This window comes from Diplotaxodon limnothrissa, linkage group LG14 (assembly GCF_057381915.1).
Source record: "Diplotaxodon limnothrissa isolate DT_005_m linkage group LG14, D_limnothrissa_male_GT1.1, whole genome shotgun sequence".
In the NCBI taxonomy this organism is placed as follows: domain Eukaryota; kingdom Metazoa; phylum Chordata; class Actinopteri; order Cichliformes; family Cichlidae; genus Diplotaxodon; species Diplotaxodon limnothrissa.
Genome location: NC_140609.1, coordinates 11,718,637 through 12,201,373, shown reverse-complemented (window position 1 = coordinate 12,201,373; position 482,737 = coordinate 11,718,637). Strand labels below are relative to the sequence as shown.

At 41.1% G+C, this 482,737-nt stretch overlaps 8 protein-coding genes across 10 annotated transcripts; 6 read left to right on the top strand and 2 right to left on the bottom strand.

The window, feature by feature from the left end:
- Window positions 1-10,601: 10,601 nt before the first annotated feature.
- Window positions 10,602-24,913, top strand: slc6a4a (solute carrier family 6 member 4a). Its single transcript, XM_085371599.1, has 14 exons — window positions 10,602-10,752; window positions 12,613-13,528; window positions 14,691-14,825; window positions 15,283-15,505; window positions 16,630-16,768; window positions 19,967-20,101; window positions 20,256-20,359; window positions 20,598-20,725; window positions 20,875-20,987; window positions 22,059-22,190; window positions 22,601-22,700; window positions 22,911-23,011; window positions 23,214-23,381; window positions 24,324-24,913. Exons 2-14 carry the CDS (start codon window positions 13,057-13,059, stop codon window positions 24,396-24,398), a joined length of 2,025 nt encoding a protein of 674 aa, XP_085227725.1. The 5' UTR covers window positions 10,602-10,752; window positions 12,613-13,056; the 3' UTR covers window positions 24,399-24,913.
- An 11,589-nt stretch (window positions 24,914-36,502) lies between these two features.
- Window positions 36,503-69,294, top strand: ssh2a (slingshot protein phosphatase 2a). 2 transcript variants are annotated; one of them, XM_085369992.1, is made up of 15 exons: window positions 36,503-36,659; window positions 39,182-39,225; window positions 59,473-59,585; window positions 59,948-60,012; window positions 60,509-60,630; window positions 60,864-60,929; window positions 61,059-61,124; window positions 61,575-61,769; window positions 63,664-63,757; window positions 64,751-64,879; window positions 65,036-65,082; window positions 65,227-65,373; window positions 65,512-65,712; window positions 65,795-66,671; window positions 67,136-69,294. In XM_085369992.1, exons 1-15 carry the CDS (start codon window positions 36,597-36,599, stop codon window positions 68,765-68,767), a joined length of 3,861 nt encoding a protein of 1,286 aa, XP_085226118.1. In that variant the 5' UTR covers window positions 36,503-36,596; the 3' UTR covers window positions 68,768-69,294. The 2 variants fall into 2 exon arrangements, with proteins under 2 accessions (XP_085226118.1, XP_085226117.1); XM_085369991.1 differs by lacking the exons at window positions 36,503-36,659; window positions 39,182-39,225 and adding an exon at window positions 52,530-53,032.
- Window positions 69,295-72,189: 2,895 nt separating this feature from the next.
- ankrd13b (ankyrin repeat domain 13B) lies at window positions 72,190-117,064 on the bottom strand. The gene is made up of 15 exons (XM_085370610.1): window positions 116,957-117,064; window positions 90,986-91,121; window positions 89,911-90,035; window positions 88,971-89,016; window positions 88,590-88,733; window positions 87,561-87,801; window positions 84,941-85,007; window positions 84,115-84,196; window positions 81,306-81,370; window positions 80,245-80,381; window positions 79,203-79,360; window positions 78,756-78,944; window positions 76,647-76,810; window positions 74,384-74,460; window positions 72,190-72,391 (listed from the first exon to the last, which is right to left on the bottom strand). The coding sequence occupies exons 1-15, from the start codon at window positions 117,062-117,064 to the stop codon at window positions 72,190-72,192; spliced, it is 1,941 nt and encodes a 646-aa protein (XP_085226736.1).
- A 1,285-nt stretch (window positions 117,065-118,349) lies between these two features.
- git1 (G protein-coupled receptor kinase interacting ArfGAP 1) lies at window positions 118,350-138,280 on the top strand. Its single transcript, XM_085371698.1, has 21 exons — window positions 118,350-118,540; window positions 123,907-124,040; window positions 126,232-126,344; window positions 127,039-127,144; window positions 127,732-127,818; window positions 127,931-128,061; window positions 128,194-128,288; window positions 128,421-128,463; window positions 129,114-129,140; window positions 129,757-129,805; window positions 130,162-130,234; window positions 130,831-130,928; window positions 131,706-131,814; window positions 132,169-132,293; window positions 133,259-133,411; window positions 134,216-134,551; window positions 135,776-135,838; window positions 136,181-136,257; window positions 136,533-136,703; window positions 137,887-137,950; window positions 138,049-138,280. Exons 1-21 carry the CDS (start codon window positions 118,489-118,491, stop codon window positions 138,262-138,264), a joined length of 2,322 nt encoding a protein of 773 aa, XP_085227824.1. The 5' UTR covers window positions 118,350-118,488; the 3' UTR covers window positions 138,265-138,280.
- Window positions 138,281-142,200: 3,920 nt separating this feature from the next.
- On the bottom strand, window positions 142,201-150,024 carry tp53i13 (tumor protein p53 inducible protein 13). The gene is made up of 9 exons (XM_085370927.1): window positions 149,573-150,024; window positions 149,370-149,447; window positions 149,033-149,068; window positions 147,181-147,239; window positions 146,399-146,477; window positions 144,448-144,576; window positions 143,918-144,118; window positions 142,811-143,801; window positions 142,201-142,680 (listed from the first exon to the last, which is right to left on the bottom strand). The coding sequence occupies exons 1-9, from the start codon at window positions 149,687-149,689 to the stop codon at window positions 142,574-142,576; spliced, it is 1,797 nt and encodes a 598-aa protein (XP_085227053.1). The 5' UTR covers window positions 149,690-150,024; the 3' UTR covers window positions 142,201-142,573.
- A 1,750-nt stretch (window positions 150,025-151,774) lies between these two features.
- LOC146618492 (uncharacterized) lies at window positions 151,775-167,799 on the top strand. Its single transcript, XM_085370032.1, has 25 exons — window positions 151,775-151,838; window positions 159,783-159,928; window positions 160,070-160,165; window positions 160,676-160,747; window positions 162,573-162,675; window positions 163,028-163,068; window positions 163,393-163,464; window positions 163,634-163,714; window positions 163,809-163,880; window positions 163,982-164,068; window positions 164,179-164,292; window positions 164,399-164,500; window positions 164,602-164,718; window positions 164,881-164,964; window positions 165,170-165,206; window positions 165,310-165,350; window positions 165,970-166,012; window positions 166,101-166,198; window positions 166,309-166,413; window positions 166,492-166,548; window positions 166,668-166,724; window positions 166,823-166,930; window positions 167,038-167,130; window positions 167,230-167,313; window positions 167,497-167,799. Exons 1-25 carry the CDS (start codon window positions 151,775-151,777, stop codon window positions 167,797-167,799), a joined length of 2,277 nt encoding a protein of 758 aa, XP_085226158.1.
- A 17,411-nt stretch (window positions 167,800-185,210) lies between these two features.
- On the top strand, window positions 185,211-306,902 carry igsf11 (immunoglobulin superfamily member 11). Of its 2 annotated transcripts, XM_085371291.1 has the most exons (8): window positions 185,211-185,740; window positions 224,241-224,270; window positions 285,448-285,611; window positions 295,769-295,976; window positions 296,401-296,556; window positions 299,173-299,295; window positions 303,113-303,260; window positions 305,286-306,902. In XM_085371291.1, exons 1-8 carry the CDS (start codon window positions 185,680-185,682, stop codon window positions 305,836-305,838), a joined length of 1,443 nt encoding a protein of 480 aa, XP_085227417.1. In that variant the 5' UTR covers window positions 185,211-185,679; the 3' UTR covers window positions 305,839-306,902. The 2 variants fall into 2 exon arrangements, with proteins under 2 accessions (XP_085227417.1, XP_085227418.1); XM_085371292.1 differs by lacking the exons at window positions 185,211-185,740; window positions 224,241-224,270 and adding an exon at window positions 252,080-252,241.
- A 149,262-nt stretch (window positions 306,903-456,164) lies between these two features.
- Window positions 456,165-458,700, top strand: LOC146618490 (uncharacterized). The gene is made up of 4 exons (XM_085371648.1): window positions 456,165-456,281; window positions 456,846-457,001; window positions 457,795-457,887; window positions 458,374-458,700. Exons 1-4 carry the CDS (start codon window positions 456,180-456,182, stop codon window positions 458,698-458,700), a joined length of 678 nt encoding a protein of 225 aa, XP_085227774.1. The 5' UTR covers window positions 456,165-456,179.
- Window positions 458,701-482,737: the final 24,037 nt, after the last annotated feature.

Below are 482,737 nucleotides of genomic sequence, written 5' to 3'. Positions count from 1 at the left end.
CTGCAGCCATCTGTAGAGGTGGGTAGATCAACGTCAACACCAGTATTGGTATTGACGACAATACAAGCAGGACAGACAATAGGAACCATGCTTTGTTTCTAAGTTCAAGATGTAGCCCACTGATTTGTGTTAAATAAATTAATTGTAGGAATGAAGAAACGTACCTCCAAACATGCACTGTGAAAAATGTCTGAAATGTTTTGTATTGACTGTCACGTCTATTTTATTTATAGCCTACAGCACATTTAAACAAAGTCAACACAAAGTGCTTTAGAGGTGCATTTACGTTCCAGGTCTCCAAAAAACCCAGTTCAAAAATGCAATTAAATTTGAAAGCTGCACTTTGTTGTGTTAACTAATTATAGTGGAAAATAAAAATCCCAGTTATCCAGGAGTCATTAAAAGGTGCACAATAGCTACATTGATGATTAGTCATCTCATAAATCATGAAACGCCGTCCTCTCCCAAATAACCTGCTTTTATAAGTTAATAGCGTCTGTGTCTGGTCCTGTGTTTACTTGCCAGCTGAATGATAGGAAGATTTGCAGTATCGCACATCACTAGCTGTCTGCAGTTTGGGGTTTGTTTGTTTTTTTTGTTGGGGATTTTCTCCTTTTTTTGTTTTGCACAAAAAGCACTTTTGCTGATCTTTAGCCGCCTCCTTTCTTTTCCTTTTTTTTTTTTTTTTTTTTCCTCTCCGCCAAGCTGGTGCTGGTTGAGCTTAGTTCCATGTGTCAAAACAGTGCTGTTCCACAGCTTTTCTGCAGGTTTGTTTCCTTTTGTTGCAATGCCTGTTGTGCCCTTTTTCTTCTTGAGGCTGATAGTTGATTTGCACTTTGTGCTGAACCATCTGTACCTGCTCTCATAAAATCTACCCTTTATGGCCAAACCTCCTTATTTGTTTATACATATATATCCAATTCACCAGTGTAGTTTAGCCTTTAAAAAATGGTGGATTTGTTCCTGCTATCTTGTTTTGCTTTTTGCAGCCTTTATACACTTTGTGAGGAGAAGGGAAGATCTATAGCAATCCAAACCTTACTGAATATCGGGCTCCTAAAATCAGAGCTTCAAAATAACATTTAACATGTTTTTCTTGTTTTTTATAAGATACCAAACACTTTCTATGATCCAGAATGTATATTTACTTGTATTTAGTTCTTGAAGTTCCAATGCAGAGGCATGCTGGATATTACTCTATATCTGCAGTTCTCAGACACTGGGCGATAATGTCTTATTTAGAAAACTGGTAATTGGGATGTGGTAATTGTGAAAAGTTTGCATCTGGATCAGGGTGATTTCATCCAGGATGAAAAAAAACCCCAAACTGCAGATAAGTAAGACGCATTAGCTAGTCTTAGATTGCACAATGTAGGATTTCCTAATCTAGATCACTGATAAACCAAACTGTTTGAACAACGGGTCCAAGGAAAAACTGCTGGGATGGAGAACACAGACTGACTGAAGGTGCGTAACTGGTACATGAGTGTATTTACTGTGATGCATGTCTGGTTCGGATGAAGCCTTTTATTTTTGCTGCAGGGTCAATAACTCTAGCTGTTGCCACTTCTGCATTTTTCCCTGTCACACTGCACTGCTCACTGGAGACAAATGAGCAGAAGAATAACAATCCTTGAAATATTCACACAAAGGTTAAGCGTGAACTGTTACTCCTACATCCTCCCACCGATCAGTTTACATTTCTTTAATTTATTTTCACTTCTAATAGTTTTATTCCACCCACCCCTTGCCCCCCGCCCTGTCCTGTGTCTGGCACTCCATTTTTCTGGCCTTCACCTGCAGATTATATTTCTTTATAACTATTTCACTTCTACTTACCCCCCTCAGTTTTCTTCCATCTGTCTCAGTCATTTCTGCCAGATGCCTGCAGGTTGACTTGACCCCCACCCAACACACACACACACACACACCACCATTAAGTCAGATGTGAATTATGGCAACATCTGAGTAGTTTTTGAAATCTGTACACTACAGGAGCTAGATATATCATGTAGGATTTAACCGCTGCCTGTTTATAACAGTCAGCGAATGGCCCAGCACATTTTTCCCTAGAAATCACCCCTCAGAGGAATGGCATTTTATCTGGGTTTAATTTAGAGAGGTGTGTAAATCTTAGCTGGTAAATCTCCTGGTTTCAAAATATGTTCACGAGGGGAGGGCAGAGTAATTATTATTATAGCGATTCGTCTCTGTGTTTCACAGAACTGAAGCTGGGAAGACAGAACTGGCATTAGAAATCATTATTTTCTATCAGTCAGTGTCTGGATTACATTTCCAATGACATTTTCTGGCCTACGACACATTTATACATGCAGCGGGCCTACATTACATTATTGCAGTACCCTATGCAGAGGTATTTGAATGCAGAACTGATTTTTCGTGAGAAAGAAGAAGTGGTTAAGTGTGACAGTAAATAGACCCCCTTGTATCAAAGTGTTTTGTTTTTTTTTATTTTGTTTTAAAGTGAAGCATTTTTCATTGGTTAATCTGGGCGTCGGGACATCAAACAGCCTATCACGAATCAGCAGGCTTCAAGGTTCAACAGGTAACTTGTTTTATCTCCTGGAGAAGAGTACTGTAGCTTTTGATGGGAGATAGTGATAGTAAAAGATTTCAACACTCAGCACAACAGTTTTATGAAGACAAATTAAGGTTTGTGTAATTTTCAATGTAGACTTTGCGTTTATAATAGTGGGTTATCATCCAAAGGCGGATTTTTTTTTAATTATCTTATAGCTTATATTGTCACACCTATGCTAACGAGCTAGCTGTTATTGTTCTTGTGTGAACTAGTCAAATGACCGCAGTAAATTAAGCGCTAAAACTGTTGTTTATTGTTGCGACACATAAACCAGCTGAGTATTTCAGAGGGGTCACAAGAGGGTTCGTTTGCAAACTTGGCCATTGCTTTCAACTTTTGAACTCAGTGTTAGTTATTTCCTCCTTTCATGTATTACAGCGAAAGTGTTACTGTTGTCGAGTTGGGTGGATTTTATTAGCAGGAAACGCACTGTAGATATCTCTGACGTCATAGCTTGTTGATAAGTAACACACCTGTGTGTCTCAGTGGTGGATCTATTCCCTACTCCAGCGTGTTGAAGTATCCTTGGGCAAAATAGTGAAGCCCAGAAGCAGCATCGGATATGTTTGCTCAAGCGCTTAGATATAGAGAAAAAATGCTGGTATGAGAGTGCGTGATAGGCTACAACATCCTTTGAATGCTCAGAGAAGAAACGCTCCAACTCTAAGTACCAGTCCATTTACCTTTAACAGTAAATGCACGATTACTTAGACACACTGCTCAAAAAAGTGAAAGGAACACATAGAGTCTGAATGTGGGAAAGAAATCATGCTGGTTATCTATACTGATATCAACTGGTTAATGTTTTAGGCATCAGAGCATGTCTCATCATTTATTGGAAATGAAAATTATCGCCCTACAGAGAGCTGAATTCAAAGACACCCTGAAAATCAAAGTGAAAAAATGGCAGGCTAGTCCTTTGCACCAGTGTAGGGTCTGACAATGACTCCAGGAAAAACACCCCAGTGTGTAATGGCAGTCAGAGTGCATACAAGTACTATAAGACTGGTATTTGTATAGTTTTTGTAGAAAAACTCTTTTTATATAAGCATCAGAATATTTACTATTAATGGTAAATGGACCTGCCCGAGTACTTTCAATACAGAGTGGTGTATTCCACTTACTATTAGTGTTAAATGGACTGGTATGTACATAAAACCAGTCCTTCAGACGTACCAGTAAGTACTATAAGACATGTACTTAAATGGTTAAGCAGAAAAGCTTTAACTATATTAGTACCAGTCAATTTACCATAAACAGTATATGATAAATGGAATGAATTAAATAAACCAGCGAGTTTGTGTGAAGTGAAGTGAGGAGCTGCTTTTATCCTAAAAGCTGTAGTTCATGTCAGGACATTTCTCTTTTTGTTTGCTCTACATTTTCTACAGTGTCTTCTAGGTTTCTTTGTAAAGACATGAGCTAAGAGCCTACCTCTAAACAAGTAATCTAAGGATTTTTTTTTAACTTTCTGTTTTTGCGCTGTTGAGGTTAATGGCCATTTGATGTCAGTGCTTTCCTCTTTTGCAACCTTTTGCCTCTCTCGAAAGTTTTCTTCTCGTACGGTGTGTTACAAAGCAAGCCTGTGAACTTATGAACCTGTGCAGCCAGGCTTAAAAGTCCTGACATCAAAATTTGTCTTATGATAGTTTCCACATACAGCCGTTTGTGTCTGACAGGAAGAATTAGCCCATCGCTGAACCATACAGGAATGGTCATCGCACAACCGGTCTCATTACTGCCTCGCATTTCTTCAACAGTGTGTGTGTTTGCACGCCTGTGTGTGGTTTGCATGCCGTGAGGATTAACCTAGAACTTCAGCTGATGCTGATTGGAATGACGTTCAACACCGGCCTTTAACAAGAAGGAGAGTTTGTGTGTGTGAGAGTTGGTGAGGCAGAAGGAACGAGGACACAGTGATTATAATTTAATATCAACATGTCTGTGACTGTTTTCCCTCTCTGCTCAGGATGCCTCCTTTTATCTCTTTCATTTCATGTCTGTCACACACAATAAAGGCCATGTAGACTGACTGTACTACTGTACCTGGCACTGGTCCATTTGGCAGGATAGGTTGCAGGTGGCCATAAATGGGTTAGTTAGACCAGGGCACAGACATCCTGGGACATTAAAAAAATCTCTCTCTCACACTCACTTCATAATGTTGGTGTTTCATCATGTTGCTTTTTTTTTCTTTTTACATATGCAGCATAATTAATGTACACGTGCTCCTCTCTCATTCCTCTTTGACCCTTATAAATATGCACCAAGGAGTGCTGGATTAGGGTCAAGTATCCTTTTCTAAATCTCAGCGTGTGTGTTTGGGTGTGAGCGGACATTTGCATGCTCGAGTGTTTGTGTCTTAAAGCCCAGGCATGTGTGATTTGTGTGATTGGGTTTAGACGGCGTTGGTCGGCGGCGACGTCTTGGGGGTCCAGATGACCGGATGCTCCACGGGCAACGCGCGCTGTCCTGCTAACAATATCAAGGTAAGACTACTCTGCCTGGACTCCTCACCAGCAGGTTCATCATATGCGATTTACTGTAATCAGTCCTCAGCTGTAAATTCATATCCAGCGAGTGTGTGAGATCTTTACATAGGCCTGGTGCATGTGTGTAACTGTTCAGCAACACCAGGAGGGATGTAAGCGTTGGATGGGAGTAGTTTAATTTCCTTTTGGGGCCTCTGATATCAAGGGTTCATCCTCATCTCTGTTATTAATCTCTTTTATGTGGATTTGTACTTTTCGAAGCTGCCAGATTTGTGACAAACTTTCAGTTTTTGGAGTAATGAATATGGAAGTAATTATCAGTAATGGGTTCATATTTCAACGAAAAGTGCGATGCACGCCAAATCAAAGCTTCTCGATGATTTTTAGCACCTCTTGCATTCTTCTCTATTTTATGCTCTCAATCTTCGTGACAGGTGTTTTGTAATACAGAATAAAGAATGATGTGGCTGTAACCTCTCCGATGGTAATGTGTGGCGTTGTTCAACAGGTCAGCTCTCGCTGCTCCCTCGAGGACATTAAGCTGCTCAGTTTTGAGAAAATCCCCAAATAATTAACACAAACATCAACTGCCCACAGATTATAACTCTGCCAAGTTTTAGTTGAATCTCACTGTTGTGGTTTCAAGGGAAATAGGAATAAGTGCTGCTTGCAGATTGCTGGGTTTCAACATCCTTTCATAGCAGTAAAGAATATCTAGGGTGGATAGCCTTTAGCCTAATAATCGCTAATCAAATAAATAATGAGGCGGTCGTTTTTTTTCAGCCTTCCTGGAAAATATCTGCAACATCTCAAAGATGCTGTGTTCAATGTCACCAGGACATTTCTAAGGAGAGTCTTATTATGAACTGAACTTCATTTATTTAACCCATTGTACAAATATATATATTTCACCATCATAAACCAGAAAATAATGAGAATATATTTTTTGTCTCTTTTAGTTCCATTGCTAGCATTTATGCCCCAGACTGTTTCAGACTGTATTTTCGTGTTTATTTTAATAGTATAACTTCATAATGCTTGTAGCAGAATTTGCTGTTATTACCTAGCTGGTAATCTGTCCTTGGACACCTGTAGGACTGCCTTTTGTTTTAATGGCTGTGCCGCTTAACCAAGGGGAGCTTATGTCACCACTTGAGGTCGAAGTAAGAGGTCAAGCTCCTAAGCTGTGCTGGCAAAGTGTTTATTTGGCAGGAAGTGTTGGTCGTCTAGTAGTCAATAGAGCCTTTGTTTCCTAGTGGCAACATTTATCTTTGTCTTATAAACATGATATTATTATTTATTATCTTCATTTGTGAAACTAAATCACACTGAAGACTCAGTTAGGAAAGTGTGAGGAAGTGACAGAGTTTGTAACCTGTGTCCCAGCTGGAATTTAACCTGTGGCATTGTGACTACAGGCTGTGATGCACCATTCCAAGGGCCGCTTTTGTACTTTTCACCTTTATATTATTTTCTTTAAACACAGTTCTTTAAAACACACAAAAAACCCTTACACATTTAAAGTTTAGACATGGGTCATAGCATTTGAAAGCCTCTGTGTGTCACTGTAAGACATTGTTTCCACTGACGTATCAATGTCATTAAATTGCTGTATTAATTGATGCTTTTGGCACAGCTGACTAAAAGTATAGTTGATGTCTTGACCTGATCGTATTGTCAGCAAGCACTTCGTTTTCATCGTAGCACAGCAACAAGTATGTAGATGGACTGTTATTGGCCAAAATTTAGGTTGAGCAGTCCGACTACATTTCTGTGTTTTGAAACTTGTATTAGAGCTTATGAGGAGGGTTAGGAGTATTAAGTTAAAAGCACATATATGTATAATCACTCTGTGATTTCAAGAGAGAGCACAATAATAAGGTTATGATTTTCTTATGAAAATGTGTCTGCTGTTGAAAAAGCTGCAGTTCTGTCCGTTTTTATATTTGAAGAGGTGTCACTGAAGGGCTAAATCCAAATTTCTCACTCGCTGTACCAGTGTTCTTTGTGCTTGTGTCTGACGTATTCTGCTTAACGCGTAATCTCTCGGCTCCTAGATTACCACTTGTTACTTTATTGGATGACTTGGATTGCGATTTCCAAATTAAACTCAAACACAGAGGAGGTCAGAGGTTCAGACCAGGATAGAAAATGTGTTGATGCAGCCAAAAAGCAGACAAATCAAGCCAGAGGGTTGTGAATTAAACTGGTTTCTTTGTTTTGTAATAAGAAGAAGAAGTACAACAAAAATGAAAGCAAAGCCCAGTCACCCCTATAAACACTGAAACCTTAAAGGAAGGAAAGCCACTTAATTTGTGTTTGCACATCTGCTTATCAGGTCGCACATCAATCTGGAAAATAAAAAACCAGTTTTTCTCCTGGGAGTATGATTACAAAAGGTCCCACATTCTAGTTAAATTGTTTGTGCAGCACTGAAGGTTTTTGCCTCCCATTCCTGCCTGCACTGTTTATTTTTCAGTTAGCCAGGACTGAAGTTGATGTGATGTCAGGAACCTATGAGAAACTATGGCTACTCTCACAGAGCTTAAAAAAAACATAAAACGGTACAAACAAAAGGACTTCATTAAGATTCATGAATTATTTTTTAGTGTTTTTGTCTCTTATTCAATGGAAAAATAATGTTGAAAAAGCAAATTTCTTCAAAGCCCAAATAATAAGTTTCTCTGACATTTTCTTTCTCATCTTTTTGTCTTATCTTTTTTATTTTTACAAACTTAAACTATTCTTTTTGGTTAAGTAAACACCAAATCGAAAGTATAATTTCCCCCCTTTCTTTCTGTGCTATCGTCTACTTTTACCCTTTATTACTGCAACATCTTCTGTCAGGAAGTAACAGGCTTTGTTATGCATATTAATACTGAGCTGTGCTATGTTATTTTCATTATGTACAGCTATCAGATTGTGTTTTATTTGCCTTCATGTCAAATCTGCAAAACTGTGACACCACGTGTTCAGTGGGTTTCTGGGTTGATGCAAGACAAATGTTACGAATAACTGTCCTAAATATAATATTTATTTTAACCCGTGTCTCTCAACTTAGATTATTTTGGAAGATCTTTTATTGTGCCAAATATACTACGAAGAGATAATGCTTAAAATATGCACTATAACTGACAGATGGATAATATACATCAATATTTAAGCTAGGTTGATATACAGCAGGGTATTGGCTTCTCACAAATCAGTGAGTAGCACATTGGTCCTAAGTTCAAATCTCCTGCCTGCTTTATCTGCCTGTTGCTGTGTGGGTTCTCTTCACAGTCCAAAGACATGCACATTAGGTTGATTGGTGACTCTGAATTGGCCATATGTGGATGGTTGTCTGTCTGTGATAGACTGGTGACCTGTCCGGGCTGCTTTCTGCCTTTTGTCCTATGATAGCTGGGATGGGCTCCAGCCCAACCTGATGTGAGCCAGATAGTGGCACTAGTCCACAGTGCAAAAATATAGTCAAAGGTAATTTTGTCTTTACCTAGCTATTCATTTCTAATAAATTAAGTTAGTCAGAAAAACTGGCTGTTGGGTCCAATCTGATTGTTCATTTCTGTCAGGTATGTTCCGTTCAGATTAAAAGCTGGAAGGTTGGCTAATAGTGTTGACTGTGTTCTACAGTCTAGAGTCCAAAATTATTCAGGAAACCCCCTGAGAGTTGCCAAAGCATACTGCACATTATTTTTACTCAAACATTCCTGTCGTCTAAGGTCCGGACTATAGGCTGTTAGAAGCTGGCACAGAGCCCAAAAGCTTTGAGTTGTTTTAGAGTAAGAGATACTCTGAGACCCTCTTTGGGATTCTTGGGGAAAAAAATCAAAAAACAAAACCTACTTATTAACTTACATATGGTTCACCAGGAGTGGAGACTTTGCTTTATCATATAATTATTTATTTAACACTTAAATAACACATATTGCTCAACCTCAGCTGTGTGAGTGCAGATATGGTTTATACAGCATGGGTGTGCGTGAGAAAGTGTTTGTGCATGCTTGTGCTTGTGTCTGTCTGCACTGCGTGTGAACATGACAGTGGTGGTAATGTTTAACCAAGATGGGACTTTTAATGCATTTCTTACAATCCCGACTTTTATTTTATTTAATATCAAAAATAAAAGCATATTTAAAAATTTGTTAAAGATAAATAAGTTCTCAGATGGTTTCATTCAAATAACAGAGAAACAACAAACTAAAATATTCATTATTTCTGACGATAACATAACTTTGTTTTTTTTATTCTTTACTTAATCATCTTATAAGCCCTCAGATTTATGTGCCCCCGTCCACCCACACACCACCCAGGCAGGCTGGAAATGCACTTACATGTTGACATAACAGTATTGCAGAGCCAATATTTTTTTATTTTATATATAAGATGTGTTACTGAACACCGGTTGTTATGGGGTCTGCTAGTTTCTGTTTCTCACAACCTAACTTGATATGTAAAGCAGCTTTAATGAGAGTATTTAATACTTTTGAACTGTTGCTCAAGTAAACAAAAATGCTTAAGTTGCAGCAACAACCTGGGGGAGTATAGGTACAGAGAACACAGTTGGACTACCACAGCCTTGCACCAAGTACAGTAAGCAAGATGATTCAGCTGCTCAGAGACTCGGAGCAGCAAGCAGTGTTTAAGTGAAGCTTTTAATTCCAAAGATTGCTAATGCACTTTAAACACACAGAAGTCAGCTTGTGAATGAATCAAATATAGCATTCGACGGAAAGACAGTATCTTGTAAAATGTATATGAGATCAACTGTGCAGTCAAATTGGTTGGAAAACCTGTATGTATGCAACCGGGGTCAGAGCAGCAAAGACTGCATTTCTGCAGAGCAGGTGCACATTAGAAACTTTAGTAAAAAACTAGAAGACATTTTAGATTGACAAAATCTAAAAGTAAAAGTGGAAAGAGGGGGAGTAAAAGCACTGCAGCACAGCAGTGCTTTACCAGTGTAGTATGTTGGTGGTGGTGGTGGTGGTGGTGGTGTGTGTGTGTGTGTGTGTGTGTGTGTGTGTGTGTGTGTGTGTGTGTGTTTGCAAGTAAGACGTACCCTGACACAGAGCCCCACAATGCCAGAAGAACTACTCGAGGGTAGGACTTCCCCTGTCTGCACAGTGTGGCTGTGTTTGTGCTTTAATGACAGTTCTGCCATGACCATACCATGTTGGATCTGTGCTCCAGTTCATCATTTCTGTTTGTACTATCGGTGTATCAAAGCAAAAACTTGATACTGTGATGTGCAGGTCTGTGCTCGCCTAATGATTCTTTATTATCTTCTGTCTGATTGCATGCATCCATGTATCCATCTGTGCATACATCTGCACGGCTGTGCTTCTCTGAACCAGGCATGTGTGGAAGTGTGTGTGTGTGTGTGTGTGTGTGTGTGGAAGTGTGGTTGGTTGTGGAGTGAGTGAGAGAGAGGGACAACAAGGGAGGGAGAGAGAAAGAGAGAGAGAAAAATGAGAGAGGTTTGAGAGCTCAATGGGCAAACGCGGTGTCCTGATGTGCTAGGGCACGCTGTTTCTCTAGCAAGTTTTTGCCATTCCACGGGATTCTTTAAGTTTTGGGTAGAGGTTCTTGCTGCCGCTCTTCACATACGATTCAAGCGCCACATGTTCTTCTTGACCTCTTCTGTTGTCTCTAAAGGTAACGTATGCATGCGGGTTGAGTACAACCTACAACTTTAGATTTTTGGTTTGATTTGTAGTGCTTTTACTTCAAAAGTTAGTAAGATTGCTGCAGAGAGTGTTTTTGGTTTTAATTTGGGTTGTTTTATAATGTCTCATTAGTATTTTTCTCACATCTCGTATTCTTTCAGTCTATCGTTGCTGAAATCTTGATGTTGTCATCTTACCGTCTCTTTCTTTATTAAAAATGACGGCAAGAGATTAAATAATTTCCTGTTGAGATCAGTGAATTTAAAGTTTGCACCACTGTATCAGTCTGTAGTGTTGATTTGTCTTTAACAATGGGTCTTCATGTATTTTTCATTATTATTTGTTTTTTTTGGGGGGGGGATTCCCTGGTGATGAAGTTTGTCTGCACATAGAGTCCAGACAATAGCATTATATTGAGACCTTTCCCATTGTTTTCCTTCACTTATTGTGAGATTGTGTGACAGCTGATACATTTTGTTGTCTTTATGAGGTAAGTGTAGCTGAGGAGAATTTTTTATTTTTTTTGTCTCATTTTATTCTCACGTCTTTGATGTCATGGTAGGTCAAAAACAGATTTTCCATCACGTTTTTTTAAATCGAGCAACACGCACTACTTCTTTAACACTGGTGAGGATTCACATGGAAGTTATTGTGATGAAAAAATTTGGGGCTTTTTCGCTAGAAATTAAAAGTGTGGTTTGCAAGAGGAGAAGAAAAAAGTTTGAGTGGAGAGGAAGCGATCCATTGTTTCTTTTTGTGCTCGAGTCCATGTAGTTGACGGCGTCCTTTGTTGTGTGGTAGTCAGATGTCGGTGAGGAATGAATGTCGTGCCGTGTACAACTGCTGGACACTCGTTGTTCATTAAGGTAATGGCATTCCATGTAAATTGTGTCTTCCCACATTTTACAGTTCATTACTAATTGGGCTAACACTATAAACAAACGAATCCACTTTTGAACAGATGTCATAGTTTGACCCATCGCTCATGTGAAAGCATCTTGGATTATTCGAATCGGAATTTAATTTCTATTGCAAAACAAAAAAAAGAACAAAAAAAACAGCTTTAGGAAATGTGAGCTTTATGATGTGGTTTATGATGAATTCATAGAACTGTTTGCGCCTTGAGATTGAATTACATGTTTAGTTTTATTTGCCCGAGTTCTGTTTTTCATGAGTAAATTAAAAAAAATAGAATTTGCATTCGAAAAAAGATAAAAAGTTGGTTCTCATGCTGCGCAAGTCTTGTTTTTCAGCTTAACCTTTATTTTCTTGTAAAACTGCTAAACATATTTCAGCGCCACAGCAACCAAAGAACAACCTGTTGAGCTTTGCCCAGTGTTTGTTGTTGCTATGAAAATTAGAGAGCATCTTTTCTAGCGCATGTCCACAGATGCTCTTTTGTTTTTCTTTTTTTTCTTCCCCCTTTTTTTGTGTGCATTTTCTGCCTTCAAATGTGCTGCTGGCGCTGGTATTTAGATTCTCTAATTTCTTCCCAGTTTACTTTGGTCAGATAAGCATCAAAACACGTTATGCAACTGATAGCGTAAAATGAGAAACAGAAGTAGAAGGCTCCGGTAAGTGAATCGACATGTCGCAGCAGAAACCCCTCAGTTTCCTCTGTTCCTAGGATTTATCCTCTTATTCATTATCATGTAAAACAAGACTCTGTCCTGTTTTGTTTTGGGGTTTTTTTTTTTTACAGCCATTTTCATTTTTATTGTCTCATCCAGAAAAAGCAAACTGCCCTGAGGACTGCTCTGTTTTTATTTAGGTTTACTGCAAAGTAATTAAAAAAAGATCAGCTCTTATCCTGTGATTTACCCGTGTGTTTCCCCTCTGTGTGTTGCAGTTTGCACCATCACTGTGGGCCTCAGAGGACGAGCTGTTTGTGGAATAGATCCAAGATTCTTGTAACTTTTCTGCTAGCCACATCCTGTTCAAACACATCTCTCTCCTCTCGTATACCCTCCTCTCTCTGTCCTGCAGCCCGCTCTTATTCCCTCTTGCTCAACAGACCCTTACACATTTCAGTCCTCTCCCCACATACACACCCCCTCAATCTGGCCCCTTTCTCTTCTTTTAGCTTTCATTTCCCGTTCCTTATCTCCTTTACCTGCATGAGAAGGACAGTCTTCCCCAGTCTTGTCCCAAACTCTCACTACACCCCTCTCCTAATGCTTCTTTTCCACTAATGGGCACCATATCAGAGAGCAGCACCACATTCCCTTCATTGTCACTGAGAACCTCTCTCCACCCCTAACTACCTTGCCAACACGAATATCAACACAATCCAATGGAGACAAAAGATATGATGATGACGAGCATGCTGACAATGGACAAAGGGGAGAATGAGGGAGAGAGGGACAAGGAGAGAGAGGACATGGGGGGAGAAGATGATGGGACACAGCGTGAAAATGGCAGACTTATGCTTGCTGATGGGCTTGCAGACAGAGGTCCCAAGAGCATGACATCTGGCTCTGGCCAGCAGGTGTCCAATGGCTTCACAACATCCACCCCTCAGAGCCCCAGGGAGAGCCCAGGAACTGCAGCTTGCGCTGCGGGTACAGCCTCAGGACCCGGAGGCGGTACTGGATCCTCAGCACCTCTGGGAGGCCTAAGGACTCTGATGGTCCAGCAAACAAGCTTGGACAGGCCCAGAGAAACCTGGAGCAAGAAGATGGACTTCCTTCTGTCTGTGATTGGCTACGCCGTGGACCTGGGAAATGTCTGGCGCTTCCCATACATCTGCTACCAAAACGGAGGAGGTGAGGAAGCAAAACATGTTTGGAGGGGAGAAACGTGTCGAAGGGGGAAGAATGAGACATAAAGTGTGGTGGAATGGAGAGAGAGATGACACGTCAGATCCCAAGCTAAAGCAAACAGGATTTGAAGGATTAGACAGAAGAAAAGGCTCTTTCATACTCACTGCTGTGTATTCTGTAATTCACATTATGTGTTTTATATGTGACAGCTGAAGTCGGTCGACTGCTCTCGAGCTTTGCCGTTATTAAAGACTGAGTTAGATTAGGATGATTTGTGGTACTTCCCAATAAATGCTTTAATAGCTTACAAGGAGTGCCCCAATTAACAAAGTTGTGTATGGATAAATGCTTTGATGTAGCTTATTTCTTGCGCAATCGGAGGTACAAAAAGGTATGTCTTCACAAAGTCCACGCTTGTGTCTGCCCTGCTCTTTCTCTAGCCGATCCTGGCGGCAAACACAACCTCTTTTTATTGAATTTGCAATAATAAAGCCTTTGCAATTTCCTGTGTTCTGTGTGTGAGTGTGTGTGCCTCACAGAGCGAGGCAGAGATGAAGACTCGGGACACACTTGATAGAGGCAACAGTATTAATTGTGTTTTTTTTCAGTGTCTTTCTCCTTGCTTAATAACCTGTCTCGCAGGCAGCTGCTCAATCAGCCCTTATCTTTGCTTTCATCTCACAAAGAGGCACAAGCACCGTCCCGTCCACACACACAAATGCAACACGTGCACATGGAAATAAGTTTACAATCAGATAGCAAGAAGGAAAGAGCGATGTGTTATCAAACACCCCGCAAAAGCCGAAGAGTCGGAGATCTGGCTGCCGTCCTGATGTTCTTCTGCTCATCTGTGTTAGGCCTTTAATTTTATTACTTTCATATTTTAGAACAAAGCCAACATCAACGTCGAGATCCTTTATGATAGGATTTTAGCAAAAATAACTCCAGAAAGCATAATAAATACAGCAGTGTTGTTTTTGAATAGATTGAGCTATATAAATAATAAGCTTTGGCACCTGTTAGGATTTTTACAGTGTTCTTAAATGGTGTGTGAAAGAGCTCAGTTTCTCTTGAGTGTAGTTGGCTTCTTACTGTTTTCCCACAACATGTGTTCATTGTCACGCATTTATTCTCCCTCCCAAATTTCTCCAACGTCTCTGTCCAGGTGCCTTTTTGCTGCCCTACCTGTTGATGGCAGTGTTCGGAGGGGTGCCTCTGTTTTACATGGAGCTAGCGCTCGGTCAGTTTCATCGCAGTGGCTGCATCTCCATCTGGAAACACATCTGTCCCATCTTCAAAGGTAACAGCGAGGGGTGTACAGAGAGAGAACCGATTATAGGGAGAAAGTCAAAAGCAACAGCTTGGACGAAACGTGGAAGAAGATAACTTTAGAGGGACAGAAAAGTTAGAGGTAGGAAAACAAAAAAAAAGACGAAGAAGGAGTTTCAAATCATCCAAGTCCAAGAGACAGCTCATTTAACCTCCCTGCCCCCCCACCCTTGAAGAGCATCCCTAGTTTCCTGTACCTCTAGTGAGATGTTCTGACTCTCTGTTATGGAAATTGTCACATTTTAATGCCAAATGCCAGATGCTCAGAAATTTGATAGTATGTAAACTGTCGTTGTTTGGAAATGTCACACACTCACCCAAAGGGAACCTGAATTAGCTTGAAAAAATAACCCACTGATGTCTGTGAGTGATGTAAGCAGTGAGTGATCTGGTGTTACTTATGTATTTATTTGCTTCAACTCACCCAGGGATAGGCTTTGCCATCTGTATCATAGCCCTCTACGTAGCCTTCTACTACAACACCATCATGGCCTGGGCCTTGTACTACCTACTGTCATCTTTCCGGCCCACTTTGCCTTGGTCCACCTGCACCAACCCCTGGAATACAGCCAACTGTAACCGCTACATGTCCTCAGACCACAACGTGTCCTGGTCCAACACCTCTACGTCCCCTGCCGAGGAGTTCTATACGTAAGTGCATGTAAGTCAGATGTAGTGGCATAGGGGGAGCTCTACGCAGGAGGGAGACGTCAGGTGAAGAAAGGGAGGATGACTTCAATTCCAGGGTTGGTTCTGGTGTGTGGGACAGATTCCCCACCATCATCCCCTAAAAACCCACTTCCCTTACTGGTGGTGAAAACAGTGCAGGGAGACTTCATTAGTATTTCGGAGTACGAATGACTGATTGGAGATTCTTTATGAGTGCATAAGTAATACAGAAGTATGAACCGCTCCTTTAGGAGCAGGTGAGAGAGTTTTTTAAGTACTGGATTATGGGAAAATATAAAGTATCAGAGAAAAGTAATGCTTGGTATTAGCCAGTAATAAAATATAAGTCCTCCAAGAGTTAACCAGGTTTTAATGTGCTGTTTTTGCAGCGATTAAGTCAGGGTCTTTTGAAAAACAATGTCCCTGTTATTCTTGACTGTTCTGGGTCTGTGCAGTCAACGGGCTCAGTCTTATCAGCACAGCGTCCGACTGCTGAGACAGATTCAGGGTTGACGCAGAGTTGACTTTTCCTAACGCAGGTTTAAAAGTAACAGATTCCACAACTCAGTCTGGCGCCAGAATTTCCTGTTTTTTAGCACAATTCATGTCTCAGTTTTTTCATTTGAGCTCCTGGTGCTTAACCTGTGCCCACACACTGACCTTACAGTTTGTTTCTGACTTCTTCTTTTTTTAGCTTTTAAGAAAGTTGCGATAAAGTTTGTCTAAACCCTTTTGAATAGTAATAGTCTTGTCTTACGTACTGATGGTTTTCTTTCTTTTCTCGCTGGTCCGCTCATATCACATTTCCTTCTTTCCGTGCTCTTTCCTTTTCCTCTGCTTTCCTTAATGTTCCAACATTCCCTTGTCTCCAATCCCATATTGTTTTTGTCTTTTATCCATTACTTCTGCATAATATGCCCTTCCCTTCCTGCTTGCTCTCCTCCTCTTCCACTTCCTACACTTCTTCACCTCTACTCAGTTACTTTTTAGCTCCTGTCCTCTCGTGTCGATTCATCTGCATAAAATGTCTTCCTTGTCTCTCCTCTTTGCATTTCATTCAACCTCAACTTTCAACACAAACGCCCTTTCTTGTTTTCTCCTTCCAGCCGGCAGGTGTTGCAGGTCCATCTCTCCCCAGGTCTGCACGAGTTGGGCTCTATCAGCTGGCAACTGGCTTTATGTCTGCTCTTCATCTTCACCATTGTTTACTTCAGCATCTGGAAAGGAGTCAAGACGTCTGGAAAGGTAGCTGAAGGGGTGCCTGCATGGCTGATGGGGGGTGTCAGTTAGAGCAGATGGATGGATTGATAGATGGAGACATATGGACAGAGGAAAAAAAACAGCAGTTATCCTGTCCTCTCTTTACCCTCATTATATTCATCATCGAGTGTGGAAAAGTTGATTAGAAAGGAATGAATATCAGAACCTAGCTAAGGCAATATAAGACCATTTTTAGACATAAAGTTCGTGCCCTTATGTTCAGATAAAGGAGTAAAACAGACTGGTAGAAATAGATTTATACTGTAAATCCTACATTTTTATTTTTTATTTAACCTTTACTTATACAGGTAGTCCCATTAAGACCCAGTGTCTCATTTACAAGAGAGACCTGCTCCAGACAAACATGTTAAAATTGCAACAATAATATTTTAAAAAAGAAGCTAAATATGTCTAATGTGCACAGTCATATTAAAAACAAGTTTGAAATCTGAAAGTGAAATCAATTGAGAGAACTTCAAATCCTTCTGCAATGTATTGCATGAAGACGGGACAGAAAAGGAGAATGCCTTCTTCGCAAGCTCTGTACGAACTGATGGAACGGTGAATGTGATGTCCGGAGACCCCAGTCTAAACTGTTTACGTAACATGTACTCTGATAGGGCAGTAAACTAGAAATAGATTCATAGATAAAATGATACCAATGAACATCCTTGCGTAAGACCAATGAGGACCAGTACAGTGGTGTTTTAAAGGTTTACAATCAGTCATAAATCTTAGTGCTCCATGATAGACAGAATCCAAAAGATGAAGAGTGAGCAGAGGCATTCATATAAATTATGCCACCATAATCCAGGAAGGGTAAAAAAGTGGCAGCAACAAGCCTTTTCCTTGCCATGAAAGAGAAACATGATCTGTTTCTGAAAAAGAACCTCAGTTTCTTTAATAGATGGTCAATGTGTGGCTTGAAGAAAAGATTTTCATCAATCACACTAGCTAGGTATTTGTATGAGGCCACAGTTTCAATAGAAATGGCTTGAGCAGATAGAGAATGAAGTACTGCCGGCACCCTCTTTCTGTTTGAGAACAACATGACTAAGTCTGAGCTGACCCAGCTGAGACTGAATACTATCAAAAGCTAGATGTAATTGTTTGAAAACCATGTCAATGGTACGAGCACAGCAATAAATAATTGTATCATCTGCATAAAAACGAACAGATGCATCTAGATTCTGTGCAACACGGTTGACATAAATAGTAAATAATATAGGCCCCCGGACAGAACCCTGCGGCACTCCATTAGTGACATTTAAAAAAACTGGAAGATTGAGCTGCACACACTGCTTACGGTCCAAAAGATAATTGGAGAACCAGTCAAATGCTTGGACTGAAAGGCTTATTTCCAGTAATCTCTGACCTAAAATACCATGGTCATCAGTGTCGAAAGCCTTTGATAGATCAATAAAAAGAGCTGCACAGTAGTTCTTGGCTCAGCTATGATATTTGCTGCCACGCACAAGAAGAAGGGACAAAGACTGTCAGGACCGGCCAATTTTTTGTGCCGCGGCTCTTCAAAGCCTTACATACCTTTTCTACCATGAAAGGTGTAAAGAAAAGAGTGTTAGTAACCGATCTGCTAGCAAAGTTGTATGCAGGAGGTTTACCATCAGATACTGTGCTAAACAAAGAACAAGAAGCAACAAAGTGTTTGTTTAAAAAATTGAGCATTTCAGTTTTGTCTGACACAGGAATGAAGTCAATAATTAAGTGAAGAGGTAGCTCTGAGGAATGAGAGCTGGCAGGGAGAGACTTTATAGTTTGCCAAAACCTCCTAGGGTCGTTTATACTGTCAGTGGTTAAAGTCAGAAAGTACGCTTCCTGATGGAGGCAGTAAACTGATTACGCAGCTGACAAAAACATAGCCAATCATCATCGGATCCGGATTTTCTCGCAGCTGCCCAGGCCTGCTTTCTCTCATGTAGGAGGCCAGCCAGTTCCGAATTGAACCAGGGCCTGACCTGGCAAAAGGGGCATGTTTGTCCACAAAATAGATAAAACTCTCTTGGAAATATTTCCAAGCTAAATTTCCAATGTCAGTCATTGTAATACGACCCCAGTTAAAACTGAATAAATCGTGAAGAAACGCTTGCTTTTGGTGTTTCTCCCAGCACCAGCTATGCAGTGATCACTCAGGTCCTTGGCAAAAACTGCCAATGTGGAAAACTTCTGTGGCACATTGTATAAATAAAGGGTCTATAAGAGAAGATTTATCTGGGGATTTGGAATTAAGGTGCATGGGGCTTTGAATAAATGGAATTAGACTTAAAAACAAGCAGTGTGCCTTAAAATAAACAGAAACAGAAGAAAGCCAGCCCCAATTAAAATCACCTACCAGAATGATTTCATTTAAATTCAATTCAGATAAAAGTTGAACCAGAGAAGGTTACGTGCTGGGGTAAGCAGATGGAAGCCGATAGCAGCCAACAACTATCATGGAGTGATAGAACAGATTAATAGTTAAGGTCAAGATTTTAATTGCTTAGGTGCCTTTTCTGGAACGGTCAACTGCTACGTCTTTATCCAGTATAGCTTTGGATAGCCAAGTCACAGAAACAACATTATATCAGCACCAGTTGAAGGGGCCCAGATTCTGAACATATCCATCTTAGGAAGCACTCTATGCTGGTGTCTAATCTGCTGGTGTTTCACATACAGCCAGAAGCCCAGGGTTAGGTTGAAAACCAGATAATAATCATCTCCAGTGCAGATGTCACACAGCCTATAACCACTAGTCATGAGTCTAAGCGGTTTAGTTTGCTGCTAGCATGTCCTCCAGGACTTCATTCTAGGGCAAAACAGGGCCAGGTGCAAAGCCCCTGCAATGGCCAGGAAGGGTGACAGCTGCCCAAAGAGCATAGCATCAGATCCGATCGACAGGACACTGAATATTGCCTGAAGGTGCAGGCCCTAGCGGCAACCAGCGGTCACTAGCGATCTAGCGAGTCAAACCCCGGGGATCCTGGTCAGCAGCAGCTGGCCCGCTAGCTGCTGTCAGCTGTAGCTCACTCGTCCGCTGCTGTCAGCAGTGTGTCTAATGCTGTCTAATGCTATCTATTGTACAGTAACATAGTCAGTGAACGCAGAGTGGACCACAGAAACACTTTTTTAAGCATATAAAGGTTTATTAAAATTAGAGTAAAAAAGGTTCTTTGCTTTCTGTATTAGGTAGTTTGGGTGACTGCTACCTTTCCCTATTTGGTCCTCCTGATCTTGCTCATCCGTGGGGCCACCCTGCCCGGGGCCTGGAGGGGTGTCGTCTTCTATCTCAAACCTGACTGGGAGAAGCTGCTTTCCACTACTGTGAGTCTGTTGGTTCAGTGTGACAAGGTCCATCATCAACATATGTAGCGAGCTCAGATCCTGCCCTCTTTCTCTTATTCCTCAATCATTTCTAAACGCGTGTCCTTCACTCCCATCATTATTTGTCATCACTTTACCTCTCACTCTCTCAAAGGTCTGGATTGATGCAGCAGCTCAGATCTTCTTCTCTCTGGGTCCAGGATTTGGCGTGCTCCTTGCCTTTGCCAGCTACAACCCGTTTCACAACAACTGCTACAAGTAAAAACTTTTGTTAATGAGTTCATAAATCAGTGACGTCTGTTTGCTTAATGTCAAAATGCTACTCTGTGTTTACTGAAGTTCAGCAGAAATGTTTCATCTCTCAAATCCTTTATTTAACATATGTCACCATGAATATTGACATATCTTTATTGATGAAATTACCAGAAGGTTAAATCCTTTGCGTAGGCGCTTTAACTTTGTCATCTTTCTGCTAAACACTTGTTTCCTCTATCAGAGATGCGTTGGTCACCAGCTCGGTTAACTGTCTGACGAGCTTTCTGTCTGGCTTTGTCATCTTTACTGTGCTGGGCTACATGGCTGAGATGAGGCAACAGAATGTGGACGCTGTGGCAAAGGATGCAGGTCGGGCCCCGCACCAACACACTGCAAGAAGTTCTTTCTCCAAACTGAAGTTGTTGGAAATTTATTCAGAATAAACGACTGAATCTCCGATGTTTGTTGGTGGAAGTTTGGATGGCATATAAATACCAGGTCTCACTTTTTTTCTCTAGGTCCCAGTCTGTTGTTCATCATTTATGCAGAAGCCATAGCAAACATGCCTGCTGCCACCTTCTTTGCCATCATCTTCTTCCTCATGATCATCATGTTGGGTCTGGATAGCACGGTTAGTTTTCCGATGACTCATTTTAGTATTAAAGTCAGTCAACATTCTTTAAGGTTTGCTCCTCGCATTTAGGGGCGATCGTGGCTCAAGAGTTGGGAGGTCACCTTATAATCGGAAAGTTGCCGGTTCGAGCCCCGGCTTGGACAGTCTCGGTCATTGTGTTCTTGGGCAAGACACTTCACCCGTTTGCTTACTCATGGTGGTCAGAGGGCCCGGTGGCGCCAGTGTCCGGCAGCTCTGCCTCTGTCAGTGCGCCCCAGGGTGGCTGTGGCTACAATGTAGCTTACCATCACCAGTGTGTGATTGGATGGGTGGATGACTGGTTGTGTAAAGCGCTTTGAGGTCTTTAGGGACTATTAAAGCGCTATACAAATACAGGCCATTTACTATTTAATCTAAAATATTCACTTGTTGCCTAACTCCCAGTTCTTGGGGATGTTTCATATTTGTCTTCTTATAAAAGGGAATGCCTCTTTTTCTTTGACTGTGATTTCACAGTTGTGCTCATTTCTCCTTCAACGCACTGGGCATTATTTGTCCTCTGTGTTCAATTTTGAATAACATTCAGTGAAAACAAAGTGATAGGAGTTTCATATCACTATTGTGTGATGGTCTCGTCTCCATAAACCTTTGTTTATCTGCTCGGAGGCAGCCAGGTGGAGAGATCCGTAAGCTCTTATCACGAGCTGATAATCACTGTAGAACCTTCAACGGGGATGCTATGCTGTTTGATTTTATGACTGAGGATATTACTGCAAAATATGTCGGTGTACATGACCTCGAGTTGGAGCAGTTCAACACCAAGTCCAGAAGCAAAGCTGTGTATCTTTGCAGCATTTGCAAGATGAGACAAACAGCACATAACACAGATGTGAAATTTTCACATACATGACATATAGCTGCCCTAACTTTCTTTTCCTTCTGCCCCATCTTAGTAAGTAAGTTTATTTATATAGTGCTTTTTAAGATAAAACCCGTCAGAATGTGCTTTACAAAGGTATTGAAAACATGGTCAAATAAACACACCTGACCTTATTTTCCTCATCTTGATGTTTTTCTTTTTGACCCCAGTTTGCAGGCTTGGAAGGAGTAATCACAGCTATGCTAGATGAGTTCCCTCATTTGCTGGTTAAGAGACGAGAGTGGTTCGTCTTTGGCCTCGTGTGTGTGTGTTACCTTGGAGCTCTCTCTACACTTACATATGTAAGTATATTTGGGAATAATCACATTACTGTCAAAAGAGAATGCAAGTTACCAACAAAAGATGTCATTATTCAGTCTCCATAATTTCCCAAATTCACTCAGTATATATCATAAGATTATAAAAACTTGCTCACACTGGTAAAATAAGCTTGAATTTTGCTGCTCTGTTTTTATGCAGCGTATTGTGTCGCAGTTACCAATCTGCTGAAAATCAGATTAGAGCAGCCTCAGTAATCCATGTATCTCCAGCCCTCATTAAAGTAAGACAGTGACCACCACAGATTTCTGCTCAATTAAACACTCATTGTCTTAGGCTTGGCAGACGAACACTGTTTCACAAGTTGCATAAGTCATTCATAGAAAATGTTTCCGAAATAACTCTCCTCCTGTTCGTCCGTGCCGTGTCTCAGGGAGGAGCGTACGTAGTGAAGCTGTTTGAGGAGTACGCTACGGGCCCTGCAGTCATCACTGTGGTGCTGCTGGAAGTCATTGCGGTGTCCTGGTTCTACGGTGAGTGGTGATTTTTGTGGCGATGGTGGAAATTTGTGACTTTAATGAGAATCGCAGTGTGAATAAGTGATAAAAATACAGTGTAAAGTATAGTTCTGAGCGTCATTTGTGGCACAGCTGCCTTGTCAGTTCACATAGAAGAAATGAGACAAATGTTCGCTGTTGATATTTGGCTCTGAGGTGTTTCGTGTGTCTGTGTGCGTTCTGCAGGCACCAACCGTTTCTGTAATGACGTGCAGGTCATGCTTGGTTTTTACCCGGGTTGTTTCTGGAGGGTCTGCTGGGTGGCCATCTGCCCCTGCTTTCTGCTGGTCAGTGTCATGCACAGCATTTGCACACTTACACTAAGTTGTATTAGTTGCTGGAATTAGCAGTTTGAAGAGTAAGCCCTTGCAGGTAAAATAGTTTTAGCAGCTGTCATTTGCTTTTTAGCTGACATGCCCGGTGGTCAGATTTACCTTTTATATTTCATTCTTTTATTATGTCTGATCTCTGATTTGTTCCCTTTCTCAGTTCATCATCATCAGCTTCTTGGCCTTCCCTCCAGAGGTCAGGTTGTTTGAGTACCAATACCCACCATGGACCACTGTCCTGGGCTACTGCATCGGGGTGTCGTCATTCATCTGTGTGCCCGCCTACATGGTCTACTACCTGCTCAATGCTAAGGGCACATTCAAACAGGTGCAGAATTTCTGAATTCTCTCCTAACTCTGTTTTTCTCCATCTATCCCATCTCCTCTCCTGACCAACTGATATTTCTGGAACAACAAAGGATTGCTTCTGGCCCTTTTCTTTTCCATGCGCTGCCAGGTTTTACTCTCTCCTGTGAACACATGACTGGAGATCAAAGGAACAAGGTGGAGGCCCGGGCCAGAGATTAGCAAGAAAAAAAGCAAATAGAATAGGCGACCAAACACGCGCGCACACACACACCCTGCAGCGGATGTGTAGCCTGTCACGTTGCTGTAACTGAAAGGTGACCGGACGCCGTCCGTCAGCAGCGCTGCAGCATCAAAAAACAAATCAGTCATCAAATTGTGTTCACCAGACACATACCAGGTGTTTTGCATAACACCTTGTAATGCACATTATGCATTGTGAATGCAGAGCGAATGCAAAAGTCTGCATCGTTATCGTCATCACTGATATTAAAATCTTGTTAAACCCTGTGTGAGGGGTTGACAGAAGGGAGGAGGACATCAAAGAGGCCGCTAGACAGACCTTCTGTGCCTGTCGCCCTGTATTGACTCTGCTGCCAGAGCGCACAATGACACCGACACAGATCGACAATCACAAGTCATGTTTTTGTGTACATGTGAACGGAGATGGCGAGCGTGTAAGTGAAACGTGACAAAACAGGTGGCTGTGTTTTATCAGTAATCGAAGGTGTTTTGTGTTCTTCTACATTGTTTCAGAACAAAACAATATGACAAATATGCTCTTTTTAAGATCTTAATTCAAGCAGTGTATATTTTACCAATAGATACTTCTTGATGTTTTTTTTGGCAGGGTAACTAATAATGATACCATTGTCACTACTAAAACTGCTCTGTTTACTCTATATGTCACTATGTCATATATGTCTTTTTTCTTCTCTGTCTCTTTTTTACTCTTTATCCACAGCGTCTGTTAAAAAGCATCACTCCAGTGCCCAGTGGGGACAGCCACAGAGATTTTATTGTCACAAATGCAGTCTGACCAAACCCTGACCAAAAGAAAGGTGCAACTCTACCTACCTGGAGTGCCCTCTTCTGGACATACTGCAAAACTACAGGACAAGGGGGCTACCTTTCACCGTCTTTGCCTCTTTTCGTGCATCTCCTACACTCGTTCCAACCAAGATGTAGAAATTTGAACGGAGTTAGATGAAGCCAGGCGTTAGTTGATATGTCTAGCTTGGTTCAGATCGGATCCTTGTGCGGTTTTTTGTTTTTTCTTCTCAGTTTTGCAGAATCTCTGTGGTCACCTTCTCATTTCTGTCCCACCTAAAAGGGGTCACCAGAGTCACTCAGTGACCAGGTTTTTCTTCAGGTCACCCAGCTCTAACAGTAATTTTATATAATAAGTGATAAGTATGACACAATTTCTTTGATGTAGACAGTAAAACATGAACCCAAACAGGAGATACTGTACAATGAACTCAGTCAGCGAAGGCCAGATAAATACATTACAGTCCACTCTGCTCTGACTGTTAATGGTTTTATTTTTATTTAATGCTGTTAAGTTATGCATTCTAATATGTAGCAAAATTCAGGTATCTTTTACATCTGTTACTGAAGCCAAATATATGATATCTGTTCTGTTCTTGTTTCTAAAGCCGTTTCAATATTGTCGTGGTTTTGTTGTGTTAACTGTCAGCCTGTGTTTATTTGGTGGCATCTTGGCGGAAGGACAGATCTGCAATGAGGTTCCTACACTGTGAAACACTGTCTGGTAGTGGTATGGATGTGTACATTTGTGACTGTGTGTGGTCATGTAAAAGAGAGACTGTTATAATAACCAGTGGAAAGTAACCACTTGTATTCATTCTTGTAACTGCAATATAACACAAGTTTATTTTACAATGTAGCAGTACTGTCGTTGCATCTTTCACCACACATTACCAGACTCAGTGCCGATGGTCTTTGTTTAATTACACTCACGCTCTGCGCTCTGCCGTCATACTGCGCAACTGTCAGTAAGAGAAGCCAAATATGAATCAGAGCTAATACCATCACCAGTATCACAGTCTGAAAGTCAGCGTTACTGCCATTTACTTTCTACCAAAAAATCTGTGTGCCTGTGTGTGTGTGCGTGCATGCATGCTCCAGAGAGTATCTGTGTGTATGTAGGAGCAGGAGTTAAAAATATGGCGAGTACTGTACATGTACATGTGTATTTACTAGTCAGTCTGGTATTAATGTAATCCTGTGAATGCCTGTCTCCTCCTCATTCTCCCGTTGACGTGCGAATGTGTGCGCGTGTGTATGTGTGTGCGCACGTGTGTGTGTACACCTCAGGTAGTATGTTGTACGGGTTAGAGGTGTTCAGCCCCTTTATGTGTGCATGCAGTGGTGTGTATGTGTCCTGTGCTACAAATGTGTGTGTGCGTGTGGGTGGGTGTCTGTGACGTGCTCCTGTTGTCTTGTTAAATGCCAAAACATCTTATGAAGAAATTAAACTCCCTCTTGCCTCGCTCTCTCGTACCTCTCAAGCTTATCTGCGATCCTTGTATGTCAATAAAAGACTATTGAGACTACAACTGTATAGAATAAAGATATATATATATATATAAATATATATATACAAATAAATATATGGGAAATAACAGATAATAAAGATATATGGAATTAAACAATGAACTCTGTCATCTTGTTATCTGTAAGTTTTTGTGTTTGTCCATTCTTGTTCACAATTTGATGGATTCAAGCAATCAGGAAGTGCAGAGTGTGTAATGATCTTTCGTCCCAATAACTTAAATTTTTATCTGTATAACTTCATCTCTGCGGAGGAAATTTGGTCCGGTCTTCTTCATAGTGTTTCGTCGGCTGATTGAGGTTTGCAGGCATTTGTTTGTACCCAGTTCTCTTTAGATCCTGCCACACCATTTCAATAAGGTTCATGTCTGGACTTTGTGCCTTTGCAACACCTTGATAGTTTGGGATCAGATGGTTTCACATTTGTCTCTAAAATTTTTGTATACAGTACCCAGCATAAATGAGTACACCCCCTTCAAAAAGTATGAATTTAATCAGTAGCTCAATAAACAAACAAACAATTTCCAAAAATTTCACAAGGCTGAGTTTTATTGAACACTTGTTTAACTCCATAACATGAAATTAAGGTTAATAATATAACTTAGATCACAAAATCTTCAGTTTTACTACATCTAGTATTTTGTATGACCACCGTTTTGTTTTTTTAAGGACAGCACCAAATCTTCTAGGCATGGAATGAACAAGTTGTGACATATTGCAACATCTATCTTTTTCCATTCTTCCAGAATAACCTCTTTTAGAGCCTGGATGCTGGATGGCGAGTGATGCTCAATTTTTCGCTTCAGAATTCTCCACAGGTCAGATCAGGAGACATACTTGGCCATTCAATCACCTTCACCCTGTTCTTCCTCAGAAATGCAACAGTAGCTTTAGATGTGTGTTTTGGATCATTGTCGTGTTGGAAAAGTGCACAATGACCAAGTGCACAGAGTGATGGCAGCATCTTCTTCTGCAGAATAGAGCAGCACATTGTTGAGTTCATGATACCATCGATGAAATGCAGCTTCCCAATGCCAGCAGCACTCATGCAACCCCACATAAGGACACTGCCACCACCATGTTTCACTGTAGGCACCATGCTTTAAAATACCCTTTAAAATCCTCACCTTTATGATGCCATACAGTTTTAAAACCATTAGTTCCAAAAACAGTGATCTTTGTCTCATCACTTCAGTCACATCAATGAATCATGAGACTCACCTGTGGTTAAATGCCTGTTAATTCGAATTTTGTAGTTTTAGGTGTGGCTTTTCTCCTAAGACTATAACTGGGGTGTACTCATTTATGCTGAGCACTGTATGTGCCAGATACCACCACCACTTTTGTCCTGTCACCCAGGGGACAGTCAAGGGCGAACAGATAAGGTTAAGAACTCATGCTCAAAAAAACAATTCAAACTCCAGAACATAAATCAAACTAAAGAAATCAGACTTATCGGCAGAAGCATAACACAACAGAAGAAGATATTAACAGACACTCTGACAAAGACTGAAGGAAGACTAAGGCTGTAGATATACCACACGAGGCAATCTGAGAAACTGGAAACACCAGGACCACAAAACACATCTGAACTTAATCAAGGTAAGGAGACGGGGAACAAAATGATAGACAAAGCACAAGCGGCACATGCTCATCTAAGTATAACAGAGGCAACTAAAATAGAAATATCTAACATAAAAATAGCAACTTGACACAGGAGGGAGAGCAAAGGGAGTAACTTCACAAAGAAATTGTGTCCAAGGCTGGAAATCTCACAGGAACTAAAGGAAACACTTGGACCAATTAACATTAAACCAAATAACAACCACAAATTTAAAAATAAGCCCAGAGAACCCACAGAGGAGGACATTGTTCCAGAAATCTTGTGGTTTGTTCAAAACCTAGGCCATGCTGCCACTTTCTTTTTAGAGACAAAAGCCTTTCTCCTGATATCCCTGTGTTGGTGTTGTTTCTATATCATTATAACAATGTTGATATAGAAACAACACCAACACAAGATCAGCTTTGCAACTGACCAATGATGTTGTCTGAGCATTCAGTTAGCACTAGCCTAGAAGCCAGCTAATGCTATTAACGATCATGAGTAAATTAAATTGGGTTAACAGCAAACCCAACTTGATAATATATTTATTATATTGTATAACTTAATAAAGAAAACAGATGAACTTCTGACCATTTGTACTACAAGAGAGTTTTGTGTTTTAAGATGATGCAGGAACCACACCAAGACGGGAATATCAGATATATCTTCTCCTGGTAAGCCTTCCAAGAAAGTCATACTTTTCAGTCTTTGTTGGTGTATAATTGGGGTGACTTTGCAGGGGGCTCCACTCCTTGGAAGAGTTTGGGTATCTGTGCTAAAATACATGTAAGTGCTCTAGGCTGAGAAAAATAAAAGATTTGATTATCTTATGAGATTCCTCTGTGTGTCGCTCTCTGATGACAGTCTGTTCGGGTAACAGCTCAGATACAGTGTAGTAATATTTTGTGAAAAATGATATGTAGTCTTAAAGGTATAAGCATCAAAGCCCTCTGCAAGTCATCTGTTGCCGTGGGCTGTCCCAACCTGTCAGGATATTCCGAGTTTGTCTATCAAACTGTGTGCATCTGTGTGTACAATTACACAGAAGGTAATAGTTTCTTGTCATCACTGATTAATCCTGTAACTGAAATCTGCTATCAGCAGCATTAGCTAACAGTCTTGTGTTCACAGAGAGACACACACTGACATGAACAATAGAATATGAGGAGACACGCGTGCGTATGATTCCTGCAATGCTGAGATGTTGATCTGAAGCTCACCCATCTGAGCTGTGAATATGCATCAGATGAGCAGTTCTATAAATGTATAATAGTTGTTTGATTCTGAAAATTTTGGTAAACTTCAAGTAAAATACAAGGCCAATACCAATGCTTTTAAAGTATAAATGCAGCTTGTATAGGAGGGAGCGGAGTCTCCTGATTTATCAGATGAATGATCATTAATTTGTAAACTGAACGGATATGGACTGATAAGAATTTAGTGATTCTGATTCTCACTTCCAATTATCAATTATCAGTTTTCATTGGGTCCTCATTGGCCACCACAGCAGCATATCAAAGACATTTTTGCATATTAATGTGCGGTCAAATGTTTGTGGAGGTATTTCCCCTCTTTGTTGTGATCAGTGCCGGGGTGGTTATTACACAGAACACTTTTCTTAAAGGTAATGCACTAAATTACTGAATTACTCCCAGAAAAAAGTAATTCATGACGCTGCTCTTTCCATTAATTTTGCATTTCTCCATAAAATGACTTGGAACACATTGTCTCAAAATTACTGTTTAACAACATGAACCGGAGGTTACAGTTCCTACCTTAGAAACATGAACAAGTAGAAATGGAGGCTGCAGCCTGACTCCATTTGTTACATGTTGAAGTTCACGGTCTGGCTGTCGGGCTGGGGTCGGCATTCACTCTGGGCGCTTGTTAGCTTAGCATTAGCATCCTGTCTGCCCAGGTGCTTGCAAAGAGCCAAAGTTGTGTTCGCAACAAATGTGTTTTTTTCTGCCCTGGTCAAGTTTGCACTTTACCATTATTCTTTTGTTCTTTTGGCGAATACAAATTAAAGCTAATGTGCATATGTGCTCTACAAGAACTTCAATTCCTGTTGCTAAATGTAACAAAACACCATTTCATGTATTTTGAAAGTGTTATTTTTCAGAGCTGGGATGTAAATGTTCGTGTTTGATGTTGTTTTTTCCTTCCTAAAGAATAATTTCTTCAACACAGTTCAGTGGACTTCATACTGAACTTAGAGGATGGAAACAATCGATCGATCCTATGAAGCTAGTATTGATCCGATACCAGCATCAGCGTTGGTATTGATACTATGGAAAATAAATTTTTTTAAATTATTTTGGTAAGCAGTTTTTCTCATTTTCCATACATCAGCTGCTCCATCTGACAAGCTTGAAATGAACTTTAAAATTGACTTAAAAAGAAAATAAAAAAAATTGCACCTCCCTGGTAGTGGGTCCACATGCTAAAAGCTGCGCGCCAGGCTTTCCTCCTGTATGTGCGATGGTGTGCACTTTATTGTGGCAATTTCCTCTGAGCTCCCTCCGCCCCGGCTGATGGACACATCCTGTGTTCTTTGTCTCACCTTATCGCTGCAGATCTATATTAAACAGCGCAGCACAGCCAGCATACCCCGCTGTACCTGTCATCTCAGCATCTGCTGAGCTGCCTGTCTGCCAGCCTCCCTCACTATCAGGTGTCTATCAAGACCTCCAGCTCATTTCATCTCTTTCCCAGCACTCGTATCTTCCTGTTTTTCTCTTTCTTATATGAATTTGGGCCGAGCGAGCCTGGGCCAGTGCTCTGTGTCTGGGCTGCTGTCACTTTGAGAACTCCCTCACAGGATTTGATTTGCAACCTAACGCTTAGTCGCAGTGGCTTTCCACTTCTTACAGAGTAGCTGAATTTGACATATCTTTCAACTCTCCCCTCAGTCATCTTTTTTTCAGAGGGTGACTCTTCTTTTCCCTGACAAATAATCCTGGCATTTACCTCTCTAACACACTCGGTCGGTCCTCTCCCTGTCTCTCCGGTTTTTTCTTCTTTTACGCAGCCTCTCCGCTGATTCTCCGATACCGTCGGTGTCTCTGAAGAACAGGAAATGAAACTCTTTTTTTCCCTCCAATCTGTCGCTCCCACCCTTTATCACACAGACACCTTGATTCCCTGCAATGACCGTCTCTCCCTCCTCTAATGAACTCATTTTGCACGAATGGAGAATACCATCTTATCTCCACACAGTGGGCCCTCTTTCACTTTCTCTCTCTCTCTCTCTCTCTGACACACTTTCTCTATCTGTCTCTCTTTTCTCCATTTCTCACTTTTCCTGTGTGCTTAGTTCATATAATTGTTGCCAAGATACACCGAGAGGTCCTTGATCTGTCTTCTCATTATAGATTAGGAGATGAGGGAGACAGAGACCGAGCAGGGGAAGCGATGCTTAATAGACTCTCTGAAATGCATCCATTATGCAAAATAGCCTTAAACAGAATGGGAAAACATTTTACCTAATGTTGAGTGCCTCTGAGGTGGCTGCAGCAGGGAATTGACTCTATATAAATAAAAGTTGTCCAGCTTATACAAGAAAACTCAAATTTTTAGCATGCATTACATGTATTACAACGGACATCAGGTGTTCCTCCTGCACTGCTATTCTGCATGGAGAAGTATATGGAAGAAATCCATAGGATCAGAGTCCAAAGAACTTGAAACTGTCCTATCATACACAAGGAAATCAACACATGAGGACTGCAACAAACACTAGGAAATCACTGGAAGGTTGGTAAGGGATTGCAGGCTTGATACTGACGCTTTGAGCTTACAAAATGCAGATGTTCCAGAGCACTGCTCAGAAGTGTGGTTCAAAACACCCACTTCATGCGACCATGGCTAATTGAGGTCTTGGTGAGTTTCACCCCAGAAGGCTTACCTGCTGCTTCAAGGTTTGACTGACAGAGAGTGTAGAAAAAAAAACTAATGACACTGCAGACTCACAGGAAGCTTTAGAGTCATGAGCAGCAGCATAAGCAGGAGAGTTAACAATCACTAAAGTTTGTGTGAACTTTTTGACAGGCAAGTTGGTGTAAGCCATCATACCCACGGTGCAATTGCTGATGGCACAGAAGAGGTCAGAACATACCCGAATGATGCATTTGTTTTAAAGACACATGATCCACTTGTTTCTTGGCATGAACGATGGGTTGTATATCCACATTATTATATCTTGGCAATAAATAAATAAATATTGCCAAAGGTATTTGCTTGTCTGGCTTTACACAGATATAAACTTAAGAGACATTCTTAACATAGGGAATGTGTTTATGGGATTTTTTCCATTCTTCCAGAAGCATATTTGTGAGGTCAGACACCAATGATGAACAAGAAGGCTAACATGCGCCTCAGCATCTGCTGATCTCGCTCTGTGATTTTCCGTGGACTCCCACTTTGTGGATGAGTTGCTGTTGATCCCAATCACTTCCTCTCACAACTGACTGTGGAATATTTAGTAGTTAGGATTTTTTATAACTGGACTTGTTGCACAGGTAGCTCCTATCACAGTACCATGCTGGACCCGTGACCATGGAAGAGACTGGAACACCTAAATTCAGTGATTTGGAACGGTGAATGAATACTTGTCAGTATGTGACTGGGGTAAGAGCAGCTATTGTTTGGCACTGGTTTCCTACGTACCAGTGTGGGAGGGGAGTCAGAGAGATGTTTGTCATTGTGTCAGGATAATTGCACAAAAATAACCAAGATGCATTTCTTGGGAATGAGTGGTAGTAACATGTTTTCTCTCACAAAAGAACGTTTCCTAAAGAGAGCCCCATCAAAAAGTTTAGACTCTCAAAATTATTATCCACTGTTATATGTGCTGAAGAAATAATATTTATTTATATATCCAACAAAGGGACCATGTTTGTCACAAAAATCCACAGCAGAGAAAAGTGGAAATAAAGGAACACTGGAATTAAAAGTAATTTAAAAAAAGTTAAGAAGAAAAAAACATACAAATTTGACAAATTACCAAAAAGAGGAGGGGAAATTCATGAAAGTGCATTGAATAAAAGCAGACCTGGTGCTAACTAAACACCTGTGTAAGTAGGTATGTCTATAGGTGGCTTTAAAAGGCAGAAAAAACAAAACAAAACTGGAGAGATGTATAATGTAAATAAATGTTTCATTTATATGGCACCTTTCAAGACAAAGATAGCAACGTGCTTTGCAACAAAAATACATTGTGGCTGAAAGAGAGAGGCACTAATTTATTTGTCATCATCTGAGGTAATGATCAGTCCTTGATAAATTAAATCACATTATTTGAAAGAACAATGTCATATAAGTTGGATATCCTCCAGAGAACCGAGGAAAAAGAATCTTGCCATTGAACCTTTTTTGTGATTTTCTTCTTCTCTGGAGCTAAAACACTTGAGATATCAATGGAAAGCCTAGGATGTCCCCTATCTAATACATCAGATAGAGGTGTAAGTATACATTAGAAAGCAACAAAAGGGGCCTCAAAACAGAGTCTTGTGGAACACCACCCAGTAGGGCCAGCTAGGTTTCAGTACAGGCTATCAGAAAGATCCCCCATAAGAAACCATCATAAGAGCAGTTTCTGTGGATTGTCTTTTTCAAAACACAGACTGAGTTTTAAAGTATTTATATATATTTAAATGCAGCAGCAAGTTCTAAGCACACAACTCTATCCAGATGTGTCGAAAAAAAGCAACTTTGATATATGGACATGTCCGTAGACAGTGAAGAATTAACAGTGCAGGGCTAATAGCTGGCAAGAACTGTAGTAATAAAGACTGGTATTACATCCAGATGGCTGAAGGATTGCTTTGTTCTAGTGATCATCACTCTCAAATCTTGAAAGCTGATCAGTTGAAAGTAATCCAGAACAATAAGAGATGGAGGTGAGATGGAGGTCTACTGGAATGTCACATGCGCCAAGTCATTATCTTATCAAAAAAAACAAAAACAAAAAAACCCAAAAAACAACTTATTAGACATGGCAGAGAGAAAGGGCGAGTTGTTTTATTATTATTAATACCATCACATAAAATCTTTGGATTTCTTTCTGAAAAGGAGCTTATGTTTGCAAAGTGAGCAGTCTGGGCCTCCTTTAATGACGCATTGGCAGACTCTAAAAGATCTCTAAGCTCCATCAAAATGTCAAAAGCCCAAAGACCAGGTTCATTAAATGTTTTTAATAAAATGCTGTTGCTTATGATTAAAGATTTTTTTCATCTGACTTTTAAGAATGCATTATGACTCCTGCTCTTGCTAATAGGTCTTGCATATACATGTATGTATATATGTATATATATATATACACACTCTAATTTAATTCTAATTTAAAAATTGTCATTGTAATAAATTAATACATAAATAATAAATTAAAAAGGTTTTAATTTTATTTTATAAGAGCAATTCTTGATCAACTATGTATGTCCGCTGTTTTTAATAGGGTCATATCCCCCCCTGTTGGTTTAAAAGTATCATGACATTAGTTGTTTGTTTTTTTAAAGGAACTGGGATTAGGGATGGAGGTGCGATAGATGGGCTCTCTTGCACTAGAGGAGGGTGTGGGGCTTTATGGTGGAAGAAAATGTGTAGCTATACAATGCACACTCAAAAAAGAAGAAACAAAAGATTGAAAGAAAAAAGATTCTTGGGGGTCTTAGATACTTAGATACTTGGTTAAAACTGAATGTACACTAATCAAGTAAGTTTCATTTGACTAGATTCCAATAAATGTAACATTTAACATTGTAATTGTGTAACAAAATGACATGGAAACGTACATGTAATCAACTCAACTTAAAAACGTGTTTTTAAATCTAAATGAATGAGACAGAACATAAACTTGTAATAACGTAAAAATTCACATTGAACGCAGAAATCATCTATATTGTGTCATCATTTTGTCCCTTTAGTATCCATACAATCTACCACACACACATAACCTATTGTGCACAAACACACACACACACACACACACACACACACACACACACACACACACACACACACACACACACACTGATCTGTCATCCAATCTCTCTTGGAGATCAGCACCCTAATTACAAGGAGGAGTGTCTTCAGTCCCATTGTCTTTATCTTTACACTAAGTCCCTGAAGTAGAATCATCCTCTCCTCTAATCCTAATCTTGTTTGCTGCTGCACACTCACTTTCTCAACACCTTTGCCTGTTGTGTAACCTGTCTCTGAAGGGTCTGTTTTAAGGGTTTTTTCCCCCGTGTTTCCTCATCTTTTGCCTTCTGTGATTCTGTCTTCAGCTTTCTCAGTTACCTTGCTGTCATAATTGTGGTTGCAGGGAATTTGTTCTCAGGGCAAATGACACATGTGCACACAAACAAATACACTGAACTAGGATATTGCCATAAAACTGAAAACAAATAGAGGTAGATTTATATGCACAGCTGCTCTCTCTGTCTCTCTCTCTCACACACACACACACACACACACACACACACACACACACACACACACACACACACACACACACACACACACACAATATGTGTAAAGCCTAATGGGCTACACCCAACACTGCAGGGCTGACTATGAAGATGGGGGGATGTGAGAAGCAGAAGTCATCAGTCACTTTGTCACTTCTTTATTTGCAATCATTTCAATTATGTTTTCTCTGCTTTTTATATCCACTTTCCATTTTCTTTCATCCTCTTAGCATTTTAACTAATTTCCTTTTCTGCTCATCAACCACATTTCCCCCCAAGCTTCTTGGTTATTTTAAGGCCTTTTTTGTCTCTTTCTCCTGTGCTTCTGAAGTCAATATAATTGGATGATTGGGGAAAAGAAAGGAGGAGAAAGGACAGAGGAGGGGAGTATGAGACGAGGGTGAAGTAGAGGAAGCGATGACCCAAATAATGCAATGAAGTGAATCCGAATGAGCCTCCTGTCCTCACAGAGACCTCAGCTGCACACCCACACAGCTACCCATCCACCCAGGCCTCCCCCTGTCTAATACCAACACCTGCTCCACGCCTGCACATCCACTGCTAGTGAGTAAAATCCGAATGGGTTGTCTAAATTTGTGTTCCCAGGTATCCTTCTGCTGAAATTCAGAAATGTGTAACAACAATTCCAAGAAGCACTGAAGCTGTTATTTTCTGACACTTTATGTTAGTTTTAATTTCTCACACATCTGTGCTCCTTCTGTAACCTGTCTTTCTGAGCTCACCCTCCTTTCACCATCATCCTTCATAAATGTGCCTCCCTCGGTTTTGCACTCTCTCTCGCAGGAGGTATGTAGTATGACAGGAGAAAAATTGTGTAAGCACGGAGAGTAAGGTCAGGTCCTCTGGAGCAGAACCCATAGGAGCAGATGAGCACAGACGATTAAATATGTGACAATACAATGCCTTACTAGATACTAAACTCTACTGATTAGGTAAGAGTATTTGTATTTTAGGTGAATATATTAAACTTGACCATATTTATACTTTTTTTTTTTTAAATTCAGTGTAAATTATCGTTTTTTAGTGACCTTAGGATAAATTGAAGTGTATTTATCAACCAGCCAGTAGCCCGTTTGACAGCTGTTTAACAGGACGCATGCGCATAGCACCGGCGAGGGATGCTGACGTGTAAAGTGCACAGATGTTGGGCATGCCTCTGTAGGAAATTTAGAAATCTCCTGTCAAAATAAAAGTAGACAAAATTAGACTCTTTGAAGAGGGGCGAATTAATTGGTATCTAAAAATACTCTTATCAAAAAAATATCACATTAGTAATTCGACGTCTTAGGAGTGCACCCTCAGCTGTCGGCTCTCCAGTAAATAGCCAAATGCTGTGTTTGTTTTTCCTCAGTTGCTATAAGTTTCTGGATACAACTTTTCGTTTGAAAAACTAAATGTTACAAAACTTTCATTATTGTTTGCGACTTGACACAAGCGGTGCAACTAAGCAACCTCCGTTGAAATAACCTCGGGAGCACGGTGCACTGTAGTGTCTGCCCAAAATAATGTCCGGTATCCCGTCGTTTCACTCTCCGAGGTGACCGAGGTCTGAGCAGCTGCAGTCGGGATGGCACTGGTTACTGTCCAGCGGTCTCCGACACCGAGCACTACCTCCAGCCCCTGCGTGTCTGTGAGTATCTGTAAACTGGTTTGACGTTTTGCCTCACTTTCGGCTGGTGTGACACGGTGAGCCTACCGTTAGCCCAGTTTGTACTCAACCTACATGGGTGGCTAACTTTACTAGCCGCTAGCCCCATACTGTAAGCCTAAAGGAAGCTCTTACTTTGAGATGAAGAGATGGAGGTTTGAGTTTTAAGCTATTTAGCCAAACACAGGCCACTATCCCAGCTTCATATTAAATGTGAAAAGTTGTTTTTTTTTTCTTTCTTTGAAACTAGCAGGAACAAAGCTAGCAGGTAGAGCTTATGTTTGCTAACTCACTTCCTCCCGGAGAACCCAAAGTCGTCTCAGATCAACTGAACTACAAAAACACAACATACATACATAGATAGACAGACAAACAGACAGATGTTTTTTTTAATCAGTTTGAAGTGTTTGTAAAAGTCATCATTATGTTTGTGTATTCTGTGGTGTAAAACGTAGGATAGGATTGCAGTCCGGAGAACAAGACAGCTTCAACGGATCACTGGTTAGTAGAGTGACAGACAGTAAGGGGCCGGGAAGCGGGTTAGTGTGGCAGGCATGTCAGAGCCGGCAGGAAGGCAGTCCTCTTATCCCCTCTGACAAGCCTGAGGTTTCCAGCGTCTGGCTTCAAGCGCTTGAGTGCAGGGTGACGGCGTGGCTGCAGTAGATAAGACCTATGCCTTGTGCAAAGTACTGTTTGTGAGGACAGATGTTGACTGCTCTGGTAGGCTGTTTTCTGAGAAAGAAAAGAAGACAAATACCGACAAGGACTTCTGATTATCACAATGCGTTGCAGAGTTTACATGCGATTGAAGAAAATGTGCAGCCTGGTGGAGAATCACATGGACAGCTGTGCAAATTCTTTTGAATAGATCAGGAGTAAATATATGGTCAGTAAACATCCCGGTGCTGATGCTGGTGGGGAAATTTGTCATCAAGACAAAATGATTTAAAAGCATCTTTAGGCTTATTATTAATGGTTACTAACATTTGCATGGGATGCTGCTTGGCAGAGTTTGGACGCCTTAATAAAGTCCAGCCTTTGCTGAACCAAACAGATGGTTCACACGACTTATTGCTGTTAGTGAATTTATGACCAGGCAGCAAAAGAGTCGCAGGCTGAGGCTACCAGCTGCTTGTCATGAGACCTGCTTCTGATGGGAAGTAGCCTTGTGAGGACTCTTGTGAGATGTGTGCTGCTGAGAGGGCAGAAACCTGAGAAAAGGGGCAGCATTGTATGGGGAGAGAACTGGCAATAAAACTCCTATGAAGGAACTCAGCAGCCATGAGGCTTGCAGCTTGGATGCCACCGCACCATAATAGTTAGAATATTTCCCTGTATGCTTGCCCTCTAAACGTCTGATCCACACAGGATCAAATAAAGGTTTAAGATTGACCCTGTGGTAATACAGAAAGCATTACTTCCACACATCCCAGCAGGGAATAGCCTCCCCACTGTGGCAGTACACAGTAATCTGCCTAGCAGCACTATGAATTCCCAATTCTCATTGGCTATGCAACCACTCCCTACACATCCATGCAAAGGAACGATAACCACAGAGATCCGCACGTAGCCTCCTTCTTACCTTATGTTGTTTTAAACACAAATACGCAGCGTCTACACTAATCAGGAATATGTGGGCTTGCTTTGCGGTGGGAGCCCTGGTTTCACATTTGCCTTTGAAATCTGCTGAGCAAGCCATTGTGTCAGAGGTGTGTGTGTGTACGTGCAGTATGCATCTGCGCACTCCTTTTTCACCCAAGAAACAATATTTTTGCCTTGGAGGCAGGCCGATAAGCTGTTGATGTAGAGAGCACCATTCAGCCAGATGCTTCTTTAGGCTTAATCGCATCTGTGGTTGTGGACACCAAGAAGAAAATGACAATGCTCTGGCCTGCAGCCGCCTGCTCTTCCTTCTCTTACCCGCCTGTCACCATCTTCCATTATCAATTTTGAAGTAACATCTTATTATCGTTCGGTCTGGGCGTGTCTGTGCACACTGCATGTCTGTATTGGCCTGGGTAGTGGCCCAGGATTGACAGATTGATGCCAAAGAGAAAGTTCCCTCAGTTTGTGAGGGATTACTGAAAAAAGGCTGGGATTAAAAACACGTGCATGTGCGTGCGGCAAACTGTGCTGGTTCCAGTGGTGGGGGAGGATGACTGCATGCGTTTTGGGAAGAGAGCACCCGAGGGTGTGGGGAGTATCGGGGGCATGGTCACTCAGTGTGTTTCGGCCTTTATCCCTGGTCTCTGCTCTGAGCCTCACTTGAAGTAGTGGCCCTGTCTTGTGAGTGAAGTCATAGATGAAGAGCTTTACATGGAAGCCCTCACTGCCACCCACTGTAGTGCTCCTATAATGTACAGTTAATAAAATGTGACGCACTCCCATTGGTTGTGAAATAATCTTTGTTCTTCCTGAAATACAAGCATCTCTTGTCAGAAAAAGGTGATGAAAGAGTTAAATAAATATTCTGCTTTCTTTAACAATATTGTTTGCCTCTGCAGGAGTCGGGCAGTGGCGAGGATGACCGTCGCTTCCATCTCAGGAGGTGAGACCACCCCTCTGTCTTATGTTTCTTGTTTCCTTAAACAACCCTTTACTTTCAAATGCTGCCATTAGCAGGATCCACGCAAACTGCATCTCAGACCACTAGGGGGAGACTGTACATCAGTATTATTCAATTTTACCTCTAAGTGCTTAAGCACATTTTATGTTGTCAGTTTATAAGACATTAATATAGCTGTCACATTATTATTATTATTGTTTTTGTTGTTGTTGTCATTATTTTAAGGCAACACTATTCAAAGACCAGAATTCCCATGTGTAAGAGCATTAGAAAAAGTTGCTGTATCTTTCTAGTCACAGCATAATCAAAGGAAATGTATCAATTGGAATCGGATGAAAATGTGTTCCTGTTTATTCCTAAATGTTCCTCGCACACGGTCCCTGCATTGTAGTGCCAAATTTCCTCTGCTTTAAACAGCGAACAGTAAGCTGCTAAGACAACAAGTCGTTCATTCTAAATTTGGAAGTTACTTATATATTTACATTGTGTAACACAGAGCGTTTTGATATGGCAAAAATAGTTCCTTTCTGTTTGGCGTAAACAAATGGCGGCTTTGTGAGAACTTTATATCAATATTTGGCCGTCCCTGTCATATTGCAGGCTGCGGTTAATTTGAGGCTTTCTGCCCGAGGGTTGTGGTCTAGCTGATTTGCTTTTGACGTGTGCATCTGTGTCTTCATAAAAGACGAGGACGTCACAGCTGTTATTGTTTTTTTGTTTCCATGACTCGGGTGGCTCTGTCATTATCCTGCAACCTGGGCCAAGGCCCTGTTCACAATTGAAATGAAATTCTCTTTAGCGAGGAGAGCCTGAAAGCTTGCACTTTGTTATGTTTGTGTCTGGCTTGCTACTAGCTGCCATTCAACACAGACATTTTCTCTCCATTGTGGGGAAGGCTACGCAAAGATACCGCACTCACTTCAAATGTTCTCCCTGCGTTACATTCTGAGACACTAGTGCACAGTCATTAAAGAGGAAGTGGAACATCAAAGCATGTGCAGCCTTTCCGTCTTTAATGGACTTTGTAAAGGGCTTTTGTAGACTAATCTAAACTTTGAAGTGCAATCTAAGTAGCATGTCTTTGTCGTTTAACTTTCTGTGTCAAGCTTTTATCAGGTGTAACTCATATTTTTACGTTGCCTCTTGTCACTGCTGTAGTTACTGTGTAATTCAGCAGGTAAAGATGCAGTGCAGCTAAACTCCACATATATATAGTCCAGCTGTGTTGAGCTCAGCCTGAGACAGACAGTTCAGTCAGTGCAGATTAAAGGGCTGGTCTGATTGTCCTGTTTGGAGGCATGACAGAAATGCCAGATAATGCCAGATTTCTGCAGGAGTCGTGTCACAGGAGGAAAAAAGAAAACAACAAAACACTGCCTGCCTGCCAGTCCGTGTTAGTGTTTCCTCATCTTTGAATAGCAGTGCTAAGAAGCAGTCCAGTGAGCCTGAGCTTCTCCACTTCTCTATTTTCTCTTTCTTTATTTTTGCACTTTGACCATGGCCCAGAATCACTATGATTTCATTCAAGTTAATCTAAGGATGCTAAGCACAGTCGGGCCTATTTATTACTAGGACGGGAGACTGAGCTCAGTTGGTAGAGCTCAGGTGGTCTGCCAGTCGGAGCGTTGGTGGAACGATCCCTGGCTCCTACAGTCCATGTGTCCAAGTGTCCTTGGGCATACTGAACCCCAAACTGCATCCATCATTTACCATCTTGGTTCATTCTGGTGGAGTGACATTTATTCAGATGCTAACTCTGACTAGATGAATGTTTATTTAAAACCCTTTGAACATAGTTGTGTACGTGCCGCACTACATCTGGATTGCACCGCAACTTGCTCATAGACAAACACTTTGTCAGGCCCAATATAAAAAAATATAAAAAAAAATTAAAAAATATTTGGCGTTGGGCATGTATAATGCGAACTTGGAACAGAGTGGAATTCATCCAAATGTGGAACATGCAAAAAAAGGGGGTGGGGGGGTTGTCAGATATATTTGAAAGCTGAAAAACGGTGACATCATTCCTACAGTAAACACACCCCAATAGTGACTGCGAGGACATGTGGTCCCGATTATTTGTTAGGTAATACCTCAAAGCAGAGGTGAAGTCATAGGCATTGATGAGCGTGCACACACACATTTATGCGGGTGCAGCCAAGGACCTTGCTAAGGGACGCCCAATGTGTATTAACCAAGAGCAGAGGTCCAATTAACTGTGCACTCCCCAACCTACGTATGCCTTCACACAGCCGCATGGGCCAGTAACATTGCACTGGAGCCGTTCAAACTGAGGAAGGCTTTGGCCTTTTGTACTGCAGTAATATTTTTCTCTCCATCATCGTTTTCTTGTGCTTCTCCAGAGTTTTTGTCTTCTCCTTTTCGCTGTATACCGACTCCCACACTGTATCTCTCACTCTCATATTCTCTTTCTCTCTCAGTCAACATCTTTTTCACACAGACAGATGCAAACAGCTATCTCTGCCCATTGCACCACACCAATGAAGGATAACTGCTGCAGTGCAATAATGAATCTCTGCCACACACTGTTGCCTCAGGACTGACACTGACTGTCAAGGACAGTGTTAGAAAAACTGTCTTTATTTTCCTACCCAAAGCCATCATTTGGCTTTTTTTCCTCTTTTTTTTTTCTTTCCTCTAAGTAAATCTGTTAGTGCTCGAATAAATGTTGGTAAATGTGTTTTACTGTGGCTGCTGCACAAAAGAGATCATTTGCAGGGATATGTGAGTAACTCAGTGTTTGGTCAAATTAGTTTTTAAAGATCCCTGCATTTAATGGTTTAATATTTGTTCACTTTAACCCTGTTCTACAACATTATCCATTACAGTGTTGTGTACTGTTCAGCACAGAGATTGATATGGGATAGGGATATTAACTTGGATGTTTCCTGCTTCATTAATCTTGTCTAATCTTGTAGCTGTCCCACAAAATGCTAAGGTGCACAAGCTGGATTCGTTCCTTTAAACCACAAAGGCATACCCGCAATCACTTCTCCTTCTCCTGCCTATTTGGTTTGCTGTTCACAAAGTGCCACAATGTATCAGCAAAAATGCCACCTTAGTTAGCTCTGTGTCAATGTATTGTATCTACTGTAGTGAGAAAGCAGGCCGAGGATGAGAAAAGCTTGTGTGAAGAAAGGACCTGTTGTTTAGCAGCCCTCCTCCTGACCTTGTCTGTCTATTGTGTCCATGCTGTACAACATTTCCTTTTTACTGAGTGCAAAACGGGTCATTGTATTGCCGTGTTGGCTGTTTGTTTGCAGTACAGCTCCAAAAAGAAAAAAGGGTAGACTGCTTCATCAAATGTAAATAAAAGTACAATAGAGTGATTTGGAAATGATTTACATGTAATTGAAAATATTATCTATTATATTACTGGGCAACAGGCCGGGAGCGCAGAAAGGCCAGTTTAGCACACAGGCATAAGTACTACAGAGCCTTGCTGTGGTAATGCATGTTAAAATAATCACGGCCTTTAATGGAGGAGGAGTGGCACAATAGGTTTCTCCAAAATTGTATTGTTTATAATTAATGCTGCCTTGACCATTGAAATCCCTTGCGTTGTATAACTCTTTTGTTGCCTGTTCATGTTGTAGATTTATAGAGAACTCTGAAACAGGTGCACACAAGCAGAGCAGGTTCATCAGGCCTGCTCTTAGAATGAGAAGGGCGAGGTGCAGTAATCAACACCAAGCCAACGGCATGCTCTTTAAACACCAACTTCTCATGTGGAAACAAGTTTACAAGCTGTTATATGTCATTTATACCCTGCACCTGCCTTCTGTCTTTCTACAGCACACCTGCTGTTTAAACATTGAGTGCTTGATTAGTGACTACATGGGCGTATGTGTTCCCACCGCCACTAAGAAACTGCAGTGCACAGTTTGTACTTCCAGTATTTCGCCCATGGAAGTTCTGCCTTGTGGGACAATAAGCATTTCATGCACAATATCTGACAATTTTATAATGCAGAAAATGGAAATCATGGTTCATCAATGCAAGTTTTGTAATTTAGCTGAATTATGCAATTGCAAATTGGAAATATTAGAGTCACTGGAACAACAGGAAAACTATTCGGGTCCTGGTAAGTTTTCTTTTTGAAAACTATATTTTGTGACTTATTCATTAAGAGAAACTAATTCTCGGGAAAGAAATTCATACTGGATTAGCCATAACCTCAGTGGAAAAAAATCTGTGATGTAACAGTTGGAAACTGTGGAAATCCACAAACAGCATGCAGTTAATTCCACAGAAGAGCCAAGGGTTACAGTCATTGTGTGCAACATATTTAATTTGATTTTAATTTCAATTCAGTTTTATTTATATAGTGTCAAATCACAACAGTCTTCTCAAGGCAGTCTATATTGTCTGGTAAAGACCAAACAATAATAGAGCGAGAACACCAACAATCAAACCACCCACTATGAGCAAGCACTAAGCAACAGTGAGAAGGAAAAGCTCCCTTTTAACTAGAGATGGACCGATCCGATATTACGTATCGGTATCGGTCCGATACTGACCTAAATGACTGGATCGGATATCGGAGAAAAATAAAAAATGTAATCCGATCCATTAAATATCACGAAAGCACCTCACAAAACTTGCAACACGCCGTAACTCACCTCAGAACGTTAGCATGTCGGAGCAGTATGCATCACGTGATAGAGCGGCTGTGGCATGCGGGACCTGTGGTCTGGATAGCATTTGGAGCTTCGCTAGCAACCTGGCATTTCATCTCCGACAAAGTTATCCCCGAGAGAAGTAAAGCAAGTGTGTAAGTCCATCTCTGAATGTTTGTAAAGCATTCCTGCGTTAAGCTTAACGAGCGACTGCCTCTCGCTCTCCGGCTGCTACTTCAATCGTGAAACTGCTTAAATGATCAGCTGATCGGCTTTTCTGTCGCGAGTCCGTCTTTGTTTTTGGCCCACTTTGCACCAGAAAGAGGAAACCAGCGGCTGAACAACAGCAGCACGTTTAAGCTTGATAAGCTGTTGTTAGAATTTATTTAATATTACTTTCTACACCAGGATCTTTTTCTATGTAGCTGACGCTGGTAACTGTGCAGGGGCGGATCTAGCAAAGTTTAGCCAGGGGGGCCGATAGGGCATTAACTGGGAAAAGGGGGCACAAAGACATACTTTTCTTTCTTATTCTCATTTAAAATGTCTAGCTTTTAATAAATAATTATCTGACACACAAAGTTTTAATTTGATGTAAAATGAATAGAAGTCAATTACTGTATATAGTGACTATTAAGTCTAATATATATACCCTAGTAAGCTATACTACTTTTTCCTTTGGGAAGGTACCATCTGTGCAGTCTGCAATTTTGTTGAAGAAAGATGTTGAATCTATTTAATATTTCTTGAAAAATAATTGATTTCTGTGCATTTTTTTTTCACACTTCATCAAATTAAGGTTGATTACGTCGATTAAGCATCATGAGGTGGCGCGTGAGGGGTGGTTCCCTATTTTTTATTTATTTATTTTTGTTGTTGCTGGGAGTTGGAACCCTATTAGTTAGGTTGCTTAATATTTACGCTAAGTACTCTTTAAAATACCAGAATAGGGAGGATGGTGTAGGTCTAAGTTTATTAGATTGATCAGTATTGCTGAACTATGAAATATTTTTTTTGTATACAGGTATAACAGAATAGCTTTAGTGTAGTTGTTGTTTTAAACTTGAGTATGAACTTGCAGACTTGCAAAATGCAGCAAGATATTTAAAAAACAGTTTTGTTGATTAAAAAACACTATATCGGATTCATATCGGTATCGGCAGATATCCAAATTTATGATATCGGTATCGGTATCGGACATAAAAAAGTGGTATCGTGCCATCTCTACTTTTAACAAGAAGAAACATCGGGCAAAATCAGGCTCATTTATACTGTTGGAAAGTCTGCTTCTTTTCCCTTAATCGGTGCCCTATTTGTAAAGAAAATGCATTTGTAGGTTGAGCAGCAGAGTTGAGTATGTGAGTTGTGCCCATGAAAAACTTGATCTGGTCTCGGACTGAACTCTATTATCCAAGATGACAACAATTGCCAATTGGGTGTACTGTTCGTGCCAGAGTGACCAACACAACCACACTGTCTGACTTGCGACAAATACTGGTTGACAAATGTTATAACATCCCACAGCAGTGACCCAAGTTGGTAACCAACATGAGATGAGGAACCAGGTTGTTGTGGATCTGTATGGCTCTTCCACATGTTATTGAGGCCCCTGTTTGATAATTGAATAAATTGTTAAATTGGCAATATGTCTTGTTTATTCAGACTTCATCCAATTCAATAAATGACACCACACAAGAGTCTATGGCAGAGTAAGCTGTTTAGCATTGGCTGAGAAGATTTGGCAAGTTTTTCATCAACTTAACCCACACACTGAACTCTGCTCCTCAACCCACAAATGCATTTTCTTACAAATGTGGCATTATTTAAAGGAAATAACAAGCTTTCCACTGGTATAAAATTTATTGCCAAGACGCATTGTTACAACTAAGAAACAATCAACCAAACACACATTCCCTTACTTTTTCTGACAAGTTTAAATATATAACATACATAACATATGTCACTGAGTAATGCAAGATATAACAATACAGATATAACAGTTTTGCAGTTATATTTGCAGAAATACGTTCTGGGCTAACTTCACTTACACACCTATTTTCAGCTTGTCCTTATCTAAAGTATACTTTTGGTTTACTGTTCAATATCTTTTGCTAATAGAGCCTTATTTGTCTTTCTTATATGACTGTTCAGAGCTTTAGAGCCATTTCTCCAAAGCTAAGCGCTTGTACAGCTGACTGGGCTAAGTCTTCAGCAAACATTTGAACTTTAGGCATTGTAGGTCATGATGTTCTTCAGTTTGTTTTCAACTTGAAATTCCCTTTTAAGTGATAAAGGAAGACGTAGCTGGGAAACAGTTGTGCAACTTGTTCACATCTCAACTAAACACCACAGCATGGTCTCAGGTTACCATCCCAGAGACAAATAGGTTTCCACTGGGTGCTGGTAAATTTGATGACACTAAACAGAACCACATGACAAGAGCACTTGAGCACACAACCTGCCCTGTGATGCAAGAGCAGTCAGTGGGACACGTAGGTGAAGCAAAGTATAGTTTGAGGACTGGAGTGCTGGTGTGTTTGTTTCATATGTGATTTAATCAGAGTTATCGGCACGTACACACTCTGGCAACTGGTTTGTTGTCTGTTTCCCTGCGTTGTAGCATTGCCGTTGGATCTATGCAAATTAGGGTTGTAGTTTTATTTTAGCTCACTTATTATGACATAAGTTTACATTCACTGTCATGAGTTCAGCTTTATTAACAGTCATTCACTACTTGCAAAAGTACGATTATACGTTTGTTTTTGGAGATTTTTTATAAGATAAGTAAGAGTACTTCATAAAACAATGACAATAACATGTCATAATCATTTCAGAGAAGGGGATAATAAAATGGCACACAGTTTAAGGAGAGCAACTCTAGCTCATTAAATTGTTCGCGGACCTAGAACATACACCAATCAGCCACAACATCCCAGCTCCCGATGCTGTAGCAGGAAAGCTAAGGCTGCCTATAGGAGGAGGATTGAAGATCACTTTGCTGACAACGACCCCAGAAAAATGTGGCAGGGGATCAATCACATTACCAACTACAGAAGCAATAACCAGGCAACATCTAGGACTGATGCCTCACTGGCTGAGGATCTAAACCGTTTCTTCGCCCGCTTTGAGACGACCAAGCCCTCAGCTGCCACACCACTTCCACCCGCCCCCAGCACTGGCACACTAACACTTAGGGAGCACCAAGTGAGGTGTGTTCTAAGGTCAGTGAATCCCAGGAAGGCGGCAGGTCCTGATGGAATACATGGAAAGGTTCTCAGAGCATGTGCTGACGAACTGACCGGAGTCTTCACTAAAATCTTCAACCTTTCCTTGTCATCAAACACTGTCCCGCCCTGCCTCAAAACTTCCACCATCATCCCCATCGCCAAGAAGACAGCTGTGGCCAGCCCAAATGACTACAGGCCTGTTGCACTTACGCCTGTAGTGATGAAGTGCTTTGAGAGACTGGTCTGTCAGCACATCAGGGCCGGTCTGCCTCCCACTCTGGACCCCCACCAATTTGCCTACAGGACAAATCGTTCCACCGAGGACGCTATCACCATAGCGCTCCACACTGCGCTGAGTCACCTGGAGCACCGAGGAAGCTATGTGAGAATGCTCTTTCTGGACTTCAGCTCAGTATTCAATCATATCATCCCGGAGATCCTGGTCCAGAAACTGTCTCACCTGGGACTCTCCACCCCCATCTGCCTCTGGATCAAGGACTTCCTGACAAATAGACCACAGTCTGTCAGACTCGGCCCCCACCGGTCCAGCACCATCACACTCAGCACCGGGTCTCCACAAGGATGTGTTTTGAGTCCCCTCCTGTTTACGCTCTACACATCCGACTGCTCCCCTACCCATCTCTCAAACACCATCATAAAGTTCGCGGATGACACCACAGTGGTTGGACTCATCTCAAGGGGGGATGAGTCGGACTACAGAGATGAGGTCAACAGACTGACTGAGTGGTGTTCAGTTAACAACCTCCAACTGAACACCACAAAAACTAAAGAACTTATCTTGGACTTCAGGAAGGGCAGAGCAGACCCGGCCCCACTTTACATTCACGGGAGCTGTGTGGAGAGGGTACACTCCATGAGGTTTCTGGGCGTGCAGATATCTGATGACCTCTCCTGGACTGCAAATACTACAGCGGTGGTTAAAAAGGCCCAGCAGCATCTCCACTTTCTGAGAGTGCTCAGGAGGAACAACCTGGAGGAGAGGCTGCTGGTGACATTTTACAGAGCCACCATAGAGAGCATCCTAACGTACGGCATAACAACATGGTATGCAGGGTGCTCAGCTGCAGACAGGAAAGTACTGCAGAGGGTCATCAACACAGCCCAGAAGATCACTGGCTGCTCTCTGCCCAGCCTGGAGGTCACTGCAAACTCTCGGTACCTCAGCAGAGCTGGCAATATCATCAAGGACCACTCTCACCCCAGCAACCAACTGTTTGAACTATTACCGTCAGGCCGACGGTACAGGTCACATAAAACCAGGACAAACAGATTCAGGGATAGCTTCTTTCCCAGAGCTATCACCGTAGTAAATAAGCACAAAAACAATTGAACCTATTCCATACCGTCACTGTCATTATATTATGCTGCTATTCATACTGTCATTATATTAATGCTGCTATCCTGTATATATTGTACATACTATTGTTTGAGTACTTACGATTGTTTTTTTTGTACTTTTTATATTTTACATTTATATTTATTATTGAAACTTGCACCAAGGGAGTGGCACTCCAATTTCGTTGTACTCTGTACAATGACAATAAAGGCTATTCTATTCTATTCTATTCTATTCTATTCCCAATCTTGCCACTGAAGGTGTCATTTCATAGCATAGCATCAGAACATTTAAATAAGTTGTGAGGTTGGACATCTGTGGGTCAGACCTATTTTTCCAGCCCTTCCTAGAAAAATCTGGGACATTTTGGAAACCAAGTCAACAACTTGGACTGGATTTAAGAAATTACGAGAGCGTCACAAGGAGTGGACTGAGGCTGGTATTAGTATTGCATCAAGAGCTTCTAGGCACAGGCGTAGTCAGGAAACGGGCTACAATTGTCACATTCTTAATATCAAGTTACTCCTAAACTAGAGACAACAGCAGAATCATCTTACTTGGGCTAAGGAGAAAAATAACTGAAGTGTTGGTCCTCTTTGAGATAAATTTTGAATTACATTTGGAAATCAAGGTTTTACGCTTTGGAAGAAGACTGGAGAAGCACACAATTCAAAATGTGTCAAGTCAAACCTGCAGTCTGTGATGATTTGGGGTCGTCATGGTTGTTTCATAGCCCATATAGGTGTCTACCAGGGGATTTTAGAGCACTTTGTACTCCCATCTGATAGAGAATTGCCATTTTCCTTTTTGAAGAGGACTTAGCACCTGCCCACAGTGCCAAAAATAGCCATGTTATTACTGTGGTTGATTAACCAGCTAACTCACCTGACCTGAACCCCAGAGTATCTATAAGTTAAGATGCCAAAAGGAAGATGACAACTACCTTACCCCAAAATATAGATGATCTGAAGGCTGCTGTCAAGCCAACCTTGGTCTCAGTAATGCCTCAGCAGTGTAATAAGCTTATCACCTCCATGCCACAGCGCATTGCTGAAGCAATTCTTGGTAAAGGGCACCCAAATAAATACTGAGTATATAAATAAATATATATATCGAAGTTATAAACACTTTTGAATTGAGCTTTGAAAATATTCTAATAGTTTGTGAACGGATGTGCCAGTCCGATAGCTGGATCAGACATTGGTCTGATAGGCCCAGAAAGTAGGGCTGCTCGATTATGGCAAAAATGATAATCACGATTATTTTCACTGAAATTGAGATCACGATTATTTGACGATATTTATTTAACCCTTTAAGACCTACTATAGAACCAAGTCCGCCAGAGCTTATATTATTTTTTTTACATGTTGTAGTGCCATTTGTGGGAGCATTTCAAGTTGCTAAATAACTGTTATAGCCCATATTTTAATAATATGTATGCATTAAGTCCATAGTAACTACATTAATTGCAAAAAAGTGCAATAAACTACAAAAAAATTTATATCGTTTTTGTTTTGTTTTTTTACATATATTTCTACTTGGAGAAATTTAAGAGGTTTATCCCTCAAAACTTTAAATACAAAAAAGTTGCAAAAAATAGTTTACAACAACAGGAAATTTATTTTGAGTGTCTTCATAGTTTTATTTTGGAGATACACCAATTTTTATATACTGCAGGAAAAACAAAAAAAACAATCCTATGATGCAAATTTGCAAAGAAAACAGCAGGTGCATCAAAATAAACTATTTCCAGCAGTGCAATTTGAGTTCTAAGCATCCCAGAAACTATTCAGAAAAGTCAAACATGACCAGTATAGGCTTTTAAGGCCTACAAGTAAAAAACTACATTTCCGCGAAAATGACGTCACTTCCAGTTTCGGCCAGGAAATGGCGGACATGCGACAGTTCGCGCTGACGTCTGTTTCACTGTGGGAAGTGTTACGAACAGCTGATCGGATCGGCAAAGCGTGTTTCTGGAATATTATGTTTTTGTTCCTGCAAGCGCTTTTTATGCAATTTTTGCAAAGCTTTATGTGGAACGAAACCGTGACCGAGGACAAGCTGATGGCATAAGATGTAAGTACAACTCCTCCGGTTTCATATGCAAAACAAATTATTGCGCTAGCTTACGCGGTTCGGGTTCTACAGGGATTTAAAAATAGTTACACAAAACGGAGCGTGCTGCTCTGACCGGCTTTAAAGGGTTAACAATGACTTTAGAAAATAATATAAAATAGTGTGCAACACCACTGAAGTTTTTTTTTTTTTTTTTTTTTTTTTTTTTTTTACCTCTCTTTTCAACCAACAGCAGTCACTCTCCTCTCCAAATAACTTCTGCTTAGCTTTCCGAGCTTCCCTCGGGTCCTCTTAATCAGCGGTCTCCAACCTTTTTTGCGCCACGGACCGGTTTATGCCCGACAATATTTTCACTGACCGGCCTTTAAGGTGTCGCGGATAAATGAGGGAGGGGCTAATAATCGGCTCTGTCATTTTTAATGATCGTTGAAAGCCCAGATCGTAATCGTGATTAAAATTCGATTAATTGAGCAGCCCTACCAGAAAGTCTTCTCAACTCAGTGATAATGTGCCGCACTATGGTACAGTCAATGCAGTTCAGCAGTGTGAATCTAACAACAGTGGCACAACAGTTTTGTACCTGACACTGGTACACCAACAGCTTCTATTTTTATGTTTACACAAGTTTTGTACTTAACTGCAAAATCTGAAATGAACTGGATTAGGCTAATTTCAGATACTGGATTTCAGATTTTCATGATCTATAAGCCATAATCATAAAATTTAAAACAAAGATTTCACTTAATGTTCAGTGAATATAGAATATATGAACTTTTACCTTTTTGAATTAAATCCCCCCCCCCTTTTCCCAAATATTCTCATTTTTTAAAGATTCACTAGTACATCCAACAAAGTTTCCAGGTGCTACTGTTACAGGTTAGTCAGTGTTTTCTGCTTTAACAGGATGTAAGAACTACAGGCTGGAAAGTTTGTGATTGCTTAGCCAAAGGTGTATTGTGTAACAGTATTCTTAATAGTGCCCTATTTTCAGACTTCCTACCGATAACTGCACTACTTTGGAAACACTCAAAACAAAAATCCAGCCCTCTGTAAACACAGTATGACTCTTCTCCATTGTGTAGAGGTAGAGGTCATTTACTACAGATGTTTTAGTTTAGAATTTAAGGCACTTGGCACACGTTGGTGTGACTGCAGCAGCAGGGGGGTGCGCTGTGGTTTTACCTTGTTTTTCAGATTGTTTGCAGCTTACATAGGACCCAGCATGCTGGCGCGTCAACTGAACATAAAACTTTAAAAGGCTATAAAATAAACCTTAAGCATGTGCCCACCTCACAGCATGGAGTACCTCAGCTGATACTTGATACCCTCAGACCAGCTTCATGGGAACAGTCACTGCTCACCCAGACTTTCTTGACAAGGCAGGCTCCACTTTACCTAGATACTACAGGCTCACTGCTACAGCAGCTCAGCCCAGATAACTTCAGCCTGTTTCTCATTTATCTGCTCCTTATGTAACCCAGCCACATGGTTTGTGTGTTGGGAGGGAAGTTTGGAGAGGAGACAAGTCTTCACAGTGAGCTGACTGCAGAACCAAAAGCCCATGCGAGTTTTATTCCCTCTATTACATTAGCTTGTTAATGAATAGATCCTCTATTGACCCTGTTGTGCCGGGACAACTAATCAGCTGCTGGGCCTCACTTGACTCTGGCAACTTTAACATACTAGGCTTATTAAATGCACCACTCCGTGTTTAATCTATTATGGATGCGGCATTAAGTAATTCCCAACTTCTAACCAAACACTGAAGCAGTATCTTCAGCCAGTCAAAGCAGCCAAAAACCTGCGGAGTAGAGAACTGGTTTACTTTCAAAAGCGTCGATGCAGAGGTGCTGCTAGTGCCGTCAGTCCCACTTCCCTCTTGCCCTCATTGGCTTCCCCATATTTCCCAAAAACACGTGGCTCCAGCTCCTCCCTGCTATGACTTCTCCAGCAAGAGTTTGACCCAAGTCATACGCCTCAGTACTGTACATGGTAAAGGATATTACCTCTTGTGGCAGGGATGAATATGTTTTTAGAAAACGCTGCGGTGATCCTCTTTTAAAATGGCTTTTGCTTTCTTGGGGAAATACTGGACAGTGATACGCTGCTGACGGGGGCAGGAACACGGCGTGCTAGCTTCAATCTTCCTGCCTTATTTATTGTAACAGAACTACGATTTGGAAACGTCTTATTTTTGTGTGAAATATTTAGAGGAATATTTCCTCACTTTTTGTCGAATCGCGCCGTAAAATCCTCCCACGGAAGACTGTTTGCGATGACTGTGGGAGAGGAGTAAAAGTTCTCCATCGGACTTTAAAAACACCTGCCGCTCTCTGCTCCCTCCGCGCTGCCCTCGACGGCATGACCCTCGGCACGGTGGCCGGTTCCGACTGCTCGTCGCCGGTCAGCTTCTGCTCCTGCTGCGGGGCAAAGATGGTACCCTACTTCAGCGACGACGCGGTGGTGTCAAAAAATGAGATCAACCAGCTGTAAGTTGCACAAGAGTGGCATGCTGTGAACAGTAGTGACAGTGGGCTGTTTCGTATTGAATAAACAATTAGACGACATAGTGTGTGTGTGTGTGTGTGTGTGTGTGTGAGTGAGACTAAAAACAATAAGTAGGTGGGACTGCGACACAGAGTGAAGCTGCCGTTAAGTAACAGGGTCTCCATTCAAATTTCTCCAGCACAACTTCAACTCCAACGTGGAAGTAGACTGTGGGCGTACTGTCTGAAACTCGAGTGTGCTAATAAAGATTTAAAATACACACCAGATTGTCACCATTATTTCATCTTGTAGCAATTTTATCATTTACCACAATACTCGGTGTTCTAGTGAATTGATGCAATATGTGGGTTTTGTAATATCAGGGTTGATGAATGTATTTCCTGGTGACGTATCAGGGTCTTACTCATCACAGTACTCCCTTTTTGACCTTACTAAGACATAAGTGCTCTTCAGCCTGTGTGAATCATCCAACCTGTTTCCAGGTGTGGACATGGAATTAAGCAAGGGATTCCTCTTTAGGTATACTTAGTGGAGAGAAATGGGGGGAAGGAAGGGGTCACCCGATTGCCATAATAAGAGATTTATGTGGCAGGGGGCATGTTGGTATTTAGTATCATGACTGAAATAGAAATAAGAGCTTTTGAGGAAGATGAGTTAAATAAAGTGGAGAAAGAAGAAACTGTAAATAATTTTTTTGTTTTCTTTACTTTTGGCTATAATATGTGACAAGTTAAACTTTTATGTTTGAGGTCAGTGGCTTAATGTGTCTTAATATTATTAAGGAAAAGACTCAAACTGACCCGTATCCACCTGGATCCTGACAGTTAATTTAAGCAATAAGCATCTGAATGTGACTTTTAAAATAATCCCAAACAGTTAGGACTGTTGTGTGTCTGGTAAACCAATAATAGTACTGCACAACTGGCTGCTCATCAGAATTTTTTATAAGCTGTCCATATATCCTGTTCTGTATTAGAAGTTCTAATACAGAACTGTTGGTGAAAATTATTCTTGGAGCTAAGTTTAATTGAGCTGCATTTTAAAGAGGTGCAATTTCACAATTTGTGTATATTTTCTAAGTTCACTATTTTGTATGTGTTGAGAAAAACACAGATTTTAAAATTACATGGTCTAATATTTACATTTAGCATATAACTGCAACATTATTTTTTCGTTTGTTTTTTTTAAAGACTCGAAAGGACTTGAAATTCAAAGTTTCAGACTTGTGACTTGACTCGGACTTTTACACCAGTGACTTGAGACTCGACTCTGACTTGCCTGACATTACTTGAGACTTGACTTGAGACTTGAGGATAAAGACTTGAGACTTGCAAAACAATGACTTGGTCCCACCTCTGATTAGAACTAATGCCCTTTGTTGAGATGTCAGTGATGGATGATTACTTTATCATCCAGTGGTCTTATCTGTTATCTCTCTGTGCCTGCAGACATCAAGGCAAAGTTGGGTGAAGGCTTGGTTTTGCCTGAGAGATGTAAAAGGATTTAGCTGACTTGTACATGTGGTGAAGACGAGTCTGCTCTTCAGGACAGATCAAAGGCCTACTGTGTTCCAGTATTTCTAAACTCATGTGGTGCTGTCTCAGATAATCTCAACAAATTTGGGGAAGAGGGGGAAAAAGAAAATCAATGCAAAACTTCTTCAAAACTACTTAAACTAGATTAAAAGCTTATGTAATCAGTGTGTGTCTTGATTGCATTGTTTTTTAGTTGGTTTACACGTGACAGTGTAGCAAAGTTATTGAGTAAACTGAACGTTTAGCTTTTATTAGAGCTGCACCCACTCGTTAAGGAAATAGTTTTTCTTTCTTTCTTTTTTTTCTGTGAGTTTGCACAAGGTTGGTTTATGGGAAGAAGTTACTCTGAGACAGGCACACAGTGCTTACTGGCAGTCGCGTGTCTGGTAAACAGCAGCAGATGTGGGAATCTTTCTGACTTCCTGGCTTTGTTTGAAATACAGCATGATGCTAGTGGCTTGTTGTGATCAGCAGTTTTTTGTAGTGCCCAAAGATGGTTTCGAGCCCTTATCACGACACAGGGGACGTGCTTTCATTTTTTTCTGTTTGTGTGCACACATACATGTCTGTTTATGTCAGACAAATGCTGATTTTTAACCAGGTTTCTGCACGTAATTACAGGCTTTGAGGCTGTCACTGGACTTTAAGTGTTGCCTGAGGATAAACGACACCTGGAACACTGTTGTTGTGCCATCAGTTTTTAAAAGATACTGGTAAACCCTCTCCTCCACTTTTATCCGTGTTTGTGTTTTGTACACATTGTCCAAAGCAAACGGATGGGACTGAAACGTGACAAAGATGTTTTGTTTGAGCGTTTGCGGAAAAGACTATCAGCTGAACAGTGATACAGGCACCTGGTTATAGGTCCTTACCTGGGCTGTGTGTGGGCGATTTGTCTTTAACGTTAAGTAGGTTTCTCGAAGTTTGTATAATTAGCTTAAGTAAATCGCCTGATATCAGACAAAACAGATGATCCTGTTTGTTGCCAAGTTTCTATTAGTGCTTAATTGTGTCCAGGTACAACCACTGCTCATCTATATTTTGCCTCGGCCACATTAAAAAAAGATTTCTTTCTGTAACTGTAAGTGTAAAATGTAGTCCGGATCCTTCTGAGAATAGCCTCGAGTGCCTGACTCAGGTATGTTCATTTCCAGCACTCATACCTTTTGTCTATCAGATTACCAAAGAAACAGTAGTGAAACTTGTGGTACTTAATTGCACGCTTGCAGAAGCCAGGGGAAAAGGGCAGCAAGCCGACTGTACTAGCAAAACAAAAGTCTATGTTTAGTTTGACCCGAATTTTGTCTCTTCATCGGTCCTGACCTCTTCTGCTCCAGAGGCCCTCATCTGCTATTTGAGTTTCCATGTTTGTCCAACAGTCTGTTTAGCATCGAGCAGACTTTGTGGAAATGCACTTTGATTAAAATTACAATCAAAAACATGTAACCTCTTGAGATTTCGTGTGACACGGGCCTTCAGCCAGACTTGAATGAGGACATTGAGGTTTGTGGGTCTGCTAGCTCACCGTGACACTACACGAACATAACTTCTCCCTTTGGTCTTCTGTCTGTCATTTTTTTTCTGCATGTTCATGGCTTATGCTTCCAGGCATCAGGGCCCACGTGCACCTGCAGACATGTGGACACACATAAACATACACAGCAGCTAATTCCCTGCCTTTCTCATGGGCTGTATCCGTCTCTGTTGTAAACTCCTAAAGCCTTAGGAGGACCTGCCCTCCACAGAGCAGACCCTATATTTATCCCACTCTCCTCCTGAGAGTGACTAATATGGGCACAGGCTGGAGGAGGGGGTCAGTCAGCTATCTGCCCACTATGTGGAGTGGTCCTTACATAGTGATGATTGTGTCTGTGGCTGTTGCCCTAACATGTACCTACAGCTTTGCTTTAGCCCAAAAGCCTGGGATGGCTTAATGCCAAAAGATGACCCACCCTGCTCTCAGCTACACGCTCTGACCGGGTCTTCTTTCTTTACCTCCCATCTTTCACAGTCCACTTGGCTCTGTGGAGCCCAATTTAACTGAACTCGTTGCCCTCTTTCCATTTCCCCCTTTGCTGTGTCCTCATGTTTGTAGAGCGCTGGCCTTTAAATCAGCCTGAAAGTGCATATTTTCAACTGTCTTGGCAATTTCTTATCTTTCTCTCATACACTCCTACAGACTGCAGTGTTATCGGTCTGACGGTGCCATATCACATTACTAATTTATCATTTAAAATGAGTTCGGCTTAAAGGCAGCTGCATAACATGAGTTGACCATTCTAATTTAATGAGAGGCTTGAAGTGATTCAAAGATTTACCCATTAGATTCAAAGCAGATGTGTGTGATGGTGCAGAAATTAAGAATTATGTCCCTAATGACTCTATAGTGTGCCCTATTAATTAATGAATTGAAAATTTTGTCTATAAAATATCAGAAATCAAGAAAAATGTCCAGATAAAACTGTTCACAGCTCAAGGACATTAATCTTGTTTAGTAAAATGTCAAGTTAGAGAAGCTTGAACTGGTGAATGCTCATTATTTATTTATTTGTTTATTTCCAAAAACTCTTCTTTTTAAACAAAATAATCAATCTCTTGATCATTCGATGCAACCCTGGTGAGATTCCTCTGGGTGATGATATTCTGTGCTTCTAACTGGCTTTACTCGTTTGTATTCATCCAGCACTAGCCTGAGTACAGTATTACAGCAGCACACGCAAGCTTCAGTGTGAACCCTCTGCAGCGTCAAAGAGAAGCTTCTATGTACAGTTCATCGACTGCTGAGACTTTTAAAGGACTACTGTATTTTTAGAAGCTGTATATGAGAGTCATTCACAGCCCCCCACCTTTCAAAGCATGGGGCTTACATTACTCTCTCTGTGTGTCTGTGCGCAGGAATACAAGTGCGCGTTTGCTCGCACGCGCGTGACCCTCCACACCAGGTTCTCGGGAAGAGTAGCAGTGTTGCATTACATGACATTGTACAGTAGCGCTGCTGTACACAGTCATTTCCAAGTACAGCACATAGGAAACTCACAAGTGTAAGTGGGGCATGATGCAGCAGGAACTGAGGAGAATGACAGAAACTTAAAAGTAGGACAAAGTTGTGTGAAATGCAGAAAACAGAAAAAAAGAGGGGGGGGGGGAGTAAGAGGAAACAGCTGGTTCAAGGGTGGGTGGGTTATGGGAAATGAGCCCAGCACAAGTCAGTCTTTTTTTTGTTTTTTTCCTCTGCGTTGTCTCCTGATTCTCCATATCTATGGTCTCAGCAAAACTCAGGAAGGGCAGTTGGATGGCGGGGAGGATAGAGAGATGAAGTTACAGACAAGAGGGGGGATGACAGGAAGACTAAATGACAGACAGCACTGGACTTTTTTTGCTGTTTTGAGTGTGAAACTGTAGAACTTGATGAACTCCAAGTTGGGTTCATTGAGTGTAAGCCTGCTGCTAAAGCTAAAATATGCTCGCGGCACACTAGGGTAGCATCAAAATAAACATATCAGTCAAATACCTGATTGTTTGACCTCAGAGATTTGATGTCATCACCTCACATTCATTAATCCCAGTGATCTTTATCGCGTCAGTTCCTTGTTTTAGCTGCCAGCTAAAAGCCGCCCTTGTTTTGAGCAGAACAGGTTGGACGACTGCTTGGAAGAGTGTTTCCTCTACTAACTATTTGTATCTGCAGTGGTTTTGTTTTTGTTTTTTTTCTATTTCTTTTTTGAACTGATGTTTATTTACTGCATCTTTTAAAAAAAGTCAGAAAAGGATCTTCCTTAAGAATGTGTTTAACTTTTAAGACTCACGTTTTGCTGATTAGGATCATTGTGGCTGCACGCACATCTGTTTCTACACCGGCTGCATTCTTGCCAGCTTGACTTGTGGTGTCATTTTTGGCAAAACCTGCAAAGTGAATACAGCCAATGTGTTTTTGTTATAATGATGCATTTCTCCTTGGGCTGGAAGAGTTACTTAATTATATATTAATTATATTTGTTAAGAGCATAATTTTCATAGCAGCAGTACTTTTCTTTTTTCTTTTCTTTCTCTCTGTATCCACTCATGAAACACTAGCAGCCGAGCGCCCGGCTGGCCAAGTGGTAGACTTCTCGCTTAGCATCATTAAAGTTATGCTTTAATGATCGCATGGTTATCATTAGCTGCTGCAGGAGTAGATGTTTTAACTTGTTTTCTAGCTATCTTGTGAGGTTGGTGTACCTCCGTACACTAAACATACACCTGGTCAATCATACATGCAAGCACGACACTTTAACTGGTATCCAGTTAAAACATTGGCCTCAGTTTATAATGCATCTTCCTCCTCAATGCAGTGACCTCAGTCACAGTTAATAAGATTAAGTGTCTCAAAGGGAGCAAAAAGCCCGTTTAACTAGGCCTGCTTTGGATTGAAGTATTGTGCGCTGGCCAACTCTTATCGCAGCTAAAACATTGTGTAGGAGGGGGACTCGTTCCATCTTCCCTCTCGGACCCCCGGTCCCCCTCAGTTCCCCCTATCCCTCCCTCCTGGCAGCTGTTAGTGTGAGTAAGTCTTGTGTGTGTAATCCAGCTGTGTGGAGGACCAGAGAACATTGTGTTCTGAGTTCACATCGGGGCTTGGATGTTGTTTTGTTCGCATCGGTCTGTGAGCTCTGATCTGGGGAGCCTGCAGACCAGAGGCGAGCTGAATGGGGCATTGTGACGGCGACACAAGGGCACGACAACGCTCTACTAGTCCGTGTCCCCGTCTTGTGCCTGTTATGGGCATCCGGGGTCGGCATGTGGAAGGAAGCGATTTCAAATTAAGTTACGCAAAAAAATACCAGTTATGATTAGATAAGTTTGCTTTTTAGGCTTCTATTCATGCTTCATTTTCTCTTCTCTTCCAGTATCAGTGAGAGCTTCCTCACAGTTAAAGGTGCAGCCCTCTTCCTTCCCAGGGGTAACAGTCCCACGCAGAACTCCGCACCTCGAATCAGCCAGCGCAGGAACAAACACACAGGTAAACCCTCATACTTACAGCGCCCACACAAACAGCAGCTGCACCATCTCCCAAAACTTCCTCTTACTCCCTTTTTCACCCCAAACCTCACAAATGAACTCTGTGGAAAAACTTGAGATTAAAGAGCACAGTATGTCTTCAAATGGACATTCCTCTACAGCATCATGGGTCACGGCTGGCGTTAATTTCTGTCAAGCTGTTTCACAACAGAGCAGATAAGCTCAGCAGTGGTGAGCTTGTTTGCTGGATAGGAAAAAAAACCCCCAAAAACATCTTAATAAGTCACAGACAAAACGGATCCACACGGGAAATGACACTTTCTATCTGATGTCGTCTCATACTTTGAAAATGTTTTTGTCCAGGTGACCTCCAGAAGCATCTTCAGACCATGTTCACTGTGCTGCGCCCAGAAGACACAATCAGACTGGTTAGTAACAAGCACACATAAATAAATATAATTACAAAGGTCAGTTGTGTGTGGTCCTGTGATCAGAGAGCATATTCCAGAGCATCTGATTAAGGTCTTAAGAACTGAAACATGGATTGACTTTTGAAAACATAAACAGTTATGAGGCAAAGGAAGTCTCAGCTCTTCCAGCTGTGCCAACAACAACACCCTCACATGAACCTTGCAGAACTCTAAGTGTACTATAAGTGTGCTCGCCTTTCCCCTGATGTCCCTGCTGCATGTTTAATGAAAAGGGCTTATGAGAGAGGGATTTTTAAAAAAAGGACTGGTTAAAACCACCTTAGGTTGTCCCTGCATATCTCATATTCACTATCCAGAGTTTTAAATGCCAGTCTTGTGGTATAAAGTATCTATAGGCCCTTGAATGATAAAGGGTTGATTTCCAGGGCTGTAAAGAGTCAAAGACATTACACAGGTGATTCTACAGTTTGCCCCTGTCCTTCTTTTCTTGCAGGCTGTGCGTCTGGAGAGCGCCTGCCCTCAGGTAACCCGCTACATGGTGGTGGTTTCCACCAATGGTAGACAGGACACAGAGGAGAGCATCGTGCTCGGCATGGACTTTGTCTCCTCTGATAGGTACACCTTCTCCGTCTTATTGTAGTTTTATAATAACTCAAGAATTTATGTTTTTGCTATGCAGATTTCTTTTTTCTTCTTGAATTGGATCGTCCTCATACTGTAACTGTGGTGTAGTTGACACAGTCAGAGAAATTCAATAAATCAGTGAAAGTTTTTTCAGCTAAAGGATAAAGTAAGCAAACCAGTGCATCTTGTTTCACTGTCTTTACCTTGTCGATCTTCTCTGGCAGCTGCTGCACGGTGGGTCTGGTTCTCCCTCTCTGGAGCGACACTATGATCCACTTGGATGGAGATGGGTAAGACGCCACACCTACTCCCTGCTTCCTCTTACTGCTCCCTGGGGCAGCTGCCCGACTGCTCTGATGACTTTGTTTACTTGTTTGTGAGCTTTGTGTTTTCTAACCTGTCTCTTTGCATCTCCACAGTGGCTTTAGTGTGTCGACAGTCAACAGGGTTCACGTCTTCAAACCAGTGTCTGTCCAGGCCATGTGGTGAGCAACCTTTATTTATTCCACCAGAATGACAGCCGTGTGAAGCTGTTGGCCTGCAAACAATGTGTCCATTGTGCTCCACCCTTAACTTTGACCTCCAGACTGTTTTTTCCTCACTTTTTCTTATCTTTTCATTTGTTGTCTTATCATGTTTTTGCTTTCAATCCCTCTCACGTGTCAGAACCGCCTCTTCATATCTTTATTTTGTTGTCCCCGACTGACTTCCTCCTTTGAGTATGATCGTGTTATGCCTCTTTATAGCTTCAACCTATGCCCTGTTGTTTAGTTCTCACATGTTTTTATTCATTCTTCACACATCCATCCTTTTTATTTTCACTCTCACATAATTTTTACTCTTTATAAGTCCAAATTCCTTTCTGCACTTTTCATTCCTCCCAGTGACATTTGCTCATGTGAAAAATCTCCTTGCTTTCAACTGTCTGCCCTCAGGTCAGCCCTCCAGTCGCTCCACAAAGCTTGCGAGGTGGCTCGCTGCCACAACTACTACCCAGGCAGCCTGTTCCTGACCTGGGTCAGCTACTACCAGAGCAGTGTCTCATCCAGCCAGTTGTGTATCAACGAATGGAACGCCATGCAGGATGTCGAATCGCACCGTGCCAATTCACCCGTCCTCTTCACAGACCTGTGAGTAGATTAGGATGGCCACATTAAGGAAAGGGTTTTTCAGAGAAGCACTGCAAACCACTTTGAGAATTGTGTGGCATAAACCCTGCGCCTGATGTGCACACATGCACATGACATAGACTAGAGGGTAAACACGCTGCTCCCCAGAAATTCACAGCAGTAACTGCTCACACAGTCGTACACAGTTTCATCACAAATTCACCTTCACCGTGGCTGTTTCTGTGAAAAGTTAAAAATATGTTGCAGTCGCATCTTCCTAACAGCATTGCCTAACAAGCATAACAAGTGTTGCTACATCCCCAAACTAAAATATTGCAGTCTGCAGATCCATGGACTCTGGAATGAGGCCACGTGCCCTCTCTAACCTTCCAGGAGAGGCAAAAACAACAGACCAAAACAAAAGCCTGAAGCGCTGATGTTTACAAAGGTGCCTAATCATTAACGTGTTCACAACATGATGAATAACGCTGCCTTATCAACATATTTACATGGAAACATAATAAAATACAAGCAGTGACTTCAATAGATTTGTCTCCACTGATACCAGGGAAATTCCCCTCCCTGCTCCTTCGTCACATGCTCTGCTACCTATTTAGACTGTCTGCCTCTCTCCCCTCACGCACACACACACACACACACACTCTCTCTTTGGGGGTCTTCTGGAGTCTAAAATAGCCAAGGCTTTAGCTGTCTTGATTTACTTATGGAAAAGTAGAGTCCAGATAAACTCATAGGTAAGTAGAGTCGCAGAAAAACAGACAGGAGCAGGTGGTGAGCACAAAGACGGGGGCTACTTGAGGAAATAATGAGGAACAGTTCGGGCAGAAAAAAAGCCACTTCAAACCATACGTTTAAACACTTCGCACACACAGACACGCACAGTCTCTCTCGGAATGATTTGGCTCTGCCCCTTACAGCCAAACACAGAAAGTTCCTGTTGGTTTTCCCGGACAGGGAGGCTGCTAAAGCCTCGTGACATGTCAGTGTTTGTTGACATGGCTTTCCCCCACCCCAACACTAAAAATAATCTTATCTACCTGCAAGCAATTCAGGGAAGCTGCGTAAAATTTCCATTATTCATTTACTCATTAGCTCCGGTCCTTATGTCGTCATTTGCCCTCGTGTAGTCTGTGTTTTTGCCTGACTAGGCTTCCCTCCCTCAGGCCGTCTGCAGACAAGTGGAGGCTTGTTGTGAGGTAAAAGTGTTACTGCATGTCAGTAAATAACCCGTGTCAGTTTTTGTTGTTGTTGTTTTCTCACTCAACCCTCGTTCCACTCAACTCGTTCTCATGAGGTCAGGGAAATGTTCAGGGTTGAGCTAAACAAGCCCCCCTCCTACCTCATTTCCAACACAGATGATGCTTTCATCTGTGCAGTGTCACACACCTGTGGTCACTGTACTTCCCCTTTTTGTAGCTGCTGACCCACACTGCTGTGTGCTGATGTCCGGAATCAGTTTGAAGCAAAAAACAAAAGAAAAAATGTTAGAAGAAGTCGTTCACAGACAAACTGAGCTCTTCTCTCCAGAGAGGCAATTAGGCCACTTGTTGGTATCGTCGGTGTGACGTCGGAAAGGCCCCCAGCCAGAACACTTAGGAACACAGCGCGGCACAACAAGAAGCAGATCCTACAAGGGGACTTTGTCTAATTCTGAGAAACTGGAGAGGGGAACAGAAAATCTGAGAGCACAAACTCAAACGGGAGCACAAAACAAAGCCGTAGTTCTCTGGTGGAAGTAATGTCATTGAGACTTGCGTAAAAGTGAACATGAATGTAATGCAGCTGTGAAGGTGGCTCTCTTCAAAGTGAATTTTTTTATTTATTTATTTATTTTTACTTTGGCCAAGTGTTAAAGTTGTTTTTAAATGGAGGTCTTTGTGTGTTTTATGTGCAGGCCCACAGAAAGGGAGCGCACAGAACGGCTGATCAAGACGCGCCTCAGAGAGATAATGATGCAGAAGGACCTGGAGAACGTCACCTCAAAGGAGGTGAGGGGACAGTGAAATTTACATTTGGTGCTTAGATGTAGGTGTTAACTATAGACTGCACATTAAAGGTGGATATAGTCACCATGACATCTCTCATGGCTTGTGAAGTGAACAGATGGCCTTGTGTAGATGGCCTCCTTCTCTCCTCTTTCAAACCAGCTGTCTACACAACGTAAACATTGGCGTCCTCAGTCATGTGTCATTTGTCCGTTTTCAATTTAATTAAGTTTTATTTATATAGCAACCAATCACAACAACAGTCGCCTCAAGGCTCTTTATATTTTAAGGTGGACCCTACAGTAATACATACAGAGAAAAACTAACAATCATATGACCCCCAATGAGCAAGCACTTTGGCAACAGTGGGAAGAAAAAACTCCCTTTTAACAGGAAGAAACTTCCGGCAGAACCAGGCTCGGGGAGGGGCGGGGCCATCTGCTGCGACCGGATGGCGAGTGAGGGGAGAAAGACAGGATAAAAGGACATACTGTAGAAGAGAGAGGATTCAGGGTCACCTGAATCCTAACCACCTAACCAATTGCTTTAGCAAAAAGGAACGTTTTAAGCCTAATCTTAAAAGTAGAGATGGTGTCTGTCTCCCAAATCCAAACTGGAAACTGGTTTCAGGAGAGGGGCCTTTCTGTGCAAAGTAACTTAAATTTAAATTAGAATTGAAACTAGACACTGGGGCTATACACTCATCACTAAAGTGTTTACAGAGGTCATAAATCAAGAGCGACAGGGTCATTTTCTGAAAAGCTTGATTCAGACTTCCTTTTGCAGCCCAGATGTCTCCTCACGATGGTCGTGAGAAAGAATGCATGTTTACGCCACTGGCTTCACTTTTCAGACGCAGAGGCTGCAGTCATCTTTTATGTACAGTCTGTGGTTTTATTACTTGTAAAGATGTACTTATGCCCTGATTTTCTGCGTTTCCCTGCTGCTGTTATCAGCTGTCATCAGACCATTTATTGTTTGCCTGAACTTTCACAGATCCGAACAGAGCTGGAGATCCAGATGGTGTGCAACCTGAGGGAGTTTAAAGAGTTCATAGACAATGAGATGATTGTGATCCTGGGACAGATGGACAGCCCCACGGAAATATTTGATCACGTCTTCCTGGTGAGACAATTGGGCTTTGATTCCATTAGCCTGTGAAGGTTTGTCATGTCAGACTTGAGGTTCAGTAAAAAGCTGCATCTAACCTTGTTTTGTCTTTCTAATTGTAAATAAAAACTTAGCGCGTGCTGTTAATGACTGGACCTGTGTTGTTTATAGGGTTCAGAGTGGAACGCTTCTAACCTGGAGGAGCTGCAGAACAGTGGGTAAGAGATCAGTCACTTAAGCTAAGATTAAAATTGATGTATTAAATAAATTTTCTCGTTAAAGTCGATTGAAACGAGTAGCTCGTTTATCATCGTCACATCCATGAGATCACACTGACACGCCTCCTCCCGTCTCTCCTCCAGAGTGCGCTACATCCTGAATGTGACCCGGGAAATCGACAACTTTTTTCCAGGAATGTTTGAATACCACAACATCAGAGTGTACGACGAGGAGGCCACCAACCTGTTGGAGTACTGGAACGACACGTACAAGTTCATCACCAAAGCCAAGTAGGCTTCCACACACACACACACACACACACACACACACACACACACACACACACACACACACACACACACAGTTTAAGCTCCTCTTTCTCACTAGTTCATGTGCTTCAACCCTGCCTCTTTCCCTTCCCACTTTAGGAAAGCCGGTGCCAAGTGTCTGGTTCACTGTAAGATGGGCGTGAGCCGCTCTGCTTCCACAGTGATAGCCTACGCTATGAAGGAGTATGGCTGGAACCTGGACACCGCCTTTGACTATGTGAAGGAAAGACGGGCCGTCACCAAGCCGAACCCTTCCTTCATGAAGCAGCTGGAGGAGTATCAGGGAATTCTGCTGGCAAGGTGTGCTCTCATGCAGAAACATGTACAGTTCCTTAGAAGGAATTTGGAGCTAACGAACTCTTCTCTCCCTCTTGTTCTTCAGCAAACAGAGGCATAATAAGCTATGGCGTTCCCACAGTGACAGCGACCTATCAGATCGCCTGGACTCGAAGCCTTCATCTCCCTCCTTGAACCGCGCTGACTCTCACAATAACAACACCTCCTCCCCGTCTGTGCATCACTTCCTGGGTGTGGCCGTGCTGCAGGCGCTCTACCCCGAGCCCGAAGACTCGCACGCGCTCTCCAACGGAGTGTGTGACTCGCTGGTTCAGGAGGTCAGATCAGATTGCGCAGACCCCCGCCTGCTTCCCCTCCCCAGACCCCGAGCAGCCACCGTGGTCCCAGAGGAAAAGCAGGGCAGCTCGGCGAGCGTGGCCATCACTGTGCCCGTCGCTCTTCCACTTCCACCACCATCGCTCCACATCCTACCTCCCACCCCTGAACTGCAGCGCGCTCACAGGGACACTCCCACACATCTGTCCTGCTCAGTGGGCAAACCAGAGGAGCTGTTCCTCATCTTACCCGACAGAAGCAGTTCAGAGGAAGTCTCTCCTCTCACTCTGGGATCCACTGACTCGGACATGATCAACCAATCATTGTCTGATTTAACGAACAACAGCCACACTCCGCTCAGCCCTGCGACTCCCACTTCCTCGCCTCCGATCTCGGCTTTCGCTCCCAGCGACGACAACAACAACAACCCGAGCGAGTTGGATACCCGCGGTGAGGCAGATGGGTCATCGACCCACAGCACGGACAGCATCGACTTCTTCAGCGCCCGGGAGAAGTTTCTGGGGCTGGCCAAAGATGGCCGACATCGGACGCTTTCAGAGCAGGCACAGCAAAGGACGTCTCTGTCAACTGACAGAGAAACAGAGGTCAGCGAAGACGAGGAGGAGCAGAGGAATGAGATGAGTCAGGTAAGGTTTCATTCAGCTGCTTCTTTCTGTTCATTTTTATTTATTTATTTTTTTTAATAGCATCTCAGTTGTACGACCACTTTTCAGAGTGACCTTTGTCATCATCATCAGCTGTAAAGAGAAAAATTTAAAAATTTCGGTCAAATCCTTTGATTTAGGAGATTTAAATGAACTTTGAATAGTATCCACGGTTTTATTTTAAAGTTTTAATCAGAGGGAAGTAAACTGGAATCTGAGTGAATGTGAGGACTGTGTGGTAGCAGATAGATTGAGCTGATCACAGTGACACCTGCTGGACAATGAGAGAATAATCAAGACCAAACCTCCTCCTATAACGAGTTGTCAGTAGTATTATGTGGATTATAAAAGAGTGTAAACAGGACTGAGCTAATAAGTCATTGCTTGGAATAAAAGCCTCACAATGGCTGTGCTAATAAAGTCTGTATCCTCTCTTTGTCTCTCAGGAGTCTGATGACAGCTCTGACAAAACCAGTCCTGACCGGATTCATCACACTCACCACGACAACGGAATATCAGTCCGCCATATTGTCACTGAGATCGAAGCCATATCACACCCCGCCGCATCTCTTCCTCCTCCTTCCTCCTCCTCATCTTCTCCACTCCCTCCATCCTCTCACAGTCCTCAGGTCATCCGACCGGAACATCAGGAAGAGGGGGAGTCTTCTGAAGTCACGCACACCTCTTCGACTCCACCTTCACACCCCCAGCCTCCCACCACACTGTTGTGCGACTGGCCGGCGGGCTCCGTGCGGCGGGCCACCAAGCAGCTGGAGCAGAAGCTGAAGCAGGAACTGGAGATGGTGGCATGTCAGCGGTCTCCGCTGCATTCGCCCAGCAGCGAACAACCTCCTGTCATACTGTCCGTATCCTCCGAACATGTGCTGCTCCACTCCCCCATGCATGCTGCAGAACAAAGGATCACTCAGGGAGAGAACATGGCTGTTTCTGCTAATGCTACGTCCAAAGATGAAGAGAAGCACACGGGGTCACACAAAAGACCCGATTTCTCAGGCACAAGCGACCTCCAAGACGTTTCATGTTCCCCAAAGTCAGATATCAGCCACGTCTCTGGTGCTATACCTGTCAGTGTGCACACATCCACAGATAGCCACACAGTGACATCATCACTGGCCTCTGCTGAGCAGTTATCAGCATCATCTCAAGATACCTCAGCCCAGTCTCTCAGACGGGGCCAGCTCCATAGTCAAAACCTGCAGGACTGTTCGAACCTAATGACTCTGGATGGCGTGACGCTGCAGGAGTCGGACACGGATGAAAGCTCTCGGGTCAGGCAAGAGGGCTGCGGCCCCGTCTGCGCTGCCCAGAAGAGGCTGGCCCGAGGCAGCCAGGAGCTGGAGAAGATTCAGCAGACGCTGAGAGAGCTGCAGGCTTTTCTTCACGAGGGCATCACCCTCGAGACGGCAGACAGTCGAGGACAAGAACTGGGGCAGCCTCAGGGGCCAAGAGACGCCATGGACACAGACCCAGAAAGTTATAAAGGGGTGAGTTTTGAAGAGAGCCCTCCAGCTCTGAAAGTGGGGCAGCAGCTCCTAGAGAAGCAGGAGCAGAGGAGTTTGTTGGAGCCAACAGAGTGGCACAGAGCCACAGAGCTAGAGGCGCGCATCCGCCAGGCGGGGCTCACCCCCCCGTCTCTCATGAAGAGATCGGCCTCCTTGGCTAAACTGGACTGTCTGGAGCTGTCGGCTCATGACCTCAGCAGCTTGGACCTGAGGACGCACAACAGAGCAACACTGTCGCACTCGCCTGACTCGCCCTCGTCGCCCCAGTCTCACCCGGACGACACATGGAAGAAGCAGAAAGTGCTGGCTCAGAGGCCGTGCTCTGAAAGAACAGGTTCGTGCAGTGATGACACATCCCCTCCACCCCTCGGCCTCTCCCCCTCCACCAGAGGGGAAAGAGGAGAACGGGAGGAGTCAGAGAACAGCAGCAGTAGCAACAGCACGGTCCCTGCATCCCGTCAGCCGGGGAGAGGACACTCGTCAAGACGTTCTCGCAAAGCTTCCGCTGAGAAGAAGCAGCAGCGAGCCGTCACTCTGCTATACAACACCATGTAACCTCAGATCAGCAAGACTGGAACACATGCGACTGAAGCTGCGCTTATGTGTGTGAAAGAGACCGCATGATGTGTATGAATGTCAGCTGTAACCCCCTGTGTGTGTTCTCCGGTGTTATGTGTATAGTATGCAAGACATGAATGATGAGCATATATTTGCATGGAAACCACTGGATGTTTGTATGAACTGGAGTTCAGGTTCGTCTGTACAGTGTCATGAATGTCCAAACTAAGACTGAACGGTGCTCATGCACTCATTTATATCAGTGTCCCCTTTTTTTTTTTTTAAGTGTGACCCTCGCTGCCTGTTCGGAGTTTCTAAAACTCCAACCAGAGGGGCTTTTGTTTCTCAAACCATGCACTTTACTGTTTAGATGACTCTTTTTCTTTTTAAAAAAAATTTGAGACGTGTTTCTTACCCCGGGGAGGATTGTTGTTTTGCACTGTTCTCAGTAGACTTGTCTCTGTGGTTTTGTTTTCAAAGCTGGCAGACATGTCTTTATTCAGATTTTTAATTAAACCAGGACAAAGCTGATATGTTGTTTTTGTTTTTTATTATTATTATTATTATTACTTAATTGCTTTAGCAGTAAATAAAGGTGGTGAGTTTGTTTTAACGGTAGTGACTCCTTAGTTTTTCTGTTTTTAGCCACTCCCATGTAAGGCAAAGAAATGAGGCCAGCTTTTAAATATACCGCCACCTGCTGGACAGGCTGATCCACACACTAAAACTGGATTTCATGACATCGGGTATTGCCACTACCAAGCTTCTCTTTTCGAATGACTGAAAAGCACATCCTTAATAGAAATACATTTTACCTCTCGTTTTTAACTACAACTAACCGATCTTTTAAGCACGTCGGTGCCAACTCCAGTGGGAAATGATCTCCATCAGTGTTCAGCGCAGCTTATTTCAGGCTGACATTTTACCTACTGTTTCATGTGGGTAATTAAATACTGAGATGTAGGCCACCGGAGCCCCTGCTGAGAGACCCACACACAGACACGAGGCACAGACTGACATTAAAGGACTGAATCTGCTTTTAAAAAAAGAGAGGCTGGAGATAACTAAGACATCAAAACTCACAGGCTCCATATATGAAGACCAAAAGACTCTTTGGTGGTTTAAGTGAATCAAGAGGAAAAGCTGAGATCCCCTGACGTTTTCACCAATTAAATCCACCTCAGCAGACACAGCAGAAGGATTTTCAAATAAAATGTGTGTGTGTGTGTGTGTGTGTTTATCATGAGGAGAGGGAATAAAAATCAGTGGAGCAGAAGAGGAGAAAGGCTGAGATTGGCATCCTTCCTCTTTGCATACTGATGCTCTGAACGCGACTTATATCAGCAGCTCTTTGCAAATTCGTTTCACACAGGCTTGCAGCTCGGTACCTTCCACAGTCCTGGTATTTTTCATAATGCGCACTGCTGGTTCGTCCTTTTTTTCTCTGTCCTGAGTGCTGTTTCTTGGAGGTTTTACAGCCTCTAATCTGCTCCCCTTTTTTTCTCCCTTGTAAGCCTAAAATAACTTCAGCCAAACAAAAAAAAAAAAAAAACAACCCAGTTGGATCAGACTTCTTCAGCTCTGGGAATCCATGTCACAGGGACGATGATGAAGGTGGCAGCTGCTAAAAACGGATGAGCTCTCTCTGGTGCTGACAGACACCGCAGCATTCCCCAATCTCGTGTGAAATAAATTGCTTTTGTCACTGTCCTCCACTGGAGAGGACCACGGAAACGAACTTAACAGTGGAAGAACTGTAGCGCGCGTGTGTGTGGTTTGGGGGGTGGTGAAGGGATTTACAGAGCATTTGAAAGGCTTAAGGAAAAAAAAAATCAAATAACACATTTCTACATTGCTCTCCAAAAAAAAAAGATTTTCCTTTATTTAAATCATGTCAATTCACTTCCCAGCATACGTCATGAAAACACTGTGCTTTTTTTAACGTTTTGCAACATTTTTTCAAAAAGTAAAAAACAAAAGGAGCATTTTTTTAACTTCTTAACCCAACCGGGAAAGCTTAGAACCATGAATTACAGAAGGAAAAGAGAAGGTGGTATCCTCAGTTTGTGCTGATGCTGAAAGTTTTACATTTCTCACTTAATTAAAAAAAAAAAACAGAGCATAAGGTGTCCCTGCTCTCGTCATCCTCCACACAAAAACAAAACAAGTCCCTCAGAGCTCATCTACATTTGCACCCTGCCAATTTCTAAGAAAAAATTTGAGGGGTGATTTTACACTGGATTTTAGTTTTCAGCTTTTAAAAAAACTTTTGCTCAGTGAAACTTGCCGTAGGTCACAAAAGACCCCCACCCCTTTCATTGGGTGCAGACCATGCTGAAATATTATAATGCACAGAAACACACTCACAAAAAAACAAAAACAAACAACCATCAGCTCATGTAAGGTGAGAAAAAGCAAATTTACAGAGAAAACTCTTCTCTAACCCACGATCCACATACAAACCTTTATTCCTGTTACTGTTTTTATTAATAAATGCTCTACTTCACATACAGTATAGTTAGTACACACCTAGTGTTCATCTGGGAGTCTCATCATTACTGTGCTCCTTGCAAAGCCCGGCGTCAGGGTTTAAAACTAGACCCCGGCCTGGGTTTCTTTTTTTGTTTTAAACTTTGTGCTCAAACTCAAACATCCATTAACAGTCATATATGTGCTTCACCCACAAGTACAGTACATCTGGATTTTGTGCAAATCAAAAAAAAAAAAAAAAGAGAAGAAGAAGAAACACATTAGTCCATCATTTTAAAAATTTTCATTAAAAACTGAGGAAGTCTGATTATTTATCGGCCTTCAAATGAGGAAGGCGTTCTCCACGCCGCTGCGCTCTTCGATGCAGTCAGAACTGAAAACCACACGCGCTCAGTGGTGACGGGAGCGTGGGGTGAGTGTGCATTAGGTGCTGGAGCAGTGAGTTGGCCTGACACACTACATTTAGGGGAACTGTTTAGTTGACCTTATTGACCTTCTGTGCGTTGAGCTGGTTTGTTTTAAACGCACACACACACACGCACAGACAAACACGCACCCTTGCAAAACACCCCCCAAGAAATCATTAATTCGAGACGGAGTTCCTGTTAAACTGTACCGGATGTGTCGTTGGTTGTAAACTGGCACTTGTTGAGAAAGTGCCAATGTGGCAGAAGAGAGACCAGGCGTGCGTCCGTCTCTGGCTTTGTGAAGCCGGGCAGACGCAACCACCTCATGGCTTCATGGGAAAAGGGTCTGGCTGAGGCGAGGGGAGGGACGGCCAGGTCAGATGTTACCTCTAAGATGGTTTTCTTTTTAAATTTCCAAGATTTTAAGCGGACACCTGCCCTTTTCCACCCACCTCCCCTCAGTCCAAACCCCCCACCCTGGCAGGACCGCCTGGTTCAGAGGGAGGGTGTGGGGTGAGGGGCTCATTTCTCCATGAGTGACAGCTGGATGATGCGCTGCAGCTCCTCCTCCTCCTGCTGCTGCCGAAGCTCTGCCTCCTGCTGCTCCCGGGCTGAGATCTCCATGGCGATACGCAGCTGCTCGTCATAGCTGCAGGTGGTCGGCTTCTTCTTGGAGGGGGTGGAGCAAAGGCTGGTGGGGGGGCGGGGCTTGTGCTGGGGGGTGCTGCGTACAGGGGCGAGGAAACACGGGTTTAAAAACCTCCTCAGTGGGCACACAGTAGGCATCATTCATAATAAGGATAAGTCAGTAATGGTTTCACTGTGAGTCAATGCATGAATAATGAATGAGGTCTGGGTTGCCAGGTTATGAGAATCTCCTCTGATTGCTGTTTATCTTTCCATCGTGACACTTTGCTTTGTCTTTTAATCTAACGCTTCACCGGACCTTAAACCTGGATCTGTCTCGTCCTGATTCCATTTATTACCGTCTGTCATTCTGCAGATTTGATGAACGGTGGGAGAAAGCTATTATCGACTCAAATTAGCTGCAGACTACATTGTGGAGTCTTAGTAAACGCTTTATTTAAAAACAAGGTGCGACAAAGGCTTCAGAAGAGACACAGCGAGACATGCGTTCCCATAACTGTGCTCGGTTCTATCACGAAATACTAAAAAAAACCAAAACTGTTTTTACCACAGACTGTATATAAAAGATGGACACAGAAACCCTGGAGTCAAGCATTTAAGCTGTCACTGTCTTTTTTTTCCCAGCTAAGTCATTCTGAGGACACTACACACAATAGCCAAGCATTTCTCTCTGCAACCCCAATGCCAAAAAAATGCATCAAATAAAATACAATTTGGGACTCTGACGTGAAAATCTCATAGACACTAACTTTATTTATAGTGGAACACAGAAAAGATGCCAAACGGTTAAACATTTTACTGCTTTAGAAAAGTATTAGCTCATGTGGGACTTGATGCCCCACAGCAACACATCTCAAAAACGTTAAGTGATGCTAAAAAGAAATAGCTGGAGGGACATTTTGCAACTGATTAGTTTAACTGGGTAGAAAAAGACAGGCAGCGTTTCTCATGAGTAAAGACGTTCACCAATTTGCCAAAATTCTGGATAAGGCAGAAAAGCAGTACTGGCCCATGATTTTGGGCCCTCGGGCAGCACTGCATTTAGAAATCAAACTTATGCTTAAGTTCATCAAGGACGATCCGCCTGCTTTCCTGGGTGTCTGACTGCTGGTCTGTTATTTACATCACTTCCTCTTTCCCATGCTGTCAAACTCGATGCCGACAGCACTGCTCTAGTGATCAGTCCTGCTTCCACTGAGCCAATCTGCCTCCACTCTGCTGAGATGTTAGCTTATTTTTCCATATCTGACATATTTTCTGTGTTCTACAGTAATATTTGGGTTTATGAGATTGCATTCTGTTCTTATTTTTACAGCTTTGCAACTTTCTCTTGGTGTCGGTCTATAGGTCCAACACTTTCCCCTCAGGTTAGAACTTTGGCTCGAGTAAACACTGCTATGGCAAGACTTGGGGAGGAGGCAGTGACGAAGAGGATAGGACAGTCTGTGAATCCAACCAGCCATCTGCAAACAGGGAATGCACCCAGAGAGAAACACTGTCTAAAGATAACAGAGGCTAAAGTCAACTACAGCACTGTCAACTGAGAAAGCAGGAAACTCTCTCAACTCTCTCATCCTCCCACCAACACCCCCTCTCTGCAAACACACACACACACACACACACACACACACACACACACACACACACTGGAGCTCAGATAGCAGATAGGAGAGGGGGAGAATAGCAGGATGGATAAGAGAATAGAGCAAGGAATGGGACAGGAATACAGGATGTGAGTCAAGTATGGGAGGAAAGAACCACAGGGAAAAAAAATTCACAGAGGAGTGCGAGACACTGAAGATTAACAACACATAAGAGAGCTGAGAGGAAGTCAGAGACAATGCGGTGGAGGGATGGCAGGATATAATCGCCTTCATCCTGGCACTCAAGGAGATTTATGCGGGGGCTTTTTTCCCCTCGCTGCTGACAACGAAAGTCCCGCTCTCTTTCATTCACTGACGCTTTTATCAGACTTTCTAACAAAGTCCCCAATAACAAAGAGCTTTAACTCAAACACGTGGGAGTCATTAAAAATCCCCCAAAATAAAACAAAGGCTTTCATTCTGACCTCTCGACACGACTCGGGTCGCAGGACAGAGGGTGAGTCCCCGGCTTGCTGTTGGTCAGCGCCTCCCAGATGGTCACCTGGGCACACAAAAGAGAAGGCGGCACAGGAAGTCAGTGAAGGAGCGCTGCAGGAAGCGGTGCATGCAAAACAAACGCATCCTCGTTCCCTGTAGGCAGCTTCCTGTTAACGTATGGTAGAGACAGAGCCAGCGGCCTTGGTCGTAAACTAAATGATCGATCCTGGCTGCGGTCCTACTCAAGTCCACGTACAGTTTTAATGCTACCAGTGATTAATAAAGATGAGAAGCACTTGTTAAATATAGACGTTCAAGTTTCAAATTCAGCTTCACACTGTCACAGAAATATATGGAAGCTGTGAACAAAAGCTGTTTTTTAGAAGATGACAGGATACAGTGTAAGCTAGATTTGTACAGCAGTTAAATCTGTAAAACACAGCGTGTCGGCGGGACGATCCTTTAACACCTGTCCTGCTTTGGTATTAGAGCAGTAATTAAAAGTGTCACCTTTCTCGGCGGCGCAGCGGTGGAAGCGCTCGGTACGGCTGCTGGAGACGAGAGCACAAACTGCAGCACAAAGCCTAAGCTGCAACCGTGCCCTTGCCTCCTCTGCTCCTTCCCCTTGTGTATTTCAGCTAAGAAAACTCAGAGGATGTTCTCTGACCTGTCTCACAGAGCCTATTTATACCTCACTTTCTGTAACGTCTGGAAGAAGGCCAAGGGCTATCAGGACCGAGGATCTCTGGGATTTTAAACAGCGCCGATCCTCAGGCAGCGTGCGCCACACATCAGAGCCAATTTATTCTACTTACTGATTTTACTTCAGCACTGATTGTTTTTTTATTTTCAAAACAGCTCACTTTTTCCCTCCTTCACTGCGTATATTTGTCTGGTCTTGCTTGACTTATGGTTAAATTTATTGCTGCCATTTGCGCCGTATAATTTAAAAGCAGGGAGAATACTTTCCACATTTGCTCCCTGTGCCTGCTCATAGAAATATACACACAGATATGTCATACTCCGCTGCCATTAATTACAGTAACGCGTCAGCACCATATTAGTATGGGAAAGCCGCATCTCCACTGTCTACTGTTTAAACAGACACAGAATTTGTGTGTGACATATCAGATTTAACATGTTTGGAACACATAACGAGACACATTGCAAAACATCAGTTTGGCGAGGTGTATCTCTGCAGCAGAGATGCACCTCAGAGGCTGCTAAAGATATACATGCACACAAGTGCTTCTTAATGCAAATGTCTCATCAGCCGATTACATGGCCGCGACTGAATTTGGGCAGACCCGGCCGAGATGATCCTCTGAAGTTTAAATTGAGCATTAGAATGAGGAAGAACGATGATTTAAGGAACTTTAAATGTGTCATTGTTGATGGTGCGAGACATGCTGGTCTGAGCGTGTCAGAAACTGCTCATCTGCTGGGATTTTCCCACAAAAACATCTCTGCTGTTTAAAGAGAATGGTCTGAGATTTGGGTAAAAATGCCTCGTTTATGGCCTGACTGCTTTGAGCTAGCTGATTGAACGGCACCAAAGGCCACAGAAGAGCATCTCTGAACACACAGTACTGGACAACAATGGTTCCAGCTACTCCTGGTGCAAAGGTGTAGGGTACACTTTTTGAGCCTTTAGTACAATTTGGGCAACCCAATGACAGAAAAGAATAAGAATTTATGGTACATGAATTTGAGCGTCCCATATGAATCAAAAATTGAACTGTTTTGTATAAATTAATAAATTATGAACTTCATAACGTGCAACTGCACTGCCTAAACATCATCCAAGTCATCCATTAGCTAGTCTGTGGGCTTGATTAAAACAGAACTACGTTCAGCTCATCCACAGTGTAGCATTCCCAGTATGCTGACACAGGTTCATTCACTATGTGTAGGCTACAATCAGCTGCTCTTTATAGGATGCGGGGAATACACCCAACCTTTACAGCACCATCAAAAATGATGAAGTGTAACATTAACCTTAGCTTCCAACCTGATGATGACCGCCAACTGTCATAAAAGCCAGCTAGACTGAGAGTCTTCAGTAGAAATAGGAACCCTGCTGTAGTCTTTTTAAACGACTATGCTATCTGGATCATTGCTAACTGTGCATGTGTAGCCTGAGCAAAACATATGAAGCAGTTTGATTTAGCTAATAGCCAGTTAAGCACTGATTTAAGCTCCCCGCAGAAGAGAAAAGATGATCTCGCAGGAGTTTCACATTGAAGCCACCTGATCGTATTCGGAGCCAGCCTCCAGAAGGCTCTGCTGTATGGCAAACTGCAGCAGATCCTCCTCCTCCTCCCTCATGCTGTCTCTCTGTTTGCCTCCTAGCATGGTGTATCCAGGTGGGGCCTCAAACACACACGGGGGAATCTCGCTGGCTCGACAGGACACTGCAGCACACGGGGGGGAAGGCAAAGGGCAAGAGATGGGAAGGAGTGTTATCTGGCAGTAAAGGAGGCTAAAGGAGAGGAGCGGAAAAATACAAGAGTTTTTTTTTCTGAGTAAAAGAAAGCACGAGGAGACTTAAACCCTTGAATTAACAGATATTGCACAAATTTACAAGTGTCAGCCTGTCACTCAGCAGAAGTTTGGGAGAAAGCAGACAAATCTGGCAGGAAACACTTCATATTTGCAGATTTACATGTGTCACCTATTGAGGCAAAACCTCAGTCTATTGACCCAAAGCCTGTAATAAAGTGTACTTTTGCACCTGACTATTTTCAGAGACATTAGCCACTAAATACTCACCAATGAATCATTCAAACTCAAAAACTCAAAGTATGAATCCGTGTTGTGTCTCACATAACAGTCAATAAGAACTAATTTTATATTGTAACATTAGACACTTTGTTACTAGGAGACTGGTCTCAGTGGTCGTAAGTGGGAAGAAAAGGCTGAGGTAAATTACACTTAGCATCAGTGGCAACGGGTCTTATGGAGTGATGAACCCAGATTTGAAATGTTTGCTTCAAATCATCATCAGTATGTCTGAAGAAGATCGAGAAAGAGGTACAGCCATCTGTAAAACATGATGTCATCATCTGGAGATTCATTTAAGTGGTGTTGGGATTCTTTCAAAAAGCATTTGATTGGCATAGCTTCATTTTTTTCAGCATGAAGGTCCCAAACACATTTCCAATGCAGTAAATACCTGGATAGAAAAACACACAATGTTGATCGTGCACTGGCGTCCCAAAGCCCAGACCTCAACATTACTGAGAGAGTGTGGGATCATCTTCACAGAAAAGAGCTTTAAATGTCCGACAAGAAGCCTGGAGAAGTATTCCTGAAGACTATGTGAAGAAACCTTCCTAAGAGAGTTCAGGCTGTGTTGAAGAATAAAGGTGATCACAGCAAATATTGACTTTGAAGCTCGTTGGAATTGTAAAAACTCTGTTATTTTTGTGCCCGTGTCCATGCAAATCGCTGCACCTACTTCCCATTTTCCTAGAAACATATCAAGACATGAGGATTGCCTCAAGACATTTGCACAGTAATGTGTATTAGCTGAAATTTCCAAAGTGTATAATTAGAGTATTTGTAATTAACACCCAGCAAACACTGGTTAGTCAAAGGTGTTGTATCCCATTGCCAGAAATAGCAAAGTAAAGGCAGGCGGTTTCTATGTCAGATGCATTGGACTGGATGTTTTTTTAGGTTCAAAGTCAGGAGTGTGGCTGTATTAGTCACCACTGCTGTTTGCCTTACGCAGCAGCAGTATAACTGATAGATGCAGCTTCTGGGTTGGAACAATGAAGCCAATGCATACACGCCTGAAAACCTGCACTCTATCTAAAGGCCACCAGATGGCAACAGCTGTGGTTGCAAAAAAACCCAAAAACGTCCACTACTATAGAAGTCTGGGCGAAAACAGCTTCGTGCCCTGACCACTGCAAACACTTTCCTGATGAGTTTATGGGCTCAGTCACTAACTAAAAACTAAACGCTCATCTGGAAGACATCTAAAGGAGACTCCAGAGAATTACGTCATGGTAGTTACATCCAGTTTATATGCTGTCCAATAAAGCTACAGACATTAACGTAAAATATGTCTCTATGCAGATAAACCAATGACTACAGTTTGTTATGATCTTCAAATCTGATAACTTGCTGCAGGATTACATGTCCCACGCAGGGGTGTGTCTAAAAGGGGGCATGTGGTGTACTCGGCTCAATTTAGTTCAACGATTTGGTGACAATATTTTGCAGACTTACATTATTAACACAAAATATACATATAATAAATTACACTGATGTTTAAAAAGAATATAACATTTTTTTGTGGAGCGGTAAAAGAAAAAGCTTCTACAGACATTCTACAGCTGAGGCGCTTACTGGTGGAACTAGAGCTGGAGACGCTGGACGAGTCGCTGCCCGGAGAAGGGGTGTCTGTCCTCGGGGTGTCCCTCTGTCTTTCGCCCTCCACCACCACTTCGTTGTCAGCACGGACACCGGCTCCCTCCTCACAGCCATTCAGGTTACTAAAGGTGATCCTGGCATTCAGGATGTGGTAGAGAGGGATCTCTGTAAGGAGAGGAGAGAAATTTCACCCCCATCCTCCAATAACACACATGTCCTTTATATCAGTTATTCTGTTTTTATGATTGATACATCTTATAAGTAATTTGGTCATTTCTTTACACCCTTTCTCTGCATGTCTTAACTTTCCATTAATCTGTGTGTCCATTTTCCAACCTTTCCATAACTGCGCCCTCCCCCTTTATTTAAACAGCACACATCTTAGCCCCCTCCCATCATGCGTCTCAATCTCACAGTGCTCACCAATCTTGACAGGGAAGCCAGGCGGCAAACGCAGAGTGATGAAGTCACGCAGCTTAGCGAACAGGGCGTTCGAGATCGCCATGAGATCGATGATAGGCACCACTTGTTCTGCCAGGGAAAGAGGGTGGGACTCACACAGCCACAACTTAGCTTTAAACCTGGGAACGAGCACACGTATGGGAAAAGAAAGAAGGCAGGAAGAAAGAGTTAATTAATAAATATCAGCAAATACATTTCTGACTAAAGCATAATTGAAGCAATTTATGCTCTTGCTCAGACAGTTAAATGTTTGCCCGGAGGAAGCTGCACAAAGACATTGATCACATCAGCTAACAGTGGCTGTCCACAAGCTGCTGAGTCGTTCTCAAACCGAGGCCGATCGATTCTCATATTCTAATTTGTCCAATGAATGAACACAAGATTGAGAGGCAGCTCTACAACCTCAGACCCGTCGTCCTCCTGATGTCCAGCAACTTTTCATTACCCGCTTGAAGAACGATGGTACTGGAAATGTCCGAAAGACCCAAAACACAGAGCAACAACCCCGATTTATGGGCAGCGGAATAACATCAGCTATGTTACAAAAAACACCTGAACACTCAGATCATTCTTTTATTTGCTTTTACTTTCCTCACTGAGTTCATATTTTCACTTCCTTTGCTTTTTGCTCCCTGAGTGACACAGAAAGCGTTCTTTCATTTCTTTTTTGTTTTGTTCCATTTGTTAATACGCTGGAGCGAAGATGATGTGCCATGAGTCATCGAGCCAGAGCTGAGTGATCGACTGCAGAAACCCACTAATTGCTCGACTCTCCACCAGCTTTGTAAAAACCTGAGTGTTTGTCTGCCGCTGTCATCTGGCTGCCTTTCACCTCAGAAGCTCGGCGGTCAGCTGCTGCGGACGGCCGATTTTCCTCTGGGCTCTTCTCTGTCCATCATTTTGTCAGCTCTGACAACGACTCTGCGACTCAGGTCGACTGTGCTCTACGCATGGCTGAATGTTTGGTTTGTTTTTTGTTTCTTTTTCCGTGGGCACGTGTCACCTCTGCGTCTTGGTTGTGAGCTGGCACGGGTGGCCGATATCCCTCTGAGTGGTCGTCGAGCTGGGGTTGAAGTATTCCTCGGCGGTCAGCGCAGCAGGGTTTGTCACCACGGGGGACGACATCTGGGTCACCAGAGCCTGGGCAAAGTGAGGAGTGAATAACATGAATTTACAAAAAAAAAGATCCAACTATAACATGTCGCCGTATTAAAGATAGTGAAGCTTTTACAGCTGTAGAAAAACGACTCTGTTCACAGGGATGCAAAGGACTATTAATCAATACCAGAGGCTTTTCAGACTCACTTTCTCTGCTATTCTCTACTCTGTAGAGATTTCAAGGCTTTCCTTTTACCTACTGGCATTTTTTATCAACTCTTTGAAGGAGTCGTGCTCAAGCCAGAAGTTGTGAAAAAATTGATAAAGCGGTTTCTTATTTCACTATTCATCATTACAGCGGCTGGCTCGCTGCATTAATAACTATCTCGGTGTGACGCATGACTAAACCTGTCAAAAGTAGGAACAGCCATTCCTGCTACGGGCAAACAAAGAGTTGTGAAACAGAAGAAGTTTACGGTTTGGCAAAATAGCCGATTTTGCTTTGCGGGTCTTTGCAATGCTAAGCTACAAGCTCAGGATACATTCATTGTCTGTGCACCAATTTTATCTGTTGCCCAAAAGAACTTAATGGGAAATTCAATTTTTTTGGTGTGTGTGTGGATGATGATGTGCAGAGGCGACAGGGAGGGGAAGCGAGTGAAGAGCCAGAATACAGAAATAGGAGAAGCAGGGAGGTATGAGTCATTGGTGCTCGGCAGCAGAAACAAATTAAAAAAACATAATCAATATCTGAGAGCGGTTTGGAGCCTCTGCTGTTGACACGGTCGACTCGACAGTCGGGATTCATACACTGCCTGACCATCCAAAGAGGAGGCGATCGAGTTGGGGGCGGGGTAACGCTAACACGAGAAGGTAGGAAATGTCCCTGAAAACAGCGATGACAGTCACAGCGCCGATTGCCGTTCATGTTTCACGTGACGATGTTCAAATCGAGTGTGTGCTCACCCCGTTATTAGGCCCCATGTGCTGTTCTGCAATCCCGAGGAAGTTCTGCAGTGGAGTCTTCCCACCTGCTCAGACACACAGCGGCAGCAACAAGTAAAAAAAGAAATGCACTTATATAATCACAGCACATCCATACAAACTACATGCTGTCCTGTTTGTTTTACACATTTACTTCAGATTACTGCACAGCCCTCTGTGTGGGCTCATTTATCGCCGCTGCAACTGTCCACAGTGTCATTTTGCTCTATAATGCTCTGCTCAGGATGCCTTATTGCATTACATGAAGCTTTTTGTAATGCACTCTTATCTACGAGGAGCCAGCATGAACCAAGGCAAGCCAGCTTAGGTGGTCTAGCCTAAATATCAGCAGATCTCACAGCAGAACCTGATACGTGAGTAATTACGGACTACAGCTGGACAACGAGAAGCCCTCAATCTCAACATTGTTCTTACTTTTCCTACTTCCACCTCTTGACTTGACCTTTTCCTGCTCTGAGGCTCTCTCACCCTGCTTTGCTATAGTTCATTAAATCATAGACATATTTCCCCCCCTCAGAAAAAAGTTCAATTCTTTATCTCATCCATGTAAGATGCCAGTTGAATAGCACTTCTTCAAGACGATGATTTTAGTGCTCCAATAAAAAAGAGAGCGAGGGCATCACTTTTGGAGATATGTCACCGTCATTATTCTGGGAAACAGGCACAGCAGTAATGGGAGAAAAAAAAAAATCACATTTGTCACACAAATCAAAAGATAATACAAGAATCTTGAGAATATTTGAGGTCTTAACGGCCAATTCCTGCTACGGGACCACATGAGGCATTCGCTCATCACCCAAAATCCAGTCTAAGACATTCAACATGCTTGTCAAACTTTAAAGCACATTTATTGTAGATGCCTGTGTTCCCTTTTCCCCACTCTATTGTCATCTCAGACCGGCCCTGTCAGCATGTGGGGTGAAGTGGAATCATCTTTTTTTGGCTTAGGAAGGTTCCTAACTGGGTGAAATGACCTGGTGTCCAAATGACACCCACTTCTATATACTGGCACCTAATTTAGCTGTTTCCTGCAGAGTCTCAACACTGGCATCTTACAATGGATTTAGAAAAGTTGTTGATTATCATCCCAAACCATAGACTGGGTCAAAATAATTTGTTTTCCTCTGAGAGTGTGTTTGCAGCCCACACACTGTCAGTGAGCTTGTTCACGCTGCACTTTGGGTAGGAGTGGCACTTATTTCCACATCACCTGGACTTGCAAATGAGGTCACTTCACTTTCGGTGGTGGTGACTAAGAAAACCCTCCCCTATCTTGAGCTGCATCGTTTCCATGACATCACGATGTGCTCCTAGACATCACACAGGTGGAAACTTGTCCCTCTCCTGACTAACTATTGAGGAAACAGTGCTTCAAAAATGATGAGTGACGCACCAAATAACCTTTTCAGTTATCCATACACAGGCAACTTTTTATGATTACATGGGTTTAAAAAATTGTTCTATTATTTTACATTTGATTTACATAGTACTAAATCACAACATCAGTTACCTCAAGGGGCTTCGTATGTAAGGCAAAGAGCCCAGAATAATACAGAGGAAACCCCAACAATCAGATGACTCCCTATAAGCAAGTGCTTGATGACAGTGAGGAGGAAAAACTCACTTTTAACAGGACAACACCTCTGAGGGCTCTGCTTCCCATTCTACCCCAGAAACAACACAAGCCAGCAGTCTGAGAGTTAAGTGCTCTACTGGGGCGATGTGGTACTTGGAGGCCTTTAAGATATGGTGTGTCCTTGTATGTAAATGGACTTCGCATACAGACAAATGAGGATAAAGATTTGGCTTCACATCAAACTTCTTTCTTAAACAATGAGAATAAACAACTAAATAAGGTGGAAACATCTAAATTAATTCTGATTCTAATGGTTCAAGTCCCATCTACTTTCAAAAGCTGTATATTGCAAAATACCAAAAGTGAAATCTGCAATCATAAACTCCAGGATCATTCCTAAAATTAGACATCGAGGGGTTTAAAAGATCCACAGTGGAGAAACTCAAAAGCTGCTTTTCATTTAGATCTGAGCACCCAAAAAAAAAAAGTGAGCAGCTTGATAGTGTGTGGTTTGGACGTGGTGGTGCGGTTTGTCTTTATCAAACCAGAAACTGAATAAGTACTAAAAGCAGAGCAAAGGTCCATCACTATATTGTGGTTTTTAAAGCACTGATCTACATTTCAGCCTTTGGTCATCTAATCTGTCTACAGCTGCTGATGATACAGTGTGTGCCTCTCCTAGGATATATAGGAGCACTTAAAGGTTTGTTTTTTAAATTCTTAACAGCGTTAACAAAATGATGAAAAGTAGCTCGAGGAAATGGGCAAATGGACCGAGTCACTCATTCAGGAGTCAGTGTAGCGTCTCTGAGAACACTTTCCTCGTGCATATTAGCAGAGCGCAGATGGGGATTGTGACCTGGGAGAGAGGAGCTCTCTCAGAAGAGCGTGTGATGGTTGATCCTGGCTGACAGCGACGGTCCAGGGAGAGAGGGAAACCTGCTAATCCTGTTTGATTTATGATGTGAACCAGAAAATGAGACGGAGCCACCGAGAGAACTTTACGGGCTGTTAGCCGCAGCCTCGGGGTGATCTCATCGAGCTCAGGTGAGAGGGATTAGTCATCGGTGACTCTTCTATCGGACGTGTTTCGGCACTTGGACTGCGGGTTACAACGGCGCGGAGGACGTAATGGAGAGATTCAGCTGTAGGGGAACAAAAAAGGCGTGACGACATCCTGATGAAGTGACTTACCTTTTATCTTGTTCTTGTTCTGGTCTGACAGATGGTCGGTTCTGGTCCTGGTAATCAGCTCAACATTGGATGCTGCATACACCTGAAAGAGGAAGACACATAACTCCTTTTTTCTGTTCACGCACACTTTACCACCTCATAGCTGTAGCAATAATTCCAAAAACAACTTGTCACCATACAAGCTATAAAGCAAAACCAAAACCCTTAAAGCCGCGATTTTTGTGCACCCTAGTTGCTAGTCTGCAGTCCGACTAGTCCACAGCAAAATGCAGGAATTCCTCAACAGTGACCATAAAAATCAGGCGCTGATTAAATATTGAGCAGGCTGCTGATACTGAGTTTACACTGACTACACACGACTGAAATAAAGAACTAAAAGCTTCCAGGGGTAGAGCAGTTCTGTATGCGTTGTCTGTTTATGTTTGCGACTCTAAATCAATGAAGCAGAAAATAGACAGCAGTATTTTACTGTAGAGCCCATCTGAAGGGCTTTTAAACCCACCGGTGACAGATGGCCCGGTAGTCTGACACTTGCCACCCATTGATCCCTCGAGGGGGACAAAGAAAACAAATGGGGTCAAGGTAACATGGTAATGTATTTTTTTTTTTTTTACTTGATTTGAGAGGCCATCTGGTCTTTTAGGTGCTGCTGAATCTTGATCGATGGGGTTTTTTTTAAAGCATGAAACAACTCTGGATTTTATTCATTCAGGAAATGAAATCCTTCAAGTTAAGTGAACTTTCATGGAATATCAAACTGAATATCAAATATCAAACGGTGGCTGGGCTTTCTCTGGACAGTGCGAGAGATAAGCGAGCCGCTTACCTTTGCTTCATATCCATTCACCGTCTCGGTCTTCTCGCTCCTCCATCCCAGGATGCCCGTCTTGTTCCTGCAACACAGTTTCAGCACATCCCAGGTCATCTCTCTCACGTCTCAAAGCCATAATAAAGCAAGTTCGGTTCCATCTAAGCTCAAGGACACAGTACCCAGGAGAGCTTCCTCTCCTGGGTACTGTGAGAGGAGAGGAAGCTCTCCTGGGTACTGTGAGAGGAGAGGAAGCTCAAAAAAACCAAGTTTTCTCACAAGAGGAATCCTGAAGACGCTGGCCTTGTTTGTCACCAGTGAAGACGAGCAGTTCAGTGTGCAATTAGCAAACCTGCCAGAAGTCAGCGAGCAATATTGCATCTTCGTGATTTATTCGTGCCACTGAATTCCTCAAAGCTCAAAAACTCACTTTTCAAGGCTGGTTAATCCAATCATTTCAGCTTTTAAGTTTATTAGTGAAACAATATCAGATTTATTTATTTTTTTATTTTATCAGTGACATTTGGGAGAATTCTCCTAAGGGTTGTTACTCAAAAAGCTGTCACGCCTGTCTCCCATCCTACTTTGTTTAGATTTTCGTCAACAACAACTGTACGGGCTGTTTGGAAATTTGCTCCTCTGTGGATAAGCTGTTATAATTATCAAAAGATTTAGTTTAATGGAAAATACTGGCAATCTCACAAGCCTGAACTGTACTTTGCAAAATGTTAGCATGCTAAATAGTATAAACAAGGCCAGAACTACTAAAAAAACAAACTAGCATTGTTCTGTTTAAGTGATACATCACAGACTAACTTGCAGCCTGTTGCATTTTTGTAAATGATTGTTGGCCAAACAGACCCCAAGAGGACCGGCGCTAAACACGAATGCAAACGACTGCCAAGGCATACGATAATCTTCCATCCACTTCTCAAGGTAGTTTATCTTATATATACACCGAAGTAACGGAAAAATATGTCTTTCAAGCTAATATACACTACAGTCCTTTTATGTCCCTTGGCAAGTGGCACATGAATTTGTCTCAATCAGGGAAAGTCTGTAGCCTAAGCATACCGTTTCCTCTGCTAGCCAGCTGTCAAGGTCCTTGTCATGGGTTCCCAAAACTTTGAATCCAACTTTTAAAACAGTAAAACTGCAGCGCTGTATTTTTTGTGTGCAAAGTTGCGTAGAGACGTAATAACTCCAGAGCTTTGAGGTGTCCCTGTCTAGGATGCTTGACGAAGCGGTTTGCTGTAAAGCATCCCAAATACATTACTGGACAGGAATGCTGACGGAGCAAAATGCACAGAGGTGACACCGAGGTGCAAGTCTGACAGTGAGATAATTACCCCACCCCAACCTCTCCTCGCTCAATTCTTGGAGTCATTCGTCTCTCTGCCTTCTTTCTCACTTTTAATCTGTTAACATTCACTTCCTGCCGCCGCTGCCTTTCCATCACTCGCCTATCTATCACCGTCTTCCTCTTTTTCCCCTCCTGCCACAAAAAAAGATCAAATATCTCTTTCTTCTGGCTTCTGTATTGTGCTTTCCCGCCCACAGCCTTGCTACCCGTTCATCTTTCCCTCCATTTTTCTTATTGTGTGCCTTCCCCTCATACCTCCACGTCCCAGCGTTAGTTCTGTCCCTCGCTCTCATTCCTTTTTTGTTTCATCTCTTTACATTTTCTCTTCTCCATCCCTCTCTGTCCAAACAAAACTCCCTCTTCCGTTACCCCCGTCCTTTCCTCATCAGTCTTATCTCTCCAACCAACCAGAATAGGATGAATTTTGTCCTCCATGACCCCCCCTGCCTCCCGCCTGCTCGGTCCACTCTTCTCTCCACCTTATGTCCGGCCTGTCTCTTGTCCAAGTCTTTTTGTCTTTTCCCACCACTGCATTTTACTTGTTTTACAGGCGCCCCCAGCTCGATTCAGGCAGCCAGAAGCTAATTTGTTCCTTCACATCAAGCGTAGTCCTGCAAATTTATTTGGGCACTTTTTGCCTTTTGAGGTTACACAGAGACAGAAAGGATGAAGAAGCGAGTAGTTAAATTAAAATACAATGATTACTATTGACCCAGTGTGACTGCAACTGGATTACAAGACAGCTGCTGCTATTTGAACATTGTTTTTACTTCTTTCAAAAGCTCTACAGTCTTACTTTAAACTACAGCGGGATTTTAGAATAACTATTTTAATGCACTTTTTTGATAGGAACACATTCCCAGATTTTTGGATACAATATTCCAAAAATATGTGCTCTTCAATGAAATTTAACAGTTTGTTCTATGCGACTTTTTCTTGTGTCCATTTCCTCCCACTGCTGCAGCTTTGGTTTGTATTTTCCTACACTTTGTGAAATGCATTTTGACAGCCACCAGAGAACGTGCCTGAACTCGTTCCACTCAGCTGTGGGTTGCAGTGTAGGAGGCAGCAACAGAGAAACGCTGACAGAAATTCAACTCTAACAACAAAAGAGTGATTTTTCTCCACTGGGGAAAAAACAAAACAAAGCAAAAAAAAAAAAAAGAACAGCAGATTAATGGAGCAAGTCCTGTGGCTGAGCTAAAGCTATTTATTAGCTTTGATTTTTCACATCCTGTATATTTTTGTTCAGTACATAACAGTATTTTTTCTGACCTCTCGAACGCGATGTTGCGGGTGTCCAGCTGCGTGGTCACCACTGGGGCAGACAGCCGGGCCGCTACCTGCTCGTCAGTGGGCTGCATTACTCCCAGAAGGCTCAACCCAGCTGTGGTGCTGCTGCAGGCACCACCCTTCCCCCTGCCCGGCGAGAGCGCTGTGAGGGATGACACGCACAAGGTCTCACGGAACACCAGCTGCCTGTCGTGGTCGACCTCCATCACCTCTGCGCTGGAGTCTGAGAGAAAGACAGGGAGAGAAGGGAAGAGAAAAGTTGAGAGCTTTTCAGTGAGGTGAGAAAGTCCACAAATCTGTGATGCTTAGACAGACAGACAGACAGATACCTGCCTGATACCAAGTCAGTACAGGGCCAGTATTGCTGATACCAATATCAATACTGATACTTATAACTTATAAAGGGAGCTCATGAAGGGGAGACCAGTGTGTCATGATTTATGAGCTAAATCATCATCAACAGTTCAGTGAGCTACGTACTGAACTTGGAGGATAGAAATAAGTATCAATCCTACTGTGCTACATACCATTACCAACGCTGGTAAACACACGATCGATTATTGGATCGATCCCCCATCTCTACTTCCCACTACGGGAGATTTAAAGGATACATATTGGAGATAAATTTAGGAAACACAGTTATCGTCTTGGTTTATGAGAATCATTTGAAATCAATACCAGCTTCATGCCTTTGTGATCAATAAAGCCACAGGAAGCAGCGAGTTGGCTTAGCTTAGCACAAAAACAGGAGGAAACAGCTAGCTTTGCGCTCTACTCATTTTGATATTAAACCGTGTTTGTTTCACTTGTGCAAATAATTCTCAGCAAAAACGCAACGAAAGAAAAATGCTAATTGAATTGTGCTTTTGTTGTTCTCACGTCGCCCAGTTTCATCTGTCTTTCACCTCCATTTTTAAATATCAGCACTAGTCAGTGTGGTTTTCTTTGAATGCATTTTGACACACTGCGTGCACCTCACACAGAGCGAGCCAGTCGAGCTCAAACTCTCACCCTGTCCCTTGAAAATGAAGCTCCGGTTTCCTCTCTGCCAGGTCATCTGTTCAAATCCCATCAGGGTGGTGTCAACACGGAGACACTGACCACTCTTCCAAACTCTGTATGTGTCACTGGGGCAGATGCGAGACACCAGGGGCACTAAGGACGAATACAGACACTCTTTGACTCAAACCATGCTGAGCTAGGTCTCAGTTTTCTTTTTTGCATTTGAATTTTTTAAATTTAAGCCATTCTAACCTACACATACAATACAAATGCTTTTCTGACATGCAACTGAAAACAGGTGTCTTTAGCCTAAGAGGCAGATAAAATTAATAGATCTGACTGGTTGGTACTGGCTTTTACTGGATCACTGGACACAAGGACTGGACTCACCCCAGCTGGTAAACTCCCATTTCATCTCCACATAGAAGTCTTGGGCCTGCTTAGGGTGGAGGAGGAGAGCAGAGACAGACAGAGAAAGGAATAAAAATGAGAAAACACTGAGCATCGATAAAGAGGAAGATACGGAGAGAGAGTGATGAAGTTAAAGATTAACAGACAGAGGGAGGAGAATACCGATGTGCAGGAGGAGAGAAAAAAAGAAGTAAAGCTAATAAATGCAGCAGGGATGTCTGTGCCAAAGATGATGGGACTGGAAACTGGAAATGTCTGCATATGTGTGTGTGTGTGTTAATAATAGAAGTGATGGATGGAGGGATGGAGAGGACAATAATGTGGGTGAGAGCAGCGGCAGATGAAGAAGGATGAGATGTGTGTAACGCTCGCGGGTTCGTGTGCGAGTGCGTTTGAGTGCCAGTGCTCCTTGCTGTTTTCACAGTGTGAGGGTGTTGTGTGTATCAGGGAGCCGGCAGGAGCAGATACACAGGAAGTCAGACAGTTTGGAGGCACATCCCTGCATCGCTGTCACTGTTTTGTGCAACAGCTCCAACACAATCTGCTGCTGCAGGCTTCTAACCATTAACCTCCTGTACGGGCAGCCTCAGCATGTCCATCACTGCTTTTTTGCCTTCAAACAGGGCAATCCTGAGGTCCTTAGGGAACAGCTATGAGTCAGATTAGAGGGAGAGAGCGCTTTGCAACATGGAGACATATCCTTTGAGTGTATCGCCCTTGTTAAAGAAAGCTATTAATACCTTCAGAAAGGATCTCGTGGGAAAAGCAAATTTGCATGTAAATTTGAAAAAGACTTATTTACATTTCAAATGCATTTATAGCTTCCATATTTATCACCCACATGGCTTGCACACTTATTTCATGAACCTGTGCACTACAGCGCGTGTGTGTGCTTATGGGTGCTTGTGTGAAATCGCACTTGGCGCAGTCGCTCCAGCAGGACGGGGATGCCCGCCAGTCTCTTGGCAGTCCTCTGGTAGTCACGGTAACGAAGCACGAGACGCACCAGCTCCGGATCTCTGGTACTCACCGCCTCCTGAAGAACTGAGAGGGAGAGTAAAACAGAACCAGTCACTCAGGCTTCATCTAAAATTTATGTACATGAACAATTTAAAGGGGGCAGCGAGAACTGCCAAAACTGAAGTGGGCCAAAGGAGAAGCTGGAACCACCAATTACTGCGTCTCACCCATCATTGATCAGCTGTCCTTACACTTGAACAGCACACTTTGTGAGTTGAACTATCACACACACGCTATATTATCTGGTGTGTGTATTTGTGTGACATTTTAAAGATGCAACGATCACACAGGCATGATGCTTGTTTGGTTAGCGTGCTGATATAACGTCTTCCTTTGTTTCACACAGCCAGGCAAATAATGCAATGGAGAACTGCTCTTGGTAGCATTAGTTTCACATTTACAACTAGAAGAGCAGCTCTATTTTCTGGCCTAATGTAAAAAAAAAGAAGAAGAAGCAGTTTTACTAGTGTGGTATGCGTGAAACTTACTCTTGACAGGGCTACCACTGTGAGGGTAAGTGAGCAGGTAAAGGTAAACAAAATATATGGACTCAGTATTTTTCAACTATTGATTCATTGAAATAACTTAGATTCAGTGCACTGCACTTAAATCATCAACGTCAGGGGAGAAAAGCCACAAAAAAGAGAGGAGATGACAGCAAAAACAAGAAACTTAAGGTGAGATCATATTTTGGGCACAAATGGAAAAATAAAAGTTACAAAAAAGAACTGATTTCAAACTCCATTATCTTCCCACTGCAAGAGCACAAAACCAAATTTTAAATGTGCCAGCAGAGATGAGATTTTGGTTTTCATTTTCCAAACAAAAAAGGTGTACAAAGATGTACGATAAAATGTATTATAAGGTCACTAAGTTTCCAAAATGTACCACCACCCTCCAGATACAGCTTATGCATGCTGTGCACTGCTCGCATTACCACAAATAAACTCCACACAGCATGTGCACTCACTCACCTGTCCATCCGTTGCGGTTCTCCTTGCTAACGTCAGCGCCGTGCTGCAGCAGGACCCTGGCACAGTCCAGGTGGCCCAGCGTGACAGCGAGGTGAAGAGGAGTACGACCGCGAGGGTCCAGAGACTCTAAATCGGTCTGGATGCAAAAATAGAAGGCGGAGGAAGATGTTAAAATCCTAAATGTATAAATTAAGAAGGATCTATTTGAGTAGGAATTGGGGTTACTTGTGTATCAATGTAATGCTCTTGTGGCTCAGATAGAGGAGTGGCAACAGAAAAACATATAATAGAGACACAACTGTGCCGGTAGCAGCAGAAAGATGCGGGGAGAGACAGGTGCTAATTGATCTGTCACCACTCCTACATGGCTGGGCACTACACTTCTGTACTCCACTTATTTTCTGGGCTGGATGTGTTGGGTTTGGGTAAACATAGAGTGTACTACCTGCTTTGTTAAACAGGCCTCTGGACACACAAACACAGCCACAAACACACGTATCACACAACATTTTATGTGTTATACTGTCTGCTGCTCCTGAACACTTGAAAAATAAAGTTTCAGAGAGTGTTCCAGTATGAGTCTTGGTGAAAAAAAAAACATGTGGGCAGGTAACAGAAATAAGCGTCTCTTTTCAACCTGCTGTGCAATTAAGCAAAAATATATAACCTACAGCCTCTTTGTCACCAAAAATACACTTTTTTTTTCTTAGTAAGCTTTTACAGCTTGAGGCTACACTTCAGCTCTCAGCTCTCCACTCTGAATTTAGAAGCATGTCAACAAGGCCTCATTAGGCAGCCATACTACATTAGTGTTAATCTTTTCACATCAATCATACCAGTGCTTTGATACAGAAAATTAAAAGGCAGGAGGCTTTTAAAGCCCTCAAATGTGAAAAGTGTGGTAGAAAGCAACTGCCAGTTTTAGATGCTTACAAGGCTAGCTCGCTGCAGCCTCTGCTATTTGGTACAGCTTTCAAACAAACAAATAAAGTGTTCCTGGAGTAAGAAGTAGGAAGTGTTACCTGCTTTATCAAGTCCCGAAACAAGCCTTGTGCCTAAATACACCCATCTGTGTTCCGGGTGATAGGTTATTTACATCACTTCTCCTTCCCCTTTGGCTTAATCATTTTTTCCCTGCCTCCTTTGACTCAATCTGCCTCTCTTCTATCATTTTGTCTTTCAGACTGTCATTTGTTCAGCCCACCTCCTCCCCATCTTCTCATGCTGGCCATCCTCGTACAAGTCTTGACCACCAGAATCTAGACTCTATACTTTGATAAATCATGTTCAGTTCTTCCAAATGAGCTCTGCCTTTGAAATAATAATAATAAAAAAATCCCCACACATTTATGGCTTTCTTGACAAGTGTTAGGAGTAGAAAAGGTTACCCCTCAGCCTCCTGGAAGATGGTATCAGTTTAAAAATCCTTCATCGCTTTGTTCTCAAGTTTTAGCATTCACAAGATTTTCAGAATACTCGACCTCTGACCTTGGGGTCAAGGTCAGAGGTCAACTAGATGTGAAAAAACATTTAAATTAACTAAAATAAAATAAAAAACAGAGTTTTGAAACAAAAAAATGAAAAGAGTTTGTGAACTTGAAAAAGTAATATGCTTAGTTTTAATATTTGTTAGTTTGGTAAAAGTAGAATAGAATAGAATTAGAATTCAACTTTATTGTCATTGCACATGCACAGGTACAGGGCAACGAAATGCAGTTTGCATCCATCCAGAAGTGCTTTAGTGATATAGATATATTACAATATATATTAGCAATAATATAGATATGTGAGTATATTACAGAAATGGGTCTATTATGGTATGTTATAATGTACACGGTATGAAGTATGTTGTGAATATTCTATAACTATAAGTATGTACAGGCTGTAGTGAGTACAAGCTATGTACAGGATATGAACAGGATATAAATATGAAAAACTATACAGAATATGAAATGAAATAAATAACTTTACAGAATCTGGGATATACAGCTATACAGAAATGGGAACTATGCAAGTTGTAAACAGTTGTAGGATTAAAGATTATCGAATGTACAGAATGATTATTTACACAGAGCTATACAGTAGTGCAGTTAAGATAAGTGAGGGTGTAGATAGTTTCTACAGAGGCTATATAAAGTGCTAGTGGTTGTGAGTGGTGGTTCAGTCCATGTTATTATTGTGTTTGAGGGTACAGTTGTCCATTGTGGGTGTGTGTATGTTCAGTCCATGAGTTTAACGTGGGTCAGATGTCAGGAGGCAGAGTTCAGGAGTCTGACAGCTGTGGGGAAGAAGCTGTTCCGGTACCTGGTGGTCTTAGTCCGGAGGCTCCTGTGGCGCCTCCCAGAGGGCAGGAGGGTGAAGAGTCCATGTGATGGGTGACTGGGGTCTTTGATGATTTTCCCAGCCCTTTTCAGACACCGCTTCCTGTAGATGTCTTTTATGGCAGGAAGTGGTGCTCCGGCGATGCGCTGGGAAGTTTTCACGACCCTCTGCAACGCCTTCCGGTCCGAGGCAGAGCAGTTCCCGTACCAGACTGTTATACAGTTGGTCAGGATGCTCTCGATGGTGCAGCGATAGAAGTTCACCAGGATGTCTGAGGACAGGTGGTTCTTCCTCAGAGTCCTCAAGAAGAAGAGGCGCTGGTGAGCCTTCTTGACCAGCTTGGAGCAGTTGGTCGTCCAGGTGAGATCCTCGGAGATGTGGACTCCCAGGAACTTGAAGCTGCTCACACGCTCCACAGCCGTCCCCTTAATGTGGATGGGTGGATGTGGGTCAGCATTCCTCCTGTAGTCCACGATGAGCTCCTTGGTCTTCTCGGTGTTAAAAGTAGCTACTACTCTGTGAGTAGATCGGGGTTGCCATTACTTATCTTTTGATAATGTGTGTGTGCTGGAGGTACACTAACAGGCCTGTCTAGGGGTATAAATGACATTAAGTAATAATAATAATAATAATAATACATTTTATTTAAATAGCGCCTTTCAAAGCACCCAAGGACACTGTACAACAGATAAAAACTGGAAATATACACAATGATAAAAATAGAAGATAAAAGTTAAAACATACAGAAATTTAAGAATAGGCAATTTTAAACAGATGAGTTTTGAGGGTGGACTTAAAAAGAGAGAATGAACTAATATTTCTGAGGTCCGGGGGTAGGGAATTCCAAAGTCGAGGGGCAGAGCAGCTAAAGGCCCTCCCTCCCATTGTGATCAGACGAGCAGAGGGAACAGAGAGAGAAAGAGAAGATGAAGATCTGAGGCAGCGGGATGGGAGCTTCATCTGTAATAAGTCAGAGAGGTACGGTGGAGAGAGAGAATGAATAGCCTTGAATGTATACAGAATTATTTTAAAATGGATGCGAAATTTGACCGGGAGCCAGTGAAGTTGCTTCAGGATTGGGGAGATGTGGTGGGTAGAAGAAGTCCTAGTAATAATACGGGCAGCAGAGTTCTGGACACGTTGGAGCTTGTTGATAGATTTTTGTGTAAGGCCAAATAATAATGAGTTGCAGTAGTCAATTCTAGAGATAACAAGATTATGGATGAGAATGGCAGTGGCGTGAGGTGTGAGGAAGGGGCGGAGGCGATTAATGTTACGGAGTTGGAAATATGCTGCACGTGTAATATTGTTGATATGTGAGTTAAAGGATAATGTGCTATCGAGAATGACACCCAAGCTTTTCACAGAGGGAGAGATAGGGACCAGCGAGTTATTGATGGTGAGAGAGAAATTGTTAATTCTGGATAGCAGTCGTTTAGTGCCAACCAGAAGAAGTTCCGATTTATTGCTGTTGAGTTTAAGAAAGTTGGAGGAGAACCAAGAATTAAGTTCAGCTAGACAGAGGATGAGGGAGGGTGGAGGAAGAGTAGAGTCAGGTTTGGTAGAGAGATAGAGCTGGGTGTCATCGGCGTAGCAGTGGAACTGAATATTATATTTACGAAAAATATGTCTGAGTGGAAGAAGGTAGATGATGAAAAGAAGGGGCCCGAGGACAGATCCCTGGGGCACCCCAGTGGATAAAGGAGAAAGCTGAGAGGTGAAGGATTTTAATTGAATGAACTGAGTGCGGTCAGATAGGTATGATTTAAACCAGGCTAGTGGAGTGTGAGAGAGACCAATAGAAGCTAATCTGCTAAGGAGAATGGGATGAGAGATGGTGTCAAAAGCTGCACTCAGATCAAGAAGGATAAGGATGGAGAAGAGACCAGAATCAGCTGCTATAGGAAGGTCGTTTGTTATTTTTATAAGAGCAGTTTCAGTGCTATGTAGAGGACGAAAGCCAGACTGGAACTGTTCGTAAAGGTTATTATCAGTTAGGTGAAGATGGACTTGTGAAGCAACTATTTTTTCAAGGATTTTTGAGAGAAATGGTAGATTGGAGATAGGACGAAAATTATTAAAGTTGTTGGGATCTAGACCAGTTTTTTTCAGAATTGGGGTAATAGCAGCAACTTTGAAGGAAGCAGGAACAGTTCCAGTGGTAAGTGAAGAGTGAATAATAGCAGATATGAGGGGAAGGAGAGGGAGTAAGCAGGCTTTGACGAGGACAGTGGGGATAGGATCGAGCTGGCAGGTAGAAGGCTTTGATTTATGGATGAGATCAGCAATATCAGCTAAGGATGGAAGTTGAAAAACAGAGAGGAAGTGAGAAGGGGGAGAAGTTAGGACAGAGAAGCTACATTGAGCATTAGGGTCCAGGTCTAAGTGTATTTTATGAATTTTATCAATAAAGAATAACATTAGAGCATCACAGAAGTTAGATGAATAGAGATGAGTGTATCATAATCCTGGTTTGTTGCTTGCAGCTGTAAGTAGGAGTCTTTCCTCTGAGTTTACTAAAAGCTGCAGCCTCTCAGTGTTACCTACAGGGTTTAGTATTTCCCACTGTTAAATATTTGCACATAATTTGCAAACGTGGAACATCCCACAGTGGTAAATCCCAAAGTTTTTATTTATCCACTTATTTATTTTTTACACCCAGGAAGGTAAGCTGTCACAAACACAGAGTTTTACATTTATATCTACTGCTCTGGAGGAAACTGTCCGTCCCTCTCATAGAACATCCCCCTTTTTTCTTACAGTGTTACTCCTTCAGCAGTTTTTACCGCACTGATCTTAGATCTGCCACCTAATTAAACAGAGCTGCTGATGCCCCATTTATCCACGGCCTTGGCAGATCCAAGGTCAGTTCAGGCAGTCTGCTGTGAGCTTGAATTTTAATTAAGGATTACTCTTGGACGTAAGAGCAGCATGTCTTGGAATCAGCACTTTCATAAAGACATTAAAGAGGCTATGAAAAAAAATCTTTCCAGGAATAAAAAAAAAAAAATAGTGAGTGTTGTTGTTATGGTGTAATTATATGTAATAGTAATACTGTGACGCTGTGCAGATCAAACCTAGGATAGTTCAAGACACTTACTAATCTAGAGCAGTGGAAAGAGTAAATGTGTTCAAGGAAATTTTTTGAGCAATGAATGAGGAAGCTGCCATTGATACTGCACTTGATGGATGATGTCCGAATAGAATATGACCCAAAGGAAGTCCAACACAGTCTAACTGCAGTTTCTGAGAAACGCACACTGTGAGCTTAGATGGGAAGTCAGTGGTTACATTAGCAATCAGTTACTGCGGCTCTCTGTTTGTCCTATTTGCAAGGGAAATGAAGAAAACCTGCAAACACAAATGTGGAGGGGCGGGGGAGATAGCAAGAGACACAAAGTCGCCAACAAGTAAAAAAAAAAAGACAAGTGTAATTACATGCTTTTAAAATGGTTTTGTTATGTGCTGGATTGAGTTTAGTAAAGCATAACTCAATAATAAGAATATGATACCATGGCTTCAGCCTGTTAATGGGTGGTCTATCTGCGCGATCTCTACATCTTTGCTTAACAGCTCTATGCGCTCTCCACAGCTCTTCCAAAAGCAACTCAGTAGAGAAAGAGTGGGAGATAAAGAGAAGGACACAAATAACGTGGGCAGAGAAATTTCTGTAGCAAGAGAAAGCCTGTCGGCAAAACTTTAACTAAGTCAGGGGAGGACAGGGAGCGAGCTGAAGAGAAAGAAAGAGTAATGACGGCTCTCGCGAGTTACGGTGACACCAAACGAAGACGCGGGAGGAGGTGAGGACTGGAGAACAGGAGGGGAACGAGCGTTAGGAGGGAGACAACAACATGAGGGAGTCCCTCAGGAGCTGTGTAGGCTGGAGAATATAGGAAGCGTGCGAGGGGTGGATTATCACAGAAAAACATGGCGGAAAAAAGAGAGCAGTCAGCTTTGTTTTTGCGTGTGCTGAATAACGAACTGTGCATCATGCAAATGCAGCCATTTTCCATGCCGTGCATCTGTGTGCATGTCGAGCACAAGCACGGTGTTATGGGAAACTGTAGAGAGCTCGTGCAGCATAAACGTGAAGAGCAGTCAAAGTCACAGAACGGTCTGAAGTCAGGCTTCTGTCATGTAAACACAAAGAAGAAAGAGACACAAAATAAAAGATGATTTGTGTGAAAACCAACCTCCTAAAATGGATTTTTTTTTCTTTTTTTGAAAGAAACCACACATATTTTTGTGAGCACATAAAATAGACAAAAAGTCAGAGACAAGAACCAGATGATGTTAGAGAAAATGAGATAAATGAAAGAAGGGAAGGGGGGTGGGGGCTACTAACGTCTTCATTTTGTTTTCATAAGACCCTTTTACTGTCTCACACCTGCTCTCCCTTTAAGTGTCCCTGTGTAATTTTGGTGATTATCAGTTTAAGCTTATTTTATAGCTCTACTTGATTTAATTTACTCTGGATACAACAGCTGAACAACAGCTGAAATGCAGCACAGAGGCAGAAAGAGAGACCAAGGGAGAGACGTGGGGGAGAAAGAAAGGGTGCTAATAAGGGAGAGGATAAACTGAAACATTTGGCAAGGTGGAAGGTGACAGAAACAGTGGTAAATAAAGTCAGGGAAGGATGCCAGTGGGGGTGATTACAGGCGAACAGGGGAATTTAGAAAGAGACAGGTCAGAGAGTGCAGGATGCAGCCAAAAAGCAGTGCACACAATACATAATAGGATTACAGAGAAACAGCAGGACAAAGCGCTGAACTTTCATGTAGATAATTCCTTTCTCCTAAGAGAGAAGAAGAATATATGCCCCTTAAGGCAATTTTGGCAGCCAAAGATAAGTTGGCCAAAGCCTCTGCTTTTGGCTGACACACACAGACGCACATTGGAGTGTCTCTAGCTCCTCCTCCAGGTGGCGGATACACATGAGGGTGGTCTACTCAAGGCTATTTGGGCTGAGCCCTTCCAGGCCCCATGGGTAAAGGCTCAGGCACCAGGCTCACGCTGACCAACCACTCCTCCAAGTGTCTGTGCCATGATGAGGCTCTTATGCTCTGTGCCTCGATTCTTTTCCCCTAATAGAGGCCATCAGAATAGCAACTCACCTAGTTTTTCTTGGAGGTCCTGGGGTAGACCCAGGGCAGGTTAAAGAGATTACACCACTTGGCTGGATTGGATGGATGGATGGGTATATGTCCCCCTGTATATTGTCATTGGTCACCCATGCTGCTAAACTGATTTGTGGGACAAAGAATTGAACTGAATTGAATTGAATTAAATTGAACTGAATTGGATAGATGGATAGGTGGATATGAAACTACACTCGAGCGCCCTCCTTTCCATTTGTTTTCCTATAGCACTTCTCTGTAATGCATTATACTAGGCACACAGTATTATGTGCAAAACCCATTATGTTGGTAATTGGAAGTCAGTCTGAGTGAGCGTGACAAATCCCTGCAATCAGAGCACATCAGCCTGATGTGTTTAATAGTTAGCCTTATTGTTATTTTTGCACCTTATAAGTTAAGACTGAGAGCATAATAAACTTGCTGCCACACACATATTCTCACCAAAGGGTTTCTCTGCATCTTAACTGCTTGTTTTTTATCGACTTTCTAAAAGCCAAACATATATTTAAAAGGGCCATGCTCCCCCCATTACAGATCGACTGAAACAGCTTATCATCAGCTCAGTGGCGTGTCTAGAAAATTTTTGTTGGGGGGGCCAGGTAGGGGCACAGATTTGGAGAAGGGTGGCAGATGTAATTGGCAGATAATGTTTAAAAAAAATTCAACCAACCGTTAACCATAATTCAATAATCCTATAAACCTAATAACCGAATGCGCTTTTAACTCTTATTAGAATGAGATTTTAACCACTACGGTGCAAAGTTTTTAGATACTGCGTTGATAAAGTACAAGAGATACAATCAGTCAGTGTTTATTCAGCAGTCAAGGACAGCAATATTTGCATAGTATTTTTACTGACATATACTGCACATATGTTTTGGGCAAAAACATTTTTGAATATTAAAATACGAACATTTGTAACAAACAATTGACAAATTAGCCATTCCAATGCAAAACTTTATCTGCCTATTAAAAAAAGAAGATAATCTTCTCACAAACTGGTGTTTGATTTTGAAACAGGAAAAAAGTGGGGAAACAAATGAAAAGACTAACATTTGAATAAAACCTGAAAGCAAGTAAATACTTTCTATGCTGCCTTATGGTAAACTTTGGTAATATTGATCAAGAACAACACTGGCTGATGATGAAATACAGTCAGCTGGCATGGTGACACTGCCAGTATTAACCTGCAGGGCTGGACTGGGACAGAAAATCGGGCATTTTGACTACAGACCGGCCCACCAGGTAGTAAAGCCATAAAGACTTTGAATGAAAACAAATGCTGTTGTGACAGTCCCATATGGAAAAGAAATAGTAAAAACTTATATGACTTAACTCATGAAAGTGGCCACTTTCTCATTACTTTCATATATTGTTTTAGTAAGTATCCAAAACATACAAGATTCATTATATAATCTTTCAAGGGATCTTATATCTGTTTTTACTCTTGTATGCTTTTCATACAAGTTTCACACAAGACATTTACAAACTTTATAAAATTTATATATATCTTTTCCATATGTACACCGTCTTGTTGGTATATGTATGATTTCTATACATTTATGTCAGATAAAAACTTTGGTTGTAAGATTTAGATAATTATTTAATAAAAGCTAGATATTTTAAATGAGAATAAGAAAGAAAAGTATTTCTTTGTGCCCCACCTCTCCCTGTTAATGCCCTACCTGCCCCCCTGGCAACACTTTGCTAGACCCGCCCCTGCACAGTTACCAGCTGTCAGCTACTTAGAAAAGGATCCTGGTGTTATTTTTCTCTCAGAAACAGTTCATAACTTCCCTTCAACTCATTCATGTCACCTAAAAGGTAAACCTGTTTCTCCATCACAGCTCTGATGATTCAGTAAGGACATCTCCTGGTTTCATCTTCATGTTTCCCTCTCACCACATATCCAAACTGACATCATGACCAGCAGCTTTACAGCTGTGGCTCCAGCAAACATCAGCTGATATTAAAAATTAATATTAAATAAATTCTAACAACAGCTGATCAAGCTTAAACGTGCTGCTGTTGTTTAGCGCGACATCCGCTGGTTTTCTCTTTCTGGTGCAAAGTGGGCGATAAATAAACAAGAGAGAAAAGCCGATCAGCTGATCATTGATCAGTTTCATGATTGAAGTAGAAACAGGAGAGGGAGGGGAGAGAATGAGAGAAGAAGAGACAGCTGTGCAGCGTAAACACAGAATAACTCCAGCTTTGTGTCTTTTTCCATTCTAGCTGAAGTTCGGGACAAACTGTGTTCCTTCTCGGCTCAATACGAAACGTGTAATATTTTCTCTGATTGAGGGACCATTCCATTTTTTAAGGAGCCGTTGGCAACTCTACTAACTAAACGTATGAATAAAATAAAGTTCACTATCAGTAACATCATAGCACCCACCCAGCTGTATAAAAACTCCGTCAAGCTGGCTAGAACGCAGTATGAGTTATTGCAACTGACGGTAAAAAGTCAGCACAACGAAAATAAACTCCACCTAAACTTGGTTTATATCTGACCCAGATAGACTGCAGGTCATAACTTCTTACCTGAAGTTCAGTTCACCTGACACTAGGACCGGCGGCTGCCTCGGGTCTCTCCTCCTGCCTCCCCTTCCCTCATCCACCTGCTGGCCTCTGTGGAAGCCCCGCCATAGCCACCACCAAACACCTGAGTTATTTTTACACATCGACCTGCATCTGGCCAATCCACCACCTCTCATTGTTCATGCCCTTACAAAAATAAATAAAAAATAAGTCACCGGGCATATGCCCGGTATGCCCGATGGCCAGTCCAGTTATGTTAACCTGCAACTCCATACAGCAATGTTACGACTTAGATTATATCTTATAACTCATAACTCTTATGTTAGCTGCCCTCAGTAGCATACTGTCTGAAATATTCCATGGCTGCAATAATTCTTTAAGTGTTATTTTTTCCTTGGTATTCTAATTTCACCGAAGTTTACTAAACTCAACAAACTTAATATTACTTACCAGGACATTTATTCTGTCCTCATTTTCTTTCACCGAAAAATTGTTTCCTGCAGTGCTGTCTTTCGAGCTTGGCTCTCCTACCTTTGCTAACGTGATGCACATAGCGCAGAAGCCGATGCTGCATTCACTTACACTCGGATATCTGAGCTTCACCGTGAAAACATAATCGGACATTTGATATTTGATTGAATTTTATTGTTTTGCCTTTGGGGTGGCACCTGGGGTGGCCGGTCTGGTTGGGGGGGTGGCCTGTGCCCCCCCAGGCCACCCCGCTGGACACGCCACTGCATCAGCTCTCCTTAATTTCTAACTAACGCGAGCAACGCGACACTTAACCCCTGTCAAATCTTCGACACAACACGACTCAATATGTGAGACATTTGTTGTGATGACACCTTCAAGCAGTACGAGAAAACAGCGTCAGTGTCATACTGTAGCAGCAGAGATTTGCTGCAGCTCATTTGGCCCAATTTGCATCAGAAGTAGCAGAGATAGGAACAAATTGTGACAGACAGTGCTCGGAGTTAGCAGAGCAAACAGAGCTATAATTCAAACTGTGAGTTTAAAGTAATGATCGTGACAGTAGAAAACATCAGTGATAGAAGACAGGAGCCATACGTAGACAAGTAGCAGTGACACAAAGATATCCACTGAGTGAGTCCATACACAGACACAGACACACACACACACACACACACACACACAAAGCTTGGAGCAACACTTAAGTCCACTTAGAGCTAATGTCCTCCCACGACGACATGCTGACCTGCAGACTTACTGACATACTTACTCATTCACATGTGAACAATGTTCAGCTGAAAAACAAAAGACGCACACACACACACACACACACACACACACACACACACACACACACACACACACACACACACACACACACAGTCTGAGCTAAATCATGATGAACAACATTTCCTCTCCCCATTTACAAACTAGGAATTCTCAAGAGAAAATAGTTGTTTACTACTAATGGGCTTTTCTTTCTTGAGTGCAAACACACAGACACACACGCACGCGCGCACACACACACACACACACACACACACACACACACACACACACAGGGCAGTCTAATTGCTCTTGTTTGACTTGTGTGATTCCGTAGTTACAGTAGGGACATTATGTCATCCCTACTAATCTCTGAGCTTCCACTCGTCATAACAGAATCACAATGGATGGTATATCGTGGTCATGTAAAGTTAGCGATGAAGGTGCTTGGCGCAAAAATTTCTCAGTTGACTAAAGGTAAGACTGTACTAAATAAGCTTTTCTAGTCCCTAAGGACCCCAAAGCACTTTACACAACCAGTCATCCACACACAGGTGATGGCAGCTACAGTGTAGCCACAGCCACCCTGGGGCACACTGACAGAGGCGAGGCTGCCGGACACTGGCGCCACCAGGCCCTCTGACCACCACCAGTAGGCAACGGGTGAAGTGTCTTGCCCAAGGACACAACAACCGAGACTATCCAAGCCAGGGCTTGAACCGGCAACCTTCCGATTACAAGGCGAACTCCCAACTCTTGAGCCACGATCGCCCGAGACAGTAAGCTGTCACAGTATGTTGACATGAAACATGAGTAGGAAGCCTTTACAGCGAGACAGCATGCATAATAAAGACACTGGAGCTAACTGACATGAAATGGAAATGCAGCCATATTTAAAGTGATTCGAACAACCTGTGGTTTCCCTGCCAAAAAGCTTTCTGTGAAAAGAGTCAGCAGCAGGACACTAAAGGCCAATCAGCTATCAATAATAAAGGCTTAAATGACTAAAATTAAAATGAAAACGTTTTCTCTTTTGAGGGCTAGCCAAACAAGCAAAGCAAATGTCAGCTTATAGAAATTCATTGAATCTGGAGGACAGAGGGGGTTTGTGAGGGGTGGAGAGTCTATAAATGGTGGAGGTAAGTGAGCAGTCAGCTTTATTTGTGTGTGCTGAAAAGTGAACGACGGAGTGTCCAAATGCAGCCATGTTCTGACGCAACTTTGCTTGGTTCATACGTTCACTGCTTTTCCTCTGTCGTGCTCTTCAAATATATAATTTCTGCACAACCAGGCCATGCTTTCTGTACTGTAGTAACACTAATGATCCTACCATCCCCATCATCCCATCCTTCCTGTCTACTTGCTCCCATTTTCCTTATTAGTTCTCTAGCATATATACCATTTTTACTTTGAGTCTTATTTTTGCTTCAGCTGCTTTTGTAAGCTGTTACAAAAGATCTGGTTTATCTAGCCTAGTCATGGTTTTCTGCCTCTGTCATCATCAGTCGGGAATGTAATGCCAAAATAAATATACGAGACTTCAAGGTAAAGGTAACATCTACTTTCTCAAATACTGAAACTTGACCTTAAACCTAAAACTTCCCCTATGACCTGTGACCTGTCGGTTATTACAAGGTTAAGATAAGTTGTCTACTGCCACATTCATGGTCACTTTTCCAGATACACCTAACCAGCATGGTCGCTGGTGCCAGACAGATGGATCTGAGAAAGTCATTAACTGTTGGTCTTTGGGGATTTTCCCACACAACCATCTCTAGGGTATACAGAGCTTCATGCCTCGTTGATACCAGAGGTCAGAGGTCAATGACCAGACTGGTTTGAACTGATAGGAAGACAACAGTAATTCAAATAACTTGTTATAACCAAAGTATACAGAAGAGCATCTCTACAGCCGCAGAAGACCACACTGTAGTGGATTTTTGTATGACATGTATACCTATATATCTAATGTGGTGGATTTGTACCTATATATCTATCTGAATATATATATACTGTAACTTTCATGTAGAGTTTTAGGCACACGGTGACACACACACACACACGCACACAATAAATGTTACATGGTATCAGAGATACTGAAAACAACATAATGAGATCACTGTCATGTACACACACACACTATAAACCTACACTGGAGTGTTTATTTTTATGTAATGCATTTAACTCATATATTTGATGTAGTTAGGTCAAGTATTATTCACATGAATATCACAAGATTATCACAAAAACTATGCTATTTGCTGTACTAATGTGTGACCTTTGACCATGTTGTGACCTATTGTCAGAAGGCAAAGCAAAGGGTTAACCTAGGGGTGTCACTTTGGGCCGGGCCCTCAGCCAGAGCCCTGCCTGAACTCTGGCCCGTACTTGACCCTGCACCTGCTGTTCCTGGGCTCGTGGGAAAGTTACTCAGCAGCAGGAGGTGGGACTACTGGTACCTTTAAAAGGGGGCCTGGGAAAGCCCTCAGGGCTTTTTTCTGCTGTCTGTCCGTGGGGTTGGTCCCTACCTGCATGCGCTTACGGCGAACACCCTAGGGGAGCTTTGCTTTTCCTTCTGTTTTGCTGAGCTGCACTGTTCAATAAAACAGCTGCCATAGAACTTTGCTCCTCTCCTGTAATTTTTGTGTTTTTGACTTTAATTGAAATTGGAAAGCTGAGATCCACCTATTGCTAATCTGAAGAATTGCTCTCAATTGTGACCACCACAACACCGGGTGCCACTCTGTCAGCTAAAAACAGGAAATTGAGCCTACAGTTTGCACAGACTCACCAAAGTTGAACAAAAATGGGAAACAACTTGCCTGGTTTGATGACTCACGATTTCTGCTGCAACATTCTGATGGTAGGGTCTTAATTTGGTGTAAACATAATGTGGGGGATATTTTCTAATGAACACTTTGGGTCCATTAGTACCAAGTGAACATCATTTAAAAAAGAAACAGCCTACGTGAGGATTGTTGCTGAACATGCCCATCCCTTTATGATGACAGTATGCACCAAGTCACAAAGCTCAAATCATCTCAAACTGGTTTATCGAACATTACACTGAGTTCACTGTACCCAAGTATCACAGTCACCAGATCCCAGTCCAATAAAGCACCATTAGGAGATTCATATCATGGATGTGCTCCTTGCCAATGTGCAGGAACTGTGTCATGCTATCATCATAGTATAGACTATAGTTTCTGAGGAGGATTTCCATCACTTTGTTCAATCTATGTCACAAAGAATTAAGGTAGTTCTGAAGGAAAAAGAGGGCCACACCAGGTTTTTTACCGTACAGATGCGAAAGTTGTATCATAAAATAAAATGCAACCAAATAAAGATTACTGATTAATTGTCCATATCAGGTGTATCTTGAAAAATCTACTACTGCTGCTACCGAAGAAACACGCATGTGGTTATTTGCATAGAGAGATCCAGTCTCACTTCCTCTGGGAACTACCGTGTAACCTGTCACTTTTGCAATATTCCTCATGTGCACTTTCTAAGATCCTGGTCTTTTAGAAAAGAAGGAAGTGTCATCATCAGCGCCATGTCAAACCGTTTGATTTCATTATGAGAAGACAATCATCTCATTACGATGGCACTGTTGACAGATGAAAACTTCATACATTTGTAATGAGATGTAGGGACTCTGGTTTTGGCAGCTCCGCATGTCTTTGCATACAATTTTGAGCCAGTGTAGATTTTTCTTCCATGCCTTTATTTTCTTAACATCTGTGTATGCCTTCTTTTTTTTACTCTTTGTTGCAGATCTGTTTTTCCATTTTTTCTATTTAATCTTTTGCATCATCCACTGATTATTTGCCTGTTTTGATTTTTTCCTTCTCTCTTTCTTTCTCCTTAACCCATATCTGCTCTTTATAACCAAACTATACTCTTTTGTGCTTTCCCCTCTAACCCCTTCTTTTTCATTTGTTCCTGCCCTCCCATCAACAGAGAGCTCAGTGGAAGTTGCATTATTGATAGGCATCTCTGTCTGTGGCATCTGCTCCTTCTCTCACTACTCTCTTTTCTCCCCCTCTCTCCCTCGTTCCATGTGTGCCTGGCCTGACGCAGCTTGGCAGGTACTTAGGCCAACATCAATCTTTCATGCAAACACCACACACACACACACATACAAAGTGTGCATATTCACAAACAGCAGCCCTCTCAAATGTTTGTGCACGGGGCGCATAGGAACAGAGGGTGGGAAAGGGAAAAAGGAGTGTAAAAATAACTTTTCCTCCCCTTGCCCTCTTTCTCGCCTCTGCGATTCTCAATCCAGAGGAGGCTCAGAGAAACGCTACACTCCCACAAAACCCTGATTTAGTCTCATCATAGCAATGCTTCCAAAATAAATAAAAGAGACAGTACAAAACCTGCGTCACAGGTGACACGACGAGTAAAACGACCGGTGAAGAGGGCTCCCCGCAGAACAACAAAACCTCTACAGAAGTCTCACACTCTTCTAAAAAAAACAGTTGCATTTCATTTCTACTTGTGCAGGCGCATGCCGTGAATTCTAACAGTGGAAGTAAGACCAAATCATCAAGTGAAGACGGTGACCTACTTTTCAGCATATCTAATGTTTCTCTGTTTCACTGAGCTTAGCCTGTTCATTGTCAGCTATAATCTCTCAACAGGTTAGATCTGCAGACAGACAGGAAGACATGGGGCAGGAATCAAGACAGCGCGAACAGTGTGGGATGCCAGTGGACCTGCCAGCGTGGCAACAGGAGCAAATACAAAGCCTCTGTGATGGTTATCTAAAGGTGCTGACACCTTTTTGTTTGAGCTAGCACATGTCACCAAAACACCAGGAAGTACACGTGTGTGGAGGGACAGCACTGCGTTTGCATAAGACACAGGCATAATCTTCTGTTTGAATGGCAGCGTCAGTGCATATGCTATAAATGAACATAATCACATAATGTCGCCTACTGGAGTGAAACAGCCACAGCTGTCACTTTCTTTCTTTGGTGAACGTGTGTGTGTGTGTGTGTGTGTGTCAGCTTTTGAATTATGCAGCAATGTCAGGTAAACCTGGTGGCGTGGCAAGAGACGGCTGCACTGAGCTCTTGCTCATGTTGAGAGCAAAGGGCTGTTTTTTTGTCATTGTTGTTTGTGTACATCATTCATTAGCATCTGTCAAATTCAAGTGCCTTGGATTTGCTAAAATGGATGAAAAACAGCATAATTAGCAATGCATCTCGAAACCAAGCTGCAAAGCAGCACAGCAAATCCATATATTTAGATTTGCCACTGTCACGGTTCTGATTTGGTTCAGTATCCTGAATCATATTTGGAAATTACTGAGACGAGTCTGGACGTGTCACATCTGGATGACAACACATCCAGACCTTTGGAATGGAGTCCGAAGGTCTGGATGTGTTGTCATCTATCACTGCATTTATATTCATGGTTGTGCACTGAAATCTGAGACTCCTGTGTTCATGCCGTTCTTGCCGTTCTAACAGCACATTCACACACATTTATCCAAATATGTATCCAAGCAGAGAAGCCCAGACCTCCCTCTCCCCAGCCACCTCCTCCAGCTTATCTGGGGGAACACCAAGGTGTTCCCAGGCCAGCCGAGAGATATAATCTCTCCAGCGTGTCCTGGGTCTGCCCCGGGGCCTCCTCCCGGTGGGACATGCCCGGAAAACCTCACCCAGGAGGCGCCCAGGGGGCATCCTTGTCAGATCCCCAAACCACCTCAACTGTCTCCTTTCGATGTGGAGGAGCAGCGGCTCTACTCTGAGCCCCTCCTCAATGGATGAACTTCTCACCCTATCTCTAAGAGAGAGGCCAGCCACCCTTCAGAGGAAACCCATTTCCGATGCTTGTATTCGTGATCTCGTTCTTTCGGTCACTACCCACAGTTCGTGGCCATAGGTGAGGGTAGGGACGTAGACGTAAATTGAGAGCTTTGCTTTTACACTCAGCTCTCTCTTCAACACAACACACCGGTACAGCATCCGCATCACTGCAGTCGCTGCACCAATCCGTCTGTCGATCTCCCGCTCCCTTCTCCCATCACTCGTGAGCAAGACCCCTAGATACTTAAAGTCCTCCACTTGGGCAGGGTCTCGTCCCTGACCCGGAGTGGGCACTCCACCCTTTTCCGGCTGAGGACAATGGCCTCAGATTTGGAGGTGCTGATTCCCACTGCTTCAAACAAGGCTGCGAACCGTTCCAAGGCGAGCTGGAGGCCATCACCTGATGAAGCCAACAGGACCACATCAGTGTACAAATATGTATGGACACTGTAATTCTTCAAATATGTAATGTGTGCTGTTAGCTTAATTAAGAGCTAATTTCACCATTGCTAACAATATCTTGGAAGCCCAGTTATTTGAGGGACAGCAGCTAAACTTAAAGAAGGGAGTTTAGCCCCAGTTTGTGATACTCTGTAGAAAACACCACATACTAACCATGATTAAACAATCCTTACTATACTATTATGAGAAACAGGTTACCATGGTAACCTCTTCCATAATGAAAACAGCAAATTTAAGGTGGTTGTTTGAAGAATTAAATTCTCGACCTAACCTAAAAATTATAATCAAAGAGTGCAAAACCCTAAATATGTCTAAACTCTAAAAATAAAGTTACATTTTTATCCAGTTTTCCTTTGAAGGTTGTGATTGCATCTTCAGGAATTCTCCTGGGGGCTTTTCTAGTAAGTATAGGTGCAGAGGGGAACATGGATTTGACTGACAAAGCAGCCTTAAGTCTTAATATTCTCTTTCCTACCGTGCTTCACTACACCTTGCTAGTACTGGGCTGGAGCCCCTTTGCCTTATTTTAATGGCATAGATACAACAACGTGCACACAGAGTTGCTGCAGATTTGTTCCACCACATCCTAAAGGTGTTCTATTAGACTGATATCTGGTAACTGTACAATGAACTCGTTGTCATGTTCAAGAAACCAGTTTGAGATGATAAAGTGTGGTCATAAGGGGATGGATATGGTCAGCAACAGTCCTCGGGTAGGCTGTGGTGTTGTGGTGTTGGTGCTCAGTTGGTGCTAACAGGCCCAAATTATGCCAGGAAAATGTCCTCCACACTATTACATCATTTTGGGTTGTTTACGCCAAATACTGACCATCTGAATGTTGCAACAGAAATCGAGAGTCATCAGACCAGGGAAGGCCTGAGGAAACTGTACCCTCAGTTTCCTGTTCTTAGTTGACAGGAGTAGCACCCAGTGTGGCCTTCTGCTGCTGTAGCTCATCTGCTTCAAGGCTCCACATGTGCATTCAGAGATGCTCTTCTGGATATCTTGGATATAACGAGCAGTTATTTAAGTTACTGTTGCCGTCCTATGAGCTCAAAGCACTCTCACCATTCTCCTCTGACATCTGGCAATAATAAAACATTTCCACCCAAAGAACTGACACTCACTGGAGGATTCTCTGTAAACCACAGAGATGGTTGTGTGGGAAAAATCCCAGCAGATCAGCAGTTTCTAAACCACTCAGACCAACCTGTCTGGCATCAACAACCATACAACATTCAAAGTGACTTAAATCACCTTTCTTTTCTGATCCTCCCTTTGAACTTCATCAGGCTGTCTTGACTGTATCTCAATGCTTTGAGTTGTTGCCATGTGATTGGCTGCTACATTTGTCTTAAAGAGCAGCTTAATAGGTGTACTTAAAAAACTGGATGCCACTCAGTTGTAGCTGCTTAGACAGATGGATTACTGAACGGGGGAGGTTGCAGGCTGATGAGGCTCTCCAGCCAGTTTTATTTTCATTAGAAGCTTGGCAGCATAAATTCCTGATAATTCAATTCAAATCACCAATTTTCCAATTTGCTTTTCTTACAAGTCCTCAAATTGTTTTCAGATTTCAGACTGGCCTTGTCAAGAACATAAGTGGAACATAACCGCATAAAAAGTATAGTATTTAAAATAATCTAAAGAAAACTAGCACCTTCCCATGTGGGCTCATGAGCCACCTAAATGTTTTCCTATCGAAAGCCAGAAAATGTCGACACTGAGTGATGATAAAACAAATAATTAAAAAAGCGGTTTAGCTATTCAGAAGAGGGAATGCTTTCCCATTTCTCGAGGTGATTCACAATAGTAATCAAGAGAAGCATCAAAACATCCTCCTGAGGTTCAAGTCTTTTTGAACTGTACTGCATTATTAAGCCCTGCTTTTACATGTCTGCCTAACAAAGACAACTAAAGTTTGTTTTATTGTATTTATTGTCTATCACTAATACACTCTCTTTGCACTCTCTATTTGTTAAAAGCTTTCAGCAGCCTAACCAGCAGACCTGGGTATCAGTTCCCTCATCTGCAAATGGTTACTGGACTTCCTGACCAACCGCCCCCAACATGTCCGGCTGGATAACCGCTGCTCATCTACCATCACAATGAACACCGGTGTACCACAAGGCTGTGTGATGAGCCCTTTCCTCTACTCCCTCTTCACCCACGACTGCAGACCTGCTGATGGTTCCAACACCATCATTAAGTTTGCAGATGACACCACGGTGATTGGCCTCATCAGTGACAACGATGAGGCCGCCTACAGGGAGGAGGTGGATCGTCTGGCTGAGTGGTGCGACAGAAACAACCTGCTGCTTAACACCGAGAAGACCAAGGAGCTCATCGTGGACTACAGGAGGAATGCTGACCCACATCCACCCATCCACATTAAGGGGACGGCTGTGGAGCGTGTGAGCAGCTTCAAGTTCCTGGGAGTCCACATCTCCGAGGATCTTACCTGGACGACCAACTGCTCCAAGCTGGTCAAGAAGGCTCACCAGCGCCTCTTCTTCTTGAGGACTCTGAGGAAGAACCACCTGTCCTCAGACATCCTGGTGAACTTCTATCGCTGCACCATCGAGAGCATCCTGACCAACTGTATAACAGTCTGGTACGGGAACTGCTCTGCCTCGGACCGGAAGGCGTTGCAGAGGGTCGTGAAAACTGCCCAGCGCATCGCCGGAGCACCACTTCCTGCCATAAAAGACATCTACAGGAAGCGGTGTCTGAAAAGGGCTGGGAAAATCATCAAAGACCCCAGTCACCCATCACATGGACTCTTCACCCTCCTGCCCTCTGGGAGGCGCCACAGGAGCCTCCGGACTAAGACCACCAGGTACCGGAACAGCTTCTTCCCCACAGCTGTCAGACTCCTGAACTCTGCCTCCTGACATCTGACCCACGTTAACTCATGGACTGAACATACACACACCCACAATGGACAACTGTACCCTCAAACACAATAATAACATGGACTGAACCACCACTCACAACCACTAGCACTTTATATAGCCTCTGTAGAAACTATCTACACCCTCACTTATCTTAACTGCACTACTGTATAGCTCTGTGTAAATAATCATTCTGTACATTCGATAATCTTTAATCCTACAACTGTTTACAACTTGCATAGTTCCCATTTCTGTATAGCTGTATATCCCAGATTCTGTAAAGTTATTTATTTCATATTCTGTATAGTTTTTCATATTTATATCCTGTTCATATCCTGTACATAGCTTGTACTCACTACAGCCTGTACATACTTATAGTTATAGAATATTCACAACATACTTCATACCGTGTACATTATAACATACCATAATAGACCCATTTCTGTAATATACTCACATATCTATATTATTGCTAATATATATTGTAATATATCTATATCACTAAAGCACTTCTGGATGGATGCAAACTGCATTTCGTTGCCCTGTACCTGTGCATGTGCAATGACAATAAAGTTGAATTCTATTCTATTCTATTCTATTCTAAGTATGACCCAACCCAGCATACGTGGCCCCTGAAATCTGGAATTGGATTTTTATTACACAGAAGAAAAAAGGGTAGGGTGGGTTTGATGGATGGATACTTGGGAGATAACGAGGGGTGGAAAGCACTCGGGAAAGAGGATAAAGACAACTTTAGACATTGAGGGAAATGCGACTTGGGAAGAAGGAAGAGAAGTATGTGCTCGTAGTCAGGTGCGATCAGATAGCAGCTGCTCAGCATAAAGATTCCGGCCTATAGTGAAGCCAATGAACCCGAGAGCCTTAATTTATGGCTCCATTCCCATCAAGCTAGCACTCCGGCATAAGATTTTATAATACTGATGTAACATTAGTACCTCGCCAAGGGCATCATAATCAAACCAGCTCTGATAGGAGGGGGGGGGGGAGCAAAGAGGTGCAGAGAAGACAAGAAACAGCAACAGAGAAATCTTTCTGTCATTTCCTGGCTTTGTCCTAAGATAGACCATCACTCCTTACGTGGCCCTGTTCTTTTTCAATTACGCTGCGCTTCTGCACAACCCAAACAGAGTCTGCTCATGGTCAAAGTCTGTCATTATTTCCTCCCCACCTCCTCTTCACTTCTCTGCTCTCTGTCTTCACTCCTGTCATTACCTTGTTTGTGCCTCCGCTCCTCGGTTCAGACTGTCAGTGTTTGCCTCCTTGATTTCCAATTCCGCCTCTCGTTACCCAGCCGGCTGTTAGTGCACTCCTTAACTCAAAGCTGTGGTAAAAAAGCGGCTAAGAATCTCACCCCAGGATCTCTCATCCTCTCTTTTTTTCTTTTGTAACCCACCGCTGCTTGTTTTTCCTTCTTATTTTCCATCTCCTTCTTTTTATTGGTGGTTTTATCCATGGTCAGCTGGCATTTATTGTACCATTCCCAATCTTACCTAACCTGTTATCTTCTCACAAACGATACCTGTACATGCATGCTACACTCTAATAGTGGAAGTCTTGCAAAAAATCCATTTAAGAAAAAAAAGAAAGAAAAAAAAGACAGCTTGAGTTTCATGTTAAACCATCCAGTCACTGCATTACAGGAAGGAAATAAGACTGTGGACCGAATCAGTGCCGGATATTTGATGTATGCACATGGCGAAATGATAAGTCTGATCATAGATTACTGAGGTGTAACGCAGAGGTCAGTGATATTACACTGTTCTGCAAAATACTGTCTTTGTTATCTGGGCCGTATCATTTTAATTCCTCTCATATGACACTATGAGAACTGGGAATATGCTTATGCCTCTAATATTCTTTAGCACGCCTCTTAAGAATCATTGGGTTTATCATGCATGTTTGACCAAGGTATATTATTTTTTTGTTATCTGTCTGATGTCACACACACAAATCTTGAAATCCGCAATCATTCCGGCAATTTCTGGTGGCTTACTGCAGCTAGAGCCCGCTACTACAGTGTGAGAAAGTTACTGTATAAAATTGGTTTTCAGCAGATCTGCTCTCCAAAGTGCAGTGCATACAAGATTTAACCTACTACCTATATCTTTACATTCACACTTTTTTTTTGTTTTTTTGGTCAAACACTTATGTTTCCTCCTCTGTGTTTCCTCTCATTTGGTTGCCCTAGCTGGAAACTATCACACTAGGCCAGTGAGCAAAAGTAGGTTAGTGGCCTTGATTTTCACTTCAGCAATATTCCATATCTGAGCATGGAAATCAAAGTTCACGCCAATAAATCTCAAACAGTGTCCTGCTTTTGAGCAGCAGGGCAGGCCAAGTAGGTCTCGGACAGACTAGGCAACCTTGGGCTCAAGTTTACTCAGGCAGGGATTTTAGAAGTTTGGGAAAAATGAATATAAAGTTAACTTGAAGTATTCAACCTCCATCGCTGTCTGCAGTTATTACAAAAAAAGACAACATTTTTAAAAGTCCTGTTTTGTCCCCTCCCGTGGAAGTGCCACAGCTATCTAGAATACTTCCCGACACCTGAGATCAACATCACTAATGTGCTCGCTTGAGTGTTTCACAGGTTTGTGACTGCTAGAAGCTGAGAGTCCAAGCTTGCTGCATGCAGGCTGTCCTAGTTTAGGCGGCAACACAAGTACTGCAACTGGGTTCTAGGAGTTGATTGTATAAAGCATACCAAGTAATGCATCACAAATGAGTTCATGGATATAATGCTAATTCTTAAAGCTGACATTGGTTTATAAAACGAGGAAAAGGTTTGCAGGATTGTATAACATAATCCACATGAGCATACAATCACATGAAGAGACATTTTGCTGTAGTTTGCGACCTGTCACCACATACACGTTGAGCTTTAGACTCTGAGAAAACACACCTGGTGCTGGCAGGGAAAATGCAAGGAATATGTGGGAAAAAAATCATTATGTTCTTGGAAATATCTTTAAAGTTATATTCTAATATAAGCAAGGAGAGAAAACAGACTGTAATCTTACCACTGTTTTAAATTTCATATACACCTAGGGTGCATAATGACAGTTGGTAGACATTGCCCAGTGTACTGTAACTGAAATAAAGTGCAATAAAAATAACTTGCAACTGGAAGATGATCAGCTGTGCTTATTTACTAAAGTTCATTTGCACATTTAGCACTTTGTTTGCTCTAATGCAGTAAAAACAAGTAGCAGACGATCTGGTTGGATTAGTTTAAAAAGAAAAAAAGAAAAAAAGTAGGAGGTTCCAATGCACAGCAGAAGAGGAATAAAAATTTGCATTATAAAATATTTATGGATACAAGAGTTCCTGAAAAATGAATTACTATGGAGCTATGAGGGCAAATTTATTGAGCCTGTGTAAACCAAACCTGGCCAGAAGTTTCTGTTTACTGACCGTGATGTGAAATATTAGCTACAGTAAAGTAATGTGTTAATATTTAATACTTCATTAACACACTTAGATGGTGGCAAAATAAATACAATAATAATATATGGTATAAACTATACGAGCTGCCTACTGTTGCCGAATTATAGGCACGAGGGAGGGACGCACAAAGTACAGAAGTAATGCAAAGACAGTTAATAATTACAAGCTAGAGGTATATCATTAGCGAGCTACTTTCATAAAAAGGTGCGAGCAGGTCAGCATCTACCTGTGTTGCTTGACATTGGCCATTAGAAATTCCATTATTATACATTACAACAGTGAGATGCTTGAAAGGCAGATGTGTCTCTTTCAGGAAATGGATAAAATGTTTGTAGTCCTTCCCGCGACTGGGTTGTTGTAATGATTCTCACTGCGTCACCTTAAATTTCCCAGCGTTTCCCAGTTAGCAGGAATACTTAATGCAATGAGATTCATCTTCAGGGGACCATGAACAACTGCTCTGCACTTACGTGTAACGCAGTCTATCCAATACAATCCATCCAATATTTGTTAGGGCATTTCTGAGTGTGAAACCGACCAATCAATGGCCCACTGACACTTTCATTGTTTAAGAGACCCTGCAAGTGTAGCTACTGACTGAAGATGCACACCTTTGCTTTAAATGTATAAATCTTGACATTTGAAAATATGAGACACTCTCCCAGGTTAGCAACTAATCCAGTTTTTGAGTGAACACCTACTCGACTGCACATGTTTGGCTAGGTATGTTTTCTCTGTAGAGTTTGAATAATCGTCATAATAAGAAGTGGAGCATTGACGGCCTGTTACATTTTTGGAGCAGATTCTTTAAAATTGCAAGATAGTGCATTGACTAAGAATGAAGAGCGCTTTCTCAGAGTGAGTGCCCTTCCAGTTTTAATTAAGCCCTCAGCCAGCAGCCAGGGTTTGAAAAGTTTTTGTCTCCTCCGCCTCAAGAGCTCACATGATTCATTTTCATCTCCTCTATGCATGAAACGCAGTGACTATGTCACCTCTAGCCCTGACTTGACTATGAGAGGTCTGTTCTTAGAGCCTCTTAACTGCGAGGTGTGCCATGTGTTTTGCAATAGTTATTATTATGGTGAGGATTTAAATGTAACATGTCATTCCCACAATCTGTTACTGTAAATGCAGGGAACTGTGGTGAACTGACAGCTGACCATTTTTGGTCTAAAGAAATGGCTCCCCAGGTTATGATTTTATAACCACATGAAGGTGAGGGTGTGCATGCGTAGGCAAGTGTGCGTAAATGTGTGCACACACGTGTAGAAATATGATGGCTTGAGCAAGATGCAAGCAGTTCTCCTCTGTATTTGTTTGAATTCACAAGCATCTGTTCACATGACACACCGTGTTATTCTTATCGTGTTATCTGGTCCCTTCCTTTTTACCGCTGTGACAAATATCCATCCATTACTGTATGTCTCATATTTGGAGACCATAGTGTATCTTAATGGTTCTATTACTGTATTTACTGTGGTCGCTGGCAACTGTTCGCCCACATGCTACAGTATCTGCATTGTCTCACCCACTCACAAAGGGTTTAGGTGCTGGTGGGAAGGTGGAGAGCCTACACTTTTGAGTAGATAACAATAAAGCTGCTTAAACACACACACACACACACACACACACACACACACACACACACACACACACACACACATTTCAACCCCATGAGGTTTCACTTTGATTTTCCTTTTTTTCAGGAATAAACTCCTGACACAACTTCCTATACATATTTACATTACAGGGAGGCTGGGTATTTCCGGTACCTATGCGCAGCACAGACCTGACATGTATAGCCTGTTGTGACACACTGTGGTTTACAAAATGAATGGCAATAAGAAAATATCACAGACTCGAGAGCACGATACGGTCCACAAGTGTCACCCTCCACCCTATAGCAATTAACTGCGTTAATACCGGCAAGGTTCTTGAATAAGGTGGTCCGTGGATGGCAGCTTCTCCGCCACTATCTACAGCTATGGATCGACATACCTAATAATCGCCTGTAAAATAGCTCTATATATGGAACGAAAAAAATATGTTTGATCGCCTTTCCACCCCCCTCACCGTCTCACCTGCTCGTTCCTTGCAAGCTCCTTCTCCAGTTGTCGGTGTTTGTTGTGCCACACCAGATAGTGGATAGGATAACGACTCTTCTCCGGAGTTTTCTTAGCAGAAATCATCCTCGGATCATAGTTTGCCTCCTCCTCCTCTTTCTTCACTGTGGATCGCAAGAATACTTTGTCACAGATTTACGCTATACAATTAATCCTATCATCCTGCATCAGCGGTGATGCCCAAAGGCGTGTAGGGGCAACCTTACGCGTCAGAAACAGTGAATGGCTCCCTGCTCGCTCTGCTTAGAATAAACGCCAAAGCCCCATGAAATCATTTAGAAATAAAGATAAGGGGGGAAAAAGCCCTCCCTTGATTGTGTCAGTAGATTGGGTTACACCTTTATTCCTTATCTACCCGTTCCTCCTCCTCTCGCTTTCTCTTCCTCGCTCTCTTTCTCCCCTGCCTACTCTAACGCGTCTATCCTCCTCTCCTCCCATCCGGTGGTGACTGAGAAAGATGCATTGACAAGCTGCAATGAAATGGGCGCATACTCAGCCAATCCGCTGTCAGGGCTCTGATAAAACACATGCCTTGTGAAAAAGAAAAAAGAAATCGAAATGATGCGTTTAAAGTGAACCAGGCCCACATAGCATAGGAGTGTTATAAAGGAGGTGTGGGCGTACTGTGGAGAAGGCTGGGGAGCGCACGACATGACAGCAAAAGACAAAATTCATCAAAGTTGAAATGAAAGCCTACCTTCTTGATTTTTTTCAGTTCCTCTACTCTTATTCTGCATTATTTTCATGTCGACACGACAGAAAAATGAAACAGATAAATCCAATAAATCAATAGCACTTTAATGTTTCATTTGACTGCTAAAGCTGCTCAGCCATTGAAGGTTGGGTGATCGCGATACTTCTGCTTAAATGGAGCAATGTGTTTCTTATATCCAATATCTGATTAACATCTAGTAACTTTTCTGTCAGCATGAATTTTAGATTGTGATTAAGTCCCATTCTACAGAAACCACCTCACTTTTAAGAACATAAGGTTATCATCACGCCCTGTCCCTCCCTGTCCTAAGTTGTCGGGATGGTGTGTGTGTGTGTGTGTGTGTGTGTGTGTGTGAGAGAGAGAGAGAGAGAGAGAGAGAGAGAGAGTGAGCGCGTGTGAGTGAGCGCGAGCGCGGATACTGTCAGGTAAAGAGCTGCCGTCTCTCGGTGAGTTGCAGGCAATGCAAGGAACAGATTTACTGTAGCAATATTCCGAGATGAGATCCTTTATACAAACAGATTAACTATGTTCACATAACTTGGATCCAGCCTCGGAGTTCATCAGCGAACGTGGGCGAACAGACCGCTGGAATTAACGGGAAGCTCAGTCGTCGTCAGCTGGCCGGGGGAAAAGCCGATCATACCACCCGGCTTCCGGGGATTCAGGGGCCGCATCGGTTGACGGCAGACGTCGGTCTGTAGCTCCGGGGGGGGGAAGACGGGCGAATATTCACATCATCGCCGACATCCACCTCTTCGTTTCATCCACTTTCGAGATGTCGAGAAAGCTACAAAGAACAGAAGTCTGCGCTGACTGCAGTGCGCCAGGTAAGGAACAGAAAAAAAGGAAAACAGACCATGGGACTGGAACAATGCGTCGATGGGGGCGACGTGGTGGGAGAACAAGGCCGAAGTTGCTGTCATTGTCAGAGGGTCTGCAGAGCAGGAAAACGGCCAGGGCTGCAAAGCGTCGTTTAGGCCCAAAATAAACACTGGAAAAAATAGGCGTGTTGCCACAACGGGAGAATATCTCTAGCTAACAGCTGCTCAACGTTAATGTAAACCATTGAATAACTTGATAGGTATATTTATTTGACCATGGCCATATGTAAGAACGAGTAGTTTATTTGGGGCAGTTTAAGATCCCATTGTCAGCTTTATGCTGCCTTTCCACTCGAAGAGACGTTTGTTTTGATTTTCGTGACCGGGACAGACTTCCGAACACGTTAGCTTAGCTTGGCTAGCGAGCTGGCGATTTTGAGTCATTATGCAGCTGTGTGATAGAAGAATTTATGGTAGAGTGAATGTCCTAAGATATAATAATACATTTATATCGATGGACAGCTATCATATTGTTAGCACTTGCCCGTGGCTTTTGGAGTTCGTGCTTTTTATACTGCTAGCTTAGCTATGACGTTAGCTACTTTAGCTAACTTTTGCTAAACGCCAAGTTATTGCCAAGCTGATTCAGCTAAAGCGTCAGCGACCAGTCAGTAGCTTTAACAACAATTTGGCTTAAAAAATACAGTAAAGTATCAAAAACTTAATTAGAGTTTCTGTTTGTTTAACTTGATAATTTTAGAATATCTCCAGTAAAGTTAAGAAATAAAATAGTGAATTAATAGGAGTAAATTCAGTTTACAGTCATCCTAAGTTGGAGCACAGTTCAACATAAACCTGAAATGAGCCATACCTGTAGTTGTACCTCAAAATCATTTAAAAGCCACCTCAGTTCCATTAATCTAGTACAACACAAAGTTGTTGTTGTTGTTTTTAAAGGAAAAGGGACATAATTTCTAGCTTCACCTGCCTTAGCTTTCATCCATACTGTTCAGGGCGTAGTGATTTCCACTACAATGGCCATCCATAATTCTAGCTTAGTTTCCAACCCACTTCTCCTTTGGCCCCATCTGTGTTTGTTAAAATCTGAGTTAGAGACAATGTCAATAAGACCCTTCGTATGTAGCCCCAAATGCACGTGCTATTTCAGTTCGATCCCCTTGATCATTGGTGATCTTGTGTGCCTTGCTTGCGTTCATTCATGTATACATGTGCAGCAGCTGCTCTTATGACAGCTGCGACCCCTGATAACTCTTAACTGTCTAATAGGGCTGGGTATCGTCACTGATTTCTAGAATCGATTCAATTCCGATTCACAAGGTCCCAAATCGATTCGATCCACGATTCGATTTAATTTGATTCGATTCGATTTAAATCTGGGAAATTTTGACAGTCAGAAGTATAATTCAGATCAGAACATTTACATATTTTTGTATCTATAAAAAGGAAGCTGACACTCGCAAGACTTTATCCAAGGTGTGAGCATCACAGCAGATGCCTTTGTGTCAAAGTAGCTGAGGATAAAACACAGAAAAACATGAAGGTGATTTTCCTGGCCTGGGATTTTATAAAAATATTCTGCAGTACATCAAAAACGAAAGAAAACCATTAATTAATGAACATTACCTCTGACGTTACAGCGGTTTTATTAGACACACGGCTAAGCATTTTGCATTTTGAATAATATTAAAAAGTTTAAATTTGTTCAGTATTGAACAGCAGAAATGAGGTTTTCTTTTCGGAAGAATGTAAAAGGGAAAAAAACAGCGGCCGACAGCGCTGTAAACAACAGTAGACTTGTGCGTAACAAGCAAGCGAATAATGAAGAAAGCGAAACTGTTCGAGAGAGGTAGAGAGGGGGAGGGAGAGAGAGAGAGCTGCGCATCGCAATGGAAGCAAAACAGTAAAAGAGTGAATTCATGACGATGTTTATGTGAAGCGTTTGGATCTTCTTTTGCTGCTGGTTCGGTCAATATTGTTTGGAGAGAGATCAAACTAACAGCTTTAGAATCAGCGCATAAAGGGCATGAACACAAAGCGCGGACCCGGATCAGCGAGCTGTCGGCTTTCAGCCCCGACTGTGAGAAAGGCGACATCTAACTGATTCTGATCCGCGGGTCGCGCTGTGTGTTTAAGTCTATGTGCAGAATCCCTGTACCTGCTCTCATTTACTGTTTGGTGGTTCTTGAAATTTTGTGAGATGTCACCAGAGATTCTGGCATTTCGGACAAAATAAATTTATATTAAAAAATCGATTCAGGATTTTAATGAATCGATTTTACGTTATCCAAGCCAGAATCGATTTTAATCGATGAATCGATTATAAAAACCCACCCCTATGTCTAAATGCTGCAGTCCAGCCTTGCATTGTACACCTTGCTATTATTACTTACTAACATGCTTCAGCACCTATTTTCCTTTTCTGGTTCCCCTTGAGTTACTTTTTACATACTGATGAAACCCCAGCTGAACTCCTTTCGTTGATACTATATTAACTTGCAGAATAATTAAATGCACATTATCTGTGACATATTAGTTATATTTTAAAGCTTTAGTTTATTTACTAGACAAAATAAGGCATTCACAATGGTAGATGGCTTGTTCGCGTACCTGTTACTAGCCGTGCATTTCTTCTACAACCATCATCTCTCTGCATGCAGCCCCTCCTTGCGACTTACGCACACACGCACGCAGTGCTTTCTGCAAAATGCTGACCTAGCCCCTGGTGACAGGCCACCTCCCTACTACCCAGCTTTGTGTCATACTGGGGGATAACTCAATGGCATGGCTACAAAGGACGACTGATACTCCTTTTCGTAGCCAAGCTTCAGGAGTCTTTAATGTCACACCATGGCAATCTGCACAGTTTACGGGCAACAATGAATCACATCGTCACTATAGTAAACTCTTTATTTCGCACAGATGCATTTGTTTAGGAAACTGAAACTCTTGTGCAACTATTCACAGAAGAGAACAGCGGGGTTGAGTCGATATGTCGTGTTGGTGTCCCTGTCAGGCTTTGCTGTTGTTGCTGTGTTTGGTTAAAATTAGAAGTAAGATGGAGTAAATCCGGCAAGCTGACACTTAGTACAATTAAACACTGTATTAATTGTGTTTATATTGTATATAAACACATATATGTGTATATATTGTGATATACACCAAACAAGCCTGAAGCTAACTCGTTAACGGCCAAAGTATGCAGATGTGTGCAACATGTTATCTCAGTGTTTAAGAGTGGAGTGTAACACAATTTTAAAAACTTGCACTCATTTGTAGCATATGTTTTTGTGCAGGGTTAGCTGACACTTATAAAAACAAATGCTATACTAGATTGATGAATTAGGCCAACTTTAGGCAACATTATGCAGCAACATGCTGCAGATTTCACCAATACAGCACTGTCTATCCACTTCTAATAGCTTAATGGCATAGCCTCATATTGATTTAGCAGACCAGGCAGATAGCCTAGCCTGTGGGAGTTTTTTTTAATATTTATTACACAGATTAAGGAATTAAATTGCTGAGGCCTTTAAAGCCTACGGGGCTGCTGTTCTAAACTGAGCTATTGCTTTTTTCAAAGCCATTTTGCATTTCATATTTCTTTTTTTCCCCTCTTTTTTTCTATGGGCAAAAAGACTTAAAGCACGCCGGTTCATCTGATGATGGACTATTTTAGCTCCATTAATACCCTAAGCCCAGACAGTTTTTATCCCAGGCTGAGTGTGACCAACACACATTGTAGATATGTGTGTGCGTTTGGGCGTGAACAGTGTGCATGTAAGTGTGCAGATGCTTGTTTTGATACTGCAGACTGTGTTAGTTGTGAGGCATTCATCGCGTCAGGGTCCTGAGGGCATAAACATAACCCAGACTCAGTCTTTCAGTGTCATTGGACTGGCACTGGCCTTTGCTGCTGCCCTTCACTTCCTCACCTCATTTGCACCCATTTAGAGATATGTTTCTTCTCTTAGGTATTAAAACAGGTTTCTTTGTCAAGCCATTGTAATAAACTAGTAATATTTAGTGGTGGCAGCAAAGTACAACTTGTCTCATTCCTAGCTGTTTATGACTGTAAGGTGCAAGCTAACGTGTATATTTGTAAAAATGCTATTTATAACTGTTTCTTATCAGACTTGCACAGTTCTTCACAGGAATATCTAAAATTGATTGCAATCAGAGCCTGACCAAGCAAACTGATATTATAAGCCAGTATTAACTATTTGCTCATCGGCTTTAGCGTTTATAACAGATGATAAATGAGAATAAAAAAGTAAAAGATAAAAGGGAGAAACACCCTTCAACTGTGTTTTGAGTGTTGCATAGTTTGTCAACCAGAGGGCAGTCTGCAACACCAGCTGATCTGGGCAAAGTCGGGGAGAGCGTTAATGAGTAAATACATACATGCACATAATGAATGTTAGGGAAATCACTTTAATATGTAATATGCCTAAAAGAAAAAAAAAAGACTATCTGATATATGGAAATGTCGAATCATCTGTCCATCAAATTTAGTATCACGGAGGGGCTGGAGCCTATCCCATGGTCATAGGGAAAAAGGCGAGGTACAGCCAGCTTGGACAGGTCGCCAGCTGGTCGCAGGGCTAACATATAGAGACAGATAACCATTTGCACCTATAGGCAATGGGGAGAACATACAAACTAAACAGAAAGGCTCCGGCCAGATGGGCTAATTTGAGTCTCAGACTTTCTTGCTATGAGGCAACAGTGTTAACCATGTAGCTGTGTCCACATAGTTGTGCTTTCACATGATTCATTTCTGCATTATTTAAGTCAGTTTTCAGAGTTAATATTTAAAAATGTCTAGTTCTTGTCTTTTCAATAACCCAGTTTTTATTCAAAATTCTCTCAGTTATAAAAGCCCTTTGATTTATTACTGACATATACATCCTGCTTTACTCTTAATGTGCATAATACAAACCAGGTGCTCATTCAGCTGAGAAATGTATAAAACTTAGAAACTTAATTGGAATATCTGTGACAGGATCACTGTCTGGTACTCATCTTTATTTTATCCATCATGTGGTTTTGCTCAGAAGCAGATAAAAAGACCTATAAAAAAAGACGCACATATGTTTGACTTGATATTGACTGAAGCCCAAAAGAGTAGCAGTGTAGGTAGACTGCATCTCTTCCTTGGGAAAAATGGCATTATAGTTGTGTAGTAAACTGTAATTTGGACCACCCACGTCATAAATCGTGGATATTTATGAGTATGTTCGTGTGGCCTGGATGGAAAGCACTTAATATTTTTAAAAATCTCCAAAATCTAATTATCAGTCACAGTGTGCTTATGAAAATCCTAATGCTTTCTGTGTATTTCTGTCTGTCAGACCCGGGCTGGACCAGTATCAACCGAGGGGTCCTGATTTGTGATGAATGCTGTTCGGTCCACCGCAGTTTAGGCCGCCATATCTCCATAGTCAAGCACCTGAGGCACAGCGGATGGCCTCCCTCCCTACTGCAGGTAAGTCTGAGAAATGAAGAGCGAAGGAATGAGAAACGGGGAAGGGCTTGTGAGACAAACGCAGTACCCAGAGTAGTGCCACCGAAAGAAGAGCTACTGCAGAAATCTTAGTCAGCTCAGAAGATGCAAATCCACAGTACTGCAGTTTGTGTTTATTTTTTATTTGATCATCTAGTTTAACTTTGATCTGTGAGTCTGTCTGTACTCTTGTTGTATATCTGTGTTCGTCTCAGTATGGCCTTAATGCAGGTTTAGGTGCTTAGTGCTGCTTCAGCTTCATCCTGTAATTAAGGAGGCATGAGGAGTGTGGGAGTTTTTGGCTTTATTGGTTTTATAACCAGTTTTGATTCCAGTGTAGAGCACAAATGTGTATCAGGGTTGTTCTGCAGCTTTACTGAAGATAATTTAGATTTATTTCGTAACACATTATATGTGTTAGATAATAGTTACAGAAATCACTGTGACTGTGAGCTATATGATACTGAATTATGAAAATAAGCTGTTAAACTAATTTCTTCCAATATTTTCTGGCCAGTCCAGAAATTATGTTTCAGTGATGCACTGGAGTCATAACACTGATGTAATTTTAAAACATATAGAACTGCATTAGCATCAGTAGACCCCAGGAAGTCTTCTACTTTCTGAATGTGACTTTTGCATGTTGTAGAAAAGCATCGTTTTCATGAAACATTTGCTAATGTTAGTAAATGTGATGGTCTTGTGACCTAAAGAAATACACACACACACACACACACACACACACACACACACACACAATCAATGTATGGTGGTTCCGGCCCTGTGCACCTCTAAGGGTATTTGCACACGTGCGGTTTTTGATCCGTTTAAGTCAAACTTGGTTCATTTTCCTTTTTGGTGTGGTTCATGTGTGCAGGTGCAAACACTGTAATCACACTCAGGTGCAGACCACAACGACTGCACCGAGAACCTTTGGAGGGGTTTATGGTGTGAATGTGATCCCACCTAGATCCAAACCAATTAGCAAGTTTGAGCTAAAAACATCCAGCAGCCACACAGGGTTAGGGGTTAGAATCTGATAGATCTGCAAATGCTAATGAAAGTAAATTCTGTTATAGTCCAGAACACAGCGCCTTCTTCCAGACACATCTGGCTAGTAAGCAGACTGAACATTGTCACGTGGTTTGTAGTGACACATTCTGGTTCACTTGGAGTTCACTTGGATTTTTCTCTGCGTGAAAACAAACCAAAGCACGGGGGAACGGCTACAAGTTTACCGACTCATTAACTGATTTGAACCAGAGTACGAATCAGATGTGAAAACGCCCTAACAGCAGGTTGTCTGTGGATGAACGGGTGACAGAGTCATGGGCAGCGGAGGCTCACTGGAGAGTGAAGGTTGGACTATGTGGTCTGATTCTACAAACATTCTACTATAGCTCACGTTGCTGAAAAGGTTACTGCTGTCAGAATACACAGAGCATCACAGTAGGGCCTCAGCTGTAGACCAGACAGTGCGCCCATGCTGACCCCAATCAGCTGCTGAAAGCACTAACAGTAGGCACATGAGGATCAGTACTGGACCACAGAGCAATGAAAGAAGGTGGCCTGGTCTGATGTATCATTTCTGCACCGTGCAGCTTGCAGGACTTCAATGTTTAAACTTAAAGGTTTCTTTGCAATCTGTTGCTAACATCTTGGTACCAGATACCACAGCACACAGGGTCCAGTGGAGTCCGTGCCTGGATGGGTCAGGGCTGTTTTGACAGCAAAAGGGGGACCAACACAATATTAGGCAGGTGGTCATAATGAGCTGATCGCCTGGTTGTTGTACAGAAAAAGCTTCTAGATTGATAATCCATTTCTCAAATTGTAGAGGTACTTTATCTTCATAAGAAACTGCCTTCCCATGATTGGGCGCACAGTTGTAGCATCTTCAGTAGACAGCGTCTCCAAGCAGAGAATATTGCTTTTTCTTTTTTTCAGGATATTGAAACCTAATTTTCTGTGATTAACAGTCAGTTTAGCCAGAGGATAACACATTTTTCTTCCGTGTGACAAACTCCAAACACACTGCTTTACACTGACTTTAATAAAACATGCTCATGACAGCAAACCATCACTGAGTCACTTCTGTGTGTGTGTGTGTGTGTGTGTGTGTGTGTGTGTGTGTGTGTGTGTGTGTGTGTGTGTGTACGCGTTTGTGTTTCAGATGGTTCAGACCTTGGCCAGTAACGGGGCCAACTCCATATGGGAGCACAGTCTCCTGGACCCGGCTCAGGTGCAGAGTGGCCGCAGGAAACCGAACCCCCAGGACAAAGTCCAGTAAGTATGCTCTGCACGGGCTCAAAATCCACATTAGGACACAGAGAAATTATTGTCCCTTTGTAAGCATAATTTTTCTCTCTCTCTCTTTTTTTTTGACTGGTGAAGAACAATTGCAACTAGTATTTGTTTCTAAGTACATTAGTGCATTGTGGGCTGAAATATGGCTTTGGGAGAGTCATGAGATCGGGACCCGCAGGAAAAATATTTGCTCATTTCTTTTTCACCGGAAAATGGAGGTTTAGTGTGAACTGCCTCTTAAAAACCTCTGCAGTGTTCATCAGATTTATTTCTTTATCCATTTATGTAAAGCAAACTGGGAAACTAGGCATAACCCATCAGTTCGGTTCACTGTAGAGATTATTTATTACTGCTGGGGGGCTGTTTGTCTATTATTACAGCACTTTCTGTGTCTGTACCTCACAGAGAAAGGCGCCTGATCTTTCTATTTGATGAGAGTGAGGGGGTGAGAGGGAAAAATGAAGTCAAATCAAAATGACCTTACCTCTAGTGGGGCTTCAAATCCCTCGGTGGGGCGCCATATGCACTTGCAGTCATGATGCTAAAACGCATTTTCCTGTATAACAGGGTTTATTGCATGAATTGCAGTTCCACATATTTTGTCCTTGAGTGTTCTTGTTTACCTTTGAGGCCTGGGCTTTTGGTAACCATCTCAACTTCCCCTCCTGTGCAGTCCCACCAAGTCAGAGTTCATCAGAGCCAAATACCAGATGCTCGCATTCGTGCACAAGCTGCCCTGTCGTGATGACGACGGCGTCACCACTAAAGATCTCAGTAAGGTAAGAAAACGTAAACACAGCTGCTGACTTGAATACGTGCGACACTTGTTTTTTCTTGATAAACAATTAGAGAATAATTTAACTCGACTTGTCATCTGTAGACCTATAAGCATGCTTTCTTTTATCCGCTAAGTGAAGGATTCTGCACTTGTTTGGATGATAACAGAAAACCAGTATTGTCTTTAATCTGCGCTCTAATGTTACTCTGTACTGAGCTGATGGGTAGGATGTTATGAGTTCAGGTTAATTAGCCTATACTGACACAGCTATACTGTGGAACAGCAAGTCTAAGCACAAAGGTTGTTTCCTTTATGAATGTCAGTAGCAGACGTTGCACATAAGCATGCACTCAGGCAAACACACACAGATGCTCTTTTACTTATTACCCCCCCCCCCCCCCAACCCAGCAGGGAGTGATCTGAATGACACAGCAGGATGCAACAATCATCTCTAGCGCTGTGCTGCCTCTATGGGCTAATAAGGGAATTCAGTTTGTTTCCTTCTCTCTGTGATGTTTAATCTTTCCGCCCTGACTCCCCCCGTTTCTCTCTCTCCTCTCTACCTGTCTGTTTCTCCCTCTCTATTAGCAACTTCATTCAAGCGTGCGGACGGGGAGTTTAGAGACGTGTCTTCGGCTCCTGTCCCTCGGCGCTCAGGCCAACTTCTTCCACCCGGTCAGGACAAAATAAATCTACCACTGACTCACATTTTGTCTTGTGCTGTTAACTTACTCTCTTTATGCCAGGCGTCTCTGTTTGTGACTGTGTTTCTGTGTGTGTCCCACAGGAGAAAGGCACTACCCCACTTCATGTGGCAGCCAAGGCAGGGCAGATCTTGCAGGCTGAGCTGCTCGTGGTGTATGGTGCAGACCCTGGATCGCCTGACATTAACGGACGCACACCTATGGACTATGCTAGGTACAGGAATTTGAAAGCACAATTCAGTAAATACAAAACCTGCATTTAGACCCTGTTCAGCTCTGGAATTGAGTCATCTAATGGTAAACACAACACAAGTAGAATCATTTCATGTGCGCGTGTGTGTTCCAGGCAGGCGGGCCATATAGAGCTAGCAGAGCGTCTGGTAGAGTGTCAGTATGAGCTGACGGACAGGTTAGCCTTCTACCTGTGCGGTCGGCGTCCAGGTAACCTAATGCACCAGTTTTTCTTGTTTTTGTTCTCCTCTTCACATGCCTTTAAGCACAGCAGTTAACCTCAGTAACGTACTGTGGTAGATTTTTGTTACTTGGTTGTTACATTTTTCTCTTCTCTCCCAGATCACAAGAATGGCCACTATATCATTCCTCAAATGGCAGACAGGTATGGACCAAATGATCATTTTTATTGTCTTAAGTTGATTATGAACAGCTGCAAGTCTGTTGTCGTTTAATTGCCTGAAAACAAATATCTACATGATTAAACTTGCAGCTGCCAAACTTGCCTTACTTCTGTGACTGCTTAATTTCTCTGTCTGACATGTATGTATTGATATAATTTAGTGTTCTGACCACAGGGTGGCACCAAAGCCCCCACAAAGGAGTTAGGTAAAGGAAGTCTTTATTAAGCTGTCTGTTCACTGTGAATTTGGTGAGGTAGATACTTGAAGCGCGCTTGGTTAAGTAATGCTGAACTGCAGCGTGGATTTGAAAGACACACGAGTGCTCAGGCCGTGACACATCGAGTTCAGCATTTCTTAGCACGGCTTCTTTCACTTGTTTGATGGGCGCTGGGTTTTCTCAGCTACAGTTCAGAGATGTGTTGCACCTCCAGATCTGTTCGTTACTGAAATGGGTCTTACTTCTGTGCTGTCATCTTAACTCCACTTGCATCTGTTCTGTTTCTGGTGAATGGTTCCTCTTGTTAACAACAATTAAAGCTGTTTTCATGTGGCTTTTCTTCCCCTTCTTTCTGTCTGTTTCTCTTGTTTTTCTCACTTCTGTTCTCCATTTCGCTGTGCTTGGTGGAGTCAGAGCTCGTCCTAAGTGCCCGACACAGAGGTATCTTTACTTTCCTTGTTCTTTTTTCCCCCAGAATCTCTTTCTCCCCATCGGTCCCCTCTCTGTATACTTCCATCTCTCATGTATCCCACAATGCATCCAGCTTTTCTTGAGTGGCATTGAACAGTTGTTTATAGATTATAAAGCTGTAAAGATTTAAACAGATGTAAACAATCAAGAAGTCTTGTAACTGAAAGACTGTCGAGTGTTTGAATCACACCAGGCTTTTTCGCATATTCAAAGTTTACTTCCGCGTGTATCCTTAGTGACATCTTTGGCCATAGCGAGAGCATATTTAAAGAGTTTCAGATCAGTCTTTAAAGCTTCGAATCTCTGTAATCTCACTGTGTCACAAACTTGACACCCTTACAGCATAATATGTGAAAGCCAACTCACATTTATATTGCTGTTGTTACCTGACCAGCAGTCACCAGTAGAACAAGTTGTCCCGCCTTCCCTCCTCATTCTAGAAAAAACTCCCTTTCCACCTCCACCCCTCTCACTTTTTTTCTTCCATCTCATATCTCCCTCCCCTGTCCCCTTCCTCCCTGCGACTTTATTCCACTGTATATTTACGATGCCTTTTTGATTGTCATCTTCTGTGTTTTTGTTCTAGTCTGGACCTCTCAGAACTGGCCAAGGCTGCCAAGAAGAAGCTCCAAGCGGTGAGTTGAATTTACATAGCTTATGGTTATAATGTCAAAAGCAACAGGCTGTTGTGTTTTGGGGGGATTTGTTTTTTTTTTAAACAGGTTCTTGAAAGTAAAAAAATAAAAAAATAAAAAATACAAGAAAAGAGTTTTTGTTGGGTGAAAAGAAAAGTTGTTGTCACAAACAGATTTTCTGCTCATAGCTGTTTGTTCTCTCCATGTCAATCTGAGAGATTGTTATTAAATTCATTTTATTTCATCTGCTCTCTCTGGTTTGTCACGCTGATGCTTATTGTTCAGCACGTGCTGTATCTATATAGACATGTAGAATAAGACCCGCTAATGTCAATTTGTGTGCGCATGTGTGGCAGCTCAACAATCGGCTGTTTGAGGAGCTAGCAATGGACGTCTATGACGAGGTGGATCGCAGAGAAAATGATGCAGGTGAGCCTTATCGCTTCCTTTATACCCTCTACGACTGTCTGCCTGGGCCTGTGCGTTTGGGCTTTTTCCCCTTTGTGGACCAATTGATGTTGAAACAAACTAGAAAAATGTAAAAACTTTTGAGGAAAAGTTATGGGAGTGAAGCTGATATAAAGATAAGAAGCGCCAAAGAAAGAGGAAGTGAAATGAAGGACAGGGCGACGAGAGAAGGGAAAAACTGCTAAAGAGGAAGGCCAAAATGTTTTGAGTGAAAGAGGGGGAGGAGAATGGAGCGAGGAAGTGCCTCGCAAATTCTTGAGTCTCTCTCCTCCTCTTCGCTCTTTCTCTTTTTTCCTTCTCTTCTCTCCCTTTCCTTCAGTATGGGCAAAAGTCAGAGCGCGCTTTCTGACTGAAGCACACAGGTAAGTAGCAGGGATAGACTTGTAGACACACCACCAACAGCACACACAAAACTGCACTGTAAGAGATTCGCTGTACTTTGTTTATATCTCTGTGGATGTGTGGGTGGATGGGCTGCGTGTGGTTGGATGTGGGCGACCTTGTTGTTTGAACGCGCACTCACAGATTTATTTTCTGCTTTACGTTTTTGTCTCCAGTGTGGCTTACGACCCAGAACCACAGCACTCTGGTAACAGAACGCAGCGCAGTCCCTTTCCTACCAGTCAACCCTGAATACTCTGCAACGCGCAACCAGGTAAACACGCACATACTTGTATACGTTTGTAATGACTGATTTAAAGGAACAGATAGGGGGGGAAGGAAAAAAAGACAAAATGGAGATTTCTTATTTCTTAGATAGGCAGTTTATGTGTTTGTTGGGGGGGGGGGGGACAGAGAAAGGAGTGTGAAATTAGCAGCGGCTGTTCCTCAGATGTGAGAGTGTAATCTTTCTGCACTCTCTCTTTATCTCTCTAGCTCTCCCTGTGAGGTAGAGAGCGAAATCTCAAGTCCACTTACAAAGTTTATAGTCATCTGAATGGCTCATTTTTGGTGTAAACACTCAAACCCAAGTGTACACACACACATACAAACAACTCCCACATGGCCACGTTTGCTTTCACGTGATTGGGCAGTTCACTGTGGTCAGAGGCTCCTATTTATGGTCGAAAACAGAAGAAATCACATCTTTAGAGTCGAACTTCTGTGAATGGTTTTACACTTTGGTAGGAGCTGACCTTCTTGTGCTCTTATGCAGATGCCTGGACGCTAACCTAATTGTAGAGTTTATGTTCCTTTGCACATGTTGTGTTGCTGTGTGTGTTGAGAGTATGACTGTGTTTTTCCACAGCACATGGTAACTGACCACAGCAGTCACACAGGCACTGAACCACTGACTATGGGCCCCATTGTATTTGTCTCATACTCAGCTCATGATTTTAAAAAACAAAAATGCGGAACTGAATTTCAGGCTTTGATGCCAGTGTTTGTGTGCGCATGTGTTTGTGTAACTCCCGGCTTGTTCTTTTCTCAGGGCCGCCAGAAGCTCGCCCGTTTCAACGCCCGGGAGTTTGCTACCCTCATCATCGACATCTTGAGTGACGCCAAAAGGAGACAGCAGGGAAAAGGTCTTAGCCCTACTGGTGAGACTGGGAGGGAGGGCTAGACTTTAAACTTTGAAGGCAGTGCCATCTAACCTGATTAATATGCACGATGCATAGATATCCATTTATTGATTTATACCAGTGTGCAAAAGTCTGCAAAGCATAAAACCTTAAAACTTTTAAAATCACCTGTGTCGCAGCAGCAGCACATTTATAAGAGAATCATTCCTGTGTGACAGTTTATTCTTACATGAAACGGTCAAGTACGACACACAACTGTGTTATTACTTTAAGCACTCCCAGGAGAAAGATCACGTTTGAGAGAAGAGCGAGTGCTAATATTATGTGAAAGAAAACTGTAAATGGGCAGATTTTTCTTCTCCTTGTTATCAGACCCGCTGGACCTGGGCATCGATGATGACCAGCACGACTACGACAGTGTAGCTTCTGACGAGGACACAGACAGCGAGCTCACCACCCAGAACAACAACAACACGCAACGTAGCAACCGTGCAAAGGTATACAGCGTGACACACTTTTTTTTTCTCTAAATAGCTACCCTTTACCGCACATTTCTGTGGCTTTCATACTTGTTAGTCACCATTTTGATGTGTTTCCTTTCCCTCTATCCCTGAATTTCATTCAGTCATATTAGTAAGCAAAGCTTTTCCACAGTTTAGTGGCTTGAATGACTGCTTCTCCCAACATGCTTTGCGGAAAGTGGCCATACTCATGGCTGCCACATAGCTCCTGAGTGACATCATCAGCTATTCTGGGTCCCTGTCAGACAAGGCATTGTTCATGCACAGAGAGAGCGTGTGTAATGGGAGGGAAAAGAGAAGGAGACAGATTTAAGAAACAAAAGGAAGGAAAAATCATGTGGGAGGGGTAGAAGTGAAGCTAAACCAGTAACAAGCTTCTTTTCATGCTCAGGGTAAAACCCCGCCAAGCTGGAGGATCTACTCGCCTTTAAATCCAAGGAAATATATGGATTTGTTGTTTTACGGTGCTCACAGCATCGAAGAATTGTGTGTTCTAGTATGAAGCAGGGGGTAATAGAAGTAGTGGTGAATGAAGCACAAGCAGAAGGCTATAAAGTGTAGTTTATGAAAGGTGTATTTATTGGTTTAATTCCAGGGAGTGGTAGAGGGCTGAATCTGAGCAGGCTGTGGGGTGGCAGGAAGTGAGTGGGAATATTGAGAGCAAGAACTAAAGGTCTAGTGTGTGTGTGTGTGTGTGTGTGTGTGTGTGTGTGTGAGATCCTACCTTCAAGTTAGGCCTCTTCTTGCCTCAAAGCCACGGCTGTTTTTTTTTTTTTTTTTCCACAGCTTAAAAAAAATGTATAAATTACAACCACATTTAGAACCTTGTTAATGCATGAATTTCACTAAATACAGAATGTATTGAAGGAGTTCAGTCACAACCCCTCCCCAAATCTTTCGACCCGTTTGACCTCCTGCCTTATATGTTCCTATCGATCCAGAGTATGGACTCCTCAGACTTGTCAGATGGTCCCATCACCCTGCAGGAGTATCTGGAGGTGAAGAAGGCTTTGGCCTCCTCAGAAGCTAAGGTGCAGCAGCTGATGAAGGTTAACAACAACCTGAGCGAGGAGCTCCGGCGGCTCCAGAAGGAGGTAGGAGGAGTGCAGGTGGAACGAGAGGATTAGCAGTGACCATTCAGACTAATAAAGGGTTTGCTGCGTGGCTTCTTAGAAAGAGAATACAAAATGAATAGAAGTTGGAATAAAAGATGTGCTTGGTAATGATGACTAGAAGACACGAGGCAGATTGGTAAAAGAGATGGGGCAGTTGATTCAGACAGAAAGAGGGTATAATGATGGAGAGACAGTTGAATAAATTAATATCTTTGCAAGATGATTTTTCCCCGTCAGGGTGTTATTTACTTTTGATGGAGCTCATGTGCTGTTCATTGTTGCATCTTTTTTTCCCCCCGTGAGTCATTGTCATTTCCCTAATATGTTCATTAGCGACTGGCTTAAGTGATTCATTTATGTGTTCATCTTCTCATGTCACTGAGGATTTAATGAAGATTTGAAACAAACATAGAAAAAAACACACTGCAAATAACAAATGTGTCAGATTAGGGCGCTAGGCAACAGTACCTCAGGGCAGATGATCCTACAGTTTCCCCTCATTGACCCCTTGAACACAAACACTGTATTTTCAGGTATGTACTGTAGCCCTCCACCCCTTCCCTAAGACCCAGTCCCAGCTTATTGTAGTGTAATACCATGTGTTGCATCCCCCCCCCTCAATACTGACTTAATATGTGAAGCCCAATATGAGCCTGAATATGGATGCTTGTTTTTGACCGTTCAGTTGACCCCCCCCAATTCCCTTCAACCTTCCCATGTTCCTCCCTCCATCCCTCCCTCCATTGTCTCATCCCTCCCTGCTGCCTTCCTCCTCTCCTTTAGATCACCCGGATGCAGACAGAGAACAGTGCGCTACGGAGGGGCCAGCAGGCTGGGGGAGCAGCTGGCCATGGGGTAGGGGGACCTGGTGGAGGTGGGGGAACAGGAGGCCACTGGGCAGTGGGTGGGATGCGAGGTGGAGTGGGTGGATTTGGGCCAGGAGGGGACCCACCGGTGCTTTCGGTGCCCTCCTCGGCCACCCCCCACTCCCACCCTCACCGGAGGGAACGCCAGGCCTTCTCAATGTACGAGCCAGGGGCGGCCCCCGGCCCCACGGCCCACGGTCCCCCAGTCCTGGACTCCCTAGTGCCCCGCCTGCAGCCCCTCAACACAGCCAGCGTAAGTTAGAACGGCCCTGTCCCCTTTCCACTCACCACCTTCGCCTCGGTGGCTCTGATTGCCTGTCTTTGGCCTGATTAAATAGGTGATGGTCTGATCCTGATCTTTACATTTCCCCCCCTCTTCTTTCCCCTTGCATCTCAGTTCTCAGTCCTTCTCTTTCAAAAGATCCAGTTGTGCACGAACCCATTTTTAAGGGAAGTTTTGTAATGGTTCAAAAAGATTTGTTATATTGAGCTTTAAAACTGCATAAATGATGGAGTGCATACGTGTGACCTGAAGGAGAAAGATGGGAAAGAAAAACAACAAAAAAGGACTGTTTCCTCTGTTCTGCTGCCTGGCAAAAGCCTCTGATACACCGCTGCATAGCCTGCTCTGCACACTTTGACCTTTTCAAACCCCTTTGACGTCTTTGCTGCTGGACAGTTGCTTAATCTGGAAATGCTGGGATCACACACACAGATGCACAGAAGTTCATTTTTGTTTCACCGCCACTTTAAAGAAAAGATATAATAAAATTTAAAAAAAAGTTTCTCATATTGCAGACAACCAGGTGAGCAGTTCAGCAGCATTTAGTTTACAGCACGTTAATAGAGCTACAGAATGCAGACACATCTCACCGCCGCACCAAGTTGGTGACTGTTTCTTCACACAGAGATTTACCTGTTTGTCTGTTTTCTGTCTGTCTGTTTCTTCACCTGTCCGTTCTTTGCTCACTGCAGTGCAGCCGTGCATCCTCTGGATGTAAGCATTCTGTCTGTCATTGCATTGTTTGCCATTTCGTCTTTGAGTTTGTAGTATTATCTCACAGTATGTAATTATGCATTTTGTTTTTCAGAGATCAACATTAGTATTGAGTGTGGGTAGTCTCTTTTTAGATGCTGTGTGCCGTGTGTAAGTCAAGCAGAAGAAGCTAGATTAGTTGACAGTATGTTTGCTTCCTGTTAGATAAGCAGCGAGGCATGTAGTGTAGAAAAAGATGATGGGCCGTTGAGTTGTTCAGTGCTGCTCTCACTGACTCGTTTGCCTTGTTTTCCTGCTGTTTATTTAAAAAGAAAACTTCTTCTCTATGTCCCCACGCTTCTTTTCCCCCCTGCTCATTTCATCATCTGTCTCTTTCTGCTAATATTTCAATTTCTTTTTAATCTTCTTTCTGGCCTCACCCATGCTCCTCCATCTCTCTCTCATCCTCTCTCTATCCTTGTGTTCCCTTTGTCTTCCCAGGTAAGGAAGGGCGGCTCAGGGAGTCCATATCTGTCTGGATCTGCAGAGATGGGTAGATACATGGTGAGCTGCTGCTGTTTTGGCTCTTCATTTCTTTTTATGATCCTCCACTTAATGCATTCAGAAAGTTGAGATTATTGGCTTACATTGTTTTATCCAAACCAGCGTCTCATGGGTCTGTTGCTGTTGGCCCTAATCCTGAGATTCAATCACAGAATATCCCTCATCCCATTAGAATTACCCACATACTAAATGTAGTGTAATATCTGTCCCATTTAATGGACATCAGTGGAAACCATCTCAATTACATGGAAACAAATGAAAATTAGAATTTTGATTGAAGAGGTATACTTACAGGACATGATGTGTGGTGATTATTTAGTTCCTGCTGTGTTTTTCTTCCAGGTCCCTAAACCAGAGAAGCACGGCAGTGGCACCGACAGCGACTACGACAACACACAACTGTACGACGCCTCAGTAAGGTCAGTGTTTGAATGTAAATCTGAAAAATTTCCTAGCTTTCTAAAACCAACTTTTCTACTTTTCTAATGATCTTATTTTTTAAATGGATTCACAGAAACTGTTTTCAATTACTTATAACACAAATGTGGAGGTAGCAGTTTTTAGTAAGAAACGAGGGGCACAAGCTGTTGACATAATGCCACATAAGGACTGTAAATGCTCATCCATGACCGTCACCTACTGTCCTCGATCTGAGGTTTTAATTGTTGCGCGGGTAATGCGTTTCCCTATCCAGTATGGGCCGCAGCAGTGAAGAGGAAGGCCGTGGGGAGCCTGAGGAGGGTGGGGAGGGGGGTGAGCCAGACCCCACCTTACCCTGCACAGAGGACGTCATACTGAAGACTGAGCAGGTGACTAAGAACATCCAGGAGCTGCTCAGGGCCGCTCAGGAGTTCAAACACGACAGGTAGGTGAAAAAATGGTGGCACAGTCTTTTCATCTTAAAATAAAATGCATAAAAATTACAAATCTAATCGTGTCTTACAACCAGCCTGTCAGACATTGAGTTAAGCTAATGTTATGCTTATTTTTTTCTTGATTTCAATCAGAAAAAACCCTCAATATCAAATCAGATCATAGCAATTCACAATCAGTTGATGTTGACATTATGAGAGGCCGAATCACAAAGATGTGAAAGAAAGACAGAGGACAGAAACAAGAGTATACTCGGGGTGGAAATATAAGACCATGTATAAAAACTGTAAACGGTTTAAATAAAATCTCCCCCTGGGTCAGAAATGGTGAAAATGCACCAAAACCACCAAAAAGCTACTTTAAGTAGTCTTACTGTAAATTAGAAAAGAGCTGAGCAGCTCATAGACACAGGAGATCATGTGACTGCATGAAGTTTACACTGGTGCTGTGTCCCCTAACCTAAGTTTACCCTTCATGACTTTTCCAGGAGAATGAGCGGGGTGCACTCAAGTGCTCAGCTGCCGTCAGATTAATGCAAAGCAGCACATGTCTGATAGACATAGACAGCACCTTAATCTCCATTTTTAAATGGTAAACTCTGATGTGAATGATAGTCGACAGCTGCACAGTGAGAATGTAGTTGTTAACTCCAGCAGCAGTAGGCTGAACTGTTACGCTAGCAATATTTTCCAGCTTTTACTAGAGGAAGCCACATAAGAAATATAATCTCTTCAGAATGTTGTGGGTGCTTGTATTTGCAGTCTCATACTTACGGTCACCAGGGTTACCAAGGGCCAATGACGATAGGTGTAATAAGGAAAGAATGCAGTTATTGTAGTTTGAGGCTAATGCAGTGTTTCTCCTCAGTTTCAACTCTTTTGTTTTATTTAATTACAGCACACTAAACCTTTCTATTGATAAATATGGCTGGTGTTAAGAAATCGATTTAAATCTCGTTAAAAATTAAAGATTTGCTGTGTGACTTTTTCTTTTTTTACCCACCTTTAACGTGAGTCACTCAAACTCCCAGTTTGATAAACTTTGCTTCCTGGACACCAGCTCCCTCTTTACCACAGGAGTCGTTGCAGGAACCTCGCCTGCTCACCTGCATTAGTGCTGTTGCACAGTTCTTGACTCATTTGACTCTTCAGTTAAAGAATCACTTCTCTTTTCAGTTTTGTGCCGTGTTCTGAGAAGATCCACTCTGCTGTCACAGAGATGGCTTCACTCTTCCCCAAAGTAAGTGCCCCGTCCTTATGTTTTATTTCTCACACTGTGTCTCTCATCTACATCTACATCTTCTTTTTTCTTTTTTGATTGCTTCCATCTGTCTGCAGCGACCAGCACTGGATGCAGTCCACTGTTCTCTCCGCCTGTTGGCTTCCAGTGCCTCACGACTGCAGGTGGAGTGCCGTAAGGCGGCGCCTTCGGAGCCTGGCGCTCCTGCAGTAGACTACCAGCTTCTCACTCAGCAGGTCATCCAGTGCGCCTACGACATCGCCAAGGCTGCCAAGCAACTGGTCACAATCACCACTCGTGAGAAGAAACAGTGACCCGACAAAAGAAAGAGAGAGGATCAGTGCATGTGCGGTTTAAAGTGGGATGGGAGGGGGCTTCCAGGAGAGGGAGAAAGAGGGAGGGGCAGGGGGTGGGAGGGGAGTACGATCACACTACAAGATGAAGGGTAAGGAATTGAAGTGACGGGGGAGCAAGGCTGACATGAGGAAGAGAAAAGAGAAAGGAAGGGATTTGGATGGAAGCAAAGCAGAGGACGTTTGTATGATAGAAACACTACAGTGAATGGAAAAAAATTCCACAGGCGTGGAAGCGAAAGTAGGGAAGGACGAAAGGAAGGAGCCAACACGGGAACCACAGCCCGCAGGGACCTTAGCAGACTGTTGGAATGGGATATGTACCATAAACTGCTCAAACTGTGACGAGCATACGTGTCATAGACTGCTTTATTTATTCTCACTTGTAACTCATCGTCCCTCCTTCTCCCGCTTCGGGAGGGAGGCAGCGTATGCTCCGAGAGAGAAGTAGATAGAACAGCCTCCACACCATCGCCGTCCCTCCGTCCTTACGAGGAATCGGGTTGTCCTTCCTCCTCTTCTTTCCTCTCTCTAAAGAAGAGGGACCCCGCACCCCCACGCTGTCCCAGGCTGGATGAGCGTCCGGTGCAGAGAAGGACCTGCAGCCCACTCAGTCTGATTCCCACACTTCCTTCCACATGGGGGTAAGCATTTACAGGAGGGGCTCCAGCTTTTTTTTTTTTCTTTTTTTCTTTTTATTAAACCCATCACCTTCCCTTTCTTTTGGTGGTACACAGCATGATGTGGCATGTTTTCCTTTCTTTCCTCTCCTTTTTTTGCCTTTTGAATGTGCAGGTCTGTTTGGTCTGACAGAAATACTTTTTTTTTTTTTTTTTTACTGACTTACAGAAACAAAAACCCTTACACTGGAATAATTGTGATTTGTTGTTGTTGTTGTTTTTCTTGCCTATTGTTTTTGCTTTGTATTGATAATTTTACTGACTGTCATTTTTTATTTTATGTATGTTTTTTTTTTCTTGTCTCATTTAGTTGAATATGGAGACAGGTGGGAGTATGTGTTAACCTCTTACTGGGATTTAAGTCTACATGCACACAAACAAACAAACACACGAATCAGCCTGTGAAAAAAAGGTCCTCGACATTTCTCAAGCGCTCCTTTTCAAAGACAGTTGAGTTTTTATTACATTTTCCTTCATGTGATATATACATCTTATGGCTGTGGGGTGTTGAACGGTTGCCAAAGGCATGGTGTATTATGACAGGACCAGGATCTCAACTGCTCCTCCTTCATGTCCTCAGCTGTCTTTTTCCCCCCTCTCTTTCTTTGCGCTTGATTCCTCTTACTGTTCGCCTCATTACCAGAGCCAGTGGAATCATCTCAGAATCACCTTCGTAATCATTTTTTCGCAGTGCCAAGCAGAATAATAAGAACATCTGGTTTCCACATGGAGGATTAAGCCCCAGTCTTCCTCAAAAAGTGCTTATGTGGCACGGGTGCTTTACTTGGTAACTGTTGAGTGTCATTAAGCGGACACACTGGTGTGTTGGGAGTTGAGCTTTAAAAGTAGACCTGTGGAGAAAAAACAAAAGCACCAGATCTGGCAACCAGGATCACAGATATCATTCTGAGGTGCACTTGATTTAGTTTGCCAAGTATTATTATGTTGTTGTTTTTTTTGTTTGTTTGTTTTTACCCTTGAGACTGTTTGACAAGCTTCTGTGGAAGCCTGCGAGCAGTTTTCTGTCACAGCCTGCTGATCTGGGCCACAGAAGTTGTCTCTTTTTAGCCATCTGCCTTTCTGCAGACAGCGTTGGGAACAAAACTCAGTGCAGTTCAACCGACTTATGTCAGTCGCGTACTGTGCCGAACAAAAATGGTCATATCTGTAAACACGTTGGGAACTTCTGGGAGGACTGTCCTCTTTTTTTTTTTCTCTCTCTCTCTCTCTCCCTTTTCCTTTTTTAAAGTTAAGATTCTACTCTAAAACCTTCACCAGTGCTCCCGCAGCTGGTTTCCTCAGTAACAGAGAGATTTCCTCACCTCGCTCTTTTGTGTAATCTCAGCGTTCAGTTACTCACCTGAAACACTGAAGGATCAAACTACAGTCGCATCTCAGTTTGTCTTGTATTGCTGCCTTTTTGTTTTTCCCCACAAGATGACAAATCGGCTCCAAACACCTTGAGGTAATGCCTCATCATTTCTGTCCACTCCCCCCCCCCCCAATATTTTATGGTTTATATATATATTTTTTAAATCTTTTACTCTGATCACTACGTGGGATTTCAGTCCATGTCCCCTCAGTCTTTGACATAGTTGCACACATGTCTCTGCATGGGAGGGAAACTTGGACTGTGCGTTGAAAAACTCTTGAAATGTATCATTGTTTAATATTGAATGCCTTTGCACATCGTCATCATCATCTCTTGTATGACTGGCTGAGTTGCGGTGATCTCGTACTGACTGCTGATACAACAGAAATACTACCACACTTATACACACACACACCAACACACACAGGGGGCCAGCAAGAAAAACGTGTCCCCTTTAATCATGATTGCCCATGTTTTAGTCTAGAGCCATATATATATATATATATATATAAATATATATATGAACGTATATTTTTCATGCTATATTTTATATTAAGCTGTAGTTTTTGTTTGTGAGATATTTATATATTTGTTGGCCTAAATGGGCTTCAGGCCATGACCTCTGTTCACCAAGTCCTTGCTCACCTCTTAAGTCTCGGCACCTGATGTACTTGCAGTTGTTCGAATGTTTTGAGGTTACGGTGTGGTGTTACTATGTAGTCATATTGTACATATTAACGATCCTGCTCGTATCCATGGGAAGATGGGAATGACAACGTGTCTCATTTGATCTTAGTTGCACTATTTTTCAAAACACCTGCTGGATGACGTAGGATCTGCAGTATTTACTGCACTCTCCCAAAGGTCTTAGCTCAAGTACATTGGGTGCAGGATTGGAGTTGGCATATGGAAATATGGGTGGGGGTATGGTCTGAAGCACACTTGGGCTTAACACTACAGTCATCTCAAAAGATCACGAGGAGGGGGGGGGGGGGGGGGGGGTCTTAAAAACGCACATGGCCCAGTCCTCCTCTGAGTTAGTGGACACTACATAGGGTGCCTCTAGTGTGAATGTTTAATGCTTGTGTCAGTTTTGTCACACTTTGCAGACTTTATATGCCTTCATTCTGTTCAGAATTTAGCACATAGACAACATCAGACACTCACCCTTATCGGTTGGACCAAGCCATGCACAGGTACAAACATTGACTCTTCAGCCAGACTTTAACACACACACACACACACACACACACACATGCACACACACATCAGATTCTCAGCCGTGACAGTGCACTGTAGCCTGTGCTGTCGCATTCCTGTGTGTCTTCACAGCTCGACAGTTTGGGAGATGGGAGAGTTATCTTTTAACAGAAGACAATTAAGAACTGTAAAGTAGGGAAAACAACGACTTAAAAAGGTCAATCGTAATGGAAACTCATAAGCTGTACATTTGTAATAAAATAATAAAACAATTTAATTGTCCAGGGTTTGCCTGCATTTCTTTTTCTTACTGCAAAAGTACATTTGAGATCATTCAGCAAAAACTTTTCACTCTGCCTTCCATTGTGCTCTGGATCATCACAGTTCAACTCACGTTCTCTTCTCCTCCTCCTTCAAAAAGACCGGATCATTTTGTTTCCCCCCCCCACACACACATCCATTACTGATCTGGATGTTCTAACTTTACAGTTTTAATTTTAATCAAAGTACCTGTAGACTCACTCTTTACAAATCACACAATCACATCTCCAGAATGCAGCTATTCACATGTTTGTATGACAACACAAACATAGCGTTGCTTACAACAGCAACTTACATTTCGCATATCAAACCTTTACAGTTAAAAAACATTTCTGTAAAACTAATTATGAAAACATTTTTAAAGCTTAAGAGTTTCGGGAACTATTTGGGGAATGGCTGGTTATAAGTTAACCGTTCTTTTGGATAAAACATTTTTGTCCTTTCAATTAAAAAAATATTCACATGTTAAAAATATGACATGGTGGGTCCTCTGTCAAATTCCTATGAGCCTGTTCATTGTGGTTGTAGGGCTGTTATAGTGTGTGTAATTTACAACATTTAGGTTCTCTCAGATAAACTGCACACCGTAGGTGTAAGACAGCTACATGTAAGACGAGTCCAACATACATAACACACCCTTTTTCTTTTCCTTCAGGTCCCCTCTTCCCAAACAGTGTTGGGGGTGTTTCTTTCAGTTCTACGGACATTCATCTGAGCTGGAGGAGCTCGGCAGGAGAACGCATTCTTGCCTTCTGCCCCTTTTCCGCCTTCTCTTTGCAATTCGCAACCTTCTGCGGATCACATCTGGAAGAAAAAACATAACAGGAATAAGCTTGGCTTGTAAGCTCCACCTAAAAGAGAATGTGTATCTTTCAGAAAAATTCTAATTTAATTAGGGCATAACAGCTCTATTCTTCATCCCTGATGACGTTACCTGCAACGCTGTCATAGTCGTCGCTTGGGTTGTGCCAGTAAAGGCTCGGCGTGATCCTCCAGTGGCGGTACAGACGAGTGTGAAGCACTGACAGAGTCAGGAGAACCAGCAGGAAGCCTAGTGCCGCTGCTGCCCACGCCGCTTCGTCCGTCCTCGGGGTCCTTTGCAGCTCTCTATATACAACAGCAGCAGCAGCTTGGGCCTCTGATCCCGAGGCCTTGACACAGTCACAGTGTTCACCTGGTGCGCAGCTGTTGCAGTCACGGCTGATAGGCTGGCTGTGGCTGGCTGTCTGTGGATGCTGTTGTGCCTGAGCCTCTGACTGGGGTTTAGGCACAGAGTCGGAGCCAGTGCTTTCACTTTTTTGGTGAGATCCTGGGGTGCATTGGATCTGCGTATGCTCCAGCTCTCTCTCCTTTACATCTACCACTTCATTATCCTCCATGTTGCCGTCAGATGAGTCGAAGATTTTCTCTTTAGACTTGTCCACTTTGGTATTGTGTTTAATAGAGTCTGTTTCCTTGAGAATCAGGGCTTCAGGCCTGTCGGTAAAGGTGCGTTTACTGCTCACACCATGTGCAGAAACAGGAGAGTGGTTCAGTTTTCTGAGGCCTTTCTGAGCTTCTGTCTCAGAGATATTTAAGGCCAAGGGAGCTGTGAGCCTGGGTTTAGAGGCTTGAGTTGGAACCTGAGGAGCTTCTCTGGAGCTAGAAAGATCAAAGGGTTTCCTCTGATCTGCTGATGATCCAAGCGTGCTGCTGTTATTCTGACCATCTCCTGACCGCTGAGGAACAGTTCTGGAGACATTTGCCATAGTGTTATTGCTCTCATTGCTGTCAACAACTTTCAGGGCAGCTCTCATCTGCCTGGTTTTGCTTCCCACTTTTGTTTGTTTTGAGCGTTCGGTCTTCACGCTGTGCTCTAGTTCAGCCTCTGTAGCTCCGCTTAACAGAGAATAGATGGTCCGCTCACAACACTGCCTCAGGGAATCCTGCAATGTTAGTTATATCAGACAACTGAAATTACTCATTTATTTACTAGTCTGTACGTTAAAAAACATCACACAACTCAACAAAGCTAGCTCAATCCTGAGTCATGTTTCCTAACCTTCATTTTTGTTGTTTGTTCTAGCTGATGCAGCTCTGCTGACCAGGTCAGCAGCAGGGCATACTTCCTCATCTGCGTCACACCATCAGACTCTTTTCTTGAAGTCTGACCTCTGTGATTGACCTCCAGCCAATCACAGAGGTCTAAAGACGCGGCGGTGGACAGCTCCAAGGTGCGACCCCAGGACACAAAAGCTACAGGCTGAGCACAGAGCAGAGAAACACATTCGGTAAATTTCCTTTCTCCCAGAGGCTAAAAACTTATCTTGTACTTCATGATGCCATGAAGTACAAGACCATCTGCCTGAGTGCTCTTAAAAAGGCCCTTTTTAACGAATAACTGACAGTTCAATGACAGGACAACACCCTCAACAGTCTTCTTAAAGCAAACAATGCTTTTGCATCTTGTCTCTCTCCGAGATCCTGAGTTCCAATCTGAAATGGTATTAAATCTAACAAGCATCCGTGTTTAACATCCCAGAAATCCAACAAATTCTGATGAAAACAAAGGTTGATGAAAGTGTTTCTTACCATGTGTTTATTGAGCTGTGGGTGTGGGGTCAAGATGTAGGACTGCAGACAGGAGCGAGCCAAGTCGGACAGGATCTGACGCTCGCGAGGTGGTGCACACGGATGGTAGAGCAAAACCGCCGCTCCACGCTACAAAACACAGAACACCGCACGTGTGACCAGAATCTCCCCATTATCCACCATTACTGCAGCATTCTATGATTAATTAACATCTATGTACTCAAGTGCTTATAACAACATAAACATTGTATCAACATAACATTTTCTGATTAGTCCTTCTAATGTTGCTTTAAAAAAAAAAAAAACTATTCCTATTGGTCGATGTTCTCTCTGTGGAGAACGATAGCTGAGAACTAGCTGTGATCCACATTATATGCTGGCATATTACTGCAGGAGGCCAAATCTGTGACTTTCAAGGAAAATTCATAGTCTGTGTCAACCCTCCTACCAAGGGTCCAAACACATAGAAAATAACTGCTGGTACACTTGCCTGGTTTACTCTTAAGCTGCACTTAAAACTACACACCGTGTCTCGACTGCAGTTTGATATGAACATGAGTTTCAGCTTGGAATCTTATAAAGGCTAATTTGTAACTCAAGAATTAGGTGTGTGTTCTACTGTCAACGCCCGATTCCTCTGTGCTTTTATCTACTGTATTCGGATTTTACAAGCGTTCCTTCCTAAAGCAGAAACCAAAAACAGGTAGGCGACTGACCTTCCCACTACACATTTTTACTTGTCACCATAGAGAAGGCACAGGTGTAATAATGGTGGCTGCCTTCCTTTTAGGAGAGGCCACCTGTTTGGTGCGGGCCGTACAAACTATACACATTTTCCATACTGTTACAATTAAAAATGTTTGCTGTGATTAAAAAAGTTAAATAAGTAAATGCTGAAACGTGCTTGTTTTGTTAATGGGTGATTTTAAATTGGCCATAGTTATGAATGTATAATACCCTAACCTAGATTAAGAAAAGGATGGATCGAGGAACGAAAAACAAAGAAATACTCCAGTCCTGCTATTGTTATTCATGGTATGGCTATAAATGCTTCATGACAAAATGACAGTTTCCCTCTATTAAATGCGAAGAGTTTTGATCCTGAGCCAAAGATCACCATCCCCACAGTCAAGCACAGAGGTGGAAACTTTATGCTTTGGGACTGTTTTTCTGCTAAAGGTACAGGATGCCTTCGCCACATTGACAGGTCAAAACACTTTATCTAAAAACTCTGCATTTTCTCTCATTTTACAGTTAGCTCCTCCCTTGTAGAAAATGCTGTTCTGCTACCAGTATGTGTGTCCAGGTTTTTTTTATTGCTGTCAGCAATCCCCCCTTTTTTAATGTTAATACACACAGGGCTAGAATTAAAAACACAAAAAGAACGCACACTGTATAACACTACGAGTGCACGGTCACGGTGATGATGATTAACCATAGGGAGGTGTGTTTAGGGTGGTTTTTATTTAGCAGTATAAAGTTACTCTGTTAGTTGTTAAACGCTAGTATTTGTATAGCTGTGAGTTATGGAGTACTGTGTGCTTTAATGAACTTTAATGCACAAAACAGTGATACCCATAATTTTGTTGTAGTTCAGTGAGGTGAGAATAAAGGTTTCCTAACTGTTGGTTCTAAGTGATCCGCTGCTTGTTGTTAAAACAGTTTTGCAAACTAACTGAAAATGCGCCCCCCAAATTAACAGGTTGTTACTATAAGCTTAAACGCAATACACTAGCGGAGGGGGAAAAAAAGTAAGTCAATCAATAAAGTATGGCCTCAAGGTGGATGTGACTGAGTGCTGAAAAACACATGTCCTGAAAGTACTGCAAAAAGGCTCAGTTTACACAGAATACACATGATGCACATATCTCTCCGATGAACAGACAAACTGATGTTTCAGAAGATACAAAGGCAGAGGCAGCAGCAAACCATGTGCAATAGTGCAACTAACCTGCAAGTTATTGAGCCACCGCTGAGGAGGACAGTACAAGTACTCTCCGCTCTCTGCTCCTATTGGTCTGTATGCTCCACTGCAACACAAACACCGACACAGAAACACAGGTTAATGTCGTCAAAAGCCTTAACCCTTTCACGCATAGTGGTCACTAGTGGACACCTTTCAAAGGCTGTTTACTTGTATTTGTGTCAGTGTTGATGGTATAATTGCACATAAACCACTACATTGGACACTGATGTGTCACTCCATACCCTGCCACCCACTGGTCGTTTAATGTTACTATATATGTATGACATGTTTCATTGTAATTATTGTTATTTAACCCTGTCATGCATGAATTATGACAACCTCAATCAGGATTTTTTTCTTCAATATTTTTCTTGATCTTTTCATGCCTACAGATGAAAAAATACAGTGTTGGAACAAGAGAGCCAACACACTGATGTTCAGTTGAAAAATCTATAGCAACTGTGTGATGCTATCATGTCTATATGGACCAAATACTGAGGAACGTGTGCAGCACCTTGTTGAATCTACACCATTCTAGAGAATTAAGGTAGTTCTGAAGCCAAAAGAGGTCAAACTCGGTATTACCAATGTGTACCACATAAAGTGACCAGTGTGTTGCTTGCTTTAATGTAGTAAAACAATGCTTTTTGTAACAATACTAAGCTTGTGTATCTGTCAGCTCTTTGTAAAAACAGAAATAATTGTATGGCCATCCAGTAAGGTATTCTGCAGCTCTAGTGAACTTACTCATCAACCTGTACACTCACCTGTTAGGAATGCGGTGATAGTAGGAGATAGATTTATCCATGCATATCTGCCTAGCTGGCTGAAATGAAAACATCAAGCACACAAGACAAACACTTAGTTAGCTTCTAGTAAATTTCACACAAATTACTTTTACTAAGCAAAAAAGCTGGTTTGGTTAACTCAAACTGAATCTTGTTGCAACTAACACACTTGCTTGGTAAAGCTTTTCAAATTCAAATTCAAATTCAAATTTTATTTGTCACGTACACAGTCATACACAGTACGATATGTAGTGAAATGCTTGGACAACTGCTCGTGACCTAAAGAAAACAAAAAAGGAAAAGGCTATGAATAAGATAGGAAATAAATATGAAAAATTAAAAAGGGTAAATTTAACTAGGAAGGAATAGAATATAAATTAAGGTTAAAAATGAAATAACTGTACAACACAAATTAGAATGAAGGGTAAATTTAACTGGGAAGAATAAGATAAAGATAAATATATAAATTAAAGTTGAAAATAAAATAACTGTACAACAAAATACACAATACACAATATAGAACTATATAAGAATGTATGAAGAAATCTAAATATAAATAAATATATACACAATAACAGCAGCTGTACAAGTATTAACCGGAAATGAAGAATATAGTGACCAGTGTTGTGCAAAACCAAAGTCCAGAATGTCCAGTGTGTGTGTAAGAACTATATGTGTGGGTCAGTACTGTGTGGTGGTGTGATTGAGAGACCGTATCGCCTGCGGGAAGAAGCTCCTCCTCAGTCTCTCTGTGTTGGTCTTCAGGGAGCGGAATCGCTTTCCTGACCTCAACAGAGAGAACAGTCTGTTGTTGGGATGGCTGAGGTCCTTCACGATCTTCCTGGCCTTGGTCCGGCACCGCCTGCTGTAGATTGAGTGCAGGTCAGGGAGCTCGGAGCGGATGGTGCGCTCAGCTGACCGCACAACCCTCTGTAGAGCTCGTCTGTCCTGCATGGTGCTGTTCCCGAACCAGGTTAAGATGTTTCCCGCCAGGATGCTCTCTATGGTGCACGAGTAAAAGTTCCTGAGCACCTTGGAGGGCAGTTGGAAGTCTCTCAAGCGTCTGAGGTGGTAGAGACGCTGTCGGGCCTTTTTCACCACGGTGTTGATGTGACAGGACCATGACAGGTCCTGCGTGATGTGAACTCCGAGGTATTTGAAGCTGTCCACTCTCTCCACTGGGCACTCGTTGATGACAGGGGTCTGGTAGTTCCTCTCCTGCTTAGTGCTGAAGTCCACTATCAGCTCCTTTGTCTTACTGACGTTTAGAAGGAGGTTGTTCCTCTGGCACCAGTTCTCCAGATTCCTAATCTCCTTCAGGTAGGCCGTCTCGTTGTTATCAGAGATCAGGCCCACCACGACGGTGTCGTCAGCAAACTTGATGATGGTGGTGGAGCTGGTAGTGGCCACACAGTCATATGTGTACAAAGAGTACAGCAGGGGGCTCAGAACACACCCCTGGGGGGCTCCAGTGCTGAGAGTGGTGGAGGCTGAGACATGTCCGCCCATCCTTACTGCCTGTGGTCTGCCAGTTAGGAAGTTGGAGATCCACTGACACATAGATGAGCTAATACATGTACTGGTTTCAAATGTCAGCTGCGAGAGGCTTCAGCTCCCTCAGGACAGTACATGAGGAAAAAATGGTTAAGAAAATAAAAGAATGAATTGGGTTCAAATTTAGTGAACTGTGAATGGGACTTGTTTGAAGTGTTATCCAGTTGCACTTTGATTTTAGGAGATAACCAAGTCATGCTTTATGTTTAGAGGGCCAAAGGTTGCGTAAAAAGTCCAGATATGAGATTCTTAAGTAAACTGCCTGGTGTTTACTCACCTCAGGATTGTACGCTGTGTCAATACTCGGAAGTCTCTGAAAAGAGGAATTAGAAGGAACACTTGTAATCTGGGAACAAAGCAACCCCAACAACTAACTACACACTGTTACATATGTAACAGTGTGAAGCCGCAAGGTGATTCGAAGTGGGTCGAATTTGCTCATTTGCACACACAGCTCATTTGCTGTGTGTGCAGGGTTTATCACAACAGTCTCATTCATATGATTGTTTGCATTTCCTGGCAACCGGTGTAAGTGCACCACACCCCTCCCATATGAGCCACAGTGATTATGGTGGTAATTTGTTAGACTAAGGTGTATGAATTTCCATGTTTACCTGAGTAAACTCTGGCCATGCAGACGCAGCACAGTCCCAATAAACAGCATCCGCAGGCAGGTCCCTCTCCAAAGAGAGCTATCTCACACACACACACGTAAAATAAGTGCATTTTAATCACCAATACTAGGTTATAAACCATATGACTTAAAACAAGGATTTTATTTACACCAGCAGACACACACAGGTAGTGAGACTGTTACCTTTCCATTATCACATCCTTGCCCCAGAGATCCGAAAACATGGCACCGACCCACACTGACCCACAGCACTGCCAGCACAGTCACCGTCAGCGGAGCGGACGTCGCTTCTCTCGGCATGACGACGACCAGTCAGTCGAGTTTAGCTAGAAGTCATAGCGCACCGTAGGTCCTCCACGTACAGAGTGGCCGAAGAAGTGACCCTTTAAAATGCCCCAAAACAGAAAATGTGTTGGGTACAGAAACATGACCAAAGAGCGGTAAGACGTGCGGATGAGGGTCAACAAAGTAACCGTCCCTCTGTGCCGGCTTTCCGCTAGCAAACGAGCGTTAGCTAGCTCCTCTACATTATGAAGTTAAACTAGACTGACAAACTCGTGATTTAAAACACAAAAAACGTAAATAAAAGAAAGCGTATTTCTATCCTTCGCCAGAGTTTGGTATACAACCTAAGATACAGCTACACGCCGTAACTTCTTCCGGATAAATTTCAAAATAAACCTGCTGTCTTCCGTTGACCGTTGACCTTACCTAAAGTTGCTTCTCTTTCCACATATTAGTTGTATTCAAGAGGAATTAAAAATAAATAAATAAATAAATAAAAAAAAAAAAAAAAATATATATATATATATATATATATATATATATATATTTATTTATTTATTTATTTAAAATGCATTTTGATTATTATTTTTTAATCTTCAAGTGGTATTGTGGGACTTCATTTCGCTCTTATTTAAGCCCCCATTTCCGGATCTCAAGCCTGTAGCCTTTTTAGCTAACTTCACTGACCAGTTGTACTACGGAAGCGACGAAGAAACAGATTCAGAGGTATCAAACACGCGGCTCGGGGACCAGTGAAAGGGCCTGTGTTGTCCCGCTGACTAACTGCAAAGTGTGAAAATTGCAGTAAAGTCCTTACAGTTCTCTGAGCCACGTCTCACTTTATTGGTTTATTGAAGATGTGCAAATATGCATGGAAAAAAGTATATAAGGAAAAAAGACTTTGTATGATAATAACATATATGAAAGTCAATATTTAAGATGAACACTTTTATTCTTTACAACAGCCTGAACTCTCTTAGCCAAGCTTTCTTGTCATTTCTTACATTGCCTATTCTTCTCCGGGCCTCTTGAAGGGCATTAAATGCTCAGGTACATTTTTTATGCTTGAATAATTCACAGCTCAGCGTTAAGTGGGTTTAAAAAGAAACTTCTAAAAAGGGTCTGTACAAGAACTGGACTGAAAATGGGTGGGAAAAAACCTTTGAAAGACTTTCGGAAAGCACTATTGCATTTTACTGCATTCTAGCATTTGGCAAAACTTTGAATGGGGCAAATTGCATTTGGACTCATGGTTTTAGTTTTTCTAAGCATTTAAACATCTTCAGAATGCACTTTGTTGCACTTTAATAAAATTTTAATAACACAAATCCTTCCTTTTTAAATAAAGTTTCTCAGTTTATTTTTATTTTTCTCACTCCAGATCAAAAAGATTGTGTGTGGCCCAGGAACACCCCTGCTTAGCAGAATGTTGTGGTTTTAAGTTAACCATGATCCTCCTCTAGGAGGCGACATAGCAGCAACATGATTAAATCACTTCTCTCTCTCTTTCTATTTTTTCCTTTAATGCTCCACATTAAAGGCAAAGAGCTTTATTCCCCTAAACCTATTCCTACATTTTGGAATCATGGATAGTTACATTTATTTATTTATTTTGATAATTCCCTGCTTTGACCTGCTAGAGCAATGGTAATCCTCCTTCTGCAACACTTTCCAAATGTTTTAATTCATGCAGATAATGCCCACAGGCTACATTCCAGTCATAAAACTAGCACCACCTGTTTGCACAGGTAAACCAGCCTTTCAAGCTAAGTAACTAACACAAACAGATGGTGACAGTCAAATACAATGTATGTAAGCAGCTTTCTGAATAAGACTGAGGCAAATAAATACAATTTAGAGAATTAGATCAGATAATCAGCTATCCTCTTAAAAGACAGCCGTGAACTTTTCGTGGTGAAAAATAAGTAGTGGGTACAAAAAAAAGATAACAGTCAGAACTGATTGGTGACTTTCTTTTATAGTGACCTTTATTTTGAAACTGATGTGGGGAAGTTTCTGCTTTTGGCTCTCCCTGTTTCTCCACCCCAGGGCTCCACACACCCACACCTTGTTATAAATGTGATCAGGTGGCTTTGTCAGATGAGACCTGGACTCCTGGACAGAGGAGAGAACTGGACCGAAATGGAGTCCACCCTCCTCAAAGGTTTGCTATTTGTTAACTGGCTTGTTTCTTTTTTCTTTTACAGTTTGAAAAGTGTGGATTAAATGTATTTATTTTTGGATAATGCCTTTTTAAATGTGCAGAATAACCGCTGCAGGGAGATTGCAGCTGATGCACTCCTACCGCTTCATATTTGTAGACAGCAGGCTCTTTTTAAACCTTTCTCCTGCTGTCAGGGGTGTGGCACTTCCCCAAATTGTTAATTATTAGAGTATTCACTGATTTATAGCCAACTATAAAGTATATGCAGGCACAGTTTTAGTGTTGATGACTGATTTTTAATTTCTTTGTTTTAACCTGGCTGTCCTTTTAAGAAAGTTGGATAACAAGGACGTCCTGGCATATGATGCTGTCATATGTGTTTTTTATTTATTTTAATATTTTATTAAAAGTGCATGTTAAAAATAGGCTGATAAGACAGATGTTTGTATATACAGATTACTCATTAGTTGAGCGTTGTTGAAATCTCCCAATTCTTTGAATCTTTGGGCTGAAGGAAGGACAATACTCGGTGTATAAATGCTCAATCAACAATCATTTATTTCCATACAATTCAACAGTCAGAGCATTACAACGTCCGGACGGGAGAGATGCTACCAGAGGGTCAGGCACATGTCTCAAAATGGTGACGGGTTGCTCAGCTTTTTATAGTCTCTAGTGGCCCCCAGCTAGTCGTAAAAGCCAAAACATCACATTTTTTCTCTGTTACAGCGCCTAAGTTATGACCTCGGCAGTTGTTTCTCTGCTTTCTGTAAGGTGGGGGTGTGGAATGTGGTCTATCTATCTCCCCTGTCTTTAGACACAGAGTCTCCTGCTTACAACCTTCTCTTCATGATTCAACACTTAAGCATGTCAAGAAAACAGTGTAACACATTCCCAGCAGATCAAGGATACAGAGTGATGCACATTTATCTAATGAACTAATATGTGAATATGTTCTGTTAACTCAAAAGTATAATGAGAACTAAACTACATACAGCTCACACACTCTATATTAAAGGGTATAATGTGATCTACAGCAGTATTCTAATTCAACTACTTTGATTACATATATAAGGTAACATATAATAACAGAATAATCTAATAATTCCCCCTTTTGATCTCTGAAAGAGATCACTTACAACATGCACTCCAGGGTCGCAAGGTCCAGGTTTTCTTGATCCTGAGGCCCTCTGTCCCCCTTTAACGGGTGGACCATATGTGGGATGACCTCTGTGTTCACGCAGTTCAGATGCAAGCAAAGTTAGATTTACAACCATAACAGCAGTTACAGATGACTCTCCCATCACTCCCCAATTCTCCCACAGCTTTATTTTGGTGCTCCAGTTTTCCACTCCCATTTTAATGCCCCCTTATACCTTTCAAATGTACTTAGACTAGAACCTCTGTCTAAGGAGCTTTTAACCTTTATTTTTATTGCTGCAGCTACCGGTGTCTTCCAGTTGGGTGATTCTCAGCTTCTTTCTTCGACCTCCGGGGTTAGACCACCCTTTAGTCATTGCACAGTTCTGGGGATTATTCTGCCCCGATTTCAAACAAGGATCTGTGTATTTTGGGTTCACCGGCGTGTCCCCCTTTTTGCCAAGAGCCTCTCGAACCTCGTTGGTCTGGTGTTCCTGGTTTTCGCCAACCCCTTCATGGTTATTGCTGTGTTTGTGGGATCCATCTTCTCCAGGAGCCCAAACGTCATGACACTTGACCCCAGTTGCTGTCTCGGCAGTCCCTACATCTGTCCCTGCTGTGAAGGGTCCTCACATCTCCGGGTCCCCGTCTGGTGTCTGTTCCTTTCTCTGCAAGAGACAGAAAACCAAAACACCTCTCTCCCTAGCCTTGATAATCTAATATTGTTATCCATTGTTCTTCTAATGATTCAAATTTGGTTTAAAATATTATGTTCAGAACTTATTCTAATCATAATCTATGTGTGTGTAAAAGAAATCAAAAATTAATGAACCATTTCTAAGTCTACCACATTATAAGCTTAAGTTTTACCATAGCTAAATTATTAAACACACAAATAAAGTCATAAAATGTTCATAACACCATTGTTTGATGTTCGGACTCAACTCCCCCTTTTTGACACACTCCCATGTGTCAATTCATTGGAGCTAGACACTTAAAAGAGAAGGTTAGTGACATCATATCTGGTAACTGGTCCATCCAGAGCTGTAACATTTTGAAATGTACATACAACAAGCCAAACCACACCTTGGTCACACCAACCCTTTTCTGCCCCGAAGATGTCCAATGCCATCCTAGTATGGACTGTCAAAAGTGGCTTTAACGCTGACTATCCTGACAATCCATTTTATAACGTTTCCTGGTCAGATTTGCCAATCTCTGCACCAGGGTTTTAAACTTTTCGCCATTTCCATTAGTTGTTATTTTTATTTAGTTTCGACTCCAGATTTTCAATTTTTACCAGTTGTAATTAGTTTTTACCAATTCTTTGCTAGTTTAGTGTAGTTTTTATTTTCTGAAAATCCTTAGTTTCAATTTAGTTTTATTTGTGTTTTGCAAAAATTAAGTGTAACAAAATCCCAGTTCCATCATATCAGTCATGCTCTTCTGGTTATCCTTGGGTGTTGAGACTAATAACTATTAACTCTTGCCGCACCGTGTGGTCCTAATTTTGGTTCAAGTGAATTGATAATCTTTTGAAGGCGATTGTTTCACACCTTTATTTAGATGTCCCAGTCCTGTTGTCTCGGGATACATCACGCTGCCTTATCTGGGGTTAGCTGTTTTCTGGGGATGCGGGTTGAGTGGGTGAGCTCTTCAAGGAGGGGGAGTGTGCTCCCCCTGATGAGGTCTTCTAGGTAAGCTAGGTTAACCTTCTTGTGTGGGCTTTTCAAATGCACTTTAAGGTTAGTGGGACTTTTAGTTTTATAAATGTCCCTCATGACCCCCTGATGACCCAGTATTTCATTTTTGCACACTGTAGTACACATTTTAGTTTTTGCTTGTAGCTCGCATACTCTACTTGCCACTCCTCTAATTCCTGATGTTTCTTAGAGAGGGCAACAGTACCTTTAAAATTATATCACATGTGTGGGGGTGTGGCCTTGCCAATTGTTTTGCCCACCTTTTCAAAATGGCTGGCGTGCCCACAAGCACATTTCATGGAAAAAGAAAGGTAAGCTTGATATTTACATTTAAAATGTTTTGTTAAACTCAGATTTTTATTTTATTCTTTTTGCAAGTACCCCTCCTCAGTGGCGAGAAACTGTTGGTGTGGTCAAGTGGGTGCTCTAGAAACAAACGCTCAGGACAGAACAGTTATCAGTCATGTACTTCCTACAAATTTTGCATATGTTTTATTCCATATTGATCCTCTGAGTGTAATGGTACATTTTAATTTGAATTTATCCAAACTAAACACAATATTTTCTTTATTTACTTTGCTCTTGTTCTTTTGCAGTACCACATCCTATCAAATGTCCCTGTCGATTATATTCTACATTTAATAACTTACTATTTCAAGTGAGAACCTAAATCATGTGGACCAATGTTTATTATTGCATATCTCTATTCTGAATGTGGCCAGTCATTCATAGGTATTGTTCAATTTTGGCGATTTTCCTCTATAAAATTTAATTGACTTTTTACAGTGGCCTGCTGTGGTTAATAGTAACATATTCCAGTCATGAGTGGTATCAAAAGTCTTCTCCACTGTAGCATTTGGCATTCCCAATAATATAACATGATACCTTAATCAAAACACAGTTAATATAGCACAGTTTTCTTGATGCAAACATCAGTAACTCAAAATCAGCAACCACAGTGTTAAGTCTGCAGTTCATACTTATGTGAAGCTAGAGTCTCCTCCTCCAGTCTCTCTTATCCTCCTGCTCCTGAAAAAACAAAACAAAACAAAGCGAAGCATCCACCCTTCTCTTGTCGGCTGGGTGAATTGTTTATGAATTGTTTATTGGCATTTACTAATCCTAAAGTGGGTGCAGTCATTGTCTCAGTATCAAGTCAGTCAAAACTTTTAGTCGTCAGTCCATCACAGTCCATTCGCATGCATACCTCCATACACATTCATACCAGATGTTGCTGATAATGGAGTCTCACGCGCAACCTATTCGAGCCTCCATCACCAGCAAGATGACGTCATCATTTTAAAGGAAAACAATTCCTTGTTGTTTTTTGGGCCGGATTGACTCGGTGCAATCCTTTTAGATCAGTGTTCCCTATAAGTGAATTTCTCCCAAGCCAATTACAATCATGGAGAAGCACACTTTGCAACTGTTTACAGTAATAATATTTTATAGCGCTTTAAATTTCAATCTTTCAGGCCTTGTTTAAAGAGCTGATTGTTAAATCATGAACTCACAAAATATCAACATATCACCACCGGTGGATCACACCTCTCAGATGTTTTTTCTCCAGTGCACTGTAACAAAAACGAAAACAGACATAACCAACAAAATACTACTAAAATAACACAAATTAGGGCCCGTTGCAGACATGTCCAGCATAAAACTATCCCTCTCTCGCTTACGAGAAAGAACACAAGCCAAAGCTCACTGATAAAATCTAGCTAGCGCTAAACAAAACCAAACAATCAACCAGAAATTCACAGGAACATTTTGCTTCCTGCCGGGACAATATTGTGTGGGAATGAGAACCTCAGGTGCCGTAACACCTTTTGTTCCTCCTTGAATTAAAACTCAATCACAGAAAATGCCGTACTCCAACCTAAACTTACACTATTAATTCATCATTTTCACTCTGTGCCACTGTTCCTCATCAGGGCTGTGTGAAGCACAGCAAAGAATTCAGTCAAGGCCTTGAGCCATAAACAGACATCACGCACAGACATTGTTTTCATAACCAAACCGTTTTAGAGCTTATTCCTAAAATCTACATAAATGCCTTCTAGGTGACATATAACACATTCTAAGTATTTAATGGTAATCAATGGCTCCTCATAAAAATTATGCATTGGGATGTTTGTGTGCAGCATTTTGCATATCAGCATAAGCAAAGCATTCTTCATTGCATCAGCGTGTGTGTGTGTGTGTGTGTGGATCACTTCTCAGTGAATCAGCATTCCAATGTGTGTGTGTGTGTATGTGTGTGTGTGTGTGTGTGTGTGTGTGTGTGTGTGTGTGTGTGTGTGTGTGTGTGTGTATATGTATAAAAGCAGGTTAATTTTATCTTTTCTCAAACTAGGCGTTACCTTAAAAGGAGCCTTTCTCTCAGATTTCTCTGCTTGTGTGTTTTTGTTTCACCTTTTTGTTGTGATGCTCCGGACGCCTTCCCAACCTCCACAAGTCCGTTGGCCCCAATTTTATGTGTTAAAACTTCTCTTAATTTCTCCTCTAATTCTCTCCTCGCTGCTGTCTTTTTCACAGCTGCTGATTCGTGCTGGGTGTGGTTCCCATTACCTATAATTTTGCTTCGGCCGCTGTGCTTGTGGGGGCAGTTGGTCCAGGTCCGCAGCTTCCTGTATTAACACACTAAGAGATTTATTTTAATTTCATTTTCATCACTTTTAAACCGATAAGCAGGCAACACGCCTACCTCGACAGCGTAAACTGCACGCCAGTCTCCCAACACATTCCTCTCTCTACTCCTCCATAATTCTCCACTGCACACCTCTTACTATCTCTCCTTTTTATTTTTATTACACCACAGAGTAATACACCCAATTATGCCCGTCTATCTCCATGTGGCTCCAAATTCCCTCTTTATTTTAATTTCACACTCGTCAGGGGACAGGCACACAACAATTTCAACCACTGAAACGAGGAATTCAACCTTTTTATATTTCTTTACTAATCTAGACTCAACGTTTGTTCGCAAAATGTGTCTTGTTCTAGTCCGGAAATAAATGTGAACCCGTGATTACACGGCCGTTCCAGTGTTATTTCCGTGGCTATGCGGGGGCCCTCACCTCCCCAAGTCACCACCTCAGCACCCGGACGACGCCGGTCCTGGCCACGCGTCCACGGACAGGAGGGTCGCCACTCCTAGGGCAAAATGTTCCACAGGTACACTAGGCATCAACCTTTGATCCTAAAATGTGTATTTGCTCTAATGTCCTCCTAATCAAACACATCAACCGTCACTGTCACTGTGTTCAGACTTCACACACACAAAAAGCACACTCAGAGCGCGCCTCACCCACGGCCAGAGCGCGCCTTACACACACAGCGCGTTACACCATCAGTGTGACACACAGAGAGCGCCTCTCATCAGCAGAAATTTGCACAGAAACCTCTGAGCTCAACTATTAGATCTTCTTAAAGCACACTGCACCATAGACCAAAATACCCCTTTCTCTGCGCTTATGACCGCCACAACGGGGCAAAGTCGCATCATAAAAGTGATGCTTGCATCCCCGAAGTTATACCTGACATCATAAACCAGGTTTTGCTCTATGTACTTAAAATTTTACTTTGTATTATGACCGCAGCCCTTAAAACTCGACTGACGCCACAAACCACCGTCAAAACCTCTATCCAATGTACTAAAACTAGCACCAACCACTACTGCACTTCACGGCCGCACCACCGGAACACGCCGTATCATAAACCAAACCTACGGACGTGTTTCGCTCTCGCGTTGCCAGCGTTCAACTGCACCGTGAAGCCAGCATCTGCTTTTCCTTAAATCAACTTCTATTTCATAGCCGGCAAAAGCCAGGACGTCACTGACACCATAAACAAAATAAACAAACCTCGACTTCAATGTACTGGACTAATGGCCGCGTCTTCAGAATAAATTCTAATGTATTATTGCTACAGAAGCCAGTATTAGACAAAATTAAATGTGGAAGGTAAAGTGGCTGCAACTAGTCCAACGTAGTATGTTATTAGTATCTCGGTAGAAGCAGTTTACTGCAACTAGTCCAACGTAGTATGTTATTAGTATCTCGGTAGAAGCAGTTTACTGCAACTAGTCCAACGTAGTATGTTATTAGTATCTCGGTAGAAGCAGTTTATTTAACACACTGGAATTCAGCCTCAACTTATGTTGTTAGTATCTTGCGCCAAAAACCAGACACCGACAAATTTACTGTGAAAATACATGTGACTCAGTGAACAGATTAATTTGGAAAGCCCAATATGCACATTTGGTATTTATAATACAACAGGCTGTGCTTACCTTTTTATTTTTGGACCGGTCCTCTGTTCACCTCGCCTCACGATCTCACCAAAGGTCAAATCTGCACCTCCTCAGCACACCAAAGATCCGGGTCACACGGCACCAAGTTGTTGAAATCTCCCAATTCTTTGAATCTTTGGGCTGAAGGAAGGACAATACTCGGTGTATAAATGCTCAATCAACAATCATTTATTTCCATACAATTCAACAGTCAGAGCATTACAACGTCCGGACGGGAGAGATGCTACCAGAGGGTCAGGCACATGTCTCAAAATGGTGACGGGTTGCTCAGCTTTTTATAGTCTCTAGTGGCCCCCAGCTAGTCGTAAAAGCCAAAACATCACATTTTTTCTCTGTTACAGCGCCCAAGTTATGACCTCGGCAGTTGTTTCTCTGCTTTCTGTAAGGTGGGGGTGTGGAATGTGGTCTATCTATCTCCCCTGTCTTTAGACACAGAGTCTCCTGCTTACAACCTTCTCTTCATGATTCAACACTTAAGCATGTCAAGAAAACAGTGTAACACATTCCCAGCAGATCAAGGATACAGAGTGATGCACATTTATCTAATGAACTAATATGTGAATATGTTCTGTTAACTCAAAAGTATAATGAGAACTAAACTACATACAGCTCACACACTCTATATTAAAGGGTATAATGTGATCTACAGCAGTATTCTAATTCAACTACTTTGATTACATATATAAGGTAACATATAATAACAGAATAATCTAATAGCGTTCAGAAAAATTGATGTCTTTCAGGCAGATATTTGTAACACTGCTCACCTGAATTGTTTAACTGCAGGTGGAGGAGACACTGCAGGCGTCGAGCCTGCAGCGGTGCCCTCTGGCGGTTCGCAGCCCCCGGCTGAAGTAGAAGGGCCTGCGGAGCTGGCCAAGACGCAGGGAGACAAGACTCAGATCGGGAAACCTGCAGGAACAGGAGATGAGGTGAGCAGGAGAAACAAAGCACACATGTTGTGACTTCTCCATTATCTAATGACAGTGAAGCAATTAAAGCAGCTCTGTTCACAGGCTCAATATCCCCACTGAAGATAACACATGTACTTTCTCCTCTCTTGTGTTTACCAGGAGATGTATTCACTTGACAGCTCTCCAGACAGCGAAGATGAGGGTATCGGCAAGAAAGAAAAGAAGAAAAAGAAGGTGAAAAAGAAGAAGAAGAAAGTAAGTGTGACAGAGTTCAGTAAAGTGAACTGCCGATGAAAACGGTATTGATTGTATTTGGAATTTTTTGTTTGTAAATATTTTCTGGTATCTGCTAAGTTAACTCAGCAGTTTTCTTAAGGATTTGTCCTGACGGGAGCACATGTGGTGCTGAAATCATGAGTTACAGCTTCTTACAGAGGAGTGGAGTACAGCCAAACAGGAGAGAATCGTTTGTTCCATGTGTGGCTCAACTGTCGCTTTTTGCACAAGTGGTTAACGACATAGCAGGGATAGGTGTGTGCATGTGTGCTTGTTTGTGGAGTTTTCCTTTATGTGTGTTGCCAAGTGCCTGAAGGGCCTCTCCCATATGCAGTCACAGACACAACTTGCCCTCGTATGACAGAAACTCACTGGGGCGTGTTGGCCATGGCTCATTCCTTCTCATGTATCGTTTCATAAACAAAAGATTGTTTACATAAACTTCTGTACGTAAAATTAAGCACTAATATTCTCCTTCTTTCTTAACAGAGCTCCAGCTCCTCCTCCTCCTCTTCTTCATCTTCATCTTCCTCCAGTAGCTCCTCAGACAGTGATAGTGAGGTAAATTGCAGATTGGCATGTGCTGATCAGGGTTTCAAGAGGAAAATTATTTGTTCAACAGAAATCGAAATAAATGCGATCTTCACATGTGGAGCCATGGAAGAAAAACACTTCTCGAACAGCCACTTCAACTTTCAGACCGAATGCCTCGTGTTATTTCCAACCACTATTTGATATGGAGGTCACAGTTTGTCACACACCACTTGTAACACTGGGGCATTTTTAACTAGTCAGTGTGAGCAAAAGTGTGCACCAAAATGTTGCTGATGCATCCGTGCAGAGCACTTTGTGTTTATTGGTAAATTGTAGTTTTGCTGATAAAGTGACAAAGCAGTTTTATCCGCACACCCACATGCATGACACACACATTTACACCTAACCACAGATCCTGTGATGGGTCTTTGAGAGCCTTTTTTAAAAGCTCCTGCTAAGGTCAGGCATCCAAAAGAGTTTTGTGAGGGCTGTCCAGAGCGCTTTTGTTCTCTGTATGTTGACACATGAGACACAAAGTCAAACACAACAGCAGACCCTCGACAGAAGTAAGTTGTAATGATTGATGGCTGATCTAGAGCCTTCAATTCTAATGTAATAAATCTGAATAAGTGTGTAATTTCTGTGATCATGTGACTGGTCTGTTTTCATTAGAATTTTCACCTTTATTAATAGATTCAGGTTTTAGGAGAAGCCAGGGTTTTCTTGCTCACATGTAGCTTCTGTATGTGCTTATTACCAAGTAGAAAAACACGACTCCCTTGCAGCTCCATGCCTGCTCTAACCTGTCATTTACCAGGTGCTGCCATTACATGACTTAGTCATGACAACATTGCTTACAGTCATTAATTGATGTTTGCTTATGTGAATACCCTTCCAAACACTTGGAGAGTTTTGCAGTTTTGTTTATGTAAATCCTTACGAAAAGCAGCTATACAAAGTCCTTGGCTGGAAGCACAATTTCAAATCGGCTCACATGGGATTGATTGTCCCATTTAATTATGTATCTGCCTCCAGTGAGGATACTGTCTAAAGATGTTGTCTGTTCAGTGAATATTTAGGGTGGATTGAATCTAAAAACTGCATTTTTATCCTGTCTCTCAGCAAACTGATAGATAAGCACGCCAGTCTTCTCCCTGCTCTTGTCAATTTCAGCTCTTAAAATAACTCAAGGAGCACACAATGACTCGCAATTCCAGTTTTGTCTAGTTTTCCAATTTTGCAACTTTTAGATGACTGCAGTCATATGATGACATGATGTGGGTGTAAAGACTGGAGACTCAGGAAAAGCCAGTTATTTTGCTATTGCATGATTTTAAGATAAAAAGACAAAGGTCAAAGACACAAAGCAACAACCAGTTAACCACCTAGTGGGTCACCTCGGATAGGACTTAACAACTGATGAGCTTTATTGTGACTTTATTTAACTTACTGAAGTAGAAGGTCTCAAAAATAAGTATACAGAGCAGCAGAAATGATTTCTCAACAGGCGATAGACTTTAATGTCCTGATCTGAAATGACAAACTATGTGAGAGGAACACGCCCATTAACAATGATATCTTTTGGATCTCATCCAGCTACCCATGAGTTGTGTCTGAGAAAGTTATGTGTCTTATCACGAGAATACAGTAACATATCCATTGTGTGCATGCTTCCATGCATCACTGCTCATGCATGGTTATGCGTGGATGTGCATACTGTGAGTTGGTTTTGATGTCTGATTTTGAATCCTTCTCCCGAGTCTTTTTTATTAATACAAATGCAACACTGCATGAATACACGCGAAATAAAAATGCATTTACGAAACAACTGCTGTTCAATGTTTCCTGGCAGGATGAAAAGAAAAAGAAGAAGAAGAAAAAGGAGAAGGAAAAGAAGAAGAAAAAAGACAAGGAGAAAGAGTATATCCACGACAGTGTCGTCATATCTCAGGCTGGTAGGTGATCTACGCTATTTCACGATGACAGTTTGTTCTTGATTTCTGGTTTGCAGCGTTCGCTCGATGAACCTGAAATTTCAATTAAATCAAACGGCTAGTTTGTTTAATTTGCCGTTCACAAACAGATACTGAACATTCATTGGGTTATCGTGGAGTAGTGCTGAGGTCAGCTCACAAAGCCAGAATGGGGGCTGTGTCTAGATCCCCTTTATAACAACATGTCCTAAACCATCCTGCAACCCCACATTCTGTGATCATAGTAGACCAGCTGTTTACATAACAAAATGTCTTTTTGTTTCCAGAATGATTAAACTAATGCATTGCATTTTGTCGCATTCAATCTTACCAGGTTCCAATGGCCAAATAAAACATGCAGACGATCTTGGTCAGGTGAGAAACAACTCAAGTCTGTAATTTTATACATTGCATTGCTAAAGAGGTCGACGCTCCAGTAACACCTGTGGTATAGAGAACAGCTTTATTAATCGACCAACATGTTTTTTCATCAGGATTTCATCAGATTCATGAGAAATGTATTGCAAACCATAATTTACATGCCGTACATGTTTAGCAGAGAAAAAAATTCTTAATTTGAATCAATCATATAGGTCCTGTGTACCGATCCACCAATCCACTCGGTTGTGTGAAAAACAGAGCACAATACATCAAAACATTCCAAACTTATCATTGTAATTTTATTTTTATTTGTCTCAGGATTTTAGCTCATCAGATGATGAGGATGACAAGAAGAAGGAAAAGAAGAAGAAGAAGGAAAAGAAGAAGAAAGTGGGTTTAATTTCCCCTCCAAAACTGGCAAATTTTACGACGACTAATTGTTTAATAAGACTATCAAATTTCAACATACCATAAATGACAAATGACAGAGACAAAGGTAGACTATGGTAGGTATGGTAGACTATGTTAATGAATATGTATTATACGTCCTCTGTCCTAGGAATCTTCTTCCTCATCATCTGATAGTTCATCATCTGACAGTGAGGACGAAAAGAAGAAGAAGAAGAAAAAGAAGAAGAAGGTGTGAAACTCACCATTGTCACCACATGTATGTAACTCTGAGGAAAAAGACAGAGAATGATTTATACTTAATACTTTTTATTCCTTTCTCACAGCAATCCAGCTCTTCTTCATCTTCTGACAGTGAAGATGACAAGAAGAAGAAGAAGAAAAAGAAGAAGAAGAAGGTATGAACATCACTATGATGTGTCTGTCTGCCTGATGTGTCTGTGTTAATGTGCAGACAGAAATAGATTTTATGTGAATACTTTTTATTCCTTTCTCACAGGACTCCAGCTCCTCTTCTTCTGATAGCGAGGATGACAAGAAGAAAAAGAAGAAGAAAAAAGACAAGAAGAAGAAGAAAAAGAAGAAGGTATTCCCCGTGTTTCTTAATTTTCAAGTGAATAATGTATTTTACTTCTGTGTTAAAACTCATTTATTAAAGAGATTTTTGTGTGTTAACTATATTTTTTCCTTTCACAGGACTCCAGCTCCTCGTCTTCTGATAGCTCTTCTTCTTCATCCTCTTCTGACAGTGAGGATGACAAGATGAAAAAAAAGAAGAAGAAAAAGGACAAGAAAAAGAAAAAGAAGAAGGTATTGTCCAAGCGTCTTAATTTTCAAGTGACTAATCTTTCTATTTCACTTGTGTTTAAAAGTTCATTAAGACTTTTTTGTTTTAAATACATTTGTTTTTCCACAGGACTCCAGCTCAGATAGCTCCTCTTCTTCATCTTCTTCTGACAGCGAGGATGACAAGAAGAAAAAGAAGAAGAAAAAGGACAAGAAGAAGAAAAAGAAGAAGGTAATGCCTGAGGTTCTTAATTTTCAACTGACTAATTTCTCTATTTCTGTATCACAGTTCATTGATGATATTTTGTTTTAAATATATTCATTTTTCCACAGGACTGCAGCTCAAATAGCTCCTCCTCTTCTTCTTCTTCTGATAGTGAGGATGAGAAGAAGAAAAAGAAGAAGAAGAAAAAGGACAAGAAGAAGAAGAAAAAGAAGGACAAGAAAAAGGTAAAACAGATGTGGATGTTTGTTGTCCTCTTACATTCATATGACGTTACAAAATATACAGTCAGTATCCAGGCATGAACAATGAAGAAGAAACCTTACCATAGGGGTTTCATTTCTTTATTTAAACAACAAGATGAATGATGTTTCTTTTCCTTAATGCAGGATTCCAGCTCTTCATCCTCATCTTCTGACAGTGACAAGGAGAAAAAGAAAAAGGACAAGAAGAAGGAGGACGATGAGAAAAAAGTAAAGTAACTTGTGTTTGTGTTTAATAAAAGCATCAGTCCTGTTGCTCTGTGATAACCCGCCCACAGTGAACACATTTGCCCTCTCACTGGCTTTTCACTATCAGGAAATGATTCCTAACAACTCAGCTTTTATCATTTTGAAAGTTTGTGAAGTTTATTTTTTCAGCTTAACTGTGTGCGTGTGCTTCTGTGTCTTCTTTCAGGATGAAGAGCAGAGTGATATTGTTCTGTCAGCAGCAGGTGAGTGTTTTCTACTTGCTCTTGTGCACAGTAATATAAATCACAGTAGCCAAACATTTACATTATGTTGATCCTTTTGGTTGCCTTTTCTCCATTTTTGTAGGTGGTGTGATTCCAGGACCAGATGAAAAGGTTCCTGGCAAGGTGAAATATTTGCTCACGCATACTTTTCACACTACACCTGCATGCACAAACTCAATACGTGCAAACAAAAGAGCGACAGCCGATGCAAACTTATTCATGATAATTTTTCTCGGTTGCCAGTTTCAGGTTTAAGTAAGGACTGCATGATGTTCCTTTTATATATTATGATTGCCCTGTTGGACTCAGAAAAGATGATAAAGCTGAGAATGGTTCAGTGCAAATTTATTGTGTGGCTGTCAAGTTGCTAGCCTAGATAAGAAGTACCGGGATAGCTAAAGATGACGGTGCACAAGAGACAAAAGCTTGAGAGAGATTAATGGAGCTGACAGGTTTTTGGGATCAGCCTCAAGTGGCTAACAGAAGACCTACAGTTTTTTTTTTTGTTTAATTTTTCTTGCTCTGGAGTTTGTTGCTTCATTGAAAAGATGATTCCACAGGAGTTTTCAGTGTCCTTGGTTTCTCCCCATGTTGAGAAAAATTAAATGTTTACAGCTGACTCAGTGCTTTAGGGAGCCTACAAACAGGAGTGGTCACATCATGGTGACCACGTCCTGGTTTTATATAGAAAGGCATGACAGAAAGAAAAAGATATAATAGTTACTTTCCTTTCCCATGACAGCTTCAAACTTCAGACGATTGCAAAGTCTCCTCTACATTGGCTGGTATGTATGCTTCTCTAGCTCTTACATAGATCAAATAGCATTGATGGCATTGGCAATGGTATTGATGGCAATGATGTTTCCTGTCTAGCAGGGGGAGTAGAGGCAGTACCTGAGGATGGCAACCTGAGTGATGATGAAGGAGGAGGGGAAGAGAAGGACAAAAAGAAGAAAATGAAAAAGAAAAAGGTAAAAGATTGTCAGCTACCCATACAGAACTCTAATAACAGTACTACTACTAATAATAATATATACTAATAATAATAAATTAAACTTGTAATTGTTCAACTCTTTTACAGGATTCCAGCTCTTCTTCTTCTTCTTCTTCCTCTGATAGTGAAGATGAAAAGAAGAAAAAGAAGAAGAAAAAGAAGAAGAAGCAGACAAAGAAGAAGAAGAAGAAGGTGGCTAGAAAAAGTCTAAATATATATTTTACAGAAAATCGTGTATTTCTGTTACTGACTGACTGATGCACTTTCTAGGATTCTAGCTCTTCTGATGATAGCTCCTCTTCTTCCTCCGATAGTGATGATGACAAGGTGAGAAGAACATCTACAAATATTGCCATTTTCGTCTTTGCAAACACATTTGCCGCACTCAAAATGATGAAAGATAGAAGATTGCACAATTTAAATTGAGTCTTCTTTTTCGTATTTAGAAAAAGAAGAAGAAGAAGAAGAAGAAGGACAAGAAGAAGAAGAAGAAGAAAAAGAAGGTGAGGGGCCATCCACTTTAAGGTTTTAGGTTGACTTTATTTATTTATAAGCTACTGTAATTCCTCTAAATGAAATATGTTCCTTGTTTTTTGTCCAGGATTCTTCTTCTTCATCAAGCTCCTCAAGTGATTCTTCTAGTGATGATGATAAGAAGAAAAAGAAGAAGAAGGATAAGAAGAAAAAGAAGAAGAAAGACAAGAAAAAGGTAAAGAAGAGTGGACTCACTGCCTCCTCCTCCTTTGTATATTTTCAAAACTCTGGTTCCTATCCGTCTTATGATTGTGTGACCTCACTATCATATTTACATCCCAGGATTCCAGTTCCTCTTCAGGTTCTTCTTCCAGCAGTGATGATGACAAGAAGAAGAAAAAGAAGAAAGACAAGAAGAAGAAAGACAAAAAGAAGGTAGTTCTACTCTGTGTGATGGAAAAAAAAAGTGTCTCTGCTCATTTTGGTAATCATATTTGTGAGTTGATGAGTTTCTAATGCTTCCTCTCTGAGCAGGACTCAAGCTCCAGTTCAGGCTCCTCTGGTAGTGACAGCGACAAGGAAAATAAAAAGGAGGAGAGTGAGAAAAGGGAGGAACAGGTAAAATGACCTGTAACATGCTAATATCATCAGATTATATGAAAGAAAAATGACAAATAATAATTTTAGTGTTATTCTTTTTTACCGAAGTTTTGGCTCCTCGGGAAGTGAAATCAATAGAAACAACAAAAAAAGCTTTTAATCTAAAAATGTTCAAAATGGATTGTTAATGTTCATTTCCAGGACCACCTTGATGGTGAGCAAAGCAGCCACTCTAAAACCAGCATTTCAGCCTCAGGTGGTGGTGGACCTTCTGCCAGCTCCAAGCCAAGTGATACTCCCAATGTGTCTCTTACATCTCCCGCCTTGAAGCTGCATCCTGTGAGTTCTTCAGCTGCCACCAAGCCATCCCTTGTAATCAAACGTCCCAGCTACATGGAGAGCCTGATGGGCACCCCGAAGAAGACTGGAGACAGCACGACACACTCCACTAGTCACTTCACCTCAAAGGATCTGCTGTCAGGGCCCAGACCTTACCAATATTAAGATTTCATAGATCTTAGTTATCAGCCAAAATCTGGCCTACATCACAATGGAAGCACTTAAATGTAATCATGAATGCTTTAATGATGTTACCTTGGGTCATGATTTCATTGGAGTAAATTTTACAAAATAAATACACCGCTTGATTAGAGAGAAAAGATTTGTGTTTTTAAAATTGACAAGTTTACAATTGACAGTTGTAAACTTGTCAATTGGTGGAGGAAATGTCAATTTATGATCACAACAGGTTAAAGGTTTGAGAAATAAAAGAGCATGAATTCATGTTTGTGGTTTGTGTTTGCTGTTATTATTACTAGTTGGTGCATCAGCACTTTCTACTAGAGGCTGCTTTCATTATAAGCAGTAAATTCTATATCTACAGTTAATTACAATGTAAATATTTTATACATGTAACTACTCTAAACTACTGTCAGGAAATACAAATTATAAAAGATAAAAGGAGTTGCTTTATTCTTTAGCAACTCCATTCAATTGCTGAACCACAATTGATCACCTCTGTTACCCCTTGACATAGAAAGCGGTATGCACTGCACTGATTACTAGGTTGAGCATATGGTTTTAAATGTGTGTTGTGCTGTGTCATTTTTGGACCCATGTGGACCATGTGCCCCAGTAATTATGGTTGCCCGAATTTATGTTACAGTGGGACACAGTTGTGACACGCGCAGGTGTTCCCCCAGACCCAATGGCTTTTGCTGCTGCATGGAGTTAAGAGCAAGGCAGCACAAGCCATATGTCTTTCAGAAAGCAGCAGTGCCATTGTCACACAGTATTTGAGGTTCCAATATGTATGTGTATCTATACATGGAATTAGCCTCAAATAAATTAAATGAAAGCCTGTATATATTGAATTAAAACTCAAATATAGTGAATGAATAAATCAAATGAATCCTGAATATATAGAAAGAAAGTCTGAATATATTGCATAAAATTTATGTTACAGAAGCTCTGGTGCCATCTTCTGTTTTAGATGTGTAATATTATAGCATGTGACATAACTACAGGTCATGGAAATCACTGCACAGGCTCAGGACCACTTCCAGAAATCATTGTCTGTGAGCACAGTTCACTGTGCCATCCACAATTGCAGGTTAAAGCTCTATCATCCAAAGAAGAAGACATATATGAACATGATCTACCTCTTCTTTAAAAGATCATGGAAGGGTTGAAAACTATTCTGTAGTCAGAATAATCCAAATTTTTAAGTCATTTTGAAAAACATGGACACTGTTGCATCCTTGAAATAAAGAGGAGAGGGACTATCCGGGAGGATGGTAGGAGGGATGGAGCTTATCGCAGCTGATGTGGGGGAAGCAGGTGGACGGTGGACAGGCCAGCGAGCAAGGTTATGTATCAAATACGCACAAATAAGAAATATAACACTACCTCACAACGTCTCCCTCTCACCTCACCGCAAGAACGAACTGCGTTTGCGGGGCGTGGTGCGGTGTTGAACACGTGACTTAGGTGCGGTCGGTCACTCCAGATTTCCTGAAAAGTAGTAGCAGCGAGAGCTCGCTGACAGAGTCTGTTTCGGAATCGGAGAGAAGAGGCGCATAAGTAATAGTCACAATGAGTTTCGATCTGTCAGAAGGTAAAAATATATTGCAGCTTTACGTGTTTTTTTTCTTTAGCTGCACTCTTCTGTTGTTCGAAGATTTTGCGCTTTTGTTCGCGCAAAACCTGCGAACAGGTTTTGCGCTCCATATTGCGATATGTGGACACATGGTCCTTAAAACCCTGTCCCATCTTTGTCTTTGGCAGCTGCGGGTAAGGACGAGGAGATAAAGAAGGAGGAAGCACAGAAAGATGAACTCAATTTGCCCTGGGGCAAGAACAAAGATAAGGACAAGGTAAGACTTTTAATTCGCTTTCCAGAACAAAATGTGCGCTACGGATGGGAGTTGCATAAACACGGTGACGAGAATTGACATCTCCTCTTGTAAACCGGTTTTTCTCGTATTTCCTTACTTTTGATTAACTACAATAATCACGACATAAAAAAAACTATTTATTAATTGTAAACTTTGTATATTTTTAGGAAGGCAGCAAAGACAAGTCTGGAAGTAAGGACAAGGACAAGTCTGGAAGTAAGGACAAGGACAAGCATAAGGACAAGGACAAGCATAAGGACAAGGATAAGGACAAGTCTCACAGCAAGGAACATGGTGAGAAGAAGAAGGAGAAAAAGAAAAAGGAGAAGAAGCATGGAGGCAAATCTTCCAGCAGTGATGAGGTAGGTGTACCTGTACGGTTTAGTTTCAGGGATCACTTCCTCATCTCCTGATCAGGCAAAGTGGTTTTAGTTGATTTTTATTATTATTGTTGTTGTTGTTATTATTATTATTATTTGTATTTATTATTAGTATTTTGTAGCCAAAGTCGTTATAGTTTTCGTATTTTTCTAATTAGTTTTTATTTTGATTTCTTTTTGTATTTAATTCGGTTTAGTTGAAGTTATTTTCCAGGGTGGATTCTCTTGTTTTAGTGTAGTTTGTATTATTATTATTATTATTATTATTATTATTATTATTTTATTGGAAGGAATGTATTTAGGACAGTAGGTAATTTCTTTTTTGTGATTCACCTTTTCCAAGCTCACAAAATATTTTTTTCAAAGGTTTATTTTTAATTTTTATTTTAGTTCATTAAAGTCTTTTCTCCCCATCTAGTTTTTGTTTTTAGTTTTAGGTAACTAAAATGACCGGGGCTGGCACAGTGAACACACACAGGCCACCTCCACATAGCTGTCAGTGCTCAGTGTGTGAACGTGTCTCTGTAGTTATAAACCTGCAGCTAAACTTGTAACAAACCTGTCACACCTCTGCTCTAACCCTAACCCTAACCCTTATCCGCCGAATCTTTGGTTCCTATGGAACAGCCATAACCAGCCTTACCAGTACTTGCAGTTTAACAAGATGAGACACACCCAGCTCTCTTTGTGTGCTAAAGAGCTCAGACTGTGATCAGATCTGACTGACTAACCCGCAGCAGGGGAACACCTACTCTTTCGTCTTTCAGAGGAATTCCTTTTCTCTGACTTGCACTTTTATTTTAAGAATCATGTTGCTCACATTTGTATGAAAAGACTTACACGCATATGAGCCAGTGTGTTACAGAAGAGGAAACTGGTCAGATGATATGAGAGCTGTGCCACACTTGGATCAGTCGTGACCTGATTACATTTCCCAATATTCCTGCCCTCCCCCCGGCTTTTAAAGTGTTCCTTTATAAATCATTGTTTCCTTTCAGCAGTAACGGGATTATTCCCTTTGTCATTTCAGGACTGATGCTTCTTCGGGGACCAAACTGCTATGTTAGTCTTTTTATAATATCATCTGTCGACTAAGTGAGTGTGCCAGTTTTTCTTTTTGTCCTTCTGTTGATGTCTCAAGTACACAAAACCGATGATTCCTGGAAATTAATGTTCTGACAACAAACAGTAGGTCTGCAGGATTTACCCCCATTTTTTTCCACTCCTGGCCTGTATGGTTTTTCACCACAAGATGGCAGTAATGTCCACATAAAGCAAAAAAATGTGAAGATACTTTCTGTTATGAGAACGAATAAAAATACACAGATCGTTGTTGTCTGTCACTGTCATTTATTTTTGTTTTGGTAAAATAAAAAAGAGTTGGACTAAAGTAAATAAACCACTCGAATATTTCTTCTTAAACCGGTGACTTTTATGAATAATAGTTGGGTTTTTATTTTTAAATTTGTTTTTTAAGTAAATGTTTTTTTTTTATTTAGATGCGTGTACGTATACTAAAAGAAGCAGTTTTCCTGTGAAACTGTGAATTAAAGATCATTTGATGTAAAATGTTAAGTGTTTTCTTTCCTCCTGGAAACTGGCCTCTATGTTGATGGATGGATCAGTTGAGGGCAGAGTAGTCGTGCACAAGCAAGAACAAATATTTGCCATCTTAGAAAAAAAAAAAAATCCCAGAAATAAATTGATCACACTTCAAAAACCTAAAAAATATGGAAAGACACTTAACATCAAAGTGAGCTGTGTGTGACCCATGATGTAGAATGAGTTTCACATCCCTGCTCTAAATTATTGATAGAACTACTGACGTGGGAAAGAAAGAGTCATACTCAGCAGGTATGACATTGGACCACCAGCCTAAATTCTGCCTGGCCTGACACTGATCAGATATGTAAGAAACTTCCAGTTTAACACATTGATGTCATTGACAAACCAATTACAGGTCATCAAATACAGCAATTACAACATTCTGTTCAGTGCTATTTATGTAGCATCAAATCACAATAACAGTCACCTCAAGGCACTTTATATAGTAAGGTAAAAACCCTATGATAATGTGGTCATACAAGAAACCCATTAACAAAGAAAAAAATCTACTTTTGTGACTTAACTCATGAAGTTTAAGCAGCCAGTAAAAGTAAGCTGTGTCCCTTTTTTGTGGTTGGAAGATGCGGACAAGCTGTGAAGCACACTTCACGTTGACAAACGATCGGAACCAGACAGGTTCATTTTTAAACTGTGCCCCACTGCTCATTTAATTTTCTTTCCCTTCACCTTATGTTTTATCATTATGACTACTTGTCGACATGCATCTGAAGACTTGACCAAGTTTACATTTAAACGTCTTGTCCGGTGACTTTTCAAAATTTTCCAAAACTGCACTAACACTTTCACTTTTTATAATTTACCAGAGACAAAAAGATCAGAGGTAGAAGTGAATGTTTTTTAAAAGTTAAAAAAATACTCCTCCATTCAGCTTGCAAAAGGACTCTGGGATTCAGTGATTGATGGAGCCAGTGGCTGATTAGAGCTTCTAATTATAAAAGAAGGAGTCCTTTTTCAGCACGATTTTGTAATCACTCACGGCTGTGGATTCAGATTTACAATGGAGAAAGCAGCAGGAGTAGAAGAATAGTCACTGTTGAAAAATGAGAAATTTTCACAGGAAGTCACACACAGATTACTTATTTTAGGCCGGGATTGGACTGAACCCCCTTTTCCTTCAGAATTGCCTAAATTATTTGTTTCACAGATTCAACAAGTTGCTGGAAACGTTTGGCAAGGGTTTTTGGTCCATGTCAGCATAACACAATTTGTCATCTGCACATCAATAATGTGAATTTCCAGTTCCACCACATCCCAAAGCAGCTCTATTAGAGTAAGATCTGGTGACTGTGGAGGCCATTTAAGTACAGGGTGGGCCATTTATATGGATACACCGTAATAAAATGGGAATGGTTGGTGATATTAAAGTCCTGTTTGTGGCACATTAGTATATGTGAGGGGGCAAACTCCTCAAGATGGGTGGTGACCATGGTGGCCATTTAGAAGTCGGCCATCTTGGATACAACTTTTGTTTTTTCAATAGGAAGAGGGCCATGTGACACATCAAACTTATTGGTAATGTCACAAGAAAAACAATGTTGTGCTTGGTTTCAACATAACTTTATTCTTTCATGAGTTATTTACAAGTTTCTGCCCACTTAAAATGTGTTCAATGTGTTGCCCATTGTGTTGGATTGTCAATGCAACACAATAGGCCATTCCCATTTTATTACAGTGTATCCATATAAATGGCCCACCCTGTACAGTGAACTCACTGTCATGTTAAACAAAAAACTGAGATGATCTGAGTTTTGTGAGCAGGTGTGCTACCCTCCTGGAACCAGCCATCAAAATATGGACATGATCAGCAACAACATTCAGGTTGACTGTGGTATTTAATAGGGGTGCAACGATACTCGTATCGATATTGAACCGGTCAATACAGTGCTTTCGGTTCGGTACGCATATGTACATGGCAAATTGAACCTCCCCCACCCTCATGACCCTGAAGGTAAGCGCATCATGGACTAAAGTAAAACAGTATGTTGGATGTGCCAGGCAATGCTCAATTACATGGATGGGAACTAGTGTGTTAGCGCAGTTAGCTCGTTAACGTGTTGGCCGTCTAGCCCCACGCACGGGGCGATCCGCGGTAGCTCGTAAACGGAGATTTGCCGTGTTGTGGCGTTAACGTCATTTCAACGAGATTAACGCTGACAGCACTAGTGGGAACACAACGAATATGACTGCACATTTACACCGACATCATCCTAGTGCAAAGACAAGTGGAAGCAGACAAAAACAACAAGCATGCATGCTTCAAACTTTACCCGAGTCATTTAGACAGCCGTTAGCACATGATTCTCCTTATGGGGACCTGATATGTTTAATATTGTGGCGAGCTCAGACAAGGTGGAGACGGAGGTGTCGTTTGGTCTTGCTTCCCGTGAGCTAGCCAGGGAGCACAGCCGTTTATTGACATCTGCAGAAGAACGCTGCCTCTAGCTAACTGCTCAGCGCGGCAACCGCACAACAACAACAACACAAAGGGCGCCCTCTGCCCCCGGAAGGACACACCGTCGCAGTGAGAGGGCGTCACCCTTCACTATGGCAACATAAACAAAACATAACTGTACAAACAGAACCCCGAACAGTCCTGACCCGCTACATAGCCCCCATCTAAGGAGTCAGTCGTCCCCGACGACCCCATTACCCCACACAAAGTCCTGCAAATGTCCAGGTGCCTTCTTTTGGTGCACCGGCCGGTCACGACCGGCGGGGGAAAAGTCACTTGGGTCAGAACATGGGGTGCCACCATCGTCCCACTTCTGACACCAATGTGGCGAGCTCAGACAAGGAGGAGACGGAGGTGTCGTTTGGTCTTGCTTCCCGTGAGCTAGCCAGGGAGCACAGCCGTTTATTGACATCTGCAGAAGAACACTGCCGCTAGCTAACTGCTCAGCGCGGCAACCGCACAGCAACAACAACAGCAACACACAGGGCGCCCTCTGACCCCGGAAGAACACACCATCGCATCGAGAGGGCGTCACCCGTCACTATGGCAACATAAACAAAACATAACTGTACAAACAGAACCCCGAACAGCCCTGACCCGCTACAATATGCTGCTGAGAATATAGCCCAGAAGAAGTGTATAGTATTGCTTTTATTTTGGAAAGAGCCATTTCTCTGTAATAAACTCTCTTTTCCAAAGATGAGTGATTCCTCAATCAGATACAGGGCTCGCAAAATCGCTAACCCGACGTCCCGGGGCTAGCGATTTTTCCAGTCGGGCTACCAAAATCTATCTCTGCCCTGCCCGTAGGGCTATGGTAGGAAAAATATATGTCAATGTTTTTGCATTCTTTCGGAAATGTAGCTGGGTAATTATGTCATTGGCATCGGTGAGCCACTGTCAATATGTGACATATTGAAATCGCGTTTGAATTTGCGCTTGTTTTTTGCTTTCACTTTGCAATCGGGTGAACTGTGTATAGAGAGCGACAGCACTGATTGGTGAGTGATGATAATTTGCGCACCAATTCCTCTGATATCGTCTTATCAATCGTTAGCTTACTATGCAAACATGACAAGTGAAATCTCCCGCAGCAAGCTTAAACATGTGAGAGGTTGATCGCGCAGAGAATCGCTGACCGTTATGTGTGTGTGTGTAAAAGCAGCAGGATATATATTTTAGTTCTGCTGAGCCAAATAAGACAGGTCAGGGTGAAGAAGTGACAGCCAAAGAAAAGCTTACCACAAAACGGAAAAGTTATGACAAATCAGACTATAAGGCAAAAAGAAAGTGCAGCTTTATGGTTTCATGGACAAAATAATTTCTGTGGCTGCAATATGACGAGCTATATAACCGGGGCTGCACATAAATGGTCCGCAGGTGCGCATTCGCTGTCAAAATAAAATAAAAAAAAAAACGCGCACAAGATATGAAGTTGCAACGCGTGTTTGCATATATAAGATTTTCTGGAGGAGGACAGACATTTGTTTAGAACTCTTAAAGATGTCGAAGAAGCAAGCTCGTTTAAGCAATTACTTTGGTGTTCTTCCACCTCCAAAGAAATGTCAGAAGGAGTCCGAACCACAAAAGAAGCACGTATTCTCGGAAAAGTGGTTGCAGGAGGTGAGCTGGCTTCAAACAAATGATGAACGCACAGAGATGTGGTGCGGAATGTGCCGTGAAAATCCCAATCTAGCGGACAAAAACAGTGCTTTTTATATGGACGCAAACGCGCGTTGCAACTTCTTATCTGGTGCGCGTCTTTTATTTTGACAGCGAATGCGCACATGCAGACCACTTATGTGCACCCGTGTAAATAACATAATGTTCCTCCGGGTGTGTTGTTGGTTTTCTCTCGATTCCTGAGTCGACAAGCGCCTTTGTTACTGGGACCAGTCATTTTAAGAAAGGCCCCCAGTAGAACCCATGAGCAATGCAAGAAATGCATTATTGCTCAGTCTGCAATATCTTTCCCAGAACAAACACCAATTGCAAATAACATACTAAAAATAAACCTGAAAAATCTGTTTAGAACAGCGTACTATGTTGCAAAGAGTGAACTACCACTGGCAAAATTTAGCAGTCTTTGCAAACTTCAAAAAGCAAATGGCCTAGATCTTGGTTCCACTTGTCTCTTACCCGTGACTTCAGTGGAAATTTCAAATTCAGGATATGACACAGACTGATTCATGTTCTACACAGTTCTTACAAGTTCATAGAAATTTCTGTTCAATTAGAACCAAGTATTTGAGTTGATGATTGTAATACAATGTTGTAATTTGTTTTTCAACAATTTTTTGATTAATGTTTTGTTTCCTTTACAATATTATACTTTAATGTATAATATTGTAAAGGAAACAAAACATCAATCAAAAAATTGCTCTCTTTTTTATTCGGGCTACTTACATTTATTTTGGGCTACCAAAAACTGAAGAGTCCCTGCCTGAAGGGCTACCAGGGATTTTGAAATTTTGAGAGCCCTGAGATATATTTATTTTTTTAATTACTTTTGTTTCAGCAACATTCAATTTAAAAACTGTACTTTTGAGTTAAAATATATATTTATAAGTTTAATAAATGACAAATTAAAAAGGCATGAACATTTTTTTTGTATTGAAAAAATATTGAACTGTGACACCAAAGTATCGAACTGAACCGAACCGTGAATTTTGTGTATCGTTGCACCCCTAGTATTTAAATAATACTCAGTTGGTCCTCCACACCATTATACCACCAGCCTGATCCCCACATAGCAAAATTGGTATGGGCCAGATCTGGCCCACACAATGTGCTTACACATGGCCCACATACCGCCAGTGTAGGGACTAACGCGTTAACGCGTTATAATAACTACGTTATTATTGTGGTAACGAGCACGGTAACTAGTTATTATGCCAGAATCAGGAACACGTTAATCGTTACTGGTATTTAGATAGGGTCGTTATCAGTGATGGGAATAACGGCGTTACAAGTAATGGCGTTACTAAAGGCGTTACTTTTTTCAGCAACGAGTAATAAACTAATTACTATTCCTATCGTTACAACGCCGTTACAGTTACTAACAAGAAAATGCGGTCTGTTACTATTTTTCAACAAACAGACGGTTGAAGCTGTGTTCAGCTTACTGCGTCTTCTATCAGTTGCACGGAAGTAGCTGACTACATAAGTAATCTGGACGCTACAACTTTAAGCAGCTGCGCGCTCCCGCTGATGGTAATCACGATCACTGTCTAGCACAGTGGTTCCCAAACTTTTTTTGCTAGGCCCCCCTTTGTTTTACAAGAAAAATGTTCGCCCCCCCCCCCCGCGCGCGTGCACACGCACGCACAAACACATCCTCTAACCAAACACACCCATATTTTGCTCCATTGCGGTTTATTTCATACCTCAAACATTTATTAAACAATTAAGCAAATACAAGTAATCTGCAATAAATTACATTTAGTAAGAAAATAAACTACTAACTCTTTTACGCTACGTGCACACCTACACGGGTATTTTTGAAAACGCAGCTGTTTCTATGCGTTTGGACCTTTCTTCCACATGTAAACGGCGTTTCGAATCACCGAAAACGGAGATTTTTTTAAAACTCCTTTTTTGCGTTTACGTGTGGACGAGGAATACAGAATTCATCATGCAACGTCAAAGGTATGTGCCTTTTTTCACGTCAGGCTGTGCGCCACGTTATCGTTTACATGAGATGAATTGCAGAATAGCAGGTAGAGACAAAATACTGTTAATCTGACTTTCTGCAGGTTTTACACGCTTACATACACACATGCAGCTACTGTTCCTTTATTTACAAAGGCAGAGGCGTCACGGTGTGATTATTTTACGTGTAGTTGTTTTTTTCCGGTGTAATAATATTCAACATTGCTATCAATACATTTTTCAATCCCTCTGCAAAATGGGTTCAAAAACATAAACAACTGTGGGATGCTGTTTGTCCGTGATTTGAACCGGGGGAACAAATCGTGGCAGGATCAGCCTGATGTTATTTGTATCCCGCTGTAACTTTACTGTATAAAGAGCTAACATCTCCAAAATGTCAGGAGTAGTTAGTCATTACAACAAGTGTTTGTGAACTAAAAATCAAGAATGTGTGATACTGTTTGTCCGTGATTTGGAGAGGCCAGCGCTGCTCCCAACGAAGGGAAAACCAATTCTGCCGGGGAGACCTACCTCGGCACTTGTGCAGGTGAAGCCAAAGGGAAGATAAGCTTCACCATATTTTCTAGTCTTTGGCTTAGAATGAAGTTGGTTTAGAAACATATTCAGCGATGCTTCATCTCCTCCTTTGCATTTGTGTGGGAGCCCCGTCAAAAACCTGTCCATTATGCTAGCAGTGTCCAAGCCTTGTTTTTTTGTTTTTTTCCCCTTTACATACCGTGCCCCCCCCCCCCCCCAATGGCTCTGCCCCACACTTTGTGAAGGTCTGGTCTAGCACAACACCTGGAGCTAAGGGGGCAAAACAATCGCACGAGTGCTGCTGTTTGACTGAGGAAGAATAAAGTAGTCGTGGCAAGCCAATCACATGACCACTTCAAGACAATATGGGGCGCCGTTTGTAAAGTGAAACATGCTGAAATTAACGGCAACATTTTTCCACATTTAGCTCAAAACCTTACAAAAACATATTTTTTCGAGTAAATTTTTACAACATTTAGTAAAATATTTGTAATTTTTCATCAAATGTTAAATATTAAATCTAAATGTTAAATATTAAATCTAAATATTATATTTAAATCTAAATGTTAAATGTTAAATCTAAATGTTAAATGTTAAATCTAAATGTTAAATATTAAATCTAAATGTTAAATGTTAAATCTAAATGTTAAATATTAAATCTAAATATTATATTTAAATCTAAATGTTAAATGTTAAATCTAAATGTTAAATGTTAAATCTAAATGCTAAATGTTAAATGTTAAACCTAAATGTTTAGGCTAATATGCAAATTATTGTACGGATCAACGGAAATACCAAAATAAAAGCTACGAAAGATGCAACGAAAGATGCAACGAAAAGATTCATCCAGGGCAAGTCTCTGGAAACAGCTGGAAACTATTTGAAATTCAATAAGAAATGAGACTGTCAAAAAGTTTTCAGTTTTTTATTTGTCTAAAAATAATGGCATAGCACTTTTATTATTTGACTTATTTATTTTTTTTTAGAAATTTCTAAAATATGTGTGCTTTATGACAGGGACTCTATTGCATTTATTAAGCGCTCTATATTTTGATATTAGTGTCTCGTGTAGTATATAATCATGTGCTGTCTAATAACTGAGGCCTTAAACCTTAAACATATAAATAAGAAGTTAGACTTGTAACTCTGATCACGTCTCCTTTTTGATTTTTAGAGGTACTAACCCTTAGGCGACAGTAACAACACTGTTTTTACCTACCAATTCATTTAAAAGGTCTGCCACTGCCACTTTAAAGTCTGTTGACCTCATCAAGGTATGCAATATGATGACTTCATCACGAACTGTTTGTAGTTCAGTAATATTAGTCTTATTTTTACTTTAACACATGCTGTTTTCCACTCTCTTCCTGTGTGTTGGATTTCATTTTGCACCATGTTTGAATAGTTTGTTCTTTAAAAAAAAAGAAGCATAATGTTTGGCAAAAATCTCAGAAAACTGTGTAGAAGCAAAAGTGACAGGAGATAGAAATACTCAGCTGCTCATAAACCAAAACTACTCGGCCATAAAGAGGTCGGAAGAAAAAGGTGAACGCTCGCAGCCAACAAGGGCAAAACAACTCAAAGAAGACATGATGCAGCACTAAAGCAAAGGATCGCTCGTTTACTTGACATCAATATTAAAGTTATGGTGAACTGCAGCCAGGTCTGTCAGAGAGGAGTAGTACAGCGTTTAGCATCGAGGATCTCCTTCAGGTCTTTTGAATCTTTCATGGAGGTGCAGAAAAAAAACAAAATGGAGCAGGTTTCAGAAGGAAATCAATAATACATCAAGCACACATCTGTTTGTGGCTGCTGGAGAAACTCAGTTTTACCCATCCATCATGTTTAAACCTAATTTTAACCTGTAAGAAGAGAATCAGGAGAATTAGAGGAATATTTCTTCTTCGGTCAGAAGAATGTATGAATCATTTGTGCTAAAAATGTCTTTCACTTTAGAAAAAACATGTTATTTCATTGTTTTGCTTTTTTTGTCCCCTTTTCATTTCTGTTGAACTTCTCTTACCTAATTAGCGCATCACTTGCATCATTTGGATTTCTCTTCAGCTTCTGACAAATGACATAGAAATGCAAACTGAAAGTCAGAGGAGAACGAGAGGTCAGAAACCATTAACATGCAGCAGGTCCATAATTTGTTAGACAAAGACACAACTTTAGTTTGCCTCAGTTTGTCTCCTATACATACCACAGCGGATTTAAAGTCAAACAATCAGGATATGCCTTGACTTAAAATAATATGTTCTGGCCTACAGAGGCAAAACTGCTGAACCTCTGTCTTTCTCCAATAAATTGTGGATGTATGAAAAGGTGAAAAACTCAACTACAGCAGAAATGATTGACAGAAAAAACAAGACCATTTAAATATGCAGCATATTGTCTGATCCTAGCTTTGCAAATTTGTCTTTGTCAGTTATGATGGTAAAGAGAAAGAGAGGAGAATGGATGGACGACAGTAAATGAATCAGGACCTGCAGAGGATTAGTAAAGAGGAAGGGAGGGCAGCTATGAAAAGGATGAAGAGTGGAAAGGCAGCAGGTCCAGATGACATACCTGTGGAGGTGTAGACCAGAGGGCATTGGGCTTTTTGATCAGACTGTTCACCATAATCTTGGTGAGTGAGCGCATGCCTGAGGGATGGACAAGAAGTGTGCTGATGTGGAGAGCTATGGGATAAAGAGGGAGGGATGAAGTGGACGAGTCAAACCATGAAGAAACGAGAAAGAAGCCAGTTTAAGGAGACAGGCTTAGCTTCATGCCAAGAAAAAGCACTGCAGGTGTGATGTTTGCTTTTAGAGTGTTGATGGAGAAGTTTGGAGATGGTCAGAAGTAGGGATGGGTATTGATAAGATTTTCACGATTCCGATTCCATTTTTGATTCTGTTTAAAAATTCAATTCTTTATCGATTCTCTTATCGATTCTTTTTAAAAAAGGAGAACACTAAGGTCGATTAGCTTAGAACTGTGTTTTATATCTTCTCTTTGAACAAGATAGAAATTTAGGAGTAACATGGCCTTACAAACCCAACAGTGAGATCTTAAGAGATCCACAGCCTACGGCTCTTCAATGGGGTGTCACAGGGTCCCCGGGAAAAAAAATTGTAAATGTAAAATAATAAAATAAATATTCTTCTGTAGCAATAACAAAGTATAACATAAATTATTCAGTAGCAATTACACAAGAATATCCAGTAATGTCCCTGCCTACAATTAAACACATTCACTTACCGAAAATCGGGGGCATCTGCTGTGGCAAATAGGTTCAAGCCTTTGACCACAAACTTAGTCACTGCTCGGTGACATTCGTCTATCCTGGCCTGAAAGGAGGCGCTACCGGTAGACTGCAGCGAGAACTACCAGCATCTGAGCCAGACTCTGTCTGTCTCTCTCATCATGGTCACCTAAATGGTCACCTAAATGCACAGTAATGGCCGGTTTTGTAATAAGGCAGATTGCGCTAACATAATATGCACTGTTAGTTGATTATTTACCTGCCACATTAACAGGAGAGGACGTGCAAACGTTACCGCTGCTGCTGGGTTGAGATTCACGAGTCTGGAGCGGAATTAAAAACACGACATTCATTTAAGGTTATCACGTGTTTTCCCTTAAATGAAGTATCTACTTTGCAAGTATTGCAAGTTGCCCTGTTGTCATCCGTTCTCGTAAAGTATAACCAAACTTTTGAGCTTTTGAGCCGCCGTGTTTCCTGCCAGGTAAATGACGCTCCGCAACGTGGTGACGTCATTCGGGGCGACTGGAATCGATAAGGGAATCATTTGCAAAAATGGCAAACAATTCCAAGGAATTGAAACAGTGGGAACCGGTTCTCAACAAGAACCGGTTTTCGATACCCATCCCTAGTCAGAAGGAGTTGCACTGTCTAGATCTAGAGAAAGCAGGATGACAGATGAGGTCAGGCGGGAATCTCCGTGGATTATAGCTTTTATAGGGAGCAGGTGGAGGTATGGACAGAATAAGTGTGTGTGAATAAGAGAGAGGCAGGTGTAGCAGTAAAGACACACATAGCAGAGGTAGTGAAGGTGAAGAAGAGAGCGCAGGCACGGTGGAGTGCATGGAGACGAGTATCGATGAATAAACTGTACAAAGATAGTGACCAGGAAGGAGAAAAAGTGGATGACCTCAGAGAAGATTTGTGGATGTAGTGAGGGAGGACATGAGGAGGATTGATGTGAAAGATGAGCAAAGAGTAGGTGGATGATTTACTATGGCGCCCTCTGGGAGCAAGTGAAAGAAGAAGATTCTTTCGATTATATGTAAAAAAAACAACAAAAAAAAAAAAAAACCCTAACCAAAACACAGCAGGCTACTAAGTCAGTGTGTTGTATAATAAGAAACAATAGCAACATAAACTAGATCTGCATCGTTCATATAGCCCTGCAATGATTCATGTCAAATAAGTTTCCCTTTTTAATTTTAAATTTTTCTTTCCAAGAGATCATTTAATTAATTCTGCCTTTGGGTGACACTGAGAGCTCTTTTTTAAGTATGATGCCAAACGCCGTATGTCTCTTCAAACTTTTAAGCCCTGGTCCGTTGCACTGGGTGTAACTTTGCCCCTCAAGCATCTTTCATGAATATCACAAAGGTTGCAAGCCCTTTTCATGGCTTATGCTGCACTTTTTTTAAATTCTGAAAAATCTAATTAGTGAAGAATATCTACAAATGCTTCACTCATAATGTTTCTCATTTGATGTTCTGATGCTCTGAGACTGACAAGACTGAGAATCCTGTGAAGTAGAAAAGATATAAGCAGGCATTTAGTGCAGAGATGAGCTAAGTGAGATCAGTGGATCACAGTAATTAGATGCCGTACGTAGGTTGTTTGATGCAGTGTCCTTGGTAGCTTGTTTAATCGCTGATGAGTTCCTTTAGCCTGTGAGTTCATGCTCATCCCCCTGCTACTCTTTAATGAAAAAGAGATTTCTATTTTATTTCCTTCTTTGCCACAGACACAGTCTAGTCCAAGTTTTTTTTGTTTCTATTTGTTGCTTCTCCTTTTAAAATAAACCAAATGTTTATTTTATTTTATTTTCACTTGCTACACACGGGACAGACATGACTGGGGGAAAGAAAAGGGAGAAAGAAAGAGAGGTAGGGAGAGAAAAACAGCGGGGAAGAGGAACGGTGATAAAGGGCAAAATCCCAAAAACCAACAAAACAAACAGACAAAAAATACATATATCAATCACCTGGATCACCTGTTGAGAAAGAAAAAAGAGAAAACAAGCAAAAAAACAGATCAATATAATAAAAAACATCATTGCGATGATCTATTTGAATATAACAGTAAATACTAAATATTGAATATTATTGTGCAGCACGTAGGATCGACAGTGCTCAGTGTGCTTTGAGGTAGGAGCCAAAAAGGGTGTAGTTTGTGTGTGTGAGCACCCGTGTGTACACCTGTGAGCATGAGCGCGCTTGTATTTAAAAGGTTCCTTCATGCAATGATCTGCTAGAGGGTGTGGGGAGCCACAGCCCCGTCGTCCAGGGTATGGAGGAGATTCAGGCCCCCATCATCCAGAGGCCCCCAGAACACAAGAGACCAAGGAAGACCAACGGAGGGGCAACCGTGCCACTCTCCCGGAAAGAGCTGAGGAGAGCCCCAGATGAGGGGTCACTCAGCAGCTGCGGAGCAGAAGCCAGGGGGAGTTGCAGTGACGCGCCCGTGAGCTCCGCCGACAGCCAGCTGTGCCTGAGTGACCGAGCCCCAGGCCGAGATGCCGAGGGCACCCCACCCAACGAAGTGGCCCGAGTGAGCCCCAGGCTCCAGGCCCCGACAAGCAGCCACTAGGAGTGAGCTGGTGCATACCAGACGCCCATCCCCGGACACCAAGAACCACCAATGCACGAATAGTCCAAGTTTCTATCTTCTTTTGAATGCATGCAGACGGCTTTAAGAGACTTTCAGAGAAGTAACTTTGCTTTCTTGTAAAGAGCTCTGCAGCCATTGTCTCTCAGAGAAGAACTCTCCTGACTGATTGTAATTATAGGCTCCTCTGGTGTGGCAGTGACAACGCTCTCTTGTTAAATTCCAAATTATGAAAATGAACACAGAGCTCAAATATAGCAGCAATATCAAACAAACTGATGAATGCTGTCACCGTGACAGGCAGAGAAAATGATTCACACAGAAGTGTGCAAAGCTTTCTGGTCTGTTCTATTTCATTCTACTGGGCCTTTTGTCGACGCGCCGCAGGAGGGCGCGAACGTCTCTCTTTCGTCTGGCGTCAACGGTCTCCCAGCAACAGCCAGGCTCGAGCTCGTCTCAATCGACCGCCGCTGAGCGCCGTCAAGCCGCACGGACACAGCCAGGCCCTCGCGGACAGAGTGGGGTGTTGCCTACAAAATAAAAGCCAACTGAGGTTAGGCGTGTAGTCGCCCAGCCTGACGGTGCTGGATTCTGCTGTCCCTGTTTGCTAGTTTGGATAAATGGCAATGGAATAAAATGTGAAATTTCAAGTTGGGAGGCTATTTTTAATGCTTAAGTAGCACCTCAAAGCAAAAAGCAAGAAAGATAATTAGAAAAGTAAAAATGAAATGTTAACCCACCAGTATTCATATGTATCGACCTCATGACTGCAGTGAATTGTAAAGATGATCGGTGAGGCAATTCAGGGATGATCGAAGGTACTGACACATCTGACCTTTATCCCCATCTAACAACGATTTGACTTTATAATTTTTTCAGATTTTTTTTCTATCAAATACCTCCCATTTGATTTTTTTCTTTCGTTTGCTTTGAAAAACAGCGACCGGAAGTGGGACATTTCCCCCACACTTTCCGACTTACGCTCGGGTCTGCTCAGCTGCAGCCGAACAGACGAAAAACCATGGAGCGCAACAAGACGCGTTGGAGAGAATCACCGAGCGGGCGCGGAAAGTGTCAGTTTCAGTCGTGTTTGTAAGTTACTTCCAGCGAGAGTGGACAGACTTTTGGAACATCAGCAGGTGGAGAGTGATTCTTCGTTTTCTTTTTTTTCTCCAAGCGTGCGTAAACTGATTGGAGTGGTCGGGGAAAGAAAATAGCCTTGGAGTGTCCAGCGGCTACCAAAGAACGGGAGGGAGGCTAGTTAGTTTTTAAAACAAGCTCTGAAGTGAAGAAGAGTGCCTGCTGGATAGAAAGGTGGATTGGTGGATACCGTTTGGAGAATGCGCGCTGCGTAAAAGCCCCCATATCGCTTACATGTTGTTATAAGGAACAATTACTTCTCTTTGAGGAAACTGTGAGCGGAGACCTCCATAAAGAAAGGAGGCAGTGGTCTTAAATTGAAAGTGAGTTACTACTGAACAGTTACCAGCCATGGTGAAGTTCCATAACTCAGATCTATGGATAGCCTGGATGGTCATTTTCTGCATGGAGGGTAAGTTATATGACACTTGGAAACGTAGTCTGTGCGCCAACTATAAACTGAAAGCGCCTGGTAGGTTAATGATACCACTACTACTATTACTACTAATACTAATACTACTAATAATAATGTGGCTCTTTTGTAACTTGGATAAGTCACCATGACCATATATGTCTATAACTGGTATAAAAACAGACTTGGAACCCTTGGAACCTGGAATTGAATTGTCTCTTGGGCTCTGCCTCTCCAAAAGCCATATGATCCCAGCCCTCCTTAATACTTTGTGTTTGGATCACGCTGACAAATCCCCGGCATTACAAAAAAATAAAAAAATAATAAAAAAAAGACTTTTCCGCCTTTTGCTAGTCGCTATCCCCACCGAGCACTTTTGACCGTGCACGTCTTATCCATATGCGCACTGCTTAGTTTTCCTTGTGGCCACCTTACACAACCCGAGGTCTGATTTTCTTCTCCCCCCCACACCCGCCCCTTCTTTTGACCACTGATACACTTTAAAGCGTGGTACAGTAGTGTCTGTGTTTTAAAATAGAAACGGAGCAGACGGTGGAGGGTTGCGCTGGTAATCCGCCCGATTAACGAGGAGTATGATGATCAGGCTGCACAGGAGAGCGAGCAGCCCCAAAGGAAAATCACTGGATGTTCCTATAGCCCTCCGATGGGAATTTTATTGTGTGCGTGCACAAATAGCAGTTATGTATATGTGTGCGCTTTTGTTTACCTTCCCTTTCTTCTTAGCGCAGCGGTGCTGTTATCCCTGCAGTAATTTAACAGTGTTCTCGCCGAGAGTGCCTGCAAGTTTAGTGAGTTTGTCACACTTGCTGCTATAAAATAAACCAAAGTTTAAAAATTTGAAAACAAGTCCTTGTGCGTCCTATTCAAGCTTTAGGTGAGACGAAGGAATTCATGAAAAACAAGATTAAGTTAACATTAAAGACAATATTAACAGCCTGCCGTTTATAGACTAAATATATTGCTGCAGATATGATGTTTCCCCACTGAATAAGGATGGATATGGTGCTCATATTAAAATTTCCTTTCACCTGAGGTCCACATCTTTATTGAAAAACACGTCAGAGCAGAGCAGAGACATGCTTGAATATTGACTGATTCCTCTCAGAGCTTCATGCAACATTTGCACTGAACCTTGCAACACACACACACACACCAGTCTGACATGTCAATTTGGACCGAAGAGTTGTGCAAGATTCAATTTAGCCCGATTCCCCAGGTGTTTTTACTCCGCTGCTTGCTTATTTGGCTTGTGGGTACCTCTGCGGTGAGTGGATGCGTGGCCTCTCGTCAGCTTCACTCGGGTTACACACATACACGCCCATGATAGTACATCGTGGACTGTGGTCACTCCATGTGTCTGTCCGGCTCAAAAGACCTCAGCTTTGCATTGACTTTAGGTTAAGTAAGACCGATGTGAGTTCAGCATCTCTGTAACAAGACAACTTGCTCAGAGAGAAGCAGGACAGCCTTTCTTCTCTCCTTTTGCTGTCTTGCTGGGGAGCTGCCAGTGTTGCTATAAATAAATTCTGATGCAGCAAAGTCTGTATTGTTCATGGTGGCTTCTGTGTTTGTTGACCTCAACTTTTTCACGCCAAACATAGTCTCTAGGATGATGAGATCAGTCTTAATAGACATCAGATTGTTTTTGAAGATATTACACATGAGACTTTATACATATATATTAGTTTGTTGTAGTTTTGCTTCACACGTGTGGCAAAAAACCCCTACTTTTTGTTCAGAAGTGCCTTAGGATGTCCACAGAAAAGCATGAAAAATGGAAAAGCTTTAAAAAGCAGGAAAAAGCAACAGAAGGAAGTAAAATTCATGAGTTCCTCGGACAGGCATCAATCATGTCCTAGTTCGTGGCAGGGCCCTTCGTATTTCAGCATTAGTTAGAGGACACGTCGTGTCCTCTTCAGCCATCAGCGCTCCCCAGTTACACATAAATATTGTATCCCCTCTTCTCAGTTAGAAATGGATTCATCTCAACAGCAGCCTCGCAAGAAAAGTTGGGTTCGTCTGGATCTGCAGTGCTGGGATCATTTGAAGAAAGTTTCTAAAAGTTAGAAGAATGAACAGTGGAGACTCTATGCTGATAAACAGATTAGTTCAGCTGTTGTCACAATGAACACCCGTGGTGATACCAACACAGGGCCGCTCTGTTACCGTGCCCTGATTTAAAGATACACCCAGAACAGCCCTCAAGGGCGTAGCAGGGACAGATCCCGAGGTTCAGTCAATTCAGCAAATTGAATTCGAGCGGAGCTGGTGGCTCTGAACTTTTCAATTGCTTTTGTTTGGTTTACTCGCCTGCGTAACGCTTCCTATAGAATCCTTCAAGTTTGAATACACAGAAGCGCTCAGATTAGCCCGTTGTCTTCAGGTTTGGACCGAAGAGTTCAGTGAGAATAAGCGTTAAAAAGAGACAACATGGTCTGTTTCTCAGAGCTCATTGGCATTCAGGGCGTTCGTGCCTGCTTCAAAGCAGAACTTAGACCAATTCTCCTTCCTGCTCGCTCTGTGAGCTTGTTAACCTCTTGAGGCTCTGCTGAAAGTGGCGGCATCAAAGTTACACAGTGAGTCTGGTTTATCTGTCGTGTCGGTTGCTGCGTTTTGTCATGTTTGCAAGTCCACTTTCCAACTCAATCCGTCCCAGAAATTAGATTTCATCTACTTCCAGCAGGAGTACTCACCAGATCTGCAGACCATAAGACAACAACCTGTCTGGATGAAGAAAAGTGTGCTAAACAATGATATCTTTTTTGATTTTGGGTTATTGTTATACTTATTGCTCAAGTCATTTCCAGTCTCATCTTGTAGGCCTTGTTCTTTTTCCTGCCAGTCTTCTGTATCACCTGTTTCTGGTCCACTCATTATTCCTCCAAGTATAAAAACCTCCTATGTAGTTCTCCCAAATCGCCAGATTGGAGTGTTGTGTTCCTTAAAAGTGATTTTTGTGTTTTTGGTTTGCCTGCACCCTTGTGTTGTCTTTTCATTGCTGACTGCCATCATGCCCATGCTCTGAAAGCCCAGTAGTAAAGTTTGGCATGTTCTTCCTGGTTCCTTCAGTGCTATATTTGGATCCTTTCCTCTTTTGGACTCAGTCGCAATATTATCATCTTTTATTTTCATCAGTAATTACAGTATATTTCAATGACCATCAGGTCCAGTGAGAAACAACTGCATATTTACCAGAATGCCTTTTTTTTGCCGCTTCAAATTGTCACCGTTTTATTTTGTTAGGCTATTTGTCTGCTAGTTAAAGCCAATGAGAGAGAGGAGAGCGGCAAGTAGTCCCTGAGATGTTATGCCAGTAGCAGAGTAAAGAACATGTAGGGGTGCCGAGAGTTTCCCGCTTAGTTGGTCAGGTACTAACTTAGAGAACACCTCTCTTGCTGCTGATGCAGATTAAAAAAAAAAAAAGCAGTTTGTGTCAGTTTCAGCCGTTAAGTAGAGATTTTTTTTCACCCCCTCTCCTCTTCTGCCTGCTGCTAAAAAGGAGCAGCTGGAACAAGAGTGTTGGACAGATGGAACTTTCCACCTCGATTATTTTTCCCGCTAAAAATAGCCTCTCAAAAAATTAAAAGACCTCCGGGACCGCTCGCAAAGTGCATGTGCGTGCGTGTACGTGGCCGCTTGAGCGACAGAGGCGCAGGGAACTTCAGACGACGTGGTCCTCAGATGATGGCAGCCGCGGCCATCCTGGGAGTGTGAATGAATAAATGATGGGCAGATATTTGGAGGAGAGAGAGAGCAGCATTTGCCCGGTCCCTTGGTCTCTTAAGCACACATTAAACTAGGCCCCCAAAGAATCCACAGGCTGCCTCTTGCTTGCACGGCAGTTGGCCAAGCATCTGGGGCAAACATCTGATGTGGTCACTTCACAGAGATTTGGGGGTTTGGAGCTTTGAGGTTTTGGAGTTGGTTGTACCTCTAATCACAGTGGCAAATGAGGAAATCACGAGGATGTAGTAAAGCAGGGTGATGCTCTTAATGCAGCACTGCGATCAGTGGGGCTTTTTGTTGCATTTGGGTTAGATGGCGAAACGGAGTGTCGGGGAAATTGCGTGTCACTTAATAAACCAGAAGCTCAGCTTGTGGTCAGTGCCGTTGTCAAACTTGCTTTAGATTTGTGTTTGCCATTTATTACATGAAAAAAATAATAGGTTAAGTTCATATGTAAGCAGAGAAAGTGTGTGACTAAAGCTTTTTGACTTTTACTTTATGACACCTTGCAGCACTTGAAACAGTGGCCAGATTCATCTCCAGCCACAAGATCGTTGCTCTGAGCAAAGAGATAATCGTGGATGAAGTGCGACAATCGCGCCATTGTGAGAGCTGATGTTAGTTTATGAGTCTTTGAAAAGGCAAGTCGGCTTCGTGACTCAAAGATGGAAATGAATCACTACAGTCTTGCAATGGGGCTTTTTTTTGTTGGTTTACAGGTGCAGAGGAGGTGATATCATTTGAAAAAGCTGGAAAAAAAAGACACAAAGTAATTCATGACTAAACAGCAGAACAAAATTTAATTTACATGCTCTATGTGTACGGCGCCTTCGTCTGTAACACACTGTGGCAGGTTGAGGCATTGGGATGAGAGCGTCTTTTAGCTTGATTTTCCTTTCGAGTGTGTGGGTGAACCCGAGGCTTATACATATTTAAGGCGGATGTCTTCCTCTTGTCGCGGCACCCTGGCGATCCTCTCCTTCAGGGCGCTACGACACGAGCAGTTTTGCTTTGCTGGCTCTTGAGGTTTTGACAGGGCTCCTGACTCGCTCGTTAAATAAGTTGCTCGGGAGTTGTTTGGAACATGTAGATACTGCGCTGCATGACCACTTTTACAATTTCTTTTTAAAGATATCAAGTAAACTCATGTTTACTCACGAGTCAGAACTGCTGTAAATTTACTTAATTGCTGTTTCAAAAGCTCTGCATGTACAACAAAAGTGGGGGGAAAAATCGGTCTCTTAAATCCAGCAAATGTGAGCAAAGTCATGCATGCCAGTCAGCGAAACTGCAGGCACAAATTGGGGCTTTCCATAGACTTTGATTTAACAGAATAAGTATTGTGTCTTTGCAGGCTCTTGAAAAAACCCCTCCTTGATGCCACATCAGTATCACAAAACCCCCTAAAAAATAAAACGCTTACTCATTCATCCTCTTTTCCATGGTAGGCTCTTTGTACCTCTTAAAAATTGTGCGGTCCAAGTTTTAAACTTTTCATGTTTCTAACAATTCATATTAATTGTCTTATAATTTACACAAGCTCTCCCACACCATTTACTTCCTTTTGTGTGTGTGTGTGTGTGTGTGTGTGTGTGTGTGTGTGTGTGTGTGTGTGTGTGTGTGTGTGTGTGTATGATATATTGCAGCTTTCAGTCAGTGGCTGCCTAATGGTCGTTCAGTTGATCTCTGGTATTACCAAGAATAGCTGCTGTGTTCATCATTGTAAGTCTTTATGAGCTCAGATCAATGGCAAAAGGAAATGCTCCCGTGCACACATTACTCCCACAGGTGTGCACTAACAGGCAGGCTGTTTGTGCTTGGGCCCTCTTATTCCCCTGGCAAATAAATTACAGTTGATCCCAAAGGATCAAGGTTTCCCTTGGACGGTAATGACTCCATCAGTTTGTTCCACCAATCCCAAATCTCCCAGTCGCGGACCATCAGATTGTCTCTTAGATTCATTAGGTAGACTCTCACTCTGCTGTATAGGCTGAATTTGTGAATAGCCTTGTGACTTGCTGAGTTGCACCAACTCAGAAATAAATTAAAAAAAGGTTTGTTAAAACTCTGTTAACCCCCACTTTTTATTGTGTAGAGTTCAATTTTTCAAAACACATAAAAGACCAATAACTAATATGTTTTGCTTTTTTAAACCCACATTACTATCTTTTCTTTTACAGTAAAACAATATAAACGGTGACCTTAGGAAAAAACAAAGAAATTAATAGAGCTGCAACATTATGGCTTATAGACAAATCTGAAGTATGTTACTGTGCAAAGTCTTGAGCCATCTCCAATTTCTTTAGATTTTGCTAAGAAAATAGAACATAGTGCAGCAATACATATAACACATAAATGGAAACACAGTATATAAGGCAAAAACAGAGTTTGTACAGTTCTAACAAGCTTGAAAGTCAATTTGTGTTAGCACCACCTTTATTCTTGAACTCCCTTAGCCAAGCCATCTTGTCAATCCTTTAAGTAGTCTTCAGGAATACTTCTCCAGGATCCTGAAGCACGCTCAAAGCTCCCTTTTGGATGTTGGGTGCCCTTTGTTCTGTTCCACCAAGAAAACCTTACACACTGCTTCAATAATGTTGAGGTGTAGGCTGTGGGGAGACCAATCCATGACTGATAGTTTACCTGAGTGTTGTTTTTATCCAGGTATGCTCCACACAGCTCGTGTGTTTGGGATCATTGTCATGTGGAGAAATTCGAGTGCCGTCAATCACATTCTTTCCAGACAGTATTGCATAGTGGATCAAAATCTGTTGGTACTTTTATGTGTTCATCATTCCCCCAAGCTCCAAACCATGACAGTGCCTCCACCGTGTTTTACAGATGGCTTTAGACACTCATTGTCACACTCCTCTCCTGAGCTCTTCTGCACATGTTGATTTGAACCTAAAATTTCAGATTTGATTCATAAGACCATAAGACCTGTTGCTACCGACTGTCAGTTCCATTTCTACCTGTTTCCCTACTTTAAAAATGGTTCATTTGCAGCCACTCTTACCCTGAGACAGTGCCAAGTTTTTGGCTAATATCTCTTTGAGAATATATTTTTGGTGTAAAAATTCAATTTATGTCTGTGAAACAGTGTTATTGTTAGTTTTTATAGCTTCAAAGAAATGGGAACATAATGTGTTTTTCTGACAGGCTTTCAGTAAGCGCGAAGTTGTCTATAATGTATAGAGACAACACTGGCTCATTCCTCAGTTTTGGTGCTTTTTTAAATTTTAAATGATTCACCTCAGCCTTACGACCACTTTAAAAATGACAAAAAAGTCTCACTCAGAGAAAAGAAAAATCAAAAGAAATTAACGTGGCTAAAGACATTTGTACATCAACATGTTCCAGTCAAACTACAACTGTTTAAAGTGAACTGGAATGATAGCGAGAGGATCCAAATATGAGCATTTCAGGGGAAAAATTGAATTGTTAAAGAATTATAAACATTGCTATTGTGAAGCCCAATAAAATACAGGGTCTGCTTGAGTTTGCAAAGTTGTATCAGCTGTCATATTACGATTGGCTTTTTAATGCATCATCTGTTCAGCTACCAAGTGACCAATAACATCCAATCAATTCCATCCAGATGTTTTAGGTGGTCTTGTATTCTTTCAGTATTGTGGGCCTGTTTCACTCATATTGTATAAGAACAGGACAGTTTTCCATTGCCCACTCAAGACTATGCAGTACAAGAAGGCAGCCATATTTTGGCTTTTGTTTTGTAAGATTGGAGGAAGTGTGGCCTATCGTGTTTCCGCCTATTATATCACAAAATCTTTGGGGACGTTTATGTTCATGTCTTGTATATAGCCATCTTAGCTAAAAATAATTTCCTAAGAGTTTTAAATTCCTTGAAGTGGATTTCTGTCATGATTAAATTGAGGGTTGTGTACTGAAAGGGTATGTTATTATGATAATCAGCTCTCTACATGTATAATGATCATGCAATGAGAGCGTATCTTTCTCACACGGCACAAAACCTGCTTGCTTAAAAGCTGCTAGCAGTGACAAATGAGTAGGACCTGTGAGTGAGTGGGTCCTAGACTTTTTAACAAGAGTGTGTCCTGAAGCAAGGACTGTACATCGGTATTTTCAACTGTACTCCCTGGAGTACAGTGGCCTTGCATCACGAATTTGAAATTGATTCTAAATTGATCTAAACAAAGACTAAATGACCTTTCAGCACTTGAATGAACCCAGAGGCTGAACCAGCTGGTGTCACACTGGGAGTTGATGCCGATCCTGTGACCTGCTTTGAGTGCACGGTGGTCCAGTCAGTTTGTCTACATCAGATAACTGTGCAGTCTCTAAAAATATACTATGCATAATTTCATACACTAGATTATAATTTTCTAAATTGCATAGTGTTGCACTCAGTGGGTTTTCTGCGCTCTGCCGTAATTGCTGCATTGATTGTTGGACACTTGGCTGACTGAACCTGCAGAAACGACTTCTTTCCTTTACGTTTTTAAGGTTCAGAGATCTCAGACATGACGTGGTTTAGAAAAGATGGAAAACTCACCACCATTTGAAAGCTTTTTGCTGCTGTACATGCCACTCTTTCTTTTTGCAAGAATATTTCCTTAATAATGTTTTTATTCTCCTGAAAGCAGTGTGATAGTTGAGTGAAAACCCTTTGATCCCTTATCTTTCACAATGAATTCACATGCTTCTTTTTGGAGGAATGTGGTCAGGGTGAGCTGATAAACTCATCTTGAAACCATGTGCTTGTTGTCCTGATAATCCTGGCTGTTACTCTCATAATGCGGGGAAAAATGCAGATTTCTGGAAAGGGAAAGAAAACAGATTGGGGAAAAAAGTTGTTGGTTTTTTTTTAAAAAGAAAGAAAGATGAAAAAGGGACAGATTCTCCTGCATTAAATATGCCCAGGGCTTTTCACTGCCATAGGTAATTCATAAACTAGCTGTTGGGGTAAAACATTGCTGCAGTATTTCTGCTTTTTCTCCAGTTTAATGTCTGTACTCTCAGAATCATCAAAAAGTACCCTTCAAAAGGCAGCGGGATGGTAAAGACAGGTTTCGATTTAATGCATTCTGGGAATCAATTCTTGGAACATGCTGACATCGCTTGTTGTAGCCAGATCTAAAATATAGCTACATATCTCTGATCTCTGAAAATCTGATTAAAAGTGACCGCATGGACTGTGATTGATTAGGCAAGCTTTCAGTGGGGTGGTCTTACTGAAAAAGTAAAGAAAAAACCCCTCACAAAAACCATGGTGGGTAAAATATAACCATAAGTGAGCAGAAGGACTTAAAATAACAGCAGGTATCAAGTGGTAATAACCTCAACTATTCCTTTGATATTCAAATGTTTTTAGAAGGTGTGCAGAAGAACCATACGCATTATGTCCTCTTATGTCATCAGCATCATGCTTACATGAACCACTGCTTTCATTTAGCTGTTCAGTAAGGACAAAAAAAGAAGGAGACCTGCTGTAGTGCAAGGTTAGATTTAGGTGTGACACACTTTGGCTCTCAGTAAATGTATGTTAACTGGCTGCCTGTTCCCTGCAGGAAAGGCTGTAGGCAGCAGCCCTCTGTAGTTCCATTATTAGTCCCTCTTTTGTACAGTGCCCTTAGAGCCTCATTTTCTCAGCAGTGTTATGCTTCCGCACACTTTCTCTTGCTCATTCATATTGTTCTAAAATGTCCAGCTTCTCTTCCTCTTTGCATCGTGACCTATATCCTCTTTAGGTTTCACTCTGCCCTCGCTGTGCTCACTGCGTTCGCGCCCGCTTTATTGCTCTGCATCACCTTTTCTTCTGCTGTCCCGATTTCTGTGTTTCTTTCCTTTTTTTTACCAACTCTCTATTTCTCTCCGTGACTCTCGCTCACAGTCAAAATTTCTCTCTCCCTGCCTCGATTGCTCTGCCCTCCCACACACTCTGCCGAAACACAAATGACTTTTCAGGGATGAGGATGAGACTGAAAAGTGGTCCCCGGTTGTTCTGTCCTTGCAAACAACGAGTGAGCATGTCAAATCTGATACATGTGAACAGCCAGGAAGAATGGCGCATTAGGCGCACTGTGCGAGAGGAAAAGAGTGGGACAGAGAGAGAGAGAGGGAGGGAGGGAGTGAGAGAGAGAGAGATCCCATCTGTGCATTGTTACAGCAGACTTCACTCTAACATTGTCTCTGTTGCATCCAGTTGAACAGGAGGGGGCACCAGGTGGGACTTTTACTAAGTGAGGGAATACACACTTGCTCACACACACATACACTTTATACTGCACATACACACATTCAGATACACTTGCTCACACAGACATACCTTTGCAGAACACGCACATGCCTACATGAACATAGCGAAAAGCTGTTAGTTGACATGTTCAGGCACACACAGAGCCACCTGAGGCCTGTATATAGAATTAGAGCTACTGAGTGGTTATTTGGTTTGTTTGATCTGGGGATGATGTTTGCATTAATCAGGCTTTTGTAATTTCTGTTCTGTTGCTCTTTCTGTTGGAGATTTTGTGCTCAGCGGGTATTCGGATAGGGACAGAAGGAGATAGGACCTGTAAGCTTTTTTGTCGCGGGACTTGTTCTAACTCTTGATAGAAAAGGCAATGCATCTGTGTTCATTTTGTTGCCCAACAAAGGAAATCAGATTAAAAATATGAGCAGTTCAAAATCTAATCATATTGCTGAAATACAATTTGAAGCATCCCGCTGAAATTAAATAGCGTGTTTTATTGGCAGTGACAGCACACGTATGTACTGTGTTCTTCCTTGAGGAAGAACTCATACCAGTGGAAGAATGTTATACTCTCTGTTTTCATGATAGTAGATTGGTATTAATTCATCTGATTCATCTGATTCCTTATAATTAGATGGGGCGTCTTATGGCACTGTTTGCATAAAGCAATGCAGTCGCTGAGCTGGGTTCTTTTTCAAAAAGAACCCAGATGATTTTTTTTCTTTATCTAATTTAAAACCATGAAGACACATCCTGTCCTGATCCTTAACGTAGTAAACAAGTGACCAAGCTGAGAGTCGCTGGGGAAAAGTGCACAGCAGTTTGCAGGATAGTTAGCTAATTAGCTTTCTAGCTACAGCTCATTAAACAGCACATTTTATTCTTGCAGCAACAACAATTAGCAAAACATATTAACATATTTTGACTAGAAAAGATGATTTATATTGGTTTGAGAGACCCAGAGAATACCAAAGCTTTGACTGCACGTTACTTTGCACGATCTGACAGCGATTTATTCATTTTTAGAAATGTATTTCTGCTGAGGTTGTTAGTAGGAATTTTGGACAAATTAATAAATCGATGGAATATTTTTTATCCAAAAAGATGGCAAGTACCAATAAATAGACATAAGACTAAAGTTATAAAAACTGCCTCAAAATAATGGAAAATGAAATGATGGGATTATTATTTATTTTTTAAATGTTAAAATTGAAAGCAATGACTAAACTAAAACAAGGCTAAATTTAAACTTTACATTTTGATCTGGTAAAATTAGGCTAGCTATGAATTGTTGTGCATGTGCATGAAAATCACTATTGGAGCTGAGTGAAAGTGGATTTTCAAACTTAATAAAAACAGGCAGCATGATCCTTTTGATCATTTTTAAATGGCACCCATCCAAAGACAGGAACACATCTATGGAAGAGTTAAAAAGACCATTAAGGGTCTTTATAAAAAAAGAAAAAAAAAAAATTTAATCTCACCTTCCTGAGGTATTGTGTAACAGTGTTGGAGCACTTTTGTTACATTCTCCATCAGGATGATCACACACTGCTTCAGTGATATGGACGGGTGGGCTCTGGGGAGGCCAATCTGTGTTCCATTATGTGTTTTTCTGTCCAGGTGTGTTTTCACTGCATTGACAGTGTGTTTGGGATCATTGTTATTACTGAAAAATTAAGCTGTTCATCAATCAGATGTTTTCCAGATGGTATTGCATAGTGGCTTCAAATCTGTTGATAATTTTCTTTGTTCATAATTCCATCAGTTTTGACATGATCTCCAACAATACTCGCTGAATTGTAGCCTCAAACCACAACAGAGCCTTCACCATGTTTTACAGATTGCTGTAGATTAGGGGTGGGACATATAGCCTCAAAACTGAAATGATATTTCAAGAAAATTGCAAAATGTTAAATAACGCTATAGCATAACTGCTCAGTACTTTAGTTAAACAATAATAAAAAATGATTTAACCTTTTATTTTGTCAACAAAATAACACAGTCTGAGAAGTTTAGCTCAGCAAAACAAAGTTTTAGCCGCTAAACGTTATTCACAGTAATTTCACGGTAAACTTTAAAGGTTAAGTAAGAAATAGAAGAGGATTTCTTTTCGTACATCCTTTGAGACCTGTTAGTTGTGTCAAACATGTAGGTGGTGTTTGTGTAACAGCAGTATAAGGGGCATGTTTATCGGGGGGCACCATATGTTGCTGTGCCACTCCAGCCCTTAATCCTTGTCTTTACTGTCTTATCTGGTTGCCTTCTCTGATAGCCTTGGGACGGATGGTGGGGGCCTGGAAACACCGTCCAACGCTCTGATTACTGCTTTGTGTTTGCCCTATCAAGTAGTAATTGACGAATGCGAGGAGCTAAATTCACTATTACTATCTCAAGGCCGCGCAGGAAAAGATATACCAACGCACTCACACACACACACACACACACACACACACACACACACACACACACACACACACACACACACACACACACACACACACACAAAGATCCTTCCCCCCACCCTCCCTCGTGCATTAACATCACGAGGGTATTTCACAGACTTATCTGATAATGCCAGATAGTAGTATTGCCATATACCCCATTGACATAGTAATTTTATGTGTGTGTGTGTGCCCTATTTGTCCACTATACTACAAAAAGCCTTTTAAGTAGATTTTAGCTATTGCAGGAGCTTTAAATAAGCATAACACAATAATGGAATGTTGGTCCACATTCACGCTTATCCCACATGACATCAACTGTGAGGGCGGTTAACTCTTTAACCCTTGAACGACTACTAGAAGTACCTACATGACCTACTACCTAGGCCATGTATTTTAAGTTTTGGTGGTTTTCAATTTATTTCTGGACTTGTGAAACAATTTACGTTCTAGTTCTAACATTTAGTCTTCTGAGTTTTGTTATTTAAATTCCTAGTTGTTAATCCTGTAATGGTGCAAGTTGCCTCTCCTGTCACAGGCTCCTTCTTTTGTCTAGTCAGCCTTTATCTCTGTATTTGTTTACCTTTGGTCTGTGTCCAGTTTCATGTTAAGGTCATAGTGTGCATCTGATTATCTTCTTAGTTTCTAATATTTAATTATCCTCTCCTGTGGTCCCAGGTGAGTGTCGTCTCCTCCTCCAGTCATGTCTTTGTGTTGTGTTACTCTGTTCCTGTGTCTCAAGTCTGGGTCTCTTTGTCTGAGTTTGTTATTTTTCCTGTCTTATTTTGATAGTTCCTTGTTTCGTGTGCATTATGTTCAGTTCTGCTTCCTGTCTTGCGTCACTTACATTCCTTCAGCCATGTCCCCCAGGTGTGTCCTCTCTGCCCTGATTCCCTCCTGTCTCCTTATTGTCTGTGTCACGGCTGGCGGAGGGAGCCGTGTGGTGTGGAGGAAAAGGAGGACCCAAGATGCAGCAAACTGATGATACAACACCGAACAAAACAAGCTCCAGCGGACCGAGGGAATTGTCCAAAACAAAAACACACATGCTGGAGTACCAGGACAAAACACAGTTCAGGAGGCCGGCCCAGAGGCTCACAGCTCAGAAGTCCAGGACAGTTTATCTTCTGAGGCCGGCCACGTCGGCGACACAGCTCCGAAAGCCGACCGAGTGGAAGGCAGCGGTGGCGGAGCGGAGGCAGTTCAGGGGGCCGACCGTGCACACGGCAGCGGCGGCGACGAGGAAACCGTTCAGGCGGCCGACCGTGCGGACAGCAACGGCGGTGACGAGGAAACAGTTCAGGCGGCCGACCGTGCGGACAGCAATGGCGGCGTCTAGGAGGTCGTCCATAGTGACGATGACGCTCCACCAGCGGCCTGGCAGATGACCGCCGATGTCGAGGCGGCAGTTTGGGACCCGAAGGTGGCGTGGCCGTCGCAGCACCAGACGAGACCGAAGCAGAGGCTGGACCAGACGAGGCAGCTGATGAGGATGCTGAAGCAGAGGCCGGACCAGGCGATGCTGACGAGGATGCTGAAGGCTGGAGCCGGACCAGGCGAGGATGAAGCAGAAGCAGAGGCTGGACCAGACGAGACTGAAGCAGAAGCAGAGGCTGGACCAGACGAGACTGAAGCAGAAGCAGAGGCTGAAGCCGGGCCAGGCGTGGGTGAAGCAGTGGCTGGACCAGGCGACGGCGTGGGTGAAGACACAGAGGCCGCAGCTGGCGAGGATGGAGACACAGAGGCTGCAGCTGGTGGCGATGATGGGTCTTGGGGCTGGACGGGCTCCTCGGGCCCCCCAGCAGGCGAGACAGGAGGCTGGACGGGCTCCTCGGGCCCCCCAGCAGGCGAGGCAGGAGGCTGGACGGGCTCCTCGGGCCCCCCAGCAGGCGAAGCAGGAGGCTGGACGGGCTCCTCGGGCCCCCCAGCGAAAACAGTCTCTGGACCAGTGGGCACCGGGGCCCCTGGAACACACAGGTCAGAACCAGTAGGCGCACGGGCCTCTGGCAGGCACAGTTCAGAGCCAGCAGGCGCACGGGCCTCTGGCAGGCACAGAACAGAGCCAGTAGGCGCACGGGCCTCTGGCAGGTACGGGTCAGAACCAGCAGGCGCACGGGCCTCTGGCAGGAACAGATCAGAACCAGCAGGCGCACGGGCCTCTGGCAAACACAAAGCAGACTGCAGCTGCACAGAGCATCGACTCAGAGCAAGCTTTCTAAAAACACCCTGCAAATAGCTCAAGAAGAAAAGAATAACAGTGGAGAGTGTTAATGGAAAATGAAGCCGGAGGCAGTGTTCTGGCTAAAGAGAAAAGAAATGGCTGTTTAATTGGAGGGTGGTGAAAGACAGTGTTAAAGGAGAGCAAAAACAACTAAAGGAAAATCTTTAACTTGTCTCCCTTGGGAAAACATTGCTAAATATTACTGTGGCAATATTAAAGGAATAAGGACTGTCTGTTTCAGTGAATGAAATGGTGTAACTGTAAAGCGACAGAAGTGCATATTGATTGCATGCATTCATACTTTCTCAGCTTATCTGAGGAAAGAACAGACAAACAGAACTACATACATTTGTAAGGGTCCATAATTTGGGGCGTCACGTTTATTATTTCACAAACAAGCCTTTGATTTGTCGCCTTCTCGGGCAACTTCCTAAGATGTTTTCCTTCTTTGCACTTCGGCGTCTTTTCTCCCAGTTTTAATTGCATTAGCACTGAATTAAACCCTCCATGCTGCTTTTACATGAGTGAGGATGATGCAACTTGCTTGCTTACTTGCCTCCTCTGATGAGCCGTGACTGATGATCTCTACCCGGTTTGGCTGCTAAGAGATGATTTGTGAATGTGGAACAATGTGTAAACTATGGAGCCAAGGCCCAAATCATCTGCTAAAACGGGCTTTGCTACAGATTATGTCTGTCATTTGGTCTACGACCCTGGCTTATAGATTATAGATAGCTTTGGCTTTATTTGATCAGTTTGGTGGCACACAGGCAAGACCATGCATGTGTACACATGCTGTCGGGCAGCTACAAAATTAGAGCTATGGTTTACAGCAAATAATTTTCTATCTGTCATTTTCTTTTTGCTCTGTTTTTTTTCTTTCTTTTTTTTATAAACATATTTCTTACTTTTTTGGTCAGAAATATTTCTATAAACTAAAAGTCTCATTTTCCCTAGGTTGGCATTTTTAATCACAAACCAGACAGGAAGTGATTGGAATGATTTAAAAAAAAAAGAAAAAAAGAAGAAGCTGTGGACTAGGCCCTGATATACACTCTTTATGTCTTTTTTCCCCTGCTGTGACAAACTGTGGATGGGATTTGAAGATTTCCGAAGGTTTATCTTTCCACAGGGCCTCCAGATCTAGTGTGGTGATTTGTAGGAAATGCTCTGCTGCCTGCTAATTTCCTCCTGATTGTCGATGACAGCCTGCCAGCCAGGCCTGTGATTGGAAAATCGTGACAGGGTACATAATGGATGGTGAGCTCAGATAAATATGATTGTGTGAGTGAACTCTTGGCTATTTATATGTGAGCAGATGCTTTTTAAAATCAGATCTTGTGCAAATTGGAGACCATTGAAGGGGTCAAAATGTGTGCAGGGTGAACAAACCCTCTAATGCATCAGAGATCTCTGCAATCGCTGTACAATACTCTCAGTACAGAACTCCTGCCTGTTTTATGAACTTGTGACAGGTAACATTTGCTGGATTCCTAAAGTAATTCTGGAGTTCTTAAGGAAGCTGAATCACGTGTGTGAGCTTGAGAAAATGACTTGAGTAGAAAAAATCAGCCAAAAAATCATGTCTGGGTGATGTCTTATGCACTGAAAAAAAGGGATTGGCCAACTCTTGGATTTACGTAAGCATCTTGCGTGTATTTAACATAAGTGCCTCATGCTTTAAAGTTAAGTGTAACTATATAGTGTAGAAACTACATGATCTGCAGAGAGGCTAGATTAAATTGTTCATATCATGTTTGAGTGAAGTAAGTCAATAACTTTCAGTCTCGTATGCTTTGGATCGTGGTTTCAGGAAGGTATCCATCTCAGTCAAATCGAGTAGCCTCCACTACGTTTTTTGGTATACTGAAAAAAGTAAATTCGGTGTTTTTTACATTAAAAAAAGTCTAACTTGTAATTTAAACACAATAATTTCATGCTTCTATGAACGTAATTAAATCATGAAGGATCTGTACGAAATTCAACAACTTAATTTGTCCTTGTTGAGATGACATGATACAATCTAGTAAGAGTGGTTAGTTGCTGGACTCATGAAATTCACAAGATCGCACGAGATGTCAAACTGTAGGAAAATCACTGGCGTTATAAGAGGCAGACAACTACGACACACCACGTGCATGCTATTGCTATTTATTGTGAATTAACCTGTCAAGGACAAAAACGTACAAAAAAATTCTGCATCAAGCCTTGAAATCATAGCTTTCCTACTTTTGTTAAGTCTGGATTGGTGGCATTGTGGTTAGTGCTGTTGCTTCACAGTAAGAAGATCCTGGGTTCAAATCCACAATCTGGCTAGTTTGCACTGGTTTCTCTCTGGGTATTCTGGTTTCTTCCCACAGTTAAAAGTTGTGCAGTTGTTAGAGTTAGGTTAATTGATGATTCTAAATTACCTGTCAATGTAAGTGCAAATGGTTGTTTGTGACAGACTTGTGAGTTGTCTAGGGTGTACCCTGCCTAACAATTCAGGGTTATTTCCCAGCCCCCCTGCAACCAGGATAAAGATAGGATGTTAGTTGTTGTAGATCCATTAAATTTTTTATCTTAACCAGACTCTAGACTTTGTTGAACATTATGTAATATGAAGACAACATGTAGTATTTAAATGAGCAAGTAGTATTGGGGTAAATGTTATTAATTGGTGTTGAAATAAAATGACAAAATTGTGAAGGATTAAAATATTTCAAGAGCTCAACTTACTTCATCTAAACATGTTTCAATCGTGTTTTATGAATATGTTTATTGAATATGAAAAAGTTGTGTTGATTGAACACAATTGTTTAAGTTTCTGCCAAAGCAGAACATTTGTGTGCAACCAATGTCCACTATTGAATCAAGTAAATCCAACATGGCCTTTTTTCAGTGTGGTGTCTGGTACATGAGTGTTGGCACCAGGAGCTTTGGGTCCTTGAGGTAATGGGGTAGTGCCTCTGTGGATCCGGCTTGGTGTGGCGTATCTCGTGAATGCTTGATTGGATCTGGATAAGGGGACTTTGGAGACAGTTTGGAGACAGTTTGGAGTCAGTGTCTGGGGCTCTTTATGATGTCTGCTGAGCTGCTCTGAACAAATTTTGCCAAAGCCAGTTTTCCTGAATTAGGGTGCATCTTTCTATGAGGGGTTATCTAACATCAGTGTTCAGGTTCAGTACATGTCAAATAAACATCCACACAAATGCCAGGGCCTGAGCCTTCCTGGCAGAGCATAACACTGTAAGGAGATAATCAAGGTGGTTTTAATGTTAATTCGCATATAGTGAAATCATATGCTGTCATGTATGAGCCTGAATGAATTGAGAGGATATTCACCAGTCAACGGTCTCCAGTTAACTAAATGAGAACATGGATCCTTCCTCTGGTCGTTCAAGTTGTCAGGTTTAAAAGTAAGTTGTGTGAATTTTACACGTTATGAGAAGTTGGGCCTATTAAGGGATATCATTTTGCAATGTCAACCATGAACAAGTTTTCAGTCCATTATAGGGCTAACACAGAGAGACAGAAACCAAAAATTCTCACTTTCAAACCTACTGCCAATCATCTGTTAACCTACCAGGGCTAAGCTGCCCACCTTCACCAAATAAGAACATGTAAATTAAATGCTATCAGATATTTATGATATTTATGTCACCTTTCAACAGCAAAATTCTGAAAAAATAACGGTATGTCTTTTTTATGAGTTCACAGCACAGCACTCCCTTCACTAGCAGCTGAATACATGAACAGAAGTGCAACAAACTTTCAAAGCACCCTGAAGACTAAAGCACCTGTTTCAACAACATTGAAATTAAAAATTGCTATAAACATTGTCATTCCCTCAAATATGTTAACATTAACTGTTTATTAGCAGTTATCCTCATTAGCTGTCTGTTAAATTATTATTGAGATAGCTAGCAGCTATGGTTGGAGCTAAGGTAGGAGCAACATAGCATGCTATTGATATTGTTAATTTTACAGATTTAACATTTATTGTGTTGTTTGTGCCTAAAAAGTGTCAGCTTTCTCTTAAAATCCAAGATTGAAGTTGAGAAGAGTCTACAAGCTGCTAGAGAGAAACAGTGAAAGTCTACCTTAACTGATTAGCAACATAAATATGGTACCAAGTAGAGCTGGGCGATATAAGATTTTTTCATATCACGATATGTTTTTTTCATTTCAGGCGATAACGATATCTATCACAATATAAGCCAAATAACTATATTTGTAAGATTTAAATGTGCCGTTGCTCACAAGTAAAATGTGAAATAATCAGCAGCTTGTTTTGATTTAAATATTTATTTCCCATAATAAGTTCAACAGGGTAAATGTACTTAAGGAACATGAGACTTTTTCAGATAAATAAAGGCAAATATTGCAAACTACACAAAAGGCAGCCGCTAAAGCGTTTAAGTTTCAAAATAGAACAAACAAAACAGACTACTTCTAAAAATAAATCTTATTTTGTTTTACAGAAGAACAGACAAAACTGACTAACTTTTGTCAATATCAAATAAACTGAGAACTAAAAGGAAATTCTCAATCTCTCCTTGTTGTATAGCTTAGCTTTTCAAACAGTTTTAACAGTTACTTTAGTCTGACAAAAGCCGAATGACGAATTAGCGCTTCCAGTCAGAGATTGAGCATGCACCGCTTTATTGTATTTCCAGACTTGCTTTCGGCACAATTTGCAGTGCGCGCTACTCTGTTTTTTGTCAGACTTGAAATAGCCGAAATACCTTCATACTACGGAACTTCTATGGCTTTTCCGTTCAACAATCTCTCCAGCATTGGAACCATCATCATCTGTTTTCTCTTTGGTAACCTTCGGTCACGCTCTCAGTTGATTTTTCTGTAGTCGGCACACTCATTTCCTCCATTACCCGGGCGGCACGGCGGCTGGCTGCTTCCCAAACAAATACACATATGCGGCTTGGCACTTGTGCTGTACGTATCACGTGACGTGACGCTGCGGCTGTGATTGGTTCGGCTCTGCGCTACTTAATTTGGATTGGCTGTTCTTCTTTTTTTTTTTTTTAAGAGGACAAGAGAGATGAGGCCTATTGCAATAGTTTAACTTTTCTATCGAGAAAAAGTTATTTCGCAATACATACGTTATCGTTCTATCGCCCAGCTCTAGTACTAAGTCATCATAAGCACCGGAAATAAACAGGGATATATACTGAAAACATTTAATATATTATATAAAAAAAGCCTCTTGACTTTGTAATTTCTTTTGCAATGGTATCAAAAGTGGTATTTTTCTGGGTATTTCTGTTGATTATAATATTGTGACAGCTATTGTTATAGTTAATCTGTTTAACTATGTTTAAACCTTAGTGAGGTCAACAATATTAAGAAAAAAATATATAATTATATATTTTTAGGTATACTTTTAACACCATCAGATGATTTTAAAGGGTAAAGTAATTATCTGCTCTTGAAGAGTGATGTTTTTGTCCAAAAATTCATTGTGAAGATCAGAATGGTTTGCAATAGGCAATGAATTTTTAAGAAATGACCAAAGTCATTAGAAATAATTTCAAATGGATTCCCCATGTAAAATTTGTGAATCTGGATGCAATGCCATTAGTTGCAAAGGATGATTATGTGACTTTGTCTTAGTGTTTCCACAAATGGAGTCTTTTGTGGTTATTATTATTTTTTGTCAAGTGCTCTCTCTCTCTCTCTCTCTCTCTCTCTCACACACACACACACACACACACACACACACACACACACACACACACACACACACACACGCAAAGATGTAGACATTCACACAATGTCAAACAATCCAATTAGCTGCCATCTAGTCAATTGGGGTAATTACCCAGAGACTATTAAGTCATTTTCTCCCTGTGCACTATCACAACTGTAATTATGGCAAAGCAACAATGATGTGCAATTACAGTTCACTCTCATTGCTCTGCAGTGACGTGATGTCATAAAGATGGCCGAGGGAGTGAGATGATCGAGAGTTGCAGTATATAACACTAACGTGGAGAGAAACTCCATTGTGGAACAAAGACAATCTCAGTCAGCGATAGCAGGATAGAGGATCCTCAAGGGGACTCGTGAGTCCCGTTCTGTCTCTTCATAAACATCTCATAATCAATGGCAGAATATAAAGTAATCCATCTTCTCTGGCCTGTAAACGGTTGACATTTTCCCTTTATTAAAGCTGTGAGATGAAACACAAGATTTTAACGATGACACGAGATGATCAATGACTCTATTGTACTCAGCTGGAGGGTACTTTATTAAGGCGGGGCATTGTCTCGTTCTTGAAAGATTTCTCTGTATTTAGGGAATGATTTCCCCGCTGGAGTTCAACTCTGGTCATTTTCGATAGCTTGCTTTTGTGCATTGCAAATAAGTGGAATAGAGCTGAGTAATGCTTCGGGACTGGTGCTGAGCTGGAGCGAGGCAGATACAGAGAGAGAGCGAGATGTAGCTTTTCTTTATTACTGTACCACTGGGTGATGAGAGAGATGTGGAAATGTGTGTTGTGTATTAGAGCACAATGGGGGAAAAAAATACCCTTTGTTAAAATGAGCCTAGTGTGGAATAGCAGGACCCATTGAAACTGTCATCAGTGTGCCTGCGCAACCACATGAGACTATTCACCATTGTTACAGTAAAACACTCTTTAGATAAAGACTCGTGAATGCAGCTTGCAATGGTGGAGCCAGAGCAGATACAGTAACAGATTACGCCACTGCCATGCACCAAGGGGAGAAAAAAAGGCTCCGTTTTTAATTAATCCTTGTTTGAATTAAGATGAAAAATTAATACTATAAGCTGGCCTTGCAGATGAGATGAGACATATATGATACAGTGTTTCATAGCTTGTTATCAAAGTATCACAGGCTCCACGAGGACAGGAGTGGTGGGCTAAGTGCTGAACCGTTAAGAAATTTTAAGTGAGAGTAACTGGGGACCAGTTGACTTGTGAAAGTAAACCTGAGAGAACAAATCAGCAGCATTGGCAGATTTCACATTTGGTTTAACAGTCTGAGGCTGAAGCTGGCAGATAGATAGATGAAGCGAGTCGGGCGGTGCTGGATGAGACACCTTTTTGCCATTTGTTTTGAGGGGTGTACTATGAAGGTTACCGAGCTATCTTCATGTTGAGGTCAGATTTTTCTGTATTAAAAAGTGCCTGGATTTTTTTTACTTCGGTCGGGAGCAGGTTATGTTCCTGCCCTGCTATCCCTGCTATCGCTGTTTTTATCATCATCTGACTGGAGTAGGCGGCACTAATGGGGCCATTTTCTGTAAACTCCCTTCTTTTGTTTGAGGGCACACCGGGCCATAACCACTGCTTTGACACCCATTATCACCAGCTGGGGTTTTAGGATTTGTCGAGCCAGCTAACTCAAAAAAAGCCCAAATGTGTTGAACTTTGTTTACAGTCAAGGCCTCTGTTGGAGGAAACCTAATTGCTTCCAATATTATTATTATTATTTTTGTTTTCAGTGTGCAAAGCAGTTTATTTCTTGTTGAACACAGGACTCATAAGCTGTCCGGATAGTGAATGTCCAAAAAGCTCGCTTTATTTTTTACTTTAAGACTGCAACAACAGCAATCAGTTGATTCAGTCAGTGCCTTGTTTCATCAAATTAACAGCCCATTACTGCCCCTCAAAAAGATTCACAGCAGCAATTCTAAAGCACCGGCACTCATACAGGGAGGAGTTTGGAGAAAATGAATGGGCTAAACAAAACATCTGCAAACGCTAGCAAATCCCGCTAGAGTTTATACCACATTCATTGCCGACTATAAACTGACAGTTAATATCAATTTGAAAGCATGTTGTTTCTTCTAAAACCACAACACTGTACAGTCGGTCCCTGTGCTTTATGAATTTTATAAGTAAGGTGTATTTAAGGGCGTTGCAAGTTCCATTTAAAATGGACAACAATCGTTGGATGAGAAAATCAAAACTTCAAAAAATAGAGGATCAAGTTTTGTCACCTCACGCCAGCCACCTTGCAGTTCATGTCCTTGTCTGTCCAAACTTGAACTCTGGACGTCCTAGGAGTGATGTAATGTAATTAGGCCACAGTGAACTTTAACTTTTGACGACCAGAATCTAACCAGTTCATCCTAGAGTTCAAGCAGCAAATTTGAAGAAATTCCCTCAAGGCTATGTGAGAGATATGGTTTTGCTGGCGTGGAAGCATAAAAAATGATAATGGAGAAGGTCTGTGAGCTTAATTCAGCGGTGGAGCTGATACGATGACCTCGCACACCTTCTGTTATCTGTTTAATTCATGACAAAATTAATTTCTCCTCTCCTTTCCACTCCTCCCACTGTTCTCCTCAGCTTAAAAACATCTGGAGTGCACCACCACCCCCCTCTGTTAAAGCCTTTAACCCTTATTTGCTGTGCAGCAGCCCTGCGACAGACTGGTGACCTGTCCAGGGTGTACCCTGCCTCTCGCCCTATGGCAGCTAGTCTCCAGCCCCCCCCCGCGATCCCGATAAGGATAAGCAGAAGAGGATGGATGGATGGATCACTTGATCTTCCACTTTCTGTTAATAGGGCAAAACACAACAAGCCAAATGCTTGATTTCCCCTCTTCTCACTTCCTTTCTTTCATTCTCAGCCTGGAGACTTGTGAATGAAAATGAAAAAAAATATTTTTGTCGTTCATTTGCACTGCATTTCTCTCCCTAGCCTGGTGGAGACTCAGGTGGGCATGAGTATTAATAGCTTCCCTCGTTTGTGACGTCAGCTGAAATCACACATGCGGCTCTTAATGCTCAGATCCTTTATGTTAGACGCATGACTATCAGCTGCTATGTAGTCACTGCTGTAAAGCACTTGTCAGTGTAAAGCTGACAAAAAACCCCTTTCTTTCTCACCTCCTGCCTACCTTTAAGGATCTCATCTTCAACGACGTATTCGCTTTCACGCCTTTTCTGCTTTTTGAGCCATGTTTGTCCCTGATCTAGCTGTTGCGAACCCGCTGCCCGCTTCACCTCTATCACTGTTTTATTTCCCCTCCAAATCATTCTCCTCTTTAATGTGATCATCAGACTGTTTTTCATTCTCTCTCCCCCCTGTTTTTGTTTCTCTGTGTGTATCCATGTGACTAATCTCTCTCTCTCCCTCTCTCGTTTGAGAAAAGGGCCTGTATATTCTGCCTGAAAGCTTTGTGGGGTCCTAAATGCTAAATGCCAGTCAGTCTCTGCCAGGTGCCCGCTTAATACTGGTCTCCTTGGTGATGAGGCCAGCAATCAGGCCGTTCTGCACCAGACACTGAGGGGTTTGTGATGGAAGGCTCATGTTTGTGCGACTGCACCAGTGTGTGTTTGTGTCAGCGTACAGTAGATTTGTGTGATTTATGTGTGTGTGTATATGTGTACTTGCTGACCCCCCCCCACATCCCACCCCCCTGTGTAAAGACGTGTACTGTATCTGAGGGAGAGAAAGCAGCGACATGTATTCGCTCTCTCGTTATCATGTGAATGCTTTATGTTTCCCGTCAACATGCCTCTGCCAAACAAGGGGGCCCCTGTTCTCCCTGCCAGGGCTCGAGTGAACGCATGGGCCAGGCCCCAGAGCGGCGCCGTTCTTTGCTGGCACAATTCACCAAGAGTTTAGCTCCACAGACACTGCTCCTGGCCTCATCTCCATTCAGTCCATCTGTACTGGCATCTCAGCAGCCGGCGAGGAATCGGTCTGTTGGAATGAGGTTGGAAGACTCCATTCAGAAAGACTTAATGGCTGATGGAGGGCTTCATACTGATTGGCTTTAGATTATTCATGTATGATGAGGCTATATTATGATGTGCAGCATTCTGGTTTTTCTTTTTTTTAACTGTGACTAAAAAAGATGACTAAATGTCCAGTTTTGTTTTTGCATCAGCTGTTTCTGCATCATTCAAAGTCATGTTGTGTGACACTTTTATTAGTCAAATATAAAGTATGAGTTCACATGTGTAAATTGGGGATTCTTATTTCTGCCAAAAAACAAATACACTGAAGCAACTGCAGTTTTTTTCTCTTCCTTAGCAACAAAACAATTAAGGAAATGGTGATCAGTTCATGATTACAGTTTGTGTAGAAAAGAATGACCAGTGGATGACAGTGCAACTCCCTAGCATTACTCTCCCACACGTGGCTCTTGACTCGGCTTTGCTTCCTCTTTTAATGAGTTTAGTTCAGCTTTGGACCTGGTTGTGTCCTCAGCTGATTGACAGGTAGATACGTTCTTCATTTATTTATTTTTGTGTCAGGCAGACAGGCCAGATATAACTTCCATCATGTCTGAGAGCCTGCTCAGCAGTCAGGTGTGAGGTCTTATCAGTGTCCTCAGCTGACTTTGGAGGCAGTAGGAAGCCCAGCAGTAGTCATGTGTCATAAACAATGCCCAGACAAAAGGTGGCTTGAGCAGGACACTCATCAGTGTCTACAGGATTTCTAGGAAGCTAGGCTATCACTTCTGAGCACAGCACAAGGCAGTCCATTACATGTCTTGTATTGCATTGAGTTTAGCTTGTGTATATCCCAAGCTTTTTTACCTTTATTACAAGTTATTATGAGCAATAACTGTCAGAGCTTCAACTGTATCTTCACTAGTGTCATCTTTAGTGAGGTTTAAATAAAGTTATTTTAATAGAATCTGCAATTTAATTGTGTCCCAAAAAAGGCAATGAGGCAAGGGTCCTTAAAGAATAATAATATATAAAAAAAATAAAAACAGTCGAGCCAATTCTGATTCCTTAATCAGCTCCCAGGATGATTTAAGCGTCAAAGACAGAAAGATTTTCCCTAAAATCAAACGTGTGCTCGGAGGAGAACCACCAAGCAGATGGCCTTGTCCATTATCATCATCTGCCTGCTGATACATTACAAGGAGGCTCCCTACATCGAAGCTGGGTGTCTGGCTGCTGTTGTGCCATTGATCGGACCGACCGATTCTGACTCTTTGCCACCATAGGTGGAGAGTTAGAGGTCAGCCCCGTGGTCTGAGCTCTCACATCTCACTGGGACCAATTTAACGGCCGAAATAGCCAAAGGTGCTAAGAGCACAACTACCTGTGCTCACGCAAATCAAAGGTTTCAGTGTGTGCTGGGACAGGGATATGTAAGTGTAAGTGTGTTTGTATGAGTGTGTGTGTAGGGAGGTTTTTTTTGATGCATGATTCTTCATGCATGTGTGCATTCTGTTGGAAAGTGCTTGCATAAGCAACACTGAGACTTCGGTGAGCGATTGTGTGCAGCTCACGCATACTTATTATGTAGATATAAGTATGCGATGGTGAATAATACCTCGAGAAGGCTGTGAATGACTCTGCTGGTGTTAAAGTGTTATGTATTATAAAGACCATGAGTTGAAGTGGCCTGAGCAGGTATAGGTGACCTGAATATCTGAAGCTTTTTCAGGGTATTATGGCCTGTCTAGGGCCAGACCACAAAATAAGGGTGATCCATCCTCGTCAGACCCCAAGCAGCCACATCGCACAATTGATAAAGTTTGACAATGATTGATTTACAACATGTTAATTTGTCAGGCTCCTTTTTTAGTGTCAAATAATCTAATATCTCGAGGATTTACCAAACTAACCTAATCAAAAGAATCAAACCAAATGACAACAACTTGGCTCCCTAACTATGAAAACAGGAGAAAACTATAACCAAACAAAAAGGCAGTCCACCCCTACATAGGATGAGTGAAAAACAGTCCATCGTGGTGTCATCATATAATTCATCTCCAGCTAGTTAGCCAATCTGTATGGTCTGTCCTCTGGATCAATCACGGAGAGGCATCTCCACACTAAGATTTGCATATTAGACAACATTATGACAGCAGTCGTGACAAGGGTTTGAGCTGAAAACTGTAGGAATGGCTAACATAGATTACATGGTATAAAACACAGATTTATCATGAGCCTGCTGTTTTGTATAGAATTCATTATATCTCTTTGATCAGGACACAAACTTTAGCACATTTCAGAATGAATAGAGATGAATTAACATTTTCACTACTTCCTGATCAAGTTTTCTGAACCCTTAATCTAACCCTTAATTCGAGGACTCAAATACACCGCTTGGACCATCATAAGCACACAAAAGTGACTGATTTCAGCTCTTTAAGGACACAGTCTATCGCCTCCTTCCTCATAATCAAGGCAATGTATAAATCAGTGCTATGTAATCAGTTGTTGGCATGGCCAATTAAATTGTTGTATTTGAGATATGTCAACTATTAAAGTTTTACATCTATTATCTATTACCTTTGGGTATATAATTTAGGTTTATCTGATAATTTAGTCTCTTCAGAGATTGAGTGTTTTTATCTACTGTTCAATTAAGCCAACAGTAAATCATGTAAAATTTTCGCTGATTTTGGGCTGATTTTGATGGAGAATGTAAAAATAATAATCTGGCTACCTCCGCTTCCAGGCTGACTGTAAAAAGACCTTATGATTAAAACATATGTGAATATATGAAGTTCGTTCCAGCACTCGTGCTCTAAGGCGTCTCTGCCAGACTGAGCCAATCTAACTGCCTTTATTTCTTTCACACTTATTCCAATTAAAAGATGACGTGCGATTAAAGGACAGCAATCTGTTTGCTAATGTGTACAGTGTGTGAGAGAGAGTATGTTTAACAGAGACAGAGAGAATTAAACAGCATGTGTCAGTTTATCAAGTGCTTCTTTGTCATGTCATTATTATCTTGGCCTGCTCGTGTGTGTGTGTGTGTGTGTTGTCTTTGCTATATTGGCTTATTTGATGCCTCCACTGGAGGGTTCTCAGTTCACTCATCGGGTTAATTGACCTCTGGAGACGTTTTTCTCCGCAGTTATAATGACTGTCTGGATTAAATGATGATTCTGCATTGGCCTTAGATCTGGAATTTGTAAGAGCTTTGATTTCTGAGGTGGTTCATTTTTTTTTAAATGAGATATTTGAGCTTTATTTTAAATGCCTTTGATGCATGTGTCTGAAGAAAAAAATACTGCCAATGTGAAACGCTACGTGAAAACTAGACCAACTGGCTTTTGCAGTGTGGAGGTTGTGAGGTTTCCATTTTTAAACGTGCATGATTTTGAGATCAAGGATCGATAGTTCCCCAAGACCCATGAAACATTCAAAGAGACACGATCACATCGAATTAGCTGTACTATAACTTTTTTTTTTTTTGCCTGTCCCATTTGGTTCTTTAGCCATCAGAATTGTTGTCTGAAGACCAACAAGGATACCCAATGGATTTACTTTGCCAAATGGATCATCATGGCATTGCCGTATTGGTCCATTTGATCGACCTTTGTTTTTATTGTTTATTATATTTTATTTTCAGATGTTACAGACGGGACAGACATGAGTGAGGGATAGGAAAGGGAGAAAGAAAGAGGAAGGAAAAGAAAAACAGAAGGGGAGAGGGACAGTGAGAAAGGGGGGGAGAAAAAAAATCTCCTGGATCACCTGTTGAGAGAGGCAGAATAGAAAACAAGCAAAAAAACAAAAAAACAAAAACCAAAGCAACATACTAAACACAACACCATCGCATTAATCTAGCTAAGTGTAAACAGCAGTAAATACTGAATATTCAATGTTGTTGTGCAGCACGCAGGACAGACAGCGCACAATGTGCTTTGAAGTAGCAGCCAAGAAAGGTGTAATTTAAGTCTACGAGCAGTGAACACCCGTGTGCACACCTGTGTGGATCAGCGCGCTTGTATTCAAATGGTTTCCACATGTAATGGTCTGCAAGAGGATGTAACGAGCCATAGCCCCGTCCCCCAGGGCATGAAGCAGGCATGGAGGAGACCCAGGCCCCAGACATCCAGAGGCTCCCAGAGCACGAGAGCCCAAAGAGGACCACCGGAGGGGCATCCGTGCCACCCTCATGGGAAGGGCTGAGGATCCCCAGACGAGGCGTCACCCAGCGGCCACCGAGCAGAAGCTAGAGGGGGCTGCACCGGCGTGCTCGCCGGCTCTGCCGGCAGCCAGCTGTGCCAGAGTGAACCGAGCCGCAGGCCCAGAGGCCGGAGGCCCGAGGGCCCCCCGCACCCCGGAGGAGGCCTGACCGAGCAACAGGCGCCAGGCCCCGCCAGGTAGCCACCGGGAGTGAGCCGGTACATACCTGAGTGCCCAGCCCCGGACACCAAGAACCACCAATGCACCGACCCCTAAGGGCATCAGTCACCGGCAGGGAGTGTGGTGAGGGGAGATAGGCCTTGGAGGGCCTGGGAGTTCCCAGAGAGGTGGAGTCTAAGACCCGACCTGACATATAGACACAGACAAACAGGCACACACAGACACAAACATGCATTCCCACCCTCATGCACACATATACAAACACTCAGCACTCACCCAATGTAAGGATTGACATAAATGGACATGTACACACAATCACACTCCCCAAACATACTCTATACCCCGGGTCCAGGTACCCTCGCCCCCAGAGGGGGAAACAGAACCCAGGCCCAAGAGATGTTACCCTTCTCCCCGGGGTGGAGGCAAGCAGACCGTCCCAGGCTCCGCAGCAGCAGGGAGGCCAATCGGACAGCTAACATCTCCTCCCAGACCCCCCGCCCCAATGGCTAGCAGAGAATGGGGGGGTGTGAAGACCCCATACCTTATAGCTGTACTATAACTAAATGTAGCTGACTTGAATAGACTTGGGCAAACAATGGTGGAAAAGTTAAGTATGTAAACATAATAAATAATGCAAATGATAAGTGAAGCAGAGCCGATAGGAGTGCGTTCATGCCATTGTGGTTCTTCATACATTGTTTGCTTCTTTGTTTGTTTTAATAAAAAAATGTTAAAACTAGGGATGGGTATCGAAAACCGGTTCTTGTTGAGAACCGGTTCCCACTGTTTCAATTCCTTGGAATCGTTTGCCATTTTTGCAAACGATTCCCTTATCGATTCCAGTCGCCCCGAATGACGTCACCACGTTGCGGAGCGTCATTTACCTGGCAGGAAACACGGCGCCTAAGCGGCTCAAACGCTCAAAAGTTTGATTATACTTTATGAGAACCGATGACAACAGGGCAACTTGCAAAGTAGATATTTCATTTAAGGGAGGAAACACTACGAATATGCAAAAGCATTTGCTCACAAAACACGCGATGACCTTAAATGAATGTCATGTTTTTAATTCCGCTCCGGACTCGTGACTCTCAACCCAGCAGCAGCGCTAACGTTTGCACGTCCTCTCCCGTTAATGCGGCAGGTAAATAATCAACTAACAGTGCATATTATGTTAGCGCAATCTGCCTTATTACAAGACCTGCCATTACTGTACATGTAGGTGACCATGATGAGAGAGACAGACAGAGTCTGGCTGGCGCTCGCTGGCAGTTCTCGCTGCAGTCTACCGGTAGCGTCTCCTTTCAGGCCAGGATAGACTAATGTCACCGAGCAGTGTCTAAGTTTGTGGTCAAAGGCTTGCACCCATTTGCCACAGCAGATGCCCCCGATTTTTGGTAAGTGAATGTGTTTAATTGTAGGCAGGGACATTACTGGATATTCTTGTGTAATTGCCACAGAACAATTTATGTTATACTTTGTTATTGCTACAGAAGAATGTTGCAGCTTTAAGGCAGGGATGACTCCTGGAGTTGCTTTCTCACTGCATATGCTTTATTTCACAATCAGATCGATTCGATAACAAAAACATACAGCAGCTCCTCTCCTACTCCTAGCCCTTCGCTGCGGTGGAAAAAAGAACGACTTCAATCCCCTTCAAGGAACATATGTACAAAATAGTTTTCCTGATACACCAATGGGGCGTTCAATGCCATCTTGTAAATATGAGTACTCTGGCAGAGTAACAGTTCAAATGAAAAATACACCAGAACAAACAAGCAAACAAAAAAAGAAGTGTGGGGTACCTTTGAACCAATGAACAAAGTATAACAATTTATACTTTTTAACATAACCCGACCCCGTCAATATGTGATATGTCTCACAAGAATATTTATTTTATTATTTTACATTTACAATTTTTTTTTCCTGGGGACCCTGTGACACCCCATTGAAGAGCCGTAGGCTGGATCTCTCAAGATCTCACTGTTGGGTTTGTAAGGCCATGTTACTCCTAAATTTCTATCTTGTTCAAAGAGAAGATATAAAACAAAGCTCTGAGCTAATCGACCTTAGTGTTCTCCTTTTTAAAAAAAAAAAAAAAGAATCGATAAGAGAATCGATAAAGAATCGAATCGTTAAACAGAATCGAAAATGGAATCGGAATCGTTAAAATCTTATCAATACCCATCCCTAGTTAAAACCAGAGCTACCAAGCTCTTGTTCTTCTTCTTCTGGTTCTTATAGGCACTTTTGCTATATTGGGATTCATACACTCATTGCAGCAGGCCTCAAAACTCTGTTGTCGTGTGTGCATGTGAGATTTCAGGCAGTGCATGTTTTTTTGTTTTAGCCAGTGGTCATTTAAATTGAACTTCAGACACGTCTGTAACTTGTGAAGTGCTTGGCTATCTCAAAGTCGTCAAAATGAAACGGACACCGAGCGTCCAATCCAGGAGACACAATTGGGGCCTGTCTCAAAAGTGACAAATATGGAGTACATTGCAGCAAAGACTAGAGATTGTTTGAAGATTGATGGCGCACAGCGAGCAGCGACGGTACAGTGGCTTCTTGTCAATGGTAAAAAGAAATACATGAGAGAAATAGTCTCTGATAATCACAAATGCAAATGAGACAGCTGCTGTGTTTGGACTTGGTCTAAAAATATATTTTTGTGTTCACTGTTTTTCTGAAAAGCACGTCACTGATACTCAGGTTTCCATAGAAGTTGTTCATCAAGCTGATACAAAAATAATATGTAGGTTTTGAGATATTATTGACGTTAAAAGGGAAATTAATAATCCAACCTAATAAAGTCTGAAAGAAGTTGATGCTGCTGATACCAAAATGTGTGAGCAGTGGATTTTTGAGAACCTTGTTGAAGCTGGTGCTGCACCAGGGTTTGAAACATTAATGTGACTGAACAAAGTTTTAGTTTGACTGACTTGTTAGAGGGCAATCTTAATCTTCACACCTAAAGAAACTCTGAAAATACGATTTGCAGGCACAAACTGTGAAAATGAATTTGATATGCATATAAACTAACGAACTGTCAGCATTTCACGGCTTCACTACTGTGCAAAAGTGTCAAGCCACCTTTCATTTCATTTTTTTTATTATTTAGCTTCCAAACTGCTAGACTGCTATACATTTTTAAAGTGGACTTCAGCAGTAGTATCTATGAAGAATACCAAAAACACCACAGTTTGGCAGGCATGAAATTGTATTTTTGAACCAACAGGGTGATTACTAAGGAGCTATGAGAGAAAAACCTTTCATATAGATATGGCGTGCAGTGTGCCCTTAAAGAAATTTGAGGAAACTGGAACAGTGGAGGTCAAAAGAAGAAGTGGCAGACCTAAAAAGCTGATGAAAAGTGTCTGAATTCACACCCTTAAGAAATAGGGGGGAAAATCCAGCAAAGGCCTGTCAGTAAACATGAGATTTGACCCTTGAGCTGATCCATCTTCTGTTTCACCGATGCTTCATCAGAAATGTTCTCAATGGACGAGTGGCTGTCGAAAAAGCCATGTGTAAGGAAGGCAAACAGAGGGAAAAAGGTGAGGTATGCCAAACTAAACAATGACTCAAAATCAGTGTCAACAGGTCTTATATAGTAAGTGTCCACAGCCATCTGTGAAACATGGCAGAGGCTCTTTCATGGAGCATTTCTAATTTTCCAAGCAGCACATAAAGAAATGAGGGGTGGCTCAAAACATTTGCACAGTGCTATAGATTACAGTTACATAACTGTAAATAACCTTAACCTTCCTGCCTTCTTGGGACCTTTTTGTGCCACTGCTATGTGTTAAATGGCTGCCATTTCCACTGTGTTCAGTGGAATATAACCAAACTTGCCACAGGATAGTTTTTACCTGTCAATGTTAATATTCCAGTGTGAATTCCTTAAATCAGCCTAAAATGGCTGAGCAGCAGAAATCCCCACACCCATCACCCTGGGGACCATTTTCTGCCCATTGACTTCCATTATAAATGCTATTTTTCAACCCCAAATTATCATCATATGATTTTATTTTTTCTTCTTTTCTTGGATGTCAATGAAGACTCAGGGCCTTGAAGTTTTAATTTTTAAATTGCAAAAAAAATGCAAAAAAAATAATGGCAGGTCAAAATGTATGTTGGTGCCAATCTTTGGTCCATCTAAAGGCCTACTTATAATGACAATCACATATTACTTCAACTGGTTTTTTGTGGAAATATTTAGTTTCGTTTTTTGGGTTTTGGGGCTTATAACACAGGGCGCTCATGTAATAACACTGGGATTTGAAGGGTTAAAACAACGAAAATATAATTAAAACTTTACATGAATATTTCAGGGAGAAGTAGTTTTACAAGGTTGGCTAATTTAAAGTGGAATAAAATATGGATATATGGTCTTTTTATGGCGTGGCTGAGAATGGTCCCTAGGGTGATGGGTGTGAGTTTTTTAAAGGATGGCAGGAGGGTTAAAAGACATGATATGTGTCTGAGAGTAATGTAACTATATAAAGTAACTTTCAAATTCATCAGCTAAGTTGGAAACGATATTATATTCTCAGAACAAACAGGCATGTCTTGCTTAGGTCCAGACTTGGCTTGATAATCACCAGGTGATCATTTTCCACCAAAAAATGAATATGCAGTGTTTCAGAACACAACTCTTCATTTGTTTTGTTCACGTGTAGATAAATTTTATATGAGTGATATTAAAAGGTCTGAGCATCAATGATTAATAGTCATTGTGCTGTAATGTAGGTTAGGGCCCGTGAGGTTTGCGAGCTGGAACGTAAAACAAACAAATCATTCTCCATAAAGGAAAACATCTCTTAACACCCTCTCCACTTTCGCCTGCCTTGCGCCGACCTGTATTCCCAGTAAGAAAATGATCTATGATCACGACGTCATGAGGGCTTTTTTTAAAATTTGTTTTACTTGTTTACATTTGTCAGAGGCACTCTCAAGGACAGTATGTGTGTTTCATGATGTTAAATCAGTGTGCGCTCGTCCGCGCGCACTCACTCAGAGGCATTCACAGCTACACAATCAAAGAAACAAACTAATGAAGTCTTTCTGAAACAAACAACTTGATTAAGACCCAGGAGGGGAGAGAATCAGGTGTGAACACCGTGGGTCATGAAATCATGTGTGAACCAATGCCAGAGCTGTGTTTTTAAAGATGCGGCTTGTCTGCTTTTAAGAAGCGCTCCACATCCTGTGGGAGTTTGTTTGGGCATGTTGTCTCCAACATGGCTCCTCTCTACCTGGTTATCAACTCCTGGCTACGCACACTAGCGGGAGAGATGAGCATGCTTTGCCTTTGGGAGGCACATGTCTGTTTTGCTTGAAGCTGCATTTCTTCAGTGTCTACTGAGCAGTACTCTTCCTTTCCTTGTCTTCAGAAGAGAGAAGTAAACCCTGCTTATAAGGGAAACAACACAAAAAGCGAAACAACACATATTTTTTACTATAGAAACATTTGTTTAGTGATAATTAGATGTGATGCTGTAGTTTACCAGAAGCTCATCTTTACTTTTATACCAGTTCTCGGGAATGTACTTTGATCCGCTTTAAACATTTAAACAAATTGCATTTTAATTGTGCACATATGCTTAGCAGTAATATTCTCAGTCTTCTTAACTGTTATTTTCACTGCTCCAGTAGTCTGTCCCCAGGAATGCAATCAAAACTAAAGGCACTCCACAGTGATTTATTTTACTCGTGTCAGTTTGGTGTTAGAGGAAAAAGAATGAGCTGAGTCGATTTACTTTATTATGCTGTAAAGACCCACCAGTCCTTCAGAAGACTGTAACAGTAAATTTGTAACTTACATGGTGATAATAATTCAGTCAAAGTTACAGAGCTTGTTTCAGCCCGCCTGTGCATTTACAGTTGTTGGTCTTATTTCCCATGTTGTAAAGTTGTTTTTCCATCTTCAGTACTGCTCAGCGCATCTAAGCACATAATTTCAAGTAAAGCTTTGCTTTACCTGGTATTGTTTAGCAAGGCCATTGCTTTTCTAATGGCTCGGGTGACAAGTAACCAACTTGTCACCCAGAGCTTGAGTGGATACCACAGGTCGCTTGGTGGGAGGCAGCCTGTCCCCAAACTGTTGTAGTCTGACTGAGACTGACTGGAATCACTCTCAGACAGAGTGGCAAAGGTTTGTGAATAAATAAAATGCTAGAATTAATCTGCATCATCATCTGGTTGCCAGCTGGTTGGATTCTGTTTAAATTATTTTATTAAAACAAAGTTACAGCACGCCTATATTTTAATGCAGTTAAATTGCCATTTCACAGCAACTACACCACTACTTATAGAGGAAAGTGTGTTTCACATTTGAGGTTCTGACTGATTTCTGAATGTAAATAGCTAATGTGCATTTCTGCTTAAAGAGTTTCACATGTTCTCCCCGTGTCCGTGTGAGTCCTCTCTCTGTGGTCTGGCTTCCTTCCCCAGTCCGGATACATGCTGTTAGCGGGCTTAGGTTAGTTGGTGATTCTAAATTATCTGTGGGTGTGAATGTGAGTGTAAGTGGTTGTCTGTCTCTCTGTGCTGGCCCTTCAACAGTCTGGCTACCTGTCCAAAGAGTATCCTGGCTCTTGTACTATGATAACCTCCATCCCCACTGTGACCCTGAATTGGACAAGTGGAAGAAAATGGATGGATCACAATAGATTTGCAACAGATCTGGGGACTGCAGATTTATCAGAGTTTGGTGTATTATCACAAACAGACTGCATGTAATGGCCAACTTGAGCCCATTTGATTGCAAACTGACTGGTTCCACCTTATTGCCATCTTGACTAACCCAAGATGTTTTGAGGACAGCAGTTGACAGACCTGTTCCCCGTCTCTCAAGCAACTGTTTCCAAACAAGAAAACTTCATTTAACACGGTCACAATAAACATGGTTGTGTCTCCAACCACTGTTTAAACTAGTGTGACTGTAGCACAATAGTGCTTTCATCTTCTTTCTTCAGGTAATAACATAAACAGTACTGTATTACAGGTTAAACACATTTTTGATGTGATCAAAGTTAAGAAACTACAATGATGGGAACATATCATTTCCTGATTCTCAACTGACTTTAAAAAATGTGTACATCCTTCCATTTAGTGTCGCAGAGCCCTCTCAGTCCGAGAAAAACTACTAAAGAAAGCTGGGAGTGAGCATCAGCTGACACACACAGTACAAAGAGTAAAAAGTCCATTAGAGATAGAGAGGCCAACACAGTACTCGGGAGAAACTTCCAGAAAGGTTTGTGATCGGTTGGCCGTTAAAGAATTTTTCACTCATGGGGTCTACAGCTGGTGGTGGCGTGGTTACCATGGAAACTGACATTCCCTTGAAGGTACTTGGCAGCCACTGGCAATCGTTGAGCTTGGGTAATGGTTTGAAATTCTCTGTAAAGTGGCTCAGAGGTTGAGATTAAATTCAAACTGTTGGCAGTGGACTCACGCAGTGACTTATCACATTGTTGTAGAGTGAATGATGCCCTTTAGAGAGGGGGAGATATAGTATCTGTATCTGCAACCTGTTGCTCGCATCATCACATTTTTTAATTTTGGCTCCTTCGTTTCTGGCTGCCTCGTTCAAAAAACACCCCAAAACACCACTCCTTGCATCGTCAGTCACTGAACTTTCATTCATCGATTAGTCAGATGCGATCACGCACTGCTGTTACATCCACTGTTGCACAAAATTTGCATTAGTTCTGTGCAGATACGCAAAATATTAACTGTTAACATAGCAGCATGTGCAGCACATTTTTTCACTGCCAACCACCCTCCTCTTCCAATTTTGCCACAGGCCTTTGCTCCATCTGAATGAGTTCTCCTTAACAACTGCTGAAATGATTATGCCTCCAAGCGCAGAACACTCCAGCCGTATGTGGCAGGTAGTGTGAAGACATGCTGCTGACGGTCCTGTGAATGTCAGCAGCTGAAAAGGATCAGCCGTGCGAAGCATCAGCCTCACACCTCTGCTTGCATCACCTGCTCATGCAGAAAATATGAAATATTATTACTGTGTGTGCTCGTTTTTCTTGTTTTGCTCGCTTGTTTGCTTGGTTTTTTTTTATCTCTTCACACATGAAGAGAGTGTAAAGTGCTTTTCTACTGACCAAGTACATGACTATATGTTTGCAAGATTATAAGAACTCAGCTCTTAGCAGAACGTTTGTATTGGTAAACTAAAACAGAAGTACTCAGGCATGATGTTTTTGCTATATGAGCCATAAAGCTTGTTAGCTTTGGGGTCCCTATAGGGGTAAAAGAACTTTAATCCTGTAACATGAAGGTCTTTTATATGTATTTTTAGCAACACATAAACCTGTACGGGAAAAGCATACACATCTTATTGTGTTTATGTGTGCGTATCCGTAGAAGATTGTTAAGCTTATTTGTATGCTGCAGAAGCTCCTGTTGTTTCTAGGGCTCCTGTAGCCTGGGTGGTCAGTCTCTCTCTGTTCAGCTTGAAAGCATCAAAGGTTTTCAGCAGAGGACAGATTGAAACTGCCAGTGTTGCCTCTTTTCAAAATACTCTGAATGCAGCTACAGTGTGGGACAATGACGCAGTGTTTTGCATGAAAGGAAGAGATATCTTAGAAAGTGAATCTTTGAAATTGAAAAGTGTGAGAAGTCTCGTGAAAGTAGCAAAGGGACAAAAATGCCCAGTTAACCCCGCACACACGCAATCACTTCCCCCCCCCCCCCCCTTTCTCTCTCTGAGGATGTTGTGTCAGTTAAGAGCTTTCATCACTGATTATAGCGTTCAAAGCCCTTTAAGCGAAGGTAAAGATCTCAGACACTCACTGCAGCTTAGCAGATCGTGTCAATCCAGCACCGGACCGTTTCACTGAGACGGCAGATGTAGCGGGCATATGTTTGCACGTTGTACATACCGACTGGATGACAGGCTTCTTCCATCAGCTTCAGAACAGAAAGCAGTAATTGGGGGCACGGTGATTGCAGGGAATGTGTTGTTTCACTGGCGCAGTTGGTGGATACATATTGGTGTTTTGAGGTGTATAAAAACTGAATCCATAATAGGTTTAAGAATTAAGAAGTCTTTAACTTTAACAGTCCTTTAACGAAAATCAACGAGCAACAAAATCAACACCGGTTCAATGTGATGATGAACTTAGAAACAATGAACTTAGCGGTCTGTCAAGTGCAATTGCGCTCACCTTCAATTTCCAGGTGGAATTGAAGAGCAGCTCATTATCTTCTGAGAAGATGATGCAAAAAACAAATTTCTGATTTGCGGTTTGATTGCCTGCATGTTCTCAGTTCTTTGGAAAGGAAGTTCTTTTAAATGTGTGTGTTGCATCAGGGAACATGTGACATTATGTTTATCACATGCAAATGTTTTTTTTTGTTTTTTTTTTGTAGATATGCATCCATGCTCAATAATTACTTTATGCATACTGCCGGGGAAGGATTTAATTAACTGCCCCCCATGTCAGGGTAGATAATTAGCCAATAACACACATGCACAAACACACACTTTCTCTCTTATGCACACAAAGATTAAGTCACAATATTTGAGACTTGAATGCCACTGGCTTACTTGCTGCCACAGGAACCTAAAGTCTTGAGTAGCAGTTGCAGGGATATCAAGAAAAGATGCAAGAAGCAACTGAGCATGGCGCAGGTTCTGTCTGCCTGCAGAGAGATGCTAATGTTGATTTCTCTGTTTCATCAGTGTGATGGTGCACTGTGTGATTGCCTCAGCTACACTAATGCTCACTCACAAAACACAACAGTAATTATGCCTTCTTTATTGTCTTTTCTCTCTCTCCGCAGGTTCAAGGTTTGATCTACACACAGGAAAAGGTAAAAAAAAGAGCTCAACTTATTTCCAGATCTCTGTCTTTGCTCTTTTATTCCCTTCCTGCACACAGGGGGAGACTGGGTGATTAGCAAGCATTAGTCTGTATCTCTGTTTGTGTGTTTTCAGGTTTTGTATGTGTGTGGATGGATATAACCGAATTATTTGGGAGATTTGTGGACTAGTTTGCCTTTGTTTTCACTGCACACACACACACACACAGACACGCACATGCACGCACATAGCTCAGCAGGCTGTTGTCCTAATCACGGTGAACATAAAATGTGGATTAGTGGCTGATGGTATCAGTCATAATCACACACAAACAAATGCTCCAGCACATAGGCACCTGAAAGCAGCACGTTTTAGGTCTTCACGTCGTTGCCGATCACCCGTTTCAGTTTCTAAATATAATTCTGTTAAGTTTTTTGAAAGGCCCGATTCTGTGACACTCAACAGGACATTTCTCCCAAGTGATTTCTCTAAACGCGTGAGCATAACTGAACATCAGCATTTTATCTGTCCTCAGAGTCATTGTGTTGTTTATGATGACAAATATAGCCGTTTTTTGGATTTTGCTATCCAGGCAGTATTTGATCATTATCGTGATGGTGCACAGCTCTTTTTGGTCTATTTCTGGCAGATGGAGTCTGTAACGGTTTATGTCTGTGGCCTTCCCTCTGTAGATCACAGAGTATTTTAGTCCAGAATAATCCCCACCATCTGCTATCTCCTCTACTACATTTTAGTGCTTACTATCTCTCTGTCTATCCGTCACTCTTTCCTATTGCTTTTCTTCTTTCTGTTTTTTCTTTCAGTATTTCCCTGTGATCCCTCCCAGCTTTTTTTTTTTAAATGTCATGACCCTCTTCCTCCCACATTCAGCCTTTCAATCTCAGCCATGTCCCAATCTGACTGCTCCTTCTTTCTCATGGGTTTTTAATTTTTCTATCTTATTGGTTTTGAGTTTTCCAGTTAGTTATTTTTATATTATAGCTCTATATTTTGCATTTGTTGTCATTCAGGCTTTTGTTATTATGCGATCAAGTCATTGTTCATCATCACTAGCTGGTTCCTTCTCTCGTGTCTAGTTTCCTGTGTTAGTTATTGGTGTCTCTCTGTGAAGTCAGTCTTGTCTTCATGTTAATTTGTATGCCTGTCATGTCTCTGTGTTGTCTATCATGTCTGTTTATGAAAGTCAAGTTTGCTGTCGCTCTCTCGTGCACTCTCTTCCTCTGTCTCTCTCTCTCGTCCCTTGCTCTTTAGCTTTCTCTCTCTGTCTTTCAGCTCTGTCTGCTATGTGCGTGCTTTTGTCTTCCCACATCAAGTTGTGTGTCTTCATGAGTGTTTCTCTCCAGTCCCTGTATCAAGCCTACATGTCTAAGTGTGCTACTTCCTGTTTTACTTTGATAGTCTTCTGCCTCGCCTGTATCATGTTTTTTTCTACGCATACTGTTTTTCCTCACTTGTTTCTTGTGCTTCCTGTTAGCATAGCTTTACATCTGTCTTGTTCTTTCTGGATGTGTCCACTCCTTTGCTTTCCCTTATTTATCCCGTCCATGCTACACAGGCAGTTAAATCTTAATCTGGGCTTGCATGAAAAAATGCATCCTCTAGTTTGTAACTGAAAAGTCTTAAAAATCCACTCTATTAGAAATGTAAAGAACTACATTTATTTCCCCATTATGTGCATTGGTCGCTGTAAGTCAAGAGGTTAAGTGGGTTAGGAAGGTTGGTGGTTCAATCCCTGGCTACTTTTGTCTACATGCCAAATATCCTTGGGCAAGATATTAACCCCAAGTTGCTCTCCGATGCATGTGAATGTGTGTGAATGTTAGATAGAAAGCACTTAAACATAGAAAAAGCACTTCTATGACTGGGTGTGAATAGGTGAATCAAGTATGTTCTATTAAATTCTTTGAGTGCTCTGGGAGAGTAGAAGAATCAGTCTATTCCCCATTTATTCCAGCAAAACATCTCTGAAGGTTACACTCATCATTTGTATATCCATTGAAATAATTTATGAAGGCTTTTCCTAACTTCTTCATAACTACACGTCCACGCTCCCTTTAAGCCAACTTTTTCTTCTTCTGTTCTCTGTCCCTGGCCTGGTTCTGTAAAAAGAAGAGGAAAAAATAACAACATTTAAAATTACCACTGAAATAAAATTGAAATTCTCAAATCTGTTAGGGTGCCTGAATCTACTCCACAGTATGAGAGTGCACGGCACTCAAAGCAAGCAAGCAAAGTTCTGCAACAACAATGATTATAGCAAGGTATTTGTATTCAGTAAATATACCCTCATTTCCTGCTTATTGTGGGCCATAACAGTGAACTTAGTCATTCAATAATACAGTAGGCTATATAAAACAGTGTTATTTATATATGTCTCTGTTAAAAGGTGCATATGGGTGTTCAGGTAGCAAATTAAAATGTCATCCTCTTATTTCCTTTTTCGTATTTCCTACTGCAGAGTTGCTTGTGGCAAACTGGGACTTGAGTTTGTCTGTTTTCAAAGAGAAAGTAGTCCCTTTTGCAACTGAAGGGCAGAACGTTTTGGTGAATGTTCTCTGTTTATAGTTACAATCGCTTTCTTCAGTTTCACTGCTGCTTGGCGAGTAGTTTGTAGACAAGTTGGCATCTTGCATGAAAACCCCTGGAGACAGCAGTAACCTGCTAGTGATCAAAGCAATCGCACAGAGGTTTTCCATCCAGCATCACACACAGCAGGGACTACTAGCAACTGGCAGTAACCTCCAGCAACCACCTGCCAACCAATGGCCTGAGGTTACCAGGGGGTCTCTAGGCCTGTGTGAATTTCTTAATTACTGCCAACAACCTCCAGTAACCACTCCCCAATTGGTTGGAGAATACACATTTGGTTGTCAGATAATTCCTCAACAGTTTCTATACTTGTGTGACTGGGGCACACGTTGGGACTGTACTGTTCACTTTTACTTTAACCTTAAGCAAAGAAAAGCAAGTTTAACATGACTTAATTAATGAAAAAGCTGTTTTGGTCAACATCCAAAAACTGCAGAGTACTGCAGAGCAAAGCGGTGGATACAATTTTGAATCAGATGGAGCAGGTTGGTGACACTGCTGTGTTTACAGCCAGAGCTGCGACTATATTAAAGAAATCCCCTCATGTCGATGACAAACAGATGCAGTAACTGCTGGAAACTAAGCATTTAAAGCAGATTGACCAGATTATAACAATCAAGCAAAGACTGTGGCGATATCTTTGAACACTCCAACAATACAGACCCACTCTACCATACCTGAGAAACAGATCAGACAGTGTCAAGGTGATGAGATGAAATACTTCTTTTGTGATTTTAATACGTCTAAACGTGTTCGTTGAATTAAGCATGAGGGATATTATGTTTTAAGGTTAGAGAAAGAGACTTCACTGAAACCACAATGGTAAAAAAAACGAATCTACTCACTTGAAAAATCTAATATGAAATGTGGAAGACCGTCGTCTTCCTCTACAAGCACCACTAACATGCCCAGGGAAAAGGCACTTGACTCTCAGCTACTCCACTTCCATTGTTCTGTGGCAAATGGTACATGACTACTGTAGAAATCCTCAAGTGTGCACAACTGCATCCCTTTTCCCTCTCTGCTCCCTTCTCCCCGACTGAGGCTCTAAGTGAGACTGAGCTCTTTGTCAAATTATACAGCTGAGAACATGACAACAACATTTCACTTAGCGCACCGACACGAGCGTTTGTGACACTCAGGATCTCTACAGAGAGAAATTCAGTGTGCTGTAATGCAGAGAGCAGAGTACACGGTTTAGGCTCCTTGATGTAGTCGCATAATAGTGTGCTGCGTCTGTCTCGCAAACAGCAGCGATTACAACGGAGGCAACCGAAATACACACAGGTATGACATCAGCGTTGGTGACTTGGTTGTCAGCCATGTACAGCACATCTCTGTACCAGCACACAGCTGGATTAACAATGCCTTGAATGGATTAGTGGGAGTTTGTGTGTGTGTGTGTGTGTGCGTGTTTGTGTGTGTGAAAGTGAGAGAGTCAGACTGAATGATAAAACATGATGGTGACTCCTGTGTCAAGTGGGTATTTGACAAAGCCGGATACCTTAAACAGATACTGATAATACCCCGAGATCATCGTATTTTGGCTCCACTGTTAATGACATCACAAAACCATGCCCTCCACTTGTACACGCAAGCTCACACACAAACACACACATGCACGAACACACACAGCGTGCAAAGCAAATCATATCTTCGTCATCTGACCTAAATCCATTAGCACTAGGAGTCACAACCTCTTCCTCCCATTCCTCTCCCTCAATTTCCTGCTCTTCCGCTTCATCCTCTCTCATTTTTTCCCCTTTTGTGGCCCTTTACCTGGCCGAACAGCCGAATTGGACATACAGGTGTTTTACCTGTATGTCCAGTCTTCATGCTACTCAGACTGACACATTTATCAATTTTTACCATTCTGCAGTGATAAGATTCAGGCACAGAGCTTAATATGTGATGGTAAATATAACTCTCTTGAATATATTTGTCTTTTAAAGCATATGAAAAACCGTTTGTGTGTATGCATGTGTGCTTGCATATGGGTGTACATGACAGGATTGCCAGCTGGGCCATTTATGCTAAACTGCAAGTGTCTCTGCTGCTGTAAATTGCTTTGCATTGCTGTTAATAGCTACTTTTGCCTTTTGCCTGTGAGACCAATATTAAAATCTGCCATGATGTCATTCTTCTGTTGCCCTTTCATCCTCACTGCTGCAATATGTTTCTTGGATTACTGGATTTGAACGTCGCATAGTGCTCTAAGAATGTCAGTAATGAATATAAGGCGTGCAAGCTGCTTGACTATTCAAAACGCTCCTAATTGAAATGCTGAAAAGACGGCTCTGGCTAATCAGCTTAGAGATGTAGTCCACAGCTGACAGATAATAAAGAGGATCTGGGTGCTGAAGAGTCTATTACCACCCCTGTAATGAGAGTTCATATAATATCAGTCGAGGACAATGGAAGAACGGGGAAGTTGGGAGCGAGTGGGAGGCTGGGAGAAGTATAGGATTGCGGGAAGAATGAAGAGGTGGCTCCCATTGTTCAAATTTAAAAGATGTAACTTAGGCGACGAGGAGATATGATCAGGGATCTCAAACTGAGTGCGGGCACATGTCAGCACTAATGACCAATGGACTGAAGGTAAAGAAAATAACTTGCGGACCTCTTTTTTTTGCATGTGACAATGTGAAAAAAGGATAGTGTGGATGAAGTTCTTAAATTTGACCCAGTGTCTGTCAAAAGGCTAAAAGCCATGGCCTCCAGTTTACAGTTCGTTTAAAAAAACCAAAAAGGCAAAACACCAAATGGAACAACTTTTCTCCTTTTCTAGCCTTCAAACCTTTCTAACCTTCTTAACCTTCAAAATAAAACAGGAAGAAGTGCAAAAAGGACAAAGAACAAAGAACTCAGATCAAGCAAAACACACAGAAGGAGCAGGCATGGAAAAGAAAATCTTTGAGCGGTGTCAGAGCAAAGCTGTAAGGATTACAACAGAAACCATAAATCCCACACAAAGACGATGCTAGTCGCTCAACAAACAGGGTTTTATAAAAACATTTGGGCTCATTGTTTAGCTGCTTGTCCCACAACTTTACTGTTTGGTTCACTTTGAACTTTTTTTAGTACCTGGTCAAGTCAAGATAGTAGACAAGACACGGTTAACAATTTGTTGGTGAGCATTCGGGAGTACTGAGCAGCTAAAAAAGTCCCAGATGTTTCCCTCTGGAGTTTTGGACACTACTACAGCAGAGTTAAAAGCAGGTAATTATTGTTGTGTTTTAGCAGGTTGCCAAGAAAATGAATGTGACTGAAAAGAAATGTCAGCTTCCCAAGTGCTTCCAAAGAAGTGATGGGATTTTTTTTCTAATCACACAGTTTTATATCTGGGGATAGCTAAATATAGACACCTTGAAATGCATGCTCACAATGTGTTTTATTTCTATTTGACTTACAGGATAAAATCACCTTACTGATACGGGGTCACATTAACAAGACATTAAAATTTGTCTTGCATCCACCAAGGTCTTCAAGGTCAACATATAAAAAGTACCACATAAAGATTTAAATTATCGTATCGCATTTGAACTCTGACCCCAACAGATCAATCTGAAGGTCAAAGTGATAATTATTCTATGTAAATCAATTTAAAGCTGTTTCTTACTGCCATTGTTTGTGTTGACAACACACTATATAATATATGTGATGTATAACGGGATTCTAAATATAACATTACCGTGGGCCTCTGACTCTTATAGTTTGGATCCATAGCTTGTCACATTTGAGTTCTGACCTCAGTTTTATATTTTACATCTGCTTTTCTTTCACGTTGGCTCCAAAACACGTTATTTGTATGTCTTGAACCTTCCTGAATTCCATTTAAAAAGCACAAAGAAAACAACACGAATGAATACAAAACAGGATACTACTCCGTTAAATATAAATACTACCCAGAGACTGTGCCGCCTTCGTGGAGGTTTGCTCTCTCGGAGTGCTTCTTGTTTTCCATTTATTTTCTTTGTTGTTTTTTTTCTTAAGATGGTTGCTGTATGTAGGGCTGGGCGATAAGACCCAAAATTCATATCTCGATATTTTTTAGCTGGATGGCGATATACGATATATATCTCGATATTTTTCTTTAAGCCATAAGGTAAGAACAAAAAGAGAGTTCTTAGTCAAAGCTGTGTTTCAGATGTCACACAGGCACTTTTATTAACATACAGCGTAGATGTACATGAAGAAATTACTCAAAAATAAATTATCAGCATTTATTAAATAATAATCCTCCATAAATAAAAGAAAACAATGTTGTTTTTGTGCATAACAAAAAGCTCACAATTATGCAGTCAAAATGTGAACTAAAAGACGCTGAGCGTAATAACAAAGACAGATTTCACAGCTGCTCTGTTCCCAAGTTCTACTGTGTGGCTGACAGCCTGGAGTTTGAAATCTGCTTCATAACCGTGTCTCTTAACAGGTGCTTGTACACACACAATACGGTAATATTACGTTGAAGCACAGTACGTATCACTCCGCGAGGCTCCGGACTACGGTAGTCATAATGCTCCGACAATCCATCAAGCGCTGCAGCTCCGTAGCTTACCAAAGTCGAACTAAAACATTTCTTGACAGTTTGCTGAGCGCCGTGTACCACATAAAATCGGTTCGCGGTCAGTAAGCACAACCAGAATTCATACATAAGGCGCACGGTCGTTTTTGGAGAAAATGAAAGGATTTTAGGTCATGCATGTCGTTAGCGCGGTTAGCTCGCTAACACGTTGACGCCATCCAGCCCCACACACGGGGCGATCCGCAGTAACTCGTTAACGGAGATTTGCCGTGTCCATCTTGTCGTTGCCTGCAGGTGAAGCGATGGGGGAGTTGTGTTCAGTGAAGGAGAGGTGAGGCCCAGTAACGTTGCATAGAGACAAAAGTGGATAAAAGAGAGGCAAACTTGCGGCTCCACAAGTATAATTATAACGTAACATATACTATATCGATATAAACGATATTGTCACATCTTATATCTCGTATGAAAATATACCGATATTTTTTTAAAAACTCGATATATCGCCCAGCCCTAGCTGTATGTATTCTCAACAAGATCTCCGACTGACCTCCTATTGACATTTCTAGTCCAGTGTGGCTAACATGAACTAATGTTATAGGTGAAACTCCATAGAAACTACTATAGGTTTCTTTAATCCCACAGCTATAACATGAAGAGGTTATCATGACAAAGAGTTTGATAGTACAAGCTCTAGTAAGTAACTGTTTATAACTGCTGACTCTTCTGCACTGCACCTTGTTTCTGATCTGCTCTCTTCTGGGGATTTAGGGATACAAGTTGTCAGTCATTCTCTCTCATACATACTCCTTCTGCCCCTCTGACCTCTTCTTTCCACACGTACATGTAATCAAATTTTGTAAAGCCAGTGTTTATGAGACCGACAGAGGTCAGGGCTGCGCAGTATGAGTGGAACGACACGGCTATCAGTCCAAGCAAATCACTGTTGTACCGAAAAAGAGCTGCTACCACAATGTGACTTGAAACTATAACCGAGTCACAATCCCCCCCTACTTCTTACCTTCCAGATGCCACTTCTGAAGAATGTGTTTTGTAATCCTGTTAAAGTTGAAAGTTGAAACACATACCATTTTGAATTAACACTTCATGCCTATTAATTACTGAGAGGCCTGCGTGTGATCAGATGTCCACTTTAAACAAACCTGTCCTTGTACCGTCTCATAGTTGGCATCACACAGTAGCTTCAAGTAACATTGTTGCCACATACTTTTGCCATCTTTGCCCTCAGTGTTCTGCAGCGGTAATGCACATTACCATTCAGAGGTACAATTTGCAGTTTTTAGACTGCATCTTGGGGAAAAAGGAAAAATAATGTTTTAAGTAGTGGGTTTTATACTTTTGTAGGTGCAAAGGTGGACACATTGCCCTCTCATCCTCAGAGGAAAGCACACATGAGTCATCGTTGAACATCTTGTATAAAGAGGAACAAAGTGTCAGACTCACCACAAAAATAAACTGTGGGTCGAGATATTTGGATGGATTAATGTATTAGTATTTCCAATAATCAACGTGAGCTGTCTTTGCTCTGCCCTGCATACTTTCCTCTCTCCTTGTGTGAAGCGGGCAGATGCCAGCCACAGGACTGGGAGAAAGAGGGCACTGCTCATTAACGCCAGCAGCACAGAGATTAATCATCACACCTTTAAGTATCTGCGAACGGCGGGATATAAACTGTGAGTTGGGTTCAGAGGGTAGCGGCAATTTGATAGGAACTTAATGTTAAATAGGCCATGACAAAGTCAGTGAAACCATGTCTGTAACTTTGACAAGGTTACTGAATGCTGTGAATATTTTACTGTGTGCTGAAACCTGAGTTGGTACTTGGATGGGAAACCTGGAATCTTAAAGCACACGCTCTTTCTATTGCACAGACATCTTTTTCTATGAGGGAATTTGCACTCTTTAGTGAGGTTTGTTCTGATCAGGTGTTGCACTCCTATGTTGAGGCATGTTGCGTGTGCAAAGTGGGGGGGACACCCGAGGTCAAGCCCTATGGTTCGGGCAGTGGCTAGTGTCAGGTGACTAATTTAGAACGTGTTGTGTCAGAGTAATAGGAGCTGAGAGGAAACCCCTGATACATATCAAACACACACACACAGACTACTCGCCTCTCTGACTCACTGGCTAACTGAATGTTTACTGGCATTGAAAACTTGACAATTTGCCTCAGTGGAGCAATTGTAAGCAAATCATCGTGTAGTTGTAAGTAAATGAAGAAACAATATTTGAGAAAATAGTGGAGAGCGAAGGGGCTCTGTTAGGACAGGCAGCAGATGGAGAGGAAATCTGGTGAGTTCGGAGATGTATGTGTGGGGGGAGCTGCAAGGGGGTATCGGGGGTTGGGGTGGGGTTAAAAGTTTTTTCTGGGATTGACAGAGGGAGATAGGCAAGGAGCATAAAAAGAGGGAGAGAGGAAAGAGGAAGAGCAGCTGTCCTTAGATATCAGTCTCAGAGGGCTCAATCACGGGACATCTTTTTAACTTTCTTAACCTTGGCATTTGGACGTCAAGAGCAGTGCAAAGATATGAAGACAGCTTCCTAAAATAAAATAGTGGTGGAGAATGTCCTCCATCATCTGCCTTATTCTAAGTGAATACCTCAGTGAAGTGTATGGATATGAAATTCACACGCGAGATTAAGATTCTAAGTTTTAGAAATGCTGCTCGGTCTTGCGCTGCAGACACTTAGGGGGTTTCATATCCCAGGGGACCCATTAAAAACTGATTACTGTGTAATTTAAGAAATACAAAGCTGGCCAGAGGGAGATGAGCCCGTTTTTTATATTGATTGACCTTTTGGAAATGAGAAGGTTTTTGTGTGCCAGAAGCAGAGGCCTTGAGCCAGGAAAGCAATATGATCCATACTCCTACCACCTGGAGTGGTTGTCATAATCACGGGTGCCACGGTGAGGAATCGGCTGCAGTACGTATTGATTTCTGCTCTCGATTGTAGTTTTGGCACACAGGGTGAGGACTACATCACCACGCTGTAGCACTGTAGCCCCAGTGGGACACGTGGAAAAGACCTGTGGCCTATTCATCTTCTCCTGACTCAGTGTAGTGCTTTGGTTTCTTGTCCTTGCCAACCTCCGTCTGGCTGTGTTTCAGCTTGTCCTAATATTGTGTTATATATGTGAGGAAGATTGATATCTAATGCGCACAAATAGCTCGCCGCCCCATCGATTATGAGTCTATTTGTTTTTGTGGTATGATTTAGGCCATGTTGTCGTGTTCATGCATTATGCAGAAAGATATTGCACTCTTCGCTGTGGGAGAAAAGCGATAAATGTCCTGCTATCATTCTGCAGTTGCTGGGTTCTTGCTGATGGAGAACATTGCTTTCTAATTATTATTATTGTTATTTTTTTTTTAAATCTGGAGAGATGGCATGTTACAGTGTCATTATCAAAGCCAGATATATAGATGAAATATTCTGTTTTAAACCAAGCAGCACAACCCCCTTTTTGAATATCAATGAGAATAACTGAATATTGAGGTAAGGTCTTTTTTATGTACTCATCTGCTTGGCTGTCATAGCTGAACTCATCCCCTACAGAAGAACTCATTACTCAGCATGGCAGCTTTCTTATTTCAGTTTTTGTTAAGGTGAAGGCCACTGGAATAATATTTTATTTACACCTCTGTGAATTATTTAGTGGAAGTGTTTCTAGATGGAGCTAGCTAGCTAACTGTCTACTGTCTATGAATGCTTCAGTTAGTCTAATGATCCGCTCTTTCCCTCATGTGCTGGTGTGTGCCTGCAGGCCACACCGTAGCTAGCTACTCATCAGTGTGAGGATTCTTTCTCAGCAAAAAGTTGCTGCTTTAGCTGGCACAGAGCAATGAGATTCGGCCTCCCAATCCTCTCGCCGATGTTCCAGATTCGTCTCCCCCAGGTGTGCAAACGCAGTGTATGTGCAACCGCACGTGTGTGCATGCACTTGCACATTGGGCGCTTGTGTTTGTGCCTTTACCCTCGTGTGTCCTGCTGTCTTTCTTTGCAAATCTGCTTCCTTCTTTCTTTTTTTGCAGAGTAATCCCTCCCTGCATTTTCTTTAATCTTACCAACCCTTCCCCTGGTTCATTCTACTGCTGTTTGCTGCTGCCTTTTTATCCCACCTCATGTCTTTTTTCTCACTCCCACCATCCCTTTGCTTCTATTTTATCCACTCCTACATGTGTGCTTTGAAGTGACCACATGGTGAACCTTATCAAAAGGAGCTCCATAAGGGCCCCTCAGCTTTTTCCCAAAGGTGTTTTCTTGAGTGTTTTTTTTGCGTGTGCATGTGTATGTGTGTACGTGCTTGTGAACAATATTCAACTCTTCTTGTCTCTGTATGTCTCTGTCAGGGAGTCTAACCTGTCAGGACTGACAGGACGTTCAAACAATATCCGCTTCAGATATGTGACTCTAGGCTACAGCAGTGTTGCAGATTGAGAGGAAATGAAGTTTTTTTGCAGTGTAGGATGGGAATCAGCGGAACTCTTTTGAAGCTAAACTGTTAGATGTATAGTTTCCCTTTTTACTTTCTCTCTTGTAGTTGGGAGAGTTGAACTATCCGAATTGGACTTGGGCCAGCTACAACTGGGTCTCCAAAAACAGCAGTTATCGGTGCAAGCGCCTTCTTTCCTCCAACATTCACACTAACGCACACGCATACACACCAGCCCTTCTAATTCTCTTCTCTCCAAGCCTTCAAGATTCCCTTCTTACTTCCTCTGATCTTCTGAACATCAATCCCTCATTCCTCAAAGCAAAAACGAGGGGAAGGGAGACGACAAAAATGAGATGACAGATTACCTACTATATATAGAGCCAGTCCTATGCAGCTTCCCTTATTCATCTTCTCCCTGCAGCCTCAAGACATCGGATACACCTTTTGGGTTGTGACTGCCAATGCAAATAGACTGTCTCTCCCCATTTACAGAGCTCTTGAAATTCAATGGCCTGAGCAGCGTGATTTTCGTAAATGGTGCCGGACCTCGTGGTGAGAGTGCGCTAGCAGGAGAATGAACACGCTGACAGATTCACATTCACTCTGACAGCTGGGATTGTTTCTGTAATGGCAAATCCCAGTTTTGAAATATATAAATGGAAAACAAAATTATGGATTAGTGTTTAGTCATATTTCCCTGCTGGGACAATAGTTGTGCTCGAGGATGTTTGCTAATCTTAGTGACTCTGTATCACGATTATATATGACTATAGAAAGAGTGGCCCACAGTGCATTATCTGCTGTTCAGTACTGTCCAATCATTCCTATAAACTGTCATGTGGCAGATTTACGATTTTCTGTGGGCCATATTGTAAAGCATGGATTATAACTACAGTGATAATCTCACAGTCTTCCTTTTTGTTTCGTCATTCTCAGCGTTTTGTGCTTTCTCTGCTATCTTCTATCCAGGATTTAGTTATTACACTAAATAGTATTGGAAAAACTGCATTTGATCTTTTTCTTATTGCATCCATTCCAGCATAATTTTTTTTATTCATTGGTGTTCACATGCTTGAACTACAAGCTTGGCTAGTTTTTAACTGTCATAATCAGTTTTGACAGAGGTAGAGAAAAATCTGACAAACTTAATTAATGTAATGATTCAGGTTTCCGTTTTGTTAAATGTTGCCTTACATGATCTTTAAGGGTTACTGAGCATGTGTGGAGTTTTTTTTGTTTTTTGTTTTTTTAATATGTCATCCGCTAAAAAGGAAAAAAGTGTCTATGTGCTCAGCTCAAATAGTTCACTGAAGCATGCTTATTTGATATCCTAATTCATTGGTAGTGATTGTCTTAACTCCATTCAGTACTGGAAATTGAAGATTTTTTAGTTAATGCAGACTGACATATTAAAACATCCTTATTGTATAATAGCATTTTTTAGTATTTGATACACTTAATGTAAAAAAGTTGGCTTTATATTAAAAATGCAAACAAACAAATGGAAACAAAGAGGCTTCTTTGGGTTTTCTAAATGCAATCTTTATTTCAGTGATACCAAAGACATTACGGTGTGACAGTAACCACTCAGACATTTGCATACAAACCTCAATGTATATTCTTTCATTTGAAAAACACACCTCATCTTTCCTGCACTCTGTCTTCGTCTTTCACACATTCATCTTCTGTTGTCCTCATCACCATATCATCAGCATATTGCCGCGTTGTTCCTCTACTTCTGTCAGTGTATCACTCTTATCTTATCACTCTTCCTTCACAACACCTTTACTTTAATCTTCATAGGAGAGAGGCGAGGAGCAGGAATGAGAGAAGGAAAGGGGTAAAGATGCAAAATCTCTCTTGGGATATCATTTATTTTATTGCTTATGTTTACATTGTACCAATAAGGTCTTGCTCTACATCAGTCAAACCTGTCTACCTTGTTATGCATGAATAAAGATTATATTTCCAGTTGGACTGGAGCCTTCTCTCTTCTACTTCTCGTGTCTTTGCCAGTAGATTTTTTTGTTGTTGCTTTTTTTAGTTTAAATGCAAAAATATGTGCCAGTAAGGGTAGAAAGAGACAAATTGGTGCCATGAAGCTATTCCTTTTCGTGCTGAGAGGAGAAGGAGAGCTCTGTTAGCCTAGCTGACATTCCACTTAATTTGATTCATTACTGCGTGGTGACGCTATTGTTGCCACATGCAGGGAACTGGGCCAGTTGTAGGGCTTTGAACTATCCTGATGGAGAATGGGTCAACTAACACTATATTATAAAATATGAGTCAAACCGAAGTGGTGCAGCTTTTTCCAGGCCACAGACGGAATTGCAAATTGCCTTTACTAGAATATTTGTGAACAAATTGTAAAAGGAAATTGGGAAATGTTATCAGCGATTCAGTTCAACAAGAATGAAACCAAACAGGTTCATAAAAGTTGAACTCGGCCCACAGTAGAGAGTCGTGTTGTGATGTGCAGTTCATTGGTTTGGCAGTCAGACTTTATGTGGCGCCCCTTTAAAACAGCTTGGGTTGTATCCTGAAGCGTTACATTTTAAAGGACAGGTCTTATTTTATTGTTGAAAATGTGAAATAAATGCATTTTTAAAGGTTTTTTAAGGGCTAGTCATTTTCCAAAGCAGCTTTTTATGCAGCTGTTGCTTAGATAGAAATCGAGTTGTTGGGAAGCATTTTCAGCGATGGATTCATACACGTGATGCCCTAGTCAAGTATTTCAGCTAGCAGAGTATTGGAGTATGTATTTAACCCTTTTTTGTGTCTAAAGTAGACATATGAGGCGTGAGATTTGGCCACACAGACAACGCTATTTTTGATAAATGGTTATGATGTGATACTAAAATTTCTTACATTCTTTGAAGTAATTTGAAAACAGTTATGGGGACTTTTCGGATTTCCAGTTTTACATGTCAGACAATATGTTCAATGGGAGATGTCAGAGCAGTGCTGTGATATTACTGACGTATGAATGGACTCAGATGGAGAGCAAAGCACAATCTGTCTGTGTGACTTGCTGTTGTACAGTATGACTCATGCAGTATGCATACAGTACGGACAACTGGCCGCTGAGTAGTTCTGCCTGATACAAGTTGTTCGCTCGTACTGTTTGTAGTTCATACATAAGGAGTGATTAATCATTCATGTAAATGTGAAATACTGTGTATATTGAGAAACACTCTTAGATGTAGTATAGATGTGATGTGCTCAGAATAGTGTTTCTTTTAATATGTAACAGGAAAAATGAAATCTATCCACATTCTTACTGTAAATGTCCTGGAGACGCGTGCTATTTTGTATGCTTTGCAACTCTCTAGTTATTCAGTGAGCTGTAGGGAGTGGCTCCTTACTGGGAGCAACACATCACAGGGGTTCCCGTAGCCACAGATATGTGTGATTTTATCCATGTAAAATAAACATAACGTGGATCGTATTAGCATACCGAAAATGAAGCTGCTCTTGGCTCTTTCTGATATCAGAAAAAAACATGCACTTAAATGAGAAATTATTCCAATTGTTACCCTGAGCAGATGGAAATTATTACTGTCCTCATGGACTACTTACAGTACATGCAACAACAGTAATTGTTAATATCTATATATCTAGATTCCCTGTCTGCATTAATTCTTACTGACAAATGTTTTAAGGGGCTATATAAAGATCGGGGCTTTGTTTTTTCAAAGCAATTCATTTTTTACCATCAACATCTGAAAGACTTTGTATTTCATTAATGATGCTTTTTTTCCTTAATGAATTCTGCACAATGGGAAGCTCCTAGTCAAAAGACAGAGCATCAATTAAAACAAAGAGATATTTGCATTTGACCTCCAGCGGTTCTGCTCAAAAACTGAGTTGGGTAAAAATGTATCCAGTGTGATCTATTTATTTTCAACCCTTCAAAAGCACTACCACTCGATGTTGTGGTGTTTGTCGGTGCATGATTCTTCAGGGTATCTTCAAGGTTTTTCAGTTTGGCATCGTCTGCTGCGCATCGTCATCCTAATACACGGGAGTGTAGAATGAAAAGATCATTAGGCGGAAAACCTGCCCAGAGCCTCTGGATGGATCTAAAACCTACTTTAACTTGGAGAAAGATCTTTTTTTTTTTTTTTTTTTCTTGGAAGTGACATCAGAAACAGCAGCATGTGACATCACGTGATGGCGGAGCTTCAGTTCATCCTTTGTCATCCTTTTTTTTTTTTTTTTTTTTAATAGGACAGGGGGAAAGAATGAAAGAAAGGGGGGGAGAGGAAGAAAGAAAACCAAAGGGGAGAAGAGACGGTGAGAAGGGGGGGAAGAGAGAAAAAAAAAAACAAAAAAAAAAACTCCTGGGTCACCTGTATGGAGAGAAAGAAAAACAAAAAAAACAGGGGAGACAGCAAACAACAAAGAGCAACATAATAATAAAAAAAAAAAAAGCACCATCACAATAAACTAGCTAGTCATAGATATCAATAGTTACTAAATAATAAACGATATTGTGCAGCACGCAAGATAGACAGCGCACAGTGTGCTTTGAGGCAGCAGCCAAGAAAGCTGTAGTCCGCATCTGTGAATACCCATGTGTACACCTGTGTGCATACCTGTGTGGATCAGCATGCTTGCATTCCAAAGGTTTCTCCATGTAATGATCTGCTAGAGAGTGTGGGGAGCCACAGCCCTGTCCTCTATGGTATCAAGCAGGTATGGAGGAGATCAAAACTCCAGACATCCAGAGGCCCCCAGAACACAAGAGACCAAGGAAGACCCACAGAGGGGCAGCCGCGCCACTGTCCCAGTAAGAGCTAAGGAGAGTCCCAGATGAGGGCTCATTCAGCAGCCGCGGAGCAGAAGCCAGGGGGAGTTGCAGTGACGCGCCCGTGAGCTCCGCCGGCAGCCAGCTGTGCCTGAGTGACCGAGCCCCAGGCCGAGAGGCCGGGGGCACCCCACCTCCAAAGTGGCCCGAGCGAGCCCCAATAAGCGGCCGCCAAGGAGTGAGCCGGTGTGTACCCGGACGCCCACCCCCAGATACAAAGAACCACCAACGCACCGATACCTGAGGGAGTCCGCCACCAGCAGGGGAAGTGGTGGTGGGTGGAGATAGGCCTCCAAACCTTGGAGGGCCTGAGATGTCCCCAGAGAGGTGGCGTCTGATACCCAACCTGACATATAGACACAGACATACAGGCACACACAGACACAAACATCCATTCCCACCCTCATGCTCTCATATGTACTTCACACTGAACCGACGTGGAGACAGACATAAAGGGACGCTGTATACACGATCACACTCCCCAAGCGTACTCTACTAACCGGGTCTAGGTACCCTTGCCCCTGGAGGGGGGAACTGCACCCAGACCCAGGTGGTGTTACCCTTTTCCCTGCGGTGGGGAGAGGCAGACCGCCCCGACTCCGCAGCAGCAGGGAGGCCCCAGACCGCAGTCGGACGGCCCACTCCTCCTAGCCCCCCCGCTCCAGTAGGCCGCAGAGAATGGGGGTGAGAGAAGACTCCAAACCTCCCTCCACCCGCTCATTGTAGTGTTGATGCATGTGTGTTCTAAGGTGCAATTAAAACCCAGGAGGGCATAGAGCTACCTGCCAGAGAGCAGCAGGTAAGCGCATAGTCCCTCCTGCTAGCCCTCAATGTCTACATGTATTTAAAATTGAGAGGTGGGCAACGACGCCAGGGGTGAGGCGTACACCCTGATGGTAACTTGGACTCCGTGTATCGTGCCCACCCCCAAGATCCTATATGTATGTGTAATGAGGGTGTGAGTAATGTGAATGTCTAAGTTGTGGGATAAAATTGAGGCAGAGGCAGCCAGAAGGGGACAGAGGGGGGGGGGGGGGGTAGCCTCCTCTGCATCCTGGTGACATACCCCTACTCCAAGGCCCTGCATGTGTGGGTGGTTGTGGTGGAGCAGGAGGAGGGAGGCAGCTGGAGATGGGGAGGGAAGGAAGGGAGGGGCAGGTGACCCCTCCCTGGGGCCAGCTCCCCCGCTGACCCCAGTAGGCACTCCCACACTCCGCGACCCGCCAGGGAAAGGGGGGCCCAGGCCCATCCAGACCGGGGCCCAGCGCCCAGAAAGATCTTTTTGATTGGCGTGCAAAGACTATATTCATTCATCACGCCTCGCTTTCACACACCGCCACAAGTGATTTTAAACCAAGCCATCCACCAACTTCATCTCCCAAGCCCCAGCTTTCCTCTGCTATAAATCATCATCTAGCCACAGGCTGCTGGGCGCTGAGCAAGGTGACACTCCACCCTGCTACACCACCACCTGAAGTGGGAAGTAGAGGAGAGAGAGAGAAAGAGAAAAAAAGGGAGGGAAGGAGAAAAAGGGGGAGGGCCATAGGTTGAGAACAGGGGTGCAAGATAAGGAGCAAGACGGAGAAAGAGAGAGCGAGTATCTTGCTAGGCTGTCGCAGTGGGAGAGAAATCTTTGATGTCAACTCTATTAGTGTTTGGCGTGTACAGACACAGCTCAGACTTGAGTGAAACCCACGGTGCTTCATAGTACCTCCAAAAAGTCAATCCTGGCTGGTAATTCAGACACCATACCGCTTAGAAATGTGCCGTTACTAGGCAGCTTAGAGTGCAGCGCAAAACATTAGACACATAGAGATTTAGATTCTTAGTCATCACGCAGTGCCATTCGAAAAGGCATCTCGCTGATCCTAAATTAACTCTTCAGCATGGCATTCATGAAGAACTGTCTTCAGTGACAAGATGAGTTCTGCAACAGATGGTACGTCTGCCACAGAGAACTCATCCCAACCTACTACCACTCATACCTGCCAAGTGTCTTGAAAAACTGTGTAGAAGTGAAACTAACAGAATATATATGAAAGGTGGTCCCACCAAAACCTACTGCATTATACACCTTTATAGCTTTTATAGCATTAGTGCTGAAAATGTCCTCAGGTCAGTTTTAGTGTTTTAGCCTTTTCAACATGGAGAGCAAATAGTTCATTTTAACTCAATTAATCGATGCATGTGAGTTTTAGTTTCCAGGGTTTTTGACAGGCTGTGAAACACTGTGATGTTTTTTATAGTCAGTCTATATTTGCAAAGTTACTAGAAATAGTTTAAACACATAGTTTTGGTAAGTTTCGATGAGACAAATGATGATTCATGTCTGTATACCAGCGTTAGCTTGGAATTAGTTTAGCTTAGACTAAACTTTTTTTGTATAGCACATTAAAACACATTTAAAATAGCTTCCCAGTTAAGGAAAAGCTATTAGGGTTGGGGATTTAATTAAAAAATGATTCAAAATCTTGCCCTCTTAGTGAATCAGGGGCACCAACAGGGCAAGATTTGTATTTGCGACTGAGTTTTGGTCCAGTCAACACCACATACAGAATGAAGACTTTGGAAAAGTGCCACAAGCCTGGCAAAAACTGAACGATGAGATTAATGTCGAACTGTTCTGTTATGTGTTTTCACAATCCTGAACACACCAGTGATTTCTTTCTGATCTACTTCATGTTTTACATTTGAATGAGAATGAAAAGGTGAGAAAAAGCGTGGCGTGTCTGTGTGTATAACCTACTGTATTGGCACTCAAGCAGTGTGATGAGCACATCAGTTACACAGGAGGCCTGTGGATTTAACTATGAGCCACTGGAGCGTGAAGACTGCACTGTATGTGCTTGTGTGCGTTGTGTCTGCGCAGGTTTATCCTTTTACTGCAGCACGTCTTCGATTAGATTATGGGTTTGTAAATGAGGAGGTTTATTCTTCAAGACATTCACTTATGAGTAGCAGCTCTTTATTTGTCTCTACCACAACAATGCCACTGATTTATACTGCCTTCATTAATTAGCTCTTAAATGTAATGAGCTCATCCAAGTGGGGACAGGAGGTTATGGCAGCAGCTGAAAAGTGAGTTTCTCACCTAACCTCAACCGCATTTCATGCAAAATGGTAAAGACAGAAAATCAAATCTAATTATAGCAATCATCAACTGAGGTTCATTGATCCATGTGTGTTTGGAGTCGGGAAAGCACTGCTGCCACCATGTTCGGTAATCAGTCTGGCCTCAATTGCTTCACATTCAAACGCAGATGTAGCCATGTTTTGTGTCGCCACTGAAATGAAGCAGGCAGGCTGGGTATAATGGTAGGAGATTGACCCAGCATGCACACTGAAAGAGGGTCAATACCACCACAGTTTTATTTCCCAGTTTATGATAGAGAAGCAGAGTTGAAGGGAAGTTAGCTATTTGTCAGCCCTCAATGGTAACGATGCCGCCCTTGCAGTGTAATGAGAGGCACAGCGGGGCGGAGAATGGAGAGGCAACGCGGGTTGCTCCTCCAGTTGCTTGTTTCATATATGGTGATAATGGCTGGTGGATGCCGCAGGACTGAGGTTTGTCAGCTGTTTTGTAATATTTATAGTCTCCGTAGCTAGATCAACAAGATTGTCAATATGTTTTCTTCTTACAAATAACAAAAGAGGCCACTTACTCAGTCGATATAGACAGGTATGGATTACATGGAGTTCCCACAAACACAAAAGCACCATAATAGGAACACCCTTATTAGAGATTCTACTCCTCAATATCTTGAAGGGTTGTTGCTTACTTACTTTCTTAAATCAATTTACTTAAAGTTGGATACTCAGTGAAATAGTAGTATTATTATTGGTTTTTTAATTTTAACTATGCGATAACTCTTGCAACGTTAGCTGGGCAGTTTTTTAATTTTAGCCATATTAATGGCTGAAGCTGGTGCCGTGATTAGTTCCCTGAGGGGGGAGAAATTAAAGTAGCTCCTCTGAGGAAGTTCGACCACAAGCTTCTGTAAATCAAATGCAAATGCCTCTGTGCTGATTGATAAGGTTCTTTTTTTTCTTTTTCTTTTTTCGATCAAGGGAGGAAAGAAAGAGAGCCACGGCTCTGCCGCAACACCTCTCTGACACAGACTAACGCAGACACACAGACGGCATGTGAGCAGTGATTTCCTCATGTCAGCTACAGATGGCTTGAGCCATCCTACATTAATGGAGACGCTGGGAGAGGAAAAAGCCAAAAAAAAAAGTGTTTGACACAAAATAAAATGACACAAAACTCCAGATTTTAGTTGATTGTTGTTCTTCTATAAACACATTATGAAAAGTGCTGGACGGGGTTAATTTATGTCGAAATGTGTGTGTATGAATGTGTCCGCTGGTACGAATAGTACTGGAGATTGACATGAATGCAGGGGTCTGTTGTGCTTGTTTGCCTGCCTGTTCTGCATCACCTCGTACACCAGTTTGTTCTCACACATCACTTAACAAGGACTAGTGGAATTACAACCAAGTCCTTATTTGCCCTCCACTGTAACTGACTTGGTAATAAAACACAAAATAGGTCCAGGGCTGCATTACAGGCTTTCCATAGCACGTTTTCTCACTCACAGAACCTCAGTTAGATGCAAAAAGAGAACTTTGCTGCAGTGTGGCCATGCTACCTAACACACGCACACATACACACAAAGACATAAACACACACAGTTGTCTCTCTGGCTTCAGGCAGTTCTTCTGCTTGGTTTGCAGTGCTTGTCCTCTTGTTGGCGAAATGGCTCTGGGTAACCTCTCTAGTTCACACTATCATAGCATCACTTAACTATCCCCCTGGTTAGACTGACATCCTCTGTTGTTCAGTTGTAAGACTGCTTGAATTTGGCTCCTTGTAACCTTATTTGGACTAAATAACAATAACGTATTCGACACATATAGCTTTACAGATCTGTTTCCAGTACGTGAACACACTGGATGATTATTCTCACATTTACTTTGTTTTTTTCATCAAGTGGATCACACTTACTTTATAACTGTGACCCGCTCAGGCTAATAACGAGTATTTTTTAATGTCTAATAAAAGGCCCGATGATGAAGCTTAATAATTTCCGCAGAGTCTGCATCTCGGCGTTGTGCTGAATATTCTCGGCTTTATATTGAATCCATATATCCTGAGCGCAGGCGTAATACCCAGTGGTAGAATTAGAAGTTCACACTTAAGCTGCAAGTTGTCATCACTTCTTGTCTGCTCGTGGTTTTAGTCCCAAAGCTATCAGATGCTTACTGGGCTCCCAACACAGCAGAGTTGGAAAGTGCATTACAGGAAGTAAAACAGTGGAAGCTGAAGCGTAGTGTAAATTATTATAAAGAACCAACTTCAAAGGGTAGGTCTCACATGTTAGATTGCCAATGGAGTGAAATAGGTTGAGAGAAATCATTTCAGCTTGTTCATGGATGTTACTGTTGTTATTTTTGCTCTCTTTTTTGCCTGTAGCCTGGAGAGCTGTAGCAGGGACTTCAAACCCACTGTATGCAGTATACAGTATTTCATGGGTTGGTGGAAGCAGAGTCGGCTGTGGGCTTCTTGTCTTCAGTAATTTGTGAACTAATCAGGCATGTCCGTAATAGAGTTTTAAATTTAGAAGAGGTCTTCTCCTGAATATGTAAGATCTGTTTTGCACAATTTTACTTTGGCAAAACATAGTACCACAACACAGTACCTGGAATGGTGTTGTGTGAAAACTTAGTCTTTGTGAGATTTTCTTGCTTTACATTTTCATGTCTATTACAAAATGAAACCTCTGGAAAATATACAGTGTTGTGCCGCTGAAGTTAGAAATAGGGGAATAATCTCACTGACCAGCTTTGAATGGTTTTTTTTGGCTCTGATAAAACATTAACAAAGAGGTCTTGTTTAGTTGTTCCGGCTCTTTGTTGGAGTCTTTCCTCTGAGTTTGCAGCGTCAGGGTGAGCAGCAGAATGTATGAGTTAATGCAAGGCACAAAACAGCACAACTGCCATTAATTACAATGAAACATGATCGATGAGGATCTAAGGCAGAGAACACCGTCTACATTTCTTTCCTTCAGTCAGGCGGGCTGTGACACAGAGTTTAACACTTACAGTTTCAATAGCAATTTGCTTCACAGCAGCTGTGAAAAAGCTCAGGTCGAGTCCAGAGCTCGATCACAGCAATCAGGATATAATATAAAAGACTTTTTCCTGAAGGTAAATGATTGTTTTTTACTGTAATGACACGTTTTTAACGTCAGAGATTTTTCCATTTCAGACTCTCACAGCAGGCTTTTTGCAGGAGTGACATTTTTGTACCAATAGTTGTGTTCCCATAACTACATGAAGGCAGGAATGTGATCTGTTTCCTCATTAAAGAAACTAGGAAAATTCATCTGGAGGTGAAACCAAAGCTAAATTTGTCACGGTCCTGTGTCGGTAACTCAGTGTTGAGTTTCTTGTGTCTCAGAGTTTTTGTATTAGTTCTCTTTGTTGCCCCAGTTTATTGTATAGTCTAGTGCCTTAGTTTGGCTTTCTTGTATTCTGTTTAGTTCTGAGTATTTAGTAGCTGCCCTCTGTGTCTCTTTGTTGCTGTTCTCTGTGTTTCTTAGTTGCTCTGTCTCCCCTAGTCAAGTCTGTGTCTGTGCTACTTCCTGTTTTACTTTGAAGGTCTGTGTCTCACGTGAATGTATTCTACTTTGCTTCCTTGTCTCGTCAGTTCTGATTTCTCCCAGCTGTGCTCTCATTCCCCTCGTTACTTCCCAGTGTATTTAAACCCTGTGTTTCTCTGAGTCAGTGTCGTGTCGTCGCTCATGCTGTGTGGAGCTCTCTGTGTCTCTAGTTTGTGATTTTCCAGTTTAGTTTAGTTTGCTTTTGTATGCTTTTCCCGGCCAGCAAATAAAGCTGTGGTTTTGAGTTCATCCCTCGAGTCTGAGAGTCCTGCATTTTGAGTCCTCATCTCCTGCCTGCCACACAGCACATCCTGACAAAATTTATTTCACCTTAACCTGTAATTCCACACGACTTTTCAGTCTTATCAGATACACAGTTAGTGTAGTGGTACAGTATGGTTAATGATTTGTTTGGGGTATTATTGTGTTATATTACTTAAATGATGGCCATTTCTTTCTTCATCCAGATTATTATTAAGTTGAATTGATAATATTATACTTTATTTGTTGATCATCAACATTTTCTTTTCTCTTGCCTGTATTTGACATTTTGGTATTGAGGTTATCGAAATATACTAGAAAGAAATTAAATTGATTTACTCGAAAAAGCTAAAATTTTAATTGTATTACTGACTACATTTTGAATCAGGATAGTAATAATGAAGTGCCCCGCAGGGACATCTACCCTGGCAGACTCCAGACTCCACAAGCCCTCTCACACTGGACACTCTCACCCCTCCCATCTGGAAAAGACTACAGGTCACTCATGTCAAAAACAAACAGTCTCAATAACAGCTTCTACCCACAGTCTTCCCTTCACCACCTCATTGAAGCACTGATGATCCAGCCCCACTTTTAGCTGTACAGAGTAGGTCTCTATACACTCCACTGTATGAGGGGCCGTACAAGCCAAAATTCATTATTTCACTCTCACACACAGACATTCTTCTTTCACACACATATACTTTCACTCTCACGTGCATATATTTTCACTCTCACATACATATATTCTTCTGTCAGACACACATATTGTCACTCTCAGATACACATATTCTTCTTTCACATATACATATACTTTCACTCTCACATAGTTTTATTTTAATTTTTATATTTAGATATTTTTATTCTCATGTTTACACATATTTAACACACACATTGCAATATTGTGCTCTCTTATACATGTATTTTAATGTACATATTTACAAATTTTCACTCTAACATACATGCATTTTCATTTATGCATTCCTACATTTTGCTCTCATTTACATGCATTCAATATGCATTTAATCTCACAAATAATATATGTATGTAAGAAGAGAATGCATACATGTCTGAAGAAAATATATGTATGCAAGAAAGAGTATGAAAGAGTATTGTGGAAACGGAAGGAGTTTAATGGAAACGGAAGGCTGGGTCTCTGTACCGCTGTGATTGGCTGAGAAGCACGCGCGGGTCACTTTCAAGTGTCTGACAGCGTGGAGGGGGGAGAAGAAACTCAATCATCTCCTGAAACGGTCACATCTTTGTCCTCGTCACTTGATCGAGATGGGACGGGCTCAACTGCACCCAGTGTTACCCACAGCGCGGTGGAAAGTGAGATGAGGGAACTTTTTAGACCAGCTCAGAATAGTGGCACAAAAATAATGCCACAAAAGACTGCCCCACTCCAGTCAAAATCCATGTAGCTACTTGGCTCGTTGAAGCTACCCGGGTGTTAGCTGGTCACACATATGTGTATGTGTGTATATATTTCTCTCCATATTTCTCCATTGTTTATATATATATATATATTGTGTCGCTAAATTGAATAGCTTCTAAACTATTTTTCCTTGTGCAACAGTGATAATACAAATGATATTGTCTTACCTTATTTGTGTAGGACTATGTATTTACCACTTGTAACTACTTGAACCCAGACTCTTCCCAATGTTTATAGAACCACAAGTAAAAGCTGGGGTATACATTTTAAAGCCTCAGTATTTAGCATTTTGGCTAGTGCAATGCTGTTTTTGAGGGTTTTGTTTGTTTTTTAACCAGAAATGACCATATCCTACCAACCACACTCAAGAAGGCTAGTTTGGATTGCAAACTGAATTCACATATCTGCAAATTAATTCTACGAAACAGATTAGAATAACGTGACGCACAGAATTGTTAGATTAAAAAAGTTATTCGCATATCAAGTAATTATCATCAAACATGCTTTAAATGCACCACAAACACTGTCAAGTGGTTCCGTGTGGTCTATGTAGCTGAGTTAGAGCCTAGCAGACAACTAGCAAAGCCACTGTCAGCACACCTGTAACAAACCAGCACATCTGTAAGATCTGTAAACCTTAATGCACTGTAACCAGGTAAGTTATAAACAAATAAATATAAAAACATGAGCTCAGGATTCACCTACTTTTTCATTTATCCCCTGCCATAATGTACTTACATAATATTGTGCAATCATAAAAAATGAAAGTCCCAATGAATGTCGTGGCTGTCAGCTGACGGTGACTCTTCCTGGTGACATGGTGGTTTTTCCCCTTTCCTGCTGGATGTCCTGTGGCCAGTGCGGCTTTACAGGTTGTAACCTAACCCAGCTGTTCACTGGCTCTGTGGTAGTCCACGTGGGTTTGTGTACAGTGTGTGTGTTTATGTGTGTGTGCAGACCTGGCTGGGCAGCCTTCTGCTCTGTCCTTCTCTCGTGCACAGTGTGATGTTGAGTCCATGGTGGGTTTTCCACCTCACTAACCCGTTCACATCACACCTGACCACTTCTTTGCAGCCACCTCATGTCTTACCTACTAGGGCAGGGCAATGTGGCCAAAAATATTTATTACGATATATATGAGAAAATTTGCGATAACGATATAACTGACGATATACTTCATGCAAGACAAAATACTTTACAACTTCACAACTTTATTAGTGCAAAAAACCCCCATCAATTCATTTTCACTTAAACGAGCAGCTGTTTTTTATGTGCATTAAAGCTATATAAAAATTTAACAGTCCAAATGCAAATTCCTTGCTGACAGTTTAACCAAAAGGCATTTCCAATATATAATATCCACAAAAGTTAAAAAGAGGTGCTTTGCAACATGAAACTGCAGTGTGCCAAATAAATAAGTCAAATACATATTTTTCATAAGATGCACTGGATTTTAAGGCGCATTAATTGAAACAAAACAGTCAGATAAGTCTAACTTTACTGCACTCATTCTTCTTGCTTCCTCCACTTCTGTACTATTGATTCATTAATACTGAATTCTCTCGCAGCTGCTCTATTCCCATGGATTATAAGGTGGACTGTTGATTTGTGAGAAACTTAAAGGCTTTTAAGGGCGCCTTATAGTCCGAAAAACACAACGAAAACAAAGGCACTGAGCATGTGCATTTTATCCATATTCTATCGCGATATTTCATTTTCTTATCATTGCCTAACGTTGCACTGGTATTGTGAATGGTATAATATGGCCCAACCCTATTACGGTACCTACCACCCACTGACTCCTCAAAACAATCACAGAGTGTTTATCCATTCTGCTTTCATCCTGCTTCCTTTCATACTTGTCCTCTCTATAGTGGAAGACGTTTGTAAAAAGTGTGTGTGTGAGTGTAATATAAAGCTGAGCATGTGAGTCAAGAGATATTGAAGTGAAAGCTGCGTTAAGAGCTAGGGGCATAGAGTTTGAAAAATGTGGGATTTACCACACAGAAAAAATAATGCTATTGAGTTGCAACTGAGTTGCATCATGGGAAGTGTTGAATCCAGAGGTTTTGGGATCCTGACCTATGAAAAAATACATTTCAGGGCATCTTGACTTCTGTTACTTCAATTTTGAACCTTCCCTTTTAAATCTGTACCATGCAAGGGTCTACAATTTCTGGAAATTTACTGCAAAATTTTTCTGAAGTATTTTACAGAAGAAATAGTGTTACCTTGCTGAACGATACGTAACCTCAAAGTTGGATTTTGCTCAGAACTGTTAATGTAGTCTTCAAGATTTTAGGGGATTCCCTTCAGTGTTTTTCTAACAATCTTGCTGGACTTGGGCTATCCCAGCACTGTCCCACACCGTGTCTGGAACCATAAATCAGTTTGTTTATGTCTTATAAGGGACGTTTTACAGTTTCAGGTCAGAAATGTAGATAACCCAGTGCCAGGATTTTGATTAGTTAATGAATAAAAAAAGAGAAGATCAACAACAAATCAAAAAAGATGTGTTGCTGGGTGAAATTACACAATTACGCATCCTGAGAGGTATGAAAGATAGACAAACTGTATGTCATAAATAAGCTCTACTTGACATTTAGCTGAAGGGTTTCACATCGCAGCTTAATCAGGATTTCATCCCTACTTTACATGTCTTCGCCGGTCACCGCGGTGTAATTGACCATACATTTTCTCATGGCATCCAGTCTTCTCACCTATCAGCACCTCACATCTAACTTAATGATTTCTTCCAAGACACCTCAAGATGACGGTGCTATTTTTACACCGCAGCAGCTGTGGTGTGTTTGAATGGTGGAGGAGCGGGTGTCAGTGGTTATTTTGAGCATTTAAACACCAGGTCAGGATATGTAAAACAACTTTGCGGTGTACTGCACTTGTGTGCGTGCGTGTGTGTGTTTGCAAGAGAGAGATTTAGAAGAAAGAAAATAAGAAGAAGGAGAGACGCTCCTTTGACCCCAAGGGAAAGTGAAAAGGAGATTAAGTTGCCGGTGCCACTAAGTGAGGTGGCTATTCCAAGAAGCGGTGTACAGTTTCATCTTTGTCACGTCTAAATGCCAACCTCGAGCTTGCTCTGTCTGTCTTTCAAAGACGCTGAGCTAATTCAGAACTGCCTACCAGACGCCTCTGCATACCACTGGATTCATGTGTCGAGAAGTCTCGTTCTGCATCATAACAGAGGTGCGGAAGGACGAAGAATGTGAGTGCTTGTTGTAAGATGGAGCGATACACAGATATCGCCTACCAGGAAATTGCACTTGTGGCTACCATTAGATGTCAAGATGATCTCTGCTCCTAATTTGGATGTGTATTATCGCTGCAGCTATATATTATATCTAGCTGCTCTGGTGGTCCAGCTGTAATTAGCTTCTAATAGCATAAACAAACCATGCCTCTTACCTCATATTGCTGAGGATTGAATGTACCACAGGGCCAAATAGTACTTCTCTTATCTTTCTCAGCTAATCTCACCCTTTAATGGCCATTTTCAGTGGCATACCAGTACTTTGAGACATCCTTCATGATTCAGTAATTGCATTCCTTAAGGCTTTCCTTTTTTCTGCGAAGGCAGTGTTCATAAAACATACTGTACATAATCAAATGAAACCAAACACAATTTAGGGGCCTCCCATTTTTCAGTAATGATGTAAATGTGCTGCGTAAATGTCATTTAATATGCAAAACAAAAACACTAGAGGACACGTTCCTCGTGAGCGTGCCTAACGAGCTGGAGGAACTAACGGGCCAAAATAATTAGTCTTCACTAGCGATCGCCGTGCTCATTTATCAGCTTAGAGTAAAGCGTGAATGCATAAATAGCTTTCATGCTCAATCCACCAAACATTACAAGGATGTAATTAGCGGCCGGATTATGGGGGAATATGTAAGTCTTTAGTCATTGCTAAGAACGCTGTAATTCAAAATCTGTTTCCATTGCAATCATTCGGAGCTTATGCCAAGGCGTGAGCACACTTGAATACAATCATTCGAAGGGAAATGCGCTAAATCAGTAGCAATCAAGTTTCAGACATTTTCAGGGGTTCCAGAGAAGTGATGAGGCCATTTATATATTATACTGTTTGAATGTCTTAAAATGCTATTCTGCAGTGTATATGCAGTACTGCGCAAAAGCCTCGAGACACAGCTCTTTTCTTTATGTTTTGCTATGAAAGCAGCACACCGATTTATTGAAACACATTCAAAGAAATAGAAAGAAATACAAAAAAGTTTGTCCAAGCTTGAAAGTCAATAGTTAGTATGAACGCATTTATTTTTCAGCACGCCCTGAACTCTCTTACATAGGCTTTCATCTGATTTCTTTAAGCAGTCGTCAGGAATAGTTTTTCAGGCTTCTTGAAGGACATTCAAAGCTCTTCTTTATTCTGTTCTCAGTCAAGATGACCCCGCACTGCTTCTGTAATGTCAAGGTTTAAGCTGATATCATATCTCACAGTACAATAATATTGAATGGGTTGCATTGTTGTATTTTGTCATGTTTCTCAGGTCTTTGTCTGAATTTCTACGAACATTATTGCTAAGGATTGTCTTATTGCATTGGAGTCACACTGGGTTAAATATGTACACTTGGGTTTTAAGGGGTATTTATTATTTTCTTCTTTTTTTTGGGTTGTATGGAAGCCCCAAACGCAATTTCATTGTTCTTGACAATGACAATAAATAAATAAATACTAAATACTAAATACTAAAGACTGATAGTGTTCCACTGTGTGTTTTGCTGCATTTTACTGCATTGGTAGTGTTTGGTATCATTGTCATGTTGAAATTAACCTGTTACCAATAAGACATTTTACAGATGGCATTACATGCCACACCACGACAGCTAATAGGTCTTTGGGAATCACCTTGTTGGTTTACGCATATATTATATTATGCCTGTCAAACTGTGTTATCTTTGGCAGTTTTGATAGATTCAATTAAACAATCTGGGACAAATGACAGGCTGCTACTAACAAAGTACCTAACAATATTGGTTCATCCCTTGAGTTAGGTTGGTTTTTATGCTGGGATAGTGTTAAGTAGGTCAATGGTCAGGTGTAAATAAATAAGACCGGACCAAAAATGTGTGAAAAGTGTCCAAAGAAAAACTCTGAAAGAGCACTTAAAAAAATTACAAGAAGCAAAATACAAAGAAATAAAGGGTTCGGCTCAAGATTTTTACGTGTCACTCGCACACACAGAGTAGTTAATTTTGCCCACAGTGTTCAAAGTTTAGTTAATTCAGTGTTGTTGAGAGCCAAAATTGTTTTGTGTTCACTGTTGTTAATGACAGAAACTGAGCTGCTCGTTACTTCTCCGTTCCATCTGAGTTCACATGCAAGATTGCTGTCTCTCTCTCCCCCTCTCTCTCTCTCCGTCCCTCCCAGGCTGAGCTAACATATTTGCCCCTATGCCTCTTAACTGCTTTTCTCACTGCATTTAGACAAGCAGCTCAGATGTGGTCCTCACCCATTTGTGCATAATAGTGAAATGGTGTGGTTACCTGGTTGTGTGTGTGTCCGTGTGCGCGCACATGTGCGTTTGTGGATTTCTAGAGCGTTTTGAATAGAGAGGTAGCTGATATTATGCACGTCACGTCGCAGCCAATTAAGCCCCTGCTTACTGGAGCCCCTTCAAGTGTGATTTTTCACAGGAGTGGGTGGAAATTACACATACTCTATATTCAGAGACTGTACCAGCCACCTAACTGCTTTCATCAAAACCTGCTTCACTAGGTTACTTGCCTAATGAATGGTTACATTCAGGTGAAAGAAAATTGAAATTGTTAATTAGCTAATAACTGTCCCAGTAGTGAAAAAATTAGAGAAAAAGAGGACAAACTATAAATAAACACAACCCATTTTGTAGTACTACACTCATCATTTTCATAATTAACAAAACATTTTTCCCCACAGTTCCTACTTTAGCCTGTTTCCCCTGACCCTGTACATCTCAACAGCCTACAGTATGTAAGTGCTTGTCTCTGGGTAGCCCTGTCTCCACAGTTGGCCTTGAATCTGACCCCCGTGTTAGGTGTTTATGATTCTTCCTGAGCGCTCGTGGGATGTGTTTGTGTCTGTGTGCGATTTTAATCTGCAGTGGGTTGAAAATGATCTTTGGACAGGCTTATGGCTGAATTGCAGCCACCCTGGGATTCATGTGTGAAACTGAGGATGTGGCAGAAAGATAACTGCAAAGAGGAACTGTCACTTTGTATTTTTAGATAGCAAACTTGTTAAAAATCTCCTGTGTCTCTCACTACCCTCGGTCTGGTGTCTGCTTTGCTGTTTTAGTGCCTCATCAGAGACGTTACATAGCAAATAGATGAATGGACTCGTGTTTTTGCTCCCAGTGATTTGTCCTGCTTCCTTCTCTCCTTCCTCCTTTTTAGAAAACCTATTAGCTGTGGGCGTGTCTGTCTTTTCAAGACACGCCGTTTTAAATAAGTCCGCTCGTGTGGAAGCTGTACATTTTTGCTGGCCGCAGAGCTGTTGTCTAGACATCAAACATCACACAGCTGCGTCTTCGCCCCAGAATCGTGCGTTCGTCTTTACGTGTTTGTGTTCACATGGGTTCGCTTCTCCATCTGCGTATCTTAGTGCCGAGTACGAGCGTTGTTTGTGTGTGTGTCTCTGAATTTACAAGGCGTAACCTTGTCAAATAGGGCTGCATCATGTGCTGATCATCCCCCCCGTCTGTCTGTCCCCGGGACAAATGTCTGTCTCTCTCTCCAGCGCTCTCTATGGCCTCATTGTTTTCACTGTTAATTGGGTTAAGTTAGTTTTGTTTGGATCGCTCAACTTCGTAAAGAGCTCTGTAGGACTGTTGCTGTCACGGTTCTGGGTCAGTTTGACCCAGTATTTTGAGTTGTTATGTTTTGGTTTATTTTTGAATGATGGATTGTTCTTTATGTTTCTCTGGTGCTTTGTTGGGTTTTATGATGAATCTGCGTTCCAAGTTACTTTGGTGTGTTTGATTGTTTTCTTATTCTCTTAGTGCTTGTGATGATGATGATGATTATGATGATGTTCTATGCTCCAGCTTATTCTGGTTTATTTTTAGTTCTGCCCGTGTTAAGTCTGTGTTTCTTAGTCTGCGTCCTTGTGTCTTATTTCCTGTTTTATTCTGAAAGTCTATGTCTTATGTTAGTGTGTGCAGCTTTGCTCCCCCTGTCTTGTTAGTCCAATTTCTCCCAGCTGTGTCTCCCTCCTGTTGCCCATTCCCTGATTACCGCCCTGTGTATATTAGCCCTGTGTTTTCCTGTGCTCAGTGTTGCGTCGTACCCTCAGAATTATGCCTGTGTGTTCAGTTCTCCATGTCATTGGTCAGTTCATGTTTTCGTTTATCACCAGCAATAAAGCTAAGGTTCTCAGTTTCAATTCAGTCTCAGAGTCTTGCATTTGGATCCTCCTCTCCATCCGCCTGCACACAGAGCCCTGACAGTTGCAGTTCCCGCCAATACTATGACTGCTGTAATGCGACGCATCACAACAGGGGATTAAATACAGGTTAAAAGTGAAACATCAATCCTTTCTGTTAGATTGATTTGTGGGAACACGCACACACAATAGTCCTCAAATCTGGCTTTTCTTGCACATTTCTCTTACTTTTGTTTATTTGGCTATTACGTTAAGAATTTAATTTCATGACATCTACATATTCTTTTAACTGAATGACCTTTACAACTGAGATGTTTCACTTAACAAAATGATGATAAGGAAGAAGAAAGCACTCATCTTAATGCACACTGTAAAGATCTAAAGGTCCTCACCCAGACAATGGTCTTTGATGTAAAAAAGATCTCAGTGTACTCTGTGTACCCTTAAGGTATAAGGCAAAATGAAGCAACACAGAGATACAGTACTGTACTCCTTGTGCAGTACTGCCTTTTATCTTCCGAGGAGCGATTTCTTTGTGTGGGGAAAAAAAAGAAACTGTATCACCCAGAGCAGAATTTCCGAGAATTGGTTAATACTAATTGATATTCTAAACTTGCCTGTCCATCCCTGAGGCAAACCCCGTCTCCATTAAACGATGCAGGATAACCGGCATAACTTCCTTTCTTGTCGATCTAAGCAAAATGTTTGAGTGCGTCGCTGTAAAGACGGCATAGTTCCTAGAGGATGAGCTCCAGAGAAGACGGCATTTATCTTCACACCTCTCCTATTTCTATTATTTGTCAGAGGCACATTAGATTGTGTTCGCAGAATCTGCCTTCTCAGATTCTTGGAATCGTTAGATAACACCTCTCTGCTATTGTAATGTTGTGACTGTAATGTACCACGGACCACATCACATACTGGATGTGTGATATAGAAAAAAAGGCCAGCATCTTAAAGTGACTTTTCACTCTCATTACGCTCGACGTCGCTTCCCGTGATCCTTGCTGCAAGAGCGAGGATAGACATCAGTCGCACCTTTGTGGCGTGGACAGCTCCCTGTGCTGCTTCTCTCACTTGATACGTCATTAAAGTGTTATATGTGCTTTCACTGACCGTACTCATTAAAACTATTAATTACCCCTGGAAAAGCACGCTTTGATTCAGTCTTTTAGTGCTGGAAGCCCCTCCCCAACCTCAGGCTAACATTGTCTTTTTAGGACTATCCCCAAGATGTGAGTACAAGTTTCAGCCAAGGTCACCCATTAATTTCCCGAGCTGTGACAGTTCTGTGGTAAAGATATGGGCCAAAGCTCTTAGAGTGTAGCCGTACTCCCCTCCTTTATTTTCTCCTGACCCTCCACTAAAGGGCTGCAGGAGGAGGAGAAAAGGGTGGTGAAGTTATTGTACTCATATATATATATATATATATATATATATATATATATATATATATATATATATATATATATATATATATATATATATATATATATATAGTCACCATTTCTTCTGAGACGTCTCAGTGGAATTCCAGTATAAATTTAGACTCTCCTGCTCCCTGCTAACATTAGGTACTGAGAAGAATCTGCAATAATCTTTCATTGATTCTGCAGTGCCATATGGAGGCCCATTAAATTGATCGCAGTGGCAGCAACGGGAGAACCAGCACGCTCCACGCTCGTAGATTTCCTGTGTGTCACAGTCATTTCTCACCAGTCTGTACGTTACCAGCAAAAGATGCCACATTTTACCTAGACCGATTGGCTTTCTCATTATTTGTTAATCGTTTAGCAGAAGGACAGATAAGTAATCGTGACTTTGTTAGACGTAGTCACTGTGGGAGACAAATGGGAGAACAGTTAGGCAGAGGTGCACTTCGGTACCATGCACAGCCTTTGCTCTACCACAAAAAGCAGCATTTATTTCAGCTCTCTTCATATTATCCTGAATGCTCCCACTGCACAATCTAATACAGAGACTTTCTTTATTCTTCATCTGTTGAGAGCAGTGAATAGCTGGCTATCAAATCAAATACTGCCCTGGTTTTATTTCTATTGTCTTACATATAATGAATATACAGTAGCCAGCAAAGACTGTGCCTTTGCCAGCCTTCCCCCAACAATGAATCCCGTTCTTTGTTTAACGACAGTACATTATCACGGTTATTGGAGCTTATGCAGCAGTCCCCCTCCATCGTTCTTCGGTCCCTAATAATCTAATGTGCTCACACTTAGATGAGTCTTTGCAAATATTTCCATCAAGTGGTCCATATGACAGTTTCTTTATAGCATTCATTCGAAGGTTAGCTACTGAATTAAGTTTTAGGGATGCCACTGGCTGCTGCAATAAGTGTCAAGAGGGGGGAAAAAAGATGTCTGGAAAGACATATATTAAAACGCGGATGTGACAAGATAGATACACATGGCTGTCTCTTAAGAAATATCAACCCAAGACGGTTTCACTCCTGCTGGGGGAGGGGGAGGCAGTGGGTGAAGCGATCCATTTGAGAAATCGAAAGTTCTTCAAATATCGTTAAAGATGAACGCATTAATCATTCATAATGTGATCCTCTCCTAGCATGATGGGTGCGTCATCCCCCCCTCGCTCCCTCCCTGTTCTGTGTGTGTGTGTGTGTCACTAATTCACTCATTTTTTGCCCTCACATTTTCTTTGCCTGCTTTTCGCAAGTATGCACAGGCAAATAAGTGGCAGCCCTACTCTGTTCTTCTTTTTTTCCCCTTTCATTTGAAGTTTGGTGCTATGTATATTTACTTCTTGGAAAGTGTGGAAGTTACACAGCTATTCAGCAAATAAAATGACTGTCATCAGTGCTAGGACCACAGATGGATGAAGCATAGTAAATGCTAAATAAACTGCTCCGCTCTTTCTCTCCGTACCACTTTTCCAGCAAGCTTTTCTTTTTCCTTCTTTCTATCAGACATACTGCCATAGCTAAAATGCAGTATTTCAGTTTGGCTGAGTGTTTTTCAAAAAAGGGCAGAAAAGGAGAAAAAATGGTTAATATCAAAGCTCTGACCTTGACAGCACTCAGTCTGCCTGCTCTTTCAATGTGTTCCATGTTGTTCCATTTTCACCACATCCCAGTATTAATCCCATGTAAATTATAGCCACAACAAACAGTAAATATCATTGGCATTACCAATATGTCTGCATGAAGCCCATTCTTTTTACTAAATATGTTTAAAATAGTCAGTTAAATTAAAACAACAACAACACAATAACGTCTTGATGCATGCTCAATCATCCAGGTAAGTAAATCCCCAAAAGTTGATTCTGAATGGTACTCACAGCCATGGTCTTTGATCAGTGAGCTTTGATCAGTGCTTGTTGATCAATGGTCATGAGAATTTGCATATTAATGATCAAGGAGCTGACTTCCCAGCCCTTTGTTCCTTCAGTGGTGCTAGTTTCAGTCATTGTGCATGGTTACTGTTTATAAGATTGGGGAAACCTGCAGCCAGCTGAGACTGAAAAGTCACGTGGATTAGTGACGAAGCGTTTCTCCCACGGAAAACGCTACGTCCAGATGAACAGAATCAACCTTTGGGGAACAACACAATAAGTACGTTGGTTTTCAATTCTTAAGTGTCCACTTAGAAGCTTTCAAAGCTTTTAACTGTAGCCCATGGTAAGTTGACCTTGTTGCACAAATTCGCTATATGCAAACGCTATATGCAGATTGAACACAAGTCAAGTAAACAGAGGAGGTAGTCTTTTTTTGTGTTCTCATTTACATTCATTTAAATTCTACACGTGGTTCTTGTTCAGAAAATGAGAACAGCCAAAGAACAGTCATTCAAAGAAAACGTACAAAGCTATTGACACCTCTTTGATGGTTTATAGGTCGTATCAAAAGATGAAGTGTGTTCAAGTGAACAGCAGAAAAGCTGTTTAGCTATTTCTATTTAACTAAAATGTTCAAAAGTCTTGAGTAACCCCTCGTTTCTTTATATTTCACTAGAAAAATAGGAAACACGCAATCATCGCTGAAGTGCAGTTAGGCAACTTTGAACAATTTGAATGACTTGAAACTCACTCAGGCAAGCTTCTTTTCATTTCTTTAAGTTGTCTTCAGGAGTTAATCTCTGGGCTTCTTGAAGGACATTCCAGAAAAGCATCCACAGTGCTTTACACTCATAGTATAAAACCTGGTGCCACTGACCTTCAGTCCAGTTCAGTAATCTGGCATGCCTCAGCCTTTTCTTGCTGTTTCTTAGTTTTTCGTTAAGAATCGCTTCTTTACAGCTACCCTTCCACTGAGACCATTTCTGACAAGGCTTCAGCGAGTAGTAGATGAGTCAACTGAAGGGCCAGATGCATCTCTGAGGTCCTGTGTCGTATTTCTTAAGGACATGACGTTCAGATCCTGTTCATGTAGTGTAGATAGTTTTTTAGGCCTCCTACTTCTGCTGCCAAGTTTTCAGCTATTGGCTCCTTGGAAATCATTGTATTGGTACAAAAATACAACTTTATCAAACTGTGTTATCTTTGGCATTTTTTTTATTCAACTAAACAAATATAAACAAATGATGTGTTTAGTGACAGGCTGATAGTAACATTTTTTTTAACCTCCTGAGACCCGAACTCTTTCATGGCATGCATTTGCTATTTGGGCTGATTGGGACCTAAAGAAAGTAAAAACAAATAATTACCTGATTTTATTTTTTTACTGGATTTTTGTTTCTAAGAAAAATGAGATTCACATATGAGTTTTAAATTTGTTTTAAATTTCGATAGAACAGTGGCAGTATAATGTCCTCGTAAGTGGATGTCAGCACCAGAATTTAGTATTTTGGTCTATACAACCCAAAATGTGATGCCCACATATCTGGACGCCAGGTCCTGTGAGGTTGTCTTTTACGAGTTCACCCATCCTTTTGAGTTAGGCTCCATTGTTATTATAAATGACTCCTAGGTCAGTGTTTTAACAGTGATTTAACAGAATCCTCTCAGAGTGGTCAGAATCAAGGAATGCACTGAAAATGAGTCAGACAATACAAAAGAAAAACTGTTGAGATGTTGAGAAATCCTGGAGAACTATTCCTCCACTCCATTTTAAAGAATTACAAGAACATCTGGATCCTTGGAAGCAAAATATAAACAAATCTGGGTTAGCTCAGGACTTTCGTGAATTCTGTAGCTAGAGAGTGACAAAAATGAGGAAAATAAAATCCAATGAGCAACAACTTTTACCTTAATAGAATCTCCAAAACATTGGAAAATCCCTTAGAGATTTTTAGGGTAAAAGCGCAGAAAGCTTTAGCTCAAGATGGACAGCTATGTTCTAGTTTTTCTAGCAGCACTGTCCACAGACAAGAATTGCTGCAAATGCACACAAATGTGTGACGTAGATCCACATGGGCTAATGGAAGCTTTTCTGTCCCCACATCAGAGCTTGTGACAGAAAAAAATCTTTCCTGCATCATCTATGTGAAGTGCAAAGAGAAAAAAAATATTCAGAGGATTTGTCCATTACTCTCTGTAACATCCCTGGATCCTCGGAGAGGCCGTGTGCACCGCACCAGATCGGTGTTGCATGATTAAGTGTATAGATAAACGTAATCCTTTTTTATCCATATGTTTTAGGGCTACAGCACAAAACTCTATATTGTCCTCACAACGTCTTTCACGTCATAGCTTCTGTGTGGAATGCAGAGCACAATGCAAACCAGCAGTGACTTAAGCTGGAATGAATGAGATTACACATGCAATATTTATTGTGTCTCTCAGAGACTATCCGAACCATAGCCATGTACGGCGCAGCTCCTTTTCTCTGACAGCTTTGCGTTGCGTGATAGCCCACCTTAATAACTTGCGCGTGAATGGAGTTGACTTTTCCATATCAGTTTAATGTATGCCTTGTTTCAGCTGGTGCTTTCAAGTCAACTCTATTTGCTGGAGTGAAGCATCAAGTAAAAAGGTTGCAGAAAGTGCTCTGGTTGCCATGTAAGATTGGAAACGCCCCCCCAAACATTCATGCATTATAAAGCATTTTTCTCAACAATTACTTGTTAACATGTTAATATCAGTGGGTATATTTATCGTCATGGTTGATACATATGTTTGTTGTGTCTGTTTGACTGTGTGCGTGTGTGCATCTTCATTACTAGACAGTGGGGGTGGGTGGAGGTAATTAGAGCAGCTGGAATCTGAATGCTCTATATGATGAGCTGCTAAACTTTAAATTATAGACTTTCCTCCCTGCGGCACTCTCTGTACATCTGTGTGTTTTGGTAGGTGGGGGAGGGGTGTCTACAAAATATGCTTGCAGATTAAGCGCTAACCTCCATATGTGTGCCATTGCATATCGTCTATGTTTGTGCGCTTTTGTGTGAGCCTGTGTTTGTGTGTGTGTGTCCTCCCACATGGTCCAGGTGGCAAAAGGAGGCATCCCTTCCGGCTTCCACTGTGAGCACACAAACACACACACACTCAGAAGCTCACTCCGGTGGATGACTGCACGTTTCTACGGATGATTAGATTACGTAAGAAAACACTGCAGAGCCCTAATAGTTGGTAAACCCAGATTACGCAGGATTATCATCCCTTTTGCTCCGCCTCTGTTCTCCCCCTGCATGTGTGTACAGGGAGAGTGGATGGCGGCGGGAGTGAGGATGAAGCAGGAGGATGGGGTTGGGAGGGAAGGGGCTATGTGTGTGGGATGGGGTGAATGATGCCGCAAACACCAGAGCCAGATGGGACAGAACCCCTAAGCAGCTTAGAGTCACAGTAATCACGCAGGCTAAGTTTCCATCAATGGTGTATGTGAATGTTTGGGTATGTATGTGTGTGTGTGTTTATGTGTGTTGCATGCATGTACGTCATACATTAAACTGCCAGGGCATAGACGGATGCTCTTGCTCACTCTGCTGAGTCTGGAGAAATGTGAAAAAGAGAAAGAGGTTGAATAAGCGATGAAGCAAATGTTCCCATGCAATCACGATATTAGTGAGGACAGGGAGCGAGTGGGAGAGAGAAGCTGATGGGGAGGGTGTGTTAGCAGTGTGGGAAGTGATAATGGAGACGAGCAGGTCAGAAAGGTGGTATTATTTCCTCTCTGCACCAGTGAGATGTTACAGAAGCAGCCGGGTTGGATACGACAGTGTGTGTGCATGCGTGTGTGCGTTCGACACCACATGGATATCAACCTCAGGGGGATGAGGAATCAATTACCCTCTGCCAATGCCAATCAGCTTTGAATTCCTGTAGAAAATTGATCACTGGATGTCCACATTCCCAAACATGCAGAAATTACATGTACTGTCAGTGGAGTCGGGAATATTAAAGGACAGACAGGCACAGAGAGCTGGATGAGAGGCAGCAGTTTTGGGAAGCATCAGTGGTGTCTCCCAGATTTGGAAGATCCCCTCGTGAAAGAGTGTAACAAGAATGTGGAAAAAGATGGGCAGGTGGGTGGGGGACCAAAGTGGGAATAAGCAAAGTGTGTGGAGAAGGTCTGAATGTCTGGATATAAGGCAGGAAGGCATGTTTTTTTGTGCTTTCAGAAGAGATCTGAGAACAAATATGATAACATACTAGGAGCTTTTAAAATATAAACATGTGTGATGCATAAGCAAATTAAGACTCCCCTTTTCAAAGCTTCTGTTCCTCCCAGCACAGTGAAAGAGACAGAGAGAAAAAGCTAACTGTAAAACCCTGGAGAGAAGCTTGCATAGATGTAGTTACCTACATGAATATTCAATAGTGGAGCTGCAGCACTTCACAAAGGGAAGTAATCACTGATTTATTTATTAGTGTTTTTGACATGCTATGCAATTATGCCACCACAGGCGAGGTGCTAGGCTCTCTGACCCAAAGCTGCAGGGCACACGCACGACACTGATTGGGTTTGAAGTTGAACTATTGATTTTAATGGATCAATGGTGATGATTGTTCTGGTGCAGACATAATCACAGTGATCAATAAATGATGGATAAATTACATGCTTCCTTCAGCTGTGTTCGAATTACTCACTGTGTTTCATTTTTAGTACCAAGCCTCTCCAAAGGAATCAGTCGTCATTAATTTTTGAGCTTCTTTGTTCCTTTTATTTCGTCTGAATGCAAAAATCAACCACTGTTCTCCACCTCACATAACCTTTACTTTGCTTTCAGCATATTCCCATCTCCCATCTCATCCTTTCATTTTTCCCTTCTCTCCAGAGAAGTGGGTGATGACAGCTAGCCCCACTCTCCTCTCATTGAACATTCAGCTTTGCTTTTGATGGAATTAATTTGAATGTAAATGATGCTCTGATGGGAATGCTTTTATTGGCCCCACTACAAAATTTCACACAGAGATAGCACCCGCACTAACCCCACTGATGCACAAGTCAGTCCACTGGGAGGGAGAGAAAAACAACAAAATGCTCCCACAATATGGAGCTATTACTATCCCTGGCGACATTAACAAGCGTGAAACATAATGAAATTACGTTTTCAGTCAGTAGATTTAGTCAATGACTTGATCAATAAATGTCTTCCTTGTTAATTTGTACTCTGTAGGAAATAGTTGTTTGTGTCGTAACTTATGACTCTCCAAGGATGGGTGCGTGGCTTCAAAAAAACAAAAGTTTTACAGCACTGTGTTAACAATTTACAGAGGTATGTAATGAATTACAGGAAAAAGAAAAAACGAAATGAGAAGAAAAGAACACGATGAAGAACAAGATCGAAAAAGCACAGGCGAGATCAAAGTGTGTGAAAAGAGGCATAAAAAAATGTATTAAAGAGAGTATTCATGCCATTTTTCAGTGTGATTGAGTGTGTGTGTGTTTGTGTGGTTTGGATTGTTTTCCATCTCTTTATGTGCATGATCAAAGAAGCTGTAAAGAAGCTGTTTTCGCAGTTGTTGATAGTTGAGTGATCAGTGGTTTTGTAAGGGGGTTTTCGTGTGTGTGGCGTACTTGTTAAAGTGGGATTTGACAGGTGGGAGAACCCTAAGATATGGTGTAGTGGTACATCTGGGATAAATGACTCACCTCAAAATAACTCCCAAAATTCATTTGTATGTGAGCTCCGGTGCACTTGTTTTCTTTGTTGACAAGCTTTGTGATCAGCTGGCCTCTGCTGCTGTTGTGGTTCTGAGGTTTGCTCCTCTTTGTGTATTTAGCCAGCTGGATTCTGAGAATTATTAGCAGATTTTTCATAGGTTGTCATACTGCTGGCTGCTTGCCAACACCTAATAATATCAAGATGGAGTATGGCAAATTAAGTCAGTCATAGTCTGTGCTTCAACGGGCCAAAATTAGTCGAATTTAAACTGTTCCATAGCACTATATTTGAACAAGCTGACTATAACAACAAGCTAACTTTATAAGCTAACTTTATCCTACCTAATGCTAACACCGAGTGTCCTAAACATCGAACTTTTCCTCTGACAAGTAGTTTGATTACACCTCATATGACAGTTTATTCACTTATTGGTAATGGTAGAGCCACTCTAAAGAATTTTTAAGTAACACCAGCTAACAGTTGCTAAAACTGTCAAAAACATTAGCGCTAATCGAGGTTAAAATTCAGGATATCCTCTTCAACTCACCTTTGTATCATTGTCATCGGTCAGAAATGACCTTTATTTACTCAATGATGCATATTAGACTCCTTTACAGCCTCCTTCAGAATAAATAGATGTGGGTGCCTTGTACCCTACCCCTCATAGCATACACTCTCTAAAGATTAATGATGACCAGAGAGTTTGAGGTCATTCAGGAACAACAACATAAAATATCACAAATATTTAAATGATACATACCATTTTCTTTATTGCCAATTAACTGATATGGGCTGTTATGGGGTCAAAAATTTTAATTTTAAATTTCTTCCAGTGTATCATCTAGTCTGTACTAAGCAGTCCATAACCATGAATATAGTCATTTTTTTTTCTTCATCGTTCTCCCCTTTTTGCATTTCTTTATCTTTGAAAGTGAAGTTAACATACTCTGATGTTACTAATGTGCTCTCCAACTGGGAAATACTAGTGAATTAGCCAGAAAGAAAGATAGAAAGATTAATAATAAAAATGCAATACTAAGGGACAGTCCTTTCAGATTAGGTAAAATAATATTGACAGATTCATCAGAATTGAAATTGGTCATTTTTTGACCTTGTAGATGACAGAAGTGCTCTTCATCAAAAACACATGAGAAAACTGACAAAAGCAACAACATGTAAAACTGTTATTTAAGTCATGGGATCATGTAACACATGGTGCTCTCCCTCTTTATGGCTCTCTGCTGATTTCCTTTGTCTATTTATCTTCTCTGACCTCCCTATGCAGAGCCTCAAAATAGGGTCTTTGAACATTAATGGTGGGAGAGACAGGCGTAAAAGGGCATCAATCTCTGAAATTGCTCCTCAAAAAAGGATTGATGAGCTGGTTTTTGCAGGAGACATGTACTAATTCAATAGAGTGTTCATATGCCCTTAGCCATGGTGCAAGCTTTCACACAGGGATAGCTGTTTTGTTTAGACAAGCTGCAAATACAAGTGTTTTGTTTGTTACTGAGGTGGTAAAAGGTCAGCTGCTGGTTGTCACAACAGAAGTTGAAAACCATGTGTTCTGCCTTGTTAATATGGCCCTAAACAAAGAACCAGTAAGAGTTTTTATTTTACCAAAACTGCAAAATGAGCTAAATAATTTCAAATGGGATCACTTAATAATATGCAAAGAATTCAAGTATGGCCTAGACTAGATGGAGTGAGTGCTCCATCCACTGCCAGAGTCTATCAGGACCATTGATGGAGGGTTACATGTTGAGTTAAAGACTTTGCAGCCATCTGCTGCAGGAGAAGAGGTTGTTGTTGGGCTGTTTCCTGTAGAAGAAAGTGAAGGAAAGTCTTATCAGGCAATTCCTCCAGGTGAAGTATTTGGATGCCCTGCGCACCATGTTTTTCCAACCTGGACGGATGTGTGGTCCCAAGCAGGCAAATTGCCACAAAATGACTAACCAGATTGAAATGAGGGACTAACTTTGGTCAAAAAAGAATTTGGAAGGAATTAAGGAGATCTTTCCTTGAATGTGCAAAGACAAAAGAGTTGCTACTCCAATAATGAAAAGGGTTCTGACTGTGCCTTGAATCTGTGGCACAAACTTATTGCTACTACCAAGAAATTTAAATGGAGTTTCAAAGGTTCATCCAGGACCTTTCCTGATCTGGTTACTGGGTTCATGCATTTGCCTTCTACCTGCATGTGCTAAAAATGTGGGTCAGGCTTAATCTCAATATACATTACTTCTGCTGAGGAGTGCCAAAAATCTTTTCCTGTTTTTCTTCTGACATGGACCTTGTTGGACCATAGTCATTCTACAGTCCTTGCAAACAGTGTAAGATGCCCATGGTCTCCAACTCCAGGTCTCCAACCTCATAAAAGATGCAACAAACTGTGCCACATGGTAAGATACCAGCAACACCCAGAGTGTCAATATAGCTCCTGTAAGGCTGATAAACAGAAATTATGCTGCACCGCCATAATTTCTGAGAGCTTTTACAGGCGATAGATACATAGAGTCTGACCATTGCACTGGAGAGAGAGAGTGCCCAGGTAAGAGGGCGTGGCAGGGGGTAGGCCAGTTGCTACTGTTTACTGTTTTCTTTGGTTCAGGTTTTAAACCTGTTTACTCTTATTGCTCTACTGTTCTCTTGCAATGAAAACACAGAATCTCCCACTCTCATATTCTTGTCCACTCTCTTAATATTTAAGCGTTGTGTCCATATTTCATTCTTCACCCATTCATATGCCACTTGTCTTTCATTTAGTCCTTTCTTGTCTCTTGTCTAAATATTTCTCTTATACACAAAAATCTCCCCATCTTTCACCCCCTTTACAGTACTAGCAGCTTATTACCAACTAACTCACATCTCATATTAAATATAATGTTACTGTAGTTAAAGAGAAAATTGAAAAGTTTCATTATCCATTGGGCATAAGTTGAGAGAAAACTGTAAAGCTGCAGTAAAAGTACGCAGTCATACTCCACACAATCTATATTAGTACGTCTCATGGTCATATAAAATAGATCCACAGTTCATACTTTGCTAACATCCACATTGAACCCCCTTCCCACTAATCACTGTGGTTTATGATCACGCTCATCCCTTCATGTTCAGAGGTCTGACATGACATTCACCATTCCACCACTTTTACATCACCATTGATTTCCAGTATCCTCCCAAAGTGAGCCCTAGGCCTATTCACCCTAGGCATCATACATCACCCAGTATTAAGGCTTCACCTTTTATATTGCTCACCCTATATCATGATATCTCTTACAGACACCTCTGCCTTTATGTCTCTCTCAGCTCCCGTGATTCGTAACCGATGCCTCTCTGGATCGCCAATTATCTCCCCCTGTGAAAAAGACAGGTGTATTTTTGAAAGAAATATGCCTTAGTGTGGCACAGGTTTTAAAAAATTTATCTGCCTTTTCAATCATTCAAGCACCCCACCTTCCCTGAGTCCTTACTTTTTCAACTATATGGGCTGGACAAGGATGTATGAATCAGTTAGAATGACACTTTGAAGCTTTGTAAATCCCGCTCTTCTTCTTTGACTCTCCTTAGAACGAGGTATAAGAATCTCATAATATCTTTTAGAAATCTTTATGCGCTCACTGTTCTCTCCGGGCCTCTTTGAGACAGGAATAGACTGATGAAGTGTGTGACTGCCTCCACAGTAATTATGTGATGAATGCGTTCATTTTGTGTGTTGCCCCGAGCGGTGAATAGCTCAACTGATTATTGAGGGGTGTGTTCTTTGTCTGTGTGTGTTTGTAATAATAGAAAGTCTGAAACCAAAGATCTCAAAGAAAGAGAGCAATATTTGCCCTGTCGGCTGTTGACTTTACCGACTACAAAAAACAATAAGAAGCGTAAATCAAAGAATCAGTAGGTTTCCACATAGCTACCCATTTTCAGTTAAAACACCTTTTCCCCCCTCTTTTTGCTGCAGGAGAAACGTTAAGTCTAACACATCAAGCCTTTAACATTTTAAACCCCTTAGATGGATGTTAAGCTCCCATTAATAATATAGCCGACTTTGCTGTCCAGCTTTGTATGGATTTTCTTTCACATACGGGAAATAGTAAGAGGCGGAAAGTGACAGAGGTAAAGAAACTGAGCCGCAGAGATGGATCACAGCAGGATAATAGCTCCCATATCTAGCCCCCGAATAGACCTACGTCACTGTTGGCCACCAACGACTAAGGCTAAAGCAAACATACCTGTGAAGCATTTGGAGTGTGACAGGTAAGAGCTTTGATTCAAAATGCTTGATCTGTGACTCCTTGCCTGAGATCTACCTGCCGCTGGTGTGTAAATGAGCGAATGAGATGCTAATTTTGTATTTTAAAATTTGACACATGACCCTTCCTTCAGCGCATTTAGACCGTAAGGCAAAAAACTAAAAAGCAATAACCTCCTAAGACCCGAACCCTTCCACGGCATGCATTTTTAATTTCTCTTTGATATTTGGGCTGATTGGGACCTGATGAATGTAAAAACGAAGAATGACAAAAAAATTTTTTTACCTGATTTTCATTTCTGAGAAAAATGAGAGCCACTTATGAGGATATTTGTTTAAAATTCTGATAGAACAGTAGCAGTATAATGTCCTCGTAAGTGGATATCAGGCCCTTGTAGAGCAAAATTGAGTATTTTGGTCTAAATAACCCAAAATGTGATGTCCACATATGTGGATGCCAGGTCCTAGGAGGTTAAAATTACACAGTTGAATATTCATCTGATACTCGTTACCCTTTTGGTGTTTTTTTTCCATTCCTCATTTTTCATTGGTAAAATGGCTCTAAAGGCTATGTGTGGGAATCCTGATGTGAGTGTTTACAGTGGCTTGCAAAAGTATTCGGCCCCCTTGAACTTTTCCACGTTTTGTCACATTACAGCCACAAACATGAATCTATTTTATTGGAATTCCACGTGAAAGACCAATACAAAGTGGTGTAAATGTAAGAAGTGGAACAAAAATCATACATGATTCCAAACATTTTTTACAAATAAATAACTGCAAAGTGGGGTGTGCGTAATTATTCAGCCCCCTGAGTCAATACTTTGTAGAACCACCTTTTGCTGCAATTACAGCTGCCGGTCTTTTAGGGTTTGTCTCTACCAGCTGTGCACATCGAGAGACTGAAATCTTTGCCCATTCTTCTTTGCAAAACAGCTCCAGCTCAGTCAGATTAGATGGTCAGCGTTTGTGGACAGCAGTTTTCAGATCTTGCCACAGATTCTCGACTGGATTTAGATCTGGACTTTGACTGGGCCAGTCTAACACATGGGTATGTTTTGTTTTAAACCATTCCATTGGTGCCCTGGCTTTAAGTTTAGGGTCCTTGTCCTGCTGGAAGGTGAACCTCCGCCCCAGTTTCAAGTCTTTTGCAGACTCCAAGAAGTTTTCTTCCAAGATTGCCCTGTATTTGGCTCCATCCATCTTCCCATCAACTCTGACCAGCTTCCCTGTCAATGCTGAAGAGAAGCACCCCCAGAGCATGATGCCGCCACCACCATGTTTGACAGTGGGGATGATGTGTTCAGAGTGATGTGCAGTGTTAGTTTTCCGCCACACATAGCATTTTGCATTTTGGCCCAAAAGTTCCATTTTGGTCTCATCTGACCAGAGCACCTTCTTCCACATGTTTGCTGTGTCCCCCACATGGCTTGTGGCAAACTGCAAACGGGACTTCTTATGGTTTTCTGTTAACAATGGCTTTCTTCTTGCCACTCTTCCATAAAGGCCAACTTTGTGCAGTGCACGACTAATAGTTGTCCTATGGACAGATTCCCCCACCTGAGCTGTAGATCTCTGCAGCTCGTCCAGAGTCACCATGGGCCTCTTGGCTGCATTTCTGATCAGAGCTCTCCTTGTTCGGCCTGTGAGTTTAGGAGGATGGCCTTGTCTTGGTAGGTTTACAGTTGTGCCATACTCCTTCCATTTCTGAATGATCGCTTGAACAGTGCTTCGTGGGATGTTCAAGGCTTGGGAAATCTTTTTGTAGCCTAAGCCTGCTTTAAAATTCTCAATAACTTTATCCCTGACCTGTCTGGTGTGTTCTCTGAGGCCGTCACAGAGCAGCTGTACTTGTACTGACATTAGATTACACACAGGTGCACTCTGTTTAGTCATTAGCACTCATCAGGCAATGTCTATGGGCAACTGACTGCACTCAGACCAAAGGGGGCTGAATAATTACGCACACCCCACTTTGCAGTTATTTATTTGTAAAAAATGTTTGGAATCATGTATGATTTTCGTTCCACTTCTCACGTGTACACCACTTTGTATTGGTCTTTCACGTGGAATTCCAATAAAATTGATTCATGGTTGTGGCTGTAATGTGACAAAAGTTCAAGGGGGCCGATTACTTTTGCAAGCCACTGTATATGAATATTCCACCAGCTCTGGTGTTAAAATGCTGCATGCATTATTTTGTAAATTTATCAGTAGCGATATTTTTTTTCTTTAAACGTAATATTATATCTGATATGTCTGTGTGGGTCATATAATGCATAACACAAACAGGGATTATCAGTACAAAACTCTGCACATTTTGTCTGTGATCTGAATTTTTCTTCGATCACTTGCAGTGGTGGAAGGGCTCTTGTACAGTTTGCATTCAGGATGACCAGTCTGGACTTGAGGCTAAGAACCAGCTCATTATGCTGCCAGTCAGTCAGGCCATGAAGAGTCTCAGCGGACCATCACAAGCAAATAGACGTGCAGGAAAGTTCAATGGGCGTGTGTTTATCGAGCGGCGAACACCCCCCCACCCCATTCGTGCACGAGCACACACCTCCACGTAACCACCAAGTCTCTGACCTGCCCCTCTCGACAGCCAGGGTAGTGAAGGTATTGATTTCCCCATATTAATGCATCCTTCATGAGAAGCCCCAGGCAGCAGTGTAGAAGAGAGAGAACAGGAGAGAACAAAGAGGTACAGGATGGATGGAAAAGGAGGAAACTGGAGGAGATAAGAGAAGCAGGAGAAGAAGACGGAATAAAAGTTTAAAGCAGTGTCTGATGCCTCTGATACTCTACATCATGCTCAAACAGAATTTAGATACCACGACTAAGCTAGGCATAAGCTAAACTTCAGTGCCCGCTTTGGCCTTTGAAATGTTGAAAAAAAGTCAAATGAATAGCTTACTGTACTTGTAATGTATTTAAATGTAATGCTATGCTCTGTTTGATTGGTGAGGTCTTCTGAGACAATGGCGGATGCTAATGCTCTCAGTACACACTATTCAGTCACAACATTAAAAACACTTTTGTTGTAGTTGGTGGATAGATCGGCAGTCTGGAGCTAGGATCGGGATATTAGCTGGAGATCATGGGGTTTAAGGGTGGAGCTTATGTGGATCATGGATCTTGTGTATCCTATCAGTGCCTGATTGGACTGTGACCTAGTAGGTTTGTAGGCTGGATCAGTGTCACCAGAACAAATACTTAGGGGACCTTTCAACATTAACATTTTAAAAGTACAATATAGAGAAGGGGTATTGTTGGGGTGATTAGGGGTGATACTAATTCATACTAAAAATTACTCTCTGATTAGATAGAACAGTACTGATGAGAACAGTACTGCAGCACTGGTAAGGCTTCCTTTGGCTGCTCCCTTAGCCGCAAGATTTTTACAAAAAACACAAATTTTTTGTTTTAGGAAAATGTGTAAAAATGTGTCTATGCATACATCTCATGTACAGGTTAAACCAGGATATGAGACACTAAGCTCACCGCACTTCCCAAAATAATGTCGTAAGGCCGACTCATTTACCCTCTCCTTTACAACCCCAGTCAGGTAAAGACTGTGGCTGAGAATTGCTGTTATGTAACGAGTATTTAACCTGGACTCGGTGTGGCTGGAAGAATTCAGTCATGTCAGGGTGTTTAAAACATTAGTGCGTATGGAGGTGGAGTGGATCTGTTCACCCAGTCAAATGAGCAGCACATGCAGCTCCGCGCTCATCAGCTGTTACTTACTACTGCCTTCCTTCACTGGCTCTGCCTCACCTTTTTTCTCTGTCATGCACTTGCGCTCATTTTTACTCATTTTTTCTTTTCATTGCAAACTCCCTCTTTGTGAGGAAGGAGTAGGAGGCATGTTTGCCAGCCATATGGCAGTGCCAGGGGCGTCCGGAGCAGATGTGCTCGGCATCGGGGCTCTGCTCAATCAAGCACATGCGTACTTACACACACAGAGGGAAGCTTATGTGGTGCCTGTTACCGAGGAAGAGGTCACTGACTGACAACGGCATTATCTAACTCCCAAAGTGCTGCCATGGCGGATGCAGGGGTGACAGAGGCTGCACTGAGGTACTTGTGAGGTCTCAGTGAGACTTTAAGTTAAAAGTAAATGAATTTCTTTTAAAATATTTCTCAGCAATTGAAAGTTATAATATAGTGCTGCTGTTTATTAGTTGAAACTGTCATTTATATTTGACTGTACATATGAATTTGGCAATATAATTTGAATTATATTGTATTTGTGATGTGTTGTCGTGCTAAACCAATGGGATACTATAGTAGAGATGTCAGACACATCCTTTTCTCTTCAAACTCTTTACACGAGGCAAGTGAACATCCTGATGACTTGGATCTAACTCATTAGATTGTAAAAAACGTATCTTCAGCGTTCAGAGATTGTTGCGTTTGACTTTCTGGCTTCTTTTGCTGTCTACGAAAGAGTCTTCGTTGCCCAAAGAGCACACAGTCAGCATTTTTTTTTTAAGAGCTATTTTTTTTGCTGAATCGTAGGAGAACGATGTGGGGCCTGTGCATCTTCGTGTATATGTGTGTGTTACAGTACTGTAAAGTTTCCTCTGAATGAAATGGGATGTAAATTTGACCAGCATGCAGAATGAAAATGCAGGCTCGTTCCCAGTGTTTGCTGAGCCAGCACTTGACCTATATCAAACATTCAAAAGCAGAATATCTATGAAAGTACTCCAATGTTGGTCAACACCTAGTCATAGGCCCACATCGAAAATATTAGGAAAAAAGAAAAAAAAGAGCAAAAGTGCCCATACAGAGGCATGTTTGGAGTTTTTTTTCCTTTTCTAAAATCAACATTTCATATGCCCCACAGTTTATACTTCTGAGAGTTATGACAACGCAGAAAGCAGTATAGTGTCTGCCATGTCCTACACTAATATATTTATGAGTAATAAAGGGTACAAGCAGATTTATATGTAAACCCATGTTTTGATACTGAGCAGGAGAAAGCTAAGCTCTTCTATTATTAGAAATGCTTATGTATCGTCAATCACACAATGACATAACACATCATCTGAATTTCAATATGACTTATGAGTGTATTCGCAACTAGAAAATGCCATCCATCCCTCAGCACACTATTCATCATGAGGGCTTCTTTACATTTGGAAATGGGAAATGCTATTTTGAAATAAAATGCACCTCATTCATTCCCTCCTTTGGATTAATGAAAAAAAAAAACATCAAAAGGTGACTGTGATGATCTATGAATGATGTCAGTGAAAGGAGAACAAGAGATTAAAGCATTGTTTTTAATCAATGTTTTTTCCTTCTTCTCTAAGTAACTAAATGCATTGCTTGGCTGTTCACATGTCATAGAGGAATCAGCTTGGAGCAGCTGCGCACGGTGAAAACGACCAACCTTTGAGACATTGGGTGTGTCGGTTTGTGTGCCTATGTGCCGGTAACAGCTGATGAGAGGCAGTCAGTGAGTTTTTAGCTCTTTCAGATATAATATGATCAATAAAAGTGAAAGTAAATACGTAGGAAGCGTGCATGCATTATGAAAGATTTGCTGTTTTTAATTTTGGGGACAGAAGAGTGTTTCCAAGTGAAGGGAGAAAGAAAAAAAGCTGCGAGTTTATCTTTATAAAGTGCATGCTTATCATTCCTGTTGCATCTGAAGTACCTGAGTCATTGTTGAATTGGTGACACCTGTAGGTACTATTGGTAATGGCAAATCTTCAAACTGTGGAAGCGCTGAGAGGCAAGTGAGGCAAAATGTAAAAAAAAAAAGAAATAGAAAAGAAAACTAGTGATCTGTTTTCAAAGTCCCATCAAAATTTAAAAGTTTCAATAGGAAAAAAAAATCTTGCTGTTCATGTTTCCCGTCTCAGTCCTGATGTGCATCAGTGCCCAGTCTTTTAAATAGTAAAAGCACTCATGGAGTAATGCTGTGCCTCTGAATGGAAGCATGCACATAACTGCTGGTGGTGCAACACAGCTTCCTTCCAACACAACTATGAACTACTTTAAACATGGTACAGTTTGTGTGAATAAGTTCTGGGAGATGTTGTTCATCACATCTACTGTCAGTCTGGGTGTCTGCATTAACTTGTATTTAAAAAAAGATTAAAGAAGAAATATTTTAGGATATATTTAAATATATTTGTGACACAGTCAAAAATATCTTAATCAGTGTTGTCAGTCAGCCTATCTGGAAGAAGACATCCTGTCCAGCTACAGGAGAGAAAACAACAGTTTAAATCATATTTACAAAATGCGTCAGTAGATCTCACATCTTCCTTCTTTACTTCTCTAATGAGTTGGAGGTGCACAGCCAGCTCGTCATCATTCAGTATTTCCTGCTCATTTTTAAACCGATCTGCGGATGAATAACAAAAAAATAAGTGTTTCCTTGTTTCGAAGCCCATCTGGAGGGTCACATAATAAGGTCAGTGTATTTCCTGTGACTTTAAAACAATAGTCAGCTTACCAGTGAAATGTTTTTAATGTTAAGCAGCAGCAGAGCAAATTGTGTGGTTTGTAATAGCACTAACTTAACCCTCAGAGAGGCCTCAGAGAATATTATCCAAGTGTCTGGATCACTGTGTTACAGCATTTTTTTTCCAGGAATGTCACCGCTGACACCCAGTTGGTAAAACTACAGATATACTGTATAAATATTATAAATCTTTGAGGAAAGGGGTCTGGTCTGGTCTCTGTCGCATCCCCTGATTTTATTCTTACTGGCATTTTGCTGTCTTTTGGTAGCAGTTCCAGCTTATTGCCTCCTGTTTTTTCTATTCAGATCCTGCAAGAGAGAAACAACATTCGCAAACTCATAGTAAAATAATTTTTGTACTAAACATACTAGATCTGTTTAATACAGATGATTATTTGATAGCAGAAGTCTAATTTTAAAGCTCCACATTTTTTATTCCAGCCTTTAACCCTATTTAAATGAAATTTCCCATTCTGCTGAGTGTGTGCATGTGAAATGTTTACACACCCCTTAACTACAATGACCCGCCTGTGATAAAGGATCTCATTTCACATTTTACACTGTCCTGCGTTATACAGTTGCGTGACAAACAACACACTCTTAATTGATGGGCCGTATTTGAAATCCCAGTGATCCATTACATTTTTATTAACACTTAAAAAAAGTAAAGACGTTTCTGGTCAGTTATCTTACTTTCTCTCAAATTGCTGTCAAAAAATACATTCTACAAATTTGTAACAGGAACAGCAATCATTTTTAGATTAACCCAGCAGGCTATCAAGTATGCTATGCTGTGTATTCTAGCCTTTTTCTTTGCTTTCCTCTGCTAATCCACATGTGTCACTGAGTTGAGCTAGAGTTCCTGTTTAAGGTGAGCCATGCAGGAACGGAGGATAAAGCACTATAAACCCTTACCGCCGCAGAACCGTACTGACCAAATCTCCTTCAGAAGTGCTACCACTCCCAGGTGGCTCAGCCGGGGATGGCGGGCTTGAAATCGCTGTCTTCATTCAGAGAACAGCTGTAGTGAGGTTACACAAGAGAGGGCGGTAGATACCGATAAGGAGAGATCAAACCAGGAACAATCAGTGAGAAAGGCAGCAAAGAAAAGAACAAAGGAGGGTAAAGCAAGTTAGAGAAAGAGGAATATCTGCCTACAAGCCAATTACTAGCTGAGGAATCAGACAAGGTTACCTTAGGCTAAATGCTAGTGCTAGGAATAGTCCTCTAGTGTTATCTGATGGTTCTGGCTGGGAGACTGTTAGGCTTTGATTACTGGGTTAACCTGTAACGTCACTGTCACATGACAGCGCAGGAGTCTGACCTTATTTGATGACATAATAATACTGTTGTCGTTAATGAGATAATACTCATTAACGGCAACAAAGGGTATAGTGTTTGGCACTTTCTCACCAAAACCAGTATAGTATCTTCAATGACTAATCCTGTGGCCTGATGTCAACCCAACAGAGCTCACTTCACAGTCACTGAGCGTAAAACTGAATGACCCAAAAACAGGCAGCAACTGAAGACGGATGCAGTGAAGGCCAGGAAGAACAAAGACAGCATTTGGCGATGCCCGTGGCTTGTGGACTTACGGAAGTGTTGACTGAAAAGGATTTTCATTTTTATTAAAGTGCTAAAAACAATCCTTATAATAAAAGTCATGCTGGGCTCTCTGCTTACTTATGACCCTCTTAAATTCAGGAGGTAGGAGTAAAAATACCTGTAATCCCTAAAGAGTGATATACTTTTGTCAAACCTGTTGAATTAAAGCTCCAAGTCTCCACTTTAGTCACATATTGATTGTTTGATTTAAAACCCACTGTGATGGTGTACAGAGGCAAAATTACATAATTGTAAAAACACTTCATCTTTTGAGTGCTGCAATTTTAAGAGCAATGATCTTGCTAACTTACTGTACATGAATACCAGACACAAAGCACGATTGGCTTTTTATGTGGATGCCTTTAGCAGAACCAAGCCATTGTCAACAAGTTAAAAGAGACTTCAAGATGGAAACTGCCAAACTGCAAAATGGAGTCACACGCCAATCATGTCATCTTACTGGTAGATCAGCACGCTCGCCAGGATGTCAGATTTAGTGCAGACACAGTGACAGGTTTGCCAAATGTGTAAGTCTGCCAGAGCTGGAGCTGCCCCATACAGAGTCGGTATGAAGGCTGCGAGGTGGCTGATGGGTGACGGGGAAAAGAGTGCGTTTCTTTCTAAAAATTCAGGTCTGACTCTTTGGCTGTCACGCGAAACCACGTGGAGCGGCACGCAAAGCTGAGGGTTTTCTTACCTGTTTGTGCTGTCAGGGAGTGTGTGAAGTCTATTTTAGATTAGAGGTGTATGTTTGTGACAATTGTACTACAGTGAAGTTGGTATGTTTTCGGACATTGTGTTTGTGTGTATGTGTGTGTGCATGTGTTTGTGAAGCTGTGTCCAGGGCTGCATGTGCAGAGCCATCTGTTTGCTGCTTTAGCAGCAGTCTTCCAGTGCTCAGGCTTATCTGTGCACGAGGGCAGTGGCCTACTTCAACCTTCTGCTCACTCGGTGCACACAGCCGAGCCACACTAGTTTGGCTGATCACCCGTCAGCTCGATCGCAATAACTTCCCCTCAGTTTATCTACAAAAGTCTTGGGCCCATCACTTAAAACCACTTTTATTTTTTACTTGTGACTACATTCCACATAATATATGAATTCTTCTACTTGTCCTAGCATTTGATCTTCTCTTCTTAAGAAACTCTGCAGGTGTGGATGGTGGCATGCTAGGATGGTAGTATGATGACATGCCTCCGAGTAGTCCAACATGAAGAGCAAGTCGGAATAAGTGTTTATATGTTTACTTATATATATATATATATATATATAAGTCAGAAATGTCTGTCTCATCCCAACACCGCCACCATTATTTACATTTTCTCAACTTTTCTGCACATTTGAGTCACTGTAATGCTGAATAGCTTGAGAATTGTGAACTTTATAAGCATCGCTACAACTAACACGTTCAAACGACATGCTTCAGCCTGATGTTTATAGTAGTTTGGGAACACACTAAGCTGTGCTTGTCAGACTCGGTACAGTTTAGAAAAGAGTATTAAGCTATGTAGGCTAGTCAGCGGGCCCTGTTTGGGAGTCGGCTGCTGTGGCTAATGGGTCAGCTGGGATGGGCGGGGCAGGGGATGAGAGAGGATGAGCGAGAGATTTTTAAGGCTCTTTCACTGGGTGAGCGTTTGTCAGACACACTGATGAAGGAATAATTGAGGAAAGGAAAGGAAAGATTAAATGCGCTATGTTATGTGAACAAAACCTCTGCCAGACCCTTGTCTTGTTTTCCTTGTACCTTTGGCCCAGGCCCACTGTGTAAGGGCTCTTTATATGATCGTAGCTCCATTAACGTTTCTGCTAAAGACAAAATTCAAATGGTTTTTGATAGAAGACAGGGCGAGCTTTACGGAAATATTTGGTAATGCTGTCTGAAAACAGACAGAAAACTAAGCTCTGCTAAGATTTTACAGTTTGCTAACTCCTCAACCATTCTGAGCAATTGGGAAAATTCAAACGGTCCCCTAAAGATGGGAACTATTTTGTAAATTTACAGCCAAAATTGAAAGATCGTCCAGGCAGCCTGCATGATACTCAGGTGATAAAGGGTTAAACTGACACCTGTTCTGAGACTTTTAATGACCAAAAATGAGTTTCCCTAGTTCAAGACTTGACCTGAGATGCAAGACAGGTGTGGAGCTGTTTCAGTCAATTGTGTTTAGTTGTTAACAGAGGCTTGTGTGCTCTGAACAAAGTACACAAGACCAACATTTCCTTGTAAAATATGAATGAGGACCTTTAGTAATGCAGTCCCTATGGGCAAGCCTGCCCTAAGCTTCAGTTTGTTTACTCTAAGGCAGAATGTCATCTTCCAGCTTTAGAGAAAATAGGTAACACTATAAGTTTGCTGTTTTGCTTCAAGCTTAGAAAAAGCTCAAAGGGGAACCAGCTAACCTGCATCTGTCTAACGCAAACAAAACAGCTGATTGACAGAAATGATCAAATCGATCCAACTATAGATAGTATTGATACCAATATTGGTATTGGTATCAGATCGATCTGTGATGAGATCAATACTTTAGTATGTTTCTATCTTCTAAGTTCAGTACATGTACAGTACATCGCTCTTATTATGCAGTCACACTTTAACATTAAATACATGTTAAGCACGAACTATAAAGATAGTGTTAGTGGTCATCTGTAGCTGTTATTTTACCTAGAGGCTATAATCAGATAATATATTAAGCCCACTGAATTGTGGCAAAAAAGTTATTTTATTGAAAATGAAAAATATATTCCTTAGACACAAACTATGAAAAATGCCTGAACAGTTGTGTGTTGACTGCCACGTCTATTTTATTTATAGCCTACAGCACATTTAAACAACAGAAGCTGTTTAGAGACAGGCACATTTCCATTCCACGTCTCCGAAAAACCCAGTTTCAAAATACATGAAAAGCTAAAAGGTATATTTGATTCTGTGAATAACTATTATGGAAAGTAAAAATCACAGTGGTTTAGTGGTTATTAAAATTTGATGATGATTCATCTCATAGATCATAGCACACTGCTCTCCCCTACATAACCTGCCTTTGTATGTTTGACAATAATGGCCCTGTATTCACTTGGTATTGGATCAATACCAGAGTTTGCAGTATCGTCCAGCATATATGATAATATTCTTTTTGTAAAAACAAACATTGGTGATTTATTTACCTCTACAAAGAAACAGAGCACCTGCTTCCAACCTTCTGACTTAGCAGAGATACGAGGGTGAAACAACTAAAAGTAGAATTTCCTACAATTAAATGTTATAGTTTATTAAATTCGACAAACAAAGAATTGACTAGACTTTCAGACATCATTTAATGAAAGTGTCTTTAGAATGGCGTTCATTAATTTTTACCTCAGCAGTGCTGTGAGCACAGCGCTTGATGGGTTGCCATCGAGCAGCTGGGTACACAATTACGCCACCTGAGTTTCGCAAAATAACCTGTCTTTGCCCGCCTGTCGGTTCGCCCTGGTGCCTTGCAGGCAGTGGCAACAACGCGGGGTCCGCTACTCGCATGTACACAGCTCATCATGAAGCCCCTGGGTGTTCTGCAAAACAACAGGACACGCAGCTCTGTTTGTGTGTGGGCACAGGTGTCGGAATACATGAATCCATGTGCAGATGTATTTGTAACTGTGTGATTAATTTTATGGTTTTTGATGTTAATTTTTTCCCAAGCGCTTGCTGGAGACTCACCTCTATTGTGCATGTGCAGGACACAGAACTAAGTGTGATCCTAGTTACCAACTGTCATCCCTGAAGTAGTAGATATGTGATGCTCTCGCCTCTTAATTGTCTTTGAACAGATTTAAAATAAAGTTGTGTCTTCGCACACGAGTTAATGTGTGCGCTCTTCTCTCTCTTTAGTAATGCCTTTGCTATCATCAATTACTTCACTTAACCAGGTTTATGCATGTATAGGTGTGTGGCTGTCTCTGTGCACTGAGGCTTTCCCAGGGGCTCATCACTGCATCGCGGGCATCTGTTTGAAACTGGAATAAAAGTAGAGCCTATGAATAAAAGAGCCACATGAATAAAATCACAGAATGCAAATGACTTGCCAGGCAGGGATTCTGTGTGTGTGTGTTTGTGTGTGAGCGACTGCGAGTGCAAGAGTGAGAGAGAGGAAGTGTTGCATCCAGCCTGCATTTGTTCTCCATCCAATCATGCCTCCACTTTAGCTTGACTGATAGAGTAAGCACACACACACACACAGAATCAGACACAAAGCTTTTTCTTCTCCGAGGTGCATGCTTTTCTCATGCATTAATCAACAGCGGTTTTGACACTTAACAGAGCCATACTGTTGGTTCTCTCCTTGACTGCTAGCACTGCCTCAGGTGACTTTATCAATTAGGCCTTTCTGGAAACACCGGCATCCTCTCTGCTCCCTCATGTCCTCCTCTGTTTCACTTTCTTTTTTATGATTTGTTGTTTTCTTTTTCTCCTACCTGCCCCTCCTCGCATCGTTCTCGTGTTCTTCTCCTCCACCTACTCATCTGTTACTACTCATACTTCATGCGCGCCAACATTTTTCTTTACTGTACACTCTTTTTTAAAAATTCCTTCCGCATTCCCAACCCAAATCTTATCTAGTCAGCAACTTGTAGTTCCTTTAATGGAAATAACATAGCACAAACATATTCTGTTTTGATTAAATAAAAGCTATTTTTCTCTGAAAATGTAAAATGTGTACGATCCCACAACAATAGAACACTGCCACAGGTGAGTAATACTATAGGAGACAATGCGGCGCTGCTCTGTTACAGTTAAACATAACTGTGGGCAGCCAGGGGTCAGCCTCAGAGATTAGCATAGTTACTCTGTGCAGCTTCGTACCAGTCAGGCTGGCCTCGGCCTCGGGGCGCCTCTGGGCTGGAATTGACAGCAGGAGGGAACGGGATGTTTGTCAACAGGAAAATGATAAAGCTTACGCGGTAAAACCTAGAGAGAGTGATAGCATGTTTACGTCACAACTGTGCACATTAGCCTGCAGAAATGAACCCTTTCAAGCCAGAATTTTTTTTTAAATTTTTTTGAAAATTAAGTATATATTGTAAAGAATCCCACTGATGATGTAGAAGTCTCCAAAACTCATGTATCAAATGTGATAAATTTGGCCTAAAGGGTTAAAAAAATAGAATGGATGACTCTTTGCTTCACTCAGTGCTGGTCATAAATGCAAAATATCTTAGACTACAGCAAAAATAATGTCAGGACTACTGTATCAAGCCCTGACCTGTCTTTGATTATTTCCTGAAATCAGTTTGTACTTTATTGTTTTCTGCTAGCGATTAGAAAACATGGTTTACCTCAGCCATAGTGGCTCCTTTGGAGCTATAATACAATACTGTACTGATTTTTTATTTAGTTTTTTTTTTTTTTTTTAAATGCGGGTGGTCATGTTTGACTGTGTCTGGCTTACTGTTCATCCCTTACATATTGAACCCATTACAGGATGGATTCTGGAAGAGCGACGGTCTACCAGACATGCTTGAGTGAAGCTGGCATAAAGCTTTGGCAGAAGTGTGCGCAATAATGAGGCAATGCCAAGCAATACCATACTTCTCGTCCCTGTCCTTTAGATGTGTCCCCAAAGGGCTAACATACATGTCACCAATGACATACATTGATTAAAGTCTGAGTGTGTGGATTGTAGTGAGCAGTATGTCACGCATGTGCCTGTGAGTTGAGAGGGCACAGTGCACGGCATATGTACTGCACTGGTTTCGCTGGCACTGCGTGTTGGTGCTTGTTTGTGATGTTTGGTGTGTGTGTGTGTGTGTGTGAGTTTGCTTTGGTCGTGGGAGCTTACAGGCTCTGTGCGCAGAGGTTCCCTAATCCAGTGTTTTGAAATGAGCCCTCCAGCTGTTGTGGGCTTGAGAGACTGCTGCCTTGGAGGGGGCTTACAGATGATAAGATGCTCTTCATTCCTCTAGGATCTTTAATTCTTTCTTTCTTTCTGTACTTTAGTCTTTCTCTGCCTTTCTGCTTCCCTTAAATCAAGCACATTTAATACCTATGTGGCCACTGAGAAAACACACTTGCACTTGATCTCATGTTGCCAATGCAATCGCGCATTCTTGTTAAGGCCGCAGCTCTTCGCATGAACTTCTTCCTCTGTGCTGTTAATCCCCCATTAAGAACAAAGATTGATTCCTTGCAGAAAGTGAGCACTACATACACAGAGGACAGAGGAAGTTCAGATTAGAGCAGCAAGCTAAATCTTTGCTGCTTACTGTTTTTATGACAGGGGCTGCAGATTGCACACGTCAGTCAAGTGAGCAACAACGAAGAATCCCGCGTCTCTAAATATTGCATATAAATGAAATTGCTTGCATTTTTTGTAGGGGTGGGGGGTGACTCTCTTTTTTTATGAGTATATATCTTTGACAAAGCAGAACTGAGTGAAGCAGTTTGAGTGCTGCATATCTCCCCTGGCCCAGCTCTGAGCCTGCAGGGCCTGTTGTGTCTGCCAGCAGAAAGAAAGCGTAGGAAGTCCAGCAGGTTTTGGACAGACAGGCAGAGAGCAACAGGCAGTCTGTCAGCTCGAAAATATTACACTGATATTCAAAAGTAGGCAGAAGCGAGTCAGTAGATGGGAAAAAATTCTTATATTCGTTTCCTTATCATAATGTTAATAATTACTCATATATATTCTATTGCGCAGTGTGGTCATTGCTTGCACTTGGGATCTGGCTTGACTCTTGACTACAAACCATAATTGACATCCTGGTGGTTCCTACTATTGATTAATGCTAAGATCCTCATTTTACATTACCACTGACAAGGGCGATTCACATGACATGATCAATTATCTGTAATCATATCAGCGCATCATCCTCCTCACCGTGTTTAGATAAGATTACTTCCCAATGGGGTTTTTTGGACATGGATACATGCTTGCGGGGGAGATCTAACTTAATTTAGGCTTTAATGTCTTTAGCCGGTCTCGAAATAGGATGCAGCATGTACATATCTGTCTTTGTGGGTCTGTTGTGGATGGCAGCTGAGTCCAGATGAGGAAAGTGGCTCCTTAGTTGTTTACTTTGAAAGGAAGCAACAAATCTAACATTGCTCTCATCATTCAGTATGCACAGATTCAGACGTTGCTGTTTTAGGAGAGGAATAAAATTAACATCTCGTGACATCTTATCATTTTTTCCCCCATTTAATTGCACATTACGTATTTCATGTGATCCCTCTCAGTGCAGCCTTGTTTGTTAGTTGTCAAAAACATCTCAGACGAGGAGTTTGGCTCTCAGAAAATCATGTTTGTTTTGCTGTAAAGATGAAAAAGCTGTAAAAAAAATGTCACATATTAAAGATATTGTACATGGCAGCGTTTTAGCTTTGGATTTCTCGTATCGTCTGTCTGTGTGTGTGTGTGTGTGTGCGCGTTTCTGTTACTCACACACTAAAGCAAGCGTTCTCATTTTTAGGGATTTAGGGGATCTAATAGCCTTCAGGAAACCTTTTGAAGATGCTGCTTTTCTTACAAAGTGCAAAGATACATCTGTTGGGAGTTTCGGGGAGAATTTCTGAATTTAGACATCTGCTCATCTCTCTCGCTCGCTCTCCCTCTCTTTCTCTCTGTTTCGTTTGGTACTGCATGTGCTTTTCTTTTGAGAATCAAGACGCTGATCACTGACTCTTTTTTTCTCCTGCAGTCTGTGTGCAGGCACTAGATGTGACAATGTCCCAGCGCAGTGTCCAGGTGGCTCGTGGCCAAGCAGCCATCCTGCCCTGCTCCTTTACCACCAGCGCTGCCCTCACCAACCTCAACATCATCTGGATGGTGACACCGCTGTCCAATGCTTACCAGCCAGAGCAGGTATGAACCACTTGCATCCACCCACTGACCTGAGTCATCTTTTACAGCTTTTACAGCTGAGATTAGAGTCACAGGTGTGTTAAAAAGCATAGTCTTCATATTTAGAAGACAGACTTGTGCAGTGCAATTAAGCATGTCAGAGCCTTATTTACTAATCTGAGAGTTTTGCTGTGATTGTTGTAATTAACTGTAGATGTTTGGATGCTGAATTGGTACACAGTCAGTGTTGCCATGCACTCTGCACATCAACTGAAATGTCTGCTTCTGAAATCTTATTTTCTAATGCAACACTACTGTATGCGCATCTTGTGGATGGGTTCCTTACAGTCAATGCAGGTACACGAGAGTTTGCTCTGTTTGAAGGTGTGCTCAGATACAGCGCAAGAGAATATGAGTGGCTGCAAAAATGCATCACACGTGTAGAGAATGAAACAAGCAAAAGGGAAGTGTCATGTAGCTCTTACATCTTATGGCACGACTCTTTTGTTTATATTTTGCCCCCACAGACCCAGACTATATAACTAATTGTTATTGTGCTCTTGAGGAATAATTCTTTATACTTTCTGAAGGTCTTTTGAGGTTGGATTTCAGCATCAAACTTGACGTCTGTCAAAGTTATAAATGCAGAAAAGCACAGTAAGATTTTGATCCACCTTTCAATACCATCTGGAAAGCAACAGCGTCATTTTTCAGCATGGCAATGATCACAAACACACTGCAAAGACAGTAAAAACACACAAAGAAACACAGCCAGTCATGAATTGGCCTTCCCAGTTCCCAGACCTCAACATTATGGAAGCAGTCTACAATCATCTTTAAAGCGCAACAACAACAGCCAACATCCAAAGAACAGCTTTGAATGACCTTCAAGAAGCCTGAGAAATATTCCTGAAGACTACTTAAATTACAAGAAAGCTTGTCTAAGAGATTTCAGGCTGTGCTGAAAAATAAATATGATTGGTGCACCTATTTCTGAATTTTCCTGGCAAGGTAAAAAGAAATTAGGGGTGGATCAAGGCTTTTGCAAAAAAACTATCTATCTAGCCCATGCTAAATTTGCATATGCCAAAAATATAGTTGCACTGCTTAAACAAAAGCAGACAGAAAAAATAATTCCCTTTTCAGTGCATCTGAACACACCTTTACTACATCAGTTTTGTAATTAATAGAGATCACCATACTTTAAAATAGAAGTAATGTAGTAGTAAGCTTAAGGGTGTATTAATAGTTTACAATCTGTGTGCTGCAGGACGCCTCTTAAACAACATATGCACAGCCAAAGCTTCAAACTGCTTTCGCAGCGCTGATTTGATGTGGAAACACGCAAAGACATGGCGAATTTAAGTTACTCGCCGACTGCTGATGCTCATTTTGTTTATCTGGCCTCGTTTATAGCAGTCTACTCTCTCACCTTCCCTCCGTCCCTCTCTCGCTCACTCTTCATCCCCTCGTGCGGGACTTCTGTGATTCCATTTGAGTTGTTTAACATGCAGCTGCAGGCCGTACAAGCTCACCTGCCTCCCTTCACTTTGAACCCCAGTGCTGGTCGGCCGTCCAAATAACACAATCATCTTCTGCACTAATTAACTCACGCCCACGACAGGCTCTATATCGCAGCTGTTCTCCACACACACAGACACACAAATATGCACAAATGCACGCACACAAACTGGAATTGAACAGACTGCTGGTCCAAATGTAGTGCGGATCCACGTGCCTACATGCGGGGCTTATATACAGTATGCATTCATGTGTGAAGTCTGTAGACAAAGTGCACAGTCTAAGTGTGAATACTGACGTGAGTACATACATCCAGAAATTCACACATCATGGCATGGTTATGTCATGTGTACACCTGTCGCTTGTATGGCTGAAATTGGGGAGCTGTCTAAAAAGTGTGTGATGAAATAAAGTGCTGCATGGTGCGACAGAACACGCACAAGGTCATTTTAGAGAGAGGAAGAGTGTGTTTGTCATAAATGATTACAGTTGATGCTGAAAGCCATTAAGAATGACTGAACAGAACTCCATACACTTGCGCAACCTGCATTAGCACTTTAGTGAGCACACACTATGACCACTCAGAGCTCTCTCTCCTCAAAATGCCATGTTCGTGTTGGTCCGTACCGAATCATGAACTGTTAGAAGGCGACGGCAAAACTTTGTCGGCCTCACTAAAAAGTGCAAATGTAGCTATTTGTTTTCCCCGCTACCTTTATTGCATTTTTGTCTAAGGCATCACTATCTACTTCATAGCCTTTAGCTTACACGGTCGACCCCACATTATAGGCTGTGGGAACTTAACTATGAGCTCTATATATTTTGTTTATGAGAGCAGGCAGTGTGACAGGCTGGTGCATTTGTTGTCTGCTGGGATCCTGATGTATGAAGGAATTACTCTGGAGACAAAGTAATTTGTATTTTGAGTTAAAAGTCACAATAAACCCCAAATCACTCCATTAGAATATATTTTGGTGTATGTTTTAAAAATGGATAAAATGTCTGCCTGTATTATTAAACAAGTAAAGAGTTGACAACCACCCAAAAAACTCTATCTCAAGTTCATCCTCAGCCCTGTGCTTTTTAGGATCTTTTACTTATTGTTATAATTTCCAGTCATTTCTGATTCACTTTCAGCATTTTCCTGTGATTTTTTTCTTTTTTTCTTAAACCAACAGAAAAAAAAGCTACACACACACACACACACACACACACACACACACACACACACACACACACACACACATATATATATATATATACTACCTGGAGAACAAACAGAGAAGGTAAGCAATTAGCTAGAGTCTAAAGAGCCACATATTTCCCCCAGGAGTTAAGGTAACAAAACAGAGCTGAAGGGGAAACTGACCTCAAATGAATGTTAATGTTTCTCCAGAACTGTTAACTCCTACACATTATTACATTTAAAGGTCTTGACATTAGTGTTGTATTTGCACCTTGCTTCTTGCTGCTCAGCATAAGGTAATATAGTAGCTGTAGATTCAGCAGAAAAAATCCCTCCCTTCAGTCTTCTTCTGTTCTTTTCTTTGGCATATGAATGACCATTTTATATAACATGAAATAGTTCACACATAGAGACCTCCAAAAGATATTTGTTCTATTTTATGGTAAAAACGAATGCCCATTGATAGTACCAGGCTTTGCCATTTAAAAATGGGTTCAATTACCTTTCACGGCATGTATTTTTTGATGAAAGACATCTATCACAAACATAAACCAATATAATTACATGCATAAAAGTAATAAAGGTAACGTATTTAACCTACACCAAAACAAAACAACAATTGAGTGCATGTGGTTTGTATGTGCTTTGAAGTATTTAACAGTGCTAGCATATGCATGAGCATTATCTAGTGGCCATGTCAGCCAATTACACTCCTAGACTCTAAGGCTACCCTGAAGGTTATAGCATCACCTCCAAGATAGCAACAGGGGTTACCAAAGCATCTACTTTGTTTGGGTTCTCACCACTGTATAATTAAAGAAACAGCTAAGCTTAGCTAAGATAGCCAGCTGGTGGTTGTAGTTTCATATTTAACAGACACATGAGGTGCTACATATTGAAGTTCACAGAGATTTCAGATTCCAAAGCATGATAAATTAGACTTGAAAACTTGCTCAAATGCTTCACACATTGTGATAAAACTGTGAAAAACTGTGATTTCTAAAACAGACAACTAATAATATGTTCATGGAGGAGTCTGCAGTACAACACACACTCTTTCACTATGATAGAGAAAGCTAGCTGAGGACATCTGGCTGGTATCTTGGGATGATGCCCATTCAGAAATTTGTAGGACACCTTAATGGAAACTTCCACCCTGATGCTTTCTTTTACACTTTATATGACATAGACTACACCGTGCAAAGTCTCCATGACTTCAGTTATACTGAGGAAAACCTCCATCAGTAATTGTGTACCTGAACCTACTATAATATGACAAGAAGCCAGTATCGTCCGTGTTGCATCTCTCCTATAGCAACAAAATTGTGATGTAAAGCAGCGGTCCCCAACCCCTGGGCCTCGGACCGGTACCGGTCTGTGAGTCGTTTGGTACCGGGCCGCGAGAGTTGAGGCTCAGGTGTGAAATGTATAGTTTTCAGGGTTTTTATCGGTTTTCAGCGTTATTTTGTTATCGTTTTTATCGTTTACTCGGTTTTCCTTGGTCTTTTCACGTGTGTTATGAATAAATTTTCTTTTTTCCGGTACCGGTACTAGTTTTATTTTGTTGTATTTATCCGCGACACCTTAAAGGCCGGTCCATGAAAATATTGTCGGGCATAAACCGGTCCGTGGCGCAAAAAAAGTTGGGGATCGCTGATGTAAAGGAGCAATAATGTGAGAGCTTCACTGAACAAGCACTTACAGTGCATCCAAAGTGAAGTTTGGAACCACCAGGACTCTTCCTAGAGGTGCCCGCCAATCTGACCAATCGGGATGGAAGGGACTTAATCAGGGAGATGACCAAGAACTCTATGGTCACTCTGAAAGAGATCCAGCATTGTTATGTGGACAGAGGAGAACCATTTCTGTAGCACTCAACCAACCAGGCCTGCATGGTAGGGTCCAGAATGACTAGACTGAAGCAACTCCTCAGTAAAAGGCACATGACAGCAGGCCCGTAGCTTCCCAAAAGTTAACTGACGCACTCTTAGACCATGAGAAACAAAATTATCTGGTCTGATGAAAAAAGGTTAAACTCTTTGGCATGAATACCAAGTGTCAAGTTTGAAGGAAATCAAGCACCACTCATCATCTTGTCAGGTGGTGGCAGCATAATGCTGCGGGGTGTTTTTTCAGCAGCAGGAACTGGGAGACTAGTCAGGGTTGAGGGAAATGTGAGTGTAGCAATGTACAGAGACATCCTTGTTGATAACCTGGTTCTCGTACTGGGGCAGGGCTCATCTTTGGAAATTTACTCCATTTTGGAATAAAGCTCTAACATGACAAAATGTTGAACAAGTAAAGCGCTGTGAAGTTAAGTGTACTCTTTATTAGTGCTCAGAGAATTCAAGCTTGAATCTCTAACTGTGTAAACTTTTACCTAATTCCAGTTGTAGTCATTTTTATTCTCATGACCAGACAAGCTAAACTCCAGATTCTAACATGTTGGTGCATAGCTCAGAGAAGTGTACCTGCATGTTTGCATATTCATGTGCTGTTTTCTGTGGATGTAATCTGTCTGACAAATTGTTGTGGAGATCAGAAGTTTTGGCCTCACACACACACACGCACACACACACACACACACACACACACACACACACACACACACACACACACACACACACACACACACACACACACACAATCAAACTCAACACTTACCTGTTGTTCATCCTCATAAAGGTGTTTGCTGGATATCGGTGGTCCTTATGCTTAAATATGCTCCAACTTTTGTAAAAATGCTTTTATTGTGGCGGGACATCTTGTAAAATTGCATATTGTTTTCTTTGTTGTTGCAGTTGATGATCAAAAGTTTTAGAGAAAGGTGTATTTTCTCAGCACTAATGAAAACGTTTCTCATTTTCAATATTTGTGTACCTTGGTCATCTCCCTGATTAAGTCCCTCTTTTTCTTAGTTCCTGGAAAAAGAAGCTTAAAATATATATATAATGTTGATATAGTAAAATATGTGCCGCATCACTGAAATGAATATTCTGTGAAATTGAGATCATAAAGAATATGTGATGCAGAAATGATGCTGATCTTTAAACGAGAATATAGCCTGTGTGCCTGTAAAGTCAATTTAATTTGAGCAGATTCCATTAAACGTAACGTCTTAGCATACATTGTACTTATATAGCAAAACCACACCGAACATTTACATGTGCTTCCATAGTATATTTGTACTATACTGTACTTTGTATTTATCAGCAGACAGGTATTTTACTTTATTTATTTATATATTTGATTACTTTTCCACTTGTCTACCTCAAGGGACATGAGTATGCAGAGTCAACTTAATTAGTTTTTTATTTTCTGCTTTTTATTATGTTATATTATATAATTTTTGTGTTTTACAAGTGTATTTCCAAAGGATGGTTTAATGGGAAAAATCCTTTTTATTAATACTGGGAGTTTTTTTTAGTTTACAGTGGAATGTGGTTATCGTGATTATGGTGAGTTTTTAATACCGTTCCAGGCTTAGGCCAACGACATGGGCACTTTATAAGCAACTCAATTTTATGGGAGTCGTACTTCGTGTGAGTGACTCCAGGCACAGTTTCTCCAGTGCTGTCTGAAGTTTGAAGTCTCAGTGAATCTAGTTTGACCTTCAGTATTTCATCTAAGTACAAGCCCCACTGTTACACACAAGACACAGCTCAGATTATCAGACAGGCCAGTGAGATTACAGGTTTAGTTCAAACAGAGTTGTGCATTAGATCAGTTACAAGTGAGAGGGTTCTTATAGGACCCCTCTCACACCTCCCATCACTTCATTCTCTTGGTCAGTTGTTGTGCCACACCAACTGACCAAGCATTTTAAACATTTGGCAATGTGTGAAAATGTGCTGGCAAAAGAGTCAAATATATATATGTATGTATGTACTAGAGTCAAAAGGGTAAATGAGGTAAATCCAGAAGTATATTAGTAAAATGGGGTTTGGTCCCATATTGTTCAGAACATGTCTCAAAGGATAGAAAGAGATAACAGTTGCAGCTTATAGTCATAAGATTGAAGGGAGCTGTGAGGGTTTAGAGATTTATTCAGGCTTTATTGAAGCGATGACAGTATCTGGCATGTCAGGGGCCAGGGGGTCCTTGCACGGTCAGTTAGAATTGGAATAGGAGTACGAAACTGGTACAGCAGTATCTGAAAGTTCACTATGAGCATTCGTTTGCTACTCACACTTACAGGGTATATCGCGCAGCAGGAGAACGACTGGGGATGTAGCACAATTTGTGCAGATGCTTGTACTGTATCTATGTAGGATTTTAGGAGTCAAAGGATGAAACAGAGGTTTACCACTGGGCCAGTTGGGTATCCAGCTAGTCCAGCTAGAGTTCTTAGGGCCGTCTGCCATCTGAGTGCCAGCCATGACCTCTTTTCTATCTGTTCATAGCCACAAAGCCAACCAGGTCACGCGAGGGAATGAGGTGATTTATACATACACATAGATACGGATGGATCGACATAGCGGACAGAGGCAAAATAAAAACAAGTCTACAAAAAGGAGGGCTTTTGGCATGCACCATAAATGCACCACTGTTCTCATGCTTGTGATTTTTAACATCTTTTTAAACATACATTGGCTTGATTTATTTCTCCTTAATCCATCGGGCATTTGTTTCTGTTCCTAAAATTAATACCTGCAGAGTAGAAGGAGTTAGCGTTGCCAAAATGGGCTTGATCTGCAGCACAGGTTAGGACCTGCTTTAATCCTCCACTCATTCATGCACACACTCAAAATGAGCCCAGTCAAAACGGCGTGTGCGAGGCCGATTGATTGGATCGCTTTCCCCGAGCATGCAGATTATATTGTTGGGTCATCAGGAATATAGAGCCAGGTCAGATCATGTGTTAGAGAAAGGAAACAGAGAGGTATGCACAAATGAACCCATTACAAAAAAAACACATAGAAGGAAAGAAAAGAATGGGCAGTTATTAAACGGAGGAACACTTATTGTGACATAAGAGTCACAAACACTTCCATGCTCCACACACACACTTGCACACTCTGCTCACAACTGATACACTCCTTGTGACAAAATGTATCTACAGTGAAAGACACACACACGCAGAAGAGATGCAGTTGCAGGCTCTCATCACAGCTGAGGAGCTGCCTATTCATCTGCACATAAGAGGACAAAGCGAGCGTGCTGCACTCAGGAAATTGCTGCCACGCAATTTACAATCGTTAAGCAGCGGTGGAGGACACGGTCACATACGCACTCCTGCACTTTCATCCGAACTATCATTCTCATGCATGCACGCGCACACAGAGCCGTGCACACTCAGGCGAGAACACACTGGTGCTGGTTGCCTCTCCGCCTGGGTCTTTGAACAGTTCAATGAGGCCTCTTTTCAGCAAAGTGAATAGCCCCTCTGATTCCCCACCACGCTTTGTGTGTAGGCGTATGCGCCGCGCCACCATGTGAGTTGGTGCGCGCGTGTCATGACTGCCAGACTTGTGTGCATGTACTGTGTGTTTGCGTGGGTCCTTCATCCTTTGTGTGGGCCCAGCTGAGGGGTGAGAGCTGTTTTGCATGTGGCTCGGCCTCACAAACGAGCTGTTCGGGCCAAATTTGAAGCTTCTGGGAAGCTTTTAAACAACTTGGTCTTTCATTGGCTTTTAATTTCGATCCTGAGACAAGATCAGCTCAACCTGAACCAAGTGTGGAGTCTGTGATTGTTCTCAAAGGTCACGGATGTAATGATAAAATGATAGCTTCTGCCTTAAGTTCCTGCTGGGTTTGACCTCTTTGTGCAGACGTCTGCCTGCATTGCTGCTGTCAGATTGGTCATATTGCAGTTTATATGTTTCTAATTTAAAATGTTTTCAATTATGCATAACATTTAGTGCATGCTTTTATGTGAAGAGCCTTACAGTAGCATGAAAGCATACTTTTAGTGTGTACTTCTCCCCCTAAATCTACCCACTGAGCTAGAAAGGGCCACTTACAAATGAAAAGGTTTTTTTTAGTTTGTCTGTTTGTTTGTTTGTTTCTTCCAGAGAAATAAGTCAGTTTGCTCCATTCTATCCACTGTCTATTTTTAGCCTCTATGTAGAAATAGGTCTCTCTCTAGTGAGAGTGATGTGTAACACTAAAGGAAACGTCATCTACAGGTGAGGACAAAAATCATTCGTCCCTCTATGAAATCTAAAGTTTTTGTTATTGTCAAAATTTTCCCAAGTGCTTGTTTAGGAGTGCAATGGATTTTGAATCCAGCATTTTTTAACTTTACTAGCATAAATTATTTATATTTGTGCACAATAGGAAAAATAAAATTACCAGTCAATATTGAAATGCTCAGTTTGTAAAATGAAGTTAGAACTGAGTGTTAGCTTTCAATTTGAACAGTATAAAAACTGCAAGGGTTGGCGCTGTCAGTTGAGAAAGCATCATACCAAAAGCAAAATAAATCAGTTTAGACTGAATGCTCACAAAGCAGGAGATGGATAGAAAAAGTTATCATAGCGTTTCAAGTGTCAAGAACTCAAGAAATTTAAGGAGAGCCATGCAGCACCGAACACAGAACAAGCCTGGCAGCGGTATGTGAATAACTTAGCCAAGTTGGGAAAATGTAGTCTCAAAGAAGACAACAAGTATGCTTAGGACAACCTTTAGATTATGCATACTTTTTCAGATGAAATGAAACTGAAGCTCTTTGGCCAAAGAGATGCTGCTTGTGTTTGGAAAAAGAAGGGAGAGGCATCTGGCTCAAAGAAGACCATCCCCACAGTGAAACATGGTGGTGGGAGTATCATGCTGTGGGGACGCTTCAGTGCGTCTGGAATGGGCAATCCCCTCAGGGTGGAAAGAACCATAAGGAAAGTAGGATACATGAATGTTTTTGAAAGGAAACCTCAAGCATTCAGCAGCAAAACGAGGTCTAGGTCGTCATTTTGTTTTCAAACATGAGAACATCCCAAAACATGTGTCACTCCCAGTGAAGAGCTACCTCCTGGAAACCAAAGTGAACGTTACTGACTGGTCTGCACAAAGCCCAGACTTGAATCCCTATGAAAATCTTTGGGATGAACTGACAACCAAGGTCCATGCCAGAAGACCGTCAAATCTGGAGGAGCTTATGAGTCATTAAAGAAGAATGGGCAGGGATTGCTCAGGCGACGTGGGTTAAACTTGTGGAAATTGCAAGAAACAACTGCAGGTTGTGATCCAGACAAAAGGATATGCAAACATTAGCATAAGGAGGGCCAAATAGTTTTTTGGTTATTATTAAATACTTTTGGTTTCAGTGTGTAAAATACAAATAGGATGTTTGGAAAAACTGCGTTCCTTGTTCTGTTTAAGAGCACTTGGAAAATACCTTTGAAAAAACATTTTCAATGGGGGTAATAATTTAGTCCTCATCTGTATCTTTTAAATTACAGTAAAATTGACACTGTGTGCAACAGTATTTTAAATATTGAGTTTAATTTAAATTTTTCTCTGGTCCCTTATCCAGGTGATAATTTACCAGGGCGGTCGGGTCTTCAGCCTCTCCAACCACCTCATCGGTCGTGTGGGCTTCGTTGCCACCATGCCAAGCACAAGTGCCTCCATCTTCATCAACAACACCCAGGTGTCCGACACTGGGACCTACCAGTGCCTGGTCAACAACCTCCCAGACAGAGGGGGGCGCAGCATTGGTGTCGTCGGACTCACAGTGTTGGGTAGTGTACACCAGCACATTTCTTTCATTATTCTTTCCACAACTCCAAAAATAAAAAGGAGAAAAGGAAAGCGTTGCGTACTTCATAACCTGAGAGCACGTGGCGCTCACTTTTTTAAAAATGCATCTCAAGTGCCAGCTAATAACAGTAAAGGACCAAAAAAGAAGGTTTTGTCTTATTTTCTTCTCTACCATCTGCAGATCTTTATTAAAGAAAGATAAACAGCACAATCATCACTGTGGCAAAGTGGAAACTGTTCAATTTGTCAGGAGTCCTTTTAATAAGAAAAACATCATATTTGACTGTTTGATTAATGAGACTGCACATTTTTTAAATTATGTAATTCTCTCCCCTATTTGGAAAAAAATTAGTTTTCTTTTGTAAAGTAGTTAACGCACCACCGCCCACTCTCTCCATCTGCCAGTGCCCCCCTCGGTGCCAGCGTGTCGAATCCAGGGGACGCTGGATGTAGGCAGTGACATCATGCTGATCTGCAAATCAGAGGAAGGTATTCCCACGCCGTCCTACTCCTGGGAGAAGCTGGACGCGCTGCCCAAGCTGCCGCACAACGCCATGCAAGGTATTACAAACAAGCTGGCCGTCGGAGTTCCCTTTTGCCCCACCTTCGCTGGTAAATCTCACACGCATAGCGTAGCTCAGACTCCAAATCACTGCCACCTGTCATGTGCCAGGCCTGAACTACTGCCCCCTTCCTGACTATCCTCCTCCGCTGACCCTGCTGAGGGTGATGATGGATGGATGTAGTGACTCGAACCTGTGAATTTGTGAATGAGCTTGTGTGTGTGTCAGCAATGTGTTTCTGTAAGTGAGCAAAGTGATATTGCTTTGTGGTGCTCCTTCCTCATGCTGAATACCAACTCTGCCCACACGTGCCATTGTGAGATCTGCAGTTGTGTCATTGCTGCGACCGCAATACATACAATAACTTTCTTCTGCCATCCAGCGTTTAACATTTACAGAAACTGGAGTTGGATTTGGTTTTCAGCATCAGAGAGGACTGGTGTGGTGCACTCTCCTTTCTTTTCCAGCTGTGCCCACTGCACAGTGAAATAATATTCATCACTGGTATCTTTCTTTGTCTGTACACTACTGGTCAGTAGAAAGCCCACTGTGCAAAAGTCACATCAATTGCAGACAGCATATTATCATAAAAGTGAAACAGTCTTCTGTTAACAGGTATGAGTCCAATTATCTGAGCACTTGCAGAGGGAGAATAGGAAATGTGTACTCAGTAAATCATAATTGCAAATTAGGCTGCAAAGGTGGTTGAATAAATGTCAATTATCTTCTTTTGTGATATGCTAATTTGCAATTTTGGCAATCAGGCCTTTGAAATGATAACATCGAAAAGCGCTTCAAAGAATCTGACTCACCACAAAATGGAGTGGCGTTAGCACAAATGAACAAACAAACAACAAAGACACAAAAACAACCTGTCACAAAAATTGTTTTTTTAAATAATCTAGATTTTGTTGTTGTTGTTGTTTTCTTTTTCTTTTTCAATATTTCAGTTAGACTGTAAAGTTTCATCTGTGTGCACGAGTATTTTTAATGTGTATTGGTGAACACTGTTCATTTCAGTTCAGTTCAGTTTTATTTATATAGAACCAAATCACAACAGTTGCTCCAAGGTGTTTTATATTGTAAAGTAAAGAAGCTAAAATAATACAGAGAAAACCCCACAGTCAAATGAGCCCCTATGAGCAAGCACTTCGTGACAGTGGGAAGGAAAAACTGCCTTTTAACAGAAGGAAACCTCCGGCAGAACCAGGCTCAGGGAGGGGCGGCCATGTGCTGCAACCAGCTAGGGGAGGGGAAGCCAAAAGCCACACTGTGGAAGAGAGCCAACAATGAATAATAAGTCATGCTTAAATGCAGAATGCATGCATGGGACGTCCCCAGCAGCCTAGGCCTAGGTCACCTGATCGAGCCCCAACTATATAGTTAGGGCTTGATCAGGTGACCTAGGCCTAGGCTGGATCCCAGTTAGGATTCAGGAGAGGGTGTCTCTCTCCTGAATCCAAACTGGGAGCTGGTTCCACAGAAGAGGGGCCTGAAAGCTGAAGGCTCTGCCTCGCATTCTACTTTTAAATACTCAAGGAACCACAAGTAAGCCAGCAGTCTAAGTGCTCTAATGGGGTCATACAGTACTATGAGCTCTTTAAGATAAGATGGTGCCTGATCATTCAAGTTTGATTCTGGGTTTCACAGGGAAACAATGAAATAATACTCTCTCTCTTTCTAGTCCCTGTGAATCTTGTCCTGCAGCATTTTAGATCAGCTGAATACTTTTTAGGATACTTAATAAGTTTTTAGGAAAACCTGATAATAATGAATTGCAGTAGTCAAGCCTAGAATTAATAAGTAGTTTTTAGTCCATGCATTTATGGAACAGACTAGCAGCCATAAAATAAATCCACTTCATTAGTGAAAAAACCACACTTGTTAGCTTGTTTTGCAACATGTAGCCCAAAATATGACTCACTACTGAGGTTATACTTATAGCTGCAGGTATTATTTACAGTATAAATAATTTAACAGCCTCTAAAATAAGTTTTGCATTAATGTATAATATATTAAGTTTTTACCTTTTGATGACTACAATTGACATGTCCGCTTACATAAAAAAACAGCAAACAAACATAACAAATGTATCTTTAAATATTCACGTTTGTTTTCTTCTGCTTGCATTTCATTCAAACTGTAAAGGGATCCTGGAATCCAGTGCCACTCCTAATCCTCTGTGTGTTTAGTTTGACGCACACAGCTATGACATCTGTCATGTCATTGCTAAGAGAACAGTTAAAGATCTGGCTGACTTCCTCTACAGCGGAAATATGCAAGATAAGAACAAATAAATGAATAAAAGCTTATGCAATTTAAATGAATCCAGTAGTGTACAGCTCAACCCTTTCATCATTTATGAAAAAGGAATCTTCAGTTTTATTGTTCTACTGAACAACATATTTGCACAACTGGGATTAAGAAGACAATAGCACCCTCTATTGGTAGTTAGTATAACTTGTTCAGCGGAAGTTTTTAAAAGTATAAATCAATGTAAGTGTGTTTGAATTATTTAAATGTGCGAGTTACAACACAGGGTCCATATGGTTGTGTTTTAGAAACTTTAATTACTATGTGGCTCTCTGTATGTGCGTGCGTTTGTGTCCTTTAGACCAGATGCAGGGCACTGTCACACTGAGAAACATCAGCACCACCACCTCAGGACTCTACCAGTGCACATCCAGCAACGCTATCGGAAAGAGCACTTGTCTGCTGAACCTGCAGGTTGTTGCACGTAAGTATACTCAAACATCACAGGCACGGGTAAGGTGACACGTGTCTGTTTGTTTAAGATGGAAAGGCTGCTAGTGGCAGAGCAGAAGTCTTCTCGGTGACTGACAGCCGTCAAACACAGACATAAGCAAACAAACAAATGTGACAAAATCCAGCCAAACAAAGGGCACAGTCAGAGCCGCTTGCACACGGCAGCACTTGACATCTGACACCAGGAAAAAAACAGAGGTGATAAAAGTGACAGGGTCGGGCAGTTTTGATAGCTTGACAGAAAGGGCTGTAACATGTTGTTTTCTTTTGGTCATCTGACAGTGTGTGACAGGCCGGGGCTCTGTATCAGAGTGCTGAGTCTGCCAGACATGCCAGACTTGTGATTTGCTGACACAATACAGACGTAAAGGCTCGTGAATGAGATTTTATTTTATTTTTTTATTAAAAACAATTTGAATCCATTAATTATGACAAAGAGATTGCTTTTTACAAAGCCATATATTAAATAAAAGGCATGATGTATATGTTTAACAAGGATTGTCTCTTTTTGACAAAGTTAGTCAGACGTTAGACTTGAAAGAATCTTGTTTATTTATTTATTTTGGCAAGTACATCTGTTGTGTAAAGTTGTGTCAGCTGGGCGCTGCCAGCCTCGGTGGGCAATTGCCTGATGTCGGAGGATAATCAGCTGTTCTAGTTTCTTATGTGGCTTTCAGCCTATAAAAGCTGCACTGTGTGCTCAGTCTGTTATTATCAAGTGTGGACCACACCTTATTTTGTGTCTTATTGTAGTGACACCTTATATTATTCTGAAATACCTGACATACAGATCTAGTGATGTATTTTAGGAGCTATATTAAGGCAAGGCAAGGCAAGGCAAGGCAAGTTTATTTGTATAGCACAATTCAACAACAAGGTGATTCAAAGTGCTTTACAGAGACATTAGAAACAAGAACAAATAAAAAGCATGATTTAAAATGGATTAAAACAAGCAAATAAACTAACTAACTAATTAACAAACAAACAAACAAACAACAGTATATAAAATCAAAACAGATAAAATCAGAACAGTAGATAAAATCAGTAGTTAAATGTAAGTTTTGAAATTTAAGCTTAAAGTGTGGATTTGGTGCTTTATTCAAATGCAGCTGAGAACAGGTGAGTCTTCAACCTGGATTTAAATAAACTGAATGTTTCAGCTGATCTGAGGCTTTCTGGGAGTTTGTTCCAGATATAAGGAGCATAAAAGCTGAATGCAGCTTCTCCGTGTCTGGTTCTGACTCTGGGAACTGATAAAAGACCGGATCCAGATGACCTGAGGGATCTGGATGGTTCATACTGGGTCAGGAGGTCATTGATGTATTTTGGTCCTAAACCATTCAGAGCTTTATAGGCCAGCATCAGAACTTTAAGGTCTATCCTCTGACGGACAGGCAGCCAGTGTAAGGACCTCAGAGCTGGACTGATGTGGTCCACTTTTTTGGTCTTAGTGAGGACTCGAGCAGCAGAGTTCTGAATGAGCTGTAGTTGTCTGACTGATTTTTTAGGTAGACCTGTAAAGATGCTGTTACAGTAATCAAGCCTACTAAAGATGAATGCATGGACTAGTTTTTCCAGGTCCTGTTGAGACATCAGATCTTTTATCCTTGATATATTCTTGAGGTGATAGTAAGCTGACTTTGTTATTGTCTTAATGTGTTTTTCTAAGTTTAGGTCTGCATCCATCACTACACCCAAATTTCTCGCCTGGTTTGTGGTTTTTAGATGTATAGATTGAAGTTCTCTGGTGACCTGTAATCGTTTTTCTTTGGCGCCAAAGACTATTACCTCAGTTTTGTTTTTGTTTAGCTGGAGAAAATTGTGGCACAACCAGTCATTGATTTCCTCAATGCATTTACCAAGAGCCTGTACAGGGCCTCGGTCTCCTGGTGACATTGTGATATATATTTGTGTGTCATCTGCATAGCTGTGATAGTTTATTTTGTTGTTGTTTATAATCTGTGCCAGTGGGAGCATGTAGATGTTAAACAGAAGGGGTCCCAAGATGGAACCTTGGGGAACTCCACATGTGATACTTGTCTGCTCAGATGTGAAGTTACCTATTGATACAAAGTATTTCCTGTTTTCTAAGTATGTTTTGAACCAGTTTAGTACAGTTCCTGAAAGACCTGTCCAGTTCTCCAGTCGTTTAAGTAATATGTTGTGGTCAACTGTATCAAATGCTGCACTGAGATCCAGTAAAACTAGGACTGACATTTTTCCACTGTCTGTATTCAGACATATGTCATTAAACACTTTGGTCAGAGTGGTTTCAGTGCTGTGGTTCTGTCTAAAACCTGACTGGAAGGCATCGTAGCAATTATTCTGTTTTAAGAAGTAACTGAGCTGTTGAGAAACTGCTTTTTCAATGATCTTACTTAAAAACGGGAGATTTGAGATCGGCCTGTAGTTGTTCATTTGTGTCTTGTCAAGATTGTCCTTTTTCAGTATAGGTTTTATTACAGCAGTTTTTAGTGATTCTGGAAACACACCTGATAATAAAGAAAAGTTGACGATCTGTAACAGGTCTGACTCTAAAGTCTTTGAGACCTTTTTGAAAAAACTTGTTGGCAGGACATCTAAACAGCAGGAGGAGGAGTTCAGTTGACCTAAGATGTCCTCCAGGTCTTTGCTGTTAATAGGTTGAAACTGTTTCATGGTGTTTAAACAGTTTTTTGGTGGACACAGTACATATCCTGGATCTGCTGTTGATGTACCAATTGCTTGTCTAATTTTTTGGATTTTTTCAGTGAAGAATTTGGCAAAGTCATTGCAGGCCATGGTCGAATGAAGTTCAGCTGCCACTGACACAGGAGGGTTTGTTAGCCTGTCAACTGTAGAAAATAAGACCCGAGCATTATGGCTGTTTTTAGTGATGATGTCAGAGAAGTAGGACCTCCTTGCATTCCTCAGTTGTAAATTATAATTGTGAAGTTTCTCTTTATAAATGTCATAATGAACCTGGAGGTTTGTTTTTCTCCATCTGCGCTCAGCTTTCCTACACTCTCTTTTTTCATTTTTCACCAGTGTGGAGTTTCTCCATGGAGACTTTTTCCTTCCAGAGATAACCTTCACCTTAATGGGAGCAATAGTGTCCATTACATTTAACATGTTAGCATTGAAGCTATTGACGAGCTCATTGACTGACCCTCTGGGCAGGTCAGGTGTTAATGGGAAGACCTGGTTAAAAATTGCACTACTGTGTTCAGTTATACACCGTTTTGTGATCACTGTTGTTGATATATTTGTGTGGGCTGAGATTTTACTTTCAAAGAAAACACAGTAATGATCAGACAGGCCCACATCAGACACAGTAACCTTTGAAATGCTCAGGCCCTTGGAGATCAGTAGGTCAAGAGTGTGTCCTCTATTATGTGTGGCCTCTGTTACATGCTGAGTCAGCCCAAAGTTGCCCAGAGTGTTACTCAGGTCTTTAGTCCCTTTGTCCTGAGGGTTGTCCACATGAATGTTAAAATCCCCAGCAATAATTACACAGTCAAAATCAACACAGATCACAGACAGCAGTTCACTGAGGTCATTAAAAAAGTCTGTGCAGTATTTGGGAGGCCTGTAAACATTAAGAAACACAACTTTGGATGGGGCCTTCAGCTGTAAAGCCACATATTCAAAAGACTGAAAACTTCCAAATACATTTTTTGATTCTCTTCTCTGTGTGTAATGAAATGACATCTGTTTACTAGATAATTTTTTTTAAGTGTAGTTTTGGCCAACTCATCCAGCTCTCTGGTCATTTTCAAATGTCATCCTCTTGTCTGTCTGTCCTGCAGCCCAGCCTCAGAGTGTAGGTCTAATAGCAGGAACCATTGCCACAGGAGTCCTGGCAGTCGTCATCTGTTCCCTGTTAGTGGTGGTCACACTCTTCTATTGGAAGAACAAGAACAAATATGATGAGGAGGAGATTCCCAATGAGATCAGGTTTGGCTTTGATTGCTGTTTTTCCATTGTTCTTTTTTTCTTTTTCATTACTATGTAGCTGGTGTGAAAGTGCATCTGCAAGCTTGTACGCTCACCACGTTTACTCAGTATGTCTGTAACCTGTAACGCAGCGGCACTGGCATGCTGAACTTTTATGGAGAGCACATTTTCAGCTTTTGCTGACTGTGTCAAAAAGGTGATAATTCTGCTTTATTATTGAGGCCACGCTGTGCTGAGTGCTTGTACTAGACAACATACATTTGATGATTTGCCCCCTAAATGCACTGTGTGCTTATGGAATGAAAAAAATATTTGGAAGATATTTCAATGAAATGCAGTTCAGTAGACCACCATCACAACACACAATGGAATCAGTCAACAAAAGCAAGGCTTTACAGCAGACTGTTGGAAGGTAGTAGATTGCACTATGCTTGATCAAGTGGCTAATGGGTGTAGTTTATGTATTTATTCAGACTGAATACATTTATATTTAAAGATAAGCTTTTATTTGTCCAGTGACTGATGTGTAGGAGCCGTAAAGAATGCGTTTACCTTATAAGGTGTTAAGGCTATTAGGATGCAGGGGCGTTTCCAGGATTTTTTTTAATGAAGGGGCACAGAGGGAACCAAGAGCCAAGGGGGTGGGGAATCAGAAAAATATTTCAACTTCCTATATAAAAATATATTATATAGAACTTTTCATAATTGTATGTGTTATTTTATTTAAACATTATTTGTTGCTATATGTAATTTTACTGCCAAATAAGCAACTAAAGATTTCAAATAAATTGTGTTGGGATGTCTGGTTCCAAAAATAAAGTGGAGTAGAAGTAGAAAGTAGCATAACATAGAAATACTACTTATAAATAAAGTACCAGTAGTATCCAGTATCCATACTGTCTGTTACTATCAGGTGAAAAGCTATTTAACAGTCCAGCTTTTCTCCATTTTGTGCAGTTTTTGTATTTTGTCATCAAAGCGTTTTGTTTGTTTCTCAGAATTAAGCAGCTCTTTAGTCAGTCTTTCCACGACATTGTTTATACTTAATATAGAGTTTCTGTTGAAGTAAAGCAGGGTTTGTTTACTGAGCTAATCACATACTTAGTGTTTCAGAAGGTTGCAGGGTGACATTTATGGCCTGTCTGATGTATTTTAAAAATCAAAAACATGCAGCGTTGGCTTTGTGCTTCCTGTTGTAGAATATTAAGCGTGTCAGCACTGAAAGCTCTGAAAACTACACCAGTAATAGGCTTAAATGTTCTTCCTAATTACAGGCTAGTTTGTCTTTTAAATCCTCTGTCAGTTGTTTACCTTAGCTGTAAATTTGCCACTAAATTACTCCAGGACTTATTTGGAGGATAAATTAGTTTACTTTCAGATATCTGTAGCTCTGAGTAACTGAGATAGCAATAAAACTGTCAGTCCACCCTTACACTTCTGCTTTTCCTCAACAGAAAATCACAAAGAATACACTTCATCTCATATGCCTCAGGAGCTCAACTCCATTTCCTCATGAAAATAGAAAAACAGAAAGGCAGGAAGTTTTTGTCGACTTCATTTGAAATACTTTTGAATACATATAAAATTATTTGATCATAGTTTTGACATTTTTTTGTTGCTTTACTCGCACACGGCTTCGCAATGATTATCACATTATATTTAATAGGCTCCACGAAGATCAGAGTGCACACATGAATACATAAGCACCTTGTAGATTCTCAGTAGAACTTTTGCTGCACTGTGAAGCTGAATTAATCTTTTATGGAAATTTGTGCTAAATATATGAAGCTGAACTAACTGGCCTTCACTTCTTGTATTACTGACATCTTTTATCTGTGATCTTTTGCTTTGCTATAAATGCACAGGATTAACAAAATAAATATCATAAAATTGCGTTTAATGAAAAACAGTTTTCTAATCTTTTTCCCCATGCAAACCATAAACGTTGGTACAGGCAGTTATTGTAATCTGCGTGTAAAGCTGTGCATGTCTAACTGTGCTCTCTTTCAAATGTCTCCTCAACAGAGAGGATGACCTTCCTCCTAAGAGGTCATCATCAGTAAAGGCTTTCCATGCCGACGCGTCCTCCTCGGAGAACGACACGCTCACGTCTACCAACACGTACAACAGTCGTTACTGGCACAACCCCAAACCCAACTATGACACCAACTCCTACACGCGCTACAATGGAGACGCTCGCCAGACCTACTCTGCCGCTGCTCACGGCACGCACGGACACGGCCCAGGCCAGAACGCAGCACAAGGCCACGGCGCAGCAGTGACAGCGCCAGGCTCAACCCCGCTCTCCCGCCACCCCCCGCCCACGACAGCAACGACGTCGTTTGCCAACGGCAGCCACACCCTCCCGCCACCAAAGACTCTGGTGGTCACCACAAACTCTGCCCCCTCCCCTCCCAACATGGTGCGCAGCAACGGCACCGTGAGCCTCAAACCGGTGGTGACGTCCGCACACGGGCAACACACACACTCCTACGCCGTGAGCCAGGCCACTCTGGAGCGGATGGGGGCGGTGCCAGTCATGGTGCCTGCCCAGAGCAGAGCGGGCTCACTTGTTTGAAATTGAGTTTGAGGAACTGTTAGCTTTCAAAACGAGACTGAATGAGTGTTCGGTTGCAATGTTTGAAATCCGCCGATGAGAAGCAGACTAAATATGGGCTGAAGCAGCCCGCTGCCCTTTACAGCTGTGTCTTTCTGTATGTCTCGACCTTTTTATCTCCAAACAAACTGGGATTTTACAGTGCAGAGTTCATTTGATGCCAATTCCTTGATGGACCGGTGTTTTTTTTCTTTTGTTTGTTTTTTCTAGAGAAGCACTACGTGGTATCTGATCATCCCCTTAACTGGATGGATTTCATTGGTGGGTTCAGTGGCAACTATTTTTAAAACCATCTGGATGAATTCCCAAAGCTGGCGTGAAACATCCTACAGAACCTGGATTCCCAGGTGTTTTTCAGGGCTGGATCATTGTGATGATTGATTTCTTTTGTTTGTTTGTTTTTTAAAGCAACGCACATCGCAGTGTGTCCATACTGCATGGTCAGACAAAAGCAAGCTTGGATTCTTAAATAAATGCATGTGATCCCTGATTCAGAACATAACAAGTTTGCTTTTTTTCCCATTTGTTTGTTCGTTTTTCATTTTTGTTGTAATTTTGGTTGAGGGAAATGATAGAGATGATGAGGATTATACATGAAAACGTGAATGCTTAAAGTCTGTTGGCAGTACCCCAAAGATGAAGGTGTGAATGAAATGATGGGGTTTCAAATGGCCTTAGAAGCTCGTAAAGGCGAGTGGGTGTTACTGGGTGCAATACAAGGCAAAACATACATTAAGTCACTGAATGAAAAGTTTTAATAATAGTTTTACTAACATTTTGCTTTTCCCATAACATCTAAAGTTTATCACACACACAGAACAGTGGTAATATTTGAAGAGGGCACCAGAGAAAAAATTGGTGCCACTTTCCCAACAGAAAGCTACTGTCCACCGGATGGAGATGGACCTTAGTGTTTGCTGTCTTTATTCTTGCTGTTGTCCTAGCCTGGTTCATGACACATCACTGCTGCTTTGACATGAAATAAGCTGACCGCTTATTTCATAAATGATTTTTTAAAAACACAGAGATAAATATATATTTAAAGCTGATTTTTTTCTCTCTGTCTAAATATTTTTTTTAATGTACATATTGCAAAAGTAGGCTAGATTGTAAATCAAAGAAAATACACATCTAACACATATTTTACAGCTCACATGTCTTAATTTGAAAACAGGTTTTTTTCTGCTACACTGGTAACAAGCTAGGTTTCATAGACTGTGCTACTGGTTTCAGTGAAGGGTTTCGTTAGGAGATGTGGGGTAAATGCAGTGTTTTAACACGGATGGCTATGTGTTTCATTACAGCTTATGATATGTGTGTTGTATAAGGTACTGTATTTCTGACCCACCATATTTGTATTCCAACCAAATTTCAACATGTCCCACCTTTCCAAATTTAGCCATGTTCATTTCTTTTTGTGCCTGAAGGCACCGTTTCTTATAAATCCTTCTAGCAACGATGCAATATTGGACACAGCCGCTTTTCAAGGTAAATGCAGTATTGGAAAATGTGTGTGTGTTTGTTGGAAAAGTTAAAATGTGCTGTTTAGCATTTTGTCTTACTAGACAAAACACTTAGAGAGCAAGTGTTCTGTAACAAATGCAATTGTGTCACTTGTGTCACAAAAAAATGTTTTATATAGACGACTTTACTCATTTAATCAGGGGTTGATGTTTATTTACTTTAACTCTTCGTACAATTTGCCTACGTACTCTTTTTGGAAATAACAGGATTTCTGCACTGATTACTAAAAAATGATTTTTTTCTTATTCATTAGATACACACTATCTGACCAAACCGATGACAAGTAAACAGATGTGCTCTTCAAGTCTTTGATAGAAGTAAGAAAAAAAGTTGTCTGTAGCTGAAAAAGCCTCCATCCAACCACGACACTTCCTCCAACATGCTTTCCAGCTGCGATGAGGTTTCGTTGTTTTTGTGCAGTGCCTTTCAAAACATACTTTGTCTGTTTTTGACAAAAGTTCAAATTTTCTCATCAGTCCATGTACGGGCTCAGAAGTTTTTAAAAACTTTCAGTAGATGTTTTGAAAGTTTAAAATCAAGCATTCTTCTTCTTCTTCTTCTTCTTGTATTTTTGATTGGCTGTCATGTTCTTCCATTAAAATCATTATAGTGAGAACTGAAGGTGTCTCACTGTTAACCTTTTTTTTTCTCCTACTCTTTCATTTCACCTCTTTCCAAAACCAAATTGTATTTATCCATAGCTATGACTTGGAAGTACGCTTGTACCACATTTGATGAGTAATCAGTTCAGAAATACTTGCACTTTTCAAAAGGTAACTTAAAGTCAATATTTGAACATTTTTAAATGAAATACTGATTTTCAGTACTCACTTTCAGACGAATCCCACCAAATATTTTGATAATGGGAGCAATAAATATCAAGTTATACAGGCCTAATATGTTATGATGTTAATGTCCTGACAGTTACGTGTGCTTCACCATAACCCAGAATTGCTTTTCTGACATTATAACGGCTGGTACTTTGGATCTCCATATTCTTCATTTATTCAGTATTCAGTTTACATTAATCAGTTACTCCAGTATCATAAACTGACTTGCTCATGTATGGTCTGACTACATGGACCCATTTCTTTCTTTGTTTTCCTTTGTCTACAGTGCTGGAGAGCTACGGCACTTGAACACACTGATTTTAAATAGAGAAAGGCTAAACGAGGGCAGATGGTCAAAGATCAGTGATCGCATCCCCTCCTTTTTGTCTGTCAGTGTTTTCATAATAAAGTCTTTGTGAATATTTCACTCACAATCTCTTCCAGTGTCCCTGCCCTGAACACTTTCTGAAAGCATTACTGAACTCTTATTCTAAGGCCTTTAGCTTTATTCCTAAAGAGAATGGAAAGTTCCAAAAGTAAAACTAAATGGAGTTTATTTTACTTTTGCTCTGCCCTCTGTTTTCAAGAGATAAGGCGGAAAGAGAACACAATCAGTAGAAATCTACTGAGGTTTTAACCCATATTTAACAAACATCTTCTGCTGATGGCTGGCAAGAACGATAAATAGACTGCATTTATATGGCACTTTTCTGGTCTTAGTGACCATTCAAAGTGCTTAGTGTCAACAAGGTGGTAAATGGGTTGTGTATATAGATAAATGTGATATATTGCCAATAGTGAAACCAATCTGTAAATATGTAAAGAAAAAGAAACACATCTCATTCTGACTGTTGGGTTGAAATGAAATAGGAAAAATAACACTGGAGCTTGTAGTGAATAAATATTGTTAATACATCCTAGTCGGCATCCTGCTCATTTTGTGTATGTGTGCTTGTGACATGATGCAAACTCCCTAACTGTATTTCAGTGAATACATGCACTGAAATACACTGATACACTTTCAATTTCTTAGTCAGCAGTAATGACGAAGAAACTAGTGTATTACCCCAGTAATATAGGTAAAATACAGTTTCCTTGGAAAGTTTTCTCTCAGACTCATAAATTGGGCCCTTGGTGGTGCTGGCTGTAAAGACATCCATAAAAAGGGAGTGGTATGGAATAACAATATGAAAAATAACCATGTGTTAGTTTCTTCACACCCTCCTTGTTTCTATTTGAAATGACTTCACACTATTACACAATTTCACTTCAGACTTGAGCCAACGTTTATTTCTTTATATTTTGCTAGAAAAAAAGGAAATAGGTTCAGGGATTTATTAAAAGGTCTAAACATACATGGATATATAATATATAAGGCAAAAACAGAGTTAGACTCATACCAAATACTGACTTTCAAGTCAGTATTTGGTATGAGTGCCTTTATTCTTTAACACAGCCTGAATCATTGGCAAGCTTTCTTGTAATGTCTTTAAGTTGCCTTCAGGAATACTGTGTTTTACAGATAGCTGTAGATGCTCAGTGTCTCTCCTGATCTCCTCCGTACATATCGATGATCATTTGAACCAAAACTCTCACATTGGCATTCATCACTCCTTAAGACTCCCTGCCACTGATTTTCAATCCATTTCTTGTGTAATCTGGCACACCTCAGTCACGCTTCCACTTCTGAGGAGACTTCAGTGAACAGTAGCTGCAACAACTGGAGGGCCAGATGTATCGCTGAGGTTCTGCATCAGGTCTTTGCTGGATTTTTGTTCCTATTTCTAGGACATGACTTTCAGATACACTGCTTTTTTTTTAGGCCCATCGCTTCTTTTGTCCTCCACTTATGTAGTTTCCTCAATTTTTTAAGTAACAAGATATGATAAATTTCAATTAAAGAAATTGTGGGTCTAGCAAAGTGCTTTAAGAGACTGTAAACCAAGTGACAGAACCAATAATTGAATGAACAAATGTTCATCTATCCATCTATTTTTTTCCGCTTACATGGGGCATGCTTGCAGGTGTAGCAGCCTAAGCAAGCCTAAGTCAGCTTATAAAGAAATATAGAACAAATGAACAGGTGCATGTTAGTGAATGAATTCTTTTGCAGCCCACTGTCCAAGAATTATACCACCATAATCCATCATAAAATACGGGATATTTTCTAGCACTAAGGCATTACATTTTCAGTTTGTTTCTATCTAGTTTATTTAGTATGTGTGTTATTGTTATGGGAGTCCTCCCTTGGTGATTCCATTATGTAAATAATTTATACATGGCATTGATGATTTGAATCTGTTCAATAGTTTGTATATGACAACAACAACAACAACAACAACAACAACAACAATAATAATAATGATAATAATTTGAAAATCCTTCCCTGCAGTTTTGGGAGGTGAAGACCTTTATTGAACCACTAGGGGGCACTATTTATTCATGCAGCCTCTTCACTTATGTTCGTTCAAAAGAGTTCAAGGCAGTAAATTCCAAACCATTCATTATGAAAGGCAAAAGTATTCATCGGTAATGGAGTGAGTGTTAATGGACTCATTTAAATGCAGTTGAATAGGAGACTCCACTTGCAGTGGGCTGAACACTTGTCTTAATGCAGTCTCAATCAGTGCATTTGATTTCCATTAATCTTCAAGGTTCCATTTCTAATCTGAATTTCCACCAGCCTTCCTTTATTTCTCCTCTAGCCCATGTAAGCTTTAAAAATCAACCCAAGTGACCACTGGGACGACCGCTACAAAAAAGGCAAATGGACCTGAGAGCCCAGTCAATTAAAAAAAAAAGAAAAAGAAAAAAGGATGAGCTCATCAGCTGAGGCTGTGCGTGTGCATACATGATTTTCTGGTCACAAGGCTGACAGATGCTGGTCTGTGTAATGAGCACAATTACAACAATTTTAAATCAATTTTCTTTCCAGTATTTTTCCCATCTCCTGTCATGCAAAAGTCCATTCTCTGTTTAATTTAACATCTAAGCACAAAGCTAAGCATATTTTGTGTGTGAAAACGTTTTGGAGTTTTGTCTGGCAGCTATGTTATCGAATGCACACCTTTTAATACAATAATAATTTGACTGTGAATAACAGAGTGTAGTACAACATACACACTATCTTTACTCTATCGATCCTTTCAAAATGTCCCGAAGAAGTCTAAATTCTTGAAATATTGTGGCTCCTCTCTCCTACAACAGTACAGTTTTTTATTGCCTGATTGATTTCTGGCTGAATCGCCGGTTATTTTAGACGACCATGGCTGATTAGACTCTGCACAAAGCAGTTAACTGTATTGAACACTATCATACTTAACGGTGACCACAAAATATCCAGCACTGTGTTACTATTTTTAAACTGCACGCATAAAAGCAGGAAAATTCATATAGACAGCTCAGGCTGACAGATGTTGTGTATATGATATTTCAAATATTATGATTCAAAGTTTAGCATTCATTGATCAAAGATTAAAGGAAAAAAAGACTCAGCTACAGTCATAGGTTATGAAGGGATTTTGCGTTTGTGGTATGAATGAGATAACACGGAGACTAAAACCAGGATTTTCATTATCGTGATGGTGATGGTCAGTTTGGCTGTTATTCTGATGATTATTATTCATCAGAATATTATTTGGATATTTTTCTCCATATGCTGAAGATAAACTGAATACATTGAGCAGTGTGAAGAAACAGTTGAGCTGAAAAGGCAGAAACTCATTTCCCAGAAGGGCTGACAGGTGACAAGCTAGGTAGCTGAACACAGCCACACTGGCCTCTCTGGTTTCCAAGCTGAGTGCACAATGGCATTTCTGAGAAATCACTTCAGACATCCATTACTTGGCTCTATCCAAAACACTGTCTCCTCTTATGTTGTCTACAAATCAGCCTTTCTCTAATGATGGTGAGCTCTATCTACCCCTAATGGCTGCTTTTTGGAAAGCAAACACTGTTCGCTGCTCCCAATAACTTGCCTTTCTCCCATCTTTATCTGTTATTATTGCAGCACAAATGAAACACAGACTTCTTTCTGTTAAAAACAAAATCCTTTAGAAGGTTCAATGTGTTTAATTCCAGTCACATTGAAGTTATAAAAAATATAAATATAAAAAATTGCCTAAATAAGGGCGACTCACATGCAGGCAAACATTGTAATCCCTGACTGATACTGACCAAGCCTTCACATGGACTCAAGATAAGATGAAAAATTTGACATCTAACAGTGAATGTGTGACCTGATCAGCATAAACTACCAAAGGTCATAGCTCATGTTGAAGCTTTAATTTGTAATTTAAATTAGTATTTTTTCTTAGTCCACTGTTTAGTCATAGACATCATTTGTTTCTTACTTCTTACTAATCTAGAGGAAAGTGGCTCCATAATGCTTTACACATAAACAAGCAAAAAGATCTCCAGTTCCTCTCCCAGGAGGAGACTCAAATCCCTTTGGGGACTTCAGGAAGACATCTGATGTCAAAATAAATAAATAAATGAAAAAATAAAATCAAAATCAAACGTGAGGTATCTCCGTGCTGACTTTGTCATTGGCCTTGTTGCTATGAACAAACTGACAGCAGAGTTCTTCGTCTACTTAGAATCTGGAGCAGATATGACTGAGACGCAGCGCTCTCCTTGGTGCTGATCATGTACTCGTTAGCTACTACTGAACTATACTTGGTGCTCCTTTTGACTGATGTCACTGGACTAGTTACCCACAGCGTGCATTTTCAATTAACAGCAAATGTGGCTTTTGTTTGTGTCAGGGTCCTGGGACTGGGCGACCCAGGATCCCTGGGCAGTCATGGACCTGTGTATTATTATGTATTTTTGGTGTCGTTTCCCCTTCTCTGTGCGTGTACATATGTGTGTTTCTCTGTGCTGTGTTAGTCTGTGTCCCACTCATATGTTTAGGCGAGGTATGGGTGTGTATGTCTGCGGGTGTGCCTGGAGGATGGAGCTCGGCCACCTGCAGGCCTGAGGGGTGTGGCCCTGCGGAGGGACTGGCCACACCCGAAGCCACACACCTGCCGCTGATCAGGGCTCGTCGGGGGAGCTACTTAGGAGAGTCTTGGAGCTCCCACTGACGCGGGATCATTGCATGAGACTCCACGTTAGTCACCCCGTCTAGGTTTTGTCTTAAAGTGTATGCCTGCCATTCCTAAGTGTCCTGACAGCTGCCGCTATTGTTTCCCACAGGTGGAGCGTGGAAGGCTTGGGAGAGCAGCGAGCACCGGGGGGTGCTGACACGGGAGCAGAGAGCACGAGGGAGACACGACACGGGAGTCTGGGGAATACACTGGGGTTTATTGTTACTTCAACCTCAGTCTGCGACTGGGGAGAGTGCCCGCCCTATGGAAGACATCCTGCATCGTCCCGGTCCCCAAAAAGAACCGGCCCAATGAGCTGAATGACTTCCGACCGGTGGCACTGACGTCACATCTTATGAAGACTCTAGAGCGGCTCTTCCTCAACCTCCTCCGACCACAGGTACAACATGCCCAGGACCCACTACAGTTTGCATACAAGGCGGGTGTCGGAGTGGAGGATGCCATCCTGTACCTCCTACACAGAGCCCACTCACACCTGGATGGGGGAAAAGGCACGGTCAGGATCCTGTTTCTTGACTTTTCCAGTGCCTTTAATACCATCCGGCCCTGTATGCTTCAAGAAAAACTGAACAGGATGGAGGTGGACCCCTGCCTGGTGGCTTGGATCTCCGACTACCTCACCGACAGACCACAGTACGTCAGGCTGAAGGACATCACGTCTGACACAGTGGTCAGCAGCACAGGAGCACCACAGGGAACTGTGCTGTCCCCTCTTCTCTTCACCCTGTACACCTCTGACTTCTGCTACAACTCTGAATTATGCCACATTCAGAAGTTTGCAGACGACACAGCCATCATGGGGTGTATCTGGGATGATCAGGAAGAGGAGTACAGAAGTCTGGTGAGGAACTTTGTCGCATGGAGTCACACAAACCACCTGCAACTCAACACCTCAAAGACTAAGGAACTGGTTGTGGACTTCGGGAGGTCTAGAGCAGGTCCACTGCCGGTTCAGATAGAGGGGGAGGAGGTGGAGGTGGTCAACAAGTACAAGTACCTCGGGCTGTGGGTGGACAATAAACTGGACTGGTCATGCAACACAGAGCACCTGTATAAAAAAGCCCAAAGCCGACTGTACTTCCTCAGGAGGCTGAGGTCTTTTAACATCTGCAGGAAGCTCCTGAGGATGTTTTACCAGTCGGTGGTTGCTGGAGTACTTTTCTATGCTGTGGTGTGCTGGGGGAGCAGCACAGCAAAGAAGGACTCATCCAGGCTGGAGAAACTGATCAGGAGGGCTGGCTCTGTGGTCGGCATGAAGCTGGACACTCTGGTGACAGTGGCAGAGAAAAGGACATTAAAGAAACTGATGGACATTATGGACAATGCCAGACATCCTCTGCACACGGCCATAAACAACCAGAAGAGTCTGTTCAGTGACAGGTTGCTTCTCCCAAAGACAAGAACTAACAGACTTAAAAACTCCTTTGTCCCACACGCCATCAGACTGTTTAACTCCTCCCTGGAGGGGAGAGGGAGGGGAGACAGGAGGACAAAGGAGGGAACAACTAAGCTGTAGTGCCTCTTCACCTCACTGTGCAATACTTTTGTAAATAGTCAACGGTGCAATAGACTCAATACTTGAAATGTGCAATTCACTTGTATTTTTATTTTTATTCCTATTTATTCTATTTATCCCCTTCGTATATTTTATTTATATTGTCTCTGTATTTATATATGTGTGTGTGTATATATATATATATATATATATATATATATATATATATATATATATATATATATATATATATATATATATATATATATATATATGTGTGTGTGTGTGTGTGTGTGTGTGTGTATGTATATATATATATATATATATATATATATATATATATATATATATATATATATGTGTGTGTGTATAACTCTGTAACTTCTGTCGGTGCTGTGCTTTTTTGGAAATCGAATTTCCCAGAGGAACCCACCCGAGGGATTAATAAAGTTCTATCTTATCTTATCTTATCTTATCTTATCTTACTTTCCATCACTGTAAATAAACGCACTGTTCATACACAGAGTACCGCGCCTGGGTCCTCCTTTTCCCCACATCCCCACGGTCTGCCAGCCAGACCGTGACAGATTGTCAGTGTATTCTGTTTTCTGAGTCCTGATGGGAGTTAATCTAAAAACAAAACTCAGTATTTTAAATCAATTACTACTTCGACAATAATGCCCCCATGTTTTGTTTTGTTTTTAACTTTGATTTATTTATTTTTTGCTTTTATTTTCTGATCTTTTTGTTGTTAATGCCTTCAGTATTCAGAATTAAGAACCCAAATTAGGGATAAAAGCAAAAAAAAAAGCAGACTTTTTGTTTTGTTTTGTTTGTTTTACACTGAATGCCAAAGTCCAAAAACAAAGTCCACAAGAAGCACAAAGCAGAAATACAAAAGCTTGCAGGAAAGCAGGATGACAGAGAGCAGTCTGGGGAAAAGACTAGGAGAACGATGGAACCGTATGTACACACACTGAGGGCTAATTGGGAATTGTGAACCGCAGGGAAGTAATCATGGCAATCACAGGTTAGGAAGTAAAACTCACAGCAAGGCGTAAGAGACGAGAGATAAAGCAGGAAAAAGAATCCAACTAAATACAGAGAAGAGGAAACTCACACGGAACATGGAGGCAGTATAAAAAAACAAAACACAAATCCATTATCAGAATACTGACTCCAACCCTTGAACAAAAATAAAAAATTAAAACTACACAAACTCAAAAAACATGACCAATCCCAGGGATCAGACAGAAGTTATACATACTCAGTGTTATTCCCCACAGTGCATTGAAAGATGGCAAGAAAGACAAACAAAAGCAAGAAGAAAAAAAACAACAACATGTTTTCTGTGAGTTTTATTTTTTGGTCTTATAGTTACAGAAGCTGTAGGTAGACATTTCATCTGAGAGCTGAGGTGAACTCAGGTCACTGCTTTGATGTTAACTAATACTGGATGCCAAATGATGTATCAATCACGCCTGTGGCTACATAACTAGAATAAACAATTATTATTCCCTGCTGTAGACTCTTTACAAGGAGAAGTTAATGTTCTGACAAGGTGTAGGGATATAAAACTATTCAAGCACAAACCATTATAAAAAGTGTAACAAAGAAAAACAGCAAAAACAAAAAACAAGTTTTTCCCAAAGTGCACTGAAGGATGGCAACAAAGACAAAAAAAAAAAAAGGAAAAGAAACCCCAACATGTTTTCTGTGAGTTTTGTTATTTGGTCTTTGGAGTTACAGAAGCTATAAGGATGCTGTTAACCCCCCTGAGTTTGGGGTCAAAGCAGTCCATCTGGGATAGAATGAATGAAAGAGAAGAAAGAAAATGAGGAGATAGAAACAGGTTCAGCAGACTGATGGACAGGCTCAGAGTTTAGATGAGGAGAATGCCTTCCAAAAAAACAATTTAAACTTTGACCGAGCATGAGATGAACTAAGCAAAAGTTTGTTTAGTGAAAAAGGATAAAATAAAAAAAGCTAACCCTTCACTGGAACTGGAAGTGTACCCAGTACGGCATGCATCCTGCAAAGAGAGAAAGATCTTTCTTGCTTCTGTAACTTATTCACTCAAGAATACAACATAGGAGAGAAAACATTCATTGTATATATTGTGATGTAATGGTTAGGATGTATTTCATGTATACTTTACACCATCAAATATCCTACAGTCAGAGGAAAGAGCCAAAGGAAAGACTTTAAAGTGGTCAATTTATAAGTTCTGACATTTAATTTTCTGCTGGAGTAACTCAGGGTTGGCTAACTTCTCAAGAGCATTTTGTTTCCTTTTTTGACAGGACAAGAGGACTGGCTTGGAGGAACAAATATTAATCTGAATGTTTCACTGAAATAATCAATATGGTAATGACAGAAAGCTGCTACCAAGCAATAGATCATATGCAGTAAAACTAACAGCATTAGTCAGTGGATCTGCTTTTCTTGCCGGATTAGAAGTCAAGGTTTGGGATTCTGATGAATACTGAAGATAGATAGCACAAACATTTTGGTGCCAAATATTTGTTAAGTGTCATCTAAATGAGAAATCCATTTTCTTTTCTGTTCCATTCCAGTAAGGTCTTCGCTTTCTCTCCTTTTCTCATTTTAGTCTCTCCAACATGAGATTCAAGTGGAGGAGACAAATAAGAGACGGGAGGAGAGAGGAGCTGAGGTAATGGCCGTTCAACAAAACGATACATTCTTGCTTCTGAGCTTTCAGTTTAAAAGAAATCTCAGTCATATGCAACATATACAGTTGCATCAGCTGTTCTTTGCTTTGCCATGACCTACTGCTTTATATTATCAGCTTTACAGAAGCCATGACAATGTATTTATTCATTTTCAATAGATTTTACAACATGGCGTAATGTGAACAAAAACATAGGGCCACACCTCTGAATGTTTACATTTGGGTGTTTTCAGTCCCACTGCCACAGGGGTATAACATCAGACATCTAGCCATGCTCTCTGCCTTTACAAAGATTTGTGTCAGTTCTCTTCTACCAGCTATTGCATGATCAACAGTAAGAGGTATTATTGCAAAATAGAACTGTTGTATCTGGTCCTTGATCTGGCCCCACTCTGTGGCTATGGAGTGGCTACAGACTGGGGTAGCTGAGTGCTTTTTTAAAATCTTTATATAGCATATAAATCTCCAACACTCTTTTGACTCAACAACTGCGGCGTTCCAAACCTCCTCTGACATTAACATCAGCATGAGGACTGTATGCCGGGAGCTTCATGGCATGGGTTTTCATAGCTGAGCAGCTCCGGCAGGGATTATGTGTAGGTGGCTAGCTACTGTTGTCCAAAAAGTGCATCATGTATACTTTTTTCTGTAATTTGCACAGTGAAGAGCAAAATTGTTCACTTCATCCAAACTAAAACAAGTTATGATGACCCCGATTTATATAATTCAGCTGTGTGTTGCACACTTTTATATGTCACAAGGGAAACAATGTCCAAAAAGGTTACATCAAAACACACAGCATTATCCACAACCATCAGGAATGACTTTGTTGAATAGTCAGTTTTGCTTAGGATGGTTTCTGAGTACTGTAAGTAAGTTCTAAAGATGTCACATAGTCTAGTGTGTGAGTCTATTCTGAACTGTCCTTCACATTTTTCCTTGAACTCACAATGTTTTTCATCAAGGTCAAGAAGTGATTAGGAAAGACATTTTTTCCTGACTGTTCAACCACAGCCCTAATCGTTTGTCGTCTATTCCCACTTCCCAATTAACTCACCTGCTTCCACTCACCTCATTACTCCCTCCAGTTATACTCCCACCATACCTCATTTGCCAAATTGTCACGGGAGGCTTAATTCTTGAGGCTGCAGTCTCTGGCAATTACCTCATGCTTTTAGTCTCCTGCTTGTTCTTGGACTCTGCGTCTGCGGCTCTTTGTGTTTGTCTGCCTGTCTGGTTCCACAGCGTTGCATCCTAGTATTTCCTGTCCATCTTTAGCATCCTCTGAACAAAAAGTTAACAAATTGCAGTTTCAGGGTGCATCCATTTTGTTTCAGGCCAACTCTGAAACACTTGTATACCATCTTTTATTTTGTTTTTTTTTTTTACCAATAACAAAAAAGGTTGATTCTTTAGCCTCATCCTACTGACACATTTTACGTAATAGATTCTTACAGCATAATTTAATGCAAGAAGAAAGTATAATAGCAAATAATAATAATAACAGCTAAACTTATTTCTTCTAAAAGCATTATTATTTATGTAATTAATGTCATTTAAAATATTGTTGTTATTATTACTATTATTAAAAAGACATGACATGACAGAGGCATCCTAGTCACATGCTCATACCACCTGAGCTGGCTTATTTTGATAAAGAGACGTAGCAGCTCTACTTTGAGCCCCTCCCGAATGACCAAGTTCCAAACCCCTTTCTAAGATTGAGCCCAGATGTCTTTTTACAGGAAACTCCTTGCAGCTGCAAGCTTATTCTCTCAGTCACTACCTACAGTTTCTGACCATCGGTGAGGGTAGGAGCATAGATCAACCAGTGCGAGCTGGAGGGCATCTCCTGATGAGGCCAAGAGAGCCACATCATCTGCAAACATGAGATCCTGGGTCTACATTTGGGCTGTGCCTTCAAGTTCTTTCCATAAATTATGAACAGTACATTGGTGACAAAGTACAGTCGTGTTGGAGGCCACCAAGAATAAATATGACTTGTTTCTCACTATGTGACCCAGGCTGTCACTGCAGTTGTACAGGGACCAGAAACAATTAAAAACAACTAAAGCTAAATACACTACAGGCTATACTCAGGGCAGACTTTGACAGGAGGGATAAATAGTTGCTGCCTTCCTGTCTGTGTTGTGGGACCAAACGTGACACCTCTATCATGCTTTTCCAGCTGAGTGTTGAAAAGTCACATCAGCAGATGGAGTTTTCCTCACTCTCAGCAAGGTCATTGCTGCTTTGATCAGAGGTTGTAAAGCAGCTCTTCTTTTCATATGTGGTATGACCAGGGCATACCCCAGCTTTCTTAGGTGAAAATATAGGGATGTCTCCAATGTTCGGTCATTGTAAGTGCCGTTTATATTCCACCACAAGCGGACACGGTCACCGCCTTATGCGAGCTGCATGAGGCACTCACACAGCACCAGACACAACACCGGGACGCTGCGCTTATTGTGACGGGGGACTTTAATAGCGCCAACCTCAAACGCGCAGCGCCGAACTTTTATCAACACATCACCTGCCCCACCAGGGGTGAAAGGACACTGGACCACTGCTACACTACGGTCAAGGACGGCTACAAGGCACAATCCCGCCCCCCGTTTGGCAAATCTGATCACGCCGCCATCTTCCTCATGCCAAAATACAAACAAAGGCTGAAACAGGAAGTTCCGGTTCAGAGGAAGGTCGCGCGCTGGACGGATCAATCGGTGGCCGCGTTACAGGACGCACTCGATGACGCAGACTGGGGCATGTTCAGAAACAGCTCCGACGATGACGTCAACATGTTTACGGAAGCGGTTGTGGGATTCATCGGGAAACTAGCGGATGATACCGTGGAGACAAAGACTATCACAACGTTTCCCAACCAGAAGCCGTGGGTGGATAAAACCATCCGCGACGCTCTGAGATCCCGCACCGCTGCCTACAACACGGGACTCATGACGGGGGACATGGACCCGTACAAAGCCGCGTCATATAACGTGCGGAGGGCGGTGAAAGAGGCGAAGCAGCGCTACGGGAGGAAACTAGAGTCACAACTCCAACAGAGTGACTCTAGGAGCCTGTGGCGGGGACTAAGGACAATAACGGACTATAAAGCACCAACAACCGGTATGACGAACGCGGCCGTGACTCTGGCAGACGAGCTGAACACTTTCTATGCTCGCTTCGAGGCTGCAGCTAAGGTCTCCAACAATGCTAGTGTTAGCGGCGCTAACGGCTGCAGACAGGAAGATACTGCCAGCACCGGAAACGTGCTCGTCATCTCCGAGCATGAAGTAAGGAGAGCCTTCAAGAGAGTGAACACCAGGAAAGCAGCAGGACCAGACGGCATCCCAGGTCGTATCCTAAGAGACTGCGCATACCAGCTAGCTCCTGTGTTCACTGAGATATTCAACATCTCTTTATCTCAGTCGGTGATCCCCACATGCTTCAAAGAGTCCATCATTGTTCCTGTCCCGAAGAAACCCCACCCTGCTTCTCTCAATGACTATCGCCCTGTAGCCCTCACCTCAGTAGTGATGAAGTGCTTTGAACGCCTGGTCAGAGACTTCATCATTTCTTCACTACCAGACACACTGGACCCACTACAGTTCGCTTACTGTCCAAATCGTTCCACAGACGATGCCATCTCTCATCTCCTCCACACATCACTCACTCACTTGGACACTAGAAGGGGGAATTATGTTAAAATGCTCTTCATAGACTACAGCTCTGCATTTAACACCATAATTCCCTCCACACTCACCACCAAGCTGGAGCATCTGGGACTCAGCTCATCTATGTGTCAGTGGATCTCCAACTTCCTAACTGGCAGACCACAGGCAGTAAGGATGGGCGGACATGTCTCAGCCTCCACCACTCTCAGCACTGGAGCCCCCCAGGGGTGTGTTCTGAGCCCCCTGCTGTACTCTTTGTACACATATGACTGTGTGGCCACTACCAGCTCCACCACCATCATCAAGTTTGCTGACGACACCGTCGTGGTGGGCCTGATCTCTGATAACAACGAGACGGCCTACCTGAAGGAGATTAGGAATCTGGAGAACTGGTGCCAGAGGAACAACCTCCTTCTAAACGTCAGTAAGACAAAGGAGCTGATAGTGGACTTCAGCACTAAGCAGGAGAGGAACTACCAGACCCCCGTCATCAACGAGTGCCCAGTGGAGAGAGTGGACAGCTTCAAATACCTCGGAGTTCACATCACGCAGGACCTGTCATGGTCCTGTCACATCAACACCGTGGTGAAAAAGGCCCGACAGCGTCTCTACCACCTCAGACGCTTGAGAGACTTCCAACTGCCCTCCAAGGTGCTCAGGAACTTTTACTCGTGCACCATAGAGAGCATCCTGGCGGGAAACATCTTAACCTGGTTCGGGAACAGCACCATGCAGGACAGACGAGCTCTACAGAGGGTTGTGCGGTCAGCTGAGCGCACACTTCCGCTCCGAGCTCCCTGACCTGCACTCAATCTACAGCAGGCGGTGCTGGACCAAGGCCAGGAAGATCGTGAAGGACCTCAGCCATCCCAACAACAGACTGTTCTCTCTGTTGAGGTCAGGAAAGCGATTCCGCTCCCTGAAGACCAACACAGAGAGACTGAGGAGGAGCTTCTTCCCGCAGGCGATACGGTCTCTCAATCACACCACCACACAGTACTGACCCACACATATGGTTCTTACACACACACTGGACTTTCTGGACTTTGGTTTTGCACAACACTGGTCACTATATTCTTCATTTCCAGTTAATACTTGTACAGCTGCTGTTATTGTGTATATATTTATTTATATTTAGATTTCTTCATACATTCTTATATAGTTCTATATTGTGTATTTTGTTGTACAGTTATTTTATTTTCAACTTTAATTTATATATTTTATCTTATTCTTCCCAGTTAAATTTACCCTTCATTCTAATTTGTGTTGTACAGTTATTTCATTTTTAACCTTAATTTATATTTTATTCCTTCCTAGTTAAATTTACCCTTTTTAATTTTTCATATTTATTTCCTATCTTATTCATAGCCTTTTCCTTTTTTGTTTTCTTTAGGTCACGAGCAGTTGTCCAAGCATTTCACTACATATCGTACTGTGTATGACTGTGTACGTGACAAATAAAATTTGAATTTGAATTTGAATTTGATGTTCTGATAACCGAATAAAGCAATGGAGTCTTTCCTCTTTAAAATGAAACTCAAGACTTCCATTTATTTGAACTCTAGATCTGGAATTCGGTGCTTTTGACTGGAGTCCTTTCAAAACATTTCCAGTTTTAAAAAGCACTGATAAATGCAAGAATAGAAAACAATGATGTCAGATAATTAAGAACAAATTGTTGGACATAAAAAGTCATAAAAAACTAAATGACAGAGTGCGTAAGAAAAAGGAAGTAAATGTGGACGCTGTGAGTGGGATTTAACACAACACAGTTAGGTACATGCTCACACAGACAGAAATTCAAATACGTAAATGTGCCGTGCTTTGCTTCCACTTGACTTAGCTCGAGATACCATATCAAAGCATCTCAGTGGGTAAAGAAGACACCATTTGGTATGTTTCATCCAGCACAACATTGCCAGGTGTGGGTACAAGCAAACCGTAGTCTCACTGTAAACAACATACCCGTTCCACACTGGCAGAGACACACACCTTCTGTAATTTGGATCTGTGTGATTTAAGAAATGACAAATACCACTTAGGAAAAGGAACTCTTTATGAACTTATGAAGGCTAAAAACAGACAAAGAGAAGACATCTTAAATTAGTTATTAAAATGACGTAAATAGCTGCACAAAATAAATGAATAAAATGATAACTAGATTTAAAAGACACAACAGTCTCATCGTGGCTTATAGATGTGCTTAATTAATCGTACTAACTAAGTAAGAAGTGGAATACTAGTATTTTATTTGTCTGTTGCTTAGCTTTATTAGCAGGTATGCAGATATGGAAGAATGTATTTTTGCTTACAAAGCTTCCTTAGAATTAAAGTTGATTTTGCACTCTATTTTTTTTTACTAAAATATTGAAATATAGAGATGTTTTCAAGAGTGTGGTGGGGGAGTAGATGTGATTGTTACACTGTTTATCTTTGTTTTCAGTAGTTGTTTGTTCAGGTTTAAGTAAATAAATTAAATAAAAGAAAGAATTATATTAGGCAGCAAAACTTGTGAGGGGTTTGTATAAGATTGTAGCTGGGCTGGAATGAAATCTCTGTCTGTCTGGTTTAAACGGGCTGCCGTATTCCAACGCATCTAAAGGTTTGACTTCAGCACACAGTTTGCTTACTTACATTTCAACCTTAGACTGTTAATGCCTAAAAATAGCTAAAGTTCATGTTATTGGCATGCAATTCAGAAGCATCCCTTTAGAGTTATTTTCTTGGGAGGACAGTCTCATATCTATGTTTTTAGGATATTTTTTCCTCTTTAAGATGAGTTTTTGGTCTGTCTTGGTGGGTGACAGAGAGTGCGCTTTAATACACTAACATTATTAATGTAATCCAATGTTTAGAAGACAGCTGCAGTGAAATGGAAAACAATTGCTGCCCTCTTGTCCCCCTGTTATCTATGTATTTAAGCTTCCCATCAGCCTTATCTTTCTGTTACCTGCCTACAAATCCCCCCAGTTACACGAAGGAGAAAGAGAAGAAAGAGTATTATCGTATCACAGGAAAAACAGGATATTGCAATGACATGACAGAATCAAGTCTAAGCCTAGTGTCAAGGTCTTGCCACCTGTCACATAACAGTTTTCAAGCTCATTCTTCTTCACCGTTTCCATTCTCAGTCTATTTCTATCTTTATTTTTTCCCCAGATATAAATTGTCCGCCCCTTTTTGACTTTCCTTTGTGACCTGGTATGAGCTGAAGCTGTATTATAAATGCACAGAGGGAAAGCCAGTTGAAAAAAGATCTTTAATACCTTATACCTTACTTTGTACTCCTGCATATAATTGTATGTGGAACGATGGATATTTTAAAACCACCACCTTATGTTCACAGCCTTGTAACTTCATCCATGCTTCCCCCTTTTACACGTGCAGAGCTTCAGTTTTCTTTTCCGCTTTCATTTTCTTTCAGTGATTCACTGCCCCCATCATTCCTGGATCGACGTCTTCAACTGCATTTTTGTGCAAATTGTCAATTCACTCTTAAAGCTGATGATCAGCAATTCCCAACCACCCCTTTCAACCTTCTCACCTGCCTGCCCCAGACATTTTCCCTGCCTTTCTGTTTCTCACATCAGCAGCTATTTTATTCACTCTAAAAGCTCCTCTGGCCGCCCGAGTCTGCCTTGATTTCCTTCCAGTTGTTCTCATCTGACCAAAGGAATCCATCATACATCTCCCTACAGGCAGCCTCAAAATCTCTACATTTTTGGCCCCTTCAGAGAGCTCAAGTACTCGTATCTTTTCTACCTCAAAATGGAAACCTTTCAGTATTGGCTTCTTTTAGTCTTTTTTTCATCTTAATGTCCATTCCCCCTAAATGAACTTAAGATTTGTTTCAGTGCAGAAAGTAGTAGCTGACATTCTCCCCAAATTTGCTCATATCAATCTGAAAGATTTTGTCAAAGTTTGTGTTTATGGTGTATGTTGAAAATTTCACCCTAACACTCACCATCGATCCCCCCTCAAACGTTCAGCACAACTCTGAGAAGTAAGCTGAAGATGCTTTACACATAGGGCCCAAGGCAGTTAATAGAAGTACACATCCATGAAATCAAGTTGGCAGGAAACAGAGCAGACAGCACGGTCAAGTCAGGCATATCAAACAATCAAGGTGTCACAAAGAAACCCTCCATGTACTGAGCGTATTAGAAAACAAATGCAGAACAGCTGGGCTGGCAGGTGGCAGGTGACACAGTCAGTCAGTTAATGAGCAGATGCGAGACGCTCTCTGGAACCAGCAATAGTAGCGAGTAAACACTGAACACATGGAGAAACTGAAAACTGAGAGCTAGAGGAGGACGGAGAAAGCAGGCATTGTGGTTGGAACTATGAATTTAATGCAGGTTATATATCTATATATATATATCTCCCAGAGGGATGCTCGAGGATGGTGTGGATGACTGAATAAGCAGGATCTGTTGCAACTCTATCTGGGCTTTATTTTCTTCTGAGAGTAGAGCTGACAGCCAATCACCTGCTCAACAGACTGGACAATACACTGGCTGAGGTCCCTGGAAGAAGAATGAACACCAGACAGGAATAATTTGAAAAATAAATAATACATATATATGTATTATATATAGGGATGGGTATTGTTTAGGTTTTATCTGATACCGGTACTTTTGAAACGGTGCCGGTGCTTAAACGGTGCTCAAACCGGTGCTCAAACCGGTGCTTAAAGAATGGAGAACACAAAATTGGTCCAAAAACCTCTCATGTTCAGCTGTTTTTTTGTAAAAAGATAACAATGTTAGCCTTTTCTGCAGCTATAGGGCATATATGGTATCACTCTTGGCTGGAAGCAGTGCTTAAACAATAGAAAAAACACAAACTTTGTCCAAAAACCTCTCATGTTTAACTGTTTTCCACTTTTTCTTTGGTCATTTTAGCCTTTTTGGCCAGCGTGAAAGGAGTATCTGCCATCAAACAAGAAGACAGCAGCATGTAGCTATGATGATGTTTGCTAGTTCACCTTACATGCATTAATGTAATAACGTGGTTAGCCTACTCGTTTATGTCAGAACCGGAGCCATCATGGCACCGGATACCGGTACCCATCCCTACGTATATATATATATATATATATATATATATATATATATATATATATATATATATATATATATATATATATATTATGTATGCTGCTGGAATGTAACCAGAAGAATGCAGTCATCTACATGCCAAAGTGTACTATTTTAAAATGAATTTTCCATATGAATTTTTAAAAGATTTTAAAGGATTATTTCCTGTATATTTTATCATTTATGGAAGTGTCAGCTACAAAAAACTGATAATACACTGCCACAAACCTACAAGGACATTTTTTGCATGAATTATTTATTTATAATTTTTTTAAAGTGCATATAAGTAATTGTAAAACCTTTACATGCAAATTATTTGTAAGCAAACTCTAGAAGAAAGCGAAAAGATTTCCTTGTTTTTGAATTTGTAGAAATATTTCAGTTTTGCATGATTATCCAAAATGACATACAATAACTTTGCAGGCTGTTGTTTTGCCCTGAGCTTCACTACGATTGGCATGATATTCTCTTTAAAAATGTGTTTTTCTTGGTTTGGCTGCGTCTCACCCAATCCTCACTCGTGATATCATCTGTGTTTTGCCTCGTCTCTTCATGCTCTTTTTTTCTTTCCTTTTTTTCATTCCACTCAACTGGCTGTGATAGATAGCAGGCCCTTCCTGACCCTGATGGAGATCCCTTGAATGTTTATATTTTCTCTGTAATATGTAGGGTCTTCACCTTGCAGTATAAAGTTCCCTGAGGCAACTGTCGCTGTGAACTGGCACAATACACTCAGCATCTCCTATGAGTCCATTACGTGCACATCAACCGAAAAGATCTGAAAACAAAGCTCAAGTATAAATCTAATAAATTCTAATCAATAAAGTCCACAACTTCTTATAAGTTTCCACTACACTTTAATTTTTTTTTATTTCCAAATGTCTTTAACAGCATCTTCAACACTCATATTCATCTTCTAATTAGCATTTGAAGCTTGACCAGATTTTCCACTTCAAATTCGGTGGATGAGAAGCGATGTCTCTACACTCTGTCTGGTTCATCTTCAAACCCCCCATCCACCCTTTTGTCATACTCTCTCATGTTAGGATATCTTCTTTTTCCATCTGGGATACAGATGACTTTTAAAGAGTATGAAACTCTCTGGTATGACGAGAAAATGAAAGAGAGAACAGAAAGGAAAAAATTTAAATAACTGTAATTTGTCTGGCTTGAGATCCTGCAGATCTTGGAGGCTGCATTTCATTTCAAATGAAAAGACAGCCCGAGGGCTTGATAAAGAAACTTTATAGATAAGAAGGAGTGAATAAACATGCATAGAAAAATTGTTACGAGTACAACAGACGTGTTATGAGCTTTGAAGTGAAATTTGGCTTGCTGCTGCTCTGTCTCTGCCTGTGGTGGCTCTTGAGAAAATGGACCAGGTGCATAGTATGCACAGCAGCACATGCAGTACTTTCTCTCTATTCACTATCCAAGGACTGTCATAATAACTGAGTGGCCACATTCATGGACTGATATAGTTCAGTTTCTCTAGATTTCAATGTTTGCCTTGGAACTGGATTACACCCGTGTTTCATGATCCTGAAGAAAACAGCAAAACACGTTTCAGTTGAGCTGAGTTCACCTCTCCTAGAGTAACTGCCTGTCTCCTGGAATCTCCTATATGTTATTGAGACTGTGCTGGGAGACACAACGGACCTTCTGGCAATGTCACTTACTGATGTACAGTCCCGGGGGATGGGCTACTTCTACAACCTTTTACCCAAGTATGGTAGCATTCAAGTATTGTCTCATGCTAGTGACACGGACACTGGCCAAATGCAAAACTGCTGCAAAAACTGTCAGAAAAGATGAAGAGGGGAAAATGTCAGAGTAGCAGTTCAGTTTGTTACAGTCAACGGCAAAAGAAGTTACAGTGTAGTCTCACTGCTGGCCTTTTAGCCTTGAGCATGTTTGCCTTATCCCCTCCAGAGTACTACAAGTTCACAGACAGTAAATTGGTATTTTGATGGGCTATCTTTGTCAGCCTGCAGTCTCATTAGCACATTTAACATTTTTGGTTTATGGTGAGGAGATATCAGCTGAAAGGATTTGTTGTTCTGCAGCAAAGTATTATCATAAAAACACAGAGACGGGTATAAACATTCACTATAAAGACAGCTCCTTGGGCTCTCCCACGCTCCGTGCTGTTATTAAAGCTGGTTACAGGTACTTTCTCTTATAGTCTTTATCTCTTTTAAATAATTCAACACTTGCCCTACGGTTCCCCCACCGTCTAAAACTGATGGATGGCAAATGTTCAGCACTACTGTACACGGTGTTCTCTGAGAAGTGTTGAACCATTTTCTCATGCTGCATGAATTATTAAGAGATTGTCACCAACATGTTCTTCCATCACTAAATTGAAATGTGTTTTCCTGAAGGAGTCCAAACACCCCCCCCCCCTCCCCCCAAACACACACAAAATTATGTAGGGGGAGATTTAAACACAATGCAACAAGACTGCAAAAAAAGCCTCACACATTTCCCTGTCAGTGGATGAGAGTCTGCTTTGTGGAGTCGATCCATCAGCGAAACCGTTTATTCTCAGGTCCTCGACATGTCATTGAAAGTGAAGACAGTTTCAGTATACAGGAGGGAAATCTCTCATTACATTCAAAATAGAGTGAGAATGCAAGCCAAAGGAGTAAAGCCACAACAATAATTCAAGGGAACTTGAAAATGGGAACGATTGCAATGAATCCCTCACAAAACCTGAAGAAAAAGTAAATTAAAAAAAGTTCTACTATGTGTGTGTGTTAGTGTAGGTGTGTGTGTATGCAAATGGCGAACATACAGAGGACCAGCATCCTGTACCAAACCGGCAAGCTCTGTCATCAAATTCTGCAGCGGCAATGGTGCTTCATACATGGCCTGGTTGTGCAGACAGTGCACATCTGTACAGGATAAAGTGTTCAATGCTTTATCCACAAGGACGACTCTGATCTGGATGCCTGAAGAAAAAAATCGTATCAAAGCCTCAGCTGAAACATTTCAATCCTCGGAAGAAAGGCATGCCAAAAAGGTCAAAGATTATCGTTAATGACACAAAAGCTCCCTTGTAGCTGGTGGAAAGTTAGTGTTACACTTGGGGGCTCCGCAGCAACACAGAAAAGAGCTTGGCAGGTGAAGCTCACTGAAAAGCCTCTGAGATTTCAATAGGTAAAGATTTGCAGATATTCAGAAGGCTTCATTTGAAGCAGCTCTGCATTGCCCACAGTGTGAGGATGACGCCTCATGACAAGGGCAGCATCAGGCAGATTTAAGCACAAAGGCGGATTTGTGTGTAAACTGTTATAGAGGTCAGAGGTTTCATCAAGCCAATTAGTGACGTCATATAGACGATGCTCATATAAAGGTTTCAAAGATAATCTTCTAGCAGCATTATGTTCTCAAGCAATTAAAACTACATTCAGGCACAAAGAGTGTTAGGAATATTTTAAATATGCCCGTCTTCACTTCAGTAATTACTTTTCAGCATTATTTCAGGCAGATCCTGATTTTCTTTCAGCAAACATTAATTGGAAAGTCTCTGAGAGCGTTCAGACTGTGAGGAATTAAACAGTGATCAATTCACGTCAAATAATGTCTGATAAAAATACCATTTTCGAAAAAAGTAGCCCCAAACTGATGTGAACAATTACATAGAAAATTCGTCTCTAGAGCTTTTGTTGCAATGACCTTCAGGACAGGAAGTCATTCAGTCCAGATGAAGTGCCCGCTATTGTCCTGGACGCAGAGGATCAAGTGAACCGTGCAATCGGTCATCCTGAGGGTAATGAAATATTTGCTTCGTGGATGCTGCCGGCAATGGGTGAGGTGCTGTTGGCAATTTCCAGGTTGCCGCTGACCTTAAGGAAGATGCCATTTATTCTAAGCAGCAGTGGAGGTCAGAGATCACCATGAGAGGTAGAGGAAGCTATTTTGGTGCCCCGACAAACCCCACTGTGCTGTCTCGCACTAATAAACAGTGCCTCATATCAGAAGCCCACTTTAATTATGTATAGGTTACAAATCATTTGGCGGTTGTTAATTAATATTTAATTGTGAAGCCTTGTTGTTTCATATTAACAAGACAGTCAGAATGAACAATGGCAAATATTTTAACTTTGCAGAACAAGAATAAAAAATAAGAAGTGACAGCGTGCTTTAAATAATGAATGCGATGAATGATGTCATCCGTATGTCGCTTTATGTCACCAACACATATTGTCCTAATTCTAAACAAAGGCGATGATGAATGAGCCTGGTTGCTGCGGTTGTTGCTTAAATATACTAATCAATATCAGTGAGGATTAGTGCGCTGAAAGATGTTTCCATGACAACCTCAGTTAAACTTGATTTATTCGAGACACGCTCCTCAGAGGCCCGCTGAGACAACGGGTTGCTATAATGTGCGCATGGCTCATTAACCTCAGGTAATAATGAACCAATGGCAAGCTCAGCTTGTCTCATCAAATCCTTATTTTCTGCAAGAAACACTAGATGGCAGCGCAGGCCAAGCAATGGCCGCCCACCGAGCATCCACTTGGCAGAGTGAGATAGAATCCACCAGTTGTTCCTCCAGCACTTGTGCGGTTTCTGTCGGCAGCTGCCGCTGAGTTCGTTCACTTTCAGGCGTTATTTGCTGAGGAAAGCCTACCCTACCCTCCAAGGTCAACAGATCACCTGCGGACCCCCGAACCACGCCAGGACACCCAGTTTCTTCTGGAGGAGCGCTGAGCAGTTGGAGCTGATTGAAGGACGCCATGCATTACTTCTGGATATACAGCGTTTGGATCCCCTTCCTCGCTTTCCTCTTCGGATTTCAAGGTAAGAGAGACAGTTTCATTCGTTTGCCCTGTGAGTGTAGCAGGAGTTAGACTATGCTGTGATGCAGTTTTGGGCTGTTTGGAAATTGTTTGGAGCTGTGTTAGCTGCCTGTTAGTGCCTCATTCTGTTACATGGCCCTTTGAATTGTGGCTGTTGCGCACTTAGGAAACTGTATCACTAAGTGTATGACTTTAGACATTAAATGATCTGTGTCAGACAGACCTCGCTGCTCAGCAAGGTCAAGGTGCATAACACGTTTGTAAACTTGATAGATGCCAGGGGTCGGACAAGTGGCACAGCAGCAGCACGCCTGCACGGAGACCGAAGGTGAAGTTCGTCTTTGCTGTTAGTGGGGAGGTCCAGGGCAGACAGGAGCAGACTGAGACGATTCCCAAGTGTTCAGATCAAAGCTTCCAAGTTTCATCTACATTTCCTTACTGGTGGCTCTCTGGGAAACCGGATGCTTGTCTTTTGAGGGCCAGAGAGCATGTTTGCGAACATCCAATTGGTTAAAATGTGATTCTGTGTAGTTTAAATCAATTTTATCTATTAGAACCCCCCCCCCCCCCCCTATAGATGAGACCTAACCAAGAGGCTCTCATGTGACACTTTCATCTGTTGATGGTTATTTGAAGTTTTTGATACTCAGTAACAATGTGATCTCAATTGTATAAAAAATTGCAGTTATATGTCCAAGAGTGATTTTGGAACACTCTAGTAGACTAACCCATGGAAGAGTGAAAGCCACCCTCTGTTATAAAGCTAGACAGTGTTGATCACATTCTCACCTAATCTACCAGTCTTATTTAGTCTATACTGGATCTTTTCTCTGTCCATTGATGTGATCTGACCTCACAGATCTACTTTGCTTTCGACCGCGAGCGCTCTAATTGAGCTGATTTAGCTCCTCTCCGGGAGTTGAGAGTTAAATCAATTTGGTTCTTTTGTCTCCCATAGGAGCACGCTACCTAGAAAAGCATACGGCCTGACCAAGCATATTGGATTCAGTTTGACAGTGGTCTGATGCTGGCAAGCAGCCTGGGATAGTGTGATGTGCCAGATTGGGGCAACTAGAGAGCGAGAGAGGAAAGGAGGAGAGGAAGAGACATAAGTGGAGATAGGAAGAGAGAAAATTTGACATGTTGAACGGGAATCAGACAGATTTTTTAATTTTTTGTTACATTCAAAATGAGTTATTGGCAGTAAGTAATGCTCTCAAGCATCCTCAAGCACCTCACTGCACAGGATATCAGTAGGAGACTGAAGAACGTTAAAGTGTGTTTGAATACTCAAATGTTACCACTAGTTCTTTGATGGTGAGAAATGGTCTGTCTCCCTTCACTATTACTTTGTACCTCTCTTTATTTCATCCTCCTCTTTCCTCGCCCACGAGTCTTCTTTTTATGCAGCTCATGTAGAGCGCACTGCTTGTCCTGAATTTTAAAGCACAAATGGCAGATTACTTCTCAGAGCAGAGGCTTATGAGAAGTTTGCTTTTAAACTTGGTGTACTGTAGCACACACGGTAAGAATAACTGATTACTATCATCGGATTAATGTTGATTTTTTTGGTTATCTTATTATCATTTTTTTTAACAAGTTTTCTGCTATGCCGATAATGATAAATCCTAGAAACAGAGCCAGCCACATTCCATCAAATCTCCAAACAGTTGTCTTGGCAGATGCACAACTGTTGTCTACAGTCACAATCAGCACTGGCACTGAACTGTGCTGTCTGGGGATGTGGGCTCATTTACTTACCAAGCCACTGCTGATAAAGAAAAGAATGATGGATGGAGATTTGGTCTGTCACTTCAGCTGCTGCTTCTGCTTCCTCCTCCTAGTTGCGTCTTTTCCATCTTTCACAGTGTTCATTTCAAACTGTTATACTGTATGTGGCCAATTCAGCTGGGACAAGGCCTCTGACTCTGTGTTACCATATTAGTTGTTGCATATTTTATAGGTTAGACTGTGGCAAGCTGCATACAGAAGTGTCAATCAGAGATCACATTATCTGAGGGAGGGGAAGCTGGAGAACTTTCAGGGTGTCTGTAAGGTAGTCTTAGATTTTTCTGTAGACGTGTTGGGGATATTTATTATAGGTGGATTATAAAATGCCACCTGCAATGTTTTCCAAAAAATAATTGCCTTGTATAGAGACAGTCTACAAATGAATTATCATTTATCGATGTGATGTTCTATTTCTTTGTAAAACAAATTCATCTTTCTTCACCAAGTACAGATTGTTTTTTTTTTTTTATTCTTCAAAGAGTTGCCTTCCTGCTTTGATCTTCATATTTGCCTCCTCATCAGGGCACTAGAGTCCCTCTCCTGATGGTTTCATTTAATTAATTAGGACAAATGACAGTATGTAATGTTAATAGTGGCTGTTTTGCACATTACCTTCACAGTGGGAGAGAGAGACGCCGTACAGGAAGGTAGAAAGAAAAGAGGAAAGGACATATTTAGTCATTTATCTAGTTTTCTTTTAAGGAATTAGTAGATCCTAAGTTCCTACTAGGCATTTTTGACTTCTGTGTTGTAGAAAACTGAACACACAGCTTTTGATAAGATAAAGCAGAACATAATAAAAATGAGACAATATTCATGACTGATGTCAGTTTTCTTGGCCTTATTCAGATTAGTGATGTTTTTGTAAGTGCGACCTGTCGATACCAATTTTTCTGATTTTTTTTTTTTTCATTTGCTTTCTAAGTGACAGCATAAATCCATTTTCTTCAGTGCAGAATATTGTTATCATAATGAACTTAATTATTACTATAGTAAGTTACAGAAGCTTAAACAACTGAAAATAAAGAGCTCAGCTACTGGGAAAAGCTACAAATAATTAAATGAAAAATTAAACCGGTGCACCTGCACCATTACCTTTGACCTTACCGAACAACAGCAAGTGCTGCAAATTTACATTTCACAAAACAATTATCAGGTTTTTCAGTATGTTTGTAACTTCATCAGATAACAGGTGTGGGAGGGTGTGGTTTGGTTCAGCTGCAGGGGGTGGGGTGGGGGGCGGAGCAGTGGGTTCAGGGTATGGTGTCAGGGGAGGCTGATCTACACAGCTGTTCTCCATCACCTAATCATGCCTCCCCTATATTTGTAGGATGCCGGCTGGGACCTGATGGCAGAGCTGTGTACTGCACTGGAGAGAGGCAGCTGGAAAGCTGCACAAGGCCGCACAGAAAAATGAAAGAACATTGTCAACCCCCCCCCCCAAAATGTTCAAGTGCCTGCAATGTGTGCCTTTGGTCCTTTCTTCCACAACAGGACATCGACTCTTTTCTCTTTTTTGATTTCCTCATAACTGCTTTGATCCTTTGCTCATACCGAGGCTGCTGGTTTGTGGCTGTTTCTGAGCTCTGGATTGCTTTAGCGTTAGCCACTCTAACTTTGTTAGCCTGATTGATCAGAGTGATTTAATAGTTACTGGCGGTCCACCAGTAGTTAACTTTGGCTAACAGACTGGCTAGGCCACTTTAATGGTGGTTGTCCCTGATTTAGTTGCCTTTCCAGTGAGTCACGCGTCTCCTGCTACATAGTCTCTGCTCGTGGCGGAGATTCATATCTTTTTTTCTTTTCTGGAGATCTACTGCAAGCTAGGGGACCACTAAAACCACAGTCAGCGGCAAGTGGAGCACTGGCTTATTTGTAGCTGTGCACTCACAGAGCAAAACTAGAAATATCTATAGTCAATTTTTGAGATTGAAAAGCCAGCTGAATGCTCTGTGTCCTGATTTTTTTTTGAGAAACAATTCAAGTAAGGCAACATTTAGAAGGGCTAATTTCAATCTGTGATTTTAGTCTGAAGACTTGTCTTGATTTGTCTTAAACGGTGTATGGCAAGCACAAAATGAGGCAAAGCTAAACAGCGGGGGACAGCTTATGTATAGAGAATGAGAATGGAAAAAAAAAAGATTGGCAGAACAAAATGAAAAGTATGAATGTTGTTGAAATCTCTTGCTATCACTGCACATATTCTAGTAACAGTCTGTACTATGAGAACTATGTGTTTCTGTGTTGACAAATGGGACAGTGATGTGAAGTAGAAGTGGGTCAGTGAAAATGTAAACCCAACACTCATGATAATCATAATTATCACTGCCAATTTCAAGGTTTCAGTTTTCACTATTTAAATGATCTGTTTCCATTAAACCTACAGTAACGTGATTCTTCAGTATTCTGTTGTTCATGGATAGGTAATAGTAAATTAATTTGACTGGACTGTTTGTAATTTGCCATGATTTTCTTTCATGTGTGATACAAAACACACATGCACAGAAACAGCTTCCTCCAGGTCCTGATCTGATCAAATAGGCCTGCCACTTTCTGTCTTCTGCTCTTCAGTCTGCAGCCAAGCTCTTCGCATTTCTATTACTGACACAGTGGCTGCCTTTCCCAGCAGCGATCTCACACCACAGAGACCACAAAAGATGGAGGCCGGAGGTTTAGAAATCCTTTTTTCTCACTGTCACTTCAACTTTTCTTCTTTCTTTTACTTCAGAATGTTCCCTTTTGTAGTCATGCTCTTCTTTCAGGACTTGGCTATCCATTTTACATGACATAATTACCCCAAATGATTGTTTAGAGCAGGATTAAGGCTCCAGTAATTCCTCTCATGACATAAACTGATTGGAGCTTGAGGCCCTGCATTTTCAATTACCGCCATATTGGTGACTGTTAAATTCTATAAGACTACTAGCACCTTGAGTGATCATAAAGAACTGGATACTGTATAAAGCAGTATCAAGTCCATGAATAGGTCAGGCTGGTATTGAAGTGCTATGCTTACCAATGATATTCAGCAAAGCTGGAGAGGGAGCAGAAGAGTCAAACCCTGAGACAGCTGAGTGTCAGACCTTTTTGATATGTGGCATAAAAGTTAATACAGGAAGATTTGACCTGCTCCTTAGAACAATAGACAGACAGACAGTCTTTAGTGAGCACACTAGTTTTCAGAGTTGCTGGTGACCTATGAGCTAGGAACTGGAAGGCCTTTTAGGATATATCTGAATCTTGTCCCAGTAAATTGAATCTTTGATTTGACATGAAAGTGAGGGACCTCAGACTAATTCAAACAGATTTCACAGGATCATACAGCTCGGTCCTTTGTTCTCATGTCAGTTGTCTGGTAAGGTTGATTAATTGTCCAACATTTAAAGGTTTAGTATTTATTGTATTTCTATATAAATATACAAAAAAATTTACTGAAACCACCAAGACTGATTTTTAACCTGCACAGGAAATGATTGACAAATGCATCTCTTTGGCACTGACAGTCAGCAGCTAGTGGACATTTCAGGCTCTGGTTGCTTTTGCAACTCTCTATTGTATTCAAAATATAAAAATGCAGGCAATTAGACAGTGAATAAATGTCAGGTTGTAACTTGCCAGAGGAGCAAGCACTTATGCAAGGTACGTAAATCAATATGTGTAGAGGTTAATTAGAATAAGAAAGCCAAGTTACCTTCCTTAATTAATGTATTTAGCTGGCATAGGCTGTAGTATTTACCCGAGTGTCCTTTGGCAAAAATCAGGAGATGGAGAGGTAGAAATGCAGTGTGTGGCAGTGAGAAATGAATGAGTTTGCTTAGAGAGACACAAACAGGATGACTGATCACTTTCTGGTGATAAAAGCAAATCTCTGAAGTTCCTTTCCATAGAAAACCTTTTTAAGGGTAAGTTTTGAAGTTAGGTTCAAAGATGTATCTAAACAATCAAGATATAACCATTTGTGAAATAAATGTGCTGTTGTCGGACTTTGAAAATTACTGATGACTATTTTTTTTACAGCAGACATTTGACATTATTGCCAAATCTCCACCCTTCCACCCACAGAGAAGGCTAGTCTCAGAACTGAGGCACATAACATATGTTTCCTGAGTTTCTGTGGACAAGAGGCATCAGATTTGAAAGATGTGAAATGACTCCTGCTGCAGGGGCTGAGGCTGATAAGAACCAATAAAATGTGCTGTCAGCTGTTCTGTAGCTGTAAAGAAAGAAGAATGAGGCTGATTGGAGAGTCTGCTCACATCTCCCAGAGCAGTGGAGGGACACAGCAGCAGGACCACCATCTACTTAGGAGAAAGACCTGAAGCATTTGTCTGCTCCAGTATGATAATGCTATACTGCCTGGAGGTCAGAGGAGGGCAACAACACAGCACTGACTACCAAATGATGTGTATGTTCATAGTTTAGATTATACATTTTAATAACTATACATTTTTATTTTAGTCTAGTGTGCCACTAGTAAGTTTACTTCTTTAATTCCTTAACCTTTGCTTGGATGAAAACACTTGTGCTGACAACAGAAATATTGCAAGAAACGAGAAGAAATACAGTCATTTTAGTTGCCAGTCGCATTTTATTTAAGGTATTAAAAGAGTCTAAAGAAACTCACCATGAATCCTTGTTTTAGTTATGAGGAAAGCGCAATGTCTCCAGGAAAGCCGAAAGAGGGAATTTCTTTGCCTCTGAAAAGTTTTTAAGTGATTGCATAGGTGGTGCAGCCTTTTATGTATGCATGTATGTGAAAATAAGAACTGATTGCTTTATATAATAGTGATTATGTTTGTTAACACTTTGAAGTCAGTCCAAATGTCCATTTGTCAGAAACTTTGTCTGCACTTTTATCATCTGTTTCTGATCTAATTATGCCTCAGATTTATCAACACTGTCTAGTTCTTTATTTCATACACTTACCACTTCATTAACTATAGCTTGTGAATACCAGGTTGACCCTCTTTTGTCTTCAGAAATGCTTTAATCCTGGGTGCCAACAAGGTGCTGGAAACATTCCTCAGAGATTTTGCTGACATGATAGCTTCGTACAGTTGCTGCAGATTTGTCAGTTGATCATCCATTATACAGGTCTCCAATTACACCACATTGCTAATGGTACACACTGAATTTGGTACTGCAACAGCTTCACAGCTTCACAGCATTACACCATATCTATGATCCCGAAGTGATCATAGAGTTCCCGAAGAACTTCTGATCCTGCCACCTGAAAGTTGTGGCAGAAACTGAGACTCAGACCAGGCAATTATTTTCTTATTATCTGTTGTTCAGTTTTGATGAGCCTGGATAAATTGTACTATCTTACACAAATTGCACCCTGAATTCTCCTCTGCTGCTGTAGTCCAGTTGCATCAATGTTTGTATTGTGCATTTATAAATGTTCATCTACATACCTCAGTTGTAATGAGTGGGTATTAAATTGATTGTTGCCTTCCTATCAGCTTGAAGTAGTCTGGCCATTCTCCTCTGAGCTCTGGCATCAAGAAGACATTTACTCTGACAGAGCTGCCAGTCAGTGGATACGTTTTGGACCATTCTCTGTAAACCATAGAAATGATTGTGTGGGAAAATCCCAGAAAATTGGTAAAGCATCCATGCCAAGTTCAAAGGCACTAATATCACCTTTCTTCTCCATTCTAGTGCTTTAAACTTTAGAAGGTCATCCTGACAATGTCATAAGCCTAAATCCCATGATTATATGTAAATGATTAACTTTGATGACCCCCCCTCGTTGCTGAGTCCAGGGAAAAGTGTGCACAAGCACAAAACCAGAAACCAGAAAGAGAAACTCAGACCCTCTAATGAGATGAGAGAGTAATAAATTTTGAGTGCCTCTCCGTAATGCGAACCAGATAAACTCTGTCTTTCTCTGACACTATCCCTTTTCTCTCCTATTCTTAGGACAGGCTTTTAAAGTGAATCTTGATACACAGTCCAAGTTATTTATATGGTAAATGACCAAAGAAACAGGTAACACATTAGAGTTCCCGCAGTTCAAGTTGAAATGAGATGTTTCTTGCAGTCTCTATGTATCTTACATGTCTGGAGGTGTGTGTGTGTGTGTGGCGCTTTTCCACAATACCTGAGCACTCAAAGCCTCATTCACCTTTTCATAATTTTTCATACAAGACTTTTTTCTATGCTTTTTCAACGTGAGCACTTTCTATCTAAAATTCAAACACCTTCATACTCCAATGGATGCATTGATAAGCAACTTGGGGCTAGTGTCCAAGGATATTTGGCATACTGACTTGAACCACCAACCTTCTGATTAATAAATGACCTGCTCTAACTCCAAAAATTAACCTTGTGCTAATTATCTGGAGTCAAATGGAGAATTTTCTGATGCTATGAGGTGGGATGTTAGATCTCACCATGGATAGCAGAATAGAAATGCCAAATCTGGGAGTGGCAACAAGTTAAAGTAGCATGATTGGTGGCTTTAAGAAAACTGTCTGTTCCTCTGTGTGACTTACAGTGGAAGCTGATCCAATCTTTTGGAGTATAGAGGAAACTGGTGGAAGATGAATAGATGAAACAAGGGAAAATCTCACACATTAGGCTGTACTGAACCAAAGATTATCTTCCCTTCACTGGCTCCCACTAATATTCTTACAATAGTAAGTCTAATGTAATACAAACAAACAAAAAAGTAGTACTTCAAAGCACCCTGGAGAATTTATGGTTGTTATGTTTCAGTGTCTTCTATCTCTTCATGTGACAGAAATGGTGATGAGTGGTGACGATGTGGAGATATCGTGTTTACGTTCTACAGTCTGGTCCAGGACATCTTGTTTTTGCTAAGGATAATTCTAGTGTTCCTAATATTATGTCTCACAATAGATAAGATGCTGCTACTTGTAAATGTAATCCAGCCTGAGCACACAACCCTCACTCACTATCCTTTCAAAAATAACCCTTACATATGACCTTTTTTTTAAAAAAATTGTGTCAATAAAATGTAAAATTTAAATAAAAGTTGATTTCACGTCACAGCTGTTTTCTTGACCTGAACCAGCTTTTATATACTAAACAAAGAGACAGCGAGTCCATTTAGGGATTTTGTGCTGCTGCAGAATGTATTCAGGACCAAGTGCCAGCCAGATGGTATTGCGTTATTCCAAAAGTGCCTAAAACTGTTCTGCTGTACTGTATATTACTCATATATTATTTATGACAATTCACCAAGCATAAACATCACACATCACCTCCATTTCACTTTGATGGAAATAGCCTTTTTATCAGTGTGCATGTTAGTGGCCCAAAGTGTATTTTATATGGCTGAAAAAGAATCCTAACAGTATGAGATTTTGCAGCTGCCAAAAATGATCACTTTGTCTTTCTTATACCAGGAGCTGTCCGTGGTGCTGAACCACAGTTGCACTCTGTTTGGATAGAGTACTTTTTGGGACAGCGACCAACTGCAGCTAGCTGATCTTCATTTGAAATTCCACCATTGCTTTATGTGGAGTATGCAGCTGAAAGAGTCTTGCATGCAATTGTGACACATTTAAGAGATGCCAGACAAAACAGCCACAATAAGAATTCTGATGACATGAAACAGAACTGAAGATGAAAAAGTAATGTGAAACTGTTGAATCATGAATAACTTCAGTTGTAGTCCTTATTAGCTCTCCTGTACTCTCCCACTTGGGTGTACAGTAAGGCAATACTTTGTTCCACACTACTGTGAAAACACTTGATATATTAGTACTAAGTGAGACTAAATGAGGCTGCACTGTAAAAAACAAACAAGCAAAAAAACCAAAAACTGACCATTTGCCTGGCAGTGTTTCAGCCGTCATATATAAACGAATTAAGACTGGTTTGAAGTAAATCACTGACATTCTTGAATGAGCACATTTGGTGTCCTGCATCTTTTTAAGTCTTAATAGTCACTCCTGACACCTCAGAACAGTTAGAAACAGCTGAATACGATTATAACACTCCACACTGTCCCTAGCTACATTTCCTGGTCATTAGGTTGGAAATTGCTTATTGATTCTTTAACTGGGGCTATAGTTGTTTTGAAATCACTGAACTAGTACAGGCACATTTATTGTAAAGACTTAAAATACCCCATTGCAAATCATGCTTAGTGTCTGCTCTAAAATAGATTGCTTAAGGAAACCACCTTTACTTAAAGGGTTTCATCTGGTGTGACCATATTCCTCTTATTTCAGTGGTCTTTCATGTGAAGCACAAACACACATTTTTCACCAGGCAAGAAAGTGATCTCTTTTTGAAGCTTTTCAGCTATATGTGCCTAACACAGATAAATCTAAGGTGTGGTCACCTAACTTTACTGTTTAATGCTGAACTAAAACACTGAGGCCTACACATAAATGCCAGAAAAGCCATTAGCCTTGTGCCATTTGAATAAATGTGCCCACTGATTACATCTGGAAATGAGTCAAGTACAGCACAGCCCAAGCTAGTGACATCTCGATAGATGGAGAAAGAAACTGTGGGGGGAATATTTAACATGTTAATGTTGTTTTGAGAAATGTGAAGATGGAGCGACCAGCGACCATTGTTCTTTGTCTTCCAGGGGCCAGAGCAGGTGACGCTGAAACTGCTGGCTAACGATAAATGTAGATTTTGTAAAGAAATAATTATCGTTGGCCTTAATGGCACCCGGTTACATCAGTCAAAGGTCACTGAAATTAATATTGAATCTGTGTGTAAGCAGAGCGGTTTGCTCTCAGACTGCTGGCTTACTTGTGGTTCCTAGGGTATATTAAAGTAGAATGGGAGGCAGAGCCTTCAGCTTTCAGGGCCCTCTTCTGTGGAACAAGCTCACACTTTTTGGACCAAGCTTATAGTTAGGGCTGGATCAGGTGACCCTTAGTTATTCTAGGCCTATGCTGCTGTTTTTTTTTTATGTGTCTTTCTTCTTTACTCATCTTGTTTCACTCTGTGTTTTTATCAGAGGTGGGAAATAACAAAGTACAAATACTTAAGTAGAATTTTCAGACATATGTACTTTACTTGAATTTTTATTTTTCTGACAACTTTTTACTTTTACTCCGTAAATTTTTACGGAGTAAAAGTAAAAAGTTGTCAGGGGGCAGGGATAGCTCAGTAGGTAAAGTGGTCGCCCCATGATCGGAAGGTCGGCGGTTCGAATCCACTTAACGGCTACCCTGAGGTACCCCTGAGCAAGGTACCGTCCCTACACACTGCTCCCCGGGCGCCTGCTTAGTGGGCTGCCCACTGCTTCACTGAGTGAATGGGTCAAATGCAGAGAAAAACAAGTAATTTCCCCATGGGGATCAATAAAGTATACTTTACACTTATCAGGTTTTCAAAACAGACTCGTTACTTTAGGTTCAGTGGTGTTATTAATAGCATTTATGCTCTGGGGTTAAAGTGGGCTGAAAGGAGTGCAGGGGTCGGTAAGTTGTATTCGTGCTACTTCAGCATCTAGTTAGCACTACAGAAGAGGAGGAAGCATGAAGGGAGTGATGTTTCTTTAGGTGGCAGGTAATTCCAAATTTAACATTTCTGTTGTGGCGGACCACCAGGTGGCTCCACTCACACACTGTCACCTTAACAAACACCAGCAAACATCAGTGTTGCTAGCTGAAGGTCCAGCTACTGTATTTCACAGAGAGAGAAAAGAGTGAGACAGAACTTCACTCAGAGATGGAGAAAGCTGTATGTAGACAAAGTCACCCTCTGCCATGTAGGCAGCAGAAAATAATTCACTGCTTGTGTCCTACATAGCAGATTCAAGCTAAGTGCTTTCCTTAGATTTAGAATTCAAATTTGAATAATTTTTGTATTCTGTATAGGACTACCCCTCCATGAGTTTTTTTCCTGTTAAAAAGGAATTCTTCCTTCCCACTGTTGCCAAATTATTGCTCATATGAGGTCATTTGAATGTTGGGGTTTTCCCTATATTATTGTTCGGTCTTTACATTTGAATATAAAGTGCCTTTATGTGACTATTGATGTGATTTGGTGGTATATAAATAAAATCGAATTGAACTGAAATGAAATTGAAATACAAACACTAGTTTACAGTGAACACGCTGTTGCTTTGTTTTCAGTTCTCTGTAGAATATTTACACATAAACATTATTATGTCAGTCATAAATAGTTTTCCTTTTCTTACATAGCCGTGAAAAGACCAGAAACATTGGTTGAGAGAGACAGTCCGACTAGCTCACTTTAGGAATGGAGCTGGTGCATTTATTCAGCATGTGCTGTAAACTTTTGGCTACTCAGATATATTTGGACAAATATTTGGAATTTTAATCTAGCTAGCATGACGGAGTTTCTATACAGCTGGGTGGGTGCTTTGATGTTACTGATGTTGAACTTTATTTTGTTCATAAGGTTAATTATTAGAGTTGTCAACCTCCCGTAAAAAACGGAATCGTCTGGTATTCAGAGAAAATATCATGCGTTTCGTATTGAGGTGAAAAGGAACACAGTTTGTCAGCTACAATGAAAAAGACACAAAGCTGGAGTTATTCTGTGTGCTGCACAGCTGCCTCTTCTTCTCTCATCTGCTCACCCTCCCTCTCCTGTTTCTACTTCAATCATGAAACTGATCAGTGATCAGCTGATCGGCTTTTCTCTCTTGTTTATTTATCGCCCACTTTGCGCCAGAAAGAGGAAACCAGCGGATGTCGCGCTAAACAACAGCAGCACTTTTAAGCTTGATCAGCTGTTGTTAGAATTTATTTAATATTAATTTCTAGTATCAGCTGATGTTTGCTGGAGCCACAGCTGTAAACCTGTTGGTCATGATATCGGTTTGGATATGTGATGAGAGGGAAACATGAAGATGAAACCAGGAGATGTCCTTACTGAATCATCAGAGCTGTGATGGAGAAACAGGTTTACCTTTTAGTTAACATGAATGAGTTGAAGGGAAGTTCTGAACTGTTTCTGAGAGACAAATAACACCAGGATCCTTTTCTAAGTAGCTGACAGCTGGTAACTGTGCAGGGGCGGGTCTAGCAAAGTGTTGCCAGGGGTCCATGTAGGGCAGGGGTGCTCACACTTTTTCCGCATGTGAGCTACTTATAAAATGACCAAGTCAAAATGATCTACCCACTACAAAAATCCAAAACATATACTTATTTATAAATATATTGAGGATTCTTTATATCTACAATGTATATACATGCATAACCGCAATATCCAATATTTCACAACACAATTAACTATGTAAATTTTTTGTCATTACCTGAGTTTACTCTGATGACTTGCACTGAATTGAATCAGCCAGGGATGCATAGTCCGGACAGTAGCTGCTGACGGCCAGGTTTAAGAGAAAAAACCGAGAGCTAAAAATTGGAGTTAACTCGCTGACTAGCTTGTCAGTTTTACTACACTTCGCGCCGCTGTTTGCGCATGCGCAGCGACCTAAGCGTCAGAAAAAATCTGCTGTCATCTGACTGGCTTCCCTGTATCAATCAAGTGACGGGATGGATGATAGGCTGGCATCTATTTTTTTAATGCCATGCGATCTACCAATACTACCTTTGCGATCGACTGGTCGATCGCGATCGACGTATTGAGCACCCCTGATGTAGGGCATTAACAGGGAAATGGGGGCACAAGGAAATACTTTCTTATTCTCATTTAAAATGTCTCACTTTTAAAAAATAATTATCTGAGTCTTACAACAAACGATTGATAGATTGATGCATATATACCATCAGAACAGTGTACATCACTGTCACAACAGTGTTTATTTTCATTCAAAGGCTTTATGATTTTTCCTATAATCTAGTCAAAATGCCCGGGACGATTTTTTTGTCCCAGTCCAGCCCTGTAAGCAGCTCATCTGCAGTCTGGTGTTACCTACATCTTCCTATTCAGAAGGCAGAATTTCCGAGTTCTGAGTACAATCGAAAGCACCACGACTGCAGTTTTTGTGTTGGATGTAAAAAGCAGGCCAGGATAGAATCAGGTGTGGGATTTCTCTCGTGGAAATGTGCACATTATTTTTTTCTTTCTATTGGTAGGTGGCACAGTGCAGTTGTGGCAAGTAAGCAAGCTAGAAGACTGGCAATCTTGCTGGGTATCCAGTTACGGAAGCAACACATAAACAAGAGAATTCTGAGTAAAACCAAAGTTACTTTCCCTAGTAACTAGTTACTCTGAAAGTAACGAGTGACTTGAAGTAACTGAGTTACTTTTGATAGAACTAGTAATGTAACTAAGTTACTAATTTAAAGTAACTTACCCAACACTGAGCAAGAGTGGAAGAGATGATTTACAGGAGGGAAGTGAGACCTGCTGTGATGTGCGGTTTGGAGACATTGGCTCTGACAAAAAGAGAAGACTGAGCTGAAGATTGAAAATTTTTGCAAACATCTTCATTGTCCACTTTATATCGGACAAAGGATGCTGAAAATGGAACTGCCAGGAAAAGGAAGAACACAGAGAAGATTCATGGATGTAGTGAAGAAGGACATGCAAAGGGTTGGTGTGACAGAGGAGATGCTGAGATGGAGGCAGGTGAAAGAAAATGAAGAAAATGTTGGCGTATTTCGGAAGACCTTACACTTTGAATTCTTTTAGTTTTCAGTGAATGAATAACTTAATCAACACACGTAAACCAGTGCTGCTCCACTCATTATAATCACTAAATTTTGGTTATGCTGGATAACACTCAGTGACAGGAGCTGCAGAGTACAAAAAAAGGGTTTGGGTGAAGTATCTGCTAAGAGTTTTGCTTTATTGAACTTTAATTCATTCTTTCTTAGTTTTATGCTCATGCAGATTCCTTGAAGGTTTCTAGCTGCCCGTTGTTCCAGTTCTGCAAGCCATGCACTTTTTTAAAGACAAAATTCAGTATGCATAATTTCTGCAATAAAGAGAGGCATTTGGCAGATAGTGTTATCATGGGAAAAGCACAGATACTGAATGATTTAAATAATTCAAATTAGTAATGTGACTGAATATTACTCAGACACAGTCATCCATTAAATCCATTCAATAAATTTCCCCCTGAGACTGAATGTGGTTTGACCAGTGCACACTACAATTCTCCACGCAGGAAAGAAGCAGTTTAGTTCTTAAAACGAGATGATTTTGAGTGTGCGGTATAATCCCAGTGTACATGAGCAGTTCAGGGGATGTACTTTTTTACTGAAAGCAATGTGGCTGTTGGTGTACAGGAGAAGCAGAGGTGAACAGGGATTTCTGGCCCCGTGCCTCTTGTGTGGTCACTGCAGTGTGAAATGCTGCTACGCTCTGCTCCAGCTCTTCAGGTCTGATGGTGCTCCATAATCTGCAGTCCTCCCAGATATGAGCTGAGCTCTGAGTCACAAAAGAGGCCTGTTGTAGGAGACAGAGAAAAGGAGATGACACAAAGGATTATCATTTTTATGCATTCTCTTTTGACTGATGAGATAATATCTTTTGACAGGTACTTTCTGCTCTCCTGCTCTTATGAAAGAACTGGAGCACTTGTCGTTCTGGTCATGCGTGAGGGTGTCCTATTTTGTGATCATTTAGTAAACATTAAAGAGCAAACACGTAAGCCTCACCTGACAGAAACCATTGAATTTAAGCTCACTGTAGTCCTTGTATCTAATTTATATTCTCTGTAGTGTTGCTGAAAATCTGAATATTTCTGTGAAAAGATTTGTATTTTTTCTTTATTGATAAACATTGTTTTCTGTAACGGTCACATCATTTTGTGATGTGTCTGTGATCATGGCAAAGTGTGCTGCATGATAACCTCCTGCTCATTGATTTGGATGGTTACACGTCATACTAACAAGCTGCAGTGTTGTATAGCAAGTTTTGTGATAAAACAGGAATATGCACTGAAAACTAATGAAGGAAGTCTTTTTTTTTTTTTACTGGAGATCATTCTCAGTGAAAATGTGGCTTTTCTCTCACTCTGGCACACAAATCATGAAGCTTTGCTGTATGTTTACAAGAGGCAGGGGTTGAAAATGATTTGTGTGCATCTTGGGCAAACAGCCTCTTTAGTGGAAGAAGTAGTTTGGTAATGGTTTTTGCATCAGTCACACAAGGACACAACAAATGTTTGAGTTTTAAAAAGTCTAGACAGTCCGGATCTTCACTTTCTGTCATCAGTTACAGCTGGTGGTAAAACATAGAAGATTGGTGTTACAGAAGAAGCCAACCTGAAGTCTTTGGATGTAATAAAAACAGAAATATAAGTAAGTAAAGTTCATGTATAAAGCACCAATCACAAAGTCACCAACACCAAAAAGAAAACAATAAAACATAAATGATCAACACAAGGTTAGACACATAATTACCCAAATGCCTGTCTTGAATAGGAATGTTTTTAGCTTTTTTTTTTCTTTCTTAAAGACATGAAGCCGTGTAGTAGAAAACATTCATCTAATTGCTTTAACCAACTCAATAAAACAAGCGGTGAGGGGAACTTGCACTTGAGTTTTGGAGCCTTTCATGAATTGTAAAGTACGGACCCAAATGCAGACTCTCAGGCTGACAGATGTTGCAAAAACTGCCCTTTATTTCAGTAATAGCAAAGTCCAAAGTTCACAAAGTCAATAACCAGATTCATTGCTGGCTGGTAACAAGGACAGGAAGGTAAAAGAATCAAAAAATCCAAAGCAACCTGCCAGGAGAACATGAGGTAAAGGAAAGGACTACTTAAGCACAGGAGGGCAGGGCTGGGTAGAGGCTGTTATGGTAGCAGTATCACCTTATAATTATGAAGTTAAAACCACAAGTCAGTAACACCTACTTGTTTAGACTGAGTTATTGCAATATTACTGAGGTTTAATAGAAAGTCCTTACTTTTATGCTATAAAAGTCTGGGGCAGACTGACAGAAGTGAGGCTGCCATATCGCGCCATCGGCCCCTCTGGCCAACACCAGTAGGCGGTAGGGTAAATTTATTATATTATATTACATTATATCCTCTTTCACATTAGAGCCACAACAGGACCCACTAGAACATGGGAACAAGTAAAAGTGAAATATAAGAATATTCTACAGAATGGTAATATTTATCACTTATATTGCTTTTAGTCTCTTGAAAAGAGACCCTGAAATAATTTGTTTGTTTATAACAGCAACCAAGAAAAGGGCAGAGCAAAAAAAGACAGGTGGTGGTCCTGCACCCCCTCGTCAACAAGTTGGTTAAGTAAATACTACCCTCACGGGAAAATCGATATCTCTCTATGAGCACACTGTCGCGCTGAGCTAAAGGATCCTGTCTATTCCGCAATATACGCGGAATTCTGAAAACTCTCCTTATCAATCTTGCACCTTCCGCAATGGGTGGCTCGCGTATACGGACAGGACATGGCTGCGACAGACTTCCCAAATCCACCTTCGCTTTTATAGCCGTGGTCTCCCATCTTGCTTACATGAAGTAATTTACTATTACTACTCTGAACTGTGAATTACATCTGAAATAATCAAATACATGAAATAGAATGATTAATAGTACATTTCCCTTTTTTTAGGAAATGACCTGTATGTATCTGTATGAAATCAATAAAAGGATCAAGTACTGCATTATCTTTAGTTACATTGATAATATTTATTTATGGTAAAACAGTGGTAAAATATCGCTGTTGCTTTCGTATAAATGAAGCGGACATACCTGAGTGGCCGCGATCTAATCTTGTTTACATAAAGTAAACCTGCTCCCGAGCAGGTTTACGCTTACAGATCTGTTGCTATGACAGCAAGTCCCGGATGAGCTTCGGGAACCGAACGATCCAAGATCACGCGAAATCGTCAACAATCAAATCCAGCTAACTTACTTAGCGAGGTACGAAGAACGGACCCCTGACCTTACCAAAACAAAGTCAAAAATAAAGACAGAGTCTGACCTCCTTAACTAAGTCAAAACAGGAGAAAACGGGTGATCAAAAGAAACGGCAGCTCACCCCTACCCACTCCACTTCCACAACTTTTAAGCCGCACTGCAGCTAGCGGCTGCCACAGGAACACTGCTGGGTCATGAGGAGAAACGCGAGGACCTCTCCCGCCGTAGCACTCCAGCCTCCTTTTAATGGGCGGGTCCTCCAGCTGGAACCAGTCACATCGAGGCGGTGTATCCACGCACCAATCGGAGCAGGGCCCTGGCACAGCTGAATTAACATAAAAAGATATAACACCTGCACAAAACAAACACATGAACATGCAAGTTCGTAACACCCGGACTTCAGCTGGAATGGAAAAAGACACAAAGCTGGATTTATTCTGTCGTTACGCTGCACAGCTGTTTCTTCTTCCCTCATTCTCTCCCCTCCCTCTCCTGTTGCTACTTCAATCATGAAACTGATCAGTGATCAGCTGATCGGCTTTTCTCTCTCGTTTGTTTATCGCCCACTTTGCGCCAGAAAGAGGAAACCGGCGGATGTCGCGCTAAACAACAGCAGCACGTTTAAACTTGATCAGCTGTTGTTAGAATTTATTTAATATTAATTTCTAGTATCAGCTGATGTTTGCTGGAGCCACATCTGTAAAAGCTGCTGGTCATGATGTTGGTTTGGATATGTGGTGAGAGGGAAACATGAAGATGAAACCAGGAGATGTCCTTACCGAATCATCAGAGCTGAACAGGTGATGGAGAAACAGGTTTACCTTTTAGGTGACATGAATGAGTTGAAGGGAAGTTCTGAACTGTTTCTGAGAGACAAATAACACCAGGATCCTTTTCTAAGTAGCTGACAGCTGGTAACTGTGCAGGGGCGGGTCTAGCAAAGTTTTGCCAGGGGGGCCAGGTGGGGCATTAACAGGGAAAGGGGGGCACAAAGAAATACTTTCTTATTCTCATTTAAAATATCTGGCTGTTATTAGATAATTATCTGAAGCTTACAACCAAAGTTTTTATCTAATGTAAAATGTATAGAAATCATACATGTACCAACAAGACAGCGTACATCACTGTCACAACAGCATTTGTTTTCATTCAAAGGCTTTATGGCTTTAATACCTGGTGGGCTGGTCTTTAGTCAAAATGCCCGGGCCAATTTTTTTTTGTCCCACTCCAGTCCTGGGCACGACACGCAGTGAATTAATCTGAGAAGGTGCATTAAAAAAATAAATCGCCGCAAATTAGCTCGCATTAGTTGTGCCTCTTCTTAATGATGGCATCTTAGCTAACAACCCCAACTACCAGATTCAACTTGTAATTGGCTAAAAATACCTTAGCCTACTGGTGAGAGGGACGTTGTTAGCTTTCCACATTCCGACACTTCAAAAGCTACAGGAGCTGTCCGCTCAGCACAGCATCAGCACCACGGAAATACACGGATACATCTGTAGACGCGAGACACAATGCATTTTTGGGACTTTCAGGCGTATGGACCAATGTTTTATTTTCTGATCAAACCAGAAATCTTTAATGAGCAGCTAGATTTGTCTCGCATTAACTGGCTGAGTTAATACCAGTTAATGTGACATCAAAGCAGCTGGAATCCATAGATGTGCGAGTTCATGAAGCTTGCATTTTCACCTGCTGGACATCACTACCTGACAAGTTTAACTGTCTTCAGAACATTGCAGAGGCCTTATTGACATCATTTGGCTCTACATATCTGTGTGAGCAGATTTTCTGCCACACAAAGAACGTCCTCAGGTAGCCGTCTGAATGCTGGACGCTTGGAGACCTTTGTATCTGAGTGGGAGACAAGAGATCACATTAACATGTGTGTCTCTGTATTAACAGACATGCCATATTGGCCCAGTTTATTTTACTTATCACTGTTGTGAGGAGACCATAAATAGCATTTGTATTTTCTGTTGCACATTTCATTTGCTGTTATGGATAAAAAGTCTTTTGTTTCAAAATAGCTGATAACTATTCGCTGATAGCTGCCAATGTCGGCGAACAAATATAATTCTATAAAGTGGTTCTATATATTGTGTAACTGTTAATATAGAGTGTTATTAAATTTATTGCTAATGCAATCATATGGCACATTGACTTCTGAGGAAATTTTAGATGGCACTCATCATCAGAAAGGTTGCCTACCCCTGCCATAAAGAGATTATTAGCACTCTGTGACACTGGCTGTGTGTTGTGACTATTTGCACTTTAAATGTGTTTCCACTTTGTGCTTCACCTCCTGTACACATAATCTAACAGATGTTTTATAGCGATCGCACTGCCTTTACACTGCTGCCATCACAACCTGTTCAGCTCTCAGACAGACATGTTCTGGTTACAAATGGATATGATTATTCATGTAACCCATCACCCAAACTCTGAGACACCGACATTTGGGATCTGACAAGATTTTCTTAGATAGCTCATCATGCAAATTTTATTTTAACAGCCGTCCTAATGATATGACTTGTTAGGATCTAAATATTTTGAGTATGAACATGAGGTAGAATCATTTGCACGTAAATCTTTTAGATTCAGTCAGCTGAGATTGTATTCTACAAGAATGTGGCTGACATAGTCAGAAGACGTGAATATTTGAAGGATTTTAAAGGGAAATCCTGAAAAAAGAAAGACAGCACGAAACAGAAAAAGAGAAAGATCAGTTTACATTCACAAACATCAAGCAAGCAGCAAATCAATGCGGAGAAGAAATGTTAAAGCCTGATTTCTTTGTTATTGATGCATTAAACATTCAATTCTCAATCTACATTGGCAGAATAAAGGATGATGTGTCAGTGACCTGGATCTCATTGACTTAGTCAGTAATTAACAGAAGTAATCTGTCAATTAAGAGACTGTAGATGTTTTAGTTTAATTCATTGTCGCAAGTTATTTTTACAACGTAGGTACCTGTGTATTTGTTGCATTCAGCCCCGAGATGTTGGTTTACAAGACTGCATTTATGTAATTCACACAAAAGCACATCTCCACCAAGTCTCTACAAAAGTACAGAATATATATTCACTCAATTTTATGCACAAACATCCAAAACAACAAATATTCTACACTTAGACTCAGTTTACGAACATTTGACACAGAGCAGTCCTGAACAGGCTGCTTGTTTAAAAAATCTTGTTTTAAAGTTGTGGATGACTTGTTTACTCTCTGCATGTCTTTACTGAGATTAACTGATACCAAATGTTTATTATTATTTGTGGCATACAGGTATTGCCAACAAGGATGTTGCAGAGTTCCTGCCCTCTATTACTTTTCAGTTACATGCAATGCCACTTTTTGTGGCCTGTTCTTAAACAAAACCATGAAATGGCAGTTAGCATTGGTATTTCCACAGCAAAGCTATGAAGTGCAGCTTTAAATACTCTCCATTTGGACAGTTTTCTGTAAACTTTGTAGCACAAATTATTCCGGTCTAGGTAAAAAGACCTGGAACAACATGAGTAGGTTATGTTTGCCTCGTCTGGTTCTCTGTCATTTATTACAGAAGCACAAAGTCAAGCATAGAAGGAGCACATGCAGAAATTGGTTATGGTCATGTTGAATAGCTATATACAGCTGTGTGTTGTCTCACATTAATTTTGCCATATAATTAGAACTGTGAGTTTGAAGGTTGTGCAGTTAATACAGGTTGTGTGAATCACTTCAGCTGTCTCCCGTGTATCATAGCTCTGTTTTACTATGTTGTTCAGAAAAAGTCTATCAGCAGGTCAAGTCTCACTGTATGCTTAACTGGCCTCTGACAAATGCTGGCTTATTTCTTTAGCTTTAGTTAGTTTGCCTTGTTTGTATCACATGTCGGAGTTTTCAGCTCATATGGTAAGGTACTGTTAGCTGCTGTGGTATTTTATTTCAAAATATTGTTTTGTCATTACATGACCTCATGTCTTTTTTAAAGTGGTCTTGAACTTTTTTTTGTTTGTTAAAAGTGTCGAAGTATTGTGTCTAATACACAACAGACAACTTAGGGGAAAAAAACGAATCTTGTCAGCATGGAGGGAAGTGTGTTATTATACTGTAGTTATAGTGCTGAAAGGAAACACTTATTAGTTAATCCTATAATGTGTTTAGGCTCAATCCTGATGATCTCTCTAGAATATCTATGGATTTAACATTTGATAGCACAAATCATCATGTTGGCATGGAAATTACAACATGTTCCCTTTCCTTGGACCCTGAATATTATCAAACTGCAACAGAGAGTCTTAAAAGCTATGGTTAAATTTCTCTTCTTTTATATTGCCTAATAAATTCAATTAGCGTAAGGCATTTGCTGCATTATCAAAACATATCCTTACAGAGGAAGTTAGTTGTTGTGCTAAGCGTGTAGAGCTAGCTTTGAGGGCCAGATTATTATACAAGGATGACACAGTGCAGACATCTTGGAAATTGCAGAGCTTGTCTGGAGCTCAAAATCAACACTGGTGAGTAACTACTGAAAATACTTTGACAAGGAAGAACAGAACACATAAACAGGTGCCGATGAATGTGCCAAATCAAGTTTGATATACTGCTTCCTTATTGATACTAAATACCAAAGGCTCCTTCAGATGCCTTGTTAAATTCAGAGCTGTTCTGACAGCATACAAGGGACTGATATTATATAAGGCAGGGGTGGTAATTTGATTATGATTTAGCTCATTAGTGTATGCTGCAGTGAAAACAGTAGCTTTATCTAAGCAGCCTTGAGCTGAGCTGTGATGCAATGTCTTTTTCCATGGTGCCATCTGGAAACTGATCAATTCACAGTTTGTTACATCTTGAAGGACTTACTGTCAATGATTCTCCAAATGCACAGACATTCACAGCTACAGTCCAACACCTAATTAGGTCACTGCAGTTCTGCTATTTCTGTTTTGCCTCTTTTTTGAACAAAGCAAGTAAATGTAATCTGCTTCACATACCTCTCAGAACTTAGATGTTTTTATATATAGTCATATGAAAAATACATTTTTCCTAGAGGTCTGTTGTCTCTTGGATAGTATGCGTAGAGCTAATGTGATATAGTTTTTTTTACTTCTAGATACAGTCCTAAGCAAGAAACTGAGCCTGTACAAAATCCATGACAAAGTTTTTGTTACATCCTGTGAGGCTGTGGGAGTGTGTGGGCGTGGTGTTGTCCTCTCCGTCTCCTCCTCCTTCTTTATTGCCCCTCCCCTGTTTCGCTCTGCCGCTGCCTTCTCCTTTAGAACACGCCTGCTGCTTTTCCCCCTGTTACCACCAATTACCCTCCAGAGGTGATATAAGCTGGAGGAGAGCAGTGTGGGTGTGGGAGAGGCTTCTGGTGGATTTCCTCTGTGCTGGTCAGTGTGTGAGTCTGGTCTAGGTGTGGAAAAGGCCTGCTGTGTGTGTGACCAGCCCCACCGTGCGTGGCTTGTTGTGAGTAGCTCAACTGGGCAGTGCTTTTGCTTAAGTGACGGCAGCCTCCATTTCTTGGTTTGGCCTGTCTGGTTATTGCTAATAGCAGCGTTGCTGTCTTTTTCTGTTGAATCCTTGTTGTTTTCTTAGTTGAAGCGGCCACCATCTTTTTGGGTTGGCCTGTCTAAGTTATCATTAAAGCAGCGTTGCTGTCCCTTTCCTTTGTTACTGCTTATATGATTATTGGGTTAATTAATTATAATAAAGATTTATTTTGTGTTGAACTCCTCTGCCTGGTGTCCTTTTCATTTCAACCCGGATCCAACTGTTGCTATCACCCACCCCCTTTGCCTAGCTGTCATGTGGGAGCGTAACAGTTTTTCATTCATCAGTGACCACCTTACATTTTCATTGTAACTGCAGTTTCCAGTACAGGCTTAAGCCTTGGTAGTTCCTGGATTATTCATATATATCATAATCCATTTCCTCTTATCTTAAGGTGACAGTTTGGGCCTTCTTATAGTAATTATGTATTGTAATTGGCCTCACTATAAGTCTGACTAGCTATCCAAACAGCTAAACATGAACCCAGGAACTCCAGACAGTAGATGAGATCTTATGAAGTTTACTGGTTCTTTCATTTTGTGAAAATGCAACAATAAAGCGTATATGGAAATGTACATTACTCATCGGTACTGTTAACAACAATATGTGCCTTAAAACAATGACCTAATAATGTATTTAAGAAGCTAGCATGATTAGCGCCGTAAATTAGAATGTGAATTGGCGATCTGTAGTTGTAATAGTTCCAAGAGAGCTTCCCCTTAGAATCTCCATCCATCTGTACTGTCTACTGGGTAAGACTCACAGGATCAGAGATTAGGACTTTTTAATTAAAATGACCTACCTTTAGTATCAACATTCTTTCTTTCCTTCTTTCTCAGTTATTTTGCTTATAATCTTGACACCGCAATGAATTTGCACCTTTCTGATTGGTTTGGGGTGCACATCACTAGGCAGATCCATGCTACAATTGAATGTGCCCCCCAAAATTTAGGAAATTAAAGTGAAATGCGGGCGGTCAGACGAGTGCTTGCTGAAGAAAGCATTTTGTCTTTCCAGCAGGTACATCTTTCATAACTCACTGTGTAAGACTGAGTCTTCTGTTTAGGATCCCCAACTTAATAAGCACATTTTAAAACCTCTAAATAATCTATCTGGGTTGTTGAAGTATCTATAGGTTTATTAATATCTAAATATATTAATAAACCTATAAAAGTGAGTCTTGGGAGAAGTTTACAGGCTACAGTTGGCTACTAATTGAAAATGAGGACATAAATGACTATTTAACCAGCAGAATATTATTATGAAGAGGAGAGATAATTATTATGATCTGACCTATATTGGCAATGCAAATTAATCCAAAAATAGATAATTAGGACTAAAAATGGTTTTCAGGAAATTTTCCCTGAAGCAAATATTCATGTTCGTGCTCCACAAATTCCTCTGCTGCCTTTGCAGCTGCTGATTACTGGGAGAAATCACTTAACTGGTGGTTAAGGGGACAACAGTAGCGACAAATATCTTTTGGCTCCACAACCACATCCATTGTTAATGTTACTTCAAGACTATTACCTTGCCAAAAGGTTCCCAAATAGGGCTTCCTTTTGGGACTACATGCAGTCCGTGCTGCGCTACCTTTGCACTTCAAGACCATGTCCAGAAACACACTGAGCCAGGAGAGGATGCTCGTCTGTCCATAGAACGTAATTTCTATGTTGACAACTGTTTGCAGAGCCTCCCATCAGAAGGCCAAGCCAAGAAGTTGGTGGATCGCCTGCAGTCTCTCCTCTTGGAGGGTGGATTTGAACTACGACAATGGGCTAGCAATGTCCACACGGTCATCAGCCACCTACCAGTTGAGTCCCAGTCAGAGGGTAGCGTTCTCTGGCTCTCCCAGGAGTCAGCCGATCCTCAAGAGCACACTCTAGGACTCGTATGGCACTGTAAGACTGATGGTACAAGCATCAGCAGAGCGTCAGTTCAAAGCCAACAATGCGCAACATTTATCGGCTGCTCGTCCAGCAGTATGATCCTCTCGGGTTTCTTATTCCATATACAACCAGGGCAAAGGTCATCGTGCAACACCTCTGGGACAAGAAAAGAGGATGGGATGATCCCCACTTACCTGAGAATCTGCTCCAGGCCTGGCGTTTGTGGGAAAGTGAACTCGGCCAGCTCTCACAGATAACGCTGACGAGATGCTACACTGACTCACGCTCGGATTGTAGTAACAGCCAGCAAAGCCTTCATGTGTTCTGTGATGCCTCTGAGCGTGCCTATGGGTCTGTGGCATATCTACGCACCGACCAAGGAGAAGGAAAGGTCAGGTGGCTTTCTTGGTTGCGAGGTCGAGAGTTGCCCCCAAGAAGCAACTCTCAATTCCAAGGCTAGAGTTGTGTGGAGCCCTTACAGGAGCACAGCTGGCTTCTGTTCTGAAGAAAGAACTGACCCTTGACATCCAAGATGTGGTGTTCTGGACAGACTCGACCACAGTACTTAACTGGCTCCATTCAGATTCATGCAGATATAAAGTCTTTGTGGGAACCAGAGTTGCAGAGGTACAAGAACTCTCTGCTGCAGCATCTTGGCGGTACGTGGACTCAGGAACCAATCCAGCAGACGATATCACGAGAGGGAAAACTGTGGCTCAGCTTACTGGTGAGAATCGCTGGAGCCGGGGGCCACCATTTCTTCAGCTGCCACCCAGCCTTTGGCCACAAGCACCGGTGGGAGAAGCTAAGGAGGAAGTGGAGGAGCTGAAGAAGCCAGTGTTCTGTGGTCTGCTTACGGGATCCGCTAGTCCAGCGATACCTGACATTAAACAGTTCAGCACATATGAGGAACTCCTGAAAGCCACTGCTCGATTGATGCACGGGGCGGCTAATGACACCAGTCACCCTGATGCTGATGACTTTAAAAGGGCAGAGCTGGCCCTGCTTAGACATTCACAGATGGAGAGCTTCCCGAGAGAATTCACATTACTTAAATCAGAGAAGCTGATTCCATCCAGTAGCAGGCTAATTACCCTCGCTCCTGAGTATGACAAGGCTTCTGACTTGATTAGAGTTGGAGGTCGACTCCGCAGATGCGAAGGCCTGAGTCCTGAGGTACTACACCCTGTACTTCTAGAGCCTGCTCACCCAGTTACGAAGCTTCTAATCCAGCGATGTGACAATAAGCTCAACCACCCGGGAGCTGAACGTGTTTTCGCTGAGTTGCGCCGGAAATACTGGATCTTAAGGGGGAGAGAAGCAGTCAGAAGACATCAGCATTACTGTCCCGAATGCAAGAAGTGGAGAGGTCAACCAGAGGTCCCGAAAATGGCAGATTTGCCGCCCTCAAGTTTGAGGCTCTTCCGACCTGCTTTCTATTCGACTGGAATGGACTGCTTCGGCCCTATGCTCATTAAAGTGGGTCGGCGCACAGAAAAGAGGTGGGGCATCCTTTTCAAGTGTCTTACTACTCGAGCAGTTCATCTGGATCTGCTGGTAAACATGGATGTTGACTCCTTCTTGATGTCACTTAGACGGTTCATAGCCCATAGAGGGAAGCCGTTTGAACTCCTTTCAGACCAGGGTACCAACTTTCGAGGTGCAAGTAAGGAACTACAAGAAGCATTCACTGCCCTAACGGCAGATCTTAGACAGCAACTGGCAGCAGAACAGATCCGATTCTGTTTCAATCCCCCTAGTGCTCCACACTTTGGAGGGTCTTGGGAGAGAGAGGTGCGATCTGTGAGAACCGCTCTGCGCACCACGTTGGGAGCGCAGATAGTGTCAGAGGAAGTGCTGAGGACAGTCCTGCTTGAGGTGGAGAGTATACTCAACTCCAGGCCTTTGGGTTATGTTTCTTCAGACATCGCAGACCCAGATCCCATCACGCCCTATAGGGCTGGGCGATATATCGAGTTTTTTAAAAATATCGATATATTTTCATACGAGATATAAGATGTGACAATATCGTTTATATCGATATAGTCTATGTTACGTTATAATTATACTTGTGGAGCCGCAGGTTTGCCTCTCTTTCGTCCACTTTTGTCTCTACGCAACGTTACTCGGCCTCGCCTCTCCTTCACTGAACACAACTCCGCCTCCCCCATAACTTCACCTGCAGGCAATGACAAGATGAAAGCGGAAAATCTCCGTTAGCGAGTTACCGTGCGTGGGGCTGGACGGCGTCAACGTGTTAGCGAGCTAACCGTGCTAACCGCGCTAACGACATGCAGCCAGGAGGGGCTGCACGGCCTAAAATCCTTTCATTTTCTCAAAAATTGACAGTGTGCCTTATGTATGAATTCTGGTTGTGCTTACTGACCGCGAACCGATTTTATGTGGTACACAGCGCTCAGCAATCTGTCAAAAAATGTTTTAATATGACTTTGCTAAGCTACGGAGCTGCACCGCTTGATGGATTGTCGGAGGATTACGGCTACCGAGGAGGAGCCTCGCGGAGTGATACGTACTGTGTGTGTATAAGGACCACAAATGGCACCTGTTCAGAGATGTGGTGCAGCTGTGAAATCTGTCTCTTTGTTATTATACTCAGCATCTATTAGTTTACATTTTGACTGCACAATTGTGAGCTTTTTGTTATGCACAAAAACAACATTGTTTTCTTTTATTTATGGACCATGATTATTTAATAAATGCTGATAATTTATTTTTGAGTAATTTCTTCATGTACATCTACGCTGTATATAAATAAAAGTGCCCGTGTGACATCTGGGACACAGTGTGACTAAGAACACTCTTTTTGTTCTTAACTTATGGCTTTAAAAAAAAAATCGAGATATATATCTTATATCGCCATCCAGCTAAAAAATATCGAGATATGAATTTTGGGTCATATCGCCCAGCCCTAACGCCCTACTCTTTGTTGATGGGGCGGCCAGATTGCTCTCTACCCCAAGTGTTCTATCCAGAATCCGACTGCTCAGTCGTAAGAGCTGGAGACACACTCAAGTCCTGGCTGACCAATTCTGGAAGCACTTCATACGGCATTTTATGCCCACCTTGCAACCACGGTAGAAATGGCACAAGGACACAGACAACATTGCAGTTGGATCTGTCGTTCTCATTGTTGATCAGCAGACCCCACGAGCGCTCTGGCAAGTAGGAACCGTGAAAACTATCTTACAGGGGGCCGATGATTGTGTCAGAGCTGCAGTCGTTCAAGTAAAGGACCGAACTTACACTCGCCCGGTGGCACGGCTCATCAGGTAGCCTGTTCTACCCCAGGATTCTGCTTAGGTGCAGAGGACATTCCATCAAGGTCAAATTTGTACACCAAATTTGGGGGCGGCTGTACAAAAGGGTTGGGTTTGTGTATGGGATTCACTATGCCCCCTGAATGCACCATCGGGGTGCATGTCCGCAACTTTAGTTCAGAGACAAACGGCAGCCAAACAACGGACAGTGTGTGCGTTCATAAGACCAAGCCCCACACACACACACGCACACACACACACACACACACACACTCTCTCGCCCAGCTGCGGGCACATTCTCAATTGGAAATACAAAGAATGACAACTTTATTCCTGGACTCTGCCTGTTTGTTCCTCTCACATCTGAACATTTGCAAGTGTTCTGACCCGACACTCTGAAGTGATTGCTGCCAGCTCAGATTTCTTTAACCCTTCTGAACAGATATATATCGGATGACAATATAAAAACATCTATCGTTTCATTTTACACTATCGTTTGTTTCGTGGTGTCGCAAAATAAGCTGTTTACAGTAATATTTTTTCATCGTTTTGATGGTCACTGTAGTGGCTATATTAATTTCTTAAAGTTCTCTCTTTCTCTTATATTTAATATAACCACACTACCAATGGACAAGCGCCTGTTTTTATGGGTTGTCGTTAGCAACAACGACGGTAACACCATCGCATGTCCGCTTGTTTATTTTCCACCTAAACCTTTCACAATAAAGCTCAGGATCCTGTTGAGAATTTTCAAAATAAACGGAATCACGTGAAAAAGTATGCAGAGTATTGACGGATGAGAAGCAAAAAAAGAGTTGTCAGGTGCTAAAAAATAAATGTTAGACTCAAACGTTAGAACAGGCTTTTCCCCGCAGCACTCCGTGTAATAAGTACTCACAAAGAAAACGGCGGCCTTTACAACTTATGTCTAAAAATGTATAGTTTCATGCACTCGACTCCAGGTACACGACGCCCAGCTGGAAACACTTCACCTACCCGAGATTCACAGAATTTACAGAGAATATAAAATTTTTTGTGATTTATATGGTTATCGGGACAATAGATGTTTTATATCGGAATAGGAGATTTTGGTCATATCGCACAGCCCTATTCCCAAATGACCGAGCTTTTTGTTGTTGAATCTGTATTGCAATGCTAAAACTGTGAGCAACAAAGTAGAAAAATAACATACCTCTCCACAGAAGATAAGAACATATCTTCTGCCACCACTCACTTCTGTTGTTATCATCAAAATATTTACCAATATTTGACAATTTGACAATTTTTTTTAATAACTATTTACTTCGTAAAAAAAAGAAATGTCACTATGAAAACATCTCAGGACACATATATTACTGACAAACTGTACATAAAGTACCATAATGCAGTCACTTTTACAGAAATGACAATCAAAAACCATTTACTTGCTAATGCTAACAAAGGGCACAGATGGTAACTAATCTCAAAGTAGTGAAAGCAGAGCTAGCAACAGCTTGTCTAGCATGCCAGTCTTTCATTAGTCTATCATTAAAGTTTTTATCAGTGTTTATTCATAATATGCATATGCAAATAACCAGAAACAAAAAAAACTGCTTACCCAGCTCCAGCCTTTGTAAATGGGATACAAATAGATCAACACTAAATATCCCAGTGGCTTATAGTCAAGCAGAGTTAAGCTTACAAGCCAGAGACAACAGCCAACTGTGTCCATAAAATATGAGTTATTTAAAAGGATGAAATAGTCAGCACAATTAATGACAAACTGCTGTTTGAGATCAGCACCCCAAAACAAGGAAGTCTAGATTTTCTCTGTATTATAAGAATGCAAGGTCTTTACCTTACCATATAAAGTGGTTTGAGGTGACTGTTTTTATGAATTTAATAAAATAAAATTAAACAGAATAGAATAGAATAGAATAAGTGATTTTGCCAGGCCACCAGTCACTGTCAAATTCAGGGCTGAGAAAGAGGTTGAGGTCATTTGGTTTCTGCATAATGCATTATGTTGCTGGACTAATTGTGATAAAAGATTTTAAAGTTTGTGGACAGGTTGAGGGTGTCAGGGGGCTGGGCCAGATACTCAGTATTTTAAGTTTATTTTGTATTTTTGATTTCTTATGTTATATTGGAATAATGTTAAGTTCTTGTGTTGTTACTTTTAGTTAGGGTTTAGTTGAGATTTAGTCTAGTTTGTTTCATCTATGTCTCCTTGTTTAGAAGTCATCTCTTGTCCTCTGTGTAGTCTCTTTTTTCTCTGTGTTTAACTTTTAGTTATGCCCATGCTTGTGTCTCCCTTACCTGTTTTCATGTGTCTCTCCTTGTGTTCCATGTCTCCCCAGTCTATCATGCGTTTCATGTCTGCGGGTTCCACGTTGTCAAGCTTGTGTTGTCTTGTCTACGTCCCATTATGTTCCTGTTTTATTTTGAAGAGTCTGGTGTTTCCTTGTTTTGTGTGTTTAGTTTTACTTCCCTGTAGCGTCAGGTTCATTTGTGTCAGCTGTGTTTCCCCAGGTGTTTCCACTTCCCTCATTACCCTCCTGTGTACTTGACTCCCCTGTCTCCCTCTGTTCAGTGTCGGTTTGTCTGTCTGTCTTGCGTCGCGTCGCGTCAGGTCTCACGCTGTGGTGGACAGCTAGTGGGCTCTACTCACACCCAGGTATGGGAAGTGGTTGCTGAATTGTGAGGCACGAAGTAGTCAGTTGTTTTGTGATGAAGAATAAAGTTGGAGTGAGAATCGAGAGCTGGGTCTGCTTCTCAAACACACCGGCCGCCCAGCTGTAACAGAGGGCTTTAGGTGGGCAATACGTTTGATTTTTGTTGTATCAACTAATGGCAACTATAAGCTTATTTACAATCAAGGAAATATTCAAGGTACAAATTTGTCTAATCATCTCTCAAATGTCAAAATCTCCATATATTCTTTGCACAGCACCTAGATCTTTGACCCAAACATCATACCAGATTTTCCCTCAGATGTAATACCCTTACATCTAGTCCAGATAATATTGAGAGCCTGCCATTTATACAACACAGAATAAAAGAAAGGAAAAAGTCCAAAGAAAACCTTCAAAGCTTTGACGGAAGCTGTTTACTCTGAGCATAAAAAGCTGTGTATGTTTTCACTGTTTTGGTTTTTTCTCTGTCCTGTCAGAGAGACTACAAGTGAGCACTGCTCACTGTTGGTGCGCCTACACGGTGGGTTGTGATGTGGTTCTCTACACTGAAGGAGACACTGAACTCATACTGTACAAAGCACAAAGCATGCTGTCCACAAATGTGGACAGGGTCTGCTGTTGTGATGATAAGTGTCAACCTGGCTGTGTTGTGGAGATGCTAGCTGTGTCAGGAGAGGCTTCAGGAGTGGATGTGATGTCAAAAACAGCTTAAGAGAGACAGATGAGGGAAGAGGTCGGGAGGTAGAAAAAAGAAAAACATTGCCAGAGGATGTACATGCTGTCTTTGATTGTCTTGTGGATTAGAGAAAGAATTCACTGCTAGTGCTGTGGATCAATGTAGAGTCTATTTTAGTATTCCAGTATAACTTGAGGTTTATGAACAAAGAGTGATAGAACAAAACAAAACATTGTAGTCTTTTCAATCATTACTAGAAAATGCGTACATTGCTTTGGACAAATTTAAAATAATTAATGATAAACTGGCGCTTTTTCAGAATGTAAATATGCATGGCCGTAACTGACGGACAACAAGCCTTTTCCCACAAAAGACATTTGATTTGTTAAATGAAATAGGTACAGTGGATTGAATCAATCTCCACGATTTACAGAGAATGGGCAGAAATAGAGAAAATATCCAGTGAGTAGCAGTTCTCTTGTTGGTGCCAAAGGTCAGGAGTAAATGGCAAGACTGTATTGAGCTGATAGGAGGGCAGCAGCAATTCAAATAACCAGTTGTGTTACAAGCAAGATATGCAGCGTCTCTGAACACACAGTATTTTGAACCTTTTGAAACAAATCGGTCCCAGCAGCAGAAAACCAGACTTGGTGCCAGACTTGGAGTATTGTTGCTGACAATGTCCATCCATTTATGGCCACAATGTACCCGTTTTCTGATGGCTTCTTCCAGCGGGATAACATGCCACGGTGTTCAAATGTACTTAAATACCCTACATAGTCACCAAATCTAAATCAAGAAGAGCACCTTTTGGATGTGGTGGAATAGGAGCTTCATACTGTATAACTGATTTTCGCCAACAGATCTGCAGGACCTGTGTGATGCTGTCATGTTAATATGAGCCAAATTCTCTGAGGAATGTTTTCATCAACTTGTTGAGTCAGAGCCATGAAGAATTAAGACAGTTCTGAAGCCAAAAGTACTAAATACCCAGTAATAGTAAAGTTTAAGTGAAATGCCAGTGAGTATATCATTCATAGACTGCCTCGCTGCATAATGTATCTATACATCATGGAACCTCTATCAGTGTCTTTGGTGTGAATACCAGATTTAATTCCAAACTGCACTAGTGGTGCATTTCTATTATGACCTTACATTCTTAGAATCTAATCAGAGTTTTAGTGGGCTAACATAAGTTTAAAGACCTTTTACATTCTTGTTCTGCAAATAAACCAGATAATTTTTTTCATTCAATATAAAATGGTGTTTTAAATCAAATGAGGACAATTTTTTTCTCTTTTTTTTCAGTGTTCAGTTTCTAAGAAAAGCTTCAACAACCCAGTTGAGAGACATTTTGAAAAGCTTGATTTGCAGCACACACAGCAGTAAGTGTGTCAAATAGATAAGCCTGATGAAACATATTGCATATTGAGCTAATGCAAATAAGACTAAACATAGAAGAATATGACTTTCATATAGTCTTCCTAACTTTATCTTAGGTAGACCACGCAAAAACAACCCACTAGTTCAATTTACAAACTGACCAACTGACTGAGTGAAACCAAGTTCCAGTAGGCACAATGATGCCTCATAGGAAACTCAGGCAGTAGTGTGTGGAGCATGTGTATTTTACTTTGAAGTGATCTGATTACGGCTGAGTATTATTATATTTTGGGTGATCTAAAACCAAGCCTGCAGAATTCTTTGATTCCCTTCTCTCCTCCCCTCCCCTCTCCTCAGCCATAAAAAGACTGATGGGGTATTGCTGTCACCCTGCTGATTGGGTTGGGCGGGATGGGCATACCCAAGTTTATGAGTGCAATAACTAGAGATGGCACGATACCACTTTTTTATGTCCGATACCGATACCGATATCATAAATTTGGATAGCTGCCGATACCGATATGAATCCGATATAGTGTTTTTTAATCAACAAAACTGTTTTTTTAAATATCTTGCTGCATTTTGTATAAGTTCATACTCAAGTTTAAAACAACAACTACACTAAAGCTATTCTGTTATACCTGTATGCAAAAAAAAAAATTTCATAGTTCAGCAATACTGATCAATCTAATAAACTTAAACCTACACCATCCTCCCTATTCTGGTATTTTAAAGAGTACTTAGCGTAAATATTAAGCAACCTAACTAATAGGGTTCCAACTCCCAGCAACAGCAAAAATAAATAAATAAAAAATGGGGAACCACCCCTCATGCTCCACCTCATGATGCTTAATCGACGTAATCAACCTTAATTTGATGCAGTGTGAAAAAAAATGCACAGAAATCAATTATTTTTCAAGAAATATTAAATAGGTTCAACATCTTTCTTCAACAAAATTGCAGACTGCACAGATGGTACCTTACCAAAGGAAAAAGTACTATAGCTTACTAGGGTATACAGTGGGGCAAAAAAGTATTTAGTCAGCCACCGATTGTGCAAGTTCCCCCACCTAAAATGAAGACAAAGGTCAGTAATTTGCACCAGAGGTACACTTCAACTGTGAGAGACAGAATGTGAAAAAAAAAAAATCCATGAATCCACATGGTAGGATTTGTAAAGAATTTATTCGTAAATCAGGGTGGAAAATAAGTATTTGGTCAATAACAAAAATACAACTCAATACTTTGTAACATAACATTTGTTGGCAATAACAGAGGTCAAACATTTACTATAGGTCTTTACCAGGTTTGCACACACAGTAGCTGGTATTTTGGCCCATTCGTCCATGCAGATCTTCTCGAGAGCAGTGATGTTTTGGGGCTGTCGCCGAGCAACACGGACTTTCAACTCCCGCCACAGATTTTCTATGGGGTTGAGGTCTGGAGACTGGCTAGGCCACTCCAGGACTTTCAAATGCTTCTTACGGAGCCACTCCTTTGTTGCCCGGGCGGTGTGTTTTGGATCATTGTCATGTTGGAAGACCCAGCCTCGTTTCATCTTCAAAGGTCTCACTGATGGAAGGAGGTTTTGGCTCAAAATCTCACGATACATGGCCCCATTCATTCTGTCCTTAGTGCATGTCCAGACGGGCCTGGACATGCACTGGCTTCAGCAGCGGAACACGTCTGGCACTGCGGGATTTGATTCCCTGCCGTTGTAGTGTGTTACTGATGGTGGCCATTGTTACTTTGGTCCCAGCTCTCTGCAGGTCATTCACCAGGTCCCCCGTGTGGTTCTGGGATCTTTGCTCACCGTTCTCATGATCATTTTGACCCCACGGGATGAGATCTTGCGTGGAGCCCCAGATCGAGGGAGATTATCAGTGGTCTTGTATGTCTTCCATTTTCTGATGATTGTTCCCACAGTTGATTTTTTCACACCAAGCTGCTTGCCTATTGTAGATTCACTCTTCCCAGTCTGGTGCAGGTCTACAATACTTTTCCTGGTGTCCTTCGAAAGCTCTTTGGTCTTGGCCATGGCGGAGTTTGGAGTCTGACTGTTTGAGGCTGTGGACAGGTGTCTTTTATACAGATGATGAATTCAAACAGGTGCCATTCATACAGGTAACGAGTGGGGGACAGAAAAGCTTCTTACAGAAGACGTTACAGGTCTGTGAGAGCCAGAGATTTTCCTTGTTTGAGGTGACCAAATACTTATTTTCCACCCTAATTTACGAATAAATTCTTTACAAATCCTACCATGTGAATTCATGGATTTTTTTTTCACATTCTGTCTCTCACAGTTGAAGTGTACCTCTGGTGCAAATTACTGACCTCTGTCATCATTTTAGGTGGGGGAACTTGCACAATCGGTGGCTGACTAAATACTTTTTTGCCCCACTGTATATATTAGACTTAATAGTCACTATATACAGTTATTGACTTCTATTCATTTTACATCAAATTAAAACTTTGGGTGTCAGATAATTATTTATTAAAAGCTAGACATTTTAAATGAGAATAAGAAAGAAAAGTGTGTCTTTGTGCCCCTTTTCCCTGTTAATGCCCTATCGGCCCCCCTGGCTAAACTTTGCTAGATCCGCCCCTGCACAGTTACCAGCGTCAGCTAAGTAGAAAAAGATCCTCGAGTAGAAAGTAATATTAAATAAATTCTAACAACAGCTTATCAAGCTTAAACGTGCTGCTGTTGTTCAGCCGCTGGTTTCCTCTTCCTGGTGCAAAGTGGGCCAAAAACAAACAAGAGAGACGGACTCGTGACAGAAAAGCTGATCAGCTGATCATTAAGCAGTTTCATGATTGAAGTAGCAGCAGGAGAGGCAGTCGCTTGTTAAGCTTAACGCAGGAATGCTTTACAAACATTCAGAGATGGACTTACACACTTGCTTTACTTCTCTCGGGGATAACTTTGTCGGAAATGAAATGCCGGGTTGCTAGCGAAGCTCCACATGCTATCCACACCACTGACAGGTCCCGCATGCCACAGCCGCTCTATCACGTGATGCATACTGCTCCGACGTGCTAACGTTCTGAGGTGAGTTACGGCGTGTTGCAAGTTTTGTGAGGTGCTTTCCTGATATTTAATGGATCGGATTACATTTTTTATTTTTCTCCGATATCCGATCCAGTAATTTAGGTCAGTATCGGACCGATACCGATAAGTAATATCGGATCGGTCCATCTCTAGTCAAGACAGAGGATAAGTAGCAGTCTGTCACAGTCTGAAAAGTCATGCTTGGAGCCACTGGGAACACTGAGCCAAAATCTGTCTCAAAGGTACAATAGAAGTCTGACATCAACAGTAGTGGAGGTTTAAAATGATAACCTGGCACTTTGGATCTCATTCAGTCAGAGGCCAGAGGCTGACAAGACGACGTGGAGACAGAGAAAGAGAGCAAGGTCTAAGCAGAAGCTGGGACAGGTGTGTTTTATTCAGCACTTTGCAGTAGTCTTATAGATAACTCTTGTCTGCGAGTTGAATGCTGTCATCCATTTTCTGTATTTCTTTGATACCCTTCTAGCTACCTGAGTTTAAGTGAAGTTATAGAAAGTGGGAGGAATCCCGAGTTTTAAACACAGAACTGGAAGTTTGTTCCTTCTTTTGTTTCTCTCTATCTACGCCCTTGAGACAGTCTTTTTCCCTTTTGTTTCAAAAATAGCTTTATTTTATATAGTATAGTAGTGTCAGTTTGTGTTTTTTAGTTTTCCTCTTCAAGGCTCTCAGTTGGGCTCCTTGGCTCCACTCTGACAGTCATACTACATTCCTATTTGAGACGAAAGATCAAGACAAAATGAGAAAATAAATAACAATCAGCTGACAGTCTGTAAAGATTTGCTATGAAGTGGTGGTACAAAGTGGGTGTAGGAGAAAACCAGTGGTCCACTTAACCACACATTCAGTAGCCCCACTCGTTAAAAGAGTGCCAGTGTCAAATTTTAGCTTGGTCAGTCTTTGTACTTTGTCCAAACATTTGATTGTATAATTAATTGATTTGTCAAATAAAATGTTTTGTGTTCTAAATGTTCTAACTTTGTGACATTTGGATTGGTACTGGATCATAAAAATGAAAGCAGTGACAGTAATAAAGTGGCAGAGAAGCAAACTTATGTGAGTATATTAAGAGAGAAAATTAGATCAGCACTCTGCTAAAATGAGTGTTTTTCATCAAAGAGAGAAGATGAAATCAGACCTCGAGTGAAGTGAAGGCAGTTAGGAGAGGGAAGATGTGAGAGAGGTGTGTCTCTGCAGGAAATGCGATTTTGCTCTCTATTTGTGTGGGTGACAGGTCTTAGTGTCTCCCAAAGAGAGACACAGTTTAGGTTCCAGGAAGATGAAATACAAATTTTTTAGACAGTGGTTATGACAGTGGTGACTTACTTTCATACACTTCTGACTCGCTCCAGTCATTTATCTTTCTCCAGTATCTCTGCCACCCCTCAGTTCAGCTGAAATCAGATCAGAAACACAATATGAAATGTTGAAACTCAAAAATGTTATTATGTCAAAAGAAATATGTTTGTGTTGTGTGTGTGTGTTTCTTGTAGTATAAAAATGTGACTGACTGTTAGGAGCAATTGTTGAGCACTAACTACAGGCACTGACGACAGAAACAATGTCTAGACGGAACAGGAATCACAGTGGAGATTAGGGCTGGGCCATATTATACCGTTCACGGTAATACCGGTATAATGTTAGGCAACGATAGGAAAATGAAATATCGCGATAGAATATGAGTAAAACGTGCATGCACAGTGCCTTTGTTTTCATACGCACATGGCCGATTGTTGAGTGAAACAGATGAACCAGAATTGGTTTGTAAAAATGGTGCAACTTCAGTGATGTGGAACTGGTTTGGTGTTTGTCCACAAAGCACATTTTTTTGCAGAACATGCAAGCGGCCGTCGGACTAAGATGCCCTTAAATCTGGGAGTAATCTGGGTCCTAAACTCCGTCTTTTTCAGGTCAAACGAACACTGCAGCATCACTAAGAGTTAAAAACTGTCTAAATTCTTTCATCTTTAATAAAACGATCAGCATTGCTGCTTTACCAGGTGTAACTATGAAGTTTAACTTCCAGGCATCCATGAAAACAAAATGTATTACATTTAACGGAGTTAGAAGCTAGCAGGAAGCTAGCGGAAGTTAGCTCGCTAGTTACCTAAGCATGATATTGCATGTTCTGACTGAGAGATTTCTGAAAAAAATCAAACGTACAGCTCTGCTATCACTTCCAACATAAATGAAGACAGGAAACTAAACAGCAGTGACGTTTGTAGGGTTACTGAAGTTGGGCTAGCTGGTATATAATGATGTGCTACGTGATCGCTAGCGACACAGCTATGTTAGCATAACATAAACAGTGAAGCTGGAGGACGAACACTAACACTTTTCCACTTATAAAAGTTAACGTTAAGGTTCCTCATGGTTAGAGACAAATGCAATCGCATGGCAGGATGCTGTAAAAGGACCAATCTTCAGTCAGGAGAACAACTGAGATAATCCATCCACAATACGAGGTTAGTCATTAATATACTGCAACAACATGGGAATAGAGCCGCTGCCAGAGAATTCAACATTAATGAATCAATGGTACAGAAGTGGAGGAAGCAAGAAGAATGAGTTTAATAAAGTTTGATTTATCTGACTGCTTTGTTTCGCTTAATGTGCCTTATAATCCCGTGCACCTTATGGTCCGAAAAATAGGTACTGCACACTGCAGTTTAATGTTGCAAAGCACCTCTTTTTAACTTCAGTGATATTATACATGGTTATGCTCAGTATATGTCAGCCCATTTCTACTGGAAATGCCTTTTGGTTAAACTTTCAGCAAGGAATTTGCATTTGCACTGTTACATTTTTATAAAGCTTTAATGTACATAAAAACCAGCTTCTTGTTTAAGTGAAAATAAATGGAAGGTTGTCTTTTTGCGCTAGTAATGTTGTGGAGTTGTATTTTGTCACGCATCAATTATATCGTCAGTTATATCGTTATCGCAAATTTTCAAATATATATCGTGATAAATATTTTTGGCCATATCGCCCTGCTCTAGTGGAGATGAAATGATATCTGAACATGTAAAATAAACACTAGTCACACAGGCCTAGAGACTGATCAGTGACCCTTTGGCAACCACTGATCCCTACCAGTAGATCGGCCTATAACAACCACTTGCTAACTCGTCGGGGAAGATACGTTTTTCCCTAACAGCTACGTGGTTGCTGAGTGGTCTCCAGGCCTGTGTCCTAACGTGCTTCATCTTTACATTGAATATGTTATTTGGAAGTCTGCCCCGGGAGGAGGCCCCGGAGAAATCTTTCTCGGCTGGCCTGGGAACGCTTTGGTGTTCCCCTGGACAAGCTGGAGGAGGTGGCTGGGGAGAGGGAGGTCTGGGCTTCACTGATTGGGCTGCTGTGCCCGCGACCCGGCCCTGGATAAGCTGAAGAAAATGGATGGATGGGTGAATGGATGGATGTTATTTGGAAGTATTTAAGTGGGGCTGTCAACAGATTAAAAAAAAAAAACAACGAACGAATTAATCGCTCAATTTTCTGTAAGTCAAAGTGCTAGCAGCATCCCCGGCTAACGCATGCTTCGCGTCAATGTGATGTTTTAAGCTGGAAGAGCTTCGGTGAAAAGAAAATTCTTTGCACAATGTGCATAACACTCTACAGTATGTCAGTTGACTGTTCCCTCTTGTTATTTTTTTAATACTAAAATTTCCCATCGAGAAGGCCAATGTGCGTTTATCATCTCCCATGTTGAGTTGATTGGTTCAGCTGCCCGGCACTACCAGCTCAACTGCCCATTTGCGCATGTGCGAAGGTAACTCTACTTGGACAAACTGCCCGAAATGCGTTGACAGAAACATTTCAGGGATTTTGAGTCATTCTGCACTCCAGATGGGTTAATTGCATAAAATGTTTCAATTGTGTCGACCGTGATGGCTGATTAATTTGCGTTAACACATTAAATTTGACAGCACTATATTAAAGCAGAGTTGCAAATTCATGTTGGAGAATTGTACATCTTTTCTCTGTCAGGATACGTAAAAAACTGATCATTTGCGTAAGTCCAAAATATATTTCTTGTAAGTTTAGTATTTTCTTTCCCTACAAATCGGTATTGAGCCATGATTATGGTTTGATTGCGCACATTTATGTGACTAGGTCACATAGATGGTATGCTCAGAATATACACCAGAGAAAGGTTATTGGTGGCTCCAATATTTTTTGATAAAAATGCCTCAGTCAGTATAATGGCTCTCTCTCTCTCACCTCAGAGAGGGAAAAGGGGAAATTTGGAGCCTGGACTGTGAAATGAATACACTTTCTGTCATTTTCTGTGTGCAGTGGGCTAAAAATGTCTGTAATGACAAAACCACCACACTGGGCGTCAGAGTAAGAAAATTGTTGAATGTCAGCAATCTGAACTCATTCTTATATACATTATTGAAGCCAAACGCCCTTAGATATAATAAAATCTTCCACAGCCTTCTCTCTCTTCTTTAAAGTTTCTTTTTATATATACTTCTTCTTTTAAATCACTGTAATTTTGCAGCCTTTATGTGTTCCAAGGAAGGTCAACCATAGAATTACACCTACATCTAAAATACAAGGGGATTAGATATTATCTGGAGCAGTCTTCTCTTTTTTGTAAGACTTGAGCACTAATATCTCACTAATACTAACTATTAAGTATTTTACCTAGTCTGAGCTATTGTTAACAAAATAATATCTGCCCTTAAAATGTCCTCCACTTTCTTTCAGCAAAAAAGTAAACCACATATTTTCACTCAGTACATGTAAGACAAAAGTATTGTGTCTGGATTGTTTTTTCCTGGAAGTATTTCCAATGCTTTGCTATTCATGGCATTTTGCAGAGGCCATTCACAGGAAGAAGAGAAAAATTAGGTTGAAACTATACTCAACATAAAGTGCACCCATCCATCTATCTGCTTCAGACCACACAAGTGTATCGTTTGGGGTGTAATGCTGGGAAGAGGACAAAACAGAGACCACAGCTCTTCCAAATGACCCCAAACTCATCTGCACTCAGTAGGGTCCCCAGCAGTACACCTACTAAGCTAATCAACTGAATAGCAGTCAAGATAGATTTATTAGTAAGATGCACTGCTCTGGTTCTGCACATTCTAATGAGTTTACTCCATATGTTTTAGTAGCCTGTTTCATGACTCAATGGTGGGTGCAGCATGTTGAACAGATCTGGCAATTGTCTGCTGGTTAATCTTAAAGTACAGCGGAACCCCGACTTATGAAATTAATTTGTTCCAGAGGGTCTTTCGTAAGTCAAAATTTTTGTCAGTCGAAGCACATTTTCCATCGTCTTTTGAGTGAGGCGATGCTGGCTGAAGACGAAGTTCTTGGTGGAGGCTGAAGAAAGCATATGCATGCATGCATACATACATACATACATATGTGTACACTGAAAAAAAGGGACTGGCCATCTCTTGGATTTATGTAAGCATCTTGCATGTATTTAACACAATTGCCTCATGTTTTAAAGATAAATGTAACTATATAGTGTAAAAACTACATGATATGCAGAAAGGGTGTATTAAATTGTTCATATCATGTTCAGGTGAAGTAAGTCAATAAGATAGCAACGTTAAATCTCGTGAAACCACGCGTGATTTCATCTCGCGGGCTTTGGATCGTGGTTTAAAAAATGCATCCATCTCAGTCAAGTCGAGCAGCCAACTCTACGTTTTTTGGTATGTCTTGATTTTTTGAATTAATATTTACCATATTTCAGCCAAATGTAGTTAAACGTCTAGAGTGCCGCCATGTAACATGCTAAAAAAGAGCCGTTAGCTGATTTGCTGTTTTATCTGTTGTCAAAGAATTGGCGCTTTTTCATTTGAATTTGTCTTTGGCACAAGAGCCGTAATATCACATTAAACCTAATTACGAGGCACTCTCAACATAATTTGGTTTTCTGTGTGAATAGATTTGCCAACTGACTCTTCAGTTACATTGTGTATTTACTGCACCGTGGTGTTAGTGAGATTTTGGACATTGAACAGCTTAAGCTAATATCATCAGTGGCATTATGCTAGCTTACATCCCTACCCCTCCTGCCCTCACCTGCTGTCCGTTTGTTTTTGGGGTTTTTTTGCTGCACATTGAGAGATGACCTCTATTCTGCATTTCACCAGGAGTCAGCTGATGGATTGTGGGTTCAAGGTGTTATGGTAAGAAAGTATATTCTATTTTCGCTTAAGGTTTCTGTAACTTAATTATAATAGATTTTTTATAGTTATTAGGTGCATGCATACTCAAATAGACCACCCTATTAATACAACTGAGAAATCCAAAATCTGCCATAGGTTTAACCTGTATGTATTGTCAGAAAGGTGATTACTGGACTCACATTAATGCACACTTGAACTAAAATGAGGTTGTAACTTGTGGGTTCTTGGGTTGCAAAACAGAAACAAACATCTTTGGATTTTTTTAATCCCATAAGATCTGGAAACACAGTTTTTATTCAACAAAACATTGCTGATTAACCAAGCACAGTGCCTGCTGTTATTTCAAAATAATTTTATGTCATTTTAGATGAAATGCAGCATTCCAGTGCATCCCAACCATGCCTTTACAGTCAAGGTTTCTGACGGAGCTGAGTTTCTCTCTGACAGTCTGCTGAAAGTGTTTGCAAAGTGATCGGGGGAACAGGGCACAAAGCTAAAGGATGTAGCTGCCATGATGACAGTAAGAACTTTAAAATTCTTTAACTACAAAGTGTATATGTATTGCATTAGGTCAGTAAAAGATTTTTATGCTGCATCCATTGAAACAGTCAACTATTACCCGTGAGTACTGATTCCACCGAAAGGATGCCATAATTTTCGTTATGCATTTACTGGCCCACTGAGAAAAATTTATCTTTTTAAAAAAAAAAAAATGTTCTGGAAACTATATATCCATAAAGTTGATGTCAAACAGGAACTTTTGATATTTCTTTGTAGATGCTGGTGTTGCATGTTGACTGGTTTAAGTTTTTGTCTGGGATCATTTTCTTCTGTGCTACTGAAAAGTTCACAAATCTCTGTTTTCTTTGTTATAATACTTTAGGATGACATTAATGCTCGAAGGGAGTCTCATCAAAGTGCTCCGCATCTGTGTGAAAGACAATTGCAACATCTTGGTGCAGGAGTTCATGGTGAGTGTTTTATGAGTAGATTGTGGCTTTGCAACTTTTAAAAATGCATTTAGTTATCCACTTGATCCTCATTGGACTGGTTAGGACCAGTAGTCCTCTTTAATAATTTGAAGTTCACATGAGGCCTGGTAGTGAACTCGGCCGCCCCCCCTTGAGGCCCCACCCCCCTATATTAGGGGTCACATCAGTGTGAAAAAACTTTAAATTTGTCATTCTAGTGAACAAAGGAAAATCCCCCCAATATTTAGCTTTTGTTTGAAAAAAAAAAAAAAAGACCAACAGCTAACCAAATTGTGGGGCTGAAAGTCTAAATTCTAACATCTTCTGAGTGACATAACCTGGATTTCTGATGGGCCGGTGTCTTTCTAACAAAAACTAATGTAAAGCATTTGAAATTATTATGTTTTTCACTCTGTCTTAGAAACTCTGTTAGACCATGAATGGCAGCATGGCAGGCAACTCTTTGGCTATAGCTATTTACTATGTTGCTTGCATTGGTTTAAATTACTCTAACATTAGAACTGGTAGATTCAAAAGAGATGAGTTTAAAAAGGAATCTTAAAGAAATGTTTTGTGTTTAACCAGGACTTGACTGAGGCCACTGCACAGATTGAGAAAACCACAATGAACATCTGTCTCCAGAGGATGCACCAGGCAATGACTTTTCTGATGTTGGCATCATCATCGAGGGTATAGTAGTTCTTCAAGATCTGGATAACGTGACCTTTGCAGTAGCCATGCTGTTTGGACCTTTTTTATTCCTTCAATATGAGTTACCCATCACAACTCTGCTACACTTTTGAGGTGATTCAAAGGGTGGTAATGGAGTTGGATGCAACTCAGCTCTCAAGAAAAACTCACAACTAAGACAAAACTGCTCCTGCAACGAAGCTCACTGTTATGCATGCAAGCTGATCAGCTCTAGGTGAGAGGACATTTAAATCTCACACTTGTTCTGCTGCATTTTTGAAGCTCAATTCCAGGAACAGATCGCAGGGTTCATTTTTATATACTCTGCAACTGCCATGAGGACGAGCCGTTTTTGTTGTTGTTGTTTGTTTTTCCTTTTGCTCTGTACAGCATTTTGGCAGCATTTTTAAATTTCTCTTTGTATTTTTTCTTTCTTTTACTAGTGAAGAGATGTAGCATGAACAGTTATGCAGTCTAAATATCCCATATGGGTCGTGTGAAATGTTATTTTCAGTTTCATTCAGTTGAAGTAAAGAACGTTGAATATTTCTAAGTGTGCTGTTTTGAACCAAGATGTCACAGTATGATCAGTGCTGTAATTTTTGACAGTCACTGTATCAATGTTATTTTTGCATCTCTTGAATAAAGGTTTTGACCTGCAAGTGCTAATTTCTTTAGTTATTGGGGTAAAATGGGTAATGTTAATAGGAAGGTGTTTGCCAATTCAGTAACCTAATTTAATGTTAATGGAAACTAACATTACCTCAAATTGTTTAGTTATAATTGTTGTTTAACTGAATCTTGACGTTAGAGGCCTTAAATAGAATGTTTTGATTTGTTCTTTCCCAACATTTTTCAAAAGAAACAGTCTAATTTCTTTGCTGTGATTGATTCCAGAGAACACGGAAGAACTGACATTATTTAACTGTTGATTTATGTAGATTCAGTGGAGGAGTAATGTCAGTTTAATTCTTTACCTACTGTCAATGCAGTGAAATTAGACATTTTGTTTTGAAAGGTTACTGGTGGATGCCAGCAACCATCTTGGAAGAGAACAATACAATCTGTTATAAGGCCTCCATTTGAAAATTGTATATTTGATGCTAGAATATAATAGCAAAATGTAATTTGAAGATAACATGTAGCATTTAAGTGACCAAGTAGTATTGGGTAAAAGTTATTGAATGGTGTTGGGATAAAGTGAGAAAATTGTGAAGGATTAAAATATTTCAAGAGCTCAAATTACTTCATCAAAACATGTTTAAGTCACATTTTATCAACACAAATTGCACAGGTTTATTGAACATGAATAAATTGTGTTAATTTAACTCAATTGTTTAAGTTGCTGCCAAAGCAAAACATCTGTGTGCAACAAATGTCCACCATTGAATTAAGTAAATCCAACAACATATTTTTTTCAGTGTACATGTTCATAACATTATGGAATTTAATTCTAAACATTAAAAACTAAAACTTACATTTACGTTAATTAATGTACGTACACTGTGCAATGATATTTTTTAACATTTTTTTTAAACTCGCTTATATTTATGCCTTATGCTGGCCCCATTATGAATGAACGATAGGCTAATTGCAAACGAAAAGCACACGAAATGGCGCACTGCAACAACAATACGTCTTTCACGTGGAACAGCGAAACGCATTTCGCAAACAGATTTCGTTACACGGGCATTTTGTCGTACCACGGGCAAAAATATTGCCGTTAAGTGCCTTAAATGGGGTCTTCCACTGTATATTATCTCTTCTCTCCTTCTCACTGGTTTCATCTTGTGATGAAAACCTGGAGAGTCTTGATTGATAGACCCCAGCAGATGAGATGAAAAAGGGAGAATAAAAATCTGCTGCATTGTTTTGAAATCATTTTTAAATGTTTGTAAATGTGGTGAGGTGAGCATTTCTGACTATGGCATCAGGTTTTAAGCATACTTCAAAGGCCTGTGTTCAGTGGAGCCAAACATCTAATCATCTGTAAACTAAATTCAAGTACCTTGAAAATGTATTCAACAGGCATATCATAAACTCTTGTAAGTCATGATCATGGCTGATAATTTTGATTGTAACAGAGAGCAGATGCCAAGTTAATGTTTTGACCAACTGGAGATAATTGATGTGAATTTTAGGAGCAGGACATCCGATTCCCCCTCTTCTGGTTTTAGGTCTATAAATGTCTCGACTCAGATATCAGTTGATACTAAACTTAATTTGGATCTCAGATACTCCTTTGCAACAATATCAGTACAAACTGTCCAGTCTTTGCCTCCTCGGTCCAACACCGCGCCGCTGCGAACAGACAAACATTTATCTATTAACAACTTACCCGATAGCCACATTAGCCAACATAGCAGCTGTTGGACTGTAGTTAGATAAAAGATGAATAATGCTTGCAGACTGAGTTAGGTATTTTGTTGTTTGTTATGTCCTTTGTTTATTAATAGGATTTAAAATATATTCTACCTTCATGATCTGTAATGAAGTGATCAAATTAATTTTTAACATGAATCAAATCTGAACTTAATTTTGAATACTTCTCTTTTCATGGTATTTTAAATGGTAACGAGTATCTAGTATTTTCTTGGTTATTGGTATAGAGTTTGAAATTCTAGAATTATGACACCTTAACTCCTACCCGTTTCTTCTTTCTTTACTCCTGAACTAACAACTAATTTCAATGGTGACAGGTGCTCAATATTTTTAACCACACCAATTGTGAAATAATCAGCACATAGGAGTTAAAATATCACGCAAACATGTATTGTTGTAAGAATTGTCCCTTTGGTGAAAAATAATGAACACAATAAGCATGCATTTCTGCGTTGTAAAATGTAAGAATGAGCTGTCTATCTAAATGAATTCTGACATCGTCTACTAAACTAAAACTGGCACATACACTTGTTCTCCAATGCAATTTACAGCTGGTTTGGTACCATGACATCTGTGACTCCATCTACACCAATATTCTCTCACACTACTGAATACACCAACACTTTCTGCTCCACTGAGACAGCAGATGGATACAATCTGAAGAAGAGGAGACAGTTTGATAGTTTTCTCTATGGACAAGTGTATCTGTGTGTGTGTGTGTGTGTGTGTGTGTGTGTGTGTGTGTGTGTGCGTGTGCAAGACTCCTACAGTATCAGTATCTTGAATAGTAGCTGAAAGAGTATTGTTTTCTTTATTACACTATAGTAATACAGTAATTATTCACATTTTCTTCATCTGTCAATGCACATTAATCTAATGACTAATACCATCTTTCAAATTCCATGTGATATATTGTAGTGACAGAATTGGGGCATTGTACATTTCTGACTGCAGTAAATTAAGACTGAGGGATGAAGGCGTTTGTAAAGTCTCACTGTCATGTTTTTTTATTCTACGACTTCATTTAAAGTGACACTGGGTTTCTGTTTTCATTTTAAGATGGGATGATCTGACAAATAATGATGAGCAGCACCACCAGCAGTGAATCCTAAGGTTCCTCTCAGTCACATGGTATTTGACAGCAGCCTGTCAGCTGATATCCAAGCTAATAATGAATCATACTACATGCCACCTATATTGTTATCAATTTTCTAATAGTATTAATAATGATAGTAGTAGTTAGTTCATGTTAATTATGTTCATCATGAATTAACTCTTAAGGTTGGTTCTATGAAGAGCTGTAGGACCTGCTGCTGCTGTTCATTGTTGTTCAGTTCATTGCTTGAGCAGCAGCTGTGATCTCCTGTATTATGCATTGAGTGATAGATATATGAGTTAAAGAGTTAAAGATATAGAAAACTGTCATGTCATCATACAGATAATGTTTTGGATGGCAGTCCAAGTAAAGATTGTTTTTTTGTTTTTTTTTCGTTGTCAGTATCTAACAAAACTTTGGATTTTCAATGAACTTACTCTGGTCACTGACATGGGAAAACTGATTAATTCATTAAAAGGTTTCATACAAAATATTAATATAGTTTGAGAGCCTGATTTACTATGCTACTATAGATTTTTGACCTAGACAGGTAAATGTCAACTACCTGAGCCTCACTCACAGTTTTACAGTATATGCAGTAAGGATACACTGAGAAGTTTGGTTAAACCTGTTACAGTAAGACAGACAAATAGAAAATAGTGGGTGTTTAATCTTGCCATCATATATTTCAATTCTCTCTTATAGCTCTACTCTCAATCTGTCTACTGACAGAGCCAGGAAGCTGGAGTTGCTATTGGGTTATTTTTCATTGTGGCACAACTGCAGATATTATTTGTCATTTCTTTTGTAAAAGAGGCCTTTCTTTTTACATAAAGCAAGGTGCTTTATGTAAAAAATCTAAATATGTGTACTTTAGCAACATTAGAAATTTACACTAAGTGTATTGCATGATGCTAAAGAAAACTACCCATTTCAAGGACGTCTAAGGCATAATCATCTACAGTGGTGTCAAAAAGTGTTTGCCCCCTTCCGGATTTCATATTTTTTGTATGTTTGTCACACTTGTGACAAATGTTTCAGATCCTTAAACAAATTCACATATAAGACAAAGATAACACAAGAAAACATAAAATGCAGTTTCTAAATGAAGGGGTTTATTATTAAGGGAAAAAAAAATCCAAACCTACATGGCCCTGTGTGGGAAAAGTGATCATATATAAGCTGAAGCACACTTGAGTTCTGCAGCAGAATAATGATCCACTTCTTAATGGCTTAAGAAAAGCTAAAAACGTGGCTTAGTCAAAGTCCTGATCTGAACTCGATTGAGATGAGATGCTGCGGCATGACCTTAAAAAGGCGGTTCGTGCTCGACAACCCTACAGTGTGGCTGAATTACAACAATTATGCAAATATGAGTTGGCCAAAATTCCTCCACAGTGTTGTAAAAGACTCATTTCCAGTTATCGCAAACACTTGTAGGTTTGGAGTTTTTTCTCCCTAAATAACCAACACCTTCATTTATAAACTGCATTTTGTGTTTACTTGTGTTATCCTTGTCTAATTTTTTTTAAATTTATTTGATGATCCGAAACATTTAAGTGTGACAAACATACAAAAAAAAAGGAAATCAGGAAAGGGGCAAGCACTTATTCACACCACTGTAAATATACAGTGTGTATGTCTTATTTTTCTTCTGGAACTATACTGCTTTCCCCTTTTTTGTTGATGTTTTGCATGTGACCACAAACTATGTGGTGTTAACTTGTACATCATTTTGCATTTGTGACAATCATGGTGACAATATAGGATCAAGTGAATAAGGTCCCAGTTGCTCTGGCATAGAGACTGGTCTGTTAGCATCTCACAATCACTGTTGTGAAGGCTGCTGGAGGTTGATGGCAGTCGCTTGGAAAATGATTGCTAAAGCCACAGTCACACAGAAACTACAGACCAGTCAGTGAGCCTGCACTTCCGTTCACCAGCAACCACCTGTCATTAGGGAAAAAATGTGTATTTCCCACCGCGTTGGCAAAACCTCCTTGTGATTGGTTTAGTTACTAGTATGTTGCTGCAGTTGTCATTTTTAGTTTGCAGTGAATACACTGGTCAGCTACTCTTCTTGCTTTAGTGAAATGGAAAAGCACAGTACAAACCACAAATGGAGACCATTTGCCTTCATAATAAAAACTGTCTTGTAAAATATTTTGGCTGTAGCACCAAGACACAACTTTTTCTCAATTTTTGGATTGCAGTGCACTTTTCAAGTTGTCCTACTGCTGGGCTAGTAGTTATCAATTATTTACATAAAAATCTATGGGCAACATTGGGAATCTGCTATCAACCAAAACACTCACTAGGAGGCTTTTGCTACAGCAACTTCTTTGCATCAAGTTTCACCCAATGAGAACCAGCAACCTCCAGTAACCACTAGAAGAGGAATACATGTTTTTTTCCCTTAGCAACTGGTGGTTGTATCACATCCAGTATGACATTTCTGCACAGCATGCACATGATTTATTGTGAGAAACTTCAACTGCTCTCTTCACAACATGGACATATCAAAAGAGATAGGCTAGTACATAGGGAACAGCATGCTTGTAATATAACGTTATTTCATACAAATGCTAATAAGATATAATAAAATGTACCTTTTGACAATTCATTTGGAACATTGCCACAGTGGAAAACATCCTTCTTCATTGTAAAGCAGAGGCAGATAGATGCCGAAACCATTTTTGTACCAGACTGAAAACTGGGTAATTTCTGCAGTAAATTTCAACATTTTTATGGAATCTGTGGTTATTGACTCACCGTGGACCCAGCCTCTTGTGTTCGTTCAACAATTGCACATCCACATTGACATTCCACATTTTTCCTGCTATAATTGTTTGGTTTTCACATTTTTGCTTTACTCTCTACATTCTAGACTGAAGATTGTTGCATCTTTCAAAACATTGTAACAGACTGGAAAAAAAAGCCTTACATGTTGTAGTTGCCACACTAAGCAAAAAAATGCTAACAGGTCTTTGTGCGTTGGAAGAAGTGGACAGACAGAGGTTTGCAGGGATCACTGTATTGTCGTCTAAGGCTTAGAGATTTGTGTGCTTAAAGGTTAGAGGGCTTGAGACACAAAGCCATTAGCTATTTGCAGAGTGTCCCTGGAGAGTAAAGTGCTGTCATCAAAAGGATGCCAAGAAAAGGGAAAACCAAACTGTCAAGGATGTGCTGAGGAGTGCACGATTAAATGTCATATGGGTGGAAGAACAATGTACTGTAGATGTTAAACTATGGAGGCTGTCAAATGGCTAAACTGCTTCATTGATTTGCAGCAGACAAAAACAAACAAAAACAAACAAACAAACAAGCAAAGAAATGGATATATAGATGTCAACTGCATATAAATGTCCAGCATACATGCACTTAACAAGGCATCTGGGCTTTATATGAAAACCAGAACCTCAAAACCTCATAAAAATAAAGAAAAAATAAATAAATAAGAAAACAAATGAAATAAATAAACTAAAAATAAAGAGAAATAAAGTGAACTTTTCTCTTGAGAGATTAATTTGCATGCAAAAAATAAGGCTTAAAACAATAATGTCTTGGGCAAGAAGATTTCTAAATTTCTGCTTTTCAATTCTGCATGGCTGGTCATTGTCCTCTAGTCACTAACACTGTGTTTTGATACAGCAAAACAGCATGCTATGATTATTATCATTTCTATTTTTTTCACTTTCTTTTGTCACATTACTGAAAGAAAAGAAATGCTCCAGACATCACCACTGAACACTAAATAGCAGTAATTCTGAAGCAGCTGTGCTTCTGTGATAAAATGCTCATTCTATAAATGAAACGTTGTTTGACAAAAATCTCCATGAATTGGCAAATTACCCATGGTCCTAAAATAAGACTGTTCTCCCTGGGATAATGACCCCCAATCAGTGTAGGAGTAGGGCTGAGATGACGGTCGGGCTAACCCCACAGGCTGCTCTGTACATCTCAGAAAACAAGGAAGGTAATTTGTTGTTTCTGGCTCTGGTGGTCATGCATCCTTGATGAGAAATGTCTGCCCTCTTGGTGGTTCATCACAGCATGCGTCCTATCGTGCAATTAACATTTATTTGCTGATTTGTGCTCAAACCTTCCTCAATTTAATATTTTGAAATATATAAAGTCAGGAAAGGGATTACACTTTACACTTTGGATTACACTGGTAATAGGCCATAGCTGAAAGGTCTTGTTTTTTCCACAATAACGTAAACCAGGGAGTGCTAGAATCAGTTCAGTCACTTCAGTAATGATCAGACTAAAGAGTTAATCTGCACTGCATGTTGTGATATAGACTGATGTCTATGTAGAAGTTTTTGGGGTATCTGTGGCACAGGAGACAGACCAGGTATCTGTGGTCAAGATATTGATTCCCCAAGTTTCTCCAGATGTGATCACTGGAGTGCAGATGTGTGTGAATATTAGATACAAAGCACTTGGGCATAGAAAAAAAGTGCTTGCATTAATATGTGTGTGAATGGGTGAATGAGAATTGTAGTATAAAGCACTTTAAACATTAGTCAATTTACTATTTGTTGAAAAATTAACAAGTATATCTGAAAGCACCTACATATGTTGTCAAAACATATGTATGCGACAAAGATGGTGCCGATGTACGTGGCTTGCCGTCCTCGGCTACATCTGCTTCGCTGCTTTTTACCCTCTCTACGCTCTTTATGGGCCTTGGCATTGTATTTTTTTTAATCCTTTTAGTTGTATGCTCATCTAATGGCTGTGCAATGATTACATACGATAGGCAAACACTTTTAAATCTAAGACTCTCTCATTCCTCTCGGCCTGATCCTTGCTGGAACCTGGGTGACGCCACCGCGCCCCGACCGGACCCTCTGACCGGCTTCCCCCACCTACCTATTCCGAATCTACACAAGAAACGCTATAGGAAACGCGGTAGAAGGAGCAGCCGTCGCGTTCGCCTCAGGGTCTACTTTAAAGCCAGATCCACTGGCTACCCACATGCCAGCCTGGATATTTTATCTTCTTTCCCTCCTTCCCAGGAGCGCTCTGATGCTAAGTTGCTCACCCCCCGTTGGATCTGCTCGGCCGACCACGAAGTCTACCCTGCGATTCCTGTGGCATGTTTTTCTGCTCGGGTTTGGATAACATCACTCCGACGTGGCGTTTGCCGAAGCAACCTAAGTGTCCTACGACGCACCACCTGTGGCGACTTAGCCCCTAGGATACGGATGGCATTGCTTAATGTCAGGTCGCTGGTCAATAAGACCTTTCTCTTAAATGACTTCCTCTCCACTAATGGGATTGATGCTTTATTCCTGACTGAAACCTGGATTCATCCTGGTGAGTTTATCCCTTTTACTGAACTTCTTCCATCGGACTGTGTCGCTTTTAGCTCACCAAGGCTTACTGACAGGGGTGGCGGCGTAGCCTCGGTCTTTAAAAATTCTTATGCAGTTCGGCAGCTACCCTCACCTACCTACTCTAGCTTTGAAGTCCAATTATTGGAGATGACTGCATCCACGACCACACTCTGCGTGGTGGTTTATCGACCGCCTAAATAAAGCAAATATTTTATCACGGACTTTGCTGATCTCCTAGGCTCCGTTCTTTTTAAGTATGGTTGTGTTCTCATTGTCGGTGATTTTAACATACACACTTGCTGTAAGGATGACCCATTTGCTAAAGACTTCCTTGCTTTAACGGACTCTTTTAACCTGGCTCAGTGGGTTAATGACCCAACGCATGTTAAAGGACATACTTTGGACTTGGTTTTCTCATATGATCTGGACATTTGTATCAAGGATATAAGTGACGCTGGGATCTCGGATCATTTCCCAGTTATATTTGATACTGGCTTATGCACTAATGAACTACATTCTGCGGCTCCCCTTCGCCCGCTACGTGTAATTAATGCAGAAGCGATGTCAAACTTCTCTGTCTTTCTTGGATTCTGCATCTGTCACTCTCGACTGTTGTTCTTTTCGCTCGGTTGATGACTGTGCTAATTCCTTGTTATCGCTATTTTCTTCAATCCTTGATACTGTTGCCCCCATTAAGATGAAGCGCCCTAGAACCTACTCTCAGTGTTGGCTTAATGACACTACGCGCGCTTTAAGTCGCATGTGTCGGCGCACTGAGAGAAGGTGGAAAAAAGATAAACTTCAGGTTTCTCATGACATGCTACGGACTAGCTGCTTAAAATTCCAAAGTACTGCTAAAACGGCCAAAGCCGCCTTCTTGTCCAAAATCATCCTGGCCAATGACCATAACCCCTGTACCTTATTTAAAAATTTTAACTCTGTGGTTAACCCTTCTCCGGACATGCCTTTAATTTATTCTCAGGCTCTTTGTGAGCGATTTCAAATTCACTTTTTAGAGAAGGTCTCATCTCTTAAGTCCTCCCTTCCCCCTGTTTTATATCCTCTCCCCATTCTTGAGTGCATTTCAACTTTCCACCAGTTTGAGCCTGTGTCACTTTTGACTCAAGCGGCTAGTTGTTCAAATGAATAACACCAATACTGTGCTTGACATTCTTCCATCTTGCTTAGCTAAGGACTGTTTTGATGTAATTGGACCTAGTATCCTATTTCTTATTAACTTTTCCTTGCTCTCAGGCTGTGTTCCTTTGGCCTTCTTAAAAAAAGAAACTCTGACTGTTATGACCTTTCAAACTACAGACCGATCTCTAAGCTTTCGTTCTTGTCCAAGATCCTGGAGAGACTAGGTAATTTGTTGTTTCCCAGCTCCAGGCGTAATTGGACACGAACAATATTGCTGAGAAATTTCAATCTGCCTTTAAGCCATTCCATAGCACTGAAATAGCGTTGCTTAGAGTTCTTAATGATATTCTTGCAATCACTGATACTGGACGCTCTATGGTCCTAGTTTTACTGGACCTCTCTTCGGCCTTTGATATGGTGGACCATAACATTTTATTACTAAGGCTTGAGCACACTGTGGGTATTAGAGGCACTGCCCTCGACTGGTTTAAATCATATCTCGCTGATAGATCCTTATCAGTTAACTTAGGCACCTTCTCCTCTTCCTCCGCTCCGGTCTGTTGTGGTGTGCCTCAAGGATCAGTTTTAGGCCCTATTCACTTCTCATTGTATTTGCTCCCTCTAGGCGCAATCTTTGAAAAATACAATATCGCCTTCCACTGTTACGCTGATGACATACAGATCTATTTTGAACTTACTGACGACCTTGCTGTGTCCCTACACTACTTTCAAGAATGCATGCGGGAGGTCAAAGAATGGTTCCTGTGTAATTCCCTCGTTTTAAACGATAAGAAGACTGAGATTGTGGTGTTCAACAGTAAAATCCCTCGTGCCCAACTCTGTGCTGCCCTGGGTCCCTTTGCTAGCTTTTCTTGTGACTATGTCAGTAACTTGGGTGTACTGCTGGATAGCTCGCTCAAACACGATAAGCAAATGTCTGCTGTAGTGATATCTAGCTTCCACCAACTGCGCCTTATCTCTAAGGCTAGGCATTATGTTCCGCATGAGGACCTGGAGAAGCTTATTCACGCTTTTGTGACCTCCAGGTTGCATTATTGTAATTCCTTGTATTACGGTCTTCCCTCTTCTCTTCTTCTTAGACTGCAAACAGTCCAAAATGCTCTTGACTGGTACCAGTCAAGAGCAGCCCGCCTCTTGACTGGTACCAGGAAATTTTGCCCTATTACTCCTGTTCTAGCTAGCTTGCATTGGCTGCCCATAAAGTACCGTATTCAATTTAAAATATTACTCCTTACATTCAAAACTATTAATAAATTAGCACCAATTTATTTTAGTGAACTCCTCAAATCACATACTCCTGCTAGAACACTCAGATCTGCCACTCAACTACTTCTGATGCAACCCAGATCTCGGCTGAAGTCCTGGGGTCACCGTGCGTTTGCTCTGGCTGCCCCGGTACTGTGGAATACCCTTCCTCTCGACCTCCGCGCATCTGATTCCATTGCACTGTTCAAATCACAACTAAAAACCCACTTATTCAATCTTGCCTTTCCCTCTAGTTAATATTTCTTTTATGATTTTGTATCATGCACTTTTATGCTCATTTAAATTCTTGTTTGCTCTCTACCTGTTGCTTTCCTATGTATCAGTGACAGCTACCTGCTTGCATACTTAGTACTTGCTTTGGTCCTATTTCTATTATCCTCCTCCTATTCTCTATCTTACTTGTTAAGCACCTTGGCATACCCTTGGTTTTTAAGTGTGCTTTATAAATAAAGTTTATTATTATTATTATTAATTTTTTTTTATTTTATTTTTGTAGTATTCGACTTAATCTCAGCAATGTTTAGTCTGTCAAAAATTTCGATTTATTTTAAACAGATCCCAGCTGGGTACGTGCTTTATCAGCACCCACTGTTTCATAGATCCCCACATTGATGATGCTCGTCAAGATCTTGGTTGATATTGTTAACAAAGTTGTGCCCCATCAATTCTGCAGTCTTTTCAGTCATTTTATGATGGTGCTGAACATCAGTTACTGAGTCAATTCAGTTTCGTCTTAGCCAGAAACTTTGTTTAATTACTAATCAGTACCCTTTAATTCCAGTCATTTATACAAAATAAAAAAGTTAGCATGTATCAAATTCATTTTACAAAACTTGTGTGCCATTCATATACTGTACCAACCATTTAGCTTGTATTATCTACATGCAAAATTAGAACAAGAAAATACAACAAAGAACAAGAAAAAAAAACTAACCACTAAAACATTAATATGCTAAATGTTTTATTCAATAAGTAAGAAAAAAAATGAAGCGTCATCTTTGTCCTGCAGCTCATTTCAAAGTCCCTTTCATGGGTTGTTGTTGCCCTCTGTAGATTTCTGGGTAGGGAGAGGTACTCAAGGCTTTTTGAATTAGATTTTTCTAATTCTAATAGTCTGGTGGGTATTTTCAGTTAGGCCCCTTTGTAGAGTTAAAGTGATGCTTTGCTGCCATAAATGACAACTGGGACTGTAGCCAATGTCATTAAGGCCAACTGGCAAGCACCATCAGTCAACCACCCCCTCTTTCCTAAAAGGCTTTTTATCTCCAAACACAGAAGTTTTATTCCGCTTCTCACCCACTCATGTGCCCAAGGTATACCCGATTATGCTCCCACTCTTCCAGTTTATGCCTTTGGAGACAATACATTGGATCCCGCCATACATCATACTGATAAGACATCAAAACAACGTTGATTACTTACAACCCAATTTCCAAAAAGTTGGGACGCTGCGTAATGTGTAAATAAAAACAGAAAACAATCATTTACAAATCCCACAAATCGATATTTGTGTTCACAGCAGAACACAGAAAATACTGTGTGTCAGATGTTTAAACTGCGACATTTTATTATTTCATGAAAAATATTAGCTCATTTTGAATTTCATGGCAGCAACACGTCTCAGTAAAACACAGGCTTGTGTTTTATTTTACAGAAACAGATTTTTTTTAATACCCCATCTTTAATATCATTCTTACATTATGAGAAAAAAAATATATAATGCATATGCAGAATGGTGGATGAAACCTTTTATCCATGATAAATGTCAGGCCATTCAGGCTCAGAGACAGATATTAATCTCAGCACCGAGCTTCATCACATCAAGTTTAAGTGGAAGAAGAGCAGCAGATCAGAGAGATGTGGTGAGATCACTGCTGCAGGGGCTAGGGATGAACAAAATCATTGCTTTGCCAATGTGATAATGTAAAGAACGCAAACTGAGCTGACTGGACTTTCTCATGAGATTACAACAGATCAAAGATAGATAGGGAAAAGAGAATGAGGCTGTCAGGGGCAATAATGCTTCATTTTTTTTAAGTAGCGTTATGGCTTGAAGTGTGTTCACCATGTGAATTCAGGGGTTTCTGTTAGAAATGTAAGGTAAAGTATCCTTTAATGTAAAACTGGTACAAGAATGGTGTATGTGCGTGTTTTGTCCATGTCTTTTAAAGTTTGTCTACTTATGCCATGTTGCTGCTCAGCACAGTGGCTTTCACATTTGCCTAGCACAGGGGTCGGCAACCTGCGGCTCCGGAGCCGCATGCGGCTCTTTTGTCCTTATACTGCGGCTCCGGGTGGTTTGGAAAAATAAATTAGAAGTATTTAGCTGAAGTGTATTTTATTTGTGTTTAGTTCTTTTTTTAACTTGTAGTTCTAAATTGGAAGATTATTGTGATTTTGAAATATAAAAATAAAATTATATCTTATTATTTTTTCATCGCTCAAAATAAGCATCACACTCGCGGAAGCCGGTGTACCCGCCGAAACGCCGTGCATTTATCGAGACTTTCAAACCCAGGTAGGCCAGTTATGGATCTTCGGATCCACATTATGTCGGCAGCTGTTCTCCACCGTGAACTATGTTAAAAACAAACACCGCTCACGCCCCACAGATGACAGCTTACAGTCCTGCGTAAAGATGAAAGCCCCGATTTGCAGACGCTGTGCGCAGAGGTTCGGGACCATAAGTCTTATTGTAAACGTATCACGGCAGACCCGATGATGTTTCCATGAACATGCTTTTCAGCATCTCTTTATTGACCACTTTTCACACACGGTTGCTGACACATACAGCCGGCTCTAGCTTTTCAGCTCACAGCCCGACACATACCAACACAACAGCAGAGAGAGCACAGACTTTAAGGCGGCAAGGCGTGATTGTGGGTCCCGCTTAGGTGCGTCCGACTCCCCTGCAGCGGCGCTGCAGACCACGCCCCGTCATACACATTAACCAGGTAAAATACATATTTAGGCAGAATTTTAAAAATATCTTCTTTTTTTTTTAGCAGCATAGTGCTTTTTTTCCAATTACTTTTTAAAAGTCAGGTCAAGGCTCCAAAAGCCCAAAGGCGATATAAGGGGGCGGCTCACAGCAGTTTTTGTTTGCTACATGGATCATTTTAGTTCAGCTGGGTGTCTTTCCTTTTGTTATATTTCTTTAAGAGTTCAAAATGTGTTAATTACATAAATAAAATGTAATTTTCTCTGTAGCACTTCATGGATTTCATAAGCGACACACTTTAGTTGCTCTGTGGATTCTCTTAAAAAGCAGTTAAAAACTTTTCTGTTCAGACAAACCTTTTGTTGATCTACGTATTTTATATTCTTTACATTATTTACATTTGATCTTTTACATTGTGCATAATGTCTATTGATTGTATTGTTTATTGTAATATTTGTGTACAGCGCTTTGTGACTGCCTGTCTGTGAAAAGCGCTTAATAAATAAATTTTACTTACTTACTTTAGTTGTTCACACAAAGCATAAAGGTAAAAAAAACAATATATACAGTGTTACCTTCATTTTAGATTTCAAAAAGTATTTGCGGCTCCCAGTGTTTTCTTTTGCGTGGAAACTGGGTCCAAGTGGCTCTTTGGGTGTAAAAGGTTGCAGACCCCTGGCCTAGCAAGTCAAAGGTTCAATTCTAAAAGAGCTTTTGGCAAATACCTCTCCCAAATCAAAACGTGGAACTACCTGCTGTGGGGACACATTGCGGCATGCGAGTAGCCAAATGTAGTTTTATTCATGACTTGACATTTGAATCATGTGAGCATTTCATCAAATTTCTATTTATGTATCACTACCACTGCTACTAAAATTACATTAAAAACATATGGAGATCAGATGGAGAAGTCAACAACAAATTTTCTATTGATGGAAGGCTTTCTTCAGCAGAATTGATTTACTATTGTGGACAAAGAGGAGAGTTGGAACAGTTCTCTGTTGCAGTTCACCAGCTTTACAACTCCTACCCCACTGTCACCTACCAGCAGGAATAGTTTCCATTTGTCTGATACAGAAAACACTGCAGTGGATTTGTCAGCATGGTGCAGCACAGTGGTAGTTTGACAGATCTTTGTAGTGAAGATGGAGTTCATTATAACAAGGCAGATACAGTACTGTGGTTAAAACGAAAAGAAAAAAAAAATACAGTGCTGAGCAAAAGAGTCACCTCTCAATTCTTATTATTTTCCTTCCAAACTTATACTTTCTTGTAATCTTTTAAAAGTGATATTAAGCAATAGCTCTTGATGCTTTCATAATTCCAGCTCATCTCACCAAAATTGATGGAAATAATAAAAGCATACATGGATAGAAGAATGCGCAATGGAGCACTGTCATGGATTGGCCTTTGTAGAGCCCCAGAAAGAACATTTCATAATACACTTCATGCTGTGTCATTCAAAGTATAGATTTTAAAACTTAGATTTAGGATATATGATCAAATTGTGCTATTATTACAGTGTGGTAGTCTCTCAGAATAATTCCAGTTTGGAATGTGCATTTCCAGTCACCAGAACACCACAGCAACATTTTACTATAAGGAAATATGTTTATATATGCTTGTATAGAGAAAGTTGTTTTAAGAGGGAAGGCTCAAACAAAAGGGAAAATCGCCTTCACACTGTAAACGTTTCTCAAAGTCTTCTCTGGAGACTGACCATCATTTAAAAAAAAATATATATATATATATATACTCTTAGACTGCAATTACTGAAGTGGTTGCGCCCTCTGAGACACAACTGCAGTGAGATCTGAAACTGCAGCAGAAATTGGTATGTTTTCCTTTCATCAAACAGAATTATTATATTGGGTCAATGGCTCAAATCATGATGATGTCAGTATTAACTATAGATTAAGTATTTTCATGCTTTTAAAGTGTAAAGTATGCAAAAAATAAAATTAATTAAGAGAAATGCATAGTTAAACGTGATCAATTCGAGTTATCCACAGGTGAAAAAAGGACTAAATAAAAACAATTAAACAAAACAGTTAGGTGCTTACTTGATTTTTTTATGGCTTTTTTGCCTTGATTCAATAGTGACAGTGAAGACAGAGAGGAAAGCAGGGAGAGAAAGACAGGGGGCGGCATGTAGCAAACGGGCGTGGGTTGGACTCAAACCCGGGCTGTGCGGCATGTAGTTGCCGCTCAAACTGGCGCTAACATGACTGTAATTAAAAACAGCTGAAAGGTACTCTTGGGGTGCTTTGAGGCTTTATGGAAGTTGGAGTCTGAAGATTCTTAATATCAAATTCTAAACATGAGAGGAATGCAGATTTACCCACATGCTGTGCTTAAATTCACTGCTGATGAGAGGTATAATGGCATCCAACCGTCTGCCTCTGTGGTTTCAAAAAATTGATACCTTCTTTGTTTAGTAGTCTACTCTGATAGGTGATAGGAAGTTAGAACGTGTTTTCTTAAGGTATGAAGAACATCTTGCGTTAAGAAGTCTTATCAGAATTTCTTCTGGGCTCTGCCGTGATTTCCTAGTCCATAGGTCCACTGATTTTTTTACACTGGCAAGTAGGCAATGGTTTACAAAGCACAGGATCCACACCCGGCCAGCCTGTCAGATATTTTGCAGCGATACTGATACTGAAGCCTAACCCAACATCCTTGAGCTATACCATTATTACAACTTCATAGAAATGTATTTTACTTTCCCATGGCCTTGTAATTTTCTGATCATTTTAAAATACTTATAATAAAATAATTCAACTGTTAAAATGTACATTTCTGTGGTACCATCAAGTCAGAGTAGCCTGTCCTCACACTTTTAAGAACAAACACACTCTGGTTTTTCCTTTGCATGGATGGCTTTGATCTGAAAATCATTTTTTAAGGTAGAGATGCTTATAAAGACTCTGGAGGCTTTATGTGTGTTGATGATATCTCCACTTTTTCCTCTAGCAGTCTTACTGTCAGTTAATGTGAGTGGAGTACCAATGCATGGTGTTTGATCTTGGATTTTCATCTCTCTCTTCCTTGCTTGTCTGCATATCAAAGCTCCCAGGCAAGGCCCTGCTTGCTCTTCCACTCTTCGTATATTCTTCTGACCAGCTACTGTGTATCTGAGAGGAACTGTGGAGCTTCAATTTAATTTACTCTACTCTTGGCTTGACTCAGGTAACCCTGTCAGAGGCAGAGTAAACAGGTCCTGTAGTCATCATTGGAGTTTTCTGAATTCCTTCTCTGATTTACTGTATTTACATTTATATACGATGCTGTGAAACAATATTTGCTTCCCTCCTGGTTTCTTAATTTTTTGCATATTTGTCACACTTAAATGTTTCATCATTAAACAAATTTTAACATTAGTTTCTACTGCTTATCAGGATTACAGTCCTGCAAGATGATGCAAGGCTAACACAGAGATACAGACAACCATTCACCATCACTTCAATTTTGAATCACCAATTAACCTAAATCCACTAATTACATGTCTTTGGACTGAGAGGAAGCCGGAGAGAACCCACGCAAACATGAAAAGAACATGCAAACTCCACAGAGGAAGTCCCCAGCCCGTGATGACTTGAACCAAAAATCTGGATTCAGATATAAGATGATAAGATTACTTTTTATTGTCATTGCACAGTCATGCCTATGAAATTGGAAACTGTTCCACATCAGCTATCATCAGTCCACAAGAGGTCTTGCTACTGATTTTCATTCCAGGTGGCTTCTTGATGTTAATTCGTATGTCCTGGATATTTTGATATTTCTCAGTGTTCATCTGCTGTAGGTAGATTTTTGGGCTTGTCCCAAAACAGCTTCCTTATTTTTTTTTAAGGACACATTGCACACCACACCATATGATACATTTTTGGCCATATCTCTTTGAGACTCCCCTTGTTGGTGCAAAAATACCATTTTATGTCTGTCAAACTGTGCGATCTTTGGCAATTTTCCAGATTCTACTAAAGAAGTGCGAACAAATGATGTGCTTTTGTGACAGGCTGTTGGTAACAAAGAGCCTAAAGATACAATTTAAAACTGGTTTATTGCTGAATTGTCTGTTGTGTTTTAGATGTAACACTGGTTCATTGCTGTGTCATGGTTATTGGCTCATTGGAAGCCAAATAAAAAGAAAAGAGGGGTGGCTGCAATTCTGCTTTCGTGTGTAGCCTCAGTCCACATTCCTCTCACATTATACTGCAAGATTTTTAACATTGTTTTCATGTTGTGTCCAGCTGTGTTTCTTTGCTGTAGTGTCTCAGTTCTAGCTACTTCTGGCTGGTTCTCAACTCCCTCCTTCAATACAAGGCCATATTTTCTTGCCCATGTCAGCGGGACAAATCTGAGTGAAAATACTGTTCAGCACACTGCATAATGACACCCTGCTGATAGATTATTCTGTGACTATAATATGAATAAAGAGATGACAAGGGTATAGTAACTTTTTGCAATATGTGAGAGTAAGACACAGTACAGAGACACAGCACTAGTTTTTGTGTCAGTTAGGTGTTAGATGTCACAAAGACTTCAACAAGAGTTGAATGATCCAGGAGAATGTACTCTGTATGATTACTAAAATTGGGAAAATGACATAACATTATTTAAAGTTGTCCATTTGTTTTTTCTGTATAGAGACCACTACTTCAGGACAAACTGTTAAAACTCAAGTGGTGGAGGAAGAAAAATGAAAGGAAGAACTAATAATATTGCTACTGAACATAGGAAGAAAATCTTAAATATACGTTACAGGAGAAAAAAACTGTTTTTACTCCCACAATCAGTCTTGTCTTCACTTTACTATTGAAAAGTGAATTATTTCTGTTCAGTCCTCTTCTGGGAGAAACCCTTTTTTGTGACAGATATTGACAGAAGATCAGAACAAAACTCTGAGGAGAGGAAACCATACAGACAAGATCCTCACTTGAGCCTTTGTTTTTCTCTCTTCACACAGAGATATGTAACAAGCAAATATGGCTGAGGTGGTTTGACTGACAGGAGCAACTTTAGAAATGCTGAGGACTCAATCAACTTCAAAATATGATCAGTTGCTAAAGTGTGACAGCATTTTCTCCTGGTGGTAAGGAGGTATTATGATGAATTTAAAAACCAGATGTATATTTATATAATATCTTTTACTGGTGGCAACAGAAGGAAGAACACAGCAGAGGTTTAAGATCCTACTACATTAAATGTCAGTTAGTAACAAAATAGAGCAAACAAAAAGGGGTCCAGTGTGAATTACAGCATTTCTCAATCAAAGACTAGATTGTCTAATGTTACATTTCAGCATGTCTAGGCTTAATTTTGGTGTTTGGTATTACTTTATCTTCATTCATCTTAATGTTTGCTTCCGTTTAACAAAACCAATTACTTCTGCTTAGGTCTGCCATAATTTTTCATCCATTGCTGATTCTACGAGGACATTATGTCCTTAAAATTCACAGCTACTGAAGCATGCCTGGTGCTGTCGTGGTGTATTTGCTAGTAGTGCATGGTCATCAAAAATAAAATAGGCTGTGGTGAATAATTTTCTCTCATCATTTTTAATTTACATTATTTAGCAGGCTATATATGATAGTGTGCCCATATCCACTTTTTAATCAATTGATTTAAAGTGCTGTCTTACAAAGACAATCACAATGACTCTGTGACAGTAGTTTTTATTAATGTAAAACCTGTTTACCTTCATCTCAACACATTTTGGTGTGAAGTGAACCCATCATAGTCAAATGATTAATGTGTAACCATGATACACTGTGTTTGTTCTCTTCTGTGCAGTGTACACCCAGTGTGCTCCACTATGGCAAGTTTTCAGTGTTAAAGAATTATTACATTTAAAAAAAAATCACTTTAGCTTTGTCCTCTTTCTTTTTTCTGGCCTACTAGAAATCTTCAGAGTTGATTTTTTATCTCCCTTTGTTCATTTTTTATTCTCAGTCTCTGCTGTAAGGTCCTCTTGACATGTTCCCCATTTATTTGCATTTAATCAGTTAAAAAATTGAAACAGAAAAGTCAATATGCACTCACAGGTAGGCCCACAATCTATAATACACATATTAGATGTAATTTAAAAAAAAGCAAATAAAAGTTATTTTAGTTTAGCGTGTTTGCCATGCACTCTTCTTTTTCTTTCTCCTTCACACCACCTGCAATTTTTCCATTATATCTGAAACTTGGTGGAAAATGCAATGCTGTCTTTTTTTGTCCCAGTTTTTCTGTCTACATCAAACTACTTTTCTCTTGCGTTTCTTTTGATAACAGCATCTCTAGTTAAAGGCCAGTCTGTTCATCCTAATGTAAAAAAGGTTTATGTCGCACCCACTACATGGCTCAATCTTTCTGTTCTTAGATGAAGAACTGCTGCTTGTGTTACTTTACCATAAAGCTTTTGTATATTTGTATTACTAGCACATGCTCATGCTCTAGTATTGCCTTGCTTATTCACACTGTTGGTTGTGAAATTAAAATAATGCTTTTATCACATGTTTTAGGTACATTAATTAAAAAAGGGTTATTTTAACTCATTGTTAGGTGGTTACTAGGCAACATATTGATGATCAAATATCATTAGATATTTCACCTTTTGTGGATATTAATTAGTGTTAATTAATTAGTATTAATTAGGTGTTATTGTTGTGACATAAAACTGTTATGATGCTTTTATCAAGTGTCATATGTGCTTGAATGCTAAAAACAGCATTGCTAGGCAACATGATGACAATCATATTAAATGATATAGATAAGACCCTTCAGGGGTCTAAGATATACCTGTGTGCCAAGTTTGGTTACTCTGCTCCTGGTTGTGTAAGAGTTGGTGGCCAAAGAAACAAACATGCGCAGATTTTAAGTACTGTAGATTTTGGTTGTGGGGGTTGATTCCTGTTCTATGTTGCACTCCATTGAGTCATGCAAACTAGAGCAGTCAGGGATTAAATGATGAACCTTATTAGCAGAAGACCTGCTCTACCTTCTGAGTGACAACCAGAATGGGGATTTGTCCCCTTGGAGTTGATCGTGTGAATTGTTGACCCACTGTTAATCCTGTGAGAATTAGGATTAAGGTAAGAAAAATGGTTTTGGCCTTAACATCACTGGGAACATTTCACTTTACTTTATTGTGTGAATATTGAGGTCACCTGAGGCAAGGGGGTGAGGGGGTGAGGTTGAGACGCTTGGGAAGGGATTGCAGGTGGCTGATAGCCGGTGTTGTAAGCCCTCATCTCTGTTCAACAGTGGTTGTTCACAGTGAACAGTTGATCCGCTTTCAAACCATCTGTTTTCTCAGTGAAGACAGGCGACCCTAAATAAGTCCAGTTGCCTTCTTTTAAGCACTTAAGGCCAGTGACTTGAACCTGTTCTGTATTTGTCCATACAATATTGTTAAGTAGCCTTTACAATTGGTGTCTGTGCCTGAAATGAGTTTCTAGAACATAACTGCTAGGCAGAATTTTGTTAAGTCACAATGTTTTAAACTAAAGCAATATAGTTTGGGGGCTTGGTCAGACATAGAACCAAAAACCTAATATGACCACTATAAATGCACTGCATGTCCTGTATGGCGATTAAATAACCTGACAGGACTTTGACCATTCCAGTCTGGCCTTCATGATAGTGGTCCGTAGGTCTGTTCTTCTGTAAAAGGCCTATGACAGCCTGCTCGGAGTTTGCCACAAGGCACCTATAAAGACTCTCAATGACTCGTAAACTGTGAGAAGCTAAGTCTTCTGTGTTGAGTAGTGAGGTTCACCTCATTAATATGATCCCTGCAGTCAAACATTAGGGGTGGCAGCATCAGGCTGTCAGGCTTTTTTGGATGCTTTTGTTTTGTTTTTGTTTTTTGTTTTTGTTTTTTACAAAAAAGGGATTGGAAGACTATCCCTTATTGTAGAAGGAAACTTGCATGCAGAAACATTGAGCAAGTGGAAACCTTTTCCACCGTACTCAGGATTTGAGGCAAGCATTTTACAATTCAACCAGAAAATGATCCAATGCATACTGCAAATAAGTGGCTTTGGCCACACTCTGGAAAAGTCCTTGAGTGGCCCAGCCAGAGCTGAACTCGATAGATCACCTCTGGGGAGATCTTAAATTGTCTGGGCAGTGACACTGTCCTAACTGGTTGAGGTTGAATGCGTCTTCCAAGCAGTAATTAAGAAAGTTAGAAAAGAAGCCAGGACAAATTAAGGCTGTCATTGCTTCTGTTAATATTTAAAAGGCCTGTACTTGGTAAAAAATGATAAGTGAGTATTTTGATTTTAATTAATTTGTGCTGAACATGTGTTTCTTTATAATCGTGATGCTTTGATGAAACATCTATTTTTGAAGGATTACAAGCTATGAAGCACTACAAAACTATGCACATGCAAAAATTAGTATTTTAATTCCATTTCTTCCCCCTTTTCTCTTTTCTTATTGCTCCATCTGGAATCTTCTGGCATCAATCCTGAAATGCAGGTAAAACATGTGCCATTCGTCTCCTAGTGATGAAGTGTGAAAGATTATATGCAAGTCTGTGTGCATGCTGTGTGCCATGGTGTAGTCAAAGTATATTTGGTGTATTTTCTGGATCGGTTCTTGATATCACACTCACATAAGCTCTGAAGTTTCACAATTTGTGTTCATGTGGATGTTGTGAACCATCATTAATCCATGATGATTTCTACACATTGGTTGGTAGTTTGGCTCTAATGAAAGAGAATTTTACTGAGGCTTTGTTGGAGCAATAATCTACATGTTAACAGGCAGCTACTTCTTCAGCTCATGACACAAACAGTAAATAATTACTTATTAAAAGAAGTAAAATTGCTTGAAGACTGCATGCAGCACAGACATTCAAACTCGCTGGAGAATCTTTGGGATTCAGTCAGTGTTTCCCCAGCAGACACGCTGCAGCATCAAGAAAATGTCAATCTACAGATACACAGATGCCTATAACCTCTGCTCTTAAGTAAAACAAACCCTCCATGCCTCTGTTGTCCTCAGCTTATGTTGAGAAGAAGCAAATGCAGTCTGCTGTCCCGACGTGTCAGTGAAGTGCTGATGCGGGCATTGTCATTGATGCTAAGACGCACAGGTTAATCAACAGGATTTAAACCTGAGACAGAGACCATAGTTTGGGGATTTTACTTCCTCTTGCTGATTCTTATCTCTGTCTAAAGCTGCTGTGACTCGTAAACTAACTTCCGTGGTGAAACAACTGCCTAGGAGACAAACACACCAATCTTTTGTTAAAGTGGTATGCCAGTGCTTCAGCCTGAGCCTGTTTCCAGATGTAATCAGGTTGCACTATTAGCACTGTCTACATATAGAAAAGCTTTAAACCTGCAAGCACATGAATGACTTCTTAACCCATCCAATCTCTTCTTCTCTTTAGAGAAATCACTGCAGTCCCTGCATGCTTACTCCCTGATGAAATGCTGTGGACACTGTATTGAATTCAGCCTCATCAGACTTGTTACTTTCAGCAAGCCAGAGAAAGCACATGTTGGGTTTGACTCCCACGTGCAAAGAAATACAATCTAAGCATTGTAGTGGAAAAACCCAAACTAATTAGGAGGCACTACAGTGAGCAAATGATTTCCCCCCAAAGTATTAACTGTCAATAACATATTAGGTATGTAATTAATAAATATTTTGCCCTATTTGAGGCCTCGTGAGTTTGACACCCAGATCACCATAACTTAATTAAAATATTTTTTTTTCCTAATTATCAAATTGATGGTGAAACTGCATTCTGGGCAGTATCTTTGCTGTTCCTAGGACTGCGCTTGTCTGGACAGAGATTTTGGATATTGTTCCTGGGATATGCTGGAGCCACTCTGGGGCTCCTATTACCACGGGGACCACTGTCTTCAGCCTCCACATCTTCTCGAGCTCTTCTCTCAGCCCTTGGTATTTCTTGAGCTGCTCGTATTACTTCTTCCTGTTGCTATCGCTTGGTATAACTACATTACACTATGACTTTCTTCCTCTGCTTGTTCACCACTACTATGTGCGGTTGGTTATCAATCAATCAATGACCAGTTTGCCCCTCTACATCTAGGTCTTGCAGGATCTTAGCTCAGTCATCCTCAACCACCCTAGGGGTAGAATCTCATTTTGACATTGGAACCTTCAGCCCAAACTTAGCACAGATTCCTGTATATTATCCCAGCTACTTATATTATGGCGTTCCATGTATGCCCTGCTTGCTAGCATCTTGCAATCTTCAAAGCTTGTCCCTGGTGTCTTGGCTGGTGTGTTAGACCTCAGACTCAATTGACCTTGTGCTTAGATCTTGTTCCTGTGCTGCCATGATGTTTTTTTTTAACCTTTTCTAATTGGTGCACTGTCATGTTTAACCACAATTTACACATGAAGTAAATTTTGATGGTAGTTTTAAAAGCCTTATTGAAAAGGTGGAATAAGAAGTGCAATTGGAGAATGTATTTATTACTGGAGCAGGGATGGAGTTTCTGTTGGAGAGGAGCGCAAATATTAACAGTTGCTGCCGTGATACTGGTAAGGTTTTGTAAGTTTGTAAAATGTTTCTCAGACCTTATTTTGTGTTTTGTTGAATTGTCGATTTTGATGGGCAGTGGGGAAGCAGTAGGGTTTTCAGTGAAGGAACAAGGGATTCGGTAGCGAGGGGGCAGGCTAGTGAGTAGTACATAAGATCTTGGATTTTCAGTTGTTGCAACTGAATATTTAACCTAGGTAAGTTGAGGCAGGCAGTACTTGCTAAACTCATCTGACTTTTTGCAGGTCAGACAACTCAGAAGAGTCTCAAGGACTTCGGCCAGGCAACTAGAGAACAAACGAGCAAGCAGTTGCTCAGTGAGAAACTTGAAAGCAGCAAATGTGACGAGGGAGGCCTATTTAGCACCATGATGGTGACAATGATCCAGCAGAGAGTAGCAGCACCACCCGGGCCTTAAATACCACGAGCAGATTAGATAATAAATAGCAGAGTAGGGAGAGAAAGCCCTGAAAAGGAAAACTCTGTGTGGGGAAAAAGCCCCGACCCATTTCTTCTCCACTTGAGATTGAGACAGAAAGAAAGAGAGAGAAAAACAGGGAAAAGACCCCGAGCCTGCCTGGACCATAACATGCAGTGCAATTTGTATCTTTTAAACTACGAAGCATCCATTATCTTTAGTGGACCATCAAACTGCCACCTTTCAGTGACACGGTTTTACTCAGATTCTACAATCTCTCAGTGTACTGTTTGCATGCATCAGTGTCTACAGATTTTATAGATTTTTTTGGATGTTCAGTGTTTCATTGAAGCCATGAAATGCATGAAGCATAAAGTCAGAGTATATGGAGTATAGAGTTAGAGGTCACTTTTTTTTTGCTTTGTATTGGGTTTACTGCTCTACACTCATCATTTCTGAATGCTGTAGTACGAGGGCCAGAGGTGATTTGTGCTGCTTCACAGATTCTTGTAATAAGCGTCTGAGCAGAGCACAAGGCTGTTTAAGTGTCCTTGGTTATCTGAACATCCTCATTCCAAAGCAGCTTTAGCTGTGTCTCTGCATGATGGTAACATGCTGCTGGTAATATTTTGTATTGTTAAAGACAATTATTCATATTTCACTGTCCACCTATAAACAGTGATGCTGCTGCTGCCCTGCTGACTGTGACTGTAAAGGAGAGGCAGTCTGCAGGATAGTACAGTATAATGGATCAAAATGTGAGTGATGGGAACTTGATGCCAGATTGAGAACACGGAGGAAAGGGCAGGAAAGAGAAAATGGCCTGTCAGTGGAAAAGAAGGAATTGGTTATAAATTTAAAATGTTTGAGACTCACAGAAAATAGATGTCTTTTTCATCCACTCTACATTCAGTATTTTTTCATGTGCTGAGCACCTTTTCTTTTGCTGCTTCCTGCAGAAGCTGTTGAGAAACAGGTTTCTGTTAATGTTACCGTGAGACTGACAATATAGAACAGACAAGATCACAGCCAGAGCAGCGACGGCACTACTGGTAATCAGAGACTTAAAAGGGCTTCATGGGAAAAAATAAATACATCACTGTTTCTGCTCATGTTCACATGCACAAACATCTGCAGACACAGTGTACTCAGGAATTGTTGTTTTTTTTCCTCTCTGCCTTTACAAAACATTTGTTGTGTAGTTTATTACCTCACTTGTGTATTCTTGTCTCTTGCTGTGGGTTTAGCAGGATTACAAATCACTTGGGTTTTTTGGATTTTTGTCAGTGTTGTCTGCAGTCAAAGTGAAAGAGTGAGCCACGCTGACTTACACAGATGGACAAAAAAATGTTAGATTGGGTGTCATCCATTGTGGGTTATAACTATGTTATTGTTAATTAACTCAGGCAACATGCAGGGATGAACTTGAGTGTGAACTTAATGAGAATGGAGATTAATTTGAGGAGATGAACCTCCATATGTTTATCTCTTCAGTGAAGAGCTCCCTCGTTCTCAACTTTCATCTAATGCCACTTCAGTTTCTGATATTGGCTGACATTGCATTAGCTTACAGGTAGAATTAGTAATGTTTCCCTTAAAATAAACCATCTAACTTATATCTGCATATAAACAACAAACCTACAGTATCCTGAGTGTTTACAGACTAGTCAAACCCGACACAGTGCTTTCAACTATGCAAGTTTCATTTGACTGTTTTCACCTTCTTAAGGCATTTTAAAACCTACACAGGTTTTTCTGTTTTTATATTCTGTGTTAAGGACATTGAATTTGCATATACTGAAATGCGCTATATAAATAAAACTTCCATTGTCTAGAGAAAAAAATATGTATGCTTGCGTTTTTCTTTTCTTTTATGTAATTGGCTTTCAGATTTGACTTGTCAAGCAAAAACAAAAAGAAAAGGTAAAGTGGGCTTTTTATGTTTGGATTAGTATACATGTACTTTTGAGACATGATGTGATATATTTGCTCTTATTTATTGTCTGCAATCCTTTAAAGTGTTTTTGCTTTTTCTATTTAGCCCATATGGAGAACTGTGTGTTAGTCCAAATCACTACCAGCTACTGCAGAAAGCAGAAAGGATGTGACAATTTGTGTGATGAATTATATGCCCATTACTCTTATCAAAGGCTGAGCTGTGAAGGCACGAATCCATTGACTATGAGCACAGCTGATGCTCGGGGAAGATGACTGTTATTGCTGTGGATGTTTGGCTGAATTTACGATGCCTCAGATTTGTCTAGCTGCAATTTACCTTCTCTTTACTGCTTCTGTAAGCATTAGTCAAGAAAGCATCAATGGGCTGCACAGGATTTGAATCAAGCTGCGTCTGTCGTATATGACAAACATTACTAATGCAAAGCTTATGCAGCACTTGATAGTGGTGACAGAGAAGAAGCAGCCACTGTGTGTTGTACTTATTATAAACACATGTGTCACAGCTGGAAATGTTACAGTGCAGTTATGATGACTAAAGCAGCAGCCACGGTAAATACTGTCTGTCACCGCACGGGTGCCGTCACAATCTAGGAAACATCAGCTGGATGTTTACTAGCTCTGGTGTCTTGCTTCAGGGAAGAACAGCAGGAGTGTCAGCAATAAATCATCTTTAAAACAAGAGATCAAAAATAAGCCCTACCTGCCCTTGTTGCTTTGCACTGCTGACTTTGGAGTTGAATTAAGAAGCAAACGGGAGGTCACATCGTCGGCTACTAAACATTAATGATATATTATTATTAAAACAGGGGAACACAAACAAAGTCATCATTCACTCCATTAAATGATCTATTTATCACAGCATGATGGAACATGCTCATTTGTCTTCGCCAGACAATGCTTCACGGGAGTCCTCAAACTCAGACAATCAACAACTGCAGTGTGGTTTTTTTTTTCTTTTTGTATGTGCACAAATTTTGAGTTTTGCTCTACACTAAGAAAAATATTTTTACTGTCAGCACATCTTGCAGAGAGCAATTTAGTTCTTTTCCTTTTATGTGGACAGCTATTAGAATAAATCTTTCTGGCATTATGTTCATCGGTCACCACTGGAAGACTTGGGGCTAAAAACAAAACAAAAAGTAACCCAATAAAGGAAAAAAAAGGATGCTTCAAAACAGGACTGATTGCTGTATTGAGGGGCTGAAGGCTGTCTGGAATGTGGAGCTCATGGTCTAACATCACACCAGTTTCTTTCATTCCTTCCTTCATTTCTATAACCTTCAAGAAACACAAGTTACATTCATATTCTGTGTGCGTGCGCATGCGTTATATGTCACAGCTTATTCATCTGCTGAAGAGGAAATACCAGCTGACAGATGTCAGGATCAGCCTATGTCAGCATGTCTGTGTTGGCAGATCAGGTACAACCTGCACAATTCGTCTTTGCTTGTCAAAATCTTAGTGTCCTAAACATTTTGACCTTCATTCTTCGCTTTGGTAGTTTCATTATAACTTCTCAGCTGAGACATAAAGTAGTTTCATTCATTGGGCACGCTACACAGATTATACATCCTTCTAAGCAATAGAGGTGCAATCACACTAGACACAGTTGCCTTGTGCTGTGCAGTATCATCATCGCCCCCTTGCTCCCTTCTCCCCGATTCCCTGCTGGCCTGTACTCACACTGTGCTTAATGATCTGGGTTTGAGTATGCTTCAGGTAGTCTGTGTCTGCTTTCTTGAAAAGGAGAACATCAGTGTTCACGGCTTTGTGCATTTTCTGGCTTATTTGGAAGCAGCGACTTTCTATCCACTCACATCCCTTATGAATTTGTAAAACTGCTTAACACACAATTTTCATGAGGACTCTGAGGATGCGTTGGAGATTTGTGCTTTGGTGTTGTAAGCGATTGTGCTACATGCTTACCGCGTTGTGTTTAGCTGAACTGTGCTGGGGGACACTGCGCAGCAGTCAGCCTAGTTGTATAAACTGGACTTTAAGTCTGAATGCTGAATGCTTGTAGAACCTGAGCTGTAACTGACATGCCTTTTGTCGTTGCTGGCATTCATGCTTGTGCTGGTGCATTATATGTTAATTACCATGAGGTCGTGTCCTAGTGTTTTATATGCTGCGGAGATTAAACCAAATAAAATGTTGGGAGGTCCATGCTCTTTGTTTTGTTTTTTGTTTTTCCTCACTGATAATTTCAAAAACAGTGAAGAAAAGTAGCCAGTAATTCACATTAAGAATCGAAGATGCTGAACAGACCAATCACAATGCCTACATTGTACATTACGGGAAAGGTTTTATGAAGGTTTTATGAAGGTTGTGACCTAGCTGCAGTGTAGATTTCCCACTAGAACATAAATCCACAGTTAGTCTGTGCCTGGGAAGAGTGTCACTTGTATAATAAAGAAATTATATTTGAAAGACCCTGAAGTTGAGCCCTTTCAAAATTTGTCATCTCAAGTGACATTCAAATGGTCCAGTGAACTACATTATATTTGTACCTCGTAGTTAATGAGAATAAAAAGCCTCCCTGGTGTATGCTGTTTGCCATTACTTAAAATATATATTTGTGAATGGTTTGCTCACAAACCATTTATTCAGTCATTGTTATGAGTTATAATACTTGTGTGTTTTTTGTTTTTTTTAAATATTTTTTTAATTGTGCATTTGTGTGTGTTTTATAACTCTTGGCCTAGTCTGTCTCTGCCTGCTTTTTGGATTGATCCTTGATCACATCAGACCAGCTTAGCTTTGCTTCACAATATAGTGACTAATCTCAGCAGAGCATCCACCTGGTCGATCAAATCAAGCACCCGTCATGAGCCTTAGCATGCTGTCAGGTTTAGCCTAAAAAGCTGCGAGGTTTCTCTGCCATTGTAAGACATTTTGATTCAGTGCCTGAACAGAATAAACAGAAAAAAACACCATTAAAAGAACTGCTTGCTGTCCTGGAGACGTTGGGCACAATATCGTCACAAATGAAAACGGAGGTCATCCTGCATTAAGTTGAGGAGATTAAAAAAGTTTTTTTTTTTCAGCAACTTTTCTTTGTCTTTAGGACTTGGCATTATTGAAGTCTGGGAAACTGTAAATTGTTTGGTCAGCACAGCGTGACCTGGAGGAGATTGTGGAGGCTCCTGTTTGCTGTTTTACTGTACAGCTGTAAATAAATCCATGACGAGCGGGGACAACAAGCTGGCTGTCATAACTGAAGAGTCGAGTACCAGTGTTGTGTGTATTGTGTTTATTTTATACTTTTACTGCTTTTACGTACTCAGCTTTTGTTACTGATAGTGTCTGGCACATGTGTATCTTAGCTATAACACTGAGAGTTATACCCACTAAAAAACCCACTTTTTTTTTCTTCTATTGTTTTTCAGAATAAGAAAAGAGAAAAGTTAGATGTCCAGCAGAGGGCAGGAAATCTGCTATAATGTTTCCTTTGGGCTTTGCTTTACAGTATACTGAAGCTGTTACATTTATCTTCTGCCATAGTAGTGAGAACAGTAGAAATGGTTCAAGTTGTTTTCTTATGAAATATAAAATCAGTTCAGACTAATTGCAAATTTGACATGGTTTCCTCAGGTTATACCCCAGAGATCCAACAGTAGCACACAGTGAAATGTTTTTGTACATAAGCAGCATGGTAGCACTGTAATAGATGTCACTGACAGCTGATGATAACTAAAAGCTGTGATGTGTTGCCTCATGTAGTGGTCAAAGTAGTGGATATTGTGACATATTATAATAGACAGTGTTAGGCAGTAGAGACTGGCACACCTTTTATTTGTAATTCCCTGATGTACTGATGTTAAAAAAGATAAAATAGAATCTGTTAAGTCTCCCGTGCTTTTCTTTTCAGTAAACTGCTTTATAACAAACGCAATAGCTTCCATTCAAAACTTGACTTGGTCCGACATGGAGATAAAAAGGTGGGACATATTAAAACAATCTTCCTTCTTTTTCTTGCACTGAATCTTTTCTTTCTTTCTTTTTTTTCATTCCTACCTCACCTTAAAAATCCTTCTTGTCACTACTCACTATCACATCTGCTACTAAATGAAGATTAATAAGACATTAGGCTTTGAATGAGATTTGGACCCACCAATTGCTCTCTGGTTAGATAGTAAAGCATTTATGTGTCCCATTCTGAAATCTGATCTATTCCTCTGTGCTAAGTCAAGTATAAGTGGATTTCTTCAGATTGCCTGTAGACTATCCACTCTGTGTGTCCCCGCTTTCTTATCTGTTGACTTAATTCCAGTCATGTTACCAATTGTCACATGCTAATAACTTGTTTTTATGCTAAGTGTCAGAGTGTGCAAATACCTTAAAAACGAGTGTCACCTCATATAATTTGGCTGCACTCTTTTGTAGTCAGGAAGCTTGATTTAAGGTAAGAAAATATAACTGCTCTGTGCTTTTGGCAGAGATCATACTTTCCTAATGATGTTTTCCTTTCTAATTGTATTACAGCATTCCTCCTGGAGTGGAGTGGATGTTGCAAGGTTACATTTTATAACAAATTTTCAGTGCTGAGACAGACTACCAAAACCCCTACTATCGATACCAATAAAACAATAGCAATCAGACTTGCTTTTGTGACAGAATGGAGCTCATATGTTGCTGTTTATATTGAAAGTAACTGAGCCCTCGAGTTAATTGTAATGAATAAGGCAAAACTTGAGAACATGGAATAAAAGGCAAGATGTCATTCACCTTATGTAATTACTGTTTTTTTTGTCCTGCTTCTCTGACTGTCTGTCAGATGAAGGCCAGAAACTCTCTCCTCTTTGCAAAGCACAAACCTACCGCAGATAATGTAGACCTCGCCAGAGGTAGTTGAGTATTGTGGCAGAGGAGTTTTTGCAATTTACTCAGCAGCAATAAGTCAAGAAGCAAAAGTAGCTTCTCTACATTCAGTGAATTCTGCTGGAAAATCTAATTAGTGTTTATTATTTTCCTTTTGAAATCATTGTCTCTGCCAGAATGAGCTTGTGTGATTAAAATGCTGGGGGCTCAGCTGGTCGTGGACTCAGTTTTGTTCAGTTTGTAAATCCTATTACTGCATTCCTCAAGAGCTGCAATTATCATAGCAATTTCTTTTTTTTAGAAAGAAAATAGTAGCATTAAATATGAATTGGAAGATGTCAGTCATATTTACTCTCCTATAAGGAGTTTTTTTTTTAAATAAATATGAACAATACATTTAAATTTGGTTATGTGGTAAGCTTAATCACAATAACAAGTACATTTTCATTTCTGATCTAAAGCTCTTCTTGATCATTTCTCCTTTGCTTCCATTCGCTGACACCTGATGCATTATTTTCTCCAACTCCTTTTCTTTATTATTAATTTCCAAACTGTACTACACAACTGAGAAAAAAGGAAAGAGGCCATGCACAGTGTGATAGAATAGAACAGAATCGAATAGAACGCCTTCTTATTCTCACATGTACAATGAGATACAATGAGATCCTATTCAATGCAGACATGTGGAAAAGACAGGTGAGGTTTATAGTTCTGCGGCTCTACATATCAACAGTAAACCGCTAGAGATATGATGAGATGGAGGCAGATGAGCTGTTGTGGCATTAACATTAACCACTAAGTGTCTTTATATTATTGTGCATCCGTATCTCATAATACCATCTATTAATAGTTATTTCTTGTTTTAACTCAGTGAAAAGGAAATGTTGAGAATAATTCTTCATCTGTTGAACTTCATTGCTTAGATTCTTATGTCCCTCCAAGAAGCACACAGCAAGGTAGCAAGGTAGAACGTCTGCATTTACTTTTGGTGTACATGACTGACCTTTTCTCATTTTCAACTTAGGTAGGTAATTCCTACAAACTGATTAAGTGGCTATACTTGATCCATGCTGCATTTGCTTTGGAAGTAAAATAGCTATAGAGCCATTCAGACTGTGCACGTTTAATTCACTGAAAGTTAGGCAAGCAGTAATCCATTAAGTTCACAGTTCAACAAACTCCTGTTTAACACAATTACTGCAATGCTTGCTAATTTGTCACTATTCAGTTTCAGATTGTAGAAAAGTTAACAGTTAATTGTGGTCTCATTCTAATTTACACTAAGTGCCGATTCAGGTGAGCTATTTTGGATGAATGTTTTTATACCTCCAGTGGCTTAATTTAACAATTCCCTGCAGCATAGGAAACAATTTTAGTTGTTGCTAAAAATCCATACTGAAGGATGGAGTGCAGGGAATTTGACTTTGCAGTAAAATGTCAGGATAACAAACAGTATCCTACGAAGTAAGTGTCGCATTAGATTACATTTTGACAGTTATCAAAAATTTGTATCAGTGGTTATAAGTGTGAGGTTTTCTGTGAATGTGTCGTGTGCTAATAAATATGTGAAGAAATCTTCCTATAATATATAATTCAGCTTCAGGAAAATGGTACAGAATTTTTCAGCATACACAAAATACATCACAGAAGGGTGTTTAATTTATGTAGCAGGTGTAAAACTAAGGAAAGGCTGTAAAAAAAAAAGTGATGATAAACACTTTATATGATAAACACTGTGAATGTAGAGTTCACTGTATTACAGGTTATGCAGGTTTACAGGGACCAACAGGTGGGCGATAACACCTTAGGAAATGAGGATAACACAGGATTTGATAAAAACAGAAAATATTAGGAAACAAAATAAGTGGTTCTTCATGGAGGCAGGTACCGTCGGAGGCTGATGATGAGGCTGATGAGACGAAGCAGGATGCTTGATGAATACATGTGACATGATGGATTCTTATATTCATTAAGTTTTTCTTTTGGTAGATATATGACCATATGCTAAACAATACAGTCAGTTCTTTTTAAACATCCATACATTTTCTGAAGCTTACCCCCCATGCCTCCACCTCCATGATCTGAACCAGCAGACCACCAGTTTGCTGGTTCAGATCATGTTTCACACAGAGGTCCAACAATAAAACACTGGGTTCAGGTTGGGCAGGTCCTCTTATTCACATTCTTCCAGATCACACTGTAATTTTCACATAAGTGCTGAAGTCCTCCAGCAGGACAATTGAGTCATCAGTTGGGGGAACCTCGAGAACCACATCAGGATCCCCAAAAAGACTGGGTACTCTGAACTATCATTCATCGTGTAAGAACCTGCTCTTAAATTGCCTCTCACCAAAGGCAACTCCAGAGTTGAAAAGAGTCCAACCCCTCTCCAGGAAAGTGGCTCCATAAGATAAGCTGTGGACTGAGGCTAGCTCAGGTATCTCTTGGTCTCAAGCACTAGCTCAGGCTGCCAAATAATTTTGGTGTCATGTGAGTTATAGCTGTGCTCTGTGAAAGACTGCTTCTTGGACATTCAGCCGGCAGCTGTAATCTCAGTGATAAACATGAGGCAAATTCTGGTTAAAGGGGAATAATAGAATAGTCTTCTGTAGACACTTGGTTTCAGTGTTTCAGTGTCTATGACAACAGAAAGCAAGAAGGTAGTATTTGAAAAACTATTAGTATATAGAAACTCATTTTGTCTGTGTGTCAGTTTGTTAGTACAAACTGCCTCGCCACAGCCCCCACTTGTTCCGTTTTAAACCAGGGCTTTACTCAATAATATCTGAAGCACCAGATTTCTCACATATGAGACTTCGAACATGGCCGTTGGAGTGGAAGAAACTAAACCTGAGGTAGAAGGATTAATACACAGCTGAAGATAAATGGATTACCTCCACCCTCTGTGTTAGCAGTAGGTCTGCGTTATTTTGTATCTTTGTGCCTCTGACCTAAGGCTTGAATAGAGTGTTATGACTAGTCAGACCACACACACATTCACACACACAAAGTCCAGTTAGCTATCAGCAAATATGTCAATCGTCGTAACAGCGAAATAATAGAGTTGTTTGAAAAGGAGGAGGCAGGATGAACGATAAGTGAAGAGAAAATGCTCACGTCAGGTTGTCTTGTAGTTGAAAAGAAGACAAGCTTGAGACTGGCTGAAAAAGAACTGACAGGGTGATGTGTCGCACAATTGATGTGTCTTCAGGCCTCCTGTAATTCCAGATAGACGCCTGTCAAGGGGCTTACTAAAGATGTCGGCACTGACTTAAGCAAGAGAGACACATAGTCGTATAACATGTGACTGACTGCAAATGCAGTTTGAGCTACTTTTTAAAAAAATTTAAGGCAGGCTAGGGAAGAGTTTCTGTGTCGCACAGTATTTGTGAAATTTGCCATGAAAAAGGAAAGAGCTGGGTGCGTGGAGGCTGTTCTTTAGCCACTAAGTTTTGTTCCGACATTCCTAAAATTTGTACTGACAAATCATTGACAAGATAAGTTGTTGAATTTGAAACCTTGGTAATTATGTAAATACTCAAAAACATTCAATCCATGAGAACAGGAAACTAAGACTACATTTCACACAGGCTTACCAAAATATTTTACCTAGCCTCATGAGTCTTTTATTTTCAGATGTTAGGGCCAGAATGTGACAAAAACAACGTGAAAGTACAGATCCGTCCTATCTTGTAGCGCTGGTTCAGGCTGATGGAGGTATGGAGGTGGTGCAGTGGTGTGGGGGACAGGTGTAATTAATGAAGTGGCCAGTGAATGAATGTTTAATTGCTCCAGTTAAATTTCCAAGTCTTAAGGCATTACACCTGACAGCCAGAGCAGTGTAAAGCAATTTCATTTTGTTTTTCTTTTTTTAGTCTTTCTCATAAAATGTTTTTTCAAACCCAGCTTCGTTACTATTGTAAGCCTCAGGACCATGGTTGTTTTTTTTTTCACGTTTGATTAATGATGGAATAAATAAATAAATCCCATTCTTCTACTTTGGCTACTTTGGCATTAATAATGTGACACACACAGTTTTGGTTCACTAGGTCACAGCCAAAACAAACAAACACAAAAACAGTGTGCTGAACTGGAAAGTCAGTGAAGCAGAAAGTAATTACTAGGGCTGAACGATTATGGAAAATAATCTAATTGCGATTTTTTGCCCCAATATTGCGATTGCGATGCGATATGCGATTATTTTTTAAGGTATTTGTCTTCTGTATTATTAAACAAAGACAAGCAATACATCATATAGTATGGCCAATACTATATTACATTAATTTTAAACTGTTCTTTCCTGGAAGACAGACCTCTGTTATGATGACATGAGGTGATGCATGAATTGATGACTGACATTTTTATTTAACTTCTTCAATCACAACAGTATATTTGAACATACACAATAGTTTATTTTTAGCTTACAAACATCTGAGCATAAAGTGCTGACAAGGAACCCTGGTGTAAACATTAAAATGAAAGTCAGTACAATGTGCAGATTGCAGAAATATACATAAAAAAAATCAGTGGCTTTACCACACTCAGTTTTTCGACATCTGTGAACTACTAGACAGTCATTCAATTAAAAAATAATATTAAATAAATAAAACTAATAAATAAAAAATACACACATCTTACTGATCTCTGCAGTCAGTAACATTACACATAAAGTGCAAACATAATAGCAATTGTATAAACACACACACAAACACGCCTTTAAAGTTTAAAGGCGTGAAATTGGACGGTCTAGCCTTCTGATTAGCGTCACCGCTGTCTCGGTGGAGTTTAATAAACTCGGCCGTCTGCTTCTTGCTATCTAAAATATAACCAGACACTGGTGTAAATTCTCGACTGTCTCATACTTCTGTTTAATAAGTTTTCTGTTTGACGTTTAGTCAGCTGTGTGAAAACCAAGGAGGAACCCACCCGGGGGATTAATAAAGTTTTATTTTATCTAATCTAATAACTTTAATCTCAGCCAAACCGATTTACTCACGAACAAACAAAACACTGAAAAAAGCCCAACAATAACATTTTTAGGTTGTCTAAGTGACTTATATATTACGTTTAACCCGAGCAGCGAAACTCCGCGGTGATCTGAAAATGATGTGCCGGGAGTTGTGCCGTTCTCAGCCGCATCAGTAACCCTCGAGGTCCCGGCTAGCTGTCGAGCTGGTGGGTAGCAGACGCCTCTGAAAACGTCGAAGCACTTTTGCAAATATGGGATATCTTGATAAACCGAGCAGATATTTGATGTTTACACAACTACTTTCTCGCCTGAAAATATGTTAAAAGTTTATTTTGTGACCCAGAAAGATTAGTATGAGTAATTTTAAAACTTAGTAGCGGCCGCCATTGCTGGAAACTGGAGTTTGGCTGGGCCGCGCTATGAATTCTGGGATATGGTAGTAATTTGGACAGCCTTCGGCGCGTCGCTGTGACGTAATCGGTCTACAAATGCGGCCTCAGGAGGATGCAGCCCATGAATTGTATAATATAATCGCAGTATAATCGCAGCCTTTGCGGTTAGAAAATTGCACTTGATCATGTCGCGATATTATCGCAAATGCGATATATCATTCAGCCCTAGTAATTACTCAGTTTATGAGATTCTAAATCAGCTGTAGGTATATGATGTGAGTGATGAATGGCTGTGTGGGCTCTGTGTTGGCCCTGTGATCGACTGTCCATGGTCCACCTCAACTCTCACCCTATGACAGCTCTGAAAGGCTCTGGCACCCACATGACCCGTGTTGGATAAAGAGTTAAGGAAATGCTGTGCAGGCAAGGCTGTCAATTTACTTGTGAACTTCAACGTGAAATGCAGGAGACAAATACCATGCTAATAGGGCTGTTCGATATAACGATATATATCGGATGACGATACAAAAATGTCTATCGTTGCATTTTACGCTATCGTTTGTTTCGTGGTGTCGCAAAATAAACTGTTTACGGCAATATTTTTTAATCGTTTTGATGGTCACTGTAGTGGCTATATTAATTTCTTAAAGTTCTCTTTCTCTTATATTTAATATAACCACACTACGGACAGACAAGCGCTTGTTTTTATGGGTTGTCGTTAGCAACAACAATAGTAAAACCACCGCGTGTCCGCTTGTTTATTTTCCACATAAACCTTTCACAATAAAGCTCAGATCCTGTTGAGACTTTTCAAAATAAACTGAATCACGTGAAAGAGTATGCAGAGTATTTACGGATGAGAAGCAAAAAAGAGCCGCCAGGTGCTAAAAAATAAACCTTAGACTCAAATGTTAGAATAGCCTTTTCCCCGCAGCACACTATGTAATAAATACATAGTGTGCTGCCGTTGTGTATGTAATAAATACACAACGGCGGCCGTTGCAACCTATGTCTAAAAATGTATAGTGTCATGCATCAGTTAAAACACTCGACTCCACGTACGCGACGCCCAGCTGGAAACACTTCACGCAAGTCGAGCTGCCCGAGATTCACAGAATTTACAGAAAATGTTACATTTTTGTGATTTATATCGTTATCGGACGATAGATGTCTTAATATCGGGATATGAGATTTTGGTCATATCGCACAGCCCTACATGCTAATGTATTACAGGAAGTAAGAATAGTAAATACTCAGTCAAAGAGAACAGAGAAACTGATATGAGGGGGAAATACTGATGGAACAAAATAACTAACACAAACAACATGGACTGGAACTTATACTTCCATCCATCCATTCGCTTCCGCTTGTCCTTTTCAGGGTCGCGGGGGGCGCTGGAGCCTCTCCCAGCTGTCATAGGGCGAAAGGCGGGGTACACCCTGGACAGGTCGCCAGTCTGTCGCAGGGCTAACACATAGGGACAGACAACCATTCACACTCACATTCACTCGCACATTCACACCTAGTGGCAATTTGGATTATCCAATTAACCTATCCCCACAAGCTGCATGTCTTTGGACGGTGGGAGGAAGCCGGAGTACCCGGAGAGAACCCACGCAAACACGGGGAGAACATGCAAACTCCACACAGAAAGACCCCGGCCTGATGGTGGAATTGAACTCAGGACCTTCTTGCTGTGAGGCATTTAGAAATGCAAAAGCTAAAAACCCTTATCTGAGGAGTATGAGAGGTAAGGTCATGTCCTACTACAAGGCAACCCCAAGGCAAATCCAGAACAAGCTGGAGAGAAGTCTCTGTGGGGTTGTGAAAACCTCGGTATCTCCCCCCCCCCCAAAGAAAAGATGGAGCAGTTTATCTTAAAGGTAAATAATTGCAGCTTCTACATCTTCTTAATTTTTAAATCTATGACTTGCAAATGCAGTATTTTTTCTTTTCACAGATGGTCAAATCTGTTGTTGTTGTTCTAGCTACATGCCCTGATGGCTAAAATAAGCGAGTGTCAATTCAATATTTTGCCTCTCTGTGTCTCAAGCTGTCAGTTTGAAAAAGCTTTCACTGTGCTATTAGTGAACTGCCTCCGCAAGTGGATCTCACTAAGAGGTTTCACCATCTGTTACTGTAGTTCAGTTTAGCAACTTTATTTCGTTTCAGCAAAACCAGCCCACACAGGGCATTTTCCTTTCACACAAGATTTCCCAGCTATTTTTCCTACCAGGAATCATTCTGTCACCAGGAGGACAAACTAAGTCTTCTTTTTAAAATATATTGTTGTTTAAAACTGGTACTCAGTAGTAATAAGCTTGTAGGGAAGAAGCATTCTGAAGGAAAAAAAAATCTTTAATGCGAATTATTTGCCTTAAAGCTCTGTTTCATCCTTAAACTTTCTATAGAGATGCATCTACCAGTTGTGTACAGCGTGATAAACCTTGCAAACAACAGTTTCAACACACCATAGCATCTTTACTTGTGTGTACTGAGATACTTTTGAAATATACTACTCATTATTACCACCTCAGCAGTGAGAAGATGAGGGACTGTCTGCCACTGTACTATTCTTGTAGAATATAAAGTCAAAATTTGTAAGATACTTTATTTCTAAGCTGAAATGGGAGCATTAAGACTTGAATCAATGATGCCAGATGGTGATGTATTACCTTTCAATACACAGGTCTGCAGAGCATAGCTTGTGATGTTTGATTTGAGATTGATTTCATTTTACCCATTGCAAAACTAAATTTTTTATATCCAGAAACACTGGCAGCGAGGAGAAGTAGACATACCCCTTTGTTACATAAATATTTAAAAAATGCAGTATTTCATTCATGCATCATTGCCATCTGCTATATTATTGTAGAGTCTTTACCTTACAATATAAAGTGCATTGAGCCGAGTGTTGTTGTGATTTGGTGCTATATAAATAAAAATGAATTTAATTGAAAAGTCTAAGGTTCGTCTTGCACCTGCTTTGTTTTTTCCATCTTGCTGGTTTTTGCATAAAACCAAATCCCATTAAAACTAAAAAGCCTTCTTATTATCTGCATAATACTTGTGAATAAATACTTATTATATTAGGTAATAGTAAAAGAAATAAATCAGGGTAACTCTTAGTTGGTTCAAGCTAAAGGACAGTTACCACTTACCAATGACCCGAGCTAAAATAATTGGACCCTTTTAAAGCATTTGGTTTGTTTTCCAAATTGGTAAATGGACTGGTTCTTATATAGCGCTTTTCTACTCTTCTGAGCACTCAAAGCGCTTCACACAACTTGTGCATTCACCCATTCACACTAGCACATTTTTCTAGGTGCTTTCTAAGTAACATTCACACACACATACTCTGATGGATGCATTGGAGAGCAATTTGGGGTTAGTATCTTGCCCAAGGATATTTGGCATGCAGACTAGGGGAAGCCAGGAATCGAACCACCAACCTTCCAATCAGTAGATGACCTGCTCTACCGCCTGAGCTACAGCCACCCCACGTTCTCATCCATGTAGCAAAAGCCAGATTTAGAAATTGTTACAATTACTCAAAGAGCAAATAAAGCAATCTTTGGCCATCTTTCCTGTGACCTTACTCATTGTTGACTTGGATTCACCACTGAGGTGATGGAATTGATGTATCTTTATTTTTTCTGGGGATGAATAGGTTACAAGTGTAGTTTTTGTTATTGAGCAGGTTAGACTGCTTTCATCTGGAGGCTCTTACTGGCCATTCTTTTGTAAAAAGGCTGATTAAAATTCATTCTGACACCTTCTAGATCACAACAGCATTTTAACTAATGCTATTTTAAAATACACATTTCATTCTGTGTTATTCCAAGCAACTATTAGGTAGACCATGTGTGTTTGTGTGCCAGATGGTGTGTAGGTTTATGCAATGCTTGTGAGGTGCCTTAGACATAGCCCTGTGTATTAGACAGTATCCAGAACCAACAGTAAACACAATTTTTATGTTTTAAATTGCAATGTTTATTAAAAAATAAATAAGTAAATATAAAAAAATAACTCAGTTTAACCACTTTTGTCTCAGAGTACATGATTCTTATTACCAAGTTAGGCCTGATTTATACTTCTGCTGGGAATCTTCGTAGAGTCTATACCTCATAACCGTGGTATAGGCTGATGGCTGCCACTTGTCATTGCCGACATTCATTCTCTCCTTGGTGCATTACAGTATGTGTTAATTACCTTCTGTTTGTGTCCCAGTGTTTTATATGCAGTGCTGGTTGATAGGAACAAATAAAATGATGGAACTTTTTTTCCCACTCCTCTTTTTTAAGGGCAAACATATATGACCCTTAACTTTTTCCGCTTCTTTGTACTTTCCCCTATATTGAGATGACGGTTGTTACTCTCTCACTGCTAAAATCAATTATTTTTTTTGCTCCAGTGTTTTAATAGCCAACATCAAAGTCCATTTTGAATTAAGTTCAAATAGCCTTTAACATTAAGAATTTTTGAAGTCATTGCTGAAGTAAGGTTGGTGCAATTAAATTAAATTAAAAGTTCCTATTCTCCTTATGCTGAATTTCTGTATATAAGAAATTTGGTTGGTGCACAAATGCTGGAACAGATCGCTTTCATCTTAGGGGATTTCATGCTGAGTTGTGCTTTGTTTACGTCTACTGTCCCTGTCTGTTGTTTCTTCACACTTCTGACACACAGCAATGAAAGAGGCTCAGTCTGGCTAATGATCAGAATGCACCATAATGCATGCAACAAAAGAGACAGAACTACAGCTATGTATCACTGTAGAGAGAGGGAAATGATGTTGGTAGATCCATAGTAAAATGTGAAACAAGAGGCAAATCTGAGACAGGTGCACAGAAGAAGGAGGAAAGTACTATAAAATAATTTATTTTGTTCATTTCCAGTGCAAGGTTGCATATGTTTTGCTCTCAAAACAATCTCTGATGATGGCCTTCACTGTAATTGTGTCTCTTTATTCTATTCAGTTTGATGTTTACAGCATTGATTAAATGGGCTCTTAGTGCTACACATGAAACACATACAGCCTCTGTGTTATATATGCATTACACATGCTTGTCTATTGATACAATGTCATTACATTACATTATGCTGTCATTGCATACACATAGAGTGACTAGATTAACCCATTATAAGTTTGCCATTATGAGAGTATTTAAATACTATAATGCGGTTGACTATGTTCATGTTTAATCTACACTGTAGTTCAGAAGCACAGATTTTATGATTTTAAAATCATATTCAACTTCATTCTTGTGCTTCGGGCTCTGTGATTTTCGGAGCCCTTACTTATTACCTTTTTCAGTGATACAGCAATGTCTACTTCTTCTGTTCAGTAGTATATGTCCTGCTCAGTTTGAATAATCACAATCTTTCATATATGTACAGATATCAAAACATCTCAATGAGATAAGGAAAAATAAGGCTTGGCAAATGTTTCTTTCCATGAACCAAAAGGTTCTCTTTTCACCATTATTTTTCATATTTTAATCATCATTTTACAACATTGCAATGCCTGCCATAACAAAATCATATACACTGAATCATGTGTATGTTTGATGTTAAATACATGCTTGTAGAGTTGTGCACAGAAGTCTACATACATGTCCAGAATATCATTGGTAATTTGGGATTTATTTTTTTTAACTGTTCTCTTTCCAGACTGGAATGATTGTACAGCATACATTTTTGATGAGTTTAAAAACTAAAAACTGGGTTCACAGGATTTTCTCTAATCCACACAGGATAAGAATTATACTGTATGTACAGGCTCAAATATATACATACACTCAAATCTTTTAATAAGTGTTGATGAAGGTCCTACAGTGTCTTTTAGCTTGACAATTCTGAGGCCTATTAATTTCTCATTAGTGATCCTGATGGACTACATCGTGTAGTTACCTTTTGGCAGCATAAAAATGATGAATTAAGTGTTTTTGGATTGACCAGTACCCAACAATAAGAAAATCCAAGGAACTCAGTGAAGTGAGTGAGTGAACTCAGTGCTTGTCAGAATAAGGAAATTGTGTGATTGAGTTGATGGAGTGTGGAGAACAGTAATAGGGCTGCTTAAGAAAGTTATTAATCTCCATTCTTCTGTTTGTTTGAACTAATAGTGATCCACTAGCACATATCAAACCCTCACATTACACTTCCCTTCCCTGCCTACAGGCAGAGGTTGAGAAGGGGAGACGTTGCTCTTAGGGCCATACACTACAGACCAGTCAGATGCAGGACTATTCCGACAGTCAGTACTAAGAACAGAAGCATTAGAAACAACACAGAGTCCTCATCTTCATCAAAAAAAATACACAGAGAATGTGGTCCTCACCCAAAAAAAAAACAAAAACAACTTTCTCTAAACAACAGTTATGTCTTTACAGCAACATCTGAATAGCTGACTACGGCCTTCAGCAAATAATCGCTGTGTTCATCAAAAATTCAGTAGTGGAGGTTTTGACATATACAGTGATTTATGGGTTACAGGTCCAACAGCACCTGGACAGTCTAAGGTGTTAGACAATTTTTGAATTGAGACCTCAAATCCCTTTACTGGGCCATAATGGAGAGTTTTTTGACAGACTGCTTCACCATTTGGTACAGAAACTGTTCCATAGTGTAACCATAGTGCTCTTGAGAGTACATTGCGCATGTCTTAACACATCAAAAGGTGTAAGCTGCCTTGCCTACAAGAGCTCTTTTAACCCTGGAAGGTTTAATGCTCATGCTATTGATATATTTAATATATGTCAACTACTAATTTAGGTCCATAGGAACACCAAGAATAATTTACTGTGAGAAACACATATTATAGTATAATATTAATAACAATAACAGAATAACAACAGAAAAAAATATAAACTTTAAATAATTCAAAACAATAGTCTGTTCTCCCTGAGGCCCTCTGACAGAAGATGGTATCCCCAAATTGCACATAAGCAGACTAAGAAACAGCTCTTTATTATTATTATCTTACAAGCCATGATACCATCCATCCATCCGCTTCCGCTTATCCTTTTCAGGGTCGTTGGGGGTGCTGGAGCCTATCCCAGCTGTCATAGGGCAAGAGGCGGGGTACACCCTTGACAGGTCGCCAGTCTAACACACAGAGACAGACAACCTTTCGCGCTCACATTCCACACCTATGGGCAATTTGGATTAATCAATTAACCTATCCCCACAAGTTGCATGTCTTTGGAAGGTGGGAGGAAACCAGAGTACCCGGAGGGAACCCACGCAAACTCTCATGCAAGAGAACATGCAAACTCCACACAGAAAGACCCCAGGCTGATGGTGGGATTGAACTCAGGACCTTCTTGCTGTACAGCAACAGTGCTAACCACCGTGCCACCCTGCTGCCATGATACCGTTAAATAAATAATGTGTGACTATCAAAATTGTTGATGACAAATTTAATAGTCGACGCCCTGTAAGATCCTGAAAGACGCAGGAATAAGTAGTAGAATTTAAGAGTGTAATAACGGACTGAAACAGAAGATGGCAGCACTGCATGTACAAGGATGCCAGCTGCCATTAAACCCAGAAGAAGAAGAAGCAACTCCGGTATCGTAGCTGTTGTCCGAATTCAGGCCGGATTCTTCGGAGGCCCCATTTGAAGGCCGATTACGTTACAGCGACGTGACGAAGGCTTTCCAGATTGGAAGACGAATGCGTCCTACTTTTCCCCAGATTTGAAGGATGGGTCGGGTGTATCCTTTGTGGCCCAACCTAGCCCAGAATTCATAGCACGGCTCAGCCAATTCCAGTTTCCAATAATGGCGGCAGCTACTTCGTTTTAATATTACTCTTATTATTCTTTCTGGGTGACAAAATAAACTTTTAACATATTTTCAGGTGAGAATGTAGCTGTGTAAACCTCAAATATCTGCTCGGTTTATCAAGACATCACATATTTGCAAAAGTGCTCCGACATTTTCGGAGACATCTGTTACCCACCAGCTCGATAGCTAGCCGGGGGGTTCAATGGTCACTCGAGCCGGCGAGAACTGCGGACTCCCGGCAAATCATTTTCAAACCCCCCGCGGACTTTCGCTACTCAGGTTAAACATGATATATAAGTCACTTAGATAACTTAAAACTGTTACTGTTTGGCTTTTTTTTTGTGTTTTATTTGTTCCTGAGTAAATCGGTTTGGCTGAGATTAAAGTCATAGTTTTCACACAGCTGACTAAACGTCAAACAGAAAACTGATTAAATGGAAGTGTGAGATGGTCGAGAATTTACTCCAGTGTCCTGTTATATTTTAGATAGCAAGGATCAGACGGCTGAGTTTATTAAATTCCACGGAGACAATCTGCAAATTTTCTTGTATGTTTAATAAACTATCATCTTGTCTTTATTTTTAGTTAGCACATACCTGAAACACTTCAAGCTGTAAGCTAATGATAGTTATATAAGTGCAGACGCATGCTGATGCAATAAGCTGTACGTTTTACGTCCAGTTCATGCATGATCTGATTAGTCGACTAATTGCAAAAATAATCGGTGACTAGTCGACTATCAAAATAATCGTTTGTGGCAGCCCTAGTGCACAACATGACAATCAGTGGAATCTTACTTCTGCACACAGGGGATAGGTGTTTAAGCACCTGTATAACTGGAGTGACAATAAACATCTGTTGTATGCAGTGTACATATGGTAAACCCCTTTAAGTTCTGTGTAAAGTCATTTTTCTAATGATGTTATGATATGCTAATGAAAGTTAGATCAATAGGGCATTTCATTTTCACTTTTTTTATTAGTTAACTCGTGAGGACATTAAACTTTTGCCTTCTACAGAGGACTTTAAATGAGCTACACTAAATGGTTAATTTGATTCTGATGTCCTTTAAGCCTTGGAATTAAGTGTTAATTAGCCTCCAAATGAAGAGTGGTGAAGAGATTAGAAGAAGCTCCTCCTCCAGGTATCACCACCTCCATTGCATGCAGATAATTCTCTAACCAAAAGCCAAAGTATTTGAGTCTTAAGTTAAATTACATTCAAAATCTGTTTAGTTTTTTTTTTTTTTGTTGAGGCTGTAAACACGTGGAGAGTTGATTATGTCTTAGATTTATTTTTCTGGTGAGATATATTTCCCCCAATTATAGTGACAAACTTTGTACATGTCAACTGCTAGTTCATGTGAGAAGTGTTGTTAAAGTTAAGTTTTGCCCCAGGCACAGATAAGTTATGAAACATTAACAATGGTGAAATAAAATTGTATTTCAACAAGAAAATACTGAATATTGCTGCTCCTATTTTGTCAGTATATCTGTGTAAAATTGTAGTTTAGTGCTAAGATTATATAAATGTGATCTGCAATTGTTTAAAAAAAACAAAAACAAACGGTCATAACCATTGTCTTACTACACATGTTGTTTTAAGAGCAAGCAGTCCACCCCTGAGTTATCTGTTCAAGACAACCAGGCAACACAAAGAAGACCAGAGGTGCCGTCACTGTGTGTATGTGAATAATAGTGTTTAACACTGGCAATGAGACAATAACAGAAGAGCTGACTGAACCATTACAATAATTATAGGCTGTTTAAAATGAAATATTTCATTGATATGCACTTTAAACTAATACATTAACTTGCCCACACTCTAATTTCTGCTAACATGTAGGCGATGTTTAGTTTTGATCTATTTTTTTTTCAAATGCCTTCAACACTTGTCAGTCTTGTGTGCACGCTACTGGAGTTAGATCAAGGCAGGTGATCCTATACATTATCAGGGCTCGCAAAATTTCCAAATCCCTGGTAGCCCTTCGGGCAGGCACTCTTCAGGTTTTGGTAGCCCAAAATAAATTTAAGTAGCCAGAATATTATACATTAAAGTATAATATTGTAAAGGAAACAAAACATCAATCAAAAAATTGTTAAAACACAAATTAAAACAATCGTTTTTTTGAAGTTTGCAAAGACTGCTAAATTTTGCCAGTGGTAGTTCACTCTTTGCAACATAGTAAGCTGTTCTAAACAGCTTTTTCAGGACTTCTTGTTGTGCTTGGTTTATTTTTAGTATTTTTTTTTGCAATTGGTGTTTGATCTGGGAAAGATACTGCAGATTGAGCAATAATGCATTTCTTGCATTTCTCATGTGTTCTGATGGGGTCTTTCTTAAAATTACTGGTCCCAGTAACTTGTCGACTCAGAAATCGAGGGAAACTCACGACACACCCGGCAGAACATTATGTTATTCAGCTTGTCATATTCCAGCTACAGAAATTCTTTTTGTCCATGAAACCAAAAAAGCTGTGCTTTTTTGCCTCATAGTCTGATTTGTCATAATTTTTCCATTTTGTGGTAGGCTTTTCTTTGGCTGTCCCCTCTTCACCCTGACCTGTCTTATTTGGCTCTGCAGAACTAAAATACCTGCGTAAATCTGTTTTTACACAGATGGATTTCAAACACATAACGGTCAGCGATTCTCTGGCCAATCAACCTCTATCACGTGTTTAAGCTTGCTGCGTGAGATTTCACTTGTCATGTTTGAATAGTAAGCTAATGAGTGACTAATACAATTTAAGTATAAATATGTGAAATGCAAAGGAAATGGTGGCATGTATTTAAAGCATTCTTCCAGCCTAGTTCCTGAGTACTGAGCTGTCTGATGGTTTGGGAGAAGAAACTGTTGTACAGTATGGCAGTGAAGCCATGACTGCTTCTGTGCCTCTTGCCAGATAGCTCTCAGCCGTGGATGGCTCTTCCACATACAGCAGCAGTGCTGGTTTGCCCCTTGCTGGAAATCTAAATACAGAAATATACTGTGGCAGCGTGAAGGCTGTAAATTAATCTCAGTTGTCTTTTGTTGATTGGACCAGGCATTCACCACTTTCTATGCAAAAGTTGGACAAACCTATAAAGAAAATACTGACTCATATATACTTGTCATATCTCACACGGGTATCTCACACGTGAGGTGGTGAGGTGAGATCAGCTTTTCTAAGTGTATTTTTACATCAAATTACATGATATCTTTAAATCTACTGCATCACAAGCAGTCAGACAAACAGTGTTGCTTGTATTTGAGCCTTTGATTCATTCACATTTCACTTCTCAGTAATAGATGATATAGAGTAACTCGAATTTCAAGTCAAATTCTCATCAGTGCTGGTCAAGGCTAATGTGAAAGATGATGCTAGCATATGGTATTTGGGATGATTCAGTTTTTTTTCTCCCTGATATTAAGGGAAGAAACTATTGGAGTGAAATTTTGTCATTAACTCATTCACTGCCAGCCATTTTCAAATCTCAAAAACCCCACTGCCAGGGTTTTTGAGCATTTTTACTCATTTTTGAAGAGCCACAGAAAACTGTGTGTTATGATCATATAAACGCTGAACCTACCAAAATGAAGAACAGACTCTCTTCTTTCATCCAAAAAAAAAAGCTTGTTTCTACCATTTTCCATTCTTTAGTAATCAGCTGTAGAAGAGAGGTGGGTTCCACCAAAAATGCCTGTTTTGACCAAAAAAAGGGAGAAAACGAGCTTTTTGTGAAAAATACATTTCAAGCAGAAAAGTGCCTTTGACACTAATATTTCTTGCTTTGTGACACCTCTAACATATAAAATAGTTTTTCACTTCTATAAAACAGAAATAACACTGAGAAAGGTTATGTTTTATCAAAACTATTTATTTACAAATATATGAAAAAATAAAATGTACATAGTGAAACATTTATTCACAATGAATAATTCACTTTTGTGTGGTAATCATTATAACACTTTCCGGGATGCAAGGGCACACAACAAGACTTGCACCACATTTTTGTCTCACTGCGCAATCCCTTACGTGCACAAACCCTGCACCTCCTTGCAGGTCTACTTTTACTGCTGGTGGGCTTCAGTTTTTCAAGTTGGTGCCTGCCTAGGTCACCGTCTAGCCTGCTATCAGGGTCGGTGTTGTAAGGTGCCTTTCTGCCTTTCCAGTCACCTTCCCCTTCAAATCCCACACCTGCCCCCTCCCATTGAAAAACGTAATTGACGTCTATAGACGTCAATGGCAGTCAACGTAAGTTTTTCAATTGACGTCTATAGACGTCAATGGCAGTGAATGAGTTAATAAATAGTACTATGAAAGTGGATTAGTGACATTAAAACAATTGAATCGTAAGTGTAAATACTAAAATTAGGTGCTACTCAGTTTTATATGCAGTATTTAATTCTTTCCCCATATTTTTCACAATTGGAAGGATAAATATTTCCCTCATTGTTTGTAATGACTGGTTGTCAAAAAATATAAAAAAGTAAAATAAATCCAAGAAAACATCAAGAGAGTATATTCATCATCATCAACCTTCTTCTTCTCTTTGTTAATATGAACATGACTCCTGTGTTACTAGGAAGCCACATGTGCCAGAGCAAATCCTTCTTCACTTGATTTATGTGTGCAGAACAGAGACACTATATTTTACAAAGGTAGGTTGCTGTATTCTTAATCATTACTATTTTCTCCAGATTTTCTCTAGTAACTGAAACAAAGTTTGTTTATCTTATAGGAAAAATAAAACGTAATTTTTTACAGGCTTTGTATTGTACACTGTTTTACAGTACTTAGAAAATCCATATAACAAAATAAAATTTAAACAAAACAAACCTTCAAAACCCTTTTGAATGTCTCACTCGAGACAGTGTAGTAGTAATATTTGTTTGATGCATCTGTCCTCCTCCAGCAACTGCAAGTTTCAGAATGTGAAGGAGTGGAGACATTTTCCCTCCTACTGTGTATCTCCATGCATCAAACATATGAGTCTGCTGTGTTAGTATGTAGCCTCGGTGTCACTCACACACACTCAGAGTGAATGAAGGCTGTGAGATGGACTGTAAAACATGCCATGTTACAGTGTATCGTGATTTATATAACAGAAACTAAGCAAAAATGCAGAAGTAGTGTGTGCACTTTTGTTGCTTCCATACTAATTAAGAGGTTAAGCCAGGTGCTGTTAATCAAATACTTGATTAACTGATCATCAGCAGTTTCTTGGCCTGGAGCGTTTAGGTGCATGTTAGCACAGCGCCAAGCAGGAAATGCATCAGCAATGATCTTAGAGAAGCTGTCCATCTATGTGGGAAGGGTTTTAAGGCAAATTCCTAATAGCTGCCAGGAGAGGAAGTCCAAGTTGGCTTACACCAACGGAGAGGCAGCGCCGTTTCATGGCTGGTGAGTGTTTATACTGCGGCCGTCACGGACATTTCATCGCCGTCTGCCCCGCACGAGCAAAAGGGCGTGCCCGCCAGTAGAAACGGGGGTACTGGTGGGCGAGATAAACATCTCTCATTCCCCTCCTCATCTTTTGTTACCAGCTAAGCTCACTGCTCACGCCACCACTCACTCACTCAAGGCTTTGATAGACTCAGGGGCCGAACAGAGTTTTATTGATGCATCACTCGCTAAGAAACTGGGCCTAACTATTGAACCTCTGCCCCATGCTCTTCGAGCCTCATCTCTGAACGGACAGCGTTTGCCTGATGTCACCCATGTTTCTGAACCAGTCACCCTGTGTTTGTCTGGAAATCACACTGAATTAATCAGTCTGTTTGTTTTCAAAGCTCCGCTGACGCCTCTGGTTCTGGGCTATCCATGGCTGTTGCAGCATAACCCACTGATTGATTGGCAGGCGGGCTGTGTGTCTGGATGGGGGGAGGGTTGCCATATGACTTGCTTAAAATCAGCCATTCCATCCATTGGCTCCTCCGCATCACCCCCGCAGACTCCTCCGGACCTAACAGCAGTTCCTTCAGTGTACCATGAACTAGCGGAGGTGTTTAGTAAGGATCGCGCCCGTTCCCTTCCCCCACACCGGCCTTATGATTGTGCCATTGACTTGTTACCAGGAGCTCCGTTGCCTACTAGCCGACTCTATAGCCTGTCACGGCCAGAAAGAGGAGCCATGGAGGAGTACATTACTGATGCTCTGGCTGCGGGACTCATTCGGCCATCTACCTCTCCCTTGGCATCAGGATTTTTCTTCGTGGACAAGAAGGACAAGTCCCTCCGGCCATGCGTTGACTATCGGGGCTTGAATGCAATCACTGTCAAGAATAAATACCCGCTGCCCCTGCTGACCTCAGCGTTTGAGCTTCTCCACGGGATGAAAATGTTCAGTACACTCGACCTCCGCAGTGCTTACCATTTGGTTCGCATTAGGGCAGGGGATGAGTGGAAGACTGCCTTCAACACCCATCTGGGACATTTTGAATATCTTGTAATGCCTTTTGGATTAACAAATGCCCCGGCAGTCTTCCAAGCCCTCGTAAATGACGTCCTCAGGGACTTCCTCAACCACTTTGTTTTCGTCTACCTGGACGATATACTCATCTTCTCCAGGTCAGTGTCAGAGCACGAAAGACATGTCAAACTGGTGTTACAAAGATTGTTGCAAAACCGCCTTTTTGTCAAAGCAGAGAAGTGTGAGTTTCATGTAACCACTGTTTCTTTCCTTGGATTCATAATTGAGCAGGGAAACTTGAGACCGGATCCTGGAAAGGTCAAAGCGGTTTTGGAGTGGCCCACACCCCCAAACCGCAAACAGCTTCAACGTTTTTTGGGGTTTGCAAATTTCTATCGCCGTTTCATCCGTGACTTCAGCAAAATTGTCTCACCTCTTACTCACCTCACTTCCCCTAAGGTTCCGTTCCAGTGGGGACAGGCAGCCGCGGAGGCGTTCATTCATCTGAAACAACGGTTTGCCTCCGCTCCCATCCTCTCCCAGCCGGATCTCAACCAACCCTTCATCGTGGAGGTGGATGCTTCGGATGTGGGCGTGGGGGCCGTCCTCTCTCAGAATACTGAAGGTAAACTCCATCCATGCGCTTACTTCTCTCGTCGGCTTTCACCCGCAGAGCAAAACTACGATGTTGGCGACAGGGAGCTACTCGCCATCAAACTGGCACTTGAGGAGTGGCGGCATTGGCTAGAGGGGACGGCACAGCCTTTCATTGTGTGGACCGACCACAAGAATCTCGCCTACCTTCAGGCAGCAAAACGCCTCAACGCACGTCAAGCCAGGTGGGCGCTTTTCTTCACCCGTTTCAATTTCTCCATTACTTACAGGCCCGGGTCCCGAAATGTCAAACCAGATGCTTTATCACGTCAGTTTTCATCCTCTGAGGGGGATCGGGAGGTGGCGTCGATCTTTCCTCCGGGCTGTGTCATAGGAGGCCTCACTTGGGAGATTGAGTCAATGGTGCGGCAGGCCCAGCGTACCGAACCTGATCCGGGGACAGGACCCCCGGGGCGGCTCTACATCCCTTCGTCCGTACGATCCCAGGTGCTCCAATGGGCCCACACAGCAAGATTCTCATGTCACCCTGGAATCCAACGCACCATTGCCTTTCTGGAACGCGCCTTCTGGTGGCCATCTTTAGCCCAAGATGCCCGAGAATATGTTAAAGCCTGTACTACCTGCGCCCAAAATAAGTCACAAAACACTCCTCCCGCAGGCTTACTTCATCCACTCCCTACCCCGGGTCGACCGTGGTCACACATTGCCCTCGACTTTGTTACTGGACTTCCACCTTCGGCAGGTAACACAGTAATTCTGTCTATTGTCGATCGCTTCTCTAAAGCAGCACATTTTGTAGCATTACCCAAGCTTCCCACAGCCCTAGAGACCGCCCAGCTGCTTACCAACCACGTGTTTCGCCTTCATGGAATTCCCTCTGACATCGTCTCTGATCGTGGGCCGCAGTTCACATCCAAGGTATGGAAAGAATTCTGCTCATCCATTGGTGCCCAGGTCAGTCTCTCTTCAGGGTACCATCCCCAAACCAATGGGCAGACGGAGAGGCTGAACCAGGAACTGGAAACAGCCCTGCGATGCGTGGCCTCGACAAACCAAAACACCTGGTGCTCGCATCTAGCCTGGATTGAGTACGCTCACAACAGCCACACCTCCTCCGCCACTGGAATGTCGCCTTTCGAGGCCTCGCTTGGATATCAGCCGGCCCTTCTCCCATCTGTGGAAGGTGAGCATCTCGTTCCCTCTGTGCAGCACCACCTCCGCAAATGTCGGCGACTCTGGCGAGCTACCCGTGCCGCCCTCCTTCGAACCAAGGAACAGAATCAACGGCTAGCTGACCGTCGGAGGTTGCCCGCACCCACCTACACACCGGGGCAAAAGGTATGGCTCTCCACGAGGTTCGTCCCTGTCCGCACTGAGTCTAAGAAACTCACACCCACCTTCATTGGACCCTTTACCGTCGAGGCTGTTGTTAACCCAGTCTCGGTCCGTTTGCAGCTCCCGCGTAGCATGCGTGTCCACAACGTGTTCCATGTGTCTCAGTTGAAACCACACCTGTCCAGTCCTCTGTGCCCTCCTTCCAGGCCCCCGCCACCCGCCCGGCTCATTGATGGCCTGCCCGCGTATGCCATTACGCGAATCATGGACTCGCGGCACCGTGGACGGGGAGTTCAGTATCTGGTGGATTGGGAGGGCTATGGCCCGGAGGAACGCTCTTGGGTCCCTAGGTCGGCCATCCTTCACCCGGGTATGGTCCGGGATTTCCATCGCGCCCATCCGGACAAGCCTGGTGGGTCGCCTGGAGGCTCCCGTTGAGGGGGGGGTACTGTCATGGTTCTCAAGATCTGGAGAGGTCGTGGTGTGTGTATTGTTTGTCTTAACCTCTCCCACCAGGGCGGAACTGGACCTTGGTTCCCCGCCTCTGAACCCACCCTGAACACACACCTGTGGCTCATTCACACTGATCCTGGCAGACTACTTAAGATGGCAAGAGAGGCTGCTTCCTCGCTGGATCGTCACATTACCAAGTGTCAGTGTAGTGTAACCTATGAAAATGTTCCTTTGATCCCCTAGAGTTTCCTCCTGACTTTGTTTTTTCCTCTGTGTACAGGCCTTCTAGACTCCCTGCCCATCTTCCCTGCCGTCTGGATTTCTGTGGATGTGTGTGAGTGAGCGTGAGCTTCTTAGTGTGGACATTTTTGAGTTACGGATCGAGTGGAAGAAGAGCGTGTGTGTACCCCCGTCTTGGACCTTCCCTTCGGACCCCGCCCTACTCCCTGGAGCCCCGTGTTATCTGTTCCACTGTATATATGTATATATTCTCACTTGGTGTCACATTTCAAATAAACCCTCACCCTCTCTCTAAACTTCAGAGTCCTGCGAGTGAGTCCTCTGCCTACTAATCTGTGACATTCTTTTTTTTATTTATTTCCTTTCTTCATCTTGTTGTTTTTACCAGCAGTCCACGAAAAGATCTTTCACCTTGTCTGTGTGAAACAAAACATACGCACAAATCCAATTCATATCTGCTTTATTGACATCTGTGCGTCCACTGACAACAGCCTGATACACATGGACAGCATTTGTTGCCCCTGTGATACCAGATGAATACGCCTGTATTTCATGCTTCTGAAGATATCAAGTGTTTTGCAACTAAGCTTGTGTTTGTGTGTACGCTGATGTCCTCTTTGTGTCTGTGTGTATTTGTCTGTCTACTCACTGTGCTTGAGAAGTGTTTTCAAATGTTTTTAACTCTCAGTATTGATGTTAATGCAAAGCAGACAAAACACATACTTGGTGGAATTTCAAGTATAGTTTTAGCTACATAGTATTCAAGTCTGAGCTGTACATTTGGAATTATTCATGTTAGAGAGTCTTCTAGAATTCTTCAAAGTTATAGAGTGATAGAGACCACAGTTATGTCTGTTAGCTCCTGGTTTAAGTGACATATTGTTGAAGTGTTCAATGATCAGTTTCTGTCACTAAAATCGATGAATAAAAGTGAAAACACTGATTAATTAGAAGAACATTGTAATGGTTTGGGTCAGGGGCCTACTTCAAGATCCTCTATACCCGTTGTATCTACAATTAATCTGATTAGGCCCTGTTGTATTTATACGCTGCTTTATTCTATGTACATATACACATACATACCATATCTTATTTGGTGTCAGTGTTCCTTCCCTCGTGTGAGAGTGATTTAAAAAAAGACACCTGGAATAATATTTTGCTGTATGTGTGTATGTACTGTATTGTGTAAAATCTTTAAAATACAAAAAGAATTTGCACTCTGAAGTTTTGAAAATACAGGTGCATTATGATAGCAAAACATATTTTGGGGCGGTCGTGGCTCAAGAGTTGGGTGTTCGTCTTGTAATCGGAAGGTTGCTGGTTCGAGCCCCGGCTCGGACAGTCTCGGTCGTTGTGTCCTTGGGCAAGACACTTCACCTACCGCCTATTGGTGTTGGCAGAGGGGCCGATGGCGCAATATGGCAGCCTCGCCTCTGTCAGTCTGCCCCACGGCAGCTGTGGCTACATCTGTAGTTTTCCTCCACCAGTGTATGAATGTGAGAGTGAATGAATAGTCGTATTGTAAAGTGCTTTGAGGGGTCCCGAAAAGCGCTATATAAATGAAATCCATTATTATATTTTATCTTTCAAAATTTTAAAAAGATAAACTATTATATGTTCTAGATATAATGATAGTGACCCTTCTCTCATCTGTTTTTTTGGGTTCAATGGGGTCTTTTTTGTTTTACTCTTCCACACAGACTTATTTGCTGGCCAGTCAAGCACAGTAATAACAATGCAGTCAGGAAATGATTTAGTATTAGTTTTAGCATTGAGTGTAGGTGCTAAGTCCTCCTACAAAAGGAAACTGGCATCTTCATAAAACTTTTCAGGCGATGCAAATATGAATGCTCTAAAATCTCCTGGTACATGTATCTGCACAGACTTTGCCAGTGGATAAATCATCACCTTTGCATGGCACCCCAACTCATCCCAAACTGTTGAAATTGTATAATGTAATTTACCACTTCATTCTTCCTCCAGATTTTAGGGCTATGATTTTCAAATGAAATGCAAAATGACCTGATAATGCATCTGAGAAAGAGTCCAGTTCTTATTCTCCTTAGCCCAGCTAAGACGCTTCTATTATGTCCTGTGGTTCAGGAGTTTCTTTATATTAGAAATGTGACAGTTGTAGCTTGTCTGCAAAGATTTCCATCCCTATTGGCACTTGATGCATTGACATCAGCTTCAGGTCACTGCTTTTTAACCTCTCCCTAGTCCTTGAACCAACTATTCTGGACAATGCTCTCAAGGCTCTGAAAACCCCTGCTAGTCACCTTTTCGTACCACAGGTTTCTCTTTTAGGCATCTCACCATCAATTTGCTTTGATACAACCCTCTGTGAACAGCTAGGCATTTCATAAATGCCCTGACAGCAGGTTGTAGGTCTCGATGACCTTATTGTACCATACCACCCCATCAGAGCACTTCACTCTCACACTGCCACCTTGTTGTTTATAAAGTATTTAAAAGTAGAATGAAAGGGAGAATCTTCAGTTTTCTGGCCCTTCTTCAATGGAACCAGCTTCCAGTTTGGATTTGGGAGACAGACACTATCTCTAATTTTAAGATTAGGCTTAAAACTTTCCTTTTTCCTAAAGCATATAGGTAGGGTGGATCAGGTGACCCTGGATCCTCCCTAAGTTATGCTGCAAAAGGTGTATGTTGCTGGGGGATTCCCATGATGCATGGAGTATTTCTTCTCCAGTTACCTTTCTCACTCACTAAGTGTTAATAGACACCTCTGCACTGAATCATACTTGTTATTAATCTATGGCTCTCTTTCACAGCATGCATTTTATTCTGCCTTCTCTCACCCTAACCGATCACGGCAGATGGCTGGCCCTTCCTGAGCCTGGCCCCTTCAGTCTGAACTGAGCCTGCGGTGGTTTCTTCCTGTTAAAAGGGAGTTTTTCCTTCCTATTTTTCTTTCAAAGTGCTTGCTCATAGGGGTCATTGTTGGGTTTTTCTCTGTATGTATTATTGTAGGGTCTACCTTACAATATAAAGTACCTTGAGGCGACTGTTCTTGTGATTTGGTGCTGTGTAAATAATAATAATAATAATAATAATGATAATGATAATAATCATCATTATTATAATAATAATTATTATACATTTTATTTGTGGGATCCTTTTAAAAACCCAAGGTCACCTTACAAAAAAAAGAAGAAGATACCAATAAAACAGTAGATTATAATACAGGGCGGGCCATTTATATGGATACACCGTAATAAAATGGGAATGGTTGGTGATATTAAAGTCCTGTTTGTGGCACATTAGTATATGTGAGGGGGCAAACTCCTCAAGATGGGTGGTGACCATGGTGGCCATTTAGAAGTCGGCCATCTTGGATACAACTTTTGTTTTTTCAATAGGAAGAGGGCCATGTGACACATCAAACTTATTGGTAATGTCACAAGAAAAACAATGGTGTGCTTGGTTTCAACGTAACTTTATTCTTTCATGAGTTATTCATCAGGGGATGAGGAGCTGTGACTAAATGGAAGGTCATAAATGGCAGATTAAAGATCAACAGGGTTAATATTACTAATTTTCCTAAATGTGATGTCACAAGGAGTATAGGTTTTGGAGGCTGTTGTATTTACAGTAAAAGAAATAAACATATGATCATATCAGGGAAACAAATTGTGTTTACGGTGAGTGGGGGTAACGCTAGAACAGTAGACAAAATTTTAAATTGAATACGATATTTGACAGGCAGCCAGTGCAGATCAGCAAGGACAGGAGTAATGTGGGCAAACTTCTTGGTTTTAGTTAGAATGCGTGCTGCAGCATTCTGAACTGTCTGTAATCTGTGTAAAAGGGAAGAGTGGAGACCACAATAAAGTGAATTGCAGTAATCAAGCCTTGACGTTACAAAGGCGTGGATGAGCTTTTCTAGGTCTTTATACGGGATATAGTGCCTGGTCTTAGAAATAAGGCGAAGCTGGTAAAAACTGGATCTGACAACAGCAGACACTTGTTTATCAAGTTTAAATGAGCTGTCAAATAAGACACCCAGATTCCTAACAGTGTCAGAGAAAGAACTAGTGAGAAAACCAAAGGCATCCCGAAGTTTGGCACGAAGGGCATTACTACCAAAAATCATAATTTCAGTTTTCTTATCATTGAGGATAAGAGTATTTGCCAAAAGCCATTTTTTGACCTCACACATGCATTCTCGAAAGCTATTCAAAGACAGAGCAAGATCATCGTTTAACTCAAAATAGATCTGGATATCATCCGCATAATAGTGAAAAGCAATGTGGTATTTCTCAAAGATAGCACTTAAGGGAAGCATGTACAATGAGAAAAGGGTAGGGCCTAACACAGATCCCTGGGGGACACCACAGCAAACAGGTACAGCCGAAGAAGAGGATGTGGCCAAATGTACCGAAGAGAGCCGATTGGAGAGGTAAGATTTAAACCAATCCAAGGCAGCGCCCTTAATGCCTACAGTGTGCTCTAGTCTCGCCAATAGGATGTTGTGGTCAACCATGTCAAATGCCGATGAGAGATCCAATAGCACTAGGACAGAGGGGCGTCCATTGTCAGCCATTAGTAAAAGATCATTGAAAACACGAAGCAGCGCTGATTCAGTGCTGTGATGTTGTTTGAAGGCCGATTGAAATTTATCATTTATATTATTCTCATCCAGGAAGGTCTGCAATTGAAGCAGAACCACCTTCTCAAGAATTTTAGCCAGGAAGGGAAGCTTAGAAATCGGTCTATAGTTGGCAAAATCACTATGATCAAGGTTCCTTTTTTTTAGAACAGGTTGAATTATAGCATGTTTGAGAGCTGAAGGTACATAGCCAGAAAGCAAGGAAAAGTTCAATATGGACAATAAACAAGGTCCAATTGCATTAAAACAATCCTTGACTATACGGGATGGGAGAACATCATGTACAGAATTAGTATTGTTCAGTTTATCAATTAGACGCTTCAGGGTAGAGAGTGAAACGGGTTCAAATTGATAAAGATTAGCAGAACAATCAGGAATAGACATACTATCAGTCACCAAAGGAAGAGTAGATTTAAGAGATAAAACTTTATCCAAAAAATAGTTTGAAAATTTTTCACAAAGACCCGGGGAGCACGGCAGTGGCATAGAGGGGCAGGGGTTCACCACAGAGTTAAAAATTTTAAATAGAATTCGAGGGTTATCACCATTAGTGGTAATAATTTTAGAGAGAAAAGCTGCTTTAGCCATTCTGGCAGCAGTTTGGAACTTCGAGCGGCTAATACGTAAAATGTCATATGATGACTGGAGTCTATCATTCCTCCACTTCCTCTCATCCCACCGACATATACGTCGTAAAGCACGAACAGGATCATTTAACCAACATTGTGAGTAAGTTCTGGGGCGTTTCATTTTGATAGGTGCAACAATGCTAAGAATCGAGGAACAGGTAGTTAAAAGAGTATTAGTAAAATTCTCAAGCGTGTGTGGAGTAAAACAATCCAGCATAATAAATGGGGAGTTCACAAAAGACGTAGAAAAGTTGACCACAGTATCAGCATTAATAGTACGCGTAGGGTAAAGAGGAGCCTCTAAGTATTGTCCAGTGTTGCCCAGGTCAACATCGAAGATAACCGGGGAATGATCAGAAAGTCCAGTATTTCTAATTTCCTTAATGCAAATATCCACATTAAATGAAAAAACCAAATCAAGGGTGTGGCCTTTAACATGGGTAGGCTCATTCACCCACTGAATAAGATTAAAAGAGTCAGTCAGTGCAAGAAAATCTTTAGCCAATTGGTCATCCATACAGCAGACATGAATGTTAAAATCACCAGAAATAATAACAGAACCATATTTAAAAAGAATGGATCCCAAAAAGTCAACAAATTCAGAGATAAACATCTTATGATATTTAGGCGGACGATAAGCCACAACACACAGAGTAGTCCGAGAGCCAGTCAATTCCAATAGCTGAGCTTCAAAGCTGGAATAGGTTGGGGAGGGTAGCAGCCGTGCTTCATGTTTATTTTTAAAAACCGAGGCTAAGCCACCACCTCTACCATTTAGCCTAGGTGAGCTAAAGAAGGCACAGTCAGGAGGGAGAAGCTCAGAGAAGGGGATGAACTCACCCGGAGAAGTCCATGTCTCCGTCAGGAATAGAACATCCAGTCCCGTGGTGAGAAAAAAGTCATTTAGGAGGAAGGCCTTATTTGAAAGAGACCTAACATTAAATAAGGCCATCCGAGTCCGAGGAGCCAAGTCCTTAGTAGTAGCCCGTCGCAAGGTGCTAAGGTTGTTATGTTGAACACCACGGCCAGGCGGTGTTATCCAAGATCGAGCAGAGTGGTAAGCCACTGGGCAGGCAGAGTAGGTTTGAAGGCCGACGGAGCATATCCAACGGTGGGTTAGCAATCTAGCCGCAAAGCGGCTCCTGAGATAGTGGATGAAACGAGATAGCTCACGGCTTGTAGAAGGGTAATCCGTAGCCATGGCTCTGATATAAGCCTTGAAGCGGACACGGACACCACTCCTTCTACCCCGTTTCCTGAAACGTTTCCTGCGGAGCATGGGAAGGGGTAAGTAGGTCACATTGGTGGGGGAGACAGGCATCAGGGGGATAGCAGCACCCGCGGTCCCAAGGCTGTCCAGTCGTTGAGAACAGGAGAACCGAAGATTCAGGAGCGTGTCTCTAAGTTATTAGCGTACAATCACCTAGAGAACATAAAACCAAAGATAAAACAACAAGGAGTACTACGCCGAGGCGCAGACGGGGTCGAGGACGGTCAGCCATGCACACCGGCGCCATCTAAACCTTCATCTGATTATGTAGCTTGTCAGTGCAGCTTCTGCCCTTTTTGAAAATTAGCAGTGTGTAACATACCCTTTTTGAGGAAGTATGTTTAAACTTGCCTTTTCTACCAGTTAAATGCTGGCTTGCTTGCAGTGACCTATTGACCTATTGTATTGTATTGTATTAAATTCTCTGCTATCTTTCCATTATTGGTGTCTTTTATCATGGTGGTACAGTCTTACCTTGCTATAACCTATGTGCTGCAGTTTACTCTTATTGGTGGCTTTTATCTGTGAACATAATCCGTTACTTTTATGTATTTGATGTTAATGTGTGAACTGTTTTATTTTTTATTGTTTTATGTAAAGCACTTTGGTATGCCCAAGGCTTTTAAATGTGCTCTATAAATAAAGATTGTTGTTGTTGTTGTAGACCAAATCCAAGATATGACCTTTAGAATGAGTAGAAAATTGTATGTATTGTAGAAAGCCAAAATTTTTCAGACAAGAAGTAAAATCTTTGGAAAGAGGGATGTTATCATTGCCAAAATGGATATTGAAGTCACCACCAATTATCAAATTTGAGAAAAGTACCGAGAAATGAGTGAGAAGAGCAGCAACATGAGTGATTTCTCATCTGGAGCGTTAGGTGTACTTATGCACAACAGTTCTTATAAAATGCCCCTGTATTTTAATGGCATTACTTGCTTACATAAATAAAATCTTATCTGTTTTTAACAAACCTACAACCTTGTCAGTTAAATAATCTCTCCATGCCACATGCTGGTCTTTTGTTCATTTTGTTTATTCATGCTAGTTGCTGCTCAAACTGTGAGTTCGCCTGGATATCAGAACAAAGCCTTAATGTTTGTGATTGATAGTCAGTATTACTAGAAAAGATTTATATCTTACTTTTCTAGGAATATTGCATATCTGAGCAGCAATGGGTTTCTTTTTTGTACCCTTTTCTTTCCAATGAAAAACTGTTACTATTATTAAGCCCACAGATAGCAAGAGATACATGTGTATTTTTAGGCTTTTTCCAGCTTGATTTCAAACACCAGTGAATTAATAGTTTCATTTCAGTCAGCTTGTTAGTATGAAATGGTTTGGTAATATGTCTGTGTGTAATTGAAATGGACAACGGGTACGCGAATCAACCAAACACCTCAGTGCTCTATTTCAGCTCTAAACTGCCATTCAGCTCGAGTTCCTGTCAAGTCATTGCTTGGGATTTTGGTCAGGAACTGTATGAGAGCTTTTCTTTGTAGTACACAGCAGTTACTTCCAGGAGAAAATTGTTTTTTTTTAATGTGTATTATATGTTAGCTTAGTTGATTCAAATAAAGTCAAAAGGTTACCTCATGATGTGTCTCTCAGTCTTGCATTAGTATTAGAAAAACATCTCTGTCAGACCATTAACTCTATTTCCATGATCAAGTTCAATACAAAAAAATACAGTGTGAAAAAATCCATAGATGGAAAAGGAGAAGCAATACCAAAATACATAAAACAATACATGTTGTGTTCCAGAGATTATATGAAATGTACTTTTTAGCACAGAGATGAACTTATTATTATTTATGAGTAACTTGAGCATCTTTGACACTTACAGTTCCTTCAATCAGCCTCTGTCTAAAAAGTTCTACATTTTTTTTTCAGTACGGTATGTCCTAAATAGGCTTTCCTTTAGTCTTACTGATATGGGCTAGACTTTTCCAGAGAGAATAGAAAACTTGCTAATTTATTCTGTTTAAAATCCGCTCATTAAGTCACAGTTTGGAAGACATATTGCAGTATCTAATGCAGGGGTTTAGCTTCCAGTCCTGACTTAGAGCTACACTCAACTAAAAGGATACTACTTGCAGATTTTTAAATTACATAATTAAGTTTTCATGGCATGTCATCGCCCACTCCAATTCTTCTTTGTATTTTCTCATTCCCATGAATATGCTTGCTAAACAGTATCAGGATCTACCCCTTGCAAAACAAAATTATCCACTTCAAATTTAAAGTAGAACCAACAGTGCATTCTTCTGCTTGCTTATGTTATTTCCATAGAGTATTTTCTCACAGTGGTGTCTTTTGTCATTGATATTGTTTTGCATTGATATTCAATAGACTATTCAGAACACTACGGGTGAATATTATTAAAATAAGATGGAGAAAACTATGTGTATGTAAAATGCATGTTTTAGCTCACGAGTAGACACATCTTAAGCATGAAACTGGAGGCAAGAGACTGTTGCAGTTTGGGGAGCAACTTGAATGGAAATCTGTAGCTCTACGAAACTATGTGAGGAATGGGTAAAAAACTTCTGGTAGGTCTTTGTCCAGACAGGAGAGTCATATTTTTCACAGCTTTCCAGTGGCCTGGGTTGGAGTCTTTGTTGGGCCGATACTGGGCCCTGAGCCATATGTTTGACAGCGTTGGTGTAGTATCATCAATAAATAAAACTCTTGTTCTCTTACCTTCTGAGTTTCTTCTCAGCGCTGCTTTGGTTATGGTAACTTGTCACATTAAACTGATAAAAATGATCAAAAGTTTTTTTTAATGTTGATAGAGTTAAGTTTTGCTTTCTACCTTTCCTCTAGTTACGCAGTTGTCTGCTAAGGCCTTTTCCGATGAGTATTTGTCTATGACCAATAGGTTTTCTTCAAATAGATTACTCCACATTTAATGAGAACTTAAGAAACAGCAATTGAGTATGGAAGAAGGAAGTAAGATAAATATACCAAGAGATACTGAAAAAATCACTTTAATCTGCCTTAGGATAAAAGAATAAATACCACAAAGCAAAACATGTTTCCTTCTTTTTGCTGCCACAGCTATGAATAATTTAAATTTTTAATAGCTGGATGGATGGATGGATGGATGGATGGATGCATTAACTAGGTATAAACTGTTGTCTAGTCTGTCTTAGTGTCCTTGAAAGTGTGTCAGTGACTTTATAGATTTTTAAGCTCTTTGGCAAACAGCAGATCTGTTCTAGGTTAGAATTTATCTGCTTTCATTAGCCATGCAGTTGGTCTACGGTTTGCCAGTGTTTCAGTGATCAGTTCAATGTCCACAGTCTTCTCATGTGTACTCAGTGTTAACTTGCTCTCATTCATGAAGAAAACATGATGCCAATAGTAGATCTGCCAATTCTCGTGTTCTTGGGCAAATGCCAGTTGAGTGCTTGATGCTGTACTGTGACCATACGTCTCACTACTGGCAATGCCATGCTCGTTTGGTCAGAACAAGCACACGAGTAGCACAATGGAGGTCTCTGGCTGTCCTTGCACAAAGGAGCAGATATCGGACCTACTGCTATGGCCCTGTCCAGCTCTCTTTGTGTAATGACCCAACTCCTGGTACCTTGTCCACATCCACACAGGATGGATGTGCTATACTGTGTGAGGAGCTAGGCTACCTGAGCAACTTGAATGAGAACCTACTTACTGTCTTATTCAAACAGTAGTAACAGGAACACTGTCAAAAAGTAACACTCAGCATGGATATATATAGAGAGAAAAACGGTGTGTGCCTACTACCTGCTAACCATTACTTTTTGGGAAGCTGTGGCCTCTCCAGTACACCTGTTGTCACTTGTATTTGCCCCATAGATGAAGCGAATTAACAGGAAAGATTGAGAACCCTGAAGTTTAACTGATTTTATACTGAGATTCTATTTTTTGAGCGATATAAAAATCTTATATGTATTGCATGAGAAATTACTCTCGTCTCAAACTATAATTTAACAATATAGTTTATTTGTAAGGGAAAATAACTTTTGGAAGACAAGTCTACAGCAAATGTGTTTTTTTTTCTTTTTACATTTGTTTAACATATCTTACTAATCCTCAGATGTTCAGAAAACATATTGATGTGAAACCTGACCAAGTGTGGAATCTTACAAATTACAGATCCCACGATCCATCTCATAGATGTGAACTGATAAGCAGTCCTGTATTTCTCAAGTGAGCAGTATGGCATTTCATTAAAACTCCAATTGACTATGGTAAATTAATCGTGCAGTAACATACTCCATAGGGGAATCCTGTTAAGGATCAGAACCTGTCTGCACTTCAGGTTTTAGATTAGTAGTAATTATCTTTTACAGGTGGAGGTTAGTGGTAGAGAGGAGATGTGTGCATGTGCTATTGAAAATATTCATTACTATAAACTGAACAGCGAGAACCTAGCTTATTTTAAAGCCATCCCCTCTTGTTTCCCGGCCTCAAAGCTCTCTATGTTTTATTTATTATTTAGCAGTGTCTGTCACGTTAGTGGTCATCATGAATGACACCTAAGATGAACATTCAGAAATGGGTTGCGGTGGCTTGCAAGACCATATTGCTGAAAAGCAACTGCAAATGACTTAATTTATAAGAGAAGAAGGTTTTCCTTCTGCTGAACATTCATGTATCATCTCATACAAAAATGTGGTATAGGGTGAAAGGCTTGTCTTGAGTCACTCATTCATTTCATATGTATTGAATAATAACAATAAAACATATGGGAACCAATCAATAAAACTGCCTAGTATGCTCAAAAAATTTGAAAAATTTCAGTGATTTTTTTTATCCTGTGTAAATTATATAAAGTTTTGCACACTTGAGCTTGGAATATTTGTGTTTGGTTGTATTATGTTGCTATTGCTAGTTAAATCTTGACCCTGATCACCAGTTCCAATTAGTTAGTCAAAGTTAGCTACAAGTTCTCAGGATTTTGTTGGTTTTTTGTGTGTGAAACGCCAGCTCTTGAACCAGTTCAAGACTGTTGATGTTAAGCTGTGGCTCCAAGATGAAAATGCTTAGCCCTGGTACTGCCTGCTTCTTTTGTTCACAGAAAATCTTCCAAGGTGGTCTTCAACCTCTCTTCGTGCATCTACTCTGTACGCTGGCAACAAGAGCGACATATGTCATTGCTGCAGATTATTTGAGTTTAACTTCACAAGGAGACAGAGACAATGAAGGGCAGTTTATCTACTTCATCAGCAGCGCTGGGCTTAGCTTCTCAGATAACTTCTTGACCTCAACGTCACACACACACATTAAGAGAGAGAATTTCAAAGCCAAAATTTGAGAGGAACGCTCCCGCCACCAGACACTCTCAGATAAAGATAACACACTAGCTGATGTTTGAGCAACACAAACATTCAGCATGAATACATAATATGTCCTTCACTGCTGTCATGTTGTTCACAAGGACAGCCGATGCAGATGGATGATGCATGAAACATGAAACTTTCAAAGTTCACGGGAAGCAGAAAGTGTGACCAGCTAGATTTTCAATAATTAGGTAGTAACAACATGTTTCCTTTGAAGGTGACACAGAAATATTGTAAATGATCATTAACAAGCTTTTTACAATTGATTATAGATTGCTAAGAAAAATATTGAGATGCAGTCTTTCTACTTAAATGTAAGACTTTTGAAAAGCTGGTCTCCTGAATGCAACTGAAACATTTCAAAGTCTTGTTGCTGCACTCAGCAACATAGGGAAACAGATAATCAATGGTTATTTCGGAAAACGAAAACAGCCGACTGATTGTATAATATATAATAATATATAATTATAGAATAATGATCAGTCTTTCTAAATCTGAGAAAAGATTTTAAACATGTTTTTATGTGCACAGCACGAGAGAAAATATCAAACACTTTAAAGTACTGAGGAGTTTTTGATGTATACTAACACTTTAGCCCTTGAAGGCTTTTTTTTCCAGCCTTCATGAGCTGAATAAATGGCAAAATGAGAGCAACGCAATAGCAACAGCATAGCTGATTCTTAAATCTATATGGCTTTTCATCCCATGCTGATGAATCTACTAACATTATGCATTCGTTACTTTTTATTTCTTTTCCCTTCCCTCTGTTGTCAGCTGTTGTAAATCACGCCTGGTGTTCTGCTGTTGAACTGTAGAGTAATACTCTACACTGAATTAAAGTTTAATTAGGCCGAAGACACAAACAGCAACACCCACACTTGCTTCCCCCTCTCTCACACACACAGTCCTACATGATACACTGGGTGCTTTGCCACAAACGGGGGCAGGGTCTGCTCTGCAGTAGTTGGGTGGGCCGCTAACAGCCTATCAGTCACAGCTGAGGTCGAGGTTGTGGACTTCTATACACTCTATGCTAAAGTAGGTTTATAGGTCAACAAACAATAGGATTTTCACCTGCATTATATATTGTGCAGATAGACATTCCATGGAATGACAGTACACGTTTAAAAAAGTTAGTACGATGGACCTGTAAGCTTTTATAAAAGCTACTTCTAGGTTTAAAATTAAGTGCTTCTCCTGCTTGCACAACTACCATGGCAGCATTGCATCGATGTCGGTGTGTAGGTGTGTGTTTGTGTGTGTGAACCATGCTGATAAAAGTCACAGTGTGAACCATCTGCTGCCTTTTCATGTTGGCTCTCTTTGTACGACACTAGAAGGTCACACACATCCATAAAAAAAAAAAAAAAGTAGGAGAAAGTAATTGCGCGTACATATATGAGTGTACTCGATAGCTAGCTTCAGAAATAAACCTCTAGATGAAGAGACCTATGCAGTCCATAAACTGCTACAGAATAGTTAGTTATATCATCAGAGATTTAAAAGAGTAAACATGCTATAAGTCCTTCTGAATATTTGTTTTGTAATGATGCAACCAGTGATACATGCTATCCTGCAGAATCTGATCTCGCAAAAGAGTCACTGTCATGCAGATGCTGGTTATGACAGAAAGGCATCAAAAAGCACAGAGTGAATTATGGTTAGATGGTGTCAGTCTGCATAGCCATAGACCCATTAAAATGGCCATGCTCACCCGGGTCCTTTGCCTAATGTTGTGGCTGTTGGCCTTATGTTCTATTTTAGTTTTTTAGTATCTGCTGAGGATCTCTGAGTCACTGCCAAGGTTAGGTGAACAGCCTGTGACAGCGTTGGGTTGTGATCAGTGAGCTTGAAAGGAGCAAAAATCTTGATACAGATGAAAACTGTTTCATTGATTTTATGCCTTTATTTTATAATCTTTTATTCTCATTGTGCTTATCAACTCTGCATAGGTTCAAAATCTAAATATCAATTTCAGTCCGTATTTAATATTTACTAAAGTGAATTTACTTATAATGTATGTAGCCAAAGAAAGTGAGAACAGTTTTGTCTGCGACTCTTATCACTTAATAGTTCCTAACCCAGACCTCAGATTTCCAGGAACATAATAAATCAATTTTTCAATGCATTAAGTCTGCACATAAAGCAGTGTTCTTTTTTTCCCTTTTTCCTCACACAAATTTAGGTCTCTCTTTGAGTACAACCATTCCCCCTGTAGCCATTCAGCCAATAATTTTGGAAAACAGACCAATTCAGCGACTCCACTCCGAATAATTTCATGCTGCATTTCTGTTTGGAGATGAACATCAAGAGAAAAGTGGTGCAGGGTGAAGGGGAAAAGTCTGATCCAGTCAGATAACAGACAAACCTCTCCATTCATTACTATGGCGACAGCTGTGAAGGCGATATGCATGGGTAGATTAATGAGTTTTTGATCCAGTTCAGCAATTTCCCACCTAGCATGGTTATTATCATACTTCTACAGGTTTCATTCAATGAAAGCATCAAGACATAATCGCTTATCAGATGCAATGTTGAATCAGCACTGTGTGCGATTCCTCATGTGATCAGCAAAAGTGTCAGATAATCTATCAGAGGGTTTTGCACAACTGGTAATGAGAGCATTTCGACATAAATACAAACTGCAAGATTAAAACTTTACATTTCGATTCTTTCTTTTATGTTGACAGACATTCAGCAACAGATACAGGCATTTGCATTTTTCTGTCAAGAGCCAGATGCAATGGCAACATTTAACTTTTCAGATACTCATCAGCTTCACTACCAGTGTCAGTTGCAGATTATTATTTTTTAAATAATTATAAACGCTGTTCTTTCATCAACCTTTTGAAAAAGAGCTGAATCATCCTTCCTTATCACCTAGAGCAGAAAGGTAGGATGAAGAAAAGGACTGAACAAAAACAAGAAATGGTGGAAATGAAAATTGATTTCGACTGTCCTTTTGTTAAACCAGAGTTTCTGAGAAGAAAATGCTGATGCACTGCAAATGTGGTTTATACTTGATAAGAGAAAACACAGGGAGAAGTTAGAATGGCTTCAGGAAACAAAATGAATAAGAAGTAAAACAAATGTAATTAGAGAAAGGAAGGAAAGAAGAAGTGCTCTAAAATATACTGTCAGGTAGAGAGCAGTCTTTAATGAATAGATAAATAGTGAACATATTTTTTTCACATTCTACACCAACTTGAAACTCACAGCTTACTTCTTACTTCTAGGGAAACAACCCAAATGTCATCACTGCCCATACTCTTAATATATACAAAATCAGTTTAGTATCACAGCACATTGTAGGCGTAATAAATACATGTGGAAAACAATAAAGAACAAAAAGAGGTGCAGAGCATTAATAGGGGACCCCTTTTTGGCAATAAATGCATTGTCTGTATGTATGCATTAATGTTTCATTAAGTGTAGCAGTATTTTCTACTGTCGCCATTTAAGGTCTGTTTAAACCCTCTAATGCTGCCACTCCAGGGTTCTGTTGGATTACATGCATTTAGAGGTACTCAATGCTCATTTACTCTTTAACAGCACTGAAGAGGGTAAAGTCTCCCTATGTGTTCCTCTATCCACCATTTAGTTGCACTGACTGGCTATACAAATGTAGTAATACAGGGGGATTCAGTTTGCACAGTGATTATGGATGTTTTGATGGGGCACATGGGAGAAATATGAGTGAGGTTTCACAGTAAAACATATTTCAATAATAGAATATAGTAATTTTGCAATCCAAACAGCACCTGGCTGAAACAGACACCTGCATTTTCCTGCAATAAGTAAAAGTCACTTTTAAGTCCACTTTTAAGCCTTTAAAACCAATTAAATTCAGAACTGCAATTCTGCTTTTAAGAAGGTAGAGACTGATAAAGAAAGGCATCATGCCAATGAGTCCATCAAACACAATAGCGTTTCAGTAATTTATTCCTCAGAGGTGTGTAGATGCTTAACTGTATCATATATAATGTCAGAGTGTCCCTCTCAAGTTTAGTAAAACCTCCAAAATGAATTTTATTGAATGACAGGGTTCACGTGGAGAAGCCCATCATCGCTCAGAATTTTGATGTGTTTCGTCCTGAGAGTTTTAAATACGCACACTGACTTGTTCTTCCTCATCTGTCACGCAGTTCATAATGTTTATCGAGATGTGGACTGTTAAAGGTTTCAGTAAATAGATATTTAAACAGCAACACTTCCGTAGGAAGAGTCGGTGTCAGTCGGCTGTGAGGAACTAAGCAAGGAAGAAAAAGCAATCATTGTGGCGGCTGCCCAGGGACTTCACACACTTGTTACACACAACAGAGCAGAATAAGAATGTGTAATATGTGTATGGTTACACTTTTATTGCAAATGCTGCTCCATGTGGATATTTAGGACTGCAATGATATTCAGCTATCTCCTGGAAATAAAGGTCCAGTGATGGACTCTACTGGACTAAACCGAAAAGAGGGTTCTGGTTTGCTTTGTGTCAGAGGGAAGATGTTTTTAAACTCAAGATTCAGAAAGAAATAAAGCTGTAATAGCTGAGTGAACTCAAGTATAATAGTTATGAAAAAAAAAAAGAGCCATAAATCAAGTGTTCTCAGTAGGTTTACAGGTAATGAGCAGGGGTCTAGTGTGATGGAAGTCACTGGGGTGGAGTTACTAGAAATAGACAGAGGAGCTTTTTATTCAGGACAGAGACCAACAGCAGAAGAAACTGGAAAACTGGAGCTCCAAGAGTCGTTAGCATCAGAGTATAAATACCACACAGCATCTGTAGCTTTACTGCAAAAGGACAGCACAGAGTGGTGACAGTGAGCCTGATGTGGTGCTCAATGTGCAACTTTTCTTAACCATGTCCTGTGGCTGATAAATGGAACGTGAAGCCTCTTTTCAGAATGACCATGAAGAGCTCAGTGCTCAGCTGCTCTTTGGCATTTTAATCACAGAGTTGCATTTCAGTGTCAACAGTAAGTAGGCACATCATCACTGGTCATCAATTATTGTAGTAGTACATCATCACCTTCAAAATACTAATTTAAAAAAGAACAACGGAGATATTTTTCATCAAGCTGTTATAGAAAAAAGGCTTATTTAGCTAACTGTCTTCTAATCACACATCTTCTGCATGGCAAATGTAGGTGTAACTTCATTACAAGAGGCTAATAGGAGTCTTATTATCTAATTACACCAGTCATTATTGTCATTAACCTGAGGGGCAGTTTATGTTACGCCCAATGGGATTTTAATATTGCAATATCAGGAGGAATTTTACACATTTTCTGAAAGTCAATCACTACACTACAATCTTTGTGAAACCTATCTAGGATTACCTGCCTTACATATATTCCCAGATTGACCAGCATTATCTGGAAGGTTTCTTATCCAAACTTTTGGTGGAGAACGGAAACACTTAGACATAGAAATTATTTATGAATGAAAACACTTGCAAGTCAGAGGCATTTACTTTGATCTGCAAGTGTAAGAAGTCATTGTTCTACACTTTGGAATTAAAGCAGATTTCTTTTTCTCTAATGAACAGTAGGTAATGATTGTTTTTACCTACTGTGTGATGTGCTCACTGTAAACGCTGGAGAAACTGTACTGAAACTGCTACATTTTCAATCCTACATCATGTATTATTAATTAAATTAATAAAGTCTACAGGACCTCTTTGCACTTTAAAGAAAGACTTAAGGCCTCAATGTAAGAAAATATTGCACATGTGGTGCAAATTTGGATAAAAAAAGAAAAGAATCTGATGTGCAAAAGCTTCCAGTTCTGGGTTTTGGTGGTTTTTATTTCTCCAGGATTTTTGTTTTTAAATTCTAACTGAAGGTAATTTTAGAAAAACAAGGGTCAGGGCAAATATCTGTTTGAGAGTTAAACTTGTTGACTAATAATAAAGAGGAATGAAGATTATGTTGTTCACTATGCAATTAACAAAAAATATCAGGCATTGAATATAAAAATGAGCCACAATCATTGCTTATCAACCTCTTTTTGTTGTCGTAGGATGTTTATTCTTAATATTCTTTTTTTCTTTGGTGTTTACCTTGGTCAGAACTTGTCAGAAAAGTGTTGCCATTGAGAATATAGATTATGCAACAAGTGTAGGTGTAATAAGCTTAAGCTACCAGCTCACACCTTTTCAGTCTAGGATTTGTGTTCTTCCCATTCAATTCAATTCTTGATTGTCAACATTTATTTGATTACTTAACTTCTTTTGTTGTTGTTGTTTTGATTTTTTTGCCTACATGATTTACTTTACTAATAGGGAGCGAGAGAAAAGCGTCATTGCTTTTGCCACAGAATCGGATCTGTTCACACTCATTTATAAAACTCATTCCCCATCCACACTTTACTTCTTCTTTTCACACTTTTCTACTCTGCCTCAGCACTTTTTTATGTTATGTTTTGTGTGATTTTAAGGTTCTATCTTGGATTAATTTTCCAAATTGTATGCAAATGAGTGTTGGCTGAGCCACTGTTTTCTCTGAAGAGAATCCTATAAGGTTCTCATCCTCAGAGTTCAATGGATCATTTACAAATGGCTTTTCAAAGTGCAGACATTGAAAGGGAGAGGGAGGCACTCAAAGGACTAATTAAAAAAACATGCCCATCATTATATTTGTGCATGCTGGCTGAGCGCTTTGTGGAAAAACAGATTTTGCATTTAAAGCAGCTAAGACATTTTCTTTCGCTTAACAGCTTTTTGCCCTCTGCATAGCACTTCTTTTACCTGGAGCCTGTTTTACTTGGTAGCCCAGCTGTTTTTACTGCATTAGATTGTTTCTCATTTATTTATTCTTTGTTGAGAATGAATGCATATAAATAAAAAGGTAATAATTGCAAGCTCTCTACTGTCATAAACGTATTTCTACCTTTTCAAAATGAAACTGAGCTACCATGTTTCTCACATATTGAGTTTTATATTTTCAGGGACATAGAGTTCTTATTAAAAATTAAATGCATTTTGATCTTGATATTGCTGAGCTAGTGTGTTGTGATTTGTAATACTCATTTTGAAAATGCGGCATTAGCTCTGTAGTCTCTGTTTTTGCTGCTTCAAGTTGTTCTATCTTCTTACATTGACAGTGCCTAAAGAGAAACCAGGCTAAGCTGGCCGGCCACTCATTTGGATGATGCAGCGCACATTCTGTTTTTGCTAGGATTAAAACTTTGACTTAATTTAATTAGAAAGCAAAAAAAAGTCTCCAGTGCTGTGTAAGGCAGCCAGTTTTGTGCATTAACTTTTAAAGTGGAGGTTTTAGTTAGATGATTAAGTAACAGACTTTTATACCTGGTAGTTTATGCATTTAAATTAGATGCTCCAGTTATCACATTAAGATTTAGGCTTTCACTTTTTCAGGCCATTTTAACACAGTAAATAGGCAGTTAGTCATGATATACTATACATACTGTATAGTTGTACAGTAACAAATAGCAGATAGGTATTCTTCATTTTGTGCTGTCAGGCACTATAAAGATCACTTTTAACTCTAAGGCGAAAAATACACACCCCTTTTGGTACAACAACCTAAGAAATCACTGGATGTTTGCTTTCTTAAGAGTCAGTGAAGTTGAAGAAAAGAGGTGAGTGTAATACGGGATTACAGGATTAAAATTTTTGACTGGCATAAGTCTTTATCCACTAAAACATGCTCAGACATCAAGTTTCTAATAATCACTCATTCATCCAGTTGTGAATAATAGCCCTGTTATGGTGTTACACTTGTGGATTCCCATTTCAATGAATTCCTTAGATTCTGTCACCTGTTTTTGGAAGATGAATGGACTGCAAGTGTTTACTGGAAAGACCAGAATATTTGCTTTGTCTGTTTATTTGATAAAGACCAGTAACAGATAAAGTGTTGTCACATTATCTTATGGGTTATGATAGCAGTGTAGTATTATTATAGTATTATTATAGTATCTTTGCTTAATTACAACAAGTGTGCCTGGAAGTGCAAGTATTCTGAATTTACCTGCATTGTGTGGCCACACAGTAGTGATGGAATTTAAGGCAGTGAATAGTTCAAGCTGAAATCTTTGCTGCTTGTTTGTGCAAATTTGTCCCAGATTAAATTCTTAATAAGCAGTATTAGGGCAGTACAACCAGACAGACAAAAATTTTAGCACAACTCAGTCTGGACAACAATTTGCTACACAGAGAGATCTCCGTATATATATATACACACGCGCGCACACACACACACACACACGCACGCACGCACGCACGCACACGCGTACCAGTATATGTCTTCTGTCTTCTGTCTTCCTTCCCATAATCATCAAGTGCTTGGTTAAAGATGCTTGTCTGGTTGTTTGTAGGAGTATTAGCTTACTATACAATAAAGCACTTGAAAGCACTGAAAAATACTCAACTGAAATTTATTGGGCATATTGATATTGCAATGAATGAAATATCTTTACAATATCAGCTGAAAGACAACCAAGTGTCTGCCAATATATGTATATGACTGCATATCATTAGTTGGTATGATCCATGGATAGTGGCGTGCGAAATGTAGGGACTTAGTGGACTGACGTGGGATATTTTCAAACAAGCTGACCTGCAGAAATGAACAGTTTCATCTGTTTGTTTCTGCAGCCTCCAGGTTGTCTGTTATCCGTCACACACTTGAGTACAGCATACTTTTATTTGTGAAAGTATGTGAAAAATCTAGGCACCACTGACACATGTATAGAGTATTAATGATACTGGCTGTTAGTCGACAGTTTCACACACTTAACCTACTTCTCAATTTACACACAATCTCATTCTCCTGTTCATGTTTCAGTACTAATATTAAATTACACTTAGTTATTGCAGTATGTCCACACAAAAACTAACACACACACACAAACGCACACACATTTCTTCGCATCATATCTCCTCACTTGGGCTTTAGTTTTGGGAATATAGCGGCTACATTTGTATTCTAAATTAATAGCGGGTATATTTATCCAGCCTCCCTGCAAGAAGCATCAAACAGTCTTTTATCTCTAATGTGTCCCCTGAACAGTAGCACAGCTCACTGCAGTATAATTGATCCTGGTATTGTTTCAACCCAGATTAAATAGGATTAAAAAAGAGACAGCATTATCTTAAGAACAACATCAACAATGCACAAGTTTACTTTAAAATCAAATTCATAACAATATTATACAACCCCAATTCCATAAACATTGAGATGCTGTGTAAAATATGAAAAACACATATTTTATTCACAATAGAACATAAAATAAAAAGATAAAAAATTTACATTGAGACGTTTTTATGTGTCTTGGAAAATATTACTTCATTTTCAAGTTGTTGTGAGTGATACATCAAAAAAGTTTGGACAAGAAAAAAAAGAGGCTGGGAGTGTAAGTATTACTAAAATCAGTCTGAGGAACATTTTGCAACAACTTAGTTTACTTGCCAACAGGCCAGTGACACGATTGGGTATATTCTTAGCATATATAATAATTGATCATTTTGTTAATAACACAAATTTATTGTTTTCTGAAGGGTCTCTATAACATAGAGGTCTAATGTAATATTGTGGCAATCCACACTGTTTCGTTATTGTATAAATATACAAAAAGTGGTTGGACTTTACTATAGGCCGTTATAGAGAGCAGGTCTGACATTGATTTAAATGTGTTTGGCAAGACAGTCTGGAGTAAATGATATGAGCTGTTGAACCTGGTTGATGTGACATTTCTGCCCTGCTCAAAATTAAGGGCCTTGAAGCAATCAAAGATTAATGAGCATATTACACTCTAAGAAATGAAACATGGGCTTTTTAAAAATTAATTCTTAGTTTTATGTTCAATATACTTAAAATTGTTAATCTTATGGGTGTAATTAATATTTTTTAATTTGATTTAATTAATTCTATACCGTTTTAATGTTAAATAATATTGATATTTCCAATTTATTGAACACATTTAATTAAATCCAAAGAGCCCTTTCCACATCCTTTCTGAGCATGCGCAGAGAATGAAAAAAATCTTCGCGCATACGCATTGACCTTCTTCATCTACGCCACAGCGTGCTTTGGCCACGTGTCTGGAAAGAGGGATTAATCACTATTCATCCGTTGGAGTTAAGGTAATTTCTTCCTATTTTTAATAGAATATAATTTAACTAGTACTTTGTGATAATATATGGCGTATATTTTTCCGGTAAATATGTGGGCAGTATGTGTTCTGTAGGTTGTAGCATTTTGCTAGCATTGGAAACATTAATTTGCATATTCGACGTTACTGCACATCTGAATATTGTTCCATCTGCGTTTAAAATTTCATTCGAACTCCGAATAGCACACTTATTTTATTTGTTTTATTGCACTATCAAGTTAGGAGAACGTTAGCCCGAACAAGAATTGGGATACATGTGCAGTGATTGTTGACGAGTCCATACTCGTCTGTTTCACTGAAGAGAACCGCTAGCTGCGTAGTTTGCAATCTTCGCGCATCGAGTCTCAAAGAGACCTCTGAAGGTGACCCCCACTTGCCCCCAAAAATAAAATCAAGTATACTGCGTGGTTAGTGCTCCGTTTGTTTGCTACGGTGCCAAAGATATTGCACTTTTATTTAATAGGTCATTGAGAGTTGAAGAGCCCCCCCCCCCCAAGCAAAACGAAAACGGCCCAAAATAGGACAAAACATACCACAAAATGCTCTGCTTGGTTAGTGCTTGTTTGTGCCGTTAAAATTAACATTTGTGCTGCTACGGTTAGCCGGTTATTAATGTTTTACTTTTTCGCAGTGACGTCAAGGGCGTCAAGCACGCTCCCCGTGCTTACGGGCGCGAGTGAGGGCGAGGTGATGTAGACGTCGTAGGAAACGCTTGCTCGCACCCGAGCATTTTGTGGCATGTTTTGACCTATTTTGGGCCATTTTCGTGTTGCTTGGGGGGGTGAACTCTGAATGACCTATTAAATAAAAGTGCAATATCTTTGACACCTAGCGATACAAACGATGATTTTACCGGCACAAACCGACACAAACGGAGCACTAACCACCCAGTATACTTGATTTTATTTTTGGGGGCAAGTGGGTCACGTTCACAGACTGGGCTGCTCCGGTATATAATGGTAAACGTGCTCACAGGAACAGATTTATGAAATGAGTAATAGAAATTTAACTTGTATTATTACATTTTAAAAGAAACAGGAGTGTTCTTAAGTTTAGACCATCTCTGTGCTACCCCTTTGCATGTGTCTCACTGTACACGATTAATTTTTTCTGGTTTTCTTTTTCTCTCAGGTTGCTGGTTGTGGAATTTGGAGCTGTGGAGATTTGAGCTGTGCTCCAAAAGTGCATGTTGGAGGTACCTAATGCTTTCATATTATTTACTTTTTCCTTAATACGCAATTTTACATTTTGAATTCTCTTATTTGGTCTTTTAGGTTATGAATGTGGTGTTGTAAGCTTTGCTCTTTAAGTGTATCTAAAAGGTACCAAATTCTAAAACACTTGAGACTTAAACACTCCATTCTTGGTCTGAGACGCTCATATCCGTGCATTTACAGTCATTGTCCTTGTACTTTCAAAACATGGGGTGGTCTTAGGACTCATCTAAGTCGTGCACATGTTGCTAAGCCCTCTCACACTGTAGAACATGTTATTTTGACTTGTCCTTCTTGTCCTGAAAGCCACATATCAACAAGCAGAGAATACTTCCTCCATATTAATAAACATCTCAAGAGGTTGGAGACAGTAGATTGTGTTTATCAAAATTGTTCTTTCAAAACTAATGTGTATGGTACTTTCCAGACACACAAGAGTAGAAAACATTCTTCATGCACGCTAAGAGATTTCAAAAATGAAATAGTGAAAAGAACTGAATTTACAAGTAAGAATGATCTTTCTGAGGAGTCTGCAGATGAAGGGCCCTCTGACTTGGATTGTGAAACTGGTGTAGTTAGTGAAAATTTGGAGGAAGCTGTAGTTAAAAACCTTGCCTTGATTTTGTTAAAGTTGGAGGTCTTTTCACATGTACCAACATCAGCAATTGACAATTTACTCGAGGGACTACATTTTCTATTCACTACTTCTGCTTTACCCTTAACAAATAGCTTAACTTTGGCCGTTCTCAAGGAGCATAATATTGAGGTTAGTGCATCGCTAGTGAATGAGTTGTGCACAGCATTATACACTGGAAATCCACTACTTAGAAGTATTGCAAAAGGAGGATCACTTGAAACAACATTTAAGCGCAAGAAGTTTTACTATGAAAAGTTTAATGTTGTTGAGCTAGAGGAATATGTTCTAGAGGAAAAAACAAAAAAAACCTTTCAATATATTCCACTGCTAAAGTTATTGGAGCAGTTACTTCAACGTGAAGATATTGTTGGAAAGCTAGTTGAAAACTATAAACGGAGTCATTCAAATTCACAACTGCTTACATGTTTTCAGGACGGTGAGAATCAGAAGAACAATTTTTTTTTTCAAGTGAAGAGCTCAGAATTTCATTATGCCTATATATTGATGATTTTGAAGTGTGCAACCCACTAGGAACATCTCGCAAAAAACATAAACTTTGTGCGGTTTATTGGATTCTGGGCAACTTGCCTTCTGGTTGCAACTCTGCCCTTTCTTCAATCTACTTGGCACTGTTGTGTAAAAGTGAATTAATTAAATCTTTTGGTTATGAAAAAGTATTTGAGCCTCTGCTGTGTGATTTAGTCAGACTTGAGAAGCAAGGTTTATTCGTGCCCCTCCTTGGTTCGGTTATCAAGGGTACAGTTCAGTGTGTCGTTGCTGATAATCTGGGGGCCCATGGGCTTGGAGGATTTGTGGAGAATTTTTCAGCTAATTATTTTTGTCGTTTCTGTACAGCCCAGCTTTCTGATATAAATACGTGTGAGGTAAAGACAGGATCATTTGAACGAAGAACAAAGGAAAATCATCGGCTTCATATCAAGACTGCTCAAGAACAAGGTGTGAACTGTTTAGGTGTAAGAAAATCGTGTGTTTTAACGGATAACCTCTCGTATTTTAATGTTGTTACTGGTTACCCTCCCGACATTGTGCACGATTTCTTTGAAGGAATCGTTCCTGTCGAGTTGGCCCAGTGTATTGACCTTCTCGTGTCAAAAAAGTATTTTTCTCTCGAACAACTGAACAATCGTATTCGTTCTTTTCCTTACAAGGAAGGAGATAAAACTAATCACCCCACTGTGTTATCAAAAGCTGTAAGTAAGAAGAAGAGACGTTCTCTTGGGGGTAACGCACACGAAAACTGGTGTCTTATTCGCTTGCTTCCTTTTATCATTGGACCAAATGTCCCTGCTGATGAACCAGCCTGGCTGGTTATTTTAGACTTAAAAGATATTGTCGAGCTTGTAGTAGCTCCTGTTCACAGTCTTCAATCTGTTGCATATTTGGAATGTAAGGTCTCAGAGCACCGAAAGCGTTACCAACAACTATTTCCTAACCAAAAACTGATGCCTAAACACCACTTTATTGAGCACTATGCAGAAATGATCAAATGTTTTGGTCCTCTTGTCTCGTTATGGACGATGAGATTTGAGGCCAAGCATAGTTTCTTCAAACAGGCTGTTCGGAACATCAAAAGTTTCAGAAACATAGCCGGCTCTTTAGCTCGTAAACATCAGTTAATGGTTGCATATAGAATGCTTTGTCCTGATGATGAAAACTCTACAGATGTTACTCGCGTGACAGAAGTGCCATTGGATGTCCTTAAAGACAATGTTGTGAAAAGTATCTCTAACAAACATCCAGACGTGACTGCTGTTAACTTAGCCACTGGCGGTTTTGTAAACAATATTCAGTACAAAAAGGGGATGATTGTTGTGCACGGATCATGTGGTGGGCTACCAGATTTCTGTGAAATTCAACATTTGTGCATTATTAAAAAAGAGACCCTCCTTATTCTGAAAAGGCTAAATTCATGGTACATGGAGCACTATAGAGCTTTTCACCTACAAACAACAACAGATGTTGTTGTTGTATCCATGACAGAGCTGGCCGACCCATACCCTCTATGCGACTATGAAGTGGGACACTTGCGGATGGTCACCTTAAAAAGACATATTCACATTGGTAATTGTTTTATTTGCTTTCACTCATTGTTAGGTAAACAAACATTTGTGGCAACAAGTGCAATACAAATAAAAATGTCATGTTCTTTAGACTGTATTGAGTAGTGTTTCATGATCCTGGAATTATCTATGTATGTATTTAGAAATATTGTCTGCTGGACAGTATTTCTTAAAAAAAAATCCCAATGGATAATCTATGCACTGGTCTTGTTTTTCAGCTTGAAGAATGGCTGCTACTTTGAGGGTGATACTTGGAGTGGACAATTCATCCAAGTTGATGCTTCCTTCTGGAATCCCTGGTTCAGTGGACATTTTAAAAGAGGAAATACAAAGACAGTTTGGATTGACTGAAGATTTCAGGCTTCAATATAGAGATGTTGAGTTTGACAATGAATACATGAATCTAACCACAACTGGGGACATTGAAGACAAGAGTACAATCAAAGTAATTTACACTAATTTAAACTCTGCGCCGTCCACTGTGCCCACCACAGCACCCACAGCTGCCTCCAGAGAGACATTACCACAGTTTGATGCACCATCCTTGCCGGACACTGACATCCTTTCCTCCTCAGACTCCAGTGCTTCTTGTTCATCTCTTCGCTTGCGGAAATGGCCCTTAAACTTTCCAATACCAAAGTTTAGTTTTGATGTGGAGTTTCAGTTACACAGAGCCCAGCAAGAATATGAAAACAATGGGATTCTCTTAGACCCGAGCCCAAAACTCAAATCTGACATATTAGATATGTTGGCCTCAGAAATTGCAAAATACAAAGTTTATCCATCAAGTGGAGATATTGATGATGTCGCTAAAGCGTTAATTCAAAAATATCCCTTTCTCAAAGAGACCAGATCTGTGACGGGATGTGAAGGCTGGAAAGTAAGCCTAAAATACAAAATGGCCAATTACCGGACAACACTGAGAAACATAGGGTGCCCAGAGGTGGCAATAAACACTCTACAACACAAGAGAGAACGAGAGATGAGTCCACGTCGAAACAATGTCAAAAAGCCACGGAAAGCAGAAGTGAACTTTTTACCACAATACCCTGCAGGAGAAACGAAGAAAAGTCTGGAGGAAGAATGACAAGCACTACTGATTGAGGTGAAGAAAACAAACAACGATCAAATAATCAAAACAAAGATGGATAAGACATTTGCACACAGAAGAAGAGAGGTGATTGAAGAGATGCCATTCATCGCAGAGTTCAAGAGCAGATGGCCGGCCCTCTTCAAAGTACCTGAGGTATGAGTTTGAGTCTTGGTTAAAAACTGGCCGTGAACAGAAAAGTACTGCTACAAAGCTGATGTCACCGAGCTGATGTCTTTTGAGCTTAGTGCAGCTAAATTGTGTTGTGAGAAGGGCAGCTCCAATAGAATGAAAAATTTTGGGAAAACAGGACGTTGCTAACATGATACACGTCAGTTTCCTTTTACAACTAAAGTGCAAAATTTGTGCATTTTGTGATTTTTTTATTATTATTTTTTTTTTTTGTACTGCATGGGTGAGGCACTCTTTTGCAGCCACCTGATTCTGCCGGTCCATCTATAAATGTTTTGGGTGGGATGTTGGAATAACTTATGTCGATTTAAAAATCTTTTTTTTTCCTTTTTTGTAATCGTAATTGATTTTGCACATTCCCATCTGATTAATCGATCCCCCCCCCCCCCCCCCCCCTTTTTTTTTTTCCCTTTAAATCAAACCTGGACAGCACCAGAACTTTTTGTCTGGGATTAGATCAGGTTTGGTCTGGATTTAGTCCCGTTTTGAGCTGAACTATTTAAAAAAATTTATTTTTGAACTTTGTAGATCAATGCGGAGTTCACCCGAATCACCACAGTTCCACTGCTGTCCACATTCATGAGCAGTCTTGACCAGTACTCTGACCAGTTGATGAAGATTCTACGAAAAAAAGGAGGGGAAACAGCGCGGCGGATCACAGCAGCGTTGTCTGCAATTTCACAGGTATTCTGTCTTGTTAAAATGTTCTGTAACTAATAGATTAGTTGCAGGTTGATCTCAGGTCAGGTTATTAAACTGTATTTTTAACTTTCTTGGGTCATTTCATGCTTGTTCTCTCCTGCGTTATACTTCTCATCTCGCTTTTGGCTTATATTCTGGATTTGGTCCTGACACAAAGCAGAACTAAGTAACTCATGCCCCTAGAGGCCATAAGTGCCGCTGCTGGCATTGTAGCTTTTTTCTTTTCTTTTTTTGTTACTCATTAATTGTCCAAAGGAATAATTAGCTACACTGAGAAAAGACAAAGGCAGACAACATTTCACATTTCGCCACAACTCAGTGACACAATAGATTATTTTTTTTCACTCAAACTTGGTATAAATACTGCAAATGTGGTGGTAGCCCGCATACCTCATATTAACGTGACAGTGTGTAGTTTTTGTCATTAATTTTTGGAAATCTCTATCAAAATGTTTTTGATTCCTTTGAACAGCACTCCTATGCAACAACACTTTTCTTCCTTCTTTCGGGTGGTACACCACGCTAAAGCTGCATTTTCCACGACCCAATGTATCGCAATCAGTGTAATTGGACTCATAACTCATAATCTTTATGGGTATGAATTGGTAAGCTTCTCATTCTCTAACACAAAATACTGCTTGCTTGCAAAAAGCATGTTTAAAATTTACTTAGAAACAATTATGAATTGGTTAAACAATAAAAATTGACTTAAGTTCTGTGGGGGTCTCTAAAAACTTCAAAAAAGTAATTGCGCTGCATGTGTTGTTTTGTTTAGAGTTCCCGAATCGAAGTGAAGCGTGAATGCATCCTTAAAGCTGTGATTATATACCTGAATGAGAACCCTGAAAATCTCATCAAAGAGTACATGGTAAGTTTATTTTTAAAGGGATATTTCACCCCTCAGTAAAATTTTGACTGTCATAATTCCCAGAGTTTTGTAAGTTGAAAAATGTATTTTCTAAACAAGCCCAGGCATTCTCCTGTTCTGGCAGTAATCAGTTTTCTTTAAATTAGCTTACAACAATAAAGTGCATGGGAAATACTAGGATTTTGTTTCCATTCACTTACATTGTTTTATGCGAAACTAAAGAAAATAACCCTGGTCAGCAGAATATTGATGATATTATTAATGCATACTCCTTCTGCCCTCTGTCCATGTTTCATGTATCTTCTTCTTGGTCTTTATTTGGTGATAGTCTTAAATCCACATTTTTCTTTGGTCTGTTCTCCTCAGTCTCATTCAGGGATATGTGTAATTAGGGTAGTGTGGACCATTTTAACTAAAATGGAGTGAATAGATAGATGATGCGATGACCAAAATACAACGGATTTAAAATATTTCTGTCCTTTTCAGGCTTTCAACGTGATGGAAGCTGAAGAGCTCGAGAGGATGGATTTGGGTGTTTATAAAATAATCCATGAAGGAGCACAGCCTGATGACTCCCTTGAAGATGTTGGCATCATTATCGAGAGATGCACCGTCTTGCAGGATCTTCACGATGTGGCGAGCGGGTGTGCACTTTTGTTTGGGCTAATTTACTGCCTCAATCTGAGTTACCCAAAGCCACTTCGCTACACATTTGAGTTCTTCCAGAAGGTGCTCATGGGACTGGAAGACAAAAAACTGTCTAACAAAATACAAGTGCTGAAGAACAAACTCTGCCAAAAGGAGACGCAATGACTCTTCTAGATCAAAATGTCCCCCAAAATAAGTGCTCTGTTTCACTGTTTAAAAGTTTATAAATTGTATATATGTTGATCCTTGTTTGTAAATATTTTGTCATAGCTTTTAATATTTAAGAGATTTACTGAATGCCTTTTTTTTTTTTTTTTTTTTTTTGGATTGTGGAAAAGAAAACGTAATTCAGAAACTGAGTTTTTTGAACTGGGGACAAAATTACGCAGATGGATGTATTTTCTTGTTTCACAACATTTTCTTCGGTTTGAGTTGCTGTGGTAATTCTGCAGACTGTAGCCACTGCAGACCTACAACTGTAGATCCTGAAATCATTCTGTCAGGTTTGACATCCTACTCCTCACTACACTGTCACTTAGTTGAAACTGGAAAGTTGTTTCAGATGTTTACATTTTATTTTACACACTTCATTTAATGTTGCATTATGCAGTGTTGTTTCCCTGTTTAAGCTTTGCCTCATTGAAGGCTTTTGTTCAAGTTGTTAAAGCAACACAATTTATTTTGTATTTACACTTCATATTAGTTCTTGTGTACCAGGTTTCCATTGCAGGTCAAGGATCTTGAGTGTTATAAATGTTAAAGTGTATGTGCAAACAAATGTGAAAAGGTTCTAAGGTTGTCACCTGTATTCAAGTTAAGTACTGGATTTTTGGTCTTAGCATTTAATTAAGAATATTTTGAGATTTGCTATATGCATTTTTTTTTTATTGTAAAATTTATTATATAATAGAAAACTTATAATTCTGAATCAGATTTTTGTAACTGGGGACTAAATAGTTTTTACCTGTGTGTCACTTAAGTATTTTCTGTAATTGCATTACATACAGTGATTTAAGTGATTTACAATGTCACTTTGTTGAAACTCGGAAAGTTGTTTCCAATGTTTAAATTTTGGTCATGCACTTTAAGCATTTAATATTGCCTTACGCGATGTTGTTCCCTGTAGAAGCTTTGCCTTGTCAAGGCTCACAGTAAATAAAGTTGTTGATGCAGCACCCTTTTTTTGCATTTACACTTTATGTAAGCTTTGGTGTAAGAGTTTTCTATTGAAGTGCAAGGATCTTGAATGTTATAAATGGTAACGTGTGAGCAAGTGTAAAAAGGTTCTTGAGTTGTCACCTGTACTCTGTAGTTAAGTGTTAGACCTTTGCTGAAGACCTCTGAAAGGTCCAAACACCTAATTACAATGTATAGATGACAACTCAGGAACCTTTCTAGACTTGTTTTGTTGATACCTAAACATTTAGCATATAGATGAAACTATTAATTAAATCATAATTAATCAAATTAATTAGGTCCAAAACGCAATCTAAATGGTGCCATTAAATTCAAATTAATATTGTCAATTGAACCTAAAGCAATACAGTTAATAAAATGAACAAAGTGTTTAAATTCTAATTAATAGTGTTAAATAGTAACAATGAAAGGAAAGCTGTTGCTTTTATAGAACAATTTCACTTCTGATATACATCACCATTGAAATTGCAGATAACAACCATATTGATTTATGTTTAATTGACCAGGTTTTGTGGAAAAGATTGCCTTAACTTTGTCAATTAAATCCAACGTTTTATTTCTTAGAGTGAGCAGAATTTTTGACACTACCATGGCGATACATGGTGACATGTCAGATATTAGTGAAATCTGACACCGAAGTTGTTCAACTGTTAATGAGGCTGAGGAGCAGTCTTGATAAATCAAGAATTGAGAACAAAGACACAAAATGACTTTGAAAAAAAGATGCTTTAGTCAAAAATTTAAAGATTTTATTGGGCTTTTAAATTTCTATAAAACTACTAACTGATGCTCTTTTTTTTAGTGTTGCAGGGTGAGCTTGATGGTCACAAACAACAATAAGCAAAAGAAAAACAAAGAACTTGAAGTGAGAGGACTTTGTTCAGTGTTGTAACTGCTGCTTGGCCCTCCCACCAGTGGTAGATAGGTGCATCAAGGTTCTTTTACTTTCTTCAGCCTTGCTGAATTCCCATCTCATTACTCGAGTCCATTACTCTGCATTCACATTGTCTCCTCTAGGTACACTTAAAGGCCAAATTTGCTTAAAGGCCAAATAAAGATGAGACTACATTTTAGTTTTACACAAGGGGAAGAAGAAATTGCATAAAAACGACACAGTGGGAGAACATAATAATAAAATAGCTTCAAAAAATGAAATATATTCAGTGTCACATTATGTGACATAGATTTTGTGCATTGTTCCAATGGTACACAGTCCAAATAGGTTCTGTTGGTCATATACTTTAATAGAGTCCCAACAACTTAAATGTCGTCAAACACTATATATAAAACTGTTAGCATCACTTAAATGTTGTAAACTACTAACATCAACCTGTAAAAACCTAAATGCTGTAGGTATGAAAGGATCAAATTATCTATGGAAGATGACGTATTCGCTAATGCAACATGCAACAGTACAAATAGGGCCCTTCTTATTCTTCTCTGAGAAGATCTGTATCTTAATAACTTGCATAAGACTTTAAAGCAGCTAATCAAATTCTGCAAATTTTCACGTCTGGAGATTAAGTGTTAATTAAAAGGGTAAATGAAGTGTGGCAGAGAGATTAGACTGATCCTCCTCCAAGTTGTCAACAGCTCTACTACACACACCTAAGTCCCCGATCCCCGCAACAAACTTTCTTAATGAATAACATGGTAAAAAAAAACATTGATACTTTACTATAGTTTATGTTTGTTTGTTTGTTTTCATTCTAAATTCCATTTCAGGGTCAGATTATTAGTCGCTGCTTGTTCCGTACATTTAATAACTTAAAGTTCTGTATTGAGCAGCAACAGGAAGGAATGGTGACATCTGGAAAAACAGTTGGCTTGCTTGAGTGGGACTGATGCACGGGGCGTACAGGCTTGGCAAACAGAACCGTGCACCTACAAGAGTCTGGATAATCATGAGCGCAGACTGATTTGTGGAGGGGTGTCTCTGGCAGAGCTCATTATCCAAACGTATCTAAAAAATGTAAACACATGTGAATGTGACTGTTGTCTAGAACATGAGGATGTTGAACAGTACTGGTTCCAGAACACATTCAATAAATGATTGAGCTATTGGAACATTTTAATGATAAAACTGTAATTATGTCCAAAAAGGGGGAACAACACACTCACATCAGAAATCAAGAAATATTGGATTATATGAAAGTACCAGGACTGTGTCATGTCTGATGTTCTTTATTATTATCTTTCATGTTTCTTCTCCCTTATTGACAGAATCACGTGGACATCAATATAGGTGCTCACAGCATTTAGTATTTAATAAATCTGAGCCCATGTCTGTGTGCTTACTTGGTACACAGAATGTTTTAGACAGCAAGTGTATCGGTCTATGCTGCTGTAAGGATAATGTTACAACGTTCAGAGAGGAAGTTGAAGGATGATTTGACAGTGGTGCTGTTTTGATACCGTCCCCTGGAAGCTTCTGTATTATTATCTTTCATGTTTCTTCTCCCTTATTGACAGAATCACGTGGACATCAATATAGGTGCTCACAGCATTTAGTATTTAATAAATCTGAGCCCATGTCTGTGTGCTTACTTGGTACACAGAATGTTTTAGACAGCAAGTGTATCGGTCTATGCTGCTGTAAGGATAATGTTACAACGTTCAGAGAGGAAGTTGAAGGATGATTTGACAGTGGTGCTGTTTTGATACCGTCCCCTGGAAGCTTCTGTATCTTGATGTGTGCAGTATGCTAATAAAATATAGATGCACTGCATTTCTCCCTTGTCTTGTGTTGCCTCAGTGTGTAACCCCACTTCCCCCAAAATGCTCCATTATTAATATCAATATTACAGACTCTCCCACCAGGTGAGCTCATGTCTTATCCATATGCCAAGACTCTCTGCTGTCAGCCATGTGAGACTAAGCTGTTTCTCTCATCTGAACCTCATTCAACCTCTGACATTTTGCCATTTTTACTGCGATCTTGCCATCATTTCTAAGTGTTATTAGCCTTTCAAAAATATTGCACATGCATTGCTGGAACATTTTTAAGGCTTACATTTGAAGTCTCATGTTGATGTTTGCTTTTTTTCATATCTTCAAACTCAAAGAATTTGACTTAGAAGCACACTTAGTAAAAAGAAAGCAGCTGATCTGTTTATTAGAGTTCAATAAAAAGTCATATGTACTTGGTTTAAATCTATCTATCTACAGTTTCCTCAGCAATGCATTGATCAAAAAAGTGATCAAGGCAAGTCAAGAGCTATATGCTTTCAACGTTTAAGAAATAGTAAATTTGTGAAATATAGATGATATAACAATCTTCCTAGATATTAAAAAGCACCACTGGTCTGCAGAGGTTTTGACTTAAAAAGTTGTTTGTTTGTCTTTTCACTTGTTATCATGGACGAAAGGGTGGATTGCATAGAAGTAAGAGAACACTAATAGGGCACTGACTTCAATCAGAGGTCATGCAAGAGCTGGTCTATTTGTGAGTCTGACTTCAGAGCAGCATATTGTTGAGTTCAGGGGTAAAAAAGTATTAATTTGCTTTTACTTTAAACACTCCATCCACACTAAATCCACATTAGAATTATACTGGATGAGCATAGATTGCACTTGGTTAGGGACACTGACATGGACAGATGGAGACCTAATGGCTGAATAGTCATTCCTGTTATACTTCACTGACTTCTGCTTGAAGTCCACTGCCTGTGGAGCATGTGCAGTTGGTGCATTAACATGGGGGGAAATCCGCGCTGACTGTCTGATGACTACATTTACACCACTGGGACCCAAGCTGTCCCTAGTGAACTTTTGGATATGCAAAGTATGTAGCAGTATTTAGCTGTATGAGTGAATCAGTGTGACAAAACTTCAAAGGTACATTTCCAAACAAAGTACCTGAACATTTTAGTACTGTTCACTTTTTTCAAGTCAGTTAAAGTCTGCGTGTTCTAAAGATCGGATTAAACAATCTTCTAACCTTTCAGAAAGCGATTAATGTTTTCTCCTTTAATAGTACAGTAAACCACTGCAGTCCAGTGTAGTATTGTAGTATCCAGTTTTGCAAAAGGTAAGAAAAAAACAATGGTCCAATGTGAGGATATGTCTTTTGTAATGGCAACAACCCTTACCACAGCCATGTGATTAAACGTGGCCATTGATTCATACGGGAAATAAGTCAATTAGAGCACCTAATAACCAGATCAGAGCTGCTGGCTCCCAAATGGAGAATGAGCAGGGTGAAAAAAGGGATTGTGGGAGGTTTGAGTTCACATACACAATGAAGGGTTTGACAAGTGGGAGGAGATGAAACAGCTTAATATGAAATGCACACAGAGTGAGACACATCCAGCAGACTATTGTTCCTGACTCATTGACAGCTTCCAGCAGCCTGAGGGCTTTGCATTCTGCTGAAAATGTTGAAAAAGAAAGGCTACTGATTTGATATCTCTCATCTCTATAAAGGCTGTTGAAAATCCATAAACCTCAGCTTTCAAAGTCCTTTTCCTTCTGCTTTTGCGTTTTGAAATCCCACATATATCTTTGTAGTGAGATTTATATGCAGATGCTTTTCTGCCAATGCATTATATCTCCAAATCAAATTGTTCCATAGCAAGAAGAAAAGAGTAGAAAAAAATAAGAAAAAGAATGCAATATTATTATGCTTAGGATTCCTACCCTAAGCACCCTGCCATAACCATTTCCACTCATGGCCATAGCAAGATAAGCGGCACATGCATTAACAAGGCTTTAAAGTGACAAGCTGCCACTGGCACTGGCAATGAGCTCGCTATGGCTCATCCACTTTAATGCATATATTCAGATTCTGGTGGGTGCAATAAGTGATAGTGTGTAGAAATGCCTGGAATAGATTTGTCATGCTATCATAGGTATCATCTGACATGGCTTGCAATGTATTTTTGTCATCTGTTTTTAGGAAGCATCTGAACACACTTGCACACATACTTGCCACAGCAAACAAAAACAGAGTAAGAACAATTAGTTGTCCAGATGTAGAACGAACAAAATCTTTATAAAATCTTTGTAGAGGCTGGATTGGATTTTTAAAAAAAAAAAGCAAAACCAGGACTTGATGGTGATAGAAAAAATGCACACGATGTCAAAAAGCAGGCAGAAGTTATCTTGTGAAAGACATCTGTCTTTAAAGTAAAGTAATTGTGGACTTTATGGGCTTTAACTCAACAGCTTTTCTGTTAGATTAGCTTTTTTTTTTCCCTCTGAGTTGACAAATTGATGTACAGGAATACCTAAAGCTGCTTTTACAATAAATTTACATACTTTACTATTAGCAATTAATGTAGTAAAATGAATTATTTCTTAATTTGTTGTAGCAAACTGTGAGGTGAATGTTTAAATGTATATGAATGTTTTAGGGTAACTAAAATGACTATAGTATGTCTTGGCCACTGTGGGTTTTCAACACACACACTGGGTTGTGAGTTACTGGGTTACTGTGTGTTTCAGTGATTGTTAACGGTACTTCAACACACGTATTTTTTGGCCCAACAAGTTAGTTTTTAGCTTTCACATAATCTGATTGTAATTATATAAAATCAGAGTTCCTGGCATGTTAACACTATAGGGACTATTTTGTTATTTATTGTAATTAGGGATAATTAGGATCAATGTGTCTTAGACTGATGCTGAAAAACTAATGCATACATTTGTTACTTGTTGGCTGGACCATTATCCAGATGTCTGACCCTGATCCAGCCCTTGGTTATTCTTCTGTAGGCTCACAGTGCTGGAGGACTTCCCATGATGCACTAAACACTTCTTCTGTAGTCCCATCTTTCACACCCAATGTGTTCATATGTTACTGTTGGATGTTATTAATATTTTCTTTTACTTTTCCATAGTTTGTCTTTCATGATGGTTTCTCCTTGTGTTTTCTTTATGTTTCTTTTTTCTCTTCTCTGTCCTCTCATCCTATAACCAGCTTGAGATGACTGGTTTGTTTTAACTGACGCTAAACTCTGTAAATAACCATCAATAAATCCAGTGGAATAATTTGTATTTTATTGAAGGCTAGGATCTCCACTTCAACACTTGTAAGTTTTCTGTTTACTGAGAACATATCAAAAACACTTAAAGAACTTAAAACATCCAAAAATGAAATTGTGAACCTGTATAAAAAAAATCTAAGCTTCATAGAATCTTCAAAGAATCTTCTTTAATCATCACAGAATTCTTCCACATTTACAATGTCTTGTTCATAATATAGTAACATAGTAGCAACAACATCACAGTACAGCATCAGAGAGGCATGCAAGGTTGACTGGTGTTCTAATCTGCTTTCTGGGAGGAATGTCATCTACTCGCATAAAACCTCAGACACTGTTTTCACAGACCCAGCTCTGAGCATGACGATGTGAGCCTGTTCGACTGAAATAATTGATTCTTCACCAGCGTGGCTGCAGTCAGTGGACCAGTTATTGAAACCATCCCATTGTGGTCAGATTAAAAATCAGCAGTAACAAGCATTTCAAGTGAGCAGCTTAATATTTTTGGTTAAAAATGCTACAATAAGTCCCAGACGTCCTTTGTAACTTTCCTTTGTTTTAGAAGAAAAACGAGAAGCTTAGTGCTAAATAATTCTACTTGTCAGTTATTCTTCTCTGGAATCTCATTCTAAAAGTAAGATGCTAGATAAACACACATTTGTTGGTGACCTTGGATCGCTCATGAGATTGAGGCCAAACCTGTATTAGCTTGTTTTCATGTAGACATTTGCACATTTGTACTATCAGGCTACAACAGGCTAGATGGCTATTTGACCCATTTAACCTTCAGAAAAGTTGTTGGCAATATTTTTTTTCTCAAGAAATGTTCTTCTGCTGTTTTTTGGTGTTTAGTTGTGTGCAGACATAACAAGACAAAGTAGAAAGTGTCACAGCTGAATAGCACAGGTCTGCTGCTGGTCTACTCACCCTGAAAGATCCTATTAAACTCCAATTTGAACTCTCAGCCAAAAGCAAGAAAAAGGGAGCTGATTGAGTTTTATTTTTATTTTTCCTTAACTATAAACTACAGATTTCTATTTTTTTTTTTTTTACTTTGCATCCATCTAACCACATGCTCGTGATAGGCACTCTTAGCAGTTATTTAGAAAAATATTTTATACACAACCTTCTCACCAATAATTAATTAATAACCAATATCCAAATTTAGGGGCAAGTTATGATAACCTCGCCACAAATCACTCATGTAACCAGGAAAATAGAGGGAATCAATCCTATCACACAAGGGAGACATCTGTATTCTAGGTATTTATTTATTTTTTACAAATACATAAACAGAATAAACAGAAAAAATGCATTAACCAAGAGTTCTTAGAAGCTTGAAAGGAGACTATGATGATGATTTTTGATGAAAGTTTAACAAGTTAATGGGATCCCCCCCTATTTTCTTCTCTAGCATATATCTGGAAATATTAGCATCAAGAATAGATCTTTTAATTAATAGCATCATGGGAAACTGTGGAGTGGGTGGTGGGTTTGATTCTCACTCTTTTTTGAATAGAAGAACATTACTTTAAAATTGAACAGCTTTTTTTAAACATAACATGTAACTGTTTGTGTATTTCTTGTGAATTGGCTGATGTTCTTTGTTTTTTGGCTAATGAGATGATACAAATTTTAACATCAAAGCTAACTATCTGCTTAGCTTACCCAAATAATATTACATTGACAAAAATGCTCCTTTTGTCCTTTCATAAACAATAATTAATTCGATCATGTTAAATTTGACCAGTTACTGTTCACTGGACTATTGTACCATTATGAGGTTCAGCTATGTCAGTCTCGGAGCAGCGTATAGATTAAACACATCAGATTATGTTTGAACAGCAAATTTAATTAATAAATGCTCAAAATGCTAGGGCTCTCTGTTTCATAACAAAGCCAATCTGAGCCATGAGCTTCCAAAATATAAGCAGTATATTAAATGCCCAACCAGAGAGGAGAGGACATTAGACCACTGCTACAGCACGATCAGCGGGGCCTATCGCGCGGTGCCCCGCGCTTCACTCGGACTTTCTGACCACGTCATGATCCACCTAATCCCCGCGTACAGACAGAGGCTGAAGCTCTCCAAACCTGTCGTGAGGACCAAAAAAGCAATGAGGCTGTGGAGGAGCTTCGCACGTGTTTGGAGACCACAGACTGGGACACAATGAAGGCTGCTTCTAACAGCTTGGACGAGTTTACGGACACTGTCACCTCCTATATCCACTTCTGTGAGGACAGCATTGTGCCATCACGCACCAGGGTGAGTTATAACAATGACAAACCCTGGTTCACCCCTAAACTCAAAAAGCTGTGGCTGGAAAAGAGAAAGGCGTTCAGAAGCGGAGACAGGGACTGCTACAGAGAGGCCAAGTACAGGTTCACTAAAGAAGTGGACATTGCTAAACATCAGCACTCTGAGAAGATGCAGCAGCAGATCTCAGAGAATGACTCGGCCTCTGTGTGGAAAGGTTTTAGGAATATCACCAACTACAAGCCTAAAACCCCCCACTCCACTGATGACTTGCTCTTAGCCAACACCCTTAACGACTTCTACTGCCGTTTTGACGAGCCATCAGGCAGCCTTCACACCTCCAACGGCCCCAACAATAGAGGCACTTTGGACACTCATTCCCCCACCTCTCCCCCCTCCATAGAGCCATCACCACCTTCAAACACTTCACCTACAACACCCCCCTCCTCACCCCACACAAAAGAGGATTTCACACCACCTCCTCCCACCACAACTCTTCATATTCATGAAGCAGATGTGAGGAAGCAGTTTAAGAGTCTGAATGCTCGAAAAGCTCCCGGCCCAGACGGTGTGTCTCCTGCCACCCTCAGACACTGTGCAAACGAGCTGGCCCCAGTGTTTTCTGGCATTTTCAACTCCTCACTGCAGGCATGTCATGTGCCTGCCTGCTTCAAGTCCTCTACCATAATCCCTGTCCCCAAGAAACCTAGGATCACTGGACTAAATGACTACAGACCCGTGGCTCTGACATCTGTGGTCATGAAGTCATTTGAGCGCCTGGTTCTCTCCCATCTCAAGACCCTCACGGCCCCCCTCCTGGACCCCCTGCAGTTTGCATACAGAGCCAACAGGTCTGTAGATGACGCAATCAACATGGCTCTACACTTCATCCTGCAGCATCTGGACTCCCCAGGAACCTACGCCAGGATCCTGTTTGTGGACTTCAGCTCTGCCTTCAACACCATCCTTCCAGACCATCTCCGAGGCAAGCTTTCCCAGATGAATGTGCCTGATCCCATCTGCCGGTGGATCACTGACTTCCTGACGGACAGGAAGCAGCACGTGAGGCTGGGAAAGAATGTCTCGGACTCCCGGACCATCAGCACCGGCTCCCCTCAGGGCTGTGTTCTTTCTCCTCTGCTCTTCTCCCTGTACACCAACTGCTGCACCTCCACCCACCAGTCTGTCAAGCTAATCAAGTTTGCAGATGACACCACCGTTATTGGGCTCATCTTGGACGGGGATGAGTCTGCCTACAGGAGGGAGGTTGAACGTCTGGTGTCCTGGTGCAGCCACAACAACCTGGTGCTAAATGCCCAGAAGACAGTGGAGATTATTGTGGACTTCAGGAAGCACACAGCCCCACTCCCCCCCATCATCCTGACTGACACCCCCATCACCTCTGTGGACTCATTCCGCTTCCTGGGTACCACCATCACCCAGGACCTGAAGTGGGAGCCCACCATCACCTCCGTCATCAAGAAAGCCCAGCAGAGGATGTACTTCCTGAGGCAGCTGAAGAAATTCAACCTGCCAACACGGACGATGATGCAGTTCTACACTGCAATCATCGAGTCCATCCTCACCTCCTCCATCACCGTGTGGTACGCTGGAGCCACTATCAGGGACAAACAGAGACTGCAGCGTGTTGTGCGCTCTGCTGAGAAGGTGATTGGCTGCAGACTCCCATCTCTGCAGGACCTGTACACCTCCAGGACATTGCGGCGTGCAGCTCGGATCTCAGCTGACCCTTCTCATCCTGGACACAGTCTGTTTGACCTGCTCCCCTCAGGCAGGAGGCTCCGGTCCATTCGAACCAGAACCTCTCGCCATAAGAACAGTTTCTTCCCCTCTGCTGTTGGACACATGAACAATAACCATATGACTGTCCCCGCCACAAACACATGACCCTACGCTGTGTTCACTGCATCATTCCATGTTTGGCACTGATCACCACCTGCACTCATGTATATATCTTTCTACGCAGCACTTTTAATTCTTATTCTCATGTATATATCTCATGTATATCTCATGCATATATCTTTCTACGTAGCACTCTTAATTCTTATCTCATGTATATATCTCATGTATATCTCATGTATATCTCATGCACATATCTTTCTACGTAGCACTTTTAATTCTTATTCCTACTTTTATTTTTTCATGTCTATTTAATCGCAATTTATGACAGTATGTTTGCACTGAAGCACCGCAGCAATTTCCTAATGTTGTAAACCTGCTCAACATTTGGCAATAAACCCCTTTCTGATTCTGATTCTTTCTGATTCTGATTCTGATTCTGATATTGGAGGTGTCAAAGGAAGTCAAAGGAAATGTAGGCAGCTGCACTAGAACAGCTTGTGTTTATTCATGGGAGAAGGTCAGATTTGGACTTTCTTTGACTTTTTAAACATTGAACAGCCTACAGTATATATTGTTGTTTTCCTGGGCTGACTTTGCACAGTAAACTGTGGTAGAAATCCAAAGCAGTGTTTTGTGAGAGACTGTGTCCAGAAAGAATGTGCATTTTTGTTATTTTGTATAGATTGTTTAGCTGGCTGTTTTAAAAGTAGCAGTATATGAGTTCGAACATAAAACACACACACAGCACAAGTCTTACATTTTCATTTATTTTGTGTCAGGACATTTTTGGTACTGAAATTGCACATACAGTGTACTGTAAAGGATTAAAGGTACTATTTTCCACCAACTTGCTAAATCCCAATCAAGAATCTGTTGTACGCATACCAAAGCTAGTGCTAAAAAGCTTATAATGTTACCACACCTCAAACCTGCTGAACCCAAAATTGGACCCATATGGAAAAGAAATAGTAAAAACTTATATGTGATTACTCATGAAAGTGGCCACTTTCTCATTACTTTCTTATATTGTTTTAGTAAGTATCCAAAACATACAAGTTTCATTATATAATTTTTCAAGGGATCTTATATCTGTTTTCACTCTTATATGCTTTTCATACAAGTTTCACACAAGACAGATACAAACTTTATAAGATTTATATATATCTTTTCCATATGGGGAACAGCAAGCCTATATGGAGACCTGCAAATTGGGTCATACCACAACTCTGGATCATGGGGAGGTGGGTGGGGGGTGAAATTTGTTATGTTAGTTTCAGTTAGGTTTTTGTGTGTTTTACCCCTTTTTGTGTTTTTTTGTGGGCTGATCAGCCACTCTTTAGTTGGTGAAAAGCTATAATTACAAGGCTTGATACAGAATTTTCTTTACATTTTTTCTCCATGACAGGTTAAACCACAATAAATAGCAATAGCATACATGTGGTGACCAGGTTGGAAAAAAAACAAAACTATTTGATATATGTATCATAGGTATTACAAACAGACAGACAGACAGACAGACAAATAAATGAAAAAAACACTATTGATAGAGCAAATTATGACAAATGCCATAATATTAGAAATAGTTTTTTCAAAGCAATCTTCTTAAAAAAATTATTTACAAAAAAATCCTTTTTCCATTTCGTAATTTGTGATGGTTATGACTATTTCATGCTTGCTTGAAATGTTTAAATATTCTCTTCAAACAGTAAATCGGCAGTAATCAGTAAGCGTAATGCATGGGTGAGGGGCGCATTCATCCAGCTCATCAAGATCTTCTAATGTTATATCTATATGTCATTCAGGACACATTTTGAAAAGTGTTTCACCACTAGTGCTAGAGCAAATAGTGATACAGTGTCTCAGAGTCGTCTCTCACTATTTGTTACTTTCTATTTTGTTCTAGTCTTTGCTTGTCCACGTGTCTTGTTTTTATTCAGCCTGCGTAGAGCTTGCTGACAGTCCTGAATTTTAAAGTACTGGTGGAATATTACCTCTCATAGCAGAGAGTTGGCTTTTTTTAACCTGGTAATCCTATGATTTCTTTCACATGGTGGAGATTACTGTTGCCTTTCTGCATGCACCTCTAACAAATTAATGCAGATTTCTCATATGAGTGTTTTTACCAGTTAAAAACCCCCCATTTGCATTCAATGTGGTGAGCTGGCAAACAAAGTTGCACCGTTGTTAAGTTGTACTTGCTTGTGATGTGCCTCGTTGCTAGCTAAATCATCCAAGAAGATAGGTATAGATTTGGTCTGTCAGCACTGTACACCAGGGATTCAGGTGCTTATTGTACTGTACTTACAGCTTCTGTCAATGCTTCCGTCCTCTCCATTTTTTATTGCTTGGTAGTTCATGCATGAAAAAATGAGTGATTCACATTAGGAGTCACATACACATGCACACTCACACAGAGAAATAGAGTTCACAATGTACATAATAAAAAAATGAAAAAATGAGGAAAAAGAAAGAATATATAGAATGCATTCCCAGGGGAAACGGAAGTCAAGAGAGTGAAAATCTGAATAAAAGTAATAGAAAATGTGTTTAATGAGAACTGTGTGCAGTAAAAGACTTATTGTGGCATTCAGTCTAGCCTAGGATCTAGGACCATTTCCATGTCAGGTCATAAAAATATATACATGAACTGACACAACATTACGTGAATTTGACTCTGTAGAGAAAGATGGCTGCCTCAGCACGATGGAGCGTTCTATTCAGAACAGCACACTGCCCCAAAGAATAAATGGACAGATATATCACCCAAATAATCTGCCATGTTTTTAATGGTCTAAAAAGGAAGATTGATGAGTCAGCTGTTATAAAGCCTTTAGCTAATGACCACTGATGCCTTTGAATTTATCATGTTTGGATGTATTGTGTATGAATGCCTGCTAATTAGAGGTTTGTTGTGTTCTTGCACTGAAGAACAATTTTACACAGATCATCCGACAGTAATTGTCAAATTATTGTTTTGTTTTTTTCCCAAATACAAGTGTAAATTTACACAAATTAAACAACCAAATACAGTCTTACACATTTAAAATGTATTTTGTGTCACGGTCCGCTGTGACGGACCGAGTGGAGAATGCGTGTAATGGACCCAGGTGCGTACACGAGTGAGCAGACGGGAGTGAGCTTTAACAGAAGGCGAGCCTTTAATATGGCTGAAAACAAGGTGTACAAATACAGCAGGGATAACGTGGCTAAACAGAAACCTGAACTGGGAACAAACGATGGTGAGGCTATGGCTTGGAAGACAACAGACCAGGCATGGAAACACGGAGGGTGGGAACACAGACGACGCGACGCAGACTGTATGAAACACAGAGACTAAATACACATGAGGGATGATCAGGGGAAGTGACCACACATGGGAACGCAGCTGACACACATGAACTTAACGACAGGACAGGAGGAGTAAAACTGAATACACTGACAGTGAATGCAGGCCTTCAAAGTAAAACAGGAAACATGAGACATGAACCGGGGAGACGTAGTACAGGGGGAGGTGACATAACTGACAGCATGAACTTGACAGTACAAGACACACAGACATAAACACACGAAGGGCAAGGGAGACGTAATGCAGGGGTGATATATACAAATGGCTGGACTACCTTAGAGAACCTAAACAAATAATAAACATCAAAATAGGCTAAGCATAACACACTGGGTCACACGACCCAGGACCATGACACCACCCCCCCACCAAGGGCTGGCTCCAGACAGCCCCAAACCAAAAGAAACAGACCACCGAGCCCGGACGGGCGGCGGGGGACCAGGACGGAGGGACCAGAACAAGAAAGAAAAAACAGCCAACAAAAAACACTGGAGCACGTGACAACAGTCCAAACATAGCTCAGGGGGTCGGCCCGGAGGGCGGCAACACACCAGCCCACAGTTCATGAGTTCAGGCGGCCGACCCGGGGGTTGGCAACCCAACAGGCCACGCCATCTCCCATCAGGAGGCCGTCCATGCGGGAGGCAGTGGCGGTGCAGTTCAGGAGGCCGACCCGGAGCCCACGGGCACAAGAGTTCAAGGGTCACACGGTCGGGGGGCCGACCAGGCGGGCGCCACAGGTGACAGAGCCGGTCAGGAGGCCAGCCGTGCGGAAGGCAATGGCGGCGGCGAAAGGGACGGCGAAGCAGCTCAGGGGGCCGACCGCGCGGAAGGCAGCGGTGGCTCTCCAGTGTCAGGTGCACTGGCCGAGGCCCGGTGGGCACAGGACCAGTCCAGGCAGGACCAGACGAGGCAGGACCAGGCGGTGGCGTGCCAGCCACAGGCGACGGAGCCGGACCAGGCGGTGGCGTGGCAGCCACAGGCGACGGAGCCGGACCAGGCGGTGGCGTGGCAGCCACAGGCAACGGAGCCGGACCAGGCGACGGCGAAGCAGGAGCTGAGGCAGAGGCTGGACCAGGCGACGGCGAAGCAGGAGCTGACGCAGAGGTTGGACCAGGCGATGGCGAAGCAGGCGCTGAGGCTGGGCCAGGTGAAGCAGGAGCAGGAGCCGAAGCTGGACCAGGCGAAGCAAGAGCAGAAGCCGAAGCCGGATCAGGCGAAGCAGAAGCAGAAGCCAAAGCCGGATCAGGCGAAGCAGGAGCTGACGCAGAGGCTGGACCAGGCGACAGCGAAGCAGGCGCTGAGGCTGGACCAGGCGATGGCGGGGCCGGACCAGGCGATGGCGGGGCCGGACCAGGCGAGGCAGGACCAGGCGAAGCACAGGCAGAAGCTGGACTAGGCGAGGATGAAGACTCTGATGAAGCTGGACCAGGTGAAGCACAGGCAGAAGCAGAGGCCGGACCAGGCGTAGCAGAAGCAGAAGATGGCTGGATGGGCGGCTCGGGCCCCCCAGCAGACGTGGCATAGTGCTGGACGGGCGGCTCGGGCCCCCCAGCAGACGTGGCATGGTGCTGGACGGGCTCCTCGGGCCCTCCAGCTGACGTGGCATGAAGCTGGACGGGCTCCTCGGGCCCTCCAGCTGACGAGGCATGAGGCTGGTGCGGTTATCCTGAACCCCCAGCTGACAAGGAAGGTTGCTGGACGGGCTCCTCGGGCCCTCCAGCTGACGAGGCATGAGGCTGGTGTGGGCTCCTCGGGCCCTCCAGCTGACATGGCGTGAGGCTGAACGGGCTCCTCGGGCCCTCCAGCTGACATGGCTTGAGGCTGTACAGGCTCCTCGGGCCCTCCAGCTGGAAGAGACGGCTGAAGCAGAAGGCAGTCTGAGGCGGAGAGAAAGCTCACGCCATTCCTAGCAGGCTGAGAAGCAGCCTGTACAGCTGACGTGGAAGGAAGCTGAACGGGCTCCTCGGGCCCTCCAGCTGACGAGGCATGAGGCTGAACGGGCTCCTCGGGCCCTCCAGCTGGAAGAGACGGCTGAAGCAGAAGGCAGTCTGAGGCGGAGAGAAAGCTCACGCCATTCCTAGCAGGCTGAGAAGCAGCCTGTACGGCAGACGTGTGGTCCCCTTTCGCTGTCTCGTGAACCTGGGCTTCATGTGGCGCGACTGTGAGAGCAACGCTAGAAAAAATCCTGGATCCTGCAGAGTCAGGAATATGGTCTATGGTTTCGTTGTGTGCTCCTTCAAAGCAGTCACACACAGGTCTTTCAGCTCTGGAGCCCAATTCCGTTATAGTCTCCGGCCTCGGCAAGTCAATGCTTGTCTCACTCTGCTTCATAGAAGGGACGTGAGGCACGAAAACGCAGTCACTCACCGGAGTTAATGCGGTGCAACGGCGGCGCCGGCGCCGCCCCCTTCTGGTAGCTGGCACGATGGGCGCTGATGGCACCAATGCAGAGGGTGGCGTAGCGGCGGTCTCCCCGTCTTCCGCCCACATCCTTGCCAGAAATGAGGCAGGCGAAGTGAAGTCTAAGCGGATTGGAGACGGCGAGCGGCTGGTAGGCTGTGCAGCAGGTGAGAGGTCCTCCTCCGGGATGAGCCAGGGCTTCCACCGGAGCTCATCCTCCCGATAAGCCCGTAACACCTGCTGCTGCTCTTCCTCGCCAAAGTCTATGGCCTCCGTCGTCTCCGTGCGCCACGCCGTGCGGCCAGACCGCGGTGAAGACGTGGACGCCGACGGGGCGCGAGCGGAAGGTGTGTCGGTGGCGAGCCTCACCGTTCCGACTGCAACTGCTTCCGGCTCGCGAAGCAGCGGGGAAACGGGACAACAGCAGGGCTCTGGCGGCACAGCCCGCACACTGGGCAGCCGTGGCTGCGGACGGAGTTGGAGAGCGGTGAGGAGAAGGTCAGTGATCAGCGGGTGTAGTGCCTCCCATAGCCAGGGAAACACAGACATGCATACTCCCACTTGGCGGGCTAACTCCTCCCGTTCCTCCTCTTCGGAGCACCGCAGCCATTTACCACAGAGCGACTCCACCGTCTGGATGATCTCCCTCTCATACGTCGCTGGGTCCGGCATGGTCGCGTCGTACTGTCACGGTCCGCTGTGACGGACCGAGTGGAGAATGCGTGTAATGGACCCAGGTGCGTACACGAGTGAGCAGACGGGAGTGAGCTTTAACAGAAGGCGAGCCTTTAATATGGCTGAAAACAAGGTGTACAAATACAGCAGGGATAACGTGGCTAAACAGAAACCTGAACTGGGAACAAACGATGGTGAGGCTATGGCTTGGAAGACAACAGACCAGGCATGGAAACACGGAGGGTGGGAACACAGACGACGCGACGCAGACTGTATGAAACACAGAGACTAAATACACATGAGGGATGATCAGGGGAAGTGACCACACATGGGAACGCAGCTGACACACATGAACTTAACGACAGGACAGGAGGAGTAAAACTGAATACACTGACAGTGAATGCAGGCCTTCAAAGTAAAACAGGAAACATGAGACATGAACCGGGGAGACGTAGTACAGGGGGAGGTGACATAACTGACAGCATGAACTTGACAGTACAAGACACACAGACATAAACACACGAAGGGCAAGGGAGACGTAATGCAGAGGTGATATATACAAATGGCTGGACTACCTTAGAGAACCTAAACAAATAATAAACATCAAAATAGGCTAAGCATAACACACTGGGTCACACGACCCAGGACCATGACATTTTGTAAGTGAAGGCCATTAATGGCTGCTCTGCGTCTTCCTATGACAGTGTATAAAAAATTGTGTACTACTATATTTTTATGTATTTGAATGATATCAACATTTAACTGTAATTCTGGAATAAAAACTGTATGTGTGCATTAAATATTTTGTGATATTATACGTTTTCACCTCAAATGCTCTGGCCAGTTCTCATATGAAGAAATTGTAAGCTGTCAGTCTACTTTTTACCTCAACTGTCAAAATGCCTGGTAAAACGTCCTTGTCTATTTACTCTTGAGGAAGCTATAACAGTCTGTGAACGAAGTCTGATATGGATTGAAGAGTCAGTGAGGCTCACTTCTGACCAATGGCAGTAATTCTGATGTGAATTTCTAAGGATATCCTGAACTTTCTCTAAGCACTTCTCTTTTTCCACTGTAAGCAACTTTAGCTGGTGTTATTGAAACTTTTAGGGTACTAGAGGCTAATGCTAGATGGAGAGAATAGTGGTTTATACATTTGGTTAACAAACACTTATGCTGCTGGTTCAATTCCAGTCAGAGATTCATAAGCCTTTTGGGGCTGTGTAAAAAAAGGTATCTAGTATAAAACTCTATCTTCTATAGCCATGGAAAAAACGTTTTTGAACACCAGCTGCTTTTGTAAGTTTGCCCACTAACAAAGAAATGATCAGTCAATAATTTCAATGGTAGGTTTATCTGCACATTGAGAGACAGAACAATAATCAAAATTTAAAAAAAAAAAAAGCATTTCAAAATAGTTAGAAATAAATTTGCATTTTCATGAATGAAATAAGTATTTGATCCCTTTGCAGAATGTGCTTTAGCATTTGGTGGCAAGACATTTGTTGGCAATCACAGAGGTCATGTGTATGTGACTCCTAATGTGAATCACTCATTTTTTCATGCATGAACTACCAAGCAATAAAAAATGGAGAGGACGGAAGCATTGACAGAAGCTGTAAGTACAGTACAATAAGCACCTGAATCCCTGGTGTACAGTGCTGACAGACCAAATCTATACCTATCTTCTTGGATGATTTAGCTAGCAACGAGGCACATCACAAGCAAGTACAACTTAACAACGGTGCAACTTTGTTTGCCAGCTCACCACATTGAATGCAAATGGGGGGTTTTTAACTGGTAAAAACACTCATATGAGAAATCTGCATTAATTTGTTAGAGGTGCATGCAGAAAGGCAACAGTAATCTCCACCATGTGAAAGAAATCATAGGATTACCAGGTTAAAAAAAGCCAACTCTCTGCTATGAGAGGTAATATTCCACCAGTACTTTAAAATTCAGGACTGTCAGCAAGCTCTACGCAGGCTGAATAAAAACAAGACACGTGGACAAGCAAAGACTAGAACAAAATAGAAAGTAACAAATAGTGAGAGACGACTCTGAGACACTGTATCACTATTTGCTCTAGCACTAGTGGTGAAACACTTTTCAAAATGTGTCCTGAATGACATATAGATATAACATTAGAAGATCTTGATGAGCTGGATGAATGCGCCCCTCACCCATGCATTACGCTTACTGATTACTGCCGATTTACTGTTTGAAGAGAATATTTAAACATTTCAAGCAAGCATGAAATAGTCATAACCATCACAAATTACGAAATGGAAAAAGGATTTTTTTGTAAATAATTTTTTTAAGAAGATTGCTTTGAAAAAACTATTTCTAATATTATGGCATTTGTCATAATTTGCTCTATCAATAGTGTTTTTTTCATTTATTTGTCTGTCTGTCTGTCTGTCTGTTTGTAATACCTATGATACATATATCAAATAGTTTTGTTTTTTTTCCAACCTGGTCACCACATGTATGCTATTGCTATTTATTGTGGTTTAACCTGTCATGGAGAAAAAATGTAAAGAAAATTCTGTATCAAGCCTTGTAATTATAGCTTTTCACCAACTAAAGAGTGGCTGATCAGCCCACAAAAAAACACAAAAAGGGGTAAAACACACAAAAACCTAACTGAAACTAACATAACAAATTTCACCCCCCACCCACCTCCCCATGATCCAGAGTTGTGGTATGACCCAATTTGCAGGTCTCCATATAGGCTTGCTGTTCCCCATATGGAAAAGATATATATAAATCTTATAAAGTTTGTATCTGTCTTGTGTGAAACTTGTATGAAAAGCATATAAGAGTGAAAACAGATATAAGATCCCTTGAAAAATTATATAATGAAACTTGTATGTTTTGGATACTTACTAAAACAATATAAGAAAGTAATGAGAAAGTGGCCACTTTCATGAGTAATCACATATAAGTTTTTACTATTTCTTTTCCATATGGGTCCAATTTTGGGTTCAGCAGGTTTGAGGTGTGGTAACATTATAAGCTTTTTAGCACTAGCTTTGGTATGCGTACAACAGATTCTTGATTGGGATTTAGCAAGTTGGTGGAAAATAGTACCTTTAATCCTTTACAGTACACTGTATGTGCAATTTCAGTACCAAAAATGTCCTGACACAAAATAAATGAAAATGTAAGACTTGTGCTGTGTGTGTGTTTTATGTTCGAACTCATATACTGCTACTTTTAAAACAGCCAGCTAAACAATCTATACAAAATAACAAAAATGCACATTCTTTCTGGACACAGTCTCTCACAAAACACTGCTTTGGATTTCTACCACAGTTTACTGTGCAAAGTCAGCCCAGGAAAACAACAATATATACTGTAGGCTGTTCAATGTTTAAAAAGTCAAAGAAAGTCCAAATCTGACCTTCTCCCATGAATAAACACAAGCTGTTCTAGTGCAGCTGCCTACATTTCCTTTGACTTCCTTTGACACCTCCAATATCAGAATCAGAATCAGAATCAGAATCAGAAAGAATCAGAATCAGAAAGGGGTTTATTGCCAAATGTTGAGCAGGTTTACAACATTAGGAAATTGCTGCGGTGCTTCAGTGCAAACATACTGTCATAAATTGCGATTAAATAGACATGAAAAAATAAAAGTAGGAATAAGAGAAGCAGCCTGTACAGCTGACGTGGAAGGAAGCTGAACGGGCTCCTCGGGCCCTCCAGCTGACGAGGCATGAGGCTGAACGGGCTCCTCGGGCCCTCCAGCTGGAAGAGACGGCTGAAGCAGAAGGCAGTCTGAGGCGGAGAGAAAGCTCACGCCATTCCTAGCAGGCTGAGAAGCAGCCTGTACAGCTGACGTGGAAGGAAGCTGAACGGGCTCCTCGGGCCCTCCAGCTGACGAGGCATGAGGCTGAACGGGCTCCTCGGGCCCTCCAGCTGGAAGAGACGGCTGAAGCAGAAGGCAGTCTGAGGCGGAGAGAAAGCTCACGCCATTCCTAGCAGGCTGAGAAGCAGCCTGTACGGCAGACGTGTGGTCCCCTTTCGCTGTCTCGTGAACCTGGGCTTCATGTGGCGCGACTGTGAGAGCAACGCTAGAAAAAATCCTGGATCCTGCAGAGTCAGGAATATGGTCTATGGTTTCGTTGTGTGCTCCTTCAAAGCAGTCACACACAGGTCTTTCAGCTCTGGAGCCCAATTCCGTTATAGTCTCCGGCCTCGGCAAGTCAATGCTTGTCTCACTCTGCTTCATAGAAGGGACGTGAGGCACGAAAACGCAGTCACTCACCGGAGTTAATGCGGTGCAACGGCGGCGCCGGCGCCGCCCCCTTCTGGTAGCTGGCACGATGGGCGCTGATGGCACCAATGCAGAGGGTGGCGTAGCGGCGGTCTCCCCGTCTTCCGCCCACATCCTTGCCAGAAATGAGGCAGGCGAAGTGAAGTCTAAGCGGATTGGAGACGGCGAGCGGCTGGTAGGCTGTGCAGCAGGTGAGAGGTCCTCCTCCGGGATGAGCCAGGGCTTCCACCGGAGCTCATCCTCCCGATAAGCCCGTAACACCTGCTGCTGCTCTTCCTCGCCAAAGTCTATGGCCTCCGTCGTCTCCGTGCGCCACGCCGTGCGGCCAGACCGCGGTGAAGACGTGGACGCCGACGGGGCGCGAGCGGAAGGTGTGTCGGTGGCGAGCCTCACCGTTCCGACTGCAACTGCTTCCGGCTCGCGAAGCAGCGGGGAAACGGGACAACAGCAGGGCTCTGGCGGCACAGCCCGCACACTGGGCAGCCGTGGCTGCGGACGGAGTTGGAGAGCGGTGAGGAGAAGGTCAGTGATCAGCGGGTGTAGTGCCTCCCATAGCCAGGGAAACACAGACATGCATACTCCCACTTGGCGGGCTAACTCCTCCCGTTCCTCCTCTTCGGAGCACCGCAGCCATTTACCACAGAGCGACTCCACCGTCTGGATGATCTCCCTCTCATACGTCGCTGGGTCCGGCATGGTCGCGTCGTACTGTCACGGTCCGCTGTGACGGACCGAGTGGAGAATGCGTGTAATGGACCCAGGTGCGTACACGAGTGAGCAGACGGGAGTGAGCTTTAACAGAAGGCGAGCCTTTAATATGGCTGAAAACAAGGTGTACAAATACAGCAGGGATAACGTGGCTAAACAGAAACCTGAACTGGGAACAAACGATGGTGAGGCTATGGCTTGGAAGACAACAGACCAGGCATGGAAACACGGAGGGTGGGAACACAGACGACGCGACGCAGACTGTATGAAACACAGAGACTAAATACACATGAGGGATGATCAGGGGAAGTGACCACACATGGGAACGCAGCTGACACACATGAACTTAACGACAGGACAGGAGGAGTAAAACTGAATACACTGACAGTGAATGCAGGCCTTCAAAGTAAAACAGGAAACATGAGACATGAACCGGGGAGACGTAGTACAGGGGGAGGTGACATAACTGACAGCATGAACTTGACAGTACAAGACACACAGACATAAACACACGAAGGGCAAGGGAGACGTAATGCAGAGGTGATATATACAAATGGCTGGACTACCTTAGAGAACCTAAACAAATAATAAACATCAAAATAGGCTAAGCATAACACACTGGGTCACACGACCCAGGACCATGACATTTTGTAAGTGAAGGCCATTAATGGCTGCTCTGCGTCTTCCTATGACAGTGTATAAAAAATTGTGTACTACTATATTTTTATGTATTTGAATGATATCAACATTTAACTGTAATTCTGGAATAAAAACTGTATGTGTGCATTAAATATTTTGTGATATTATACGTTTTCACCTCAAATGCTCTGGCCAGTTCTCATATGAAGAAATTGTAAGCTGTCAGTCTACTTTTTACCTCAACTGTCAAAATGCCTGGTAAAACGTCCTTGTCTATTTACTCTTGAGGAAGCTATAACAGTCTGTGAACGAAGTCTGATATGGATTGAAGAGTCAGTGAGGCTCACTTCTGACCAATGGCAGTAATTCTGATGTGAATTTCTAAGGATATCCTGAACTTTCTCTAAGCACTTCTCTTTTTCCACTGTAAGCAACTTTAGCTGGTGTTATTGAAACTTTTAGGGTACTAGAGGCTAATGCTAGATGGAGAGAATAGTGGTTTATACATTTGGTTAACAAACACTTATGCTGCTGGTTCAATTCCAGTCAGAGATTCATAAGCCTTTTGGGGCTGTGTAAAAAAAGGTATCTAGTATAAAACTCTATCTTCTATAGCCATGGAAAAAACGTTTTTGAACACCAGCTGCTTTTGTAAGTTTGCCCACTAACAAAGAAATGATCAGTCAATAATTTCAATGGTAGGTTTATCTGCACATTGAGAGACAGAACAATAATCAAAATTTAAAAAAAAAAAAAGCATTTCAAAATAGTTAGAAATAAATTTGCATTTTCATGAATGAAATAAGTATTTGATCCCTTTGCAGAATGTGCTTTAGCATTTGGTGGCAAGA

Excerpts from the sequence above, each read along its gene's own strand:
- slc6a4a (XM_085371599.1), top strand. The coding sequence starts at position 13,057 with ATGGAGACAAAAGATATGATGATGACGAGCATGCTGACAATGGACAAA. Across the intron at positions 22,701-22,910 it reads TGCGGTGTCCTGGTTCTACG|GCACCAACCGTTTCTGTAAT; the intron begins GTGAGTGGTGAT and ends TGCGTTCTGCAG. Across the intron at positions 23,012-23,213 it reads TCTGCCCCTGCTTTCTGCTG|TTCATCATCATCAGCTTCTT; the intron begins GTCAGTGTCATG and ends TCCCTTTCTCAG.
- ssh2a (XM_085369991.1), top strand. The coding sequence starts at position 52,905 with ATGACCCTCGGCACGGTGGCCGGTTCCGACTGCTCGTCGCCGGTCAGC. Across the intron at positions 61,125-61,574 it reads GTGTCTGTCCAGGCCATGTG|GTCAGCCCTCCAGTCGCTCC; the intron begins GTGAGCAACCTT and ends GTCTGCCCTCAG. Across the intron at positions 64,880-65,035 it reads TATTTGATCACGTCTTCCTG|GGTTCAGAGTGGAACGCTTC; the intron begins GTGAGACAATTG and ends TGTTGTTTATAG.
- ankrd13b (XM_085370610.1), bottom strand. The coding sequence starts at position 117,064 with ATGATTTCTGCTAAGAAAACTCCGGAGAAGAGTCGTTATCCTATCCAC. Across the intron at positions 85,008-87,560 it reads CGCAACATCGCGTTCGAGAG|GAACAAGACGGGCATCCTGG; the intron begins GTCAGAAAAAAT and ends ACTGTGTTGCAG. Across the intron at positions 72,392-74,383 it reads GACCCGAGTCGTGTCGAGAG|CACCCCCCAGCACAAGCCCC; the intron begins GTCAGAATGAAA and ends CCCTGTACGCAG.
- git1 (XM_085371698.1), top strand. The coding sequence starts at position 118,489 with ATGTCGAGAAAGCTACAAAGAACAGAAGTCTGCGCTGACTGCAGTGCG. Across the intron at positions 124,041-126,231 it reads GGCCTCCCTCCCTACTGCAG|ATGGTTCAGACCTTGGCCAG; the intron begins GTAAGTCTGAGA and ends TTTGTGTTTCAG. Across the intron at positions 137,951-138,048 it reads TGGCTTCACTCTTCCCCAAA|CGACCAGCACTGGATGCAGT; the intron begins GTAAGTGCCCCG and ends ATCTGTCTGCAG.
- tp53i13 (XM_085370927.1), bottom strand. The coding sequence starts at position 149,689 with ATGCCGAGAGAAGCGACGTCCGCTCCGCTGACGGTGACTGTGCTGGCA. Across the intron at positions 149,448-149,572 it reads AAGGATGTGATAATGGAAAG|CTCTCTTTGGAGAGGGACCT; the intron begins GTAACAGTCTCA and ends TGTGTGAGATAG. Across the intron at positions 144,119-144,447 it reads CACAGCTCAATAAACACATG|CCTGTAGCTTTTGTGTCCTG; the intron begins GTAAGAAACACT and ends CTCTGTGCTCAG.
- LOC146618492 (XM_085370032.1), top strand. The coding sequence starts at position 151,775 with ATGAGACCTGGACTCCTGGACAGAGGAGAGAACTGGACCGAAATGGAG. Across the intron at positions 151,839-159,782 it reads GGAGTCCACCCTCCTCAAAG|GTGGAGGAGACACTGCAGGC; the intron begins GTTTGCTATTTG and ends GTTTAACTGCAG. Across the intron at positions 164,069-164,178 it reads AGAAGAAGAAAAAGAAGAAG|GACTCCAGCTCCTCGTCTTC; the intron begins GTATTCCCCGTG and ends TTCCTTTCACAG.
- igsf11 (XM_085371291.1), top strand. The coding sequence starts at position 185,680 with ATGGTGAAGTTCCATAACTCAGATCTATGGATAGCCTGGATGGTCATT. Across the intron at positions 224,271-285,447 it reads TGATCTACACACAGGAAAAG|TCTGTGTGCAGGCACTAGAT; the intron begins GTAAAAAAAAGA and ends TTTCTCCTGCAG. Across the intron at positions 295,977-296,400 it reads CGTCGGACTCACAGTGTTGG|TGCCCCCCTCGGTGCCAGCG; the intron begins GTAGTGTACACC and ends TCCATCTGCCAG.
- LOC146618490 (XM_085371648.1), top strand. The coding sequence starts at position 456,180 with ATGGATAAGACATTTGCACACAGAAGAAGAGAGGTGATTGAAGAGATG. Across the intron at positions 457,002-457,794 it reads CGTTGTCTGCAATTTCACAG|AGTTCCCGAATCGAAGTGAA; the intron begins GTATTCTGTCTT and ends TGTTTTGTTTAG. Across the intron at positions 457,888-458,373 it reads ATCTCATCAAAGAGTACATG|GCTTTCAACGTGATGGAAGC; the intron begins GTAAGTTTATTT and ends TGTCCTTTTCAG.